This window comes from Agelaius phoeniceus, chromosome 1 (assembly GCF_051311805.1).
Source record: "Agelaius phoeniceus isolate bAgePho1 chromosome 1, bAgePho1.hap1, whole genome shotgun sequence".
Taxonomy (NCBI): Eukaryota; Metazoa; Chordata; class Aves; order Passeriformes; family Icteridae; genus Agelaius; species Agelaius phoeniceus.
In genome coordinates, this window is record NC_135265.1 from 92,569,231 (window position 1) to 93,044,743 (window position 475,513).

Here is a 475,513-nt window from a genome sequence, read left to right on the forward strand (position 1 = left end):
ACACACTGTCACAAGCACAGGGAAGTAATAGTCCCTTTCTATATGACTTCAGTGGGCTGACAAACTGTATGCTGCATAGACTTGTGTGCTTCTGCAGCAAAAATTAAAACAAAATAAAACTGACATTACAGAAGCCCTTGACAAAAATGTTTGAGAATATTTTACCATATAATGTACTACTAAAACCAGTCATTGGGGACAATTAAACACAGCATAAAACATGTCATTCTTTAATCTGCTTTTGCATTTTGATTAAGAATTGCAGATAACAATGTGAAGGGTATTCTCAAAGCAAGGGGTATAATTGACAAGAGCCCTAGCACTCATTAACTGGAGATTAAATTTAAAGCAAACTGAATACCCATCTGATGCAGAATGCAGAGAGCTGTTGGGGCAATGGAGATCAAGTTCAATGAAATATTTTATATTTTTGCCTTTGAGGATGCAAAAAGCTAAAAGCAGGATTGAAAAATTGTCATGATTTTATGAACACAGTGTGGAAAATCTGCAGAACTGAGTCAGGCGTGACCTTCCTGGTACACCCAGGCACATAGAGGTTACTGTGCTGGGAATTAGCCCCCGTTTAAACACAATTCACTAACAAAGAACCAAAACAGCCTGATCAATAAGTGACAAAAGCATTTATCAGCATCTGGAAATCAGTTTTACTGATCAGCAGTTAGTCTGGAAACATTTGAAGAAGAGAGATGTCAACAGATCAGAAGAAACTGAGAAAAGGGTAACAAACTGATTAATGCACTAAAAAATTGATTCATTAGGAAAGATTAAAAGATGTAAAGGTGCTAAGTGACAGCTCATATTTTATTTATATAAACCAAACAAGAAGAAAAATTGTTTGGAATAGGTGATTGAGAGTAAGTGGTATGGGCAAATAAATTTGTGCCAGTCCTGAGAATGGTTTGAAGCTTCCCCTACTGTTCCTGCCACCACTCTGAATAGATGTCAACAGAAGGTGTTAGAGTTGGAAGGAAACAAAGTGTTCTGGAGAAGCATGTGTTTGAAACTGGGTTTTAAAAAGTAAGGATTTTGTTTTGCAATGGCCACAGAATCCTTTGTGTCCCATGGTTGGTGCTAGAAAAAGAAATCTCTCAGTGTCCTGGTTTTCCCAGCAGCAAAGTGGGCTCAGTAATATTTCTTGACTCATGGTGACATTGTGACAGGAAATTAAATGAGAAGAAATATATATTCAGCTGGGTTCTTAAAAATCATCTTATTGACCCAAATGGGCTTTTAGTCATGCCTTTTGACTGAATAAAGATATTCTGGGAAAGAAGAGGCAAAACAACTGCAAGAAGAGAAAAAGATGTGGCACCATGGTGAATGGAAAAGGGAAAAGCATAAAATCTAGGGAAACACCTGAAAAATTAAAGATTAAAATAAAAGAAGGGAAATAGAGAAGGACTATAGAAGTGGGGTAGAAAATGCAAAATAGAGTGGCATAGTACAAGGGAAAGAGTTCTCATCTTCCCAATAATAACCTGCCTGAGCACGTTGCTGCCTCAGAAATTGGTGAGATATTGAGGCAGCTTTATGCCCTGGAGAAGGACACAGCTGGACAGGGCAGCAGGGTGCTGGGGGGAGGGTGTAAAATGGCCACTGCACCACGGCCTGTGTGCTTGCCCCAGAGCCTTGATGGAGTTACATGGGCAGGGAAAGGGCACAAGCAGTAATCAGCCTTCTCTCTCCCAGCTCTTGGAAGCAGCAGCATCAAGCCCAGCTTTACTGAGTTCTTGCCCTCCCCTCACTCTGTCCTCATTACTGTGACAGCAAATTCAGTTTGGCCTAAACTGGCTTTTTTTTCTCCCTAGCCTTGAGTGGGGTTAGATACTTGAATCACTTGATCAAGCTCCTGGACCAAAATCTAGATGTGAAACTTTGACAGAGGGCGAGTATTGATCGAGACTGGTGCCACATATTTATTCCTGGATGGAAAGGAGCAAGAGAGTAGTATGCTAAGCACTCCTTCTGTTCAGCTGAGAGCCTTCCAGACAAGAAAACCTCTCCACAGTTATGTTTGCATGGAAAGTGTGGCAAGAACCACCTGTGCAGGGTCTGCTGGATAGACTCCCAAATCTGACATCATTGTAAATCCTGGGCCATGCTGAAGACCTCAGGAGTAACACAGAAGAAATTCTGTGGTGCTGAAAAGAAAACCTAATTAAATACAAAGTTTAATAGATAATAAGCAATGTATGAACCTAAATTACATAGCCAGTGCCACCTGGTTCTTTCCTGGTTTTGCACTAATTTTATTTTATCAGAATAGAGTGGGACTATATACTGAAGATAATTATTTGTATTATGCAACTTGCAAATACTGAAGATAGCAGATTTAGGTAGGTGTCATTTGATATTTTGAGCACAAAGCCCCTGATAGAGACAGATAAATAAATTTAACTATTGGATAAACTGAGTACCTTTGATCAAGTAACAAAATTGAAATACTTTGTATGAGAGAACTCCTGAGTTTTTTTTTTTTTGAGGCTGATTCTAGATTTCATTAGACAACATATTTGATTTAAAACCAGAGGCAACGGGCACAAAGTGAAACACAGGAGGTTTTCTCTGAACATCAGGAAACACATTTTCACTGTGAGGGTGACCCAGCACTGGTGTAGGTTACCTAGGGAGATTTTGGAGTGCCCATCCTTGGAAACATTAAAAATCCATTTGGACACAGCTCTGAGCAATTGGCTCAGGATGGCCCTGCTTGAACATGGTGAGTTGGATAAGATGACCTTTGGAAGTCACTTCCAGCCTCAACATTTTTGTGTTTCTTTGATTCTGTGAACACTGTTCCAGTTTACACTCTTAATATTTTTGATGTTTTCTTTACCAATACAGGAGTTGGGAAGGGCTTTTTTGGGGGATAAGAAGGAAAGCTGCGACTAATAAGTACAGTTCTCTCTCAAAATACCTGGCAAGAGCAGGATTCTTGTGTCTGATGCACAAGGCCGCAGGAGGCTCCAAACAACGCTTTGATGGTTTCACTAAATTATAGATCTCTGCTCTCCAAGACAAAATAAAACAGTGCCTTCACAATTAAGTGTATCTGTATTGTATCCAGATCTCTGGCAAATGAAATCACTCTCGCTGCTCTGGCAGCTTCTCTCTGTTCCTTCATATTCCCTGTTTCCCTTTGGTTGTACATCTTCATTTCTACAACTACTGGAGAAAAATCAGGGGGTAGGAGGGCAGAAATTGTGTGTGCATCAGCAGGGGACTTAAAAACTGCTGGTGGTATTCAAGAGTTCACCAAAGATGACAATTTTCAACAATCTGTATAGCTTCCTACTTTCACAGAAGAGAAGTTGGAGGTGAGCAAAAGTGAAGTTGATGGATAATTGCAATAAAGTTACACTTACTTGCCAAAGATGGAAGTTACCAAATGTGGCAGAATTTATTGTGATCCCAAAGACACACAAGATCTGTCATTTTGTTGGTGTGGCTTTCCCTCTGTCTGCAACAATTTGCATCCCAGAAGCAGCTTGCTCAAATTCTTTCTGAATTCTTTTGCTTTTAAAGCTGGCAGTAAAGTGTTTAGGTTTTTTTTTTTTTTTTTTTTTAAAGACATATATCAGAGAACAGAGTAGAAATGAAGACCCAGCTGGCATAGTGTGAATTTGCCAATCAAGCATGACTGTATCACTCACTTTAAACTAGCTAGAGATGCTTCCAGACAGACAGAACTGCTCAGATGTGGCTTTCTAGATAAAAAATGGCATGTCATTTATCCCAGGAGTCAAAAAATAACAACAACAACAAAAAGCCAAAACCAAACCCCATAAGGTTTACTAACAATCTATCTGGACTTGTTAAAAGATTTCACACTAAGGGCAAATCATGCCTGACAAATTTGGTGTCCTTCCACAATGGAGTTACAGCATTGGTGGATAAGGGAATAGCAACTGACACAGTCCATCAGGACTTGTGCAAAGCATTTGACACTGTCCTGCACACCATCCTTGTCAGTACATTGGAGAGACATATTTTGATGGATGGACCACTCAGTGGATAAGAATTTGGCTGGGTTGTCTCATTCAAAGGGTTGCAGACAATGGCTCAGTGTCCAATTGGAGTCCAGTGATGAGTGATGCTTTCAGGGGTTGGTATTGGGACTAGTGCTGTTTAATGTCTTTGTTGGTGACAAGGACAGAGGGATTGAGGGCACCCTCAGCAAGTCTGCCAATGTCAGCAAGACTGGGGGCAAGGGATGCCATCCAGAGGAACCTGGACAGGCCTGAGAGGTGGACCTGTGTGAACCTCATGAAGCTCAATGAGGAAAAGCACCTGGATCGGGGCAATCCCAGCACAAATTCAGGGAGAGAATGGATTGAGAACAGCCCTGGGGAGAAGGACTTGGGGGTGTTGGTTGATGAGAAGCTCAACCTGAGCCAGCAATGTGCACATGCAGTCCAGAAAGCCAAACATGTTCTGTGCTGCATCAAAATCAGCACGGCCAGCAGATCAAGGGAGGTGATGCTCCCTTTCTACTCCATTACTGTGAGAACCCACCTGGAATACTATGGCCAGCTCTGGGCCTCCAAGATAAGAAGGACATGAACTTGTTGGAGCGAGTACAGAAAAGAGACACAGAGATGATCAGAGGGTTGCAGCACCTCTTCTATGATGACAGCCTGAGAGAGTCAGAATAGTTCAGCCTGAGGAAGAGAAGGCTCCAGGAAGACCTTACAGCAGCATTCCAGCATCTGAAGGGGGCCTACAAGAAAGCTGGAGGGGGTCTTGTTACAAGGGTTTGTATGGATAGGACAAGGGGCAGCAACTTTAAACTGCAAGATGACATGTGGATGTCCCATCCCTGGAAGTGTTCAAGGCCAAGCTGGATGGGGCTTTGAGCCATCAGGTGTAGTGGAAGGTGTCCCTGCCCATGGCAGGAGGGTTGGAACTAGATGATAGTTAAGGTCCCTTCCATCCCAAACCATGCTAGAGCCCAGCATATAGTTTGCCTGTCTAAGCTAAAAGACATGGGGAACTGAAACAAAGTTATACATTCAGCTGGGAACTCCCTACAGCAGAGTACCCACTGCCTTGGAAGAGGGACGTTTGACCTGGGAGAAGTACTGTTACTGGTAACATTTGTTCTGAGACCTATAGTTTGTAATTGTGTATTTTTTCATTGTTGTAGATGTGGAAGTGGACACAAAAAACTGTGCAAGACTGTTAATAGAAAGGAGGTTTAGAATATACTGAAAAGATGACTGCATAATCTTGAGGACTGGAATAAAAGAAATGGGATGAGATGCAACAATGGAAAATATATGATCATGCACTTAGACATTTATAAAAAGCATTATTATTATTATTATTATTATTATTATTATTATTATTATTATGGACTGTAAATGACAAGTACAAGGAGTAGCCTGTATTTGTCACTCACAGCATGACCTGAAACATCAGTGAGATTTGGTCATATAAAAAGCAGATTGGCTGTATTAGGAAAGACAATTTTGGAAGAAATCAGGAGAGATTACCTCTATGGCAGAGACTGGCAATTGTTTGTGAAAAGCTGTTACAAACTGCAGCTATGCTGAAGAAACTGAATCCAAACTTATCTAGTGCAGTAAAATCTGAGCTACAGAGGCTCTGTCTTACAGGAGGAGAGCAGTAAAATGTACTGATAGGTTAGACCTGCAAACAGTGGCTGTAACTACTGCCTATAAATGTATTACAGATTTAAATTCAAGGGAAAGAGAAATGACTAACTGGAGCACTGGATGTCACAACAACAAATGGGTATGAACTGGTCTTGAATGTGTTTGAGATGAGAGCTGTCCTGGCCCAGCCCTTCAGCAAGAGGCACAGTAAAAAAGCATATTTAGTGTATGATGGATTTAGATGTGTTTCAGGGAAGAAGGTATACAGAGCATTTGCTCCTACAGCAGCAAAATGCTACCTTCAAAACATCTCTGCCAGTCCCAAGACCCAAAGATCCCAAAGGATCATCTGCTTAGATAGCAGCATGCAGACCTAGAGAGCTTTGAACATCCTGGCCCGTGTACCTCAGCAGCCCAGTTTCGTCAGCACCAGTTCCATTTGAGTTAATGCACCCCACCTTACTGAGGAGCAGAGCTCTTCTCACATCTAGCATCACCAAGTAATTACAGAAGGACATTTTCTTGGCAGAGGCAGCCAGTGCTGAACCCCCTCTGCCAAAAGGAAATTGCTCTCTTAGTAATACAGGACTTAGTCTTCAATGCTGTATTTAAATAGACAACAATCTGACTTTATATGTCTGACTTTATATGTGCCTCCCAAAGCTTACTCCTGGATTTATGGCCTTGCTCTTGACTGCTCTGGTTAACAAACTGTTCAAAAGTCTCCTCAAACAAGAGCTATACCTTAGTGCAAGCCAGATCTCCTCACACAAGCTCTACACTTTACAGCCTGTCAGTGGTGTGTAGAAACAGAGAGATGAAGGAAAAAGGCAGGTTTTATTCCTGAAAAACAAATGGTTTGCACAGTGGATTAAAAAAAACTCACATGAAACGTGCCAACTGAGACAGGAAAAAAATCTCGTTGAATGTAAAGCATTGTCTTGTGTTTTCACTATGCGAAAACAGTCACTGTGCTGTCAATTTACACAAAGCTTTCAGCCACACAGATACATGCTGAGCATCTGTACTCAAGATATGTGCCTGATACCTTCTACCTGTGCAGTGCTTCTGACCTCTGAAGTGTCTCCATGTAAGGGACTGGAAAACCCGTAGATAGGAAAAGCACTCTGTTAAAAACTCACTGCCTTCACCGCAAATATATTAATTGACTTGGACTGGTGCAAACGCTCTCGCTATACATGCTGGGCTTCCATTCAGCAAAAATTAAACACAACCCTTACAATTAATAGAAGAGACGGTCTCTTTGCTTTCTTTCCCAACCCCACTCACGCCGGCTTATTAGTGAATAACAAAAAATCACCCGGAGAGTGACAAGGGCTGTGCCAGCGGTCCTCCTTCCTCGACGCCCCTGGGGACCCTCTCTGCCCCGCTCACCCACCGGTGCTGTCCCCGCACGCCTGTCGCCTGTGCCCGCTCCCAGCCCGGCCCGCCCGGGACCCGCACCGCTCCCTCGGGGGCGGCCCCGCCGTGAGGGCGGGCGCTGCCGCCGCCGCTCGCCCTGCCCGCCGAGCGAGGAGAAGCCCCTCACCTCCCCTCCGGTCCCGGGGGAGGGGGCTGCTATCACGTGTGCTTCCTCCCCCATCTCTCGCTCTCTCTCTCCCTCCTCCTCCTCCCCCTCCGCGGCGGCGGCGGCGGCGGCAGCAGCCTCTCGGCTCCGCTCCCTTTGTTGCAGGCGGAGCGGCGGCGCTGCCGGGCGCCGCGCACAAAGGAGCGCGGCCGGGGCGAGGCGGCTCCGCTGGGCGGACGGGCGCGGACGGAGCGCGGCCGCGGCGGGGACAGCCCTGCCCGCGCCCCGGCGGCGGCGGCGGCGGCGGCGGCGGCAGCAGCGGGTCCGTGCGGCCGCTGCGGCGGGGATGCTGAAGGTGCGCTCCGGCGCGGCGGAGAAAGGAGGGTCCCGCCCGGGCGGCGCCGCGGGCTCCGGTTGATGCTGCGGGCCTGCCGCCGCCATCCCGCTGCTCCTCGGCCGCCCCTCGCCATGCTGGGAGAGAGCCCGGCCGCCGCCCGGCCGCTGCTGCGGGCGGGACCCCCGCTGGCGCTCTGCTACACCTCGGCCCTCCTGGTGCTCGCCCTCTCCGCGCTGCCCGCCGGCCGCGCCTCTCATCCCTTGCCCGGCTCCGAGTGCCAGGGCGGCGGCAAGGGGAAAGGCATCAACTGCTCAGGTAATGCCCCGCCGGCTCCCGCCCCGCGCCCACCCCTGCGGGCAGCCCACGCGTGCACGTGGAGGGAGGGCTGAGCGCGGCCCCCTGCTCCGCCCGGCCCGGCCCGGCCCGGCCCGGCCCGGCCCGCCGTGCCGCTGCGGGCGGCGGAAAACAAAGGAGCGGCGCCCGCCCCGGCCCCGGGTGCGGCGAGCCGGTTCCCCGGCCGGCCGGGAGATGCCCCTCTGCGGGGCGCGGGGTGCCCCCGCTCCGAGCTCTCCCCGCCGAAGGGAAGGGCTTTGCCGCCGCCTCTCGGCTTTTGTTGCTCCCCGCTGCTGCCCCCGCCGCGGTGCCGGCAGGTGCGCGCCGGCCGCCCCGGGGCTGCCCGCATCCCGCCCCCTCCTCCGCCGCCCTGCCCTGCCGCTGCCCCGGGCCCGTCCTGCCGCTAGCAGGGGGTGCGAGCCGGGTGGCAGCCGGGAGAGCAGCCCTGATGGCTCACACGGGCTGTTTCTTGGGTCTCACTCTTGCTGTGAGCAGCCCAGCCACGGGGTAGCCTCTCCGCCCGTCCGTCTGCCGGCTGTCGTAGAGATTCAGTCATGATGAGGTGTAGGCAGCAAAATACCCCGCGATGTGCTCAGAATAAGCTTTCTTGGGTTTTTTCCTGCTTTGGTTGCATGGCATACATAATATACATAATTATGTGCTGGTATTGTAAGGTTGCAATGTGGTTTGTCATGACAGCAGCAGTTTTCTTAGATCTTGAGGGATATGATGGTTTTGAAGTAGAACAAAGTACATACATACAATATAAAGTTTACAGGTTTTAAGAAAGATTTGTTTGTCTTCTAAACTACTATTTAGAGAAGGGAATTTATTTTTTTTTTCTCTGAAAAATGGCTGTGGATGCCTCCTCCTGCCTTTTAAAATGATAGGTTTATTGCACTGCGCGAATCGCCAGCGAGAGCTGTACAAAGTGCCTTCTCCAAGGTGATGAAGGTTTCTCGCCCTGTGCGCGGAGCCCCCCGCTCCCATTGTCTTCAGCGGGATCGGAAGGCAATTTACACGTTGGAAGGAACTCTCGGTGCCTTCCAGGGTAAGGTCCCCAAACTGTACCAGAGATTTCAAGAAATGAGTGAACGGAAGAGTGATCTGCCTGCCAATTACATTTTACAATACGGATAATGCTGCTAAAGCAGGCTATCAAATTCGCAGACCAGCAAACTGTGGCAAAATGGTCTTGCAATACAATAAATCTGCTACACATTCTTGAAATGCTCCTCTTCATTTTACCCAGATTAGATATACACTGTGTTACTGTGTGACAGTACCACAATGCTACTGTTTTGCTGCTGCTGCCTGACTTTTCATTCTGTTTGTAGGAATATGATGGTTATTTTTAAAGAGAGGTTAATAGGTTAATGTGTCACTGGCGTTAGCGGCTTACCCATCAGAGACATATGGGTCATTAGACCATGGCATGAGCATAAATCAGTGAGATTAAATATGGAAGGCTGCTGAAATGTATGAGGAAGTTTCTAAGATGATGTGGAGCACAGGGATATCATTATTTAGAAACAGCCACAGAAAGAGGGCTTTCCAGCCTGGAATTAGAAAACCGTGTGCTATATTGAAGGCATTCAGCATGGTTCTACTAAAAATAGGCACAAGCAAATGTATGTGCTATATACATACTTGTGGCAGGCACTCTTTTCAGGGTAACTCCAAAAATATGGAAGGAAAATTTTGTTTTAAATTCAGTAGTCAGATTCTGCTGTGTGTTAACCGTTTCATGGAAAATGGCAGGGTTTCAGTACTCAATTTTATTTTGAAAGAACTAACATCAACACACCATATCTGGGTCAGATTTTCCCCTCACTTACCTTTGCACAGCTTCATTAACTTTTACTGAAGGAGCTACTCCCTGAAAAAGATGAGTTTCCTGTATTTACACGTGGGACCAGATGTTGGCATTAGCACCCTTCTCAGTGGACTGCTACGATGTACATTGCTGTTTATACTGAAAGTTCAACTTGAGAACACTACTACTACTTCTCCAAATGACTGGACTCTCTAAATTGCTTTCCATATTCAAAGAAGCAAAATGCTTCTCCTTTCTTCTGCTGTTTTGCAAGTTTAATATGTGCATCAGTTTGACCTGCTGCCCTAACAGGTTTTTTGCACTTCTTGAGATGGTTCCTGGGCTGGTAATATTTTATCATTGTTAGATTATATATCTACCTTTATTTATTTGTTATTTCTTTTCAGAAATGCTGAAGCCCTCTCCTTTATTGCTACAGAATATGCTGCTTAAGAAAGAGTTTGCTGTAAGAAAAGAACATTACAAGGTGGAGGACACAGGCAGACAACATGAACATTAAGATGGCTTTTTCAGCCTTGATTCTGCTCCTTTGGCACATGTATTGCAGCTTGGCCTTTTGTTAAATTATGATATAATTGCATCATCCCTGGCCAAAGGAAGAACATTTGATAAAATGATTAGAGCAGGAAACAGAGAATTAAGATGTATCTGGAGTTAATTGACAATGCGGACTTGTGTGTGTTTGCTCATCTGTCAATCCATACTTTGCTAAGCTACTGAAATAAAATAACCCAGTTTTACCCAGAATGGGGTAAAACCAAAATAGGTATTTCTTGCTGGAGAAGACAGTCCTAGGCTGGTGTTTGGAGATGTTACATTATTCCCAGTGCTACCTGTAGTCTTCTTCCCTAACATTCCCAATACTCCCTGACTGTCCAAGTGCTGGTGGTGTGATGCTGGGCTTGGACTTTGGGGTAGCTGTGTCCTTAGTGAGGGGGCTGTGAACTACAGAGGGTTATTGGGCATCCTGAGTGTGAAGGTAAGCACAAGGTGTAGTTCCTTCCTGAGCTCCTAATGCCATGGTGCTCTCTGGAGACACAAACTATGCATGGGCATTGCCAGTTTTAGTGTTGAATCTCTGGTGTGAGATGTGCTCCGGTCACCTGTGGAGCCACAGGGGTTGTAGCTGGATCATAGCTGACCAAACGCTGCAGATGTGGGTGGAAGGTACACAAACTCAATGAGAGACACTGCTCAGTGCACTGGTATGTGTGTCTGCACCTGGGATTTTAATTAACAGGGATATGCTTGTGTTGTGAGCCTTTCAGTGTGCTGCTCCCTCGTGTAATAAAATAGACTTGCTAGGGATGATTCCATGCACCACCTATGAGTCTCATAGACTGTGTGCTGCCCCTGTAAGATCTCTCTGAGTGAAATGAGTAAAAATAAAGTTGTTTCAAGACAGCTTATTGAGGATTGAATGAGCAAGATGAGATCCTGTTTAAATGTGAATACGGTGCATTTGTTTCCATTACTTTCTTGGATGCCTTCATGTCTGTCCTCCAGATCCTGTAGCAGGAATCCCCCAGGCTTACTATTGATGGACACCTATTATGGTGCTGTTGTAGCTGTTTTTCTTATGAGAAGATGAGATCTAAATCTACTCCTATCTGGTATGTGTACACTTGAGGTGAAGCCTCAAGATAATTAGTGAGTTGGCCAAAATGAGTTTTGTGTGCACTATTTCTCGCTCTAAACTATTGTGTTGTCTGAAGCTTGGATCCAGGCTGTCCCTGCTGTAAGAAGGGAGAGTGAACACAAGCATGGAGCTCCCTTGGCCCAGTCCACGTGGCAGATGTGACCGTGGATTTTGGAGGATATAAACCTCAGGCACTGCTGGTCTCTGGAGCTCAGCCGTGGTTTCTGCCTGGGCTCAGTGGGGACTCTGTGAACCAGAATGACATGTGGCCTCAAGACTGGCTTTCATCTGTGCTTATCAGCTAGAACAGACATATCCTTTGTGCTTTTTGCTCAAATTAAGTGGATGAGGGGTTTTTTTTGCTATATCATTCTAAGTTACACAGAGCAAAACCAATTTGTGCTAAAGATATGCAGCCATGTTGGTGAGAACATTTAAGAGCAAGGGATGTAAGAGAGATACAGGTTCAGGTAAATTATAGTATTTTAAGAATTACATGTTGTTTTGTGTTTGCATAATTCCACTTGATCTGAAATGGTAGATGAGAATAATTGGTTATTTTATCTAAGATACTGTGAGCTATGTTCCTGTAAATGAATTATAACAGTCAAGCCAAATAAAATGTGATATGTGTTTGTGCCAATTGAACTTCTGAAGTAAATGATCTAAACTCAGTCAGGTTACATGTCACTTTGAGAAACTATCATAAGGCATGAATATAAATCAACTACATGCAAAAAGTAAAAGCAATTATTAAAAAGAGAGATTAAAACTCGGACAGTAGCATGCATATATTTGTTTCCCTTTAGTGTAATTGCCTGGACATGAAATGTCCTTGCAATACAGATTCTTATGCTGATTAAAGAGCCAAAAGGTAATTAAAGTAGAATTGAAAGTGTCAGAATAGCAGAAAATCATCTTGTAACAGGTGTCACTCCATCATTGTCACTAGTGGGAACTGGTAGTGTGATGGAGCAATTGAGGCTTGACTGAGGGGATTGGATTGAATCCAATTTCTTTATTGGTTTTTTGAAAAGAGGAAAAAAGAAGCTGTGTTTGTTGTGGAAAATACTGCTAAGGAAGCATTCTTCCTGTACCAAGATCTCTCAGATAATTCCTATTAAGGGGAAAACAAGAAGTCTGGTCCTTTTCTTCCTGTTGATGTAGGGATAAATATTTTATACTTATATCTTGTCAGTTTTCTTCTGGAGTTGACAGTAGACTGGATAAAGGGGAGAGTTGATACTTGGACTAGAAAAAAAAAAGAAGCTATGGCCAAGAACTTTGGATAGAGAGATACAAATGCAGAGAATCCAACTGATATTGACAGGAGTCTGTACCCTCTTCCTGGAAAGAGATCATTCCATTCCACCATTGATCCATCAGCTGAAAGCACTTGTGCCTTCTCCAGCCTGTGGTCAGACTCTGGGGAGTGTCCCCAAAGCAGACAGTGGCAATAGTTCCCAGGGTAACAGTAGCTGTAGCAATTGTGGAAGGAAGAATATTGAGCATCAGGAATGTGGAAAAAGGATCTATTCTTCTAACTTGAGACTCCTGCATATTCCCCCTCCCTGGGGGCTCACAGGTGCTGTGGAACAAGAGTGGAGATAGGGGACATGTTGGTATTGTGAGGTGGAAGCTTGTCTTTTTCTAAACTGACTGTAGTGCTCAGCAGAGCCGAAGACCAAGTAGAAGTACTCTTTGAGAAATTGTTCTATCCCAAAAATAGCTTTCCATAAGAAAATGATAATTAAATACTGTGCTGGAAACGAAATAGTCCCCTCTAATTGCTGTAGTTTATTCCTAGATCATCTTGAAATTCTAATAATTTAGAAATATAGAGAAATAGAGGAAGAAAAAGAGAGAGTGTGGGGAGTGGAGGAGTGGAGCTGTATTTTGTGGAACTCCTAAGTGTGTAAGGAAGAGCTTTTTTCACTAAATCGGTTGATAATAAATTTTATGAAACCATTTCTTGGTCTTCTTTGTATGATATTTTTCTCTTACAAAAGGAGAAGTAGTTACAGAAAAAATCTGATTAGGAGTAAGCTCAGCAGTCAAAACTGTGATCTGATGATATTAAAGTTTCCTGGAGAACCTGAAATCTGTTTATTTGTCTTGATGAACAGCTACAATGTATCTTTGGTTCTAATTTAGTTCACAGATGGCTTCAGGGGGATGTGAAAGCAGAATTATTTAATCTTGTGTTATTAGGACAGTATCTAGTGGTGCCATTAGTTGCCATTAGGTATCTAGGATTTATGGATCATATGTTTTACTGTTTGTTTGTTTATTTTAAAGGAGAAAAAATTCCAGGTCTTTTTTTCTCTTCAAGACTCTTTCCAGGGAACTTCTGTGTTCTGTGGAGCAAGATGCCAGTGAAAGCCTTTGCTACAAGAGTACCTGAAAGACTTCAGTTCTCACTGACCTGGTTACATCCCCAGACCTGGCTGGCTGGGAGCTGGTAGACAGATCGGGCTCTGCATGCATTTGCATATCCATTGATGTGAATTTCTCCATTTAAGAGAGCAATTTAATGTTACACTGATATCAGTGTTCAATTTCTTTTAAGTTGCTCTAAAACTGGTCATAGTGTGGTTTATGAGGAGGCAGTGTTTGACTAGCAAATCAGGATTTATTTTAGGATAATTTAAATTCTCATTACAGTAGACAATTTGTAAGGACTGAAAAGGCAGGACTTTTCTGATAAAAGATTATGTGTTACAGAAACAGCGTTTAAAGGATCTGGTTTGGAATAAAATTAAACCCCTGTAATACCTCTCTTTTGATTTCGTATTATAAAAATAAATTTAGTTGCAGTTACAGTCTTGAAACACCCACATTATATAACTGTGTTCAAGCTGGCAGGATCCTCATGCATGGTTCAAAAAGAGTGTTAATTAGGACCAGCAGGAAAACATGTAAAAATTAAAGGGAAGAAAATCTTGAACAAGACAAAACTGTCAGTAATTTTTCTGAAGTCATCTAACTTGTCTTGGTGGGTGCTGGGTTTTCTCCACCTTTTCCCATCAGGCTGAGACCTCAGTGTGCTCCTATGTCTCTTAAAGAGGAGCAAAACTCTCTGTACTTTTGTAAGATGCATTGACAGGGAGAGCAGCCAAGGAAGAGAACAGGTACAATGTCCACAAACAGACAAAAGGGTGTTCAGGACACGAAATGGTTCTTCTCAGGTCTTGTCTGGAGGCCAAAACCTCCTGAAATCTGGCTCTGCCTGGCTGCAAAGCTGTAGGCAGCCTCATTCCAGTTGCCTGGCTTGCTGGCAGGCAACAGCCGTGTTCCTGTAGGAAAGGCCCTGGGGCATCTCCTGTGCCTACCATGAATCTCATGGGATCCATGTGGAAGCAGATGGGGTGAATGGGGGCACTCAGGCAAGCCAGAGAGTTGGAACTGTGCAAACTCTGGTCAATCTGGCCCTGATCACCACAGTGTGTTCCAGGGAACACAAAATGCACGCCTTTAGGGGCTCCAACTGCTTTATCCCAGATTCACCCCTCACTGTTCCTACCCAGCTTCAGGAGTCTGACACGTGCCAGGGTTCACCTGACCAAAAAATGCTGCTTTAGGAAGTGTTTTAAGCAGTCTCAGCTATTAACCAGTGAGAGCCCTGCAGGTGGTGAGGGAAGAAGGGAGAGCACAGCCCCCATGAAAACGTATTGTCACATCTGTGGCTCTGTGGCTATAGAAAACCTCCTGTAAACACACATATTTCAGCAGTGGGTGACAAAGTGTCCTGTTGCTTAAGCCTGAAGTGTATGGAGGAGTTTGTTGTATCTCACAAGAGATTTACTTGCTTTCTTTCCTATTCACAGACACTTCACATGTGACTACAAAGAATGAGTGTTTGGATAAACATCATTTGCAGAAGTGGCTCTGTTCTCTCTGAAATTTTGAACTGAACAAGATTCTTAGCCAGAGCAGCACAAAAGCTTGAGAGACAGGATAGTTAAAGGTGTTCGTGCATGTGCCAAAAGTGTTCAGAATAGTCTAGGCATTCAAAATGAATGAGTGCTTTTGAAAATTCAAGTTTTAATCCTTAAGGATGTCCATAAAACACAAGAACAAGTTATAAAATCTTTAGCTGGTTGGTATAGACAGCTAAAACAGAGCTTTAACAGGTATTTCCATCAAAAATTTGATAAAAAATTGTGGTTGGATAGCATTATGTTGCTTTAAAAATTCAGGGAAGCATTGATCTAATGAAATGTTTACATTTTGCTAATTAGTATTGACTCTGATTGTGTGCTGCCTCTGCCTGATCCCTCTGGGAGAGACAGAGGTCAGTGTGTTGTGCCAAATGGGTTCTCCTGAGCAGCAAAGAGCAGCAAAAGATCCTGAGATGAAAGAAAGGGGTGCCCTGTCCCCTCCCCGAGCGACATTGCCACGTGCAGTGGGCAGATGAATGGTTCTTTTCCTGAAGCACTACCTCTCTCTCACAGAGCTTTTTCTTCATCCTTCACCTCTCCCAGGATTTTGCAGAGACAATTCTGTGAGGCAGAATTCTTTCTTGCTGTCTCGATTGGAAGTATAATTTTATGGAAGTATCATTTCAAGGTTATAAAAGTGAAAATAAAACAGGCAGGCTCCTGTTGAGGTTATAGAATTGTTTTCTCATATAAAACATGGGGTTGGGAAGGCAATTTATTTCATTGTATTTCTACTCTGTTTTAACTGCAAAGGATGTCCTTTTCTTCACTTGTGCAGGTGTTTACACCTACAAAGGATGTCTTTGTGAAAACAGTTAAATGTGTTTGTAATGTGCAAAACTGGTTCTGTGCTGTAAGAAAGACTCTTTTTCACGTGAGAAGCAAGTGGCTATGGTAGGGATGAAACAAAAATTTTGGCTAAAAACCACAAAGAACAGATACTTTTTTTTTTTCCTGCTCTTTGTTAAAACCTATGTCTGCAATATGGAACAGTTATCCAGGTGAGAGAACACAATCTCCACATTTGCAAGTGATATTCATGCTTCTGACTGAACAAACAAAGAGAATCACTGGAACCAAGCTCGAATTCGAGTGTTTTGGGTGATTTATCTACCAGATGGTAAATGCAGTCCAATGTAAAAAATTAGTCTGGGAGCAGGGAATCAATCATTCAGCACACTGATCAGCAAAGGGATTTGGGTGTTATAGCAGAAAAATTAATGAGCTGGCAATCCACTGCAGAGCAGCATTAAAACAAAAGATACTACACTATAATAAAAGAGTCTTCATCCAGAAGACAAAGAGATGAACATCCTGCTTTGTTAGACACTTGATAAACGTAATCTAAAGTGGTGTATTATATACCAGGCCCCTTATATTAGTCAAACATAATGACTCAAAAATTCAGTATCAAAATCTGGAGATCAGAGTTAATTTGGGAAAGTGAAGCTTTTCACTGCTTTCACAGTTCTTTCCCAAATACATAGGTTTTTCTGACACAGAAGTTACTTACTAGTTTTCTGTATTATGGTAATGGATATTTCTGTTCTATTTAAAGTCACCCTACTATGCATTCAGAATTACTTAATGAAAGATTATAAGATACCAATACTAGCTTTATGACATAATTACATCTTTCTTTAAAAGTCCTGAAAATGTGTCCCTAGCCTCTTTCAGTTACTCAGGCTACAAGAAATCAGAATAGTTTTACCACCAAAAGCTCTTCATGACTTTTCTCTGATTTTCCTTGTGAAGCATTGAGTCTCTATCTAGAAAATACTAAGAAAAGGTGGCTTCTGTGCTCATTTTCCACTTTTAAGATATTTCTTTTGGGTTTTGATTTTTTTTTTTTTTTAACTGTAAGGATTAGGTGCAGGATAGGCTGTTTGGGGAATGCCGTGAGGTACAGGATGCTTCTGTAGGGACGAAGGGCAGCAGCAAGGTCTGGCTGTGCTGGTATGGGGCCACTTGACATGGAAAATCCGTCTTTTGCTCCCCTCTCCACCCTAAGGGATCAATGCATTTCTGTGACTGCAGGTAACTGAAAGAAATAGGTTTGTAACCTGTCTCTTTTCTACTGTGGAAAGCAACCAGAATCTGCTGTTATGTGTCCTCTGTGAGTAAATGCTTTTATTTCTGAAAAGAGTCAATGAGATCAGAGACCTTTGTGCCATGTTGTCCTCCAATTTTGGTCTTTTCTTATTTGGTTTGGTTTTTTTTTCCTTGGGGGTGAGGATTGGTAGGTTGATAAAGAGCTAACAAAGCACATAACAAAAATCTCATGTTGATCATGCAAATCTAATATCCAAATTGTCTTTCATTTTCTTACTATTTCTTAGTATTTCTCCATGAATAACTTATTTAAAAAGATTTCTACAAACAGGGGAAGGGAGCTGATGGTCTGACTTCCTAAGCAGTAGAGCAAAGCCCGCTACCTAAGGATTTTTTCCAGAATTGCTAACCACTGATTAAAATCAACGGGAGCTCCCAGATCATGGTCTTTGTGAAAATCACATTTCCCTTTGTTGAGAGTAAGGAGTAAGAACCTGTAAATTTTAGTCTGATACAGCTGTACAGATTGGAGGTGTAGAAACAATGATATTCCATCGGCTTGCAGCCAGAGCTGTACCAAAGTCATGGGCTCAACTGCTTACATTTCTCCAAGCTACATGGACATGTTTGTATCCAGTTCAGTCTGGGTTTACTCATGAACTGTACCTCAGTCAGTGTTTGTGTACCCCAGGACTGAATTGTCCTTTTATTCCATTTTAGAGGTGTGGGTGTGAGACAAAAGGCAGAATTCAATCATGTGCATGTTTACCTGTAAGCTTGTTATGTTTTGTTGGTTTTTTTTCCTCCTGCTATATTTATATGAAGATTTGTGCTGGCTGAATTTTTTTTCCTGCCATTTTGGGTGTGCTGTTACAGACAGCTGACTGAGGCTGTGAAGTGAGTGTGGCTGTGGCCCTGCATTCAAAGAGAAAACGCAGATTAAATTCAGATTAGCAGCGACACAAGGTCTCCCAGTGCCCCAGCAGTGAGAGGGTGCAGAACAGGGATGATAACGCGTCTGGTGCCCCTCTGCAGCCCATCCCCCTGGCCTGACTGGCCGTGCCTGGGGGCAGGACAAGGTTCTGCTCCTTGCTCACTTGGCCAGCTGTCCGAACACCTGGCAAAGTCGAGATGTCCTTTTGCAGCACCTGGGCGAGGGCAGAATGACAGCAACAAGGCAAAGTTCCCTGGTTCTCTGCTGCCCACTGGGTAGTGGCAGCTAATTTACAGCAATTAGGAGGTGTCCCTCAAGAGCTGTGAGCTGACCCTGGGAGTATTTTGGCAGGGCCTGCTAGCTGTGCTCCCTGGCCCCGGGAGGACAACCCATGAGCTCTCTAATCCAGCGTTACATTTGCCGAGGGAATCCCCAGCTGGCAGCCGTGAATAATTTCCACCTGCTTCGAACTCTGGAAGTGGCATGATGGGAACAGGGAGAGATGGATGAATATGCTGAAAAAAGAGGTGGCCTTCTGTCTGTCCCTTAGGAAAGGCTTGTTTCTGGCTCTGAAATGCTGAGTGTCACAGTTCCACTCAGGTCCAGTGGCTTTGTCCAGCCTGCTGCTGTGGTGGGCTGCAGAGATGCCATCAGCTCCCAGCAAGCTGGAGTTCCACCAGTTCTCCACAAACCCAGTGGCTCTTCCAGCCCTGTGCCAGCCATCATTGCCAGAGGTGATGAAACAGGACAGCATGTCCTATGTATGCCATGCTGTAGCCCAACTATAAACTCCCAGCCCCTGAAAATCCTTTCCAGGCTGGCAAAGGGGCTTAGCAGGAGCTCTGGGAATTGTGTTTCTCCTGGTGTTTCAATATGGATAAACGAGCGGGCAGAGAGGAATTATTAGCTATAGATTTATCTGACAAGAATGCATACAGGAGAAAAATGTTATTTCAGTAGGCTGAGCAGTGATTTGGGTTTTTTTGAAGTGTAATAGAGTTGTTAAAGTTTGAAAGGAAGGGAGCTGGCTGCTCAGGTTCTTCCTGGCTTCTGTAACTTATTGGAATTACCAGAACTCATTAAGAAATCTAAATGATCAACCAGGGGCTTGTTTGTTTGTTTTCTCCCTGTGACTTTTATGTGGCTGGTTATTTTGTTTCTTTTCCAGTGGTTTTCTGACTGTTTAATTACAGTTTTCAAAACTGTACCTAAATAGCATAGTGTATGGGTGTTCAGAGGAGAGAGTTTCTGCAAACCTAATTATGCTCCAGCACCATTCATGCTGCTAATGTTTCAGGGATGTTACCCAGGAGTTAATTTATTTCCTTTTTCTGTATACAAAATAGGAATCTAATATTATTTTACAAAAGCTTGTGTATTGTAAGAATGCACCACAATGATTTTTTAGTTTATAGATCTGCTAAAGGATTTTTAATGAGAGTGAAGTGCAAGAGGAAACTGAGGTTTTCATATTAATTTGGAAACTATGAGATCTAACTGTTACATTTTAATCTCTTACATGGAGAGTACCCTCTTGTTGGAATTAACTTCTGTTTAGTATTCTAAAAGTGAAAAGGTACTTAGTTCTTTGAAATCAGTAACCACTTAAGATGTTATTATAAATTATTAATTTTGATATGGACTGGCAGGATCTGTGGTACCTTTCCCTCTAAGTAAGTTTTGAAGTGTATTCTTGTTATTTTTTTTAATGTCTGTAGTTTTAGAACATGCAGTGTCGGCACTAAATTCTTTCAGATCACAAATAACTGCAACAGCCTTTAATTTTTTTTTTTTTTTTTTTTTTTTTTTTTTGTTGGATAACTCATGTTTAGGCAAGCCAGTGTTTCATTTCCTACATGTAGTAAAGTTCTGCAACTTGCAGATAGCTATTTCTTCCTGTTCCTGTAAATAGAGCATTCCCACAAAAGAGCTGCCATCTATGCTGACTGTCATGCTGACAGTGTGTCATCCCCATGGCTGGGGGAGATCTGCCATGGCCTCCTGGGTCACTGTTTCTGCACCCCGGCCTATGTCCCGTTTCTTTTTGATTAATCTCACCATACACTATTTTCTTAACTCTGTTTTACCAATGGAATTAAAAACCTGGTTTAGAAATGTATTAAAGAGTGGATATTGTAAACATTCTTACAATAATTTTGCTCTTGAAATTTCTGTATTTAGAAATTTCCCACCTCAGCAACATAATCAGTAACTTTTTTGTATATGTTTTAAAACATTTTTAAAACTTACACATGGGCCAGATTAATCTGAAAACTGCTGTACCCTTTTTTTTTTTTTTTGCTGTTAGTTAGACTTTAAGTCTGGGTGAAAACTTGGATTTTTGAGAAATAGTGGATATGGATACTTGGATATTTTAAATAGAACTTGATATATTCAATGAACAGCTTCCACTGCTGTGAATTATTGCATCCCTGCTTGAATTGCTTTGAAGGAAAAAAAAAGCATCCAGACGATGAGAAATGCCCAATTAGTGAACATGTCTGGAAAATCTGATTTCAGAAACTTGTCTAGCATTGCACAAGAACATAAAAATTACATTTGCTCAAATAACATTAATTCAGGAATCTTGTTTCTGAGCACTTGATTTGCGCTTTTAATATGGCTTTGCTTAACACAAGTTTCTTCAGGGAAAAAAAAAAGAAAAGAGAACAAACCTCCCCACTAACAACTAAGGAAAATACAGACATTTTTAAGGATGGACTGATTTTTAAGTGGCTGTGAAAAAAGCTAAGACCATTATATCCTGGCAGAGACCTCTCACTTGAATTAATGGCATAATGGGTACCACTGGAAGTAGTTCTCTATCAGCCAGCCACCTGAAAAACAAACATGGAATTTTTCCACATATTTATCAGAAAGAAGACACCTAGCAACCCTGGGCTGTCTCTTCAGGCCTGGGATCCCATGTTTTCCAGTGGCTGTCTTTTATCCATCCTTGCCTCTTCCACTCTGTGATCCCTCTCTTCTGGCATTCCTGTGGTCTTTTTTCCACAATGCTGTTCCTGCCAGGTCTCTTTCCTTCCCAACCCATGCTCAGCTTTGTACTTGGACTGTTTTGTGCTCTTGGGCAAGGGGACCACTGAGACCATATGAATGTGGCAAGTAGGACAGACATACAGGTTTGCCAGCACTGATTTTGAAAATGCTGGAACCAGAGCTCACCTGGGACATCATTAAAAAAGAGTGCATGAAAGGTGGAGCCTGTGACTAGTTTTGCTGGTGGCACATAACAGATAAACCTCTTACAGCAGCTTAACACTTCAGGTGGATTGGATGTATTTTCACATAGCAGAATAAAATGATCTGAGCCTGGCAACTCATACCTCCTTCACTGCACCTCATATCTCAGCTCCTGAATGCAAACCTCCTCAAACACAATTATACAATAGCTACAATTTAGTCACTTAAAGAAAACCCAAACAACTGAACAAAACACTCTGAGTGCCCCAGCTTCATTCTTAAAAACTACACAGCTGGAAATTTTCTATGAAAACAATGAGCCTGCACACCATGAGCAACTTAAAACTTGATCTTATGATGGAAAATGTTATACACCATTAACTAAAAATACAGTTCCCAGCCCTGTGTATTATTGCAGCTTTAGCGTTAGAAAGTTGCGTTAAAATCAAAGAACTCCACTGTTCAGAAGTTAGAAAATGCCAACATTTTGAAGTGTCAAACTCATTTTCTCCAGTAAGTCAAATATCCTTGTTTTCATGGGTATGTTTCTGAGATTCTTTTACAACTTATCCTACAGAAGCTCTGTACAGCCTTTTTTTCTCAGGGTCAGTAAGACTGTCTTATTTCTTGGTATGAAAGGGAAAATAATAGAAGTGAAACAACTATTTATTCTATGTATCTTAGCAGCATCAACTGAATAATATCATTTGATGACACTGGAAAAACTTTGCAGAGCAGGAAGGGAAAATTGTTAATTTAGTTTTGGGGCGCAGGTTCATCTTGATTTTTGAATGTGACAGAAATCCCCCTTCAAAGAATGCTTTTATGAGAGAGGGTATTGGAAATTGACCTTGCCAAGGGTTTCACCTCCTTCAGCCTTCAATGCACCCTGCTCTCAACTGGCTTTTTAGCACCAGCTAAAAAGCAGAGAACGCTAGTGCAGTAAATAGTGGATATTTTTTGAATTAGTGTTATTTCTTGGTTCTTAGTGTCACCATCCAAGGAGCTGTTCAAGAAATAACTGGACATGGCACCAAGCTCTAGGTGACAAGCTGGAGATTGGACAAAGACTGGACTTGATGACCTTGGAGGCCTTTTCCAACCCAAATGATTCTGTGATTTTGTGATTCTGTGATTTTATGATTCTGTGACAAGTACCAGATGTGACAAGACCATGAAGTGGAGAGCAGGAAGGGATTGCATGGAGATAGGAGTCCTTGTCCCTGTTGGTACCAGCAAGCTGCCTGCAAACTGTACCTTTGCTCCACCTGGAGAAGGTCCTGGAGCAGGAATTCCAGCACTTCACTGCCCAGCTGGTGGGGTAGTGTGAACTCCAGAGGTCAACCAAATAGGGGGATAAAACCTCTAGGAGAAAGTTTTTACCTCTGCTTGACTAGAGGTGCATACATGCATTTTACATATGGATTAACTTTTGAGTGGGCTCTTGGTATTTCCCCATGAACTTATACCCCTTAGTGAAATTTGAATGTCTCCCTAGCTTGGACAGACCTCATTACAGACATAAATATGCCTTATGCCACAGATTTTCATTGCTACTTTGAAATAATGAATTTCAGTATTTATCTTTCTGCAAAATGGGCAGAAATCTTGTGGAATAAAGAAGTCTGTCAGAAAGGAAGAGTTTGTTTGCTTTTTTGGAGCCTTGCATAGCCAGCATAGAAGCGCTGCTTATGATTCATTTTCTTGTTTAATTTGCCTTGTTCTTCATGTTACACTTCACTAAATATATTTACTTTTATTCCTGCCATTACACATGACAGAATCTATCTGTACAAAAGGAATTTTAACTGCAAGAAAGGTTTTATAGACACAGAGTGAAACAGCAAAAGATGAGGTAGGAATCTAATGCAAGATGTTAAGCGCTGTAGTTCCCAAAATTGAGGAGCAATTAAACTTTTTATTCCACTAAAAAATGTGAAATCTGTAAAGTAATATGGCAGCATAATGGGAAGCATCTCTTAATGGGCTTGTGCAGTTATTGCAAGTTAAAAGCAGTTGCATGTTCAGCTAACAAAATATGGGGAATGCATTTTCATTAAATGTCAGTGATAATGCAGTCACAAGAACAAGAGTACACATAAGCCTCACAGAGCTATTAAATTTCTTGTATTTTCTAGGAGGAGCAAGAAAACAAGACACTGCTATAGGGAAAAAAAAAAACCCACAGGATTAATCCAAGAAAGCATGGCAGCTAAAAAAGAAGAGCAACCCAGTTCACCTTTGAATCGCAAAAACAAAACAACCCCAAATAAACCAAAACATAAACCTTTTATCTCAGAGGAATCCCCTTTTTCCGAGTTCACATCTCTGGAAACACACTTGGTGGTAAATTTTAATCATCTAATCAAACAAGTAATAGAAACATTAATGATTTTTAACCTGCTGAAACTCATTGTCTCTTGGGGTCTGCTTCATCACCTGATCTTACAAGCTCTGCATCTGCCAGCTTGGCTTATGAGCACAAATCTCAAGTTAAAAAAGAGCTGTGTTTCTAAAAGAGCTGTGTGAACCCTCTCCATTTTAGCAAGACAGTCGATTCAAAACACTGCAAAAAATATACGGGTTTTTTGTTTTTCCCCTTTGTGTTTATGGAAGCAGCCATTCCAGGCACTGGAGAATAGGGAAGCTGAGGACACAGTGGCTGTTCCATCCATCTACTCCTGCCCTTCCTTGCAATCTGATGTGTCCTGTGTGTTTGCCCGTGGTAACCTCTGTCTCAGCACGGGCTGTGGATGAAGGTATCCAAGGGCACGTGTCCCTGCTGTTCCTGGCCACCTATGGCATGTCAAGCCATGGAGCCTGGCAGTCCAGTCAGTTTGCAGCCAAGGGGTCCATCCCATCTGGATTTCCTTGGCTTAAAAGGGGAGATAGCATCACAAGTCTAATTACTAATTTGTTTCCCTTTTGACTCTTCATGGAAGAGAGTGAGGAAGTCAAGCACGATTTTGCCTTGAAAAATCCATGCTGGCTGTTCTTGCTAGTCATCCTCTCCTGTGTTCAGTGATGGATTAGAAGAGGATGTTCACTTGGGGCTGAAGTGATGCTGACCCACTAATTATTCCCTGGATGCCCTTCATTGCATTGCTTGCCCTTCCATAAAGATGGGAATAATGTTAGCTTTTTCCTTGTCATCAAGGAGCTTGCCCTCTGACCTTCATTTCTCACAGCTGATTGACAACAGCTTCATGGTCACATCAGTCAGCTCTGCCAGATCCTTGGTGAAACCTGGCCTGGTGGATCTGAACATACCTGGTTTCCTCTGAGTAGTCTCTAACTTGTTGCTGCTTTGCTGTTGTCTGGCCCTGTGTGTTCTGGATGGGGTTGATATTTGTTGGGACTCGGGAGCAGGCTTTGTCTATGAAGATTTGTAAGAAAGGACATGGAGTGGTTCAGCCTCTTCTTTGATGCCTGTTACTTGTCTCTTCCCCATTCATCAGCAGACTCACATCTCTCCTGACCTTCCTCTTGCAAATAGCATTCTGGTAGAATAGTTTCTTTTTAACCTTAATGTCCCTCGCTAGCTCCAGCTGGGCTTTTGCCTTCCTGTTTTTGTGCCAGAGTGCCCAGGCAATGCTTTTGTTCTCCTCCTGTCTTGCCTATCTTTATTTACACTTGTGTGCTCCCTTTTTGTATTTTCAATTCATTAAGGCTCTTTTCAGCCAAGCAGGCACACTGCCAAAAAGGTGAAGTCAAGACAGGGAACAGTCAGAGCCACATAAAGGTGCACTTGTGAGAAATGCAGCGGGTGAACAACTTCTCTAAAGGCAATAGATTTAGGCTGACGGGGGCAAGGACTTTAAAATAAGACATAGTTTTGTCTGTCTTTGTCCAAGAAGAGGACATTGATTGAAAGGAGATGGGGCTGGGTGAAATGTCAGACTGTTTGTCCTGCTTTTCAGTAAATTTTTCATTTCACGCTAAAGTTCATATTACTGCAGCCACATTGCTGCCAAGCCAGCTGTGCACAATTCACTGTGTGGAGTCAAAAGTGGACAGGGCAGCAGGAGAGTAATGAAAGCAGAGAGCTTTCCTAGGAAATGGAATAGCTCTGTGTGTCAGTGTAGGAAGAGTCTGCTGAAGGTCAGTGTGTAAGGTGAGGTGGAGAGGACAATTGGCTGGGTATCAGAAAAGCTGTGGCAGAATGGCAGGTGAGAAAAGCTGCTCCTCAGAGAAAAGGGATTTGAAAATTAAAATATCAGAAGGAAGAGTTCATTATTAAGTCTGAATCAAGGGACTGAGACAGGATAAAACAAGTGAAAAAGGAGTGGTCTTCAGTCAGAAGTGAGCAAAGACTAAAATTGCTTGTTCAAGGTAAATGCTGAAGAAAGAGGAAGAAGCAAATGTAAGGACAGGATGAGTAGGAATAACAGAACTTGGAGACATCAGCCTGGAAAGAGTGTAAAAACCTTGCTGGCCTCAAAGAAGAAAACATGGGGTGAAAACAGGAACTCTTCCTGGCCATTAGGGAGCAGAACTGGATCCTTGGCAAGAGGCAGGGGGTGGCTGTGAGGAAGGAGGCAATGAGGAGGGGACAGCCCTGGGACCTGGGCAGGGAGGTCATGGGCAGCACCCAGGGTGTTGGACAAGAAACTGGAGTGTTATGACAGGAAGAACGGGGTGGATGGAAGAGAGGAAGAAGGCATTGCATCTAGCTGAGGAGTTGGCTAAGTGAGAGGATTAGGGAAGAGAAACATATTGAAGGTTCCTGAGGAAAAGCATCCTACATCAGGAAGCAGGAGAGGAGAAGTCAGTTCATCAAAAATATAATTTCTTTCTTCTTTTTTTCTTCCTTAAAAACCCAGAGAACCAAATATTCTCCCTGCTAGTGGATATTTACCCAAATTCTTTTATCAGTTATTGTGGTTTCCCCTTAGAAATACATTTTTTTTTCTGTTTAACAGACCATGAGCCAAAATGACAGATTAAGCCTCTAATACTGAAAATATGCACGTGCTTAATTCTACAGTTATATACTTATGTTCTTAACTGTTTTGTTAGATCAGAGCTGAAGCTCAACTGCTTTAAATATTGAAAATGAAGATGCTTTCAAAAGGATTTAGTACTGTTTCAGACTTAACAGATATGGATATTAGATCAAGAATACTTAAAAAACTCACCCTGAAAGACTCACATAATTTTTAATTTGCTGTGATATCTTAATTCCATATATTTATCATTAATGAGATTTTTCAAAGCTGAAAGTACTTATCTAATGGTTATTGGTACCTTTAAAAATCTCCTAATTAATTTCAGAAAAATTAAATTAAATCACACATGGTGCTGGACTTAACATACAGTGACTGGATCAAGTCTTTAATTTTAAACTGGCCAGGTATTTTTCCAGTTTGGAATCAGAGATATGCAACATGTACAAACTGGGGTTTTTTTTGTCTTTATCATTCATATCAAGTTCATTCAAATAATTTAATTAATGATTTTTGATTAAGATTTTTCATTGGAACATTTAGTTATGCTTTCTAGTTAAAAAGAAATTATATTGTCAGGATTTTCTGAGCATAGTCTTATACCTAGAATACCATATTAAAATGACTGAGATTGATATGACAGAAGTTTCTAAACTCATTTGGAGGCCATTCTATTTCAAAAAATACAATTAATTTTTGGCATTATTTTCTTAGGTATTGCAAACTTTTGATGAAGAAAGACTGGTGATGATGAAACTGTGCCCTTTTATCCTTGGATACATGTGGTTTATAAATCTGGAATCACCCAATGTTTTGGTTTTTGTCCCCTAGTCTCTGTGGAGAAATGATGGCATGATTTTATAACTGTGATTTAGAAAAGTAAGTCTTATTCCTCCTTTCTTTTAGTTAGTTATTTCCAACATAAGTGTTATGTTCTTACACTGTCAGAGCTTAACGTAGACATGCTGAACCTCATTGCCTTTTATCTTGGCAACAGCAAGATGTTTTGTGATGAAATTTAGTATCCTGATTTGAGATTCTCAAATCATTATATTTACCTATATGTGGACTATTTTAATATTGAAATTATATGCTAAAGTTTAAATGACATGTTGTTTTTTAAGCAACTCAGAAATGACTATATTATTTTATATGTTACAATATTTTTCAGAAAATTGATGTTGCTTACTGTCCAGGTCTTAAAAAGTAATGGACTCATAATTGGATGCCCTTGCTGTCATTCTGTGTTTTGATTTGATCACTTTGTGGAAGCAAGACACCTTATTGCATAGTAGAAGTGTAAGAGAATGTATGTTTTGGAGAAAAAAATGGTAGGGTAAAAAATTATTTAAAAAATGTTTCTATTGTTACCAAGGCCCTTTTGTGAAAGCTAATTTTTACAGCTGTATTTGAAAAACATGCATTAAATACAGGAGGCACATTTATGAGTTTTTCAGCTCCCGGTGAAACACAGCATCCTGGTGTGCTGTCCCAAAAGCAATGCAGGCCAGTGACAGATTAATCAGAAAATCTTCTAGCTGAATATTTCTCCCTTGAATGCCTCTGCCAGACTGAAAAAGGATCTCCTAGTTCTGGAGAAATTTTGCTGACCCATCCTGGAAGCAGAGAGGAAGACGACGTTTGAATGAGTGTCTGTTTTCCTTTCCATTGCACAAGGCCATCTGGGTCTGACTCTGCTCCACACTCTGAGGGAGACAAAGCAAATGCTTTGTTGGTGTACTTATAGCACACCATAAGTACACCAACATGTATATACAGGGGTTTTTATTTTAAGGTTGTCCCTGGGACAACCTAATTTAAGTTGTCTGCCATTGGGGCAGTGTTTGGGTTTGACTGAGCTGTCTGACAGATGAATAACATAGTGGATTAGTGCTGGACAGAGGGCATGTGCATTGTGTTGCATGTAATTTTTGTAGGGTTGCCTGAAACACGTGGCCTTGTACTCATTAAGGCACGTTCTCCATGTAAGGTGCTCCAGTAGCAATATACTAGAGTAGCAGCAGTTCTACTGGTGTACTTCTGTGCCAGAAGTTAGCAGAATTGTGGTAGAAACAGGATACATCCTTGAGCAAGAGTATTTCTGGCAATATCTCTCTTTGTGAGAAAAGGTCTTGCAGTCCTTGGGTCTCAGCTCCTTGCTGACTTCAGCCACTGTCCCATCCTCTGGCAACAGCCCTGTGTGTAAGAGAGGCCAGCTTCTCCAGCTTTTCACACTGCACACAAGAGTTCAGAAACTTCCTCTGCAGCCCATTGCTTACTTGATCTTTCCAGATCTTGTAGTTCTTTGTGGGTTTTTTTTTTAAGTCTGTCTTGCCATCTGTTTTTGCCATGCTTTTCCTCTCTGAAGAAAGCCTTCTCCTTGTCTTTTCCTCCTTAGGTTTGTGATATTTCAGGCTTATGGACAGAGAAGATAAAGGCAGCCCTTTCTCTTCATTTTGTTCTGCTAATGTGTTGCTGTGACAAGCCCACAGACATGGTATTTGGGTACCTGCCTGATGTACATTAAATGAAATGATAGCATTTGCCATTTAGTATCCTTCCTTTTTCTCTCTCCATCCCCTGGGGAAAATAGGATGCTGATTATATTGCTGTACTTAATGAGCTTATCAGTGAAGCAAAAGTTGAGGAGTAGAAAAACACAAAGAGAGAAAAAATTGGAGGACCAGATATGTCAAGACAGTAAAACTGTGTGAGGGGGAGTGTGAATCCTGTCAGCAGGAGATGCAGCACCTTGGCAGGAGCTGGAGTGTGCTGCCCCTGGGTCTAAGGGCTGTCACAAGCACCATCATTGGATATGCAAGGAACAATGTACTTCCTAGCAATTGAGTGTTCAGACATGCTCTGTGGTTGGCCATCATCTTCCTTCACCAAAACTCACTTCCAAGATCTTCTTGTGTTTTATAATCACTCCTGTTATTCTACTTTTTTTTTTTTTTTTTGCCTTTCTGATCCTGCATAGAAATTGACTTTCTTGTGACGGGGCAAAGAACTTTTCCTGTTTGTGAATTAGATCAGAAACATATTTTCCTCTCTGTTTAATTGAAAGTGATCCAGCAATCAGGGGACCATGAGAATTTCAAGCAAGATTTTATTTCCCAGTGCTAGGAACAAGGGGAAGGCACAGCCATTGTGTCCTTGTCCAAAAAGTGTGTTTAGTCCAGAATGAGTGAAAAAATAGAACTATGATTTCATTCATTACTTGCACCCAGTGTTCCCTTCAGCTGATCTGGATGCCCCTTTTGGTCCTACTGCTAAAGCTGCAGTGTAAAGTTACTTGAGTCATTTTCACTGACATGCCCTTATCCCCTCTCTGAAGTGTGTGAAGTGCATGCAGGTGCTTCCAGCAGTCAGCAGATACTCATTGTGCCTGTATGGGGGAGGTATTTGGGCAGATTTTTTGTCCAGCTGGTCCATACCCAGCCTCCTTGGGCAGGTGTGATGTGTGAACAAATAAACATTACACCTCTCCCTCTTTTTGCTCCAGACTTTGCTCAGAGAGCTCCTGACAAATTTGTCCTACTGTTTGGATCTGCTCTGGAGAACATCATTAGAGCAGCCACATCCTGGAGACAGAGACTCCTAATTATGGAGGTGGTGTGGTTCCTGCCTGCTCTGCACTGTTACAAGTGTCAGCAGCAGCTCTGTCTCTGTGCAACAGGAGGACAGAAAATTCCTCAGCATCTTAGGACCAGTTTCAATAATGATTTTAAACAATGAGTTTGGCAGGTTTTCCTACTATTTCTAACAAAAGCTAAGGGAGTGCCTGTTCCTACACTTTAATTTAATCCCTACATTTTAGTGTTTCATGTTTATCATGGGAGATTTAGATGGTATTGTCTACATTTTTTACAGAGTACTAAACTTGCTCTCCTCCCTCATACATATTTTGATAGAATGGAGGGAAAAAAAAGACACTGCAATCTGTGAATTTAATTGCTTTATAATCACTTCTGTTATTCTACATTTGCCTTTCTCATCTTACACAGAAGTTGTCTTTCTTGTGCCAGGGCAAAGACCTTTTGCTGTTTGTGAATTACATCAGAAACACGTTTTCCATTTTGTCAAATATCCACAGAGGACTTGTGTAAAAATGTTATTTGCTTAGCAAGAAATGCAAATACTTGATTTAGAAAAAAAAAGATAATTAAAAAACAGACAAACATTAGATCAAAATACTTACCAGATCAATTTACTAATGTGTAATAAAGCACACCTTTTTTCCCCTAACTCTTCCTTGTAATGTTTCTGTTCTTTCATAAGGTAATAGATGGCCAGTCTACTAACTATTTTTTGGGAAAATATATTTTTACAGAATTTACATGGCACAGCAGTTCTGTGAACTTATATTTATTGAAGAATTAACATATAGTTGCAGTTGATATAAATAATTGTGCCTCATATATAAGTCAATTCATTCAGTTGTCAACAGAATATATGGAAGGATACTCAATGAATGATACACTGCAGGTTGTGTTCAATGTGTGATTACACCAATTTTTGCATTACAAAAAGCACACACAGCATTTTTATAGGGCATTTGGATTGCAAATGACTTCATAAAATTATTTGTGGAAAAAGAGTGTTTTTCTGTCTCTGAAGGTCTGTTTAATATTATTTTGTTATTTTATCTCTTTAAAGACAAATTCAATGGGAATTTGAAAGATTTTGTGTATTTCTTCCACCTTAGTCTCTCACTGAGGATAATATTTTAAAGCTGGATTTTTGCAGGTAGTCTTTTGAACACAGTCAGTGAAAAATATTAAATATTCAGAGAAATGGAAACAGCATTATTGCAGAGTAGCAAAATTCTCCTGCAAATAATAGCATTTGAATATTTGAATATTGAACAACTTTAATGTAATGTAATTCAGATTATGGCTGGTTTACAAACATAAGCCTTAGTTAAACTCCTTCAAAGCACGTGGGTGTGTGTGTATTACCTTTTTTAAGCCAGGAAAAATTACAATTTTAAATAGTCACAAAACATAAAATGGGAGGGAAAGCAACCTGAAATATAATTTTAAAGCCAGAAGATACTGCTATGGGCATGTGGCCTGACCTCTGCATGTGCATGGTCTAGACTTCCATCCAGTAATTCCCATATAAAAGTCCATAATTTCTGTCTGAGCTAAGATGTGGCTTTTTGGAAGACATTCCAAACTTCATTTTTAAAGACTTGAATAGGCCAGTCTGCCAGTCCCCAGGTACATTGTCTCAGTGTTTATTCCTCCACAGCGTGAAATCCACTCCACATTGTGACTTTGAGTTCATTTGAGCTTCTGCTCCCAGCAGCCAAACCTTGTTGTTCTTTTGTTTCCTAAATTAAAGTGCTCTCTACTGTCAGGAGCCATCTTTCTGCTGAGGCATTTGTGTACAGCATCATCAGCTCCTGAGCTTCAAGCTGAGACAGAGGTCGCTGGAGCTGGATGCCAGAAATGGCACAGCCTATTTCCAGCCCACTGACAGCTGACGTGTAAGCTGTGCTCCAATGTGTAAGCTGTGCTTGAAGGTGTAAGCCATGCAACAAGGTGTAAGCTGTGCTCCCAGGTGTAAGCTGTGCTCCAAGGTGTAAGCTGTGCTCCAAGGTGTAAGCCATGCAACAAGGTGTAAGCTGTGCTCCCAGGTGTAAGCTGTGCTCTTAGGCGTAAGCTGTGCTCCAAGGTGTAAGCTGTGCTCCGTGTCTGTGGATGTGCTGGAGGTGCTGTCCCAGGCCCCACTTCCATGGGCCACCACAGGGCTCTGGGGGTGCCCATGATGGCACACCTGACTCAGCATGCTCAGATAAATGAGCACAGATTTTTAAAGCTTTGTTTTAACACAAGCAGCCAAGGTTCAAGGGCTTTGTCCCTGAAATTTCTGAATATTACAGAGCAAAGTTCCTCCTCTACTAGTCCTAGATGGGTGGGGGACTGGAGAGCATTTAACTGCCTGTGTAAGGAAAGCCTCTGCAAATCTCCAAGTCTGCTTTGTTGCTCAGGTTTTGGGGCCCCAGCAGCACACGCTGGGGAGCAGAGCCAGGGCAGGTGGGCAGGCTGAGGAGGCAGGGTGGGTGCCAGGGGCTGGGCTGAAGCTGCCAGAGAGGCAGCACAGCATGACCAGAGCAGTGGGGAGAGGCTGGAAGCAGGGTGCTGCTGGTCTTTGCTTCGGCAAATCCCGACAATGATGGAAAGAAGATGCTCGTGATTCAGGGAAGTGATTCAGCAGCCATGCATGTGCTTGGAAAATGTCATTGACATGGCCGAAGGGTCCATGTTAAGGACTGCTTTGATGTCTCTTCTCTTAGAAAACCAGGGGCAGTTTTCCTGCCTAGAGGTGCCCTGCACAGAAAAGAAGGGAACTCGACACAAAAGGAGTTGTTGGTGAGGTATGAATAGTAATTTTTGTTTGTACATGACTGATATGACAAAAGCATAAACCTCAGACAAGTACATTTTAGGATAGTGTATATGTATATACTTGGGCTTTTAATAGTGCCAGTTTCACAAAGCTGGTAATACTAATTAAGCTCTGAGGAAAAGCTATTTTCATTGAGCGTGCATATTCTTTTTAAGATGAAATGCCAAGTATGCTTTACCAAATATAATAAAATGCTTGAATAATATCCTTGAATATAATTATCCATCCACAGTCTGATCCAGAGGGGAGGGAAGTGAAGAGGTAAATTAAAGTTTCCACGTGCACGTCAACAGGTCCATTTGTACCATTTAGTTTAATTGTATGCATGTGTGTACAATCATAGAATCACAGAATATTTATGTTGCAAACTGCCTCCAGAGGTTGTCTAGTCCATTGGAGTATGTGTCTATACTTGTGTATATATCTGTGTATTTACACACATATGTGTTTATGAAATGAAGAATGAGGATGTTGATACAAGCTCATGTTAGGAAGAGTTGTGGTTTGAAAAAAGGAAGCAAGAAGACACAAATGAGAAGAAATCAATGCCCAGCAGAGGTAAGAACACTGCAGAATGTTTTCAAGACACAAGAAGATAAAAGAACCCCAAAGATATTTTATCATTGCTGTGTGGACAGAGCAGAAAATCGCCAATGGTCGTACAGAAGAGTGTTCAGCTTAGGGAAACATTCAATAAACAGTTTCTTTTGAAGTAAAAAAAAAAAAAAAGCCAAATGATACATGTGTATCAAGAAACAGCGAGAAGGAGAAGAATCATCCTTTTCAATAGTAACTAGGGATAATTTTAAACAGTACCTGATAATAATTTTCAGGCTATTTCTAAGAGTACGGCTGGAAATGGGGATGTTTCCAGGATTCTTTCACCAGTATTTCAAAATGTCAAAGGGGAGCCTCCTCTGGGAAATGCCTGTTATCCACGGAGGGACAGTTTTCCAAGAATGAGGAGGCTGGGGTGGTGGCTGACTGGGGAAATGTCATTCCAGTGTAGCCCAGAGGGCAGCCCAACAGGCCACATGTCTCGAAGATCTTCATGTCTTTTGATCTAGGAGACAATGAATAAGCTAAACAACTCAACAATCATTTAAACAGGGTTTTTGCTTTGGAGATTCTGGTTTTTTTCACTCATCCCCAATCTCTTAGTAGACTTCTATCAAGGTTTCCCTTTTGAGAGTGGAAGTGGGAGCAGGAGTGTCAGTTCTTGTTAGCTACAGGTTTCAAACTCATTTTTGTGACCTCTAAATCCTCTTCTGAGACGTTTTTACCATGACAAAACTCCTTTTTCTATGGACATGAACAACATAATTTCTTTCTTTTTCCTACCATTGCCCATACTTGGTATTGTGGTGTTAAAAGCCCTTTGGGAATTCAAGGAAACTTAAGCTACCAGGCAGCACAGATCACTCTGCAGTTAAACCTCTCTCTGTCATCATTCACCCTTTCATCTGTTGTATGACCTGTGAACTTTATTTGGGTGAAGACTATATTTTCTCTATTTTGTCTCAGACCATTGATAGAAGGGTAAATGGTGTCAGGCTGAGAATTGGTATCTGAGCATCTCATTGAAAATGCCCCCCAGAAATCACAATCCCTGATTTACAATAATTGCTGAAATAAATATAAGACAGTGTCACAGATATCTGTGTATGATTTTTTAAAAGTAGTTCTAAATGAAGTGCTTTGCAAAAGTCTATTTGCCAACAGAGTTGTCCTTCACAAAGGAGAAGTAATCTCACCAGAGACAGTATCATGTTTGCTGTCAGTCATAAAACTGTCAATTCACAATAATAAAAATAAATTAGGAAATTAAGATCTCAACATACAAATTTCATCGCCCATTTGCTGTTTTGTGATGTTACCCAGGACAGCATCAGACTAACATGAATTGTTTGGAGTGTATGAAGCAGTACTATTTGTATAAGGAGCTGCATCTATTACATAATCTCTCCTGATTAACTTGTCCTGTCCTCTATTTTCATTCTGCCAGAGAGAAACAATTCCCCTCTGGAGCTCTCTTGTCTTTAGCAAACTGAGCTAATTCCCCATGCCAAGGGAGGACCTGATCCGAGGCTGACGTGAATTTTCCCAGAATTAGAATAGATTTTGTGAAACCACAGCAAAACTTGCTCAACTGGCTGGAAAGTAAATGTGTCCAGCTTTGCATGTCACTCACATGCCAGTCAACATCTCAGCTGAAGGAAGGGGCACATGATGGACAATACTCAGAAAGGGGGAACCAAAGCCTGACCATCAAGCTTGGTTCCAGCAGACAAAAATCAGTATTTCCTGCAGAATTCCTCTAGCATGACCATGAAAGTGACAATGCAGATATTGTCACTTTAAATAAGAAGAAAGGGATGATAGCAGACTGTTAAAGAGACAGCATGACATAAGAATTGGATAGATCTAGAAAATATGGTGCTTCATGAATGCCTCTCCAGGCAGCAAGGAAAGTCAGAAAAACCATCCAGCCTTTTCCTGCAACTGAAGTGAGCAAATCTCCCAGCAATCTAATTTATGGCCTAAATTTTATGAGGAATTGGTTTCAGCTACTTCCAACAAACTTCAACAACCTATCTGAATTTCTTCATGACCTGGAGACTTTGTTTAGACCTCACACCTTAATTTCCACAGCTGTGTGTGAGCAAGCTTGCTAGTCAGCTGCCAGCACTGTGTCAAGATTTCCAAATACCAGCCCTCAGCAAAGGCTGGAAAATGAAATACATGATCCCTACAAACCAGACCAAACCAGACAGGGACAGTCTCACCAAGTCCCTTTGCTATAAGCACAACACAGGCATTTTCTCCTTGGACATTAGGCCTTCCTCAGTTGCTTCTTCTGTTGCTTAAAGAGGAAACTAAGCTGTAGTTTAATACATAGTCCATAATGCTGACATAGCTTGCAATAATGAGAGCTGGAAAGTCTCAAGTCTTAGAAGTAAGTGAACAGACAAGATGATCTGTAATGGCCAAGAGAAATGTTGGGAACAGACAAATCCAAAATGAATGCTGGGCATTTTAATTTATAGCTCCAAACAGCATTTCAGTAATTTTGCAGTAGTATGGAAAGGTTTTATAAGCTTAAGACTGGATTTATAAGAGATCTTGCTGCTATTTTTCTTTGCCATCATCCTTCTTGATGAAACCTACTTTCCTCATTGTTTTATAGCAGCAGAAAACATGTACTTCTATTTTCAGAAATTGGAGCATGTTGGAATTTGGGTATTGGGTAAATGGATTTCCCAATCAGCTTCTGTCCTGGTAGAGTTGAGCCTGAGTCTGATGAGGGGTCTTGTGCTCCTGCCTTGAAAATCTGAAGAATGAGCATGTTGCATTTTTAAGCAGAGGCTGGCTTCTGCAACTTTCTTCCTTCAGATTTGAAGGTGAAGAAATTAATTCCTTGAGGTCTTTTTAGAACATTCTGAGACTTTTGATGCTGGAGAGAGCCTGAAAAGAATATGGCTGTGGAATGAGTGTTCCGAGTTACACGACTGTCTTCCTCTAAGTAGCAATTATGATTCTTTTACAATACAAAAGGCAGCTGAAATGATGTACCAGATCTGCTTTTTTCTCTTGTTCACATAACAAAAATGTGTCTGTTAGCCTTGTCCAAGTCCAACCTTCCTCAGCCTCCCATACCAATTTATTTTAAGATACCATACAGCAGAGAACTTATCCTTAAGTGAATATTTAGATACTATACAAGAATAAACCTGTCAGAAAAATGAGTTAATTATAAATGCCTCCCCTGTAAACCAGTTATAATTTAGGGAGTTTGTGTATAAATGGAATAAGTATAGGAAGGCACCGTGCTCAAATTAGCATTTTAATTTTTACTTTAAAAATTGAACACTGTTGTTCCAAAGGCTTTTTTTCTCACCTTCATGGTAACCATTCATGCTGGCTTTTAAAAAGAGTTTAGTCATGTGAGACACAAAGTTCTTTTCCTTAAAGCTAACAGCTACTTTTAGGGAACTGCTCATAAAGACTTTTAAAGCTATCTGTTCAATAAGAAGACTATCCTGGTGAATTATTGTGACAGGAAAAACTATGTGAGGGCTGCCCAGGCACCTGGGAAGATGAGAAGAGCCATCAGTGAATCAGTGGAGGGGAGAACCTGCCAGAATCGGTTCGGTTCCCAGCAGCGCTGCTCCCTTGCGGTGTGCCTCCCTCTGTCTTGATCAAACCCAGAATAATCCATCACGATTCCTGATCAATACTTCTTAGCCAGGGCTGCTGCTGCATTTGCTAATGGAGCAAATTCAGAGAGGAGCACTCCAGGTTGCAGATGGCTGTTTCTGGTCGACGTTAGCTGCGTCAAAGACAAGACATTATGGGTTGCAGCGGGCCTCAAAATCCTAATCTGCCCAGGCCATCTGCTATTCATTTTACTTATCTATAAATAGGCTTAATAAAGCAGCTGACATCTTGAGAGGGAAACGTGTACTTTTAAGGAACGAGGTTTTTGAGTAGGAGGCGCAGCTCTCTCTGTGTGGGGGTTTGATAAGGAATGGTGAATGCCTGCAGTGGTGGCTATCTGTAGATACCCACCATTCCCTCAGCACAGGCAAGCCAATGGCCACAGTGTTGGGGAATGTTAATTCAGCTTGTGGAAATGTATGAGAGGGCAAAATACAGCCATGAAGTCTCTAATCCACATCTTCTGTTTTGTTCAGAGCAGGGTGCATCAGGGAGGCTCAGGGTGCTAATGTGGCATTTTATTCTCACTTAGTCATTATTTGCAGAATTGAGTGTCTGCATGCTGGTTCTTGAGAAGCGATGGCTGGAGCTCCAAAAATAAGGAACTCTGAGAGAAAGGCCACAGAGGATTGCCAGAGAAATTTGGTATTCAGTTAAGCACGAACTTTCACTAAACAAGAAAATAAAATGTATAAAACCATGCTGTGAATTTTGTAATCTAAGGTTATTGATTTTTACCAGCTGGTATTTAAAGACAAAGCTTTGAAGGTTAAACTTCAACCTCAAAACATCGCTAAAACTCAAAAACTCTGTGAAGAAAAAGGCAGACTTTAAAGTGTTTTCCTTAATTTCCTGAAGCTTCTAACAGGTTTCTTGCTATCCCCAGAGCTAGTTTGACCACAGCTTAACCAATTTACAAGTGTTTGTAAGCTCTCCTATGTGCCGGCTGAGCTTCATAGTGTCCTTCTGATCACTGCTGTGCATTCCATCTACACTGACCCTCAGCCAGAGAAACCACCTCACATCCATGTCATCTACTCTCTTCATAATTAAAGTAAGTAGGAGGCTGTGTGCAGAATACATATCTTGCCATTATAGTGGGAAGTTTTATCAATCCAGCTCCTTTGTAGGAAAAAGGTGCTAGGTGTGTTGGTGCTAAATTTCCACCAAAAGTGATGTGTTTTTTATTGAATACAATAGAAATGCAGTAAAACAAGAAAGGACTACAATAAATGCTGAAAGTAATGGTAGTTTAAAATCAAGTTACTCTTGTTCATGCCAACACTTAAGGCATGAACAAGAGTAACAAAGGTATTTGAAGTGCTGTGATGTTTTTATCTATCAAGGGGAGCTGTTATCTATTTACGTAGTTGTAAACTTTCTTAAATGTTTGGTGGGTTTTTTGTTAAAGCAGCTTTGTACTAAATCATGGAAGAAAAATAAGGATGCAAAGTGTAGGCATTTATTTTGCCCTGTGAGAGTAAAAACATCCCAAAAAACCTCCTCCAACCTGCCATGCTTTTTAATGCTTGTGCTATTAAGGATCCTGCCCTTTGACACAGAGGCATGAAATACTGAGCAAATGACACATTTATACCCACCCTTTCCACCTCAGGGAGGGGGAGCCAGTCACTCTCTGACCTCCCACTAACCCAGTTCCTTCATCTGACCACCACCACCGCCACTTTTCTTTCAAAACCCCCTATCCCCATCCCACCTGCCCATCCTCACCTGTCCTTTCTGTGACCTTCCATCTGTAAAAATCCCTGACATCTAATTCCCAATCCATCCTTCCCCTCACTGCTCTCGTTGATTTGCTTCTCCTCTCATTTCTGCCCAGTTTATCTTTAACCCTTGGCTACCATTTTCCTCTCTCAGCACTGTGTGTTAAAGCACCCAGCTCTGCCCTGTTCCTGGCATATATGTCAGCCATGTGCCTCCACAGAAGAAATCTCAGGACCACCCAGGAACCCGTTGCTGGAAATATTTTCTTGTTTTTCCTGCCTTCCTCTGCCACAGTTTGTCACCTGCACACTTGGTCATATGCCTGCATGCCTTTCTTTAGAGCAGGCACCATCAATTCGTTCTGTCCTCAAAACACCCTTTCCCCTCACCACAAATAGTCATGTTCTGAACCCTTAAGGCTGCCTGACCTTTCCCCTCTTACTTTGTTCAAACACATAACATTCCTGAATTCTTGTCTGTGAATTTCTCTCACTGAGGTTTCTAATGATCTGGACCAATAACCTGAACTGAGCTTTGTACTTGCCATCAGTCACTTCACTGTGGTAGGTTAGAGTAATTGTAACACTTACTTTAGCTTAAAAAAATATATTTCCAGCATATGGCCTTGTTTTTTTTTGTTTTTGTTTTTGTTTTTGTTTTTGTTTTTGTTTTTGTTTTTGTTTTTGTGGGTTTTTTTTTCTTTTTCTTTTTTTTTAATTTTCCTCATGCCCTTCAGTAATTTCCTCTTCTGCCGGTTGTCTTGATGCAATATCTTCATGCATATATTTTGGTCAATGGTCCATCCATACCCCAGCCTGTAACCAGCTTATTGTAAGCATTACATTTTTGTGGACTCTCAGTTGCACAGCATGCTTCCTTTCCTCTTGATTCGCTTTCTTTTTCACCAGAGATCCTTCCTCCTACCTGAGTTTTATTTCTCATAGGGTTTCTCTCCTCTGCTATTCTCCATCTCTTTCTGCTGATGCTGTTTCCTGAAATAACAGTAGCAGACAACAGGTGTGTATGGGGAGCAATAAAGGATTGTAGCATTCCCTGGCAACCTTTGTGGGAAGCTTGTCACAACCAGATATCAAGGTGCATTCAGGCTTGGAGTGGGCTTCTCTTTATTACTATCTCTTAAGCACAGCCCCCTCCCCAAACCTAATCCCAGGAAGCACAGTGAAGCTCCCTTTCTCTCCTCTCTTGGTGTCACATCTGCAGCTCAGCACCATTGCCACCACCTCTGTGACCTGCACGTTTAAGATCTGTTTAAATCCTGATAATTACTCCCAAAAAACATTTACCCTGGCTGGCCTTTTGTCCCTATTCCTACAGAAAAACCAAGATCTATGTGTTGCCTTCCTTCACTTATTGTTATCTCTGCTGACACCTCCACCTCCTAATTCAAAGCTCCGTGAAAGGCAGACGTCAATATCCCCTTTCTTGCCTGTCATGGTGACCTTATTACCTCCCTCTCTGAATCCTTCTGCTGACACCGTTGACTGTCTCTACCTTAAATTTCTTGCTCCTTTGTCTTCAGGCCTCCCATAACTCTTTCCCTAGCCAAGCAGATTCCTGTTCTTTTTATCCGACTCCCATCTCTTTCTGCTCAGACGCTTCTGCCCTTCTCACTCTCCTTTCTCCTTCTCACCCAGCCCTCTCCCCTTGACCTGGGCTGCAAGGGCCTCCATGGTGTTGTTGAATACATCCATTCATAAGATGCCTCAGTGCTTTTTTTCCTCTGACAAAGGAAGAAAGACTTGGTGTTTTTCTGCACTTCCTCCCGTGCCCTTACTAGAGGGACCTCATGGCTTTGCTCTGGTCACCTTGCCCATCACTCATGTGCCCCTGCTTGGCTCCAACTCCTGGCCAAGGTACACGGGCAGCCTTTGGGAGGGGATTCCCCTCCTCTGCTCTCTGAGGTCTCTAAGAAGCACTCAGGCCATGTCAAAGGAATTTTGGTAATTAATCATGACATTTCAGGCATGCAGATGCCAAGGGTGATTTTGACTTTGGAGTATTTGGTTGTCCCTAAGGCAAAGCTGATTTCCTCACTGTCTGCACTGAGTTCTGGCTCAGGACACCACTGCCAAATGTGAGTGGTGTTTCCTGAGTTGGAGCCTTTTGTCTCAGTGATGAATGGCTTCCCACAGCTTTGAAGTATGCTAATCGTGTTGTATATTTTATAGTTTGCTCAATTTGCATTTACAAATCAGGGTTCTGTTATGGATGCTCATTCCATTGAGCTAAAATAAATTAATGTCTTTGTAGTCTTCTATTTTATTCTGTCCTTTGGTCACATTTTGTTTCCTCTTGTACAGAATTGAGTGCCTTAAAACTTTCAAGTAATTTCTAATATATTTGGTCTCCTTTTTTTTTTTGTATGAATGCAAGAAAACTAGAGAGAAAGGTTCTAACTTTTCTGAAGCTTCCTTTTCATTCCTCTTCTGCAATAAGGTCTGCTACTTTTGCATTGAGAATTACACAGGAATAGGTGGGAGGCAGTATTGTAGAAAGAGCAAAAGAAGGCTTTATTTAAAAGAATTATGTGGTTTTTATGGAGTGATATGATAGATTCTATTTGATTGATTAACTAATAAAAACATTTTCCTCATACATCATCTTTGAGAAGAATAGAAAGACGAAGTAGAAAAACACTACTTGCAGATTGTTTATACTTAACAAGTTATCGCATCCTTACAACTTTTTAAAATTCTTACAAGCTGCTGTGAGAAACACTTGCTGTTTCTCTCTCTCTGTCTCATGGCATCCACAAAGGCCTGCAAAAGTCACCTGCAATTTTAATATTTTGCTGGTAACTACTCATATCCTTTTGCTACCTGAGAGATGTCATGTAAGGATATATTGAGCTGCATTTTCTGCCTTGTACCTGCGGGTCCCCCAGAGTGTGACTTGCAGAGGAGAGGGCTTGGCAGAGTTGCTGCAAGGTGAGCAGTGAGTGCCTGGGCACAGCCGGGAAGTTGGCTGCAGCCCTGCACCAGCAGCATGGGCAGCATGGCTGTCCACTGGCTGGAGAAATCACCTGCGTGTTTTAGTCTGCCATGAGGTCTGACTACCCAGTGCCAGACACAAAACCTGAGCAAATACCTGCTTTCAGAAGTGGCATCGTGCTTGCAGTCCCCACACGTTGTCTGTGTTCCCCAGGGCAGCGGGATCTTTGAGTCTGACAAAGTTTTAAATTTCTAATATTACATTATGATGGCCATGCTTTATCAAATTCAAATTTACTAATTTGCTTTAGGTTTTGTCTGTCTTGAAAAATGTAATTTAAAGGGCTTCAGTGATAGGTTCCGCAGGACTATGTTGAAAATTGATTGTATTTTACAGTGATAATAAGGCTTGTCTGAGACAAAATGGCATTCAGTAGTACCTACTGACAAGCTACTGTTTCTCTTTATATATATATATATATATATATATATATATATATAATATTGGTAGTTTTATGCTTTGCTAAATGGCTTAAACAAAACCAGTATTATCCCTTCATGGATGCTGTCCAGTTTTGTAGAGCTAAAAACCTCCACTAATTTAAAAAGAGTTCCTTGATGAAATTAAGTCTCTGGAATAAGTGATTTATGTTTTCCAGGCATTTTTTTTTTTATGCATTGAAAATGATGTTTACAAGAAACTACTAATTTCCTAATTACCTGCACTTCTTTGAAAAATGTTCTTCTATCAAAGACTCAGGATTTTTAAGATATCAGTCATGTGCTCAGCCACTTTACGGTACTATTTTGTATTGTTTCCCTCCTTATTTATTAACAGTCATAATTTCTCACTTGTATTTCTTCTCCCTTCACAGCCACAGTGAATTTATAAGAGCCCTTTTGTTCTCTGTAATCACTTTAGCTAGCATTAAATCATTCTTCCTTTCTGCTGCCCTTATCTTTTCTCTGCAAGGCTTAACCGATTGTAGCTTTCTTTCATTTTTCCCTCTTTCTCTGCCTCCTTTTCCACTTTCATCTGTCAGCAGCTCCTATGGAAACAGTTACCTTCCATCCTGCTGTTTGGAAACTGCTGTTTTCTGCTCCTCAGATAGGTTTGTGTGCAGAATTTTTGAGGTTTCTTCCGTGCTCCTGTGTTTGAGTGCTCCTCACCTCATAGTGACTTACAATAACACTCATTCAAGGACTGATTTTCATCTGCAAAGTCCTTTGTAAGAATTAATTGATGAATAGTAAAACATTCTCTGACTGTGTTCTCTTATCAAATTCTGAGCACTCTGTAGATCTGCTCCATGCACTGAAGAGGTGAAGTAACTCATGAATATTACCCTCAGTTCTTCCTTTTATCAGGCAGGTGTGTCCTTAATCCTCAGGGAAGAGCTCAGTCTGACCCAAGTTCAGGGTGAACAGTTGAACAAAAATTTAAGAGAAACTCAATTCCTTTCAGGAACGGGTGTCCTTTAAAAGCTCAGTTTCAAAGTTGTTTCTGGAGGCAGAAATAAGTGCAAACAAAATAAGATAGAGAGAAATGTTCAAATAATTTACCTGCTTCTGTAGTCTTTGATTTAGTTTTGAAGTGAGCATTGATTATTTGCTTTTTAATGATCTTATCAAGAATGGCTTTTGGAGATAAATGCTTTTGAATGAGGATCTGGATGGGCACAGATGATCCTCTCCAGTATGAATACCTGCCATTCAGGCAGGATGAATCACTTTTCAGAATTGTGAGGTTTCTCTGATCCATTGCTACAGTCAGGAGCAGCCAAGAATACCAATAAAAAGACAGAATTTCTGAGAGCATGTCAGAGATACTCTGCCTGTGGTTAACTTCCCAGTTAACCTCCTAACCCTCAGAGGCCAGGAGTCTTCTCCTGTACTTCCTTCTGTACTGGTTTTATTTTGGACATTCTGAAGAAAAAGTCTTAAAATACAGCAAAAATTGCCAACAGCTTTGGAGAAGCAAAGGTAATATCACTTGTTCTTGGCAGAGCCTGCAGAGATTTGGGTTTTTTCTTTTTCTTCCACACCGTAGATTTGGTATTTCTCAACAGCAGATGTTTTGGCCAGAGAATTGTTAACTGAATTAAAAACTTCCCACCAAGAGGCCACCATTCTAAAGGAAGCTTCCTGAGCTAAGACAAACAGCTGATGCAGCCCTCTGAAGGCAGAGAGATTTCACTGAACCCTTGGAGAGGGAGAGAGAGGCTGTCAGCCAAGGATATCTCTGAAAGTTGGCATCTGAGCTCAGAAAGGGGCTCCTGGCCCAAAACAAATCCTGGAGTTGTCCCCACTTGCTGTGCTTTGATTTACATCATGGTGTGGTTGTGCTGAACATGCACTGGGTTCATTTCAGATGAAACTGAACTGAAATGCATTTAAGGATTGCCCCAACAATGCTCCAGGTGCTTATGGTCATTCTTTACCTGGGGCCATCCCTGAGCTCATCTGAAATGTCAACTCCAGGGAACACATGGCATCGACTTCTGAAGACCAAACAAGTTTTTTTTTGCAGATCCTTCTGTTCCTTCCACTCTGGAAGACTGAAATTTAGGGCAGTCTATCTAATAAAAATGAACTGGCTTCTAGCCATAGTTTCTAGGGTTCTGAACTTGTAGAAGTATTTTGCTTCCAGTGTGCTTTGTGTTTTTCAAACAGCAGGTGTAATATGAGGGGAGTTGGAGAAAGGTTCAACAACCCAGAAACAGTGCTATATATAGGTAAGACCATGTCAGTGGTGTTAGGCCAGTCTCTAGGTTCCAGGTTTGTGATATTGTCACACTTTTGTTGAGGGCAGCAGGTAGTTTCTCTGCGATTTCTGGCCTGAAATGGATGGTTGGGCCTCAGTCAGGAGAGACCAGACATTTTGTGTAACAAGTGTACTTTGAGACACAGGATGACTATCACATCTTCTGGGTGAGATGATAACAGCTTCATTTTTCAGCATGAAGTATTTCCACTGTTACTGGGACCAATTGTTTTTCACTGCCTCTCTCTGTCAGTGAGTCTTTCACTGGCTCTAACATATTTCAGGATCTCATGAGTGGTTTTTCCATCACTGAAGATGTCTGCCTACTGTTAGATACTGAAAATTGTGACAAGTACCTCGCACACAGGGTGCCAGTTTTGGTACCAGTTGTAACAACACTCCTGCTTGCTACTTAGCAGTGAATTTAGGCATCTTAGTATTATACTGCATGTCTGCTATTTTGACAACTGTGCTGCCATCTCAGGAGGCCTACCTGCATTTAAAGTACTGCATCCTTTGGTACTCCTGGGAATCCCATGCCTTGTCTTTCAGCCTCATGCAGACCCCTCAGATACCTTACAACACCTATAAGCCGGTGGCTAGGTAGCTAAAATTCTACTCCAGCATGCTGTGATAGGAGCTGGTTATGAAAAACCTGTCCAGAATCTCTCAGACCTGCTGGGGAAAAGAGGGTTTTGCAGGGTAACACATGGATTCAAGAGATGAGCATGAGTGTGACTCTATTACAGGGGGAATTGAGTGATTTTTTTCCTCCTAAGATTCTGCTCCATATTAGATGAAACTTTTGGCAAAAAGTATTGCATGAATCCCCAGAGATAATATTTATCCCTGAATTACCCAGACATTATCCATTTGGTGTCTCTCTGGCTCTGCCCATTCATTGCCAGTAGTTCATGCACAGCTTGGTAGCAGCATGGAATCCCCTGTTTGTAGTGTTGGTCTGTACAGCATATCGAGACTTTAGGGGAAATTAAGTTTATGGCATCCTAATAAGCTACAGTGCTTCTTTACTAAAAGAGCAGATGGTGCTTTCTGGAAGGAAGGAGAGCAGTGACTTTACCTGCTAGTGGAAGCTTTGCTGCCTTTGCCTCTCGGTCTTGGGGCTCTGTTCAGATTAACAGAGGTCAGAGCTTAGGCTGGGAGTTAAAGTTTTCTCAGTGGGGCTGTGGGAGAGGGAAGCAATGTTCAGGACAGCAGATGGAGTATGCTTGTGAGCAAGCTCTTGGCACACCCACTTTAGCTATTTCACATCAGCATCCTATGCTCTGAGGGGGTCATAGGTAGGAAGTGTGCTGGTGACTGTGGAATACACCTGTGCCAAAGTACCTCAGCATGACTCCACTGGTTCAAGCAGGTGTAGTGAACATTTTAGAATCGTGTGCTTTCCTGTAGGTGTGAACCAAAATCCTTTTGTTTCGATCACAATGGACATTTTGAAAAAGAGCATTGTTCAGAAACTGCTCATTTTTATTACCTCTGTCACTTTGTGTGTCTTTTACAGTTTGACTTTGAAAGAAAACTAGCTTGGTTTTAGTGGAATATCACTGGGGCTTGATTATGTTTGCTAGAAATGAGGTGGGCATCAAGATGTGCACTGGAAAGTTTCATAGGTTTTGTTTGCAATTAAATGCACAAAAAAACTCATTGAAATATTTTCAAAGCAGGTGCCCAGACACCCTCTAAAGAGAGAGAGAGAGAAAGAGAGAGAGAAAATAAAGACTTCTCTAATAAAGGCTTTTCTATGTCTCTTATTTTGATGGTGTTTTCTCAAATTTATCTATTTCTCAGACCACAAGATTACATTATTAAGATTCATGTGTTTCTCCACAGCCAAAAAATTAGTCATATTTCAGGGAACAGAATTTCTTAATATATGGAATTCACATTCAGCACCAACGGTAGGAACAGCAGCCTACTGCCTCAGGGCTCTTTCTTTTTCATTTGCTTTCTTGCTTTCTCTCTTGCTTTCTCCCTCTTTCTCTCTCACCAACTTTCTCTCTTTTATTTCTTTTTTTTTTCCTTTCCTTTCTGCACTTCTTAGGTCCATGTGTACCTATGAAAGCCAGCTCTGCCCTTTACAAAGCCATTTTATTGTGGCTTAGCTGTTCTTCATCTACTGGGAATATGCAGGCTAGCTAATATTCCTTTCCTTTTATGAGTGGGAGACAGAACATACCAACTCATATGGGCACAGTATCAGAGAACAAGAAGACAAATGAAAAAGTAATAAAAGATATTTCTGGCCCTCAAAGAAAAAGCTCATGCAAATATTATAGAGAAAGAAAGAAAGAGGAAATAAACCAAAATGTACCTTTAAAGAAAGGAATTGTGCAGATACATATTTTGATTTTCAGAAGTGTTATTAATTTTTTAATTAAATTGGATCTTTTAAAATGTGCAAGATTAACAGTTCTCTCACAAACAGCACAATCAAATTATGACAATTGTTTCCCCACTTTATACTCTCAATAGAGCTCAGTAATAACATATTTTCTCAATTTAACAGGTTTCTTATTCTTATCTTAAAGATCAACTATGGTCAGCTTGAAAAAATGTCAAAGTTTAAAATAAGGATGAAGTGGCATGAATTTACTGAAATTTTCTTGAAAGTGCTCCCGGTAAATTCTATTTCTCATGGTAATGATAATATATTCCTGAAGGAAAACATTTTACTGCTACAGTGATATTAGTAATATCATCTGACATCTTATCAAGATAATTAGTAATTTCACCAGAAGTATAAAATATGCTGTTGTACTGTGAAAAGGAAGATAAATCCAAATCAATTGAGATACCTTGATGTTAAAAGCAACTTCTCACAAAGTTGTTTCAATAGAAAGGAAGGAAAATTGTATATATAATATAAATGCATATTTACATCATTATGTGTACCCTTACTGACATAAAGGGTGAAGACTTATTTCTGACATTATTTCAACAGCCTAACTCCAGTTCAGAAAATCACCACAGATGGAGTTTAACTTTTAAACACATCAGTATTTTGCACTAGTGCACATAAACTCATTTATCTGTATGTGCTGAGCTTAGAAGAGCCTGAGGACGGAATCTTAAATTTTGGTAGTGAGTGATGGAATTCCTGAGTTACCAGAAGCAAAAACTGCCCTTAATCCAGACAAAGAAATTTGAAAAAAATACTAAAAAAAAGAGAAAAGAGGAAAAAAAGAATTGTTCATGTCTCCCAGAAATGTAATTCTATGACTTCTACTGTTATTCCCAGCTTTAGTAGGTTTCTTTTAAAGTGACCCAAGCAGAGTGCAACTTGTGAACAGCTGTTCCCAGCTTTGACCAGCAGCTGAACCAGACCTTAACATCTCAGGTTTGGGGTCTTTCACTGCTTGTCATCTGTGTGGTTCATCTGAGCTGCTGAGGATGTGGTGCAGGATGAGGGAGAGCCGTGTAGCAGCTCCCACCGCAGGGGCCCAGGGCCCTTGCTCATGGCAGCCAGGCAGGGAGGGCACTTGCTCTCTTTCCCACCACCTGTGGCTGGGCTGGGACTACACAATCTTCCCAACCACAGTGGCTCTGACCATGCTGGGAAGAGCAGGGAGACCAGAGCAGGTCTTGGACATGTTGTTGGCCAAAATCACAAGGGCACCCAGTGCAGCAAAATCAGGGAAGTGCTTTGGCCAGCATTACGATGACCACCAAATATGATTGTTTGCTGATTATTTTGGTTTTTGGGTATGAATTGGCCTAAGTAGTTCCAAATGCATCACAAAATACGAAAGCATTGGCACTGCACTGTTCCCTTTATTTGATACCATAAAGCATTGTCTGTGGTTTGATTCCCTCCTCCTACTGCATCCTACAGGAGGCTGTAGCCCCCTGGATCCATCGTAGCATAGTGGTTTGGGAGGCTCCCTTTCAGCATCTGATGCATGGCCACAATGCAAATGTGCACTGCTGACAGAAATGGCCAGCTGGCAGAGTGTGTCTGTGCCTCTGATAGTTTGAATTTAGGATGTCTGCTACTCTGTCCTTATTCATGGACATGATGGTGAGTTTTTCACAGCTCCTGATTGTTTAATTTAACATGTTTACTGCGAAACATCTGATGGCTATTATAGAAAATGTCAGATAATTTATTTTCCTTTTTTCCATCAAAAAAAAAAACCAAAGCTAAAACCAAAAAAGGCCAACAAAAAAAACCTCCAAAAAACAACAACAAAAAAAAAAACAACCAAACCACAAAACAAACAAAACAAAAAAACCCAAAAAACGAAAAAAAAAGCATTTTATATCAAGAAACATTTCAATAGCTTATAGATAAATGGACAAAATGCACGAATGTCAGATGCACAGCCCTGGGCAGTGGGGACATGAGCTGAATAAAACTCTGGTTGCATTTACCAATGTCAGATAATTGACATGATAATAGAAGATTACAGATCTGGGTATTGTTTGTATTCTAACCCTATTTTCTGTGATTTTCACACTGCAAAGACTATTTCAAAAATTATATCCTTTTGGTACTGAGGTTAGTTTTACAAAAAAATTGAGATTTGGGAATGACAATTCAAATTAGCACTAAGGTAATGTTCTGAGGGAGGTTGATAAAGCAGATACTGGAAAACCTATTGCAGTTGCAATATGATTATAGTAATTTAACCAAGATAACACAGAAGCATCTCTTTCACTTTTCTGTAATTATTGTAGGGTAAATTTTGTATTGTAAAATACAAAGATTTGGTTTCCAGTCTTATGATTATGGCAAAAATGCTTACATGCTTTTAAAATAAAATAGTAAGCTCTAAGAATGCTTTTCTAATTAAGAGACACACTATAAAATGATATAATACTTGAATGATGGGAGTTTATACAAAAAGACTTTGCTTTCCATGAGTCTTTTTATTTACAGGTAAGCATGAGCATTCCTGATGAATTTCACTGACATTTTGTAGACAATTGTTTCAATTTAATAATTCCATTTTTATTTTCAGAGAAACAGAATGCTAAAATAAGCCAAAATAATAGTGATTGTATATATGTGAAAGAAAAGAAATTGTTATTAGAAGATATTTCTTTTGGATGAGTCAGTTAAATGTGAATGGAAATGAAAATCTACAATTCAAAAGCATTTTGTGAATTACATTTTCTTGAAAAAGGAAGCCTCTGCCTTTGACAAGACAATTTGTAGGAGACAGATTTTTCATGGCTTCTGTTATTGTACTCTAGGAGCAATAAAGAGGCAGCTGGTGTCCTCTCTGTCAGTTCAGGGGCTTCCACTCTCTGTGTGTGGCAAAACACTATCAGCAGCACTCACAAGAACTCCATAAGCTAAGAAAGATCAGCTGAGGTTCAAGTGAAAGGAATTTCTTTTCAAAACCATTGACATTGTGCACAATCCATGTAGGTACAAGAGTGATTTATTATTGGCAAAACCAATGCTATTTCAAACTTCTTTATTTGGGAGTCTGACTGCTTTACCCAGACCTGTATGTTTCTGAGAAAATGTTAAAATTACTATAAGCTTCTTACTTTATAAACAATGAGTATTCTGCCCTCTTTCCACCATCCATCTTTGTCTTGAAGTCAAGAGAAGAGGGAATTTCCCCTTAGTCTGGATTCCCTTTGATGTTTCTGGAACCTTACAGGTTGCCCCAGTCTTGTTCTACTGTTGCCACTGAAATACTATGCTTAGAAAACTGATTTATTTTTTAATGGTAAACACAAGCAATCCCTTATTTTCTCTCTTCCCACACCCAACCCAACATATTTTGCATAATTAAGCAAAGGAACAATGCTGGTTTAAAAGATTCTTGATATCACAGTTGCAATGAAAGCAGCTTAAGACTTGTCCTTCAAGTGGTGGGATTTTTGTCTTCCTTTGTATTTTATTTATGGTGTTTTGGCTGGCCTACTTCTACTCCCATTGGAAATTCCCCAGAACATGCTTTATAAGATGATGCTGATGGAAGAACTGGCAAGCTCTCTCTCCATTAAATGTTGCCAACAGTATCTTCTCAATCAGAATTTAAGTTTCTTTTGTAGCAAGCAACTGGAAGAACATTTTGAAAAAGTTTTGGTCAAAGTTTTGCTGAAGTGATTGACCATTTTAGCCAAATACATCTGATTAGGACTCAATCAAGGCAGGCATCATAGGTCGTACTGATGCTGCCTGTACTCTCTTGTGTAATTTTAGTGGAAGCAGGACAGTGGACTGAGGCATCAACTTGTTCAATCCTCATTAATTTTCTGCACTGCAATTTCCTTCATGCAGATGGGAATTCATGCCTTTTTCCTGGCTTTCACATTTCAACCCAGTACCACCATCTCACCATCAGCACTTTCTTCAGTGGCTCCTCTTCAGTTCCTCTCTGTTTCCATGCTCTGATAAAACCCAGGTCTCCTTGCCCTCCTTCCTTCATGGGAAACACTGGGTACCTTCATCACCACAATTTCTTTCTCTTACCCTCCTAAGACCTTTGTTTTTCAGCCTGTACCTTGTATTTGGGTTTGAAAAGTGTTTACTGCATGCCTTAGGGTGGAGCATTCTGTGATTTTCACACTGCAAAGACTATTTCAAAAATTATATCCTTTTGGTACTGAGGTTAGTTTTACAAAATATTGAGATTTGGGAATGACAATTCAAATTAGGTAATGTGTGTCTGGTAACTGAGTGTCCTGCAGTTCTGTGCACACCTATGAACTGCAGAGCTGAATGATTGTTGTGGATGATGGTGACAGCAATGCCTGTCTTCTTGTGTCTGTGCCTGGGGTCTAGGAATGGCTGGTGGTTCCTTATCTTTAAAGCTGGAAGAGAACTGAATTCATTCAAGAGAGCCAGGGTGTCTCATGGCTTTATTCCGGTTGATTGTGGTCAAGCAAAGCTAAATAGATAATGCTACAGTAATTTACAGTTATCTAAAATAACTTTGGTTTGCTGAGATTGAACAATAATTAAGCATAATAGTTAGAATCTAATTCTTTGGAAAAAGGTGTGGATATTGTAAAACCCATTTTTAACATCTGGACACCTCCAAGTTAGCCAGAAGCTATCTTATTTGAACATCTACTTGGCAATTACTCTGACAAAGCACTCTATTAGCACAGGGGCTGTGTCCAAGACTAGTGTTGGGTTCCAATTCTGATCCAGGAACTTTTGAGGAGCATCATCTTTTCCTCTGAAGAATATCATCATTTCCTTTTAAATCCTTAGGGCTTTAGAGAAGCATCTCATTCTTCAGCTACACATCTCTGTTATTACTAGTCCTGAGCAAAGGCTGACATTTACACTGAGTTGCATGCTAGCTTTCCAATCCCAGGAGAATCCATTGCAGATACAACACTGTGTAACACAGCACAAGAATTCACTGGAAGACTGTAACTGTCTATAACCAGAATATAACCATATATTCAGGGGGAAGAAACTATTAAATGACATTGTATTATTTTACTCGAGAACAGGTTTCAGCATTAATTAATTTGGATTTAATACATTTATAATGGAAGTCTGCTTTATATCAGACACAATGAATATTGAATTATTTAGAGGGGTCAAATTATAAAGCATTGTGATCATTTGCAGTTCTTAGTTGTAAATGAGAAGACTTCTTAAGCTTTTCAAGCAGTGTGCAATCCACTTCATCCTTCTAATAATGATGACCTGTGCTGCTTTACACTCCTGGGCTTTCGAAAAGGACATAGTTATTCCCCCACCCTTGAATGCTACCTCTGCTGTATGAGATTTCAAATGAAATATGTTCTTTTTCTGTTTCCTATTTTCCATAGTCCCTGCCTCACTGCCTTTTCTCAGCTGTACTCTGGCAGGCATGGAAATGAGTGCTTCCTCAGAGGTGGGATACTGGTTTTTCTGCTTCAGAGAATGAAGTGGAGGGAAGGAAAGACATGCATTGTTTTCACTTCTGCCTGTGAAGGCTTGCTTTTGTTTCCACACTTGGCCAGGTGAGAGGAAAAAAACAGAGTTCAAGGCAAAACATCTTAGAGCTTTTAAAATGATGCTATTGATTTGTACTTTAGTTGAGTCACATTTAATAGTATATGCAGAGCAGACAGTGCACATTCTGCCTGGAACTTACCAGAGCACTTTCAGGCTGTTTTTCTCAGACTTGAGATTTCAAGATACTCTTGGTGGTATCCAGACATATATTTTCATAAAGAAAATTCAGTTGAGGTCCCATCCTAAACTGTTGAATATGGAAATAATTGCTACCAGGATGTCAATTGTATTCCTAATGTAACTGGATGCAGCTTTCAAATTTGGCTCAAGAACTTCCCTTTTTAGTCAAGTTTACCTCTAGTATAGATTATTCAAATATGCTCATTATCCTGTTTTATTTGAAGTCCATGGGACTAAATTGGCCAAGGAGAGCTCACAAAGTCCCACTGGAACCCAAAGAAGTATTAATATTGAAGTTCTGCCCCAACAGGAAAAATGAAAACAAAGGAATATATTGGTGGACACTTAAAATGTTCCCCAGCACTTTCTAAAAGAAACTGTGAGAAATTATATACTGTTCAAGGGATGTGAGTATCTACAAAAGGATTTTTTAACATCAGGGATACAGAACACTGTTAGACATGCAACTTGGAACATTGCCATTCAGGAGGGCAACGTGTTGGTTTGTTTTCATTTTTTTCACTTGTGTCTCCTATCTTGGAAATTCCTAACAACACAGGACAGTTACTTCTCAAGAAATCTGATAAATATAAAGAAAGCAAGAAAAAATCTTCAATAAAAAAAAAAAGAAGAAGCAAAGGAAGCAATCTTAAGGATGAAAGGAAACCCTAAGAAAGCAGTACAAGAAGTTATGCCTAATGGAGCATATCTCAAGTTTACTCAGTCAAAAGGACATTATGTATTTCAGTGCTTTTCTTTGAAACTCATTTTTTCCACGTTGACTTTACAGCACAGATCCCATAGTCTTTTGTTCTGCAGTGCTCTGGATATCCAGGCCGTGTCTCTGGGGGAGCCCACTCTTTGAGGAAGGATTCTGCCCCTGAGCAGGGTGGCTGGGGGCACTCTGGGGCCCAGGGCTGCTGAACAGTGGTGAGCTGTGCCCCATTCACTGCAGGCTGTCTGTAGTGAAGTCTGAAGTAGGGACATCTTCCTCCTCTGTAAGAATCTTTGCCTTAACTAACTAGGTAATCATGTTCCAGGCTTTCCTGGAAATCCCTTTTGGTTTTCCTGACCTGGTCCCTTCTGCTTCAGCTTTAATGAGTTGTGCTTCCTTTCTCACTCCCCAGCATCCCAGGTTGCCTTTAAAAGGCCTAAATATTTGTGTCTGTGGGGCCAGTGAATTACCAACCTGTTGTTCTCTTTGCTTTCTCTGCGTGCCATGGCATAGGGTGCTCAGTTAGTAGCAGCACATCTTCTAGCACATCAAAAAAAGTTAATCACTGCCACTCTCACAGATGGAACACCCGGATTGAAAAGGAAGGTGAAAACATAAAGGTTGCAATTTTGTTCACCTGATAAACTGTCATGGCATTTTATTTTAATATCTCTCCCAGCATTCAACAGTTATGGTTGAGGAGACATTATTTATTTTACTCCCTTTGTCTTCAAGTGCTTATGACTCTTCAGAGGTTTCACCCATGGACTAAAATGTGTTTATAGCAAGGCTCTCAAGTAGCTTCACTTAGGGTACCTCTTTATACCGTGAAAATCTCATTGAACTACCTGCCCTACTGCATAATATGCTTTGACCCTAACATTTAAAGTCATGCTGTAGTTGCATTTAGTAACTTAAACTGAGAAATGGTGCTGGGAAAATATCTTCATTGCTTATGAGAAGTGGTTTAGTTTCAATCATTTGTAACATAATACCAATGACATATTTGATGGATCTTCATATATGAAAGCCTTTCTGTGTGGTGCCTCAAATACTGAAATTCAATACAAGCATTTGTAGTCCTAAGGACTCTAAACTTCAGACCTCTTTTCTGAACCTCAGGAAAACATGGTCTCATATTTGCCACTAAATTACCTTTCAGTCTTATGGGTAATAGCTACCTGCTTCTCCTTCAGTCCTTGCCACCAGTTTTATTCCATATGAAATCCCTAGGTTGTGTATTTGGCTCAGGATGTGTCACAGGTGGCACTCAGATATGTCTGTGACACTGCAGGTAATGAATGCTGAGTGAACTCAGTAAGCTGGAGAAAAGAGCAACTGAATTCCATCTTCCCTACATTGGAAGAAGGGACTACCCTTTTCTATTATTGCCTGAATCATTATGATGCTGGAAGAATACTTTAAACATACTGTGTTTATCTGTGGGTAAAGGGAAGGCTTCAGCTTATCTTTCTTGCCCTTTGGACTCAGTTTTAGAGACGTGGAAATACAGAGGAACCTTGCATATATAAATGCACAGATGTTTCCTCAAGTACACCATCATCTGCTTATAAAAAGTGCCCCATAAATAAAACTTAAAAATAATATTCTAAAACCTATTCTGATACATGCATCATAAGACTGGGTATTTTATTTTTCCATGTAGAGTTCCACACTTAGAACTAGGAGCAGCATGTCTCAGTTTACTTGTGATGTACACCAACAGAGCATGAGAAAAGCTGTCGTGTGCTCAGGGCACCTGCAGGCCTGACTCAGGTAAGCTGTGAAGCACGAGAATCCATGGCTGCGGCTTCATCTGTCTGAGAATTCTTCTCTCTCCCTCTTCCCTTTTGAGTCCTTCTCAGGTTTTTGTTGCCTCCCTAGAGAAGAAGCATGGTGGCTGCTCTGGGCCAGCTTCAGGAGGTGGTGCTGACATCACAGCATAGCAAGGAAAGATTTGTGTCTGCTTTTTGTAGTGTCCTGCCAGTGTAAGGCAGCGTATGAGAAAACTGAGCCTGTCTGCCCTGTTGCTATAGCACGTAGTGAGGATCTCAGCCTGAGCTGGGGAAGCCAGAGGAGGTGGAAAACCAGGGAGAGTTGTGTCAATGCTCCTAGTGAGGAAGGTAGAGGGAGATGGGGGAGTATGATGCCTGCCTAGATTGGGTCCTAATCAGTTGTATTTGGCCAGAATGGTCAATCACTTCAGCAAAACACTGGTAGATCCAGGCTGATGGACTGGAGATTGGCGCAGTAAAAGAAGCAGTGTGGTGCTGGATTGAATGTTGTGCTCCTACAGCAGCAAATTAACTACCCAAGTGCCTCTTGGGAGGCAGCCAAAACACTGCCAAAATTATGCCAGATGGAGACCACAGAGCAGCACAGATTATATCCCTAGAAATTTTTTCTTTTCCTCTCTAACATCCATGCTGAGAAAATGCTGTTCTCTGAGTTGCACTGAGAGGTGCGAGTGGGAATGGACCTGGCTAGGAGTGCACATAGTAAAAAAGAATAAAAATAGCAGTTTGGGGTTTTTTCTTTATCTCAGGAGGAATCTAAACAGCCTTTTTAGAGACTGTGAGACTCTTAGTGAAAAGAAGCACAAAATTGTGTAGGATAATTTAGAAGATTGTGCCTTAAATTTAGTTTGTGACATACCAGTAAGACTTCATAGCAGTTACCAAAAAGTTTTTCCTCTTACTCTTTTACGGACACTGGATAATAATGTTATTATCTACATGGTAATTTTCAGCCAAATGTTTCTAATTGCTTTACAGCTGTAAACATCAGGAGTGTCATTGTACAGCAGCTGCAGAAAAACATGCTGAGTTCTGGTACATATTTAGGATTATCTTTGAAGAGGAAAACAACTGTGTTTGGATTCCATTTTTGCTACAGAAGAGCTAGGTTTGATGTTTTTCATCTTCTTTTGTTGTCTCTGAACTTTTTTTTCCATTCTATGTTCTTTTTGCAATAATGGACCAGACTGCACACATTATTAAAAAGGCACTCTAGATTATATAGTGGCATAATAATGTACTCTGGTTTATGTTTTGTTCTCTTTCTAAAAATTCATAACATTCAGTCTAGGGGATTTTACCACTATTAAGTACAGACTTGACATTTTTGTAAAACTGTCTATTATAACACCAGAATTTTGTTCTTAAATGGTAATAACAGTCTCAGGATGTATCTCTAATATGTATGTGTGAAGAAAGTTGGATTTTTCTCCATATGGTTTCTTTTTCATTTATCTGCATTGAATTACATCAGGCATTTTATAACCTAGTCATTCAATCTTGTAAGATTTCTTCAACTTTTCCATTAGCCATCTGTTTTAGCACCCTGACACAACCAGAAAGTCTTTTCACCTTGCTCTTCATACCCTTTCCAATCTTTCAGGAACAGATTGAAAACCAAGGCTGAACACAGACCTCTCTTGATCTCCACTGGGTACATCCTGCTGATCTGGAAGTGACTGTCCATGGCCTGATGTTTTTGGGGAGTTAGCCAACCCTTTCTCCATGTGACCAGCACTTTAATGCATTAGCTTATTTAAAGTTTTTGATGAAGGCTTTTATCAACTGCACATTTAGGCATCTGGGGATCTCCCTGGTCCACCTTCCTTTGCTCTTTCAGAGGAGTCCAGCAGTTTTCTCTGGTACAGATCTCTTTTGCAGTCATGATGGCTCTTCCATATTTGTTTTGTGATTTTTTTTCTGCTATAGTTTTGCTCTTCTGACTTCTTTTCTGCTAATTTCCCTGGGAACACTCTACAGGAACCCTACACAAATTGGGAAACTGTAAGTTTACCAGTCATCTGGTGCCAAGCTTTTTGTGTATAAGGAAGGAACTGTCCCCAGAGTTCACAGTAAACACTCAGGCAAATAAGCTGTTTAGTTTTTGTGGCATTCTTGTCTTTTCTGAAGGCTATTTCTTGCTCTTTGGCCGTGGACTATCAGCCATTGTATTTGTGGGCAGTGCCTTCCACATGGCTGACTGTGGTCCTGTGTATTAAATAATGATAAAAAAATCTTAATTCTGTAGTTTGTGTTTTCCCCTTTGCTTCTGTCATAATCTTCTCTGTTCCCAGTCATGTGGAACCTACAGGAGGGATCCTTGCCCAAAGGATTTTGGATCTAAAATAATCTGAACTATAGCCACCAGGTATAAAACCAGTGTGCATTTCCATTTTCTCTTTCCATGACTTGTTGAACTCCTTGGGAATTTTTGGAGGGTTAAATCATCTAAATTTTCACTAGGGTGACAGGGCAGAAGCACTCCATGACAGCAGCTGCAGCCATGGACCCCTGGTTATCTACACTGGGCAGGTGGTTGCAAAGTGCTGGGAGATTCTTTTGTCCCCTGTGTTCACATTTCCTTCTTAGGCAGCTGAGACATGTCTAAGGCATGTCTCAGCTGCTCAGATACAGAAGGTGAGAGAGTTTATATTAGGTGTAAATCCCACTCACATAAAAATGGAATTGATAATTTTTATCATAGAAAGTATGTAGTAGAAAGCTATTGCAAAAAGATGTTAAAAATATATTAATAATGTAGTAAAAATATAAATAATAAAATTAAAAAGTTGTAATACTGAGTGAGCATCATTCAAAGAATCCTCTTCAAACACCATTTCAAAAAGCTAGGGCCCAAGATCCTTAAGATTCTTTAAGACATATTTGAAATGTCAGACACAGGAAACATAAATGCCATAATGGTGAGGAAAGGCTGCAAGAAGTACAGCATTCAGGTACTCTGAAAGAGAAAAAATTCTCCAATGTTGAGTGCAGCAGTATTTTTATATCTGTAGTTTGTAATATATTCTGCAGTTCTTTGCCTTCAGACATTGCTGAAGAGTTAGATCTCAAATGAAGATACTGGGAAGAGGAAGGGAAATATTACATTTATTTTTAATAACCTATCTAAAGAATTGTTTGAACCATATATAATAGGTTAGAAAAAGAGCTCAAGAGACAGATTCAGAGAATGTCACCATCTTGTTACTCAGATAAAGTAATTTGTGCTCGACTCGGGCAAGAGAAGTTTTTTCAGTTCTATAAGAAATAAAATACAAGCATAAATTTTACCCATGCATGTAGAAAATATGATTTATTTGCAGTCAGTGTTTGCAAAGACAGATCTACTGACCCATCACTGCCTATAAGTTTAAGGATATATGAAGTAGACTCTTGTTGCATAATTGTATTTTTGTATAATTTCTTTCTTGTTTCAGGTTTGCTACTGTCTTTATTGTCTACATTTTTTTATGGGAATTGGTCCCTTAGTTGGGTTAAAACTGTAAGGTAGTTACAATAGTATAGCCTAAAACCACCCATAATCCATTTTTATAGTATTTCTTACTTATTTTCTTTAAAATTGTTATAATTACTTTTTACACACTCTAAATTGCTTTTTGCAATACCTACCCCAGTCTAGTTTTTCTCCAAAGTATTGGCTGCCAATGTGTTCCAACCTAAGTTCCAAGACAGAAGCTGATCCTAAGTTACTGCAAAAATTAGGATGAGGTGAAAAATCTAAGAAAAGAAAGATAAGAGGTGGACAAAGGAAGAATGATGTTGGGATCATTCACAGATAAAATAGAATAAAATTTCCCTACCCACCATAGTAGGTTTTAGATAGCTGATGGTTTCTACATGATGCTTCTCAAAGATGAAATTTTCAGCCCATTTTGTTTTTATCTCTTATTTTAATACTAGCATTGAATTATGAATCCTTTCAACCATCTTAATTATGCTAGTTCATGGTTATCAGTGAAAATGGGACTTTGTCAAAGGTGGGTTTTTATTTGTGTCCAAAAATAGGGAAGATGTACAGAACTTTACAATAGGGCTGGAAACAGAGAGAATGAGTGAACTCAACTGATCACTAAGTCTTACAGTCTTGCCTAATTTTAAAGGTCCTTTCCATTTGCTGAAGGATGCTGAAGGATGCTGAAGGATGGCCAGCTGAACAGTACCAGATGACTGATTAATATAAGAAGAAATTAATAAGGATAAGGAGAAGAAGCACATTTCTTTGCATGCCTCAGAGGTTTCATGGTTCCTGAGCTATTTGGAATTGGAAGAGCTCAATCCCATGTTCCCTGTGCCCTGTGTACTGAAGGAGTGATCCCAGGGCAGCTTTGGTCCATGTGCTCAGCACTGGAGCCCCTCATTGTTCTCCCTACCAAGCCGTGGCTCAGGCATCTACAGCACAACGGCCTGGGAAAGCAGCAGAGGGGTTTGCATAAATGTATCAATAATTGTGGCATTCCACACAGAGTGTTTGGTTTTCTTCCTAATGTGTTGGATAATGGCTCTTTCCAAAAGCTGCATGAGCTGTGAGGAAATGCACAGAAAAGTGTAAAATTGCGTGGCACCAGCAAAAAAACTCATAAAAGACTCATGCTGTTCTGAACAGCGAGTGCTTCTAGCCCACTCTTTCCCCCCAAACCTTCCAGAAATACCCAGCTGTGAGAGCTTTTAATGAGAGTCTAAAGCTTAAATTTAGAATAAAGACATTAAATTTATGATTTGGAATCAGTTTTAAAAAGATAACATGGCCAGTAAACAATGCTGAAAACTCTTACTATGAGGGGGAGTTAAGAGGAGCTACTGAACCTCTCCTAACAGTTTTTCTTCTTGTTTATTGTCAATGCCTGGCATCCTTTATCTGACTCTTGGCACTGCTCTTCATTATCTATTCTTTCTGTATTTTGATCTAACTGAATTAATATTTACCTTGCCTTTGAAATTTGTGTTCATCTGTTTTAAAGTCCTGTGGACATCTTAGATGTTACAGAATACATATTAATAATATTTTTGAAGTCCTGCAGTGGCACAATAGCAGATTTATGTGTTTGATGTCTTAATGTTTCAGACAGCCTCATGTAGACAGAATGTTTTTCCACAGCCACCCAATCATCAAGAGATTAGCCCCAAACCAGTTTTTGTGGGAAACCTGCCCAGTGTGATATAAATATAACAGTAATATAAAGTTGATTAAGAGACTGCATAATTACCCATCAGTGTCCTGTATGATCTCTTTATAAAAGCTACTAAAATGTACTTGGGAAGTACTAAAAATTGGCTAAATTTCCATGGCACTTCTCTGTAGTAATCCTAAAAGGGTATGGAAATGTGACTTCTCTTATAATATTTTTTGTGATTTTTTTAGTATTCTAAAGGTACATCAGCTTTGTCTTCAGATTTCAAAGAGCATTCTGGAAAAAAACCACTGTTCTGCACAGTGGGTATTACTAATGTCTGTGTTGTGTGCACAAGGGCTGAGCTCAGGTGCAGACATGGTGTTTGGGATTTAAATACTTTCAGAGTGTCTCTGGTGCCATTTCACATTGGAGAAGGGAGCTCTTTCAGCCTAATCATGGAGCCCTTTGAGCCAGGCTGCTTTAAAGATGTGCATTTAATAGACCCAGAGGCCCCAAGCATATTTCATAGAGCATTGTGCAGAATGAAGAAGAGGAAAGAAAGAGGTGGCCCATGGGCTGTGAAAATATCCCCTAGAAAGTCTGAGTCTTTTATCTGTCAGGAGAAAGTGAATTAAAATTATTTTTTTTAAAGTTTAATATTGATAAGTGTAACTGGCCTTTGAAGTAGCTATTGAGTCAATACATGGCTCTAGAAACAATTCAGGGGCTCTGCTCTTCTCCCCACTTTGTACAGCAATAATAGGAACAGGAGTGATCATTTGAATAATGCATGGGGGATTATAATGATATATACAATTAGAATTCAGCATTAGAATATACACTTAGACAGAATCCTTCTTTTAGTGTTTATCTTCACTATTGATTAAACAAGCTACTGCCATGCACATTTTATTGTCAGGACCTGCCATACTCATCTCAAATCCAATGCATTGTGTGTTTTCCCATCCATGAATGTACAGTGTGATACCTCAGGTCCATTTTTATACTTTTCTGCCATTCTTTTTGGCTGTGATTTAGAATTATATAAAAGCATTACAGTCAATGTTCATATAAGCATCAATAAAATGTTCTGCATTTATTTAGAATTTCATAACATTTTCCTATGAAGGTCAGACCCCAAAAACATGATTTCCTATCTGAAGACACTCCCATTTTCTTTATGCATTTCAAAGAAGCTGTTAAACAGTTTACCATAATATTTAAAGGTACACCAGCTCTAACTATTGATTGAAGAGCTAGTTAGGATGCAGGTGGTAAAAAACATTGTGTTCTTCTTGTAAAAAACATTGTGTTCTTCTTGTTGATCCTGTTTCAAGTAGCAAGTAAGTAAACCTCAGCAGATTTTATTATTGGGGTATCCCAAAGTAACTGGAAGTTTTTGAAAAGTAGTACCCTGCTTTGTCACAGACTGAGTAATAGCAGGACATAATGCCATTTAAGAAGTAATTCCTGATTCTCTTCAATATTTAAGACATTCCAGTGCTTATTAGCTGCAAATAAGAAGTCATTGGAAAAGCATATGGCATCTGTTGCACACCAGACCGTGCATTTCAGTACCGGGAAAATTACAAAACTAAAGGAGGAGCCTGGACATCAAAGCCCCTTTTTCCCACCTATAGCAGATGGTCAGATTTCTAATTTAAAATTTTGTTGGAGTTTTGGCACACTGCCATCTGACTCCACAGCTGCAACAGTGCAATAACTCTGTCACCTCTCTTAGAAAATGTTTCTTGAGAGTAAATTTAATGCCTAGCGAAGTGTTGAATTTACAGCTGCTGGGAGCAGAATATAATATATAAGAGATGGCCATGAGGCCCTGCTGATTTCCCTCACCTGGTTACAAGTAAGGTTGTGTTTATATGAAACTGTTGTGAACAGCATTAGGGAATTGGAGGGAAGATGTTTCCAGTTATTTGTTTTCACAGGCCTTTCAGTAATCCTGTGTACGAAGAATTGATCAGCAGTGTCGGAGGAGGTCTTGCCCAAAGATCTTGGCTGAGATTATGGAAAACATTCATAATCATTATCATTGCAAGAAGACTGTTTTCTGAAAGTTTTCCTTTTGTCTCAGCTCTATCAGTCTCTGTTAACATTGAAAATGCTGGTGCAGATGAGCAGTGATAATGCTGAATTGCTCCCCAAGTGTTCAGCCCACCCATCCCCTTATCTACTCAGCTGGAGATGGTGGCCCACCCCTGCAGAGCTGCCAGAAGAGTGTCTGGAGTAGCACTGAATGGGTATTTGTGACAGGGGAAATGCTGTACTGTACCAGGGAAGGCAAGGCAGACTCGGACAGAAAATGGGTGTCAGGCACCACTACCTTGAATTAAATTTGAAATTAAGTTCTGGAATTAAGATCTTCCTATCCTGTGACCACAACCTGTCAGGTTTGATCTGTAGTCTCTCTAGTGTGAAGGTTATGCAGACATGAAATTTACTTTGCTCTTCATAAGTTTGTGTATAAGTTTGGCACACTCTTCCACTTTTGCATAGTTAGAAATAAGATTTATGACAGGTTTACAGTTTTCAGATCTTGCTAGAAGTTGAAAACCTGTGCAGCCACCATCACCTTCTGATGACAGGTGATGTGCTGACATTTTTGGAAAATGTCAGTTGGATATTCTAGATGCAGCAGGTTTCTCGCCATGCTCAATCAGCCTTGAGCTACACTCATAGTTGAGCCTTGCAGGAGTGGTTTCTCTTACAATTTATGCAAGGAATGGATCAGCTCCTGAAAATCTCAGTTGACTGGAAAGAGAGAGCATGGAAGACGAGGTGTTTCCAGTAGAAAACTGGTCCTGAGTGCACAGGGACACCAACTGCCCTGGCAGAGGGGACCACGTAGGGTGGAGCTGTGAGCATAGGTCCTTTTCCTCATACCCTTGCCAAGACAGTGTCTTTTCTAAAAAATAGTATCTGTATTTGATTTAAGCCAAATTTACCCTCTTCTTTGCCCCCCTGTCCCACCTTCCCTTGGACAAAGCACATCCTAAAAGCTTATTCAGGTTCCTCCATATTTCCATGTGTTGCTGCACAAGAGCCAACCCCCTACAGTGTTGTGTTCCTGAACAAACAAGTCTTTCCCAGTGGGACTATGAGACACATTTCTGGGTTTGCATGGCACTGTCTGCATTAGGCTCTATCACAGCAGCACAGTTTGAATTCTGAGCAGTGATTATCAGCCATTTGAATACAGCAAATGAGTCCTGCAAGCTGCATTTAATACATCAACACAACTCTTTAGTTAGCATTAGTAGCCTTAGCGTGTTAGCATTCATTTCTTCCTCTCATTTTTTAAAATTAATCAACATGTACTCCCTAAATCTTTTTGTGTCTGCTCCATTTTTGGTGATCACAATGATTTTCTAGCTGTGGTGTTGAAAATATTTCTATTAAAGGGAAGGTGATGAGAGTGAGAAAAGATGACCTTGTAGCAAAACAATTGGGCAGGGACAAGCTCTATTGTGGCATCCTGCCTTGGCCTTGTGTTGCTGCCTTGAATTAATCCTTTCCCCTATATACACTTTTCTTCCTTATTCTCATCCACTGAAAGGGAAGTGATATTATCTAATTTTTATCACAATTTGTATGGTTTCTGTGCTTATGCTGTAAGTAATGGGCTGCTTCTCACCCATGCCTTTCAGAAGGGAGCTCTGATCTTCACTGGAGCCTCTAGGTATTTCACATAGCTGCTAATGATAGTAACTGGGAGCAATGAGTAATATCTAAAATTTAAGCTATTTGAAGTCACATTATAGATTTCCACTATCAAATGGTCTTGCAGACAGCAGCATTTTCCCTGTAGAGAGTGAATAATTAAGATTAATACACTATCTGACAACTTTTTGTCAGATATTTTCTGCTGCTTTTAAGGGAAAGTTTCAAACCTGGGAAATACACAGTGCTTTAAAAAATTCTCCACTCTGTAACTCTACTTCTATTTGTAACCAATAGACAGAATCCTAAGTTAATTGCCTTCTGCATAAAAAGCAGATCCTCAAAAAATTGCTTGTGTCCTTGATCCTACAAGCACTTAAGGACATTCTTTGTCTTGCACGTAATCAGTTCCATTCAGCTTATTTAGATATCACAAATGCTCAGGGTTAAGGCTCTGTGCAGGCATTTATAGGACTGGAGCCTCAAATTATATGTATGCCAAATGTCAAAACACCTTTTCAAATAGACTTTTTCCCCATAAACACCATTTTGTAGTAAATAGTGTTTTTCTAGAAAATTCACCAAAAGACACCTGTTTTTCTGGGGTTTGTAGCTGAGAAATGCAAGGAATTTCCATTCCAGAGAGTTTTCTTCTTCTGTTTTTTTTATCTCTAAAGGCAAAATATTGTGATAAATGGAAAACTAGAAGGGAATGAGTAGTAGCACTGGAGCCAAAAGTGAACACTGAAAATATATTTTACTGAAAATATGGCATTTGAATGCGTGTATATATATTTATTTCTCATTTTAAAAATATTTCTCTTTTTTTTTTCCCCAAGAAACATACAATTTTTGGCAATCATGCATAATGTATTTAATATGCAGAGCATGTGTAATAACCTGAGTTGTGCAGTATTATCTATGTCAGCACTATGTTGGTTCATCCATGAAAAGCCAGCAATTCCCTCTAAGTGCTTTCCATTCTACTTGGGAGAGATTTTATTTTTAAAAATCATTATTGAATTTATTTTAGTTTTTGAAATAATGGCTCCCAGAAGGTCAACTCATCCCTACATGACAGCCTGGGAGGCTGTTCCACAGCTGTGAATACAGTTTCTGTGGAGCTTTCAAGGACCAAGACTTAGCTGCTTTTTAAATATCTCTCTGACACTGAAACCACAAGAAGAATAAAGGAAAGAAAAAGTAGGGAAGTTATTGAGGAATTACAGTTGGCTTTGATTTCCCCCCAAACGTCTTTAAAATGAAGTAAAACAAACAAGAAGCCAAGTCACTTCCATAGCTGTGCTTAGAGGAAAGTGTCAACCCACACACAGAGCTCAGTTCTTTTTGTGCTAGGACTTGAAGACAAACACAGATTGACATAACCTTGAGAGTGAAGAAAATATGTGGGCTTTGTGGCAAATGGACATACTTCTGATGTGATCAGGTTTCTGCTGACTTCAGCCCTTGTTCCAACAATGACAAGAAGCCTTGTGATCAGGCCCTTTAAATGCTTCCCTTACTCTTGCTCACCGGGACGAAGGCTCCTTTCTCTGCCTGCATCCCAGAGCTCTGTAGGCAATGATCAGATGATGGACACGGTTATAGAAAGGCTGCATCTTCTTGGCTGCTCACACTAGGGCTTGTTTCTCTTCTGCTGTAGAAGAAAATGAAAGTGAGGAGCAGAAAACAGAAGGAGCTCAGGAATTAGCACCAGGGAGAGGTAGAGTCATCAGCCATCCATCCGCTCTACCTGTATGCAAATATTGCAATTCTGGAGACCTGCTAGAACATGACACCTCTCTTCTGGCTCTTAATCTGGCTAGCTGGTCCCTGCACTCTATGCCTTTGAGTTTTGTGCAAGGAATGGGATCAGAATTTGACCGATATCATTTTCCAATTTAGAAATCAACTTGAGTTACATATGTCACCTACACATCGAAGAAGAAATTCCCTGCAGTGTTTATGGAAGATTATTAATTGATTTACTGTTCATTTTTACTACTATTTTACTTGGATTCAGGTTCTTTGGGAGTCTAAATGAGGGCTCTATTGCTTCAGTGTCTGAACAGCTTCCCACTCCTCTACAGGCGTAGGGAAGTAAAAGTCAGATTTACTTCATGAACAGGACTGAAGATTTCACCTTGGTTTGTAATAGGTATAGAAAGATTTCTTCAGGACAAGGACTCATTAGCCAAAGCTATAGCTTCCATGGGAGCACTGTACTTGCTGGATGTGTTCCTATATGGGCAATGATGCTGGAAAGCCTGAGAAGCTCCCCAGCTTGGGGGCAGGGGAGAGGAGAGACAGAAGACCCTTACTAAACTGCTTGCAAATGTTTTGGGTATTTGACCATCGACTCTGCAAACTGAAAGACAGAGCAAGAAAGCAAGGGAACATTAAGGGAGCAAGGACAAATAACATTTTCCCACTGACTGTAATTGCACATGCTGCACAACTGTCAAGGCTTAACAGTATCATTTACCCAAATGAAAAATTTCCTAGGAGTCCCATTAGTTGTCGAAGGCTGGTGAAGTGTAAGAGCACTATTTTTAAAGTTAACCTACCAGAATAAATCCATTTGTATATGCATTAGCATTCAGCAGCACAAGTTTGCCAGTATCCTGAAAGTCCATGTGTTTACAAGATCCAAGTCTAAATTTCTGAGTCTCAGTATGGCAAAGACCATGACCATGCCGTGAGCGGAAAAGAGTCAATAAGAGCCACTTATTTGCATGTGTTTGTGAAAAGAAACACATCACATGTGTTTGTGTCCTGGTTGCATGAGCCCTGTCCCAATGTCATGGCTTTAATCACAGCTGGAGATTAAGCACCATGCAGCCACTCCTTAACCCCCTCTCAATTTTCTCCCAAGCCCCAGTGGAATGTGGAGGAAAATGAAAGTAAAACTTGTATGTTGAGATAAGAACAGTTTAATAATTGAAGTTAAAGTAACTTACAGTAATAATAGTAAATAATAATGACAATAGAAAGGGAAAAAAACAAGTGATGCACAATGCAATTGTTCACCACCCACTGACTGATGCCAGACCTTCCTTCCTGAACCCAGATCAGCTGCCCTTCCAGGTAACTCCCCCCATGTTAGGTACTGGTATGATGTTCTATGGTGTGGAATATCCCTTTGGTCAGTCTGGGTCCCCTGTCCCAGCAGTGCTCTCTCACAGTTTTTGTTCACTAGCAGGGCATGAGACAAGGAAAAAAATGTCCTTGAATTGGGATAAACATGACAAAACCCCAAAACATCAGTGCATTATCAACCAATTCTCATTCTGAATCCAAAACAGCTACTGAAAAGAAGCTGACTCTACCCTGGCTGAAACCAGGACATGCCCTGAATTCCTCCAACTGGCATTGGAGACATTAGACATCCTTTCTCCAAGCAGCCACTGATTTTCCATTAGTTTGTAGGAAGATCAGTGTCCCAGGCCTCTCCTGCTGTCAGATTTGGCTGAAATTCCCCAGTGAGTGCAGAAGTTATAGGAACAACCCAACCTGTCTGGAAAGTTGCAGCTCCTGCACAGCCTTGGTTTCCTTAGAGATTTAAGATTGATAATATATGTTTTAATCAATCTTGCTGTAAATATGCTGTATGAGCAGGTTCCTTTTCTAATACTTTAATTTTATGTAAAAATATGCAATGACATGCTTACTTTTTATAATGGCTTTGCATAATCATAGTCAATAATTTTTTGTAGTAAGATATATTCTGCTTGGCAAGCAAGTTTTTTTGAAGTCAGTGTCCTGGATAGCTGCTGACAGAGAAGCATACCAGACCCAGGTCCTGAAGGCCAGATTGCTGTACTGCCTGACCTTGATACAAAAGTGCTCATGAGAGAGAAAATAATTCCAGGTACCCACCATGTCTATCCCTGTCTCCAACCAACTGCACAGCTTGTTGATTTGTACCATTTGGTTACATATTCACCTACAGATTATATAGGATTTCTGAAATACTGCCAAAGCTTTTAATATAAGGAAGAAGTTAACTTTCTCTGCAAGTATTTTTTTCCCTTCATGGAAACAGAAATGTACCACCGGCTGCACCCAATATTTTGATGGAGCTGTCATACAAACACTCATCGCTATGGCACTTTTCCTTGTTTTTTCACACTGAATAGAGTTAATCTCAGGCACACCAGCAATGTGAATATTGCAGTGTGGGAGACTCTCAGGTTCAAAGCCTGCCTTGTTACCTTGCTGTGTGAGTGCTAGTTGTTAAAAATTGCTGTGGTTTCCTATTGTGTACAAGAATACTAATTGCTTCAGCAGCATGTATGCATTCAGTTTTCCTCTGCTCAAAAAGGAAACTATGGTGATTTGAAATGTAAAAGTATAATCATCCTAGATAAATTGGACAGCACTTAAGCAATCAAAAGCTAATGCAGTCTTGTAAAAGTAGTTTTAGGGAAATATTTCAAGCTTTATTCACTCAGATAGCATTTTCAAGAGCCAAAGCACAGCTTTATTTTTTCTTTCTGCACAATTGAGCATTAAATATTACACTGAGACAGAGCAAAACAGGTTTTGCTATCCTCTAATACTGCCTAAGATTGTTTTCAAAACAGCAGACTTGCCATCAGACACACAAGGCATTCATCAATTGGCCAATTAAAAGAAAACGTGGGAGTATTTGCATACTGTTAGATTACAGTTGTCTATTTTTTTTAGAGTAAATTAATTTTAATAATTTTGTTTGTTTTTAATTTTTTTTTCATAAAACCTCTTGGCTGTCCCAGTGAATTGTTTTCTTTTAATTCAAGTCTGAAAGAAAATTATACCATATCACATCAGGAAAAGGACACTTAAATGACTTTTAACTGGTTTAATTATTCAAAGCTTAAATTTGTTTTAGATTTTCTTGTGTTACATTTTCATTTTTCTCTTTTTCTTCTCTGTTTGCCTTTATTTAAAAATTCTTTTTGTTGTTCTCTTTCCACTCTCCACATTCTTAATTTCTTATAATTTTTTGCTAAACTGTCACCTCAAATCAGTGGCAACAGCCATCTTCAAAGGGGATATGCAGTGTCCTTCTTCTCTCTAAATTATTTCCCAGTAATTTGTCTTATTGTCTGTTTTCTTTTCTGAAAAACATAATTTTTCATTTGAACAAGATAGTATGACCTGTTCTGTCTTGTTTTGCCTTGTTTGACACAAGCAAGTATTATTTATTTGGACAAGTAATTGCTAATTTTGTCTGAGGGGCTTGTCTGCTCTCTTTTTCTTCACCCATAACCTATGACAATTTCTGAGAAGAAAGTCAGCAAACATAAACTCTACAATGCAAATTATTGTGATTTACATAATCCACAACTGCTGAAACATGAGGATTATAAAATGTTGTGAAAACATAATACAGAGGTTGCTTATTAATTCCCAAATAAAAGGTAATCTCAGGTTTTATCACCGATGCACACTTACTTGGGAAGCTCGTGGTTCCAGCGTTTTAGTAATATTTTGTTCTCTAACTGATGAAGCAAGAAAAGCCACTTTGTCCTTTGGCTGCAGTGCTAAAGCCAGCAATGCCCCAAGGAGGGCAACAAGGATGGGGAAGGGTCAAGGTCTGGATGGGAAGCACACCAGGAGTGGCTGGGGTCACTTGGTCTGTTCAGCCTGGGGAAGAGGAGGCTGAGGGGAGAGCTCCTCATGGGCTGCAGCTTCCTCACAAGGGGAAGCAGAGGGGCAGGCACTGATCTCTTCTCTCTGGTGAACAGTGACAGACCCTCATGGAAGGCATGAAGCTGTGTCAGGGCAGGATTAGGTATTTTTAAGGTATTTTTCCTAATATATACCTTTCCTAGATATTAGGAAGTTCCCACAATTACAGTTTCTGTTCAGAGCCTGGGTGAAACAGCTCTGGAAGCATTTGCATGACTTCCTACAGGAATGGCTGTTCTGGATGTACCTCAAAAAACTGTGGGATGGAGCTGAGCTTGTAGATTAAGGCATCAAAATGTAAATGTTTATGTATAGACGTGTGCATGTGAGCTAAGTGTCTGAACCAATGTCAGAGTCACTGTGGGTGATGGAAATCTGAAGTGACTGAAGCCACTACCAGATGGGATGCTCGTATGTCTGCAAGCCATGGGTAGGATTTACAGGAGAATTGTGCAGTTTTGTTCTGAACTGGCAGCAGGAGGTGAGCAGAGGTATTCCAGGGACACCCAAAATACTTCCCTGGATAGTTTTTTTTTTTGCAGTGCCATTCAAACTCACCTAGTTGAAGTGGGCAGGCTGTTCTTGGGAAGCATGGGATCAGAGGCCTGGCTCTGAGTATCATCTTTGTTGTGTGGCAAAGGTTGTGACTGGCAGGTAAAGGTTTATTCAAGAGCTCAATTTAAGACACAGGTTATTACTGTACTTGTTGTGTGAGCATCTCAGCTTTATAATTCCCTTTATAAGGGGAAGGTTTTGTTGGGTGTTTTTTTTTCCCCATTAAATTCTCCATTCCTTTACAAATAATTTGGCAAAACAAACAAAATAAAAGCCAGTGATTTGCCCAAGCCAATCTAGAGTCATAAGATTGACTCCCAAAACTGAGCAGGTCATAGGTTTTCTGTTCATCAGATTTTGCCTTCTTTGGCTCTGTTTTGTGGTCCTAAGAGCTCCAGCCAAAAAATCCCTATCTCCCGTAGACTTTGTGTGCTCTAACATATCCTTACACAACATAATTTCTCCTGAGCCCCTTTTCCAAGCCTATGTTGACTCAACTCAAGTTCTTACAACTTTGGGGGTTCTATTAAGCTGTAGAGTTACAGACTTTTTGTGAACTCTCCCAGGTCTGTCCGTGTGTATGTGTCTATATATGACCTCCATCAGAGGTCGTACATCCTAATTTAAAGCTTTGCTTCACAAAGAACAAACTGTTTGGAGGACAAAAAATCCTTGCCTTTTCCCTCTAGTGCAAATTTCTTTACCCTTTTACCCCTTTTTTTACCAAACCCATAGGTCAAGAGCAAAAGGCAGCAAGGCATCCCGACACCTACTGTTTGGAAACTTACCCATAGAAAGAGAAAACAGATAGACAGGCAGGCAGAGTGAGTTTTTTCTGAGGCACAGCTGGAATAGTCACAGGCTCACTTTCATGTTGGAAAGGTATTTTTTGTGTTCCTTATATCCATTCATCATTACTATGTACTATTGGCAACCCCAGGAGAAACATGAGTTATGAAAAAGCAAAGCAAACAGATTTGTCCATCTTAGATTTTACTTTATTCTTGAGATATCCAGATGGAAACAAGATGTTTGATGTACTTAAAGCTACAAATTTGATTTCATCTTCAGGTTCAGTATTTTGACACATGTAATTTACCTTATAACAAGAGCCTCAGAGCAATGCATTTTGAGGTCACAGGCAAAAAGCCAATCTGCAGCTACTTGTATCGAGCTGTACTTCACATTCTCTGAAAGGACTCAAAATGGAGAAGGCTTTCCTCATTTTTACTGATCTAACAAATTTTCACAACGTGGATTCTTTTCAACAGAGAAAAAAAAGACAAACCCAGAAGACCTTGCTGTAGGTCTTTGCAAGCTGCTCTGTGCCAGTCAGGCCTCACACAACCAGGAAGTGTATTGGCTGAACAAATACTAAGAAATCATTTTTAATGCCTCATTTCAGGTCTTTGGAGATTAATTTTATCATAAATTTTGAAGCCTGATTTAATTGCGCTAATTATATTTTCTCTTGGGAATTGATGGATTACTACCTAGCATATTCTCACTGTGCCTAATGAATCACACTGAGGCTTTCTCTTATTTATACCTGCTGGAAGTCAAGGAAACGAGTTACAATAGGCAGTAAAGAAACATGCAAGAAACGACCCTAAACCATTTGCTACATGTCCTTGCTCTTCTCGTGGAGCTGCCCTTACAGTGATGATTCCACTCTGCTGGAAATAATTGCAGAGAATCCATTTTAATTCTGTGTCTGTGGGGAATTCGCTGGGAAGAGGTCACATTTCAGACATGCAAGACATCTACAGTTCCTCCTCACATCACTCTATTAGCATCCATCCACCTATCCACATGTACTCCTTTTTGAATGGAGTGCTGTGGGTGCAGAAGTAATTACAGCCACCACACTTCCCAGTACTTGTGATTCCATCAGATGTAATCATACACACATTGGAGGCCTGATTTCACTGCTGCTGGAATTTGCCACTGAATGGAATAAGGGATTAGGTGACATCCTGTCATAGAATAAAGTTCATCTGTCATGTTCAAGTGCCAATCACCAGGATATCTTGTTTTTGTACAACTTTGAAAAATCATGTTGTCTCCTGGTCTCTGCATAACCTTTCCTGCTGTGTTCATTTAATGCCATAAAGCTTATAATCAGTATTTATCATTTATATGGAAAGAAAAACAGAAAAACAGCCATGCCTAAAATGAAGCAACCATTAAAAGCACAGCGTCCTTTCTCTCCTCTTAATTCCTCCAGTGGGATCAAAAGCAACGCCAAATATCTTTTTTCCTTGGTTTACAAGGGCTAATTCTGCACCCCCATCTTCATATCCTTTCTTACAGTTATGTTCTGAAATCTTTCCCTTTCTCTCTGGCTTTTGCAGGCAGAGCAATAGCTAAGCTACAAGCAAGTACATCTCGAGCTCAGCTTTGATGCTGAGCTGCTATCTGACCTCTCTTTCTGAGGCCACCCCACCCTTCTCCTCTGCAAAAAAGTGAGGTCCCTTGCCCACCACTGTGGTGAAGGGGCTCCTTTCTGCATGTTTGTGTGCCCTCTGCACACTGGGGGAACCCCAGCTTTGAGGAAAAGTCTGCACTACACTGCTTAGGCAGTTGGACATTGTGTAGACTCACAGAAATTCAAGCTGGAGTTGCAGCTGCCCAGGAGTTTCTTCTGCCGGTTGGGAGCATGGTGTAGGATGTTGCAAAGCACTGAGTCCAGCATGCTCAGCTGAGAGTTGAGCAGGGGGCACCAACATCTCATTTTTTTCCTGACCTGATGCACGGTCTTTTGAAAACAGTGCATGCTCTAATTTGCCTGTACGGTTATTCCTTTTTTAAAATTTCATTTTCTCAAATGTCGTATCACCTAAAGGTGGACCCTTCTTTCAGATATGACAATCATTTCCCCTTAATTAATTTTGATAGTTTGTTCATCTTCGTGGAACAGACCTTCATGAAGAGAAAGAAAGGCACATTTCCTTCAGGAGCGAGTTATGAGCACATTAAATTGAAAAGCTGAGATGTTCTGTCACATTAGCTTGGTCCCTACAACGCAGCAGTCACGCTTGATAAACGGCGACATTAAGAATAACATTAGAGAACACAGGCACGGGGTTGTGATGGCAACCAGGATACCTATCTGCCCATTGTTACACACATTGCCCTCCTCATCTGTGCTTTTGGGAGCCATGGACATAAGGAGGGAAAAGAATCAATATGTTTCTCAATTTTTTCTCATGGCTGACAAAAAAATATGTGGATTGTAACTGGACTTTTCATTGAACTGTAATCCTGTAACTTCAGTGCCATAAAATATACATAAAAATACATGCTCTGTTAAATATAGAAGCATGTGGCAAAAGTGTTAAAATTTATTACGTTAATGATTGTTTATTTATTTGTTTATATAAACTATATGTTTATATAAACTATGTGGGTGTATAATGTTACATAAACACATAGGAGCAGTTTTCCAGGGTGTCTATCACTGTCATACCAAAGTGCTGATACTGCTGTGAGGAGGAGGCTGATTGCCTATTTAAGACTCTAAGTGGCAGCAAGGATTATTTTCTGCTTTTGACCTACCTTTCCCTATTTCTGAATGGCTGGTGTTCAGTTCTTTCTTTAAGCCAGTTTTCTGCATAGGGCTTGCTTATTAAAAGTCACAGACATTATTTTAAATCACACCGCTGTCAGTGAACCTCTTTAGTGCATCATACTTGCTATGGAGTCATGAAGGTTTCTGGCTTGAACCATAGCACAGACACCTTTGAATCATATCCTCTGATTTCACTGCACATTTAACAGTGTCAGGGGATTTTTCCGGAGCCCTTGGTGTTATTTTGCCCTTTTCATTGGAATCAATAGTACCAGCACTGTTCCCACACAGCCTGATGAGGTCACATTTAGGCAGACACTGACCACTTCCATTATCCCACTTGTGCTTTCTTTTGCTCTCTTTCCTATATATAATTCAAATCAAATACTTATTTCAAAAGAATATATTTATTCTCTTTTAAAACTAGCCTTGGATTGTGATGTCCAAAATAAGCTTGCAGCTAGTTAGGAGACCCTTGTGCTGGAGTTCCTATGCAGTTGATGTGTAAAGCCCCTTGGTTTCCCTCTTGCCAACTGTGCTGCAAGCTTATGGTGACTGAGCTGCCACTAGTTTTATGCAGGAACTAAGACACAAATCTCTGGTTCATTACTCTGGCTCCTACAGTGCAAGCAAATTATAATAGTTTAAACACAGTTGGGGTTTATTTTTAGTCTGAAGGATAACAGTAGGGCCAGGGCAGAGACTGAAAAACCAGGCAGAGAAATTCTGATGGTTTACCTTTTCTACTTCCTCAGAAACTTTGTGGAGAGTAAAGCAAAAAGAGGTAGCAGGTGAGAAACATAGGCTATGACCTGTATAAAGCTCCTGACTCTGACTAGAAGCAACTTCTGTGGAGAAGGGTTTTACACTGTGGCATCCCCGTCAGGGGAAACATGGAAGAGAATTTGGGTAGCATAAATACATGCTTTCTCTGTATCTGTTTATGTGCTGAATCAGCATTTAGCCACAACCAGGCAATGCTGCCTCTGGGGAGCAGGACCTGCCCCTGGAGAGGAGCCCAGGGACAGGGCTCAGCCCATGAAAGGCAGCCTGGAGCAACAGCTCTGGCATTTTTCCTTTAATTTCTATATGGGATTAAGGCAGCAGGGGTGCTCTGAGTGTTTAAGGACAAGGCAATCCTCAAAGTAACTCGTCTTAAAATTTCTTTTTTGTCTTCTTTTTCTGTTTTTCTGCAGAGTTAAATGTAAGGGAATCTGACGTAAGAGTGTGTGATGAGTCGTCATGTAAATATGGAGGAGTGTGCAAGGAAGAGGGAGATGGCTTGAAATGTGCGTGTCAGTTCCAGGTAAGGGCTGCTCACCTTTTTGTTTGCCATTTCTAACTAATCCTTCAGGTGTATTGAAGTATTTTTAGAGTCTCTGCTTCAAAAATTCCACTCAGCAACAGTGGAATTTTCAGCCTTTTTCAGTGGCACTGATTGGATCAGATAATAGCAGGGTCACCAGTGATCATAAAAGTTTTCAATTAGAACAATGAATTAGTCCTGCTCAGAAAAAAAAATATTAGAATGTCTTCTGAAGTTTTAAAAAGAAGTAAATAGCAGGTTCAATTTTTTGTCTTTTTTTGAGCCTTTCATTTACAATTTTTATAACTATCATGGCAATTCTTCTCCCCTCCTGCCACCAACTTTTTTAGAGAAAAATACCACAGTTCTTTCTTTTCACACTTTATAGCCAGGACAAATGTATCAAATATTATGTACATGACTCATGGTAAAACTGGAAGAGCTGGCAGTGTTATCAGCAAACCCTGGAGTGGCCTGTCTTTCAGTGTTTTAAAAATAATTTTGTGTTCTGTTTCCAATAAATAATAAATCAAGGGGAACCAGAATAGCAATGGTGTGTATATGATCTTACACTGGTTTTGGATTCCAGTGTTTCAGAGCTGGCTTTTGATAGTGTGCTGTTCACCTGTGCTGGGGGCATTGTTCTAGCTGCCTTTTAAAGGGTGAAAAAATTCTTATGAGACAAGGCTTTTTTCATCTGTCTCAGTCTTTCTGTAACATTTATTTATGCAAAATAGTAAAATCAAAGCTCAGTAATGATTTAAAAAAAAAGGAAAATAAATACAACCCTAGGATAAACAAACATTTCCTTTATTTTTTGTAGGTGGTAAATTTTGTGACTTCCTAATAACCAGGTCTTTAAGACATATAAAAAAAACTAGTCCATGTGCTAAACTATTAATTTGTTTTGAAGAGTGCAATTTTTTTTAAAGCATTGTTTTTAAACTACTTGCATGTTTACTTGTACTTGTTGAATAATTTATTCTGTACTCTTAGGAAATAAGTCTATGGGTGAGAAGATACTGTGTTTTTCAGACATAGTAGGCTGAAAATCTTCCTGTAACTCTCAAATTTAATTGAGCTTACTTGACTTGCTGCAACTAGCAACACCAAAATTTCCAGGCAACAAACACCCAGCCCAAACTGTTAGGTCCTTCACATGCAAGACTATCTGAGGGCTAGCTTTTTTTTTTTTCTGATATGTCAAGGTTTTGAAAGGAAAGTAGACACATTTGTGTATTTTCACATTCAGCTGAAGAGGCACTGAAAGGAAGATGTGGGAATATCAGCCTGTTTTTCCAGAAGTGTGTTTCCTATTCATCACAGAGCTGGATAACTGTGCCTCTACATTGTTTTCCTAAGATTATTTTGCAACCCCTGCTTGTAGTGCAAAGGTCTAAGTGTCTTTGCATAACATATATATTATGTATGTCAAAAGCTTTAGCCAGGAAAATACTTGCTGAATTAATACAGCAAGGCATTTTTTATGCTGTTAAAACTGCAATTTTTAGAAAAATGTACCCTAACAAAAGAGTTGCAAAATTAAATTGATCTGGGATCCAGGTTGTGGTCAGGTAAGATGTTCCTGCTAGTGAGGAAATCACAGAATCCATGAATGTGCTGAGTTGAAAGGGGCCCACAAGGGTCATTGAGTCCCGTTCCTGATCCGGCACAGGACATGCCAGGAGTCACACCACGTGCCCATGAGCATTGTCCAAACACTTGTACTCTGTCAGGCTGGTGCTGTGATCACTGCCCTGGGGATCCTGTCCCAGTGCCCAAGCACACTCTGGATGAGGAACCTTTTCCTGATATCCAACCTAAACCTCCCCTGACACAACTTCAGGCCATTCCCTTGGGTCCTGTCAGTGGTGACCACAGAGAAGAGATCAGTGCCTGCCCCTCCTCTTCCCCTCCTGAGGAAGTTGTAAGTAGTGAGGTCTGCATGACAGAGAGGTGTTTTGGGAATCAGAGTGACACAACTAATCAGAGCCACTCCTGAACTAAGGCCAAGACTGGGACAAACTTTCTTCAGATTAGGGAAAATGGATGACATATTTCAGTGTTATTTGAAACACTTATAATGTCATGGCAGTAAGAGCTCTGCAGGCTAAAAGGTCTTTTGCTGCATTTTGGATGAGTTTTACAAAACCTGAATGAAAAACAGATCACTGCCTAGTATGTGTTGTTATGAACCAGTGTGGGAGGTAAGATGGGGTGAGGTGGGATGAGGAGGGAGAGAGACATCATGGGGCTCTTTTCCAATTTCAATAAGAAAGGCTCGACAGCCATCAGTTTAATAAGATAACTGCTTTAATAGGAGAGAGTAGGGAAAGGAGCTAAGTGACAGTGAGCAAATCTTACAAGCCATTCAGATGTTGGAATCTCTGAAATTACACAGCACTGGATGGACCTTGGATGGATTTTCCCATGGCACACTGTGCTGAGCAGATCCTGTACACGAAGAGATGCTCTCTCTTTTGGCCATTTGAGGTATTAGAGGACTTCCCCACAAGACAACAATTTCACTTCTGAAGGATGCTTGCAGGAGGACTTTGGGCTATAGTGTAACAAATCACTAAAGGCTTACAAAACTGTAAAAAAGGAATCCCTTTACTTTTCATTTTATATCCTCAGAACGTGCAAATTTAAAACATCACACAGAGACTTAAGGAGGGTTGAGATTTATCTATTGAACAGATAATCATCTATTGGAAAGTATTGTCCCCCTTGGGATGTGCCTGTTAATTACTCTCTAGAAATGACTGCTCTGTATGGCATGTGGCAGGACTAAGGTTGAGTGTCTGAGAGTGCTCACTATGGGGAAGTATTACAAAACTGTTAGAATTAATTTTCAGAGCTGGCAGAATTTTTGTCCATACCTGCTTAGTTCATTCTCAGTTGGTCATCTATGGCAGGATGAAAAAGGACTGGAGAGTAATACTCTTCAAAATTATGTTTTAACATTTCAGTATTTTGACCTTTATGTATGTCAAAGCACAAAGAAACTGTTGTGGGAGAGACTCTCATTTGGAATTTGGAGAAGAAACTCTTATTTTTAAGTCATTTGAGTTTAACTAATGTTGTTATTTCTGCATGTACTCTCACAGGTCGAACTATACCAGTATAATCATAAACTTTGCATGGTTAAGATCTTTGGCAACTACTCTGTATTTCATCATTGCTTGGCTTTTGTTTTTGGTTGGGTTCTTTTTACATCAGGGTGTTGAATATGCAAAAGGTGTCTGACATTACAGTTACCACCACACCCCCAAACAGGGCAATACCTCCTTTTTCATGTTGTGAAGCAGGGTTTGGACCTCCAGGTCAGCAGGAAGTCATGCAGCACTCTCAGATGTTAGGCAGATTGCTGGTCACATTATGTGTACAAGGGGTTTATAATCCATTTCTGTTAGAGTATAAGAAAACAGCAAAATGCAGGTAGCTTCTGCAAAAGCTATTCTGAATGATGTTTTCCTTTCTCCCTTTCTTTCTTTTTATTTGTATAAAATTCTACCAAATTTAAGATTTAATTTTTTCAATGTAATAATAGAAAAGCATTATTATAGTTGTTGACCAAGTAAAAGACTCATGATGCTCTTGAGTTTAATGAGAGTGGCTATTGTTTTCCACCTCCTTTGTAAGACTGTTCTGACCAAAAAGGTCAGCAAATCTCCCCTTAAGCACTGTTCTCCTTAAATTCTCCTTTGCTCAGTTTTGGCCCCCTGTGCCTAGTCATACTTTCTTGTATTATCTTGAAGAAGTTTTCTCCTGCCTCAGTGTTTATCCTTCAAATACTTCTAGATGCCTGACATATTCCCTCTAGCCAGTACAAAGTCCCATCATAGTTATTTTGTGCTTTTAATCTTTCCTACTAAATTCTTATATTCAGTCCATGTGGAGTTAGACTATTATTTCAGTGATCCAAGAGGAATACATATAGTGATACTGAAAAGCTAATATATTTCGAGTAGTTCTTTAGCAAAAAGGGTTATAAGATGCTGTTAATAACACAACTACTTTCCTGTATATTAATATGCAGTTCAGATTAATCACTTGATTTCTGTATGACTGGGTTATTTTATAATTTCTTTTCCAGTGTCACACGAACTATATTCCAGTTTGTGGATCAAATGGAGACACTTACCAAAATGAATGCTTCCTCAGGAGAGCAGCTTGCAAGCACCAGAAAGAGATAACAGTGGTATCAAGAGGACCTTGTTATTCTGGTATGTAAAACATCACTTTGTGTCACTAATGAATGATGTTTTATGGTTAGCTCTTTAGTTTTGCCCTTAATTCTAGCAATTAAAATTTTTGTGCTTTTCATAGGATGAAATAATGTGGAAAGCCCAAGTCCTCTTTAGGAATGGAACCTTTTGCTAGACAAGAAATCTGATATATCTTCTGATATGCTAACAGATTAATAAATAATAAACACTACAAGCTGAAATACTTTATCTGAGAACATAGATTATTAATGCTTCTGTAGTGCTTATAGAGGAGCCTTGATATCCATCAAAAGGCTTTTAGCAAATTTGGAGCAGATTCTAAATTAGCCATTTCTTTAGGACTTTTATTTTTAGGATATATAGAATTAGTGTAGCATCCAACAAGTGATACTGGTCATCCTGACTGCTGCTCTACCTATATCCAAGGCATCATCTTTGACTTCAGGTCATTACATTGAAGATATGCATAACTTACAAAATCATTCTACCTCACATTTCTAATGAACTTGCCTTCTTTGTCTTTCCACACACTTAAGCATAGATATTTCCACGTTTCAAATACATGGAACAGGTTTTCCCTCTCTTGAATATTACAGCATACTCTTGGACACAGAAACTTTAACCACCAGTGGTGTTCTGAACCTCTGGGTAGATTCAAAGCTGGTGAGACCAGACACATGGCTGGCTTTCTTAGAATGAAATTAAATGGCTCAGTAGTGTCAACGACTGCAATCTTTGGGACATAAATAATACACACAAAATATTAAGTTGTGGGACATCCCCCATTTTTGGAGACAGAATGGTTGCTTGGATTAATCTAAACAAGGTTATGTCCATATGGCGGCCAAAAGCGTGACCGTGGGTCAGATGCACAATCCTTACTAACTTTATGTTGATTACTTGCAATGACAATTTAGAGTTATCAGGCCTGGAGCTCACTGGTAGCTGCAGAATCTTATCTGGAAATTGGGGTAAATGCACATGCAGGGTACCTAGTCCAAGTCCTCACGCTGCCAGTCCTAGTTACCTCATTTAAATGCAGCATGTTTCACACCAGCTGCTCTAAGGCCTTTGACTGCAGCTCAGACCTGTCCTGAGGTCTGGCTCATGTTTGCTAAGGTCCAAAACAATCTGTGTTTTTGGTCTGAAGGAAGCCCACGTGTTGTGCCCAGCTCAGAAGCGTAATTCCAGCATCCCTCAGGCTGATGACTGAATCTACTTGTCTTTCCCAATCTCCCACCTGTAAATTATCTCCAGATGCTGCACAAATAGGAAAAAAATGCAATCCAGTTTGGAGGACTCACATATTACTATAACAACACCCAAGAAATATGAAAGTTTGCACTGAGGATGTATAATTAAATTATATATTTTTAATTTCATGCCCAAGTTATTTTAAGCAATGGACACACAGCATGAAAATTTATTTCTATCACTAAAACAAAATTCTCGGATAATGTTTTAGGAACAACAAGGAGTGTTTGCATATATATGCATTCTACTCTACTAAGAAAAAGAAATTTTGAAATGAAAAATCGATTCTTCTCAGCCTCAGGTTGCTGGCAGCTAATTACTACATTATACAGCTAGTAGGGGATTTTTTTTTTCAACCTTCCTCTCCTTTTCTTTAAGTCCTACATAAAACCCAGAAAACGCAGCATAATTTTTAGCACTTAGTGTAACAGATCAGGAAATGTGCTGAAACACAATGCTCCAGAAAGTACTGAAAAGAGGTTTGTGAAGCAGAGGCTCTGATTCAGGCTGAGTACTGCACTTACACTGTCACAATTTTAGGTGCCTCAGCAGAGCTCCACTAGAATGGCACCTGCTGCTCCCTGAGTGCCTGGTGTGCTTCGGGTGATGTGAAAATATCAGATGATAAAAGTCAGCTCCCAGGACCTCTCCATGCCCTACCAGGATGGTCACATGTTTGTGCTCTTGATCTGTTACACCTATAATGGAGACTCAGATATCAAATTAAAAGATATTTGGTAGACCCCCATTAATTTTCACTGGTTGCCTTTGAATTTGCTATTAAAATGCTTTATTCTAGGGCATCATTGGGAGACAAGTACAGACTCACTGGTTTCCCATCAGAGCTGGGATGCACCCAAGACAATAAGATGAAATTCCTCCTTAGTATTGGAACAACTGTTTAGTATTTAAAGTATATCAGAATTCTGAATCTCATACAAGAATAAAATACTTCCCATTTGTTAGGGATTGATACTTTCTGTAGCTACAGCACTGGAACAGGCTACACTGAGTGATTTAGTCACTAAATCATTATTCTGTTTCTTGGCAGGTAATATTTTGATTAAAATTTTACAGACATAAGTGATTTGCAATGTATTTTCTTATTTCCTTTGCCGGAAGGCTGTCAGAGTTTCAGGATTCTAAGATAAGCAATGTTTAAAAAAGAAGCAATTATAGATCCTTTAGAAATAAACAAAATGCAAGTTTTGACATTAAAAATGGTTGTATAGAGAAATAAAAGAGAATGTATGGATGAAATTTTGGGTCTGCATACACAGATTTTAATATTGATTTTTGACTGCTGCCAGATTTATATTGTATGCACATGAAAATGTAACCACACAATGATGTAGTACTTGATTATACTTGCAGTTTCTCAGTGTACTGTATACATTTGGAAGACACAGTTCATTGCTTTCTGTTGGCATTTCTGAGTCAAAAAAAAAAAAAAAGAAAAAAGGGGAGTAAAGCTACTTGCAGAACTAGAAACAAGCACAGGATTTATTCTCTTAGGAGTGGCTTATGGAAGGGTCCGCTTGCTTAAAATTTGTCAGTGGACTGTTTGCCCTCCTGTTTGTACTTAGCAGTTTGGAGCTGTTGCCCTAAATGAGCAAGAGATGGGTTCTGTTTTTATGCTACTTTGAGTTAAAAGCCATCTCTCCTGAATGAGAGAGGCTGCAAGCATTTTTGGTTTTGGGGAGTTTCTTCTGCCTCTGCACCAAAGCAGCCCCACAGTACAGAAATGGCTCCTGTTCAGAAAGAACAAAAAAGGAGATTCTGACTGTAGCTGAGTGCTTACAGCATTCAGATGCTGTGTCTCATCCAAGTCCTTCTTTGTGTATTTTATCCAGAAACTCTTTATGGATTAAAAGCAGCTCACAGCAGAAGCTTGTATATTTGTGTATTAGCATATTTTTCATAGAACCATGGAATGGTTTTGTTTGGAAAGGACTTTGGAAGGGACTTTAAAGATAATCCAGCTCCCACCTCACAGCCCTGGGTAAAGATATCTTCCGCTAGACCAGGTTGCTCCATCCAGCCTGGCCTTGAAGGCCTTGAAGGAAAAGCCACCTATTTGAAAAAGGGTGGCTTAAGTAAAGATAGAGATCAATCACTCCTCCTCTAATTACTGACCAATGGCTGGGGGAATGCTGTTTGTGTCCAGCATCTTCACTTCTTTGAACATCTTTCTTGACTGATCTTGGTGCATGAAGACAACTTTTGAAAACCCTGAATTCATTAAAGGCCTGAAAAGAGCAGGGCTCCTTGTCCAAGTAAGCTGGAAAAAAATGCTACTCTTTTAACCAGCAGCTGCCTGGGAAAATCTAGCCAAGGCTCAAGAAAAGAAAAAAAAAAGCAGGAACAGCAGCTTAGTTTAGCATGGTTACCCTGGAGACAAGAGTCCTAGCATAGCTCCCAGGGAAAAGTTGAAAATGATACAGTGTTATAGAGGATGACACTTGTTTGGTGTTTTTTTTTAATCCTTTTTGAGAACTGAAAATCCAGAGAAGTAGAAATGAATCTATCCTGCTGCTGTGATGTCCTGCCAGGTGGACTTCATATATATCAAGCCAATTATCTATAGAGATGGGTGGTCTGAGCCTCAGCTCCATGATTTACAGGTGCTTTCCATGTGTGGTACCTGCCCTGCCCCATGCACACTGGATTTAGCCAGAGCCCCTCACACCAGCATTTCTCGCCTCAGGGGAAAGCAGAGAGTGAGAGCTGGAAGTAAAAACATGGAAAAAGTCAAGATTCTCTGAGACATTTTGGCCTTTGTCTTTCATATGCATCACATATGATGAACTTGCTCATATTTGTATGTCAGCTTCCTCTCCCCCAAAACTGCTTATGACACAATTTCACCACCACAAATAATCCTATATATTAATTCATATAAGTAAATTATGGTCCTTCAGATTTCTTAATGAGGCAATACTGCATCATAAGGCATATTTCTCAGTGACTCAACAGGGACATTTTATATGGGATTGCCTGCTTTGTCAGTAAAGTGGGTCACTGTCAATGGAGAACAGACCCTTCTGGTTTTTGTGTTAATTTCTGTAAGGTTATAAGCTCAGTCTGTTAGACGCCAAATAGTGGTATAGGAGGAAAGAAAGGAAAATTGAGGCAAAGGAAAAACAAATCTCTATTCCTGATACTCCATGTGATAGGAAATCATTTTTAATGTGTGAAGTGGCCCAGTAACGTGGAATTTCACACTTTCATCCACGCACTAGAGGGAATTATTCTTAGAAATACAGCTCCTTAAAGAAAAGCAGGGGAGGGAACTGAGCAAACAGAGAGTTTGGTTTTTTCTCTGATGTGAACAACGACCTCATGTGTGGAAGCAAAATTCCCACTCCTCTTTCTGTCTGGCCCTCTTCTCAGTTTTTAGCAGATAAATTCAGCTGCCTTCTCCATCACCAAAGCAGGCAGGAAAGGAGAGGTGTGGGATGAGCAGAATGTGTGCTCTGCTCCTCTCCTCTCAGCTTTCAGAGCAGCTAATCTAATGGGAATGGGAAACAATCCACTGACAGTAGCTGCCATTCCATTCTCTCCTCTCCTCCTCCTTTGAGCTGGAAAGGCAGGAGGTTTTGTGACTCAGTTCATGTCTTTGAGGGCTCGCCTTTACTGCTGTGCTAGCTGAAGCCTGTGCGGAGCGCTGCCCAGCGGGATGCACATGCAAAATCCCTAAACGGATCCATACTGCTCTGAGGTAGAATCAGTTGGCTGGGGGTGGTGAAGAAGCTCAAGTCCTGCTGACACTTGAACTGCTAATGCAAATGGGATCCAGTTGAAAGCTGTCACTCACCAGATGCTAATCCAGTCAGTCAAATGTCAATGAAATAACAATGCCATTAGAGCATCTTTTTACCAAGTGATTGACTCAACTGACAGAAGCAATTTTGTCATTAGATGACTTAAATCAACCTTACTTGGATGGCTAGTTGTCTTCTGGAGTTACTTCTGCGGTCAGATGAATTATGTGTTGAAGTTTTCCTTGAAGTACCACTCCCAGGGCCAGAGGGTAAGGAAAAATAAACGTTCAAAAAATCGGAATTTGTACTCTTAATCTCTTTTGGGTTTAACAAATTTTAATGTCTAACAGTTGAAAAGAGGCTAAGAAAGATATTTGTTTTCAGTACCAAATAATGCTGTTTCTTGAGTAACATCTTGACAGGGAAGAGAGAGACTAGGGCACAGTGAGTGTGGACAAACAGTGTTAAAGGATGCCAGACCTTATGTGGGATATTTGTTTTTACAGCTGGCTCGTGAAATGTAACATCTGTGTAATGTTTTACAGTGGCAAGTTCCTGAACAAACAGCTGCTCCTGGAGCAATATTTTCATTTGCTTTCTTCTTTTTTCTCCCCCCTGGTTTCTTTTTCAGATAACGGCTCTGGGTCAGGAGAAGGAGGTGAGTACCAAACTCCACTTATCTTTGGTTTTGGTCTTTCTTTTAACAAATGTGTGCCAGTTTTATACACATATATACACATAGCTACTGTATAGCACATGAACTGAGGGAAAATTATGGCACTTAAAATAAGCTTTAAGGTTGCAGTGATATTGAACTATCTCAGAACAGTAGTGGTAGAGGAATAGGTTGTAGTGTGCATTTCACCAATATTGTTCTCTCAGATTTGACCTATATAATTTTTCATTTGTTACCAGCAATGCAGTGCAATATTTAAATCCCTATTTCACCTGTATTTCTCTCCAGAAAATGACCATTCACAATAAATTTCTTACCATTTTCCCCTTGCATTTATTTCCTTAGTGTCTAAAACATCTAGGTTGTTATCTTATGCTTGGTTGAGCTTGTTGCCTAAAATATAAAACAATTGCATTATAATATCTATTTATAGAAAGTATTTTACTAAAATATTTTTTGTTCAAAAAATATATTCAAATATTCAAATATATATATATATATATATATATATATATATATATATATATATTGCTGTATATTCCAAGAGGGGATGTAGTACAGCTGGTGGTAGTAGAAGTGTTCCCATCTTTCAACACATCCTAATCTTCTTTCAAGGATTAAAAGAAAATTATCTTAATTCTATCTTTGATACTACTTACAAGAATACATATAGAATGAAAAATATGAGACACAGATATATACAAACACAGAAAAACTGTTTTGCGTTTAGGCTTTGGTAGTATTAAGAAGGTGTTGCATTTCATGGTGATGGGACTGAGTTTTGAAGTACTGCAAATCTTGTCTAGCTACATAAGAATGTGTTTTTGTGGAAAACCATCTATGGCATCACCGTGTAGCTGAATGTAACAGTTAACTTTTCAAAACCCAGGAGCTAGCTCACTCTTTTTTTCCTGTATGGCAGTGAAGGGGGACATTTCCCTCCCCCTAAACAAGCTGCCATCAGTAAATTCCTGTGCTGCTGCTAGCTGCTGCTAGGGCCATTCTCACCTTTGTTTCCTTTGGGGCAGTGTCTGAAGGAACAATTTTCTGCCCAAACACTTCCTCTTCTTACCTCCACAGGTGACTTTTCTGATGCTTCACACTCTTTCCCCAGCTCTGTTTGCTTCTCCTTCCCCCTTTGTTAGCCAGCCTGTTATTCCACTAGGACTGCTCTCTGCAAGCCAAGCTTTCTGGCCTTGGTACTGCTATGCAGTTCTTGGAGGAGACAGATGACAGTAATTTAGTCCATGTTTCACTTTTTTTTTTTTTTAGAACAGTTTTGGAAAAGTTTGAATGTCATTGAGATTAGTTGGGTTTGGATTTTTTTTTTTCTAAGTGCATACAAAAATCCTGGTTAAAGTCCCTTGTAAATGTTACTGTGTTGGTCTGGAAGAGATTGGCAGCCAGCAGATAGATGTAGGATTCTTTGGGTAGCTTCAAGAGCAGTTTGGAAAAATGTAGGCCAGAACATGGTATGTTTTGTTGGCTGCACACTGAAGAGGTGAAAGGTCCATGTTCAAATCTACTCGTCCTTCATTTGGGGCAGGAGGCTGAGCCCAAATCCACCTGTCAGGGCAAGAGAGAGGGCCCCTGTCATGGGCTTCCCTTTGTCATTGCTTTTCTTTTTGTTCTCACTTGAAACGTTCATTGAGCCTGAGACAAAGAGCTGGGGAGGAAGGATTCGTGCTGTGGAAAGGCTTTGTTAGCTGGGGCTCAGCATGCCAGTGCATTTGAATTATTTATGCAAAATAGAATGCCATCGGCTGAGGAGGTTTGGTGGTCCCTGGATACCTTGCAGAAGTAGTTGGTGCATTGTCTTGGGAGGTGGAATATGTAGATTCAGTTCACTTCAGGCAGAAAGAATTGAATCTGGTTCCCTTGGCCCCAGGTGAGTTTCTGCAGTGCCTGGGTATTGAATTAAGGAGCAATGTACCCACTCTGTCCTCCAGCAGTTTTGTGACATTAGGCCTTCATTTATTGGGGTTTCTTCTGAGTGCCTTTGGGCCAACTGAAATGTTCCTTCCTCTGTTTGGTATGAAAACAGTTGGGTTTAGTTTTTAATTTTAGGTAAAGGAAAAGGAAATTTAAACGACGAGACATTGAAAATCCTGCTTGGCTTTTCTTCCCTTTTTTAATACATCTTAACTATTTATGATACATTGAATTATTCCTGTCCTTGTGCACCTTCCTCACTAAACTGAGTGTTGGGTGATACTTCTGTGGGACAGTTGGTTAGTCTCCCACCTATTGTGTCATTTTCTGTGTCTGAAAGCAATCCTTCAAAGAATGGAAACCATTGCTGCTTTGGTTCCTGAACTCTGCCCTGGCTGAAAATCCAAGGATATTTTTGTAACTGGAATTTTGGTTTTTTTCATAATTCAGGTAGCCGTAAAAGTGTTACATGAAAACATTAAAACCTGTAAAGTCTTACTACAAGTTAAGGGAATTCAGAAGGAAAACTAGACTTCTGGAAGACTGTTGGAGGATGGAGATGCATTGATGGAATCCAAACAAGAAGAAAGGAGAGGAGCCCAGGCAGAGGGTGACCTGCAGGGTAGAGGTGCTCCATGGTGCCCTCCACACTTCTGCCTCTCTGGTTATTTCAGCTATGGGACTGTCTGCTGCAGAGCTGCATCCTGGCCCAAACTTCCTCATTTTCTCAATGAAGGAATGTTTAATCTCACACTCTTGGATAAGGGTGCTCAGATGGGAACCTAATTCCCTGGGGAGCCTCTGTGCCCTAGGGGTTGGGTACAGCTGCTGCTTGGAAGCACAAGGAAGCTTCAGTGGAAGTGGAAAAATGCAAGGATGAGTGAGAGAGAACCAGCAAGCGAGCAGACATACCAGCTTAGAGACTTGGGTTTTCTTCCTAGGATCTGTGATTCCAGATGTTAATCAGAGAATCAGTGTTTGCTGTGTTTCTCAAACATGCAATTAGTGTGATTGTGTATGCACCAGTGATGCTTGCACACACGGAATGGGTGAGCACAGGTGCTTGTGTGCATTCAGGAGGCATTGCAAGTGCTCTGCAGATGCACTGCTTGCTGGTGGATTTTTAACTTTGAAAGAAAGTAATGGGAAAGCATCTGAGTTGTGCTCTTCAGATGCTATAGCTCTGCCTGAGACAGTCACCACTGCTGAAATTAGCTGTTGGCCTCATGTTCAGCTAAGATTTGTGCTACCGATTCACACTGTTCTTTCTCGTTTTCTGCATTTCATTGCAGAGCAAAATCATTGATGATTCTGAAACTTGACTTCATGCATACTCTCCCTCCTACTCCCAAATTATGATGTTAATGCATTCATTTCTACATTAAAAAAAGAAAACAAAAAGAAAAGTAGATTTAGAAACAAGAGAAAAATCCACAAAAGATTTTTTTTCCTCAAAGATTGCTTCAGACAATATCTTGCCTTAGTAGTTATCATGTGCTACAAGAAAAAACACCTAAAGACCATGGAACTGCTGGTTGATGTTCTGCACAAATCATCTTTACTGTTACAAAAATACTAGATTTTAGGAAAAAAATTAAGAGTGAGAGAATTTTTTCCATATGCCTGAATGAGATGAAGTAATATAATTTTTAAGGATGACACAATTGTCTAGTTGCCCTCTGACATTCTGAATGAGCTATTTCTATTTTCTATGCTCTGTTAGCATTGGGATGTTATGAAAGGACCCATTTTTCTAACTTCAGAAGTCTGAAACTTCATTAGCGTAATAAAAATTGTAGTTATGAAACCAAGCAGTTGGTCACCTGTGGCAATGGGTATCCTGAGCCACTTCTAAGAAGAGTATATGATTGTCAATTCAGAAATGAGAGAAATTCAAAAATCTCAACACTCTACCATTATGTTTCACCCCTACAGAAGGCAATGTCAGAGAGCCTTTAAAGAGTTTTACTCAGACTTTAAAGACTTTCCTGGCTGGGGGTCATGGCTGAAGATGGTGGGATCCTTTAAATTTTCACCTAAAATGTGGGCTTCTCTCTGTATTCTCATATGAATCATTCTGCAATATCCCTGTTCTGAAGAATACAGTCATAAAATTAGGCCCTTTGTTTCATCAATATTTTGTTAGACTTTGAGGCAGAACTGGAGAAGGACAAGGTATAGGCTCAGATTTGTGTTCATCTCTGCCAGTTGTGAATTGCAGCAATATTTGAACTGCTGGATGTATTTCCAGAACATGTAGATTGGGGCATGAAAATTATTCTGAGGCCATCACATGCACATAAAAAAGTAGATTGCCAGCTCGCAGCTGTGATGTTGACTTTGTGATATAGTAAGGCCTTTGCAAGAATATGTTGAAAACCATCAGCATTTGTAACAAACTCTATGAAAGAGCTAAAAAATGGTAAAGGCTCAGAAACAAATCACTGTCCTAGAAGAATCATGTTCCCTGCTCTAGTAATCAACCAACAAGGGTGAGATTTCTAAGTGCCCTACTATGCCCATAATATTAATTTTTAATTCATTTTGTTCAGTGTTTGTGTACCTGAGCAAAATGCCCTTTGGATATTAAAAAAGTTGTAATGGTAGTTAGACAGATGGCACCCAATCATTTCAGGCTTTTAAGCTAAGGAAATAACATGCTTGCAATACATATAGCTAAGTTAATTATTATTAAAATAATTTGTTTTGAATTTCTAATCCCTCTGAAATTTAATAGCTGAAGTAGCTTGTGATGAACGTCTAGCAGATTGCATTTAGTAATTAATAAATTGATATACAGTATGTGCTTTTTAGCAGGCTGCCATCTGTTCCTTCCCCTCACTGGGGACAACACTTATCCAGTAATTGTCACACAGTCAGGGTGGAATAAACACACACAATTTAGAGCCTCGAATATTTTCTATTTTAATTTGTAATACTGCTGCTGATTCGTTTTAATGTATTTTAATACGACTTGCAGAAACTTGGTGGTGATTAGCACCCTGGACTGGAGGTAGCATCAGGTCTTTTAGCTATTCCTACAATGGTGTGTGACTTAGGAAGATTTAAGATGCAGATTCCATCACCTAGCTTGTCACTGAATACCACTTCAGCTTCAAATAGCCTTATTTATTGTTGTCAAGATCACATTCTATGTAGGTAAAATTAGCACTGAAATAAAACAAGCAAGAATTGCTGTTTTTACAGCAAAGGTTCATAAAGGCAGAGACAAAGACCCTAAATGTTCAGGCACTCTGTTTGTGGAGACTTATTCTAAGCAGGTTTTTCAGGGATGCTGGAGCATGCTTGGAAGGATGCTGGAGCCAGAGGCACATAAAGACAGACTCCTTTTCCTTCTTGCACTGGATATGTAATAAATGAGGACAGATTCCTCTTATATACCCTGCACTGGACATCCAGTGTGTTCATGGAATTGTGGGACACCTCCCTTGGCATCTGGTGACTTTCTTGTCCTTTGTTTTCTGCCATCATCTAACCATGCTTCTTTTCCCTGGTGCTTACTCTGAAGCTGTTGTGTCTTCCTTTGGAGAAAAAGGAGTTACCTGCATTTGAATTAGGGCGCTGGAGTGAGTGGGTTCTCTAACTGGAGGTTTCTGCAGTGTGAAAGCTGATCCAGTCTTGCAATATGCCAGCTTTTCCCACCATTATCCACCTTGTCACATGCACAGAAGCAAAGCAGAAGTTCCATTTCTCAGGTCTGTGAAATCCCTACCACCCCACGAGGGTAGCGGTGGTAGAGAGTCCTACAGTGCTCATCCTGATGTCCTTTGCTTATTAAGTGACAGATTGTCATTGCCACAAGCACTGGGCAAGCCAATCACCTTGGCTGGGTTGTGATTAGGGGAGCAATCTTCAAACTCCCCTCCTCCAGGCACCTAAGTAGACCCAGCATCCTCCTGCTAAGCCTGTAATGCCTGCTCTTGCAAAATCCACTTCCAAAGGAAGTGCCTTTTACTGAAGAGTGCTTGAAACAGCAATGTGTGGTCCACACTGCACATGGAAAGGATCTTTCAGCTCCATATAGATCTCTGCTGGACCAAGCCAGGCTTTGCTTCTAAGTGGTTGGATAAGAGAGCAGGACCCTCCACGCTGACAAATACTGCTTTTGCATACGATCCAGCAGAGTGGTCAAGAGAATTCAAGACATCACTTGCCAAAACTTTGGGAGAGCTCAGGGTAGTGTTGCACTTGCTTTAAATATATACTTACAGACAAAAAGAGCAGGTTTGCAGCTTTGTTTCAAATTATGGGAACAATCTCCTTTTTAACTAAGTGCGTCATTAAAGTTGCCCTAAAAGTTAATGGAATGTAGGATAAGTCACTAAGCTCTGGATTGAATTGCAGTCCTTAGTGTGCAGTTCTGTGGACTGTGGTATTTTGAGAGGAATTTCCAGTGCTAGCCATACTGAGGGACTCACAGTCAGAAATCTTTTTGAGATTAGTTGATCCCATAAGATTCAGTAAAAATCATTATGATCTCAAACCAGTTAGGAATTGATTTTCAGAGGGGCTTTCCTGGGCATTCTATCAAGGAATTCTATCTATACACAGCTACTGAGGAGTTCCAGCTCCCCCCTCTTCACTGGGAACAGTGATAAATACAAATATACAGCATAGTTCCCTTTCCAAGCTATGCCTTAGGGCAGACAAAACTTCACCTTGACACAGATGGATGCTCTTGCTTTAAGCCTGATTGAAAGCCCTCAGCAGAAACCCAACCACATTACCATTGTAGGAACACACAAATGAGTTGCTGAGGGAAGCAATTTACTGCTGCCCAATTCCTCTAGAGCTGCTCTCCATTGGCAGGCTCCTGCCCTGCAGCTCCTAAGATATAGCTGGCCATCTTCTGCACAGGAATAATGACTCGAGGAGAAGTGTAGGGAGCACAGCTCAGAGAGACAACTGGGAGCCACTGATCCTGTCTTTGTGCCTTGTTTCTTTTGAAGGACAGAGCATTAATGAGGTGCTGCCCTGAAATATGTAAGGAAGCTGAAAAGAGAGGGAAAATGAGCTTTCACTCAACATCAAATTAATATGTCAAGAACATAATTAATCAAGATACCCACAAAACCAAGAAGAAGAAATTCTCTAGTCATCTATACATCAATATTAGAAGCTTGCATAATAAACAAGAGGAGACTGAATTGCTCATTTGGGAGCATATTTTGACCTAATTGTTATTACTGAAACCTGCTGGGAAGATCCAATTGATTGGAATATTAAAATTAATGCCTACAACCTATGTAGGAACAATCAAATGTGGGGAAGAAAGGAGAAGGGAGAGGTAACATGTCAAGGGATATGTTGCCATTTGAAGATGTTTGCACCAGAGAAACATGCTCTCAAATATTAATGGGTTAACATATTTTAACAGGATACAGGTGTACAGGTCTGCTACCAATTTGGGTTGAAAAACAATATTCATCCACTCTGTGTTGGTGGGAAATTGCATTGTGTTTTCTTGAAGGACTTGTCTTGGTTCCAGGCAGGGCAAGGTTCATTTTTGCAGTAGCCAGGAGGTGGCATGGCCAGGACCCAGAAGTTATTCTACACCACCTCATATATTGCTGGGAGCAGGGGAAGGGAGTTTTTTTCCAGAAGGAATGGTAGGGGCGTTTTTGGTAGGGGCAGCATGGCTGCAGTCAATTTGGGTGCTGCAGTGAACATTATAGTATGTGAGTCACTCTCTCTTCTGTGCACTTTTGTTATTGTTGCTGTTACTGTTTGTTTTCTTATCTCATTGCTGTCTCCAGTAAATTGTTCTTGCCTTGACCAGTGAGTTTTAGTTTTTGTGCCTCCAGTTTACCACACCATCCCACCACAGGGGCAAGGGGGAGGGGAGAGCAGAGCCAGAGAGCAGCCCATGATTTGGAGATTCTTGCTGGGGACACTGAATGGGGAGTACCAGTCCTAAACCACAACAGGACATCAGTCTATATTATATGCAGTGTCTAATACTGTTACTGCTAAAACATAATGCAGCTAGTAGTGAAAGATGCTTCTGAATATTGTAGGTGACTGATATACATGAGGTCCAGCAATCTAATCTAATCAAGAAAAAACTATAGTCACAATTTTTTAAAAGCAAATGCAATTTTAAAAGGTAGAGAAAGCAATTTTAGAAAGGGGGGTGTCAGGGAGAAAAGGAGAGAGACAGAATTTTACATCAAATAATAAATAGAAACAATGAAAAGTAGTTGTGGGCTATGATTCTGAAAATAAAAAGGTGCTGGGACATTCACAGGGAGCATAACTTGAGCTGAAGAGGAAGGGTGTATATGCTGCATGTGCTTGGTGTGTGTGTTACTTCTTTTGCTCCATTGCAAAATTGAAATAGTGCAGTAAAAGTGCTCAGTAAAGCACTCTGGTTGCATTTGTAGTCAAGTCAGATAGTATAAATGGGGTATGATGAAATATTTTCCATGCTAGTGGTACCATAGAAGGATATTAAGTATGTTGAAGTATTTTGTAACCAGCAGGTTTGCCAGGTTTGCACCTGAAAGCTTTAAAATGGGGGGTAAAGAATTCTCTAGGCTGTTGATGATGTTTTTGTCTCTTTTTCTTCAGTAGAATAATGATAAATAATATAGAAATATTTTCAGAAAAGATAAATGTGATGGCTGGGGGGCAACAGCCTCTCATTCTGGCACCTATGAGAAGGACAGCAGTGAAATAGAAGGTGGAAAAATCAACTGAGTACAAAATTAAGGGATGGAAAAAGTACTAATGCCAGTCACTATGAGTTCATGGAAAACCTTTATTATGAAAATTACAATTTTTTAAACTGATTTTTTCCAAGAAAGGCATTTGTACAACAGAACATTTTATTTAAGAGTATCGTCACAGAGCCATAACCTTTCTCAGTCAAATGCAATCTGTAATCTCACACAAGTCCAAGTAACTAGAGAGCACAGCAACCACACAGTGCACATCTAATGTGAAAAAATACTGCCAATCAATAGATCATTAAATGTTAAGGAATTGGTTGAAAATGAGTGTGTTTCTAGAGACTGTTCTTGGCCTTGTGACCCCTTCCACTGGTGACCTGGGAGCAAATCAGTCAGCACTGATTTGGTGTGGATGACAGAGAACAGGTCACTGAGCTAACAGGATGCATAAGCAGGCAGGATTTTAATGTCTGAGGACAGTTATCTGTAGCGAGTGCAGGACCTAGGTAATTTTTCCTTGATGTCAGGAAAACATCTCTACTACAGACTGTTGACCCTGGAAAGTATTCATTGGGGAATAAAGTGGATAATAAAGTAAATATGTTTGTCAGTGCAGAAAAATGGTCAAAAAGCAATATGATTGTTGGATGTTTAAAGTGAAGAATGTCACGAATGGTATTTGGCTTTGGTGACAACTTTTCTGGAACAATATGTCCAGCTCTTGTACCTGTACCTCCAGAAGATGTCAACTTGCTGACAAAGGGCATCAAGGGTCATAAGAACAGAAAAAGAAATGGAAATACCATGAATGAAAGCTGTGTCATTTGTTTAACTTATTCAAACCGTAGGGGATCATTTATTAGCATGGAAAAGTGAAATCTGACACTAAAGGACACTTTAAAATGCCAAATGTAGGCATAGGAATGTGGCACCTGGAAAGAAGGAGAAATCAAATAAGATGTGCATTTGTAAAGATAAAAGCAATATGACCTCTACTGCAACTTGATAAGAGTGGTGATAGAATTTCTACAGCAGGAAATTTGTTTGATAGGTATTAATCTCTGGAAAATGCACAGCATGCTTTAGACAGAAGGCAGTTAGCTTGCAGGTCTCACCTGCACTATTCTTCATGGAAACACAGTCCCACAGGTCAGAGGCTGTGATTCCCTGCAGCCAAGATCCAGGGAAATTAGGAAGAGCTGTTGTGGATTTCTTTTTCCTGTTTGTATTTAAAGAATGTAAATTCAGCTGTTGCATTGGTGGAGTTTGATTTACTGTTGCCACAGCACATAAAGCTGCTAAGAGGAAAGGAAAGGAATCACTTTGATCTCTGTCCATCTGGCAGCCTGGTGCAGTCAGCTGTGCACCACCACCATACTGTGATCCACTTTAAGTGGATCTTGACTCCCTCTGCAGATTTCTGTGGTTCTTTTCCTTCTTTTCAAATACCTAGCTCTCCTTCATCACTTTGTTAAAAATCAAAAATAGGAGTGGCTAATGGTAGTGAAACAGTAAGAGTATAATTTATTCATCTTTTACGTCATGAAGTAAATTTTCTCTTACTTGGCGAAGACTTTTGATGTCAACAGTAAAATTATTGTGGATGTTTTTAGGATCAGAATATTTGAGAAATTGATTTTACTTTTTAGGATACATAGCATTTCTACCAGATTCTTTTTAGGACAACCTTTTTCTTTTATTTCTGTGGAACTAAACAAAGTAGTCTGGAAAATACACCACAGCATATGTGACATATGAGCACAGTGTAATCTCATAGGCAGGAATCAAAAAGAGGGAAAAATGCAAGCAGTAACCTTGCATAAGGATATCTGTAATTAAAGACTGTCACAGAAAATAGCATTTAAATCCCCAGTACCAAATATTCAAGGACATCTAAAGGGACAGGGTTTATACATTATCAGTGGCAATTAAGAGTAAATGTGACTGGGATACATGTCAATGCCAGTTATGTGCCTGGTGAAGCAGGAATAAATAAAAATGACTGAAATAAGAATAAAGGAAGAGCCAATCAATGAAGCATTAGTGTTTTCAGGGATGCTTTTCTATCACTGGTACAGTTCTACCAACCTCCAATTGACTGACTTTCAAAAAGGGAGCACTATTAAGGTTAATAGCTTCAGTATATGACAGCTTTATGTTGACAGTATTCCTGAAAGCAAATGGATTTAGGTAAGCAAAAACAGAGCTTAATTTAAAAGTCATCCTTTCTGTTATTGTTTTTTTTTTCAGAATATGAAGGATCTGGGACAGAAGTTCAGAGAAAACACTCAAAATGTGGAGTTTGCAAATACAGGGCTGAGTGTGATGAAGATGCAGAGAATGTCGGGTATGTAATGTTTTCCCTAACAATATCACTGAACAAAAGGAAAAAAAATGTTAAAGGTACATGATTATCTGCTTGACTATGTTTGCTCTTACTAACTGAAGCTTTAGTGCCATCCTATAATAATGTGTTTGATATGTGTCTGTAAAAGAACAAACCATCTGCAGTTGCAAAGTAGTGGGAGAAAACAACAGGGAGTTGTACTGGAAAACCTTTGGCTAATATTTTTCAAAAAAAAAGCCTTGATTTGTTTTATCCTGCCAACAAAACAAGTCAAAAACCAAACAGGAATGCAAAATAAATACTGATTATTCAACCCTGAGATTTTTTCTCTATGTTCTCCTTGTTAATAAAGTATAACATGCAGTTATACTTTATGAATCAATGCTAACCTTGGACCTAAAGGTGAAGTTGAACTGGAGACTTGAGCCAGTCAGATCTTCCAAACTCTCTGTGGCATTTGATCTCCTAGATGCACACAGGGGGAAATTAGTGAAAAATATTAATTATTGTCAATTAAATTTCAAAACAAATTATCAGGAAACAAGAAGCTTTTAAAGACAATTCATAGTGCAGGCGCAGATGCACCACATTTCCCTGCTCAAGGTACTTGGTTGTATTACACCCCAGCTGTCCAGGCTCTGTGGGGCTCTCAGGAGGGGCAGAGATATCATGAAGGAAAGGGCTTCTTCAGACAGCCCCACGAGGCTTTAGGGGGTTTTTAAAAGGTGTCCTGTCTGTTGATGGGGCTTTGTTTTCCAACAGCCTTTGTCCTGTATGGAATAAGGTTTACTGGGATATGGGCTGGTGGCAGGTACTGGGCTTGTGGCTGCAGACACAGAGCATGAAGGTGTTTGAGACTTGCAAATGGTAGATTTTTGTATCCACAGAGGGAGCAGCATCTCAGAATAACGGTGCCTGAACATCACGAATTGCAGAAAACATCACTCTCCCTTTTCTTGTCTTCCAGCTGGAATCCATTTAATGTTGAAATATGTCTTAATTGCACAAGGTTTTATTACAGGATACCAGCATGAAGACATCTCAGACAGTAAAGCAGCTTAGCACTAACATTCAAGATGTACGTTCAAGATTAAATTGTAGAATACAAGGGAAAGCAAAATGGTAATAGTGCTCATGAATACTAGCATGATACTTCACAAAGTATCATTCATAAAATGCCCTAGTACTGAAGCCAGCTTGCTCTTTCCAGGAGAGAGACAAATGAACTAGAGCTGTTTTTTGTAATACTAATAATCTTTTGGAATATTGCCTTGGTCTGCTTCATTTATGACTGGAAAGATGGTATAGATTATATATATATATATACACACACATACATATATATATATATATTTGCTTTATGCACTAAGATGTGCTTTTGGCTTTGGAAAATAAATCCTGAAGCATTCAACTTCAGTAAAAGCTTGCCTAGTCTTTCTGCACTTGTAGAGCTGGAATTCCTGAAGCTATGTAGTATCTATAAGAAAATTAGGATAAAGCTGAGGGGAGAAGAAGGTTTATTATCTACATCCTACTCATATAAAATGAAACCAGTTCCTGCTTCTTGACAACAGGCAAAGAGTGCTATTTTGCCTCTAAGATTTTTTTAATTAGTCCTCATTAAAAAAATAAGTGGAAACAAGACCGTTTATGTAGAAAATGCACACAAGTTAGAAAATATTCCCATGTAGGTTATTTGCAATTTATTGGATAATATTTTTAAATTCTATACAGGAATTTAATATAATTTAATATTTTTCCCCAGTGCCTTTAACCATTAAAACAGGCTTCAGTGATATTCACTGTTTAGCCATAGATAAATCAGGGTCTGTTAACACAGATTGCCTTCACAAGGTTGGTTTTGACAAGTCACACAGCAAGTCACAGACTTGCTAAAGTAGAATATAGGAATTGGCATAATTTTTCATAAAATCAAAACAGTTATTTACTTGGCAGAACCAAGATGGGATTGAAATCTTCTATTGGGAAACTTTAATAGAGCACCCCTTATAACTGCTTTTAATATGTAATTTTTATTCTCTTTGCTGCTGTGTTTCAATGTGGGTTTTGACATCATAAAATTATATCATGACATACAAAGTTACTTGCAAGACAAATATCTTTCATTATGTATAAACACTGCTAGTCAGAATTATCATTTCATTCAAATTTGTGCTAGATTACAAACACTATCAGCCCTAAGTCTAGCAAATCACAAAACTCTCTAATTTCATAAAAATATTTTGGATTGATTTTCCTTTTTAAGACATAAGAATGTCCCCTGGAACTTTTTTGAATAGAGTGGTAATGTCTACTGAATCACAAAGAAAAGGTATAATTAGTTCCATTCATGTAGGTTTATTAGGCCTGGACAGCCCTTGCTTGCATCCTGTGATGTTAAGACACTTAATAGAGTGATCCAGGTGATAACAGAAGGCATTTAAAGCAAATTTTGCTCCATTATAGTAACTGTATGAGTTAGCTGAGCTGTCCCCTAATGTTAAGTCGATCATCTCAAGACATATTTATGATACAAACAGTAAATGCACAATTATGAATTTTTCAGTCTCTTTTCCAAGCTGTGCAATCTGAGACTTTACAAACACCAGCTCCTTCTGCTCTGACTGCTCTTGAGAAGCAAAATAGTATCTCTACTCCTCATTTATCAATAAGGAAATTAATTTATGGGTAAAATGTTTAGTGAATTGGTGGGAAAGGTGCCACACATGCCACAGCATGTTGAGGTAAATGAGCTGGAATTAATGAGGAATCTCAGGACCTGCCAAGAGGCCACCCTCAGTAGCCTAGGGAGCAGAATAGGCAAATTTTCTACCAATAATGGAAAAATTGTGCTAAAGACAATTTTATTCCCTGCAGAATGTGGTTTGTCTTTTGGGTATGGAAAGCTGTGGCATCCTATGCAAAAATGGTGACATCCTATGTTGGCACCTGATGCTTTCAGTGAAAACTGCAGGGGGATCCTTAAAATAGAGAAGCAGAAGCAAGACCCTTTGTCATGTCCTGATTTTTAAAGTTGAACTTGCAGGTCCTTAGAGTTATCTAAGCAGGTCCTTTCTTCTCAGAGATGCACAGTGATGTCCTGAGGGGCAATAGACACAGATCAAAGCATGTTAAATTTTGTGTTGTCATAATGGAAAATGTTTCTACCACGAGGGTGATTGGACTCTCCAACACCTTGTCTGGCATTTCCATCCATGGAGATGGTCTGAACTTGATCAGACACAGCCTTGGGACCAGCTTCGAGCAGGGGCTGGGACTACATGATCTCTGCACATCTCTTAAGCCTAAATTAATCAGTGAGTCTGTGTAATTACCAAATCTTGGTGCATTTTCATAACAAATTTAAAGATCGGTTGTACAGATCTGCGATTTGTGCCATATTACAAATTAGTGATGCTAATTTTTTTTGCTCTTAAATTTTATTTTCCTCTTTGAAAAAGTTACAGATTCTTAGTTTTCATGTTTGGTGTTAAAGCATTATGGCTATCTCTAAATCAAAAATGATACATATGCTATTATTGCACTGGATCACACATAGTTTGAAGAAATCAGGCTTTGCACAGGGTTTTAGATTTGTATCTTCATTTTTTTTGACTTCACAGAAACACTATCTGTCTAAACCAAAAGTGTTAACAATGCACAGTAAACTGAATGCAAAAGTATAAACAACTTTATAATTTCCACTGCTTCTATGAAAAATCTCAATGTTGATTCTAGGTCAAGTGGTCGAGACACAGAAATACAGTCTGAGGAGAGGGTTGTCATAAGCAACACACTTGGAAAATTTGTATTCAGCTATATGTAAATCAATACATTATTTCTTTATCTAAACACTGAAAGTAATCAGGTTGAGGAAGCATCACAAAAATATATTTCTCCATATTTTTCTTCTTTTTTCTTACAACTTGTAAGTATTTTAAAGAGTTGCTAGTTTGTGGTCAATCTTTTCAAGGGCATAGACAGTCACCTGTGGATACATTAGTCTGAAATTGCATAAACATATAACAAGTCATTTGCCTGAACAGTGATTTTCTGTAGATCTGAGGTAACAGGATGGGATGGGTGGAACTTCCTTCTTATTGAGTGCCAAAACTGAAACAGGTTGTGTATATCATGGGAAAAACTGCTGCACCATTCTGTCAGTGTCTGCCTTTCTCCTCTGACCATCAAATATCTCTCTGGCCAAAAGCTTCCTCCTCTTTGTTGAACAGACAACATATAGTTGTGCAAAATGTGTGCTCAAGAGGTTGGTAGACTTATACTCTTGTCTGAGAAAGTGGCAAGAAGCCCACAAACATAGGTGGTATGAATGTGGCTGGGTGTTTTCTGTTGGAATTCTGAATTGGAAATGTGGTTGTGTTGAGAGGTGGACACGGAGGTGGCAGCACAAAGCTTGGGGCCATCTAGAGCTGGTGGGGTAAATTTTGTAGATCAGGTCACAAACATACAAGGTTTGCTCCTGACTTTTTCTTAGCACACACAGGGCTTTTCAGTTCTACTGACTGTTCATGAGATAAACAGATCATCCTATCAGTACACAATCAAAAGGTAGGATCTTTAGAGGGTCTGTGCTCTTGCCCTGCGCTGCAACCAGGGATAATTCATCCATGTAAGATCAAGGACTTCTCCAGGAGAGCTCTGACCATCTCCACAAAGAAAGATTTCACAGCTGGGCATATCTGTTCAAGGGCTGGACTTCTCTCACTTTGAAATAATTTTTTCATATTCAATCACCATTTCTTTCCTTGTGACTTGCAATTGTTGTCTTTCACTCCTCTTTGTGTACCTCTGAAAAGAGCCTCACTCTCCTCAATAACCCCTCTGGGGTTGTTGGTGACAGCAGTTACTCCTTAGCCTTCTCCTCTCCAGGCTGAAGAGGGGCAGTGCCCCCAGCCACTCCTCACACAGCCCACACTCCATCCCTCTGCCCATCACAGCCTCTCACCACTGCAGCCTCTCCAGTTCCTCAGAGTATTTGCTGTTACTGGGGGCTCTCAAAGCAGGACAGAGTGTTTCACATGAGACCTCATGAGTGCTGAATGCAGGACCAGAGTCCCTTCCCTTGCTCTGCTGGTGACCCTCCTGTGATGCAGCCCCCCAGCCTGCTGCTCCACTGGACCCTCAGGTCCTTTTCTGCAGAGCTGCTTCCCTGCCGGTCGTCCACCTGCAACCTGTCCTGCAGCAGTGTGACAGATGTCCTGTCGTCTTCAGACCTCTGGAGGTTCCTCCATCTTGTCAAGGCCCCACTTGAGTTGTTATCTTTTCTCTTTTTTTGGTCTTTGATAAGGAAATCACTAACTTAAAAGTAGCCTGACTATAAAAATTCAAATTTATCATGTTCTCAGTTTTACATATTTTTTTTTAACAGAAGAAATATGGAAATGGGATTCTGAGCACATTCAGTCTTTTTTTTTTTTAATAAGTGTACTCTGCTGTCAAAGATATGTTTTGACTTATAATGTAGATTTTCAAGAAAGATTGACAGCTGATCCCCAAGTAGACCTTTTGAGATTAACATTTTATGAGATTTACTTTGGAAAGTAAAGGTACCTCAGCAATATATAAATTCAACTGGCCTATAATTTACATAGTGTCTGTTTTCACAAAGGCCAAACCAGAATTTCAGAAGTATTAGCATTAGCAGTTAGAAATGCCAATGTGGATATTTCAAAGTCCTAGTCTCTGCCTTGTCTATATAAATTGTCCTCTAGGGAAAGATTTGGCCTGTTTGAAATCTGGCATGCAAGTTTATACTTACCTCTTTTGACCACATTTTCACTCATTTACCAACTTCTTTTTAAATTAACTTTTTAGGGTATGATATTGTTTATTCATAAGGAAGGGTATCTAAATCCTGTGTAAATGCAACTCACAGCTTTCTGATCCAACCGAAGAAAAAAAAACCTAAGTATTTGTGTGCAAAACAAACCATCCAGACAATAGACAAAATCAGCCTAAACAAGGGATTTAAGACTGTGTTGTGGGATTCTGAATTATGAAAATCTGGGTGGAGGATATTCTGATATCATAGGAATAGCATAATGGTCTTTTCACTATACTGGCTATTAAGAAATTGAATAGACCCTAGATGGGAAATAATTCATGTCTGGTTTTAATGTATATTTTTAGTGATCTTTGCAGCAGTGTGTGCCAAGCTTTGAAGGTTCCTATTATTTGGGGGTGGAGGGAGGGTTAGGCTGCTTTTGAGAGAGCAAACATCAGTTCACCATGTATGCTGTGAGAAGCTCACTGCAGTAAAGACTAAATTTCTTCAGTGGTCAGAGAGAGCCGTGCCATGATAAAGGGGAATGTAGGAAAAGGGATGTCTGGAAAATAGCTGAAGCTCATGGTATTCAAAGGGTGTTCTGGATTGCTGGGCAGAAGTAAAGACAGAGTGCTAAAGCGAGGCGCAAAGAAGCTTTGTAGAATTGAATTCTACTTCTCTTGTGCTATAAAGGGATTTTTAAAAACATACCACAAACCTGATGAAGATTCAAGTCTAGTCAAATAGGTAGAAAAATCACTTTGAAATCCAGATTTTCTTAGTTCAGGTTTCATCAGGGAAGAACTGCACACAAGGGAAGCAGCATCAAATGAAAGCAAATCCTTCATTTGCCATGGTTATATTCTTAACTGCAATTGCAACACCCCTGCTATTTCAATTCACCTAAATTTATTCCATCAAGCATACCCTTATCCATCTGTGTGCATTTCACACACTTTGTTTTACTCTAGTGTTTCCATTTTACATTTGTAAGCAGATGTGCCAAAGAATTGGTGAGTACCTGAGAGTGCTCACTGTTGTCAGTTCCTGGGAAGGGATAGCAAGCAGCGCTCCCTGAGAGGCCAGGCCAGAAAAAAACATTTGTGAGCAAGACCCAGGTGGGCAGAAATGCAGCAGCCTGAACTGTTGGTTGGAAATGCCAGTCTCTCCAAGCAGCCAAGCCCGCTCCACAAGTCAATCATGCTTTTCCCTTCCTTTCTTTTCCCTCTCTTTTCTTTGAACCTACCAGGGTTTTTAAGCACACAGAACTTCCAACAGACCACGTACACCTTGAAGCCTGAAAACAAAAGGCAGCCTTGAAATGTGTTCTGATCTCTGGGGATCTAATTAATTTGCTAATAGCAGCAAGTGCTCTTACAGCCTGAGCTTGTCACTTCATTTTACTAAGCACGTTTACTTTGTTACACCTAGTAGCCCCTAAAAAATGAGGTGTACATCCTCATTTCTTCCTTATTAAAACCAGCCAAAAAATCTGCTTGGTTTAATTATATCACTTTGTACTTTCTTGAAATTCAAATGCTTTTCTGTTTAACTAATGGTGTTAATGAATGATAATGCATCAGCTCTCTGATGACAGGTGACAAAATTCAGGCACTTTTTCTGTGTACCCTAGTACATCAGAAAAACATCTGAATATATCCTGTTGACTTCCCTGGGTTAAGTGAGAGAAATGATCTGTTGAGGACCTTAAGCAGGAACCTCCTCCAGCAAGACATCAATTTGGAGCATTAACTGTTTAAATCCTTTTAGTTAAAACCAGTAGGAAGGCTATAGGGAAGAAAATGTTTGTAGGGCTCTCGCTCCTTTTACTCCAGTGTCTCTTTTACAACAAGCTTTTCCAGCAAAAAATTTGAAGCACTCATCCACTTCTTTCTTGTATGAAGCACGAAGCACATTCAAGATGTCCTTAATACACAATTCTGCTAAGTGACTTTACCTTAAGTGACTAACTCTTTTCTTCTGAATTTTACATATAAGGTTCACTCTCTTCCTGGGTGAAGCCCCTCTTGTGCTTCTCCCACGTGTCCCTGCTCCCCCTTCATGATCTCAAGCTTTTCCTGCCCTGCCTTTGTGAGCAGCTCTCTGCATTGTCCTTATGCTCTCTCTGTGCTCTGTCCCCAGCTGGAGAGAGACTTCAGGGAACAGATTGCAATGTGGGGCTGCAATTTCATGTTCATTTTCAGTCTTAGCTGTGAAGGAAAACAGTCCTTGGTGCCTCTTACAGGTTCTCCTGCTTGCAAAGGCCTCTGATAAGACTTTTGCCCTTTAAGATACCACTTTTAGCTCATTCTCACTGTCTGCTGTGTCTTCTTGCATATTTTGTGTGCTTCTTGTGTGGTCTGTGATATGGTTCAGACCCGTGGGCTCTGTTTGGTAGCCTTGAGCTTTGACTTCTTGGCTTTGGCTCCCAGACTGGCTGGTGGGGGGGGAAGCTGGCTTCCACCAAGCAGTTGGATTTCCTGTCATCTCATTACCAAGCTATTATCTGCCCTCTGTAGCCCTCTGACATCAGGATATAACATATTTTCAGTATTTCATAGTGGGTTTGTTGGCAGGTCTTCCAATACTTTCCTGAGTTGCTCATCTGTTTCAGTCTGTGGTGGTCCCATCCCCTCACCCGGACTCAGGCTCCAGTTTCAAAGTGTTTGATGTGAAACATCAGAGCAGCAACTTGCTCTCCCATGGTTTTACCTTCCTTCACAAACACCAAGCAGTTAAAAACAACATTCTTTTCATGTTTTCTGTCAAGAGCAGCACTCCCCATATGTCACTGCTCTCATCTCACGATTTGGCACTTCCTGCAGTCCTGTCTGTATTTTTTGGACTAGTGGAAACTGTCTATGAGCAAGGACAAACTCACTGCACCCTATGCAGACTCTCTGATGAGTCCAGGTTTCTAATACGTGCTCCTGGCTCCTTCTCTGCCGCCCTATTGCATCTGTGGAAGCCCTTTTCCCTTCAGACCATTGCATTCAAGCCATGTCCTCTCCTTAACTCGTTCTCTTTCAGCCCTCTTACAGGCTTTAGAGGTTTATGTTGGAATAAGAGTTTTAATTTTTTGTAAGGTGCATCAGTCCCATTTAACTGTTCATTATGCCACAGTTGAAGGCCATGTGACAGCTCTGCCAAGTAATCAGTGACCAAGTGGCCAGGGGAAGGCTGGAAGTACCCCTTGGCATCATGGCTGTGGGCAAAGAAGTAGCTAATGGCAGCAGGCAGATAATCAGATACATGTGAAGGGGCTCAACATGTGAAATTCCTGTACATTGATGAGATGGTTGGAGATAAGACTGAGACTGTTGATCAGAATACCAGGGTCAGGAATTCATAAGCACCCCTAAAGCAAGCATCTGGCAGTTCTGAGAAAGTAAGCATTTAAGAGATGTTAAACCTAAACACAGAAAAGCATGGAAACTTAAGCAGTTTCCAAGCGGTTTCAACTCTAGTCTGTAATGTCACCATGAAGAAAAAAAAGATATTTTCAAAACTCACCTTATTTGTCACCAGGAATGACAAAACCCAGCCATAATCATGATGCTACAGACATCAGATGGTGGCTACAGGCAGATTTAAGGGAGAGCAAAGGTATTTGTCTGCACACAGCCAGTGTCATACAAATGAGGACCATCTCTCTGCTAGTTTGTGTCAATAAATATGCATGGCTGCTGAGCCATGAGCCTTTTATTTCTGTGTAGTAAACCCTAATAAACCCCTGATTAGTCTTTACATCATGTGGGAGTAGGTAAACAAAATAGTATTTCCATCCTGGTTCTGAGGTTTACAACCATTACCATTTCCAGTAAGAAAGATTATCATATGCTCATCATATTGATATTTAGAGGCTTCATTAGTACTTGGAAGTAGGTCCCTAAGATGTGTAGAGACTCATTACTGGGGCAGTTTTTCACTGTCAGTAGGTGCACTTAAAACCCTGCTTGCACTAGAGATGTTCTGTCTAGCTACAATCTGAAGTTCACAGGCATGGAAAATTACCTGCAAAATTAGAATATTTAAATTAAGGAAGAAAAGGTTCTCATGGAAGAAGAGGAAGAGAGAAAAGTATGCTGGCCACCTTCAGTATTTCTGCAGCACGGAATTTGGTTCTGCTGCAGATTTATTACCAGCTTGAGGCAAATATTTGTCTGTTTAATAGTTTAATTTTATCTGCAATAGTGGGAAAGAACATAAAAGCCTGGTAAGTTGGTTGCTTGGACGTTTTCCCCCCTCCTGTGACTTACAAGAGTAAGCTAATCAAGATCAAGCTAATAGTTACTCCTGGCAGTCAGACCATGCACCCACTGCAGAGCTTCCTGCCAAAGAGAGGGTTTTGTGCCCACTGCCACCTTCTCAGAAGGTGCAGAGTGGCTTTCTCATCTCATGACATCAGGAAGAGCTTGGCTGAGAGCTGGACATGGTGCCCACCTTGTCCTCCCCCTTTTTCTGCAACCACACTCCTTATTTTCCCCATCCCAAAGGTGGAGATGAACTTGCAGAGCAATGTGGAACACGCACAGAAACTTTATTCAAAAATAGAAGTTTAGTTAGAAAGCAGAATATTGATTAAAATAATCAGGGGGTGTAAGGCATGGAAAGTTGCAAAGTTTTCCTGTGCCATTCACATATGTACAATTTCTGGACTTCTTGCTGGGGCTACAGAAGTATCTAAACATGAACAGGTCATAGTCCTGTCCGAGCCTTTGGCTGTCCTACCTCTGTGTGGTTAGGAACTGGCTATGTGCTAGGTCTTCATCTTTCCTGCTTTCATTTTACAATCCCTAGTTGCAAATTGCGTGGAAAATCATTCATCCTAAACAACCAAAATGTTAATGGGATGCAGTATGAAATAATTCAGATTGCATAATCCTGTTTTAAATGCAACATAATAGACCTATTGTTAACTTTCAAAGGTATGAATGAAAGTCTTTCTGAAATGACACAGCAAGATATTAACCAATATTAACCAAGCACATTGAGTCTATACAGTCTTTGAAATAAAACTCTTTCTACTGCCTAACAGAAAAGGGAGTCCTTTTTGTTTTCCCTCTCAAGGATTCTGATGCTGAAAAAGTGACAATATTCTTCTGATTTTCTTCACACTAGAGAATAAACACTACAAACTGGTATATTAATGTAATAAATCTTCCTACTAGTGTGTTATCACTTTTCAGGTGTATTCTATGAAGTTGATACCAGAGTAAAACTACAAGAAACATTAATACATTATTGAAAAGCACACTGAAGCATGTATTCACAATTTTGTACATTCTTCTTGGAAACCGAGACGCCAATGACTTCTTCAGCATCCTCAAGCAGCACGCTCTCCCCTCCTGGCATTGGTGCCCAAGCTAGTGTTTACTTAGGACTTAACATGACTTAATTTTTGTTTGCTGGATGTCAATTTTGTTTTGCCGTATGCTTCAATTAACAGATGTGTATGTAACATAGACTGCAGTGGATACAGTTTTAATCCTGTATGTGCTTCTGATGGAAGTTCCTATAACAATCCGTGCTTTGTCAGAGAGGCATCATGTCTGAGGCAAGAGCAGATTGACATCAGGCACCTTGGCCACTGCTCAGGTAGGATTAATTTTGGCTTTTTGGAAAAGTTAAGTTCTGACATAACTTGGCTTGGTAGACTTTCCCTTTTGTAATTTTGGTCAGAAGTCACTGATGCAGTTATCAATGAACTCATCACCTGTAATTTTGAGTTCCCCACACTACACACATAGTGCTGTGTTTACATTGCCTTTCTTTGGGTGCTGTTACCTGCAAAGACTGGAAAAGCTGGGGGTGGTAAGAGAACAGAAGGAATATGGGTGTGTGGGAAATCTTCCCTCTTGTTGCTGTGCGCTGTAAAATGTGCTTCCAGTGTGAGACAGGTTGGGCCCTGATTGCACAGACATTGATCCTTTATTCTTAAGGGGTTTTTCCCTTATTTGCATTTCAAATGCTTATTTGGAAATAAGCATCTGAAATATGCTTATTTCCAACCAAAGTGATTCTATAATTTCCTTTTCCAGTCTTGGAATGGTCCACTGAAACCCTCTGCCTACTGTCTTGTAGCTAATCCTGCCCATCATCCTTTGGTTTTGGGGTCTTGCATTTAGGACTTTCTCATGGGAATAACAGATTTCTACCAACTTTTTACCAGTTACATCTAGATCTGTAACTTGGGCAGTTCCCACACCAAAACAGACTGTCACCAAAATAACCTAGGTCCATACTGCAGAAAAGTTTTTAGTTCAAAACCTAAAGCTTGAGGTGTGCCATGTTGGTCTGGACACTGGGGCTACCAACTAGGTGTGATACCAGCCTGGTTGTGTGGGAGGAACAACGTGGGAGTGTGTCCAGGTTTACTGCAATTTAAAATAGTTCTTTGAATATTATTCTGGCTTATCAGTGATGCACACGTAGTGGTCTGGAGAATATCCTTTCCTAATGAGTAACCATGCATGTTTTTATCACCTAGAAACAGATGACACAAATGCAGTTGGAAAGAAAGATGATGGCATGCAGTATCGGCCAGAAGTGAAAGGTATGATGCAGACTTTGTGCTTCTTGGTTATGGCTTCACAAGATGACAAAACAGAGCATGCAAGGCTCTTCCAGTCTGCCTCACAGCTCTGATTCCTGTAACTGAGACAGGCCTGTGAGCAGTTTCTCTCTTGCAGCATGTTGCAAGGCTAGCAGGAAGAGGTGCATGATTTGTAAGTTTTGCCTGCTGTATCCCTCTAAGATGCCCAGCTGAGCATGTGGCCACAGGATTGGACTCCCTCCAAGTGCTGGGAAAATGATTTTACTAGAAGATGACAAGCTGTGACATTCCTGATGAAATAACATAGCACAAGCTTCCCTGCCATGATTCCATCTTTTCTGTTAACTTCTGGGAAAAATGGACGATTCTGTATTTGTTAGGTTGTTTTAAAATATTTTCAGTGAACTAATATCCTGAATCACATTGGTTGAAAATGTTTCACCTACATGAACTCTACCTTACCTTTTAATGACCTTTAATGCCTCAACTTTTTCTTCATCCCTGCTAGTCAGATGATCATACACATCAAGGATCACTCCAATGCTTTCTTTAGGCCTCCTGTTGCTGGTAACACACTTGAAAAAGCTGTTCTTGTTATCTTACACAACACTGGCCAGATTCAGTTCAAAATGAGCTTTGGCCTTTTCTGTCTACAAACCACAGCTCTGTACTCTTCCTGTGAAGCCTGATCTCACTTCCAATGGCCATACAAATTATCTTTCCTCTTGAGCTCCACAAAGAGTTCCCTGTTCAGTCAAGCTGGTCTTCTACCCCACTTGCTTGACTTACAATGCAGCAGAATTTTCTGCTCCTGTGCTTCTAAAGGCACTTCTAAAACCTTGACAAGTACTCATGGACCCCTCCAAAGCAGATTGCCAGGATACTCTGCTAAAGAGCTCCATTAATAGCTTAAAGGTTTTTTCTGCTGAAATCAAGGGTAGCAATGCTGGTGTCCTTTATTCTCTTTGCACTGAGAGCTCAACCATTAAACTCAACCATTTCATGGTCACTATGGCCAAGACAGACACCTAAAATTACACCCTCCATGAGCCCTCTATTCACAAATAGCAAGCCTAGGAAGGCTTGGCTCACTGAGTACCACTGACAAGAAGTTATTGTCTCCTGAAAATGTCAAGAAAGTCCTGCTCATCACAGCAATATTATATACTCCCAGGTGATGTGTGGGAAGTTAAAAATCTCCCATAAGGACAAGGGCTAGCAATCCAGAGATTTCTCATAATTGCTTATAGAATAAGTCATCAGTGCTCACATCCTGGCTGGGCACTCAGTAGTAGACATCTACTACCACATTTCCTTGTTTTCCATCCCTGTGGCCTTCAGCCAGAGGCTCCCAACCACATCAGCACTAACTCTGAGTGCTGTACAATCACCTCTCCCTTACATACAACATGATACCTCCAACTTGTCTCCCTGCCTGTCACTCCTGAACAGCCTGGAGCCCTCCGTCTCAACACCCCACTTGTGGGACTCATTTTACCAATTCATGCAAATAGCAGTGATATTGTAGCTCTGGGAGCTGACTAGTGCTTCTAGTTCATCCTGTTTGTTTCTCACACTGCGTGTGTTGGTGTTCAAGCATTTCAAATGTGTTCCTGAGCTCTCCATGCTCTCAGGAGCAGTGGAAGTGTTCCCACTAGCCCTTGCTACCCTCAGGTGATGCCATGTGACTTACCTACTATAATGATGTTGGAATCCCCTTCCCCCATCAATGCTAGTTTAAACCCCTCTTGGTCCTCCCAGCTTACACCCAAAAAGTCATTTTACCCCTCAGGACAGGTTGGTTCCATCAGACCCCAGCATACCTTGTCTCTTCCATCATTTAAAACCCCAAAGTTTTGGTGGAAACACCAGTCCCAGAGCAAGGTATTGGCATCCTGGGCTCACCTGTTTGTTTCAAGTTTCCCCTCATTATTGGGAGGATTGAAGGGAAACACTATCTGTTCCAAAATTTTTTTATCATTGTTCCCAGGGCTTCTGAAATCTCATTTGATTGAACTCAGGCTTTTTGTGGCTACATCATCATTAGTAGCCACATGAAAGAGCAGGAGTGAGTAGTAGTCTGAAGGTTGCAATAACCTCTTCAGTCTTGTGGTGGCATCTCTAATTCAGGTCCCAGGGAGGAAGAGAATTTCCCTGAAAAGAGAATCCAGTCTGAAAATGGGTGCTTTTATTTTGCACAGGAAGGAATCACAAATGAACATAACTCACTGTTCTTTCTCCTCAGTTCTGGTCTTAATGCAGGTTTTGCTCCAAGGGGTTGCTGCCTTCTCTGTTAGCTCTGGTGTTCAGTTTTTTCTGTCATTATACTTGTTTTGCACTCCCATGGCTTCCCTGAGTAATGCCATCCCAATATGGCTTTCCACATTCCTTGTGTTCTTCTTGAAAAGTCATTCAGTGCCAAAAAGCTTCATACGTTTTTCTCTTTTCACAAATTCTCTTATTTTCACTGCATATGATGTACCAGTTGGAGTGATTTAATGTCAATTTTCACTTACATTATGAAGGTATAAAAGGCAACAAATGCAATATACATCTTATTATGTTATGTAATGAAACACCACTTTCAGTTCCTATTCCAAAGAGGTAACAGCCTTTTATTCATTGCATGTAAATTGCCCTTGAAATCTAGTTAGTGGAAAAACCATTGTATATAATTATTATTATTAATGTGTATGGCTTGTGCAGTCTCGCATTCAGCAAATGATGTGGATGGAGAGAGTATGCTTCATGAGAAAAAGGTTGCTTTGAAATTTTTTAATACAGTGCTCAGGTCTCTTTAGATAGTGAGAGCCTGAATTCAACTTCTTTGAATTGATTTTTTTTCATCCAGGATAAGAGAACAGTCCACACTCCTACCTGTTTGCTTTTGCTTTCAGTTCCTGTGAGTTAATCTTGTTAAACCCTGTTCTCTGGATGGATAATATCTTTTAGCCTCTAGAACTGTGACAGTCTCCTCCTGCAGTGCAAGTGGCTACCTAAAGTTCCATCAGAAAGGTCTGTCTTCCCAGATTCAGCTGGCTTGGTGGTTTTGTTGTACCAAGATGAGCATCAGGGTTTCAGTTTTTATGCATGACTCTTCCTTCTGGTGAGGTTTTTGAACGCCTATATCCAGTCATTCTTTCAAGGCTCCTGCACCAGTTACATCTTTCACTTTGAAGCTCTGAAGCAGTCTAGCAGGTGTCTCTCATTAAAAATGAATTCCTGTCAAAAGGGAGGTAAATGTCTATTTTACACTAGGAATCACCTCCTGCATTTAACACCCTCTTGCTTAATGTAAGTTTTGCCTCTGACCCGTGTGTGGCTGTCTGGCCTCTTTTCAGGGGATGCAGCTTTCAGTTTTCCCCCAGGTCGCACATTGTGTATCACTACATGTATTAAAACCAGATGGGTGCAGCTCTCTGAACATACTAATATGTCTGTAGTCTGTAGCTCCTTACAAGGGTTGATTTGGACCAGATATGACAGTAATAAAATTCTTGGAAAAGGAGGGAGATTATAGTTTTGGGATGAGACATCCCCACTTTTCTCCTCTTAGACATGTCACCACACAGTCTATTCCACCAGTGCAGTGGTAGACACACTGTCAGTATTAGTCAACATTCTTCCCTTGTGTCAAGTTGTCTGTATCTTCACAACACCCTGAATTAACATGCTTCCTTAGATCTAAAATCTCTAATACAGGGTTGGGGCTTTTTCTCCAGAACCAAAATAAAATACATTCCTGACATTTCAGAAAAAACCTAAAAGAGCAGCATATCTCTCTTTTGTCTTGTAAAACTATATTCTCTTTCTTGCTGGTTTAATTTCAAATATCTGCAATTGTATAAGAGATTTCTTCTTCACACTCCCTTTTGCTTAGTAGTCTTTTATTTGTGAAGCTATTGTCTATTGCCATGGAAATGAACACAATTCTATAATTATGCTCACATCTTAAGATCCCTCTTCATTATGAAATATCAGCTTCTTTAGCTAAGCTTCTTATATCAGCTTGAATATCAGCTTCTTATAGAAGTGTTTAGGACTTCTTTACCAAAATTTTTGGGGGGGAAATGGTAGAAAATGAGCACAGCTTTGGGTAGTTTTGGTAACATGACAGAAGCATGAAAGATGTTGGGGCAGAAGGGATTGCCTTCCTGTGCTGGGCTGAGCTGGACAGCAACTAGGTGCCCACCAGCTGCTTGCTCTATCCCAGCCTCCCTCAGGATGATGGAAGAATCAGGAAAGCACACATGAGAAAAACTCAATTGGTGAAGCTAAAGGCAGTTTTAGAAGCAAAGGTGTGAAGAAAAAGAGGAAAAATAAACAAGAGATGCAAAAGCTGCCACTCACAATATCCCATCAGCAGACTGATAGCCAGCCAACCTCTGAGCAACTGCCACCTTGGAAATACCAAAACTATTGTTTTTATTGCTGAGCATGACATCATGTGGTGTGGGACATTCCTCTGGCCAGTTTGGGTCAGCTGTCCTGGCTGTGTCCCCTCCCAGGCTTGCCCACTCCCAGTCTTCTTGCTGAGGGGAGAAGCAGAGTGAGAAGCAGAGGAAGTCTTGATGCTGTGTGAGCTCCATTCAGCAACAGCCAAAACAGTGTTGTGTTACCACTATTATTTCAGCCAGAAATCTAAGCCACAGCACTCCATCAGCTGCTGTGAAGGAGGTTAACTCCATCTCAGCCAAAACCAGCACAGCTCCCAAAGGAATGGGTGTTCTAAACACATTTCAATATTTTTAAGTTCTCTCTCCATAAAAATGTTTCTCTGAGGAAGACTGCTATTGAAGTGTGTTTGATTTCAACTTTAACCACCAGTGGTACCAATCAGATTTGGGCTGTATCAAGTGGTTTTCTACCCAGTAATCATAAAATGTGGTTCAACATCTTTCTAATCCTTTTTAGAGGGTTCTTTTTCATCTGTTTGCACATGGGAGACAGCTCTCTGTATCTATGTATTAGCACTTTGCCCCAGTGCCACTGACAAAGCTTCTGCTGATCTTCCTACTTTGGTTTGTTTCTGTCACAAACACTTTTCTCCTTTTTGAGAAACATGATCTAAAAAGCATGTTTAGAGGTGTCTGAGGATCATTTTCCAGTGCAGTACCTTCTAGCAAATCTCTGTAGGTGCCTCTGAAACTTCCCTCTTAAGCCTCTGCTTTATTATTCTCTATTCCTTTATTCACTGCAAGTTTTTAAGGATATGCTATTCCTGGTTGAGAGTTTTAAATTAACATCATAGACCCATGTATAATTCTTTATGTATATTTCTTTTCAAGATGCCAGTGATCAAAGAGAAGACATTTACATTGGAAACCACATACCTTGTTCAGAAAGCTTCAATGGTTACTGTATACATGGAAAATGTGAGTTCATTTATTCCACTCAGAAGGCTTCCTGCCGGTAAGTCCTTCATGTCTCCAAAATCTGATTGAAATCACTGTAAAGCTTAATCAAAATGCTCTCTAGGCATAATGACAGCATGTGTCACTTTGTGATATCTAAGCAGTGGCACAGGAGGAGCATCCCTGTGCTGTTGGGCAGCACCAGCTGCTCCCATCAGGAGGGAGATAGTGCTCAGAGGAGAGGCTCGGTCACTCAGGTACATCAGAACCTGAATCCCTCTGAGGAGTGTAGCCTCCGTGTTGGCTTCTTATTTTCAGCTGCTAAATCACATCCAGAGCTAAAAAAAACAAGAAAAACAGAAACATATTAAAAAGCAATGCCTTTGCCTTGCATGGCTTCTCTCTGTGACTGTTCTTTCCCCACTGACCCCTCAGCCTGTTCTTATGCTATTTAACAGCACATTTTACTGTTCCTGTCATAAACTCCCTCTAGAGAATCAATACTTTATTTTTAACATTTATTTCCCTTTTTCACAATAATAGGCTTATCTAGAGAATAAAAAATTGCAAAATATTCTTTAGCCCACAACTTTTGTCTGCAGTGTAAACTAGCAACTCAGAACACTCAGTACTAACCCCTTCAGTATTTTCCAGAGTATATGAATATTCCTTAGCTCCCAGATAATTTTTTCCTTTACATTTCACCAATGGAATTGCGTATCTTTGTTTTCCTCCAAAATTGTATTATTGTTGTTGTTGCTGTTATTATTATTTTTTTTAAAAAGTTGTTTATAGCAAAAGGCCACTTTGCAATAAGGTGCAGTGCCCTACTTATTAGGAGGTTTCACTCCTGAGCTTTTATCTTGCAAGCTTGTACTTTCAGATTAGTGTGGCTGAAACTGCCATAACTCTTTGCTTTCCTTTGCTTTTGAAACTTCAGCTGTAAATCCATTGGATGCTTTCATGTTTTCTCCCTTGATCCTTATTGACTGATGATATTTAGGTGTTTTTTGCACTGCCAAGATTTAAGGGTTTCCAGACAGATCAGAGAGCAGGAAGCCCCAAAATGGCAGAGCCGGCATTGTTGTCAACTTGAGCACTTGAAAATTTCTATTATTTCTTTTACCATACAAGACCTTTTCTTGTTTATTTTCTGCTTTCCAATAGCACTAATTTGGTTTTCTTTTGGTCTGAAACCAAGAGAACTCAACATGGCTTTGCTTCTTTTGGGAAACTGGGTGCACCCCCACCATCATCTTGCTGGGCATTAGGCAACAGTATCTGATTACGGTATTCTTTTGATCTAGAACTGTATTTAACACAATTCATAATGTATTTGTCCTTAAAATGTTTAAAGTAGCAGTATTTCAAGGAAAACATTCCTGTCTGAATTAACTAATTTTTATTTTCTCAGAATTTTTGTTGGAATGTGCTAATCTTATAGTAATCTATCAATTTATGATTCAGTGTAAATTCTATCTTTTAAATATTTATTATTACTCTAGTAAGTATTGATAGGCAATGTTTTGATGGATCTAATTAATTTACCAATTAATTTACCTTTTAAATTCTATTTTATAGTTACATTTACTGTTACTAGCTTCAGCTATGTATTTAAATATTCTGGATAATATCTCAGTGCTGAGCCTAGCACAACAAACCTCACGTGGTTCCAGCCCAGAATTTGTGACTATCAGTTCTTGACCCTGACTATCAGACCTCCTTTGGATTTTTCTTGGCTATTGAAGTACTGATGGTCTCATGCTTTATGCATGTTTCTTACTGCAGCAAGTTATTAAGGAACAAATAGTTTATAACAGACATCAATCCGCCGTAGTAATCATGTACCTCTATCAGAGAAAAAAATTCTCTCTTTCTCCAGCAAGGAAAATATAATGATGATTGCTAAGGGCAAATTGTTATTTTCAAATGCTTTCAGTTCTCATAGGCATCTAGCATTTACATTGTTTAATTTGGTCCTCATTTCCTAGCAGCAATGTATGTGAGGTATCGGATGACCTATAAAACTGCAGAAAATATTTGTGCAGAGCAAATTCTGAGTTCTACTTTCACTGAGGGCAATGAATCTCCTTGCTTATTGTACAGCAGTCCTCCAGGACTGCCAGCAGGCAGGTGGGAGGAAGGTTTTGTAGCAGTCAGTAGCACAGTATTGAGTTTAGCAGCCTTTGCACAGATGGGATCAGGTCTGTCTCCTGCTGCCCCCCTTGTGCAGTGCAGTTCTGCCCTGTCCTTATGGCAGGCTGTGTCAAGGACACACAGTCCAGCCCTTTAAAAAGAAATCTTAACTTTATGCTAAATCAATTAATTGACTAATCAGCTTATTTTGATAAATCCTTGCTGGCCTCTATTGATGTTACTATTATACTAATGCTATATTATCTTGTTATACATTTATGCAGCAGAATGTTTTAAAACCTATTCTACTAGTTTAAGGTGGAAAACTAGTGACTAGTACTTCATCCTGCCATTATGTAATCCTTAATGCAAGCACTTTTCCTCCTGAATCTGCATTCAGTATTTCTCAGAAATAATTTCCTGTCATTTTGGTGTTTCTGAGAAAACATCTTTGAATTCCTTGTGCCTCCTCTCTCTTGTTTTGTCTCCTCTGCATTAAAGCAGCTCTCACACTGATAATACTTCATCTGCTACTTTCTTTATTAAAAACACAAGCAAAGTAACAATAAGATTTAAGTCCTCTTGACTAACAAGGAGATATCTCCCTTTCTGTGTTTTCTTGCATGATTACCAGTGTGTTCATTATCCTCCTTCTTCTCTTACGCTTATACAGAGTTCTTTTTATTCCCTTCCTGCCTACCACTGGGCACACTTCTACCACATGGAGGGTTTTCTTTAACAAGTCTTTCTGGAATTTGGTTCATGCCTGAACCAAAACTCCTTACAGCAGCTCATGGCTGGAGAAAGTAGAGTCACAAGATTATGAACATGTAAACCCCAACTATTATCCCTGCATGCTGAGGGGGATTAGGAGTTGCATTAGCATTTGTAAAAAGGTCTTTGGTGTAATTATTTTGTTGCTCCAAACAGAATTAATTCCTACCCTAGCACAAAGCTTTAGAATGGATGAGTCTGATTTTGTGTTGCATTCAGGCTTGTCAGATCCAGTTTACAAAATGATTGTTGCTCTGCCTGCATGCGAGTATTTCTTCTGCAGCTGCAGAGCTGGAGGCCAATTGTATGATTCAGTTGACCACAGTGATGCATTCATGTCAGTCAGTTCTAAAGGACAGCTGTACTAGGAACTTGCCCAGGGTTCTAAGTAGTGGCCTTTGACTCTGCAGAGTGTTCATCTCAGTGTTTTGGGTGGCTCTTGCCTTTTCTTGTGCCTGAGCCTCTTTTGCCTTGAGACATGGATTGTTTCAGAGTGTGTTTGCACTGGCGCATCTTGCATTGCCGGAACACGTCACTGCTCAGGAACAGCCTCTGTTGAGCTTCTCATTGAGCTAACTGCTGCTTTGCTCAGGCAAGTTAACACTTAAAGAGCTGATTCTCTTCTGCTTCCAGCTATTTCTTCCCCACCTCATGCAAATTACTTTGGATTCTTCCTTGAACTCTCACTGGAACAGTTGTGAGCCATTGAGTTTTCTAAGCTGACCTCCATCAAATTCTGGCTCAGCCACAAGGCAGGAGGGGGTTTGGTGCTGGTCTTGTCCAGTAGATTTTGCAAGATTCCACTTCTCTAGGTCACAGCTTGAAAAGGGATCTTCTTTTTTCTTCTTTTTTCAAGATTCCACTTCTCTAGGTTGCAGCTTGAAAAGGGGTCTTTTTTCAAGGTGGATTTTCAATCCATATTTCAAGGTTCCCCTTCCTCTTTGTCACTTCTGTCCCATATTGACAATGGAGCTGAATGAGCTGTGCTCTCGCTGTGTTTCGTGAGCATGATTCTTGCATTTAATTTAGCTTGTCTACTTGTCTTTCAAGTGTCTACTTGTTCCACCCAGTTGCTACACTCTTCCTAAATATTGTACCAATATAATAATGACCCACATATTTCTTTGACAAATCAGGATCTTCCCCATGCTGGTGTGTTTTCAAAAAGGGCTACTAGTAACCTTATCCAGAAAAAGCAGATCATATCTACTTGCTCTGTCTCTTCTCTTGCCACACAGATCCAAACCATTCCTTTACCCAAGCATTGCCACACATGCACCTCTCATCAGCTCTTTCTCAGCTGGAGTCACCTTGGATTTCTCATTTCATCTGCAAATCACTGGGGTGCTGTCAAATTACAGATTCCATGAAATATTCCTTTTCTTTTTCAGGTGTGAATCAGGATATACTGGACAGCACTGTGAAAAGACAGACTTTAGTATTCTTTATGTTGTCCCAAGTAGACAAAAGCTTACGCATGTCCTTATTGCAGCAATAATTGGAGCTGTACAGATTGCCATTATAGTTGCAATTGTCATGTGCATAACCAGGTAGGTAAAGACAAAACCAGTGAAAAATGACACATTGTATGGATATACTTTTTCTGTATTTAATTATATGATGTCCAACATTTTATTTGCTTAATACGTGCTTAAAAACTACCTGATGACTGAAGCAGGATGATTATGTAACATCCTATCTGCCCCTTTGTTTCTTTGGTCACTAAAGACAAATTTGTTTGAATTCAGAAACCACCAGTAACCACTCTGAATCTCCAGACCAAACACACAGCAGAACAGTTCAGCCTTAAAATGAATCCAAGAGTTAAGCTACTTTGTTAGGTCTTCACTGGCCTAATTGCTGAAATTTTGTGGAACCTATGATCCCCAGCTGCCACCCAGTGAAACAGAGAGGCTGACAAGGTGCTGTTCCCTGTGGTACCACTCTAAATGGTGTTACACAGAGAAAGAAGTACCCCTTACACCATATACACTTTCTGAAAATTAGTGTGCAACTTAGTCCCATTATTAGACAGTCACAGTGAGAACCTGTTTTGTGAAACTTAAAGACACACAAGCACATTTTGAGACATCTAGAAGTTGTCTCAAATTCTCACACTGTGTAAAAGCTCAAATGGGAGCCATGGGTTCTTTTAGATGACAAGGCATTCAGGTCTAGGACTTGAACCAAACAAACACTGAGGTCTCTGAGATAGATAAAGGATGACTTTTTTACCTTATAGGTGCATGAAGTACCTAAGTCTTACACTTGGGCATCCGTGCCACAGTTTGACTTTTCCTCCTCAAGTTCTCCTTCGCTTTTTCAGCTCCACTTACATTGGGCTATAAAACTTTCTGCTACTGCATTAGTTTAAGGCTTCCAAAACTCAGTGATATAGAGAGACACAGTGAATTAACAATACAGGCCTTTTTCCCTGTATCCCTTGTAAAGTTCAACATAACAGACATTAGCACATGTGTAAAACACCACCTGCACATCTAAAAGAATTACTTGGTTCATGTAATTGATGTCATTCCTTTTTTCACTGAACAGCCTGCTGGCCAAAGCAGTGGTGTGGAAGGCTATGGGTCAGCTCCTCTTTCAGCCTCTGTATGACCATTGCCCAGCTCTCAGTCTCTCACATCTCGCTGCATCCCAACAGGAGTGCTCCATTGTTCATTGCCTTGGCTAATTGCCATTCCATGCAGGATTGCTGGCTTTTGTGAATCCTTTTAGTTCTGTGTCTGGCCCCAAGAAAGGGACTGCCAGAGTCACACCACTGAGAGACCTGGGTGGGCTCTGTCTCAGGGGCTGCAGCGAGCAGCGAGGCACCTGGAGGTCCAGCACTTCAAAAGGCTGATTGATCCAGTCTCACCATCCACTGGGTTTTAAATATGAAATATGTATCAAGTAAAGCTAATGCAATCATTCCCTGTGGAACGTGTTTGCTGGATCAAGGCTGAAGGATGCAGGACCTTGCTGCTTTCAGTCTCAAGGTCAAGCAGGGCTCCCTTCTGCATGATCTCAGACATTCCCAGGTCAGAGTCCAGTACCTAAGAGCAGGAGTGCCTCACTTGTCAGCACAGATCATAGACTCCTTGCTATTGTTCAGTACAAAAAAATTGAGTCAATGCATGATTGTTAGGCATAATTATAGGTGGCGTATATAAAATCAGCCCTCCTTTCCTATTTGTCTCTTCTTTTTTTTTAACAGAAAATGCCCCAAAAATAATAGAGGACGTCGGCAGAAGCAAAACCTAGGCCATTTTACTTCAGATACATCATCCAGAATGGTTTAACTTAGTGCTTTTTATACTTACATTGACCATGTGATGTACATTTTTATTATATCTTTTTTTAAAGAATGGAAATATTTATTTCAGAGGCCTTATTTTTGAACATTTTTAGTGTCACAATGTTGGTCTGTATTCTGAAAGCATCAGCTCTAACAGCTATGGACTGCTTTAGTATCTTTACTTTTATGTTTTTGAATACAGTAGTTCATTTTCTGTATCTGTATCACATGGTTATATAATAGACTTGTGCTTTATCCATGGAATGTAATATTTTTGGGAACACAGATTTATTCCAACAATGGTTGTAGACTTAAAAAAAACCCCAACAAACCAACAAAATAAGACCACATTACCTAAAAAACAAGGCATGAACTAAAGGTAAAAATGTTTACAGCTTACTTTTCTTATGAGGAACTAGAAAACACTGTGTTTAAATACCGTAGATATTTAAATGTTTTTGGAAGTTAGTAACTGATTTTTTAGACACTGCCTATCGCATGAACTGTGAAGCTGTGTGCTGTGTGTAGTTGTAACATATTTATAAAATGTGTGGGCTGGGTCTAAGCACTGCCATCTTCAGAAATAATTCCAACAATTTATTTTTAAAGACGAAAATTATAAATTTCATAATTTGGGAAGTTACCTGGTAGAACTGATGGCACAGGTCCAAAAGAAGTAGGTCTTAGTAGATTTAGGTATTCTAAAAATTGGTGTTGAATAATTGAACACAAATAATTGGAATAAAGCCTACTTTATCACTGTTAAAACTGTTTTAATACTTCTTAAACTTTTCTAAAGAAAATACATGTTTTAACACCTACAATACAGATTGTATAGTGTTTGTGATCAAAATAAAAAAAAAATAAAAGTGAATGAATTACTAGTGCTCTTGTATAGAGTATTTTCAAGAGCTAAAGAAGTCCATCCAAATTAGTCTGCTGGTCATAGTTATATTAATAGACTGTTAGTTGTCGTTTGAAAGATCCCAAGATAAAGTGTGAATAGGATGTGTTCAGCTGTTTTAACATGTAGTGTAGGCTTTCAGAATTTTGCATGTAGGATTTAATAATTTGTTCAATAAAAAAAAAAAATGCTTTCAACATTTTGAACTGGAAAAGCATGTCACAATACAACGTTTTCACTATATTGCCTCTGGTTTAGTGTGTTTATTTGCTACCCCATGGGGTAATTGCAGCAAGCTGAAGACCTGAAGTTGTTTTGCTGGAAAAGAAACAGCCGTGCGAATTTTCCTGACCGCTTTTTGAATTCCCTCAGAGGAAAGCACTCCAGTAACATGAAAACAAAAGTAGATCTTTAAAAATATGCAAGTTTGCTTTCCTGCTTAATTAGCAAGTTACTTAACTTTCCTGGATTAACACTAATAACTTCATCAGTACAGAAGCGTGACCCTTTAAACGTATGTTCCTTTCCAGATATTGCTTCCTAATTTTAGGGGTTTCATGTTGCTGAAAGTATCTGAGCAATCATGTGTGGATATTTTGTAGTCAGAAGTATTTGACCAAGCTCCAGGAGCGGCGTTTCACGCCCTACTTTGAGCATCGCCGGAGCCAGCTGTCGCCCTGGCTCCCTGCAACAGCGCCAGAATCGTTCTGGCAGGATCGCCGAAACTTCGCCTCCCTCCAACCTGGCTGAAGGCAGGCGGAATGGATCGCCGCGAAATCCCCTCGGAGGCTGACAAAACGCACCAAAATCGTCTCTCCAGTGTCATCGAGGAGGAGGAAGAGCAAGATGCGGCTTACACGATTGTGACAGTCCTGGACAAAGTGGCCAACATTGTTGACAGCGTGCAAGCGAGCCAGAAGAGGATAGAGGAGAAGCACAGGGAGATGGAAAATGCCATCAAGACCATCCAGATCGACATGTTAAAGCTTGCCCAGGCTCATGGCAATACAGGCTTCACGGTGAACAAGTTACTGCAGAAAACCCGCAAAGTCAGCTCCACCATGAAGGAGGTGCGGGCGCGCGTGGAGAGGCAGAGCACCAGCGTGCGGAAGGTGGCAGCAAAACAGGAGGAGATGCTGAGAAAAAACAAATTCCGGGTCGTGATCTATCAGGTAACCATGAACTTCATTTCTTGTGGTACTGTGTCTTTCCCACCTCCTCTTTGGTGCTTCTGGGAGGTGCTGGTTAATGAAGCAAAAGGTGCGGTCTGTCCAACATAGGAGTTATTTTATGCTTTCTTTAACACTGATCTGTGCTCCCCAATGCCTTTCAGCATGAACCTACTGGCAGCAGCACACAGGGTCTATTATTAGTGTGGGTAGGTTTCTGAGCCAGTCGTGAAAGATTAACTGCAGATCAGCAAGGACTATTTGCTGCCTCTCCAAAGGGTAATATGAGGCAGGCCCTGTAAATCTTGTCATACAAACCATGCCTGACATTCATCTCTGTTATTTTTTTCACCGTATTAGGTAGAAGTGCGAATAGCAAAAGTGTTTTCAGGCTCCCTGAAATGCAGATTTTCTTCTAACACTAATTTCAAAACATGGCTTGTTTAACTTGCAGCATTGCCCAGGCCTTCATACTGCTGACAAATTGGGACTTTTCTCATTGTCTCAGTCTATAGCAGTATATGTACAAACTAAGGCTCAGATCCACAAACCCTTCATGACAACAAATACACCCTTGCATAGTCTACATTGGAAATAGTTTAACATAGCACTGTTCTTTCAATCACAGGGCAAGGAAAACATATAGTTTCTTTCACTGACCTTATTCTAGGATGTTCATTGTACATTAAAATAATTGTATTTGAAGAGAACTTTCATGAAACAGCATGGTCTCACTTGCATCTGTACAAACAGTGCAGACAGTTCTGGGGTCTTGTCAATGAGTGCTGTGAAACACATTTGGTCTGATCCTGTCTTTGCTGGAACCTCCCAGCTTCTCAGGTCAGTAGAAAGTAGGAGTGTTTGATATTTTGCCAGAAGCATAGCTGCTCCTTTTTTACCAGCAAGTCGCTAAAGCGACTTTCAAATGAGTTGTATTCCTCATTTGGCATTCTTGAAAATACCACCCCTCATGAGTAATACAATGCACCCCCATCACTCAGTTTTACACTCTGATCTTGCATCTGTTTGTACATAAATGACATCATTTGCAATGAATGGAGCCATGTGTTTCACTGAGTTTATTCACCACGGTGAACAGCTGACAAATTCTTCATAACCTAGCTTTCTTAAAATAGTTCATTTTCCACTACTGGGAAAAAATAGCTGAAAAAATAGAAAAGGCTGAAGGTAGGGAATATTACCTCTTTAATGTTTTGTTAGTACCATATACCGCCAAATTGTGCCTCCCAGATTTTCTGACTGAATGACTAACTATGGTTGTTCAGGAGAAAGTACAGGCCAAATCTGTCCTATTATTACCATTTTTGCAAGCTGCATCATCATCGTGGAATAGAAAACAGTCACTTTCACATTTTGCTTGCAAATAATTTCCTAGCTAAAGGTGATAAATCTCTGTGACTCCCCTGGTTAATGACATAATGCCATTTCATTGATGGGCCTTTACTTTAATGACTGCAGCAGAATCAATGCTTTGAAAATATTTTTTATTAAAACAGTATTCATTACATGATGTAAATTCTTCTGCTAGCAAGGCAAGAGCTGTTGTTTATTTAAAAATATAGTAAAATTTGGTCAAAATGGATTTACACAGAGGTGTAAAGAACAGCTGTTGGTATTTTCAGATATTTCATTCAAAAGGTGTCTCTCCCAGTGTCTACTTTCCCTAAGAATCACCTTCAGTAGGAGTTTATGGTCTTTCCGCAGGTTTTGCTGGACAAGAATGACCTGTACCCTGTTCTGTACGTTTAATCCTTAGGTGGTACTTTTCAGGAAGGGAAACAGCATTTTTTCCTGTCTTTCTGGTTTCCTCTTCCTAGAGTGGTTTAGTACTGTCAATGAGAATATGAGCGACTCTCTCCTTAACTTCCATCCCTTTTGTAAGGTAGATTGAAGAGCCTTTTCCCACTTTCATGGAGGAGAGGCAGATATGTGGATCCCTCTAGGATCTGCCATTTAACACTTTTCTGGAGAGGGATAACTGCACCACTGCCCAAAACCTGGAACAGTCTAGGTAGGCAAGAGTGCACTGTGCCTTCAAGGCACAGGTACACTAACAAAGGTCTCTTTCAGACAGGTGCAGTGATTTTCACGCTGCTGATTTGCACCAGGGCAGGCACACTGCTGCAGGGCCAAGACCTGAATGACTGGAGCTTGGCTAGGATAAGTGGGAGTCTGCTAATAGCTCCAGAACCAGTGTGCTCCCTGTCCTATACGTTACCAATGGCTGTAACCAAGTTGTTTACTCTGGGCCTGTGACTGACACCTCTTCTGCAGAGAGGTGGTTTTTTTTCTGATGAACTATTTGGAACATTGTGATGGGGCCAATGACCCGTGTGTTGCTGGCATGGAATCTTTACACAGGTGAGCACATGTGGGTTTTAGTTTTAACTTTTGCCAGGACATCAGCGTATGAGGAAAAAGGAGACACCAATTAAATGCTAAAGATTTCCTTTCAAGTGGGTAGCTTTGATCTTATCATTGATGGAGGGAGTAGGCAGGTTGAAAAGGATCATTGGCTGAAGGAGATTGCCCCAAGAGATCTCAGCAATGATGAAAGGAGTTGGCGATATCCTCACGTTAAAAAAAGACAAAGTGATCATCCTTGAGCAGAACGATTAGGGAATTGAGAGCATTCATTTTTAGAAGGCCATGTGGTTGAGGAAAAGATTTGGTAGCAGGCAGCTCTCCTTCCTAGGCTGACTGCATGATTAAAAATGCCAGGTTACTTCAGACTTTCTAGTGAAGTCTTTGACCCTGGAGTGCTATGTGCCCTGAGACTATAGTGGGGAATAAAAAGGATGTTGTAGGTTGTAGAGGTCACTGCTCATTTCTGTTCAAGTTAGTCTGAATAACCAGCTGTAAGAGCTATCATTTCTCTGAAGTCAAAGAGCATTTAACAGTTTAAATCATTCTGACTAAATTATTCAGAAATTAAAGGGGATTTTTTTTTTTTTACCCTGAATGAACTTGTTTCATTTGCTTTTCTGCATGTCCTGCAAGTCCCTATTTAAATGGAACTATACAGGCACCAGAAAATCCATGTTACTGTTACTGGGCTTTCTGTCTGTTATTACTTCACATAAGCACCATAAATGAGTACCTGCTTCCTATGAAGGGACACATGCATTTGTTTTACTCACTGCTGTCTGACATTTAAAATTAGTGGAGGTGTCATAAACCAAGATTATGGCTTGACTGACCTACACAGTAGGGTCACAGCTGATTTGTTTGCCCTGTGGTTGCTCCACTGCACACACTGGGAGAAGTTCACAGAAGCAGTCTTGTGTATGCCTCTAATACTATGCATAAATAATAAATAAGTTAAAATGTATGTGTTGTGTCTTGCCCACTGACATTCTGTGGCTATAATGACTAGGACAGTAAGAATGGTGAGATCAAGATGGGGATAATCATCTGGAAACCTGAGGTGGAAGCACCTTCATCTGAAGTGGCAGTAGAAATCAGGGTGTCAGGAGTTCAGGAGATTGCCATTAATTTGGTACCATTTGGGCATAAGAGGGGCAGTCTCAAAAATGGCCCTGCAGAACAAAATCCTTAGTAGAATGGAGTTAAATCGCTCACCCAGAGCAGACTGTGCTAGGTGGCTCATATTTGATCATTTTTCTGTTTTGCAGAAACATAGGAGGTCTTATCCTTTCTCATATTTATGTACCTGGTATCTTACCTCATACCTTACCTAGATAATCTGGAAAAAACAACAGGTGGCAGTGCACTGTGTTGAAATGTGAAGTGAAGCTTGCAATGGGTTTCTGAAGGTGTGTTTCTGTTAACTGTGCAATATCTTCCTTGAAAATCTTGATACAGAAAAGGTGTGACACTAAAAAAATGTGTTGAAAATTAGAAGCTCTCATTCCATAGAAAGAAATATAGACAAGAAACTAAATTACTTTTACAGCTGGAAAAATGTTAATTTTAGTGTACATGGTGCTAATTCCTGTACTTTTAGTTCTGATCTGAAAGCATAAATAGATGTCTTCAATCCTGAAGACAACAGGGTCTATACAAAACTGCCCTCTAGAACTCATGGGAAGACAGGAAACCCAAATTGTTATTAAAGTTCAGCCTGAAAACTTAATGGGGAAAAAAATAGTGTGAATTGACTGACTACCTCTGACAGCAGAACACTGGCCTCAGCAGCCCAGCGACACAGGGCCTTTGTTGGAGTCTTGTGGCAGAAACCTTATAAATATTTTTACAGCTGGGATAGGTAATTGCCTTTGCTGAGAAAACAGAGAAGAAAATAAACCCAATTATTGTGCCAGAGAGTGTCATGAGAGCCCTTTGTTTGCATTGTTGAGCCCAGTGCTCCAGTTCAAAGTGCAGGGCTGGCCCCGTGCTGTGCAGCAGCCACCAATGGAGAAGCTATCAACCAGCTAAAGAAAAACTGTGTTTCTAGTGACATGTTTTCAGGCAATGAGGAGAAAGAAAAAGTTTTAAAAAACATTAAAAAAACAGATGTTGGGCTGCTTCTGTGTTCCTAAAATGAAACGGTTTGCATATTTCACAGGACTTTGTCCATACAAGCTGGACTCAACACCTTGGATCTGGTGCCCCCAGAGCTGTTCCTTGGGTTGATCCTCACAAGGGGACAGGCTGTCCTCTTTGCAGAGCTGCCACTGATTTTTCTCCACCTATTGGCACTGAGTGGTGGAAACAGCTGATCTTGGTTTACACTTGCACTGGGTGCAGCTGTTCAGGGCTTCCCTTGGGGCTGAGAACCCCCTTCCCTTGGGGCTGCCCTGCAAGTCAGCAGAGGAGTGCAGTTACAACATGAGCCTCCTGTGTCGTGTCTCTTCTCCCTGGAGGCTGCTCAGAATTGTCACCAGGAGCTGTGGCTGGCTGCTGTGGGCACATGTGTATCTGAGAATGGAATCATAGAATCACTTAGGTTGGAAAATTCCTCTTGAGATCATCAAATCCAGCTGTTCAGCAACACCCTTCATTCCTGAGGCACAGATTTGGGAATGGACTTGACTGGGGACATGCAGCTGGGATTCATAGTCTCAACACTACTGAAGATAACCAACCTTGTAATTAGCCCCTTAGTACAGGAAAAAAGTTGATCAAAACAGCACAGGAACGGAGATGAGGCATATGTGAAGTCACAGACAGGAAGTTTAGGATCTGGGACAGGACTCATGTTGCCAGGCATTAATTTGACATCAGTAACACAGGTGTTTGTACATTTGGCCCGTATGTTCCTTTTCAAGTAAGTGAAGTGTGAGGAACCTGATTCTCCCAAACTGTTGTAGACATTTACTTCTGGATCCAGTTCCTACTTTATAAGTATCTGCTCTCCCCATATAGTTAAAATGTTATCCAGAAATGAGTTAATATGGAGTTCTCACTTGTACTTGAGAACTCTTCCGTGGTCTAGCTGACTTGTAGGAGCAGTCACCATGTGATGAATGAATGAATCAAGACATTACCAAATATTTTTTTTCTGTCCCATCACACCTTGTGGTGCTTTTTGCCCTTCACTTGCAAGGGGCTTCCAGAAAACTTGGAAATTAGGAATTTCACCAGTTTGATTGCAAGCCTGCAAACTGACCTGCAGAGCTATTCCCTGGTCTAGTTCCATAAAGCAATAGCAGAGCAGAGAAAGTATGAAGCTTTTGTTTTCCCCTGAAGCTGCAGCCGTCCTTTTTGTGCAGCATGTGGTAGCCTGGAGCCAAGGGCTTCTCCACTGATGTGGTGTAACTGGGAACTGGTTGCTCATTGACTGCTGCAAACCACAGACAGTGATAATGGGAAAATGAGATGAGTTCCTTTGTAGTCATTGTATGCTGGTGGTTGAATTAATGAATTTCTGTCAGAATTTAAATAAAAGGGATGTGTATTAGGCTTCACAAAAGAGAAATGAGGGGAGTTGACTGTTCCAGACTGGTTTTCCATTTGTAAAAATAATTCTAAATGCAGCAACAGCACTTAGCCATAAAGTCTTATATGCTGAAGTGTTTACATGATAAAATTTCTTAGGTGGCCTTTTAAAATAATCCTGTTTGTCTCTCATCTGAGCAGTTTTCTGGCCTGCTGTCAGAGATTCTGAAATGAAATATTTGCAGAAGAAACGAGGGGATCACTTGAGATTTATAAAGCTTCGCTCTTAACTGTTAGAATATGAGTAAAAGTACTGAATGATTTGTAATTGGTTATTCATCAGTAGTTTCATGTTGATTTAGAGCGCAATTTCAAGGAGGTGTTTTAATGATTTACCTTGGCTACCAGTCTGAAAAACAAATCATTCATCCAACATGCAAATTTCTAAGATTTGTTTAACACCTTGTGGCAGTGCAGTTTCCTGCCCATAAGCTGCCCATCATTTGCATCACCAGTTGTCACAGACACAGCAGCAGTGCCAGAGCAGGCTCTGGGTTCCCTTTGACCATTTTGCTGCTTCGTGCTCTGCTTCAGAATTGTCAGGTGATCACCAGTCAGTCCCATCTGTGCTTGTGTTAATCATCACCTGCACTCTCCGTGTCATACACCCCAAGGCTAAAAGATCATTTGCTATGACCTTTTCCCTGGGCAACACAATGACTCCAAGTCATGGAGTTTCATCAGTCTCTCCTCCCTACTTATTCTGTGAGCAGTTTCTTTAAGACCATTTTGAGTCTTGATTTTATATATACAATACATAATTAAATATATATACATAGATGTTATTTTAGATATATAAAAATGAATTATTTATTTAGTCTGATTTTCTGAGGTTTTTTATTTTAAAAAGCTTTTTTCTGCTAAAGTGTTGATTGATATTAGGTAATAGTTGAGAGCTGATAACTGTTGCCTTTATTAAAGCTGTTTAGAGTTACATTTTCAAGATATTTAGAAAGTGAACACAAAACCAGTTTATAGCATTTCTTGCAAATATTTACGTGCAATACAGTGCATTACCTTTTTTCCTCTCTGCCAATTTTGGAAGCCCAGTCTGGGTATTGAAATACAAAGCTTTGAATGCATATACAAAAAACCACAAAAGGACAAGGGATGTAAAGCTCTTGAATTGGCTACATTCATTAAAATGCCCTCATATTCCATTATTGTTTTCTTTTCAAATGACATAAAATTATTACTGAAATTATGATTTTTAATGTTCATGTACTTAAGAAAAGCCTAAGCATTGTTTTACAGTGACATTATGTCGCTGCTTTGCTTAGCAAATCAAGTGAACTCTAAATGAAAAACACACATATTCTTAAGGAAAATAAAAGTACTACTGCTATTAATTATTGATCCCATCTGTGCTCCCAAGGAGTGGAAATTTAGCTAGTAAGTTTGTGAGGGAATCTTTTCAACAACCCTTTTTTTCTTTCCCCAGCCTGGCAGTCCTTGCTGAAGGCATGACATTCTTCCAGCAGCCCCCTTTGGCTCCCTAGGGCAGCCGTAAGTGAAGGCTGCTTCTAGAGCCAACCCAATCTTTGCCAGGACACCACGGCTGCAAAATACCTGAGACATTGCTAAACAATTTGCTCTGCCATTTGCCCCTTTCTCTTCCCAGAGGAGAGGAGAGCCTGACTGTGCAGCCAGGGTTATCAAGCAGGCACATTCTGAAACAGCCTCTTCCCCTGCGTGCTTCAATTATCTGAGCATTGCCACCTTGAGAGTCTCATAGGGTTGATTAGAGGCATTGCCACATGTAAGGTTATTTACCATAAAAACCTATGAGGGTTTTAAGGTTTCAGCACGGTGGAAAAGTCAGCACGTTTCCCTTTGCATGGTTGAGGAGCAGGTGCATTAGCCCTCCCTCATAAGTGCTTTACTATAGCCTATGGGAAAAAATGCTACTGCTTTGATGCCTTCCTTGTGGTTAGAATATGCCTGCAGTGCCTGCAAAATGGTCACTGTTCCCCCCCATGGGTGCTGAGCAGCCAGAATTTTGGCAGCTAATGGAAAGTTTGAAGAGCAAAAGGAGGGTTGGAAAGACACAGGCTATGTCCCCTTGAAAATTTTCTAATTGTGAATGAAACTGAAGTGAGAGCAGGGGGTGAAAATGCCAGTGATGGAGTCTGACTTTGTTTCAATGCCGTGCTGGCCTTCTTCATCAAAGCTGAGGGTTACTTATATGTTTACTTTGTATTCAGCCTGGCCCTTAAGAACTCAAAATTCTTTGGCTAGGCATATTTGAGAGGTTAAATACTAAAAAAAATTGGAAAAATCAAACTTCAGGTTTAAGATGCTTTCTTAGCAAACTTGCCATGCTAGGGGCTTCACCAGCCACTCCTGAATTGTGCAGTTGTTCCGTTATGGTGTTATACCTCTAAGTTTTGTCTGTTAAAGTTTTCCTTAAGCAGTGGATCTAAATACCCTGCACCTACAATGCAAAGGTCTCCAGGATTTTCCCTTACCATTCAATCAATGCTTTCAGTCCCTTCTTTGCTACCACAAAACCTTAAGTCTTTCTCATTTCAGGCTTCATGTCCTTGCAGACACAAACATTTCTCCAAAACATTTCCAGTTTCAACACACCATCTAATCTGACTCGTTTGTCCCCTCCCTCCTCCTACACCCATTCATGACACACAACCCCTCTTCTCAGCCCCCTTGTCCCCTGACAATGTTCAGCTCTACAAGCAAGGTACCTGAGCCATGGCATGCTTGCTCAGAACAGATGTCAGCTTGGGAGGGACAGACAGAATGACTCAAAACACAGCCAGCTTCACAGAAGAGCACTTATTTCTTTGTGTCAGGACCCAGCTCCATTCTCAAATTGGTGGAAAATGCCTGAATGTTTCTGTGTTAGTGGAGGGGCCATGTAAGGGTGAGAAGGTGGGAAATGCATTGTATGAGCATGTGTGTTACACTTGTACAAATCAAAGACAACTTTCAAATCAAACACTTTCATGACAGATTTACCAACTTTTTTCTTGGAAGAGAAGGAAAAAATATTGTTTGAAAGGTCTAAGTCTGTTTCCTGTGTGTTGAGTGGTGGATAACTTTTCAGCAGATTATGTCCAATGAGCAATTATGGCAAACAACCACACAAGGACCAGTGTGAGCACCCTCTGCAGGTGCTCCTTCTGTGAGGATGATGAAAGGGAAAGGGAAAGCTCAGCTTTCAAAGATTTGTTTTCTGATTCTGGCCTGTGCATGTCTTAGTGGTTTTCAGTAGACGAGGCAAGCGGAGTACATGTCCTATGTGTTAATCTATGGACAGCCCCTATGACTTCATGCCTGTTTCCTCAAGGAATCATGTTAAAAAAAAAAAAAATTGACTGCTTGGTATAATATTTTACTGTGAAATAATCTCCTGTCCTCATTTTAGACCCTCCCTTACCTCCCATGAGTGGTGGTGGTGGGTATAAGTTCTTCCTAGCAAAATGGTTAAGCAGATTTTTAACACAAAGCTTGAAAGCAGCAGCATCAATGGTTCAACTCCCCTCTCCCTCCCCAAAGTTTGGACTGCCCAGTCCTGCTATTCCCAGTCCCATTTGCTTTATAGACAAGGAGAAAGCTCACCCAATTTAGGACTTTGTTCTGTGCTGCCGAAATCAGTAGGTGTTTGGTCTTTTGGTTTTAGTGAGCTTTTAAAGGAGCTGGTAGCTATATGCTTTGACTCTGTCTGTTTCCCACTTGGTACTAAAGCTTCTTGTTCCTGCCTTAGGAAGGATGAGCTTCTCTCTTCTCTCTGCTCCATGGATATCTAGTGATAAGAAGAAATGAGTTAGGAGCAGGAGAGAGAGAAATGAAGCAGATGAAAAAGCTCACCTACTGAGCCTAAATCACTGAATTTTTATCTGAAACCTTCCTAACATGCTAGACAGGCTCACTAATACTTTCCACTTCGGTAACATCCAGAAATCTTGAGAGGAGATAGAAACTCACACTAATCTTTTGCCTTGCTACATTTGATTCTGTAAGATGTGTGCAGAGACCAAGGAAAAGAAGAAAATGAAAGATTTGCCAAAGTTCATGCTGAGACTCTGTAGGAGAATGAAAACGTTTCTCAGGATCTGCATGCAGCTCTAGTTTCTGTGTCTCATCTACAAGATCTTCATCTCACATGTTCTTGTTCATAACTTTCAATTCTAACATAAGTAGGAAAGATAAAGTGCTCTCTTCTGTAGCTAACAGACTAAAAGTAAACACAATAAAAATCTAGCAATTGACAAAAAGTACAGACAAATTATTCTTTCAAAGGAAGACAAATATTGCAGAGAAAATAGTGTCTCTGCCATCCCTCTTTTTAAAAAGTAATCTTCATATGAAAGGCATATTCCTCTCCCCATATTGTATTCATCTCTGTATGTACTGAAATTTCAGAATATTCATTCTGGAAGTAGTTTTGTTACCATTTCAGCTGAAGGACTGGGGTATAATTTAAAAACATTTTAAGGAATTACTATCCAGCTGTGTTTTTAGTTCATTTTCAGGAAAAAAGAGATTATGTTTATGTGTATAAGTCTTTATATAATTAATGTTAATTTGCACGTTAATGAAGATTATTAGGAAAGCATTGTAGTTTTGTTCCTGCTGATTTTGACAGATGAGTTGAACAACATTCTGCTGTAATCAATGTAACATAATTTGGCCCTATTTTTTCTAAGCATTAACAACTATTTTAGTAGAGGGTTTTTATTGAAGCCAAGGCATGATGAGAGGCTCTTAAGTGGGCTTTCTCTGTCAAATAGCTCAATGTATGTTATTTTATGTAAAATAACATGACTCACTACTAATGAGTCACTGTGAAAAATGACAGACATCTTTTTGGCCGGAAAGAAGTTCACAGCAAAATATTCAGTTAGCCTTACTTGCTATTCATGGGTTCACAGCTTCAATATCTCTCCTATTGTCTACATTAGGATGGTAATACTAAGGGTAGAGTCCTGATGCTGCCATGCCCCAGAAATCAGCTGAAGTGTTTAGTACTAATGGGAAACAGCTTAGACAAGTGTCACACAGCTGTTGTGCATACAGCTGTTTGCACCCCAAGGGGCTGCTCCTCCTGGGAGAAGAGCACAGGCACGTGCATGTAAAAAGCTGGTAGGGAAGAAGGGGGTGGCATTGTCTATCTCAGACCCCTCCTACAAGTTACAGTTTTTCTGCTCTGCATGCACTGCACTTCTAGATAGAACTCACTGACACTGAGCCACAAATTTGTACTTTTCATGCAGACCAGGGAAACAGCTTTCTTAGGAGATTCTCCCTGTTCATATAAATCCTTCATTACCATAAACTTTTTTACCTTTTTTTTTTCTCTCTCAGATATGCTTAATTACTAGCTCATTCTTGGTAAATTTTTTGTTTACTGTGGGCAGTTTTGGAAGTTTTCCATGTTTTTGAGCTTTGAGCCTCTAGCAATTTTTCTTTGGAGAGGCTGCATGAATTCCTAGGGCTAAGATATCTAGGATAGTCACCATTTCCAAGCATGCTGCTGATACACATTAGATGTGTCATAAAATATATAATTCTGATTCTGCATGCTCAAACAGGCCACCAAATTCACTACAGGTGACAGGTGCTTGCTCAGGAATATCATGTATTTCCAGATGGAACAAATCATGTTCACCTCAGTGATGGTGCAGGTGCTGAATGAATTGTGTGTTACTGGGTTTACCAAATAACATCTCCCTGCTTTACTGATTTGTCCCCTTGTGCAGCCAGCCCATGTAAGTTAATATGTTGGGGTTCATTCCCTTCTGGGCAGCAACGGCAGTGTTTGCTAAGTTCCAAACAGTCAAAAAGTGCACAATTGTCTTGGTAAGAGTAATAGACTGAAGCTACTTGTCTCGTTGAGATATTTGCTTGGATAGTGTACAGCTGACACAATTCCAAGAGCCTTTTTTGTCTACAGTGTCTGCTTTTATTGGTGAGGAATAATGGATCTAGGTCCGATCCAAAGCAGCAGATAAGCGCAAAAAAACCAAAAGACCTAGACAAGTTTGGTCTGAAAACCATTAGAGGCCAGGACTCATAGGACCATTGCATTAATTAATTTCAGGTAGAACCCCAGTGAAAAGAAATCTTTAATCAGGCCTATAATATCTTTAGAGAACTTGGCACAGATTTCTGTTGCCATTTGTGTTCTGCATAGATTGGGTATGATGGTACAAGCCTGCCTTACTTTGTTACAGTATTATATTTCAGTTAGTACTAATTAACTGCAAGCCAACCAAAAAAAAAAAAAACCTTGAACCACCATCTTTTTGAAACACACGTGCTGGAAAATGACTCTCTGCTTTAATTCACAGGAGGAAACTGAGTGTCCTTCATCTCTCTCTGTTATCAAAGAGATGACAGCAGGTGAAACTATAGAGGATGATTTCTTCCCCCCTGATGATCTGTCTTCTGATGAAGAATATTATATCGAAGAAAGCAAAGCAACCAAGTTCAAGAAATCAGGCATGAGGCGCATTGATGACATCAAAAAGGCATTTTCAAGGGAAAATATCCAAAAGACAAGGCAAAATTTTGGCAAGAAGGTAAACAGGCTTCAAACTAGGATAGTAACCCCTGAGAGGAGAGAGAGGATCAGGCAGTCAGGAGAGAGACTGAGACAATCTGGGATAAGGATCAAGAAAACCATTTCACAGGCTGCTCCAACGAAGGAGACATTCAAGATCCATAAAAAAAGTAAAGAGCGAACAGGAGCCGAAGGTCAGGAGGGGATCCAGGAAGCCAGTGTACACATCGCCTCTGAGCTCCCAGCAGCAGAGCCCTTCACTGAAGAAATCTCTTACACAGAAGTGATCACTAAGGTAAAGAAAGACAAGAATAGTGCAACAAAAGGTGCTTCCCAGTCAACTGGAATAGAGGTGACTATCCCAGAAGTTGTCCTTAAGCAGGAAAGAAAAGAAGGAGGAGGAGGAGGTGATGATGACGTCCCTTTGCTAGACTTAAAGCAATCAGTATAAGGAGTCAATGAGCACACACCCCATACTGTCCTCACTGAGCAAGAGAGAACACAGTATGTACTTCACTCAGCTTTAGAAAAATGTGTGAATTTGTGTTATATCACAAACCCGTGTTGGTGTTGTTCTGCCATCCACATAGATGTCTGTAGTGTTGTCTTCCTGACAAAAGTCAAGCCATGCAAACTGAATGACGGGGCTCCCCCTCTGTCTTGGCGTGTGCCGATAGCCATCGTTAGCCCCAGTGGAACTCACAGTGTCAAAGGGAGATGGGAATCTGCTGCATTTCCAAGACTGATTTAGCAGTCACTTTACAGCCTACTCACTCTCATCGTTTCATGTACAACAGTATAAATTTATTTCCATTACGTTATACCAACTCATCTAATCAGAAAACAATAACAAAGCTATTACTTCATCTTAGCAAGAGGAAGAACGATGGAAAATGTCATTTAGCTGTACAAATATTATCACTTAAGGACCCTCACAGAAAAAGCAGGAAGAGCAAATTCCTGCTTTACCCATGGCATGAAAAAATAAGGCAGGAATTATAGGGTTTTGAGTAAATTGTGTTTGTCTTAGTAGAAAACAGAAACTCCTGAAATGACTACAGGTTATTTCCAGACTTCTGGAATAGGAAGGTTCATTGTAAGTAAGCAATGTGTTTTGTGCATTTATGAAGTAAGAATAAAAAAGAAGGCACATTAAATATGGAATAGCAGAAGGAAAAAGGAAGGAGGTATCATATTCATGTTTTAGAAAGAGGAGATTGTGAGAAAGGCAATTATATGAAGCAGTAAAAGTGGAATAAGATGAATGTGTAGGTTCTGGATAAATTGAGAGAAAAATTAGAATATTATAACTACAGTTTCCTTGAGATTTTTTTAGAAAATTATTCTTTACAGACGATTATAGGTTTTATGAATATAACTGACCAGACAAGGGAATTGTTTTGTTTTCCACTCTCTGTGTTTTTTCTGAGCTTCACTGCAATTAAAATCTACTCTACAAAGTCACAGATGTACAGGGCCAATCCATAACCCAATTCTTTTTTTCCTATCATCCTCATTATTGACCAGTCACAGCCTCAGGGATTATGAGACAGACACCCTTTGGACTATGGAATGCTGTTTATTTGCAACTCTCGGGAGCCAGTGCCCTGACATCAGATATGTTTGTAAACATGACTGCTACAGTGACATGGGTGCAGGACTGTATTGCTCTCTTCATTCTTAAATGGAGTTGCCTTCAAAGCACTTATCTAAAGCAATGTTAGTCATTACTATCTGTGTGAAACTTGTACAATATTGCCAAAAGCTGTATGATTGTATTTAATATCTCGGGTTCATTTTAACAGAAGAGCATAACTTGGTTATCTATATACATTGTTTGAAGACTTGCAGCTAATTGTTACTCTATCAAATATAATTAGTTTGATTTCAAGTATTCTGCCTGCCAGTTCTTTCATTTAGATTGGTGTACATCCCACTTGAAGTGAAACAGCTTTAGCAATAGTAAGTAGGGAACACTGGTTGGGGAAGGTCAATGTTTTACTGTATCAGTGACATTTCAAATCAAATTAATGTTGTCAGATTGGGAGCAGCAACTCCACTGAGTGGAAGGGCAGGATAGAGCAAGAGAAGGAGAGAGGGAAAGGAACACATTTCTGTCAATAGTAAATTGTTCATCTTCACTCTACTGAAAAGGAAAGAGCATTTGCTTGTAGGATATACTGAATGTTTTGTTTGGGGTTCTTTACTAGTGATAAGAAGCCTTTTTGGAGCAAAGTCACTTTATGTTCGTCAGTTCTGTATAAAATTCTAGCTATCTTCAGTGAAATACTGTATGATTTTTCTGGTTCTCCAGTCATATGGTCTGCATTCTGTTCTGCAAGATTTGACATTTTTCTAAACTGATAAACAGGGTTTAGTTATTGAAATGAAAATTTTGATGTTCAAATAAGCTATTTCTTTGCATTTTTATACAGCAGAACACTATGTGATGGAACATCATTGCCTATAGATTTTCTTCATATAGCAATTAATTTTCTCATTTTGCTTGACAAAGAAAAGAAGTGATGCAGTTTCCATGGAGCATATCATGTAGCACCAGATATAATGTCTATCAAATATTTATTTTTTAATGTTTACTTTTAGCTTCAATTGGTCAGAGCATGATTTGTTTCATAGCAAGTAGTGAGTTCTTCAGTTGTGCAAAGTATTTCAATGCACATTTTTTATTTTAAATTACTATCACTGTTACTGACCTGACTTTTACACGTACCAAGAGATCAAAGTTAAATTACTCCATATCCCCTCATAAAGGTAGAGGAGGGGAAAAGCACTATGGTTTGCAACCTCAGTTTCTGTGGAACAGCACAGACCTTTGCTGCTTGAAGTCTCCCCCATCTTTTTCATAATTTCCAAGATCAATGATCATGAAGCCAAATCCTTCAGCCTTCTCAGAAAAAAAATTCTCAATGAAATTGGTTGATGTACAGCTGCACTGCAGGGAGGTCTGGTGTATTTTTTTGGAACAGTTGGTTTCACTTGAAACGATAATCTTGCCGGCACTGTTGCTCCTAGCTAAATGGAAAAAAGGGACCCTGTCCCTGTCTGCTCTGTCTTCCAAGAAGAAAGCTGGCACTCTGTAATTCGTTGTGGGTGTGAGTGTGAATATCAGACTTCCTCATGGAATAAACCTCACAGTTGCTAACTGCAGAGTAAAACTGGCTATGCAAAGGGATGAACTACTTTCTTGGACACTTTCTATACAAAAATTAAAAGTGTTTACAAGGAGAAAAAAAATATTAACAAAGTCCTGACTGCAAGTCCTTCTTTCATAACATTCAACAACAGCTTCTTTTGCTTTGAATTTGTGCTAGTGAAAGAAGCCAAACACATTTTCTGCCAATAGCCATCTGTCTATTAAAAGAAGCATCAACCATCCTATAGTTACAGGGTAGACAGCAGTCGAGGTTAACACTAAAGTACTTCAACCATTCCAGGTGAAGTATGGACTGTGTGTCATCTTCTTTTCTTAAACTAAACTGATGCAAAATACAGAACAAAAAGGAGTTAAGAGATTTGAGTTTGCAGGATTCAGGCACTAATGCAAACAGAATGAGTACTAATAGAGCAAAAATGGTGTTCAGATGTGTTTACTCTGTGCAAACTTTAAAACCTTTCTTCCTGCTAATAATGGGGGGTGTGCACACCTTCCTTACAAGTGGATATAGGTGTAGAAATTAGTTAATAGGTGCAAAAGGTCCTTGTGCAAAGATAAACACTTCTGTTACTATGATTGCATTAAAAAGTGACTGTTCAAGCAAATGGTTGCAGCCATTAGTAAAACCACCCAGCAAGTTTAGAAATGCAAAATCAAAGGAGCTGTATATTGAAATACATGCAGATAAACATAAAACTTTACCATGCATTTAATTATCTTGTCATTACAGCTTTAATAATGCTATGGATGATGAGATTTTAACTACAAAGTTGAATTTAAAATAATTATATTATATTATGAAAAATTATTGTATTAAAAAGAAAGATAACATCTACAAAAGAACCACCATAAGATGTCAGAGCAGTTGTCACTATCATAAGCACTTTTTAATGCAGTGCTTCCATCATGAGCAAGTTAGTTGATTATATACTCACTTGCTTTATAAGAGTTGCCAAATTTACACCTGCAGCTGTTTTCCCTCTGATATTCCCAGGGTAAATAAATGTAGTATTTTTGCTGTGAACAGAGTAATTTATGTGCAACTAACATAATCTCTATGTATCACCTGCCAATTCCCACCCCACTGTGAGAAGGCAGCGACCACTTTGACAATAACAATGCAACACTGGCTGCAGCTTCATCCTACTTGATGGCTCTTTCTTCCATAGCTGTCCGTCCTTACTTCGAACTGCAGAGCAGTGCAACACCCCTCAAAGTCCAGTGATCAGGATTCTGCACTGTTCTCAGAGACAAAGAGAAGATGTAGGTCAGGTCTGTTCTCCGAGGCTTTCTGTAGACAGGGCAGCAGTACACATTTCCGTGTTGCCTCCTCGCGTCGCTCGGTGCTGTTGTGCTCACTGCATACACGTGGACCACGGGAAGGCTGGTGAACAGCACCTGAGAAGGTTAAAAGATACCCAGGGCTCAGCAGTACAGAAGCAGGACAGAGTGTGTGAATTCTTAACACTAGAACTAGATTCAGTGATGGCCTTCAGCAAAAGCAACTCAGCAGAGGTACAGGTGAGAGTACACTCACTACTACACTCACTACTAAGTCCTACACTCACTACTACGTTGACACTAACTTTAGGCCCATGGCAGCTCAGGGACAACAGCCATCCGGAAGCCTGTTGGAAGGAAAGGAGAGCAGAAAAGTAGAAACATGGAAACCTCCATGCTCTGGAAGTAGATGGAAAAATGTCAGGGTGGTTCTAGGAGGGACAGCAACCATTGCCTTTTCCCCCTTCCTTTGCTCCTTTCACTGGTGCTTCCCATTTTTTCCCCACCTCCTTTTTCCTGAATGTCAGGACTAGAGCTACAAAAACCAAGCTGCAAACCTCTATACTGCTGACAGTGGAGCTTCTAACATCCAAGGTGCTTCTTGGGTGTTTATCCAAACTAGATCACCTCAGGTCTTCCACCAAGATAAAGTATTCATTGTCGGGGGATAAAACAGACCCAGATCCAAGAGCAACATGGAACTCTGCTGAACACTCCAGAGCACTTGAGTAAACTCCATGTTTGAAGGGGTCTTTTGACAAACCAGGCAACAGAAGTTACAGCTGGCAAGGTTTGGTTTGGAAAATTTTCTCTCAGTCAGACACAAAAATGTTTTACCTATGGACAGGAATTACCTCAATTCCAGTTCCAGGACAGTTAGCACTGGCCTGGAAAAAGTGTGCCACTGCAAACAATGACAACTTTCCCTGGACCGTGACTACAGTACCTAATCATTACTCCATAGCCAGATTTTAAATCTGCTTAGTCACATCAGTAAAATGTAACTCAATGCATGGATAACTGAGCATAAGCCCAGAACAAATACTCTGTCTCATATTAAAACACAAACACTGGGGATTTCTAGTCAACCAGACAATGACCTCCATATCAAACCTAGCCCAGGGCTTTGGAAGCTTTGATAAGGTCCCCCTTGGTCAGTCAAAAAAGACTGGCTATGGGGTACATTATTTTATTCAAACATAACTGTGCTGCTGGGGCCCCTGAAGCCAAGAAGCCCAGCGTCTGGTCTGCTGTAGTGCTTTGCATCCTAAATTCATTTTCTGACAGAAGTCTTTTTGTTCACTTCTGGCAGGTAAAGAGTCTGTCCTCTTTCCAGCACCACTAGTGTTGGTTACCCTCTTAAAACCTGTTCTGAAACCACTGCTGCAGGCACGAGCATTCTTCCTGGTTTTCCCAGAGCAAATGCAATATGCCCCAGCCTGCTACACTGACTCAATCCTCACCTTTGGTGCTGACTCGATCAGCTTGCTGTTCCTGCGGTCCCAGCCGGCCCCTTCGAGGAACAGGCCGTGTATGTAAACACCACCAATGTCAGCAGGAGGAGGCCCAACAACATCTTCTTTCATCATCTTGGTCACTTCACTGCATAAAACAACATTGTCCAGCTCCCACCCTTTGGCTAAATTCATGCGAGTTGTCTCTTGCCTCATGGCTGTTAGGAATCCCTAAGGAGACACACAGGAATATGGCAGAGAGGATTTTTTTTAAAGCCTTGAATTTAAACCATTTACAACTTTTTTTTTTCCTATGTAAGTGACACCAGCTATATTAAAGCTCATCCCACAGAATTTCATGTGCATATAAACTAAATTTGGTAGTGTAAATCCAGTACCATGCATCCATACATGATTGGTGTGCACATGTTGGTGCTAAGCAGCCCCCAAGTTGGCTTACTCAATACATCAGAAGTGTCTGTATAATTCACCTCTCATGCCTTTTTTTACAACCAACCAGATTGAGAGATGTATATAATGTGATTATATACCAGATCAATGTGTTTTGAGAGATTCCAAACACAGGTGATTTCTAATTTCTCTAACACTGGCTATATTATTCATCTTTTCTTATACTAAACGTTGTAAGAAATGCTTTTCAGTCAACAAATAAGCCCTTACAGAACACAAAGGAAGTACCAGCTGGAATCATGCCATTAAATACTGAAATGTCTCCGACACTTTGCTCAGTGAAGTCTTTATATACTACAATAACATAGTATTTTAGACAACATCAAGATAAAGCCAGAGCACTCCAGCAGCACAGAATAAAACTAACTCTCTGTTCTAGAGAGCTACAATCTCATGACATTGGTATAAGCTATCAAAAGACAAGCCAGGCTGAATATGCTTTTTAGCTTCCCTGATACAGCTGTCCATGGGAAAGCACAGTTCAGTACATGGGAAGTGCCTTAGTCCTTAGAGATGGGAGGGCAGACTCCTTTGCTGTTCCAGTGGTCATGCTGTAGATGTGGTAACCCATTTGTGTCGTGAGGAGGTGAACAAATAAAACGCAAAATTGAATATGCAAGACCAATGAAAAGGACACCTAGGAAATAGGAAATTTCTTGACATATTTCAGAACAGGGAACTAAAGCATCTGGAGACAGAGACGGGGGGATAGAGAGCCACATGACGAACACACAAAGGTGGGAATCGGTGAGCCAACAGCACAGCAAGGAAGAAATCAGGATGGGAAGGAGGGAATTGAATGAGGGAATTGAAAGAGTTTTTTTCTTCAATATTCACAGAACGGGATGCTCTGTTGAGCTAACCATTAGGGCCAAATGAATAGAAAGAAGTCAGATGTGGGAAAATCAGCAAATTGTCTACTGAATGCAGGGGCCAGTCTCTGGCTGATAGGACTGGAGTGCTCCAAGCACTTGGTCGCCATGCAATGCCCTTCAAGTTATGAGAATGCAATACCCTTCAAGTTATGAGACCATGAGATGACTTTCAGGAACCCAGATGTTTCTGTTAACTCACACTGGTTGCTCCTCATTAATATAATACCAGAGACCCCAGGACAAGTGTTTCAAAGAGTCTTTGTGATAGCACAGATAATGGTAATTGCATTCAAAGTGGTTGAGAACTCCAGTGTATTGCTGAGGGAGACAGGATTAAAGGCCAAGTTCTTCTATCAGAAATGCCATTACATGAAAGCAGAATCATTGCAGTAATTTGTGGAATTTTAATTTGTAGAAACATGCCAGAACCAATAGTTTAAAATACATTAAGTGTTCACTGCTGTAAGGCCCCAGAGGGCTACTGGATCCCAGATAAACTGAAATATTAAAGAAAGAAGAGCCTGAAGAGGACAGAGCCATGACTGTATTAAGGGAATCAGTTCAAAGGCACCATGGAAACACTGGAACAAAAGTAAGCTCCAAGCTGTGAGTTGTCTTCAGGGATAAGGTTTAGATAGCAGATTATTCCTAGAGATTGCAGGACCTATACACTTTCTGCAATGGGACTTTTCATGCTTATCTGCTCATTTGAATGAATCCGAGACAGCATTTGAAGACTGCAGCTGTGAGCTGGAGGCCCAGCTGAGTGTTCCAGAGTGGGTGAATGACACAACAAAGAGCAAGACAGAATCAAGTGGCTTGAGGTGCCACTGTACAGCTGAGGCTCTGGTTCATCCCAAAATCCTCCGTCAGGGACATAATGCACCAGTTACCATGACATTTGTTTCAGTTTCTGGTAATCCTTTCTTTTTTTGTTTTGTTTTGGTTGGTTGGTTAGGTTTTTGGTATTTTTCTTGTATATGTGTGTTTGCCTTTTCCTCAATTTCTCCCTGTCCAGCTCACTGAAGCCTGCTAAAGCTTTGCCCCTTTGCCTTTTAACAACTCATGTGAACTGACTCTGAACCTTCTAGTGAGGGAAAGCAGACACACATGGAAGCTATGACAAATAACCATGAAAATCAGTTAAGTCTATTGCTCTCAGAATCATATTCTCTCCTTTACCTTACTTTGGAGGTTCCTTGTTTGTCACTTTGCAAATATAGAGCAGATTTGCTAGAACTAGCAGGTTTGCTAGAATTAAGCGGACACTGAGGAATGGAGGCATTCTGCTTCATATTCTGGTTAGTATTCACATTACTTTGGCATCTAAGGGTCACAGAAGTAGGTTGAGGTGTCATTATGCTGAGTACTACACAACCAGAAAGACAGCTTTGCCTCACAGTGCTTAAAATCTATATATAGGACAAGTGACAGGAACTGGATACGGAGATGCAAACAAGGAAACAATAAAACAGTGTCAGCCACTAAGTGGAAATTGGGAGGTAGAAATGAGAAACACCTAATGTCAAGTTTTTGATGAAAAAAAAATCCAGTAACCTCAGATTAACTTCCAGGAGGGAAGAAAATTCATGGCATTTCTTGCATTTTTCACCCCAGTTATCTTGGCCCAGTGCAGACACACATGGGGCATCAGGTTTCTTTTGCATAGAAGTCTGAGCCAGCCCTCATTTATATCACTAAAAATAAAGATTAACTTCTGTGAAATTACTGAATTTATCCTAGTGTATAAACAGTCTAAGAGAAGGCAGAGTCTGGTCCTATATTATTTTTTATTGCCAGAATGCCTTGTTTTCCCAGTGCTATAAATCTATTTTATTGCCTTGCGTTATCCATGGCATTTATCCATTGACTGTGAAGCTAACAGTGAGATACATGCAAGTAGGAAAATGACTTAGGAGCTGCATTTCATCTCACAAATGAAAGAATTTTTCTGACAACTTCTCAGGTATTACAAACAAGCCATTAGAACCGCAGCACTAATACCTCACACCTCAGCTCGTTTGAGAAGACAAAAATCAATTTTCTGAACCTGTGAAATACTGATTTTAAACAGTAGTATGGCTATTAACAAAATAATAGTAATTAAATAGAAAATTAGTCTTTGCTCAAGTGAATTGCTTTTTTAGAATGAGCCACTCCCACAGCCTAGGTTACAGAAAATGGTGACTACAATAACCATCTGATTCTTAAGCTTGTGATTGTCAGCACAAATAAATTTTTTAATCTCTGCACACAATGTATTTAGGGACTTTAGGAACTAGGGGTTATGAAGTGTGTAATTTTTGTATTTCTAGAGGCTTTCTCATTTACTATGGTCTATTAAATCACAATTTGTTTGGGGACATTTTACACTGATTATTTGGCAGCTCTTTTCAGAAATTCAGCTATTTTGATCCAAAAAAATGTAGGCTGCCAAATTTGAGCTGGCAAAATTTCAGAACTGATACAACCCCCGAGCACAAAAAAGCCAGCTGAAATGTCCAGTACAAAATTTCTATCAGCTTTTGCTCATCTGTAGTGCAAAAGCAAACACCAACAAAGCCAAAAGGCTGTTAGGGTTGCATCCAGCCTGACCATTGCAAAAGTTACTTAGAAGTGTTTTAGATTGCTGCTATCAGTGTGTCGTTAGCAAACCAAGTGTGGAAGCACAATCATTTTATTAGAACTCCTACTCCTCTCCCTGCTACTCAAGAACTCTTTGCTCAGGGGTTCTGTGAGCCCCCTTCCATGCTATAAAGTTGTACCAGCAGACAGCTGACACACATCCAGGTTAGATGATAGATGGATATTTCCCAGCAGTAGTCCTAGAGAATATTTGCCACTGTTGTTTTCTCTATTCTAGGCAGATGTTTAAGCTAGCTTTTGCATTGCTAACAAGTACTGAGATTAAAATAGATCTTTAAAATAGCTCTTTCCTAAGGCTTCATAGAAACCTGTTGGCTGGATACTCTCACAATGACTCATTACCACAACTCACACTTCCCACAAACATCTGTGAATCATAAAAAGCTTTAATGAATGTGGATAGCTCTGCAAAGAAACTACACATCATCTAGGTATGTATACTTTACTTCTTTTAACTCTCCTCTCAGCTGTTCCCTTTTTGTGTTTCATTTCATGCCAGGTTTTTATTTTAGATGGTGCAGATGAGAGGCTGTATTTTTTATATGTCTCTGCAGACCCTGTCTGGCACAATTCTGGGGTGGTATGAATAACAAACCTTCCGTTTCAAGGAACTGATTTGCAAGGATTGAGAACCAAGTCCAAATCTCTTCTTCCTATGTCAAAGTTCTGGAACTTATCTTGTGTTGTACTCAGAGGGATCTTCATGCAATAAATAAAAACAGATTACTATAGTAGAGAAGAGGTAAAAAAATGAAGATTAAGTTGAAATGTGAAAGCGTGTACTTACCCAGTTTCCTCACAATAATTAAACAGCCAAAAGATGTATTTCATTATTTCAGGAGCATTATTTTGTTCTAGAAAAGATTTCCTCAGTAGATACCAAAGATGTTTTATTCTATATTTATGTTAAAAAATCAATATAGATTATACTTCGCATAGTCAATATTAAGTCAACTTGAAGTTCTCTGGTCTAATTCAGCTGTTATTCAGAAGTTAGGAAGGTCAACGTGGCAATCTTACCTGTGGATTAAAGAATCCTGTCATCCAGAACTGGTTTGGACGGCCATCCTGCAGCCAGCTGCTGAACTGCTGGTTTCGCTCAAGAAGCTCAGTAAACCAAAATCCTAAAGTACTTGACTCCCAGGAAATCCTAAACCACAGTTTTGGAATTCTAGCGTCATAAATATTATCTAAAGCATCTTGCAATTCTTCTGACATAATTATGGTTCCTGGAAGATAAGTAAAATGTTCAGAATGAACTTTCCCCTAGCTTGCAAAGGCAATTAAAACTTCCAAATGACATTCAAAGTCTAATAAACCCTCTTTTGTTGTGCCTTAATTGCACACCTGTAGCGCTGCAGTCTTATCAGTTTGCAGTTAATTTGTTCAAAATTATAAGACTTGATTCAAAGCTGAAGGCGATAAGATAAATGATATTTCTTCTGTTGTTTTGATCAGAAACAAAGATATGTTTCTTAAACAACTTCTTCTCCCTCATACACATTATTTGTATTCATTATATTCACAGTGTGTCTGGAATGTGATTAATCATTGAAAACTGTTTTATAAATTTTAATGGATCCTACATGCATGATCAATGATAGAGATACACTGTGTAACTCATCTATATCCTAAGCATGTACTGGCTGTGATTATATTCATGAAATTCACTATTACTAATGATAACTTTGTACATTTCCATTATCAAGATTCTCAATGGGAAAGCAGGAGCTAGAATAAAGCTAAAGGCAGGATTTTTTTTTTTTTTTGGCAATGCGTACTCATGTAGTCCATGCATAGTGCTGTTCTCTCCACTAAAATGTTGGCATTTACTAAGACAGCGATTTTTCAGTGACACTCACCCTTCCATGTGCTAGCAGTTCCTACACCTTGTGTACTCTCAATAGAGATCTGAAACAGAGCCATGCCTCAGGATGACTTCTCTGTTCCAGAAACTGGTTCTGTTATTCTCTTACAGAAACTGGTCTGGTACCCCAACTTTGATTAAATATTCATATAAAACCAAAGTTCAGTGCATCATCATCATAATCACAGCTGCTGTAATTCCCACAGGGACAACATGAGATACCAAACACAATGAAGTAGCTTCCATAACAGAACATGTAAAGGAAAGGGAAGTGGCCTGGGTGACTGCAAAGAAAAACTATGCAATGGTCCATGCAAACATACCCATAAGGAAATGTGGCTGTAAAAAGAAAGCATTTCAAATCCCTTCTTCCACTAAGGTTGAAGGGCTTCAGTTGAGGGGAAGGAAAAGAGCATCCAGAAACCAAACACCAGCCTAATTTTGAAGAATACAGCACTACAACCTAAACAGTCCTTACTGTAGCATGTGCAAATTTAGTGCATTCTACAACATATAAATGGCAAATATGCCTCGATTTCTTCTAGCAGATAATGAGTGATCTGTTTTCATTTATATGCACCTCTTTTTGGTGCAACAAATTATTTGAGAAAGCCATTAACTTTTACCAAACTGTAAATATTAAAAAAATAGCACCTATCCTGCATTCTCTGCAACCGCTTTGTAATCAGAATCACACTCTGGGGTAGCTAAGAGATTTTTATAACATAAATAATAAGCCTTCTCTTTGGTTATTAAGCTTCTCTAATATATAACCAACATTCTAAGAGAACCAACATTTAAGAAATAAGCCACTCCATGTCCTCTCCACTTTGCTTAGAAAAGCATAGTATTACACCATACACTTTATTCACCTTTTAGAGATAGAAAAAGTGGGGGGAAAAGTCTTGCAGTGCATGTTGGTTTCAACTTCAGAGCAACTGTACTGAGAGCACAAAACAAGTGAGGAGCATCCTGGTTTAGCCCTGGGGATCACTACCATTGAACTGAGAAAGGAAGAACTCTTTCATCTCTGGTTATTCCTTGTTTTCAGGCTGATACATTCAACTTTCTCCTTTCTTTCTCAATTCTTCTGGGCAGGCTGGAGCTTTTTAAATACGAAGATACAACCAGTCTCTGCCCTGAAGCATTGTGAAATCCCTTGGGAAGTCTGCCTGCTATGACTCAGAGCAGCTGTTGAGAATGTAAGCCAGAGTGTTCTTGAGGATGAGGTATGTTCACAGCTCAGGCCGTGCCCGTATCTCTGCATAAATATTCCTAGTGAGTGGGTGTCATCTCTGGCAGTAGGCATCCAGTGCTTGAATTTCAGCACTAAATGGCATCTGTGGGTGTTGGGATGCATTCCTGCAGCCAAAATAGTCTGATAAAAATAAAAAAAATAACAAAATAAAATAATTGTCAGAAATAAAATCAGTACCATAGGAGAAAAATCATGCCATCTTTCTGGACAAAAGTGATAAAGGTGTTTGAAAAACTATCTTTGATAAATTGAATGAATAGTACAATGTCATAGGCTTCTCATATTTAACTTCTGAGAACTCCAGAGCCCTGTACTAGGGCTCATAGACTGAATGTCCTATGAACTTAACATGACAGGCTCGAATGTTCTATGAATCAGACATGCCAACTGTTTATAACTTGGTTATTTTGGGGGTTACCCCATGGTATTCCCTTTCTTGAATGGAATAAAGGCCATCCAAAAATTACTGATGAAGGGTCAGGTCAGTTAAAGAAAAGAAGGCATTTCCATACTTTAAAAATAATGTCTGCTATAACCATACGGTTTGCATAGTATTCATAGTTTGGAAATTAGGATTCCCCTTTTTGATTTCCCTACATTTATACCATCTCCCTTCTACACCACATCTAAGTCTGTCCTCTTGCTGAGTGGTGAATAACCCAAATAAAACTTCTCAGTTCTGAGGATAACTAGTTTTTATTGATGGTTAAAGTAAATAATCTGGTTTTTTTAAGTGATCTGGTTTTAAGGTGATTCATTCAATAGATATAATGCTTTGAATAGGCTACATGAGGAGCCTGTATTATTTCTTGGAGTTGACCCTTTTCACGTTCATACCTCCCACAAATTGAATCTGAAAACTGTGAAATTTGTAAAATTTGGATCTGTTTTAAATTTCACATTTATGAAAGTGTCTATCTTGTCTAGGAAACTTGTATAGCTCATTTAAATGAGTAGCTAAAGTTAGGAACAAAGGGAGGATCTTAAATTCCAGCATGAACCAAAAAAAGCCTTGGTCCACTGACTGATTCTCTTCCCACAGGCACAGATGTAAATCAAATATAACAAAAATAATCATGTAGGATATAAATGAAATGAGAAAAAGCTACTTTCTCCATCAAGTACAATTTGCCAATAGCTGATATCATTATAATAAAATTGGAGACTAGCCCTGGAGGACAATACTTGCTAGACACTGCATCTGTAAAGCTAGCCTGAAGAGTACATGGAGAAAAAAGCTCAGTGAAAGCATCAATCCATTATTGACTGCCCCAGTTTCCAGCCCCAGAAGCTGACCTTTTCAGCCTTTAATCCCACTCAAGTTTACCTCCCAAACAACTGTTTTGCTCTTGAGGCAGTCACACCTTGCCTCCACCACCAAGCTCCAATTCCCTCTTCTTTGCTGAACATGTCAAAAAGAAAATACCAACTTGTCCATAACTTCCTAAGTTTTCCTCTCTTTCTGCCTTATGGCAACAGCTAACACTTGCCTGTGTTTTCTCCAAAGCTTTTTAATTTTTCCACCCAAAGGCACAAGGTATAAAAGAGAATGTATATTTTCCTATACCTAAAACTATTTTTTTTACAAAATTTAGTATGGTTCTGCTAGCTCTGTGACCACCACTGCTGTGCTGATAGAAGTCAACTTCTTTGCTTTGGGCAGTTCTTTGGGTATTTTCCTCTTTCTTCACTTTCCGTTCTTATTCACTTAAGCATTTGGAGGTAATTCCCAGGAAGTTCTCAGAAGCTCATTAAACTCCTGTTAACTGTTTTAATCCTAGGCCCCTCAAAAGTTTGTCACTTTCTTTTGCTCCAACTCTAGAACGGGAAAGGTAAAACAGGCAGACAAGACCTGCAATGCACAACACTCTCTCCATGTTTTATTTGTAGGCTGGTACTCTCTCCAGCAGCATCTAACCTTTGCCCCTGTTCTGTTTTCTCTTTAAAGTTTAAAGCAGTAATTTGAAGATGAAAATCCACACACACCTCTACAAAAAAAGTAATACAAATCACTACCCTGAGCTAGAGCAATACAACAGGCAGAAAAACTCTGTTCTGCACTTTGTCCTTAATGTGCAGTGTGTGTTTCCAAACAGTTGTCCTGGCCAGCATCATGGCAAGCATATGTAAGACCTATTAAGAAGTTCAGAAATGATGTGCCACACTGTGAAAGACAACAGGAGGCATTCTGGCATTCTTATCAGGATGAGAATTAAAGAATGGATGAGAGCTGCTGAGCCAAGAGTAACTACACCACAAGACATACTAGACTCATCCCCTTCATTCCTCAAATGATTGTTACATTCCATTAATATCTTTACTGAGTGCTCTTAATTATTTTCAAACAAAATCCTCATCCAAAAGTGATGAATCCCTACAAACCTCACACACACACACACACACACACACACACACACACAACTAAAACTGTGTTAGTGTTAGCAGTCTTATACCATTACAAGTCAAAATAGAACTTAGCCAGACATGGGGAATGAGTCCATACTTCTTCCTTTCATGGGAAATTCCCTTTCCTGTGCACTCTGGCAAGATTAGTTTCCTGAGCTTCACTTTTTCACTATGTAGGTTAAAATAAATTACCAGCTACCTCTTTTGACTCTTTTAGACTTCATTTATATCCCTGTTATAAGGTGCTACATACGATGAACAGAAATTCCTTTCGGCATCATGATACAAATGGTACTTTCAACTTCATGGTGTTCTGAGTTGGAAAATAGTAATTGTGAAAACCCAGGGCACCAGGAATATTTCTCTGTCTGCTCTGGGGTGCCCTGATCCCCAGGGGAGCACTGACTTTGACCCTCATACATAGAGAAAGTTTCCTAGACTTCAGGATTGACTAGAATCCACAAAAGTGTGACATGGATTATAGAGAGTAGTGTAGGTGTATCACTTGGTGAGAAATTTAGGTTTTGGGATTTTTAGTATGTTGTGGATGGAAGCAAGATGGAGGGAACAGGGTGTTGTCCTGGGTTTCTTCATGCTTCTTCTTCCTTCTTCTTCATGGGTGTTGGGTGGCATTTTGTAATTGGGCAGAAAAGTCTGCATTGCGGGCTCCTCGGGATCAGTTATGGGGTTAAAAGGGAAAATAATCTAGGTATAATAATCTTAATAATCTTAATAATCTTAATCTTAAAAAAATAATCTTAAAAGACCTTGTAACAAAAGTTTGTTAGCCATTTTGTGCCTTCTAATGAAAGGCTGCAGAACTCATGGTTGTGAGACTGTTTCACTCATCAGAAATAATAAACACTTGAGTCCAAATATGAACTACTGTCTCAAGTGCCTTCAATCCAGACCCAGAGAAACTGATAAGTAGTGAATCTTTATCATGGGCTTCACTCATGAGCTTGTGTAGATGACCTAAAAATCCTACATAACTCCTATAACACGTGTAGAACTACATTGCCATAGAACTGCTGTATTTTCAGGAAACATGTTATGAGGAAAGGACTTCTCTCTCCTAACTCTGTAAATACTGTACAAATAGCAGTGGGAGTTCTGTGATCATGGGGCACATACATGACATGAAAAGATAAAAAAATCCAGAGTTTCTCTGATGTTCTTCACTTGTTCATGAAGTGGGCAATTTAGGCCCACAATTCCCAAGGATTAGTTTGAAAACACAAAGCTGTAAGTACCAGAAACCAGAACCAAGTGGATACAGTTTTATGACCAAAGTAGAACCCAGATATAAGTAATGAGTTAAGCATTTTTTTGTCTCACAAGAAGCCCTTAAACACGGTAACTGGATTAAAAAGAATAAGGATTAAAATCAAACTAAAAGCTGTGCATATTTCCATTGCCAAGGATTCAATATCCACTTTCAGTGCTACTACAAGTATGCTCCACTTCATTCATGGAAAACACTCCCACAGAATCTCTCTTCTCACTTTCTTCACCAAGAGAAGACATCAAAATGCTTACCACTCTTATTCAGTGCATGGAGAAATAAAGACAGCCCCACAAAATCTCACAGACAGGCCACATTCAGACAAACTCAAACAAACTCTAAAAGGCAAGGAATAACTGGATGTGTCATTAGATTTTATTGCATTTAGAGACAGCGTCTGCACTTTACCGTAAAGAGGATACTCAAAGTATCCTCTTTACAGCAAAGAGTGGGGGATTAGTATTCTGTGCCAGAAGCTTCTACACTGCCAGAGGCAGGAGGTAAGACAGGAACTCTACAGCTTGGATACTGCCCTACAAAGAATTGTCATCTTCTGACAGGAGCTCAAGATCTGCTGCTCATAACCCATTAAGATGTGGCATTTTTGGTGCAAACCCCATGTCTTCTCCTTGTCTCTGAAAAGATTTCTCTGTTTGGAACATGGCTTCTATTTAGGGCACTCAAAAGGACAACCATCACTGCTGTGTTCTGATTTATGGTGAAGCTCTGTATTATGCCAACTGTGAAATAAACTCTGGGCAATCAATAAGTAATTAAAGCAGAAGTAATGGTTGGGACATAAGTGAGAGTACAAAGTGCAGCTACAATCTAATTACTACAATTTGATCCAGAAAAAGTGTCCCTCTGGGCAGCAAAGTTTATTGGTGGAGAAGCAAGCTTCTGGGGCATATTTGCCAACAAACATGTTGGACACATGCTGAGCATCCTCACCCCTCCCAAAAGCTGAACTGCTTACTCTGCCCTCTGGACAGAAGGACAAAACTGTGTCTGCAAATTCCTTCTTAATCCCTCATGTTCAGCTGCACGTGGGCTCTCCCTGAGGAGGGCTTTACATTACCTCAAATTACCTCAAAAGCCCCTGAGGAGGGCTTTACATTACCTTGGTGAGCAACATCAAAATAACAAGGTCCATCCATTCACATCCAAACTGCAGAATCAGACATTCAGACTTCCTTTCACAACCTAAAGACACACTATATTCTTAGACACGAAATTTATTTGAAATTTTAGGTCTGCTTAAAGTGGGTGCTGGGCTTTAACAGGTTCGTGAAGCCAGAGCCAGATACATGAGCAGGGCAGATGTCAAAAATTACATGACCTGTTGGAGCAGGCACATCAGTTTACCTCATTGTAAAGAAAATGAAGCACCTCAGATGACCTGACATTGCAGTTGACTAGTTTTGGGAGAGAATCTAGTATGAGACAGTTTGGGGTTTTCCCTTTTGCTGAGATAGAATGCCTAAATGTTCTTTCCACCCCCTAATTAACAGTCTACCACATGCACTTGATATAGCATGAACATGCCAGAAGCCATTCATTGTTATTGTTAACTATACATCCAATTTTGTTTTCAGAGCAATTTTTCACTATATTTAACTTGCCTGTCTGTAAGAAATTATGTTTTAGAGAATTGCATGAAAGTTACAGCATTAACTTGATTAAACATCTGGCAGAGGACTGCGCCCACTGTGGAACTGAATGTGAAGTGCAAATAAATTATGTTACTCATGCAGCCTCTGCAGAATATTATACATATTGAGAATTTAAATATATCTGTCACAATCAAGGAAAGACTAACACTTTCTTAGATGGAAAACATTCCTTTTATATACTTGAAAAGGGACTCTATTCACATATAAAAGGGAACTTTCAGCTCAGAAAGAGAGGACAATTGTTTCTTCCAGCCTGATCTTTACGTATGTTATTACAGGATATGAAAGATTATTAGCCTTGGGCACATCTTTCCTAGATTCAGATTAGAGGCATGAGGTTTCTGAAGCATGTCTTGTTGTCTTAGTGTATCATACAAATGATAGAGAAAAAGAAATACTTTCTGATCCTTATGTAATAAAAATACAAATTAAAAAATAATGCCCCTTCATGAAAGACATTGTCAGAACACCACTAAGACAGATTACAGTAATGCCATCAGCTGTGTCAGAAGGGACTAATTCTGAGGCATTCTGACCTCCTCCCTGTGAGGACAGTTTGCTCTGTCAGATAATTTCTGTGTCTCTGCTAGAGAACAGCAGACTTGGGTGAGAGCTTTACCAGTGGAATCTACCCATTCCTGCTCCATTTTGATTTCTTAATTCAAAAAGTTTGGCTGAGCAACAGTACACTTTCCTTCCTGGGTTTTTCAACTCTTGCAAAAGAGGAAGCAAAATAGGAAGTGAAAACAAAAAGCAGATGGCAACATCATTATCCCTTCTTTTTCCTCACTCTTTTTCTGATCAAATTTTCCATCTGCTTCTAGTTGCCTCTACTCTTGGGGTTTTTTAACTTCATTCACCATTGCTCACTTTCAGCCAAATACTCCTGTCTCTGGGAGATACAGAGTGCTGTTTCCTGCCTCCTGTGAAGCCTAAATGAAGAACTGTCTCTCTCTCTCTTTTGATTGACACTGCCACTCACTTCAGCTTCCATTTAGAGACATGCCATTTGGTATAGCCAGTTTCACAAATGTGTCAAATTTCACCTTAAATTAGAGTCTTTTTCACCTTGCCTCCTGAGTTCCCTGTCTCTCAATTACTTAGCAGCAACCCTTCTACCTTGTTCTATATCATTATGTCTCAGCTTAATTTCTTAAATAACTCTGGTATACATGGCGCATGGACTTTTTCATGCAATTCCTCTGAGCTCTGTAGGATCCTAGAGAGAATCACAGAAGTGAAGTAGTAGCTAAGGGACATGAACTGCAATACTGGAGAAGATGAGTGCAGAATAAATTTACGTGGAGTGTCCTTAGAGATGCAATCAGGAGATTTTAAGGGCTAGAATTAGTGGTCATATGATAAAGACAGAGAAAAAGAGAAAAACAGTGTGAGGGAAGGAACAAAAGAGAAAGGAAGGAAACAAGAAGAAATATTTATTTAGTTATATGGTATAAGCAACTGCTAGCAATAAATATTGCACCTTAATTACAATGTTTGATATCGTAGCTTACCATCAATAGCCAATTTGAGATCAGTCAGTGTAGTTCGAACTCTGGATATAACAAGTTGCATCCGGTCAATTTCTTGACGGAGAAATATGTTTATGGGCTGAAAAGCTCCCATCTTTTGAAGCTGTGCTTTCACCTAAAAAAAGAATAGTGCAATGATTATAAAATCTAATCTCCTGTTTGCCATGCAATAATTTTTGAAAGCAAAAACATTTTCAGAAAATAAACATTTTAGTAACAGATGGCCATTCAAGTCCTGTGCCAACTGTAAGATTTAGCACACTGTGACTCATTAGCTTACCAGAACGAGCTCCTCCATCATTCTAAGAAGGTAAAGTTCCCTCTCTTTGAAGGGACACAGCAGTTCCTTCTGTCCTTGTTAGGCTGCAGGGTCTTAGATCTTAAAATAAAAAACCCCACATGCTACACAAAAGCACTGTTTGATGGTAACTTCTTTCTATTTCCAAATTGTGCTGGGTGAACTTTATCACCTTTTCTTGCTCTGCTGAGCTGAAATAATGCAGCAAATGGAGCTCCACTTAACAAGAACAATGATATGTAAAAGCTGCTACTTTCAGTAGCATGTGACTTGCTCATAAGACAAGATGCTCATGGATACATTACTAGAGAGGCAAGACTGCCAGAAATAATACAGATGCCACAGAAATCTGTTACACCATTATGTGCACCATTTTGCAAGTAGAAGCCTTTGGCCTTTTTAGTTTTCAAGGGTAACAGTTTCTCTCAAATTCAATATTTTCAAAAGGGAATCAGTTGCCTGTGTTGGTTAAGGACATGTCATAATGACAATAGCAACAGCATTCCCTGTCTCACTTTTGCATATGATGTGTATGGAATGTGCTTCAGACATACACTGCATGTTCCATGTATATCAAAGTTCACTGTGTACTACAGTGCATGAGAGAGGGTTTAATGGCACCTGCAAAATCATGGTGCTTATAGCCCACCCAGTACCAGAATTCCTGATTTTTCAGACTTTCGACATTTGTTCCCCTCTTTTAGAAAGTGGAAAGTGCCAATGGCTCATGTATCCCAATATATACATTATTATGTATACTATACATTTTAAACAAATAATAAACATTACTAAAGATTTAATTATTACAATGAATAGCAAATTTCTGCAAGATTAATATCATATAGCAGATGAGTAGTTATAATCACTAGTATAAATATGCAAATGCTTTGGCAATTTCCAAATCTTAAATTTCAACTCCAAGCCTAGTAAAATACTCTTTCTCAACTTTTTATGCTATTCTCCTTGGGAGACAGCTATCAGCAAGGTTATACATCATATTTTAATCACAAGGACCCATGGGTTTGTCAGACAGAATGTCCAAGAAATAGGTGCCAGCCAATTATGCTAATGCTTTGCAGTGTGACAGTACATTTTACAGACTGAGTTAATGCGTCCTGCCTGTGAAAGAGAAAAAAATACTTAAACCAGCTACCATAGGCTAGAGCTGAGGAATAAATTTTTTGGATAATCCACACAATGAAGTATTCTGATTATTTCATACAAAATCCAGGGAAAACTTCTGCTTTCTGAAAAATTCACAAGAATTGGTAATTCTTCTTCTTGAAAAAAAGTAAAAACGTTTGATTTATTTTTTTCAGAATACTTAGAAGTCTAGTGCATGCCACTAATAAGAAAGGAATTATGCAGAATATAGTCTATGCATTTTATCCTTTATATAAGAAACACTTCTTATTTCTAGTCTACAAAGGATGTGTTCCTTTTGAGGATCATTTAGAGGAAGAATTCTCCCATTTGAGGAAAAATTGTATGGAAGATGTTATTAAAGGGGTTATTTTCCAAAATATTAATATTTATGACTCTACAAAGAGGACATGAAATAAAGATTCTAAAATATTACAGTGCTGATAATTTTACAATTTAACTAGTGAATTCTCAGAACTAACACAATCTTCTGGTTTACTTTCATGTACCTACAAAATACCTATAATGTTTTGAATAATGGAGGCAACCAATAAAGCAGAAATTTGCTAATCCAACTTAAATACGCTCAGAACACTCAGTCTGGAGCACCAAGCACAACCAGATTTCAAAACTGAAAAAAAAAATTCCATACTTCTTACTTTATTGTATACAAATCAATCCTGATCTATGGTGAGATTTACTTTTTACTCTCACTTTATGGTGAGAGCATAACACAGTGCATTTCTTGGAAATCTTGCTGCTAAGATTCATTTAAAATACAAGCACTGAAGTATGATTAACTAGTTTTGTATTAGAATTCTTCTTATCAAGCAATCAGATGATTTACATCCAGGGCTGTATTTATTATGACATAAAAATATGGATACCGACTCTCAGAAAAAAACCTTCAAAAGATTAAACTCATTAACCAAAATAGCTTTTCTGAGATTAATATACTAATTCCATAAATCCCACTTAGAACATCCCCTTTTCATTATGCAAACAGCTATCATCCAACATAAAACAATGTGATTTAAGAAAGGAGCTACTAAAATCATAATCTTAATAGCTGTGTCTATATGATTTTGCAATGCATATCTCTACATCTCTACTGTGTCAGATTCCTTTATGCATATTTCTTAGCTGTCCTTAGGTCACCAGTTTGTCAGCACATACTTTATAGGACTATCAGTAGAAAAGTAGTTGCTGAACTCATGCCATGATCATTGATCAAGTTGCTGTAGTAGCGACTGCCTATGGTTTTCAGTAAATGCTATTTTTTAAAATCAGACTTAGTTACTTGCTACATTCTTTGTCAGCAGAAAGGGGAAGTCCATCACTCTGTAGATGGATAAGGCAAAGCTCTTTTCAAGGAATGTCAAGGACCCCTTCCTTGCTGCACATAAGGAAGCAGACAGCAAAATACATAGAAAATAGAAGGAGCTCTAGAGATAGATGATCACCATATCTGATAGTGTTGATAAGTACACACATTACAGAATCATTTATGTCAGTGTTTCAGTTCAGACCCTGAATTAATTTTTTTTTATTTTATTTTTGGGGGGGTTTTTTTGGTAGCAAAACCCCTGCACTGAAAACTAGATTCCAGGCACACAAAGGTCTTAGCTTCAAATTAAGCTAACCCAAAAAGTCTGCTTCAGGGACTCTAAGGTACTTCAATTACTAATGGGTTCAGCCTACAGGCCCAGACTAGAGCTAGACCAAGGCAAATTCTCCAGCAAAACATCTAATGAAGGCCTGGGGTTCTCAGACAAATTCCTATTTCCATGCAGTGCTTGCTAATGTAGCCATAGCCTTAGAGGAATTACAGTTAATCAATACTACAAATAATATTTAAGGAAAAAAACTGCTACTACTTGCTATTCCCTAGAATGCTGTTTTTCAAGATGCAGGGATCATTTTCATTGTAAACATCTCTGTGTGACAGGCTGACATTTATTCTTGCACCTGTCTTCACTCACATGGCTGACTGGACCTAATCATTTTACCACTAATCTCTCTGTAACCTGCAAGGTGAGACCCAGAAGCAAAAAAGGTTCATAAAAGCAGAATTCTTAGAGAAAAATGAGGACAGTTTCAGGTCAGGAGGAAGGTTTATTTTGCTTTTCCACCACCTGTGTCAACCACAGCCTGAGAAAGCATGCAAAGGTGACTCGTTTTGTTTCTACTCTTTTGGGTAAGTTACTTGACGGGTGAGAAGCATTACAAGAACACAACAACAATAGAAATAGCAGATATCATGGGGTAAAATGGTTCCCCTGTTTTGGAACTTGTTGAGACTGAAGTCATTGCTGAAAGCTAATAATTGAGAAATGAAGTCTGAAATTTCCCTGGATTCACAATGTATCAAGAGAAAATACAATCCGGAGCTCTGAATGTCAGCAAATAATTGTTTTTGGTACCATCTGTCCCTAACCCAGTCTGCTGGGGTTGTAGCTCTGTGCAAATTCACTCCACATTTTCTAAAGGGAGCCACAAGAACTGATCAAAGGTAGCAAAGGCACCTGCCACTTCCCCTGAAGAGAATTTGCTTTTAATTACCTTCATTGTTTCAAAAAAATTTTGCTCCTTTTCTTCACTGATAGTATCTTTGTACTTAGGTTTTCAAAGACTAACTAACACATCATGGCATTACTGGAGTATAATATTATTCTAAAAGCAAACCCAAGCTCCACTACTAGGTCTAATGAATGCTTCTCTTTCTACTGATCCTTTCCAATAAGGAAAATGCATATAAACTCTTTTTCTAGACACACTCCCTCAGTCTTTTCAATTTGGGATATTTGTTATATTTGTTTCAGATTTATTAAACTGATTAGTATGTAACAATGTTCTGAATGACCAAATGTTGACTTAAATTGACAAATAACAGAACCTATCTCATTTCCCATTTTTTTTCTCAGACATTGCAAGAAGTAATTACATAATCCATTTCACTCCTTTTGCTTGCAAACATAATTTCACTTGCCATTTTGTAGCTTCTACCAAACTGTTGCTTCTTTCCTCAGAGAATACCTAAACTCTCCCTTCTTTTCTACTCTGATTAATGAAATTCTTTGTTATATGTTAGTAAGCATGATATAATTTTTCTTTTTTGTATTATAGTCATTTGGGTTTGGGGCTTTTTTATGTAAACTTGCATTTAAAAATTTAGCTTTCTTTACAGCTCACTCCTGCCATATCCATGCTTTCTTAAAGATTCCAGAATAATTGAGTGACAGTTCAAATGAGAAACACATTTGATACAGATTTTTTTGCTTATTGTGTAGACGTGACCACACTTCTGCCACACAAGCAACACATAAGATGTGGAACTGGGCACTAAAGGCAGAAAAGGGAAAATCCCTTACAAGGAAAGAATTTAGAAAGACCAAATCAAGTTCTAAGATGTAGAGAATGAGACAAGTTCTAAAATGTAGAGGAAGAGACAAAGGGTAAATTCACTAAGCAGACTGAAGAAAGAAATATTGAAAAATCAGGGTCCAGAAGAAACAATGCCAAATCTCATAAAACTACAGAATTAAAATCTGTATATGCTCTAGTGCAGCTGAGACAGCCAAGGAGCTATACAGAGGAATACATTATTAGCAATGAAAAACTCTTGGAAAATGAACAGAGAATATTCTCTAGTTCAGAACAAATGAATGACTACCATGCTACAGAAACTAAGCATAATTTCTGAATATTTCTGTGGAAAAGTACTGTGCCGTCCATCAGTAGTGCAGACTGAAAAAAAGGCACATAAAGAGAGAGGTATGATTAATCAAAGTGAAGTGTAATTCACAGATGAAGATGCTTAGAAAACTAGAGCTTTAGAAAACTAGATATCCCCAGAAAGAGGTGGTATCTACACTTACTGAACTCAGAATGTATCTACAAGAAATACAGAAGAAAAAAGTAGACCCAACAACACATCCTCTGTACAAGCTCAAATCTCCTTGGTTGAATCACCACAGGACAGCTATGAAGCAAATTAAAGCAAAATAAGTTTCCTTTGAAGCTCATAGAAGATGTAAGAGAAACAGTACTGAAACAAAGAAATGTTAATTCTGAGCATCATTGCAATGATGACTGCTTATTAGAAAATAAAACCCCTCATGTATGATTGGCAGATCATGAGAAAAGTGAAAGAGCAGAGTAAACAACTGGTAGTGATTTTTTTTTAAATACAGACACATGAAACAGTATGTATTATATACAAATACAAATACCGCAGTAAAATAGAGACAGACAAGTCAAGAGTGAAGGATGGAATGTCTGAAATAACCCTTTCAGACCCTCTGCCCTTAACTACAGTCCCTGGCTCCAAAACTGGTGGTCTCCAAAGCTAAGATTTGATGAACTGACTTAAAAGGGGAGGCATCCCCTACATGTGGTTTGTGTGCATAACCTCAGGGAATAAACCAAGAAGGAAAGAAAGTCAATGAGCCTAAGATTAAACAGAAGAAATGCCAAAGTGAAATTTAGATTAAACAACTGTGTGTGCATTTTACATGACTGAAAGGTATTGCACAAATTTCCCAGAGGTAAAACCTGAGGTTAAGACTACCCTCTGGTTACAATGTAAAGTGCAGTAAGTACTATTGATGTTTTCTAAGCATTACAAATTCTTCAGGAGGAAAAAAGTCATCAGCTTAACAAGGGAATGAAGAAATAGTCCTTTGGAGGATTTAGCAAGTATATTGTAAAAACTTAGCTCAATACCCATATTACAAATATGGCAAAAGCATACATGGTATCCAGGCATTCAGTATTTTACTGCTACTGTAAATTGAAAAAAAAAAAAATGAAGGAGATGAATGAAACTAGAAGAATTTAGTTCCATAAAAAAGCTTTACTCTGATTGGAAAGATAAGGGAAGAGGACTGAGAATAATTTAAGGTGTAAATGATAGTTGTAGATCCAACATGAAAATTATTAAATTTATTAATATATGAATTATTATTACATTTACTAGATTTAATTTTATTTTCTATTTCTAATATTTATTCATCATTAAATAATAATACAAAAACTAGAAAATTGACTCCATTCTTAATCAAATTCTACAAAAAATTATTTATAGACTTTCATTAGGACAAACAATAAGAAGTGACAAAAAGGAGAGATGCAAACAGGAATGGATGGAAAAGAACAATTTGGAGGTAGATGGTAGGAAATGTCACCAAAAAATGTTGCAGACTGTAAGTAGCTTGACAACAGGGGAATGACAAGAGAAGTTCCAAGTTGAATTATGACAGTACAAAAGTGGCTATTTATACAAGACATATTCAGTCTGAGATTAATAGTAGAAGGGAAGACAGGAAATACTGCTGGGTCCCCAGGCTATTATTTGTTACTTAGGTGGACATTCTAAGTTGGCCAGAGAAGAAAATTAAGCACACATAGCATGTTGTAATTCCTACTGAGCATTTTACCAGCTTGAACTACAAGCAGGGCAAAAAAAGGCACCATTAAGGCAAAACACAATTGTAAAGAATAAAATCAGGGAAGTGAGGGGTTTTTAACATTTACTGTTCATGAAACACTTGAACAGTGTTTCATGAACAGTAAATGTTAAAAACCCCTCATTTCCCTCACAGACAGTAGAACCTACTTATAAACTGATGCAAGAGTCTCTATGCTGGATGTTTCCATTTAATGGGGCTGTTAATTAAAAATGCACGAAAAGATTGACAAAGATACCTCTTATGGCTCAGACCCAAAAAAATCTGGAGCATGAAAAGGTCAGTGATAAAATTCACTCTTCATCATGGGGGTGTCATAATGGGAGTAGGTAAATTTAAATTTAAATTTAAATTTAAATTTAATGCTGTAACCACTACAGGATCACCAGACCCTCAGATAGAGTCATCAGGCTATTTCTGTAAGCTACTAAGGAAAGCAAGAACTTTCTGATGCCTTGAATGGGTCTTCTGAGTTAAGGTGACTAAGTGGACTGTGGCATTTGAAATATATCTTTCTGATGTAGGAATATGTTAGATAATAAAGCAAAACAGACTTATAAACCCCTATGCATCATTTTAAGATCTTTTTAAAATACATGCCAGATAAATTTAAGAAGCACAATAGAACTTCTAAAACACAAATGTATATACATGCATACATATAAAACATGTGTTCTACGAAGTAGCACATACCTCATGAGGTTTATAATCTGGAGGTAACTTCTCCAGCATCTCATCAGCAAGCCGCTGCACCACTGCTTCCCGGGTTTCTCCCCCTCTAGTACTGCTGTCTTTGGGCTGGATGCTTACTATGGTACTGAATGTCTCGTTGGCCAGGTTGGTCTGGTAAGTTATATCTGCATTAGGGTGAAGTCCAAACACCTTAAAGTAAAAGGTATAAAAATTGGGGGGAAAAAAGAATGCATGAAAATGGATAAAAAAGGAAGAAAATTCTCAGCTCCATAAAACAATAAATGTGAACAGGCCAGTGGAAGTTCTTCCATTTAAATGGCAAAGGAACAAACCCAAATTGCACTAAAACATTAACACAGGCTGCATATGCAATAGTGTTTTCATTCATATCAGTGGAGGGTTTTTCAACTGATCTCGTTATCTCCACATGGATCATGCTGTGGAATGGTGTCAAGGGGGTGAGAACAGATCCCTTTCCTTTGGTTCAGTGTTGGAAATGTCATATGTGGACACTGACCCCTCAGCATTAGTTCTTTATCTCTATGGGTCTATTGCTGTTGTACCAGCTCAAGTAGATGCCCCTAATTATCTGACCAGTCAACATTTCTAACATGTTTTGTTTTACTCAGACTCTTGGGTTTATAAGGCATGTGGCTTGGTAAATAAAATAATGACCATATCTGAAGTACCCAAAGATAGTGATACATTTAGGATATTTTATGGTTTAGCTGTTTTTGGTAAGGAGCTTCCCCCTCCTTACTTCTTCTCCTGAAATTGAATTATTTATTTAAGATACAGCTAGCACAGAATTACTGAAAAGCTGCCCTTTGTCTGAATGATAATAGCTTTTTCAGAAACTTCTACTAAAATATCAGTAAGTCTATAATTGTCAGATTGACAATTGCAACCCTTCTCCAGGAGGAATTGTATGTACTGTGACTTATTTCACCAGCCTCAGTTAATTATACATATTACATATCTCTTACAAACTTTGAACCACTGATCCTTTAATAAGGAAGGCTTGCCCTCAAACTGAGCACAAAAGCCAAGCAATCTTCTGTTTCTCATTTTTCACATTTTTTCACATATACAGTTTTCATATTTTACATTACAATAAGTATATTGCAAGAAGGCACTTCTAGAAACCAGTATTTACATACTGTGAAGAGAGAATTAAAAGGGCCATTTAATATTGTTATACTTGTAAATCTAGAAATTCAGAGATGAGGGATATAAGTAGCTGTACCATTGCCAAAGCTAGCAAAGCAGCACTGATCTACACCACTTGGGAATCTTATGCTTATAACAGCACAAAGTACAGACCTAATACCACATTTGACTGAGGGTGTGACTATAGCAGCGTGCAGGTAGATTCCAGATAGGATTTAATGTTTTGCAAATAGTGGTTTACTCAAACTCAATGTTTAGAGCTGTAAAAGGCAAAAATACCAATGCACTTTATTACACTCATATTTTATGTGGAAGGAAATACACATTTGAAGATATATTCTTTTCTGCTTTTGCTCTTGCACAGTGAGGGCTTATTTGTTTGGGTTTTCTCTAGCAGATTTTGTGGCAATATTACAGCCCAAGTTAGCACCATGAAGAATATTTGCTATATCTGTGAATGGAGCCCTAGTCCAAGGGCTAACTTAAACATTGGAGCAATATTAACAAAGACAGGGAGACATGGGAGACAGCTCTGGTCCTACAGTTTCATGCAAGTGATGTATGAAGAGGGAAGAAGAAAGAAACCAGCAGGTGGACCAGTTTTCTGAATGTCCTTTATCAAGGACCCAAATCTCTTGTTCTTTTTGATCCAAAATCTCTGGGAATGTTGTTTAAAAACAGAATGTTGGATTCTGTCTTTCAGGGTTTTCCAGCCTTATGAATCCTCAAAACCAATTGTTAAAGCTCTACACTCCTCTGAAACCACTCCTCTATCATCCTCTCATCAGCTGTACAGAGGAGAGAAGTCACAACAAAAAGTCCATGGTCTGAGATAAGAACAGGGAGAGATCAATCTCCAGTTATCATCACGGGCAAAACAGACTTGACTTGGGGAAATTAACTGAATTTATACCAATCAAATCGGAGTAGGATCATGAGAAATAAAACCAAATCATAAAAACACCTTCCCTCCACCTGTCCCTTCTTCCCAGACTTAACTTCATTCCCAAATTCTCTACTTCCTCCCACTGGAGCACAGGGAGACAAGGAACAGGGAATGGGATTTGTGGTCAGCTCGCCACACACTGCCTCCAACTCCTTCCTCCTTAGGAGCAGGACGCCTCCCACTCTACCCCTGTTCCAGCATAAGAGTCCTCTACAAACTGATCCATTGGGCTGCTCCACTGAGCTGCTCCAGTGTGGGTCCCTTCCACAGGGTGCACAGCTCCAGGGGTAGACTGCTTCAGCATGGGCATCTGTGGGGTCATAACCTTGGCCAAAATATCTGCTCCATCATGGACTCCTCTCCCCATGGAGCCACAGATCTTGTTCCAGCATGGACTTCCCACAGGGTCACTGCCTCATTCAGACATCCACCTGCTCCAGTGTGGGGTCCTCCATGGGCTGCAGGAGAATCTCTGCTCCAGCACCTGGAGCACCTCCTGTCCCTCCTTCTTCACAGGTTTTGGAGGCTGCAGAGTTTTTCCTCTCACGTATTCTCACTCCTCTCTCTGACTGAAGGTTCTCATGCAGCTTTTTATCCTTCCTAAACACGTTATCCCAGCAGTGGGTCTGTCTTGGAGCTGTCTGACACTGGCCCTGTCACACATGCGGGAAGTTTCTGCCAGCTTCTCCTTATCCCTCTGCTACTGAAACCTTTCCATCCTAACCCAATACACTGAGTTCAATTGCCCTTCTCAGAAGAGGATGTTCATTCCACTCAGAGGATGAAATTTCATCAAAGGAGCAAGAACACTCCAAGCAGGCCAATTCAGTCTTTCTTAACTAAAAATAGAAAAGGAATGAATCAAGGAAACACTGTTTGGACTAGCACAGTATCTTTTGTGAAACGAAGAAGATTGGGAGATTAAAAGGTTAAAGGTTTTCATGAGCAATTTTGACAGATTTTAGAATGACAGAAGAAAGTCACAGCTTTCTTCCTAACGAGTGAAAATGTGAAGAACAAAAAGATGTTTGCATTCCTGGACTTGCTTCTATTTACATAAAAGCCAAAGGTAAAATTCCCCTGCGTCAAACCATACATACAGATTTTTCACAGGCATCAAAACACTTTAAAAATACATTGCAGCCTTGTGAGATAGGTTCCCAAGTGTTTAAAAGACCAGATCTATGAAAGCAGAACCTGAAATCTGATAGAGCCAAGGTTCGTACACTGATAGGAACCACTTCATGAGCTGGGCTCAAATGGATCCCAGTGATGAATTATCATGTCTGCATTTACTCTCACCTGGAAAAGGTACATCATTGCTGGCACAAATACCTTTGCATTCTGGTCTCACTATCTTCAGAGATTCAGAACTTTCCAAGCTTACTTTATGACCTTGGAAACTTCTCACCCTCTCAGCCAGAACATTATCAGTAAGTGAAAACCAGTTTTTTCTGTTCCACTCAGTCTATTTAATTTTAATGGAACTTATTTCCAATGGCATTTATCAACTTAATAGAAATGAGACAGAAATCCAGACCATTCACCTCTGTTTCAATTTTCCAGAGCATTCTCTTCTGTTTCAGTTTTAACTAACTTCAGCATGTGTGCCTGTACTGGAGGGAGCAGAAAGTCATCATCCTTCAGTTCCTGTGACCACTGTGACATTCACACATTGGGTCGTGTAAAAGTGCTTACAACCAGGAGCTACCCTGGACCCTACCCCACCAATTCATGGCAACATCCATATCTTTTTACTGTCAAAATGGAATAAACTCCCAATTATAACTTTCAAATGAGACCATGGGCTTTTTTACTTGTATTATTTCTCAGATTGCATGACTGCTCAATCCCATACAGAATTGTGAAACCACAAAATAGTTTGGTTTGGAAGGGACCTCTGAGGGTCATCTAATCCAAATCCTCTGCTCAAGCAGGAGCAAATAGAGCAGGCTGTCTGGGTCAGCGTCCAGTTGGGATTTCAATGTCTACAAAGACAAGACTGCACAATATCTCTGGAAAAACTCTCCCAGTGTTTGACCACCTCCACTTAAAAAATAGTTCTCTTGTTCTCAGATGGAATTCCTGTTGTTTAATTTATGTCCATTGCCTCTTTTCCTTTCATTATACATTATCAAAAAGGCTCCAGCTCCATCTTTACAGCATTCCAACAGGGTTTTATACACATTGATACTTGAACCTTGCTGTATCAACCTTCCAGAAGATAATTAGGGTTGCTAAAAGTCCTCCATAAGGACCAGGGCCTGTGAATATGAGACTTTTTCCAGCTGTTTGAAGAAGGCCTCACCTACCTCTTCCTGGTCAGCAGATCTACACTGAATATTCACTATAATAGTCTGCCTGCTAATCTTTACCTATGCATACTGAATTCTGGAAAAAAAACCCACCTCATTAAGCTATTAATCTCACAAAAACTCCCTTTAATATATTAAAATATTTTACCTCTGGTGTATCAGTCACTGGCAACTGCTCTATGTACTGGAGATAGTCTTCCACTCTATTCCCTTTTGGAATAACGTAGCCTTTGTAGAAACAAAATTTTTCACTGAACATGTGCTCTCCAAACCAGACTCTTGCATATGTGTTCAGCAGGGCCTTGTCAAGGTCATCAGTCACACGGCCACCATACTGCACTTCTCCAAGCATGTAGCGGACACAGCTCCAGTTCACTCCCTGTCTGATGCCCACATCATTCAAGTGGTTCTGAAGGAACTGCACACTGGCTGAGAAGTCTGACTGATTAAATTCGTAAGGAATATTCCAGCCCAACGGGCCAAACTTCCTTCTTTCCTGTAGAATGGTTAGAATTAAAGGTAAAACACTGATTGATGTTAATTGTGAAGAAAGCATAAGTGCAGAAGAATACATGAAATATGTTAAGAATGCAGTAGTCCAGCTGGAACTCTATTTCACCAACTTTAAAAAAATACATTTAAAACTTGATTGATTATCTAGTAGCTAAATTTTGTACAAACAAATAAGAGGAATATTAATATTCTCACAAAGAAAAAAAATCCTCTTTTTAAAGTATTTTTTAAATCTCTGAGTCTGGAACCATAGCTTTTGAAATTCAAAAATTAAGCTACTGTTTGAGGCAATGGTGTTCAAAATCATCAGTCATAATCATTGTGTGGGTTCTTCCTATGGATTAGATATATTCCTATCACTTATATTCTTATCCCTGTTGTGTCTGCATGGTGCAGATGCAAGTAGGAAAAACTACTTCTTAGTCAATCATCTGCAGACTCAGCTGGCAGTATGTAGGTGTAAGGGTAATATCTGGTAATTGCAATTTTTTTTTAACATAGGCTTCCACTGGACCACAATGTATCAGTGCATGGATGCCACAGAGCTAAATTAGCCAGGCTCCAAATATAAACTGAGAGCACTGCAAAATCTATTCATAGGATGATGAAAAGTTGTGGTTAATCCATAAAGCACTTTCTTTAATGGAAGTCCTGAAAGTCAAGACCCAAAATCTACTTTCATTTCCTCCTACAGGTTTCAGAGCAGAAAGGATTTATATTCACCCTCTTACACCTTCTCACTGTGAATTCAGCATTTTGATACTATGGTTTTCCAAACTATAAATTGTAAATTTCTTTAATATGCTTTTATGAGCTAAAATATTAGTAAAAGTCCAGTTAGTTGAAAGACAGATCACACAGTCATTGACCAGGACTTTAATAGAAGAGTACTCTAATTGATCATTGCTTGATTGTCCCTTTTTTCCTTTCAAATATCATCCCTGTTGGAGATAAAGGACCAACATGAGCAAAATTATAAGTTTTAACACAGCTGCAGTAATAGAGATATGTTGTTCTCTTTCTTATTTTGTGTTAATTTGACAACATGGGACATCCCTTTAAAAATGTTTCTCATTTAATAACAAGGTTCATTAATAAATGAAACATGGCTTTATGACAGAAGAGAAGAAATATATTTTTAAACCTGAACAGTTGTATGAAGAAATGCTACAGCATATAGTAATGGTTTCCACTGTGGCATTTTGCTCGCTCCCAGCAGATCCTGAGTAACAGCTGAGTATGTTCGTTTTAAGCCAGCTTTCACACCTAGAAGGTAAGTATAAAATGTAATACATTTGCAAAAAAAAAAAAAGTATGGAATCCATAAGTCCAACCTGTTAAGCATAATTCTCTATTCCAATTTGCAGTATCATCTCACTTATACCTTCAAATAATGCCTTAGAATGAATTATCTGTTCAGCTGGCCATAGCAGGCAAACTTCAATATTTTGTTTTAGGTAGGTAACACAAAAAATTGATTTCAACAGTCCAGAAGGATTTAAGATTACATAATCATATTCTAAATGATCCCATAAACAACTGAAATAGAAACATAATTATTTAGCAACTATATGGCAATAGAAAAGACATCTAACATCATATGAAATATAGCACTGAGTATCCAAGAGTTTGTTCTGCTATTTACTTATAATAAGAGATTTTAGTTTTATTTAAGATAATTTTATTTAGATTTGATTCCTAGAAAAATCTCAAAATTCTGTATGCAGGTTGTTCAACTGGCCTACAGGCACCAAGGTGACGAGGAGAACCTAAATTCATAGTGCAAATATTAATACTTGGGGAGGTTTGTTTGAGCACTGACATTTCACATCCCAGAAACAGCTTTAGGCAGTTGATACTGATACAGTCTCAGCTGCCATGGAACACAGAAGCTTGACTGCTCCCAGATGTTTTCAGGCAGTGCTACTCAAGCATCTTTTGCCTTGGGCATGCAACCCAAGCATGAGTTACTGACATCAGGTCCCTCTTATGATACTTTCCACGTAATCAGCTTCACACAAGTCTAGAAGGGCAGATTTTAAGTGCAGGGAAAAGATGGTCAAAGCCATCTTACTTCATATGACATAATAAAAGTACTTTTGCTTTTGTTCATACTTCACAAAAAATCCTGCAAATCAATATTCAAACAAATAGCTTTTCAAAATATCGAATGGGTATCATAACAGGGTTCCAAAATAAAACAGAAGTGTTTTATTTTATTGTGCTACCAATGTGACTGGACAGTCGTGAGAAACTAAAACTCTCTATATTTCATCCTGACTAAAATTTTTACACTGGGCTTTTTTCAGCTGCTAAATGTAAGTTGCATATTTGCTATAACTTGACTTCTCAAATAGCCTCTTGGAGCTATAGGTTGTTACCATTAGAATGATTACGAGGGGGCCACTGTGCAATAAAAGGATGCTGACCTCTGAATTAAAAAGGGGGAGAGGAGAAGAGGAAGAAGTAAGAAATTTTTATCAACAGACTGACTATCTGCTCTTGAGATGGAGTATAAATGCTGAAACAGGATATGTTTCACAACATCAAACATTCTGTTATGTTTTACTAATGTTCAAAGGAAGCTAAGTACTGAAATAAGAGGTTTAAATGTCTGAAGCTTTAAATAGGACCTTGGATAAAAATTCTTAGCTCCTACTGACATCATCAACTGAAACCACTGGCAACATACATATATATATAAAGAAAGGGCATATTTATTTATTTGTAGGCATTAATAAGATACTCCTCCTCTCCTCAAGGTTTAAAAATCATCCTGGCCTCTCCTCACATAGCATATTCTCCAATTTCTTCAGCATCTTTGTGGGTTCTCACTGGATTCATTCCATCCATGTCTTTATTACACCCCTATTAATACAGAAACATGAGTCCAAACTGCCAAGCAAGATGCAGATCTCACATTGTGCTGCTGCATATGGACTACTTAGGTGAGGAAAGCTGGGGGCTTAGAGGCTCAGAAAGCATGAGATGAACATCTGAATATGAGGAAATATCCTGGAAGTGGGGAAAGATTCTGGGTGTAAGGAGGTGCATGGAGGCCCAGCAGACAAGGGGATGCCCAGGAGCATACGTCAGTGATGTCCGAGACTGGCAGCTTCAAGTAGCTGCACACTGAAACCAACATTACTTTCTGCCCAACCTTCCTGGACCAGCAGCAATCTCTCCCATGGGAAGGGAAGTCATTCCTACCTTGAGGAGGTTCATTGGTAAATTTTATAGAGGACTGTAAAAGATTAATAGGAAACTCTGGGTGAGCCTCTGTAGTGATCCACGTTCTGAAATCTTCATTTACAGACTCTTTTGTTGTGATGGTGTCCATTAATTCATTAAGAAATTCCAAGCCAAGGTGGCAGTTCTGTAGGAGGAGCCATCCTCCATCTTGCATGCACTGATTTAACAGGTGCCTTGCATGGACTTCCTGGCCCTGACCCATTGAAATGGCACGACATGGAATGTTCTAAAGGTAAAAAAGAAAGTTTATTTTATATGTAGCTCCTTAGAATTATACATGTGATGTATTCCTTCTGTAGATCCATGTGTAGTGACATTCTGTCACAAAGAAAGCCATTAATATCAATGCAGACTGATTATATTAAAACAAAGTAAATAAAACAAAACCCTTCAAGTTCCTCTTATCTTCCACCTGTTAGAAGAAAACTACACCCACTGGAAATCATATTTTTTTGCTGGTCTAACAATATCTATGGGATAAGACACCTGAAACATTTTTTCAGCTTTTTCACCAATTTTTCAAATAAAGCAAGAGATAAATACAGCCTGACCATTCTTTTCCCTATAATGTACTATTAGGGCTTCAGATAATAATTAACACATAGTGTAAACCCAACAATTATGATGACTTTTTATTGCCTGAACATATTTCATTCAAAAGAGAGCTGTTGATGAAGCAGGTAGGACAGGAAAGATTGGTTCACATTAAAGCATCACTCAGGAAACATCCTGTATTGTTAAATGGCAGCTGTGGATTGCCATTGCCAACTGATTCAGAGGATTCCAGTTTGGTGATCTGCTAGCTTGAGCAGATCTAGAGCAGATCTAGATTCAGAAAAGAGAAAACTTATAAATGCAAATATAAATTTCTGGAATTTTATGACATCTTCTCCAGAGGCCATGGGAGAGTAAAGGCAGTTGTTCAGAAAACCAGAAGAGGATAAAGGCTCTCACAAAGGGATCTGAAAAAGATAAGGCTGAGATCAGGACCACACAAGTCTGTCAGTAACATGCAGGCAGATCCTCTCTTGCTTTTTGTTCTTGCTGCTCTTGTTCTTTTTAAGTCTGGCTCAGGTTTGCTGCCTGACCCCTGCCAGGGAAAACCAGAACTATCAAGCCCATTTAAACATATTATTCTGCATACATGTTGAGGGCAAAAGAATTGACGAAGAGACTTTGTTTCATGGAGAGTTTCACATTCAAGACCTACAGCTGAGTATCTCATGCAGTGAGCAATGAGCCACATTATCAATCTGGGCCTATCTTCAGCTGTCTGAGAGCTACAAAGGTTAGTCTTGACCTGTACAGCCATCAGACTCTCTTACAGTGAAACAAAAAGGAAGGAAGACATCCACTCCTAAGCAGCGTGGAGGAGGCTGCCCTCCTTTTTCAGGAGAAGAAAGTTAAGCATATGGACACAAACTGTGCTGGGCCATTTGGCCTCAGGGTCAGAGAAGGGGCCCTGACCTGATTTTACAGAACAGTGTAAATACAGGTGCTGTATATTATCCCCCATACCCTGGCAAGATTTAAGGACACAAGAATGCCAAAGATAAGAAAGCAGTTAAATCCCACTCTCAGGTCAGTGAAACCTAAAACTGTAGCTAAAAGAAGCAAAGCAGAACAGGCTGTGAAGCTGGCTATGTGCCAGAGAACCAAAAAAACTTCAGCTTTTCTAAGATGCATCAGAGTACAGCTAGCACTCCTGTAAGTCAAACACTATGACTATCCCTGCATAAGAGTGCATAAATATTCAGCAGATACATTATTCCCTAACAAAGCATCTACTTATAATTTGCTCTTCTCAGCAATGTTGCCTCTGAAATGTACAATCATTAAAGGTCATAGAAACATCAAGACAAGGAGAAAAATATTTTTCACTATGAATTGTCCTCATTTTACTCCTTCTGAAAGAACTCTATCAAATGTCTGCATACAGAATGTTACTTTCAATAGTGAGTCATATCAGCATATCCATCTCATCTTCATGTATCACTATCCAGATGAAAACGCTGGCATTTTAGTCACTACAGTGGCCCTGACAGCTCTGTTGAATGTTCTGTGCATCATACCCTAAAAGAAGAAATGATGTCTACAATTAAAAAAAAAAAAAATTGATTTTAATGAAGTCAAAGTGCTGGCATAAGAAACTTCATTTCAATCCTGAAAGTTAAATTTTCACACCATCTTAAAGTGAAAGTAAAGGGGGCATAAATGCAACTAATTTTAAGATAGAGCTTGTTTGGTTTATAAACAAGATTACATAGCTCAGTAACCACAGATACTGTTCTAATTTCTCAGGGAGAGGGCCACCTTAACAGCAAAATTTTAGAGTGAAAAATAAATTCTGGACACAAATTTGAACATTAACAATAGCAGATAGCTGATTTATACTGTTAATATCATACTTAGAGACACCATTAGCACTGGTGCTAATCCATTTTAAGGCTACAAATCATGACTGTAAAAGAGAAATCATTGAAAAAAGCAGCCCAAGTTTTTTATCATTAAGAAGAAAAAAAACCCAGCACCACCACCTCCCCCCTTCAAGATCAGGTCCTCGGTAAAATTAACCTATATTAAAGATTTAATCTGGAATAAAAGCAGAGAAATCCCAAAGAAAGAAAGGAACTAAGTACAATTTGTTGACATACTAGCAAAATAAACACAAAGCTCTCTTGAAAATGATTCTGAAAATTAAATTATTTCTAGATAAATTTTTTAAAAGCTCAAGAATTGCTGAAATGCTCCTCAAGTTCCACATTGTTATACACATTTTTATTTTTTAAAAATCTGTGTTTGCATTTTGTTTTGTGACATTAGGATGGCTTTTGTAAACTTGAAAAGTTCCTATATGCTGTGTGTTTAGGTCTTTACCTTCAAGAGGTTGGCAAAGAACCTTACAGTTAAACAGTGTGGTTGACTTTACATTTACAGGTAACACTAGAGCTGAACTTCACGTTGTGACAGCCCAGCTGATGTTGCCTTGTTCATAAACCATGTGTGAATAAACAAGGCAACCCCTTCAGCTCTTTCACAACCTCACTTTCTATTTATTCCATACACATTTCCTGGAAGCATGAAAACATATTAAGACCGCAATATCCTCTTGGTCTGAAAGCAGACAAGGATCAAATTAATGACTTCAGATTTAAGATTCCTAAATTTAAACATTAAGTGAGAGTTAGGTCATAATTTAAGCCATTTTAACACAGACAGACAAATAAGGGTCCTGATTTTCAAATGGAATGAGCATCTCCACTTTCTAATTAATAAGCTGAAGAGATTTGTGGGTCCTCCTACTTTTGCATGTCTTACTCAGTGTATTCTAAAATCCTGCACCATTAAATGAAGATGCATTCTAATAAGGAGGAAAATTTATGGAGATCTAAAGTAAATAACTTCTTGGGAAAATTTTATATGCTGCTACATTGTGAACCATAAAACAGAGCACAGAGTGACTTAAAGTGATGCTGTTCTGTAGGAAATGTTGAATGTCTCCATCAAGTGCACAGATTGAATGCTAGGGTGTTAAAATTAATTCCTCTTGTCACCATAATTATGATTTTTTTTCTGTATCTTCTTGTAATCATCATTACTGTCAGCTCCTACAGTGGATGTAACACAATTTAAACCACAAATGTTGCTTTGTTCTCATAGCTTAGTACATTTCATAAGTAGTGGGTTATCATAATCTGCTGGATAAAGACAGGGATCTCATTGGAATCAAACAACTGCAAAAAGCAGGACTGCAGCATTTTCATTTCCTAGTAAATGCATTTTGGCTACTGGTCAAAAATTAACTTCCAGAGAACACTAGCATGAATATAAATATCACTATCCAAACATCTTTAAAATGTGGAAATGCCACTTCTAGTGCAAAGAAGAGTTAAAAATGTCTTTATCAGCTCTAGTAAATTCAGTTTAGGAGGATACCTTTGATTTTGCAAGACGTTCTATATTTTCAGTGGGGTCAGACCCCACTGACAAAAGGCATGTCAAAGGTGTTCGACAGCCACTTTCTCTCCACATTTCTTCCATCTCAAGAATAAATCCTTCTGCATATTTCTCTCCAAGAGATTCTGCAATGTAGTGCCGAGCCTGGGAAAAAAGTTACCAGAAAAATATATCTATCTTTACCTTTTTAAGTTTAGCATTAATTAGTGACATGGAATTTACCAACATCTATACTGGAAGCAATGACTGTCTGAACTTTAATTTCTCAACTTTAGCCCACAGGAGGCAACCACTGAAATTCTCAGATAGCAAACTTCAAACACAGAAGAGAAAGAATTCTGCTCACGCAACAGCCATCCTGTGAACACTTTTGCTAGAAAATGCTAAATGGGTTTTTTTAAAGAACTGGAGAAAAAAATCCATGCAGAATAGATCCAGTGTCAGCTCTGAGGACACCCCAGATATTGCCCCTAAATTACTGCCAGTTAAAATTTGGTGGATAGTAAAATAAAAGAGTTCCTCTATACCAGTTCCATTTTTAGTTCCTCTAAGTATGTATTGTTGACACTGTCTCTACAGCAAAGTGGATTAGACAGATCTTTCATCTGACCCAGTTACAATCTCCCACATATTTATTGGAACTTCAAACAAATTCTCCTGTCCAGTGGTTATCCAGTTCAAGTCTCTTAGGCTGAATATCTATTTCTACAAAACATAAACTTAGCTCAGACATGATCCTTAAAGGTCAAACCTTCTTTATACCTCTATTTTTTTTCTTTTCATAGACATTTTCTAAAAGAACTTCTAAAGCTACCTTAGTGCATGAAATTCTTTTTGACTGAAGTGATTTCCTAGCTTTGTATTGACTCTCACAGATTCTGAGGCATGTATGATGAAGAGAAGCACTGAGGAACAAGGTGGACTGAGAAAGATGTCAATTGCAGAAAAAGAAACCCTCAATCACCCACTATTGAGTGTAAATTTTGTCCCAGACAGATAAAATTTCTAATACTTGGGAAAACACAGTAGGGAAAGAAGAGGTTAAAAATAGAGATCCCCTCTCTCCTCAAAAATTAAAATTGCAACCTCTTGTTGCAATCATTGTTCAGAGACATTCTTTTACAGAGATGTTTGTGCAAGACAATAAAAAATTAGTTAAATTAGATAAATTAGTTGATAGATAATTGTTGATAGATAATAAGTTGATAAATAAGCAGTAGCAGCTTTATTATTTTGCTCTGTTTAAATTATGGCAGTTGGAGCTCCCATACGTCTCTCCTGCTTACTGAGTGAAGAACAGAAAACAAAAAAGAGTGGAGGAGCCTTGTTGAAAAGAGGTCCATGGAAATATGGTGTCCCCTAAATACAACACAGATGCTATCACAGCATGTAACATGTAAAGTTGATATAGGCAGGAAAGAAAAACTATGACTTTCCAGTACAGAAAGAAGAAAAAAAAACAGTGGAAAGAGGGTACTCATAGACTCATACATCTCTTTTACACCTACATAGAGAAGAAAAATCAAAATATCACAGACTGTGGAGAAACTGCTAGTTTACTGCAGTTTCTTTTATGACATTTGCCACAAAGCAGCCTTAATTATTACTTCCTCAGTAGAGAGGGTAGGTAAACAGTTCATCTGCTGTTTTAGTGCACCTGCCATAAAAGTGAATTGCTCTTTTTCCACCACTTCTGTGAAAATGAACGGGGAGGTATCTTTTGATTCACCAGAGGAATGCAACTTCTTTACAGGTTGCATGACTTGACTGTGAAAGCACTACACCAAAGCAATGGTATTCTTGCATCTCCAACACAATTTGTTTCATGTTCTGCTTCCTAGTTCATTGCAATTAAATAAATTAGTGTTTTTACACATACTTTTTAATGAGCATTCCAATATCTGATTTTTCAAAATAGCTCACTCAAAATAGCAAGAAATATTATGGTAACAAGAAATTCAGAGAACATAAGTTTGGGACTAGCAGTTCTTCAGGAGATGTCACATGGCATAACCATTGTACAAAAATGTATCTTACTTGGGCAACGGTGTGGTCGGGGCACCAGCTACGAACAAGGAGCAGTTTATGGAATTGATCCAGTAAGCTGTCATAACCATCAGGAATAACAGATTTTTCAGGAGCTTCTTCATCAAACCAGGCTTTCCAAGACTTCTCATTCTTAACAATTTGCACCAGAAGTTGATTGAAAGGGTACAAGCTAGATAACTGCACAAGATTGAGCCATGTTGTGTCAAGGATCCACTTTTTTGGTTTTGGTTCCACAGAATTCATATCCAAGCTGGCACCTCCTGCAAAGTGAAAAGTATTACAGAGGAAAACAAACATTGTTAAACAGAAAAATGACAAGTAATAAAAAGTACTGGTTTTATATAATTCAGGGAGTAACATTTTATGCAAACCAGGATATGGAGATGTGACATTTGCATGGAGGAAACACTTAACAAAGACCTAATTGGAAAGTGGTCTCAGTTCCTCCCAAAGCTGATATCCCACTAATTTGTGTGCTGCTTCTACTCTATCTGTAGAGCTGGAATGAAATGAGACCACCTAAAAGGATACTCAAGCCTGGTTCTTCAGAGCAGACGTATAATTGTTAGTGCAGCCTCCTTTCATCTGTGCTAAAGAATAAGAAAGCACATGGTGCATTCATTTCCAGGGCTGCAACGTCAACAGCCTCTTAGCTCAACCAGCACTCAGCCTCATGCCCATTTGCACACCCAGCACAGCTGAGCCACAGCTGAGCAGTCACTCAGTGTTTGCCAAACAAACTGAGTTATTTGGATGCCAAGCACCTGACTGTACTTGTCTTTGTACCAGATTGTGTTTATCTTATCTTGGGGACCTCAGTGAGGTCAACCCCCATCAGATTTTATAAACCTTACTCAAATTTTTCTTTGTCATTGTGTCTGAGTAGTGACATACAATGGTGGCATACTGCAATGCAATATAAAATTGTTTTACAACACAGAACAGGCTTTTTTTCTGCTGATACTTAAGCCTGGTACAGCATTCACATGCCTGCTCATAAGCCATCAAGAGAGCTTTTGCTGAGTGTCTACAATCTCACAGACACAGATATGTGGCAACTTGAAAAAGAGGCAGACAATAGAGGCTAGAAGTTTTCTAACAAATAATGGACTTATTTTTTCCCATTTTTCAATGTATAACAGTTAACATAATCCTCATCTAAGCATTATTTTGATAACAAATAATCAATATTGCTCTTGTTTTGGAAAATTTGTCCTTTAATTCCTTCTTGGACTGTATATGCTTTCATTCACAAGTTAAAAACAAGTAGATCCACAGGATATAACACATTTTTAGTGCAAGCACTGCAAAATCTGAATTTGGCAATACACAGACACATGTAAACAGGAACATTTTTAGAGAAATTACCTTTGATCAGTGTTTCAAACTCAGTGTGTGAAATTTTCTTGGCCTGCAAGTCAATCTTCAGTGCCAGAAGCAATGTGAACAGGAACCTGTGATTTTCATACAGCCCTCGAACTGTGTACTTGAAGACTTCATAGGTGAGATGCTCGATTATATAAACCACCCTTTTTGCTGGAATTTGAGATTTCCGAGATCTTTCCACTGATAGGTCAAAAATGCCAAGGAACTGCCTTAAAGATGTTTGGTACATGACATTAACCAAGCTCATTTCCACAATTAGGAAATAAAGGATGCTACCACGACCTGCCACAGGCCGATACTCTTCACGTGCAGTATTGATTTTCACCTCTGTCTCCATTGCTGTGTTTAATTTTTCACTGACCTTAAAATTAATGGAAAAGATCATGAAGATTAAGTTGTATTACTTGTGATTTATGCTACATAAGCAAAAAGCAAAGGTCTTGATTAAGACCACAGTAATATTTTTAGTTGAGCTTTGCTTCCCTCTGCCAGTGTTTCAACACAGAATTGTATCTTCATGTGTTCCAACTCCTGTCAAATGGGAACTGATTCAAACTTACACCTAAAAAATAGGCCTGGAATATGAACAATATCCAGGGAGCAGTTTAATTTTGCAACTTTTTATGAATAAAAAATTAGTGTTTCTACTATTTACTTAAGAAGTCAGATGTTATATAGTGGCTCTGAATGGAAAAAAATAAAACAGAAATGAAAAAATATACATACATCTTTATATATACTATCTTTAAATTACAATTACAAAATGTATCTGCAGTGAATTCAAAATTCACCTCTTCTGCTGTTGATTTAGTGATCCTTAAGACTTCTATCAGAGACTCATCTTCAACCAAAGATCCTTCTGTACTGGTTAGACGGCAGAGCAAATTATCTTCAAGCTCCTGCATTTTCCTCTTGTTGGATGTCACTTGTTCCATCAATTTGATTCTTTCTGCTTCCAGTTCCTGTATTCAAGAAGTTTGCCATAGAATATTTAATGTCAATTAAAATTACTTATAAAGACACAGAAAATGTGATTTCCTGCATGTCAGAGTGCGGACTTTGTTGTCTTTTCCATAAAATACTGAAATATTACAAAATATTTCTGTACTAAAATAATTTATATGCATGCTGAATATATACAGTAAAGTAATTTATATGTATCCTGTATGCATTTGATTAATGAAGCATAAATGCTGGAGAGTGAAAACACACCTGAATTACCAGGAAAATCTTCCTCATAGTATGGCACACAAACCACTAAAGATAGTTTCCAATGGCAAGAGATAAAAGCCACATTACATTGAGTACTTAAAATTAAATCAGATAAAGGCCTGAAAGATGCTTTGTATGGCTGGATTTTACATTGTGAGCAAAATTGACTGGATGACCTTTTCCATTTCTAATTTCTAGCATTCTGTGACTTTGAAAGATACAATCCTCTACTGCTTATAAAACAGGAATGTTACAATTATTATCTATGTCATATGGATTTTTTTGCCCTTTCTACAAGAGAGACAGTGACAAGGGAAAAAAGGCAAACAAGTCAACACAACGCCATGTGAAATGAGGCATCTATACAGCACAGTCTGCACAGCTCAGGGATACTTTTGCTGGCTGTCTTTATTTAATCAATCCAGTCAACCTTCCTATAAGAGAAGGATTGTTAATAATCTTCTATCTACACCTATGGCTTCAGTTTATTTTCATTTTTGTCAACATGTCAAGGTAGAGAAAAAGGAGATGCACAGAGTTATACAGTATAGGAGAGGTTCTTCTGTATTTCAAAGAAGTGACAAATTTCTTTATTTTTACAAACTCCTCACTTGGAAACCTGTTTGAAATATGTTCTAGGGCTACTCTATGGAAACTACAAGTGACTGCATGCCAAAAGAGGGGAATGGCTTAAGTATCAGTAATTCAGCTTTCTACATTTACTCCTCTTTCTATACCATTAATGTAAAAAATATTAGAATTACACAAAAGGAATACTTCCAAAAAACACTCAAAAATACATTTAACTACATGCTGAAATTCCACATAAGGATGTGCTTTGTTTAAGATCAGACACTTTACCCATATTATTTATAAGTCTGTAAAATGTATCTTTCAGAAAATTATCAGCAAATATACCACGTACAAGTTTTTGTTTGCAAGAGAACTTCACAACCATACTTGTAACATAAATAATAGTTGTTCTGGACACAAATAATGGCAGCAACTCCATTATCAAAGTACAAAAATATGCTGATTTTTTTCCTATATTTACAGGATCAACCTATAAAGCTGAGAAGGATAAACACTTCTTTGATCATATTTCATTGATCACTGGAGCAATCTTTAAAAATGTCTTGGTTCCTTTAATCTCTTACTTTAGCTCAGTGATCATAAAGTTGTCTCTTTGTAATAGAAAACCTGTTCTTCAGAAGCTCTGTTCATGTTGTGTCTTTTCTTTGAACTAATTTTTTCATAATCCCATTGGCTCTGACTATCTACACCACAACATTCACCTCTTACTGAGACAGAAGAGACAACAACCATGATGTCTTCATATCTGCCAGAAGTTTAATATTTGTTGATCAGCTGCAACCATGTCCCTGTGCAGCAAGTAGTGCCAATATTAAGCAGGTTCCCTTGCAACTCTCTTCAGCTGATGTACAGCACTGGAGGAATATTTTTCAGCGACTCTCTCTTTGACCCAGTGCAGTCTAGGTGTTGATACATATACTAAATATGAATTCTCTTAACTGTTCTGTCCAAGCAAAAAAATAACACGGAGTAAGGGTATCTTGTGGGAAGAGGATTTTTATATGTAGGTCATGAGAAACCTATTTCACTTCTTTTCCTTCTATCTTGATTTAGACCTCTCTCGCCCTTCAGAGGTTAGTCAGGATACTCCCATTCACTCCTGCTGATGCTGTTTGATTTTGCTTACAGAAACCTACACCTACTGGAGTAAAGATTAAAAGTTCTGCATCTAAAGCATTTGTCTCACCCACTTTTTCTCCAGTACCTCCTGTTACAGTCTTTCTGTTTTCCATGGAAGAATTCACAGGAAGTTTGTGCATTACAATGACTTTCCAGCCCCTGTTTGTGACTTCCAGACTGAAGGAAGGGCACCTTAATTCCAGTCCTGACTTCAGTGAAGGCTCACTTTGAGCAAAGTGGAAGGGTGTTGGCTGGAGAAAATGACGGCACCACTAGAGAATGCTGGTTAGAACATGCTTTGGGGAAGTCAAAGGAAGAATTAATTCCTTTAGGTAGGCAGCTCCTCAAACATTAGCAAGCCTACCTGAGCTACTTACTGAAAGCAGCAACTCTGCTAATGCAAACCTCAATTTTTTTATCTCACCTAAGAGAGGATTTTCTTCCTTATATTAACTTCCACATAATCAATGCAAATTTTAGTAAGAATAGAGTCAAGTCAGTGTTCAGGGCTCCTTAAGAATCTTTTATCTCCTTGCACACTAGAGCCTGGCTGGCAAAAGTAGTTCAAGTTCATAAGCATTTTTTCATGTAATTCAAATTAAGTTTAAAAAGGAATTTAGAAATACAAGAGATTTCTGACTGAACAAGAAGCCCTTTCCATATATGAAGGAATAAAGTTGTTTTATGTATGTCATGTGCATGCCAGTGATGTATTTTTAATGAATAATTTTCTTTCTTCTCTTTCCAAGGCCAGATCTTAAAATAAATGTTTAGGTTCCCCTGTTCAATTAAAAAACAGCTCCATATTGCATTTCAGTGAATACACAACCTTTAAACTTTCATTCACATTTTTGTTCTTCCATTTGATTTCAACCAAGCCACTGAATATGTATGCTCTCCTGGTGCAGACACTGAACAAGCCTTCCTTCTATTCAAATACTGCAAGACTCAATACCTGCTTTTCTGTGAGGATGACACGGCCAAGGAGTTGATCTTCCAGCCCTTTCATGGTGACAGTAAAGTCAATCACAGTTGTTCTTGCACTAATTTCTGGAGTATAAACAGGATTAGCCACCTTTGTTGTCATATAGAGAGTAAACCCCTTTGTCAGATCTACCTCCTTGTCACCTACTTTCACCTGAAAATAAAAAGCATTTCTCAATTTTTGAAAGCTGAATTCAGAAAAACTGTTATCTGCTGAAAAAAATCTATGAACTCTTTTTTTTATGTTTTCATTTACATTTTTTAAACTTTCTGATTAAGGGTAAAAAAGCCCCTCAAACAACCCCATGAGTTCACTACTCATTTTCTAACTGTTTTAAAGGTACAAATCATGTCAGTGTTCAGACTACCTTATACCCAGCATCTGTCCTGTTGGGTTTTAATTTCATGTCTACAATTCATCTTACTTTGTGTGCTGAACCAAATTTTATGAAATTTTTTTCCAAGATGTTATCTAGGGCAGGATCAAGTTCCTCTCCAATGTCTTCAATTAACAGAGGTCGGCCAAGGGACAAGCAGTCTTCTATGTGACTTCTGAAGAACTTGTGGTTCATAGCTGTAACCTAGGAAGATTGAGTCACAACACATCATGCATTAGAAAGCACACAGAAAACAGCATAAAATCTATTGAAGCTTTAAAAAATTGTACTCATCCTGGGATATATATGCAAATGGCTACATTTTAGGGACCAAAACTTGCCTCTGCTGACATGAATGGGAGTTTTGCTTTAAATTTAGGAGCATAGGAGATCACATTTCTTTATTGTCACTTATTTACTTTTTTATCTGCATATCCATCTAATCATTGTAATATCTCCTAAATATAAATAGATTTATGCTTAGAACACGCATATGAAGTAGGGAAATGTTTATGGAGTTCAGAAAGGGAGCCAGTGTCATATAGGAGGCCTGACCTGACATCAGATGTTCAGTTTCCAATTCAGTTCCACCAGTCTTAAAATTGCTAGAAGTCACACAGACGCCTTTTCATTTAACCAAATTTAATATGTTTAACTTAATTCTTTAAAGTGATAATTGAATAACCTTTCCAGGCATCTTTTAAGTCATGGTTTTCGGGTGGTTTTTTTACCAGGAAAAAAAATTAGGATAGACATGTTTTTAAAATAAATCCTTGTCTTGCAGGCAAAGCTCTTTGGAAAAGGTATAATTAAAATATCCAGAGGCACAATACACAGAATTAAACCAGTATATTATTTAAAAATTAATACTCTGTTACACCACTCTGCACTTTTTGTTTGTTATCATGCAGATGTATGTGTATCCACCAAAACGGCATGTTCCCTACATTTTTATTACAAATTCAGCTGAGACATAAAGCCAGTGTCTGGGTGACCAACAGCATAACACTAACAAGACCATGGAAAATTACAATATCCCAGATGTAAGTCATAATTTAAACACTTGTGTATTTAGAATCTTGACAGAACTCCATTCCCCCTGGACTTGCTGGGGCGAACTCAGATTCAGAGCAGGAGATACAAGTCTCCAGGAAGATGGAGAATGAGATACAACTTTTTACTTCCCTCTTTGTTTCTCTTTCACTACAGCAAACAATTAAAATATTCATCATAAAAATAGATATGCCATAACATATCAGTGCAAGCTATTTTGCCCTGTTATTGATACCCTGATATAGGGTACAGGTTCTGTGTCAGTCTTGTTTTAGTTTCTGCATAGCTGTACACCAATAAACATCAGATTTAAATTACACATGGCCAAAGCATGATGACACAAATGACCCATACATTTTAAAGAATTGCAGATTAACTATTTACCTGAAGTCCATTATTATTTTCCTTATTTTTGATCCAGATCTTTCCTTGACCTTGTGGATCAATCAGCAACGGATATCTAGATGCTTTTGTGACAATAATGCCATTTTGAATTGAAAGGTCATCATTTGGAAGACCCTGGAGGTTCCATTCACCCACTGTAGCATTGTCAACAAGCATACTGGTAAGGTTCAAGTTCTAATGGAAAATATGCAATTACAAAATCAGTACCAGTAGAAAACATGCAAATACAAAATTAGTGCCAGTTAGAGGAGCTATACTAAAACATCTGTTGGATGGTTTTCTTCTTATTCTGATCAGAATGCATGATAGAGTGTATTTGATAGCTATTGCTTACTGTTTATTTTCTTTAAAGTTCAGTGGCTCAATCACTGCAGTTGAGCAGTAATGAAAGTGAATTCTGTTGAGCCTTTGATGTCCATCAGAGACTGTCAGAAAAACTCTGAAGCCAGCTCAATATCTAATAACAAACTGATTTTTTGCCATTTTTAATAGCAAACATTTTCCCTGCGAGTTCAAGTGGAATTGTCATCTTGCTCACAACACCTTCCACCTGCTGGAAAGTGCCTTCCAGGTACAGGATAGCTGTGGAGACTAAGAGAAGAATGTGGAGATGTGCTATGGATCAGTAACCATGAACTATCATGAAAGATTATTGCTGCTAAGCTAAAACCCTTAACAGTTCGCATATTCTCCTTAAGTCTGATTTGCACTTGTCAACTAACTTGCTTTATTTTATTCACTCTGAAAAGTGACTGGCCTCTCAAAAATGCATATGTGAAGAAAAAAGAGCTGAAAATAGCAAACCAAACTCTCCAATTTAGAAAAGCACCTTAGTAAGGATTGAGAATTTTAAAAATAATAAAATTGAAGGTATTTTTTAATTTGCTCCTTACATTTTTCATTCAACAATTCCTACTTGTAGGCTTTATCTAAAGAGATGTTTAAAATAAAGACATGAAAGAAGGAAAGTAAAAGCCTTTAAGTCTTGTGAAAATCACATAATTCAGCATCTGAAGCCTAAAGCAAAACTTCAAATACTGTGAGAGTTGTGATACGATCATGAGACCTAATGATAACAGTGTTTGCAAGATGCCAAAGCTTTTTTACTGGTTTGATTTTTTTTTACTTCTAAAATTATTGAAGACTCACGATGAAGCAACACAAACCATCCTCAGAAGACAGAGAAATTTTAGGAATCTAGTTTCCATTCATGCAAAGGACAGAAAATCATGTAATAGGCAATTTTTTCAGCAATTGGAACCTAAAACCATATTTAGCTCCTTAAGCAGATGAGTAGGATCTAAACAGCTTTGAACTTTTTCTTACCTACAGCAAGAAGTATCAGTCACCCTGCAACTCTGAAACTCAGCTAATTTAAGTGCCTAACTAAACAGATAAGTGGCTAATTTTAAACAGATCTTTGTAAATTGTTATGCCTAAATGACTCATACGCCCACGGTCAGTTAGTCTGTGACAAAGTAAGGCAGATGTCAAGCCTTGTGCTTGAACTGCAAATCTGCTTTCTTTCCTGCAGTGTGAAGTATCAAGAAAGGCCCATATGCTGCCTTTTGTGAGTACTTAATTCCCAGGGAAAAATCAAAACTCTCTTCAATACACAATGATGGAAATCATAATTCTGTCTTTAATGGGAACTCTAAACAGAATGGTAAATACATTTTGAAACTCATTAACTATGGAATCCATCTAACTGAGACATATTGGTGGAGGGAAGGGGGGAGCAACATAGAAACCATAAGAAAGTATTCCTCAAATTTTCAAGGATGCAACCAAATAGTAATGTGCTCAGAGTACCCTCATGAAAGCAGAATTTTAGTCCTTTATGTATTGCTTTCTAAGGACATTATATATCCAGTTTCTTATCCTTAAATGGTGAGAATCTTGCCAGATACTCCCCAAAGTAAGTAGCTTTTAAGAACATTTTATATACTGAACTTGGGAAAGAGCCTCCCTGGGTTGAGTGTATGTAGGATAACTCCCATGCCACACTGATTAAGAATCTTGCCTGAAACTGCACTGCTCCTGGTACTTTATTAATAAATCCATCTTGGCCTTACATATTTTTTATCATCAGCAGCTTTCAGAGAGCTTTACTGGATGGGTCAGAGTCATTCATCTTTTAAGTCACAGCATAAATTGGGCTGGATTGCAAGTTTCCTTCTCTCAAGTCAAGGTTAATCAGCATTACAAGAATTATGCCAACCTAACATTAAAAATAATAAAAAAGATATTCAAAAGTAACTTCTATGAAGTGAACAAACCCCTTATGGAAAAGAGGTGTCCTTAATAGAGGCTTTAAGTGCTAAATCCCAAAAACACTGAAAAGAAGATGCAGATCTGCCTTTAGCTGTTTCACAATGATACAGATGTACCAGGTTGCTCAGTAGCTCACAGCATTTTTCAGCAGCAACGGCTTTGTCAAAATCTTTGACAGCTGAGAATAGGAAATGTTTGAGCTTAATGCCTCAGCTCCTGTGCTGAGAGGAAGACTGAGTCCCTGAATTATTTCTCCAGCCTTAAATGCTGAAGAAAATGTACACAGGTACTCACAAAACCAAATGGAAGACAACATAGATTACTCAGAAAGACAGCTTTGATTACTATGGCCTAAATTCTGCCTTCAGTATGAATATGTCTTCCAGGTACAAGGAAGATTATTAGACAGACATCCTAAAAGTCATGGAATAGAAGCCAGCCTGCTGCTGGCCAGCAAACCTCTGCACCGGAACATCTGCCAGGTCTGGCACTCCTGAGGCAGGTAATGGTAAAAGCAAAGGACAAGATTCATTCATGCAAGGTATCCTGCCCTGTCTCAGTCTCAGCATGCAGGTTGCTCACCTTAATAAAGGTAGAATATGAAGTGTCAGAAAACAGAAACTGAATATGGGACTACAGCTCCAACTGCATTTTAGGCCACCTCTGCCCGCACAGACACAGGCCAGGGAAGGAGATACTGCAATGTCAGCCTCACTGGAACAGCCTCACTGGTGACAAAGGTGCATGGATTTAAAAGCTAACACTGGAGCAAGCCCTGAAAAATGCTTTCTACAGGACACTTCAAATTAAACAAAATAAAATGTTTTGGGTATACAGCAGAAGGCATGACAGGAGGGTATAAACTGATAATACACGGAAGTGCAAAGGTGATGTCTCCTCTTATGAAAAGGTAAGTGTATTCTAAGCTGACAAATTTTACTTTGTTTCCTGTATTATGCTATTTCTCCCAGGGCAACTGATCTCAGACTGCATTTCTCTCTCAGATTTGCCAGAGCAGTGTCCTACATACCAATTGTGAAATGCCTGACAGTGTAAAGAGGAATTTAAAACATATTGGTTTAGAAGCTCAGCTGTCAACTGTTCAGATTTTTTATTTATTAAAAATTTGATTGAATGTGACAGCCTGTATATAATCTTCCAATTATGTACTTTTCTGGAATGAAGTGTTCTGCATATAATTTCTCAGCAAGGCAAAGAATAAGGTCAGAACAAAACATGAACACTTACTTTACTGTATGGAATCTTGTTATTGTCCATCTCTTTCTTCCACAATTGGAGTAGCAAATTCCTGTACTCCTGATTGAAAGGTCCAGAATAAGAGAGAAATCCAGTGGCCAGAAGAACATTCCCCACCAAATTAATAATTTGATTCTGAAAGTTTTTGCTGCTTGCTGTCCAACGAAGCTGTATGGAAAATAAAGAAGTTAGTTTGAGCAGACACACAACTAACACAAACATCTAACTTAAAAACTAATCTCTTTCTGTTACATAATTTTTCTTCAAAATAGGAGTATTTTTTGCTTTAAATCATTCTTTTCAGAAGTAGAAGTTTGCTTGGAAGTGATGGCAAACCACCTGACCAAGTGGAGAAAAAGCATCTTTGCAAACAAGCTGGTCAAACTGGTAAGAAGAGCTTTAAAGGAGGAATGAAGTGTCAGGCAGAGGAGGACCAAGAGTCATGTGAGGAAGTGGAGGACGGGGCTGGCAAACAAAATGTGTGGGGTGAGATAAACTGTAGGGACCTTGTAATCAACAACACAGGGCCAATGGAGGACCATCCTGAGGATACCCACAAAAGCAAAGAAGTGTTCACCAGACAGAATGGTGGGGACAGCTTTCATACTGCTTATAGAACATTAATTATCACAGCTGGGCACCCCTCTGAAGTGTTTCTACATGAATGTGCACAGCATGGAGAACAAAAGAGGACTCTCCACGTGGTTGCAGCATCATGATATGATGGGGGTCATGGGAACATGATGGAAAGAGATCCACAACTGGAGAGCTGCATCACCTGTCTATGGGTTTGTTAGGAAGGACAGGTTGGGAAGGTGAGAAGAGGGGTTTTCTTTCAGGTGAGAGGGCAGTGGAATGCATGTGTTCAGCATGGGAGAATCGAGGATGGACAATATGCCAGTTGGGAGCTTATGGGTTAGCATCAGAGGGAAAATCAGCATGGGAGATGTGTATGTCTGTCACAGACAATGTGATTAACAAGAAGTAGATGAGGGGAAGAAACCTTGCATCCACAGGCCTTGGTCTACATGGGGAACTTCAACAACCCAATATCTGAAGGGACAACACAGAAAGACACAAGCAATCTTTGAGGTTTTAAGGAAGGCATTGATAAAAGTTCTCAACACAGTCAAGTGAGGATTTAATGAGGGAAAGGCAGTTTGCTTAACCTCAGACTTGCAGATAAAGAACTGATCAGGAATCTAAAATTTGGGGGCAGCCTTGGCTGAGATGATTTAGACTTGAGTTTAGAGTGCAGGGGGGATTTTTATACATGTACTTATGTGCACAAACACATGATGGCAAGGTGTAAAGGGGAAAATGCTAGACTCTTTTCATTAGTACTTTGTGAAATTACAAGGGGCAATGAACACAAATTGGAATATAAGATATTTAAATTCAACGCACAAAAAATCCCTTTATTTCAGTGAGAGTGGTCAAAAACAAATAGGTTGCAAAGGGAAGTGGTGGAATCCTGGAAGATATTCAAAACCCAACCAAAAAATGCCCTGAGCCTTGAGTAGGGGAGAAGGAGGGATGTGTGTTTTGTGTTAGATGGTCTCCAGAGGTCCTTTCCTATCTCAATTATTCCGTGATTCTGCAATTTTATAAGTATTATTTTTAATGTGTTAAAAAATTAAAAGTAAGTAACTCATATTTTGCTTATTAATTTCTTTCCAGATTTCTGTTCCTTACAGTCACTCTGCATCCAATCTTGGTCAGGACCTACATGTTTCAAGTTTAAAAAACATACATTTAACCCAGTGTCAGTTTTTCCTAATCCTCCAAGTGCATAGAGAGTCTTTAATTTTTTTCTTGTCTGAATTTTCAAAAGTAGAGTGGAATAACAGCTCTTACAAGACCTCATAGCACAAAGCTTCATAAAACCCACAATAAGGCACTATAATTTCCTATTTTTGCCTTACTCTAAAATTTAGAAATTCACAGAAAAAATATGACAAAGCATCTAAGATTTTTAACTGATGTAATTTGAAGGGCAGCAATGCAAAAAATATGCTGAGGTGCTGGCCTCACAGGACACAATGGCTGAAGTCAGAACTCTCATCAATTTTGACTTTGTGTGAAATCAATGAAGGAATTAACAAAGCAAATAAGAAGAGGGGGGAAAAGAGTATCCTGCTTCCTCTGAAAACCTTCAGGCTGAAGCCAGAAAGATCTGCATAGGAAAGGTAAATTTCAAGCTCAGTGCAGAGGATAGCAATTAGCCCATAATTCTGTAAAAGGCTCCAGTAGAAACCTAAGCTTCAATTATAATTCAGGAAATTAGTCAAGCTTCAAATTTGTATTCTTGTATACTTGGTGAGAAAAAGAGAGTAATCCTTCTTATAAATATTTTAGGGCAATTATTTAGGTTAAGCCCAATTCTTCTTCTTAAAAAAGCTAAAAGGAATTTGGCTCCTTGGCTTTAAATCTGAACTTTATCCTCATATGAATCATTTGTTATAACATAAATCTTCATGCAGAAGACTTAACACAAGAAATTGCTTTACTTTTTTAGGTACATTAGCGTCAAGGAAAACAAGCATACATATAACTAAAAAAAGTGTCATGTGATATCAAGAAGTCACCACGCCTTGAGTTTGCTGAGCACTGCTATGATCATTATGGAGCATTCTCAAACTGCACACCTCCTTTGTGCTGGAAACATGCACATGTGTGCTGATACCTTTTCTCCCCCTAGTCCTTCAATCAGAGCTGAGGCATTGTTCATCTTCCTTCTGCATGCCTCAGCATCATCGAGCAAGGCCTGCTTCTCTTTCACAGCAGCGTCATACATGGCTTGTACTTCATCCAGCTCGGCTTGCTTCTCGTCCAGCTGATTTTGTGCACTATTCAGCTCCATTTGGGCAGCTGCAAGTCTTCCTTCCTGCAAAGCTAAATTTGCCTACAGATATTTAAAAGTAAAGAGTAGTTAATACCTATTCTTTTGGCAGAAGCAAATGACATTCATTTAATGGCACATACTGTACTGTGTTGGGTACTTTGAAAAACAATATATGTTCTAAGATGACAGAAGTTTTTTTTCTTTTTACTTCTGGATCAGAAGCATAGCACTATAGTTATTCAAGGCAATCCTAAGATATTTTAATAATATTTTCAGAATGGTCTATTAATCATACAATGACCAATGTTTTCAAATCACAATACACTTGAAATAGCTGTATACTAGACATATGAGGCAACATATACAATGGGTTCCCTTATATACATGCCTCCTATAATATATTCTCAGTGCAAAAGAAATTTAATACTGTCTTCATTAATTATAAAATAATAAAAGTGAGAACATACACTACTCTTCTGCTCTCTTTTTCCATCAATTACCTCTACAACAAAAATATAACAAATGTATTTTTTGCTTCTCTGGAAAGTAAAACTCTAGAGACTTTTTTCACTTTTCTCTATTAATTTGCATGATGACTTACCAGTCATTTAAATGTGGCCTCTTAACTTTTATATCCCTAACAGGGTTGAAAAAATATTCTGTGAATTCAGAAAGTATTTCCATACACATTTGCAAAGGATTAGAGCCTGAAAAATTTCTTATGAAATTCACACTTACAGATAAAGGTTGCTTTCATTTACTCTGAATATTTAAAAAAGCTTGTTTAAATATCATGTATCTTATTTCTGGTTTTTTTCTTTTATAAGAGTTATGAAGATGGAAAGCAAGAATCTGTAAACCCTATTTTATTATGAATATGAAATTTGATACTTGCATTACATGACACCAGAAAAGTAGCAGTAGAAGTCATCTCTCTTAAGGGATAACTCCTAATCAACAGCATAACCATGGGATGGGGTGTGGTCTATCTCAAAAGAGTGGTTTGTGAGCAGGGAGTTAGAGAAGCATATCTGTACTAATCAATGAAGTAGGTTACCAATAGCTGTGTACATGTATGTTGCACACAAGTGTATTGGACACAGGTACATCACATGTATCTCTGCCCATCTATATTAGCAATCTAGGTGTATGCAGACAGTATATGCTAGAGAATAGCGCTGTCACTAAAATTTCATCTACTGCAGCCACCCGCTATGTTGACAGATCCCAGAGATAAAAACATATTTTGGAATCCAGAGGAACCAGTAAAATGGCTGCTCATAAAATTTCTATCATGCAAGAGTGCCAAAATATTTTTACCTCACTGTTTATCAAAAAACACATTAAAGAACATTGCCTAGAAATAAGCACTGCGCAATCAGTGAGTCTTGATTAAACCCAGATAAGCAGATTTCAGATCAACTGCTGGTATATTTTAGTGAATCTTGGACCATTGGGCAAAGTTCCAATAGCAAAGGAGCTTTTAGGAGGTGACATGGTGTTACTGTCCCCCCTGCACCAGGGGAAAGGGTGAGGTAGAGAGAAAGAGAGTGCAGGACTCTGTCTGCATCTGAATAATAAAGGCCTGACAACTGGCTTAATAAGGCATCTGCCTATAAAAAGGTCATAAGAAGAAAACAAACAGTGAGTAAACTTTACATCCTCTCAAATGCTGGACACCCCACATTCATGCAGCACAAGAAAGCCAGGATAGTTTTGCCCATGGTATCCTGTGCAGAGCAGATCTTGTCCATGAAGAGAAAACTTTCTCTTTTGGCCATTCAAACTATTTTAAACTCCTCTTATTATTCTGTCTTACTAAAGCAGATGCCTCATTCAGCCATCTGTTATCAGGCCTTTCTTACTGAGATCCAAAAGGAGCCCTGCACCAGCCCTTCTACCTCTTCCCACCACCTTCCCTACTGCAGAGAATCCTTGTATCCTTAAATTCTCTGAGGGCTAAAAATGGGAGTTGAACAATATTATGACATATTGTTTCAGTCCCAGCTGACAAATACTGAGGTTACACAGGAAACAAGATCCTTGGAGGGCTGTGAATAACAGCCTTGGCAGAACAGCTGGAACAACAGAGAGCTTACACCTGGCTGTGTGGATTCATATAACACCCTGACATTTACCACAGCAGGATGTGAACCTCAATGGAAAAGGATGGGCATGTGAATTCCCAATACATATGAGCAATGATGCCTTGCAAATATGAAAAGCAGGCTCCTGTGCAGCAATAAACTAACTACCCAGAAAAGTGCAAAAGATGGATGAAACAAACTTCCCCATTCTTAAAAACTCTGAAAAGGCTATCGGCTTTGAAGATGTAGGGACAGCAAAAAAATATTCAGATGACTGCAAAAAAAGTATATTGTATTCTAACATGAAAAGAATCCCTAAACTTATTTACACAAGACTTTACAGATTTTCTGGAAGATGACCTATAATAAGAAACTATTTTACAGACAATTTAACCAGAGTTCTCAGCCACTTTCAGGGTAATCGTAACAAAGTATAAGAAATTATAATATTAGTTTGATTTATAGGCTACTTGATCATATGTGATGAACAATGGTTGGTTGCATGAGACTGACAGCTAACATATCAGGATGACCAGCTTATGTGATTCTCAAAGGCAGAAAGACTAATTGGTTCAGATGACCCTTTGGAATCATCACTATTTGCTTTCTCCCTGTTTGGTTTTTTTTCCCCCCAAACTCAAGTTTTCAAAATTTCATGGGTACAAACACAGCTTTTATATTGACATCAGTATCAGGTTGGCTGGAAGCCTCATGTATAGAGCTCTGCCATGAGAGCAGGAGGCAAATTCTGCTGCCAAAGAGAATCTTCTGCACAAGAAGACTATTACAGCTGCAATCAGCTCCATACAAACATTTCCATCCAGTATTAGGCAGGAAGGAAACATGTTTCCCAACCACTAAGAACTGCTGTAGCCTTTCTAATTTTAGTGGCATTGCCCTGTGAACAAGCTTCACACCCTTCATTTCATCCCTCTGCATCACGCAGCAGAGCAAGGATACACAATTTGTTCCAGCTGGATGCAGTGTGAAAGCCTGAATAAATGGATTTTTTTGCAGATGAATCATGAGGATTTAAGACAAGAGGTCCACACTCTGATCTGTGCTCCTGGAGAAGTGGTGCTACCCTGGAACATGCCTGGGCTCATGTGAGAACAGCAGGTTCAGCGTTTCCTTGCCTTTGGCATTGGGGAACCAGACAGACAATCCTCCCAGCACCTGCTCCAGCCAGTGCTGCTACTGCCCTCTGCATCTGCCTGCGTGGGGCAGGTACACACAGCACCTGTGCCAACAAGGGCCTCATCCCTATGAGTTTAGCAGCTGTTTCGCCTTCTTCCAAGCTGCCCTCAGAGAGGACTTCATAGCAGGTAGTGAGATGATCCTGCCCCTCTTAACGTTTTTGCATTCCACACAAAACCAGAGCAAATAAAGATAATTACAGTCACAGCTATGCTGTTAAATGAAACATGCCCAGGAACTTTCTCTGGCACTGAGGTTGACCAGCATGAAAAACCCACATTAAGCTCTCTCACCCTCTAAAACACTATGACTACATGTTGTCATCCTTGTGGGAATGGCTCTTGGACCAGGCTAGAACCTGAAAGGTGCCCAGAGACTACTGAAAAATGCTGTTTAGCAAAGACCAAATCACACTAGGGATCATTCTAAAAATTTACCAGTGTAAATGATCACTTTCCAATGCCTAGAAAAATTCTCTAATACTGTTTAATTTATTAGTATTGACATAGACACTAAGTTTCTTGCTCATCCATTGCAAACTCAGATTTGCAAAGTACCAAGTATATCTGACCCTGATCCAAGGAAGCAGTTCAATAAAAATGACTTCTCCAACAGAAAGAAGCCTCACTCCATTTAATGCTATTCCTGATATTGGATGGAATGCCCAGATCAACCCCAAATCACTCTGAAGAGCAACTGCTGTTCAATAAATTGAGGAAATGTTACTAGGAAAAAAAAAAAGCATCCAAAACTACAGACTTCTCTACAGGTAATGATGATTTGGAGCTTTCCTTGCACTTCTCTTGTAAAGGAATCTCATCTTTCAAAGTCCACTGTTTTTACAGTCCATTGAGCACTTACTGCTGCTGGACTAGGCCAGAAGGCTTCTTGGACTCTGTCACTCTGCTCCTGACCTTCTGGGGATGTGCTAAGTGCTCATCTTTGCCTTTTGCTTCAGTCCTGTTGTGGGCATATGGCATCTGACTGAACTCTTCATGGACATGCTGTCTCAAAACTACTCCTGTCCCAGATTACTGCAGATTTTTCCTATAGACACTTCATTGGTTTTGGGTCAACATTCTCAGAGACTCAGCATCATGATTCACTTGTACCCACCATTACTTAGGGAAAGATTGTAAAAAAGGCAAAGACATACACAAGTTTTGCAGACATTCCAAAAACAATGTTTTTACCTCAACAATACAAATTTTAAAAAATAGATATACACCTGCACATACATATGTGCACATGCAAACAAATCCAGGCAAGAGTGACATTAATAAAATCTTGGGCTCAATTTCTTTGCTATTAGTGACCATTCTTTGGGATTAAAATAACCTTTTAAAGGTACAGAAATCATATCTCTTATATGCTTTTCACTGTCTGTATTAGCTAGTGAAAGACTTTCCATATTTTCTGTTCGATTACACGTCCTGACCTCACTGTTTTGTTAGGTGACCTAATCCTTCCCTTCATCCCCCCCACCAAAGTATATTCTTTCCTTCTACAGTTATTGTGGGCCTTGGATTCAGACTTGCATGCTTGCTTTCCTGGCCAGTGGGCATCACCTTGTCAAGGACATGCTTATTTAAATGGACAACTATCAAATTTCAACACTCCTTGACTATTACCTCTTCTTCAGGTGCAAGATTTCCTTTCATTGCTTGCTGTGGTTTTTAGTTCAGCATGGAGACAAATGAAAGTAGAAAAGGAAATAAAGTCTCATATTTAAAACTGAGTTAGACAGGGAGAATCCTCAATATCAAACAGAATTTATAAACTGTAAACAGACTTCCCTTGATCACTATAACAGCCTAAGGAGAACTTAATTAAAGTCACTGCAGACATCCCTATGGGAAATTATACTCCTATACACATTATTTTAATTGGAGGCTAACAGTATCACAGCAAAAGTCAGGGCTTCTCCATTCTGCTCTTATGTTCTTCAAATAACTGATAAGGAGCAGATGGTGTTTCAAAATTCTCAGGTTAATTCAGCAGGCTGGTTTACTAGGTATCTGTCTGGGGAGGAACAGCTCATCCTCCTGCTGAAGGTTTACAGGAAAGTCCAACTAATGACCCTTGGGCTGCAGGTCACTGACCTAAAGAATGCCAGTATCCATTGCTAGGAATTAGGTAATTTTTGCACACTAAGTATATAAGTTATAAAATATAAGTTTTTGCACACTAAAATATATATCATATATCATATATCATATATCTATATATTTTTGTGCAGTAAATATAAGTTAATAATACATAATTTTTTGAACACTAAAATTTATATTTCTATTTATAAATAATTTTGCACACTAAACTATAAGCCACTCTTAATTAGTTATCACAGGTTGTCATAGTTAAGATAATTGAGGCAATGAGTCTCACTTAAGATGTAATTTAAAAATATATTGAATCTATTTTGCAGGTGTTGAAAGGGATTTATATCCTAAAACAGCAGTTAGGATAACGCAGCTTGATTAATTCATTCAGAAAACCTGCTTTTAGCACTGGATGGATTAGCCTCAGCTAGTACTTTATGCAGTTTAATTGTACATTTATTTTCAATTATTTTGTTAGCATCACTACACTGCTTCCTGCAATATCTCCTGCATACTTTACACCTTTGCTCCCTCCCTCCATCTGTCTTCAGTTTTTAAAATATTTTTGACTGTTGCTATACCTGACAATAGGCACCACTTTGCCAAGATATGTTTCATCTTTTATCAGCTACAGTGTGACAAGAATGAACACAAAGCTAAATTTATATGTAATCCTAAATCATATATATTCAAATAAAAACTACAAGAGCACGTTTTCAGCTTTCAGGATTGCATTTGCATATAAAGCCACTATTTCCCCAAGGTCTTGCTCCCTTTTATAGTTCCCAATAGTATCATTTCAAATTCTGTTTTCATTAGTGAACATCCCATTATTTGAAAAGGAAATAGTTAGATATATATCACAAAAATACAGCACTCTCGTGAGTTCCTTGAATAAAAAAGAATATGCTTTTAACATATTTGAATCAGATCTGTCTAGGTACACTAAAAGATTATGCTGAAAATTTTGACTGTACCATTGATACAGTGGCTTATTCAATAAGAAACAAAACACGAGTGCAGTGGAAGCATAACGGATTGGATGTATTTCTTCAGAAAAGAGCCATAAAACTCACTGCAGGAGCAATGACTATAAATCATTACATAAATATGCAAAGACCCTTATTTTCAATGTGCTCACAAATGGAACATTTCCAAGACAATAAAGCTATCTGTAGGAATTCATACAACAGTGGCTGATCCCTTTCTAGTTCAGTTCAATGTTTCAACAGAATTCTATACCTCACAACTACTTTATTACATATGTACACTTGCACGTAGCAGTTTGAAACTCCAAAATATTTTTAGAGAGATGAATTCTAGCTAAATTCCTTAAAGAATGTTTCTATGCCAAGAGTGATCTCTCCTCTCCTCTCCCAGATTCCGTCATGACCACAATGAGTGGGTTCCTTCCCTGGCCAGTAGGACTGAGGAGTTTTGTTGAAGCCATAGTGCCTGGCACCCACTCTGAGGGCAGAGAAGGTATCACTATCTCCCATGCACAGCTAGACAGGTTCTGTAAAGAACCAACTGAATGCTTACTGTGTTCACACAAGTTAAAGCTGTACCACGGGGTAGTTGAGTGTAAGGGGAAAAAGTTGCCAGGACATATTAAACCTCTGTGTGCTTGACTGAGCAAACGGGTGTGAAGAAACAAGAATCTCTTTTTTTAACCAAAATAACATGACATTGTTTTTCCACTTGACTATAGTAATCTCTCAAAAAAATAAAGTTATCAATATGAAATACCTTTAGAGGAAGAACTTCTTTATTAATACCATAGAAGTAAACCATTGCTTGTGTCCATGAGCAAAGACCTGCTACATTTCCACACACTTTTTTAGCAGTCTCAAGATTATAATCCTCCATATCCAAATAAGGCTCTAAAAGCTCCACAGTTTCTTCTGTAATTGAGTCCTAGTCAATGGAAAGGAAAAATTATTTTTTAAAATGGATTTTTGAAAAAGGTCTGCTTCACAGAAAAATTTTCTTTTTTAAAATCATGGGGTATCACTTCTTCCAGAATAAATCAACAAAGCAATGCTGCTGCCTTTCACTCTTATAAAGGACAGATTAGTAGTTTTTGTGTACCTGTGAAAATAACTCCTACTTCCATTGCAACAGATTGAATTGAGTTGGCATTTAATACCCCTATTTGACACATTTACAGATGTTCCTAGTGCTCGTAGCTCCATGACAACTTAAGCTGTTCCAAGTTATTGCTGCTACAACACTGCACTTTCTTCTCCTTCCCCCTCAGCCAGATGTCTTTGACCCATCTTTAATACCCTCATCAACACTCAGTGATCTGGTCTGGAAACTGTTATGACAGAAATATAAGTCAGAAAACTACTGATTAATTTTCTTCTAGCCTAGTTCCATAAACAATCTCACCATGGCATCAGACAGGCACTGGTGTGAACACAGCTAAAGGAACCAAACATGCGAGTTTCAGAAGGAAAAGGGTGAAACTGCAAGGCACTGTCTTCACTTCACTGAAGCTAACCCTTTTCTTTAACCATGAAAGAAATTTCTTTCAGCTGTTATTCTAATCCCAGGGTTTTTTTCCCCCTTTCACAATCTGCTGAGAATATGAAAAGCCAGATCTTTGATGGTGGTTAATCTATAATTATGTAAGTGTCAGAAGAAAATGGAATTCATCTCCTTGAGCAAGGTAGAAAGTAGAAGAGCTTATACATGCTAAAAATGACTGCTTAACAATAGACATGTTAAGAATCTTCCCTTTTTTTGGCAATGTATTAATGCCTTTCTTTTAATGCATCTAAAAATCATCCACCATTCATACTGTCAAGCAATTTACCCTTTTCTTGTTTTTCTGCACAGCAGAAAGGACTGCCTTGTATTTATCTGATCTTTAGCTACTCTAATAAAAAAGACATTCACTATATTACTCCCAAGATCAGCCACGGTGATGTTTTCACTGTGATTGTTTGCTGAAATGTAAAATAGTGGTGGACAAAAATTTTGACTTTTTTATTCTCCAACTCAAAATAATGAGCTAACAAGCTGGCAAAGGTGAAGCAAAGATCAATCAGCAGTGGCCTAAAATCTCTGCTCAAAAGCTTGGAAAATGTCATGCTTTTCCTTTTAAGTAATTAACTTTGAACTCAATGAACTTCCTCATCACTAATTGTTATTGCCTAAAAGATATTAGGAAAGAACAAAAACCTCACAAACAATTAAGCTGTGCGGTCTACTGAGACACAATGAGCTTTCTTGTCATATATACTCAAAATGAGAAATAGCATGTGAAGGACCTCATGAGGCATTGAAGTAGTCCAATATTCTACTCCATGTTCACCGGTATCACTTTCTGCAAGAGCTCAGTCCCACAGAAATTGTTCTGACTCCTCTGAGCTAAATGTGCTGCCAACTACCAGCAGGAATACATGCACTATTTATAAGTGCCAAAACTCTGGAAGTCTCATCAGACAGAAACTTGAGTAAGGAGGGCATAATTAGTCCTTGCTCTCTTAAAACTAATTTCCTCTTTCTGTTTAGTGGAGATAGCACTTGGAAAAGTGACCAGACTGACAGCCCCAGGAAAAAATTGTCTACAGAGGCAGTGCAAGTTTCCACAATATGGCTCTCTGGGAGAAATGGCTCCTGGGGATAGTGAGAAGGATCTTCACAACAAAAACACTTCAGCAGCTTAGAAAAGGCATCAGAAAAATGCACAGCTAACTAGATTTAAACATTATTGTACAAATGAAAGTATGTTCTTCAACATTACAGGAAAGTCAGATTTTGCTGAAATCTGCTCGGTCTCCTGGATTATAAAGTTGGGCTATGATTCTGCCATTTCATATTCCACCCTAGGTCTTTTTCTGGTCCAGCTACCTGTGACATCTTTCTTCTCTTCCCTATAGAGAATGTTCCCTTGTCTCACAGTTCAGTGAACCTTGCAAAAGTTTCTATTTCTATTTCCTGATAGAAATAAAAACCTGTTCACTTTTATTTTTCTTACAGTTGATAATAAGATTATTCTTAATTTCACTATTTTTCTTGTGAAAGAACCCCAAAAGTTCCCCAATCCTCTCATTACCTTTCCTGCTCATTTTTTTCTTATTTCCTGCTAGCTCCCTAGCAAATTGGAGACAGAATTGTCAAGTGCCTTACAGGCAAACAGGCCTGGTATCACTGGAGAAGGTGAGCCATTAAAAAGCCAAGAGTGGGCCCTTTTAAGGCAAATTCCTACTCAGAAGCAGGAACTGCCTGAATAAGATAACACTCAGCTTCTCAAGATTTGATCTAGTGCTTGGGATACTGCTGTCTGCTAGAAGCCACTGCATAGCCCAGGAGAAAAGTTACTGAGACAATGACCCATGAAAATGAAGAATAGTCACAAAGTATCTGCAGCTATAGATAGACAAAACTGTTTCAAACCTCCTTTGATGGTAGAAGACACTTTCATGCAAACTCTGAAGATGGTTATTGAAACAGTAGTGCCCCTATTAATTACTTGCCTTCTGAAAAGTAAGCAGCATGCTAAGAAATCCTGAATTATTCATTAGCTTCTGAGCCTCGGTCCATGATGGCTTCACACCTGGGTGTTCATGATCTAGTGTCACTGAGTCTATTTTTCTTTGGAATAAAAGCAGTACGCAGTCCATGATCTGCATGATCAGGTGAGGAGGTTTACCCAGTTTGCGAACAGTTGCAATGTCAGAAGGTTTTATTGTCTGAAAAGTTATAGAAGAAAATAGTCCATTTATCTAAGCAGTCACTCGATTGCAAAGAATGGTGTTCTTTTGGGAGGACTGTACAGGTATTGCAATTGCTGTAGTTTTGCAGGTCCCTCAGAAGCACTACTGCAAAAAGTCCTTAAAGGTAGTCCCACTCTATGACTGGTTTACTACAGTAGAGTACTGCCCATCTTACCTCTTCCCCTCTTCAGTTTTCAGGGCTTTTTCTACAAGGATTTACAGGTTAGTGCCATTCTTTCAATCCCCTATATCCTCTCAAGTTAGAAGCATAAGTCATATTATTGCACATAATAATTATGAACTACACGCATGCTCAGAATATATTTGCTTCTGACCTGCAGGGCTGCCTTGGCTTCTTCCAGTGCAGGTCTTGCAGCCTCAAGCTTCTCTTCTGCTGCTGCTTTATCAATGGCAATGTCATCCACAATAGCCTGAGCCTTGTCTTTCACTGTTTGCACCTGCATTTTAACTTTTTCTGCAGCGTGGGCTTTCATAGTTACTTCCAATAAAACTTCATCAGCTTTTTTTGAGGCTATAGCCAAATCTTTCTCCTTCATAACCAACTCTTTGGAGAGCTGATTTACAGAAACCTCAGCTTCCATCAGTTTTGCAAGACCTGTAGTGGACAAATTCCATTTTAGCAACAGGAAGACCTATGGAGAAAGTAACCTCAGTGAAGCAATGTGGATATTTAAAATAAATCACTCAGATTCATATTTAGGAACACCAGTGAGTAATTCCATTGATTGAACACCAAAATTCAGCAGGGGATTTTTTTTTTTTTTTAATGCGTAAAACCATTCAGAATCCATCACTTGATCACTTATTTATGTTCTTATACATGAGAAGGAGACTAAATATTAAACACATGCTCAAAAACATTAGCATGGAAACGACAGTCTTAAGAATTGTGTGTGAAATCTCTGAAATCCATGAGAACATGAAAAGTACTAGGCTGTACTCTGTACAAAACCAAGAGGAGGAATCTGGCAATGAAAGCAAAGACACAAGGAGAGTAGGCTGAGCTTCTAAATTCAACATTACATGAAGATCCAGATGAGATGGGGGTAAAAAAACCTAAAGATTCTCGAGCAATACAATGCTCCAATAATTTGAACAAATTATGAGAAAATCTCTCAAGTATAAGCATCCTTATATATAAATGCATGTCTCTAAATGTAAATGCATCATATATATCTTTCTAGCTCGAAAACCCCCACATTTGCTCTTCCAGACAGCCAGCCACCCTTTACCTTTGGACTTAGGTGTATATAGGGCAGGTCTGCAATTTAAGTTCACATTCACTTCCAAATAGCATTCAGTTTAGGAGACTCTTTAATTGTTTACCATGTATGACCATGTGCAGAGCAATGTTTTTAAAATTGTACCTTTGGCATATACCTGTTTCTTTAAAAAATTCTTCAGAGGGACTGAATATGAGCACTTAATTACCTTTTTTCAGATTTATTCATGGCATGCTTACATGTGAAAACTAGGATCTCATTAGTTCCTTGTCCTACATACACGTAAAAGCAGGAGTTTCAAATATTTTAACTGCTAACTAATACTATTTCCAAAACTCCTCTTTAATCTGCACATTCATAAAGTTCATGGAAACAAAACCTCTGCACATTTTGTAATCACACACAATACAGCTGAAAATATTTGAGTCTGCTTCCAAATTAATGCAAGCTCACAATCTAAATCCATGCTTTTACATCCTTTTATTCAGATTCTTCTCATCCTTTTAAAAACAATGAAAGAAACAGAAATCAAGAAGCTTTTACAGTACCTGTTCTCATGCGTTCAGACAAACTTCCAAGACTGGCAAACTTCTCTTGGTAAATAGTTTTGTAACCTCCAATGAAGGACAGGTAAGATTTTGGTGTGACAAAAGTCCGTCTCCTATATCGTTCAAAGTATTCAATGCATTTTTCAGCTACAATATCTTGAATTGTTCCCATGGTGTTAAAAACACTCTGTTTCACTTCATCTGTACACTCAATATGGTAAGAAGCTAGAAAATGCTGTGCAACTGCTATAAGAGCATCTTTTGGCCAGTGCTGGAACCAGTCTATGGTACAGCCTGAAATCAGACCTGGAAATTTGAGTGCATGAGTTCTGAATTTTTCCCCAACAGGAGAAAAACAAAGAACCACGTGCAGGTTATTCCGAACTCGAGCAAGAAAGTAATTATAAAGATTTTCACCAGTGGGACTAAGCCTTGGATACTCCTTCTTCATTGCTGGAATCAGGTCTTGTGTGATTTCACCTATTTCATCCCGTGCAAAAAGATTTGAGACTTCACCTGAAGCCAAAACATTGTTCATGTACTCAAGAAAAGATTCATCTCTGACTTCATTGTCCGTGAATATAAAGACAACACCCTTTCCTATTTGACCTGCAGTGCGGTACAACATTTTCAGATCATCCAAAAGGTTGTTGGTGGAATATGTTCTGGAATAAAAAAGGGTTAAGGAAAGAGAGAACAAGAATTAGAAACCACCTTAGGAGATATGTATCATTTGGATCAGCTTCCTTGAGGCAAGAAAAAAAAATCTGGATAAGAACTTAATACCATAGCTCCTGATAATATTTTTTTAGGTTTCTTTTTCATAAACATTTTCCCAAAGTGAATGATCAGTAATATAAATCATGTGAAATGAGGTGGAGCCAACAAAATAATGTCCTGGGGAAAAGTAAGGTGAGAGCAATACTATATCTAAGGCAATTTTGATGCTGTTTTGTATCCCCATGGTTTGCAGATGTAAATTCTTTATTAGAAATAGGTTAATACAGCTGGATTAAGTTGTCAAGTAGGTTCTGATAACTGTAACCATTAGGTAAATACAGCTGGATTATCTTCTGAAGATATTGAGAGCAGGTTTAAGGAAATCATTAAGAGACAAAAGAGAATGAAACTGAGGGGTTTATTGCATTATATGGTTTAACTAAAATCAAGCCCTAGAAATTATGTTTGAACATTATCACTTGGGCTGATCAGCTCTTCTGCAAATGGAGACCATGACTGGTTCTGTTGTTATGTGTCTTATAGCTGGTGCACACGGTAAGATTCAGATAAATCCACACAAATTCAACTACACATTTCAGATTGTGCAATATAAAATGACATAAAGTAATGTTAATAAAATGGCAGATTTTGTCCCAAGCCAACTAGAGCTGAAATTAGAAACTTCTTTTCTTTGTAACCAGTCTCTTATTTCCAAGAATCTCTTCAAAGTCATAAGTAATTTGTGCAATACACACATGACCCATTCTTCACATATTAAATATGCCACACAGGAAGTGTCCCAATTCTCTTTCAGCTCCATCTTATTTCTGCTCTATAAATACCCATAAAGCAAGCACTTCAGAGCTTGAAAAACTCTCCAGCTCTTCTGTTTGTATGTGTTGGCTACAGATATTATAGTGATTTGTGGTATTCTGATAGGAACATAAGAATTTCTCTACTGAGTCAGAATAGCAGTGTATCTGGTTTAATAATCTAACACCAGTTATGGGAAATGATACTTAGAGACAAAACATGACCCAGCATCCACTCTTCACTGCTAATTTCATTCTTCCTCCTTCCATATTCATTGCCATTATTAATATTTGTCTTATTGATCTTGGAAATCTAGGGATTCTGTTCTATCACTTTGAGTTTTTTGTTTTCCTCCTTGTTTTCGTTCTCAGTGTTCCATTCTTCTGCTTCTGGGACACAGGAAGAGATTGTGATATGTCTTTCTTTATCTTTCCTTTCATCAGAAGCCTCATAACATTATTCATAGACCTGATATGTCTCTCTAAAGAATACTTCTCAGCATTTTAAATAGTTTGCAAAGGAGAATACACTCTGCTGGTCTTTATTACTTAGCCCTGTAAACCCTATGTCAAAAGAGACAAAGAAGGAAGGCAGTAGTACTCCCTTTCACTTCAAATTTCTATAAATTAAAGAATTTCAGCACTACAAAATATTAAGTCATTAACAGAAATTGCCATAATGCAGTTTGTCTATATAAGACTGGAAATATCATTTAGAATGAGGGGTAAAATGTTTGAGAGTTTTGCATTTCTTTAAATTGATTGTGAAGAGTTCATTTCTATGGCAAATTAAGGAGCAAATGTCCATGCACACTGCATTGTGTTACCTTGTTAAAGTAATCTGAAAGCTCTCGTGTCCAGCAATGTATGCTGCTAGTCTGGTCAGACTCTGCTTTCCAGATCCACCCACACCCACCAACAATGCATTTCCTTGTGGAGTACGAATAATCCGTGATATTTTAATCAAATGGATGATTGCATCCTGTGTATTGAGAGAAAAGGGGATGAAGAGATGCAAAAATGATGCATTGTATAATCAACTAGAGGCATGTCACCAAGCAGCTGCTTCCCAACAGCTAGATGGCTTCTCTGGAGCCTAAGACTCAGTCCTGTACTCCTCAAAATCAACAGGAGATTTCCCCTGACTTCAGTGGGCAGCAGGGCTAGCCCAAGAGAAATGTCCTTGTATCAAGCTTTTAGGAAGCAATGTCATATGCAGTTTGTCATCAGCAGGGCTGAAGGCACGCCCCTTAGGGGACAGAAGGAAAAGCAGAAAGGACTCCTCCAGCCTTTTAGCTGACCTATTTACAAGCTCTCTAAATAGACTGACAAAAGCAAAATACAACTGCACTATAGGCATTTCTTATTCAATGCTGTAGTCATTCTATGAAACCACTCAAACTAAAGTTGAAGAAAGCATTGTGCATCAAGACCTTTGACAAGGAAGTGGAAAGCAAGATGACATACACAATGTGTATAAACAACCTAGTTGTTTTGAGCCATCTCCAAAATAATGTGATAGAAACTTAAAAGACCTATGTATCACTAAGTGCAAAAGACTAGGCACTTTCTGCATTAATACAATTACAAGCATTAATACCTTGAAAAATACTAAATCCATCTTTGATCCTCTGATAGTTTCATTGTACTGTTGCATGAACATCTGTAACCTTTCAGCCAAGTAATCCAAAGATGGGATAGGCTCATAAATTTTAGGAGCCTTCAACTCTGCAAGATCAGGCTCATCTACAGCAGTCTCCGGGACATCACGCAAGAAATCCACAAAGTATAATTCCGTGCATTTATCTCCAAACACATCTTGACCATGTTCCTCAGAAACAATCTACAACAATGCATTAAGGATTGCATTAGTAATGAAATAGGTCATTGGCCTCTTTTTGTGGCAAATACTAAAATACTATTTGCTTACCTTCCTCATCATATCTTCAAACCAGTCTTTATCACTTTGGCTGATGAACCTGTCTGCAATAACACGTCTGCACTCATGTTGGAATAAGGCTACCAAAACACCGATGCTCTGGCAGACATCAGAAGTAACTGTAAGTATTCCTTGCCAAATACGACTGAGGTCTCGTAAATTGAAGATGTAATGAAATTTAGCTGGAGTTGGTAACATCTACAAAATAATGTCATAAGCTATATTCAAATAACTGCTAAATGAAAATATTTTCTACTTATTATTAAGTGAAAGTGAATGTGGATATTTTCACAAACTTTGGTCTTGCATTAAAGCAGAAATACATGCTTGGCATTTAAGAGGCAACCGTAAAATGAAGAAACTACAGTAGCAACAACCATCTCTTTAATTTCACATAGATTTAATTTGAGTTTCTTTTAATGTTTTGAGTCCCAGAAACATTGGAAGGGTAGCCAATGATGGCACTGAAGATCACAGTAAAAATGTCAATTCTTCCAGATCATTTCTGCTATTCTCTTTTGTCCTTTCCAAGAGCATCTGAGGAAAAAGTTATGAGGGAAGGGAAGGGAAGGGAAGGGAAGGGAAGGGAAGGGAAGGGAAGGGAAGGGAAGGGAAGGGAAGGGAAGGGAAGGGAAGGGAATTTGAGAAAACAGTATTTGGGAAAACATTTACAAATTAGCAAAACCTTCATTTTCTCTAGGAAAGAAAGTTAATTAGCAGTAATAAGCACCAATTCCGCTATTTCTCTGTGTAAAGCAAGTGTAGGCCTACAGAGAGGTGTTTGTGAAATTCTGACCAACCTTTTCTGGACAGGAATTTAACAAATCCCTGTCTTTCCACCACTCTCTTCCACTTTTCTCAGAAGAAGAACAAATTTGACATACATTTCTATGCTGCAGTTTTGTTCTTTTTAAATTTTATTATATACCTAATATTTTTTGTCTCTCTCAAAGCAAAATTTGCCCAGAAATTGCAGTCAAATGTTTTTAACAGTCTGTTTGAAATGGAAAAAGTTAATATTTATAAATTACTAGATATCAAAGTTTTTTTCTAACTGATTCCCTCTCTGCCAAATTTGAATTCTTCCCTAACATTCAGATCTTCAAAGCTTCTCATAATCCCAATCAGCTTTACAGAAGATTCCTATCTAATTTTTAATTTCTGGTTCCTTGTGTTCTCAACATTTTCTCAGCTGGAAGATCTCTCAGTCTTCCTATCAGCTATGTCTACTATGTTATATGTATATAATGTGATGCTTATATCAGCTACAGAAGACACTGCATTAGGATTTTCATCGATAACTTGGTGCTCAGACCATCCAATTCAGAACAGAGGCATCAGCCAGCAGTTTCATCCACAGGTCACAGCTTCACAATATGAACTAAAAACACACACAACAGTACAAAAGGTACAGTACAAAAGATGTTTCAAGGCTTAATAGGTGTAATTTTACCTTTGCTTTTGTCATTTGCCAAACCTTTCGACTTGTAGATACTAATGCTGAAGCCAGTTTACATACTTCTGTGGGGAAATGTCGTTGTTCACAGAAATAGCCTTCAGCTATTGTTTGAAATATCTTATCAATAGAGGAAGTAGAAGGCAGTGTGCAGTTGAAGATGGTGAACTGGCGTTTCAGGCGCTGGGGGATGTCGTTCCGACCTCCTCCAGGGTGAATCATAGCAGCTACAAACTGGATGTCAACCACATTCGTGAATTCCCCTGGCTTCTCCAAATTGTAGAAACCTTTCTGCTCCATCAGCTGCCTTACAATCTCATTGGTGATCTAAATATAACCAGAAACAAAAAAAAAGGAATGGAGGAGTTAAGTGTTTCTACTTTATGAACATGCAATCTGGCAACCAAGCACTCAGATGCAGTGCATTGGCTGCATGTAAGCTTCATGTGCTGGGCAGTTGTGGGCATGAAGTCAGATATTCAACTGAATTTGGATAATTTCAATTTAAGAAAAGGCATCACTTTTAATTTTCAATCCAGACTATATCTCCAGATTGACACAGGTGCTTAGACAGTGACAAAGAACAGTTAATTTAGCACAATGTGAAGTCACATGTCCACTTGTACAGAGACACTGAGTATAGAGCTACACTGGAAGCAGGGCAATTGCTTTTTCTCAGCAGAATTTTTTTCTTTTTTTTAATTTAAGTCATATTTTCAGAGTATAGGTCTATAAGTATTCTTTCATCAATACCTCAAGACAGCTTGCTAGTCTTTAATGTCAACTGTGATCATTAAATTGTTTAGGTAGGATAGGATCTTATTATTGAGTCCAACCATTAAACTGGTACTGCCAAATCCACCACTAAGCCATGTCCCCAGGTGCCAATCTACACCTCTCCTAAATACCTCCAGGGATGGTGACTCTACCACTTCCCTGGGCAATCTGTTCCAGGGCTCAACAGCAATTTTGGTGAAGAATTTTTTCCCTAATATCCCATCTTAACCTCCCCTGGTACAACTTGAAGCCATTTCCCCTTGTCCTGCCAACACTGACCTCACTACAACTTCCTTTCAGGTAGTTGGAGAAAGCAATAAGATCTCCTCTGAGCTTTCTTTACTCAAGGCTCAACAACCCCAGTTTCTTCATAAGTCGTGTTCTTTAGACCCACCACCAGCTTAGATTTCACATAATAGTAACTACAATTTAAAGTCAAAAGCAGATCAAAGAAAAATCTCTGAGTGTTACTTGGATTTGCATGCTTCCTTTCCCAGACTGGTTCTCAGGACTGCACTTTGGAAATCCTACTAGCTTTGTATGCAACCAAAACAAAAGGGTTAAATACTACAGTGATTGCAAGTAGCTTCACATTGTCCTTAATCGTTTGGGACTGACATTAGTCATGTCAAAAACTGGCTTGGGGAAATTGGTTTTAGTAAACATATTTGTTCTAACCCATGTTATGATACCTTTTTTCTAACCTATCCCATTTTTTCAACCCACAGATCAGTATTCCCATCAGCAATAACGGTAATACCACCAACTCCCAAATGTTAATATTTACCTGATCACCCCATTCATTAATCAGAGGCATGTTGATGTCATCAATAAAGACAGTCATTTTCTTCCCTGCTGGAGGACCATGTGTAGCACCCATTCTTTTGCCTATGTAACTTTCTATGCTCCTTTGGAACATATGTGGCAGAGTTGCAGAGGAAAAGTTTAGGCATTTGGTCAAGTGAACATCAGGATCATACTTGCTTGTGTAATTCTGCAAGATAAATCACTTTTAAAAGCACATCAGTAACTTCAGGTGAACTAAGACAAAAGGAGACACAGATGCTCCAAAAAAATCAGCCCTCCAAAAATCTCAGTCCTGTTATTAACTTCAAAGTCTAGAAACACAGTTTATTTAAGATAAATACACCATCTGCAACTTGAAATTCAAACAAATTGTCAGTTAATGTTTTGCATAAAATTTTTAAGGATTAAAATTTATAAGCTCTTAATAGACTTCACTAAGTATTACAACAAGTAGATGTATGCCAGCTCAAGATGCAAATAAAGTTTGCACTAGCAATTGTCAGGGTTTTTCTAAATTTAAGATGTTAGTGATGATCCATTACAGCAGACTGCAACCAATAAGAGAAAAACCAAATCCATTTTCATGTGTAAACTACAAAACCAAAACTCTTAAAACAAAAGTAGTATAAAGGAATGGCAGTGTAAAATTAAACCCAGCTACATCACATTTACTGATAGTTATCTTCTCTTAATGAAGAAAGCAATCCTTGAATTTCATGAATATGTACAATTCCCACAGCTGCTGACGATGCCCCAAAACAACCAAGTTCCAGTTTTCATATTTAGTGAGGTTTTATAATAAAAATGTGTAACCCTAGAGTCACACCGAGGCATATATAAACATAGACAGAGAGAGAGAGTGAGAGTGACAGAGAGAGAAAGAGAGCATAGGAAATATTTTGCTCAGGAGAAGTCCTGCAGCTTACAAATAGCACTAAAAAGTCCATAATTTCCAACATAATTTCTTTTTAAAGATTTGATTCTTCTGCAATGATGATGAAGTTGAATATAATTTAAATTCTCATCTGTATAAGAGGGTTGACTAGAAATGTTCCCATTTTGGTACCTCAGCAAAATAAACCTATATCCTTGCTGATGAAATGCTCTAAGAACTCCAGTGAGACATACACTCTGTGTGACAACAGAAAGGAAGACACAGCTAGATGCTCTCAAAATATTTTGATGAATGTTGTTAATTTTGTTGATACAGTGATAGCAGTTTATCTGCTATCACTGTATCAACAAAAAAAAACTGGAGCAGGTTTGCTGGCAGGACCTGTGACACCATGAAGAACTCCATGGTGGAGCAGTTAATGAAGATCTGCAGCCCTGGTAAGAACTGTGTCCATGTAGGAGGAGGGAGCAACATAAGGAGAAAGGAGAGGCAGAGTGGAGCTGTTATGGACTGTCCACAGCCCCCATTTCTCATCCCCCTGCACTACTGGCCAGGGAGGAGGTAGAGGAGTTGGGGATGAAGGACTAAAGGTGAGCCTGAGAAGAAGAGAGAAGAGGGTATTTTCAGTATTTGTTTTTCACCACCCAATTCTGGTTTTAATTAGAAAAAAAATGTAAAAGTGTTCCCCAAGCCAAATGTTTTTCCCATGGCAGTAACTGTTGAGTTGAGGATCTCCCTGTATTTATGTTCAGCCTCGTGCTGTTGAGGAAGGGGAGGCAATCAGCAGCTGGGTAAGGGTCGTGCAGCTGGCCAAGGGTCTTGCAGCTGGCCAAGGCCAGCAAACTGCAACTATGAATTCTCAACTGTTCAAAAAATACATTTGTGTTTTATCATTATGACATTTCAGAATGTTTGCATGGTAACAGTAATATTGCACAGTACAGAAATGAGAACTATCTTTGAAAAAGAAGAGCGTATTGAATAGGATTCTTTTTGTCAGTTAAAATGTCAGAGAATTTTCAACTGTCCTTTACCAGTTTAATATTATGTTTTAAATTTTTTTTGCAATTCATGAATTAATAATACAGAGAATAGAGGTCTTAAATTAACATTCCATTTTAAGTTCTTTATTTTGATTCATACTGATGCTTTACTCAACACCAAAGATTATTCAGACTACTACCTGAAGTAGTTTATATTAAGACTCTTTTACTTTTTCATTCAATCAACTGTTTAAATCTGGATATATTCCACAAGGTGTAGTAAAACAAAATTCTACAGAAGATGAAAGCAGAAGGGGAACAGTTGTGAAGGCATTTAACACTCACTCCTAACCTTACATGAGATCAAATATCTGCTACTCTGCTCTATAGCATAGACTCAGCGTAAGCAACTCCCAAGAATCAGTTTCAATTATTTTTAGGGACAGGAATGGCAGCTGAAGGCTGGAGGTTGCCAGTATCTGGACAAAATCCAGGATGCAGAATATCAAGACCACCACCCAGACCCCGCCTCTTCACTCTGCTAAAATAGTTCTCAGCTGGTGCCAGGAGCAGAAGATGGCATTACACTGGCATGCCTGCTGGCATTGACAGCTATGCTGAAAAAATAGCATTAATGGCTGCTGGCACAGGTACAACTCTCTCTCTGTCAGGGCTCAGAGAGCACATGGCCAGGGCACAAAAAATGGCTCCAGATTTTAAGAAAGCCAAAGGTCAATTTAGGCTGGTGTTTTTCAGCTATTTTCCATTTCAAGAGCTCTGCAAATCCTCCAGTGGAAGTACAGCTGCCTGTATAACCAATTCAGCTGTCCCAACAGTAGAGCAGTTTTATTTAGCTACCTCTCACTGCTCAAAGAATCCACACATCCCCTGAAAAACACAGAAACCCTGCTGAAAAACACTGTGCTTCCATTTTTTTTAAATAAGGGATGCCAAGTTTGGTATGACATCTGGGTTTGTTCAGCCTTTTGATTATTGCTTTCTGTATTAAGTTATTAAATTTTTTGTGTCATATGATTAACCTGAACCATTTTATAGTACAGAAAGCATGTATTTGTTAATTAAATAGCAATCCTGTTATTTCCTTCTAGAGAAAGAATATGTCCTTTTCAGTGAAGAAATTGAGAGAGTAGATAACAGACAGTAAATTTACCCTCTGAAAACCATCCTTACTAAAGAAGGAAGTTCTTTTTCTCTCTTCTGTTTGGCTTTTGAAGAAAGGCTGTGCAACAAGGGTATACAAAAGATTGGTTCACACATGACACCACCGACAAAGCACAGGAAAATAAAAAAATCCTCCAAGAATCAACATTTTCTTAGTGAAACCTTCCATTAGACTACTCAAAAGAAAAGAAAGCATAGGAAAGAGGGTTTATCATCTGACCTTGTGGCCACATAGCAAAGTTTAAAAGAAACCTTTATACTAAAGTGTGGAGACTTTGGTTTTTTTGCCTGTAGTCCATGTGAGTGCTGGCAAAATGCCTCAGTAGGAATGCCAGTATGTACCCTGAAGACAAATCAAAGTATCCTTAACTTCAGCTTAACATTTGTGCCAATATCAACTATTGCAATGTTATTGTACTAATATATTACAAATGTTTTTCTGTTCCCCTTACCTTAATCATAACAGTTTTTGCTGTTCCTTGTTCCCCAATTAGCAAAACAGCTTTTCCTTGCCTCATGATAGTGTGCATTAGAAAGTCTGTTCGGACACTGTCTATGTTTGGAACTAGAATGGAAGTATATTCTGGCACTAAATCTTTAGGATAAATATATTCAGGGACCTGCATAAGAAAGACATGCAAAAAGTTTGAGAATTCCTACCTGCCCACACACTTTGCATCAGAACACAAAATCAAATGCACTTTATAAAATTTACATCAGCAAAACTTTTCTTCCTGAAAGCCAAGTATCCATTCGTAATCAATCAGTCTTGTCATGCTTTTCTAAAAGGGTATTAGACTAGCAGGATATTTTCATTTCTCCAGTGCCTGATAAAAGCTTTTCCTTGCTGGAATTTCATAAAGAGTAAGGTGATAGACAGTATACAGTTAAGATCATTTCTGTTTCACTTCCAAAGCTATTTCAAATGCATGTTTCTGTTCTTTGCTGAATATATTTATGGGGAAAAGATAAATATCAGTCAAAAAAAGAAGCTCCTGAGAATTTGGTAGGGTTAATCGTCCTAACCAAATTATGTAGGGTTGGAAATAAAATGTTTCTTACCAAATACATCTTGTGTACCCATTAAGAAAGCTTAACGTGTTGCAGCATACGAACCTTCTTTGACCAGTGCTCCCACTGTCCACAGGCATTGATAACAAATTCAAACATGGTTTCCTCTCCATTCACAGCTGGAAGCTCTTTCACTGCAGAGTGCTTCCGTAGGAACAGCTCCATTTTCAGCTTGTCATCTGGCTCCAGAAGGGCTCCAGCTGACCACATCACAGCGAAAACAAACAAGCGAGCAATATGCTCCTCACTGAGCTGCTTCTCGTCTCGGCCAGACAGCAAACCCTGCAAAGTGGATGCAATATAGTTTTAATGGACAGACCTGCTGTCCTCCTAGAGCAAATCACAGAATCAGAGAGAGAAAAACAGATGCCATATCTACCTGCAGGAGGTCAATAGCTTGCTTGATGTACATACATTCTAAAATCGACATTTTGGGTGTCACAGCAGAGAAAACAAAATCCATCACATCCTGGGAAGAAAAAAACATTATTTAAAGATTCTCTTTACTAGTTTCAATGGCATGATTTATTCTTAGATGAGATCAATTCTTTATTTTGAAATATATTCTAAACTTTATTTCCAAACAACAGCTTTCTCCATTTCTGGGCTTATAAATATTCAGACTTTGACCATGATTTTTTTCTAACAATAGCATATTAGAAAAATAACTTTGATGTACCAGAGTCAGCAGAGCTACTTGTATAAGCTCTACAGAGTAATTTCCTGAAGAGCAATTTGAAGAATGCTGTTCAGTTACTTCAGGGATCTGCCTGCCATTTGTGCTCTCCACTAGAGATTTTAATCTACCACTGATATTTTTGTAGTAGGAAGATAAAAGCACTGATGATACTTATATATATATAATGCACAAGCTTGCCACTATAAATTTCTATCTGTCTCATCTGTTCTGACTGCACCATACTGTACCAGTCCCTCTTGAAATCAATACTCTCGTTTTCCTGTAGAATCCTGGCAAGGTCCAAAAGGAATTTTTGAATTGATTTTAATGGAAGTTGGACTTTCCTCAGGTTTCTTCATAGTGTTGGCTACCATGTCTATTTTGCCAAGTGTTTTGCAACATCTTAAGCAAAGTTTCAAATTGATGTAAAGTAGTCTCTGAGATTTGCAGTGCAAAATTTTAAAATATCAATTTGCCATCCAATAGTATAGACTGATGTAAATCATAACCTACTTCCACCTTCATTCAACAATCTGTAATATAATACTCTCCCTGTGGTTCTATTTGCCCTCTTAATCTTTGGAAATCAACACCACCCACTCATTCTGGGAAGTGAAAGTATAACAGGGATACTATTGGAGATAGTAATTTTGGAGGAATTCCATTTATAGGTGTCATGTCCTGTCAGGGAGAAAGCCAAGACAAAGAAAACATTCAATTGCCCAAAGACATACACAATTTACTTAGACACTTTTTAAAAAATCACTGAGCTGTTTACCCACATGCTCACCAGCTTTGTTTCACTTCTCAGTTTAATTTTTGCCACTGAAGTTCTCCAAGTGCCCTATGCTGATATTTATTGTCACAGAGAATGAATCAATATTTTTTACCAATCCTCCTGAGTTCCATCCCACTGGAATAACAGGTAACACACACACCAACAATATATATAGTGATCAAAAACTCACTTAGGCACCTTAATCAGGAGTAGGGCTTATAGATAAGTGATCTAAGAAGACAACCTGAGTGTGGGCATACACAGAATTATGGAACAGGCGGTGTTCCAAGGAACCTTAGAGGTCATCTGCTTCCTTCTCCCCACTATGGGCAGGGATGTCACCCACTCTATCAGGTTGCTTCTTTTGTTATTTCTTGCTGACTAGCACAAGTGCCTCCACCTCTGTGTGCTGTCTTTTTGTGGCTTTCCCTCAAAAATGCCTGGCCCATCCCCAGTGGTACATGGGGTGCTCAGCTGAGTAACTGAGGGTGTTATGGGTGCCACAGGGGAGTGCCCACAAGCACTGTGGGAAATTCAAATCTAACACTTTTAGAATTTGGAGCTAAATCTCACTGAGATTCAGCTTCTTCATCTGTAAAATAGACCAGATGTCTCATAGGGCACTGTAAATTGTTTAATAATTGATTTGAAACACACAGAATAAAGATATTTCATGCGTCAAAGTATTCTGTACTATCAAGAGCCCAATTTTCACCAGAACTAGTTTTATGGTACTTATGATTCCAATGAGAATTCTGTAGTTTATGGAGGGTTTTTAAATGTCTTCTTTTTCTTTGAGTTTATGGGGGGAAAATCAGTTTGATATATGCTAGTATTTTATTACTACTACAATTTTTAAAACAATACATGGCTGAAAAACAGGATGCAGGATAACACAGAAATTTGCATTAATTGTCTGGACAGGGGGACTGGAAAAATAAGTTGGGTCATGACAAATACACATACAATTTAAGAACTTGGATTAGCAATTTGCTATCCCTTACAAGGAGGCTGAAAATGAAGTCAGATGCTAAATGTTCAGATGAAAGAATGATCCTTTTGCACAGAGTACAATCACTATGGAACTCACTGAACTACAGAACACTTCAGGACAGGAAGTTGGCAACATATTCAAAGGGTTTAGATAAGCAAAAGAACAACTCAGTAATAGAAAGTTATTAATACTTGTAATATTAATTTTAACATCAGCATTTCAATATTAAAGGTAAGAAAATCTTTGGACTATTTATTCGGCTCTATGCTCCAGGCACAGTAGCAGCCTTTACACAAATTGGATTAGTGTGAGATTTAATGTGGAAGAAGAAAATTAGTCACATCTGAAAATTAAGTTGCTACTACATTTTTTTTTCATTTAAACAATACCTGGACATGCTGAAACTTATGTTATTCACTTAACAACCATCACTGGTTTGAGTTTCACACTTTGCAGACAATCTCAATAACACCACTCGGGTAACTATTTTAATTATTTCAGTTCTTTGAAACTGTCTCAGATAATTATTTCCATCAGCTAAGCAATTCTGTTGCTTACAGGTAGCAGCAACATTCACAGACCAGGAATTAGCAGTGGGGATTCTAAATTTGAGAGACTTTTTTTAGGGATGAGAGTTTATTTGAAATTACTGCAAAGCAGGAAATGCTGCTAAGAAAGAATTGGGAAAGGTAGGGAGAAAGTCCAACCCCTCAATCACTGTTCTAAACAAAATCCTGTGGAAACAGAAAGCATTCTATCATCTTAAATTGAAATAAGGTTGGGTTTAGGGGTTTGGTTTTGGTTTTGGACGTTTTTCTTTTGTATTTTGATTTGTTGGGTTTTTTTAATGCATAAAAAATGATGACTTACAATGCCATTTATAATATACATTAAAAGAATAAATGCACTCTTTCCACTGATTCACAACTATTATTTTCTGCTCCTTCCTCCTCCATTACTGCTACCTGCTGCACCTTTATTGAAAATTACTTTATCCAACATGAAGACTTTCAGTGACAAATACTATTTTGATCGGCATAAATAACAAGAGTGTTCTGTAAGCAAATTGGAATTATTATAGCGTTTGTCTTACATCTATTTTACATCTATTTTAGTTGAGTTTAGATTAAATTCAGAAAGTCTCTATATGTCTGCTTAAGACTGAGTCTCCTTGGTTACTATATTTCCATTTATACTCTAATCTTCATGTTCTTTGAAAAATCAGATATTTGTAAGATGTTTATATCCATGTTTTCCTTAATACCACCATTAAATCCACCAAGGTCTATATCTGGGGTTTGACTACCACTGTTGATGAATCTTATTTCAAAAATTTTCTTTTTGAATTTTGATCCTTTTTTTTAATGTGGCAGAAAATAATAACTATAAAAAGAGCCATGTGAACACAAAAGTAGTTTTGCTCTCATCTGTAAAATCACTTTTATTGCCTCTATTATTTGAGAAGCAAAGACAGCACATTAAAAGTGAAAGAAAACTGCCAGCATGACAGCTTTCATTTACATTTTGATAGCTGTAAATGCAGCCTTCAGCACTGAACTAACTTCATATTTCACTGCATTTTCATTTCTTAATCTAATAAAATACATATTTTTCTGGACTTTATTGCTATCGCTTCAGGCTTGGGCATTTTAAGTGTTGTTGTTATGTTTTCAGAGCAAGTTGTAGCATAAAATATAAATAGAATTGTGGCAAAGAAGCAGTAAATTGACCCACATATACATTACTTTGGGAGCATATTTTAAAACTCATTATCAGAATTGTTTCTCTTGCTGCTGCAGTAAATACTATGTCATATCATTAAGTTTTGGAGGTAGAATAAAATGAATAGCTTGTTAAACATTAGTTTTAAAGTAAATGTGCATTGAAATGAAAAGTAGAATCTTAAAAGATATTTGTTAACATTCAGGGCATTCTAATATTATATCAATCATTGCTTTTACCATCATCTATAAAAAGCTTTCTGAAATGTCACTCAAAGTTCATTAAAACCTGCATTTTTAAAATGCAAGAGCAATGAAAAATATTACAGGAGAAACCCCTGTGAAATGCAACACCAATTACATGAGTAAACAGGCAGGAGCAAGCTGATGGAAAACCAATGTATGTTGGAAGTTGCATTTATTTTACAGATATTGAGGAAATCAGAAGATAACACTGAAAGGTTGCAAAGACATAACTATTTCTTTAAAAACATTCAAAAGCAAAATAAATATTTCAATATGATGGAAGTATACTACTGAGATTATGCTTTTATACCCACTATTGAGTGCAACCATCCAGAATATTGCTGGAACCTTTCTAATGATTCAGTAAGGTAAGACCAAACAGAGGGGGAAAAGCATTTAGGATTCTTTGACTAAATTGTGTTCAGTCTACTGATTGAACACAATTTAGTCCAAAAATGTATCAAAGTGATGCAGTTTCAAAAATTTCCATTGGAACAGAAACATGGAAAATAAAATAACAAGAGACAACTATAGTCAGACCTTCAGAATGATAGTCAGAGCTTCAGAGCACAGAACTATCCTGGATTAATTATAGAATGTCTTTTTAAAAATAATAATGGGTCAAATGCATTCCTGTTGCACCAGAGTGTAACAATTTCTTTCTAGCTCAATTTCTTTCTGAATTTACTTCTTTATATTTAAACAAAATAAGAACTTTACCCACTTCCTTTGTGCATCCTAACAATAATTAAAATTGCAGTATTAAAATTACAAGCAAAACAAGTATCTGTTTTACCAACAGGCAATATTAAAAAATCACAGGTTTAACAATTCATTGCCAACTCTTGTATGCAGAGAAAACAAAACATTCAGATTATTAATATGTTATAGCTTCAGTCATTTATTAATTATAGAGATAATTTTCTTTCTTTTTTTAACCCAGCATCTTTAGTTTATTACATAAAAAAGAAATCTAAATAACTCAAAGAGCACTTGGGAAGGAGCAATGCTTCATTAAAAAAAAGAATAAAAAATGCATTTTTTTTTTCTGAAGTATTTAATTAAGTACCTGAAATACAGCATTAAAGCAATTCCATAGGACATTGGAGTATGTGATTGGCAGTGTCTGCAGCCAAGCCCTTAAAATAGGCTTCCAGTCTAACACTGAAGAACTCATGAAGACCATCCCATTACGAGAAACTGTTGCAGGGGAAGCATTGTCAATGTTGTGAGGTTCAAAAATAATCTTGCAATTGGGGGACATCGGAATGCGGTCTCCATTGGCCAAAGTAAGGGTCTTATTATCATCCAGAACAGAGTTCAGATTTTCAATCCATATTGCATCAACAGGTCCATCCAAAACTATCCAGATATGCTCCCCCTTAAAAAAAAAGGAGAGACACACACATTCAACTCTACCTACCTTGACCAAAAATACACATTCATGTAATATCAGAAAATGTACTCTTAGACATAAATAATGTCATAATTTGGTGCTCAGAAAAAAAGCAACATAAAAATGCAATTTTTATAATTTGCATAGTGATTTTGATTCTTCTTTTGTTATCTTGTGTCACACTAAAAAAGATATTAACAAACAGCAACAAAAATTAATTTGTGCTGTACTGAGCAGGAAGTTGTATCTTTCTTCTACAAAAGTACATCAGCCAACTCAGCATCCATCAAGATGGATGAAAACATATCCCATTAAATGCAGCCATAGACACAGGCACAAAGTCAGTCCTTGTAGGATGTTACACAAGTATTTCATGTAAGGTGTCTGATTTGCCAAGCCAGAACTGGGTGGCTGTTCAGTAGATGTGAGTATAATTATGATTTCATGAAACATGATCTGCAGGTTTGATAAGAGAATTGGGAAATGCCTACATCAGTTTCTTACCAAAGCCTTACATTCTGATATAACTAGTGAAATAAAGTGGCAATGACTTGAAACCAGACAGGAGAAAAGACTTTTCTGCCCTCACGTCAAAACATGAACATACCTTGTTTTTGTGTTTGGACTGCTTACAGAAGGAAGCAAACCACTTAAAATCTTTTCTAAATTAATTCTGGAACCTGAAATGCTTGAGAAACCTAGTGCTATCTGGGATATGTATATAATTCTGACTCTTGTGCACATTGAGCTCATCAGACACAAAGCAAAATTAACACTGCATATTCCCGTTTCATTTTATAATGGAAGACCTTTCAGATAAATGACAGGTAATGACACCTTATGGAAACAGTATTAAATGTCTGTCATGCTACAGCATCCATTACCTTCTTTGCCTTTAAAGTTTTTCTCCATAATGTAGAGAAAATACCATCTGTCCAGTCATTTGTAGCAACATCAAGGGTACCGAACATCTGGGAAGCTGTGATTGCCTTTGGGTTCATTCTCATCTCTTTATGAGGAGCACCACAATCTGTCATTGCTTTCATCAAAATATGAATGCATTTTGTCTTTCCTGCACCAGTTGGACCTAGAGTCATCATACCTTAAAACAATATAAACATGGTTTAAAATGAAATGTCAGCGTGTCATGCTTCCATTTAATGGTTCATTGCATCAACGATCCTTGTTTTATTTTTATCAAAAGCCAATACAAAAGGATGTTTCTCACTCCACTTAATGTTCATTGAAACAGAATTTGAAACTATTATTTAAAGGCCTTTATAAATGTCTCTCTATTATGATAGGCAAGCCTATGTGGGTCTGCATCCTCCCTCAGGCAATTCTTTTCTTTTTTCTAATGGGATAACACAACTGCCTTTTGATGTTCTCATGCAATGACATTGACATGGATGGTGGCAAAAACTCCAGAAATTTCTAAATTTATTTGATGAGAATGAGTATCTTCAGTGATATACAAAATCAAGTGCATCTTTCAAGTGCAAAAGTATCAAAATAATGTACCTGTAGCCACCCATGCTGGCATTTAATAGATCTTTCTTTCATAAAACCTGTTAAGAGCAACCACACTTAGTTCATCAGTGTATACATGTTATCAAAGAAAAATAAATTGTGTCTTCAACAATAAATTGAGCCTACTGGTCTTTAGTTATGTTTTCATTCAATAGGCCCAGAATCTGTCCAAAATCAGATGGGACATTCAAATTGAGACTTCCAAAGTAATTTAAAGACTTAGATAACTCCTATTAGCCCTAAAGGCAACTGGATAATATATCCCTTAGTTGGTTTTGAAAACTTCTTCAACAAAAGTATGGAACAATCACAAACCCCAATAATAAAACTAATCCAGTGCCATGCAAATTGTGTGATGTTTTCTCTAAAACTAAAGGGTGCTGGATGTTCCCTGAAACAACCTGAGGACTCAGAAAATTACTACTCATGCCATATGTTACTTATGGGGAAATCTAATAGAAACTCTTCAATGTTAACCAAATGGCTTTTCTGCTGGTTTCAGTGATATTTCAACCAAAATTGTCATGCCAAACAGATTTCAATATCCATGCACTGGATCTGTGTATGTGTGTGTGTGTGTGTGTGTTTGTGTGTGTGTGCGTTTATAAAAGCACTTCACGTGCACATACAACCATATTTCTCCTCATTATTTTAAATTCCATGGTGACCCCTCCATGAATTCAAGTTAATCAGTAGGACAAGTGGAAGTCAGGTAAGCTTTTTCCTACATTGCAGTAACTTTTGTTATATAAAGTCAAAAAACTTTTGGCTTGAGCATTCAACTGTTTGGACAATTGGAGCTGCACGATCTGGGAATAGTAGGAATGTGTGGAGAGAAGAGGCATCTAAACAGAATGTCATGGTGGATCCTGAAGATTTTTGAGGAACTGAGGAGCTGTAGTGTCTCACAGATCAAACAGTTTCTTTTAAAAAGAGACAGATTTAATCATAACTAAAAACATTAAAAGTTCCATGGTTCCTATATAGAAATAGCTGTTGTGCAACACTGCATCCAGAAATCTGGATGTAAATTAGTAAGTCTGCACAGCACTAACCAATTCTTCGATCTAACCAATGATCTGAATTAAAAGTTTAGGGATCTGAATTAAAAGGCCTTAAGGACTCAGACTCTGGTATGTGAATAAGTATTTCCTTTCATTTATTTCATTAGTTTAATCTTTTATTATGACAAGAAAGGGAGAATAAGAAGGATGATATCTTTATAAATCTTTGCTGCTTTAGTTACATTTCCTTAATATTTTCCGTTTATTATACTAAAAAATCATTAGTTAAAGGTTAAGGGTATGGGGGATATTTTAAAGTAGGGGTATTCTTTTTTTCCACTGAGCTATGAATTGTAAACCTGGATTTACTACTGTCTATGATATCCTTCCTAGGACAGGATAAACTTTACTCAATGGCTTTTTCTGCACTGTAAAAATGTATTTTCATAGAATCAAAGAATGGTTGAAATTGGAAGGGACCTCTGGAGTCCACCTTGTCTAACTCCCCTGATCCTGCAGGAGGAAAGCTTCTTTCTCTTCAATATAAATTGCAAGAATCAATCACAAAGAAAGCACTTGAAATTATATCACATGCATGGTAGAATCTATCAAAATAAAGGTTGGAGAAATTATTTTTGGTAGTCTTCTCAACTTTATAATCTCACAGTAACATTAAACTCGCGCTTCATGACTGAACGCTGAATGGTTTTCAGAACACTGAATAAAATTGCTGTTTCTGGATTTGAATGAATATATTTTAACTTTCTCTACAGAAATTTCAATCACCAAAGGCCACACTCATACTTCCCATAAAAATGTAATATAACAAAGGATTGTACACCAAAAAAATGTCATAACAGCTTCCTAAGCAAAATACCCATATAGGCTTTAAAATTACATCTGTTAATTTTATTTTAACATTTTTCATTAAATTAATCTGCATTCAAGTGGCAGATAATATAATGTAGTCTCAAATACAATGCAGTCTCAAAACCTCATTTAGCATGCTAACCATGTCGGACTCGTTGAGTTTCGTACAGCTGAATAAGTTTAAGTATCCATGGTGGATGATTAATAAGCCCTGCCTCCTCTGTCTGTTTTTGGATGGCTGACTGTAGTTCAGGATACCCAGATTTATCCAGAGTAATTCCAGGGAATAGGTCATTAATGAGACTCATAAATAAAGGTTCATCTTCATCCACCTGTCAAGGACAAAGTAGGGGGAAACACATTATTTATTTATTGAAATTATTATTATAGTTGTAAAAAATCTTCAAGATAAGCTATTTAAAAGATGGCAGTGAAAATCTTACCTCTTCCAAAGCAAATATTATAATTATCCATCAGTTCTATAAAGGGAGTTTCATATAAGGAAATCACAAGTAGTAATTTCTAAATTAAATACTTTAGGGTGATAAAAATGTCAACAATTTAATACAGTTTTCTTCAATGTATACACAGACCTTTTTCTTCATTTGTTACATAAGTCAGCAAGATTTATTCCAATCATGTTTTGCCTTAGAATTTTTATGATTTTTTCCTTCTGTAAATCACTGAAGCGTTGCTATAGGTTTGAACGCATGTACCAACACGCTGAAGAGATTAACACCAGAAACACAATCATTGGTTCCATCACAAAAGTGGTTCCCAAGGTAAATATACAGAGTCTAGACATGCCATAACCTTTTAATTACAGCAATAAAAAGAAAGATGAATACTTTAAATAGTATTATTGAAAGATGTTACACTATACAAGTAGGTATTAGCTGCTTCCAGTTACCTCACTTAATGCAATTCTTATGATATTCTGAAAAGGCAACAGACTCCCAAGAAATGTATAAATTGATATTCTGGATTAAGAAAGATCTTTGGTGACATTATTAAGAGCTAATACAATGTATTCTTCCTTTCTCTCCTTAGGGTAAAAAGGATTAAAAACAAGAGGCAATTAGAGGACCAAGTAGATCCCCTAGGATCTCATGGTATTTCCAAAGATTTTTTCAGCTAAAGCTTATGATGTGTTTTCCTCTCTGTGAGACAAATTGCTCACGCAGCAACTGTATTCTGATTCTCAACTCACTTATAAATCATATTAAAAACTGCAAAATAATGTATCCAAATGGTGAAGAAAAATAGCTTTTCAAAGTGCATGATAAAGACCCTTAAAATGCAAACAAAATACACTATTGGGCAAAATCATCAGTGTTACAGTACCAGTTTGGAGAGGTTCATGTCCCGCAGAACTCTCATCACAACAGTTTTCTCTGGCTCTTGGGGATTAGATCTTTTCACTGCTCCAAGTGTTCTTAAAACAGACAGGATATTTCTAAGCCCAAAGTCATAGTGAACCTTGAAATAAAGCACAAACAAAATTGGAACTATAAAGATTAAATAGATCAAAACAAAAAACAAGAGAGGACTGAAAATTAAATTCGCTAAATAAATGAATGTTATGGAACTTCTCAATAATATTAAATTCATAGCTCTTCATCTTTTCCAATACACTTCCAGTTTTGTTGTTATCAAATACTGAAGATATTTTCTAGTGTGGTATGGCCATACCAGAAAGTATACTTTCTGGTGATACAGAGCTCACCCTTATTTCCCAGTCTTACAAATTGGAACAATATACTGTGTAAATCCCAGAATTTTCAGCAAGAACTAACTTATTGATTAGGTTTGCAGATGATACCAAACTGGTGAACTAGATCACAACTAGAGTTCAAAATTACCAAGTAAAGGCAAGTGCAAAATAGTAAAGATGGTAATAACCAATTGCACTAATAAAGAGTAACAACCCTTCTTCTTTGAGCTTAGAAATAAATCAGGTGCACAAAACTTTGCAGAAAAATATCTGACATTGGATTGATGTCACAAGCTCCCCAATGACTTATTTGCAATTTTAGTGGGCAATAAAAATACAAACGTCCTTTTTAGGACAATTGAAAATACATTTCCATTGTAGTTGACATTTCTATACTGTGACCAAAAGGTGGATTCCACATTTGGAGATGAACCCTACAGAAGAGAAATTTGAAAAGCGAAAAAACAAGTGATTCCTTGACTAGAAAACATATTGTTTCAGGAAAAAATATTAAAAAATCTACTGCAAAAGTAGGAAGAGTGAATATGTAGGATGAGTGATGGTAAAAGTCTTCAACACGCAAAAGATACCAGCAAAGAGGAAGACAGGAGGAATAGAAAGGAAAAGAAATAATTTGCTTAACTACAGCAAGGCGGATTCAAGTTAACTTTTAGAGAAAAATGTGACCATAACAAAAATGAAACTTTGGATCACGTTGGTTGCCTGGGAAACTGCAACCTATCCATTAATAGAAAATGTTAAGAATATTGACAAACATTATTAGCAAATTATTTAATTAATAATTATTTTTCCTCCAGAAAGGTAGATGGATGATTCATCAAGGCTCTACCCTGCCTCATTTTCTATTATTCAATCAGGTGCCAAGTTGTTACCAGTTGAAAAATTTAGGTATGAATATACAGCCACTCACTGCCAGGAAATCTTATTTGCAGATGGAAACATTAACACAAAAAGATTAACAACCTAGTGTGATATTGATGAACTCAGACATCACCTGACTTCATCATCATTTAATAAATGGCATGTCCTAGTGAAATTCCCAGAATCATGACAAGGACTGATATATCGCTTTTCCTCCATGCTAGATGACCATCATTGACAAACTGGAATTAGTTCAGCAAGTGATGACTATGTGAGAGGAAAGGAGGCAATGTCAAAATCTTCAACAGGGGAAATTGCAATGGTTTGCATAATAAAAAGATTCTTCACAATAAGAGTGGCCAAACATAAAAGGTACCCAGAAAGGCTAAATATCTCCATCCTTGAAGATATTCAAAACTCAAAAAGCGCCTTTGCAACCTGCTGTACTGTGCTAAGCAAGAAGCTGGACAAGGTGACCTCTAGAGGTCCCTTCCAACTTGCACAAGTCTGTGATTCTATAGAAGTGATGACTTCATTAAATTTGAAGAAATACTTTCATACCAATCAGAAAATTTAATATAAGCTTAAATTACTTTTAAAGACAGAATTCCTGGTGCATTCCAACTGACCTACATGATGGGTGGTTCAAAGTGACCATCCTTTATTTGCCTTAATCTGTTTTCTAGTTTTACAATTGCTTTGTTTTTCTGGGAATGGCACAGAAGAGCTAGGATTTATTGACAAATGTGGATTATGAGCTATTTCTTTGCTCCATCTTTTAACGGCAATCTTTAAAGACTGTGCCTGAGCAAAATGGACTGCAGTGGTATAGCTGATGCTCTTGAAAGAAAGTATTCAAAATATGAAATAAAAGTCTCATTATTCAAAGCAGAGTTTGCTCCATGTAGAAAAGAAAAAAAAAAAAACAAAAAGGGATATCAGTGGTTTGCTCCATATGAAAGCACCTTAAAGAGATGATTCTCAAAAAGGGATTTTCACCTCATTTGCTTTCAAGCTTTGTTAGGTTTTTCTTTTCAGTTTCTATTTTTCCCTAAGCTGTATGAGGAAGAACCTTTGTGGAAGGACGTTCTAGGGAAGAAGTCCTGTAACAAAGCCAAGTAATTCACCTTTAGAGCTCTGTCAGAATAACTCTTTCACAGGTTTGTGGATACCGTGGGCTTCCTACATTTGCTAAGGACAATTCTTTTACTTTACTGTTTATTGTTTTTCTTTACTGAAGGAGATGACAGTCAGTCAGGGTGCCTTTGGCTACTTGTGAGTCAGAGTTCCTCTTTCTACAAAGTCTGCATTTGTGTGTGTAAAATGTGTGGAGAACTTCACATGTTTCTTCCAGCACATTCCTTTAGATTTTTTGTGGGGTAGGTTCAGCTGGTGAATGCTTGTTTGCTTTATTTCCTTCTGTTGATATACTGCATTTGCTGAAAACAGGCAATGTTCTGCCATTTCCTATTGCATTCGTTCTTTATGTGACCCTGATCTTTCCAGTCAACCGCCTGGAAAAACCAGCATTACTTAACTTAAAATTTCAAATTTACCATTAAAAATTTGAATAAATAAGTTCCACTAGAAAAGAAAGATTACTCCAATTTATAGAGACACAGAATGGTTTGAGCTGGAAGTGACCCTAAAGATCATCTAGTTCCAACATCCCTGATATGGGCAGGGACACCGCCCATTAGACCAGGTTACTCAGAATCCCATCCAACTGGGCCTGGAAGACTTCCAGAGATGGGGAGTCCAGAAACTCTCCAAGCAACCCGTTCTAGTGTCTCACTACCCTTTACAGTCAAGAATTTCTTTCTAATGTCTAATTGAATATGCCTCTAGGAAAGACTGTCTGTACTTTGTAATTTTAGTTTTCTGACTACACAGAAGCAATTTATGTCCCACTGTACTCTTAGAAACATGTTCAGTTAATGAGACTCCCATATTTAATCTGATGAACTCATTAGATCTCTCTCTGTATAATCACATATTGCATTAGATGCATACCCCAACCTACAACAAACTTCACAAGAAACTTCAGCAAGTGTTTCAAATTATTTCATTGCTACTACAATAACAACATACGTTCAAGTGAGGAAGTGGTGGACCCAACTAAGAAGCAGAAGATCCAGGCTGTGGTGAACAAGAGAGATGTCAAGGATGGTGGAACAGTGTGGAAAGTGACCCCTCTCAAGTGCATGTGTACAGATAAGGACAGGTGAAGAGTACAGCGTTGTGGCAGAAGCTCTCACAGCAGAAGGAGGTGCTAATCTGAAGTGCCTGTTTGTCAAACAACATAACAACAAAATGGAAAAATTACAGCTCTGTGCGCAGGTACAGAGTTACAGTCAAACTAGGAAATGTGGGGACATAGGCACAATGGATGGATACAGGTACTTTAGGAAGGACAAGACAGGATGGAGAGATGGGAAATTGCCCTTAAAAGTGAAAGAGTGGGAACACTATCCCTTAGGATGGCTAATGAGCCAGTTGAGGGAAGTTGTGTTAGAATTAGAGGGCTCAACATTGTGGTAGATGTCTGCTGTAAACATCCTGATAAGGAAGAAGCTGATGAATCTTTCTTTCAACAACTGGAATTAGCCTCATCTTTGCAAACCCTGATCCTCACTGAGGGCTTGACACAGCCCAATATCTGCTGGAAGGGCAACACAGTGGGGCAGAGTAATTCCAAGAGATTTCAACATTGTCTCTGCTAACATCCTCACACACAAAATGGTGACTAGACAAGGTGGTCAGACATTTCAACAACTTGGCCAAAAAGGTTGTGCAGAGTTTATTTATCCTTGGAGATATTCAAAGCTCATCTAGACAAGGTGCTGAGCCACCTGCTCTAGCAAATCTCACTTTGAGAAGAGGTATAGCACCTGTTCACCTCTAGAAGTCCCAGAGAAAAAGATCCATTTTTCTCTGATTTTATGACTATATAGAATGTATTTAGACAAAAAACAGGACTGTCCAAAGGGCTGCTCAAGGCACAGGCAGGAGAAACTAGCATACTATCATGGGCTTGCAGAAAGCTGTGCTTCCTAGCTCATGCTACCGAGTATAGTGACCCGTGATATGATACAAGATATAAATGGAAGAAAGATCACTATAGTAGGCTTCTCTGATGGATACTGTAGAAACGTTAGGTGGTCCTGAAGAAATTATAAATATGCATGGAACACAACTCTCCACAGATATCATGGCTCACTTAGCAAGAACTATGGAATTTAAGTTATAAGAGAGATATAAGCATATGATGCAGACATAAAATTGTGATGTAGCTGAATATAAGGGCTGGGCCTATGTGCACACCCAGAGCACTTGGTCATTAATTTTCACAAATATCAAGGACCTGCCTTGCTAGCATCAGCATATATGAGGCAAAGGACTGATCTGAAACAAGGTGATTGAGCTACCTGCCTTCACAACAAAGCATTTGAATAACTGGCACAGGAGTTTTTCCAGTGGGAATCTCAGACAGTTTCACAGAGTCCTCCAGGTGGTTCCTATGATCCCTAGGCCAACTGATAAGGCTTACTTATATACTTCAGTATGTTGATTAACATGATAAATGGAGAATCTCCTTATCTCAGAGGTTCCAGAGGGCAATTTCTGCTGAAGAAATCACCAAACTGCACAAACTCTGCACTCTCTATGCAGATGCTGTAATGATTGTATATAAAATATTGTACACCCTTAAGATAGTTAAAATAAGTTTTGTACAGTTAGGGTTTTTTTGGGTGTGTGCATTAATTTTTAAGTACACTGTCCAAGGGTGAACCAGTTCCAGCATCTGTGACAACACAAAACAAGCAAAGCACTTTTGCAGAGGTAGAAGGTCAAATTTCTGATGCCTGCTTACACACCTTTTTCACATTGAAGGAAAGAATCATGTCCTGGACAAAAAATGACCACACAAACTGAGGCAATAGGAAAACTTAGTTTTACAAAGGCCAAGCACTAATAAATATGTGGTACAGAACTAAAATTATAGTAGTCTGATATAGTAGTATATTATAGTATAGTAGTATATAGAAGTACAGTATAGTCAATTAGAGGAGTTTCATCACTATACAACCAAAGCAGGCATTTGAGCCACAATTTATCTACTGTACATATGATTTCTCATTGAGACTCTCTAGCGGGCAGGGCATTCAAAAGCCAGCACAGGGCATTCAAAAGGAAAGAACCAAATTTGTTTCTACTTTTAAACACCCCATCCCAAATGGAACAGCAGTATTCTCTTTCTAGTAGCACTCAGAAAGACAGAGCCTTGTAGGTGCTCTGTAGTTATTTACAATTCTTACACTGTCTCTGAAATAGACCTGGCCTTTATAAGTGAAGACATTGAAAAATGTGCCTTCTGCAAGTTCAGCACAGCTATACACACCGTTCCTCATAACTTCTCCAGTAACTGCACTCTGTTTAAGAATCACAAATCAAACTTCCCATACTACTCAATTTACTGTGAAAAATAAAAACAACATTATCATTTCAGATACTGTTTCTGGAACCTGAAAATGAAAACTGTAAAAAATGTATAGGCCTATGATTGTAATAATAATTACATATTCTATGAAAGTATATTATCTCCATATCCTTCCAGTGACAGCTTACAGTTGAACAAATATTTACTTTACCTGTTTCGATAACTGCTCTTCACAGAGTTTGTAGAGTGTATAGAATTTTTGACTGAGGATTTGGTTGTCTCGGAAACCAGCACTTGCCAGCTTGACTCGCATAATAATGCTACGGTCAGGCACCATCATGGCAACCGTGCGAAACTGAATCTTCAGATTTTCGGGAAGTTCCTGACGTCCTGCATAGCCGGGGTTCTGAAAATGCAATTTATAAACCCAAACAATATATAATGATGGCAGGGTAGGAAGTTTCATCTTTCCTGTTAACCATTCAGAAAATGCAGGAGCACATGCAAGATTACGAAGGGAAACGTGAGCATGTTGCAATCACACATCAGTGCACAGTTGCCTCAATCCTGCATTTCATGAAGTATGGGGTATCACAGGTTATTTAGAGATGTCCGAGACCAAAAGATATAGACTGACAGTCACTTACAGATCTTGCTGCAGCTCTTTTAAATGGTTACTTTCTCAGAGTCTTGACAGTGTTCCAGTGTTGGAGGTTACTGTCCCCTGTGAGCATTCCCAGACCATTTCAGCACAAAGCCAGTCAAGCAGTGCAAGCCATTACTGAGTATAATTTAAACTAATGGATCTGACCTTTCTCTGAAGATGTCTAAGTCATTCATATGAGTACTGCACGGCTCAGTTGTGACAACTGTAGTCACTAGCCATGCAGTGATAACTTCCTTCATCTCTTTCAGCTCCTTCCAAACTGTCTTCCACCTGGCCTTTGCATGGCACTTATTTGCCCTCTTTTCCAAATTACAGTGATAACATTAACACTTTTTCAAAGGTAGAACCCCCTAAAATAAAGACAAAGGCTTCCATTTTGAGTGGGTATGTAGGTAGCTACGGAGGGAGAGATACAAAGATGATTTTAAGGTATTGTTCTACTTTCCTGCTGCTTTGCCTCCTACACTGCTAGAAGCAGTCCACAGGCACCAAAGATAAATCTTCAGGAGGCCAGTGAATCAGAGTGAGGATGGTTTCCCTCATGCTGTCTTCCAGGATTGAGGTCAAAAACTTATTCACAGGTGGTAAAATACTGACTAGACCAGCTACAGTAGTCCTTGAAGTGGTCAATTCTGTTTTATTTTGACAGACTTTGACTCAAAATAAGAGGGGTTAAGTTTAATTTCAATCTGTCAAATACTCAACTAAAAAAGTCCTTAAAATACATAGTTAATGACAAATGCATACCTCAAGTCCTAAGATCCAGTTAAAAATATCAACAAGAGAAAATTATATCATAATTATTTTACTAAATTATTGTTCAAGTTTCATTAACTATTTTCTAACAGACAGTCCCAATGTTTCAACAGGGAAATTTCAATAGGAATGGAACAAAAAAGATTTTTCACAATGATGCCATTTACATGTATTTACAGACATACCATAGTGAGAAATATACCAAATTCTCTGTCCATGTCAACAACATCACCATCAGTGAAAGTGAACTTAAGTTTCTTCTTTTTCTTACACTGAAGTACAATATATATCTGCTGAGCTGCCACTGATAAAACTGGGAGTTCAATGCGGTTAAATTCATCAAAGCAACCCCACGCACCCGACTGAGCTAAACCTGAGAAAAGCAGAAAAGCAAAAAGAGAAATATTCTCTTAAAATAGCAGATCAAACAAGAGTAATTTATATACAAAATAGAACATGTTCTATACAATTTAGTGTAATGTGAGAAGATCAGGGAACATGAACAAAAATAAAATGAGAAGTAAAAACTCAAAATAAGGGCTGTGCATTAAGGACACTCAGAAAAAGTATCACCCTTTGAAAGATACATAAACTTCTTTACAAAGAATCCTAGACTTCTACAGCAACCATTAGGCAGAAACTGTTAATTAATACTGTATATAGTACCATGTAGTAGCACAAATGTGCATATAGCATGGAAACTCATCTATGCAGGGGATGAAGTTGTCAAAGATGAGCTTGAGCAACACCCACCTAAATGAAAAGCACAAAACCAAATAGAGACCACTGCATTTCTGACAGAAGCATTGTAGCATTTTATAACAATTCATAGGTTAAAAATTACTGGAGATTAACATCTTACTGCTCAAGATAGAGGAAAGAATCTGATTTTACACTTAGAATTGTCACTTGGAACAGACCATGGTGTTCTGGACAGACAGCAGTACCCCACAAATATCATGAAATTAATGGCTTTTGGGAGATTCAAGTATTCCTTCTTCTCTATCATGCTAACAGGATTGAAATAGGAGAGTCTACAGTGGCAGCCTTCCAGAGCAGTAGAGGGAAAGCTACATAATCCCCTGCCCTTTCACACCCATTTCACAAGAGACAAAGGCTAGTAAGTCTATGCAGGAGCTTCATGGACGCTCCCTTCCCAAAGACCACCCCTCCCTTCCCAAAGACCACACTGGACTAGTATTTCCAATTGCCTGCACCCATCCCTAGAACTGTTCAGAAGTGGAGTTTAATTCACTCCCCTGAGTGGTGGAGCTCAGCTTTGCTTAGGCAGTTTGAAGGCAGTACTAAATGCAGAAATAGGGCACATGTCCAAGAAAAGGCATTTGTGTTTGCAATGTTGAATAACCATGCCCAGAGCTCCCCTGAATCCCCATACTTTATATGGCAATGCCTATAGCACCGGTAAAATATATCTATGGGTGTAATGTTGATTCCTTAAGAGCTTTAGATAGTTCAAGAGAAAGTATTCAAAAATCAATAACAATACTATGAAGACATATTCTTTTATTTTGTCTTGTTTTCTTTTGATTTTTTTCTTTCTCTTGCCTTTGCTCAGCCTGTTCTTCTCATAATATGCTACTTCCTGTCCCTCTACGTTTCCTTGTCTGATCTTCTCTTTCCCTTTAAGATGTTGCCCCAAGTGCCCTTAATGCCACTTTTATGTTTCTTTCCTGACATGCCTTTTTATGGTTTTTCATGTCCATTAACCAATTATTTTAATAATGTTGCATCAATTGGTCTTTTTTACCCATGCAATTTTGGAAGAAAAGAACTAGAGTTTAACCAGGTCAAAATCACTGGTGGTACAACCAAAATTGGCTTCTTAAGGCTTGATTCAGTCAGGGCAATACTGCAGATCCCCCATGAAAATTATCTCAATTCCATATGTAACCTTTCCCTAAACAGCGTCTAATTAATTTGTATGATATTATAAGGAAAAAAGATACTCCAAAGGAAAAGAATCTAAAGAGGATGAAAAGTTACATGGACTTAATTAAAAAAATTAAAAGCAAGTGGAATATTTATAATTACCACAATGCCATAATGATACAAAGATTGACGTAATTCCATAGAAAGTCACCAAATTTAAAATATTAAATACCCAATCCTACCAATCCTACTGTCTTTGTCATTTGAAAACAAATGAAGAACATTCCTTGACTTCATTGGTGTGGCACCAAGTCCTTTAACTGATGTTCCTCTCCTTTTGTGAGGAATATTTGGGGCCTGGATGCCCTCAACAGCCCTTCCTGAGGCTTCTATCCAGACTCTGTCTTCCAGTCCAAGAGTTCCATTGTAACTCAGGCAGGTCAGAACTGTACTGTGTACAGGGCTGTGCACAGTCCCATCTCCTCTTATCCTGAATTGCTGAATGAACTTCCCGGAGGAGCCCACAGCTCCACAGGGTTACCCCCAGTTCTGCCTCCTGCTGGTTCTGACTAAACTTCCCAGAGAAATCCTGAATCCAGCTGGTCATTTCACATTATCTGATGTCACTGGACTGCTGATGGGAACAAGCTGCCAACAGCCTGCCCTGCATAGGCACTGTGGGACTGTGCCCTGCTGAGTGAAGTCCCTGCCCCTGCCTCTGTGCTGATCACTCTGAGCTCCTGGTTCATCTGCCCTCATGGAGCTGCCCCATTCTTGCTGCTCCCTGATAAAAAACTTATTGCAGAGATTTTTCAAATTCATTTGTCCCCTTTTTTAACATGTGCTATATGACCCCTAGGATCCATCCTAAAAAGAAACTCAAAAAAATCGGTTTTTTCTGCTTTGTTTATTAAACATAAATATCTACTCTTTGGGGTGAACAAGGAAAATCTCTAAAGCTGGAGAGTTTTTAACTAAGAAACTTAGTTCTGTATAATATTGTCTCTTACGGTCTGTATCTTAAAGGTTTTTGAAAGTAATTTCTCTATAGAATAGTGAGGTTCAGTTCTGACCAAATAATTTTTTCTTCGGGAAAGGAAAAAAAATTCACTTGTTCTGTAATGCCACCTGCTGCATGGAGTTAGGAAGCCTCATTCTCAGACAAAACCAATATCCCACAGCTTTGAATAAACTCAGTTCTTGCAAAATTATTTCATTCTGTTGGTGTTGAAAAAGGAAAGAAAATACACATCTATGCTAAAAACACACACACAACCAAAGGCACAGCAAGCAAACTCTCAGCTGCAAAACAGCTCAGAGATAATGTAATTTTGTCATATTGTGAATTAAATTCTGTCCCCATGCTGAACATATGATGGTTATCAAATACAGAAATGGAGTAAAAGCAGAAAACAAATTACAGGACTAAAGAAAACAAATTAGGACTAAAGAGATCCTTAATTATATCTAAAAAAAAAAAAGGCAATGCCCCTGTGCCAATCAGTACAGACATCCTACAAACCTGGTACTCAAACAATGAAAGAATCTCACAGAATAGCTATTAGCCCCCAGACTATAAAATGCTTATCTGCAATGTAGAGCCATGTCTCCTTCCATGTATTTTTCCACATTTTTTCCCCAGATTTTACACAGGAGTAGAGCTATAGTGATATAATTCAATGGAAATATCACTGAAACAAAGCTCTATCTAGCCAAAGCACAACCCAGAAGCAGCAAACTAAAAAGTAATCATTGGTCCTAAAAGAATTTACAGAATGCCAGGCTTGTGTGTTCACCTTCTGAATTAAGATAGATATAAAATCTTACATTAAATATTGCATTAAATACCAAATCACAAAAAGTTACTTCAGGTAAGACTGGACTTGCTTGACTGTAACTATAGAAAAGAGAACCAAAGCAAACACAACTTTTATACCCATCCACAGGCAACCACAGACAAAAGGTTTTCTGAAGGGTATCCAGGAACAGGGATCAAGTATCCCTGGTTTGCTATTCATGGGCAATTTCAACACTGAATTTGATATATGGGAAAACTTGAAAATTCATCTTCCCACTTGCATCCCTGGTACTCTCTCAAGTTACCTCTGGTCCAGTTCAGGTGACAAGTTGTATCTGAATCTACATTATGGTTCAAATTTGAAAAACAAAACCATCAAAGATCAAAGTCTAGGCCTTGAACATATCAACTAGATCATCTGTCTATGAATTTCTTGAGCCACACAGAAAAACAAAGCAGATAGAAACAGGGAAACAGAAAGATCAAACCTCAGCTCTGACTCAACCAGAAGAGCTTCAAATCACAATTGTATAGTATACAATATATGCTATATTAGTTATCTTATCTTTTTCTATTTCTTTTTTCTAAACTTCTTGTCTTTACAGAAGTCTGGAAACATGCCTGCAGACAGGACACCACCGCCTCTCCATGCCTCTTTTCTCCTCACTGCTAAACCTGCTAATATCTGATGACTTGACACACAGCACCAGATAAAGTGAAAAGTTTGGGTGTGGAAACTCTGGTGAGGGAGCACCAAGCCTGTAACAGATGTGGAATTCTGAAAAATTTCCCATTGTGAGCACTGAAATATGTAATGTACTAATGAGAACTTTCTTATCAGTCTGCATGAAAGTGCTTCTACAGCTGAGAAGAACTATCCTTTTTTTCCATTGAAGACCTCATGTGCAGTAAAGAATCTTTATCTGAACTCACTTTGCCCTTTATATGAAATCAAAAAGAGCTCATTTCCTTCCCTAACTTCAGTATATCCACTCTTCAAGAAATTGCAGATATTTTAAAGACATAAAAAAGGTGATTGCAAGCCAGTCCCTTGCAAGTAGTGACACTAAGTCCAAAACAACTGACTTCAAATGCCCCTTCACAAATGAAAGCATCAATGACTTATGTAAGAGCAGAATCTTACTTTTACTGCCAGACACACAACAGCCATATGAATGCTGAAAAACCCACACTATTCAGGCTTTATTCAGCTGAATCTATTACCTAATTCTCAGGCAAATTCTCAGAGAAGCAAGCTATGACCCCACTTGCAAATTTACTGAAGTAAGCAGTCACAGGCATCATGGTTGCTTGAGCAGCAATTAGATGAGTTCTATAAATATTTTTTCCTAGCTCATATTGAACACCAGCATGCCATTAAATGAGGCAGCCAGAGAAGGACACATTACACAGTATGACTTTGCTTCTGAAGCATATGATGACAATACTACATGGAAAATGGTTATCTTATAGAAAAACAAGAGAAAAAGAAAACTGAGCCCTAAAACTCAACTTGTGCTTTTAGACATAGAAATTGTGTCCAGTTTTAATAAAAGAAAGCAACGACAAGCTGCAATGGTCACTACTGCCTCAATCTGAAATGGGAAAGGATAAGTTACCAAAGTGCTCAGGATAAGAAGACAGAAAAAAGCAAGGATACAAAACTAGGTGTCTGAACTGACACAAGTCACAAACAGTTTAATACAAAGAAGTGAAATCACCATGGAGCCAGGAAAAGAGGCACTTACATAAAGAGATACAAATATTCTCACAAAAGGAGCAGAGCAGAAGACAACAGTTTGGTGACATCAAAGACGAACCCACTGCAAGCAGGAACAAAGGCTCACATCTCCCTTACAGACTGATGATTGCAGGTATAGCAGAAACCCAGCAGATGACTGTGCTTGTCATTATGAGCATACTCAGATATACCAAGCCTCTTCTGTCTAATAACAATGAGCAAAATAAACAACACTAAAGGTCTGCACACATGATAAGAGATGTGCAAGAAAAGCTTGGCCCAAATCTGTGGGGTTACAAGAGGTGCTTTGAGAAACTTGTGACCTTAACTGAAGGTATTCACATGCATAGATGGTTCAGTTTCTAGCTCAGAAATGTTCCTCTGCTTAAAAAATCATGGCCAGCTTCACTGGCTTCTTAATTGAAATGAAATATTATCCCCAGATCATATTTTAGCCTTCACGAGGTAACACAACAGTGAAAATTTTGTTTATGATGCCTTGTGTTATAGTTAAAAACCCACCACTCACAGAAAATGGTGGTGGTCTGTGGTCTGTCAGTCCATATATAAATGCAGCTATATACAATAAAATAGACCATTATGAAAGAATTTGGAATCACGGATCACTGTTTGCAAAACTAAATTCAAAATTTTGCTAATCATGAAGAGTTATCAGAGTTTGACCATGGTGTCATTTTCCTGGCTTCAAAAGAGTCCTGTAGTTAAATAAGACACTGCGACACTTTGCATATTTCCCTGCCTTGCAAAACATCCTTGAGCTTCACATTTGATTGTCTTGTTTGACACAAAAATAGCAAATAATAAATACAAATCCTCTCCACTGGAAGGGGTAGGATAGAGGCATTAAAAAACACTCAAACAATAGAAAGGATTAAAAGGAAAAAAGAAAACATCGATGGGAAACATCATTGAAGAACATTCAAACAAAAAAGTACTGGAAAACATGCGGGAAGAAAGAAAGGAAAAATCAAATAAAATCAAATATCAGGTAAAGTTGATGAGTGCCTGGGAATAAGAGGAAACAGAGGTGAAAAATGCTCTCCAAATCATTGCCAACTCACTACACTGAAGGGGCAAAAACTTACAACTCTAAAAAGAATAAATAAAAGGTATTTTCTTACCTTTATAGATACGACCAAGTCCTCTGTAGTCCATTTGGTCTGAACAATTGAAAACCACAACATACTTTCCCAGGCATTTGCCCATGTCTTTAGTTGTCTCTGTTTTCCCTGTCCCAGCAGGTCCTGCTGGTGCACCACCCATACTCATGCCCAGGGCCTGTGCCAGAGTGATGTAACACCTAAAGACAGAACAAAGAGATCTGTGAATCTTTTCCTACCATTAATTACTTGAAATCCATCCATGCAACCACAACAGATGGATTATCCAGAGCTGGGGAAGGGGGCAGAAATGTATTTCCATGTGGTGAGTCCTCAGTCACCCCCTTGCACACTGTGAAGCTGAGTTACCAGACCAGTTTAGCTCTACCTGAAGAAAAGCACTCATCCAGCACAGCCATGACTGCAACAGCCCAGGAAATTCACAGGCCAATTCTAAATGCTGAATACCAAAATCCTGTAGTATTGTGATTTTCTCAGACTATCATACACCCTTTCTCCATTACAGCCTCATTCTGCAGCACCCAGAATGTCTGTCTTTTCCCCTCCCTCCATGTTCCCAGAGTACTCATGATGGGCTCTCTGATCTGGCAGCAGGGAGGCACAGAGGCCGGAAGCACCTCCTGCTCTTGACATTTCCATAGGAGCATGCCAAACCACAGCATTGCTGCCAGTCATGTGAAGCCTTTGAGTTCCAGGAGGGCAATGGATGAGAGCAAAGATTGCAATGAGCAATGGAGAAAGAGGAGGAATCTATGAGTCCTATGACCATCTTCTTCTTCAGCCTCCATCCTGGGTTGAGATCCTCAAGTTTAAGTCTCAGCCTTCTCAGATGGTGTGGAGGTTACTGAAGGGTGTAAGGAAACATGTTGTTCTAACCTCCAATGTTCCAAAATCACAGCAAACACATTTCAGCACTGTGAAACTCAATAGTTTTATGATATATGTGGGGAGATAAAATGGACATTGGAAAAAATCCCAAATGATAGCACCTAGTATGACTTAGGAAACCACAGAATAATCATTCTAATACAATAGCAGTAAGAATGCTTTTTCACCTTATTGCTCAGTGACCAGTTAAGAGGCCACCATTTAACACATAAAAAATACCACTCCTAACAATTCTGCTTCTGAAAACGAGGACAAGCTGAATACATAGCACAAGTTCTATGCAGACCTTTCACTTCATTTTTGGTGTATGCCATGACATGGACTGGGTCTGATATGATGTGTAGGAGCATTCAGTTTTAGTGCCATCATCTTAATGCAACGTACCACCAGCTGTGTCTGTATTTATCACATGCTTAGGGAATCTCTCTGAACATGAAATCATTAGCCAAACAGGACTTGACTCCAAGCTGATTAATGGAACAAAGACACCATTACCTGAAAATTTTCAGGAGATCAGACAATTCCATGCAGCAGTATTATAAATATTAAAATGGAAAATCCCACAAGGGGAATAAAATCTGTTGTTGTGCAACATTGCTTAGGCACATACATTTCCCATGCTAACATTAGGAAACATCTCTGCTTCAAATATCCTTTTAACATGTGACAGTGGGTAGCCTCCAATCCCTGCAGCTTTGTTTGGCTCTTCCAGGTTTGTCCAAAGAGAGACATGTCTGCTCTTTCTGTTGTTGTTATTAATATTACAGTTTAAACTCATTTAAAAGGCTTGTTTTATTCAATCACGTCATCTTGTGCTAATTTTCAATCTTGTGTGACACAGCACCTTGTATAATCGTAATATATCCTATGTCTAGTTCCAGTCCAGCTCCTGGCTCTGCACAGGACAAACCCAAAAACCACAGCACGTGCCTGAAAGCTTGGTCCAAGCACTTTTAAACTCTGGCAGGCTTGGTGCCAAAACCACTTCCCTGGCTGCATTTTAATTCAGTGAACAAATTTTGAATGACAACATTTTATTGATGCTGGCTCTCCTGGTGGGTAAAAATATTTTCAGTGCGTTAGTGCTGCCATAGCCACTAATCAACTGCATATGTACTGCTGCAAACAGACTTCTATCTAACACAGGAACAGTAGGGTGCATAACATAGAATTTGGGAGATGTGTGTTACTTATTAGAAGCCAGGTATCTACATGCAGAGGTTTGGCTCTCTTAAATAGCTCACAGGGAATAATTTTTCTTCAGAAATAGGCAAAAAATCTGAGTTTTCATTAATAAATAAAATCTAGTAGCACAAAGAATGCAAAGACAATTCCAACATTAACTCAAGATGGGGCTTTGAGCAAACTGGTCTAGTGGAAAATGTCCCAGTCCAAGGCAAGGGGGCTGGAACTAGATGATCTTTAAAGCCCCTTCCAATCCAAACCATTCGATAATTCTATAAATGACTGAATAGGCAAAATATTTTGACTTCGACATTTGTATCCACATATAAAAGAACAAGCTCTGGCATAGCAAATACATCTGCCTCTTGCCTAGCTGAAGCACCAATCAAGGACTATAGGAAAATAGGCATTTAATGAAGTTTATACTCTGCTGTATAACTAACACTCCAGCAATAAAAACTACTCCTTGTGATTGCCCTCAGAGTTTTCTGTATTTGTATTCCTGCAAGTCTCCATAGGCTTTGCTTAAAACCATACTGGAAGTAGCTATGCGATGCTCTGTCCTGAGTTACTGCTTTTTCCTACAGGTTGACTTCAAATTAATCACTTGCTGTAATTCCAAATTCTCATGCAACTACTTGCTTGTTGAAAGCAGCAATGTATTGGTATTTAGACTGACTTTGTTTTGGCTAGTGACATGTATGGTGTTCGGGCATGTTTATCTTGAGAACAAGTAAATTTTTTAATGCCCATCACAGCTCATGTAGCTCAAACAAACACTCAAATTCAACCTCTTTTCAATAGCTGAATATATAAGCACTGGCCTCTGCTGTTCACCAGCGATATTGCAGCATTGTAGAGCAACCTAAGTAATTCTGACTCATTAAAAGAACTAAGTCAAAGGAAGTATTAATAAATCTTAGCTCCAATACTACGCATTTCATTCCTTTTACAAATACCTGTCAGTTAAGGGAGTTATAACAAGCCTGTCTGTACAGCCTAAGTATTCATTGCAGTAGGTGAACTCTACATCAGTGATTTTGATAATGCATTTATCCAAGTCTTCAAGATAATAAAATCGAGACTGTTTTTGCCATTCAAAATCAGATGGAGATTTAATGTTCATACGGACCTATTATGGAAAAGAAAAATCATTAATACAGAAATGAATCAGTAACAAATTAAACTTAAATTCCATACAGAAAAAAAAAAGTCTACTTAATATAAATTCATGTCCTTGAAGAATGAGCATAGAATCTGTCAGGAGTCAAGACATCCGGAATTATCTTTTCAAACCTGTCTATGACATGCTCTGAACCTTCTGTCAACTTTGATTTTCCTCTGATTTGGGCACAGAGATTATGAATTGCGTCTTACAGAGATATTGAAAAACAGTCATGGAAAACATAAAAAATGAACAATACTGGCTGTCCTGCATGGTAACTACATCATTACTCACAGAAATACTAAATTGTGAACAGTATTTGAATATGTTGTATAGACGACTGAGTGCTTGTATATTCGGGTTGTATTTTCATTATGAACTTGATATACACATATTTAGATTTGTAGTAATTAACAGATTCATTATTATCGACAGTAGATCTCAAAACCACTGGCCTCTTACAGAAAATGTTGCCCTGGTTATTGGCCTTGCAAACACAGTGTAAGGTGAAGTGGAGGTTCTGGAATCTCAGCCACTTCCCTTTCCTTTATCTCAATCACTAAAGGATGTGTTTAGCAGAGAATAGAATAGAATGTTTTAAGAGAGAAGGCTATCATTACATATACCATTTAAAAACCCTTTCCCCAGTTGTGGACTTTTTCCTGACTTTTTATTTCGTATACAGGACCTACAAATTTAAACAATTTTCCATAATTTTATTATAATATGACATTAAATTAATTAGGCAAATAATTATGAAGATAAATTTAAAATTATAAGCAGAGGATAAAACACCATGCTTATCTTAGAAGCCAGTAGTTTTCTTTCTAGATTTCAGTACTTTTCTTTAATGTTTTCTATTTTCTTTACACATGCACTTAATTTTTATCTTCCTAACATATATGCATAAATTAAGCAATCAGTATTGAATTATTGGCCTTTGCATCATTCAAGTCCTTTGGAAGTCATTTTACTTCCATTTTTATAATTATGCTTTCATTATTCAACATACTCCTCTAAAGGAAACCTGATGCAACTCAATTATCAAAAAACCTAAAATACCTGTTATATCTATTGTTGCTATTCTCTTCAAATATATGAAGCCTCTCTGCTTTTACCTTTGAATAACCATTACCTTACATCAACACATAGGCTGGATCAGAAATCACAAGATTGACAGGAATACTAAAGGGAGGGTTTTTACATTTACATTTCAATCAAATAATGAATTAAATGTTCAAATTGAGAGGATCATTTAATTTAAGAAGTCAAACTCTTTTGCTCACGGTGAATTTGTGCATGATGAGTATGAACAAGCATTTAAAAACCTGAAATCTAAACCTATGAACACACCTATATAAAAATTCACCCTTCTCACTGCATCACATCTATATTAAATCAAACTAAATCTGATATGCTCTATCACAGCAGTAATGTCAGAGCTACTCAAAGAGAATAGATTCTAAGATTTGCTTATAATTTTTTATATATGCAAGACCTTCCATATAGGAAATCCCTTGATGGTTTTCCAAAACTTACCAAATCATCAAAGATATCCTTCTGGTGCACATGAATGGTGATTAACGTTTCATATTTTGTCCGCTCCATTCTTGTCAGATTGTGTGTTGCCATGTCAATCAAATCATTTAAAAGTTCCAAGAACTTCTGATTTGTTGTGTGCATTACCTTTTCCACAAGCAAGAATGATCAAATTAATACAAACACAATTTGTTCTTCCAATATTTAGAATTTTAATGTTTTTTAAAATTTAAAAATAGCCAGGGTTATAATGTCCATATTCTGCTTTGTATTTATTAGGCTTGGAATCCTAAATTTGGATTTGGAGGCTGCCTTCCATTTATGCAATCTTACCCAACAGAGTACAATAAGATTATGTCTTGGTGAACAGGTCACACTGTAAGATTTTATTCCAAGACTCTTGCTTCTTTTACTATACATTACATTTTCAGCTGACTGCATCCCTGCATATACTCAAAACCATCAATCAATGATTTTGGGTAGTGTATATCAGCTCAAGCTTTAGGGGGAAGAGGAACCTGAAGATCTGTCACATCCTTTAACCAGAGGAAGGGGGAAGCATACTGTAATTTTAGATGCTGACACTAAAATAATAATTTAATTTGTAGTACCAGATCTGTTACAAAATTCCACAAATACTGACTATACAATGCTGACTTATAGCATTGTATGACTAAATAGCATCTGCCTCTGCCAGTGATGTACACAACAGAAAGCACTGAGATTTAAGAAAGAGCAGCTCATTTATACCCCATTCCAAACGTGTGACAGAACAATCACACCAGCTTTCTGTAAATACGTGCAGAGCTGAAAACTCACCCAGTTTGCTGAGAAAAATTTGATAAAAACACAATTAAAACCAACAGAGAATTAAATAACCTCCCCAGCCCCCAAAAAACACATGCAGTTCAGCCCAAAAACCCACAAAATTTGTTTTCTTGTTAATGCAAAAGAACATTTATACCTAGTTATTCTACAAACAAGAGTGGACTAAAATCAGGTTTATGGTCTTTTAAAACTTTGAACAATGCAGAAAATGTAGCAGTACATGGTTTTCTCCATAGTCTATGCCCTTACTTTCATGCAGTATCAAAGTACAGCATGGAATTTGCCCTGCATTTACTTTTATGGTAGGATGATGTTACTCATTCTTTGTTCATTCTCACTGAGTATTCCTGATTAATGGTGGTTTGCAACCCTTTGGCTCACACCCCCTCCTTGTTCTTTCATAGATTCATTGTTAAGAATGACACCTTGGTTTTTAACAGCATCTTATCCATGTATTTAAGATTAAACCAACACCTCCTGAAACAGATTCTATTCTTCCCCTTCCCTAAATAAAAGAGCTTATCAACTGAAGGATGTAATACATTTGGATACAGTAGACCAATGTCCACAAAGCACAGTTACTTCCCCAAAGTTCAGGAGCTCTTATTTCTTTCCAAATTTGATTTTGTGAAAGTAGCATGATAAAATTCCCTGTTTTCCCAAACTAAGAAACTGTCTCTTCCTAAGATGCTTGCCCTAACAAAACAACAGAGAAAATCACGAGATTAGGAACAATTCTAAAGCACAAGCTGGGGGGATAATGAGGAGGTGTGACTCCTTAAGACATTTTTTATTATTCTGTTTTCCTGATACTTTATTTGTTATTCTGGGTAATTAACTAGTATTTTCTGCTTTTTCCTACATGTTACTTTTAAATTTTCACAATATGTACTGTTACAAACAATGCTTTTAATAAATCCCCAAAGACTCATTAAATACTACCTTTTTGTCTGTTTTGGTACTGTTCAGTGCCTTCTCTGCATCTCTGGTCCAGATAATTTGAATTCCCAGAAGCCCTATTTGTGCAGGAAACATTGCCTGAAAGTCATACATCTTAAATTCTGAATCGTTAATGGCCATTGACGCCTGTCTAATGATGGTGTGGATTGTTTTCCTAATCCCATTCAGCAGCTGACCTAACCAGAATTCCACATTGCCCTGAAATAAACAAGAAAGTACTTTCAGAGAATTATTTTATGAATAATTCACAAGAAGCAAGAGCTGTTATGTGACTTTTTTCCCAGTCCTTCGTACTCCCATTTCCATATTTGTTATTCTCTAATCTTTAAAAGATTCCTTTCCTCTTTCTGCTCCACTGCCCTTCTAGAGATATGTGATAGATTTGGCACTTCACAGCAGCACTGCTGAGAAAACAGGTAAAGCAATCGTTACAAACTGACACAAATGTTCTGTCCCTGCTACTCTTTGCTCTTGCTGTTCACATTGGGAGGTTTTCATTCAGCTAGTAAAATAATAACAAGATGCAATACCGTTGGCCTCTAAAACATAAATCTATTTTAAATCAAGTCATGAAAAACTGTAATATATACTTTCATTACCTGAGCTAAAACTGGTTCAATAATATTGACCTGTTCTCCTTCTTGAGATTCAAACAATAAAATCTGGTCGTAGTTTTTTTCATTAAATCCCACTCGGTTAACATTGTCAAACAAACTTAACAAATGTGCCTGCAATAGAATCCGAAAAAAAGCCTCCATAAAGTGATCTCATATAGCATTCTTACTTTGTCTTTAAATGCTGTATTACAATACTGTGTAAATCTTTCCATTAGTGAAAGAAATTCTCTCAAATAAAAAACAAAATCTGCCACGGTCTTCACTTAGTGATCTCGACCGTAAGAACACTCTTGCTTTACTATTTGTACCTGAATAGTGTGGGAATCAGATGCTTGACCAAGGATTTCCAGAAGAGCAGGGTCAGATACAAAAAAAAATCTTGGAAATATTAATCGCTTTTTTTCCAAATAGCCAGTCAGTGATTTCTGACAGATTTCCAACTGTTCCAGCAAATGTGGTAGCAGCTGTGCCAAAGTCTCATCTCCAACACAGCACTGCACAATGTTTGATGTTTCATGGGCTCTCTGCATAATTCTCTGCCACGATTTATCAATGTTCTGAAATCTTCTGGCTTCCTGAAGTACATGATACATGCATTAGCTTTTCCTCATGTTTGCCATATTCTAAAAATTAAGTAATTCTATCAGACAGGGTAACAGTTTAATACCTCCCTTGCTGTTAAAGTCTTCTTTGGAGGACTTATGTATGAATATTAGTAGTCATGCTTATTATTGACCAGAGATCAAATTGCAAGAGAAATAGTACAATAGGAATAGCTCTGGAAATATCTTACTTCATGTTGGGCACCAAAATTTTCTACATAAAAGGACTCCAACACACATGAGAAAGCTCAAAAAGCAGCTTTCTCAGAAATTATAGTCTTCCTAACAGCAATATGCAATGTCATGTAAGCTGCTAGTAGCAACACTTGATGAACAAAACCAGTATACACAGTCTGAAGCTGCCCCCCACTTGTACATTACAAGTGTAGGTGAAGACAAATTCTCAAAGCTGAAAAATAAATATTTTTATACACTGGCTATATTAACATTAAAAATTCTTTCTTCACCTACAACAAATGAAATGTTAATGGAATCATAAATTATCTAAGAGCTAGAAGAGATCTCAAAAGAAGATCCAAAGGAATTTGTCTGATATGAGGCAGGATCATACCCAAAATATCTCTCTGTCTTGTGTTTAGTGATGCTCAATGGAGATTTAGAAGCCTCTCGAGGCAATTTTTGATACTGGTGACTGTCTTCTAATATCTAAACTAAATCAGATACTGAAAACAAGACATGTTTTTCCTTCCTGTTGAGAAGAGCCCTTATATTTTAAAAAACTTATCACTTTTGCACTTCAGTTTTTCCTTTTCTTGAAGTCAAATAAGTCTAGTTTGTTGAATCTTTTCTTGTTCCTCATCCTTCCTTCATAGTTCCTCATTCTTGCACCCTCTTCTATGCTCTCTCAAATTTGTCAGTGTGTTTCTTTCACCAAAACCAGATACAATATTTTAGTTATTGGTTATTGATGTTTATGCATTCTACCCTTCTTCATTTTGCACACCAGCAAGCTAAAATACCTTTTTTGGTAATACTATCAGAGACAATGGCAAAAACCTATCTAAATATATGGCAACTACTGTTTTTCCTCTATCCACAAAGCTCTTTGCCCACCCTAAAAATAAATTAGATTTTTTTTCAATGTGTTTTGCTCCTAACAAATTCACATTGACTGAACATTATTCATCTTCTTGCTAATTTCCAGATGCTAACAGTTACTTGTTGCAGTATTCATTACTGCAGAAATTGCAATTAAAACCACTCCTCATTACTCTTCCACCAAGCTGTTCCTTTTCCTCCTTCATCAAAGACAATCACTACATTTGTTTTTTTCCAGAATATTGGTTCATGTATCTATCATCCTTGGAAGAAGTAGCTTTAGTACCATTTGTTCATCTGCACAAGCTGCTTATTGATTCTCTGATAAGCCCTAACAACATAAATATATCTCATGAACAACAACAAAAAAATTGTAGTTTAAGTAACAATTGAGAAAGCTTTATTTAGCTTGCAAAATTAATCTTAATTTGTGATATTGTAAGCTTTAATTATAAAATATGTATCCTGAAATAAATTCACATCTAATAATTTCCCAATAATGATGACTTTGTTTAGTTACACTGTTTGATCCAGTAAGACTGAACTGTGGTCTGTTAGTACTGTATGAAAACTCCTCATTAGGAGACACAACAAAAAGGATTATTTTTTTCTGCTACTTCTCTCCTGTTCAGATCATTCCTTAGCTCTTGTGCAGCTGCTACCTTGGAAGGTCATCACTGCCTTTTGAAGAGGTTGCAATGGTTCACACAGATTAGCACATGCACAGCTCCCAGGCCTGGCAGCATCTCTCTGTGGGACTTCATTAAACTGAGTCCTAGCAAGTACAGAATTGAAATGCAAAATCTGTCATTCTATTACAGATTATAGCCTATAAACATGTGCACAGAGGAAGAAAGGGATATTTGTACATATGGCAAAAGCAATAAATCAGTTTCGTGCCATTAAGTAGTTCTGAGCCCTGTACTAATTCACTAATATTGCACACTGACAGGAACATTTAAACTTGAATTACAAACAATTGTGTTCCTTTAGGTTTCACCAAGTTCTAAGCAATTTAACCAGACAGATCCTAGTTTGGCAAAGCTTCTCCTGAACTGCTCATGCACAGCCCACAAATCTTATGTGAGTTGGCACTGGCAAATAAACTCTGTGATGTGGCTTATCTCCTGGTATAACATATTACTATCATACATCAATATACCTGAGGTAGCTGTTTTGCAATGTCTCCACCAACAAACACAGCTTCAAGGTAAATCCAGAGGTTCTGTACAGTAATCCAGTTTTCAATTATCTCTGCAGTGTTGGTCAGCTTCTGAACCCATTGTTGTATAGTGGACTTAAATGGGGCATTATACCTGCATGAACATGAGTTAAAGGGAAGAAGAAGCTAAGATGGTAATTGTTCAGCTTGGGGGTGGATTAGATTTATACAATATGTATATTTATTAAGTTTTGTACCTGTTGCTCATCAGTGACCCCAGCATCATGAGGCTATCTTCCATCAAAGCTATTTTCTCTGATATATCTGATCCTTTCAGAAGAAGTTCTCCTCGAGCTTTGAATTGACCAAAACTGAAAGTATGAGTACTCCAGTCACTGATGATGTGATTCAATTTTGCTTCAATATCCTTTTCTTTGACAGCACTGATGCAGATATCCTGTGTAAAATTAAAATAGTAATTTACATTCATCTAAGGCTATTATAAAGCACACTTATAAAGACTATTAAAATGTATTGGTTTGATCCAGATCTCAGTGTAAGTTCAGGCTAATGAAAATATACATTTAAACACCTTGAAGTTATTATATTTCAAACAAGATTATATTCTAGTACTACTTGTAACAGGTACATTAAATGGGCTATACTGCATCTTCACTACTGCTAGCATCTTACACACACAAAATTCACTGAGTCATTGAATCTGCAGGAAGATTTTTTTCTCTCTGTATGTATTAATATTTGAAATCAAATAAACTGACAGAAGAGTTTAAAGATAATAAATACTGCCAATCAAAACCAATAAATATTCCGAGAACAGAGTGTAGACTGACAATGTGCCTGTCTGCTGCTTCTTGAAGGCAGTGAGAACAAGACTGTCATAAAGCTGGTTATTGCATCAGAGAGAAAGAGAAAAGGATCAAACACTCAGACTGGATCCCAAAATTCTATTGCAGGTTTAAAGTGTTTCCTGAAGTGTAAGGTGGAACTCCGAACCTTCCATAAGGCTAAAATTCTTGTCCAGGAATTGGGTACAGCGGAGGTTTGATTTCATGGTTTTGCCCTAAAAATGCTCATGTGTGGACAAGACTAAAGAGGTCACTACTCTGGAAATAATACAGATTTAGCTCTTGGGGTTTTACTTCTTTAGTTTTAGCTGTGATTTGTTCTTGTAAAAGCTAACAAGCATGAAGCTAAGGCACTTGCTAGACAACTTCTGTCCCCAAAACAGAGGAGACAATGGCTTTGCAGCTTGTGCACATTCCATATGCCTTCTCATCTATCTGTACTCTTGTGAAGGGTCACTTTTGAAATACAAAACAACTTCATTCTTTTTTAACCCCATATCCTCCTCTTCTACTGTGTTCCAAGTATTTTTAGCACTTAACAGGATCAGTCTTACATCAACTATTTTTCCTCTCTGGTTAGACATTTAAAGGGAAGAAAAAAAAATATAAGTAGGCAGACCCTAAATCAGAAGCATGACAGAATCACACTACTTTTAAAACAACAGAAGTCCTCTTATGGAAGGATTAGTGTAATACCATCTACATATTTAAATCTTCACCAGAATAAGAGGGAAATAAACTAAACTAACTATCAGTGCCAACACCAACTACCAAACTCCACTTTTTCAAAGGAATTCTTCAACTAAACCTATTTTTTTAATGTTACAAAGCTGACTAGAAACAGGATTTCAAAAGCACCAGATCACAAGTTAATAATTACAAAAAAAACCCACAACCAAACAAAACAAAACAGAAAAGTACATATACCTCAATATCTTCTTTATGTTTTAATAAAGGGGCATCCATTACATTTTTTAAAGTGAAATTTTCAGAGTCAACATCAAAGTGATGCCCAGTTACTTGTGCCATTTTTTCCCAGTGTCTTGACAACATTGCCTAGAAAAGTCCATAGGGATGAGATTTTTAAAAATTGTATTAATTTTAGGTCTAGAATGATCATGTTTTGCACTGCATCTGTTAAACAAATAGGAGAGTCTTGACTTCCATTCCACTGGAAGCATTAGTAGTTATTCTAATCACATTACAAAGTCTTTTGGTTTATTTTTCTATAACTAAGCCTAACTAGATTTTTTGCTATAAATACAGCTGCTTTTATCTACAAAAAAGAATTATGGAAAGCATCTTGTAGTCATATAACATGTCCTTCAGTAGAGCTTCTCAAGTGACTCTTATCTCCAAATTATTATGCTGAACATACTTTGTTTTTCATCATTTCAAGCAAAGGACAGCTCTCAGTGAAGTCATCAATTTTTTTTTTTAGGTCTTGAAAAGCTTGCCACTCCTTCAGTGCTTTCGGTAACTTTCGGATCCTTTAAAAAGCACAAAAAGAAAGAAGAAATATTTTATTCTTAATAATCACCATCCACCACTAAATAGTACGATATATTGCAATTTTTCAATGAGTTGACCAGTAGACTGCAAATAAAAAATCCAGCTGCAAGTTGGTAATATTATATATAGTTGGTCATTTGTGACTGCAGGCATGAAACACTGCTAAAAGACAGCACAAATTACACTGGAATGGTTAGGTTTCTATTTCAGTTTGAATTAAAGGAAGTTAATTTCATGTGCAAACCCATACCTGAAATTAAGTTCCTGCAGTGTCATTGTTTTAGTAAAATTTGAAAATGCACCTCATCTTGTAAAGAGATAAAATGATTAAACAACATATATTTTCCCAGTAAAATAAAGTACATCCTAAACTAAAACTATTCTGCTTGCAAAGAGGAAAAAACTTCTGTTTCAATCAAACAACTCTTAATTCATATCTCGTTTGTATGAAAGATACTCAAAGCAAAAATTTCCTTTATGCAAATTTAAAATGAAGAACCTCTTGTACTGTGAATAGTCACAGCTCCTCTCCCTTCTAAACCAGAATTACCAATTTTCATCTGCCAAAGCTCTGGACCAAAGACTGACAGCAGTTCTCTTACAGCTCAGTTCCAGAAGCTAAAAGCTGCATAAAACCTCCCCATAATGACAAATTCCTTCAAAAAAGTTCTCCATTTTTCACAGCTCAGAATCAGACAGATCTGTCACACAATGCTGGAATATGTGCAAATTCTTCACTGCTTGCTGGTGAGAGGCAGATGAACAAATTCATCCTGTCATGGCACTACAATAACTGCTATAGTCTTTCATCTTGAATCTAACAGTAGATAGCATTAAATATGCTGGAGAAAAGCATTGCAGAATGGAAAATTTATACTCTGCCTTGCATCAAGAAGGCTTTAAGGTGCAGTTCCTGGCTACTTCTGTCCTGAGGCATAGCAAGTAACATCTAATAAACTTCTCTAGGGATGGCTATTGGAAATGGGATCTCTCAGCTTGGTAATAAAAATGGCAATCTTTTAAAAAATTCAAATAACTTTTTCCTTTCTCTTAGTCTCAACAATGTCTTCTGAAAGCAAATTTCGTGAGCTGCACATTATGTTAAAAAACTACTCCATTGATCAGGTTTACATTTCTGTCCTAAATTTACTGGACATTCTCTATACACTGTATCACAGTAAAATATAAAGGGAAACTTCTCTCCAAGTGTTATTATAAACTTCTATAATGCTCTCCAAATATTTCTTCTTATTATTTCTTTCTAATAGATTTATTTTTGCCTACAGGGTTTTTTTGTGCTTTTATTTTCATGATTATAAGTTGTCTATTATATTAGGATTTTTAAAAGGTAGCAGAACAAAATTACATTAAATAACTATGCATATCTTTACAATTAATCTAAAGCAGTAATTACACTTCCAGCATTTCTGCTTCTTTCTTAACACAGCATATCACCTTATGTTATGTTATCACTGTTATGTTCCTGTATGTTGTTTCAATTTCTCTGCCTTTAAAGAGAATAGCTTTATGCAATAATGTTAGCAAACTGCCAAAAGAAGGATAGTACTGGGTTGGACTTGTATTACAAAAAAAGCATTTATTGCCTATTGGTTGTCACAGTGCTCCAAATATAGCTCAACACTTCAGAGGAAAAACAAAAATGTCACACATGAAGTTCAAAGAGAAACACATAAATGAAAACTTTTGCTGTGCAATGGCTTCCTTCAGGGTTCTGGAGAAAGAAGCATGAAAAGTCCTACAGACCATAAAATTTAATCAACTGCAGAAAAAACTATGATGCAGATTCCAGAATTCTACTGAAATGAGATGAAGACTTACATTGTCCAAATGCAGTTATGTTTCACATACATTCATTTTTACTATTCTTATTTTTTAAAAGAGGGGTTTTTTTTCAAATTAATGACTAAAAGACAGCTCAGTCAGTTTTTTGTGGAAAACATTATTGCTTCAAACTTCATAAATAAGCCCTCAGAATTTAGTGTGGCTATTTACCCTTCTTGAAATAACAATTACAATTTCGCCAAAGTGCAGAAGTAAACAATAGGTTCAAAATTCCATGTAATATCACGGACTAAGAATTAATTAGCTGTAAACAAAATCACTGAGAAGGTACCGTATAAAATCAGCTTTGAAAGTTATTTATACTTAAAACCACCTTGACACAGGTTTGTGCACCTTGTTTATTGCATAAGCTACAGCCTACACGTCAGTACACCCCAACAAGGCTCAGGTGACTCACAAACCAGCTGCATATTGCACCACAGCGCAGCTGTGCCCAACACTGAGCACGAGATGGACCAACGCTCTTCAGCCTCTCAGAGAAATTTTCACAAGCTGATTAAAAAGCAGAGCTAGAAACACAAATTGCATGTACTTCAACCAAAAACCAACTTACTTGCTTTGAAAATCCAGGAACTCACTGTTAAGTTTTTCAATATTTAAATCATTCCAAAGCATTTCATTGTATCTGTCAATACTGGAAGTAACTGTATCATAAAGACTGTAAAGTTTCTGAAGCAAGGTAAGTTCACGTTTAATTCTGTGGAGTTCAGGATACTCTGTTTCAAATTTTAAAATTGGAAATTCATGCATGTTAATTAGGTGTTCATGTCAAATGTATTAATGAACATAAGAATCAATGCATTTCTAGTAATGTTATTTAATAAATGAATGAAATCAGACTTGCAGTTTTCTAGATAGTGTCTAGGAAGACAAACGTTTCCACTTATATTATGATTACAACAGATTTTGATGCACAGTAATTGTTTAGATAGCTGATTTTTTTAATCAATATTCTTCTGTAGCAGTAATCTCATAATTGAGGGAAACAATGTTGAAAAGTAGATGAAATGTCAATGAAATACAATATAATTTTAGCAAGAACCTAAATGTCCCCTATGTCAATTTACACTAATTACTTAAGAGGCAGAGTTTGGGGACGATGGGTGTGCTTTCAAATGAAATATATAGAATATAATAGACAATAAAAGTATTTAAAATGGGCTTCCTTAACATAAATGTTTTAGTTACTTTCTCTCATATCTTTTGGAATTCCTAGCAAAATATATTTGGATTACTGCATATGTTCTCAGACAAGAAAGTATACTCAATTTAGTATGCACAAATTAAAGTGCTTATCATACATTCTGCTGTAGTTCACACCACAATCTTCCAAAGGAATTGTATCTGACTAGGAGGCATAAGGACATTACAGAGCAGTTGCATAGCCCAAGGGAATTCATTATGCAACTGGAGCAGGGACAATTTGAGTACTTTGGCAACATGTTTCCTAAATTTGTACAGGGCAGAATACTGGCAGGAGATGTGCTTAGCTCTGAACAGAAAAAGCAAGAGAGCTAAGCATCTGTACCCTGAGACACACAGAGCAGTGCAGTATTTTTCCACCTGATGTTTATGTAGGTGCACACCGAGAGCCAGTTTCACCCAGCTGCTTTTCATAGGAAAGACTATAATAATTTACTACAAAGAGATTTGTCTGCAAGGAATTTTTCTGCAATTTTTCTAAATCTCCATGCATTTAGTAGCAATCATGAGAAAAATTTAATAGCCTAGAAACAGGTACCCTTATCCCCTGAGAAACTACCTGAGATGGGAAGACCAAATAATTCTTCCCCATTAGAAAGAGAGAGATACTTCCTCCACAGTTCATCAAATTTAGCTTGAAAGATCTGTAATCTGTCACTTGCTTCATGGGGAGGAATATTGTCCTCACTGGGACTCCTGTAAAAACCAAAAAAATTCAGTGAATTTGCCAATCATACAGGTTTCACAAAGAAGTACAACAGAACCCAAACCATACTTACTGAACATAATGTAATATTTTTTAACATTTTTTCTGTAAATTCTCACAAGACACTAAAAGAAAAAATGCAGCACTGATTCAGTGTACGAAGATTACATATTCAGTAGTCCCTGAAAGAAAGCCCAATTTCTTTTCCAATAAAAAAATTCATCTGTGTTACCATACATCTTACAAACAGCTAAAGATCTGCAAATATTTTATCTTTGTTATTTCCTGTTTCTGCTGTAAAACAAATTTTAATAATTATTTTCGTTTCTATTTTAAAAGGGGGAAGATAGCAGATACATAAATCAGGAGTGAAAACTGTGTAGTTGGCACAAGAACCATAATTAAATAGTCATAAAAATATCAGAAAAAATACCATTTTGCCTAATGAGCACATTTCAGCCATAGGACTGTGTTTCCTGCAGTCCCAGTTCTGCAATTCCCAGTTCTCACACTTGGGACCACTTCTTGGCCATATCATAATATTTTGGGATGAGAATTCTGTCATCCTCTGTTGTGCCATGGTTATTTCTAGAAAGAAATTCAGGCAGATGGGCAGAAGGCAGAGCAGGCTGGCTGCTTGGCAAGGGAAATGGGACCAGGAGATGAAAGCAGAAACACAGTCAGCAAAAGCAGCCAAGGCATGATCCCACAGAACCTGAGCAGGGAAAGCAGGGCCCTCAAGGTGGTAATCAGGCTCCAGTGATAGTCCAGGTCTTTAGCCGAGTCCACAATAATTACACAGGACCAAGGTCAAGCAGGGAAGGTGAGTCAGTAAAGCAGGGTCCAGGGCAGGTCTAGGGAAGGTAACCAGTATGAGACATGGTCCAGTGGGAACCAGCCTGCTCTGAGGTCACCAAAGGAGAAGGGAAGCCCTCAAAGGTCAGGTATTGTCCTAGAGCCATAATGGGTCAAGGCAAATCCTGTCTCTCTTTCTTTGCTGCTGTAGGAGCATCCAACGAACCACAATTTACACCTTCAAAAGTGATAAAGTAAGTTTAAAAGTAAGGCTGAGCAAGACAGTGAATTTAGAAATATCGAGAACTGGTATCTCCAGTCACATCCAAGACGCTGTTTTAATACTTATTGTTAAATATCCCCCAAAGAGCTTTATTAAGACCCCAAAAAAACCATTACATTTTAATCTGGATTGAATGTGGTTTTTTTCCCCCCACAATCCATTAGGCCTTATGGACTATCACTGACTCCAGCACTGAAATTACAGGAACGAATCTTTCACAGTTACACTGTCAAAGATGCCCACCTTATATAATTCTGAAATCAGGCCTTTCTTCAGGTGTAATATATACAGTGATGCTGTGCTGTGTTTATTTTCTGAAGCCCTTTAGATGCACTATTTTCAAACAATCACTAATGAAGCATAATTGTATCACAATACAGGTCACCTACTTTTCATCATATTCTTTATAAAATCCTGCAGTGCCAATTTGGAATTTCTGAACATCTCTCAGTAAATCTCTTTTCATGACTGGCTGTACTTTCAGCAGCAAGTCCTCAACCTGTTGTGCCTATATATGCAGACAAAGAGAAAAAAACAGGCACAAAAGAATGAATGTGGGAAATCAGAAAATTAATTAGGTAAATAGGTTTATTCTATCATTTCAATATTAAGAGGGCTGATAATAATGATTTGAGAAATAACATAACTATAATACCTGTGTGTTTAGGTTCTTCCAGGCATAGGCCAATCCATCACCTCTTTCTGTATTTTCATCTTGAAAGAGCAGATTGTATTTATGAAGCACAGAATAAGATTCTTCTATGTGTCCAACAGTCATGTCAATTTTAATCTCATTCTCTCGGATCTCCCTCAGTGCTTCCATTGCTTCCCGTACATCATCAAGGTCCTGGATAGGTCTGCTTAACCTCTTGCTAACATTTTCAATGAATGAATAAATTTCACCCACGTCCATAGCGGACTTTTTATTTAAAGCTAATCCAAATGTTCTTTGTCCTGAGCGGCATTCCTGAATTAAAGCTATTTTCAATGACTCCGTTGCAACTTCCACTGATTGCAGTGCACAATGATTGGGCAGTTCTCTGATTTGCATCTCTAATTGCTAAGAAAAATACAAGTGTTCAGCATTTAATTTCACTGAAATTTATCTGAACAGTTCATTTTTATTAAAGATAAAATACTTACAGAAAAGTATCTGATTTGAGATTGGAATTCAGCCATCGTTGGTTTAGTATCTATAAATTCCTTCACTTTTTCTTCTGGATCCTACTTAAAAGAAGTTTATTTTAATGAATATTTAGCATTGGTATTATAATAACCTACACAGCACCCAGCTGCCTGATGTATTGTACAAACACAAAATGTTCCCTCCCTAAAAGGAATTGAGATATAAGCATTAATTAGTATAAGCACAAATTATTTTACTTGAACTGCCTTTCCTGACTCTTATTTTTTGCACAATAGTCTTTAAAGAACTTGAAATCTGTAACTCAGAAACTGACACAGGTCACGATATCCCTCATCCATCCAAATATTACTACAGGATTTACAATGTAGGTGCTAAAATTTTGTGGGAACTATTTCCTTCCTAGTCTTCCTTCTGTCTGTAACCCCATTAAAGCAGTTCACATCTTCTAACAAGTACTTAAATGGGAGGAATTGCACTCATTTATCTTCACTCTTCCTGAAACAGCATCATTAAACTGCAGTTTCTAGGTGCAGATGGCCTCCTGGCCATTTGAAGAAAACAGTTTGGCAGGGAAGGTTGGATCTAAAGGGAGAGACGGCATTTAGCTTCTTGAAGATTGTTTATAGGCAATAGAGCATTGAGCATCCTTCCTTTTCACAAGATAGACCAGTCTCTGCAGAGGTGAGAAATCAGTGTCACCAGCTCAACAAATGTGCAAGATTCTCAGTTCAATTACAAACAGATGATCTTCACCCCCCCAAGTGATATTCCCCTGCAGTCTGCACTGTGAGATCCCTGAGAATCTGTTTGCACCTCTAGGACCAACAGAGATTGTAAAGGTGGGGGGAACAGTGACAACTCCTGAGGAATTTGAAGTTAAAGAACAAGGTTAATTAATTATTTTAGAAGGTTTTAGTAAAAAAGAAACATCATTCTTCTGCATCACCCAATCTGATTGTGTCTGTCTGGGTGAAATTACATGCCACCAACATGTAGTTAGCTCAAAGCAAACAGAGCTTTAAGCTTTGGAACTTCAGAAGCCACAAAAAGGTGAAAATGCCCTCTCTCAGACAGAAGATTCAGCTGTGAGAATGAGGTAACTTAAGGGTTTATTTAGGAAGGAGAAGTTAAAAATAGTGAGCAAAGATACGATTACTCCTGTTTTGATTGCTTGTTTCTTGGCTTTCCTAAAGTACCTCAGGTGAGACCAGTAGTTATCCATTCACAGAGCTGAATTTCACTAGTCAGAATGTTTTATTTCATGATGAATCTCTTGACAAAATACTCCACAGAGCTTTACCATTTATCTGACTGGACCCACTTCCTAATGAAGATAACTCCATCAGCCCAGATTCACTTCAGCTTTTGAACTTTCATTGCTGAAAGATTTCCTAGATAGAGGTTATCTTTTTGCACGCGCGCGCGCGTGTGTGTGAAGAAATAGAAAAATATTGTTCAGCAGTGATTGCTTGAGAAGAACTACTCAGTTTAATATTCAGGAATAGCTTTTGTAGTCTCCAATTTCTAAGAGATTCTGCTTAACTATTGTTTTTCATAACACCTGCAGACAAGATGCTGTGAGAAAGATGGATAAATATATGAAAACATAAGCTTGCTCCAAAATTCCTTCATTTACTTCTGTTTTCTTTCTTAGATGCTTTAATTGGTAAAGATTTGCAACTTCTGGTCAACACAAGACCAGACAGGAATTATGGATGTATGGATTCTACCATGAAACCAATGCTTCCTACTGAGCACAGACTCCTTAGGCAACCAACAACCTTCTTTTTTTAAAAGTATTTAGATTTTACAACACAGCAACATATTATATTGAGCTTGTAGTTAACCTTGTTCCAGATGTCCAAAAATTCAGAAAAGGTCTTCAGAAGAACCAGTGCTTCAGTTTTAAGAGCCAAAATAATTGTATTTAGTTGGATCACCACTTTGTTTACATCCTTATGTTCGATGATCTGCTTGTCTAAAGGTTTCAGTGCCAACACACTGGTGAGTTTGCTCTCATCACCTGACTCTAAAGCAACAGCTTGTTCAACCTGGTATAAATTAAACAAGAAAAAAAAAATGTCCACTAGTTTGCTTGGCATTTCATTTTTTATTTTTAAATTACAGAATATGCAATGAGGCTAAGATAGTAAGTACTTCTAAGAACAGACAGAAAGTGCAGAGAAACATCCTCAGGGAGACTCCCTGTTCACAGCTTGGATTTTTACAGAGCTATAGTTCTAGTGTTAAAGCTGATTTTATAAAAAAATTTCATGCAGAGTTCTGTATTAATCATTTCTGAATTACATCAGTCAAATATGCACCATATACAAGTACAATTGTGCTGTTTTCTCCTCCTACACATCTGCTAAAGTCTTTCTACCTTCTTTAGTGTAGAATTACAATCTATGCCCATTCTTGGCCATAGAAAGTCCTGGAGGCAGTAGAGAGTTGGATGCTTGGAAATAAGCTAACATTCTGCTAAACAGAACAGAGTTCAGTCAACTCTCTCCTAGTTCTTCTTTTTTTTTTTAATCTTAATTATTATTTATTTGCAGGACTTGAATGTGAGTTTTTTCACTGAAATGAGCTGATCTGCTTTTCATGTCATATCAACAAAAGAAAATATTTTTACAAAGACACTTTTCAGCACAGATCTTTATACATCTATATTTTGTTTTCAGGTGAGACAATTAAGCCCACATGATTACCAGTACTGTGCATTCTTGTCCTTCAACAAATTTCAGTTACTATCTAAACCTCAGACCTTCCCAAGGTTTTAGTACTAATTTTGATGCCAGTTAAAATATTTGTACTGTATTAACTGTAGTATTATAGGTGTCATATGAAGGCTTGCAGTTTAACTTTAGAGGTTTCACCTGGGAAGATTGATAATAATTTATATTCAGCTGGTAGAACTCACACATAATGTTTGTTCTACACTATCATCATTATATTTGAACAGTCTATTTAAAAGATTTTTTTTAAAGCAACTTTTGATTTTAATATTAGAAACTACCAAACATAAGATTTATGAACTATTACTCCTATGTTTTATTAATTGGCATAGAAATTAAAAACTAGGCTTTCACTTAACAGTAAGATCCACCAGGTAACAAGTCAAAGTATGGGTACAGAATATAATCTTAAGAAATGCTAAGCAAAATACTAAATTTTTTAAATAATCAAAGTAAAATACTCACCTGCTGCTGTTGATGTTGTAAGTAAGCAAATTTCCACAGGGGAATATCTTTGGCTACTGATAGAATGATATTTACTGCTTTGTTTACGGCACTCTGAAAAAATGAAACATTCATCTTGAGCTCACAGAGATATTATGTGGGTGGGGGATGATCATCCCAACAATACCAAGGCTGAAAAATTGTACCTCTGTCTTTAAAGGAAATGCTCTAAGAAGCATGACATAGGATCACCCAAAATCACATTTTGTAAGGGGAAAGAGTACTCCATAAAGTTTTATTACAGTCCTTCCAAGTTTATGTGGTTTTCAAGCAAAAGAGACCTTTATGAACAGTAATCATGAATCACTGGGGATTATAATATAGTTCAAGTACTATTTCCCTTTAAACCGCTTATAAACATTGTTATGTGTTATTAATAATGGTTTTCATGTTCACACCAGAATGCTTGAATACATTTGTCTGAATTTGTGATGGTATAGTCTATAATCTATACAGGCAGCTACAGAAATTATCAGATGACTTCCTCTATGTATGGTATTTTAAAATCACACTTTGTGGCCTTATTTCTTACTGACAACACCATTAAGGCTGCACATGAAACTTGAGAAATAACTCAGCTACTGATCTTGACAGTCACTATGTTAAATAAAAAGTCCAGAAATCAACACCATAAACAACTAATACTCTGAATAATTTCAGACATCATAGGATATTGCAAATATGTGTAAAAATTTTGCTAAACTAGTATAAGTTTAAAAGAGTGTTTAAATTTTTTCAGTTTAGGGATTTAGGCTGGTAATATTTTTCTTTACATTTCACTACTGCTGAATTTATGAATGATACTTTAAACTGACTTTAAATTCTGAAAGAGTTAAAAGAGACTAGAAAGTCAGGCTGTACTGATGGCATTCATTTTTACTTTTTCACTCATTTTGAAATGTTTGCCTCTAAGTAGAGGTTTGTGAATTACTCAGTTACTGAGTTTTGATAGAAACAGTTCCTTTTAATAGCCTGTATAACAAACCTGATCCGTGCTTCCATGCCCTTAGTACCCACTGTCATCATGAACTCAAGTGGCTTTTTACCTTTCCTTCTCCTTCCTTTTAGTTCTTATACCTGCACATATAAACCTGCACTCTTAAAACTTGCACATAATGCTTTAAAACAATGCATTTATAAATGTTTTATTGTAGATGACTGAGAGGTCAAATTATTTTATTACCTGAATATCTTCAAGACTTGGTCTCAAGACAATATTTGGAATAGCCAGTTGAATTTCAGTTCTGAACAAAGGAACCCTGTGTGCCTCTACAAACTTCATTGTCTGATACCTGGAGTCAATAACATGCAGTCGATGTCTTAAGGACTCCAAAGAAATCTTCATGCCTAAATAAATGTAATATTTAAGTGAGAAATTGTTTTTACCATAATAAGCTTGGGGCTAAAAAAATCTTAAAGTTTTATTTAAAAAATTAAACATATCTGAAAAAAACAGACTCACATCTGATCAAAGAGTCAGTATTCTTCTGACAAAGCTGTCCCATCAGGTTATAGTAGCTACAGGACAAGCATTCTTGGCAGCGTGTTTTCTGTTTCATGTCAAAATGTGTACAGGCAAAGGAATCCTGAACAGTGAAAGGGAAATTTTTGGGTAAATAATCAAATTATTCAGCATATAAATGAAATATCAAATATCTGACTAGGCTTTTTTTTTTTTTTTACATTGTAGAGGTCTTACCTCCGGAGTTCTTCCAGCATCTGCTTTTAGACTGTGCTTAAGAATATCTATAAGTTCATACACAGAGCATTCCACTTGTTGGCTCTGCCTACAAAAAGAACCTTAAAGTCACCCATAGGGAATCAAACATAAGGAATACCCTTTGTTATTTCCCAGGCACACACCCCTTGTCCCACTGCACTTGTGTGCAGGGAAATGCCCTTTGTTCCTATTTGTTCCTATTCATTGGGCATGTAGAGATTTTAAAACTTGCTGACTAAAATCAAACCCATTTGTCAGATCCTATTATATCTGATTCAACTGGACTTCATAATAATTTTTTTTAAATTGTTTTTTTCCAACTATAGCTAATAAATCAGGTTTATCATGATGAGGCAGTAAGATAAGCTGTGAAATCAGAATGATTAAAATAAAAACAAAAGAAGTATTAAGAAACAAGCAATTAACATGTGGATGAGATTTCAAGTCTTATCCATTTTAATTTTTCTTGCTACTTATTAGAATGCTATAAGAAAAAATGTAAGAAAGGCTAAATAAATGCTAAATGCCAATACTACGCTATTTTACAACTGCTGCGCTCAAGATACTTAGAAGTTTCTCCCCTGCATCCTAAGACTATCACTTTTCCCTAGACTAGTACTCTGTTACAATAACGTTTTAAAAGTAAAACTCTATGCATACAAAAGTAGTAAGTAAATAAACCCTCCCAAAAATGGCTTTCAAGCCTGTGCAATTAAGAAACCTACTGAGACAGTTTGGGAGCAGTACAGGCAGCAAGCTTTTCTATCTGTTCCAAGAAAGAAGTCACATCTATTGGTTCATCTTCTGGCAAAACTATCAGAGCAGTGTTTGACATGTCCTTCAGAATTCTTTCAATTCTGCATTCCAGGGTATCGGACGCTGCTTTGACTACACAGTCCAACTCCCTCAGGGTACTGTAAACATTCTGAATAACTGAACAAGGATAAAAAAATGAAAACAAATCGATGCAAAACACAGATCTCCTAAGGCTCATCTCCCCTTCCTCCCATCCACTCCTGCCTCCCCCCAGGCTTTACAATGAAATGAGGATTTAATGGCAATGAAATATGAAATGAAGGCCTGAAACATGATGGACTTGCTGTATTTATTAATCTTTATATCCAGCCATCTCATAAGAAACAGACCAATATTCTTCAAAATATCTCTTCTTTTTGGTAATAACATTGTAATGAAAAGGATCAACAAAACAGAACAGAAAACATAAAGGATGCCAGTGCCCAAAAATTATTTTAGTTCTCCCACATACATGCATAGCAAAGTACTGTACTTCACCATTGCAATTAACTTATAAATTAAATGACTAAAATTCCCCCAGCCAAGACTTGTTAAACCATTAGATTTCTTCTTTCATATGTATGACCTAATTTACTTTGGAAACAGACAAACTTATTGCTTTAACAAATGTGTTTATTAAACTAAAGATAAAATTAAGTGCTTCTGCTGTTTCTGAATAGACTGAAAAAATTCTTCCCTTCATACTTCCATTGCAAAATAGAAAGAAATACAGTACCTTATGTCCTTTGTCACTATTATTACCATAAAATTTTATATATATAAATATATATATGGAAACTTCTACTATATGTAGAAAGAAATCACTGCAAAATCTAAGGCACAGAAGTTTGACAGGGCTGTCCAAGTGTTGATGTTTTAAGTGGGAAATGTCATTTCTTGCTACTAGGAAGTTAATGATGAAACTTGACTTTTTATTGTCTAAAACAGAAAAGCAGTCCAACAAATTCCCTAGATTTTTTTTTATATATAAATTCAGTAGCCCTAAATCTATTTTTCTATGATGTCTCCTGAGTTTTAGTCTAGAAGGCAACTACGGACTTCTATTTTTCTATATGGAGTTCTCTTAAATGGAAAAAAGACACATAAGACATTAGGCTTGAGTTCAGCACACTTCTGGCAGGTAAGAGCTATGTTGTGTATACCAAACCAGGGGCTAATTTTTAGGTCTCCAACACACATTTTGGGCGTGTCAGACATTGCCCATTTTCAAAAAGACACAGTGCATACACTCAAGAAAAGAATTCCCTTCTAGGTGTAACTGCATTTCAGCTGCAGCAGCAGGAAACAGCCCAGATTAAAACAGCCCTGTATTACATCTAAATTGTTCAACAGGGACAGTTTCCACCAGAACCAATGGTGATACAAAGAACCATTACAACCTGAATTATACCTATTCAAATACTTAATGCAGTGCAGAGAGTACCTAAATGAATAAATAAATAAATAAATACTATTGTAAAGACTTTCCTTATCACGTGATACTAAAAAATGCAAAACATTAAACACAAAAATTCATTTTAGAGCTAGAAAACAAATATAAAAAAACTCTTGCCATTTGGTTCTTGTGCTCTGGTCAGGCAAAGGCCAAATAAAGCTGAAAGGTGACCAGCCCTGCCTTAAGCATTGGTCAGAGCCCTGTGCACCAGTGCCACATGGCAGAATCATAAATAAACAGCTGCACAAACCTGTGCCACATTGCATTTTCAGATTTAGACTGTACCTGCTCCTGTTTATATTGCTGCTTTTCCTTTTGAAGAAGGGAAAGCCTAACATCAGTCAACCTCAACTGAAAAGCTAATTTACAAGCATGAGTTACTGTTTTCTCATGAAACTGCAACATGAAAGTCCTGGTGATGGTTTATATATGCCCATTTCAATGACATTTTACAACAGTTAATCAATTTTATGCTGTATTTGATAGGGTTAAGGTTGTTTGTCTTACTGGTTGTGTGGAAAATCTCAATGCCTAATAAATGTTTTCTTGGAAAAAAAACAGTATTTAGGCAGAAATCTCCAACCTTGACTTCAGACATGCCACTTTTAGGATGTTCAGCATAAATTCTGAAGAGGTTTTTTATACAAAAGATATTATTAAAATACCCATATCCATTATCTTGTCTCACATTCTTGCAGCAGTTGAGCTAATATTATCCACCTAAAGTGAAAAGATCAGTCCACAAACACATTTTTCACAGAGAAGCAAAAATAAATGCAGACACCTCACAGTGTGAATGGCTCACCACTTCTCCAATTACCTACATTTATTGATGTTCAAAGAAGTCCAGGACAGCTGCATCAGGCCTGGGGTAAGGGCATCCTCAATTTTTCCTATCCATGGCTTCATCAGTGGTTTCAGCATGACAGGGATCCTATTCAGGTGTTCCTTGTAACTGATCAACAGGTTCTGGAGTCTGAAAGACATGATCATGCTCCCAATGTGCTTAATTCAGATATTTGAAATACACAGAATTTTGGACACATTTTCTGTTAATAAGATTTGCAAGTTCTGATCCCATCTTAAAAATAGAACCCTTCCCAACTCTTCCTAACTCTAACCAGGCCACTTTGTCCTTACCAACATCAAAACCAGACTGAAAAAATAAGTACCTCCAGCAAAGTGACTGTGATCAACTGACAGAATTTTTCTCCCAAGAAAAATTATTTACAATTTAAAAAAAAATAGAAACAGAAAATTGAAAACATGGCTTTTTTTGTTTCCATCTTTCCACCTCACAAGATATGGCAAGAAATTACATTGCTTATAAGAAAATCTTCATACAAACCACTTAGAATCCCAGATCCCAAAGAAAAAGAGTCCAAATTCTGAAGCAAGGCTTACCAATACAGTTCCATGAAAATGGAGCTACACAAAGAAACTGCATAAACAAGAATTAGATGCAAACATTATTCAAAGGTCAGATACATAATGGGTTCCTTACAAGAACTGCTGCAAACACAGAAATAGCTGTGTTTTGGACCAGATTAAAATCATGATTTTAGACATCGTTGTTACAAACCATATACTGAGATAACACATTCACATTATACCCAGAACAGGTTTTTTAATGTTGTTAGTCAAAAATCTACACCTCTAAATATTTCTTCTTTGCTTGGGTAGTCCATATGAAAGTTTTTTAGAGTAGAAAATAAGTTTGGCTTTCTTTTTTTAATGCAAATATTTCCTGTACTTTTTTTCCTGTTGGATGGCAAAATTTGGGGCTGCTGCTTTTTGGAGATCTGTAGCATGCAGAGTTTGTCTTGCACATTAAAATTTTATGGTTAGTTGTCTTTAAACACTCCACAGAAAATCAATGAAAAATAATGCATTGTAAGACTGAAAATTTCAACAACAGAAAAAGAGAGGAAGGGTTGAAGTATTTATGAAACTCTTTAAATTTCATCCCTTTTTGTCCAATTCTAATTAAGAAATGAAGAACAGTCCTCACAAAACATTGCTTTTTTAAGACTGAACATCCCTGTATAGAGAGTTCTAGAATTAACAACTGGCATCCCTGTGAATGAAAGAACTTTTGCAGCAGAGATTTGGACTGTTACAAGAAACAGAAAGAAATTATTTTAAATCAACAAAAGTGAATTTAGATGTCCAACATGAGAGACAAAGTTATAATTTAGGCAACATACTCCCTTTTCAAATGTTTGGTTTGTGCAGTAATCAAGTGGTTAATTCCAGCTTATTTTTCAAACAGGAAAAAGAAAAACTTCTGATGCTAAGTGTAATATTTTGGAGTGTAATTGCTATATTAGAGTGCACAGATGCACTCTAACAATAATAATAGCAGTACCTAGGAGCTCTACTTAGAGACCAGCTGTTGAAGTAACAAAACAAAAACATGTAGGCATTTCCAAGTAATGAGATATGTCTCTAAATAGGAACAACTGCATGTTAATATGGAAATACAGGGGAAAGCAATTAAAATTCAATTAAACTCCATCAAAGATAAAAATTAAAATAAATCAAAAGTAATATATGCAACAGATTCAAAAGTAGGGATTTCCATTTGCAGATGAGAAACAAAAAGTTTCCAAAAAGTGCTCACTCACTCCCTTTGATGTCTTTTAATCTGTTCTTCATCTGCACACAAGCCAAGGACAACATCTGGAACTTCAAAATGCATTCTTCTCAGGTATTTTGTCTCATAAAGTACTTCCAGGACCATGGGGTCTAAGTTTACAAATAACTCCTTCATGTAGCAGTGAAAAAAAGAAATAGAAAATGAGACACTAGTTTGGTACTTACATGTAGTGTGATGTAACTGGATCACACAAAGACATGTAAATGACTGGAGAGGATTTTTAAAATATTTATCTCTTCTTCAGCCTCCTCTAGAAACATACGAGTTTCCCAAAGTATTAATCAATCAATATCTTACACTGATTTCAATTTCTTGTGACTCTTTCACTGTGCCCTAATCTCTTGGCTCCCAGGAGTTCCCAAGTTTAATTCTAGTTCTGCAGCTACATTCTCTGGAAATTAATTTGCCTTTTCATCTCAGTTTCTCCATCAGTAACTGAGGAGAAATATTGTGAAGGTTAATCGCTACACTTTTGAGGGCACTAAAGTTGCTTTTAAGATGTTTTTAAGATGCTGCATAAATTTGAAAGCTGTGTTCTAGTTGTCCATTATGGAATCATTAGTACAAAAAATGTCACATTTCAACCATAATTTCTCTGCACTACAGCAGGAAAAAAATCTATGAAGTAAGAATGGTAAAATTTTCTGCCTCAGCAATAAATTTTGAAAGCAAATTAATGAATTACTGCAATATATTCAACACAGTGATATTGATCACTGCAAAAAAGACTACGACCCAACACAAAATTCCTTCCTTGACTAAGATTTTAGTTAACATAGAAAATGACCAAGGAAACAGTAGCTAAAGTAGATTAGTCAGTAGTAGATATGTATTTGCTGAGTACTGCCCCTTTTATACTCCAAATAAGACAGAAGCCTTATGAAGAAGAAACATTATGAGACGAATCATAAATATACACAAAAAGGAAAAAATATTTCAACACAAGTAGCTCATTTTTTAGCCCTATTTGGGTTAAGGTTACTTCAATGCTTTCTTGTCTATCCATGATATGATTAAGTAGCACATGTAATACTAAATCATATAACAGCAATACAAAGAATAGATCATATTTACCTTGGTTTCTGGGTGCCTGACAAGTAAGGAAGCACACAGAGCATTCCTAGCCTGGTCAGCAAACCTGCACCAGGCCCTATGATAAATAATCTCAAATTCCAAAAGAACTGCAGCCATTTTATTGTAGTTCTTGATAACTTTTTTCATTTCCGTTGTCTGCAATTTAGAGGGAGGAAAAAAAGAAAAAGCATCACTCAAACAATTCAATGAGTCTAACGCAGTAGAAAGGCCCTCCATGAGGCTTTTCCTCTCCTCCACAGGAAAACAAAAGAAATAGAAATCTCTAAATTATGCTGTTTTAGAGACAAGACACAGAAACATAGCAATATATTTAGGAATTCAATTATTATGTAGTATGCAAGTGCTCTAAGCAACATAACTATTTTCCTAATTTTTCGTCCCAAATTTGTTCACAGAACAAAGTCTATATTGTGACATATACAAGGCACTAATGGCCAACTGAGAAAAGTATACAAATGGTTCCACTCTTGGATGAGCTTGGATACAAGCTGCTAAAATAGTGAGTGTAGAAGTATGTAAGTAAATTGTCTTTCTTATAATAACATCCTTGAAAGATTAGGATAAATCCTCCTCTGCTAATATCCAACCTTCAAAAGTGTGGTTTTCTTTTTAAGGAACATCATTGGATGGTCAATTTTTCTGAATAATTGCTGGGCCCACATAATCTTCCCTGTTACCTAAAACACAGAAGATATGAGGTTAGATTTTCATTAACTTGAAATACTCAAGAAATAAAGTAATTTTTTTTTCTCTTTAACTTCATTCTTACTGGTGGTATATTACGTGGTATAGGTGGATTTTCCTTTTCATTCTGATAGAGTTTTTGAATAAACTCTAAATCTTGGCTGTACTGTTGAAGAACAATGGTATATTTCTCATTTAGATCAATATTATTTTCTCCTATTATTTCAAGCTTCATCAGAAATCCCAGCATCTGTTCAGTCTAAAAAGGAAGATGGAGCATTTGCTTCAGAAGACAACAGTTCACAAAGTCATTGTCCATAAAGTATTTTATTAATTTAGAATATGCTATGTAAATTTGTAAGTTGTTTTCTAAGAAATACAGAAAAATCCATCCAGACAAGTTTGTGAATTTTACTTCCATATTTTGTCCCACACAGGATATACTTACCACTGTATAAACCAATAAACTGTTATCACTACCGTTTGGGGTTTTTCTGACTCTCAAATCCTCCCCCCTTTTTTTTCAGCAAACATTTCTGGTAGAACACCTACACCTTTACTCACACTTCATTAACATCTCATATATCATCATTGAGATATGAGCCATTGAACAATACTGATATTAAGGAAACAGATGGCAGATATTATTTCATTATTCATGCCAGTGAAACAGGAATAACTTAGAAATGCAACAGGAAACACCAGGATGAAGAAAGAAAACCAACTTCAAAATATGGGGCTATAAAATTCCTATATAAATGGAAACGTGGAACATACACTTGGCACCAAGAATGAACATTCCTTTACAGCACTTCTGTAAGCAACTTCTAGAACATTTGTAATAGGTTTGATGTCCTCCAACATCACCTCAGGCAGCCACCAGCACAGTACAGAACACTGACAGTAAAGAAGGAGTTCAGTAGGAGCTATGGGTACTCGGCCCTTCCAAGCACCAGAAGCAGGGGTTTGCATTTGGTACCTTACTTACAGTTAAGGTGCTCTTAAACCAGGAATCCACAAATTCCTGTATAGATTCATACAATGCTGCAATTTGGTTCTTAAATTCAAGGTAATCTTTTTCAAACTAGAATAAAAGCAAAGAAAAAAATTATCTATAATTCTGCTTTCATTTTATAAAAAAAAATCCTTTCTGTGAAGCTTTTCAGGAATCTGTTTTATCTACCCAGTGTGTGGGTTCAGCACTGCATTAAAAAGAACATGAACAACACCAGCAGCAAAGGCATTTACACTCCAAGCAAAGCAAACAAAACATAAGCAGTGCTAGGTTAAATAATTAAAGCTTCATCTTCATGAGCACAAAGGAGCACAGAGGAACACAGACAGGCCAAGGAAAACTCCTAAGTTCATCAGAGAGAGCAAAGCACACTCACCAGCTACTTGCAGCCCTGTCACAGGAGAGTGCTCAGCTCACTGTCCAGGTATGAAACCCACTGAAGGCGAGCAAACTGGCAGGATCTCTAGAGCACCTTGCAGACTAATGGAGGTTTTTACCAAACTTGGCAGCTCCTACAAGTAATTTGGGCATTTATCTGCAACAATTTTTTCTTAAGAGTCCAAAATACTGAAGGTCTAACAAAAAGAGTTCAATGCAAACTTCTCCCAAAGAGAGAACTGCACAAGCTTGGGAAGACAGTAGATAATAGATATTGCTCCAAACATTTAGGTGTAAAGAAGCCATGACATTTTTTAACCCCTCCAAATTCCAGTGAACAGCACATTCCCTCTTTCAGAAAGGAGCCACACAGGAAGTATTAGAGAAACACATAGCAAGTATTAGAGAATGACAAGCCATCAAAATCAGAAGAAAGCCAAAAGCACTCTCAAGGTTAATGTTTAAAGGGAACTTAATGACAGTGGCAAGCTTTAGTTCAGGAAGGCAGGAGAGTAAGTAAACACTTCTAGAACTTCTACTGTGAGGCTGCTAACTCTGCAAAACAAGCAGGCTATAGCTCAATAAAAGCAGCTCATTTTCCAGCATGTCTAGGATTAAAACATGGAACTGGAGCATTTGAAAAGCCAGTTTAGTTTTTATCATTCTGTGTGGCACTGGGAGTGATATCATTCCCTTCTCCCTCTAAAATGCACAATTATGTGCCCATACTAACTTTGCTATAACACTGCCATTACTATTATTTTTCATAATACTGAGTAGCATTTATAATTAGACAAACTGTATTTGGTGTGTTAATATACCTAAATTAGTTCTCACTCTGCAGTCCAAAATATATGCATCTCAAAACAATCAGGCTTAGGAAAATTAGTTTGTGGAATTATGTATCACACAAAACCTAGTTTATAAAAAGTTAACAAAAGCATTTGAAGTAAAAAACAAATTTGCCCTAACACTTTCAAATTGCATTAAAAGATATGAGAGTATTTGTATTATTGTTACTGCAAAATAATATATGCATTTTTATAATATTCAGTATTCTTAGCATAACTCCAGTGAAAAGCACAGAATTAACAGAGTGATTGTCACACTGAATGTAAGTACCTCTTTTTTCCTATGGTCCAGAACATCATACTGTTTGGATTTTGTATTTGTAGCAATGCTCTGGTATTGAGCAGTGATCTTGTCAATGCCTTCTATTTTTATATGCTGGAGCTCTAAAAGGCTTTCCATAGTACTGCTCATATCTGAAATCTTCTCCAAACGTTTACAGAAGGTCTCAAATTTTCCAAATATGTAGTTTTCGCTAACAATAAAAAAGAGGGATTTCTATGAAAATCTCTTTGCAACAGATTTTTATTTAACCCACATATATTCTACCAGAGCTGCTATCAAATTAAATATATACCCAAAAAAAAAAAAAATCATACTGCAATGATTACATATCAACAAAACAATTTTAAACTCACCTATATAAACCAAAAAATTGCTTAATCCTTACATGACAATTAAAAGCCTTTACCACATTTCACAGGAGTAAGTCTTTCAAATAAGATGTTTGTAGGAGAAGAAAACGTGAATGTACAATACCAAGAAATGCCCCATTATTTAAGTGTCAATACAGGTAAAACACTCTTGGCATAGTGAGAGAGAACCCAGCTCAAAGCTGACTGAATTCCCTGAGAATGTTTTCACTTATATTCATTATTCAAATTTTTTAGTATTTCATACCATGCATATACATTTGTACTCAGTTAACAAATGCCTAAATTCCCCTGAAGTCCTATTGGACATGTGCTGAATCAACAACTGACTGGCAAAAACCTGGTTTATTCCTGAATAAAAATTAAAAACTCACTCTGCAAAGTAATCTTCTGATTATAGAAAGTACTTAATTTTAATTGAATATTTAGCTTTTCTTTTAGCCAGCAGATATAAAAACATCTCATTTATAAATTGTACTCATCAATATGATTCAATATTGGAGTGAATTATTTACCTGATATCAAACTGTCTGTCACTTGGATTTTCCTTTAGCTCGTCCCTAATTTTCTGAAAGGATGCTTGATACTTTTCTTTGAGGAAAATGCATTGTTGTATCCTCTTTAGCAATTCTTGCCTGAGGAAGAAAACACAGAAGACAGAGAATCATCCTAAGGTCTTCAAGAGTAGAAATAAAAATAAAATATTTTAGTCAAATGCGCAACTTAAGAAAGTTTTTTTGCAAAATAAGAACACAAAATTATACACTACATGAAAAACACTCATATGATGGGTTTGAGTCAAAAGGTTTTGACTTGAACCTGTTATCTATATTAGATATTTTTTATTTTTATCTTGGGTTTTGCTGTCATCAAGCCAAGACTTGCATGGCATAGTCCACAAAGGATGTATACCCAGTTAATGCTGGCTACCAAATGCTTGCAGTTTGCAAATTCCTCATCTTGTGCAGTTGCACACACCTCATCTGAATATTGCTCATTTGTTTTCCTTTGTTTGTTTCTTTGGGTTTTTTCTAAGTAGACAAGACTGGAGAAGTATTTTTCCACACTAAAATAAGGATAAGGAGAGTCTTGTTTCTTTAAAAAGGTACAACAGGAAGAGCTTAGTTCCTAAGGGCACAGATAGTTACATCTCACACACAATTGTTCATTAACCCTGAGGTGCCACATGAGATACGCAGATGAGGCATGGAAACCAGCCATAAGGCATTCGCCCAGAGCTGTTCCTCCACTTTGGCTTTGTCTTTCATCTTCCAAAAGATTACTGGGGATTTAAATTATAGTCAAATTTATAGGCTGAAACCATTAACTGGGACAAACTTTTGCAGGGATAGCAGATTAAATGAATTAGAAAAATGTCTCTAAAATAAATTCAGCTATAATAAACAAAAAAAAAGTATTCTACTTTTACTTACATTAATTCTTTAGAATAAACATAACCAGTACTTAATTGACTACAGGTAATTTCTGAAAAATTCCCTTTATCTTCACTAAAATACACGAGGAATCAAAATTGCTAGATTTACTTTTATGTCTCCTAGCCTGTTACCCCAGTGTCACTTTGACTTGGCTGGAATTTAAGCAGAGACATCCTGACTATCTGCTTTGATGAAGCTTGATGAACCTTTTCCTTTTCATGTCAATATCCTTAATGTTACTCCAGTTAGACTATTCCAAAAGACTATTCCAATTATCAATTTCCTAGTTGACAAATTCAGATGTCATGTTCATCTTAACTCCTCTTGGTGGTTTCCCTCTCCCTTTTTTGCATGAAAATAATTGATCTGTTTTTACAGTATGTGTTCTTCCTATGTTACCTGCACTTGTCATCCTTCAGCTACATTTGTTCTGCCAGTGACATCAGCATTCACCACCCAATGAATAAGTTTCATACAAACACCTCTGGGCTTTCATTTATGCTGAGTGTAGCACTTGGACAAGTAGCTGTAGAGCAGCTAACTCATCCCTTCCCTGAAATGTCCCACAATACAACTGAGTTGTGATTTTGGTCCTGCTACATATTGTTCCCTTCCTCAAACTGAATTTCATGTCCAGTAACAGCAAAATATAAATCCTGGATGGAACTTTGCCAGTCTGTCCTTGGAGCTTTTTTATGAAGTATTTCAGCTCCCAGTTCCAATTTCTTAAGTGTGTTTTGGACTAAAAAATCCATGTGGGCAATATATCGAGTGTTGCATATTCGCATGTATTGCAGTTTCCAAGAACAGGCATTTTCAAAACACATTGTATATTAGTTTTTGCAGAGTATTTAATTCTACACAGAATTAGTAGTTGCCAGCTTAAAATTAACATAGGAATCGGTGACTAGTAGGAGGACAAAGGGCTACTTAAATTTACCCATTAATAATCTTGATGATTAATCTGTAATTTTACTTCTAATGTCAACAACAGAAAATGAAATTATTAAAATTTTATCACCTATCCAGGTCCCAGATTTTTGAAACCCCTTCACATAGATAGGTCTTGCATGTGTTAATCATTTGATTGGTGATTTTAAGAAACAGGGATGTCATGTTCTCTGACGTGTTGTAGTACGGCGATGTACAGTAGATCATAAAGACAACGTTCATTAAACTGGGAATGTGCTCCATCACTGTTACCTATAACAGCAAAAAAATGGGAAAGACAGAAATCAGAAAGAAATCAGACAGAAAGACAGTTTCCTGAAATTTCACACAATGACAGCTCTGGGGATATGTTTATCAGCGGACAAACATCTTTTAGTGGTTTTGCCATTACAAAATAGACCATCCAATTCACTATCACCCCTTGACCTGGTCAAAAAGCATGGAAAAAAGAGCAATGAATACGTGAATAGGCCTTTTACAGATTGGAATTTTCCACAGGAAAACCAGAGGCCCTACTCTGCTTGGCCATAGCCTCCAGTATAAGAAGGTGCTGTAATCTGCCTTGCAAAGGAATATACTACCTGAGGAAAAGAGGCCATTCACTGCTGGAAAAGAGCTGGATTTCTGTAGGAAGGACAACAAGAAAGTTGGCCTTTGCTCATTTTCTCTAGATTTGTACAGAAGGGAAATCCAGAAGGGGGAGGCAAAGCAAAAACAAGCTCACTTTCACTGGACACTGAACTATAGAGTTTTCTATCCCATAGAAATATTTCAGAGAAATGCATGCAAGCCAGATACACTGAGAACCCAGAACAAGAGACTGGTCTAGAAAAGAATTTTAAAAGTATGGTAAAGGCATCTAAAAGTCAAATCCAATATGGCAGAACAGTGAATATTTACAGAAGAAATGCAGTGTAAAATACCAGAATGGATTCAAAAGAGATCAAGCTTTGAAAATATTATTTAGAAAAATTGTTACCAGTTGGATTATGTGTAAATGTTCTGAACTATGCAAGCTTAGACATTTTTATCTGGTGTCTGTATCATATTCTCACTTTAAAAAATGAACTCTGAGACTCATATGGTTATGAAAATAAATTTTATTGACAGTGCAACCTACAAGAGAAAGAGTTTTAACCTGTAAAATAAGTGGAAGCTAACCACTTATTTCAGTTCAATTGAACTGAATTTCAGTTCAACCCAAGAATTAAGATCATTTTATGACTTTTGCAATAAAACAATCACAAGTAATTCCTAACTAAAGCATGCAGACAGAAGAGCTGCCATATGTGAGACCCCAGCTCACAAAGGCAATTCAGCTCATTACTGGGTTAAGAAAAACACAATCTGATGCTTAGTTTTTTCATATCCTTCAATTATCTTCCGGAATGATAACTCCTTAAAAAAAAGGCACTATTATTATTATCTGGTTAACCTAAAATCAGTAGGCTCAATTAACTAATGCCAAAGGAGGTAACCTGTCCACTAATAATTTAGAGTTAAATATTAAAAGGAAAAATAGCTTTTTTACAGCAACAAAAGCCCGTTCCTTTCTTTTTTGAATTTCACATTAAGTGCCTTTACAGTACTTACAGGTGAAGCATGGGCAAGTGGACCAAAAAATTTATCCAACGTATATAAATATCTCACATTGTCCTTAGCTTCATTGGCAGCAATTGTTATACTACGATCCTGAACAGATGATAAAAAAAAGAAGGGAATAGAATTATTACTGTGAAAATTTTCTGAACAGGTTCTTTCTCTTTTACAGCACACAAGGCTATGATTAAATCTTGCAAACACTTTCCCACAGAAGTGCTTTCAAATGTGCTATTTATTTTTCACAGGAGAAATAACTGCTTCTACATGCAAAAATTGGTAAGACCTTCCAAGGTCAGCAACATTTTGGATGTGGTTTACAGGAAGTCCTTACTTAGACCTCCAAAGCTTTTTCCTCCTCATGGATCCAACTTAGATTATAGAAAGGTTTCTGCACAGGAACCATTTTACAGAACTCAGACAAGATCCCTGAAATGTGACCAGGGTGCTTCCCAACGTTGTTTAATAAATATTTGTGAGAGACAATGAGTTCACAACTAACGCCTGTATATCCTTATGTTCATGTCAGGTGAAACTATTCACTATTTAGAGGGCTAGTTCATAGGAAGAAAGAAATGCAGTTCATCATCCTTGGCTTGTTCTGGTTCTGTACAAACACTTTTTTTTATCCAAATTCCATTTATCGTAAAAGTCTGCAAATATGGTAATCACAAAATCAAAAATTTTTCCTGGTCTATTCTTAAAACAGTAGAATACTTTCTTAAGCAATAGAACTACATTCTGGGGGTGGGGGTGGGTGGGGGTCACATTGACTGTATATGATCTACAGCTTATTTTCTGGCTTGCCCACAATTGTGCCTGATGAGTTTACATTACAGGTATCCACTTATATGAAGCAGCAGTTGTGCCACTAGAAGTCTGCTCTCAACAATTCTAAAAGCATCGTGAAGGGCTTTTAGACTTCCACAGTTGGCCTGCATAGGGTTCAGCTTGTCAGAGACAGAAAATATTGTACTGCTTTACTTTCGCACAACCTTTCCACTCATAATGTTAATAAAAGCAACATTATAAAAGCACTGACTTCTTTTCAAGTTACCTATTTAATTTCAGGATCATTGATGCTATATGTTCCAACAAATGGATAATAAATCACAGTGTAAAACCAGCATAAACACTGAAAGTTATTTTTATTTTTAGTATTGTGTTCAGTTCTCTATATATCACAAATACAGTGTTGTAATAATTTAAAATTCTAATTAGAAAGTAGTAATTACCAGTTCCTTCCACTGTTGTAATGTCTTTGATCTTGCTGCCTGAAGAATACTTATAATTTTCTTTACTCTTGAACTCTTGATCTCATCTAAAAGGCTTTGAAGAAAGATACATACTTAATACTCTCTCTCTGGAATAAAAGTTTACACTTATTTTTAAAAAATCCTCTTTTTTAAGACTCTGTGAGAAATAATGCAGGAATTTCACCTGTTAAATGATGACATTCTTGACTTCCAGTGTTCCAGCTCTGCAGATGGACCAACATCATCAGCTTCTCTTCTAATTTGTTTACTCTCCACTAAAACTTGTTGAATCTGTTTGGTCCAAATCGCAACCACTTCTTCAAGTTTCTCAGTGACCTCTCTGTTACTGCCTTCAAAACCATAGAATTGGACAGTTTTATAAGCACCAAACAAAAAAATACAGAAATTTAAACTCCAGAAGCTAAGTGTTCTTGCCAAACATAATCTGAGACTATATAAACTCTGTATCTTTGAATCACTGACCAGCAGGAAAATATTAAGACTGTAACAGGGTGCACACAGATAACACTTGTGTCTCCCTACCCTGTTACTGTTGCATATCCTTTACAATGGAAACTGTTAGAAATACAGTGAGTCCATAAGAAATGGTAGAAAGCTATTTTTGAAAGAGACATAACTACTCTTTTCCTTACAAAACCATATATGTAAATAAGTGGGTTTTTTTCATAAATACAGGTGGTTTTATTCACAGAGTCAGACAACATTGGATAGGATTTTCCCAGTATCAAAGATACTGGGAAAATAGTACACACACTAGTTTATGGATTTACTCAGCAACTCCTTGGCTAGTAGTTAAACATAAACATAAACATATTCCCAGAGCTGTCATTGTCTTAAATTTCAGGAAACTCTGTCTTTCTGTCTGATTTCTTTCTGATTTCTGTCTTTCCCATTTTTTTTGGCTAGTAACCTAGGAAGGATTCAGACAACTGCTTGCATGATATATCAAGCAACTACCTAATTCTTTAAGATCTATGAACTAAATTATGAGCAAATGATTGATGGTCTTATAATTAAACAATCACAAACCTGGCAAGAGTAAGAAAAATGTAAACAGCTCAGGGAAAATTAATTAATTCTTCAAAGTAAATTTTTACTTATAACATTTATTTTATAAACAGCATCATTTTGTTTGCTTTGATGTTGGAATTACTCACCTGCAGTTATATAGTCAGAGGGGTTCTGTAAGTTTCTGACATAAACATCAATATCCACTTTGGTGAGCTGAATTTTATCTTCTATATTCTGTCTAGATGATGACAAAGTACCCACGAATTTATCCACTGCATAGAGAAACTCTTGTATCTGGCTGTTCTTCAAGCCTTCTTTCACAGCTCCCCAATTCTGATTATTTTGATTTATGCAAAAACCAAAAAAGTGAGGGTCATGCTTCCTTTTTTTTTTTACCACAAAAGGTATTTTTCATTAGAAAACTATTTCTTATTCATGGCAGTATATAAAGATTTATCAACATGACCTTTAAAATATACTCATCAATACTTTAAAGCATGCATTGATTTAATTACTTGGTGAGACAAGAAGAGACAGACAAGCAAGAGGCTCTAAGAAATAAAAGTCTCTGACTTCACTCTGACTTGACTCTGAAGTCAGATGTCACTGATTTCACACTGGATTGTATTTTGTTTAGTTTTATTTTTCTCCTTCTGAACAGAGAAAACAGACTCTGAAGTCCCTTTCTGCTCCTGGGGAGAGAAAATGACAGTGTATGGTAGCAGCATACAACACCATCATTCTTAGCAGACAGTGAGCTTCTTTGTACTTGCCACCTCTGATCATGTGCTTCCAGAGGCACCTGAACAAACTGATGCTTTACAAGTGCCACAGAATGAGGACAACTCAAAGAAGCTGGATATTCTGAATATAACACTGTTCATGCTGTCTCCAAGAATAAAGTCATAGAGTGATCCCTTGTGCTGCCAGGACTTGACACTTCTTACAATCCAGGTTTAATCTAGTTTTCATAAAGTCATCATGGCTTTAACTTGCTATGGTTGCTATGTTATATTCTCCTTTGTCATAATAATTAAAACTGGCACTATTGCTGAAAATAAAGAGTAGCTACATGAATTTCAAACATTTGTATATGTACAAATTGCATTATCCTCATAAAAGCCTGTATTAGACTTTTATCTTCTTATATCCACTGTTCTAGGTCCAAGAGATGCACAAAAAGGATTGCAGCAGTGGCATGCCTTACTTGCATGTGCTCTTGAGAAAAAAAGACTGATTGTTTGATTACCTGCTGGGATTTCAGTGCCGGTATCATGATCTGGGACAAGAAGAATTCCAGGCCCTGAAGGATATTTCCATTAGTACAGTCAAACATGCCAAAATTCACCTCCTTTGGGAAGAAACAAAAATTAGCACAATGCATGTCGACTTCTGCAGCATTACACTATTTGAGTGAAATTTAGATACGTGGCAGACACATTCACAGTCCATAACTATGCAACATGAGTATCTCTGAAAGTCAGAAAAGGCTGTTACAGTACTTTTTTATACACAACACAGTACTTTTATGTGAGAGGCTGGAAAACCTTATGTTAGTTTCAAGACTTATCTCTTGAAAGTCTTTTAAAAGAGATAAGTTTTAAAAGTCTAAAAGACAGAGTTTAAGTGCAGCATTTCAATAATTAAGGCTCATTACTTAAAATCTTCCACTTTAGGTCCTTATTCCATATTGTCATTAAAATTTATATTTTAATGACTAATTAATAATGGTTTTTATCAATTAAAATCTTGGAGTTTAATAATACTGCAGTATTGCAGTATTATATATATATATCTCTAATGATTTATAAATGAGCTACTGCAGTAGCTCATTTATAAATCATTAGAATTTCACTTTATCACAAATGCTTACACTTATGAAAAAAAACTTCTGTTAATCATACAACTAGACATTTTCATGAAAGCATTCCCTATTTTTTCTGACTCCAGGTGCATGAATAAAGGTCTGAGAAAATATGAACATGTGAATACTGCATGAGTTTGCTCTGACCTGAGAGACATTTGATGCAGTTATAACTTCATCTGATGTTCTTAGGAAAAATGCACAAGTTCCTGTAAAGTCCTGAAAATAGGACCAAATGCATACAGTTAAAAAGAGTACAAGTATACAATGAAGTATTTTACTTAAAAATTTACCTACCGTAAAAATGTGCTGAAAAAAAAAACTGTAAAAAATCAATTACTAAAAGAGATAGTAAAATTGTTTGCAGGATATTTGAAAACCTGTCCTTCTTAAATCAAATACTGGTTTTTTCCCTGTCTGACACAAGAATGCCAAAAATGCCCTTTTGCACAGACTGGTTCAATGTTGTAACCTCTACTAAGAAAATGCAGTACAGGGAGAGCTTGTGAGCTAGGCTATTTCTTGTCATTGTACTTGAAAGATGCTTACTTTGTTTATTTATCCATTAAACCTAATAACAAACCTAATAAAAACTCAACTGCCACAAATTTGAAAATTCATTCTAGTTGGTCCAATTGGCAGAGGAATGAAACTCACTTTTCCCCTGAAAGCAAGAAAGAATTCTTCTGCTATGTCTTCTCTAGCATTACAATGTTAACATAAGCTCTTTGGGGCTGACAAGAAACAGCAACAATAGCAATAAAAATGAAAACCAAAGCATCACCAGGCCATATTCAAAGACCATTGTACATGAAGAGCCAATTTCCCCCAAAAGAGATGGAAAAAATCAAAATTAATCAAAAATCTTAATGGCGACTCTGAATATGCTGTTGACTAATGCTTAGATATTACAGGGAGGAGGTTATTACAAGAATTTGAATGGAAGAAAGGATTTATTAAAGGTATTTTTTGAGTAATGTGCAGCGTTATTATATGAAAGGGCATAGAAAACCACTGAAGAAATGCACTTTTAAACTAGAAATGTACAAGCTCTGAAAAACACTTAATATGCAGTCATAAAAAAATTGTTAGGATCTGCAATTTTTTAACAAGGATTTATTTGACCTGCTCCCCTCTCAGACAGTGAAATCACTACTTCTTTACTGATGAAGGCCAACCTCAGCTCAAGAAATGCTGGGAGACCCTGCTTTATAAGAACAGGGAGTAAGTACCTAAATATCTATCCAAGGGTTACAAAAAATTGTGTAACACTGCAGAACTGTTAAGCCTTTTCAATATTTTACTTTTAAAATGTCATCTAAAGATTTTTTTCAACCATACCTCTGTGGAACCCATGGTAATAAATAAATTCTTCTGAGGCAAGTTGTTTGTTGACCCATCTGGCCTCAATGATGCATTCGACTTTTGCTAGCAATTTAAATACAAATAGGAGGTTAATAAAGTAAAAGCTATATCATACAAATACTTCCTCCATTTGAATATGTGAATTATAACTAAGTCCATTTTGATTCACTTTGTAATTCCCAGATAGAAATCATGAGGTTTGCATTCTCTGGAGAATAAGCTTTGCCTGAATCTCAGTAAACAGTTTCACAGACCCATTATTTCAGGAAAACAATAACAACAAAAACAAGAAGGGGGGAAAGTCTCAGAAAATAAAACAAAATTAAATCTGAAGTGATTCCTACTGAAACTTCCTCTGTGAAAACACACCGAATGTCTCACAGAAACAATCATATGCTTGGTCTGCAAAGTCAAAATGTAAATGTCAATGGGACTCACAAGCAATGCCATCAGCTAGATCCTGTCAACAAAGAAATTTAGCTTTCTGCCCGTTTCTTTAACCAGACATCATAGAAAAACTTTCTCTCAGGGAAGCCTTGCTGCCACTGGTCCCTCTCCACTGACATGTATCTTCAACCTCTTCCCTTTGAAGCAACAATAAAGCCTAAACCTAATAAAGACCTGCTTCCCTCTAATTATGTGTCAGGTATTTTGGAAAATAATCTGTTGAAACTTGGAAGAATGTGACAGAAAAAAATGTGGGACAAGCTTGTAGGCATATTTATCTTTAAAGCTGAGGAGAGCCTTCTTTCTAAGAAGTCAAATGTTCAGCTCCTGCTAGACAGAACATGTGATGTGTGATATTACAGGGGTGGCTCCTCACTTCCACCCCAAATCAGCATCTGCTGACCCCTACACATGGTTTCAAGTGAACATCATGCATCTAAGATGGTGAAAAAGAGAGATGAAGAGATGAGAAGCAGCAAAGAAAGGATCTTTGATAAATCTTGGTAAGGACATGCCTACTAGTCAGGCCAATAGTCTGCCCTGCTCAGTATTTTGTTTCCAAGAACAACAGGGCACATCTAATACTGCCTTGAGTAAACTCCAATTCTCCAATGTGCTTGAAATCAAATTGTTGACAGAACAGTCAAATTAATGAGATCTCTTCAGTCATCAGAATGTGGTGGAAGATGCTAGAGATGGCATTTATACTTTCCATCAGAAACATTTTTATGCTATGCTGCTTCTGAAACAGAACTCTCACTTTTTTTTTTAATGGTTAAAAGGGTCAAAATAAAATAAAATTAAATGCAGCAATGAAACATTTCATTTAACCCAGGCCAGGCATTTATTCCTGATTTGTCAGTTAAGGAAAACAATGTCAAGATTTTTAGTTTCATCTTGATTTAAGCCAGAGAACAAGACATTCATCGCAGAAATGTTCATGCCTAGTCCCAGTGTAATGAAAAACTGATTAAACTGTTTTGACAGCACAGCTCATTCTGTGCTTTGCAAAGTCTCTAAGCAATTCCAGTTACACTTAAAAGTTTTTTTAATTTATCTAAGTTATAATGATTCTGTAATTCATTCTGCATTTAACTGAATTATCAGTTGAGGAGTTTTTCTCCTCAACGAGCCCAAAATACCAGTGCAGGGTGAATTAGCTCTCCCATGGCTCCTCACTGCACAATTTGAAAGGACTGATGAAGGACTTCTGCAGTTCTGGAAGCCCACAACAGTTGTGTTAGACAATGTCAAGGTCACTTGGCACCCTCTGATATCACACACTCAGTGGAAGCTGAACAAAATATTTCACTCTTTATGCAGAGGCTTCTCCTTCTCAAAATTTAAAGGGAGAAAAATACAATTTGGGGACCACAACCGTCTTATTTCTAGTCACAGTTTTCCAAGCTTATTTTCTGCAGAATGGGGCAGACCTGAACATGATGCCACCTTAATTTAGAAGGAAATTGAATCATTTTTCACCCTCTTGAATGAGTGCTTTGTCCGTAGTGGAGTTGGTGCAGTTCAAAAGAAAATAAACTGGTTCTTACACAGACAGCTCCCCCATTCCTATAATACTCATGCTAGCTAATCTAGTATTTTAAACTCTGAATACCATGAACACTTTGTCTCAATTATCTTTATCACTTTTGAAATCTGAATTTTTACTCTATTTGGCAATTTTAAAGTTTTCTTTTGTGAAAACAAGAACAGTGTCAAACTACACCCCAAGGCATCCTGCAATTTCTATGTAAGCCAAGATGGAAGTATTTTAACAGTGAGGTCCAAATTCTTTCCACACTGGCATAAATAGCAAAACAAAAGATCCATTAAGATTTTTTGAATTCTGCAAGTCATGTGATTTATTTTTTTTTAAATGCAAATTTGCTTTTGCAGAAGCAATAATGGAAACATACCTGCAGTACATCTTGGTAAAAGAAGAGCAACTTTTTAAGTCCACAAGGGGCAAAGAACTGTTCTATTAGTTGAAACTAAAAAAAAAAAAAAAAAAAAAAAAGGACAATTGTAGATAATTGTGAGAAAGCTTCAAATCACTGGAAATTTTGGAAATATTTCTTGTAATAACAATTTAATCAGTATTTACCTTGTTATCAGAAATAATAGTCTCCTCCACTTGCTGCTCACTTAAGTCTATCCCATCTGCTAATCTTGATATCAAATACCTGTGTCTTCCATCTATCTGAGCTCTTCTCTCCTCCTTGGTTTCTTTGGCTTGCTTGGCTAGTTCTTCTCTGCTTTCACTGGAAAGTACTTTACTTTTCTTAACAGTGGGCTACAAAATAGAAGTTTTGTTATAAAAATATTATTTTTCCTCACTTAAATATTGTATTTTATATTGTTGATCTTTAAGCTGGTTTCATAAACTACATATCTATCAGAAACATGAAAAAATTACATGTAAGGAATGTACAGGGAAAAGAACAGTAATAATTAATTTGCTAGGCCAGAATTATTTCTCCGTATAAAGCTGCTATGAAAACTACATATCTGAAACTCCAGGATCTCAGAACCAAATATGGTTCCATGCTAAGGTCACAATATAAATTTAGCACTATAACAGCTCTCATTCAAATCTCAGCTTTGTGAATCTAGGTTCCAAACTTCTATATGTCCATATTCCAGATTTGGAATCGATCTCTACACTGCCTGCATTTTAATGTATAGTATCAAGTTATTACCCTAAAGGAAATAAATAAACCAAATCACTCTAAAATCAGTTACTGCAGGAATAAATATACATTTGATGATTAATTTACAGATCATATAAAGGCAGCAGTGCAATTATAAAGAGGGAGATTTATGTAAAAAGAGTATTTTCAAAATCTTCCTATCAGTGTGAACAAGACTGAAAATAGGTATGGTGACTAACATTTTTAAGTCAACAGAAAATCCTCGGAAGATATATGGAAAACTGAAGATTTGGGTAAATAAGTAACCACACAAATCATTTCCCTCTACACACAGCTCCCACTGACATGAGTATCTGGAGTTTGGAAATGTCTGAAGTGTCTCTGTACCTTACAGTTTTTACTGGAGAGAAAAAAAAGATAAATTACATCACTTCCCAGTACTCTACACTAACTGGAATTGTAATTAATCAACCCTACTCTTGGATTAAAAAACAAGAAAGCTGGCCAACTTGCACCTTTGCTTCCTACCATTTGGTCTTACCACAGACTCTGAATGGATGTTTTTCACCTACTTTCTACCTGAACCTCTTAGACACCAGGAAACAGTGACAATATGTGAATACCTGAAGTTGTTGGTCAGTACCCTTTTGGTATCTTTAAAAGCTAATTGTGATTCACTATGTAGTTCCCAATTCAACTCTGTCACTCTTTTATCGTCTCTGGTTTCCATGTCAACAACTGGATCTCTTTCTTTGCATATGCCTTTCCTGATTAAGTATGACCTTATTCAAGTATTCTCAAACAACGCTCATTTTCATCACGGCAAAGGAAGGGTATTAACCAGTGGATGATAAAAAAAAATATGTCAAAGAACCCAAAATTTGAGCAATACACATTATGAGCACAGAAAGTCAGTGCCCTAACACTGTAGACACTTTTGAGTGGTTCACTGTTTATTTTTCGTTGCAATTAACAGAGACTGAAGGAACTCAGCATGCTTCAATATTAGACAAGCTTTTGTCAGTGAAGATTTAAAGAAAAATCTATATAGAAGAACATTTAGTGGACAAAAGGTAGTTGAGTCACCACCTGTTTTAGAACAAAAACACTTGCCGGAAGAACAGTAGTCAGAGATGATCCTGTGACAGCAGATCCTAGCTCGCTGCTCCTTGTCTTCAGGTTCCCTCCATGTCTATACTTGCTTTCTGTCTCTAGTTAAAAGAAATTATGCATTCTAATTATTCAAGTACAACAAATGCATTTACAATACCTGCAGTGTTGTGTCTTCATATTTGCTAGCTAACGTCTTCTCATACTGGGGAAAATGAGACCATTTTATTCCTCAAAAAATGATATTTACATCCCATCATTGGCAGCAAATAGGATCTCCAGTGGAGCATGCAGTAATGCTTATGAGCAGCTCACCAAACTTCCAAGACTTACTGTTTAATCTATTTTATATAAATAATAAGATTGTGGCTAAAACTGGAATTGTAATAGCACTGATTTCCATATAAATTTTCTATCAGATTGTATCTCTTTTCACCTGATTAATATGCACAGGATCTGGTTGACATAGAATGGTTGGGATTGGAAGGGATACTGCTTAAGCAGGGTTACTTAAAGCCAGTTGTCCAGGACAGTTTCCATATGTCTTTTGAGCATCTCCAAGGATGGAGACTCCATAACCTCCCTGGGCAATCTGCGCCAGTGCTCGGTCACCTTTACAGTGATTCCTGATGTTCAGAGAGGACCTCCTGTGTTTCAGTTTCCACCATTTATTGCCTCTAGTCCCATCACTGGACACAGTGGAGAAGAGCTTGACTCCCTCTTCTGTACACCTCATCTTTACATGGTCCCTTCAGGCATTTACATGCATAGGGAAGACCCCATTCAGATGCAGCTCCTACCCTTTCCTCACAGGACAGGTGCTCTGCTGGCTTCATCATTTTCATGGCCCTTCACTGGACTCTTTCCAGTACATCCATATCTCTCTTGTACTCCGAAGCCTAAAACTGGACACCCTACTCCAGGTGAGGCCTCACCAGTATTGAATGGAGAGGATGGATCATCCCCCTTAACCTGCTGGCAATACTCCTTATCCACTCCATGGTATCATCAGCCTCCTTTGCCACAAGAGCCATTCTTGGCTCATGTTCAACTTGCTGTCCACCGGGAAATTCAGGTTCTTTCCTGCCAATCTGTTTTCCAGCTGTTCAGCCCTCAGCTCGTATTGTTGCATGGACTTGTTCATCCCCAGGTGCAGGAATTTTCTCCAGCTTCTCTAGGCTCCTCTGGATGGCAGCACAACCCTCTAATTCTTTGGCCAAGCCTCCCTTTTATGTGTTATCAGCAGCCTTGCTGTGGGTACCCTCTGCCCCATCCTCCAGATCGTTAATGAAGATGTTGAACAGGACTGGACCCCCAGAGTACACTGCTACCTTCTGGGCTCCAGCCAGACTTCGTGCTGCTGATCACCACCCTCTGAGCTTGTCTGTTCAATGTTTTCAATCCACATCACCTTCTGCTCAGACAGCCCACACTTCCACAGCTTCTCTCTGAGGATCTTACAGGAGCAAAGGGGAAATTTAAATTGTAACTGCTCAGTTACAATGGTACAATCAGTGGTACTTAGTAACCCAGGAACAATCCAGCATAGAGAGCAAGAAGGCCCAGCTGCAGAAGGGGTTAAGCTGGCTGGAAGCAGGAAGGAATACCAGAGGCAGAACAATCCCTTGTAAGGGAGTATAGTTTCCTTTGGTGATAAGGAACAGCCACAGCTTTTTCTTGTAGCCATCCTGGAACGCCTGGCTCAGAATAAATCTTTAGGCAGCAGAACTGGTGCTGGGGTGCTCCATGCTGATGCTTACAGGACTGGTGCTGGTGCAAGTGTATATAAGGAACTGGCTCAAGAAACATCTTTTCAGACTTCCTGTAGAATCAGTTATGGTTTAAAGACTGTCCAAAGCATTGTTTATTTTTTTTTCTATATTTCAGCACAAATGTGTGTCTAACTCACCTCAAGGGGAACAATAAAAAATTCTCAGCAGGAGAATGTCAAAAGCCTTACAGAAGAAAAGGCAGACCATAGTCACTGCACTCCCCTCACCTACCAAACCACATATTTCATTTCAAAAGGAAATTGGGTTGTTCACACTTCTTCCCTCGCTAAAGCCATGCTGATTACTCCCAGTCATCTTCTTGTGCTTCATGTGCCTGGAAACAGTATCCAGGATTAGCTGCTCCACCACCTTCCCAGGGACTGAGGTGAGGCCAACTAGCCTTTAGTTCTCCTTTTTGCCCTTCTAGCTTTCCTCCAGGCCTCACACTCCTCTCCCAGTTGAATTATTTATTCAGTACTATCTAACATGATCCTCTTCCACAAGGTCAGTGCATACATAAGCAAAGTGGACATAGGTAAGGGATGCACCCACAGGCACAGAGGTAGATGGCTATGTTCAATAACCTTTGAACTAACTAATTTAATCTATTCTCGCTGTTAAAGTATTCCAGAAAAGAAATACCGTATTATCTGTCATATTGTAAAGTACACTATATTATGGACTACTACTCATTTTAATTTTTAAAAAAATGTTTGAATCATGTTACTATGATTCAGCACTAGGAAATCTGCTATAGTATCAGAGTTGCACTGTGGATGACCCTGTAGATGCATACATACATACATACATACATATATATATATATAAAGATATATGCATTTGTTTATTTATACATATATATTTATTTATAAAGCTGAAAACTGCACATTCAGCACACACAGTCCCTACACTGGCAGATTCAGAACAGCACACCCAGTATAAATAAACTTAAACACTCTACTTAATTATTGGTTTCTCATTCTCTTCCTGGATGTTTTTTCCCCATACAAAGCTGATATTAAGTACTTATTATTTTTCCCTTACCTTTTTTTATAGCAATGAGAGGTGGACAGAGATCAATATGAGGTTTAGAAGAAAGTTGTGTTGCTCTCAGTTGCTCTGATTCCTGCTGTGCAGAGTGACCATGAGAGGAACTGGGCTCATCTCGTCCCCCCAACTCGGTTCCACCTCCCACAGTCTCCTCCATCTGCACCACTCCAGAAAAATCAACCTAAATCAACAATACAGAAAATAACTACACACTGTAACACTGTAATTAAGACACCTTCAGTATTTCTATCCCTGTTACAGCAACAATATGATAGACTATCAAGGAAAGGGGAAAAAATATCTCTACTTTCAGTCGGTGATTTAAAAAGAGAATGTCTAAGCAGTTTTCGAAATGATAAAATCTTCTTTAAGGGTGCCTGTTACCAAAACTTTATTTCTAATTGCATAACTATTCTTTCTGTCCAGTCGTACTGCCGCAGGTGGGAACTCACGCACTGGGGACAGGTTAAGCTCCTTGGGAAGCTCCTTGGGAAGCTCCGGGCACCGAGCGCCGGCGGCCGCTTCTGCTGAATCCCAGGCAGGTTTTCTCGCCTGCCGTCTCTCCTGGGCTCTTGGAGCCGCTGGCAGCTGCTATGGCAACCCCTACACAAACCCAGCGGGCAGCCCAACCTCCACCAGGCACCTCGCCCGTCCCCATTTCCCACTGGATTCGGCAAGCCGGTGCTCATTTCTTAACTACCTGTCTTTTAAAAAGCGAAAAAGTAGTTTTCTCTCACGTATAAATTAAACCCTAAGCACGCAGCTTCCCTGAGCCTCAGCGATTGTGAGGTGCCAAGCCAGGGGAGGCCCTGGTGAGAGCTGCATCCCGGCGGCCACAGCACGCTCCCGACACATCCCTTGGCGGCACGGCAGCGCCCTGGGGTCTGGGCAAGGCCGTGGTGAGAGCTGCATCCCGCGGCCACAGCTCCCGGCACATCCCTGGCTGGCACGGCAGCGCCCTGGGATCTGGGCAAGGCGTGAGGAGACAGCCTCATCGCGAGCCGAGTGAGGAGCTCCCCTTCTCCTCCGCCGGGATAGGCAGCTTCCACACGGATCTGAAGGCACCGCGTGAAGCGCAGCTTATCCATTTTCATTACAGAATCTGTTAGGTTGGAAAAGACCTCTGAGGTCATGGAGTCCACGCCAGGCTGACCCAACACCGCCGTGTCAAGCAGACCATTGGCACGGAGCCACATCCAGTCATGTCCTGAACACCTCCAGGGACGGTGACTCCATCACCTCCCTTTGGCAGCCCATTCCAACACTTAACAACTCATCCCGTGAAGAAATCACTCCGTGTGCTTCCTTTTTTTTCCCAGACGACACTCACTGCAGTAGGCGGCCCCTCCAACCCAAAGCTTTAACACCTCACAGGAGTCGTGAATTTTTTTTTTATTGGCTTTTTTATTTGTTTGTTTTTTCCAAAACGATTTCGGCGACTTTGAACCAGGCCCCAGCAGCATACACTCTGTCCCTCAACAGAAATACTGTTTAAAAACTGTTAAAAAAAAAAAAAAAGTAAAGAAAAGGAAGGGGAGGGTGAGGAGGCGGGGCCAACGGCAGCGCGGTGCGCATGCGCGGCCGGGCGTGCGCCGGCGCACCGGGGGCTGTCAGCGCCTTCCCGAGCAGGGGCGGCCGCGGCCCCGGTGAGTGCCGGCCGCGCGTCCCGCCCTGCCCGCCCGGTCCCCGCCGCTGCCGGCCGGTGAGCGCCGCCGCGCCGGCCCTTGCCGGGCTGTCGCGGGTTGTAGGGACCCCGGTCTCGCAGTGGGAAGCCGAGGCGGGGGGGGCGGGCTGGGCCGGGGCGATCCGGGGAGCCCCTCGGGGTGGCGAGGCCGAAGGGGGTGCTGAGGCTTCGTCCTGTCCCGGGGCCGCGGCGGAGGGCGAAGGAGCTGGGCGTGCCCGCGGGCAGGTCTCCGGCCTTTGCCCGGCACGGACGGGCACCTGCGTCGGTGCGAATGATTCGAGCTGAGCCACTGCTGCCAGGGAGGAGCCGGGCGGGTCCGGGGCTGCCGCTGCTGCTTCCCCCAGCTCTGTTCGGAGGGCTCGCTGCTTTCCTCTGCAGGAGAAGGGGCCTCCTCTGCAGGGGCACAGCGGCCTCCCCCTGAGAGCCTGCCGCCCCCGCTGGCTCGCCTCTGCAGCGTGAGTCCCCAGGATGAGGGTGCGATTGCAGCTGGAGCCTTCCTGAGTCGTTTCGGGACGTAGTTTTGTTCACTTCTGCCTCTGTTTTGCGCTGAAGATGTATGTAGTTTTGATTCACATCTTCTGTATGAAATTGACGTGGCGTCCTAAAGTTTGCTGTTCCTTTTGGGTGGTTCTACAAGAGGCTGTCTGCCTGGACGTGTTAGTTACAGTGTGCTGGCTTCTGATTCTGCTGACGAGGTCTCCTTGATGTGCCTGGGTAGTGGCAGTGTGAGTTAAAGATGTTGTAACTCTGCGGGATGTATTCAGAGTTTTTAATAAGGGCAGTAATTCAGGATAAATCTCTCTGCTGCGTAGAGATTCTGTAGTAAATTCATATTTTAAAGTATCATTTCTTTTAATTTTAGGTATAGCCCTTATAGCTTGGGGGTGGATTGAGCCAAGTGAAACTGGATTATTCATTCCAAAGCACAAGTGATGGAAATAGATCTTGCATGTTTAGATGAAGAGTAAGAAATCAAACATGGTTTGAGTTAACCAGGCCAGTGGTAAAGGAGGACAGGAGTTTACACTGTAGACATAACTCTGGAATAAGTTCATAATTATGCATGTAATTCTTGAAGGTACGAGAGATACAGAACTTGAGACATAGACTTAGCTCTTACAGAGCTCACAGGCAAACCTTGAGTGTTCTTTAGCCATGATAAGCTATAAAATTAGGAATTCTGCTAATGCTTTACAGAGTCTGGCTGGGAGTAAACTTTCTTTATAATAGTCTGTGTTTTGGGTTTGTGGCAAAAAGAGTGCTGCTCACACCCCAGTGTTTGGCTATGGCTGAAGGGGGCTTGTACAGTGTGAAAGCTTTCTCTTTTGCCTAATCTGCCCTCCACTCCCCTCAAGCAGGCTGGGGGTGGGCAGAGATTGAGAGGGCACAGTGGGGACATCTGACCCAAACTGGCCAAAGGGAAATTCCCTAGTGTATATCATACTTAGCAATAAAATATGGGGGTTTTGTTTCCAGAGTAGTGATTATTCAGAGACTGGCTGGAGCGTTAGTTTGCCTGTGAGGAGTAGTGAGCAATTTGCTTTGCTTTGGTTGTTGTTTCTTAGGGTTTTTTGGTGCCCCCACCCAATGTTTCCTTAATTTATCAATTTCACTTGTCTCATAAGTTTTCTTGCTTTTGCTCTTTCAGCAAAAAGAAAGAGCACTTTCTTTTTGCAGTGCACTCTGCACAGTTCTTTAGATCACTGTTCTGCTGAGATTAAGTGATGTGCTGGATTTATGATTGCAGAGTGCTCTGAAAATAGATACCTAATTTCAATATACGAGCGAGTATAAGCTCTAGCTGTGGCAGCAGAACCTGAAATGTTCTGTTTGGTTGCAAGGCTAAAGACATAAAATGTTGGAAATAATTTGGAAGCAACGAGGAGCTCCAGATAGATTCCTCAGAGGTCTGTGGCCACCATGATATTGCATCTTCGGTGATGGGATCCTCCCTATTTTCTGTCAGTAGCTAACGAAGTTTGAGAGAACAGGTCTGCCTTGATGGACAGCAGATGTTGCCTCTTCCCCATACTGGTTTGCCTGCATGTCTTGGCTTCACTAGAAGTTCTGCTGGAGACGGAGGTGAAATACTTGAATAATTTTTCCCTCTACCCCTGATGGACTGGACTGATACCGTGAGAAGAACTGAAAACAAGAGTAGGAAATCAAAAAATTATCCATCAGAAGCCTAAATGGAGGTGTTCTATAGTTAAGTTTCTGTGTTTGGAGCTTCCACTGCCTATGTTTCCCCTCAGTTTTGGTAGCAGAATTGACCTATTGCTGCAGGAGGCCTGTGGTTCTCAAGTCCACCCAATTGTAGTTCAGAATGAGTTAAGACTTTTGCTTGAACTTTCTACAAGATTCCATTATGCTTGTCTTAGTACCCTTTGAATAGGCCAACCTACCCTTGGATTAAATAGAATTTCTTCTTTTAATGAAGAATTAGTTGTCTTGTGGCGGTGGGCTTTTTTGGAAGTATTTTGTTTTGGTTTTTTTAAAATTCAAACTTAGACCAAGGTAAATGCAAAAATAGCAACGAGAAACATTTCAGGGGAACTAATGAGACTGAGTTAAGTGCCTTTAAATGCAGTTCTTGTAGAATTCCAGTTGCTTCTCTTTAGAATGTGGTTTAATGATGCTTCTGTCAAGTTTCCTTGCTTTTATTGCTGAAGTTAATTCTCCAGTTGTTAGCTTTGAAATGTCACATAGCCATCGAATGAAAAAAGGTGGGCTTTTAAAAAGTGTTTTATTTCTTTTCAGTCCTGTTAAGTAATGAAGGCATTCTGAGGTCCTCATCAACCATGGAGGAAACGGATAGGGAAGCAGTTGCAACAGCTGTTCAGAGAGTTGCAGGAATGCTCCAGCGTCCTGATCAGCTGGATAAAGTGGAACAGTATCGCAGAAGAGAAGCTCGTAAGAAGGCTTCAGTAGAAGCTCGACTCAAGGTACAAAGTTGGATAAACTTGAGTGTCTGTGGTGTATCATGAGTGTATTTTCTTTCCTTTTTTTTTCTTCTGGTTTTTTTTTGGGGTTTTTTTTAATCTACATTTCAGCCAGATGGATAGTTTTAAGCCAGGGACTTCAGTTTTTACTTGTGTCCAAATCAGAAAATCTGTGTTGTGAAAGTAATGCAGACTAACATTATACATCTTACTAATATTTTATTCAAGCATTTCAAGTATTCTTAGGTCCTGTACCTTCTGCAGTTTATTCATGGACAGCTACCCTGCTGTGTAGTCTGTCAGGCAATAAACCTTTATCTTAGTGACTGAATTCTGAACTTGTAACAAAAAATTGATGATTGCATCTGAAAAAGGATCAGTCAGTTACCCCTCTGACTTTTACATGGGTTTAGGGAAGTTAGATAAAATACATCACATTTTTGTCTCTTGTGGAAGTGACCCCATGATTTTGCTCCTCCTTTGCATGTGTACATGTGAGTGGTTGCACATTTGCACACATGGACTTAGCTTGAAATAGGAGTATGGTCATGCTGCGTTTCTTGTCTATATCTTGCTGAGTTTTGTGTTTTCTTCCTTCACTGGTATTTGCCAATAGTCATTTCAGACCACTGTATTAAGCAGGTGGAGTTGAGTCTTAGAAAAGTGTTTTGGGAAACATTTTCTCAGGTCAAAGTGGCTGGTGTACACTGTATCTAACCTTATATTCCACTTAGTTTATCTTATAGGTATTTAATGGCTCTTCCTTTGTGGAGTCTGGATGAAGCAGAAGAAAACCAGTTTTCTTGCACAGTGAAAAAAAATTGATATTTATATGTAATGTGCTATTTATATATAGCCAATTACGTGTTGATTTTTGTAGCACAGAAACAGAAATTCTGGTGACTTGGACTGGGCTTTTCAGATTTAAGTCATATACAGTCTATTAATAATAGATCAGCTGTTTAGTTACTGTGATCTATTTATAATATATGAGCACAGTCATTTGCCTGGCTGCGTCCATGGACAGTCGTGACTAAACTTTGTAAGTCCTGTAAATGCCTAAATCCACTTTATAGCTATTTTTCCTATTTTTTGCCTTAAGTTAGTTCAATCATCCATAGGTGGTTGGAAATACCTGTTCCAAAAAGAAGTTCAATACCCCTTAATCCTCTCAGGATGCATTCCTGACAAAGGTGCTGGTTAGTGATGCAATGGACAGCAGTGCTGATTTTCCCATGAGAATTACTCTAATGGTTGGGAGCACAGAGAGGATGTAGGAAATACTCTTGCTGTGGATTTAAACTGTATCTATGTGTGGTGTGGAAGATGGGGAGACAGACATTGGGATTATCAGAGGAGTTGCTGACTTCTCAGACTGAATTGATTACTGCTTCATCTGAGTGAATCAATACATGGGAAATCTTTCAGCGTGAACATGTTAGGTGCTTCTTCCTTCCTGCTGCCATCTTTGTCATCATTTTCTTCAGGTGAATCTAAACATCCTCTCCAAATCCTCTCCCATATATTTAATTATGTCCCATTTCTTATATCCCTCACTGCATTTCTTCCCATGTAGCATAAATTCTTAGAGGAAAATCTTCTTTAAAACATATCAAACTCATCAGTTTTGTGTATGAGACTGATGGCACTCAGTGAAGCAGTGTTTTTGGGGTTTGGTAGCAGAACTCTGAAAGAATACATGGAAGAGCACCAGGTAGCATTGTAGACTGGTGCTTTTGGGTTCTGTAATCCAGAAGGTAGAGGAGCTGATTGAAATCTCTTTCAGAGCCTGTAAAATTTATAATTGTTGGCAGCCATTTTTGTTTGTGCTCTTACTCAATCTGTGGAAGAACTTCTCTGTGAAGAAACTCTGTATAAATACACATATCCTAGGGAAGTTTCTAGGTTGTGGATGTTCCAGAATATAAACATGCATGAGTCCTCTCCCTTTTGATTCTTAGCTGCTGTGTAATTGTGGATTTGAGCCATAGGGAGACCAGGAAGCCAGGATTCATGTTGAAAGCTGTCAGTTGAAAAAGCATGAAAAAAGAAGTTTTGACCCCTTTTCCCAGGATGGCTTAGTTTTGGTTTTGTTTCTTTAATACAGTGATGATCAGTCCAATTGAAGATGAATATGCACTCTAGAAAGCAAAGTCTAGGCTGGGACATGCTTTGTTCCCTGCCCCATCACCCCATCCCCTGGCCCCAGCTTTGTTTTTGAAGACAAACTGAGCATGGATGGATGGATATCTGTTTTTAGAGTTTTCGATGTCTGTTTATGTCAGACTGTGATCCCTGACTGTTTCAGTTCAACCTTATCAAGTTTCTGCAAAGGATAAATAGGCAAAAATTTGAATATATAATACTTAGAAGATCTGCCTCAGAAAAAATTATCAAAGCAGAAGTACTGAACATTTAATGATCATGTGATTTTAAAATACTTTATGGTCAGCTGCAGAAGGTTGTGTTTGAGTATCCCAATTATCTCAGTTCCTGTAGAGGAAAAATGTGTTAATGCAGCAGTTCTATAGATAGAAACAGTATAAAAATGCCTTACTACTGCTTAATTGTGCTGAGTCTGCCAGGGAAATACATTTTTATCAATAAAATCAGCATGTCATAATTTGAAAGTGCATAAATAATCTTAGTTTAAAAACCACTACATTTTTCTGGCACTTTCTCAGTACATTTAAAACACAGTAAATGTTGTTTGCAGTTACCAGGATTTCCTCTTTGGCTTCTAGTGTCTGACAACAAGTTCCAAAACTATCCAAGCTTTTGGGCCTTAAAAGTCTGGCAAAAAATGTGTTTTGAGCTTAGGAAGACAATTAATGCCTCATTTTCTTTACTGATTGCCTCAAGTTCCCGAGTTATGCAGCTGAGTTTTCACTGATAGCTTGCTTGTCTTTTGAAGCCTGTTATTTCTAGTTGCATTTTCCACTCCTCCGATTTCACCTTCATCACATCTTTTTAAAACTATGTATCTAAAAAATGTGCCGTGGATGTGATCTGATTTCTTTTACTCAGATATGTGCTATAATGCATTTTCTGTAAAGTGTCTGGACACCTGAATGATATTCAGGCCTGACAGCCTCTTTGAAGAGTCATTATTTCAAGTGTCACTTGTCACAAGACATCCATATCAATAACCTGCCTTTATGCCAGAATAATCTAGTAGTTAAATTGTTGGTCTGGTCATTGATGTTTCACAGCATGAAAATTATATTCAGTTTGGGGTTTTGTTGTTTGTTTTGACTGAATTGCTTTAGGGGTTTCTTTTGCCTCCAGGAGCTTTTGGAGTTTTTTTAAGAACATTTCAGAATTAAATTTGGGCTTTTTTAGAACATTTTTTGTTGTGAGTAAGAATTTGTAATTGCATTAGTAAAATGCTTTTGAGAATCCGTACATACCAAACATTCTGATGAAACATCAACTTTCTTTGATATCCCCCTTTGAAATTAATTTATGAAGGAAATGCAGAGAGGTCTCATTCCTTTGATCCTGGTTTAATATAGAGTACAAGGTTTACAATCCATCTCCCTAAACTCCTATGTTAGTTTGTGGGTGGACTAATTGAATCTAGGTCCTTCAAAACTGCATACAGCTTCAGAACTTCAAAAAAATGGTATGTGGGCACACACAATGTTGTGCACACACAAGCTTGCACACTTCTAGTCAGTTATGATATTTGCTTTTCCTTTTTTTCTGCTGAAAATGTTAGATACTGAAATGAAAATTAAATCTTGAGAAATGTTGAAAATATGAAACTCATGAAGAATAATATGGGCTCTTTCTTTGTCTTTTTATATTTAAGGCAGCAATACAGTCACAGTTAGATGGAGTACGAACAGGTTTAAGCCAACTGCACAATGCACTGAATGATGTGAAGGACATTCAGCAGTCTTTGATAGATGTCAATAAGGACTGGAGACAGAGCATCAACACTATAGAAAACCTCAAGGATGTTAAGGATGCTGTAGTGCAACACAGCCAACTGGCAGCTGCTGTAGAAAATCTCAAGAATATATTTTCAGGTAATCTACTTTTCTTTATATAATCCATCACATACTGGAAACATTTCAATATGGTGCTAACAGCTTTAAGGTTGTCAAGTAATGTTGAGAGCTTTAAATTTCACTGGAAATGAAGAGTTAAGGAAGAATGACCTACACATCACATAGAGGGAAGTAGCTGGTAAACATTTAATATAGATGAAGACTAAGTTGTGCTGTAGGAACTTCTAGTCTGGCCATCACACACAACTCACAAAGAAATTTCTTGCAAGCAGTCAGTAGCTGGGATAGCATGTTTGGTATAAAAGACTGAAATATGGAAGGAATAAATACAGAAAGAATATTTGTAAAGTTCTGGTATATTGCTACCTGAGCTGGACACCTACAGTGAGCCTGTTGGGTACAAATAGTATGAAATTATTTTAGGAGGCAAAACCATTTTGTACCATTGTACATTTGTGAGGGTTTGAAAAATGAAATAAGATTAATGTAATAAAATGGATACTGTAAAGATAAAGAAAATGTGATTACCTGTTGTGTCACTTTGTGTAGCTGTGATGGAATGCACATTGAGTCATGGTGAATTCCTTGCCACAACTTCTCTACTTCTAAATAATTTTAAGTATCATACCCCTGTAAGAGGGACTAAACCTATCAGACTAATTTGATTTTATTTAAACAGAATTTTCTCTCCTTATATCTTCTGATACTAATACACAAAGTGTACCTATAAAACAAAATTGCTTCCCAGCCATACCAGGTTGATTAATTTACTGTCTGTGTGTACCTAACATCTACAGTATCAGATACAGTGTGCAACTTAAAGAGAAGTGTTTACATGCAATGTCCAGCAATTAAAAACAAGGAACAGCAGAATTATGCATGTTCCAATGTGGAGCTGTTTTGGGGGTGTTGTTTTGTTTTACACAGATGAACGCAACTGAGACAATAAACCTTTTGAGGCTTTCTGAGAGGTTTTTAGTATGAAGCATCTCCCCCTGGAGCTGTTAAACAGTATAGTTGTTTTGCTCAGAGATGATCAAATGTTTTATAAACAAAGTGGTTTTTATCATGATTGAAAAGACATTTACACACAATCATTAGAAGTTTTTGTGAGCTGCCAGTTTTATCACTAGCTGCCTTCTTTGCAGAAGACAAAATTTTCTGATGAGATTTTTCAGTTCTTCCCCCACAGGATCCTAATCTTATGTAGGATTCCTCAAATACTGAAAAATAATAAGGGCAAAAGATCTTCTAAATATTTTAGCAGCATAGGTAATTATCCCTAGCCTTCATTTGTGCCTTAAGCAGGCAAAAACTGTTCAAGAAGGAGGTAAAACTTGGCATTTGTTGGGTTTATGCAGCCTCAGGTTCAATGAAGTGAGTGACTTTTAGTCAGGCAAGTTAAAAGTCTTTTATGTAATGCATAAGAAGGCCAGCACTGCAGTTTGTTACATAGACTTTCCAGGATTCATTTATTTATTTTTTGGCATCAAGAGAGAAAGAGAAAATTGTGTTGGCACTGTGATCTTTGTTTAGACACTGATCAAAAATGGATACGTAACATTTACTAACAATTTTTGAATATTTCAAAATTATTTCCTTCAAAATATCTGATAATAATCTCTACAGCCATTCTCCAGCTTTTTTCCTAGTACTTTTCTTGTCTTGTATTAATTGTTTGTATTTTGATAGCAGTGTTGTACTGTATATGATTTTTCTTTGTCTTTGCCTGCCTTTCAGTTCCAGAGATAGTCAGGGAGACCCACGACCTGATTGAGCGAGGGGAACTTCTGCAGGCTCACCGGAAACTGATGGATTTGGAGTGTTCTCGTGATGACCTGATGTATGAGCAGTACCGCATGGACAGCAAAAACACACATGACATGAACCTCATCCACACATACTTTGGGGATATGCAGAAACTGTCTGAGGAATTGGCAAAGCAGCTTTGGATGGTGGTTCAAAGATCTCTTGTTACAGTGCGTCGAGATCCAACCTTGCTTGTCTCTGTGGTGAGGATAATTGAGAGGGAGGAGAAAATTGACAGGCGCATGTTAGACAGGAAAAAACAGACTGGATTCATACCTCCCGGCAGACCAAAGAAGTGGAAAGAAAAGATGTTCAATATTTTGGAAAGAACTGTGAGCACACGGATTGAAGGCACTCAGGCAGACACCAGAGAATCCGACAAAATGTGGCTTGTGCGGCATCTCGAAATCATCCGTAAATACGTCCTTGATGACCTGCTCGTGGCCAAGACCCTGCTGGATCAATGCTTTCCTCCACATTATGACATTTTCAACAGGTTGCTAAACATGTACCATCAAGCTTTGGCCACCCGAATGCAAGAACTTGCTACAGAGGATCTGGAAGCAAATGAGATCGTTAGCCTTCTAAGCTGGGTTTTGAATACATACACTAGGTAAGGCCCCCTTATCTTTTCTGTTAGCATTAGGAAGGGGAATGCAAAGAGGAGACATGCAAAACACAGTTTGTGCCAGTATTTGCATGTCTATTAACATACAATAAGATAAAACAGAAAAAGGATAATATCAAACTATCAAGTTCTTTACTATTCATTACACATTTTACTTCTTGGAAATTGCTCCTTAAAACTAGTTTGTGGTTTATAGTTTTGAGTTGCTTAAAATTTTAATGCAGTTAAAGACCTGCAGGAAGCTACGGTCGCCTCGCATTTGTGTACCAGTTTGGTGAAATATTGGTAGGAACAGGAGACTGAGAGCTCGTGTATGGAACAAAATGTTTGTTGTGGCCACAGCCCCGGAAGATCTGTATGATTATTAACTTTCTATTGTTCTGTTCTACAGGGGGTGGGACTGCTTCAGTTGCCTCATTACTGTTAAATGGAAAGAATGTGGTAACTTCCTTTAGGTTTTCTCTCAAAACTGTGTGATGATTTGTTTATTTTGAAGAATTTCTGCTTACAAGTTGTTTTCTATTATAATCTTATGCTTATTTTATTTAACTTGTGTAGGGTTTGTTGCTTTTCTTTTTCATTTTCCAGGTAGAAACAGCTCAAATGGTAACTCTTTCGTTTTTGCTGGCATGTAGTTACTAGAGCAACTGATTTGTTTGGGAAAAAGTGCTGCTAGCCTTTCTGTGGCTCATGACTGTAATCCTGTTCTGAATAGCTGGCACTGACCCAGGCTCTGTGCTGTGTGTATTTTTGATGTCTTCAATTGTTCAGTATCAATAATGCAACAAATTTAAACACTTGGTGGGTTTAGAGCATAGTGCCATAAAGCACATAGGCAGGAGACAATACTGTTCTGGGGAATTCTCATAACCAGCTTTCAGGTTTGTGTTCAGTACTCTGTGCTTTACTCTCTACACTACAAAGTCCTCCTACAAAGGTTTTTCTTCCCTGCAAGGAAGAATCAGGAGCACCCACTTGTGCATACTTAGATACCCATGCAGGGTATGAGAGAGATGCAGCCACTAATAAGCAGCTGAGTTAATTGGCCTTTTCTTCTTTTGAAGACCAGAGGAATAACTCTACATTAATGAAAATCAGAGATGCGAGTCCTTCTCATGCAGAGCCTTGGCAGAAATCCTGCTCTCAGGCTCTTTATTTGTGTCCTGGGGCTTATGTGCCAGTAAGGCAATTCTTGGTCTTAAAACTGCCCTTCTACCTTTCCCCAGAAATCAGAGTAGATTGTTATTGAGATAGACAATTCAGAACTAAAGCTCCAAATCTGTGTGTTCCAGCATTGGAAGGGCAAAGGGAGGGAGCAAAGCCAGTGTTACTTCTATTTACAAAGCAAACAAATCTTGCTAAAGCCAGTCATGTGGCTCATAGCACCTGGTGGCTGAGTCTTGTGAAGAAAGGGAAATGGTGAGAGGAGTAGACACACTACAGGATATCTGAGAATGCTCTTCTCCCTGCATATCTACATAACAAGTGGGATGGAAATTAGAGGAAGTACTTTGAAGGAAAAAATTAAGGCTTTGACTTTCTCTCTTCTCTAAAAAAAAAAAGCCCAAGAGGGCAGTACAGGAATTATATTCCTGCATGTTACAATAAAAGGTTATAAATAGGATGATAATTACTGCAAAAGTAATTTCCCAGTGAAGTTGTGGATGCCCCATCCTGGAAGTCTTAAGGCCATCTGGTCTAGGGGTGGCATGCCTGCTCATGGCAGGCAGGTTGGAACTAGATGGTCTTTAAGGTCCAACCCAAACCATTTTCTATGATTGTATGAGAATTAGCCATTGTGTATTGGGAGTGCACAGTGGGAGAAGAAATCAGCTCAGGTTTCTGAGCTGAGTGGGAAAATTAGGTTCTCAACAGGGATATTTTCAGAGCTTATCAAATCACAGTTCCTGGACATCTTTTAACAATACAATAAACAATTCTCCATAGGGGTGTGTTTATAATAAACTGGGAAGGAGAATGGTATAATGAGAACTCTGAATAATAGAGGAAAAATACAAATTTGTATTGTATTTGCATATTGAAGCTGCAGTCAAAACCAAATGAGAGAGTACTGACTGAAAAGAAGCATTGAGGGTTTTTTTTCCATATGATGAATTCATGCATGAAATTTTTTTCAGCATTTGCAACATAGGAGTTACAAAAGAATCATGGAGGTTTCTTTATCAGAGCATGTCTGCATGGAAGCTGTTTTTAGAAGTATATTCAACTTACAGCTCAGAAATAAAGTAATGCTACACATGGAATAATAGCCTTTAATACTTGAGGGGGAGTTTTTTGTGCTAGATGGGTTTCTCTTCCACGTTTAAGCCAATAAGAGTTTTGGAAACACTCTTATTATTAAATCTATGCTGTCTTGGGACCAGGACTCCAGTCTGTGTTTGAGGAAATTATAAGTCTTGTAAGATGCTGATGTTCATATTCATAGCATCATTTTATGAGATACAGATCAAGTGTTAACAAAACTGCTGTGAGATCACCAGGATTGCTACAGACAGTGTCAGCAATGTTCTCTTTAAGGAACAGAAGGAATGCTACTATACAAATAGCTGGATGCTGTCTCTGGAGCCAGTATCTCTTTTCACCAAATAGAGCAGGATTGGTGGCAGAATAGAAGCTTTCTAAAATGCTACTTTCCAAGTTACAATCAAGTTGAAATTTCAAATGTAATTGTATTAACTTCTTGTTGAAGGTAAATAACTTCCCAACTTAGAAGTCTTGTGCCACTTGGAAGAGGGTTGTCTGTCACTTCTTTTCCCCTGGGCACTTGGTTGTGACAAACAGGAAAGTGAAATTGTGTATAGGAAGAATCTTTATGTTGTGGGCTAAAGCTTGTAGAAGCTTCTGGTCGTTGTTTTGGGGTTTCAGGTGATGTGCTTTGAGGAAAGGTTTATGTCTCTGTGGCCTTGTGAACAGGGATAATGATGTATAATGAGGCTAGCAGTATTTTCTAAAATGGCACAGTGCCATAAACAGCTTCTCACGTTTCCTCTGAATCAACCTAGAGCAGGTCCTGCTATTATGTGTGTTCTTTCTGTAAACTACAACAGAATGGAATTCAGTTTTCTGAATAGATTGAGCCACTTAAAATAATTTCAAGCTCTTTTCTTACCCGCCAAGAAGATGCTGTTAGTGTAGGATGTTCAGTCACAGTAGCTTTTATGGTTTCAAATACAAGAATTTTGGTATTTTAAGTTGGTAGCTGTAGTGGTTTTTTGCAGTGCTTTGGGATTTATTTTTTCCAGGAAATGGAAGCAACACTGTGCTGACTCCCTGCATGTACCCAGAGAACAACTTCAATTTGCAGAACTATACAAACTGGACACTTGCTTTGGAATTTAAGTTGCCATTTGTTTTTATAGCAGCCTCTGCAAATACAGAATTTGTGGTTTGCTTCTGAAAAGCACATTATAAATGGAATGTGAAACAATTTATGTTATTATGATTGAATATATTTCCATCAGCTGTTAATAAAGCACTCTCTGAAGAGTGTGGGTTTGACTTATTGATTTGTTTGAGCATGAAATATTAAGAGTTCTTGCTATGCTGTGCTTTGGCATAGCTTTGGGGATTTTTTGATTACACAAGCCAGTCATTTTATGATCTTATATAGATGCAAAATATCACTGTAAAGTATTAATTTTGTATAATCCTTGTCAAAATATTTTGCTTTAGTTTCTTTTAAATCCTCTAAAATCAAGAACTTTTCTTTGCAAGCAGCTGTTCTTATACACTACCCATGAAGTGCACCTTTGATTTGTCTTGAAAGATGCTTCTTCCTCTTAGATTAGCTATATTCTTTACCAAGACAGGAAGCATAGGTAGCTTTTCTTTTAATATATTTTAATTTTTACATGGATGTGATACAAGTACCAAAACAGAAGCTCTTTTGAGAATCTGAAGTCAGTAAGTCATACTTGTCACTGATCTTTACTGTTCTAAAATTCAAAATGTATAAATTGTCTGTCATCACCTCTGAAATTTAAAAGATACATAAAAGTGTCCCCTACAAAGAGTCCACAGGCTGAAGCAGTTGGCTTTTATTTCCTTTCAAGTAATCATTACTTCTTGTACATTAAAGTAAGGAATGCCTGGAAAAGTTGTATATTTACATGTCTGTAATACTTTTTATTATATCCTGGGCTGTAGCTTTTACAGTCTATTCTTTCATTCATATAATTTTATTTACATTTCTTGTAAATGCACTGATTGTTGCATTTGCTATTAGAAACTTTTTGAAATGTGTAGGTATTGGAAAATTGCCCTTTACAGTTAACATGGAGAAGAAGTTGCATAGTTTTTTAGTTTTTAACTTTTAATCTAATTTTTCTTTATTAATCTGGGTTTTTTTGTTTGTTTGTTTGTTTTTCTTTTTTCATTCAGTGCAGAGATGATGGGAAATTCGGAACTGTCTCCTGAAGTGGATGTAAATTCTCTAGATGCTCTGATTTCACAAAATGTGGTAGACCAGCTTCTCAGCAAGTATATGTCAACACTCACTGTGAGTAATAACAGTGCAAAGGCACATTTAGATGAGTTTATATCTTCATTAGTACCTCAGTGCTGCTCCTCCATCAGAGAAAACTGTGACAAATGTGAATCTAACACTATCACTTTTATGAAAATGCTCATATCCTATGTGTAAGTTTTTTATAAAGCCATAATCAGATGCTTTTATATATGTAAATCATAACATTTCAATGAGTAGTTATGCTTTACAGACTATTAATAATAATTTATTAGAAAGGAAGGAATTCCAGTCTTCATATGCCTAAATCCATAGCACTTAAAAAGACACTGTAGGCTGTTTGGTCTCTGTGGTAGCTACATCAACATTTGATATAGATGTGATCTTTCAAGGTAATCAGGATGTTCATGTTTGCCAGTTTGATTCTTTTAACAGCCTTTTTCCTTTCATGCCTGTTAACAGCATGAACATAATTTCCTTTTGTGGATGGCATTTCAAGTGTATCTTAAATATAAAGGTACTGCTTCTTTGTTATCCTAAGAGTCACTAGAAACTGGTGAATTTCATGGCAAAGCAGGCATTATGTGATTGTCAGATCCACTAATTGCCTCCAAGAGTGGCTGTTTGGGTAGTTGGAACTTTGGACTTGCTATTCTTAAATTATCCAGTGAATTCCTACTTCTCCTAAGTTTAGGAGCTCTGCCAAGCAGAGGAGGGAAATTTTTGTGCTTCTTTGGATGTGTCAGCTACTAAAACATGTCCAGCAACAGCAACTACTTGGACTTTATACTCTTCACAATAATATGAACCAACCTTGTAATGATTCAAGGAGGTTGTCAGTAGAGGCTCTGCTTCCCATTAACTTTATTAGGACTTTTATGCAAGTTTATTTTTCTGCACTTACCTTTGGGACAAAAAGCCCATTGGTTTGTTTTCTCAAGCTACTTTTGCCTTGACTCAAAAAATGCCTTTGAATTAATTTTGTCCTCACTGAGCATGAAAAAATACACCTCTATTGTTTTTTTTGAATTGTTTTTCCTTACCTACTGAAAAATATTATGTATAGAATGTTGTTTTATTTTATTTATAGAATGTAAATAAAACCAAGTTTCCACTCTGTTAAGCAGAGTGGCTTTCTTTTTGCTGGTTTTGATTTTTGGCTGTATCTTTCTTTTAAGGCGGAAAATACTGAAGGTGCCTATTTGTTTCACTTCTACCTTATTTCTTTTGATGTTGTTTAAAAGTGGTTTTAAACAAAATGTAACTAGTTCCAAAAAATGTAACTAGTTAATGAAAAATAAAATGCTAATAGATTTTAACAGATTTCCAGCATATTATTTTTCCAATCACCCTAGCTTGAAAAAAGGTCCTTGTAAATGCTGATCTTAAGGTGAAAAAAGTTCCCTGGACTGCTGGCTTAAAAGATTGTCATGCAAGTCGTATTTCATTAGAGCAATTCCATGCTTATGAGGAAGAAAGGTAGTGCATTGTTTCACACAATTGAAGAGGGTACTATGTGGACTCTTATGACCTTTCTGTTTGTGCCTACTGGTAATGTGTAATTTTGCATGGTAGGGCACAGTACTATACCTGTAACATGTTGGAAAGAGGTATGAACATTTATATTACTACAGGGTTCAAGCAAATGTGAACAAAGCAGAAAAGAGGCAGAAATCATCAACAAGTAAAACAGAATTCAAAGAATCCAATTATATATTTAGCAAACATGCTGGTCTTTACTGTTGTGAATAGGTCTGTGATATGTGTTGTGCAGAAAACTGGCTTAGTCTCCTCCTAAACCCAGTTGTCCTTAATGTCTGTGTGCTGTACAATGTGCTGGGCAGATGGGAGGAGAGCCAGCCATTGTATCCGTCACTGTGTTCTGCAGCACTCGTGTTCCAAGAAACACAACCCATTTAATCTAATCCTGGGGTTTTGTACCCAGCAGTAATGAGCACCAGTTTCCTAAAACCTGGATGTAAAAGGAAGTACAGGCAGATGTGTGCAATTTTTCCTACATTAAGTATTACTCTTATTTTTTCAGCTGGGGAAAAATTCAGTTTGAAACCTAAAGACTGAGCCTTAATAAATTCTTCCAAAATTAGAAAATATGTTGATTCTGACAAATTGACCTACCCTTTGTGTTAGGAGCACTCCCCTTCCAAAATGTGCTGAAGCTTCAAACGCTGCTTGTGTTCCAGTAGTAACCTTTGTCTTTGTCAATGCAAATTTTAATTTGTTACCTGTATCCTGTAGGAATGGCAAGAGTGGTCAGCATTATCTGTTACTATGCCACTCTTCATTATGGAAATTACTGCTATTCTAGATATTGTAGCAGAGGGTTTTGTTGTGTTAAATTAAATATTTTCTTTCCCTTGTTTGCTTTATTAAATGAAGTCTAACATCATTGGCTGGCTGCGAAAAGCACTGGAGACAGATAAAAAAGACTGGATAAAAGAAACTGAACCAGAAGCAGATCAAGATGGATACTATCAGACTACACTCCCAGCTATTGTTTTTCAGGTATAAGACAACTTGTTTATTCTAGAAAATCTACAGAAGCAGTACATGTATTTGGAGGAATGGAGGGGAAGCCAAACTTTCTAGAATACTATTGTTTCTGTGTATTTTGAAGTATAGTGGGGTTTTTTCCTCCTGTAGAGCTTTTCATTGAAGGGGTTGTTTGTTTCTTTGAAGGTTTTTATTTACCTTTTTTACTTCAATGCTTAAAGACATAGTTCTTTTTTATGTGTAGATTAGAAACATATTTTTAGTTGATATTTGTATTTAGTGAGCTGTTTTTACTTAGGTCTCTTGATGTGAAGCTGTAGTATAAGCCCACCAGATGACATGTAACTTATTAGGACGGTTTTTGTTAATACACTGCTGAGTTAGGCTTTTTGTTTACATGGTGCTGAGGTAGTTAGGCATATATTTGTTACTATAAATTATTCATTATATACAAGCGCCTTAATAATAGAAGAAAAAGTTCCACTGAAGGTTGAAACTGTTGCTGTTTTAAACACTACTTTGGTTAACATGAGTGCCTGTCCAAATTAAAACCAGAAAAGATAAGGTGGTTTCTAAAATCCTTTAAAAAAAAAAAAGCCATAAAAGTACCCAAACCTGCACCACCCTGTTCCCGGTAGTGGAAAGATTTGAAAGTGATCTTTATCAACCAGTAAAATGTCAGCTTATTATGCTCACTTTCTAATTTTTCTTTATAAATATTGTGTTAGGTACTTTCAATGAAAGCTAGATTATCTCTTCTTCCTGCATTTATTTTCTGCTGTATTTTTCTCCCACCTTATGCCAGGATTTTTGCTACATTCTTTCAATTTGTATTAGTGCCAAGGTTTACTTCATCTAATGGTTTTCAGAAAATGTGTGATGTCAAAGAACTGGTGGCTGATTATTGGCTCTTGTGTCGTGCTGAGAAGGACTGCAGTGCTTAGATGCATGTAGCAGTGAAATTTTCGAAATCTTCTTAGCATAGAAACAGCTCATGTTTCCTCTTGGCTTTGTGTCCTTCCTTTCTAACCTCTCAAACATAGTTGCCAGTAAGTCACCTAGATCTTGTACCTGCTTGTGTTTCTAAAGTTTAGAGGCTCCTTTACTTCACTGTTGTGAGCTCACTGCTTTCACATATGGGAGAAACAAAGGAATTTGAGTTGTACTGTTATTCACTACTAACTGCAGGAGCTGAGCCTAGAACTTTGATACACTGTCAAGCCAAAGCACCAGTGAAATAAAGAGATTAAGTACGGTTTTGCGAATTAGAAATGCAGCTGTTTTCAGTATCAGGAGAACACTGCAGCATGCATTAATAGTTGCCAGTAATACATTAATTACACTTGTGAAAATAGTGGCTTTTGGTTTGGTCAGTGGGCTTATCTGGGGAAAAAAAACAACAGAAAGCATCTCTAGAGCTGGTGCTAGTGAGAGTCTTCAAGACTCCAAGATAGGAGTTCTGTCTTTGTTTTACCACTGATAAACGCTTCTCTTTATAATTAAACTATTTTTGTCTTAGATGTTTGAGCAGAATCTTCAGGTGGCTGCTCAGATAAATGAAGATTTGAAAACAAAGGTACTCATTCTATGTCTTCAGCAAATGAATTCATTTCTAACCAGGTAACATAATGTTTAAAATACAAATGCTTTATCCTACCTCAGTCTCTCTTTGTTCCTACAGTTCCAATACTTGTTTTTTGTCTGGATGTTTCTTTATTGCTTTGTCTTTCTCCTATCGCATTCATGCCAACCAGGCTTTTCTTCTCTTTCCTTTCCTTCCTTTCTTCCCTTCCCCAGAAGGGAGGGAATTTCACTGCAGAAGTTCTTCTGTGCTGGTGAGTGGCACTTTCAGTTCCTGTCTGCAAATGGCTCTTAGTTTTTTGAGTCAGTTCTGCTTTGTTATATATCTCAAATTTATACCTCTTTCTCTAAAGGAAGAGAGAAAACACCTCCTTGGCTGGATTCTGCCCAGAACAGAAGGACTAAACATCACACGAGCAAGACACTCTTTATAAAATACTTCTAAATACCTGCAGACCCTTATGAAGCATTTGGTCCTATGAGTGTATTTGAGTTCTTACAGATTTGTGTCTGTTTAATGCCATTCCTTGTATGTGTTACAGGTACAAAGATGAAGCACAATTGTATAAAGAAGATCATCTTAAAAATCGTCAGTATCCTCAGTGCTATGTTCAGTACATGATTGCAGTCATCAACAACTGTCAAACCTTCAAGTAAGTCTGCATGTTCTTGCAGTACTGTGAGAAGAACAGCTATTGATATTTCAGTTGTAATGCTACCTCTTCCCAGAACCTTCTCTTCTGTATGCAAAGCGAGTTCAGTTAACCAGTAGTTAACTGAATAAACTTAATAGTAAACTAATCAGTAGTTTAGCTGACTGAACAACAAGTTTAAAGGTAGTGGCAACAAGTTTAAAGGTAGTGCTGTTTTGAGAGGCAGATATTGTGATTGCTTTTGCCTTTGGCAAGCCAAGCCATTACCTCTCACCAGTGAAAAACCACGTGTTATCCCAAGAATTTTGTTGCCACAGAAACATTTATCTTCAGCTTTCAGATTTTTAAAAGGTAATTTCAGTTAGTTTGTCTGGGTCCTGTCATCTTTTCTCACCTTCAATGCCACCTGTGATCAAGGTGGACTGAACTGGAGAAAAGTAAAGGCAGACCTTCTGTGAAGAGTATCAGAAGGTGGCTCATGTTTCAGTGATGAGCAATCCAACTTCCTGTTCATCTGTATCTGCTGCCACTTGCAGGTCTACTCAGCAATTTGCTACCAACACACATGTAGTCTACACTGACCACTCCAAAATCATGCTGGAGAATAAATAAAGGCTTCCAAAGCAAGTAGCAGGCATTGTTTCCCCTTGCAAAAATAACTGTCCTGTGTCTTCTTCCATGTATGTACTCCAAAAATTTAATATTAGTGTGATTGTGCATCAGTGGGTTAAGAAAACCCTTTTTTTTCCCATCACAGAGAATCTATCATCAGTCTGAAAAGAAAATACTTGAAAAGTGACATGGAAGACCCCTTGTCAATCAGTCATGCAAACATGGATGCAACTTTAGACATCATTGCTAAAGAAGGCTGCTCTAGCCTGCTAGATGAAGTCTTCATGGATTTGGAGGTTAGAACTTGTCTCCTCAAAAACCCAGAAGTATTTTTTATAAAGGAAAAAATAATTCAAAATGAAGTAGTTATGGAGCCTTTTGATTGCTAAAGATATAAAATATGTGGTTTTTATAGATGGGCTAGCAAAGGGTCAGTAAACATTAGTATTGTTCTTCACTGGTATAGTTTGCATGTAGGAGACTGGAAGGTTGCTTAATTAGGTTTCATGGGATGACTGAAGTCAGGTGCTTTGTATGTAATTAATATTTTCTAGCAGATGTACTTATTCCTATGTTGTTGAGTTGTAAGAATTATTTAGGGAACTGCTGCTGATATTAAGTTGTCATTGCAGGTACAGTTCACCTGTAATTAATATATTTAATTGATTCTAACCATAAGCCCTTTCTGTCTGATAGATTTCCATGTTTAGGAATTCTAGCTTTTTCTGTATAGAATCCCTCAGGGAAAAAATTACTACTTTCAAGAAATTGGGAGTATGGGGAGGGAAACAGGGTAATTAGAGAAACAGCAGGAAATGGTGAAGAGAGATGCTCTGGGACTTGATAGACTTGTAATAAAATTTTGAACTAATATAAATACCTTGAGTGGCTCACATGAGGAAGGAATTGGCAGAAGCATAGTTTAGAAATTGACAACACTTAAAATTGTCCCCCATTTTTTAGTAACTGCACTGATCTGATGAAACTGTCAAAAACCTGATCTGATCTCTTCTTTGTCACCTTCTCAGCCCCATCTGAATGAGCTGATGACGAAGAAGTGGCTGATGGGGTCTAATGCAGTGGGGACTATCTGTGTTACTGTAGAGGATTATTTCAATGACTTTGCAAGAATTAAAAAGCCTTACAAAAAGGTAGGTGCAAAATACTCAGTGATACTTTGCTAATGTACTCTGAGCATCATGTTGATTTGGAATTTCTGAACACCACATGGAATTCAGAACTGAAATGCAGAAATTGGAATTGATTCATTACTGGAAAGGAAAAAATGTTCGTCGTCATACTACAGAAGTCTGAATCTACTTTGTTTTTTTGTTCACAGGCATATAACACTGTCAAAGACAGATCTAAGTTGTATTATTTAGTTCAGGAAACTTCTTAGCATCTTACTAGGTATTTTTACCAGTTTGTACTTTTCTACCTCTCCTCAGAAGTTCGTACTCAGATAAAATTCGCTCTTCTGAAACTAGTTTTCCTGGTCTGAAATTATTTTTTTTTATAAATGCACATCAAATAATTCCTAGTTTTAATATATACAATGAAGCATAGTGAATTCGGTGCCATAAGGGTTTACAAATGCACAGTTCATGTTTAAAGTGCTCTTACAACAGTAAATGTGCTAGGTTAGGATTTTTTTCCCCCTCTCATCTGTCAAAGGATATCTGAATTTCTCTATCGATGGAAACAAGTACAATAATGTGGAAGATTAAAGACAGGCTCATGTAATAAGACAGTGTTAAATGATTGTCTAACACTTAGGAACCCAGCAGAAGCTAGCAAGATCAGTATTTAGGTGAGGTCTTTGAAGCTCTTAGAAGGGCTTAAAAGATAGTCTCCAAATCATACACTTATTCTTTCTTACCTTAATTCTCAAAGTAATAATTTAACTGCTCAGAGTTTCTCTGATGACCTTTTAACCTTCAGTATTTGTAGATCCTAGAGGCCTTATTATGTAAGTATATGTATTTCCAGTCCAGAAAAAGTGCACAAAACTATTTAGGTCAGTCTCAGAATTAGTCTATATCTATGGAACAGCTTTCTTTTCCAGATTTAGTTTGTTACTGTGAGGTACAAGTGCTTGGCATGAGTTTTGAGGTGTTAATACCAATCTCTGCAATCACATATGTTTCATCATGTAGCATTTATTGCCACCTTGTGGGGAAGAAGGTTACAAGCAGATTCTTTGGCATTCAACATACCTATTTTTCCACTGTCTCCCAGCAGAAAAAAAAATCTCCCATAAAAGATGCCATATGTTCTAGCACAGGCTGGACCACACTTTTGTTTCCCTGATTTGTCATGGGATTTTTTCAGGTTTTAAAATATTCTCGAATAACCCTGTTTTGAAAGTACACTTTTTAAAAGCCACATGAACAGAGCACCACAAAGAAGACTGTAGCCCAATGGGAAAAAGGGAAGGACACAGTTCTGTAACAGAGGAAATCTGGATCTAAGGCATTCTGCTTTGCTGTTTTCCTTGTGTGTAACTTAAATGCTCTACCATACCACTGTTGGCTCTTGTGGAGTGTTCTCAGTTGTAGTGGAGCTGTTCCTCAGTTCCTCTCCAGCAGGATGGGCCATACATTTCAGCCCCCCCACAGTCTGTTCTGTGAAGTTCATTTTCCTTTGTGTAACTGGCATCAATTCAGCAATGCAAGAGAAGCCATCCCTGAGCAACCACCTAACTCTGGTATTTCTGCAGACGCTTGAGAGCAGAACTTGAAATTGCATTTTCTGCGTTCTGGATGAGGGTTGTGACTTCCAGTACTTTGCAATCTGTTGTTTTCTCTCTTTTTTCTTTTTCCTTCCTTTTTCTCTCTTTTCTGAAACCTTTTATTCAAATTTTGACTGAAGAACGTTTCAATAACAACTTGAAACTAAAGTTTGATCGTACTACTAATAAAACATGATTAAAAGTTTGTGACTACCTGTTATGCCAGCTTTTTCTTAATCATAAGTAACTTTGCCACCAGGCTTAAGGGGAAGAAAAAACACCTGAGGACTCATGGGATTTAAGGACTCTGCTTACATTCCTGTTGAAAAATAAGCATGTGAAGGTTTTGGGGTTTTAGTTTTGTTCTTTATTTCCAGACCTCAGCATTACTCTTGCACCAATACCAAATGCTTCATCCAGGTACCAGTAAATATTCCCCATAAAAAGACAAGTGCAGAACCGCAAATCAGTTAAGGAAGATCTGCGAACATGATTGTTCTTTGGTGCTTCTCAAAAAACTCAGATATATTATCAAAGTTATCTTGGGTTTGTTAGTCCTTGGCTCATCATTAGGGAAGGAGAGATTTTCATTTCTGTTAGCACTGTGAGAATCTAAAACCACTCAATCTATATTAGCAAAAAATTTATACTGGCGTTTAAGTGCAAATGCACAGTTCAAAGCCTAAAAATAATGGCTACATCTGCAGGTATCACTGGCATAACCCACCACCTTTTCCATTTCTTTCAGACAATGACTCTGGAGGCCCATCGGCGAGTGGTTGTGGAATACATCAGAGCCATCATGCTGAAACGTATATCTTTCAAGAATGCAGAAGAGAGAAAAGAGGGTGCAGAAAGAATGATCAAAGAAGCAGAACAGTTCAGATTTTTGTTTAAGAAGCTTGCAGCTGTAAGTATTTGCTTTGGGTAGTGCTGTTAACCTGGTAATTTACAATAACCACACTTATTTATTGTTTGGGGGAAATGGCTAGAGTTAAATCTCCATCTCTCCAAAATGTTGAGTTACTTGGGAATATCAAAGATACCAGCTGAGGGCACAGATGGAGATTCTGAACACACAGACCAGCTGCTAAAATTCCTGAGCACCAGTTTCTACTGCTTTGTGTTTATACAGCTCTCTGCAGCTGAATATTTGAATGGCCTCTGAGAGATAGGTACCCTGAATTCACAGTAGTAAGTCAAAGAAAAAAGCAGTTTTAAAAAAAAATAAAAATCTGTCTTTGCTTTTTCCTGGCCAGAAGAAGGGCTGATCTGGCATCAAACAGAAGCCATTACTTATTACCTAAGGAGCATGCAGTGTGTTCATTTGGATCAATAAGATGAGTATGTTGACCCCATTTAAAGTCCAGTAGAAATAGAAAAGATGGGCTAAAAAAGGTATTTGAAAATCAATGTACAAGACAGGCCTAAAAGTTTTAACTGCATAAGGAACAGGGATCTTAGAAAGCTCCTAGGGCCAACAGATGACAAAATGCAAAAAGAATGCACAGAAGGATAAAGCCTGAAAAACTGGAGTAGTTGATGGAAGAGGTTGTGGAATAAAGGAAATAAACCACACCTGATTGGCAAAACGAGATGACCTTGAATTAAGAATACTAAAATAGTCCAGAGTTTAAATAGATACAGTTCAATCAATCAATTCCTGAAAGCTGCTTTGGTGGCCAGATGACTCGAAGGAATCCAACAGAGGGCCAGTTTTGAAGAAATGTTTCAGAAGAGGTCTGGCTTTCATGTCAGTTATTCCTAATGTTTATGCTCATAATTACCCAAAGTTGAAGACTAGAATGTATCACCATGTGGATAAATACAACCAATTGTTTGTAAGACACTACTTTTTTCACTGACATTCTCAGAGTAGGTCTCTGAATGAAGAACAGAGAGAGAAAAGGATTATGGTGACAATTCAGAAATGTTTGGGTTTTTTAATGCCTGAAAATTCAGCTTTTGGGGAGATTCAAGGGCACTGTCAGACAAAATATTAATTAAAGGATTATTTGTAGATTTGAAGAGTATTGCTATTGTTTTGGGACATTTTTAATAGTTTTTGTTTACTTTTGCAGGGCTCTGGAGAGGACACTGAAGGACTCTGTGACATCATTGAAGCCATTGCAGAGGTTATCAAGCTGACTGATCCTTCACTGCTCTATCTGGAAGTTTCAACTTTAGTCAGTAAATACCCAGATATCAGGTAATTTTCTTTGCCCTCAGATTTGATATATAGATAGATAACAACATAATTTCCTTGGGGTTTGGGCAAATTTTGAAATTTAAAACAGTGTGTAAATGTGTTCATATTTTCCATATTTTAGACTGTAACCACTTTCTTGTGGAAAGTAATGTTCACGTACAATGTATGTGAGCTGGACTAGAAGTTACACTACTTAAGTAGTGCAGAGGGATACTAAAAATACTTCACCTCTGTGTACTGGGAGGATGAAATAGGTTTTAGATTCCTAAAAGCAGCCAAATGGTGCTTTATATTGAGCAGAAAAAACCATTTCTGAGTGAGTGGAGATCTGATTAAGAATAAAAAAGTACCTGAAACTGAGTGAAAGGATTGCCAATTAAGTGCTGGTTTTGACAAAATCTTTCTTGTGCAAAGCCTCCTAATGCCAGTTTTACCCTTTTCCTTTGGCAGGGATGACCACATTGCAGCTTTGCTGACAGTGAGAGGCGATGCCAGCAGAGATATGAAGCAGACTATAATTGAAACTTTGGATCAAGGTCCAAGCCAACCCAATCCAAACTATGTGCCAATTTTTAAAGAAATTACAGTTCCTACTCTCACTGTGCCAAAACTTCTGAAGTAATTGACAACTCTGTGTTTGTGTGTCATTACTGCTCTGGGATCAACGGGTTTGAAATATTTGTGGGCAAATTTGGCAACGCTATTTTGAGTGAAGTTCAATATACATTGATACTTGCTAGGCATATTTCTTTCTGAAGACTTGGACATGAGGAAATGCAAGATACCTGAAAGAAGGATTAAAGGTCATGTTTGAAGAACAAAGCTTTTAATGGCATGGTTTGTTTTTTTTTTTACTGACCTGTTTGTCACAGCTGGTTTTGCTGTCAGCAAACACATTTTCCTTGTGGAACATGTTTGCACAGTGCACTGCAATGCTATATAAAGATGTTTATACCAAAACTTGCAGAGCTGTATTAGTGCTGGATATACTAACATACATCACTTACAATGCCTAAGCAGACTCCTTTAGAACTGTATTTGTATGGCACTGCATTCAGTGTTAATGTCAATCCACTTTCACATTATATTTTGTGTATGTACTTACTTTGGTGTAAAATAGTTTATTGCAGAAAACTTAATTATGAAATCAGTTTCCTGACTTAAAGGACTGATTGAAATTGCTACAGTGCAATTTGATTATAGGTTGAATAAATAAATAAATAAAGACATAAGGTACAATTTTTTTTCACTGATTCACTAAAAACAGCACATAAAGCACACCAGTTCAATAAAATGTTAAACCATTCCTATGTTCAGCTATGATTCTTTGCATCCTTGTAGATTTACAGAGCATGTAAATCTCTTTTGTTGTTTTAAGTGTGAATAAAAATTGGATTTAATAGTTTTCTGGAAACACAAGCTACTGGGTTTTATTTCCACAGTATTTTCAAATTAATCTAATTATAAAATAGTACCAGGCAATTGTGGATTCAAAATTCCTTGATGAAGGACACATTTAAGGCATTATCTTAGTAATAAAGATCTGTCAGAGGTAAGCACAGGGAAAACACGTACCAGAGCTGTCAGAGGTAAGCACAGGGAAAACACGTACCTACATTGTTTTAATTCAGCATTCGGGAGTTTGTCTACTTAACACCTTTGGCCACGCAGGCCTTGTGCCATTCCAGCCCTGTCCCCAGCTCCTCTGTACCCCAGAAGAGCTATGCCCAGGTCAGCAGTTTGGATATAGGATAGATCTGAGACTGTGACTTTCTGCAGTGACAGGGACAGTGTCCCCAGAGATGGTTCACTAGAGCATCATCTTGGTATCGCTGTGCTCGAGGGATTTCAGTGCAGGAGCTCATTGGGTCCCATGGAGTCTAGAATTGCCTAGAAATTGTAGGTACAGGGAGGGGAATTTGACTGTTTCTCAGAGGGTTGTGTTCAGCCCTCAGTAAAGAATTCAGTTAGTGAGGTGATGCTAATTTGGCTTGTACTCTAATTCCGTCCTCTCCCTGAAATTCTTTCCCTGTGTGCTTTAATCCTCATTTTGTGTAAGGGAATCTGTTCAGCGGGCTTTTGTTTCCCTCTGTATCCCTTCTTCCTCTCAGCGATGGTGCAGAGGCACCTCTTGGATGTCAAACTTACGCTCCTTCCCCTCCAGGACACGCCAACTTCCCTCCGTGGGGAGCGATCGCTCACAGTGACGGCTCCTGCCCTTGCCGGAACCTTCGTGAGGGAGGGCGGCGGCTCGTGGCGGGGTGGGTCCGCCACTCCCAGGGCGCGGATCCCCGCGCGCCGCGCTAAGGTCGTGCCGCAGCCCCGCCTCGATGCCTCCCTCTCCCGGCGCCTCCTTCTCCCGGTGCCTCCCGGCGGGAGGGGCCAGAGTCCCCGCCCCGCGCCGCAGGATCCGGCTCCGCTTGGGATTCCCCTCCGCGCGGCGGGGCAGGGCGGGCCGTGACGTCACGGGCGCGTTGCGTCAGGGGCGGCCGGTGTCGGCGGCGCGCGGGGCGGGCGCGCGCGGGGCTATGGCGGCGGGGTACCAACAGCGGCCCAACGGCAGCGGCGGCGTCCCCGGCGCCCTGCCCGACCCCTCCTTCCTGTGGAGCGTCTTCCAGAGGTGAGCCCCGCCGCCACCGCCCGCCCGGCGGGCAGCGGGCCCGGCGGGCAACGGGCAGAGGGAGGTGCCGGAAGCGGGTCGGGTGTGCGGGAGTCCGGGCACCGGCCCGGCGCGTCCAGCGCGGGGTTTGGCTGCCGGGACAGCGCTGTGGACATCGCGGTGGATTCCCCGTGGGAGGATCTGTAGGAAAGGGCTGGGGAGGAGTAAATGTGGCTGTGTTTTATAACGAGGGTAAAGGGGATCGGTGGGACGGTAACCTTGAAAGCGCTGAAGTAATTTTTAACCTGAGGTTGCAGGAAGGATAGTTAGGTGTGGAGGATCAGCGTAGCAGCATAGGGAAGGCTTGTAAAAAGGAATCGGATAAATGGTAATGGGAGACTTTAAAGCTACCAATGACAAGACGTAGCTGCACCAGGGGACGTTTAGGTTGGATATCGGGAAGAATTTCTTCTCAGCAAGGGTGGTTGGACATTGGAACGGGCTGCTCAGGGAGGTGGTGGACTCACCGTCCCTGCAGGTGTTTGAGGAAAGGCAGGACGTGGCACTCAGTGCCATGGGCTAGCTGACACGGTGGTGTTGGGTCATAGGTTGGACTCGATGATCTCAGAGGTCTTTTCCAAGCTAAAGGATTCTGTGAAGTGTTCTCTTGAATTCTCCTGGGACAGAGGGACCTGCAAGGGAGTTAGCAAGCTTGTGCTAAACAAACACACTGGCAAGATCCTATCAGTAAGGAAGCCAAAGGAGATTTCCCAACTATGTCTTGTTGAGGAAACTCGGGAGGTGCTGACATTGGATCCATTTTTATGAGAGATGAGTCAAGACAGATCTTCTGACACAAGCAGCAGCAAGAAGAGGTTAAGCAGTAGACAAAGAGTACTAAGTTTCTAAAACTGGCTGATATTTACAGAGTGACTCAGGAATGCAGCAGCTTACCTACCCAGCCTGCTGTAAAACAGCTTCCTCTGAGGACTCGGCAGAGGCATGCAAGAAGCTGTTTCTCTTTTTAAAGGGTCCAGAAACAGATCAGCAATCTGGCTTCTGCACCAGGAAAATCAGTAAAAATATTTTAAATAATGTAGTTAGTCGGGAGAGTTGCATGGCTTTTGTTGAAAATATTTCTTCTGGCAGACTGCTGTATAAATCCTGGACTGTGTTTGGTAAGGATTGGATAGGGATATGATGGCTGGAATTGGAGCAATTCATATAATCTGTATGCTTTCCAAAAATACTCCCAACACTATCAAAAGGCCCTTGAAGAAATTCAGTAAAGGTGGAATGAATGGAAGCATTCTTTAGTGGATGGAAAACTGACTGAAGGGTGTGTGTGTGGTCATGCACCACACGGACAGATGGAGCTCTCCTGGGATCTTTGTGTAATCTGTTCAGGAGCAGCTGGGAAAAAGAGAGTAGGTTTAGATTGGATGGTGGGAAGAGGTTTTACACTGTGGGTGTGGTGAAGCACTGGAACTGGTTGCCCAGAGAAGCTGTGGCTGCCCCATTCCCTGGAAGTGTTTAAGGCCAGGCTGGATGGAGCTCTGAGCCATCTGGTGTAACTGAAGGCATCCCTGCCCACAGCAGGGGATTGGAGCTTGGTGATCTTTTAGGTGCCTTTCAACCCAAACCATTCTGTGGTTCTCTGATTCTGTGAGAAGAGGGTGAGTGGTCAGGTGATGTTTACTGATTCCTGCAGTAACTGAGGCCTGTGAATGTTTGCAGGAGCACCTTACAGTCCTGAATGACAGGGCTGTATCAGCCTGTCATGGCCAGATCATGATCCCTGTGTGACAGGTGATCCCCATATGTCAGGTGGAATCAGAGTAGAATCCTGATGTCCATGAGGAAAACCCATTCTAATTTTGCATAATTTTATTTATAAAATGAATGTGCTGACTGATGATGCTCAGGAACAAGACAAGTAGGTCATAATGCATTTTCATGAAAATATCAGCTTAGGACTTGGTAACTGCTCATTAAAAGGTGAAAAATGTTCGCAATACTAAGAAGAGAAATAGAAATTATAAAGGGGAATATCTATTTGTAATTGAAATCTTTGCAATTTATGCTTGCAATTTTAGTGTTGCATGCAGGTTACATAATTCTTGGAGATGGGGAAGGAAGCAATAGAATGAACTGAAAGTGTTTAGAAAAAGACAGCAAGAGCTAAAGGAAAAGAAAATCAGGTTCTGTGAACAGGGATCAGCTAAGTGGGACTCTGGTTGGGGTAGTAAATGAGGGGAAATGAAACTGTCATTCCAAGGGGAACATCCTTGTATGAAATGGAGGGAAGTCCCCACCACTTTCAGATACCCTTCTAAAGAAGTCATGATCATTCTTTATTTGGGCAGAAATTACTTGATTCATTAATTTTAGCATAAACTTGAATCATTAAGACAATGGACTGTGAAGGCTCAGTGGAAGCTGGAACCTGCCTGTGCTTTTGCCTCTTTGAACCCCTTTGCAGGGGTTTGAGTCTTTCAGTGCTTTGGTCACATTAGTGACTTACTCTCCACTGCCAGCGTGTGAGAGAGGCTGGGTGACAAACCTGTTGCTCCAGTTTGTGAAACAGATAGCTCACTACTGTGGCATTAGGCATTTTGTGGATTTAACCAGCATGTGTGCTCTGCAGTTCTCTTAAACAGAAATAAATAAAAATACTGCCTTGTGGAGAGCATGCCCAAACCGTTTCATTGTCAGTGTTTCTGTGTGTCTCTTCACTCATAAATCTTGCAGTTTTCTTTGGAGCTTTTATCATGTTCCAGAGACTTTTCAGGAAAATAATAATCTCATGTGTTGAGTAAGAAGCAGAATGTCAAAGTCTTCAGTAAATGGAACCTGTTAATTTCAGCCATTTAAAGCTTACTACCTGCTTTGGTTTTGTTTTGTTTTTCTTTTCCCAGAGTTGATAAAGACAGGAGTGGAATAATATGTGATAATGAACTTCAGCAGGCATTATCCAATGGTAAGTCTGTCAATGAGCCGTGAGGTAGTTCACTGATAAATTTATTGTGAGAGTGGTTACTTGATGCTGTGATTCTTTGTATGGAACGGGGTGGGAAGTGTTCCTACCACTCACTAATTACTATTTAATCTACAGCAAAAGGCTGGAAAGGGAAAAATGAACAATCCTTGTGAGTTTTTTGTTTGTTTGTTCTAAACTGAGTATCTATTGTAACCATTACTGGTCTGTATTCTGAGGAATGAGGGTGTGCACATCCCTTTTTTCCCAGCTCTACTTCCTAGAAATCATAACCAGTGATTCATAGATTCTTTGCTCATTACTACTGAACCTTTGTTTTTTTAACCAGAACCAGTGTATAACCTGGGCAAAGCTGTTTACAACCAGCCTTTTCATTGCACATAATTCATTTTTCATACAGTATGGTGCAGGAAATAAAGTATGTTTAGGGTTTTTCCTAACAGAGTAGAAAGATGCACTCTAGCATTAAAACTTCCTAGTCATCATTTCCTTATTGTAATACTCAAAGAAACTAGGGTATTGTCAAATAACTCATGGAAATAAAAAATGAAACATTTTTCCAGTAGCCTATTTTTACTTTCCTCCCATGACTCAGGGTGAGTAGGGTTGTACTCTGTGGGTTTTTTTCTGTTTGGAAATCTGAAAAAAGGGCATATTCAGGCTGTTTGTCCACCTTTGAGTTCATACCAAGTTCCCCTTCTCCCACAGTTTATTCCTTTATCCCTCCTGTGCTTTGTGACTGAGAAGGGCTTAAACTGATGTTGTGAGCTGCAGCACATACTGGCTCTGGCTGAAGGGCCCATTTTTGTCAGTGATTGCCTGACTTGAATAAATTTAATAAATTAATTATTAATTTATAAGGTCCTATTCAGTAAAACTGCAGTCTTGTAACTGAACTGGATATACTAGAATATCTGTTTAATGATGTATCTGATAAATTAAAAGCAATGTGTTGTGGCTGCCAGAACTGATCCTAATTAAAATTTTGAATAAAATCTTTAGCAAAAACTAAGTTAAATTAAGTCACCATTTTAATTTAGATTACAATGCTGTTTAGAGCTGTGAGAAACTGTCATTTCAAATTTTACCTGCTGATTTAAATTTTTTATATGTTAAATATTTTCTCATATGAACCTGCCACTTTTAATTTTATGTATTTTAAATATCTCCTCATATGATTGAATTTAAGGGTAATAGGCAGTGATGAATATCTGAGTTCTTTTCTTTCCTTATTTACAGTGTAGATTAGAAGTTTCAGTGCTTTGCGGTTATGAAGAATGCCTACCAAGTGTTAGACAAAATATTTACAGAACTGTAAGCTTCCTGCATTCCAAGAGATTCTAGATCTTGTACACCAAAGTCACTAACAATTCACTATATTATTTTCAAAATATATCCTCTAGTGGTTGTTTGTGCATGGCTGGCTGTCCTGTAATTTAACATGGCCTAAAATAATGTTATGTGTTTATTTCTAAAACATTAAAAAATTCTGCATTGTGCTCATTTACATTTGAAGTTCAGTGTGGTTTTGACAATTTGACATTTTCATCTGCATAAAGTTTATGCAGATAACAGTGTGCTTATGTGGGAGGGGCTGATCATCATTTTGTCTAACTGTTTGCACCGTAAAATCCTTTGCTTCCTTCTTGTTTTCTTCTGTGCTGCTGTGGGAAGTGAACACTAGAGTCAGGAGAGGAGAGAGGGACAGTCTTCACTGTTTATTGGAATAGTATGAAATCAGTACAGTTCTTCACCTCTGGAGTTGCTCAGATTTCATTCTGTGGTGGCTCTATGAATCATTTGAATGTTTCAAGATGAAATAAGTTAACTTTCAGACTGTATTTTCACTTTTTCCTCTTATTCTGTTCAGTGTTAAATCCTGGCAACTTATTAATTCCATTATTTCTTATTTTTTTTGCGGAGACACACAGCTCTAAGGTACTGATACTCTCTGTCTAAAATACTGCTTCAACATTTTCAGAGCCATTTTTCCTTTTCTCTTTATGTGCAAAGAGTCTCAGGGCCTGCCTACAGTGCAGGGCTCTCCCTGTGAGTTACATCACTGCCGTGACCCAGCAAAGCCAAGTGCCGGATGCCAGGGATCCCAGCCCAGCCCTTCTGCCGGGATTTGCGGTCACCTGACACAGCCCTGGGAGCGCCTCTGCTCTGCCCTCGGCTCACCGACTCCTTTGTGGGCTCCTGCAGGCAGCCACAGTTCATTGTGTGCTGCTTCGTGCTCCTGGTTCCTTCACAGGCTCTGGAGAATCCATGGTGACATTCTAGATGAGGCACGGGGTTCCTTTGTTTAAAGCGTAATGCTTCCTAGCGCTTGGGAATGCTCTCCACCAAGTGAAAACAGTTTCATAATGACAAGCCTCTAAATACTCAGAGAAGTACAGAGCTCCTCTCCAGATAATTACTGCTCAGGCCCTTTCAAGCAGCAACATTTCTTGGTCTAAAAATACTAATTCAAACTAACACTTAATTGTTTTAGCAGTGGATGAGGTGGGATTTGTACTGAACTACTCTAAGCTGCAATGTATGGTTATGCCATGTTGAGAACTCTTTCTGTCAGAAATGAAATGCCCTGGAGTAGTCCTGTAGAAAGGAAATGAGCAGATGGGTTTTTACTGAGGAACAGATATGAGGCCTTGATTGAGCTACATTTAGAACACTTCTGCTCCTGTCATAGAAAAGAGGTACTTCAGATCTTGATTTTTATCCAATACTTCCTGACAGCCTGGGATGAAAAAGTCCTTAGATCTTCCAAGGTTTGTTCGATTTTTTTTGTTACAGCCTTAAAATGCTGGTTCCTGTGTGGTGTTTGGGAAGCACTGGTCTGAAGTCATCTCTGAATGGTGAAACTTTCTTATTTCCAAGCAGCCTTATTTTTTTATTATGCCAGCTCCATGTCACATAGCTCTGAATTCACTGTTCTTAACGGATTTGTTTGGTTGGTTTTTGCATTTTTTTAAACATTGAGGAATTCTTAATTTTTAACTAAGTAATTCTTTCTCTTTCAGGCACGTGGACTCCATTTAATCCAGCAACAGTCAGGTCAATTCTTGGTGAGTGTAGTTGTGTGATGTGACATAGTCCTAAGATAATGTTTTGTGATCTGTTCAGCTGGTTGATTGAGAATGCTCTCAATTGCTACACTGTTTTTTTTCCCCTCAGAGGGCCCAGCAATAGTAAGTTAAATTATTTTCCCTTTTGATTAATAGAGAATGCCCTTTGCATACACACGTGTGCACTTGTTAAAGTAGCCTGAGAAAATGTTACTGCATAATTGATTAGATAATAAATGTAATTTATGCATGAGGAGATTGTTATCTTAAATTTTCTAAAAAGACATTATGTAAGTTGTCTTGGGAAGTAGTTTTTCCTGTCTTGAATTTAAGCCTATGTTTTACTGCAAAAATACCAAACAGAAGCTTTACAAAGTTTGAATTCTGTTAGTGTCTAAACTAATTGCCAATAATGTGGAAGGTGATGGTGGTAGAACAGAATGATGAAGATTCAAGCACAATAAATCAAATCTTTTCTATCACACAGTTCATAAATCCAAGGACTACATTTTTTGCTTTGTTCTCAATAAGTGTTCAGCAGCAGTCTGAGTTCCATTGCTGGGTGACATGTAAAGATAACAGTATGAGTAAATCAAATGCAGATGAATATCCCAGCACTCTTGGAAATTATGTAAGACTTTTTAATGTGTCCTTAGAAAAGAACAGTCCACCCCTCTGCCCATTTTGATTTATTACTGGATGATCAGTCAAGCCCTCAGTATTTTTGAACTGAAAACGAAACCCTAGGAAAAATAAATATTCTGTGATTTATTCTGGTATTTTTTTTTCTCACTTTATTGTTTTTTCCTTCAGTGGGTGACTGCTTGTTTTTTCTTGGCAGGACTTTCCAAATTACCACTCGCATTTTAGCAGTTTCTTTTCTCTCTTCAGTACCTTCCACAGAGCATTCTTGATATCTACACTCTTGATACCTACTCAGATCTTGCTGAGGAGTTGTATGACTAAGGTTTTATATGTGTTTCTTACTTTTTATTTCAGGCATGTTTGACAGAGAAAACAAAGGGGGTGTGAACTTCAATGAATTCACAGGAGTCTGGAAATACATCACAGACTGGCAGAATGTCTTTCGAACGTATGACAGAGACAATTCTGGAATGATTGACAAAAATGAACTAAAGCAAGCACTAACAGGTTTTGGTAATTCATTAGTGATTACAGTTTTTATGACTGGGTTATGTCATAGAATGAGCTGCTTACTGGTGCTGTTACAGAGCTTTACTGCTCTGACAAACGTGACTAAAAATGAGGCAGGTGAAGGCAGCTTTCCTTTTAGGTACAAGGTCCCTTTTAACGATGTCCATGCCAGAGGCACATGATTTTAAAGATCTTTTCTTAAATAGAGAAAAAGGAATACATATCCTGATACATCCAGTCTCCTCTGTGACAAGCTCTGAGAGGGTTACCAGTGTATCAGGCTAAGTCTGAACTAACAGGGTACTTGATAGAACTTGCCACGTTTTAAAACAAGGCCAGCTGTCCGTGCTGTGAGAGCATTCTGATGGCTAAGGAACTTGCATTCCAGTCACTTCATCTGTAAAGACTTGAACTGCAGCCCTAAACCATTCCCTCAATCAAACAGTCACCTTAATCTGTAATTATAGTTACTGTGACTCTGTATATAATTATTATTGAGCATGGGTTTTATTGGATGCATCTTAGTTTACAGAGATATTTACCAAAAAATAGTCATTGTAACTCCTTACTGTTTTCTGGTTTTGTTACACATGCCTGCTAAACAACCTTGTTCTTTTTATAGAAGGACTGCAGTAATTGAAACCTTCTAAAGTATTTCTCTTTTTCCAAGGTTACCGACTGTCTGATCAGTTCTATGATATCCTTATTCGGAAATTTGACAGACAAGGAAAAGGACAAGTTGCTTTTGATGATTTTATTCAGTGCTGTGTTGTTCTACAGGTAAGAAAGGAGATGTACTTTGATGTCAATTAAAAAAAAATTACCTTTTCTTAAGCTTTTCTGGTTCTCACTTTAACAGTGGATCAGAACTTGCTATTTTATTTATAGTAAGCCATTTGAACTAAGTATATGCTAAGTGCTAGAAACATCTTTGTGTATTGGTCTTCTTTAGTAATTCCTTTGTGTCTCAAGTAAATTTGATACAATATGTGAGGTACAAAAAAGTGTAAAATAGTATCAATGTTTGACACTGTCTGTTAGTTTAATACAGACTTCAGAGCTGGTCTTGCAAGGGTAATGGTAAAAATGCACAAAAACCCTTCCAATCTTTCAGTGACACAGAGAGTGAGAGAAAGAGAAAGAACATGGAAGGAAAGCAGTTCCCTGTAAAAGTCGCATCTCTGTTACTTAGACACATCAGTCACCTTTGCATTCATTTGCAATACAAGGCAATTATGGTTAGTTGTAGACTTGAACTCTGCTAAAAAGGGCTTTAAATGGATTAATCACTCAGCTGTTGTTAATGAAACCATGCTGGCAGTTGTTCTGGTCCTTTTCTGTACTGCCTGGTATCTCTGGGGCTACACAGAGACACCTCAGATGGCAATGGCACATGAAGCATATTTGCCTAGAAGGCGAGATATGTACAGGGTATGCATTGGATTCTGTTTCCAGATGACTCAAACATTGCATTGTTTTCCCCCCTGCTTTAAAGTCAGTTATAAAAAGCTGTCTGGTCTATATAGGAGGTAGCCTTAGGTATTGCAATATTATTGCAGTGAGCTGTCTTTATATGTAAGACTGTAAAATGGCTACAGGGGGGATGAACAGAAAGGGTTCATAAAGCCCAGGTGGCAAGGGGAGTATGTAGCAGTCTGAAGCTTCCCCTAGAACAAAAATGTCTATTATTTTTTCTCTCCTCCTCAGAGGCTGACTGATGTGTTTCGCCGATACGACACTGACCAGGATGGCTGGATTCAGGTGTCCTATGAGCAGTACCTTTCCATGGTCTTCAGCATCGTATGACATGGATAACCAGGAATTGCACACTGGCATTACATAGACTGGAGTTGCCAAATCATCCTCTACTGAATAAGATTATTTATGTATTATAATGGATGTAACATCACATTCTTAAATTTTGTATGTTGGTAATCATCGTCAGAATCTGTACTTAAGTTGGTTTTATTTTGTATTATTGTATGATATGACCATCTCTGCTTACTGTAGTACAGAAAGCACAGAATCTAGATTTAACCAGTACAATGTTGAGCTCTTACACATATCCTTACCTCTTACACATATCCTGCATGGGAAAAATGACTCTTTAGAAATGCCAAATTAAAATCATGCTTGTTAGTTTATATCAGTTGAAAGCCAGAAGTTGCACAACATGTTTTGCATGTGCCTTACTTTTATAAGAGTTTAATGTATTAATTTTTAAATACAGAATTTAAAATTAAGTAAAAATACCAGGTCAACTTTTAGTCTGTTTCACTTTTGTACAGCTTTAAGGGGATGGTGATTTTATTTCTTTATTCTCATTTTCTATGATTGAGGGATCTCTCCACTTGGATGGCCTTTTTTATTTTATTTTCTAGCTGCCTCCTTCTTTCAGGGTATCCTTGGGATGGCTTCAAATACAACTTCTTCTCACCTGTGAAAAAGGTCACACTGCATCTCCCTTGAGAAGTTCCCCACAAAAATGAACTGTGACTCTGAATATGCTCCTTTTGCTTAGTTGTTCCATTTGACAGCAGAAGTCTTCCTTTTTGTGCTGAAGCACTTATTTGAAGTGGCTTTGAATTGACAGTCAGATATTCTTGTAACTTTACCCTACATCTCACCATTTACATCTAATGAGAGAGAGTGGAAAAACTCAAGCAAGACGAGCAAGACAAGTAATGACTGTCACACACCATCTCTTACAGTAACTCTTGGGGGAAACAAAGACAACGAGAGTTACAGTGTTACTTCCAGGTGACCCTGAGATTGGCTCAGATGGTCACAGAATGGTACAAATAACACCAAGGTCACATGTTCAGTCTCTGTATGGTCCATTCACTGAACAGCTGGACTTAGTGATCCTTGTGGACTCTTTCCAACTCAGATGATTCTGAGTCTGTGTCTCAGCCAGACTAGTGTCTGATGTCAGGGTGAAGGCAGCAAAGTGGCCACTGTGCAACTGTTACAAAACATTTGTCATGTAAAGAAGCTGCTACTATTTGTCAAGTGACACGCAGAGCCTTAGTGACAGCTCAGACTGAACACTCTTCTGGTATGTGGGGGAAAACCCATGGCCCCCTGAGCATCAGCACACTGAAACAAGGAGATCCCCCAAAGCACTCTGGGTGTCCTCACCCAAAAGGTAAGGAATTGGTTTTGGGTGAGGGGGGAGATCAGGAGCAACAACCAGTGTCAGAAACCACCTCATCCACCAGCTGTGAAAGTTACTTATGTTGAAGAAAACCAGGGAAAAAGACTTCCACCAGTTACTCTTTGAACCTTCCCTCCCTGGAATGCTGAGATAATAACTATATATGCTCTCTCCAGAAACAAAACAGAAGAGAATTCTTTTGAGAATTTCTGGGCTCAAAAGAGCTCCCCTGTTTCTTTCCACTAAGGAAGCTGCCCCTCTGGATCATACATCCACATAAAATCCAGTAATTCTGGGAAGTGTTTTGAGGAGTAAGTCCATGGTACAAACTAAAAAACTGCAATCTGAGAAACTTCCCAAGTTGTCTGCCCTGAAAGGTGTCTCCATGTCCAGCTGGCCTTGTTGTATTTCACTGCCCTTGGTGCAGAACAGCTGACTCCAGCACTTCCTAAAGGAGCATCACTGATGCAGAGAATCATCAAGGTGGCTCTGGATGGGAACAACTCTTGTCCTACTGGGAAACACACTTCTAAAGGTATCAAAGCAGGTACACCACAGACCAAGAAAGTGACTAAAAGTAGACCATTTATCCCCAGTCCAAGACATGTTCTAGTCTGGGCTTTTGTCACTGGCATTTTAAGGAAACTGGAAATTTGCTCCAAGGGCTCAGGTGCATTCTGAGAACGACTGCCTCCATGCCAAGGCCTGTGATATAGCTGCGGTGGTGCTGATGGGTGCCAGGCTTCTGGTGCTGCTCTGCAGGCTGGCAGGAGCTACATTGTGAGGTGGTTTCTTGAAGGAGGACTGGAGTCTAGACAGAGTTCTGCTCCCATTCTATACTACATAGTAGCAAGATATGGTAATGGGTTTTCTTGGAAGTAAGAAGGACTCAGCACTCTACAGTTCAGGAAAGCTTCAGTAAATCAATGCTGTCTTACTGCTCCAACTCCATTTCCAAGTGCAAGAACTGTTTCCCCAATGCAGGACTCTGCACAACAACAAAGGAAGGACAATAACTGTTGCCCAGAAGGAAAAACTACAGAACCTGTAGGTGGAAAGAGCATCTAATTTGGGTGGAGTTCATCAAGCCACTGGGATGAGCCACTGGGATATACAGTGATGGCAGTAAAATCCAAAAGGGAGTGAGAAACGGGGAAAAGAGTTCTCTGCAACAACCTCAAATGAAAAGGTCACAACTTGAATTGACAGAGTTGCAGCAGTAATATTTCCTAGCAACATTTTTTTCTACAGTTTTAGAATTTTAGTTGCACTACACCTTCTGTGAGGAAAAAAACTATGCTAGTAACATCTGTGTAAATAACTTCTGGTAATTTTTAAATGTAGATATAATAACTAATCAATCCTATAGACTTGTAAACCAAAACTCTGGCAGACATCTGTGGTAGAAAAAACAATTTTCCCTTTTAAGCAAGAAGGTTGAGTATGTAATTCAGTGCATGGAAGTGTATGGCACAACTATGAGGTGTGTGATGTTATAAACCACTCCAACACTTCAGTAAGTATGAGCAGTGAACAGGAAAACCACTCCAACACTTCAGTAAGTATGAGCAGTGAACAGGAATGAAACACAGTGAACAGGAAGAAAAAGGAAAGTGGATCTCTTCAGATGCAGAAACGAAGTAATGACAGAAGGAAAACTTTAGAGAATTGAGTTTACATGCTCAATAATAAATTATTTGGAGTTGAGTTTTTATTAAAATTTACATAACAAGATCCAAAATGTTTTATGACAGCTCATGAAGACTAAGTAACCCTGCTTCAGCACAAGTATTTAATGCACAGAGACACAGTTCCAGCACGAGTGAGAAGAAAAATGATAGTCCACAATGCAGCAGTGAAAAGGAAAACAGACACTCAGGAGTAAACTGTCTCACTTTACTTCTTTTCTTCAGCTCCATGTAAGCTGGTTTTAATTACATAGAGCAGATATCTAAAGCCAGGCATTCATGAGCATGTGGCTCTGATACACCTCATGAACTGGTAAGTACTACTCAGTTAGTACCACAGTTTGTTTATTTTTTCATGTTATTTTATCTGATTGGCTTTTGGGTTCTACTATTTCTTAATATGCTTTTGCCAGTAGAAAGAATCAAGAATTTTTATTTTAGCATGGGTCTATCCACCAAATGAGTTTTTAGGATAATTTATAATTATTTCATTTTGAACAACACGATTTAAAAATTTGCATATATTTCACACCATTTCTTAGTCTGCAAACTGTTACATACCAGTCCTCTAGTAGAGGTTACATTTTCCTCATATAGCATCACATTAACATAGAGAGAATACCTATGTTGTGACATTCTCCTTTCTTTGTCTAAACAGAAATGTAGTGTATCATTTTCTAAAAATATGCTAATTATAAAGCCTCAAATTAATGGAAATGGCCTTACATTTGTGTGAAGAAAAGTAAACCTGGATTTTCAATTAATATTCTTCCTAAGTAGGTAGCATAAAACCTTTCTTTCTCTTGTGAATTGAGAAGGGTATTAAAAGGATTATTAGCTTTTTGCTGACAGAGTAATTTTAACATATTTTCAAAAAATAACAAAAGATCTTTCTTTTCTGAAATATACTAAGATATAACAAATACATTACAAAAAGCCTGAACAAAATAGTATGTTCACCCATTATGTGCAAGTTCATGTTCCAGCTATATTTCACATGTTAAAAACTTAAACCCTACCTCCCTTAACCTCTCCCAAGCCAGTCAAACACAGTTAAATGTAGTCTCTTTCCTGAAAGCCAAGTGATGGAGATTCTCAAGTCTCTTCATCTGTTTCCAGTTCAGCTGTTGCTCCTTAATCTTTCTCTCTAGCTTCTATTAGCACATTGACGAATGTCTGAATATTTACTTCTGGAAAAGGGCAATAAAGACATTTAGAGTTACTTTTATCTCATAATATTTCCATAATACAGCATAGAAATGTGAATATGAAAGTTTTACCATTAAGTAGCTACCTAGTTAATTAACTAATTCTAGTACCAGAAGCATAGTTTGCATTTGTCCAAACTCATGCCCAATGACAGCTATGCAGTAGCATATGCCCACTTCTCTTTAAGTCCCTCTCATAATCTATTTCCAAAGGAGAAACTCTCATTTGGAATAGTAGATCACTATTCTCAACATTAATGACTATTTCTACAGTAACTGGAAGAAAGAAATTGACACTTAATGAACCAGCTCTTTGATAACATTTCTCTTGTTATCCAGTGGGTTTTGACTCATTTGGATTATCTGTTATAATGCCATCCAGGCTTGGTTCTGCATGCATTCCAGTATTTTTTTCTTTATGCCAATACAGTCCCCTCCCATCATTGCAAATCTACCAGTACAACTCACAATACAAACTGCTAGTTAGAAAGATGACCTAGGACAAACCTTTCAATTCAGGAAATTTTTGCACTATCAAAACCTCCTCCCACTCATTGCTCCATCTAGTTGCCAAGAGGCACAGTGCCCTCAGAGAAGCAACAATGCCTTTCTTCAGCTGATACAGATGTGAGCAAAATGAGCTCAACTCCCCTGAACAGCTCACCCTATCTCTGCAACCTGCAATCTCCTGCTTATGTTACAGTAACTCATTTCACATGATGGAAACTAATCACCATCTTACTTTGAAGCGCTGGGTGATATGGAGCCAACTGTTTGAGCATCCTGGTCATTGTAGGTACATCCTTCCCTAGGAGTTTGTTCACAGTGCTGGGAGCAAGACCAACATCAGCTCCATCAAACATCTCTTCTGAGCTTCTGAACTGCTGGTGATCTTGGTACAAACCACTGCCAGAAAATAAGTCCTGATGTGAACTCCAGTCTCTCTGGTAGCCTGATTTCTGATACCTGAATTCTTGACACCTAGATTCCTGCTTCCAGCTAGAATCCTTGTTCCACCTATAGTCCTCATTCCACTCATTCCACCTAGTGTCCTGATGCCACCTGGATCCACCTCTTCCTGAAACAGTAGAAATTGCAGATGTACAAGTATTCACAGACTCATAGTTCTTGTAAGAGGAATAGTTTTGTGAAGCATAATTTGTAAAGTATCTTCCAGATGAAGGATATGAGGCAGAATAATTGGGATAGGATAATTCTTGGTCACTTATATGCCTTGCTTTGGTACACACTTGTTGATTGCTCCATTTTGTATTTTCCCTGCCAAATGAGAGTCTGTTATCACAGAGCTCATTTCCTTGCACATCACTGGATATGTATTCTGCTGAGTACTCCTTCACTGGGCTGCTCTGGTATGAAGAGGCCCCAGGCACCAAATTCATGGAGGGCGCGGAGTTTCTGAGCTGTCTCAGCCATTGGCTGACACCACTGGCAGGAATATCAGGCTCAACAGCAGGAGAGTCCCCGAGCAGAGACACACTTGCAAAGTTGTCAGGTGTCAGATGACAGGAGGATGATCCATCATCTGCTTGGTAACTGTTGGGGTGAGCAGGAGCAAAAGAAGCATCTTCAGAACACTCTTCATACTGAGACAAAAAACCTTGATTCCAGTCAGAACTTCCTGAATAAATAAAGGGTACTTGAAGTTAGCAAAATATTAAAATACCAGCTGCAAACACAACTACTTTGAGATTTTATGATGTGTACTTCTGTTCTTCTCCCATTTCCTGCCTTTATGTCTTAACTGAATTTTGCATTTTTTTACCCAAAAATTCTAATAGTAAATAGATCAGGAAGGGTTACTGCTTGAATTTCCATAACCTTAACTGCAATAACACTGTTCAGTGAGACAGGGATGTTTTCAGACAGTTAAGTCATTAAAGCTCCAGAAAATTATATCCTGAACTGACTCAGAGGGCACAGACACACAGTACACCAGCTAAGAAGTACACTGGCTGGCCATAAAAGTAAATTTTCACAATTTGTGCAGGCTCCAGAGTAAACAAACTAGTAGAAAAAAAAATTACCTTTGTATTCTACATCTGGCCCATAGTGTTCTGGGATGCTTTGGCTTTCTGGAAATTCATCTTGAGGTACTGGCACCAGTGGGCCTAAACTGTTGGTGTAATTATCCTAGGTAAAGCAAAAGGTCAAAACATCTGTTTGCAAATACAAGAATTTAAGAACTTTACAAATTCTAAAATGCAACAAATTCCCCATAGAAAGTTAGCAAAGAACAATTTTAAGTGATAGCAAAGTCCATGTGAGGGGTGTGTTGTTACCACATTGCACCACTATTTTCCAGTGTTATTTGAAGAGATACTTTCCTGGAGAACAAAAGGAGGTCTCTGGTGAAGACAATGTCTCTTGTTTCAAATTTATTGCCTCATCTCTCTTATCATCACCTGGCTAAAATATAAAACTGCTGCATATGCAAATCCTGCCTCCATCTGGGGAATGCAGAATGGAAGGCCCAGCTGAGAGATTAAGCAACAGAAACAACATTTAACTGGTGCTGGTGGCAGCATTTGCACAGAGATAGTTACTGCAGCTCACCTGACATGGAATATACAATTGAGAAAACAGTCTGAAACAGCTTTCAGAAAAAAATAAATCCTGAATTTTGTGAACCAGTAGCTGCCAGAGTGATTAATCATTTCTTCATAGATTCTGGTCCTTCTTCAGATTCCTTTTTCCATGGGTAGTTAACCTCTTTGCAAAGAAGCTATGGAGGCTTGTAAGGACCAACAGATAGTCAAGAACATCTTGCGCCTTCCTTAATCTTAACAGATTACAACTCCCAACTGAGAGCAAAGCTACAAGTTATGAGAAAGACAGGCCTACCCACAGGACCACAAAAGAAAAAAGTGGCACATGTGGGTGGCACTTAAAGCCTCAATGATCTTAGAACAAAAGCTAACAAGCAAGGGACCACCACAAAAAGGATGACAACCTGTCATTGAGAAACAAAATGGTGCCCAGAATAGAACACACACACAAAAAAAGCTAAAACAGATACATGATGATGGAATACTAAGAGAAATGTGCTATGTAATTAATATCTTTGTTACTTAGAAATTGTAAAAGAGGAAAATTGAAGTACATTTAACTGGAGGTTTTGATCATGGAGGGTGTTAATACAGTGAGTTTAACCACTCCTTTCCTCCCAATAGTAAAAGAATTCTGGACAAGATTAAGTTACTTACTGCTGCTTTCTTTTCACAAAAGGCCTTCAAAGCCTCCATGAGTTCCTGTGTAATGCGAACAACAAGTGTTGCTTCTGAGTCTGAGGTGATGTGAAAAGTCTCCTGTCAAAAAACATGGTTAGAATTGGTCATTAGGATGCCAAAGGGTCAAATACACAAACAGATCAAAGTTATACTTTGATTTTTGTATAACCAAATTTATACTATTGGTTAACATATGGCATATGTGATAAATGTATACAAAAATAAAATCGGGAGCATAATTATGGCCTGATAAAAGGTAAAACATAAACTTGGATTTCTGTGCCATTCCTGTACTGTCAAGTCCATAAAAAATTTGTTGTAGACAGAGAATGGCACAAGTCCTAAATTTATATTATCTGTGTAGAAAATTGAATAAAAAATAAGCTTCAGGCTGATTACTAAGTAAATTAATTTATAAGTGATTACAGTAAGTTAAAAGAATATAGGCAGTCTTTTGTAAGGAATAACTGTGATTCCTGTACATAAAAGTCAATTAACTACCAAGTTTTTTTTGTAGCTTTCTGATTATCCCTTAAGACTTGCTTTTTCTCTCTCTTTCTGAAGTCACAAGTAACCACAGTGTGGAAGACATGAAGCACTCATTTCAAAACATTCTACTTCTGATCTTGGTAAAACACAATTCGAACTCAAATGAAACCTTCCAATTGCCTTAGGCACAGAACATTACTTTCCCAGAGTAAAAGTAAGATATTTTCATAAACCCAAAAGACAAAATGAGGCTTACTATGTCACTGTCAACAGCAACAGAACTGATAAAACTTCCCAAATCACTCCAAGACCAGCAGCTGTGCTCTCTCTGACAGCCAGACCAGACTGGCTCCTCTTGCTCAGCATTATCAACAATCCCATTAGATCTGGCCAGCCAGCAGCACCTGAGCACCATCAGTGCTGCTAATTAACACTGCTTGTCAGGGTGGCTCCTCAGCAAAGGGGAGAGTCATCCACAGAATAGGCTGAGAGCTCACATTTAATCCAGCCAATTGCTCTGAGCTAAGCTACAGCTGCACTAACTTTTGAGGGCAGAGTCCACTAAAACAGAAATTAATGTTGCAGTCAAGTGAGTTTGATCAGTAATCAGAGGCCCCTTCAAACAATAATCACTGCATGATACTGGTGAAACATCCCAAGGCTCATCACAATTATTTTACATACATACCAAGAACTCCAGAGCTTTCTGTTTCCGAACAGGATCATTCTGTAGGATTGAAAAATAGGGGGGAAAAAATTTAGAAGACTGAATTTTACAGCAGTTGTTACATCATTTTGTACAGAACAAGATATTTTAATCTTTTATCCAACAACAAAAGTCAACACAAAGAAAAGATAATTTTAGGTCAGAGCCATAAACATGTAACCTTAGATCTTCAGTATCAGTTTGGTAGCAGCTACACAAACACAACTGCTTTCCTTCCAATACCAGGAAGAACACATTTCACATCTAAGCCACACACCTACAGGAGCTATCTTTCCCAGCCTTTCCTCACTCAGGAGCAAAATCATGTTAAAAAAGTCAAGTGCTCACTGCATTTAGCATAGTATCTGACCAGCCTGAGGCCCACACAACCAACTCTGCCACTAAGATAAAAACAAGGCACTTCTCAGTGTTTGTCTCCAGAGCTAATCAGGACAGACACGTCAGTGATCATTTTGAATTTCACCTTTGAGTTAGAAAAAGGGATTGTAAATCTTTAGATATATCTTAAGATTTAAACCAAACTTTCAGTATAGAATAGTCTTGATCTGAAGAGGGACAAAACAGGGAAGGGGAGATTGCAGCACAGGCTGGGAGACCTGGCCTGGAGACACTGGCTCTGAGACTCTCAGTGGCTCTGGACAGGACTTATGAGAGCCAAGGTGAATGTACTGTATTCTCTTCCCCTCTGCTGTGATGAACACAAAACTCTGACTTATTAGGTCAATGGTTCTGCAAGAATATTAACAAAATACAAAATGAAGCCAAATAATAAGCATTTTCCAGAAAAAAAAAATAAAAACAAGCATAAAGAAACTGCTACAAAATGAGAACTTGTGGGTATGTGAACCCCTGTGTGGAGTTACTGCCTCTACATACCTCTTGCTTATAATCATCTTCCCACCTTAAAAGAAAAAAAATTACAGTATTAAGATGCATTCTAAAAATTACTAAAACACTAAGTTTACTCAAAATATTTCAGTTTCCAAATTTTTATCACTTAGCAATACTGGATATCTTTCTCTAAGAAATAACAGTGTTTTATATATGCTGTAAAGGTCCTTATTCTGACTGATTCTCAAAGAGACCAGTAGTGCAGATGAACTTCTTCACAAATCAGCTAAAGGACATGACTAAAATAATGGTGAGTTGGGCTTTTTCTTCCTATATAAACAGCTGTTTATAAAACTTACTCAGCCAATGATATCCCACATAGAATGGAAGCAGCTTGAAATTTTAATTGCAATTACTTTTTGAGTGCAGTATTTCAAAAGCCATAGCTGCTATTTCCTCACTGACAAAAAGGAACAATTTACAGAAGAGGAGTAAGTACAGTGGAAAGACAATATAAAATATTTTCCCATATGTCATGATGTTTGCTACAGAAAAACAGATTAAAAAATTCTGTTTTGATTCTCCTGTGCAGGTAGTACTCTCACCTTGATTTCTTCTTCAATGGGGCTAGAAAATAAAAAAGAATTATTAACAACATCACAAGGCTTGCACTGTATTTCTGCAACAGAAGCATTACACAAACAGAACAGTTACTGGCTGTGAAGTGGCTGTGGTTTCTGTAAAGGGCAGGATTCAGCAGCAAATGGCACACACACTCATCTTAGAAACCAGCAGGCATCCTTGCTGAAAACTCTGTGGGAGACCTGTGCCCTAAAGGCTCTGCAGGGTACCCTACAGCACCTGTGCTCAGGCAGCTGAACCCCACACAAGAAGGCTGTATGGAATAAACTGAGGTGGACCTGTCTCCTCCATGAAAAAACTTACAAGGTCTGCATGTGGGTTTTTTCCAAGTAAATACCAGTGAACCTAAAAGCTGTACATACAATAGCTAAGTTTCTAACAAGAAGTTATAGGGGTTGGAATGTGGGATCATCTAATCTCTATCAGTGTATAAGCACGAGGAGGGAGGGAGGGAAAGCTCAGCAAAACAAGGCAGTCTAAAACAGTAAATATGCTTCAGAGAACCACCTACTGCAGGGTACATAACTTCTCACTTCTTAAGCATTGTGTTCCAGGATAAGCAACAGGACATGTAATAATTCTCTGCACAAGTGACACCTTTGGCCCTACAAGACAAGGCCAAAAGCCTTGTGTTGCCATGCTAACCAGTTCCCATTAACACAGTTAACACATGCTGATGGAGCTGTTAATGTCCATTTCATCACTCATACCAGTGTACTAGCAGCCTTTCTTAATTATATGCCCAAAGTCATCCTTACTGTCAGAAAAGAGTTTTGACATTTGCCAACATGATCTAGTCCAAAGTTACTTACTGCTGCTAGCCCAGTAACCACGATTTCCTTCTAAAGAACCAGAGGGTTTTTTTTTTTGGACTTCACTTGATATTGACCTTATCACCTGACCAGAACAAACCTTTATATTGAAAGGCACAATGCTTTTACAGGTAACTTCCCTCTTGTTCATTTTTTCAGAGTTTCATATCCTGTTGGGCAGGGTATGATCTGTGTGCAATCACTCTTTTTGATGTTCCAGATTGATATTTGACCATGTCTTCCACTTCTACAGAAGTCTGCTGACTTGACTGATGTCAGTTGACTCTGAACTGAGAATTACTCAGCTAATTACTGGCTGACATTCTTCTTTGCAAGAGACACAGAAATCGAAAATATTTCTGCCACCTTGTTTTGCAGACCAACATTCAAAAGTACAAGCCACAGAAGCCACCAATGACCAATAAAAAGAAGAAAAAAAAAAAAAAATACTGCTGTGGTAGGCTCCTACAGCGGGACTCACGCTGACCAATTCTGTAGATCCTTGAAACCTTCACCCACTTCAATCAAACCCACCTTTCTTCTGATACTAACACTAGGGTCAAAAGGTAGCAAGGAGGTATTCCTCCAGACTGGCATCATTAAGGATCTATAGCACACCTACAGTAACAAAAGATGAAACTCAGCCATACTGTATGAGGGAAGATGCTGGGTTTATGTTTGTGGGTTTGGTTTCCATCACTTGTTCCAATGGAATTGCTAAAGGATGGTAATTTCCACTTTCACCAGTGATTTAGCATAAGTCTTCTGATGATGTAAATGAGGTGGAGGAGACTTTAGCAGCTTATTCAGAGAAAGCCATCAAGTACCACTTTTCCATACTTTTTTACTTTCCTTGATGAGCAAATTACTGCAGTTATCATAAATACTTCCGGAACCAAGAAGTTAAAAAAATCTAAGGAAGACTGGAAGTCTGGCAATTTCCTTCTTTCATCACTTCAAAATCACAAAAACCAGAAAAATCTCTGAAAACATTTTGTGGTGTTACAAGTTGAATGTTATACATCAGTCAAACCCTTTGAGTTCAACTAGTAAGTCAAATTAGGCCAAATATCAATTACATCAAATCTACTATATTCAAGAAATTCACACACTTACATGAGGTAGCTGGTCTTGTGTAACCTTCCGTCTAAAAATATAAAAAGGTTCATATTAGACTTTCTGACTAAAATTTCATAACAACAGTATCTACTGCAACTGCCTTTAGGAAAGGAACAAGTACTTTTATTTATGCCAACATAATTAAATTGAATTAAATTCCTCACACACAGATATAGACTTCTGTAAATATAAATGAAATTTGAGAAAAAAATTGCTTACATTTGAAAAAATTTAAGTTGCAAAATTAAAAAAAAAGTTAAAAATTATTGAAGTTAAAGTAATAAAATTTCTGAATCACTGAATTCAGACTGAACAATTTTCAACTTAAAACATCTAAAACCTTAAAAAAATAAAGCTTTGGCTTTTTTCAGATTAATTTCAATACTACTGTTCTTTTCCCTGGATCTTTCAGGGCAACCTAAAGGTAAGCCTTAGTTCAACTCACTATTACACTTCCTAGAAACACACAGAAAATTTAAGAGGCTTTGCCTGCAGTACTTTTAAAATTTACTCTATTAAACATAAATGCACTGATAAAAGACACATGAAGAGAAATTTTACATTTACTTCCAATTACCTTATACATTTTTAATCCTTCGCTCTTCTCCAGCTCTCCTGCTATTCGCCTGAAAAACGAGACTTTGCATTCTTTTGTATCTTTTGGTTTTTTCCTTATTTTATCTGGAAATTCTTTAGACTGTAAACAAAACCAGCTTGAAAAGGTTAATATCAAAATATATCACAGTATAAAAAACTTTACACATTTCACCTTCTGGACAGCCATCGAAAAGACTGGTAAACATTGATTTGAATATTATGAACTAATATCTTCTCTGCAACATATCTACTCAAATTTTAAAGTTACTAAAGTAGTATTCAAAACAAAAAATGGATACCATGTAAAGCTTGCTACCAGAAGGAAACACCCTCTGTACCAAATCCAGCAATGCTATGGACATGCTGGGGAATAAAAAAGAATCCCATTGTTTTTGGAACCTGATCCTGGAAACAATCTTAGGAACAGACTTTGGAGCTGAAACAGACAGGCAGCCCTGGACTGCACTGCCTCAACAGCCCATATCATCAGAGCTCTTCATGTTGGCCTGACCCAGAGAGAGTCAACTATACTGGCAATTTATTACATGGGGGTTTAAACTTCAAATGATCTAATTATTTAGAAAAAAAAATAAGGGGAGTATCATAAAGAAATTTTGATCAAAATGCATCAAAATTACTCACAATGTATTCTCTTCTGTGTTTATACCCACTAAGATGTTCTATCATAGGTGCCACCTCTGAATTACACCCACACAGCCTGCACTCGTAACGTGGCTCTCTTCTTCCTTCAAATCTGACTTCAACCACATGTTCTAAACCTGTAAAAACAAGAGTTACAAATATTTCTATTTTACTACAGACTACTGAAACAAATGTATTCTTTACAATGCTGCTCATCAAATTCAAAATTAGTATGTGAAATTATTCCATTTTCAGAATTTGACACTCCTTCAGGATCACTTCAACACTTCTATGGACTTATTACCCAATCACCTAAATTTATCTCTTTCCAATATCTTATCCTGAAAGGAAATACACCATCTATGGCAGATTTCAAAGCCCACCAAAAATATTTAATGCATCTTTACTCCTGTCTGGGATAGTTTTTCAAGAAACTAAGAAAGAGAATGAGAATAGGAAATGCCCTACAAATGTCTAGATTTAAAAACTGCATTTAAAATACTTAGTCAAAGATAATTTGGACAGTATCTGAGTAAAAGCAGATGTAGGAAAGACATTAATCACTTCACAAAATTGAATCTTTCACAATCTGAAAATGTTCCATAAACTTTTAAGGATCACAAGAATGAAAATGGGAATATTCTTCATTTTTCCTAGAAATTACTGAGACAATTCCTTTAAAGTATTCAGAAACCTTCAAGTTTGAGGCTTCTTACCTAGCATGAAAAGTTTTATTCTGAAAAGCTTGAACATAATAAATTTAAAAGCAGTTTAAAACAAATAGGAAAATCCTGCAGCTGTTCCCTTATGTCATAATTTCCAGTACTCTGTATTTTGATGGGTTGATCCCAGCCAGCAGCCAAGAACCACATAGCCACTTGCTCACTCACATCCACACCCCTCAGCAGGGTGGGGAGGACACGGGAAGAACAAAAGCAACAAAACTCATGGACTTAAAGACAGTTTAATAAGTTAAGGAAAGAGGCGTAAAAAAACCCGAAAACCAACTAACATGCAAAAACCCATCGCTCACTGCCCCACAGGCAGACCAATACCCACCCACAGCCTCTGAACAGCCACCCTGGAAGTTAAACCCTGCTTCCCCCCTTTCTTCTTTCTTTACCTCAACTGTGATTACTGAGCATAACATTTCATGGTACAGAATATCCTTTGTGCCAGTTTGGGTCAACTGCCCTGGATGTGCCACCTCCCAGTCTCTTGCCCACCCCAACCTTATTCAAGGGTGAGAGCCCAGAATAACAAAACAGTCTTGATGCAGGGGCACTGCTCAGCAACAGGAAAAACCACTGGGGTGTCATCAAAACTGCTTCAGGCACAAATCCAAAACATACAGGCTGCTATGAAGAAATTCAACTCCATCTCAAACCTGCTATATTATCATACTGCTAAATCTTAACTCTGAAAATAAATTATCACCAAATGAACTGAAACTGTTCTTGCAACCGAAGTGTTTTCTATTATGAATGCTTATAGTAAAGTATTAATGTTAAAAAGCCTAGTAATTTATTAGGTGGAGACAATGCACTAAACAGAGAAATTTTCTGCTAATACTAGGAAATTTGCTACTTAGGCCTTCATCAGAGAACCTATTTCTCTAGGCCACCATGACACACTTGGAACACTAAGGCCACTGACAGTCAGCCTTGCTACTCTCCTAAGGGTTTCTAACTTAGCAGTTAGAAAGAAAGCATTAAAATTAATCTCACTACTTCCAGTACAGCCACGGACAGTGAGGAAAAATACCTCACAAAGTAGAAATATCTGTATATCCCACCAAATGGAAAGCCACAAAAGAACCATGACTGATGACAGGTCACCAGCAGCATGAAGTCCAGTTGGAGGCCAGAAGGTAGCAGTGCACCCCAGGGGTCAGTACTGGGTCCAGTCCTGCTCAAAACCTTCATTAATGATCTGGATAACGATGCAGAGCACAACCTCAGCAAGGCTGATGATGACACATAACTGGGAGGGATGCAGATACACCAGAGGGTTGTGCTGCCATCCAGAGGGACCCTGAGTGGCTGGAGCTGGGCTGACAGGAAGCTCAGGCAGATCAACAAGGGCAAGTGCCAAGTCCTGCATCCAGAGAAGAACAAGCACCAGGGCATGCTGGGGGCTGGCTAGCCAGGAAGAACACTGGCAGGAAAGGGCCTAGTGGACAGCAAGCTGAAGATGAGCCAGCAAAGGCTGACAGTATCCTGGGCTGCACAAGGAGGAATGCTCACAGCAGGCTCCTCTCAGCACCAGTAGAGCCATTCCTGGAATGCTGTGTCAAGTTCTGGACTGCACAGTACATGAGACATGGGCATATGAAGGGCCATGAAAATTACAATGGTACTAGAGCATCTCTCCTATGAGAAAAGACTGGGAAAGCTGGAACTGTTCAGCCTCAAGAGGAAATCTCATCACTGTGTATAAATACTTGAGATGAAGGTGCAAAGAGGGAGCTGTTTTCAGTGGTGCCCAGTGCCAGGACAACAGGCAACAGCACAACTGAAGCAGGAGATACTGTCTGAAGATCAGGAAACACACTCTGACTGTGTGGGTGACTGAGCACTGGAACAGATTTCCCTGAGAGATTGTAGTTTTTCACCCAGGAGATTTTCAAAAGCCATTTGACATGGTCCCAGACAACCTCCTCTGGGACTTGAGCAGGAGTTAAGATCAGCATAGGCCCCTCCCCATCTCAACCATTCTGTGATCTGGAAAAAGCCTCTTTACTTAAATGGCTCCTTCAGGAGCAAGTTAACAGTTAAGGAGGCCTTTATAATACCCAGTGCATTAAACTAAATTTAAAATGGTATGAGATAGGTAAGTTATTAAATACATTTACAGAAAATGAAACAGTAACTAAAATCCCACCTTTTATTTCAAAAGAAAGCCATTTGGTAACAAATTCAAAGGCATACAATTTATAGAACAAAAAACCATACCAATTAGAGGCTCTTCTCTTCTGGGATCATTCATAAAATCCTTCAGACAGGTTATGTACCCTGTGAATGATCTCTTCACTGAAGTAAAAAATACACATAAAGAGACATTACACATTATGTAGTTTACACATAATGTCTATGATATTAAAGGAGTTTCTAATGGGAGATTAATGGTGACAAAATTCATTTGCACTCTGAAATGCATAAGGAAAACAGGCAAGACCTCAGTCCCCCACAGAAAAAGTCCAACACTTTCTCTTCCATAACAATTTTATACACAAGGATTTAATGTCTCTAAGAAAAGAAGCAAATAAGCAAAACAAGATTTCTAACACAATTCGGTTTACTGAGGAAAGGCATGAAGTTCACATGCATAGCATGTCCCAGACTGTGTCAGTTCTCATGAAAAAAAGAAAAGCCATCAACCTCCTCCTCCCATCAAAAGCCTAACACTCATAAAGTGCTCTGGGACTGCTTGTTTGGAGTCTGAAGTTCAAGAGTTATACTGCCTTAAGGCTAACAAAACCCACAATTTTCACTAATACATCAAATACCTTTTGAGCTCTGGGCAGCCCAAAGGCTGCACAGACACACTCAGTGTATTCCTGAGGCTGAACTAGCAGCGTTTCAATCAGGGCTCTATCTTGCTCCTCATGGAGTTTTAATAGCCTGCTTTTTGCTCTGCCTAAAACACTTCTAAAGCATTCCTGCTCAGCTTAGAACACCAGCAGAGTTCAGCTAAAACAACCTGCAAAACAATCTCAAGGAGACATTAAGTTATTCAAATGTTGGGCATTATAAAAGACCATGATGAAGTGTTAAAAAACATATTTTTAATCTGCAAAAAAAAAGTGCAGAGCTAGAATTCATCTACCTAATTACATATAACTGACCAATGAATCATGTAAGAGTAATTAACACTGCTAGTTTCTTCAAATCAGAGCAAACAAGTAGAAATATCACAAGCATGGAACTGTTACTGTATTCTTTCCCACCAGGATGTCAGGTTATGGCTAAAAAAAAACCCAAAAAACTTCACAAGAAGAGGTAATTTCATATTCATCCTTAAATATTCATGTCATTAGAAATAAGCCTGTGCTACTATCAAGTCAAACTCCAGAATTGAACACAAAGAAAAACTTCACTAAGTTGCACCATTTAGATGCAAAACCTCTTGCAATATAAGAGTGCTACAAAATACCTAGTGGGACACCTCCTGCCAGAGCACCAATATGGCCCACTTTCACCAAAAGTTCAGAGTCTTCTTAAAATCTATGTTTTGTGGGGTTTTTTTTCACCTGAGGTGACATGCAGCAGTAGCATATGACAGAGTCAACATGTAACAAGCTGGTGCCCAGTAATTCATCTCCACAGACAGACTTTCATCAACACTTAAATGCATGAATTTGTGTGCCTGTGCAGCAGCTCAGTGTGAGCTGGTTATTCCCAAGCTGACAGAGAACGGCACGTGATCTTTTGGACTTAATATGGAAAGATGCATGCAGAAAAAAATTACAGGTCTGGTCAAGGTAACAGCCATTTTCTTCTTGTTTCCTAACACACAACTAAATACCTTTGTCTTAGTATCACCTTAATAGCAAGCAACCCATGCTGTTCTTAGTTTATATGCTTTTGGTTTGTCATATTTTCACTGTACTCTGAGCATGCTGCAAATTTTTTTATTGAAAACTTCACCAACTAAAAAAATACTAGCTAGATTCATTACGATATTGTCAGGTAATCATGAAGACAGAAACTATGTCTCAAGTTTGAAAGTTTTTCCATAAAAATACTTGTAACTTCTTATTCTCCTAAGATCTTTTTTTTACATAAATTAACCAGTGCACAGAAGAAAAGCAATGGTCCCAATGTCTGGCAGCTTACATTGCTTCTTCCCAGACCATAATCAGAACACCTGCTTTAGTCACCACTGAAATAAAACCACTGATTTCAAAGCTGCATGAGGAAAAGGCATCATTTATATTCAGGTACCTCGTCTGAGCACTCGGTACTTCATCGGAACTTGGATTAGAGCTGAAGAACCTAGGATAAGAGTTTGACAGTCAGATTACCTCTACTCATTTGCTTTTATTAAGTACTTAGTAGATCATTGACAAATATTACAGAATTGAACAATTATCCTTATTTTGCAGTTTAATATAGGCTCAGTATTCCATCTTGATAGCTTTCTTTTTTAACTTCATTGCTCTAAGTCTCCCATTCCACTCCCCTTCTCCAACAGCACAAAATACCAAATACACAAATGTCACAGAAACCAGAATATTCAACGCTTATTTGATTTTTAAGTGCTTTTCATATTGGATGCTTAGTTTAATTATTTTAACTATTCAGTATCATGCTCAACAATCAATCTATGTTCCAGATATCCAACAAAAGCTTCTGGTCTAAACATTCAGAGCCTAAACACAGTCCCAGACACAATTAATATAGTCATTAAACTACATCTTCTTTTACACAGGGGTCTGTATCTATTCCTAACCACTCAGGGCTTCAAAGTGAATGTTAAGGTGTGCACTTACGCTCCTGTTGGAATTTCTCCCTTGCCCTTCTCTCCCTCAAATCCACAGACACACACAAACCACAGTGCTTTAATGACATTGTCAATGTTTTGTAAGTCACAACAATCAAGATTAAAGCAAGGTGATACATTAATACTCATTTGATGGAAAAAATGAAAGTTAAATCATTAATTATTTGCACACATAATTCCTAATTTTGAAGTAATAAACTTTTCTACAATCATGGCAAACACAACATGTTGCATACATATTTTTTTTTCCTCTTTCTGCATAAGACAGGGAATTAAGAGAGAGGTATCAAAGCTGCAAATCAAATAAAATCAAGGTTACAAACATTTTGCAAACAACTCTCCAATATCAACATAATGGAAGGGGTATGGGAAAGCATATCTCCCTTGATTCCTTAAAATAAATTATGCCTATTTTTCAGTTAAAAGCTTTAAAGTATCTGGTAGCAAGAAGATCCCCAGGCATTTTCCAATTAGAACAATTACTTAATGTCAGAATTGTTCAATTAGTCTGAAGCTAAAGTTAAGATTCCAGGTCCAGTATGTGCAGACATGGCCAAATGTTATATGATATAAATAGGCTTATGTGAAAAAGTGCTTTATTTAGTTTACTTCTAGGAACAAAGTGAATTTACAGAGAATTGCACCAGAAGCAGTTCTCAGCACATTCTGCCTAAACGTGCTTAGAGTTTACAAATATGGTCAAGCTAAAAATCAAGTTGTGATAGCTGCTGCTATCACCAAAGGTAGCAGATTGGGGGATTGAATTTTTTAATTACAAAAAAGAAAAAGCATTAAGTAAAGATCATTGCTGCCCACAAATGTTTAACAAAGCAGTTTTGATCTTGAAGACTCTCCCATTCAGCAGCAGCATGTTTCCAGGCTAACATTTAATTCACACTTACTAGCCACGTGGCTTTGTAATGCTATCAATAATATATTTCTTAAGCATCTCAAAACCAAACCAAAACAGTATGTTCTCTAAAGCATACCAGACTGATCAATGAGCTGAAAATCAGCTGCTTTGCCAGGCTCAAAGGGAAACAAACAACAAAGCAGCCTCCTGGTGTCCACTAGGCAGCAGAATCTCCCAAAGAGCAAATTCTAGGGCCCACAATGCCCAGGGATGCATCTCCAGCCAGGTTACAGATGTTGACATTCATAAAACACGCTCAGAAAATTCATAGGCAACAGTAATTTAGGGAATACAACTGATGCAACAACTTCAGCTGAGTGGGACCTTGGGAACATTGAAATACTGCACAGGCAGTCACTGCAGAATATCTTATCCCCCATTATCTGGGACCTGTAAGGATGACTACTATCACTCCTCCTCAGTTCAAGGGGGATGTAGAGGGGGGCCCAGCAAAATGGCAAATAATTTATGAGAACAGGCTTGGGAGCTGGACTTGTTTAGACTGGTGGAGATGAAAAGGAGTCATAATAGCATGGATACCTGAACAGCAGCTACAAAATGTCCAGCCCTGTGGGAACCTGACAGAAGCATTAAAAAGTAGCAGCCAGGAATAGTTGCTTCAGGTGCAAAGATTAGATATTAGGATAAAATTCTTCTTTGAACAGAGGAGCAACTGCAGACTGATATTAAACACAGGTAGAAGACTCTCTGCCTGTTAACATGTTCAAGGATTCAGCAATAAAGTGATGATCCAGCACTGGTTGTAGTCTTCCTTCAATCAGGAAGTTAGGAAATCACCTAATCAGTCTCAGGAAATCTCTTCCACCTGATTATTTTATTTACTAAGAACCAAATACTAGCTATGCACATTAATAAACAAAAAAACCCAACAAAAGCAACTCCCCAAAAATCCCTTTCCTTTCAAGATTCAATTACAGAGCGCTGAACATATAAAAGGTGGAGAACGAAGAAACATCTGTTTATGTCTTTGTAATGCACACACATTCCTAATGACTGCCAGAAATGTAACAGCCATGTTTCAAAACAAAAGGGCAGTTTCAGACACTGTCAATTCAGCTACTCAGCAGCAACAAGGATGTCCCAAGCTCAGCACCAGATTCCCTTTTGAGTATAAAGGGGAAGTGAAGGGGAAACGAAGACGCCAGATTCCACCATGTCAAGGAACTCCCCAAGACAGAAGTAGTAAGGGTGTTGAAATAGTGTTCCACCTTATACTTTTATTGTTATGGCTTCTGAAACATTTTCTCTTCTAGTCTGTAAGTCAGAATAGAACTTCCAGGCTTTTCCTTTGAAGACTCAGCAGTAGATATACACGCAAAAAACACATCCTTATCCATGTTTAACAGACACTGAGCATGAAGGGACATGTTAAAACATATCAATTTCTTAACACATTAAGCTGAAATGCTGATCAGGATACTGCTAAGTTTATCATTGGTGAACACAATGCAGAATCCACCACATCTGTGCCTTCACTGGAGGAAGAACTTGTCTTCAGTCCTGTTTAGCAACTGCAGCTTATCTTCAGACTGGAATCCACTCCTCGACTCCATGTTTTACAGAACAACCATAATGAAGCTTTCTTTACTCATGGTAGAATTCACAGGTTTTAAGTTGAAAGGTATAGATACAAATTAGTAGATCCAGCAGCTAAAACATACAATATCCCTTATTACACTTTCCATTTTTATTGCTATGAAGAACAGGACAAGCTACCTCTGCATCATACTGTAATGCAAGAAAAACTCTACAGGCTGTACAAATAAATTCATTAATCCACTCCTCTGTGCCATATTCATTTCACCATTAAGCCCCTTCTCCATAAAGGGCTTCAACAGGGCTCATACTCTCTGTATTATGCCTCTTGCCTGAGCTAATAGTAGTAAACCACTGCATTTTGCTACTGCCCAGTAAATGTTTGCCTATGTGTACATCGGCATTGCCCCATCATTTAGTGCCTCTTGCTCAAAGCAAAAAGCTTTCGAAACTCTTCTATTTTGGCCAATAGACCTCAAGGGAAAAAAAAAAAAAAAGGCAATGTTCATTCCCCTCCACTCCTTATCCCTGAACACATGGGCAACTGCCTTAAAAAAGGGCTGAAAGAAGTATTCCATCTGTCCAATTACATAACTGTACAAAGGAATCACATGACTGAAATTCATGTACTCAGCTGTGCTTTGACTTAACACTCTTAGTAAAGTCTTAGAACTTCAGCATCTTCTATTTCCACATCTTCCATTATGTTGCTTTCCTCTGAACTGCTGAAGGGAAAAAAAAAAAGCCCAAGCCAAACCAACCCAATATATCCCATTTTGTCATTACCACAAAAATAGCTTGTGGATAGTTTTGCCATATGGAAACTCACACAGTAATGTGATGAAGAAAGTCGCCTTTCTTACAGGAAGTGGAACTCCTCCAAAAACAAACACCTGGAATCAGATGCATTTCCTCACTTAATTGACTTTGAAAGTCAACATGGTTGTCCAGTCACACAGGTTACATACACTCACCACTTCTGGATTATCAAGTAACTTTTGGTGGGTTCAAAAAGGATACATGGCATATCCCATTTGGAAATACTCAGAATCCAAATACCTTGTCATTTTAAATTTTGGTTTACAAATGGCAGGTGATTGTTTTACAAGGGAGGTGTTCTCCCTACTGACAAAAGAACTTTTTTTAATTCTGCAGCAAGGAAGAAAATGCAGATATTGGTGTAAAACATTCTAAATATGTCAAGCCTCATCCTCTGAAGTACCTTTTCCTTTTTAGACAGTGTACATTTCAGATACTTGTCAGGTATCATCGTGAATTATTTCCAAGAAAACTCATCCTTCCCTTTCACATCATTTTTTCCTGGCTCTTTGAACATGCTGTCACATTTCAATCTCAGTGGAATATCTGATAGCATCAACATTAGAACAAGATTGCAGATCCAGCAACAATAACAAAAGCATCTCAATAATTTATATACTGAAATTAAATTAAGATTCAAATTTTAAATAGTGCACCTAATTTTAAAAAAATCCATACTTTCCATGCACATTCACAAAACTTTACTACTAAATTTAATAATTTTTGATCATGCTTACCTCAGATCTATAAACAGTTTAAAAAAACCCCAGCTATTTACAATAAAAAATAAAGGCTAGATAAATTCATCATTATACTTTTGTATCACTGACAGAGTACAATGAATTTACTGGATCTGCTGGACTTTGAAGGAGAATTATTTATATAATTGGTAATATGTCCATGGGAGAGTTCTACACACATATTGACTACATAATTCAGCATTGTAGTTCCCAACACCTCTGAAAAGTTACTTAAGAAAAAAGTACTTTTCTACTTGCAAAAAAACCTAAAGCAGCACAACTGAAATATACAAATAAATTTCATCAGACCAAATTTCAGCCTCTTTGGACAAATAAACCCTACCAGTGGCTTGCAAACTGACCTTCCACATCTTTCTCTTCAGTGAAGCAGAATGCAATAGACAGTAGAATAAAGGAGACATCAATAGTATTAATAATAGTTTTTTATTAGAAGTAAGTTTCTGATTGCTTAAAAATTATTCCTGAGGCAGAGAACTTTCTGGATAAAAACATATCTTGCAATGCTTCTGACATGTGGTACCCTGTGAAGTTGAGACTCCTCCAGAGGTCACAGCTAACTTGCTTACCAAAGCTTCTAAATTCTTCACTTCATTAATTAGATATTTTGACTTCCTGTTCTGCAGGACACATCCCAGTTGAAAGATTCCAAGTCATGACATTTCCAAAGATATAGTACTTGTAGCATGCACATACTCTTAACCTATGGATTAATTCTTCTTAATTCTCCATGGAACACAGAGACTGTAGTACATACAGCACTGTTTTCTAAAGCCATAGGTGTTTGCAACAGGTTCCTGCACTGCACCACTCTTTTCACAGCCCTGCTGCCACAACTTCTGTCCTCTTATTTAAGTCACTTTCTGCCAAATGCATCCCATACATTATTCCTCCAAAACCAGATTTTATGATCGTGAAGAAAGAACCTCTTCACTTAATGAGTATTACTTTTAATGATCATTTCTGACACAAAATTCAAAGAAATCTGTAGAAAGTGTCTTCCACTAAAAGCCCCTGACTAGAGCCACACAGATCTGTTCTTGTTGCTGAGGTGTAAATACAATTTTGTAGCACTTGAATCCACTGGACTTTGAGAAGACTTGAAAGTTTCCACAACTCCTCAAATTCTGTCAGAGAGCTCCGTTACCATACAGCAGTCACAGGTGACTGAGGCAAAATCTCATGACTGTTCTCACACTTGAATTACATGTCTTGCACTAATTCCCTCACCAACACAAAACCATGAGAGCAGCTAATGAAACTCAGTCTCTTAGGAAAGGGCTCTGACCAGCATTTTCCCAGATGTTTCTTGTGTGTTGATTCTTCAGGGTGCAGCAAGTGGTGAGCTCAGCCTGCAGCACGTCCCTCAGTACAGGACTGACACTGTCACTCTTCCCTGTGCAGATGTGTGTCTTCAGGCACCTCTGATCACCTTGGTTCAAAAAGGCTGAGAGGTTCAAAAGACACTGGGGAACAGACGATAAAGGTGGAATGTAAGCCTTGTTTCTTCGGAGAACAGGCTAAGAAGATAAAGTAGAAGTGAAACGCTTGTTTCTTGTGTGACTGACTATAACCATTTGGTTTTTAATAATCTCATTGATTTTTATCAGTATTCCCACATCTGCTTATACCTCTGCTTCCTGTATGTCATCGTAAGTAGCTTTACAACAAGATTTTCATTTCCACTGTGAGCAAAGTATATACCACATTTCCAACCTTTCACCACAACTTCTAATTTTATTGACATATGACAGTCTGGATTCACATTCTCAGTTTCTGGGGAAAAGACACCCCAACAACTGAATTCACCTTGAATACATCTTTGCTCCTCAAAGTCCACTACAATAAAGAGAGGCAGAACATTCCTGTGATGCAGCCAAGCAGCTTCAGCACTGCTAGAGCTGCATCTGCAACAGTGCTGTGTCAGCCTGCTGATTTAGCTTCTCAGCATTCTACCTGAAACTCAGCAGTGAGTGCATCAAGCTGATAGACAAGTAGGAGACAGTTTAGCCTGAGAAGGTGAGAAACTAAAACACTGACTATACATCCCTCCACTAGACAGATACATAAATAATTGTATGTGAAAAGGCATAAGTAAGGTTTCATACTCTAAAACAATTCTTTGTCAGCAGTTCACTAGACAAATCTCAGAAGAATGTTCAGCATATAAAGAGAAACACAGTTAGAGACATGTAAATTGGCAAATGCAAATACCTGAACTATTAGAAAAGCAACAAAACAGTAAATGCCCAAGCAATATCTATCCTAGGAGGCTGGAAGAAAAAAGTATTATACTTACAATAGAGATTCCTGCGTCTCATGGCTTTCTCTTGCTTTAATTATGAAGATGCAAGTCATCCCAAAATAGAATAAGAAAAATAAATTAATGTGCTGCATCATTTGAAAGAAAAATCCAGCACTTCCAGAGAAGCCTTTGCAGACGAATTTCATTACAGGCCAAAATTTCCATTGTCAAACAGGAAAACTTAGAGCCTTTATGATTGTCTGCAAAAGCTGGAAGTACCAACAGAGTTGTACTTACACTTAACACAAGGTTACTTTCAAGAAAACCCTGTTATTTAGTGAAGTTTTAAGGGATGATTATGGCTTGAAACACATCTGAACAATGCCAGGAAAACCTAAAGTATGATTACAGCTCCTAAGTTTTCAGAAGGTGTAGTTCCAACAACAACAAAAAAAATCTTACGCCAAAAGGAAAAACTAACTGAAAGCAGCTCCCCCACCATTTTTTGAGTGGATTTGGTTAAACCTTAAGGCTAGCCAAATCTCAGGAAAGATCATTCATATCATGAAGAACAGGAAAAGTGTCTTTCACTGGCTGAATCCAGAACAGATGATTGCTTTTTGGCAGAATCTAAAGAAAAGAATTTAAATTTCCATTTAATAGCTAAAGCAATCCTGACTCATTTTGACAATTTTCTGGCAAGTAAACACAAACTTGTCATTTACAAGAATGAAACAATAGTGTGATCATTCTACCACTACAGCAGCTGTCTGTCCAGAGCAGTCCATGGAGTTAAGTGCTGCATTTTCAATATTCAGTGGCATGGAAGAGATGCTGGACACGGGTGTGGCAATTCAACAGGAAGCAAGACTGATAAAACAGTTAATTGTCTGAGAAGCCAAGTAGCTGTACTTTCGTGGCAGCTATAAAATAAGGAAGTTACCTAAGTCCTGGTATTGCTACAGGCAGTGGATGGTTTTGTATAAATTCAACAGGATTTCATAAGCTTAGTAATACAGACACAGTGTTCCTCACAGTTATGCTGTTCCAAGTGCTTTTGTTACTCATTCTCCAGTTTTACAACAAACAGCTGCTAATACCAAATTTTCAGACAAGCACAGAAAACATTAGCAACTGTAAGCTGCTGATTAAAGAGAATTTCCTCCTGACTATTTTCAGACAATCAACTTTGACTGCACCTGGTTTACTGTTTTTGTTAATATCAGAAATGCAGTTTTACAACTGAAGCTAAAGGGTCCATTTTATTTGTGATCCCTGCTACTAGATCAGGAATTAAGATTCTCACACATTAGGTGAGAAACTTATTCTCTCTTCTGGTTCAGGGATTGTAACAGCTGTTTTTGAGCTAAGACTGTGAAAAGTTAGAGTAACTTTTGGCAAAGTGTCTAACTTTGATAAGCCAAAACTCAAAAACTACTGGTTTTAAGGGTTGAAACCTTCTGGGCACATGGCAGTCTGTACGAGCTACTGCATAAAGTAGTTGCTTATACAATTCAAGTTCACAGGTTATTTAACAGAACAGTTTCAATTGCATAGTTAAGTATTATATGAACATAATTTAGTTTTTCTTAAACATATACCATCTTTAAATATATCAATTAGATATACAAGGATATGCATGGAAATTCTACTTATTTTAATTCTTCAAGCTCATAATAAGCAAATCAAGTTCTGGGGGTTTGTTTGTCTTCTGTTTGGTTTTTCCCCTCAAAAGAAATCTCCACAATTAAAGTTTCTCTGTGGAGAAACAGAACTAACAGAAGATATGCTGCAGAACACAATAGCATGCTTTCTGGGACCAAATATAAACAATCCATCAGCAAGGTAATTTTCCTGTAACTAGCTACATTAGCATTCCAAGTATCAACACAAATATGTACGACTGAAATGTTTAAACAGCAATGGTTGATTTTACTGCCACAAAAAGGACAGAAAAGTTGCCTGCACATCAGGTATTTCAACCACAGGTTCTGATGCGCAACAATCAGGGGTGAGAGACAGAAGAAATGAGAACACTGAAATGATGAAGACAAAGGCTAACAGCTCTCTTCACTAATTTGAACATTACTTGTTTCTGAAGAGCCTGTAGAGTCACGAATACAGATTTTTCTCTTTCTAGGACATGGCAGGCATTTCTACCTATCTAACTCCAGGCTTGAAGGGGGGCAAGGAAACTTGAATCTTTGATAGAACCAGAACAATCTTCATCTGTGTTCCAAACACAAAATAAGCAGTGCTCTTCTGCTGATGCCATACCTGCGAAGGGCTGATCAAAACACATGGAAAAAAGATGTTCCACTTTAGGATCTCCCTAGCAAACTGAGCTATAGAACTACAGCATACTTACAAAGTCAGAATAGATTATATCACATACCACCATATTCCAGGTATGTACACCGCAGGTGTATTTTATCTGGGGACTGTTGTCCCAAAAAAACCTAGATTTCTCCTCAGCTGTGGAAAAAAACCAAAAAGGCCAAACAAACCCATCTTTCATGCATGATATCCCCCACTGTTCTCCCAGGCTTAGCTAAATTAAAAGCATTAGTAAACTAATATAAATGTTGTTTCCAAAACATTTTACTATAATGGCTAAACCTAAATTGAACTTGTTTTTCAAAGAATCCAATACCAACCAACTCCAATTTTCAGAGCCACGAATTATACACACATCTATGAATATTTTGGCTAATGCACTTTCTACAACTTCCCATCCCATTAGTACCTGTTGTGCAATGAAGCCACAAGACCCCACCATTATGGTACTATGCAGAGGTCACACAGCACTCAATGCACAAGGTACACACAGCCTTGTACTGTGATCATCCCAGCCACACAGTCCTTGGGCCATCAGCACCCTTTTGACAAGGGTCTGGCCTTATGAACTAACAGCACTAGAAAAAATTGGAGATAAAAAAAAGGTAAGCAGAAACAACCTAAATATGCATCTTATGTACCTATTCAAAATCCAGATTAACCAGACTATCCAGGTGGGAAAAAAGAAAAAAAAAAAAAGAGATAAAATAGCCATGTACACTGAAGGTCAACTGAAGTATTCTCACAAATCTGTCAGACAGCCAAGCTTTACTACTGCAGCTATTCAAAATAACACATTTTACTCTGAACAGCTATAGGGAACGCATCTTGAAATTGATACAATTTAAATACGTATCACACATTTACATTTGTTTCTTAATGACTGTCCTTCCGCCAAAGGGCTTTTTCTTGCACTTTGGAACGCCTTCCAGCAGCAGACAAGCAGAGTATCTTTAACAATGCCATTTTAAAAGCAAATGGGAAACTGATATAAAAAAGGCAATCTGACTGAAATAATAAAAAGTGGCTAATGGATTGGTCAGGCTAGTACTGTGGTTTAGGAAAAGAACTACTACCTTCTTTTCATTTTGCTGTGTTGTCAGGACATCCTTTGCTATTATTTTGAACAGGAACTCCTCCAGCCAAAGAGCTATTCACTATCTACACCTACCCTGTATTCAGTGGAAACATAGGCTCAGGACTTTTATAGCTATTCCAAACCTAGTGGTACAAAACCCTGAAATCAACTTATGAGCTCTCATCTTTTTCCACCAAAGCACACAACAGATTTCATCATTTAAAGAAAGAAATTGGAGATAACTGAGAAGAATGATGATATGAGCTTGGAGAGTTACTCCTACAGCAATGCAGCTGTGTGACTGATCATAACTCCACACCCAATAAAAATCCAGTTTTCAACCTGTCCTACTCCTGTTTGCTCTCAGCTGAAAGACTTCACTGACACAAGAAACTGGGAGATTTAGCCCAGTATACATCCAAGTGTGAAACAGAAGGAAAACCATATGCAGATTTTCTAAGAAAATAAATGCTGGGTTTCCTACTTTTGAACAGAAAACCAGCAATAATTAGATTGCTAAGAGGGTTAGCTAAGGAAAAAAAAAAAGAAACAACCACAAAATCAAAGGAATTCTTTACATCAGCAGGAACATTTGGTAGGACATGCAAAATACAACTGTACACTTCTACTTGATAAACGAGGAACAAGAGGACTCAATCCTGTGGAGATAGAAAAGGGGTTGGAGAAAGTAGAGCCACTGATTCAAATAAGAATCAATGCTATTAAATTGATCAGCAAATAGGTAACAGAATACTATTAATCTGTCTCAATAGCAAAGAGATGGGGAGATGCCCTCATTCCCAAAAAATAAAAAAAAAAGAAAAGGGCACACCATCACTTGAGAAAGGCAGTTTTGCTGTTAGTCACTATTGCTCCAGGAAGAATAGTGTCATTACATTAACAAAACATCAGAGCAGGCTCTTCAGTGCCACAATAACACAATCTGATGGCAGCAAAGGAGTACAGACTACTGATTTATGTCTCACCTTTACAGACTGAGAACGTGGTGGAATTTTAAACAATCATCAGCCAATCAACAGCCAATGGTTCAGTCACTCAGCATTTGTAAAAGCCTCATCTCTAAACACACCCTTTCGGAACGGTGCCTAATTATTCAATGCCTTTGTCTGTTTTGTGCTTAAACCAGGGAGCTGCTATGATGATGCTTCAAAGCAACACAAGTGTCAGACTTGATAGTTAAGTCTAATGTAACTCCTTCAGGAAATCAGTGTTACCATCAAAGTAAAGAGGAAGCTCATTTTATTCAAAGTACAGGTGAGTTGTCTAGACTTGGAAGACAGAACAGTACTTTTACCAAGTGCATCCTAAAACACAAAGTTGAATTCTCTCACCACTTGCGGCTCTCGCGTCATTCAAATGTTAATTTCACAATTAGCACACATTTACCTTCAGGTACGGCTGATGTTTCAAGTTACATGCTGCACAAAGCAGAGTTGAGAGATTCCCACCTCATCTTTTTATTGGAATATTTCAAGCAAGTTACTGTTACAAATCTACCAATAAGTTAGATAAGCACTTGAAGCCGTGTGAAATCAAGTACTGAATTTACAGAATTCCCGATTTAAGATTAAATCTGCATATACATTAAAAATGGAAAAAGTTTACCCTCCTATGCTTCGCACCACGGTAGTGTGACTGAAGACTTATAGCGCACATACAGTAAATTTTACAAACCTGAAAGAGAAAAATTGAAAGCACATCGTCAGTTATGCTACGAATATTCTGCCGTTGATGAATTATAAATATGAAATACATCCGTTCCTACAGAGCAATCGTGTAATTCTCAAGGTCTTCTCTGGCTCAAACAGTTTGCTGACTTTTAGGAAAGCAGCTTAGCACTAAAACGTCCAGAAATAGTATGCAGACCTGTTCAAACAATACTTAAACAAGTGTTTAAATAAATTACTGGTGGTGAGAAGGCTTTACGAGCCCTTCTCTGCTACCAGCACTTTCTGAATTCTTAGTTTTCGAAAGTTCTCCAAGCTGGAAAGCCAGCAAAAAGGGATGGTCGTGCAGTGACTAGAAGGGAACAGAGGCAAAATTACGCCCTGGGATAACTGCAGCTCCGTTCATTGTTCATTCACAGCTACGTTAACGGGAGCAGAAAAACAATGGAGGAAGACACATGCCTTTCATTAAGATCCACAGACACGCATATAGCATTGCAATAATTAAGAGAAGACGATACAGATGTACAAATATATATTATTATCTTTAGCTTTTATGAAAGCAATGCATGCTAGTATTGTCTTTACGTACTGTCACAGAACTTGAACGAGCCAGAAACAACATCCAGCGCTACAAAAACACTGCAGGACTGACAAATTTAACGCGTTCTGAACCGGAGCTGCAGCTTTTAGAGATAAAGGAGCCTTTGCGGCCGCCCATCAGAGGCACCCAGCCGAGATTGGAAAGGCTGCAATTGAGAACCATTCACTGCACCCGTGACAGCTCAAGAACAGCCGGAATTCACCGAGCCCAGCTCTCCCAGGCACCGGCCCCGTTACCCCCCACGTTAGAGCCCCTCTCGCTGCCAGGCCTGGCTCCCCAGCTCCCGCACGGCTCCCAGAGCGTGCTCGGGCTGAAAACCCCCCAGAGACACCCACTCACATCGCAGTAAAAGAGTTTTTTCTCGGGCTCCGCTTTGCCATCTTCTGCCTTCACTTCCTCAGGCACGGCGCTCATCCTACGCGGCCGGGAAAAAAAAAATTAAAAAAAAAAATAAAACCAATTCTTGTTCACGCGGTGCTTTACAGCGACCAGGTGGGGACGAGGACCGCTCGTTCGGACGAGCTGGGTTATTATTTCCTATTTGAGCACTATTGTTTTATTCTGTGGGTCAGTGCACATCTCCCAGTGCCGGCGCTGCCCCACAGCATCCGGGAGCTCGCGCCCACCTCGCCCCCCACGGCGTTCGTCACTTCCGTCAGCGCCGCAGCCACGCCCCCAGGCCGGCGGCCATCGGCGGGCAGCCGCTCGCCTCGGCCAATGGGGAGCCGGCGTCGCGCCGTGGGATCAGGCCACGCCCCCCGTGCCTGGCCTGGCTCCCCCTGGCGTGAGGGAGGAGCCGGGAGCGGCCGGGCAGGGATGGGAGGGTGGGGGCGGGCCGGGATGGACAGTGGGCCGGGCCAGGCCAGAAGGAACCCCGGGAGCAGCTCCAGGAGACGATGCTGGGACCGGTTCAGGGGAATACTGGGCCCAACTGAGACCAAGAGAAGATATTGTAACCAGTTCAGACGGGGGTGGGTGCCTGGACTTGTTTAGGATGGATACTGGGACCACTTCAAGTTCGGGGTGCATACTGGGACCTATCCAGAGTGTGAAAAATGCGTATTTTATGATTGGCTTTTTGCAAGTATTAAAATGAATATTATATGTGTTATATTAGAAAGTTATGCTGTATTAATTTTCTTAAGTAGTGTGTTAGGTATAGTTTTAGGTTATAACAAAATGTTAGAATAGAAACTATGCTATGTAAGATACTTTTTTTAAAGGAAGGACTCGCAGTGAGATAGCAGCCACAGGACACCTAAATCTTTCAGAGAAGAAGAATTTATTGTGCTCTTATCAGAAGAAACGAACTTCTTCCTGCCTCGCTTAGCCATGAAGACGCCGTCAGGATTAAGATGAAGAAATTGACATTGACCAGACAGAGTCCTTTATTTGGATGGAATTTATGCATCATGTATGAGGTGTATGAATATGCAACAGGCTGTTGTTTCTAAGGGTTAATCCTCTGTAAAGTGTGTCCTTTTTTGGGCTTATGTTGTCCAGAAAAAGGTACCCAGACATCCATAACTCTTTGTTTCTGCTGTCTCATATTGTCCTAATCCAAATTGTCCAAATTATTATTACTCTAATTATATTGCTATTTTTATAAGCATTTCATTACTATTAAACTTAAAATTTTAAAAACCAGTGATTAGCATTTTTCACACAAACACTGGGAGGGGTGCACAGATGCTGGGACAAGTTCAGAGGGGGTGCTGGAAGGAGTTGAGGCCAGGGAGTGCTGGGGGTTACTGGGCCCAGTACAGGGAAGGGGCAAGAAACACACAGCAGCAGCAGCTTTAATTTAAATGCAAACATTTTATTTTAAAATGTCTCAGCTGTACACTTCTGCCTGGTAATAAATGTAAAATATAATTTAAGAAGTACGCTTAGAAGTTCCTCCTAAAAGCAGGCTGAGGAGACAGTACAAAACACAACAGAAAAGTGCACCGGGTTCAAACAACATGCCAGAAGGTCAAACCCACAGGTCACTGCCTGGTTTGGATCTGCCACAATGCCTTTTACACGTATATTAGCAATACACCATGCCACCTATGATACTCCTGTGGAAGGAGCAGCACAGCCAGTGGTGCTGCTTGGGTCACACATTACTGCAGGTGACCCCACAGAATTCCCTGGGTTGGCTTCCCCAGGGCTGCAGCTGTCTGCTGCTTCATCTCCCCAGATGGGCAGCGTTCCTGCCTCAGCCACATGCCCCAGTGCAGGCATTACCTGAATCATGTAGCACATTTTCAAATAGTGCTGGGGTGGTTGCAGTGTTCTCTCCAGAAATACACCCTCCCCAAAAAAGTCATGGAGTGCCAGATAGCCCAAAACTGTTCTTGGAACTCCATGCAACTGTTTGTTAATCATAGAACTGTAGAATGGTTTGGGTTGGAAGGGATCTTAAAGATTATCCAGTTCCAATCCCCCTGCCATGGGCAGGGACACCTTCCACTAGACCAGATTGCTAAGAGTTAGTCTTGTTCTCCACTGTGTTTCTTCAGGAGAAGCATGAATGGCACTTTTAATACTGGACTGTAAGTGGAGTGTAATGGCAGATTATACCCCTTTGGTGATGATGTTATTGGCACCAGACATTTCTCTTACAGTCTTTTACATGGAGTCACATTAAAATGCTTGATCATTATTTGTGGTTCTAATCTCAAAGTCTAAAATGGACTAATTGAAAACACCGCACTGTACATGTTATGTAATGCTTCCATACCCTTCTTAATTAAAAAAAAATTAAAATTGCAAATTAAAAGTGCAGTTGCACAGTGAAAGAATAAACCCATGTAGAAAAAAATGAAAGAAGCTAAAAAGGGGAAAATTAGTTCCTTGATTTTTTGAAAGAGAGACCATATCTAAAGAAAAAAGGATTTGGCATTACGTACATACTTTGCAGCACTAAACTGTTGGTGGTGGCTGGGGGTTGCTTGGCAGTACAGACTCCTCAAGAGAGGATGTTTCACCAGCAGAGTGACCTTTTTTCTGGTTTTGGGTATACAACTGTTATTAGTGAGTACCTCCATCTTATTAAAGAGGGATGAGAAATGAGGGTTTGCACTTCTGCCTAACACTGTTCTTTTGGCAAAAGTTTTGAAGTATGCCTAAAGTGGAAATAAAGCTACAGAAAACATAAAGGACGGAGACCAAAATGTACCATCCTATGCAATCAAAAAGGTGGAAAAGGTAGAGGAAGAAAAGGCAATTGCCTTTAAGGAAGAAAATGTTCTTTGGTTTTGTTAAGAAGGAATTCAGGGGGGAGAGGGTGTGAAGAAGAACCCTTTCAGAAGAGGGAAGTTTGTTGACCGCGCAGAGGAGGAATCTTCTTAGCTATAGTGAGAGTAGAAACAAAACTGAATACTGTCATTGAGAACTGAGATAACTTTCGCCTTTTTGAAGTTCTTTCAAGAAAGACAAAATTAAAAGAATTTGAAAAAACCTACAACAGTTTATGCTTGCCTCTCCTTATTTCACATTTTAAATCAACACAGGGAGGATACATATGGCGCAAAATCCTAAAAAAAAAAGGAAAGACAAAAAAGAGGTTCAGAAGGGAGAGCTCACACCCTCCTGTGGTGCAAAATGAGGAGCTCTAGACCAGAACTTCACCAGATTTTGTTTTTAATGCCTTTTAATTGCTGAAATACAATTAATAAGATTAGCCAAGCTGATGTTCTTTCTATTGCCTTCTACCACATCTTTGTTTACCATAATTCTATCAGTACAAATATGAACCTGGAGCTGTCCCTTGAGCTCTGTTGCATCAAGAAATCTTTAGAAACTTAGGACTGCATAGTAAGAGCATCAGCTGCACAATTACCAGCAGCAAGAGAGTTAATGCACACACTGAATTTGCCACAGCTTGGAAAACTAGCCCCAGGAAAGGAACAGGAGCACTTCATGCCTCCTAGAATGATGTTTTCAGCCTGGTTGAGAAATGCATCTTAGCATTGAAATTACTCAATCCTTGTTTTCCAAGAAATTATTTTTAGCCTACAAAGTTACAGAATCAGTTCTACGGAAGAAAAAAGAGGATGTGATGTCAGACCACAGAACTTTTGTGTGGGCAAAGAATTAATGCTGTAGTCACACAATAATTACACCTTGATGGCAATATATCTTTTCTCTTCCCAAAATTTGTCTTTTTTACTTTCCTTCCAGACTACCACTCAAAGAATATCTTTGCCTAAGCACAAGCAAGTGCTTGGAGCTCCAGACTTTTGGGTTGTTTTTTTTTTAAAGGACTTTGTGTGTTTAGAATATATTTCAGCCTGTCACTGATGACTTTGTTCAGAGGCATTTCTGATAGCACGATAGGGAAATGTAATGACAAGAACATGCCAGATGTCCCTGAAACATGACAAAGATCTGTTTGTCAGGGTGGTGGTGCCTATGAACATAAGCTACTGGGTGCAGCCCTCATGTATGAATCCCCTTAAGGTGGATAAAAGCCTTGTGACTACATCCTGAGCGTGGCCACCTGCACAATCTCTTGCTCTCTACATGTTACAGCACCTGTTTCAGTTGTGATGCACAATTTCTCATAGGGCTTGGCTGGATTTAAAAGAAGAAACTCCAAGGAAAGAAACTCCTGTTCTAGTGAGAAATTTCTACAGTCTAGTTTAGGTTTAGGATTTTTGTTTCAGTATGATAAGAAAAGTATTTCCATTTTGAATGCTTACACCCTAAGAGAGTAGAGAGAAAGAGAGAAAAAGAGCAGAGAAGATAAGAAAAAATAGAATCTGTCTACATCCCTTTCATTGTGAGGCTGGTTTTCTTGGTTAGGTGGCACTGAAATGAAAGAAAATAAGTATTTTAATTTTTTACCCCTACCTAAGGCAGGGGAAATGATGGCTTTCAACTATTTTAATTAAAACCTAACACCTTGTTATGACAAAATAATGGGTTTCCCGAAATGACTACAGTGGGTGAGGCTGTCCTATTTAAGTTCCAGAATGGCTTCAACAGAAAGAGTTAAGAAGAGCTTATAGGCAGCAGAAGCTGATCTTATTCCTCAGGCTTGTTGCCTCTTAAGTATTGTTAAGCCCTAGGGATTTCCAGAAGAATTGCACATGCCTATCTCAATATCATATCAAAGGATCAGCACCCAAAGTCTTACTGAACTGACTGATGCTCAAATGTCAGACTACCCTCTACCATCCAGAGCAGACTCAGATGTAAGAACTTTCAGAACACATGACTGCTCCAATAAAGGGTGGGAAAACCACAGACTTAAACTTTGCATTAATATGTTACAATCAAAGAGTAGGAAGTTAGTCTTTCCTATGGTGAATTTAGGTACAGTCCCTTAATCTTTCACTTCCCTTGTTAAATCTCCGAACCCAGGATAACTGAAGCAAGCTTACCACTCACACAGTGCTGCCCTCACTCAGAACTTTTGAAACTAAGCTTTACTTTGATTTTCAAAGACTTTAACATCAATGTAAATTATTTAGAGTGTTACCTTCAGTGGAGGTGTGCCCCAGTTTCAGTCACTATGGAAGTGCAGGAAAATCCACTCTTTTTGCTGTTCAAGCTTACCCCTAGCTCAAATCATGTTGTTTCTCAGTAGAAGTAGTAGTTTTCAATGGTGTTGGACTAGCATTTGTATGGTGCTCAACAGCTGTGCACTGGCAGCTGAAATCAGGTCACATTCTCAGTAAAGTCAAGACCTCAATCAGCAGCTTTAGCACTGATGATAGTCTCTGCTCTATGTGGACCAGGTAACATCCCAGGGGGAGACACCTTCTCACAGCTTTTAGAACTGCTCACCTTCCATACCAAAATATACCCTCCCCAAAGATCAGGGAATTCATGAATCCATTCTCTCTCAGCCTCTGGAGGGTTTATGGCTGAGGAAGTTTGAATGCTATTATCAGTCAGGCATTTGTTTCAGCCTGAATGCTCCAAGCTCCTATTAGGCAACCATTTGACTAGGCATTTCTTCTACAAGAATGATTTTTTATTGTTGCTACAATAAATGCATTGGAAGGCTCTTAAAATAGACTTTAGGGCTGTGCTGAAGGGATACAAATACCAGTTCATTAAGGCTAAAAGCTAAACACCAGTGACTGAAAAGATCTTAAACCCTCCTTTTCAGTGCTGTTTTTTAGAATAATACCAAAACAGCAACAACCACTAAGAAAATGTAACCATTTTAAAGAACTGCTCTGTCTTTCATCCTAATTACTGGTCAATGCCAGGGGGTCATTAATGTCTGCATACAAAAAAGGTTTATGAGATTAAATCAGTGGTAATTTAACAGGGTACAATGCAATGCCTGGTTTCAGTGCCGACTCAATCCGGGGCACATATCGTGGGGAGAGGTTGAAGGCAGATCTGTGCCTTAAACACAAATGGCAAGAGATTATTTTAAGCATTTATTTCCTCTGTTCTTTCCAAGTACTTAGAAGGAACTGGTCTTTCTTTACTACCATCAATGGTTAGCAATTGTCCAAAAAAGAGGATAAACTGCTGATCTCTTCATAAACCCAGCTCTGTAGATTGCTGTACTGCATGTGTGATAATTTAGACTAGAAGGAATTCTACTGATACCACATTTTTTCATGTGAGACCTGAAGTAAGAACTCAGCCACAAATTAAGTGGGCCAAAATCAAATGTGATGTGCAGGATAAGTTTGTTTTTCTTGTCTCTAGATTTTATGGAATAATAAGGAAACAAACTTTTGACTGCGTTTACATAGCAGGGAGTCAGAAGGTGACATCTCACTTTTGAGTCACACATTCATCCATCCACCTAGAAGCCCATTACATCTCATGTGTCAGTTTGCATTCCCTTACATGCAGAAGCTTCACCTACCTCTGTAATATTGGTCAAGATGTGTAAAATGTGTCTGGGTTTGTTGGAAACATGAGAAAAATAATTCTAACTGATATGTGCCAGGAAAGCCTGAGAACAAATAGAGTTATGTCAACAAAAAAAAGAATAAATTTTGTAACAGGGAAAACTTTAGGGAATTTCTGTTGTTCGTATAAATTACTTCTGCACTCAGAGACCTGGCTAGCACAGCTCTCCCACTGTAGTCATAGCAGGTAGTATTTCTAAGCACAGACAAGGCTTTTGGTCCTCTATAGAGCTGCACCTGGTGTAACCACTCCCATTGTGCAAAATGGGATCAGCATGTCCAGATGAAGATAATGGTTTTTAGAGTCACACTTCATCAATGCAAATGATGTGAGAAAGTGCAAGGCAGTCTGAAACTGAACCCAGGTACTCTCATTCAGAGGGGTGTGACAGTGATTCCAAGTGTGGAATTGAACAAGCAGCTTGTCAGAGGTCATGCAGGTGTGCCCTCCACCTGCCCCCAGCCATCGGTTCCCACACTACCCTGTCTCCCCATCACCTGGTTTCTGCCAGGCTGCTGCACAAGGAGCTGGACTGGAGAATATTGCAGGGATCATAGCACAACCCTACAGGCAGCTCTGAGGCACACAGTAGTCTCCAGTGCCACTGCTGCATGCCAAGCAAAGGACCATGACAGCAACTCAGTGAGACTCTAAAGAACTGCTGCTTGTAATCACGTAGATAGGGAATCAGTGAGGCAGAGGTTGTGCAGCAACACTGATTTATCTTCCTCTGCATGAAGAACAAGTTTGCTTGCCCACAAGTACTTTTGCAATTTGGCAAATTGAGTTTATGTGATGTGGACAGTGGTGTACTGGAGAGCAGTGTAAATCCCACCACTGTGATCTCACTTCAAAACGGGTCTGATATTGCATTGCAACCACTGGCAGGAGGATTAGAGCAAGGATATCAAGACTGTCTCAAACAATAGGCAGCACATGGCCAACAGGGAGCTGATGAACCTTGAACACAAAAAAGGAAACATTCTCATGGCTTGGATATGGTCAGCTGGACTATGACAGATTTAACCCAAGATACAGTAAGATGTTGTTGCCCCTCTTTACTGTCCAGTGTGAAGCATTTCATACCACAGTTCATAAGCACTAACATGCAGAGAATGAATATGTTTACACCTGCCAACTCTAATGTACAGGCAGTAAATTCTACGAGAAGAAATGGTCAATCTTCTTGGAGAAGAGCAGCCTCCCAGGTGCAGAACCGTTACACTACCTGAAAACTTCATTTATTCCACATATTTAAAGCATTTGGGAGAATTTTATGCCACTCATCTGGCATGTAAAGCCATGCCCTTTGTGACTGACAGATAAAGGAAGACATAATTGTTTATAACATTTTGAAAAAGAAGACATTCATTACAGGGCTTCTTTCAAAAAGCACATATACATACATCTAAGCTTTTTTTTTTAAATGATGTGGTTGTTATATAGGTGAAGTTGATATAAAGTTGAAATAGTGCAATTTTAAAACAAAAATTAGTGCAGGAGTCAAACTACAACAATAACAAAACCCAAAATATAACTTATTTTTGTTGTTGTGGAAATGCATTACTGTCTGGGTTCAAAGAAAAGTATACACTGTTTTCAAAAGCACTAAAGTGCACTGAAGTGCTTTTGAAAGGTATACATCTACCTCTCAGTGAGATTAAGGGTTTCTTTTTGGGATTGAAATTAGGATGTTTTTGAAAATAATCTTAGTATGGGATTTGGTTTTGATGTAGGGTGACGATATCTAACAAGCTGCTATTAGTCAAAAAAATACTATCAAGTAAAAAAGTGCATTTCCTTTGTTGATGTTACAAGTAACAGCAAGGAAAATAATCAGAGAAATACTTTGTTCTCACATATACTTAACAGCATTTTGTAACTCATACAAGTAGATTACATCCCATTGTTCAGTCTTTCAGCAGCAACATGAAAGGCTGATGGCAATGAAATGGAAAAATATGGAAAAATATGGATTCTAAAAGAATAATACTAGTCAAGAAATTTAGGAGTAACTTTAGTTTGAAGTAAAATAATTTCTAATTCACATATGCAAGTCATTATTTTTACTTACGTGGTCCTTTTAAATTAAGAAGTTGTGTTGGGAAGCCCTTTCCTATTGCCATTAATTTAATGCTGGGATGAAGGAATAGCTGATCCTTCTTATAAGAGTAGAAAAATAATTATAAACCAAAACCTCTTATGGTAGACTGACCACACTGAAAACCATAAATATTTTTGATTTGCACAGAGGCATCACATCAGCTTGAGAAAAACAAAGAGAACGAAGGAAACAGAAATTGCTAGACTTTGCTAATGCACTGTAGACAAGAGAGGAAAGGTGATAAGGAGAAATGATCAGGTATACCTGTGCAGCAAGTAACGATTATTTTTCTGTGCCTGAGGTTTTATCTTTCTTTCCTCTTTCCAAAGATCACTAAAAGAAGGGCAGTAGCAGGGGGTAGGCTGTGTGTACCTGTGTCTGTTTCTTTTCACACACAGGTGCACACACACACACGCTCTCAAAATCTTTCCACTGGCTTTTGATTTTAGTAAATCATTTAACTCAACTGGAAGAGAATCTACAACTTCTTGCTTTTAACATTATAAATATTTCAAATGTTATAAAATCTATTGCAAAAATGTACATTCAGTGGTTTTATGAGGCACAGGACCTGCTAATGTATTTTCAGGGAAGCTTGCGTGTACTCTGTTCTGTCCACTGCTGGACAACGGTGGAGAATCCAGGGGCTCACGCTTGATCGCTTGAACCAAGCAGGGGCTTTTAAATTCACATGGCATTTTGAACACCTCATTAATCTGCTCTTTCTCCTCCCCTGGGCTGGGGCTGTAGAAGTGGCCGTAGCAAGCTGTGTGTGGCAGGTCAGGCATGCTTTCCAAACACACGGAGGAGTTCTGAGGGCAAAAGGGGGGCACCTCCCTGTTCCGTGAGCCCTTGCCAGCTCTGTTGAAGTTCAGGTTGTTGGGATGATTTGCTACAATGCATTGCCAGTTATGGGGCGTGTAAAGGCAGTGCCTTGGCTTCTGGCAAGGCAAGGCTGGCTGGCAGAGGTCTGGCTCCGTTTTGAGGTGCACTCTGCTGGGATAGCCGGGCCCCTGCTTCCTCAGCGAGCCGCTCTCATCCAGCCATGCTCGGCTCTGCAGGTAGTTATCAGCAATGTTTTCAGAGTCAGAGTCGTATTCTGTTTTGATAGGCATCTCCAAGGGAGTGGCTGTGTCATAGAGAGACTCTGAGGATGTGAATGGTCTCTGCAGCTTCCCGTGGTCTGTGGCATAGTTCTCTGCACAGCGCTGTGGGAGCCCCGAGTAGGACTGGCCGTTTTCTGCGCTCCCCCAGTGGGAAGGACAAGTTGATGCCAAATTTAAGAAGTTTTGGTCTCTGTTATAGAATGATCCAGCTCTCCTGTTTGGACACGTGTTCATTCTCTGGCTCATAGAACAAGAACTGGAGTTTCTTAAAGTCCAGCTACTGTTTGTGGGGCAGTTGTTTTGAATGCCTGATGTGTTAGAGCTGAGAGGTTCCTCTTGCATAAAACACTCACCGTTAGTATGAGGCTCAAACTTCACTTTTACATTATCTTGTTCATTCTTCACTGCTGCCCAGTTAAGATGCTTCCACTGGCCCAGAGTTTCAATGGCACTGTTATAGGAAAGCCCCTCCAGGTTTCCTTTCAAACTGGCAAAACCACTTAGTATCTTCAGTTGTTCATCTTCTTCCCTTTCAATAACAGTAGAAAAAAAGAAGTCAGGTCAATCAGAGTTTTCTAAATGGTTGTTTTCTGGGATACAGAGTGGCTCAACATGCATTACAAGCCCTATATTGTCCTCAATACAGGACTCTCACACTCTTGTGCACATAATCTTTGCATTTGCTTAAGAGAACAAAAGAGTGTCCCTGCATCTGGGTGTCAATGTGTGTGCACAGCTAACTTTCTGAGGCATTGCTTCATTTGAATTCATGCATTGTTCTTCCATTTCAGGCACACAGTTCAATAAAGAACCTAAAAATTGTAGTACAATACAGTAATTTCCTTACACTTTTGTTCTTCCCTTAAAATATATCTAAATAATATTTTTGTGTAGAAAATTCTAGAGATAAAATACAAGTAGTATCTTAAATGAGATATCTTTTGTTAACAAAGAGTTATTTGGACACATAAGAGCTTTCTGATCAGAGTGATTTGAGGGACAACTCTGGGGGTCTTACAATTCGAGAACACAGCTGAGAGGAAATAAAATGCCCAAATTAAATAACCAAATAGTCACAGATGTTCATATTGGGTGTATGTTTGTTTTATATGTCTAACTTAATTTATGCTGCCTTTTGTTTTCTAAGATGGCCAGTGAATTAATTTTCCATGACCTCCAGCTGAAGTACTCAACTTCAGTTAAAAAAGAACACTGACAGAGAGTGTTGCCTGAGCATTTCCATGCCCAAAGCAGCTGTTTTCAGAACTGGGGTCCAAATCCTAAGATTTAGGTCTTGAATTCACTAATGTGCTGATTCCCAACTTTGTGGGATCAAGTGCCATGAAACCACCTCATGCATCTCCAAGCAAGAAGCAGATATCTCAGTAGGAAACTGCATATGAAAACCTGAAGAGCTGCTGAGGGGTTTGGAAGGCTTTTTCTTAGTTCACAATAGAACTTTTTCCTTGAGTGTTGAACTCAAGATTTCCTTGAGTTTCCTTGAATCAGTGTGCAAGAAAAGGATTTTCCAGTAGAGGGAGTCCGTGTTGTTACAAAGAGAGAACGTCCCACTGTAATGATGTACACCATGAAAGCAGAATATTTTGTCTCACTCTTTTTTTATTTTTTTGAGGCATTAAATATTTTCAGTCCTCTGCTAAATATTCTTATTTTTATTATTGACCATATTGAGATGCAAATGGTCTGACAAAAGTTTGCTGCAGATCATGATTCTCAGAAAATGGTCAGATTGGGAAGCAGAGGACTGAACAAAATGCAATAGTAAAAAAAAGTTAAACCCCAAAATTAATAAGTTTACAGTGAAATAGTATCCAGTGAAAATTCTCCAAGAGAATCTACGTTTCCTAGAAGACAGTATACATTTTAACAACAAAAAAAAAGTTGCAGCAAATACAAAGTCTATTGCAGACTAAGACAGAACTGAATATAATCATAAGGCCAACTCTTGTTATACTTCAGTCTGTGGGAACTATCAAGCATAAAGGAAGGATTTTAATCTCTCTGAAAGCAAAAATGTAACTAAATAAACATGCTTAATTACACAAAAACAAATTGGAAGCAGAGAAACTAATAAAAGAAACAGCCCCTTTTAATCTGCTTCTTAATAGGAGTTCATTCCCTGACACAGCAAGATGACGTTTGTGCCATTCCAGTAAAGGTAAAAAGTTCCAGGATCCTCAGGTGAGAGCTTCCCTGCTATTCATGTGGATCTTGGGAGATACACCCCCTGCAAGGAATATCTACTCTGGAAGTGCAAAGACTTTTTTCATTTCTTCCACCTGCAAGGCATTTTGAAGGAAAAAATCTGGGATAACAGCCACATTTTTAACACTGGGCCAGATGGTGGCTACATAAAACTCCTGGTGCCTGCTCTCTGAGTCCACTCTCTTATCTCTTCCCTCAGACCAGCTTGAAGAGATACTTCAACAAGGCCCACAGGAACTGGAACAGACAGTCCCATGGGGGAAGGATGCAAAGCCCACTTGAGAGGAAAGGGTAAAACTCATCCAAAAACTCCTCTCTCAATGCAAATCTGTGAGATTAGTTTACTGTGAGATTAGTTACTCTGTGACTGAGCTTACAGGCAACTAGATATATCTGTCTACAGGCATACAATGAACATGAGTACCCTTCTTTAGCTTATGTTGCACATACACAACTGAAAACATGAGCTCAACTGTCTTACATGAAGGGAAAAAAAAGCTTAACATAATCAAATGCTGATAAGCAGAAAAACTAGGACACTAGATTTTCAGCTGCAACATAAAACAAAACCAGAATACATTTTTTTTGTGCAAGAAAGACATATATTAATAATCAAGTGATTTCTTTCTGTGTTAATGTATATGTATACTCAACTTCAGAAGAAGAAAAGGCTGAAGACAGAAAATAAATATTGTTTAGGATTGTAGCTGCCATTTCATATGTTCCAAGACAGAAAGAGATTTCCATATCATAAGTAAACTAAATTCTTCTCATTCAGCTCTTCTCTTAGGTCACTACAGCCCTTTGAAAGATTTCATACAAAAAGAATGCATTCATTTTCCTATTTTTTTTTCTTTTTGGTACTGGAAAATATACTTACTTTAACATTTGCTGTTGGGCAAGGACATATTCTGAACAACCACTTCGATACAGAAGCTGAGTGTTAGCTTGAACCCAGACCCAGTGATCTTCATTTGTTTGTACTTTGACTAGAGAAATGCCATTTTCTCCATTATTCTTTGCTATATAATTTAAAAGAAAATAGATTTTAATACAAGCGGTATTGAATATTTTTTGTTAGCTAGACTTCAAACATTCAAAGATTTCTTTGTTGCCCTAGAAGCATCAGCATAGGAAAGTACAATCTAAAATGTCACAAAATGAAGCAAATTACATCTTAAAACTAAAATTTGAAAAGTCTAGTAAGGCACTCAAACTGTAACCAAGGATTTTACAGTAACAGTCATTCCTTCTAATATTTTCATGTCAGTAGTAGTAGTACCCACAAAAAATGTTAATGAAAAATGGAGCTATAGGAGAGAATAATTTTAAAGACATTAATGATCTCCAGCAGATATGACAGAAGGATGAGTATAAGTCTGCTCAAGAAGAAGTTGCCCAGTGGGGTAGACTTACCATCAAAACTTTATCCATTGTAAAATCTGTAATAGAGCCTAGACTCATAATTTTTCCACAGCCAAACATTGAAAAAGCATGAGTCAAAGCTGTGGGCACATCATGAGTTTTAAAGACAATGCATTCTAATTTTCCTCTGTCTTCTAATCTTTGGGGAAAACTAACATTTGTAACATATCTTCCAGTTTTCATCAAAGAGGAATAGATATTGTTATTAATTATCAGGATTTTCACATAAACTTATTAAATTCAGTGCTGCCACTTTTAGGTAAGCATACATTGAGTATTATTTTACTACTATTTATTTACTATTTACTCTTTACCATGATTGTTTATTTCTCTGTAAATTTTCTACCCCCTCTGAAACCACAGACTTACTCTGCATTATCTTTTGAGGTGGACAATTTTTTTGTATTTTTTTAAAGAAGAGGTTATTAGGGAGAAGAAGGAGAGCACTGGGACCAAAACCTGAAGAACTTCTCAGGAGAAAATAAAGGATGAGGTTCTTTTTCCATAAACTCTATATAATCTAGAAGTACTTAGCAGTACCTTTGATTTGGTTTTCAGCAATCTGCAATGCATTAGTGAAGGCAGCACCTTCATGGTGATTGTTTCTTCCATATAATTCTGTTGCTTCACAAAGTCCTGAACTACCTTTTGAACTGGAGCTGTAGAGGGGAGAAAATGTGGCAAATTCCTTGTCAGTGATTGAAAGCACAGACTCTAGAATCAGAGACTCCAAAAGATATGATTTTCAAGCTGGTGGCCGTTAGCAAAGGCGTTTGGTTTATATATATAGTAACTAGCACTAAATAATTATCTTTTTCCTGCATCATTTGGTTTCTGCAACTAGTGTGTGCATGGAGTTCTGTATTCAATTAAGAGGAATAGTTATGTTTAGGAATATTCTGTTCATGACTTACTATATGTGGAAAAATAAATTTCATCTGGAATCGAGACAAATGCTGTGTATATTTTGCTCTTCCTATTCAAGTTACGTTGGAGGTACGTACATCACAGAGACCAGCAATGCATTTAAGAGCTGGCATTACTTCAATTAGCAATAAGCACCATATGATTTGAATGTATTTCTTCCAATCTTTAGTTGAAAATGCTTCAATCGGGGCTTTAAAAGGGTGCACTGTCTGTAATCCAGAATTACAAATGCTTCCTTGCATTAAGACCCTTGAAAAAAACAAAACTGTGTAAATCTGCCCACCATCCTTGGCTACCATGCCTGAACCAAAGGAAACACTGAAGATAAATGGTTGCTTCATTCTTGTCAGATCCTTGGCCACTGTCCAGTCAGGTAGTAAAGCGCTTCTCTATTAAGAGCTCAATTTTGATCATCAGTTAATTTCTCCTGGGCCACTGGAAAAACTAGCAAGTAGAAATGACTTTCCAACTCAATTCCAAAAGCCTGCATAGGCCATTATATTAGACTTCCAGCAATTTAGTGAGAAGGATGTATGTACTAGAACCACATTATACATCTGGATACTGAATCCACACATACACAAGCATAATCTAATTAAAAGCCAAATTATGGTACTGTCAGTGATACTGATGAGCATTTTGCTTCACAGCAATAGAACTCATTACTGTAAGGTTATATTTAAGCAAAAAAGAGAAAATACAATCCTAGCCCCAAATGTCAACAAATTCTGCCATAGAAGAGTAACAAAAATAAGTGTTAGGAAGGAGATGAGTCTGAACACAATCTGTCCTGATCTTTTGTGATTGCTACCAAATGATCACCCCCGAGCCATTTAGTGCATTGTAAATTTACATGTTCATAAAACTTCTGTTGAAAGATAAATGCATACACCAAATACAACTCATTAGACTCTTTGTGAACACACCCCCCCCACACACACATTCAGCTTTCTGAAGTCTTCCTTTTCCTTTGTTTGTTACCAAAATGCCCAAGTCAAAATAATTGTGTTAGCAGAAGATACTGAAATTAGAAAGCTCGCAGTAAAAATATTTTTTCTTTTCACTTTTAGAGCTGGCTTACTGCGTTGGTAACTTTTGAAGGTTAGAAAGATATCCTAATGTTCCATTTATAATATAAAATTTTGTATATTGAAATAAATTACTTAACAGGTATTATAAATAAAGTACAATATATTGCATCATCTTGCATTCTATTATGCTCTATTATAGTAATTGCATTATATTTATTTTTTATTCAATAGTAAATCCAGATTAATTATTCACTTTTCTAAGAAAGAGTTTTAAAATGGAGAGATATTTAATATAATTTGTGGTTTTTACATGCTTAATAGCCCATAATCTTCACTAAATGCCAAAAGATTGATTTGTAAATACTTTGTGTTTGCTGCTGCTGCATCGTCAGCTTTGTGTTTTGCTCTCACAAGCAGGCTTTTCATCTTCATCTCTGTCACAGAAGGGAGCAGAAGTGGTACCACTATGCAGAATAAGGACAGCTGAGGTGGCAATACTGTTCCTGATGACGACTTCTTCCTTTGTCCAAAGAGGAACTTTAGTTTGCCTTGGAACTGCATTGTCTGGTATAAAAAATAAACCAAAAGAAAACAAAAAACCAAAAACAAAAACAAAAAAAAACACCAAAAAAAAAAAAAAAAAAACCCACAAAACAAAAATCCCCCATAAAAAAAAAAAAAACAAGAAAAAAAAGAAAAAACCCAACAACTTAAGCATTTAGTGTATAAACATTTAAAATACTAATACAACCTATAGACTGTGTCATTTAACCAAACCCAGTTTTGAATCAGCGATTCAAACTACGAATTTCATTTTCTTCATATAATTTAAACCATGCCATTTCAGAGACAGGGTGGGTGGAGGTACTATCAACAGTAAGATGAGACTTTTGAAGCTGGTTGAGAGTTTTTTCTCTCTTGTGTACTCAGCAGTAGAAGTTCTGTGTTACATTCTGTTTGCCAAAACGGGCCATGTACAGTGGTGCAAACACTGAGTTGTTTCCTCCGTACCCCACTGAAGCTGGAACCATTATTTTTCCATGCTCTGTTCTCTCCAGCAAGATTTCTTAGTTCTTTCCTCTTATTCTGCACTTTCTCTGGGAAGTATACAGACTGGCACAACCCAAGGGTGGTGCAGACATGTACCAAGGAAAAAAATAGGCTCAAGGTAGCCATGTAGAGAGTGCACAGTTTGGAAGGAACCGTCCATCCCTGCCTCAAATGTCTGTGTAGTCAGAAAGCAGGGTTCAAGTTAATAGCAAGCTGTTGCCTCTCAGTGAAAAAATTAACTACCAAAAAATGCCCAGTGAAAAACCAGCCCATTTGAGTTAGGCATTTTCCAGAGCTACGAGATTAAAGCGCGGATGCAGACATGATGGCTGCTGAGACCCACAGCCTCCCAGCAAGTGAGCATCTGAGACAGAACTTGCATTTCTCAGTCTCATGCTGGTAGTTTCATTTTCTTTGCACGTGCTGGAGTTTCCCCTAAGTAGAAACAGCATTGGTCTTTACTAAGGAAATGGAGAAGAAGTGATTCCTAGAAATGAACTGCTCCTAGTATGGAGCATGCGAGACACTTTCTAATTCTGGCTTTTATTACTAAAGGATTCTTTTCAAAAGGAAAAACCAGATCATTATTTTTCCTTCTCCTTAAAGCAAATACTTTGGGCTTAAATGTTAATTGTTCAAATTCAGACTTGCCACCCTTGGGCTATGCCCAGTACAAATTGAGGACAGATATTGTCAAAGAGAGCTTAAAACATAAACATTTTTTAAGTCTTTCAATTTCAAATATTACAATCTTCTTTTCTCCCATCATTCTTTACATATATTAATAATTATCCTAGGTGTTTCTTGTTAGTGCACAGCAAAAGAAAAGTGTATCCTGTCCATGGATTTCCACAATATTTATGTTGAAGAATTTTTCATATGAAGTAATTAAAGTCTATTATGTCATGCCTACAGTGATCTAAGTGAAGTTGTACTTACAAGGAATCCAGAAGTACTGTCCAACAAGCAGCGAACTCGACAGATGAAACAGCGAGTTAAAAAGGAAGAATAATCTGTTGTCATGCTGTCATTCTCTTGTGCTTTGAACAATTTACTGAGAATATATTCTTCCCCTAGGAACAACAGTGGAGGCAACATATATCAGATCACACTAAGAAATAATGAAAATGTTCTGTAGCCAATTGAGGAAGCTGTTACGGAAATTGCTAAAAATTGCTTTATGGATGGGCGAATATTCAATGGTGTCATGTATGGATACATCTGCACATGCTCTAACAAAAGAAAAATAAAAGCTCTGCAATGGGATTCGGGGGAGTATCTTCAGAAATTTGGACTTTATTTCCTGGGTTTTTGTGATTTTTAATGATGCAAAACAGGGTAACAGATGTTGCTGGTTTTGAGATCAGAGATCACAGAAAATGCATTAGACAGGAGAGCAAATTAAGGAAAAATTATAATCCTAGGAAAAAAACACAACAAAAAAATGGAGAGTAGATTTTTAGCTAATGTTCAGGTGTTGCACCTCCTTGATTTTTTTGTACAAGTGCAGTTTTTTGAAATATTTCCCAAAAGACACAAGTATTTATACAAAACTATGAACTTGAGACCTGAAATTCTCCACAATATACATTAGGATGAAAATTCCAAATATTTGTAAATTTTATACTTTGAAATAGCAGCGCATGTTGTTTTGCTTGTTTCCTGAGTACTTCCTACAAAATCTTGCAAAGCTCCTCAGATATTTATAAGACTCCTCTGTAAAACACAGAAACTGTTTTTCAGGAAATGCAAGAAATTCCACCAAAGTTACATGACTGTGTTCCTGAGGACTTCTTAGAGGTTGCTGAAGGATTTCTTGCAAGTTTCTCCCCACTCACCTGGTGACTATACTTCCCAATTTATTTCCTCAATTACTACCTCAACTTCTGGTGAAATGCATACATTTTGCTGGGATTGATATTTCTTTATAATGTTAACAATCTCAACCTGATTGTAAGTTCTGTAGTTGTGATTTCAGCTTAATATCTCATGTAGGAGAAACTTTGAGGGCAGGCATCCAATCCCCATCCTAGGGAAGTATAGCCTCAGAAGAAAAGGTGCATTGCTAAACCTATTTGTTCCTCAGAAGGCTCCTGTCTACATCATTTTGCATGGGAAAACAAATGGCAGAAAGTGATGCTTCCATGGTTATTCTGTACAGAAACCTTTTGCATCAATGAGAGGACTATTGATGCCCTGATCTGTTGCCAACAAAATTTTGGCAGTATGAAGAACTGATGCTGCTCATTCTGAGCATGTAAGAAAACGTGTAGGCACATAAGAGAAAAGCAAAGGAAACAACTTTGTAGCACCAGTGGCTTAAGCACTCTGCCTTATAAATGCCCAGGATCAGGAAGAAATGTAATCTCTGAGACAATAATGTAAATAGATGGCCACTGTGCATCTTTCCAGTGAAGAATCTGACTAGAGATGGTGCTGATACGAGCATAGGTGGAGTGCAATTCTCCCTCTGTACAGTGGTGCCTATGTTTCCAACCAACATGCACAATCCCACCTGTTTCTGACTGTAGTTGCTGTCCCGACAGCATCTGGGGAGGATTCATGGCCCAGTGCAGCTGTCTGCAGAAATCCTGGCGGTCATCCACATGGATGTAATCATATATGTTTTGGTGCATTACATCAGTCTGAAACAATTACAACAAGGAATGGTTAATTAGTAACTGTAGAGGGGCAGCCCCTTATCTTTAGATTGATAGTTTTCTTAAAATAATGGCAGGTGTAGGACACCTTCAGAGCAGCTTTAATGAGGAAAGTTGTTTCAAAGACCCCTCCTTCTCAACATCTGCTTTTTCCCTTCACATCCTAAGATGATTCTTTCTATTCTTAACTCTTTTGTACATATGCAAATGTGACTAATAAACATCCAACTGGCAAGTGATCACTAGTGGCATCCCCCAGGGATTTATGCTGGGACAAATCCTCTTTAATTTCTTTACTAAGGAATCATGGGATAGAATGCATGCTCAGGGGGTTTGCAGAGGGTACCTCCCTTAGCTGGGGAGGGCAAGGCAGCTCCTTGGTGGGCTGTAAAAAATAGGCTGAGAGGAACCTCAGGAAGTTCAGCAAAGGCAAATTTCTCTCTTAATTTTGGGTACCTCATGAAAAGAAAGAGATTAGAATGTCAAAATTAGCTCAGGAGAGTGCTACCAAGACACTTAAGAGAGCTGGAGCACATCCAGGAGAGATGAACAGGGTTTATTCAGCCTTCAGAAGGGAAAACCACAGAAAGAATGTACTGCTGTATACATCAACCAAATGAGCAGGGGAAGGGAAGACAAAGGCTGACTCTTCTCGGTAGTGAGAGGGCAAGAAGCAACAGACACAAGTGGCAACATAGGAAGCTGGGAATTAATAAGTGAAAAAAATTACAGTCTTGGTGGCTAAACACTGGAACACATCTTCCAGAGGGGTCACAGAAACTCAAAGCTTGATTAGTCCTGCATCAACCTGCTCTAGCTCGATGTGCTTTAGCAGGAGGTTGGACTAGATGACCTCCAGAGGTCCTTTACAACTGTGTGATTCTGTTATTCTGTGACTTTAGAATATACTTATTACACACAGCTAGCCAGCCTAGAAAAGCAGCATCTTATATTGAAATTGAAAAAAAACTTCTAGCTAAATCTTAGTTTTATAATGGATCATGTTTCTGCTAACGAAAGCTTTATAAAAGGAAATTGCAAGAAATAAATCTTCACCTGTCAGATTGACAAAAAAAAATTAGTCTGAGATGGTATAGTAAAATAACTTTATTTCAGTAAATGTATGTCTAATCAGCAGTCAAAGGTATGCAACATACAGTGCTGCATTTACAAATAATAGCAGAAGTTATAATATTGACAATATGTGTATTGACAAGAAAGTTAATACAATGTCAGTGACTGGGTATTCTAAGTAATTCTGAATACATTTACCTGATGAAACCCTAGATAGTCCACAATTGTCGATGATGCATAGAATATCATTCCATCTGCACTCACCACCAAGGCAAAACCATTCAGTGACTGAAAAAGGAAAATAAAATACATTGAAAGATAATCAGAAGATAAAGAATAAAAATAGTATCAATGTAATCAATTTAAGAATATCCTAGGAAAGAAAAAACTCATTCTGCAAAAACTTGGACACTAAATTCTTTCCTACCATGAAAAATGAGTAACAACCTGGAACATGCTTTCTTTCTTTTCTAAAAAAGTTAAAATATTTAATTACAGTATAATGACCATATTGCATTACTAGTTTATTGTCTGCTTAATGGTCTGCATAATTATATTTGCTCATTAATTCATAGAATTAAAAGTTTAATAGCAAGTGTCAACTACTTTGTTTTTCCTTTTAATTTAAAACTGCACATTCCATAATAATTGCTTTAAATATATATGCATTAATACATTTAATATAATAACATCCAAAGGGAAAATTAAATACATGTGCTGTTTTAACCATGGCTTTAAAACTGGATCTGTATGGTTTTTTTGTATGGCTTTTTTCTTAAGCTGCTATAAAAATACATACATAACATAATTGCACGAATGCAATGAATATAAAAAGTCAGTCCCCATGAATATAAAAAGTCAGTCCCCAGCTGCACAAGGACTGATCAATTCTGCCTCTCTTCCCTTGATAAAGGTTTGGTAACATATCTTTACTCCAGCAGGCTTGCACTCCAAGGCAGTCTAGATCCTTTAGTGTGGTGGTTTGGAGGTCTTTGAGATTACAGTTCAAATAGCTGTTGCTGAAATACTGCTATATTATTATTATCATCCTTGCTTCCCCTTACTCTCAATGTGCCTATTAATCCTGAGTTAATCCTGAAACACAGTGAGGACAGATTTTCAATTGCTCAGTAACCAGATACACTGACATATTCTTGTGAGCTTGGTTCTCTTTTTGGTTCCTAAATAAGGACCAGATTTCCAAGTCTGCTTGAAAGCTGTTCCCACTGTGACAATGGTGGGCAGAATTTCAAGAGTTCAGTGCACAATAGACTGACCTCCTCAGAAGGTTTGGCTCCCATCATAAATGTGGAGCACCTTTGGAAACGTGGCCCCATGGGACCACACTTGGCCAGAGGCTCTGTGCCTTAAAAACCTGTGAATCAATGACTTGAGAAGAGTAGTGGAGAGCCTTCAATGGCCATAGCAGCAAGTGATTCAATCAGGTCAATACTAGTCATAAGTCAATGCTAAGAACAGTCAATGGCAAATCTTGTTTTGCTCCAGGTCAGCTCCATAGGTGCAGATCCCTTGCAGAATAAGAGTGATCTCTGCCTAGTTGTGCTTGTGTTCAACACTAATTATCCTTGTCAACTCTTCAAGCACGAGGACTTGCTCAACTGGTGCTATTTCCTGCTCTAAATAATGCCCAAATTTGTCCCAGCACCCAACCAACAAGAAGATGGTGTGTCAAGATTTCTGCATCTTCACATCTGCACCTCTCACTGCACTGAGAGGAACCTCCGTGGATGGTATCTGTCATATACATTTCCAACATCAAACGGAGACAAGAAGGCATTTTTGGCATCTTGTCTCTTTGGACTTGTCTTCATAACAATGAAACCATCAGTGATGTGATGTTAGGAATTTTATTACGTTTTGAACATCTGGCAGGCCTTTTAATTTGGATAGACTAAAATTTTCCATAAAGATAACTGTGGGACACTTAAAGGAGCTCCCTTTTGTCTGTGCCCCTTACCAGGCATATTCTGAAAGACCTTGAGTCATGCCCATGAAACAGGACCAGGCAGAAGTTAAGAACATTTAAAAAATGAAAGAAATGTGCTTAATTAAATAAAAGTTCTTAAGCTATGCAAAATGACACACCAAGCCCTACCTCTATTGTTTAAGCTTCAAAGACCACAAGATCTGAATTTTATCAAAGAATCCTACATATTATCATGCTGAACATTTTAAAAATGTACCCTCCAATTGTCCTGCAGGCAAGCTGGAGTTTTTCAGCCCCTGGAGGCATATCTGCCTTTGTCAAGGATTGCTTGTATGAATCAAGAGATAAATTCATCTGTTCAAAAATTAGTCTTACACACTCTTTAGGCCTAGACACATATATAAGAGATCAGTCTCTACCCTTAAAATGTAAGACTTGATGCCCCACAGTGGAAAGCAGGAAGGTTTTTCTTTACACATCTTTTTTCCATAGAGCTAGAGTCAGGCTGGACTAGGTGCATGAGTTCCTAAAAATTGGAAAGGGAAATGGGACCATGTGTATTTCCAGGGATTCAGATTAATGTACTGGCAACTACATCTGTGAGGTTGGAGTAGGCATTAAGAGAGAGGTGGGAGGGAGGAAGAGGGAAGAAGAAGTGGAGGAAAAGTTCAAGGAGCCATGTGTTTAGCTTAAGCCAGAAACAAGTGTGGATTTGAAGCATGTATGTAAATGAAGAGTTTTCCAAACTTCCCCTGCTTTGTTTTTGGTTTGTTCTCAAAATGCTGGTGTCCTCTCCTGAGGTTATATCTCTTAAATAAGCACCCCCTGGTTTTCACCACCCCAACTGCAGACATCAGGTTCTTTGCCCTGCAAGCAGGGAAATCAAAATCCACTTTGGTGCAAAAACAACTTTTATGGAGCCACATGACTAAGTTGAGGATTAACACAAATTCCATGTCTCTAAATTAATTTTAGCTGGGAAACCTGCTGCTTCAGACACATTAAAAAAAGACAAGCTGCATATCAAGTAAAATTTTACACCAGTGAGTCTCATCCACGCCTGCAATACTGCTTCCTCAGTATTACCCTCAACTGTAGTTCAGTGGGAAAACAGACATCTGTAACACAGAAGACTCAATAGAGTCAGACATGGGCTGGGATTTATACTTTTCTTATCTACTTACCAGAGGTGGGGATAAGGAGGAGGGTGTTTGCCACCCGAGTGGGTAATGGTGATGGCAAATCAGTAGGGAAATACCTTTTCCAACCTCTAAGATACATCTCTCAGGTATCAAATACAACTCCATAGTGAAATCCTTTACAGTAACACTGCATAGAGGTTTTTCTATTTTTCTGGCTGGAAGCCTAGTGACTTGTTAGACTGAGTAGGAGAGACAGCTTCAGTCCACAAGAATGAGTGAAAACTATTCCCAGCATTTTTGTTCTAAGTTACCACATCTCACATTAAACATCACAGCAAAGTATATGGCTCCACTTATGATTTTTAAGCATTCTCCGTTATTGAAATAAAATTCTCAGCAATGGCTTTCTCTCATTCCCAGTGAAGAGGAGGTGTGCTGTGTCAGAACCACAGCAGCCATGTGCCTGGGAAATGGATAACCTGCAGAGATGAAACAGGAAAGAGGACGTGGGCCAGCCTGAACCTGTGCAGTTTGCACTCTTTAATGACAGCACACGTTTGCCCTGAACACTGAGGGGACAGCACGGAGAAGTAAAGACAGCTCTTCTCATTTCACTTTAATCCTCTCTGCAGAAATTATGGACAGCCTAAATGGAGCTCTGGTATTTAGAGGGGAAAATAACCAAACTCCATCGCTCAATGTTGGTGGTATTTGTTTTGTGTACAACAAGAGTGTTTCAATCAGTAGAGTCCACTTGCAAACTAAAACTTTTTTGCAATATTACATGTTCTTACACATGCACACACAGAAACAAACACGCAAAACTATTAGTATGGACCTTAAAACTTCTACAACAAAAAACAACTAACTTCAAATCTGCAAAAAATACATGGTTTTAAACTGCCATTTGGTAAACCATATGGATTCAATGACAGATGGAATTTCTAATCCAGGATAATAGCTGAAACATGTGAGACAGACTTAAGTACGTATTGTGAACATTTGTTTGTTTGTATTTGGCTTTTTAAAAACACTTACATGAGTTTTCTACATTGTACTTAAAAAATGAAATCATGTGGGACTTTTTTCCCAAATGAAAAAAAAAAAAAGAGAGCTTGGCACCAGATAGGGGCTTGTGTTCTTTTGAAAAAACATGTACATCCAATTATGTACTCACGAAAAGCTGCACCTGCTACTGAAACAAAAAAACAATTAATCTGTCAGTTCAAAGAAAGTATGATATTATTCTGGTGCCTGCAGTAGCTGTGAGATGAAAGTTATCAGTTCCTTCCATTAAGAAGTTTTTGAAACTTTATTAGTCAAGAGATTCTCTTTGGGAATGAAGGCAAATATTTTGAGGAAGATAGGACTTCCTTTGGCAAGCTCCTTTATATATCCTGATTTTTTTTTCCTGGTCTCGTAGCAGAAAATCAGCCAGAAAATACTTCAAAGATATTTTGGTCAAGGTCATGGCATAGTAAAAATAAGGAGGAGGAAAAAAAAAAAAAGAGAGAGAACGAGTTCCAATGCACATTTCTCTTATTACTCTTCCTTGAAATAAAGGAAAATTCACTAGCATTAGGTCTCCAGAGACCATGTTACTATGGCTACTAAAGTACAACAGTCAAGGCCTGCAGCCATGCCTTGCTTTGAACAGATTTTCGAGTCACGCAACTTGGGTACTAAATTTCCAGGGTCAGTTGGCTCACAGTTTATCTGGAACAGCTTCATTTAATAGTGGATCACTGGGTTTTTGCATCCTATGTGGGATGGGGCCATTTTCTGGTGATCTAAATAAGTAGCTATTTAAAAACTCTGGAAACTATATACTTGCTCATGTCTTATGAATATTAGGAGGAAATGCAGACAGTTAATTGTGTCTTCTGTCTTAAACTGCATTGTTTAGTGAATCAGTATTTCTTTCCGCTGGAGTTTTTAGGACTCATAGTTGCCCTTCTCAAAAATTCCTCTGAACCCTGAGGTTCCCTGGTTCTCTTTATATACAAAAAAAAAAAAAAAAAATTAATTCTTACAGAACCCTGAAGTAAAAAATAGCAAAATAGCATAAAAGACTATTCAGAAATACCATATCTGGTGACATCAGAATATGGCCTTTGCTCAACAAGTACAGTATCTCTTAGCCCTCTGGATTATCTATCTACAAAGCAACTTCAAAAGGAGTATTTCTGTGAGTAAGCACTATTTCGTGCAAAGGAGAGTGGCAGAATTGTTTTAGCATTCAGTTTTGATCAAGGGTTTGCATGTACAGATTAAATTTCAGGCAAAAGAAACAAAACAGAAGACAAATTTCCATCATTTGAGCCAGAGAAGGAAGCAGTAGCTGAAGTCTGCAGACATGGAGTTATATGGGAAGCCTTTCAGAGAGAAAGTGCTCAATCTGATACCCTGGTTTTTATAGACAGCAGAAATGTTTATTTTCAAATGCAAAGAAAGATGCATTTATTGACCATTATGCCCCTTTCATTCCTCCTGTCACCCCAAATAAAACAAAGTTCATGTTCCTGCCTGTGTCCTTGACCCTGGATATCACTTCAGGCTTCTTTCAGTATGGAAATTCAGCATCTAGTGCTGCACTACCAAGGTCAACATTTTCAACAATCATTCACAATGCCAGACAGATTTGAGCCCTGGCCCTCCCATTTACTGTCACAGGGAACAGCTGGGCCATCTGAAAGGCACAAATGATTGTGAATCATTCAGCTGGTGAAATTTCTCATTATTCCATTTTTCAATATCCCATCACTTCCACGAAGGAACTAGGGAAACCTTGGAGATGCTTGTTTATATACGTGTCCTCAGCCTAGCAAGGGAGCTGGAACGCTGGGGCTCGTCAGGAGGCAGCAGCTGAAAGCAGCCTCCTGGAAATCAGCTAGGAAAATGTAAGTCACTGGGCTCCGGTAATTGTGAGCTATAAACTTTCAAGAAAACATAGTAGTTCCCTGGAGGGTGAGATTGCAATGTGTGCACACATGTAAACACATTTTAAACCATGGTGATGTTTTTTTATATGCTTGATATGTAATAAGTATTGGACACAACCAAGAACAACTTTGCCTTTGAAGTTGTTTTGAATGCATGATGCAAAACTGTAAATGCAGTTTTTCTTCCATTATACATTCCTTCCAAACTAAGCTTTTGTAACAAAGCTTGCTTAGTCTGTGTTGAGTCCTTGGGATAGGGCCTCTCTTTGTTAACATATCCATGAATTTCTGGTCCCCAATGAACCTGGCGCCTCAAAACCAACTACTCTGCCCAAGATGGGGCTAGGAAACAAGGGCTGAAGCATCAGCTTACTTTGTTTGTGTAGAAAGTTGATGCAGTGCATATTAGAAAGAGATGCATCCCCATTAAATCTTGTTTTTTCCACAAGTACTAGGCACTGGAAAAGAGAATACAGACTGTACTTCCAGAGAGGAGCAGTACTAATGACTACTAGCTAAAAGACAGGGAAGGTTTTGTTGATGCAAAAGTGAATTCATGGGTGACACTGAGCACCTCAGTACAAATTTGGCATGCTTCACCATTTAGGATTTCATATGGGAAGCAAGAATAGGAATGCTACCTGAGGTTAATGGATGGTATACAAGTACTGAAGACTACTCAAAATAATATAAAGAAGAATATTTGAATTACTAATTCTAAAATTGTTGGGGCAAAGCACATTTTATTTATTAATACATAGCTAGAGGTATAATGTTTGCTAGCTAGTTAGTGAGTATGTGGATGAGTAACATGTCATTTACCTTAGCAATTACCATGAAAGAATACTAAATTACAACATAATCATTATATCTATTTCTTTAGTTTCCTCATTAATCATGATGTTGAATTTAAGATTGTGCTCTACAAGTAATGGAACCGTCCTGTCAATGCTCTTTCACAAATACTATGCCCCGGACTACACTTGGAAATAGAAACCATCTTTATATTGATTCATGCAGTTTCTCATTTCACTTCCTCAAAAGCAGATGTTGTATTCACAGATGGAAGCAAAGCTGGGGCAATATCATATCTTCAGTGCAAGTTCAGCTCTTCGTCCTTTCTGAATTCTGCAGCTGCTCTGAGCTTTTCAGTCTTCTCTTCAACAACTTCAATATAGAAAATGCAAGCCTGATTAATTCCATTTGAGAAGGCTCAAAATGAAGCATTAATTGCTCACTACTCTGCACTTGTAATAACAAACTTAGTTAGGTAGACTTTGAAATAACAAATGTAGTAAGATTAGGCATTATCTTTCACAGAAACAAGTTACTGAAAAGAGTCTCAAATAATATTTATCCAACATGTTGGACAATTAGACATATGTAAGTACCAAATGTCTGGATTTTTTTCAGTGTTATTTACATGTAAGTGCATCAAGTCCTGAATAGAGGAAGCCGTCATAATATTCCATCCACAGCTGACTTTTATTTGTACTTGCAAACTGTTAATGAGGATGAATGGCAGACATCTCTTTCTGTAAGGAATCAAAACCTAAAAGAAACAATGTTGCAGCCTATATACTGAAAACAGAATGTTATGTCCTAATTTCACAGCACTCTTTTCCTGTGTATTTAGCACTATATATCATATTTTCTAAAGTAAAACTATTTTGGGGGTGAGGAGAAGAGCAAAACAATCTGTATTTCACATTCTGTTTGATAATATATGCTAAAACAGCCTTTTAAAACATTATTTCAGGTCAGTAGAATTTTCAGGGAGAATGGCATCCCTGAAATTGACTCTGGGAACAGTTTTACTTTGCAGGTTATCATCTGATGCATGTTTTGTATGCTGTAAGTATCCTGTATCAAACACACCCTATCCCATTCTGACAGCAGGGATGAATCCTGCCACAAAGGCATTGTGCTGACCCAGAGAGGCAGGCAATACTTCCTCTAATTGAGATATTAAGCGGATGACAGTGGATCTTATGGAGGGAGATTAGGGTAGAAAGCTAGAGACAATTCCTCTAACCAGCAGGAATGACTGTAAATCTTAGGCTGCATTATAGACTAAATGAATCCTTCCCCAAGTCTCTTCTGCAAGCCCCTGCTTTGGTTTGAGCGTTTACGTTTTATTAACTAAGGCAGAAAAAAAAGTGAAAGCGGGATGTATTCAATATATCTAGTAAAATACATAGGGTTTTTTCCAAAACCTCCATGACAAAATCATTGCAAATTTGCAAAAGCTCTCAAGACTGGACACAGTCTAGCCTAGACCTGCTTTCTTGCTCATCACTTCATCTTATTGAGAAGATAGCAAGGCTGCAGCTCATGAGCTTTTCTGAATTGAGAATGAGGAATATACTGAAAGCAAGTGTCATCTGTGAATACAGTTTAGGCTGCTCATTTATAATTTCACTTCAACCAGTTGAAGACAAGTTAAACAATGCAGGATTGCAATTATTTAAAGTGTGTGTGTGTGTCTTCTGTGTCCTCTATGTTTTGGGGTTTTTTTTGCAATATATGACTATGCCATCTTCGAAAACGCTTCCTGAAAAGCAAATGGAGAAATTGGTATGAAATGAACAGTGTGTTATGAATGCCTTTGTTGCCTGAATGCAAGAAGTCAGTTCTAGTAGCAGATTAAGTCCTGGTGCATCTGTACGATGCAGGGCTCAGAGACAGATACCAAACCTATTGACTGGTGGAAATAGTTGTCAAGGACTGGCTCTGAAATCAGTGAGAGGAAAAAAAAATCTAAGAGAGCTGAAACGGGAGAATATGTTTTGTTGAGGAGGAAGTTATGTGGCCACTGGATTGTGTCCAAGAGGCACCGAAATAGCCTGAGCAGAAACAGAGGAAGCGGCTGTGAAAAGTGAGCTCGGGTGGAGTTGGCTGTGATGAACAGTCTGGAGACAGCAACAGCGGCCTCAGATTCAGAGCTGCATCTGTGCCCAGAGCTTATTGACTCTTCACCTTAATGCTATGGACGGACAGCTGCTCTGTTCTCTGGTACAGTCTCTCAGCCAGCCCTCCTCATATGACAGCAGCTTTGCCTGTCTCCTGACAAATGGAAGACACTTTTCCTGATGCCAGCACCAGCCAGAGGATGAGAACTGTCTCTCCTCACCACACACCTGTGCTGACTGCCCGCTCCTGCTCTGCCATACTGAACATAGGCTGCCTGTCCTGATTTTCCAACCCACTCCCAGCTTGCTCCCTCTCAATTGTAATCTGTAAATTTGTGTTGGAGAAGATAAATACTAACTCTCGTCAGCCCAACATGTCACGAAATCTGAAAAGAAGCACTTACTGGCATTTTCCCATTTGCAAAAAGGCTCCACAACAAGCCTCTACAGAAGTACCTATTTTTCCTGTTCAAATCCCTCCATAAATCTCTAGCAAAAGTCCTGGCAAAAGTTAAGCTTCTCAGACATTATGTGTGCTGGCAATTGTGGTTACCATTTTGTTCATTATTTCCACACAATTTTGCCCATCAAAATCCATCTTCTATCACTTTTCTCATAGTTAGGCTGAAAATGTGAAGGGAGGGGATAACACGATTTTGTTTTTCTCTGTCCCCCTGTCAAGTTGGATGGTGCCACCTCCTGTATTTCAGAAACCTCAGCACTGTGGCAGCATCATGATTGTTGCACTCATAACAGTAGCACTAAGGACTGGAGGAGGGAGCAAATGGAATTTAGCAGTCATAGCTTTTCTATCCAGATTTGTTAGAGAAGAAGAAAAAAAAAAAAGAAAGGAATAAGCGAGAACATTAGTTATTTGTCTAAAGGGCAAGAGAAAGGATGTTTTTTGCACAGAGCTGTTGCCATGCCAAATTTCAAGTCTGGATTTTAGAAATATGCCTATTTGAAAAGAAAGAAATAAAAGGGACCAGGGCCTCTGAAGTGTTCCTTTGTGTTTTGCCTACGCCTGGCAAGAAGAAAGTGAATGTACGCATGTGATAAAACGGCGCTCCTAACCCCATTTATGGTTTATTTTAATGGATAAATTCCCTGTAAGTCATCCCAAGTGACTAACGTCAGCTTAAATCATGTTGTCTAAATTACTGGGAGAAGGCTCATGTTTGAAAACAAAGGAAAGCAAAAGCGTTGTTTGGGTAACTTTAAAAAGTTGTATTAACTGGAAAAAAAATTCCTATTTTGATGGTCCAGTTTTAAACAACTTAGATTAAAAAAATGAAGCACTGTATCAACATCTATCAGGATTTAGTTTAGAAGGACTGTGCTAAGAGAGTGTCAGAGGGATTCCAGACCAGTTTTTGATTCCTGAAATTTGTGCCATGGTCATAGAACCATATAATCTCCATGCACTTTGTTGGACTTGCAATTTGCCTTTTCTAGTTAAAATTTAAAAATAACAGGAAGAGTAAAATTCTCTTGCTCTCAGACTGAAATTCAAACTGGAGTACCTTTTCAAGAGCACAGTTTTATCAAGAACTGATTACATAAATCAGTTTGGAAGGAGGAAGTGGAATTACACTAACAAGTTTAAAAAAATGACAGGAAACCAAGTGGGAAAAGGGTTTCCTATGTTATTTCCTTATGCAGAGTGAAGAACAGCACCAATAGGATGTTTTCTAATGTATCATTTTCCAACTCCCTCGGAATGAAACTTGAACTCTAGTTCAAGCTGTTAGTAGAGGCCACTGGGAGACGAGTTTCAGTGCCAAAATTTGCACATTCACCTCTCTGAAGTAACTCCCAGAAAGATCATTATTTGCATCCATTTCTAAGGTAGAAACATAATGTTAAATAATAAGCTTTCAACTTACATTGTGTCAAATCCTAATTCATTTGCTGGCATTAAAAGTTTGACTTTCATTGGTTTTGATTAAGAGGACCTGGGGTCTATTTGGTATTAAAGCTGGTGGGAGCTACCAAGTTAGAACCAGAATTTCCAAACCTGTGATATGGAATTAAGAAATAATCTATAAAAGAGTTGTCTGGGTGAAAAAGGGTCTGTTCTGTGTGCTACAGGATCTACACCTGATTGTGCTGTAGCTTTGCACCAGCAGCTAATACCAAGCACAAATGCTGCTGGTTCAGAAGCTAAATAACCTGAAGTGCCTCACTAGTTTTGCTACTTACAACTCAAATCAACAAAATTTGTCTGCATGCTTTGGTAGAACAAAACATGGAAGCTCAGGCTGAAAAACTCAACTTTATATGCTTAAGTAGCTAATGTAATGAAGCCATGAGTATTAAACTCAATGGAGAATTATAGTGGTTGCACCACCAAACCTAGCTTTCATGGTTTTGAAGGTGTTAGTAATTTATTTATTTTTTAAGTAAAGGATCATATGGTTGCGATTTTAAGATATGTAAGATGCCAGGCACCTCAAAGTCTCTGTCAAATAATTTAAATAAGTAGTAAGCTTCTCCAGATCCCTCTGCAGACCCTTCCTGCCCTCAAACAGGCCAACACTCCCATCAAACCTTATGTCTTGTAAGACTGACTAAGGGTGCCTTTGATCCCCTTATCCAGGTCCTTGATAAAAGTATTAAATGGAAGGTACAGTGTCACTGAATAAGAAGTATCAGGACAGTCTTATGAATGGCATCTTCAATGCAGCCATAAAGAAAAACATGAGACAAAACCACAGGAATGTGATTCTTATGCCCTGAAGCCTTAAGAGTAGAAGACTTGTGGAAATCTGACCCTGAACTGTACAAAAGTGTGACTTGGAGCATCCTGAAAAGCAGCATGGATGTTCTCTAAAAGTGTCTGAGCTGCCAGTGAGCATGGAAATGACAAAAAAAAAGCCATGTCTGGCCTTTATCAATATTCATCAGTGAGAAGGGAGCGTGATAGAACCAGGCAGCCTTACTCCACTAGCATCTGTTCAGAAGCTGCCTGCATTGTCCATATTTCTTTATATTTATTGTGACATTTTGGTTATGAAACACTATTTTCACACCTGAAAAGAGTTCTGTCCAATACATCTGGGAACAGAGATGCCATGAGCCCTATGCTTCAGCCTACAAGAGCATAATAGAAGACCAACAAACATAACCAAGAAGAGAAGAAAGTCCATGAAGGCACACCCTTAGCAGCAAGGGTTGAGACAGAAATTTGAACATCAATTATTTGTCCAGAAAAGCAGAAAAACTGCAGGAGCAGCTGTGAAGTGGTCAATAAAGCCCAAGTGACAATTTTAGCAGGGTGCTGCTTAGTGTACAAGTGCTGGTTATCCAAGGAGCAGTGTTGGAGGTGGTGATGGGTTGATGCCTGATTACAGGTCATTAAGAAAGCAAGTCCATATAGAGCCTCCCCCTTAACAGCAGGCATTTAATTCTTCCAGAGATCAGTGAATAGTGTAACACGTGACAGTTCCACAGCCATCTGGGATGGGCAATTACCTTCACCATAGTGCAGACTCTGAGTCTGGACTTAAGATTACGAGCACAGCATAGCTGGGGGGAAGAGCAGGAGGTGGCTAGCAGCCATGAGATGAATCCTGCAATCAAGGCTATTGCCTAGATACCCACCAGTGATTCATTATTTTTCCAAGTCACCATTTTATTGTGTTTCTCCACCCCATCACCCCATAAACTCTATCTGGATTTGTTGACTGCCAATACAACTTATTTTCCCCTTTGTCTGGTTATTGGTTTGGCCCAGTGTCCTTAAGTATTCACTAACAGGCTTCAGAAACTGAATGTGCCCCTTTTCTGCCAGAAGGCTTGGGGCACAGGGGTTGCAAAACCACCTGTCTTGGAAAATATTTTGAAAGTACAAAGTTAAAAATCATTACTGCAGTCAAAATGTTGGAATGTGAAAGCTCAAAGGACAGTAAAGATTGCAAGAATGGGACATATTAAAAAACCCCCTTAATAAAATTAGACTTTGGTTCTTAGAGACTTGTCTGTCTTCCCTTCAAAGTGAAACAAATGTGGCAAGCAAAGTCTCTAATCCAGAAGAAATTATCTTAAAGCACCAAAAGAAATTATTTGTTTAGATACCTGCTGTGCTCCACTAAAAAGTCTTTGATAAACTAGTATCATTGTTTATTCCATTATTGCTGATGAAAGCTATTTGATTATAGCTGTAAAAAATCTCCATAAAATCTTAAATAAAAAGCACATGTTGTGGCAGAAGCCTTTAGAAATAAAAAACATTTTAAACATATTTTGAAGACAGCAAAATTCCATTGTTTTCTTTCAAGCTGAAAGGGGAAATGCTGCATTGTTCCAAGACTCAAGAGTCCCAGATACACTGTTTACCAGCAATTAGGTTCTTGTTATCCCATATTTCTCTCCATACATAATGCAGGGTGACTACACCCACTAGGAAAAAAATAAAAGCAATTATTATTGATTTTCCATTAACATTGCACTCAGGAACAGCATTATTCACACATATTTTGGTGATTCCAATTATTCTGGTTTGTATTATATAAAGCAGAGGTTGCACAGTGCAAGGTGTTGTCATGACATGGAAAGTGGCTTTCAACAGCTGAAAAAGATCTTTTGAGAGCAAATAAACTGGTGAGATTCACAAGTCCATATACAAAGAACAGCAACCACGGTTTGCGTCTTCTTGGAAGGAATCAGAAATGTGATATTTAGTAAAAATCCCACAGTTCCTAATAACCAACATGGTGAATTTGGTTTAACAACATAAAACCCCACTTTTCTTCATGTGCCATAACCACTGAATGAGGATCCAAGCCAAACTCAGTCCTCAGAGAACATTCCCGACAAGCCCTAAGGAAAACTCACCCTCTTATTCTAGGTCAGACATGCCCATAAATGAAGCCTGGCAAGTACATTCAAATTAACATGCACTTAATCATCCAGTTAATGATCCACTTTAAGTAGGATCCAGGATAAAATATCTCCCCTGCATTCAGAGGCATTGTGACTCTGCATACCATAAATAAGCAGAGCATATTTAGCAATAGCAGTCTCTCGTAACCTGCCCCAAATTGTGTGCCAGTGTTCTCACCATGTACTCACAGCAGTCAGTCTACAGTTTGAGGATGCTCAGTGATTCTAACTCATGGGCATGTCATGTACACACAACAAAACATAGACTAAATATAAGAGACCCTCGTTAAAATTTATATACTCACCATATTTATCATTTATTGTACACCCCGTATTCTCTATTTATTGAGAATGGAAATGGCTGCAAAGTACCTGACAGCCAAACTTCTTGTTTTGGTAGTAGCAGTAACTAATCAGATGCCTCTGTGTTACTTGCTTTGAAATCTAAAATTAAAGTTTTCTGAAATACTTAGCAGAAGGAAAGCAGGGTGCCAGTTTCCATTCCATAGACTTGAGTAACTTATGGTATTGGATGTCATAGTAAAATGTGTTTTAATTTAATAGTATTCAGCAATTATTTGCTGGAGGCTACTATTTAATTTACATTTATATGCATCTCAAGGCTGTCACTAAAACACAGTTTTTATACCATGAATATTATCCTATCCAGAACAACTGTAATATTAATCACAACATATGTAATCTTAATCACATAGGAATTTCCAAGGACTTCAGTGTATAAAAGGCATTATTACATCATGTGTTTGAAATGCAGATGTATCTGGGATGGACTGCTGGGCTCTAGCTGGTTCAGTAGTTCACAGCAGCATTAATTCTTCCTTAAAATTAATGGATCCAATTCTCAGTAACAGCATGGCCCCTTTCTGCTGCTCTGCCAATATATAAAGTCAGCCTAAAGGGGATAAAAATACATAGAAGGGATAACTTTTGCTGACACGGTGTGTGTGCAGAACACAGAGCTGAGGAAGTAGGATAAACTAAAATATCCTAGAATATTCTCAGTTCAGATGAGAAACCAGGAAAGCTCATGTTGACATCCTCAAAATATGGGCCAAGTAAAATAAACCTAAAAGTGAAAAAGAACTGTGAACTGTCCTGCTGGGGTTCACTGGTAATTTCAAGGATGCAAGCAAGGGTGCAAGATGTAATTGCTGAAATGGACACTGACTGTGACTGTCACGACTGCCAGTCTTGCTTTTGCAAGAAATGTTCACGAGCGTGGCCCTTGAAAGATTCCCACCAAGACAAACTGTTTGTTCAAAGCTGCCACAAATCATCAGCCCAAATATATCATCAAACTGAATAAATTACACCCAGAAAAAAACCAGCATTTTTTCACTTACTTCTAGCAGAAGTCCACCTTCCTGTACAGCAGTCTTGTTAGATATATTGTCTTCTTTTATCGTTTGGCCAACTTGCTTCTTAAAGTGCTTTTCTTGAATGGCTGTTGGAAAGAGTTATCATCAATTTAGAAATCATAACGATTAGGGTCATGACTAAAATTATTGTTTAGGCATTTAACATGCATTGAATTTAATTGGTGGTTACTGTCTTTGTGGTCTGGATCTTGGTTACTGACAACTTTCTGTTCTTTTTTTTTTTCCCCTCCTTGTGCTGGAGATAGATATATATTTTGCAGTCCAGATGTTTTTTATATGAAATATCTATCACATTTTTTATTGAACATATTTTTTCCATTAGTCTACTCTACATAAAGCAACAACCAAAACCCACAGGAAAGAAACAAAAGAAAGTTAGCAAGTTGTTTTGTTTATAAAAATATGTATTATGACAATACAGAGAAATGTCTAGATAGCTCAGAAGAAAAGGGAGTTAATAAGTTTCTTATTTTCAGTGCTGATCTCCTTGACATCAGATTACTTTTGGTCTCACTTTACCCTGTTCATTTCTACAAGCTTCAACCTAACTGTACGATTCAAGGGAATGTTCTTAAACTGTTTCATTTTTACACAGAGTTTTAAAGTTTGTTTTTAGCATGTCCCGTACTCCATGAAATTAATGAATATTTCTCATAATAGATTAAAATTTCATATATTTTTCCTATTAATAGGGGAAAAAGCTTTTATCTGGTTACGCTTTCATGGGAAACTCAACTGGTGAGTGCTCTTCCTTCACATTGCTTGATCTCAAATATCATTGAATGCTCAAATTCTTCCTATCAATGTACCCTGCAGAAAAATCACTGAAATATGATCCCATTTCTGGGCATAATGAAAGAATTTCTGAGAAGGCTGGCATTACATGATTATTGGGCTTCAGCATCATCTAGGGAGTACAACTGGAACCTGTCTTTATCACTTGATCAGTAAAAATTAAGTCAGCTTCACTCGTACTTCCAGAGAAGGGTCATACAAAGATCCTGGTAGCAGACAGAGATACAGTTTTCTGGAGTTTCTCCTTTTCATGGAGAGAATGGGAGAGGAGAGCATCCCAGTGATATTATCTGGGATGTTTGAGACACATTTTCCCTTCCAGCCAAAGGGAAGTGGGAAGAGCCACAGTCAGAAATTATTAATAAACCAAAAAATGTCCCTCTGAAAAAAAAGCCAAACCCACACCAAAAAAAACTGAAAAACCCCAACAGCCACCCAACCAATCAAAAATAAAACCTCCCCACCAAAAGAGGAGTTAGATGGCAGGAATAATTTGTACCAAACCAGAATAAGGAGAGAAACAGCAAGCCTCTAAAGGTCCTGAGCCCATGCAAGAGTTCCTTATCAATTTAACAGCCTGGTAAGGGACTGCTGCAGGATATATCAGCATTTTACAATAAACAATGGAAACTCAGAATCACACCAACTAAATATTTGTGATGGTTTTTAGCTTACATTGTAAATATTTGCTGCAAGTGATAATGCCGGTTATTAGCCCAAAGCAATTATCTCAAATGTATAATTAGATGTAATAAATCCCTCCCCTGGGCATGGGAAAGAACATCAGGAAAATCCCAAGCTGCTCTAAACAGATCCTTACCCATATTTTCCAGCCAAAATAATTTTGGGAATTCAGACTTATAACTCAGGCTGCTGTGAGTAGAATATACAGATTCTTAAATCTGCATTTTCATTTTGGTGTGCCATTTAAGCTAATAGGAAATGGTTGCTTTTTCCCCCCCTGATCAGCTAGGCCTTCTGCTAGGCCTGTCTATAAGGACAGACTATAGTATCATAGGTTCATTTAGATTGAAAAAGTCCCTTAAGATCATCAGGTCCAACCACTACCCAAGCACTGCCAAGTCTGCCACTAAACTATGTCCCTAAGTGCCACATCCACACATCTTTTAAATACCTTGTCACAACAATTTTTAAAAGCCCAACCCCTATTCCAATGGCCTCTTCCAGAGTTTCCCTCCTCAGAAAAGATGTTTTTGTAATTACTGACATGGTGGTTTGCGGTCTTTGCTCAGGTTAAAGGACAGACAGGGAGGGGTGAGAGGAAACGAAGGTTTATTTCTTTGATGCGCTCTTTTGGTGTTGTGAAAATTCCATCCGTTCGAACTTCATCGTTAGTGGAAACTATTATTTTACCCAACTGAGCGGGCCAGAGCTCCCTGCCTGCTTGTTAGCCTTCAGGCTCATACAAACACAGCAGCAGAAGCACAAAAGATGTTTGTTCTGCAACTCGTCTGGCTACTATAAATTCCATCTCCAAATGGAAAGCATTTTAATGTTATTTTGCCAGTTAGAGTTACCCATATGTTGGGCCACACACATCCGTTTCATAGCCTGCCCTTCTCACTGGCCTGAGTGCAAGGAGACCCTCTGCACCATCAAAGAAAGACAAATAACACCATTGCTCCAAGAAGAGAATGCTCCTCAGAGATGGGAACGTTTGCTCCTTGCACCCGAGGCAGCAGAGCCATCACTCACTGCTCACTCTCCTTCTGCCTCCCCACGCTGGGAATACTTGATTAATCCACCCACGGCTGGGCTGATACTGCAGTGACACCTCAAAAGAGAGGTGCTGGTGATAGCCTGTCACCTGGAGAAAGCAGAGCAAGACAGCCAGAAAATCACACAGATCCTGAAAGAAATGAGGAGGAGGAGGAAATGCAAGACGTGACAGGCAGATGAGGGAAACTTGCAAGATGTTATCTGACTAGGCAGAAAAATAGGGAAAAGAAAACAGAAGAGTCTAACAATACCCCTGTCACCACCAAGAATCATGAGAGAGAACAGGACAGCAAGTTTTGGTTATGATGGGTGGCTTGATAGAAAAGACCCTGATGCCAAGACAGATGTGATCAAGCTTAGACATCTCATAAAATGGTGTCCCTCTGGAGCAACAGTGAAGCCTATGATGAAAACAAATGAGAGCTTGAAGAATGCAGGAGTACTGTCTCTGGTGGGCAGGGAGGAGCAAATTGTCTGAAAATAAAGCTGAAAAATAAAAACCAGCAAAGGATGACTCAGTGACCTGAGGGGTAAACGCGCTGCTGGAGCTCCCATGTATCAAGAGTGGAGCAAGAGCAAAGCTGATACTGCAGGCAGTCTAATGAATGCTGCTGACTGTAAAAAAGAAATAATAAATTGAGAGTTTTAGCTTTATGGAGCTTTAGACTTTCTATGGGAGAGGCAACCCTTTGGATGATCAGCACAGAGTTCTCATCTACCAGGTTCAAAACCAGCAAACTCAAGAGATGGGAAGCGGTAACACCCGAGACTGTTTTCTGAGCACAATGTATCGAGCCTGCACTTCCAGAACATGAAACAAAACAGAAGATGGAGCTGTTCTGCCAAAGAAGATGAATGAGCATATTGATACCATATAATGATAAACACCAGAGATACATGTACCAGGGCTGACAGTTTTGCAAGGTCATGCGATCTGGTGTGCATGGTGCAATCCCATGCAACATTAAATGCCAGCAAGTCTGGAAATGCTGGGTCCTACAAAGGACAACACTGTGGAAATATACAGGGCAAGGGGACTAGGAAGGAGCCTAGGAAGAAGAGGAGGGAGAAAAAAAAATGAAATAAAATGGCCTGTGCAATTTCCTGGAAGACAGGTCAAAGATTTGAAGATATTTTTCCAGTTTCTACTCTGAAAGCAGTGAAAGAAGTGGAAACCAAAAAAATAATGTAGAGTTAGAATTGACAGTAAATTATTGGAGAAAAAAAGCCCACAGAGGAGACTATAAGATTGCCTGAATGAGTATGGGATGGTCTCAGATAGTGCTGTTGAGCCTTTCACAGCTGCACTGTCTCTGCCCAGAACAATGTAAAAATCTGAGACCTCTTTCAAACCTCCAGTTCTGCTATGAGCATTTCTATCTGCATTTGCAAACACCTTGGCTTGAAAGCCAAATCTGGAATATTGTAAAGAAAAGCTGCCTAACACAGTCTATAGAAGCATTATGAAAACAGCTGTTCCCTTTGCCCCAGAAATAACAGAACATTTATTCATTGCAGGGTATTCTTTATTCAAAGGGATGGAGATTTCAGGAGCCTCACAAAACCATACTTTTTAAACCCATGGGATTACGTTCTCTGGAGTGTTTTGGTACCTCATCCTGCTTGAGCACAACCTTCATTCTTCAGAAAATAATTAGCAAAAATAGCTGCTAAGTTGGGCTGTGTAACAGACTAACATGGGGGCAAATTGTACCCCAGCTGCCCCAGGTGCCTACATCAAACAGCACAGGCAAGAAATGAGCAGTGAACACCCTGCCTGGGTTCATTTGGGGCGTAGGAAGGGAACCACACAGTCTTCCTCAGATTCAGGCTGATGAATCCATTTCAAGCCCTCCTGCAAAGGACTACCAGTTCTCTCCGATGATGCCCAGGGGATAAATTTTTTCTTAAAAGAGGTGGATGAAAATACCGGAATCCAGAGTGCAGGTTCCGAGACACTGCTTTGAGCATGCAAATCGCACGTTTGGTAGCTGTTACTCGAAAGGAAGTGAGGGCAGGGTCTCTCTTCCTGCATCTTCTGGCTGCAGGAAGAATCAGCTATGCGTGTTACTCTGAATACTAAGAAAACAAAACAAATTGACTCGGAAACACTCAGTATGAGCAATTCTGCTTAACAAACCTAAAGCCATGAACTGAAATGATCTGTTTCCTCTGGCCATGTTACAAAGAACACCAAGTGACAATTAGGATGGGGGTCATTAGATGAGCACTGAAATTAAAAAATGCACAGCATAAGGAACTGTTGTTAGATGATGGAAAGGATGTTTGCACAACACACAGGTAGTACAGATGCTTTGGGAAAGAAATCAGAAAACAGAATCAAAAGCTGAATAAAAGCTGTACGGTGCTTGGTCCTGTTGTGGAGGCTACCAGAACGCCAGATGAAATTACGCTAGCAGTAATGCAGAGTTTTTCTTCCCAACTTAGCGGTTTTCTCAGTCTGCTTCTTCTTAAGAGATGCTTTGAAATCTGACTTCCCTTTGAAGTTTCTCGAGTACAGCACGACATTTATTTAAGGTACAAACCGAACCCTTTTGCTTTCCAGATCCCATCCGCTCTTTCCTGCAGAACCACTCTACCCCTTTCCCAGCGAGCCTCATCCATTCTCCCCCGTGTGAGAGGGGCATCAAAGCGATGCCACCGCCGGGCTGCCCTCCTCTCCCCGGGGCTGGCGGGGCCAGCTCGCCCCCCTGAGCCCCCGGCCCGTGTCCCAGCGCGTCCGGAGAGCCCTTTTGAAGGCAGGCGAGGGGGAGGAGAAGTCCCCGCTGCGGAGGAGGCAGAGTGCTGAGTAACCCCGGCCCCGCTGTCACGCAAGGCTCGCCGCCTGTCAATCTCCCCGCGGCTCTGACAGGGCCCTGGCCGCCGTTCAAACCCTTGCGTGCGAGCAGACGAGCCGCATTACCCTATGAAGTATTTCATAATAACAACAGCTGTTAAATATTGATGACTCCTGGCAAGCGCTGAATGCTTTTCGAGAAGGTTAAGCCTTGGTGTAATGGAACCTAATTCCTCATTATATACTGTATCAGATATCTGGAAGTTGCCTAAAAAAAGCAAAGGAGCTTAGAGTAAAGGATCAGAAGAATAACTCTCGTGCAGTGGGGAGACGGGAGAGAGCCCGCTGTGCGAAGGGTGAGGAGTGTTTCCCTGGAGTCAAATCCCTTCACAAACAGTAAAATACTCTGCTGGAACGATCAGCAGTACGGTCCGTTTCACTGTATTCCACTGGAGGGTTTTGTGTTTTTAGAAATTATTGCAGAGCAGATAAGCTTTCTAAAACAGTGATCCAGCTGCCAGTGCTGTCTGCGTGTGTGTAAAAGTACACGTGGAAATTATTTCTACAGAAATGCAGAGAAAAGAGGGGGAAAGCTCACATTCCTATGGTTTTTCTACAAACATCATCTCTGAGAGATCTGGCTCATTAGAAAATTTACTGGTGATCTGACAATATATTAAGGATGAAATCTCAGACAGGATTTCCAGCAGGCAAGCAAGGGAGAAGGATGAGCCTCTCGCCCTGGGGGAAGTTCTGGTGTGCTCTCCTCCAATTCCCAGAAAAAATCCGCCATCTTCTTCACTCTGCCCTCTAAAACCCATCCGTTTTATCTTTTCCCTCTTGATCTAACTGAAGAGCAAGGTTGTGTCAGGAACAGAATCAGTTTGGGGTTGGAATTCATGATCAATGGAGTCCTTGGGATGGACCTGGTGCTACGCCAGGGCAGGCAGTACTGAGTAGTCCAGCAAAAAGACAGCATCAGAATCCAGGTGCAGGTGAAAGAAAAAACACAAACTGAGGACTTCTTACAGAGTCAGGGTATTTTTTTTCTTGCATGTGAAAAAGAGGTCTGTGTGCCTTTGGGAAATAGAGTTTACATGCAACAAGCTGAGAAGCTGAAAAGAATTGCCTGCAAATGTTCAGTTGTGCTGCAGTGCAAGGAGTTCCGTGAAGCTTTAGGAAAGTGGTTCACCTGTGGGGAACCCGGGTCTGTTAACTGAGTCAGGATAGGGGAATCACAAAAACTTAGGAAGTTGTAGGTTGGAAGGGACCTTTGAAGGTCATCTGGTCTAGCTCACCCTGATCAGAACAGAGCTAACTTCACCTAGGCAGGTTCCTCAGAGTTTTTGAGTACTCTCAATAATGGACATTTCTCATTCCCTCCAGGAAAACTTTCATTATTTAATTAAAAACAGGATTAATTGTGTAAGATAAGGAGTTCCTTAATGTTTTAGGTGAATGAACATTAGGGTAGATTGTGGATGGACACATCCTGTTCCCACAATTCTTCATTTACAAATGTGTAGAATAGTTTAAGAAATGCTGAGAATGGTAAAGTGGCTTTTATAAAAAGTGTATCTATATGGATGCACTTTATGGATCTTTTTAGGCAAAAGAATAAGTCATTAACCCTTCTTCTGTTTGTTGCTGGTTTATTCTACCTGTATCTCATAAGAAATCACATTTGTATGTCAAGTTTAAATGTAGCCTGGGACTATAACTTCTCCCCTATCCCATAATTTCTGAGGGATCATGGATCCAGAGAAAAGCTCCACATGAGACAAATTGTGTGCTAACTACACAAACAACAGACTCAAAAGAACTTGTCTAGAAAACACATTTCTTCTCTGTAGCTTACTGTTGCAACCTTTCTCTCTTCATATGACTCAACAGATGATCTCCCCAACAGACAGCCCCACATTGTGCCTTGGCAAAGGAGGTATTTTAGAGATCTGTTTGCATCACTGTGAGTAAATATTTGAGCTATCAGTTGGTCTGGTAGACTATATTGGCTACAAGACTGCTGAAGACATGCAGTCCTCTGAAATTATACCAGGATGTAAGACTTACTCCAAGTAACAGTCTTCCTGTTTGTCTTCACAATTTCATTTTACTTTCTACTACATTAAATATGATGATTTGATCACGGAAACTTATTGATTTATAGGTTCAGTCCTGGGGCCTTAATTTTATCTGTGTACTATTCCATTCTTTAATTAAGCTTTTATACGTTAGCTTGTCTGAATATTTGCTTGCACACCCTTCTGAATAAACACATAAAATATAAGTAAAAATGGGTTATTCTCTCAAACCACAAAATGGATTGCAAGCCTGATTTACCAACAACCTTGAGTAAGAGATCTGCAGACTATTTATTCTGGTTTCAAATCAATACCCACATCGACCACAAAAAATAGAGATGATTCCAACACTTCTTCCTTGCACCTTTAAGTTTATTAATTACATGTCCATTAATCAGAATCCTGATATCCAGCATAAGTTTAGAGTAGGAAAAAATTTCAGAGAACTATTCTGTATTTAGAAAGTCTGCTTAACATTGGTTAGTTCTGGAGTTAAGGACCTCAGAATGTACAATGAATGTAGTTTAATATTTTCATTCGTGACTTCACCAAACTGATCCACAATTAGCCTTAAGTGTATAGAAGTGTGTTCTGACCTGTTGCCTCCTGATTGCTTGAGTGGGATCTCAGCAAATCCCACTGATCATCATATTTATACATATTCAGAGGAACAGCACATCAGGACACATTGATTCTAGGATCTGTGGAGCATGTGACCTATCAAAATACTTGAAGAAGTTCCCCATTCTTCAAGATATCCTTCATAATGGTTTCTTGTCTGAATAGCTTTTCATATTTTCTCTTGTCCAGATATATTATAAAAAATGGGTTCTCTATATCCTCTAAATTCCTGGTGTTTTCTCTCTGTGCCCCAAGAATGTTGTCCTCGTTTGATATGGCTCAACTGTTTCATTGTCATTAGACCATTTTTTCAGGATTGATTCTCCCGATGAAAATAATACATCAGTGGACACAGCAGAGGCAGTTGCCCTTTGAGGAGAGGCTAAAATGGCTGTGACTTTTACTGAGAAGGACTAGGGGAGACACAACAGAATTTTACAAAATTATAAGGGCAGTGGATAAACTGAATGTGGAACTGCTGTTTGCCCCACCCCACAATATGAGGACTGTGAAATGCCCTGTAACACCAGCACAAGAATGCTTTAAAGTAGATAAAAGACAGCAATTTTGAGGATGAGAATACCAGACTAGATGGACCACTGGTGTGACACAGTAGTGCATCTCTTATGTTGTTTTATTCTCACTGCAATGCCATGGCCTTGTCCACAAAATTTGTTGCAGGCAGAAAATAAACAACAGATGCACAACAGCAGCATCTGTGACGTGAAACAAAGTATATCACAGAAGTGACAATAAGAAAAATCAGAACCTTATGAGAAAGCCTGTATGTAACTAAATTTAAGCATATGATGAAAGAGCAGCTTGTGACTAATTATTGCATCCAAAACCAACAGAAAACATTCTCTAGTGATAAACAGCCTATTGAAATAAACTTGAGTCTGAAATATTTTTCAGAAACATAAGTAATGAGACCAAAATCCATTTTTACTGAAAAGATAGCTAAGAGGGAAGTTATGTGTGTTCATAAGTAAGCAATTGAAGTCTACAGGAATCTTTCCCGCTTTTGGAAAGGTGATTGTAAGCATTGCATTTTACAGAAGAAATGCAATGAAGTCTTGATAACAGATTTACTTTGAGAATATCAGAAGATTTTTAGTCTCTATCAGGTACAGAAGATGTGCATCATTTTACCCCCTCCAATTTCAATCTGTAGTTTAGAACATTTAGTAATCAATCACTGAAGGACAAACTCAAAACAAAGATCAAGCATGAAAATAAATGCAACAAGGAAAATACATAAGAAAACATCTTTCCCCCTTCTTGATTAAAGCAACCTGACAATGACTAACTTATGTGAGATTTATATTATCTTTGCTAGCCTTTTTGGATTTGACAACCTCTTTCCAGGACTATGATTCAAACAGACTGTCTCTGATCTTCCACTCCTCAATTTCTAGTGCCTTTATAATTTTCGTTGCACCATTCTGCATGGAAAGACACAGACTAAATTCACACCTGCAGGTTCCAAGAGGAATTTAAATCAGTATCTCTTAGAAGAGAGTTGCAAGAGCATGTGTCAATAGATCAGTGTATCATCCAAGAGACTAAAAATAGCCAGTGCACACGATCTGGAGAGGATAAAGGAAACCTTTAAGACTAAATAAACACTGCATCTAAAATATTCACATTGAGACCTTAGTGCATGGGATGTGCATGTGTTACCCAGAAAACCAAATCTGGATCCAACAGTTTTAGAGTCAGGAATATCATAAGAACAATTCTTTACTATCTGATTTATACAGCAGCCTTGCTGTGTCCAATATTAAAGGCAAAGACACATTCACTTTCGAGTGTACTTTAAAGAAGCAAACATGCTTGACAGAGAAAATGTGGGAATCTCCACCTTTAAATCAGCTGGATATCACAGCTCAGTGCTGCACAATGACAGACAGACACACAGACCCCACAGAACACAGCGCTCTCTTTCTAAGGCAGAGCTGCTCTGCTCAGCCTCTTCTGCTGCCTGGGGAGGTTGCCATGATGACATGGACTGCATGAAGCCTGGAGAAGTTAAATGCACCCAATGTTCTGTCGGAAAAATATGGCTGAGAGGAGGTCCTTAAGCTTTGGATTTTCTAATTCAGGAAGTAAAAACACATGCTGAGACAAGATAAGGGCAAGCGAAACATCAGGGACATTATCTGAAAGTTTTTTTAAAAAATTATTTCAGAATCAATTTCCAGGGTAGTTTCAGAATATTCAGCTTCCAGAATATTCCAGAACCTTTTGGAATGATGAAGAAAACCAGTAGTATGACAATATTACCTAAAAGCTCAAAATTAAGAACTATCTGACAACAGAACTGCCAGAAGCCTAAACTCATAATGTACAACTCCTGGATCTCTTAAATGTGTTTTTATCCACCTTAATATTTTAATGTATGCATTCAAAAAACTAGTCCTGCTAGTTTTTGAATGCATACATTCAATGAAGCTACCCAAACAGATGGATGTTGTTCCCAACTGGAATCCCTCGTAAGACAGGGGTCCTGCAGAGAAGACACTATGGTTTGTCCAAAAATAAATTCCTTTGCAGAACAGGAATCTTCTGCAGAAGTATAAAATGCATGCACATGATGTATTCAACTACTACAATAACCTTTATTTTTCACTTCCTCACAAAGGTTTTGCTTTGCCTTTCCTGACAGCCATGTTCCATACTCAGGAAAAGATCCCAAGCAGATGCCAAAGACCCTAAACAGACCAGGAGTGGACTTGCATTTTCTCTCCCTTTCAGCACCAGAGAAACTAAGTTTCTTAAAAGTGCCATGGTCCCAGAATGGGACAGAATTAGAAACAGCCAGAATTAGGACCTTCAAATTTTCTGAGCATACTAAAAAATCTGTCTTTATAAAAGGCAGGAAAGGTGACATTTAAAGACTCTAAGATTGTAAATTTTCTCTCTGCTTTGATTTGCTTTTTAATTTTTAAAACCAGAGAATACTTTGATATAGTGATAAAATTACAAGGCGGGCACAGAGTTCTTATCAGACTTGTCCCATTCAAAGATAAGGAAAACCAATGTTCTGTATTTCAGAAACAAAGTCCTAGCTAATAAAATATAACCTTTTCTCCAGTTTCAACTCTTCTGTATGTGTCATTGACTTGAACAGGCAAGTCTGACTCCTACAAAGGTGCCTGCTGCCTTGACTCATAGCAAGCTACCAAAGAAATAACGAGTATTCCTTATGGGATAAGGACAGGAATCTTGTATCTCATTCATGAAACATATAGGATTATGCCTTCAACTTTCTAGGCAGTAATAGCCAATTGCAGCTTTCACTGAGTGATCAATGCCAGGTGAAAAGTGTGTATAAGGAGAACTATGATACATATATTACTTCTAGTGCTTCTTATTCTGTCTCAGGTCTCTGGATGAAAACCAACAATTTCTTACCTACTGATTCATCAGATCTGCTTTATACTCATCATGTGACATAAACATGCATTTCTATTGCATTTTCCCCAGTTACAGTATGATCTCCATTGGATATACAGTGTGGCTTACTGCCAGAGTCAGTCCAATAACCACTGAAACAAGACTTACTCGCTCTACACTAAGGAAAATAGGAATAGGTTTGAGGAAGAAAGCGAAAACTACAAATTGCAAAAAGCAAAGATGATCTTGCATGTTTTAAAAAAATGTGAAATTTAACTGGAGGCAGTGTATACTCTAGAGCACACTTTGTTTTAAGCCCAAGAATTTTTCAGAGGAATCATTACGCTGCATCCAAAAAAGGAATGCTTTTTCTCCTGCCGGGGCAGATTTGCAGGGAGGAGGCTCATTTTTGCATTGCTGGTCTGGCAGGCAGCAGAGCTCTATTCCTCTGATCAAGAGATCACTTTCATAACCACTTTTCTGAGGTCACAAATGAGTCTGCTGCAGTCACGCAACCCCTCGCCTACCAGAGCTTACTACAGTACAGGTTCACGGAAGCTCTTTAAAGAGGCAGCTCATCCTTTCAGCACTCACAGATACAAGGCACACGTGTGTTATCATATGGGATTCCCCCCAAATATGTTGTGGGACTGTTTTATTTCAGTTTGATCAGGGAAGAAACATATAGCTTCAACTTTTATCTGGATGGAATGTTGTTGCCTGAGTAGAATTAAAATAAAAATTTAAGCTAAATGGCTCTACAGTTTTTTTAAATGATACTGGCACCTTTTGCAAATATTTAGTTAGCCTCTTCCTTTCTATTCTGTTAAAGGTCCATTTTTGTCAAACAGGTGCTACTGAGAATTTTGCTAATTAAGATATCTAAAAGTCATGGTCAACAGTCAAACAAACATTAGATTCAATAAACAACAAATACGATTGCCCTGAATTAAACATTGCCCTGTGAGAAACACAATGATATGGAAATAGTAAACCAGGAAACAGGGTTATGAATTGACTCTGAAGGAATATGATGAAATTACAATAAATTTCAGTCAGAGCTTGTTCCTAGGTCAGAAAAGTCTACTTTATTTTAGCCAAGTATCCCACAAATTACCAATATAGTGATCTGTTGTATGGACATGCCTTGCAGGTGGTGGCTAGAATGACTTTGGGTAATAAGAGGCAGTGGGGAATTTAAAGAAAAAAGTTAAAAATATTTTTCCTCTTATGGTAAGTCAACTCTACCCAATGAATGGGGGGTTTGGCCTATTTTCACAAGCAGTTAACGCCATGAAAGCAACCGTTGTTGTTTCATCGTTAATTATTTGCACTAATTACCTGAAATAAAGTTTTCAAAAGCTTTTAAATTACTTTGAAGCCTACAATTAAAAAAAAATTATGGTGGCTATATTGCTCATTGATATTTTGTGAGGATTAGTGCACAGACACATTTCATTTAATAGCAGCACAAACAGGCTTGCCCTAACCAGTTTTATAATCCAGCTTAAATAAAGTAACAATAGGAATGAGGGCACAGCACTAAGCCTGTTGAGGACTCACAGTGTGGGATGCAGTTTGCACTGTCCTGCAAGTTCATTGCTATTATTAGGCACACTAAACAGGTGAAAACTTGTTGAGGTGTGCCCATACATGCTACAGACAGTTTCAGGAATTCTGGAGATGCAGCCACAGGCTAAGTACCCTTGGCTTCATCCAAAACAAGGGCATTTTATGCTTTAGGCTTGTATCTTCAAGCCTAAAGTGTAGGCTTGTGACGTGTATCTTCACCCAGCAGTGGGACAGTGTGGGATCTCAGCACATCGTTCCCGATGTCCAGAGATGCCAGGAGAACCCTTGGGGGTCTCGAAAACCCTGGAATGTTGCCAAGAGTGTTTGGTGGCTTGATTTTGATCCATCCACAGAAGTAACAAGAGTCTGAGGACAAGAGAATCACTTTAGAGTACAAGGTGTAAAAGGGACACATTTAGAGGGTGAGATATAGACTTTAAGGTTTTTGGTACAGGGGGGTTATGGAGACAAGATGGAGGGATCAGGGCGTGTCTTGTCCTTCTTCTTTCTTCTTCTTGTCTTCCATCTCCTGTGATGATGTTGGCACTTAGAGATTGGTTTATGGTGAAGGTGCACTTGCTAACATGGGCGAAAAGCATTGGGAAATAAAAGTAAATATTGTATACGTAGGTTTTAGTATAAAAAGACATGACCGCCCCGTGGGTGGTCAGAGAGTGCCTGTGACTGCTTGCAGATCAGACCTCTGTTGGGCAGACAGAAAAATTTTGTAGATAAGAAATAATAAACAACCTGAAGACCGAAAGCTGAAGAGTCCAGACTCGTCCTTTGCATCGCGTGCCACCCAAGAACCACCCTACCCGTGTCGGGGCAGAGACAGACAGCCGGACCCGACAGGACAGGCCCTCTCCCATCTGCATAGCAGTTTCTCATTGACAGAAATAATGTCCCAACCCAGCTTTGATATGAAATTAATGACACCCCAAAATTGGCCTTATCTCTGCTCCAGGTCTGGCCTGTATTTATGGAGTGGAATTAGGTAGGAAGCTGGACAGAGAATTGTGACTTTACTGCTGGTGGGCCTCACTGTCAGAGCCCAGTGCACTCACATCATAGAGGCAGGCTTAACCTCAGGTGCTGAGCATCACTGCAGCTTCTCAGCCCAGTCAAAATTTGGTGTAGGTGATGAGGCAGAGACACCAGCTTATAAAGGGAGGGGGTTGACAGCCTCTAGAGTGATCTCTAACAGTACCACTGCAGGCAAAGCTGCAGGCATTTTTGAAGATAAATCACACTTTCAAAGAGTTCTGAGACTTCTGAACATGTTACCTTTAGTCTTATGTTATTGATTTGTGCCCATTCATTTATCACTGCAACAACTTCCCATGGAAATGAAAAATATACAGGATCAACTCTTGCCTAAACAGACTTTTCCCTGCTTATGAACTTTCACTGAAGCACAAGAAGTTTATCTAGAAAAACAGCACTGGATACTAATGCAAGTATTTAATTAACATGGAAATTTTTCCTTTCTATCTATGGAAAGAGATACATGAGAATGCTGTTGAGCTGCCTTACCTATCCAAACAAATTACACTGTTCTGGAGACAGCTGGCAAAGAAATGCTTGCTAACTGCAGGAATGACTTGATGTATGGGCATTTGAGGGTAAACAGCTGCTAGAATACTGCTGCTCAGCTCTGTTCTGCATGCCAGTCTGGCCACAGAGCGGGTACCTAAAAAATCTTGCCCTTCTGAAAGTCCTTTTTATAACACCTATTATATAAAAGCAAAATATCTCTAATCTTTTTTCAAAAATATGACATCTCCTACTCAAAGACAATGTGGTCAATTGCTCCATTTTCTAAGGAGATGCAAGCAGGCAGCTAATGCATGTGTCTAAGTCCCACTGGATCTGCAATTCTAGAGGAAGAACTAGTCAGTAATTTAGTACAGTGAAATCAGGATAAACAATGACTTCTCATGTGCCAACTTCCAAATAATAACCACAAACTTTCCTCACTCCCTCCACAGCTCCTAATATCTTGCACCTGATAGTTGAACGATCTGTACATATAAGAGAACATGCATCGAGTAATTTGGATTAGCTGCAAATATGCCTATATGTTATTTTTTTAGTCCTTTTGTGGAGGACTTTATTTAATCTGAAAAATATCCAGAGAAATTTATCTTTGTTGAGGATTTTATTTAATCTGAAAATTATCCAGAGAAACGTAATAGAGTTCACTGATACCTCAACTAATAATCCAAAATCAAACCATTTCAGATTAGTGTACCATAAATCATTTTCAATTAATAAATTGACTTTAAATAGCTACTAAGAGGTATTCTTTCATTAGAAATAGGTTTAAGTACTGTGACAAATTGCAGTTATTAGACTCAAACCTAAGGCTTCCTGAGTAACTTGGTTATAAAAATTACAGCAAGCTTACTCACAAAATTACTTCTACCCTCACCATCCTCCTTTCTGCCCCAACATACTGTACATACTTGAAAATGGCCAGATTTTTCTGGAAGAATAGGAAAAGAGTGTTTTGCTACTGCAATGTAAATTAAGGTCTAGCCTGGTCAGAACCACTGAAGGATGCCTGGAAATATGCTTGTACTAGGCAGCAAGGAGAAGGACAGCAAATCGTGCAGCTGTAGAAATTAGTTTAAAACCAATTGTTTAGTGGTTTAGTCACTAGCTGTGGCTGAGCCTTGCACATGTGGTGGTTCATACAGCCTGTCCCAGCACAGCATGGCCCTTGCCTGGTGTGGAGAATGAGGGAAGGAGCTGGAGTACCTAATGATTGCGCTCCAGCCACGGCAACAGAGCTGGGAGTTGATGGAGTCAAGGCAGGATGGGGCAGGCTGGGAACGGGGCAGCTGGAACATTCTTCTGCCTGCTGCATTTTCCATTGGCCAGATGTTCCCCAGTTGACAAGAGCTGCGAGAGGCTGCATGCGCCACTCCCGGAGGGTGTTCTGACCCCTGGGAAGCACTAAAGAGGCCCAGGCCTGCCCAGCATTGAGGAGGCACAAAGGTATTTCAGAGCTCTGATCCTCTCTTCTCCCACTCGGTCCCAGTGCCAAGTTCAGCTGCGGCGCAGGAGCTCAGCTGTGGCGCAAGATTCATTTTGTGCATTAACCCGATGAGCTACGGTACCATCTGAGGCCAACATGCAGCTAATTGCTATGAGAACTAAACTTTGAATTTCCTGACCTATTCAAAGTTTGAATTTCCCATTCACTCCACGCTCCTGTACTAACAGATGGTATACAGGGTGTAGCTCCAAAACTTCCTGCATCAGAGCATATGCAAAGACAACAAGAGGAGATGAATTGCACACCCCTGGAAACCTGCCCTTTATTTGCAGAATGGTGAAATTATAAATAAGCCAATTGACGTGCCCAAGCAGCCCCCATCTTCCATGCAGAGAGTGCTGGCTGAAACTCTTCCGCCCAAGCTATCCTTGCCATGTGGAGCTGGAAAAGCACTGGTTACAGGAGCTGACTCATCAGCTGACTAGCCCACAACCTCAGCCACAAAGGACCAAAAATGCTGGTGGTGGCATGAAGCGTGTGGGTGGGAGCAAGGAATAAGCAATCATCTGGCAGCCTAATGCAGAAGGGAGGGTTGACAACAAGCCATTATTTATTCCCCCCTCCTGCCCTAAGGCTCATCCCTCTGCTTCAGTGATTCTCATCATCTTGACGCTGTGGTAGGGCTCTTTGTAGGGGAGGGAATGAAAGGTACATCCCCTCCCTGTGGCCCATGCAATGAAAGCATCAGCAAGCTATCTGAGCTCACCACACCCAGATCTCTTAGGGCAAAAGGCCCTCATGGAGGAGAATGGAAAAGAGGTTTGCCTGGTCCTGCTTTCACCCAATAGGAGACTAGAACAATGTCTTGTTGCAAAAAAAAAGGACATCATTGCTTTCCCACCCAAGCCAGTTACTGGAGAGGAGAGATCGAGATCCAGTTCTGAACCGGCAGACAGCAGATGTAACCAAATGTTTTTAGGAGCTGAGCAAGGAATACAGAAAAAAAGGGAAAATGGGAAAAGACAAGGGGGAAAAACCTATATGGAGAAAACAAGAAAATCTACAGAAGAGGAAGATGCAAAAGAGAAAATTTTACAAAGAAGTTGGGGGGATTATCACTAAAAAGGTTGCTAGAGAAAAAGAGGTGGAAGGGAAGTCACCAAGTTAAACAGCAAAAATAAAAAGAAAAAAGAAAATTGGCAGATTTAATTAAAACTTAACATGAAAGTACACTGATAAAGTCCCCCAAATTGTTCATATGTATCACATTATCTCCATATAAATCTAAGTTAACTTTTGAGTGTTTATTCCCTCCAGCAGCCTTCACCACTGCTAATCTGGCTGTAATATGGTCAGTTGGTCCCCAATTTAACTAGCGGAAAACATTCTCCAGCCAAATTATTGGTGTGGTGATGGTGTGACTTCCCACCTCCCAGGCTTTAACCTTTTCAATGGTATTTTTGTTATGACTCTGAAAAATACATTTAACTTCAGGCAATGTGTTTTTTAAACACTGGGGCAGATTTTGAAAGCCTGGCTTGTATTACTCCACTAATGCCAAGGTTAAGCAAAACATAATAAGGAATTAAGGACATGACCAGTTGTCTTTATGTTTCCTCCCCAACCAAACTTGTTGTTTTCTGAGAAGAGGCTTTTTACCCAAATTTTGCCTACAGTAGGTCTTTCCTGGCAAATTGCCTCAGTGGAAAGGAGATTAAGTTTCTCAATGTCCTCTTTTCTTGGAAACTTTCTGTTACATTTCCCAGTCTCCAATATAGGCAGCTCAGGGCACAGGAATCTACAGCTTCAAAGTCTTCCCCAACATGTTTTTCACATGCTGTTGTATTGGCACTTGGCAAGCGTGATGAAGAGTCACAACACTGTAGTTTGCAGCTTTTCTCTGGCTGGAAAAACTGCACTAGTTGAACATAATCTTCAGAGAGTCAGAAGACAGAATATCTGCTGAGGTACGGTATCTAAAGTAAGCAAGCTCACCCCTGTGTGGAGATTGTGACTTGACTTGACTAGATAAATACAAGATAAATAAATTCCTCTTTTCCAAATGACCTCTTGGAACTTGGTGTCCCTGCACTAAGTGTTGCTGCAAGGGGCACATCTCCTGTCTAGAAACTGAACTCTTCTCCCGGCTCATGCTTACAGGGGTGACAATCTTAGCCACCCTACTGGTTTTAAAGACACTATCAGCTGCTACCATGATACTTTTAAGGTATGATGGCAAAGTAACCTTCAAACTGACATTGTCTCTGCTTTCCTAACCATAAGTTGGCAGCAACAAATGTAGGGTGCATCACTGTCCTGAAATGATATGGCACTAACTTACTGCCAGACTTATTAAAAATTTCTAAAGTGCTTGCTAGCATCAATAAAAATGAAGAATGTATGTTGCAATGTGCAATATCTTCAGACTCTCTGACGTGTTACTGAGTATGTTTGGCTCAGAAGAAAGAGCTCTTCCCTTAGAGGGGACGTACATTAAACTCTACATTGCTAGGGTTTAATACAGTTCTGGTGGTCCTGAAGAAGTGCTGAAAACAATCAAAACCTCTATAACCCATTGTAATTTGAGAACATTCTGCACCTGGCATGACTGCACCTCTAAAAATTATTCATTTCAAACATTGCTAATTTCCTCTTGCAAATATTACTTGCTGTGAGATGTACAGCCTTTTCCTGTATGCCACAGTGTAGATGCAGTGTAGAAAAAGCATGGAAGGAAGAAATACAATTTCATTTTTCTCCATATACTGTTATGGTCCTTATAATAACATATTAGAATATTCTCCACATAAATCCTTACATTCACCAGCTCAAGATACATTATTTAGGGTGAATTATTTATCCTCTCAAGAAATGCTTTCATAAAGTATTATTTATTGTGCCATTTTCCCATGCAAGGTTTGTAGGGGTCGTTTGATGGCACAACACTGGTTAAATAAATTATTTGGAACAAAATATAGAGGGCTTGTGACAGGTTTTCACTGGCACTGATATCAACATAATACCAACATACAGAAGATAGCATTTTCTGCACAGATATTGAAATAGTCAGGGGAATAGATAAGACTACTATAAGGTGACATGTTTTGCCTGTATACAATTAGTAAAGTGGTTATGAAGTTGTCAATGGACCAGAAAAAAACCCAAAACCTTAAAATGTGTTGTGTTTTGATTTAGATCTGATCTTTGCTTGTTTTCAGTCCTCTTAACTTCTTTCAGCTGTTTCCAATATGTAAATGGCCAATTTAAATTGCAGGTTCAGAGTAAATGGGAATAGTGGACATTTTCTTATTATAACAAATATTTACTTCCTATGTACCTTCAACTTCATATATTCCAAGCAGATATAAAGAGGAAATGCATTGAGGGGATTTCAAGAGACTTTTAGGGGCATGGTAAGTTCATAAGATACATACTTTGGCAAGACTGTTGTATAGCATCACACTTTCAAAAAAGTAATGATGAGCTTCTTTAAAAGAAGTTCTAAAGTCTGCTTGTAACTTCTCTTACTGAGCATCTAAGTTTGCTGATATGCATTCTGCTTCTTCTCAATGTCAAGATTTTAGAAAATTTGTCAGTTATATTATCTACAGTATTGCACCAAAAAGTGTAATGAAATTAAAACTGGACTTTTAAAGGGAAATCTGCTGTGCCTCACCTAAAAAAACTTGCATTTTATTTTTTGGTGGGGAACTGTCAGAGCACTGACTAATATGTTACAGTTGCATTAGATAGAGAAGAGAAGCATCTGTCACATGGGATTTTCTATGTAATGAAATAAAAAAGACACTAAACCAAACACAATTAAATTAAGACAAGTCCTTCAGAGTGATCCATTGAGCCAAACTGTAGGACTATCACATAGCCAAGTGAGGCAGGCTTTGCAGTAACCAGCCCCCTACTCATATTTTATATGGCTCAGGGGGGACCTTATCTCTCTAGAACCACCTGAAAGGAGAGTGTAGCCAGGTGTGGGTCAGCCTCTCCTCACAGGCAATCAGCAACACAATGAGAGGACAGTCTTAAGCTGCACTTAGGGAGGTTCAGGTTGGACATTAGGAAGAACTTCTTCACTAAAGGATCGTTAAGTATTGGAATGGGCTGCCCAGGGAGGTGGTGGAGTCACAGCCCCTGGAGGTGTTCAAGAAAAGACTGGATGTGACACTTAGTGCCATGGTCTAGTTGACAAGGTGGTCATCAGTCAAAGGCTGGCCCTGATTATAATAAAGCCTCAATCTTGGCCTTACTATCGAGCGATGCAAGGATGGTCCGGGAGCCCAGTCCCTCTGGGAGACAGAGTGCCCGAATGCCCAGTTAGCTCGTGGCCATCGCCGCGGGCTACCCTTTAGCAAGCTTGGTGATTGTCAGCTCTTTTGTGATTATCAGCTCTCTTAGCATCTCAGCTCTTTGCTTGCTTGCTAGGGTGCCCTTGTCTGAGGCTGAAGCAGATGCGAGAGAGGAGAAGGAGAAGTTCTGGGGGTTCCACAGTGATGGTTTATTGGGGAGACTGTGAAGGGTCCAGCGACAGCTCTTCTTTTGTTGAATGGGCTAAACCTGCCCCTTTTTATAGGGTATAGGGGGATCCAAACTTGTCCAATAGTAAGGGTTAGCGAGAATGGCCTATGAGGTTACAAAGATAAGGCTAAGGGGCGGGGGGTCAGAGACAGGAGCTTATTTTGCTGTCTCACCATGACTCAGCAGTTCCTACTGTTAAGTCTCACTCCTCCATGGAGCTTTCCCAAGTTCTATGGAGTCTGCTACACCTGATGACCTTGGAGGTGTTTTCCAAACTAAATGATTCTGTGATTTTGTGATCCTCATTGTATCAGAGTTCTCTGCAGAGCTTTACTATGTGCTGTAGCCCTAAAGTCAGCATTAGGAAAGTGAGAAGGGAAGCGAGGAGGACAATCTCCCACACTATTCACTAGCTGAAAACTATTTGTCTTCTTTGTCTTCAAAGTCCTATGCAATTACAATATGCCAAACTAAATTCCTTGTTCTGTTGGATAAGAGGTATTGTCTTTCCTTTATAACATATCTGTGTTTAAAATGAGAAACAAAATAGATCATTTTCTTGACAGTAAAGATACACGCTTCCTCTCAGAGATGGTAATCACTCATGAAGCTGAGAACAAGTGTAAACCAAGCCAAAGTTCATGCCTGAGGGAATGCTTTCCTTCCCATCCATTGCATAAGTGATAAGGACAAAACTATTGCTAGTGTCTTCTACAATCACTGAAATTGCTAGCAAGTTCTGAAGTCAAATGCCATTTTTCTTGTGATGAAAACCAGTCTTGTTTCCATATCCAAGGAAAACATGGGTTACAGTGGAACTAAACTCCAAGTTTTTCCTCAGTCTCCAAGCAAGATCTAAACAGAATTTAACTCAAGAGAATTAGATCAATGAAATCCATTACTTGTAGCTCAGGATAATGGAATTTGAGCCATGCAGGGCTGTGAGAGTACTTCAACAGCTGGTACCAGGCTGGGCCAAGAAGGGCCTTAGCTGCAGAGCAGGGATTAAGCAAGCACAGCGCACAAGCAAGATGAACATCACTGAATGCAAAATACAGTGCGTATATCAGTCTCCTGGATTAGATGTACCCAGATTTTTCCTTGCCACTTGTATTTAAGACATTTATTTACACATCCTTGCCACATTCATTTACATCTATGCAATATGAGATGCATAGTGTGAGTTAAGCAAATGCACTGAGCATAAAAGCCTACCAAATCAAAATGGTTAAAAATGACTGAGCAAGTTGGAGAAAGGTGAAGACCCACACTCAATGGCTCACAGTATTTTGGGGACTTCCCCTAGCACTGGAGCAATGTAGAAGCTGTGGTTTGTGGGAACACCTATAAAATCAGGCATCATGTATGTGGCTGACCATGTGTCTGCTTCTGAGTGTACTTCTATTGCTGGTAGAAACAGTGGAACTCTCCCAGAGCCAAATGCCCTCGGGAGAAATCTAACAAAGATTCCCCTCATGTCACTTGTCATTTCCAGCTCCCTGTTTTTTCTAATCAGTCTTGATAATAGCAAGAGAAACATTGAAGCCTACAGGGATGTTCATTTGGATGGCATCCAGCAGTAGAGAAGTTATAGGAGATACAGATCCAGAATTACAAGAGCAAATTCTGCAAGAAGAATCCTAATGATGATGTATTTCCCAAGGACAGCATAAAATCCGTGTAGTCCTGCCTTTCTTGTGCAGGTGACTAAATCAGTCTAACAGCTCTGAGTTTGTAATAGCTCTGGTAACATAAACAACCCACAGCACATGACACAAGCACCAAGAAGCACCAGAAAATATCTGAAACTTATTTATAACTGAAACTAAGATCCTGCATTTGCCACTACACAAAAACATAAGTATTGAATTTAGAGCCAGTCTCAGAACATGACACTGAACGTAGTGTTGCACAGATGGATTCCCTTGATCTTCAAAGGTTATGGGAATTCAAGCAATTTAAATTTGTCTTGTTCTTCCTGAAAATGGGTTCATTCTGAAGTAAATCCTGCTTGTAAATCAACACTCATCCTACAAAACCCGTCTTGTTTGTAGGAAACTAAAGAGAAATCTAGCCAGGAGAAGGAGGTACACCCTCTTACAACAGGACAGTAGGAGCAGACACAGTTCTCCTCCAAGAGTCAGCAAAGGCCTTCCAAGGACAGAAAGATCTCCAGGTTATGCAAGAGGACCTGTAGTACAAAACAGCCTCAGTTATTTGTCACGTGGAATGAGTGATGTTCCCAGAAAACAAAGGGAAGAGAAAATATTGACCCATTAGTATAAGCAATGTGTCCCAATAAAAGGTCTCCCTGGCAATTAAATATATTAAAAAATCTAGTCAAAATAATGTTTGGAAATTGGTAATGTGAAGGAGATTCAATTTGCAGTGGCTTCTCTAGAAAGAAATCCTCCCAGATCTCAGGGATGGATGAATGCAGCTATCCTGCCTAAAGTCTTGGCACTTCTACTAAAATGTCACTGATGTAGTATTTTAGCACTTGATTAGACAATGATTTGCAGATAGTAGGTCTTCCTTCAATGATTTACTAATATACCACTTATGCAGAAGAACAGTTTTCTCAGTTTTTCCAGTTGCTGTATTGCTAAAAAGATGGTAAAATTAGAGAGCAGTAGAGAGTGGAAAATATTTCTTTCATGAACATTTTTGGCCAAAACACTCCAAATATTGGTACAATTTGAATATGGCAGTTCAACACAGCCACAGGAATAACCTTACCTGTTACACACTCTGACAATGAATGTTTCTTTTCAGTACAAGCCATTGAATATTCTGTCCTAAGAAACCTAAACTACCCAAATGCTTACAATCTAATTAAGCTACAACCATGGAGTACAGAAATATATATGCTAGAGACATTTTTTATGTGTTAAAAAAAAAATCATTCAGACATTCCGTTTAAGAGGACAGGACTGGGAATGTTCTAACTCAGTAGAAAATGTCTTTAAAAACCAAACTTCTAATTGTTAAAAAACTAAGATATATTGGGGAGTTCTTGACTCAAGGTATAAGCTTCAACCCTAGCTAATCAGAGGAACACAAATTGAATCCTTGATTTGTGTCTCAAAGTACAGGTTTCATTTTAAAAAAAAGAAGTTTGAGGAAATTGCGAAAGCCTCTAATTATTTACATAATGGAAATCAATATATGTGTCATACCAAGAAAAGATAGGTGGAAATGAAGAGTTGGAATAATGAGGCATCATTTCCTCCTTCTTGTTGTTGTTGTTGGTTTAGGCATCTTATCCTGTTCTTATGAATCTTTCTTATAATATTTATTGCTATTTCAGATTTTTTATTATTTTATTTTTCCTATATCTGTTCTAAATATATCCATCATGAAGGACCTGGAGAGAGTCTAGTGAAAGGACACAAAAATGATGGAGACTAGAGCACTTCTCCTATGAGGAAAGGCTGAGAGAGTGAGAGAGCTGGAACTTTTCAGCCTGGAGAAGGGAAAGCTCAGGGTGGATCTCATCAGAGTGTATAAATACCTAAAGGAAGGGTGGAAAAAACAGCAAGGTTCTTTTCAGAAGTGTTCAGTGACAGGATCAGACTAAACGAGTACAAAGTCAAGCACAGGAGGTTCTCTTTGAACATCAGGAAACACATCTTCACTGTCAGGGTGACCAAGCATTGGCTGAGGTTGCCCAAGGACACTGTGGACTCTCCATGCTTGAAGATATTCAAAAGCCATCTGGACATGGTCCTGGGAAACTGGTTCTCAGAGACCTTGCTTGAGCAGGGGGCTTGGATCAAGTGATCTCCAGAGGTTCCTTGCATCTTCAACCCATCTGTGAATCTGTGATTCACTAAGACTATGATTTTAAATTTAAGGGAAAGCTTCAGGCTACTGAAACTGGCTTACAAATGAAAGATTAATTTTTCCCATGGAAATGGTTCCAATATAGGCCGTAACTGTAATAGTAAGCTCAGCCATATGAACTTAGTTTAAGGATCAGTTGAATCTTCTTGTGGAAAAATTTGCCATGCTTATGTAAAGTAAAATCTAAAAAACATATTTATACCAAAGAAGCAAAATTTGTCATTCCAGGAAAAAAAAATTATTGAGAGTTTGAAAAGAAAACTCTGGGAAAACAGAATTGTTAGGAAGAGATGGTGGGGTAGAAAGAGATGCCTGAGAACCACAGTACATGCACTGTAGAGGAACCTTGGAACCTCAGACCAGGAGCTTTGGTTCGGGTAAGCAGCACTCCAAAAGCACTGCTGAGGAGCATTACATTGCAGATTATGCACTAAAAGCAAGATCACTCCATGCTTCTTTACCCATCTCAGGTTTTAAAACCTTAAATTTCTGAGTCGCTGAAGTGTCATGCATGTCACACCAGAAACAAGTCCGCAGTGGGGGCTGCAGCACTAAATATTTAAATATTACAATAAATAATAGCCTAAAGGGTCTAAGGAATGAACCTGAGCAATCTCAGTCACAGTAATATGCTTCTGACCTAGGAGAGTAACAGCCATGGACAGTGTAGGAGAAGAACAAAGCTGGAACACACTGCAAGTAATTGGGGATACTGAAAATCAGGCCAGCTGGGAGGAATCCTTTGCTGTTTTCTTCTTAAAAGGGATAAATTCAATTTCCATTAAAGATAAATTTTGATGGGAACTGGATCACACCAAACACACAGACGAGTAAAAGGAAATGACCCACTAACATAAATGCTAAATCAGAAGAAAGACAGAAACCACACAGTCAGCGTGTGCTACTCTGTCAGAAAAGGGGAAAAAATAAAAGACCAAAAAAAAAATCTGTATATATATGTATATGTGTATATATATATATATATATATATATGTGTGTGTGTGTGTGTGTGTGTGTGTGTGTGTGTGTGTGTGCGTGTCTCTGTGTGTATGTGTGTGTGTGTGTGTGTATATATGTCTATACAAGGTTTAATTGAAGGGGAAAAATGGGTTAGAAGGAGATGCAGCAGCTTGGTGAAAGTGACTGGGAAATACTGGAATTAGTGGTTCTTGTAGCAGCAGCAGCAATCCAAGCCACAGCATTGGAAGACAGAAGACCGACAGGAAGGAGACTTCAGTACACCTGGGGCACATATCTAAGGGCACCTATCTAAGGGAAACAGAAACTGGATGTTTCCTCAGCAAATCAATATATAGGACATAAGTGTAAACTGCATCAGTAGCAGTGAAGAATGGGAAAGGTAAGAAAAGACGACCTGAACAAAATCCTGAGTTCTTCAGTGACTGGAAGCTCACAGAAAATCTCTTTTGAAAATGAATAAGATAGAGGACAAATGTATAAGAAGGGAAAGAGTAAGGCCAATGTATAGTATCAGATGTAGCAAGGAAGGGAAGGTTATAAAAATCTTGCTGGAAGACCTTTAACCATACAGGTTGGGAAAATAGATTTCTGCTACTCAGCAGAAGGGGAGCTACAGACAGTGAAAGCAAAAAATTCAGTGTTTATTGACTCTTTTTGCTTCCATCTGCTAGGATCACCTTCTTGGCTGTAAAAGCTGAGGTGCCACGAGAAATGGAAACAATATTTTTTTCTACAGAAGGGGGGCTTAAACTGAAGCAGGAGACTTCCAGTTTGGATTTTAGGGATTGCAAAGGAAGGTATTAAATCAGCCATGTTGCAGATTTGCAAAAATATTAGACAATGACCCTCAGGTTAAGGCATAGCTTATTCTTTACTCAGGTTCACTACAGGCTGGTTTCTTAAAATTTTTAATTCTGCATGGAAACAGATGAACACCAAACACATAGACTAAGATTTGTAGACAAATTTCTCAAACTCTGCTGTAATTCAGCTTACAATCCATATATAACTGTAGTCTAAGGCAGGTCAAACAACATGTCTCCATGCTTGACTGTCACTAATTTTGCAAAGATCTAGATTGCAATTTAAATATGAAACTTACAGAAACTTTAACGATATTTATTCATAGAGTTCATCTGTGACTCTCTACAGTCCATATTTAGTCATCCATAAATCGATCCGATTTTTAGCTTTCAAAATCAAATGAAGTCTGGAAGTAAATAAATACAGAGAAGGCACTGAAGTCTGTAATAAACACAGAGATTCAAAATAATACAGGAGGGAGATTATTGTCAGGAAAGCACTGCTTTTCTGCTTGCATGCATGTCTCTGTTTTTGAGTATGTATATGTGTGTATGCAAAAAATGTCCAGATGGGCAAAATAACAAGCTATTGAATTAAATTATGCTTTATATAAATTATGTAGTAAAGGATTTGAAATTAAAATGTTCATCCATATTGAGGTCTCTACATTTCCCATCTAAGACTATACTCAACATTATCTATCATTTATCAAAAATGCTTATGGCTAAAAGGTCTAACATTACTGAATGAGATGTAGAGGGAAAAGTTTGAGTAGAATTTGAGTATTGATACAAGGTTAGTTACACTAAGAAGTGAAAGATGAGGAACGATATAGCCCTAGTTGTAACCGTGTTGGTGTAAATTGTCATAGCTGGTTTCATTACAAGGACTGGGAAACATAAATTATCTCTCTCTCAGAAAGGACCTGAGCTGTTAAAAGGACAAGGGACTATTCTTCTGACATGTATTTACTAAATCATTACCTGTACTGGAAGGGAACAAGTTAAACAACCAACAAAATGGGGCTGGTTTGGAAGTGGAGCAAGACCACCATTTCCCCACCAGTGGAAAAACTGAGAAATGAGAAGTACTAAAGGATGTGTTGTCAAGAGTGGTAAAGGAAGGCAGACTACAATTAACCGAGATGGAACACATCCAAGACAGAGGCCCAGCAAACTCAAGTGGTCACAGACACTGAGTGCTGCTCCATGCTCACAGGAGCCCCACCCAAAGCAAGTCTTTGTCAGGGCCAAGTGACAGTCACAGTTTCCTGCAGCAGTTGATGTCTCTCAGTCATCAGCTAACCCTGGTTCAGACCCAGCTGCCTCATACACGAGATCCGGTGAGGTTGGAAGGTTCTTGCTGCAGGCCGTTTTGAAGAGCTTATCAGGAAAATGCAAAATGACTGAATGCCTGTACCTTGGGGGGAGCAGGGCTATTAATAGAGCCTCTGCCAACTGATAACAGAGATATGGAGAATCTTAAATAAGTAGACAGCAAAAAGAAAACATTTCTAAGAATGAGATAGGGAATTCACCACAATGACTTACACTAAATCCTAGGAATATCTGTCTCAACAACCAAGTCTAAATTTTTTAAATGAACCGGGCCTTTGCTTAAATCAGTCAAGCAAGATGAACTGGTCATATGCTTCAAGGTGCTAACCTCTAATGGTCACTAAAATGGGAATAAATGACTGATGGACGTTCTCCATGCACTAATACCCAATTCTCTGCACAACCATTTTCACACTTGAGGTCCATATGGTGAGGTTACTCCCTCCAGTTGGCTCTTGATCTTCATAACCCCGTTTGTGCTGTGCACTGACTATGGCAGAGTAGCTACTAAAAGGACACCTAGTGGTAAGGAAATGAGTGTGTCCAGGAACCTCTGGCATTGCTGAAGGTGTGCCACTGCAATTGGCATGGGAATTGCTGACCTGTTATGGGTTGAATACACAATGTCACATTTGAACTTAATGTGTCGAGTAGCACTACTCATTTATTTTTTTAAATGGCAAGCAATATTCTTAAAAGCATGTTTTAAAAACCTGAAATTTAAGCTGAACTTCCTCAAAACTCAGAGAATAGTTTTTTTAAACAAATGATGCATAGTACTGTCTGTTGCAGACTACAAAATTGAATGTACTGAATCTCCACTGCATCCACTTTAGGAATATTGGATAGGAACAGAACTCATCACAGATATGTTTTGCTTGATATTCAAGTCAGATTTCATCTTGGACATCATCATTCCTTGGTTCCTCCACTGTGCCACTCTACAATATCCTGAGTAATTCCTTCCCTTCTTGTCTTTTCCTTAGCTGTTTCCTCTATGAAAAGAAACAGCTGGAGAATATAAATTGAGCTAACTTTAGTTTTTTGAGGGTTATTTGTTTGTTGATTTTTTTTTTTTTTGCCCATGCAACTTTATAGTCACTTCTTGCCTGTGTTTATTCCAAACCCTTTAATATGTACTAATGCCCTTGTGACCAGGAGATGCCCACAACAGAAAGCTCTGTTCCAGATGGAGTCATGCTGGTCTCATGCAGAGAGGGATTATAACTTTCCTGTGTAGTGACATGCTGCCTCTGGGCAAACAGACCAAAATCCACACTTAGCTTTCTTGTTTATGTCAGCATACCGTATTACAGGCATGGAACAACTTGTTGACCACGGTCCCTCTTTGGTTATTGTTTTTATGTTGTCTGTTGCAGGTTTGTCTTTTCCATTGAACATCAGTTTCTTTGGATTAATTTTCCCTGAGTGAATTAGTACAGATTTACTAAGGCATTTTTCCAGATACGTTTTTTTATCCAATTTTCTAACATCTCTGTATGCCACTGGTCTGTTCTCTGTCCGCAGAATGTTTATAAGCTCCCAGTTTAGTGTCATCCTTTGATTTAAAAAGCCACAAACAATCCATTTGTGCTCTTCTGTCCTCTTTCATCACAACAAAAATTGAAACACTGGGATGAATACGAATACGCTTGTTTGCTCTTTTAGGTGACTTGCTCCTAAAATTTTTGCTTAAAATAAAAAAGTCAAACAAACAGATTCTGCCTTTTTTGCCCTTTTTTGTCCAGAATTACAAGTAAGTAGATTGTGATGTTCATGAGGGATGCAGCAGATTCTATCCTCACCCAAACATTTGCAACCATTCCTCACTCAGCTCAGTTTCCACAGCTCACCTTTCTTCCACTCCACCCTTCTGAAGTTCTAGCCTGCTCTCTTGTCTTAAAATGGCACGTAGCTTCCTTCCTTTACTATAAACAATGCTTTCTGTAACCTTAATTTTGTGATGTAAACATTTAAAAATAAGAATGAAGGGAACACAAACTATGTGTTCAATTAGGTAATTTGAGGATTAAATTAAATGAAATCTCTCAAAACATGGAACAGGGAACATTTCAGCATAATGCAGCCTGGCTTGACTTGTTTTCCTTTTATCTCATCCCTTTAAGAAAAGGAGACAATGGATCTTAGAAACTGGCAGAAGAGTAGCAAAGACAGCTGAAGAGATATTATTGCTTGTGAATTCAAGAGAAATGAAAGTCAGACTTAGAAGTAGTTTCCATAGCACTCAGGTATGTGTTTAAAGAGTAAGAGAGGCACTCTGTCGACTGCAGGATGCTGGAGGCTGGGCAACACCTGCCACAGCTGACATGGGAGGCTCCTGCTATCAGTGATATCACCCTTTGTAATCTCATGTCAGCCTCATAAAATGCCCTGCAGCCTGGCAAAGTCTCTTCAAGCTAGCATTTCTTTTATACTAAAATGCATTATAAAAGCAAGAGGGCAACCAACAGATATTATTCTTTGATTAAATCCAAAAAAAATATATATATATAAAAGCTCATCATAAGGAGTAGAAATAATAAAGAGTAATAAAGGAAAAATAACATCCATAAAAATACTTCTGTTTGTCTCTGCAGTCCACCTATAAGTTTTAGTCAACTATTCTCCTTCATACATGGGTTTTTTTTCCTTTTTTTTGACAACAACTCTAGAGAGGATTTCCATTATTAAATCACTTGGATTTTGCTCTTGTGAACTCCTCAGCAACAGAAGAAACTCAAAATATCTTCAAATTTGGAAGAATTCTTTTTATGCACATCTCAAAACGCACATTTGGCTTTTCTTTTGTGGTATGCCAGACAACTGTACAAATAAGTGAAGTGTAGCCTAGTACAGCTTTATTAAGCACTTTAAACTCTGAATCTCTCTTGTCCTGAAAGACAGTGACCATTTTGGCTTTTCAAGTGAACCCATTTCCTCCTGGCATACAGCAAACATAGGTAATACAGCAGTTGCTTCACTTTCACATCGTACTTAAACAGGAGTTTTGAACTTTCATAATAACAGCACCAAATAGAGAATTCAAACTGTAACAGGTATTACATTTGCCCCAAACTTCTTTCCCAGTTTAGTGATTTTCCAGTTGTGTTTTCCCATTTTCATCATCCTGCTGATGAAAGATGGGCATTATTCCACTATTTGGTGAAAAACACACAAACTACATAAGAGGAAATGAATGAAATTTCCAATGCAACATCCCATGCACAAAATAAGTTCAATAATACATTTTTCCCCCTTGTTGTATCAATACAATATAATTTGTTACTTTTATTCAGGATCAGTACCAAGCAGCAATAAATCAGAGGGATACTTTTAACGGGATGCTGAGATCTAGGGAAACCTACCTTGAAAGAAACTTTTGACTCGGAGATAGCTGACGCTGAGGCGCAGGACAGAAAGTTTGTCCAGCTTCGATACGATGTCAGGGGGAAAAGGAAGGAGGCTGGCCAGGTGGTCCAGCTCTGCATTCAGACGGTCTCTGTGTCTCTTCGAAGGATTTGATTTTTCATTCCCAACTGCAGGCCTTCTGTGGTGGAGAACACATTTTCAATTACCTGTTTTACTTCCAGAGGCTGAGATGCTCAATGCAATTAATTGATAACGTCAATACTTTGCTTAGTTTCTATGAAAATCTTTAAAGTGTCTGTCCTCTGACAAAAAGAGATTTACCATTCTGCATCTGCCATGGTACAAAGACACAGGCTTTGTCTTCTCTTTTTGTATCAGGCAAAAAGTGAAGAACTGTATCTTTTACTCAGGACCTCTCACCTTAGGGAAATGGGTACTATGTTCATGTTCTAGTCAATACCAGGAAAAACAATTTCTTGTCTTTGTTGTACAAATGAAGGGCAGAACAGCAGGGGAAAATTACTGTGACTAATGCATGAACCCATTCAATACCCACTGTATTCATTCAAAGCATCTTAGTTCCCTCCATTTAATGACTCAAAGTTAACCTGTGTGTCAGGAGATCATTTAAAAAAGAGTCTGTCTTTAGACATGAGTAAAAAGTATGGAAGGCAAAGTGAAGAGAGATTCTTTCCTCAAGCTCAAAACTCCTGTACGTTCTTTTACCTTCCTTCCTATATCAGTAATAACAAAGATAAGAATTTGGTTTCTTGAGAAGATTGATATTCCTCACAAAACATAGAGATGAAAGTTACTCGGCTTTCTAGGCCAAGCAAGCCCATCCCCATTTTCTGTTCCCCTTATGCAATGGACAGTCCTAGAGAACCTAGAATAGCTGTTGTGGAAATTCGTTATGATGATATACGTCACTAGTGAAGAACCTCAATTTAGGAATGTCCACTGATATTCCCAGAGAAGGTGTAAGATATTCTTAAGAGGGAGTAAAGGAAAAAGCTGGTGCTTTTGCACACGAAATGGGGACCTTATTTCCAGGATGACAGTGGGGGGTGCTCAGTGCTGAAGCACAGACTTGTCCATTAAGCAAGAAGACCTGAGTGGGAGGCTGAGAAGGTTGTTCCTTTCAGTAGCCAGCTATTGCTGGACCCAGCAGTAGTCAGGAGCATTATCCAGGCATGAGCTATGAGACACTGGAGCCATAAACTACATGGATACTCAAGAATGGCAAGTAAGAAGCCTATAGATAGTTGTGCTAGCAGTTTCTGCTTTCACCTCACTGGATCCAAGGATCATAATCTTAAGTAGCTAGCTGACATTGGACAATGAGAGTAAAAATGAATTATTTGTCACACTTTACTACTGCATTTTCATGCTACACACATTTACCGCATTTTTCAATCATAAGGTGGTTAAGGTGTTACATTTCATCAGTATTAATTTGTCATTGCAGTTGTAATTCTAAAATAATTGTGCTTAGGAATTAACAAAAAACAAGATCCATTTTTTGAAGAGCAGTTTCGTACTTGTGACTGCTGCTAACTGAAAATCTCTTAAAACAAATCAGATCTGAAAAATTCATTGCTACTTTTGAGAACCTCACTTCAAGAGAACAGCATCAGTGGACAGAATGGGCAGAAAAAAACTGAGTTAGAAATAATAATATTTTTTTAAATTTCACTGAAAATACATAATTTCTGCTATTTGGTTCAAAATTGCCAATACTTATATATTGGTTCTTCAATAAAACAACAAGTTGCTTCCAAACACATGGAGAAGATTTTGCTGATTGGGATAAATGAACTACTTTCCTAAATAAGGGAGAGGAAATATGAGAACAAATAGTGCAATCAACAAAGAAGGAATAGTGTTTCTTACTTTTTCTGAGTTAAATTTTTTTTGCAGTAAACCTTGAGACTCAGCCATCCTATGACACCAAAAGGATGTCTGATTTATGGAGGGCAGTAATTTTGTGGGAACATAGCCTACAGCTGAGCAGAAGCTAAAGAACATAAGCTTTGCTAATCGGTCTTTACATCTGACAAACCAGCTGAAGCAAGGAAGCAATGTAGGACAGAAGAAATTAATTCCAATAAGGAAAATTAAGTTGATGAGTTCAAGAGGTAAAAATTGCCAAGAGTAAAATGAAATAGAAATAGAAGTTGTTCAAGCCTATTTACCACATAAAATAGTGACTGCTCTATGCCAGAGAAGAACGGTTTGAAGCAATTAGGTGGTCTGGCTTTGTACTGAGCGCAAGGAGGAGTTTTCAGAAGATGGTAGGGAATGGTGTAAAAAGATTACGGGAGAAAGTTCAGGACAGAGTCTTCCTGAAAACTCAAGGAAATGATTCAGTAAGAGAGTGAATCCAAACAAACAGGAGTTGGATGTAAATGGTAGTAAGGTGCCAAGTGGATGTGATTTTAAACAATGTGAGTTTCATGGAAAGGCTCAGTTAGCTAGCCATAAACAGAAAGGCACAGGCAGGGAAAATGAAAATTGAGGCAAATGAAAATTCTAGCCCTTATTTTGAGCTGAAAGGAGATGGTGCTTGTTACACTCTGGATTGTCAAACTGTAAACAGAGACATAGGAGACACTTGATGATCCCCCATTTACTCTGCTTTCCATACAACACTGCTGTGGTAAAGGAGAACATGTAATTCAAGGAATATATCTGGCTTTTCTTTCTTCACTTTGTTGAACTGCCCAGTAGTAACAAGCACTTGTACCTGTGCAGCTGGTGGGGAGAACATTCTGTGTTCCAGTGGTACACAAGGCGTTGAGCCATTTGGCGTTAGTGATTCAGTGTGCCCATGACACACAGACCGCCGCTAGTGTAAACCAGTTTGGTGAGCTGGCCAAGGAATTTCCTGCAACTACAGCTCTGTCTGCTGTTCCCTACCCTCTGCAGAGCCCTACCCTGTTAATGAAAACTTTGCCCTGAATAGGTTTTATAAGTATGCTGCAGTGTTAAACCAGCAGAAGGCCTGAGCTGAGAAAGGTCTAATAATTTACCGTGACAGCAAGCTTTCAGGAAGAAGGAGAAGGGAAGAGAGACCATGAGATGTGACAGATAGGCTGAGAACAAAGTGACAACAGAGGATTATCATGAGTGTACTGACCAGCACCCTCAGTCACTGAGCTGTGCTTGGACATTGTATTGGAATTTTGGCAGAGCTGAGCTCCAGGGGCAGCCATGTGTGTGGATGTTCACCATCTCCTATGGACCAAAAGGACACAATGAGAGAAAGCTGCTTGAAGAAAAGGCAGCCCTTTGCCACTTTCTATGTCTCTTCCACATCTTGACAGCAAGGAAAGGTGAAAGCAGAACTAATGGTCAAGAAGACATAAGAAGACCGGCAGAGCAGATGAGAGGTGGGATAGCGTGGTACCAAGTAAGAGGAAGGGCTATGCCACAAAGGGCCTTAAAATTAGAACTAGGAAGCAGGAGAGAGCTGCACCTCCCAAGGTCTCTGTTTACCCTGGCACTGGCACAGTTCTGTCTGAAGTGGTCATTCTGGAACAGTTATAGATACACTCAGAGCTAGGACAGGTATAGTTCCCTTTAAAGTGCTGTAAAACATTACAAGAAATGTTTTGTAGAGGGAGAGGGTTTTACAAGATGCCAGGGTTTCAGATGAAGTAGTGGCTGAAGTTCTCAAATGGTAACTGTCCTGAAGCATTGCCTTAGCACTTTTAAGTATTAATTTCAGCACAGTGATTTTAGCTTGAGGTTAAAGACAAGATCTCTTTAATTTCCAGATGCTTGAATTACCAGTAAAATGTTAGATTTCCACAGGAAATAAACACTTGGTAGAAAATGTTTCCTTTAGTCAAAATGCCGGCTGCCTGGCTAAAAAGCATATCTGATGGAAAATTTTCAATCTGTCTGAGCTCCAGGTGCTTGACCTGTGTCCATAAACACCAGAATTCTTTAATCTAGAAAACATTTAATGGGACTTGCTTGGAAGTTTTGGAGAACAAAAGGAAAATAGCTACATTTTTTAAATTTTTTTGCATGTATAAAAGGAGAACCTGAACCTTATATGTTATCTGAAGAGTGGCAACCTAATGAAGTTGCTAGTTCTGTGTAGAAAGCAAGACTGAAACATATTAGCTCCTCCCAGTAAAATTTTCCACATATTCTTCCCCAGTCTTGTGGGTCTCTGTAGTCTCCCATGGAGCTTTTTTATACATTTTCATCACTGTTCTGTAAAACCACCTCAGAATAAAATTCCTGTGCCTGAAAAACATTCGTGAACATAATGAACAATATCATTCTGGGATATCCTGGATTAAAAGCCAGCTGCAGGATCACCACCTGGTTGATAGCCTGACCATGAAAAGATTATGTAGAGTCAGAGAGTTAGTTTCTTGGGATGCACTGAGTATGGGGAGATATAAATGTTCCAGTTGTTCTGCAGAGGAGAAAGCTGCACCCCTGTCCTTTAAATCCTGATCTTCAAAAGCACAAATCCATGAATCCCTATTGGAATCCAAGTATCCTGCTCACACTGAGGCACCTGAGCTCACTTATCTTTTTGTTAAAAAAAGGTACATTCTAGAGACTATTTGCATTAAAAAGAGAGGACTGGCCAAAGAACACCCATCAACTTTACTTTCTATGAAAGATCAGGTTTTATAGCTGAGCAAATACTCCTCCCAGAACAGGTGCCAGTATCTACCTTGATTCATTGGCAGAATGGTAGGGGGGAAAGTACAACAAAGCTGTGGAGGAGAAAGAGCTGTGCTGTCAAACAAGAGAAAAAAGCTGTAACAAAGATTGTACAACATGGATTAAAATAATGGTTAAATATGCTGCTTAATAGGCTTTGTCTACCCTTCTAAATTCAAGATAAACTATTCAAGGCAGCATGACAGCAATCTCGGAGTCCTGAAATGTCAGTAAGACCAGCAGGAGTGAAAGACACAGACTAGAAAAGGAGCTCTGTCAGCCAGTTGGTCTGGGGCATTCAGAACCTCTTTAGAGGAAAGTCCCTGAGTGAGGGAATAAGCACAGGAAAGGCTTACCAGAGACCAAGCCCACAAACAGATAAGGTTTGAGGAAGAGACCAGTGTTGCTAGGAACTGAGAAATCATCCTCGGCAAGTGGTAAGTAACTAACCACAAAAAATGGACTGCTGTCTCCAGTGTGGGACTTCAGTATTCTAACAATCCCAACAGTTCCCCTTGTTTTAACCCATGTTTCTTAATCAAATTTTTCACATCCTGGCTTGAAAAGTTTAGGCTCAGGTACCTGCACTGCAACATCATAGAAAAGCTATTTTCAAGGCACTATTACCTGCAATGGTTCCCAAGATGAAAACTTGGTTGTCTAAAGTAAGTGAGAATTTTCTTCTGAGAGTATTAAAGCCAGAACTTCCAAAAAGGCTGATGAGGTCATTTCCGTGATTTGTTAGCAGGTAGTTTTCTTAGCCATTCATTTATCTAGAAGTCATCTTTGAGAGGAGTTCTAAATAGCATGTAAACTTCAAACATAAGCTTAATGTTTCTCAAAGCAGCTGCAAGTCTCCTTCCTTCTTCACAAAAGTAATGATCCATAAACAGTTCTGCATAGAGGTAATTTAATGTACTGGAAATGTTCCGTCCCTCTTGCAATTGTTTTAAAATCAAATATCCACATCCATACTGAAACAGCAGTGCAGATATCTTACACACATTTTGAATTCAACACTCAGGATTTTTGCAGGAAGAATAATTTACTTATGCCATTATCTTTGTCTATTGAAATGTGATACATTTTAAACTAAAAGAAACAATTTTTTAAGTGGGAACAAGTGGTTCATGAGCAAATACTGCCCAAAATCCAAACAATATCAACAGATGTCATTAAAACATTCAGAGAAACTCCCCTTTGACTTTAGACCAATATGTACAATTTTAAGCCAAGTGGGTTATTTTTAGAAGTTCTGAACAACTGAAAATAGGGAAATCTATTTTAGTTACCTTCTCATCCTTAAATTGTGTGTGAAGGCCACCAGTGCCAGTTCATCATTTTAACACAGTAAAAATGTATGTTTCATAATCATATAATCAAGTGTAACACAGAAAATATGGGATGATTACATTAAAAAGCTTTATTTCATAGATTGGCTTATGGCATCTGGAACTCATTTACATTTGAGTGATAGCAACCTCTTTTTCCCCCCTTCCCTTTCAAGCATCTTGTAGTAACAAATTTCCATTGCATTTCTTCTTCTCCTGCTTTGCCTTTACACATACAATTCCTCTCTCCCATTTTTCTCCTAATGAAAGTGATCCCATAGTAAATAGAAGTCTGAAAATTATGTGTTCGATATGCAAAAAGTGACTCACCAGTCTGCTCTTTCAGTTGGCTGAACTGACCCACTTTCCCGGCTCGCTCGTGTTGGACTTAGCAATGCCCCAAGCAAGGCTAAGCCCAGGAAAGGGGAAGGGGGGAGTGCAGTGCGAGTGCTCTCGTTCCACTCAGCGCATGGCTTCCCAAAAAGCTCCTTGGACAGGAGGCAGGGAGCACAGAATCACCAAGGTGGCAGCCACCCCTCCAAGCTGACATTTAGTCCACTGGTGTGTTCTGCCGACAAAAGGGCACTGTCCCTCTCCACTCTCCATGGCAGCACCGTGGTGCCAACCACAACCACCAGTGGCCTCCTCCTGGGATACCTAGTGCTGGTAAGGATGGTTTGAGCCAGGCTTGGCATCCTTTCTGGAGACATCTAACCCATGAAGAGCCAGCCTCCCAGCCAAGGGTTTCTCATTGCAGAGAATATTAGGTCTCTCCTGTGTCAGTGGACCATAGGAGGAAAGGAACCCTTCTTCTACCTCATTTCTAGCCCCTACATTTGGAGGGAGATGACTCCTGATGAATATGATACTTAACTGTTTTTGAATGGGTTTCCTCCTTTTCCTCCCAGCGTACAGGCATTCCCCCGGAGGAATCATGGCTTGGACACTGAAAAACAAAAGGAATAGGTTTCTCAGTTTGGAGGTTTCTGTGTTTCAGACTGCTCTACAAAATGACAGCACTGGGAAAGTTCCACCGAGGAAAATGTTCGTTCCTTGAGTGTGACATTCAGCAACACTAAAAAGCATGGTGGCATTAGTGAAGATAGAAGCTTACAGCTTATTCAATTTCCTACCCTAATATTATTAGAATATTGATGTTTATGTTCAATTTTCATTTTTTCCAATTAAGTATACTATGCATGATATAAAATGGTTATAAAATACATCCTGTTTACTGGATATCCAGATTTTTTTCCCTTCCCGGCTCATTTCTAAATTCAGCTAAACAAATAAGAATGAATAATACCACCCGTCATCTGCAGGGAGGATTTCACAGCTTTTAAAATACACAGGAATATTATCTCCATTACTGACATTGTGACTAGTAGGTTGCAATTATTCAAATCAGCATTTCTCCAGATCCTCACATCCTCATTTTTAAAGGCTGGAAATATAGCTGTCGGCAGCTCAAGATGTGACACACAGTTTTGTGGTTAGCACTGGGACCCAGTGTAGTGCTGACTGAGGTGACAATTTTCACACAAAACTTGGTCTTATTGATTTATTTGAGTATGTTAGCCCTAGAGACATTGCAGGGTGGGAAAAAGTCTTTGCATTCAGTCTGTTTAAATCTTTTGGAGATTAGCTGAATATCAAAGTCTCTTGATTTTCTGTCTGAAAGAATATTTTAGTCATGCTGAGTGCTGTTCAACAGTGGGTGCATGCTGCCAGAGAGGTTAGTGTATCTCAAGAGAAATTGCTGTTTTGTGTAAGATACAAAATTAAACGGAACTTCTATGTCACTGAATCAAATCCCATGCTGATGAACATGTGTGTCATGTAAAGCAAACCATAAAATTGCTGAGCTTAATTACAAAAATCTTTAGAATTGCTTTCTTTTTCATGGAAAGACAGCTTTCTGATAACTAGAAACCTTTTGCCTTCCAGCTTAAATTTGTTCATGGTCATTTTGTTCTTCATGCCCATTTGTTCTTCTGCCAACATTGTCTTTTAGTTTAAATAGCTCTTCCTCCTCCATTGTGTTTACTCATTGGCATATTTTTAAATATCAGTCATATCTTCAGTCAGCCTTCATTTTTCTATTCTGGGACAACGCAAACTCTTTTATTTCCCTCTCATGTTACAAACTGGTTTTTTCTTCCTATCATTTTAGGAGAACAGAATTGAGCCCAGCTTATTAAGCAAAATCTAAAATGTATTTCATACATGCAAGCACAGCATCTTTTGCTAACTTGAGGTTCTTTAGGTCTACTGTGTTTCCCTCATCTGGAAAATCAGTTATTGTGTCAATATACAGCTAGCAGGTTACTTTGTCAAAATTATTTAAATCTATGTTCCCCTTTTACTCCAACTAACTACAGCTGTTATTTGTTCTTTCCTTCTGAGATTTCTAAAATTATGCATAATATATAGATCAGACTAATTGCCTTCTCTTAAATGCAGGTTATGGTGGAAACACTAGTCATTCTCCATTTGGAGATTGGTGCATTGTCAGGAATTAGGTTCTTCCAGAAACAGGGCCATATTTTCCACTATTACTGGAATAATTTCCTGTGACATCAGATGGGCGAACTGCCTGTCCAAAGTTGATGAGGGATATGATACTGTGCAATAAATACTGCTGCAGGTTAAGATTATGCACAGCCTTTGCTTAGATTAAGCCTTCTTGCCACCTTTGAAGACTTGTTAAATAGGTTTAATCTGCAAGTTCTTTCTTTTAACAGTGTGCCAGTCTTTAAGATTACATCTACCTAACAGGTTTCCTCCTTCAGCTGGAAGCTAAAATGGTGTGGACATGCCAAAAGAACTGCGGTTTCTTTTGAAACTTTACATTAAAATGTATTTTTTTTTTGTATTTGTGGTGGATTGACACTGTCTGGATACAAGGTACCCACCAAACTCACTCTACCTCTCCTCAGCAGGACAAGGCAGAGAAAATACAACAAAAGGCTCATGGGTTGAGATAAGGAAAGGGAGAGATCACTCATCACTTACTCTCACGGACAAAACAGACTCAACTCAGGGAAATTAGTTTTATTTATTACCAATCAAATAAGAACAGGGTAATGAGAAATAAGTCCAAATCTCAAAATTATCTTCCCCCCAACCCTTCCTTTCTTCCAAGGCTCAACTTCCCTGCGTTTTCTCTACCTCCTCCCCGTGCAGCAACACAAGGGGATGGGGAATGGAGGCTGTGGTCAGTTCATCACACTCTGTCTCTGCCACTCCTTCCCCCTCAGGGCGAGGGCTCCCCGCACTCTCCCACGAACTTCTCCAACATGAGTCCTTCCCACGGGCTGCAGTTCTTCACAAACTGCCCCAACTGTCCCAGTCCTTCAGGAACAGGCTGCCCGAGCATGGGTTCTCCTTGGGTTCACAAGTCCTGCCAGCAATCCTGCTCCAGTGTGAGCTCCTCTCTCCATGGGTCCACAAGTCCTGCCAGGACCCTGCACCAGCACAGGCTTCCCATGGGGTCACAGCCTCCTTCAGGCATCCCCCTGTTCTGGAGTGGGGTCCTCCACGGGCTGCAGGGACACAGCTGCCTCACCATGGGATGCACTGTGGACTGCAGGGGAGTCTGCTCTGGTGCCTGGAGCACCTCTTCCCACCACTCCTCCTTCACTGCCCCTGATGTCTGCAAGGCTGCTGCTCTCACATACTCTCACTCCTCTCTCAGACTGCAGTTGCAGTTGTGCAGGCTCTTTTCCCCCTTCGTAAACACCTTATCCCAAAATGCTGCCATCATTACTGATGGGCTCAGCCCCGGCCAGCAGCAAGTCTGTCCTGGACCTGCTTCAGGGGGAGCTTCCAGAAGTTTCTCACAGAAGCCACTCCTGTAGACCCCCACTACCAAATCCTTGCCATGCAAACCTAATACAATATTGTAATACTTTTGTGTTCTGAATACTTCCTGTCCATAATGTGAATCTATGACTCATAGTTCATGTTTCAAAACAGTGTCACATGCTAGACTTCCCTTCTCTTGCCTTCATGAGCAAAGTTAGAAGGAGGAGAAAGGCTTGAACAGCATAATTCAACTGAAAACTGAAAGCTAAGAGTTCATTCAATTTCCCAAAAGGGTGACTTTGTTTTAAAACCCATTCTAGATCAGTTGATTAATATGTGACAGCAAATAAAAATAACTAAAAAGACCTCAGTATTCAAACTGAAAACCAGGAAATAAATAGCAAACAATATGAGCTAGAATTTATAGAGTGCAAAATGCTAGTTAGGAAAGATAAAGGCCCAAAGGAAAATTCACAAATTGCAGTGCTAAAGACAAAAGATAGTGTGCCATTTACAAGAGTATTATGAAGAAAATAATTCTAAAAAGTGTATGTGGTTCTAATTAGATGGAGATACCTTTATGTTAGAACTGCATAAAAGGTAAGACTGCTCAACAGTTTTATTTTCTGAGAAGAAGGAGACTTGTGCAGTCCCATCAAACAAGAATTAGCCATGCACTCTTCAGTCTTTCTACAAGAACTTTCTACAGAATTAGAACAAAGGGTTACCACAGCAACGCGGTATGAAGCACTGCCCCAGCAACTGAGCACCAATGTCCTAGATAGACACAAAAACAAGAGGTGCTTCTGCCACTACCACTAATGCCAGTAGTGGCATGTGGTTAAAATGAGTCTGAGAATGCATGGGGAGAGGAATAAAGACAGAGTCAGAAGGTTCATGGTCCTAAAAATATGTCTGAAAACAGCGCTTGAATTTGTTGAGTTGCAAAGATCCATAAACCTTGAAAACATCTGTTTTAAAAGCTGGAGAAGAGCATGTATTCACAGTTCTACCTGGACTGTGTTTTCTTCTGGTCACCTGTGAGCTCTTCTCTCCACCTCTAGGACAGAGCAGCCTATCACCACCACTGAAGGAGGCTGGGGGCTCCTTCCCCTGCTAGCCCACCAATCTCATGTGGATGAAAAACAGGAAGAACTTGGGTGGACAGCACTCAGCTGCTCAGAACAGTTGTGCTCTTTGCTTTCTCCCTATAATTCTTGAGAGCCCTCACATTGTCTCTACGTGCTTGAGGTAGGAAGAAAATGGACCCAAAGAAGCAATCTTCAACCACCACTCCAGCAGAAGGAAAGGAGGCTTATAAGCTTGAGGAGCTTCAGGAGGAGGAGAGCTGGGACTGAAAGGATCAGAATTGCTAGAAAAGGGTAGATGTGGACCATAATAATTTGTTTCTCTTAGATGCTTGTAATCACTATAGACATAAAGTCACAATGAATCTCTGGGGAGCACTGAAGGAATGAAAGACAGCTGCTATATGATAATATTCAGAGAAGGGAAACATAATGATCCAGCTATCCACTGGATGGCAAGACTGACATCCATCCCAAGCAAAATACCAGAAAAGTTGATAAGAAAGATGAATTACATCACTTAGCAGAATTCTATGGAATATCATGCTCTTTGGAGTGAAACTAACTCACTGAGAAGTTTTCACCTCTAGCTGACAGAGGAGTTCACTTGTATTAGTAACTTAAGTTAGCAGCACAACATTCTGCTTTTAAAAAGCCCCAACGAAGCATTACAGTGCACAGTTTCCACACATAAATAATCTGCCAAGTGACGGAATAAAAAGAAAAGTAGTCACAGAGAAATCACGACTAAATAGAAGAAGTTTTGCAAAGATCTTACAGACATTGAGGTTCAATACAAACTCATTGGCAATAATATTTACAAAGTTTAAAAAATTTAGAAGTTTGATAAATAATGCTGAAGACACAGTGAAACAGCAACCTGGAGTGTCCAGTAGGCTGTTTTTCTCTATTCACAATGTATTTTAATACAGTCAAATGCAAACACTTGCATCTCAGAATAGGGAATGCACGTCATTGATACTGAATAGGGACTGCATCCTGAAATGTGAGTGATTCTTAAAGGAATTAGGGATCAAAGGGAAAAATGAATACAATCCATAGTTTGAGCTGCCAGGGAGGAGCTGCTACAAAGGGAGCTGATGCAGATGCTAACCTAAGTGAAGTGGGTTTACATCTGCTTAAAGGTATGTTAAGGCTGATGCTGGAACAGTGTGTACAGTTTGCATGTAAGTGTTTTTCAAGTAATGTTAGAAACTGGTAAGAGTGAGGAAAGAAGCTAAAATAAATACTTGCAGGCTGAAGAAATTTATTTGCATAGAAAAATTATTTAAGTGATTTGAGCAAAGTGAAGTACTTCCAGGGGAAGATAGGAGTACTGAATTATTTTAATCTGAAACACAGCAAGTACTTAGAAAGTGAAGCTGAAGCCAGATACATCCAAATAAGAAATAAAACATTAATCTGTAACATCATGAGCATTTAAACACTGGAACAAGGTACAAAGAATTTAATGGATCCTGTTGTCTTGAAACCAGTGTTAGATGCCTTTTTTGTAATATGCACTTTATCCTAAGAGAAGCTATACTTAAATTAAATAGAAACAGTTGAGTTGAACGCAGGCATACTCAGAAAAAAAATAAAAATCTTTGGTAGCTATAGGAGGTCAGATTACATTATCCAATGATCTCTCCTTTCACTAAATTTTATGAATCATTTCCTGCCCAAATGTAATCACATACCATGCATTCAATGCCTGAACTACAAGAAAGGGCTGTGCAGACCACAGCTTCAAAGAGGCACGGCCATAGAAGAGGCAGCCTGCTAGTGGGAAGGTTGTGTGCGTGCTTATCCCTGCCATGCCACGGCACCGTGCTGCAGTTCCACCAGCAAAGCAAGAAGGAGATGGGGCTGGAGAGTGGCTTGGCTTTTCTCAGGATTATGTGTTTCCACCTTGGCAGGGTCAGCTCTGGAAAAAGGCTTCCAGTCACGATGGCTCATCAACAGGACAGAAATCTACCCGCCTGCTCTCACTAAATTAATTGTGATTAGCACATTTGTGCCAATTTTTCTGTTTCTATGGGTGGCCATGTCTTAGGAGAAAGTATGGTAACAGTTTTGGATATATCCTTGTATTTACAAGCACATTTCTAGCTGAAGTTGCCCCATTTGAAAAATAACTGGAGCAAAGAATGAATAAGGGTTGTGAAACTGAGCCCCACAGTCAGAGTGCAGGAGCGCAAACTGTTTGGGTTATCATGAAGAACAGCAACAGAGAACTTCCGTACAATGAGTAACTACATTACGTAGGAAACAAACATTTCGTGACAAGAAACAAACATTTCTAGCAAGATTCAATTTACTCAACTTGAGGCTAATTAAATCCAAATAACAGTTAAATGACTATCAAAATAATTTACTAAAGCCTGTAGAGGATTCTCCAACACTGAGCATTTTTTCAGCAAAATCTTTTTTCTTAACAAAACTAATGGACCTGTGTGGTAAGAATTTGTTGAAGGATGTCCGATGGTCCAGTTTTACATGAGATTAAAGCAAGATCACAGTGGCTCTTTCTGGCCCTAAAATTTCCTTTTCTACCTCAATTATTTCCCTAGAGAAAGCAGTGGGTTAAATCTCAAACATGAGGAGTTTTCAGAAGATCTAAAAATGATAAGATCTAAAAATGAGAAGATCTAATTTAATGCTTGATTTAGAGAGAGTGTTCTACCAGTATCAAGGATCATATGTTGTCTGACAAACACACATAAAATCTCTCTTTAATTTCCTTTGAAGAAAATGTGTACAGATTTGGCGACGTTTGGAGCTTCTAGGAAAAAATCCAGCTTGCGTGTGCTTGGGAGACTTGTTGTAGTCTGACAGTTATCTAGAGCTTCTGCCTGAGCTGAGCACACGTCATCCCCTCCATTCCTCCCACAGGCATCTGCACTGTGCACATGCATCCCTGTGTGCTTCACAGGGCTCCCCTCCAAGCAGCAAAGGCAGCACCACACCTTCCCTCTTGCTGTCCCTCCCCATCCTGGTGCCACAAAGGACTCCAAACATAAGGCACGGGAACAAGGAGTCAGCCATGGGAAGGACTGAAGCAGACTGGGACAAGGCAGGGAGGAGTAGCAGAAGGCTTGTAGTCCTGACTCTCAGCACCCCTAAGACCTGCAGAGAGATGCTGAGCTCCAAAACACTCTGGAAAAGGACCATTAAGGAGTACTGCTTTTGTATTATCATTAGGAATTCAAAGTAATCATTGAAAATTTGGGGGGTTTACCAGAAATAAGGTGGCCAGCACCTCCCTACTGCAGTCTCCCTTCCAGGTCTCTTGTGGGCTCCTTTGCCTTCACTGCCTGCCTTAGGGGAAGCAGTCTGAGCACCAGGAGCTAGACTCCTGCCCCCCTTGGAGAGCTGAGGGTGGGAATCAGGGAATCAGGGCTCTGCAGGGGCTGTAGGAATGAGGGCTGCAGGATGCAAGGCACACAGCTATAGCCTGGGACATCAGAGGGACCAGCCCTCACTTTCTGGGAGCTTTGGTCTGTTCTAAAAGCGTTGAGCACTTGGTAGTGCAGCTGGAGGCAGCCAGCACTGAGCTCTGAGTGAGCGCGAACCAAAGGCTGCATCTCATGGAAAATCAACTCCTGAGTGCCTGGCATCGAGCAAATGAGAAAAAGTGTTTCAGGTTTATCACTTCTAAAGAGTCCAGATGCCTCAGCAGTATAATAAAGATTAACTCAGTGGTGGATTTGATGTACTTAAATACTAAATTAACAATTACCACTGAAGAGTCTGTAACAAAATCAATAGCACTTTTTTTGCACAGGATTTGAACAGTGCACAGTACAGAGCTGGGACTGTGAGGTGAATGAGGATAATAGAAACAAAATACACAACTTCTGCTTTAGCATGAGATTAAGTTTAGCTCCTGTCCACACAAGTGAGGAATTTAACAGCTGAACTTGATGCTCTTAGACATATTTTCCAATCTAAGTGTTTTATGAATTTATGTTTACTCCAAGGTTTCCTAATTTGCAAGTGCTTGACTTTAAAACAGAGCAGCCCTTTACTACGGGATGGATATATAGCTACACTCTTCTTCTTTAGCATAACAATCATTTCAATCATTATTCTTCCATCACAAACAAGTTCATCAGAGGACCGAATTGTCTCATCAGCCTTTCTTTCTTTTTATGTTTATATAAGAAAGCCTGAAATTAAGTTCAAGGACGCTTCTTTTGAGCTTTGAGGATGTAAATAAATAACTTCTTAAAAAAGCTTAGATGCAGTTTTGATTGGTTTTTTAAAGTGATGTTTGAAAAATACAGCTGTTTTTAGAACTTCTAACATGCACTCTGTCACTTGGGGAAGGATACACATGGTAGCACATATAAGAATACACCAAAAAATTTAATATTGGAAATATGTCTGGTACAATACTTTGTAGTTAGTAGAGTGGTATCCCTTTCTATGAGGCTTGACTTTGGTCCACCATTGTCTATATCACAGACCTTCTGAAGAAAATCTAAGGTTGCCACAGCAGCTGGACTTTTCATAGGAAGGCATGAGCAGCAATGAAAAGTTTTTCTACAGCTGGGGCATTTAGGATATTGTCTGAACCATATGGATTATTTGATGCCTAACAAGACAGTCAATCTTGAATTGCAATCTTTCCCTCAGTAGGGATATTAGTGTAGCATGTTTCACTTTTAAACTCTCAGGAACACAATATCTTTGAGATCTCTGTCCCTCTGTTCTGTTTGCTGGAACCTGACTAACAGGTCAGGTTCCAGCAAACTAACTAGAAAAGCAGACGTCGTGAAAGCGTGAGCATCATTTCCATAGCAAATCTGACTAAAACCAGTAAGATAGGTCAATGAAATATTTCTATCATGAATGGTAGCAAGGCCTCAGCTCAGCTGTCTTCCACCTATAGCTAGCTTCAGGTTTTGGGAGCAGCTTTATGCTGGCAACACAGAGCTCAGTACAAAGAGCAACTCAAGAATGTTTGTTAACTGTATATGTAATTTCTCAGACAGATTCTGCCCAGATTTAGCTCTGTGCTGTCATGATAAGGCTTCTAGAGCTAATTAGTTATTCAAGTTTATGCAGTTCATTAGCTTGTCTTCAATTTTAAGCAAAGGATTAATATCTTTAGATAAAAGAGGATAACAATATCCTTTTGAATTACTTGTGTCACATTTTTTCACAAGACACATGTGGCTGTGCACTGACTGCCTATTGGATTGTTTTATCCTCAAGCCTCTCTCTCTGTTCCTCCATAAGGTGGTATATGCTCCAGAACCCACACACAGCTGCGATGGGGTAAATTAGACATGTTACTTGGAGTTACAGAACTAGCCACAGATTGCAAATGTAATTAAGGACTGGTCCTGCAAACCCTCTTGTAAGTTCACTGGCATTCCTGGTGTTGTTCTCCCAACCACCTCTGTTTTAATACACTGCTTGTCATTTCATCACACTTCAACTGTCTGAGCTTTCGGTTCTTTTTGAAGTACTAGAACAAGGATCTTTGATAAGACTACTTATCATCCTGCATCCATCCACAAGGCTAGACTAGAAGTGTGGTTGTATTGAGTTTGTGTGGCCAGGTTTTGGTAGCAGAGGGGCTACAGGAGTGGCTCCCATGAGAGGATGCTGGAAGCTTCCCCCAGGTCCAACAGAGCCAATGCCAGGCTGCTCCAAGGTGGACCCAGCACAGGCCAAGGCAAAGCCAATCAGAAATGGCAATAGTGTCTCCGTGATAACAAATTTAAGAAGGGAAAAAAAGGTATTGTGCAGAATAAATTGTGCTCAGAGAAAAGGGGAGTAAGAGTATGCAAGAGGAGCAAGTCTGCAGATACCAAAGTTAGTGAAGAAGGGGAAGGAGGTGTTCCAGGGGCCAGAGCTGAGATTCTCCTGTAGCCTGTGGTACAGCCCCTGTACCAGGCAGTTGTGCTCATGGAGATCCACAGGGATGCAGAGATCCACCTGCAGCCCATGGAGAAGACACACACCGGAGCAAGTGGATGCCTGACAGGAGGCTGTGACCCTGTGTTGGGGCTGGATCTGCCAACCCATGGAGAGAGTGTGTCCAGTGAGTGTCCCCCATGGTTTGTGGGGGATCCGTGATGGAACAACCTGTCCCTGAATAACTGCACTCTGTGGGAAGAGACCCACACTGGAGCAGTTTGTGAAGAACTGTAGCCTGTGGGAAAGATTCAGGCTGGAGAAGTTCATTAAGAACTGTCTCCTGTGGGAAGAACCCCACCTTGGAGCAAAGGAAGATTTCTCTCTCTCAGCAGCAGAGAAACATGTGGTGAACTGACCATAACCCCACTCCCTGTCTCCCTGCACCACTGGGAGGCAGGAGGTACAGCTGGAAAGAAGGGAGGGGTGAGAGGAAGGTATTTTTAAGATTTGTTTTACTTCTCAATAGCCTGGTCGGATTTTGATTTGTAAAAACTTAAATTAATTTCCCCAAGCTGAGTCTGTTTTGCCCATGATGATAATCAATGAGTGATCTCTTGCTGCCCTTATCTCAGCTCACGAGCCTTTGTTATGCTTTCTCTCCCCTGGCCAGTTGACGAAGGGAGTGATAGAGTGGTTTTGGTGAGCCTGGCATCCACCAGGGTCAACCCACCACAGTGGTGCAATTTTTGAGTAAATGCAAACAGCGTGATGGGAAACCCTGAGTTACACAAACGGAGGCTATGGATAGGTTAGAGGATTGAACAGATGAGATTGGCCAGAATCACCAGCAACCATTTCCAAGAGTTTCTGCTGTAAAGCCAAAATGGAACTTAAATGGGAGTTTCATCAGGAAAGAATTGCTTATCAAATTCAGGAAGAGTCTCCACAGTAGCCAGTAAGATGGTGATGCTCTTCTGCGAGTGGGCCAAGATCCAGTTCCAAGTCTTTAGAAAACGTCTATCTTACACAATAACTGTACTCTCATTGTCCTGATTTCTCTATTTTTTCCACAAAGGCTTCTTAAAAGATTTTAGTTGCATTCCAATGCAGTATAGGAGTAAAATATGTGGCAGCTCATCTATTTTGAATATCTATTTTTCCATATATATATATATATATATATATATATATCATATATAATTCATTGGTATCATATATTTGCACTTTTTCTGCATCACTAGAGACAATGTGGAAAGAGACAAAAGTGGCCGCCCTTGGGTCAGAGAAACAGCCTGTCCTCAGAGGAGCCTGTGTGACACCAGGATAACACAGCATAGCATTCTTCCAAAGAAAAGAAGCAAAAGAGACCTGGATCTAAGGCCAACAAAATGGAAACTGCTCTAAAAGTTATGATATGTATGTAAGACTAGGAAAGCAGGCAGGAAAACCAGTAATATACCTAGATGTAAAATCAGCTTTTTGGGGAGGTGCATTCCTATTCTTCTCCAGGCTTTGGTCTTCTGTGTTGTTCCTACTCAGTTATTCAGTGGAAGAAAAAGAGTAACTGAGGATGAACTTACAAGAGCCCCACAACAGAGGTTCAGCAGAGCTTGGATATCTGAAGATCCAGAAGTAAAACAAAACAAAACATCAACAACAACAACAACAAAAAAAACCCCAACCTTTCAGGGAAGGAAAAAAGGTGTTTTTCTCAAAGCTTGAGATGGAAAATGGGAATGCAGAGAAAAATTACAACTAAACGTGAAGTATTGTCTCCTGGAACTCTGAAAGTTATGTTAACTTGATAATTAAATTGGCATTGTTATTATTATTACTGTTGCAGTTCAGTGTTTTAAAATGCTTGTGCCACCATTGTAAAAACCACTTAGTTTGGAAGAAGCAGGTCACAGATTGGAAAAACACACCAAGAGCCAGGCTGCCGTGTGAGTGGTCAAGCTTTTGCTCAAGTCTTGCAAGTCTTCCGTTTAATGAAGTACATGAAAATCAGAATGAAAACTCAAAAGTTCCTGTTTTTTTCAAATACTGAATCTGAAAACAAAAGTAAAAATAAAAGCTGATGTAGCTAATATTTTTAATGTAAATACAGCTGAACAAGTAATACTGGTTGAAAGGCTGTCTAATTCTGTCTGCTGTGCTGACAAGGCACTACTCCATCACCTTGCTTTGGACAAGTACTAAAATACAGTGCAGGTCCTTAATTACCAATGTATAAGGCCCATGCAAACATCACAAAGCCCAACAAGGCCAAGTGCAAGGTCCTGCACACAGGTGAGGCAGCCCCAGGCACAGGCTGGGTAGAGAATGGATTGAGGGCAGCCCTGGAGAGAAACACTTGGCTCCAGGGAGACCTTACAAAAGCTTTCCAGTACCTAAAGAGGGCCTGCAAGAAACCTGGAGAAGGAATTTTCACAAGGGCATGCAGTGATAGGACAAGAGTCAATGACTTCAAAGTGAAGGCAAATTTAGATGAATTGTTAAGGATAAATTCTTTACAGTGAGGGTGCTGAGACACTGGCACAGGTTGCCTGGAGAAGTTGCAGGTGCCTCATTCCTGGAAGTGTTCAGGTTCAGGTTAAATGGGGCCCTGAGCAACTAGCTGAAGGTGTCCCTGCCTATGGCAGTGGGGTAAGAATTAGAATCTTTAAGGTTCTAATTCTTCCAACCCAAACCACTCTGTGATTTATGATTCTGTGTTTTCCTCTTCAGAAACACAAATTTCTCCTTTGTAAGCTAAATATTCCCATTATGGTTTTGAGATCTGCGGATATACCTACCTTTTTCATTTGTTATTTGACAACTTCTGGAATTTTTTATTGTAAATACTTCTACTGTTTTAGAGACATGTGTCCAGAGACAAAAATATGTTTAAATACACTTTCAAGTTACCTACAGTACTACTTTCTTCTAATACTACTTATATCTGTTACTGCCCTAAAGTAGCCAATATATAAAAATTAATTCTCATTAATAATCCTAGCAGTGTTATTTTCTATACGCTCATTTAAATTTTGATCATGCATTTTTATATTTTAAAACATTAATTTTCATAAACAGATCATGACTGCAAGTATTTCACTTTATATTTTTAGGGCAATAGATGGGGGGAAATTTGACCTCTTGCCTTCAAAACTCCCAGAATTTTATTTGTCTCTAAGATAAAAAAGCAAACATTTTATTACATCACATCCTATCACAATATCACCTGTTGTAAAGCATTTGTTACTATCCAAAACCACCTGACACTTATAGAGAAGTTAGTATAAGATTTACTGATTCACATCCACTCCTGAAAAGTAATAAACAGGCATTTTTCATGGAGTGAAAATCGCAGGGAATCTCCCCAATTACAGGGTAGGAGAGAGCTCTTTCATCTGCTTTTATAGCCTGCCTTCCCTCCCCAGCCCCTTACCACCCATCTACCCCAAGACAGAAAGATTTTGTTAATCATTGCAAATGGGACTGAAAAGACCCTCAAGAGACTGTACAGAACATCATTCCCTGCTTCATACAGAAGCAGCTGTACCAAAACCATTCAGAGGTTGCATATCTGAGAAATGGCTTGTGAGCATGAAAGACTTGTCTGTTTTTTCTAGCTAAATCAATTGATTTAATAAAAAAGTGCCACATCTTTCTAGTCTTTTACAGGCTTAGGCCATCATAGCTGTAACAACACAGCTGTTAAACCACTCCCCAGCGATGCTTATACTGAAGAAGTACAGTTTCTATGAGTACCCCAGAGATTTTATTCTAGCACTTAACTACCACAATTTTTTTTCCTAAGCATCTTAAACTAAATTTTCCTTACAACACAACATAAATTAAGATTCTATCATAATTTCCTGCCCTAATTGACACGAACCTAAATTACAGTTTAAATTCAACTAAGTTCACAGCTAATACTACATTTCTGATGATTTTTTACTTCTTTCCCTTTGCTTTTCTTGTCTCTAGACTAAACAATTATTCTAATCTTTTTTTGTAAGCGATGTTTTTACACATCTGATAATCCCTTTTGCTCTCCTCTGGACTCTTAATTCTATCTGCAATTTTTTTCTCGAGAACCCTGTTCCCAAATGAGTACAATACTCCAGCTGAGGACCCACCTGAGCTGAGCCAGACAAAAAGATTCATTTACCTCAGAGAAAACATTTCTATCATTACATACCATTTTTTAAAAAGTGCAATGCTACTGACTCAACTTTAGTTTGTGAACCACATTTCCACATCCTTTTCTCCTTAACCATTCCCCATGTTATATTTGAGTGCATGATTTATTACTGACTAAAGATAAAACCTTTGCACTAAACCTTATAGACTCATATCCTGGTTGGTTTTCTGGAGGTTGTGACTGTCAAAAATCACTCTAAACTTAACTTTTATCTTCCAGAGTGCCTGAAACCTGTTTGGTGACCTCTGCAGGCTGAATGCCCACATGCTCTGGCCCCTCATTTGAGACATTCATGAAATAGGGAACAGTCTGACAGATCCTGTGGGGTACCAACCTGAATGGTAGTCCTTTCAGTATACCCCTCCAAAATCTCTAATGCCTACACTCCTTGCCCACAGAGCAACATCATCAAATTTTTCTTCTCTATAAATGGCCTGAAACAAGAAGAAAGCACAATGTTTGCAGAATGATTCCTCATTTTAGGACAAGGAGAGGGAGACTCAGTCTGACAAGTGCACAAGGAGTTCTCAGATATCAGAAAAACACATTTTGGAGAAGCAAATCCCTGTGAGAGACAATGAGGCCAAGAAGAGCTGCTTTCCTGACAATGCTGCCCTGAGCGTAAGGTGAGAACATATTATTTGAAGTTTCAGTGAAGAAAAAAGTTCAAGAGATTACTTAGCATCATGACTCCCAGGGATCTGTACCCTACCAAATGTAGCAAAGAGCAGAGAGAAAAGAGAGACAATGACCCCAAAACTGCCACACCTTCAACTTCACTCTGTTTCAGCTGAAATGTTACAAAAGACAGAGGAACCCTCTTAATGGTGGTTTTCTGCGGTCCTAACAACAAAACTTGATTTTATGTGAGCATATGTTTTCAGCAAGGTAAACATACTGAAATGACTGCCATTGTGCATCAATACTACTGCAGTTAAAGAGTAAGGAATAAATATCTAGCATACTAGTGAATGCACAGATATTGCTGCTGAGTACAGAGCAATAGCTCTGGTGCACCAGGCAGCCCTGCAGTCACAGAACAAACACGGTTGCAAACACTATGTTTTGCAGCCCTACCTTCATATGGATCACATCATGCAAATTATTTGTGTTTCCTGCAGATGCAGCCTTAATTCAAAAGCATGGACAGTATGGTCCAGCCCTCATGCCACAAGTACTTGGGTACAGACTAAATTCTTTGTTCACAAATGCTCATACTGAAGACCTTCCACTGACATAGACAGCTAAGCACTGCCACCTTGCACAATTTTGCATAGCCATCCTGCACTTGTCCTGTCTCTGCACACCAGATAGAACCTCTCAGAGGGAAAGGATAGGATTCAGAATAAGGTTTCAAGGTAAAAGAGATATACAGGGTCCCTTGTGATTGTAGCTGCACACCTGTGAACCTGGGGGTTGCACTTGAGTGAACAGCTTCTACCTGGCCTGTGCTGAAATGGTTGTATCACACACTGGCACAGGGAACCCTGGGGATTCCTAACTATTTGGGGTGTATTTAGTTGGCATCATGCTGGCATAATTTTTTCCACGCCACCTGTGCAACCCTGTAAATCCATCAATTTGAGTTTTGTAGCTACCTATGACATATTTGATATGTTGACAGCAGTACCACACAGACAGGACTTGCTACGGAAATCTCAAAGTTCAAGACTCAGAAGGTAAGTTGAATTAAATCCAGCATGACTGTGAACAGCTCTGTGGGAGCTCTGGACAGACAGAGACATACTCCTAAAGCAGTTCTGGCTCAAGATGTTCATCTGGTTCCTGACTCTCAGTCAAATACTTTGCAAATCATCTTGAAATTTTCATTCTTCACGCAGACCCAGAAGAGTCACCTTCCTCTTGAAAAAAAAAAAAAAAGGCCAAATTGGTACACAATAGGCTGCATATTTGCCATTGTGTCCACCTTCTTTGCTTTGACCTCAAAATGTTGGTAGAAACTGTGATCTGCAGTTTCCTAGTGGCAATTTGCATACAGGGCCAACAATGAAACTGTTTCTCTCAAAAGCAGGAGCAGCTCCCACTTCTGCTAGCCAAGTATGGCTGAATTTATTTTTATATATATGTATATATATTAGCATGTACCTCTGACGTATAAATCACCTTTTGCACCAGCTGGTAACTGACAGGAAATTAATTTCTGGGACAAAGACATCAGTTGCCAGTTGCCATAGTTTATTTGAGGTGTTGGGGCATAGGTTGGACTCGATGATCTTTAAGGTCTCTTCCAACCTAGTAATTCTGTGAATTCTGTGGATTCTGTGTTTGCTTCTCACGCCTTATTGCAGCAATTCCCTGTTCCAGAAAGTGCTGGACTGCTGCAGAGTCCTCCTGTCCCGCTTTGCCATGGCCGTGTGGTGACAGTGTCCACCACCAGTGACCTGTCACAAACATGTCACTTAGGCAGTAATTGTGTGGGATACTGGCAAATATCCCTTTGCCTACCTCACAGCCAAACCATGCTCTGCTCTGCATGCACCAGGGAAGCAGGCTGGAGCTTCCTGCTCTCCAGGTAACCCCCTTCAAGAGGGGGCAGGAAGGGTTAAGCAGAATCCCACTTGTGCCACTCAGGCAGACTGGGTTAGCAGCTGATGAGTTGTGGTTATCTGAGCTATAGCTTAGTCCTCATGGGTAAGCCAACTCAAATTGAAAACATCAACACTCTTCAGCAACGAGCTTGTGTGTGTGGACATGACTCAAATTAGAAGCAATGTCTGAGTTAGGACTAAAGTTATTCCATAGTGAAGACAAGTGTTATCCAACATCCCCTTCCTGGGCTTCGAATTTATTGGTTATTCCAACATTACTGTAAAAAAAAGCCCTGGCTGACACTTCCTACCCAAACTTGGCAATTCCTTGAATTTTCCTCCAAAATCTGCTTTGTCCTAGCTGTCTCTGGGCACAAAGAGACACTCCCACATCCTTTACATTCCAGTTGGGGCTAATTGAACTCACATGTCAGCATGAGTCAGCAGTAATTACCAAGAATATTAAGGAAAGATTTGGCACCGGACTTTGATAATTCAATAGCAGAGCCCCCATGTTCAGCGGGGTCTGAGATTGGATCAAACCCCTTAAACACACGACAGCAAAAGCTGTATTGAGTTCTCTAGTCTCGTTTAACTACACGCAGGCAGTTCCTGATACGCAAAGCATCTTTACTATATTTTTTTAATATACCTACAGAAAGGAAAATCTAACGGAAAAAAACATTTCTGAGTAATAAATCCTCCTTGCTGGAATTTGAATCTGTTTATATGCTGAAACTGATGAATCGATATTAGACTGGCTGGCTGGTTTTTGTAAGCGCTCGCATTGCAAGCAGGGCCTAGAAATGCATTTCCTCCTTACAATTCCTGAGCAGAAATCTGAATCAATGGGAGGCTGAGGTAATAATATACCTCCCCCCTCCCACGGCTCACTTGAAATTAAAATCCTGAAACCACAACAACCTGGCTTTTCCACATACGAGTGTTCGTTCCCCACCACTCTTCCTGAAACAGTCCCCCTCCGTACACCTTCACCCTGCAGACTGTGTAGCCTTGTGCTTCCAGACCTGGGGGCTGGAGGTGTTTACACACTAGCCCAACACAACCCCTAAAATCTTAATCTTCTCCTCAACACTGAAGAACACCCGAACACAATTTTATGGTCAACTATGGCAAAAAAAATTAGTTTGTCACAGATATATACGGACACAGAGACGCAGCAGATGTGGCAGTGAAAAGTGAGGACTGTCTCAGCCTGTGCTCTGGCAGGGGATGCAGGAGCAACAGTGTTAAAGTCACCATCAAAACCTTAACTGGAAACTCTTTCTGGATCTTAATATCTACAGTATGAGGTACTTTGTTTTTCACGGAAATAAATTCTTGCTCTTGGTTGCAAATTAACCGAGTGTCTTGCCAGTGAATTTGATCTTGTCAGTCATTAAGTCTCTCACTTAAATGAAATTTCTTAGTCTTAGCCCTGAATCATAACACTCTCTACGTATTCATAAAAGAGAGCTGTTTTATTTTACCTAGTACACAAACATGTATGTGCATCAACATTCTTCTCAACAGACTACTGCTGAACACAACCAGATAATTCGGTTTTATTTAAATTAAGTCCTTGTTGTCTTTTTAAAATCTCCAGCTACCAAACATCAAGCGTATTCTAGGATTTTTCTGGAAGAATTTTTTTCCCTTTTTCTTTTCCTGGTTAAATAGTCCATCTCCTAGAAACTCACTAAATGACGCACAAACATTGTTCCTGTCTGTCTTCAGGAAAAAAAGGTTTTTGAATGATATAACTTGGTTTTATGCTATTTAAATTATTCTTTAAAAAAGACGAAAAACTACAGCTTCACCCAAAGACGTACAAAATTCTTGTTTGCTAAACAAAGTAACACGAAGTCAGAAAAAGCACCAGAGCCTTCCCCCCACTGCTTTTTCGCCCTTTGGTATGTCAAACTGAAACACAACAAGAACCCGTAGCGCAGAAGTTATAAAACGCTCAAAATTATTTCCAAGTCAAGTACTGGCTGACCCTAAGGCAAACCCACCCTGTCCACTTCCAAGCGAGTGCACCTGGGGCTCGGAAGAGGCAATGCGAAACTTTAGTTCACTTGTTTTCCCCTCGAAAGGTCTCTCGAAGCGACAGTGCAAAGGATGTGGCCAAGGTGTCGCGGCGGGCACCGCCGCCGTCCCGGTTTCAGCCCTGGGGACAGAGAAGCGCCGCTTGGGCATCCCCCATCCGAGCGTCGGCCGGCACCGGCACCCCCGGGGCTCTCGCCTGGGAGCCTCGGACCGTCACGGGCGCCCGGCTGGGAAAAGCGCGGCGCGTCCTGCGGGGCTGCGGTCCCAGCGCCGCCGACACGGGCGGAGGGACCGCCGGCACCGCGGGGACAGCGAGGGGCGAGGCGGCCGGAGCCGACAGTCCCCGGTTCCCCCTCACAGCCCAGGCTGAAGCCTGTCCTGCCCGCCGCGAGCTCTCGGGATGCAGCCACTTACCCCACGGTCCCCGCCACGACCCGGGGGTGCAAAGTTTTTCCGGGCGAGCAGCAGCCCCCGGCCGCGGCGCGGGGCGGAGGTGCGGGAGCGAGCGGCGGGAGCGGGCCGGAGGGCGCCGGGGGTGGGGAGGATGCTCGGGCGCCGCGTCCCTCGTGATCCAGGTGGCGGGCGGGCGGCCGAGGGACGGGGCGAGCCGGCGCTGCCCGCTCGCACGCGATCCGCGCCCGCCGCGCCCGCCGCCGACAGAGGGCGCTGCTGCGGCGGCGGCTCCGCGGCCCGGGGAGCGGGAGCGGGGCCGGGATCCGCCGGGATCCGCCGGGAGGGACCGCCGCGTTCGGCGCCGTCCCCGCCGCCGCTGCCGCCGCTCGGCCGCGGGATCCGCAGGGGAGCCCGGAGGAGCCGGACCCGGCTGCCCGCGGGGCGGTGCACCTGCCCGCGCCGCCCGCAGCCCGGCTGTCCCGGAAAGTTTAAAGGGAAAAGCGCCGTGCGGGTCGTTCCCCGCTTCGAGGATGTCTGGAACAGCCTCAATGTCCCCTGCAGCGGTGTCTCTGCCCCCCGGCTGCCGCTCCGCCCGGCCCCGGGGTCGCTGCGCTTGTCGTGCTCCACGGCTCCCGCAGCATCAGCACGGCTCCCTCGGCATCACCGGTGCCTTCAGTGCAGCACCGCATTTACCGGCTTCTCCTGGAAGCCGAGTAGCAGCTGGGATCATTTCTTTAACTAGCAGTGTTTGTTTTATTTCCCCAGAACGTTTTGCCGACGGATTTCTGGTTTGTACTGGAAGAGGCAAGGGATCCCAGTCAAGCGGCCAGGCCTTCTGAAAGTGGTGCTAGATGCTGGAGTTCAGTAAGTACCTAAAGTGGCACTTGTATGGGAGGCTTAAGGAGAGGACAGACGAAATCAGAGCAGGCTGATGCAGAAAATTCAAGGTAAAAAAGTGAAAACCAGTCCTCTCCTTGGTAGGTGCCAGTCTTTAGCGAGGAGATAGATCCAAACTTTGAAGCCACAGCAGACTTCTGAAACTGGTTGCTGTGGGGACAAACTGCCTGCTGCTCCTCAGACCTGGACTGCCGCGGTGTCCCCTCAAATGAGGATGCAGTGGCAGGTACCAGCCATCAGACAGCAGTGCCCTGCACCCACTGTCCTCACCCCAGATACAGTGCCTCAGCTGTCACCTATATCCACAGGCTGTCCCCTAGGAAAGGTCAATTATCAAGGTATAGGTGGCAGCAATATGGCGGGGGGGGGGGGGGGGAGGAGGAATTCTTTCCTATATATGTAATACAGGAAAGCAAAGAATTCTGCTTTTGCTAAACATAGAATACTTTAGGCTGGAAAAGGTCTTTAAAGATCATCTGGTCCAATACCCCTGCAAGCTTCTTCAGCTGGATCAGGTTGCTCATCCAAACAGACCTTGAACATATCCATGGATGGGGCATCTACCACCTCTCTGGATGACATGAGGGTTTCACAACCCTCACTGTAAAACACTCTCTTTCATCCAGTCTGAATGACCTAATAGATGTTTCATCCATATGAAGCTCTACTTTCAGGTTGCTTGTGATACAGACTGAATAAAAATGCAATGCCTGAGCGCTCATTTACTGGGGAAGAAGAGGAGAGGAGCAGGAGCACCAGAGAGTGCTTGAGCCTTCTCCTCTCTCACCCTGGACAGTGGGTGAGGAGCATGGCCCCAGCTCAATGGTTGGTCTCCGTGGTTGAACTCTTATGGCTTCTCAGCTTTCCCAGCTCTTCAGAGCTGTTTCTCTGGAGTGCCCTACCACCTGACCTCATAACCACTATCAAGTCTTTGGCTTGACTGCTCATGTCTTGGTTTTAGCAGGGAAAGTGCATTTTGACAAATGGACTCACATAATAAACTTCTATTTCTCTGTTGCCCATGTTGTTCAAGATGAGGGGAAGCCCAGACCCCAGCCCTCCTGTCCTGTGCATAAAGATGGAAGAGCCCAGCTCACAGGAACACTATTGTTCCAGCAAAATAGAACCAGTCAGTGCTGTTGATTGCTCTGTTACATCTTCCCAGACAGAGCCTTGGCTATAAAAATAGATGCAATAATCCACATGGACAGTTGCAATTGTAAATGGCATTCAGAAAGCAAAAATGGAATTCATAGTTTGACACAGACATATCCCCAATCCATCAGGATGTGACACACTGGCAGCATGTCTGTGCCAAACTATGAATGTCGTTATTTACTTTTCCTCCGAATGCAATTTACAATTGCAACCTTCACTGTAAATTAGTGTATATATTTTATATCAGACTTTTCTGAGTGGCTTTGGTATTTTCTGCACTTATTATTTTCACAGGATTGAATGCAAGTTAGTCTACTCGGGCCACAATAAATCTTCGGGGACTGCAGACTGTGCTTATGTTAGGAGGATTTGCCAGCATAACCATACCAGCAAAATCCTATCTGGCAGAGTCAAGGCCTATGTTTGGAAAGAGAAATCAAAGGCCATCAACACTGAATAGCTCTCCACTAGATGGAACAATGGTGCTTCTGCTGCCAGGCCATTGACAGGGAGTGATTTACCCAGAAGACAATTGGGAGGGTGGGGGGATGGAACCCAGAAAGTGCTGGATAAGGGTGAGACAGTCATGGGATTGCTATTGTTCATTGCTCCTCCTGGTGAATTCAGTGCCACAGAGGAGAGCTGGGGAGCTGGGAGGTGTCTTGATGTGTGAAGACACATCAGAGATCATTGACCAGACATGAACCAGCTCTGAATTAGAAATGGCGTCACCACATGGTATTCAGGTCACCCTAACAAATCTCTTCCTGAGCTTGTTTGACTGAGACTGGGGGCCCAAGCTAGCATATGTCCAGCTTGGAATTTGGGCTCTTTTGCACCTGTCTGCATTGATATGTCCAAAAACGATGGTTCAGATGCTTTATGGGAGCTTATCCCACGTACAGCTGAATGACCAAGCCTACAGAGAGAATATTTGTGCTGTGTTCTCTTCACTCCCTGGATTTTACATTTTGTTAAAAGTAATTACACTTGCCAGGCAAGAATTGTTTTTCATAATCTCATGCTGCTGACTGTTTATACTTACACCAGCTATGTGCAGATCATTTTTATACAAGTTAGGCTTACTGAACAACCGCCAGATACTTCTGTTTTCCTTCTTGAATTTTAATTGCTTACTTGCCCAGCATCTATTTTTAAAATGGAACAGTAAATGGAACAGTAAGTTCCATCACTTACTATAGATGCAGCAGGTCAGTTCTCTCCTTACTCCTCCTTTGCTCCTTCCTGCAGGGAATGTGGAAGAGTTATTAAGGAAACTCCCCAGTCTGATCATTCATGAGACTCACTGGTAGTCTATAACACCAGAGACTTTAGCTGCTTCACCCACTCACTAAAATTTTCCTGAATGCGGTTTCAAAGCAGGCGTCTTTGAAACATCAGTCTTCTTTCTGCCAAACTCCTGCTTGAAAATGCGTATTCATCCAAAAGGCTGATTTGAACACTGAACTTAAACTCATCCACACCTTCATTTTTAAGACCACCTGCCATCAATTTCTAACATCATCCCATTTCATCTCTGGAAAATAATTATTGACTTCAGTCTTCATCTGTCTTCTTATGGTCAGCATTATTTCAAGCACCTACATACTCAGAACATCCATTTCATCTCTAGTGTGACAGCTTTTTGACTCTAGCTAGTTTCTCATCTGTATTCTTTTTCTTATTTTTATTTTTTCATATTCCCCATTATTTTTAGACTATTGGGAAGGAAGGTGATAGTATACAGGAAACTAGCAGAGAGCTGGAAGCCAAGGTAATTTTCTTTTTGATCCTTTAACTAACACACATATTTAAAAAAAGAGACAGACATTCTTAAATTCTCATAAACACAAGCATTTCCTCATGAAGCAGTACTGGTTGCTTCTTGTGCCTTCCATACTGCTTTTATAAACTCTGAAAGTACAAAGTGATTGAACTACACTCACTCTCCAGATTGCCAGAGCTAGCAATTTCAAACAATTTAAAATTAACTTATTTTCTTTGAATAGTGTTTCAGAATGATGTTATTTCAAGGGGAGGAAAAAGGCATATGAGATGTTTGGATAACATTCTTGTTAAACTGCAAGCTGTCCTCACTCTGGATTTAACTCCCAATTTAATCAACTGATCCTAATAAATGCAGGAGAAGTGAAATCACAACTAAAAAAGCCTCCTCATGACCAGATATTTTGTTTAGGTTTTGTTTGGCTTTTTTTTTTTTTGCTCTTTTTTTTTTCTTTTTTTTTTTAAATTTTCCATGTTGTGCTTAGCTGGTATAGCTCTTTAAACTTACATACTTCTGAGGATTGTCTTTATTAACCTCAGCTGAGTGTGTTACATAGCAACAAAAATTTCATTGTCCGAGCTGCTTTTGCTTGTATTTCCTACTCCTTAGAAGGCTGCAGGTTGGTAAGGCTGGTGTTTCCTTGGAGGCTTCTGAATGGTGCAGAGAGAAAAAGAGAACTTTGTTTGCTGTGCAGCTGCTGCCTTAATGCAGGGACCACTCCTTGCTTGTTTGCTAGGTGAGAAGCCTGTCTGGGAGCCTTAGGGGGAAAAAGGCTGGAACTGCTGCTCTCTGCTACCTGGAGCAGCAGTAGAGCTGAGGTCTCAGATAGCATCACTCTGGAAGTGGCGGTGACCTTGGAATTAAAACTTTTGTTTTCACTTCTCCACCAAGGGGAAAGTTGACTTTAGTGGGGATAAGACCTGGTGTCTAGCACAGAAAGCGTAATGGGTGCCTGGAGCATAAAAGCACCTTTACAAGTCACCACAAAAAAGGAGATGAAAAAGAAAAACAAAGTGTCTTAAATGCAGAGAGCTCAAAAGATGAATGCGTGCTTATAACAAGATACCTCTTGCATCCTTCTCTGGCTTTTGTCTGCTCCAGTTCTGTTTCCACCAATTCCCCTGACCTATCTTACATAGGAGTCCGTATGAAGCTGTGAATTGCAGTAAAATGCAAGGAGAAACATTTAATTTAGTCGTGTAGAGACTGGAGAAAAAGAAAAAAAAGTTTAGAAATCTAAAGTCTATTTTCCTAATGGAAATAAGCAGAAAGGAAATTTTAAGAAAATATTTATAACAACAAAATATGAGATACCAAGTATGCTTTGTCATATTATTCATTTATTGTAAAAAATTACACAGTCAGCTAAACAAACTTGATTTCCCTAATTATTAAAAGAGGGTGATAAACCAACAGGCAGAGCAGAGCCCTTAGAAGTCATTATTGCTTATAAAAAAATCAATAAATGACTGCATTGTGTCAGTGTATTTTTAAGTCAGTTCATTCCACGTGGTCCATCTTCCCTTAGACGAGTCAATTGCTAAACACAAGCAATAAGTCATCCCCGTTCTTTTATTTTAATATTGTAAAAAGTATTTGTTTTTATAACCAAATTGATTTAAGACTCAGCCTGGCCACAAAACATTCTAAACAGATGTGTAACTTAAAAGACACTAATATGCTTTCTTTCCACACTGTTACAGAAATTTGGGGTGCATGCAATCTGAAACCTAGACTTTAAAGCTCAAAGGAAAACACATTTAGAAAATATATCTATTATTATAAATAAGTATTTGTAATAATGTATTCCAGTGAATAGAAAACATGCTTGCTACACAGCTCTGCAACTGAATTAGAAGTCATGCTGTCATAAAAGTTGTTATGAAACTTTGGATTTAGATACAGAGGAAGTATCACTGTATTAGTACAGTGGATTTTGTTTATAGCTATAGAGGGCTCAGAGTTGAGAACATTTTTATTGACACATATATGAAGAATATGATGTGTTGCACAGCCCATGAGCTTTCATGACTGTGTGTAGCACTTCCTCTGGTAAGCATCCAAAATGTTTCATCCTGAGAGATGCAATAACAGAGGAGCACCAAATGCTTCTTCCTTTGACCTTGGGCTCTGAGTTATGACAGTATGGTAACCATATTCTCTTCAGAAAATTGCCTGCTGCCTTCCTCTGTCTGGTGCATTGACTGATAAAGTGGGAATTGCACATTCATCAGACTCTTCTGGAGCTTTTCCAGTAGAGGATTAGGACTGCTAAAGAGGCTAAGCTCAAATCAAAGAGGACAAAACCAACCGCATTGAAGGGGGGAATCATCCTGATCTTTTTCTGAGTCCTGAATAAGATACAGGGTATTTCTTCTATGTGGTAAAAGCTCATGGATCTGATATGAAGCTACACCAGTGCACCTCATCCCTGCACACAGCTCACTTGGACAGTGCAGGCACAAGGAGGAGATGTGGCTGGCAAGAACAGATCCCACAGGGCTCCACTACTGATTCTCTGTGTCTCCTAGCCTGCTCCCTCTCTAGAGCCCTCAACAAGAGACTACCTGAGAAGGGCAAATGAAGCTGTTTCCTAAAGGAGACTCTGTCATATGAAGCAGAGTTATATGGGAACAAGCGCCAGGCTGTGATGAGGATGAGCAAAAAAGTGATGCTGGTCAGGGATGTCCTTAGCTCAGTTCTCAGTTCTTCTGTGGAGAGCTTCCTGAGATACTTGGAGCAGCCTTAAACTGCCCCCTCCCAAAGGGCAGCAGCCCAGAAACCGAGGATATGCTGACTTATGCTGAGGAAGACAGAGATGTAGAGCAATTGTTTGCTCATGCTCTGGATGTCCTTATGAATTTCAAACTGTCAGAGCAGCACTTACAAATTGTGTGTGCTTGTGTATATGCATAGAGTGACGAAGGGGAAGGTAGATGTGGGGATCTTTTTGTATTTTCATTGAATTTGAAATGTTGACTACTGTAAACTGTCATTAGATGCCCAGTTTGAGCACCTGTACCAGGTTCCTCATGGAGGATTTCAAGAAACAGAGGGATTATACAACTGAATGAGAGCTCTGCATAAGCAACAGCTTCTTGCCTATCCTACCATAAAGCATAAATCTTGGTGGGGAGTACCATACAGTCTCATTTTCCCCCAGATGATAGTTTGGTTTAGGTATTATTGGGCACGATTTTTTCCTAAAATATAAGTGTTACCAAAAGTGCAGATATTATGCACTCTGCTAACACTAAAAGTTCAAATTAGAGAAAAGGGAGAAGTGGAGATAATATTGCATACAAAATGAAATAACTGGAGTAGACTGCATTCCTCAGGGTTATTGTAAGAGGACAGCAACCCAATTTTTAGATCTAAAAGCACTTTGCTCCCTCAGGAAGGGGAGAATTGAAACAGGTGCTTGTCAATTCTTGTAATTCATGTCTTTCTTGTTTTTCTTTTTTTTTCACTCTCTCTCTCACTATTTATATTATTACTATAATCATCAACAGTATTATTATTTTTTCTGGTTTTTTGTTTTCATTATCAAACTATTCTTTACTCAAAAGTTTAATGCTTTTTTCTCATTCGCTTCTCCATCCTTCTGGGGACAGAGAATGAGTGAGAAGCTGTGTGGGACTCAGCTGCCAACTGGGGTTAAACCACAACAACCTGGTAGTGGTTTAAGCACATATGCTGACAGAAATTGGGTTTGGAAATACTGTAGCTTGGAAGATAGGAAGCAAATAGGAACGCCTATGGGTATTTATGGCTGAACATGAGGTAATCAGATGCCTTGACCCTACTTCTTCTTGGAATTTCTATCTGAACACTGCTGGAATCCAGGAGCTGGTAGCTGTATGTGTGCTTTTCTGTACCTTTTTTGTCTTTCTTTCTCTTTCTTACTCTTCTAATTCCCTCTTCTTGGAACTTTTGAGTAACTTAAAATTGAATGGGCTCAGAATTCTTAAATTTGCATGAACCAAGTTAACTCTTCGAGAGGTGTTGTATGTTAATTGAATGTTGCACTAAACCTTTTGCCAAAGTTTCTTGATTTTCTAAATTTGCCAGTAAAGTCTTTTAGGTTGCTTTGATCTCTGGAGGATATCTTGTCAGTATTTCTCCCGTGTGTCTAACTCAGAGTATGTGAACAACCGTGAGCCCTGTCAAGGACCTCACCAAGTGAGTTGTTGGGGCCTTACACCAGTTCTCATTGGATTTGGCTGTTCAGCTTTGCTATGTGCCATGTTACCTCTGTATCAAGTGACATTTTTAACAGCCATATACCATTCAACCATCTCCAGTCCCTCCTCTGCCAGGTCATCTGGCAAGTTTTATACTTTCACCCTCCTCTGCTGTCATCCTTGGCCTTTCATTCTCAATCTCCTCCTTTACCTTTTCCTTACTTCAGAGACACCTTTGAAAATCATACATGTTGTCCCAAAGGCCTGCCTTTTCTCATTCAAACCAGAAGTTTGGTCTTTCTTTATCTCAGCAGGCCATACATTCCAGGTGAAAAGCTTGTGTTTGGCAGTACAAGCCTCCATGGAAAAATACAACCAAAGTGCTGTTTCTGTGTTCCTTTGCCATCTTCTTCACTAATGTATAGGAGACTTGAGACAGCGATAAATAACTGTACTATCAAAAAATGTTCTGAAATTATATATACTGACAACTCAGAAACTTTTTGTGAGGTCCATGATGCCTTTGTGATTCAAAAGGTATTTGGTAGAAAACAAATCCTTACCCTGTGCAGTGCTCTGGTCTTGAGAGTTTCTGTGATGGGGCTCGTGGTCTGTTGGGATGGCCCATGAAAGCCAGGTATGTAGCCCTGCAGGAGAAGCAATGGCTAGGTTAGAAAGCTAATGCAGGGGAGATGCAGGGACTGATTTGATTGATTCCAGGGAATGAAGGGGGAATAAGGTAGGTTTTCCCTTTAGATATTAAACACTTCTAGATTTTATGGTTAATTATAAAACACACTTAATACAATTAATTATGGAATTGCCTTAACTCCTTGGTGGACACTTTAGATATTTGGGACAAATTTTGACATCATTTGTCAAATGCATAGTACTAGCAGGTCTTCTCATGTTGTGTGGCCTGAAATTATCTCAAAGGCAACGAAATGTTAGAGTTTTGGTGTGGCAGGTCAGCTGAACTGGATGGCACTAGACCTTTACACTTATTTCTCCAGCTCTGGCCATTTTGGCTTTGTCCCTTGCTTTCCCGGATTCTCACCACTAGAGCTGGGGGCAGGGGATTGCTGTCTTTTCTCTAAGATTGCAAGAGGCAGACTTTTACTCTCCAGAAATAAAAGAGACAAACCACAATAAAACCAGACTGAAATGGCACACATAGAAGAATGTGCAAGTATTCACATTCAGTCATTTTCACTAGGGTGCTAATTCTGATATTCTAGTAATAAACAGAATGAAATAAGGAACATATAGTCTTTTCCTTAGGGAATCCTAAGGAAAGCCTTCTGGCTCATTTGGGTTTTGAAATCAGCATACCAACCCCAGGCAGAGAGCAGTTTTTACTATCTTCCTGAAATGTTGCCGACAGGACAAGTGTTCTCAGGGGAAGGAAGCTGGCTGATGTTGGAGCAGGAGGATAGTGTGCCATCTCCCATTTCTGCAAAGTCTTGTCAGGCGTCAGCTATCTGGTGCACTCTTTCAGGAGAAATCGTCAATCTTGTTTCTTGGCACTTGCTGTCTGTCATCAACATCTCCTCTGCTGGCCAGGCCCAAAAGTGTGGATCTGAATGTGTGTACCCCGCCAACAATCCTGTCCAATTTCAGAGCTGGGAGACATGACAGGAGTCTTGCCAAGAGTGCTGTTTGCCTCAAGTGGTGTTGTTGGCCACTTTCAAATCCTTGATCATCATTTTATGCTGTAACATCATATCTACAGCCTTAAATAAGCATTATGGTGTCAGTACCACCAAGGGTGCCAGTTTATCTGTCCATACAGGATTGTCTACATCATCACTTTATCACAGGGGCAGGCATCTGTTGTGTGGGATGACCAGGACCAGCTGATAAACTCCAGAAGGATTTGCCAGTGTGTCTGCCTGTTGACTCCTAGATTGTGCAGCTTGGCCACACCACAACTTTACAGTGGAACCATAACACTGAGTGGTAACATGCTTCACATCTCTCCCTCCACCCCTCTCATTCTTCCCGTGAAGCAGCAGGTGCTGCCATGCCTTGAAGCAAGAGGCAGCTGCAGAACAGCAAGCCTTTACAAATGGCTAGCCAGTCCTTGACTACACTCCTGTGATTGCCCCTGTGGATGGAGCAGGTTTGCATATCCCTCTGAGACAAGAGATCACCTTGGGCAGCAATGGGATCTAGTGTTGGACTCTTAGACAGGGGCATAATGGGACAAGAGGTTGTATCTGGCTCCCTGTGTCTTTCATAGGACTTGGACTACAGTCCTGCATCAGGACTATTGCCAGAGTCACTGTGGTGTGGGAAGCTCATCTACCATTCACCAGGATTCTGATAGCTTTCTTGCACTGTCTTTCCTCAAGAACTCTCTTTAAATCTCCTCTACATGCCACTTTTTTTCCAAATGGAAAGCCTTTGCTTGCTTTTGAGTGTCCAGATGTGCAGATTAGTTTTCCTGGTTTGGGAGTAAGAGGTTCAAGACATCTTAAGCATTTTGGTATGTATGTCTGGAAATTGAATCCACTTCCTTTTACAGTTAACTATTGCTTGGCAAAAAGGCATATATATATAAGTTTGTTTGGTGAAGCAGAACATAATACTATGGTCACAGATTTATACTGGTGGTGAGAAACACATAATAATGCTCTTTTTGCAAACTTGTTGACAGTTTTGAACTTTCAGAACTTTTGCTTATGCTATTCTTCACCTCTGCCCTTGAGGAGCTCATCCTGTATATTTAAGGACAGAAAGTCACATACAAACACTGGTTTTGTTTTATGTTCTTAGTGAAAGAAGCTAATACTAGGAAAAAATCGTGGTGAGTAGTTATAGTATTGTCACAGCAACTTGTGCTTTTCTAGTGTTCTAAGAATTTGAACTAAGAGAAACCAATAGGTAAAATGACAGGGTGCATCCCATTTCCCTCTTCCTCTCCTGCTTCAACAGGATCTACTAATGTTATTCACATTCTTGTAACTTTTAAGGACAGAGATAGTTAGTGAGGGACAGTGAAAAATGTTGGCTTAAATCTTTGTTCTAGTTGTAATGCTATTCTGTGGAACCTTTGGTGGAAATACACTCCTAGAAATTTCAGTACAGTAATTTGAGCAATTCTGTTTGAGATTTCTATTTTTTAACTGATAATTATTTATAATTAATTTACGTTGTGTCGTGTCACCAGTTATTTGAACAGGAAATATGCCATCTGATGGTTTATTGTGATTCCCAGATATGGCTGAATAAAGTAGAATACTACATATGCTGTTGTGTCTGAATTGCACTTTGTTGCTTTCTTTCCTGCTTTCATTTGATCAGTGGAATCTGGGAGTGCTTAAACCTTTTTCTGCCTGGCATTTTACAAAAAAGGGTGTTGTGATACAAGCAAGTTAACTTAAAAGCCAGGAGGTTTCAGAAGGAATAATGCTCCTCAAGTGTGCATTTCTTAATCCTACCTTTGTTCTTATGCACAGTATGTACAGTATGGATTTCATAACTTACCTTGAAAGTTTTACATTTTGAATGTAGCTCTTGAGAGAAAGGTGGTAGAAAATCAGTGGTTTTCCCCCTCCCCCCCCCCCCCCCACATTTGAGAGTACTACTTCCCTTCATATTCATGGAAATAATTTCAGGTAGGAATTTATCTAATAGTTGGGTTTGTTCAGTCATTAGATGATTGAAGTTTTCAACTGAATGTAATTAAAGCACAAAGTTTCTATATGGTCAAGTGCAGCTCTTTATGCTCTGCCAGAGCTTCAGTTGTGATGCCTGCTGTGGAGCATATGTCTACTTGTGGTGCTAATTCAAGTGACCAGAAATGTACATTAAAATGGGGTGTTCTGTGAAATGCAGTTGCAGCTGTAGCCTTGTAACCAGCTGGTGTCTACAAACAAGGTCCAACCGGAGCTTTTAGTGTGCTGTGCTCAATAGAAATGCTTTAGTATTCTTGAAAAGAACTGAAATGAAATCTAGCAGGATATTTGTAGGACTTAGATTTGTATTCCAGTCTTGAAGGTGGTATCACATAGGATGCTGGTGAGAAACCTGTCTCTCCTCAAATGTGATAAAATGCTAAGCATGGTTTAAAATTATAATCTCCCTTTTAGCTTGCTTTGATTTGTGGCAGAAGACCCCAAATAGATGTTGAATACTTCTAAGTTTGGCTAAGAAAAACAGAGAAGGCACAAGTGGTTTAGGTTAGTAGTTTAGGCAAGTCTCCCTCTTGAGGTTGTACTGCAGGCAAATTTCTGGTTCCATGGGTGGCAGTGCTGTACAGCATGGTACTTGATGTCAAATGTGTTCAAGAGACTAAGTTAGGCATGCTAAAATGTCTCCTATTCCCAGAGTATATGCCCTATTTTGAGATGAGCAGCTACTGGTGAATATGAAGAAGGAAAAACAGTCAGTTATGTTAGCTTTTGTGATTTTTTTTGTTTTGTTTTGGGGTTGAGGTTTTTTTGTTTGTTTTTTGTTTGTTTTGGGGGTTTTTGGGTTTTTTAGGTTTCTGCAATCCTGTGAAAAAAGGATGAGAGGAAAAATTTTGAATTTTTTATTGAGTTTGCTGCAAGTGACATGAGGTGTTTTGCCTTTTTTTTTCCACACTTGTTTTTAAAGCTTTCCTTTGAAAAACAGGACACACAGATTTTGCAAGATAAACGGGATATACTGTGTGACCTCACTGGTGACAGAGTAGAGGGGAGAAATTGAAGATCTTTCTGGACGAAAAAATACAGGTATGTCTTTTATGGAGTAACTCCAGCTTTTGTTATCTAGAGTTAGTCTGAATTGTCAGGTAGTGGCTTCTGAACACTGAGTACTGTAAAGGGGAGGAAGGTTGGAGCTGTCTGTGTGATGGGGTAGCAGATGGCTTAGCAGGAACAGGAAGCTCACGCCTTTGGCCAAAGTTATTGGGCTGGCTCTTGCCTGCAGGCAACTAACTGACTGGGAAGTTCTTGGAAACAGGAACACTACATTTCTTGAGGAAAACATTCTTGCATGGCTTGAGGGGTTATAGAGATGCCATAAGCGTAATTGTGGATCCTGTTTGCTTCCTGATGCTGTTTTTCAAAAGGTTGGTTTCCTCTTTCTCCTCCTTGGCGGGTGTTTCATAAGTGAATCTCCCTGTTCATCATGATGTTGTCCAGACTAGCATACAAAATGAAACTCAGTAAACTTCAGCTTAGTTTACCTGGCCTACTGCAAATGTCCTATTTGATGTGGACTTAACTTGAATGGGAGGAAAAGGTAGGTGTTGGTTACAGTTGTTGAAGTTACCTTTTTTTAGAGAAATATCATGTTATGTTCCGTTAAGAAGAGTCATCATGGTGACCAAAGTTCCATGGGCATCATGTAGAGTCAGAAGGGGAAAATGAGTAGAGAAGAAGGTAAGGAGGCCTCTATTCAGCACAGACAACCAGTCTGAGTCATTTAAAATTGATTGGATGACAAGGTGGTTATGCTGTGTTACTAAACTTTCATTTTTTTATTTGGGGAAATAATTTCAGGTAGGAGCTTATCTAATAGTTGGGTTTGTAATGGAAAGTAATAGAACTCCATTGGAGGGAACTCCAGTCTCCTAAGCAGCATTTTACCTGCTATTGAAAGTAGAATCTGGTCCACCTTCTACACATCTACCAATTGTTCCTCTACAGGTACTCCAACTAGGAAAATGAGGTACTCCTTGTCTCCTTTTCTTCCAATATTAAGGGACCATGGACAGGAAACTAGCCGTGTCCTCTTTCCTGTGCATTCCTTTTGCTAGGAAATCATAATCTGTGGTGGGGAGACAGATGCAGTTGGCACATAACTACCAAAGCCTCAAACACAGAAGTAGGAGTACTCTACAGATCTGAAAAGAGCAATCCATGATTGTGTTGTTTCATGTGTCGTGCTTGTTTTGCTCAGCTGTGAACGTCGGCGAGGAGACGGCTTCATTTCACTCAAACCTCCTCTGCTGCAGATGGAAGTGTGCAGCCACCCCCTAAAGTCCTGCTCCTTAGCATGCATTACTTCTGCCTGCAGGGAGTACCTGCTGCTCTTACAATTCATCATCCATCTTCTTCTCTGGGTGGGCAGGGAAGAGAAGGATTAAAGCAGTGGAAGCGTGGGGAAGAGCAAAGGAGAATGGTTTGGGAAGAAAGTAATCAAAGCTGTTTAGGGGACAAGTGAGTAGAGCTATTTCCTGTAAGGCCATCCTCAACCACTACCTCTGCTGTGGGAGGGCCCATCCCCTGGATACAGGTGAGGTGCATGGTTTAAATGAGGTTATCCTCCCTAGGGCAAACCCCTGCACCGAGACACTGCCAGTTGTATGACAGACTGACTGTGAGGTTTCAGAAATTCCTTTTTCATCCTGTTTAAGTGCTTCAATAACCTATTAAAGGCTTTCCCATTATTGTTTTCTGCAAACCAAGTTCTTTTATTCTGGTCCTTTTCTCAGTAAAGACAAGTGAACACCATTCCATTCTAAGTCCTAATGTAGAACTTAAGTTTCTTCTAGAAAAGAGGGAAAAAAACCCAGTCTCCTGTCTTTTTCCAGATATCATTATTTCTACAGTTCTCATCATTCTTTCTGTCCTACTTGGCTTCACTTTTGGGGGGTCTTGTATTTAAAACTAGGCATTGCTTCAGTTCACCAGTAGCCTCTTACCTGAAACCAGCACTCCCACATGGCTGGACCAAGATAGGTTGATGCTTGTCCAGCATGGCTCATTTTTTCAGTGGAAAGGTAGGTAAGGTGTGAGCAACAAAGCAGTTCTATTTTCCTGGAAAATGTGTGGGCTGGGGAACACAAAGATTCCTAAAAAACCTAATCAATACAGAAATGAAGTGCTTCTATTTGTCTTTAATAAAACCTTATAAAGTTACCCAGTGGATACTTTTCAGACTTCCAAAAAGTCTTTTTTGCTACATTCAAATATTTGGAGAGAAGGCAAAGTACATGTTTATCCCAAAACAGAACTCAACTCTGTATGTCATTTCTCTTTCTTCAAAGGTTATAGACAGCTTTTCAAAATAACCTATGTTTTTTTTTTTTTTCATAGAAAGGCTCTTCAAGGTAAGATACAACAACTTAGAATTAGACAGCCCCAAGCTGCTCATTGCTTTGTCTTAATTCTTGTTTATTCCTTGTATGAGGGGCTAATACAGCAGTGACAAGATTAATTAGAACAGCCTGGCAAAGCTGTTTAGGGTAGGGGACCTGCACTGGAACCATATTTGAATGAAGAGCTTTGCAGATTGTGTCACTGGTGGCAGTCATGGTCAGGACATTTTCTAGCCTTAGTAGTGCCAGCCTTGTGCAATAGTATTCCCCACAGATTTAAGGATGACAAGTCTCCGCAGGAGGAAAAAATTAAGCAATGGTGATTTCTGGTGGTGTTCTGCAGTAATTTGGAAGCTTTCCACCTTCAAGGCTTCATTTCCCAGTATGGAAAAAGACTGTGTCTGGAACTGGTACTTCTCAGTGCTACCGCTGGTAGTCTTACCTTCACTAATGATGTTGGGAGGGGGAAGCAGAAGTGGGAGATATTCACTCTGCATGGCAGAAGGCAGACCTGTAAGACTTCTAATACATTCTTATTGCCTGTTTTCAAAATGTAGCTACAGCATGAGATCTGTCCCTGAGCAGATTGCAGAGACACATGTTCAAACCAGCATCTCAATCTGTGTCTTGCTCCTCAACTAAACTCTGTGTTCAGGTATTTTTCTCTGTGACATGTGCCATCTTTCCTAAACTCTTCACAAAAGCCTGTGCCATGTAGAAACTTATAGAAATTGATAGAAAAGAGCTCTTTTCCCTTCCAGGAGCTGACTTGCTTCTTGTGATCATCTGTGGAAGAAGGACAGATAGCTCAGATCTTTGCATAGGAAAAGGAGTGGACTGTTCCTCTGCCAGTCCCAAGAAGGTCCCCTCCCACTGCAGTGAGACAAAGAAAAGAGGAAGCATCCCCAGCAGTCCCTCTTGCATGCCAACTGGAACGCTGTCCTTTCTGAGTCACCCACTGCTAAGGCTTTGAGTGCTCTCTTCACATCCCTCTTATCTTCTAGTCCAGCCCTAACCGACAGTGCGGAAAGAATGTAAGTGGTGTCATTCCAGAAGTCATCCCCCACTGTCCTCATAGCCAGCAGAGAGGGTTTGAGGCACGGACTGTGCTGCTTTTCATCTCTACTGGGCCTCCTTCTTCCCTGGCTTCAGGCTTGTCCCACGGGGAGCAGAGCATTCCTGCTATGCACGAAGAACAAGGCAATTGCTACAAGCCACTTGCCAACAGAACTTCCATGCACTGAAGATTCATCTTCTGAATCTGTTCTTTACTCTCTTCCAGTCTACCATTTGGGTTAGAATCAAGTCTTTTAAAAGCACAAATGGGTCATCATCACACCATTTTGATCATAGCTAATGACCATTCATGCATGCTCTGTGGACTTAGTGCTGAAGTTAGCTTTGCCAGCTTTTCAATTTGGTTTGTTTGGTTATATTTAGATAATAAAGAGTATACTACAGAGCAAACAAATGAAGATATGTGTGGAAAAGGGAGAATCTTATCAATATACATAATTTCCTAAAGAGGGGCTGCAAAGAATAACCAGGCTCTCTTCATTGGTATCCAGTGCTAGAACCAGAGGCAATGGGCACCATCTGAAACACAAAAGGCTCCCTCTAAACATCAAGAAACACTTTTTAACAGTAAAGGTGACTGAGCACTGTCACAGGTGGCTCAAAGAAGCTGTAGCATGTACCTCCTTAGAGATATTCAGGAGGCATCTGAAAATAGTCCTAGGTAAGAGTGTCGGGGTGACCCTGGCTGAGCAGGGGGCTTGGCTTGGACAACCTCCAGAGGCCATTTTCTCTCCTCAGCCTCTCTGTGATCTGCTGTGATTTACAATTCTGTGAAAAAGACACAATAAAACTTGTTTAAAATTTACAATACTGACTCAAAGTCAATTTTTTTCTGTCACTACAATAAATTATTGGCAGAATAATAGTTTAAAAGTGTCTTTTTACTTCAGTTAATTATAACTTGTATATTCTCTAAGGAATATTTGGCTAAGGAGGAATTAGATAGTAATCATGTCAGAATGCAGAATTTCTACCTATTTTCTACCCATTTTGTCTGGATCTCCTTTGGTCACACAGAACTCTACTACAAGAAAGGACAAACCAATCCTTTAATGAGTCACACTGCTTATTTTTCTGTCCAAGTTCAAAGTCAATGAATCCTGGCTTTCTTACTACTCAGAAGGAATGGAAATTCAGAGACAGAGATATGTGGGGTATTTCTGTGACAAGTGCGTCAGTCTTTCCCTTAGTACATTTCTCCTGTGGTTTTTGTGGTATCCAATATGATACACACCATTCTCACTTTTGAGTGCATTCAGTTCATCTGGTGCCTGATCTCTGTCTCCTGTTTATTAGTAGCACTGTTGACACACTCTGTAAACCTAAAGGCAAGGAATTTATCATGAAAACATAGGTATTATCAACAGCACAACAGTAATTCTGTGTACAGCGGTCAAAGAGTCAGATAGCCTTGGTTTGCAATAGCTTTGCTGATGTGTCAGTGTAGAAAAGAGGATGAAGCTTGGTGCTATTCTGGACATGAGTCCTTCAAAATCCTTCCCCCAGGAATCATCCCAAGTCCCCAGGACAGGGAAGGAACCCTTTAACTGTGTCTGTAGTTTTGACACCTCTGTGCATCTGACAGATCTCTCAGGTGCAGAAATTGCTATCAGGCTTGCAGGACAGATAAAAATGGTGTCTGAAAAGAAAGTGTGGAGTCAATAATTTGAGAACCATACATTGGAGATGCCAACAGAGCAGTGAAGCTACATTGATATCTGGTGGAAAGGGAGAGAACTGGGACAATCCTGTGAGGAATATAGTTCATGCAGGTTTTGAAAATCCTGACCCCAGTTTTTTTGGCAACATGGGAAGTGTCCTCATGCTTCCTGCTTAGACACGTGGTGCAATCTTTGGATAGGGCTACTGATACATGCCAAGAGAAGGAAAGAAGAGCAGAGCTGGTTTGGACCTTCTGCTAGTGGTCATGGCTGTAACACTTTTAGGAAAGAGCTCATCTATTATTAGCATTAGCACTTTAATAAAGCACAGAGCTCAGACTCACAGATCCTGCAGGATCTGACTGTTTGCATTGACTGTGTTTCCAACAGCCATGGGTCTGAGGAAGCCTCATCAGCTTGGGCATGATGTCAGAACCAAAACACCTCTGAGGACTTATGTCCTCAGGACAATGCCTGCACATTGACAAGTGAGCTTCCTGGACAGTGAGGGACCTAAGAGCAGGAGGGAGAACCTAAGGAGTTCTCCTTGTGTCAGCATGGGTCTGGTGGACTGGCACAGACCCAGAGCTAATGGGCCCCTGCTGAAGTGACCCAGCTCTACCACTGGGCATCTGCATCCCATATACTCACCACTGAGGAATGTCCCAGTGCTAGAACACTTTCTGAAGCTACTAAATATGGTGACACAAAAGCTGACACAGGTCCTCTCCCCGTGTCTTACCTTCCTTGCCTCCTCTACTGATCACTGTGTTGCCCATAATTCCTTTATCCTGCCATGACACCAACCCCGAAGGTTCACATCCAGGAGATGCTGCATGCTGCTACCTGGTTGAGCAGTGAGCTAATAAGCCTTCCTGGATTTAGATAAGCACTAGGTAGTGACATAAGATGCTCAGGAAATATTGGGATTTTTGCCAAAGATAACGAGCCCAATGGACTCAAGCTAATAGATGCTCATCTGACAATGTAGCCCAGAAACAGCTTGACTATTCTGCTGACAAGGATAGTATAAATTTGTGGACAGCAGTAAACTGACTAGCAGGAGCACTCCAGACTTACCCAGACAGACAGTGGTCTTTAGTTACTTGTTTACATTCTCTTTCTTCAGTAATACAATAAATATCAAGTTTCCACTCTTCTGGAACTTGAGATAGAGATCTGTCACATTTTTCAGTCTTGGCACAAATACTCTTTATTAAAAACAAAAATTGGGGGAGGAGGGGGAGTTGAAACCAGAAAACTTGTCATAAATAGTTCTTCTGCTGAAAAGAAGGAACCGATAATATCTGTAGATTTGACTTCACATAGTTTGTGTAAGTGCCTGGACAGCAGAAGTCCACAGGTTCATCTTTACCACCCATTGCAGTCTTCCTTTTTTTCCCTGAAGTGACTGGAAGCAGAGAACATTTTGTTATTCGTTCCGTTTACTCTGCTTACATAGCTTACTATTTACTCCTTGAAGTCTCACTCATTTATAGAAAACTCCTTGATATTTTTGCATATTATAAATATATTGCAACACAAAAAATAATTCTGTGTTAATGAGCTCTGCAGGTTTGACTGTGCCATTTCCAAAGAGATCCCAGTGGCCAGAGACCACAGAAAGGGTTCAGTCATGAGGTGTACAAGCATCTCTCAGGCTTCTTCCCTTCAGCAGAAAAGCTGTGCCAGCTGCTGACTAGAGTGGAGTGTATCTGAGTTGATGCCTCTTAGTAGCTTTTGGATTACAGCTATCCCATCAAAATAAAGGTCTGTGGGACTAAATTTATATTCAGTGATAGAGGGCCAAGAGAAGAGTGAGAAGAAGCTTATGAGGCTTTGATGCTTGAGATAAAGGAGCCCTGGGCAACCAAGATGGGAGACAGAGTGGAGATAAAATAAAATAAAATAAAATAAAATAAAATAAAATAAAATAAAATAAAATAAAATATAATTAAAAAAAATAAAATAGTATGTCTTTCTTTTGCTTATAGGCATCAGATGTGGATCCTGTTTGCCATTAATTTACCTCCTAAGAAAATAAACTTGTGGCACCATCGGGTCTGTAATGTCCCCAGACAGCTGAAGAGACTGGAGAGGCAGAAAGGACAGTGGGCTGCTGCACTGATTTAGCATGGACTGGTTTTTGGTAGCAGATGAGGGCTGCAGAAGTAGCTTCTGTGAGAAGCTGCTAGAAGCTTCCACCATGTCCGACAGAGCCAACCTCTGATGGCTCTGAAGATGGACATGCTGCTGGCCCAATTAGAGAGGTTGGTAACACCTCTGTAATGACATATTCAAGAAGAAAATCAAAACAGGGCATGTGTAGTTTTTTCTCCAGGAGTGGTGACCTGCCACTGCCAGGGCCATCCCAGCACAGCCCACAGCACTGTCCCTCTGTGGCCACTGCCATCTCCGTGTGGCCCACAGCAGCCACTGCCATCTCCGTGCGGCCCACAGTGAGCCTTGCCTGCCTGGCCACCCTCAGACAGCCCCACCATGGGCAGAAGGGCAGAGGTGGCAGCAGCAGCAGTGGCTTCTCCTTCCCAGCACCCCACATGAGGAGAGGCCTTAAACAGCACCAGCACCCTGATGGCCACCACTGCCCACACGGTGGTGGCGGGGCGGCCTGGCTGCCAGCAGAAGCATGAGGAGAGATTCCCCAATGTGGAACCTAGACAAGATCCACTTCTTGGTGCAGGAGGATCCTGCAGGAACCTTTGAATTAGTGGAGCTCATTCACAATGGTACCTATGAGCAGCAGTTTTTCTTCTAGTCAGAGAAGAGGAGGAAGCGAGAACATGTGAGGGACAGCAACATGGCGGCACCAAGGTCAGTGGGAAAAAAGAGGGAGAGGAGGTGCTCCGAGTGTTGGAGCCAAGATTCCTCTGCAAGCCATGGTGAGGACTATGGTACAACAAACTGTCCCCTTGTAATGCATGAAATCCATGGGGGATGCAGAGATCCACTCACAGCCCATGGGAAAAGTGCTCACACTGGAGCAGGTGGATGCCAGAGAAAGCTGTGATCCAGTGGCAGACCTGAATCAAGAGAGAGGGCCCCTGCTTCCAGAGATAGAGGCTCTTTCTGGAGGCCCTTTCTTCCAAACTAGAGCAGCCTATCCTAAGAGGACTGCATCCTGCAGACGAGTGACCCACGCCACAGCAATTTTGGGAAGACTCTTTGCCCATGCAAGGGACCCCACGGCATAGCAGAGAGAAGACTCCTCTTCCTGAGTGAACAGAGGAAGATCTCCAGTGACAAACCGACCAAAACCCACAGGCCCTGTCTCCCTGCGCTGTTGGTGGGAAGGAGGGAGGAGCTGGGGGGAAAAAGCTGTTTCGAAGGCTTATTTTACTTATCATCATCTCATTATTACTTCTCTGACTCTGTTGATAATAAGTTTACTTTATTTGTGTAAATTTGAACCTGTTTTGCCCTCAGAGTGTTTTCTCCCAGTCCTCAACTCACAAGACCTTCATTAATTTTTTGTTCTCTCCTCTGCCCAGCTGAGAGGAAGAGGGGTGAGGAAATGACTTTCATGGGTGACAGGCATTAGGCCAGTGTCAAACCATGACAGCTGCCAGGACTTCAGTGGCTGGTATGGGCAGTAGAGCCATGACTTGCAGGCAGCAGTGGCTCTGGTGGGCAGTGCTGAGGCTGCTGTCTGGAGAAGGAACACTGCTGGTGCCGGAATACTAACCCCCAGCTCACCACCTCACATCCAGGACAAAATGATAAGCTGGGAGCAGGGTGCAGCTACAAGGTGGGACAGCTGCTAGTGGCTGTCTTACCAACCATGCAGTGCTGAAAGTTAGATTGGGTCAGGATGACTGTCGGGATGTCTTTTTTTCCTATTAGTCAAGCAGGTTTTCCAAGTTTATATGTTGTTGCAGTTTTTATTTTTCCGGGGCCTCTTTCCTTGGGTCAAAAAATGTGTAGTCTAGAGCTCTTTTGTTTAGCTCTCAGCTTGAGAATGGGAAAAAGTTACTCATGGCTGAGCTCTCTGCATATAATTTAATTTCCTGGGTCTATGAACAGAGATTGAAACTGGTTCTATTTAGGACATTTGTAGCAAGAGCACCTAGGAATTGAGTTGGCAGGTACAGGTATGCTTTCTTTGAAAACCCAACCCAAATAGGATGCTACCAAGAACTGGAGACTTTGGTAATTTTGTGTGTACTTTAGTGTTATCTGTGCTGATCAGCCTCCTCAGTATTTGGTTGTCTTTGTTTTCATTTTCACATGAACACAATGATGGTGCTTTTAAACTGAGGTATTTCAGGCACAGTCTTACGCAATTTGCTCTTATACAGCTGAGACATGGGAGCCTATCTGTCTATGACAAGGATTAGTTTATTGCTTATTTAAAAGAGATCTTGAAAACTTGTTTATAACTGTTTACATACAATTTTTTCAACAATTCGGATTGCCTAAGGCTACGGCATGTTCCCTATGCTTATGTGCAGTGTGTAACCCCCATGTGGCCTCAGGCAAATGGAGTGGTTAAAAGATTTATGCACTATGTGGATAAACAAAATCTGGGAGAATTTCCCTGAGGCTTTGCCTGGATTGGCAAAATGGTGTGATTTTAAAACATGATAGCTAGTACCTGGTATTTCTCATATATGCTGGCCTGATGAGGAAAAACCTATATGAAAGAACCAGAGTTTTTTAATAAATGCTACTTTGGCATAGCAGATGCTCACAGCTTGCCCTGTTTTATAGGACAGCAGCTACCATCACTGAAATAAAACCGTTTTTCTTAAAGCAGCCGTAACCTGGTGCAAAACAGATACTTTGAAGACTTTCAAGAATTTCCCTGACCAGGCCATGCAAAGAACAAACCAGACTGATGGAAAATTAGGGAATTTCTCTTTCTGAGTAGGAAGCAAAGAGTAGGCTGCCAAAATCTCCTGCGGGTTAGGATCCTGGCCTGACCCTTGTGGAGGATTTCCTGGAGCCCAGTATCAATGGGAACAATTCCACAGGCTGAAAAATTGGAGGATTTCACCTGCAATGTGTTTCTCTTGTTCTGGTTTTGTGTTAAACCCACAAAAAGCCTAGAATTTAGTGGAGTGGAAGTAGCCAAAGGATGTGGAAAGCCTTGCTTGCTCTTAGTTTGCAAGCAAAGTTCAGCAGGCTATTTATAGGCAGCGTGCAATACTGATTTCTCTAGGGAAGTGATTGATCTTTCCTCAGTGTAAACCAGTCCCTCACTGCCTTAGCCCGAAACGAAATAGAGATGCTGCCTTGGTTTCCAACACAGTGGAGGAAATAAATTTTAAACCAGCCCAGTCGTGGCAGCGGCACCGCCGACCCTTGCACAGCATCCTTGGAGCGCCTCAGCGGGGACAGCCTGGTGTGTGCCGGGGGATCCCCAGTCCCGGCGGCGCCCCTGGAGCCACTCGCAGGGAGCAGCTTTCCCGCTCGGGGCTCGCAGGCGTCCCGGGAGAGCGGCGGTCCGGGAACGCTGCTGCTCCTCGGGGAGGAGCCGCTTTCCCGCAGGGAGCTCCCGCGGCCCCGGCCCGCGGCTGCCGCCCGCTGGAGGGAGCGGGCAGGGCCGGGGGACCGGGCTCTGCACGGCCCCGGGCCTCTGGCGTTTCTTCTTCGGCCACCCGCTGCCTCTGGATGGAGTTACCACATCCCCTGGAAAGGCACCTGATCTCAGCGGGACGGCATCGGGACGAGGAGCAGCCCCAGGTACCTGCGAGGTGGGTTGGCTGCCCATCACTTCTCACTCTCAGGATTACTCTGCTAGAGCCCCTCCTTTTTTCCCCCCCTGATTAAAAAGCCGTTCAGCGATCTTTTTATTCCTGAGGGGATTTATTAAGCATTCAGCTCATACTAGTTCACCAAATTCCAATTTATAACCCCAAACGACGTCTCCCATTAGGATGCCTGTTTTAAAACACCCTCTCTCACCCATGGCTTTGAGAGCTCCCATCAGCACCCTCACCTGTTCTGTTTCAACATCGGTGTGAAATGTAGGTGTGAGGTCCAACAATATTTTGTTGTTGCACTCCCCAGGGCTATGTGGGAAGGCGGCACTTCCATGTCTTACCACCATCCAGCCCTTATGTCTCCTTTTAATCCTTTGTGCTGGTGCAAGCCCTCAGGAGCCCCTGTTAGATGCCTGCCCCGGTGATCCAGAAACACTACTGACACTGAGTGTAGGCTTTTCTTTGTGGCCTCTGCATGCCAGTTCCAAATCCAGAGTTTTGTCTTTGCTTTGAGATGCCCTTGTAAACCAGCCCATCTCACAGAACAAGCCAGGCTGTATCACGAGTATGCCCTGCCCTGTCACCTCTCTCTTGGTAATGTTGGTGCCAGCTGTAAATGACAATGATGATTTGCACATTTCCTTCAATATTATTCCTGCTACTAATGTTTGTGGAACAGCTCTAGAGAAATCTTTGATCAAGAACTGCTTTTCAAGTGTTTTTATGCCTATCAGCTAAGTAGATTAAATGCCATTTAATATGGACTGTTTCTTTTCCATAAGTCATGCTAGACTGAAGCAAGGAGTTTATCAATACTCATGTGATTTTTATCAATGCCGTTACCTTTTTTAAATAATAATTCTGACTTTGCCTAAGAACAAAACCAGATTTATTTGATAAGGTTGTGGGGTTTTTTTCTGTAGAAAAGACACTAATTACACACCGCTTTCCTTCATGACCCTTTTCTCAACTAGCAGCCACCAATGGGCCTCAAGGTTTCAGAATTTTCCCAGTCTTCCAAGGTGAGTATCAGTTGAGCACTAATGGTCAGCCATTATTCCTTGGACTTTTGGTACAAGTGTTCTGCACATTTTAATGAAAAAACACCAACCATCCAAATTTGGTCTTTCCCTCTAGAAGAAATCCAGTGTTCTCTTTTTGTAGAAAGGACTATGGGATTCTCAGCCATCCTCATATGACAAGTAGGCCAGCACTCATAAAACAGTATCTCACTGCTTTCTAAATGCATAAGGTACTAATACTTTTAATATTTTCCTTTTTTGTATCAATAGCAATTTACCACTGGAATATACTAATAGGAACATATAGTTTAAAATTTTAAGTGGTTTTGTTCTCTGTCTTGTATACCTTAGAAACTCTTCTTGTATTTAGGTCTGCTTGTCAAGACTTCTTTTCCTACTATTTACTACTGATGAACCTCATTGGCTTCTTGTCTATATTTATTACTGTCAATTTCCATTTCCTTCTGTTTGATAAACAGTGCTCTTTGCCAACAAGTTCATTTATTTCCACTTTGAAGTGAACTCTGCTTGTGTTGTTTTCTTCAGTTTGTCACCAAGAGGATGAACTGTGAAACCTCCCAACCCAGCTGGTTTAAAAATTAAAGGGGTTTGGTGGCAGTGTGGTAGTGAGTCATGTCAGGGAACCAGCCAGGTTTATAACCATTTGTCATATGAGGTCCTTCAGTTCATGGTTTTACCTTTGTCATGGAACACTCAAATTATCTGGAAAAAAAAAATCCTGATTATGGCCTACTGTGCTGAATCTTGTAGATTTGATTATAAGGAAAAACTGTTGAGTTTGATGGTTTCACCAGCCACAAACCTTCTTGCTTCTGTTCAGGAATCCAAAGTGGTAAGATAAAGGTTGTAGACAGAAACTTTCAAATCTGTCTTTTGCTGTTCTGTGGTCACATTCTGGAAATCTTCAGTAAAATGAAATGATTTGAGGAGAACTCTGCTGACCAAAAGCAATCATCTAGCATGAAGGTTTTTTTAACTCAGTGGAACTATTCCTTCTCTTACTGAAAATGAGTTAGCAAAGAAGAGTTGGAAAAGAAAAACTGCAAACAGTTTTAAGTGAAGAGTGTCTGCTTGAAAACTATCAAAGTGAAGTTCTGTCCTTACTTCTCTAGGTAATTATTCTACTTCTTTCATATCTCATGAAAATATTTGTGGTCTTCTGATCAAATGCGCTGGAAGAGAATTGCTGTTCTTTTTCTGTATCAATTAAAAACCAATCTTGTGTTGCTGTAAGATAAAAGGACTAAATGAGCTATTAATATTATTAGCCCTTATCTGATTTGAACCACATTTAAGATCTATGAGTTCCTAATTCAGGGTTATATATGGAGAGAGAGGGCAGCAAGCTAAATTGGCAGCATTTGGCTTTAGAGCTGATCATGAAAGGTATTTCTTAACCCTGCTTATATTTGGAACACATTGTTATTTATAGTTTACACAGGTTCAGAAATATCTTCCACAGATTTCTAAAAGAAAAATCCAGTGAAGATCATTATATACAAAGATTTCAGTAAGGTCTCACAGACACTGCCTCATGGAGCAGTGCATGCTGTGAAATATTGTACACTCACATTTATTTTAACTATATACAGGGCAGATGCTACAAACCTCTTTTGTAGGTAGGACACTGGATTAGATGGAGCTGTGGCCTAACCCAGAACAGCTTTTGCATGGTCTTATGTACATGAATCCAGGTCTCCCTACAGCTGCATCCCAGTTCATCTGAGATGGATGCTGAAATACTCACTATCAGGTTCCACATGTGGCATAGGCAAGACACCATTGGAAAACTGCCCATGCCAGCGTGGCTTTCAGCATGTATTGCCTGTGCAGGAAACCTAGAGAAGCAGGGAGAAAGGTCAGATTATCCTTATCCACTTGCTACTCTCATTCTCTTCTCCTTTCTTCTAAGCACTTGTGGGTTTTCAAACCCCACTGTTCATCTTGCTGCTCATGGGTGGCACAGATTTTGGCTTTCTTGGATGTGTCACAGCATGGTTTAGTTTCCTGGATTTCTACATAGTCTTTGAACTGAGATTATGAAGGTACTCTTAGTAGGAACCAATTCTTTTTATTGCCCAGCTGTGCCTGACACAGGCTGTCCAGAAGCAAACTGCTGCTGCTTAACTCGAATTCAAACCTGGTCTGCCAATAGGTCTACAGAGAACATTTGAGAGGAACCTATGACTGTATCAGCACTTAATCAAACCAAATATAAAGTTCTGTGGTGAATATGTACAACAGGCCTCACAAGCAGCACTTTCTCCCACAAAATCTGGCAGTGCAACTAAGAAAGTTGCTCTGTTCCATGCTGTTGAGTGGAGTTTAGTTTAAGAGACAGAAATAGCACAGTTGTGTGTAAATTAAATGACATTATTTGAAAACAACTCTGAAAGAATGGAGACTAAAAATCTCATCTAATTAATGTGTAACAATAGATGATGATTTATTGACTCCTCTGTGAATATACAGTTTCTATTGGCAATATTTAGATATGTTTTCTCAGAAATTCATAATTATTTATGTTTAGTAATTTATTATTAAACATTTTACAAGAAACAAGGCACTAAAATGTACAGTTAGTCATCCTTATTACATATGCTGGGAGTGTCAAACATACAGTACATTCCCCTGGCTAAAACAATTATTAAATTTCTTCCCCCAGTGGTACTTCTTGTTGAAGCCATGAGAATATACATATTTTAGGGTCCTACTTTTTCTCCTTTTACTCACTGTTTCTGTAGGAAAATCAAAGAATTTGCTATGAATATTAGCTGCACGATAAAGATAATGAAAACTACATTCATCACATTTCTAAGGACTCAGACATACTATGAGATCCTTACAGATTCAAACTATAATATGGGTATTTTTTATTAATAAAAAACCGAACAGCCGTACAAAAAATTTTGTTTAAAGGTGCAATTCCAGAAGCTACTTCCATGCAGTCCAGAACCAGCTCTGCTGGTGTCTGAGGCACTAAAATACTAAAACAACACTTTACAACAGGTGAGATGACTGGGCTGACACCATGCTAGGAAAATCAGATCAACCTAGTGGCTACCACTTGGCTAAAAAAGGAGATCTTAATAGCGTATAGTTTTTAGCACAATTTAAAAAGCAAACCCCAGAAAAAACTGTTGCTACTAAAAGGCAAAGCCCACAAGAGATACTATCTAATACTCCATTAAAATACTTAGTATCAGAAGGAGCGATACATGTTCAAGTATCTTATGACAAACAGGCCAGTACTTAAATGCTCATTCTGTTTAAGGTGCTTGCTGACCATAAGCACAAACATGACAAAATGTAATTTTACATATTGTTAAAATACAACAAAATCTAATGTCACATACAACATCATGTAAAGAAACAGTGGTTTCCTAATTATTTGACCACTTATACAAGAACACAATGAGGAGTGCCTAGATTCAGGTTTCCCCTTGAGATTCTCAAGCTCCAGTGATGGCAATATTTTAGAGATCCAATTTTTAATGCCTCTGCATTTGGACTGCAGTGATCCTGAGCCTCCTAAACACACATGGAAAGATAACCACTTTCAGAGGTTTTCAGAGGATCCTTGCAGTCTCCTTAATCAAACAAATTCAGGTGCAAATTCAGCACTGGTGGAATAATATGCAAAACAGGGGAAGATTCTGCTGGATAAGAAAAAGTGATGGTGGAGAAATAACCACAAGGCACAACCTCAAATAAAACCTTCAGCCACTGCCAAATTCAAGTGAAAGTTTCTTTTTCACCTTGGAGAGATAAAACTTCTCAAAATATGGCCATGTCTTGGTTTGGAAAGACAGGTGTCTGCTAAGGAAAGCAGGACCCTCCCCTGAAATGGAAAATGTAAACCCCCTCCCTCTGAATTGCTATAAATTTTAAATTAAGGGGCTCTCAGGCAAAAAATATGGGAGCAGGAAACAACAGTTCTTTACTAGGGAAGAAAATGAAAAAAGATAAAATAAACAGTGCAGTGAACTAAACAACACTGACAGAGTCAGAACAGAACCTGACACCCTGTGGGTCAGGGTGCTGGTAGCAGTCCAATTGGAATTGTAGCTGCAGTCCTCCTGGAGTGGCAGGTGTGGCTCTGTTGGAGCAGGGACCCTGTAGAAAGGTGTAGTCTTCCTCTGAAGATCCAGTGGAAGAGGCAGCTGTTCCTCTGGGAAATCCAGTGAAGAAAGCTGTGCTGGGTTCAAGAATCTCCAGATTATATCTGGGTAAA

At 39.2% G+C, this 475,513-nt stretch overlaps 7 protein-coding genes and 1 long non-coding RNA gene across 14 annotated transcripts; 5 read left to right on the forward strand and 3 right to left on the reverse strand.

Moving 5' to 3' along the window:
- Window positions 1-7,154: 7,154 nt before the first annotated feature.
- Window positions 7,155-120,957, forward strand: TMEFF1 (transmembrane protein with EGF like and two follistatin like domains 1). The gene is made up of 10 exons (XM_054637405.2): window positions 7,155-7,819; window positions 74,904-75,013; window positions 79,113-79,242; window positions 84,895-84,921; window positions 95,814-95,910; window positions 107,145-107,293; window positions 108,186-108,251; window positions 113,540-113,663; window positions 117,907-118,065; window positions 119,730-120,957. Exons 1-10 carry the CDS (start codon window positions 7,585-7,587, stop codon window positions 119,812-119,814), a joined length of 1,182 nt encoding a protein of 393 aa, XP_054493380.1. The 5' UTR covers window positions 7,155-7,584; the 3' UTR covers window positions 119,815-120,957.
- Window positions 120,958-121,112: 155 nt separating this feature from the next.
- CAVIN4 (caveolae associated protein 4) lies at window positions 121,113-136,219 on the forward strand. Its single transcript, XM_054637394.2, has 2 exons — window positions 121,113-121,886; window positions 134,117-136,219. The coding sequence occupies exons 1-2, from the start codon at window positions 121,476-121,478 to the stop codon at window positions 134,777-134,779; spliced, it is 1,074 nt and encodes a 357-aa protein (XP_054493369.1). The 5' UTR covers window positions 121,113-121,475; the 3' UTR covers window positions 134,780-136,219.
- Window positions 136,220-138,188: 1,969 nt separating this feature from the next.
- Window positions 138,189-286,376, reverse strand: LOC129118032 (dynein axonemal heavy chain 5-like). Its single transcript, XM_054629186.2, has 77 exons — window positions 286,266-286,376; window positions 285,808-285,994; window positions 282,995-283,092; window positions 281,335-281,523; window positions 281,147-281,221; window positions 278,760-278,846; window positions 277,566-277,637; window positions 276,804-276,905; window positions 275,701-275,887; window positions 274,707-274,872; window positions 274,502-274,595; window positions 273,261-273,359; window positions 271,738-271,919; window positions 269,796-269,915; window positions 268,901-269,102; window positions 267,374-267,469; window positions 266,471-266,644; window positions 266,289-266,378; window positions 265,681-265,836; window positions 264,575-264,714; window positions 262,772-262,923; window positions 260,422-260,629; window positions 259,676-259,763; window positions 259,439-259,562; window positions 259,160-259,323; window positions 257,938-258,030; window positions 256,582-256,785; window positions 254,731-254,811; window positions 254,243-254,647; window positions 253,977-254,095; window positions 252,363-252,499; window positions 251,154-251,316; window positions 248,604-248,715; window positions 248,153-248,281; window positions 246,617-246,816; window positions 246,360-246,513; window positions 243,845-244,111; window positions 243,519-243,647; window positions 242,902-243,117; window positions 241,132-241,278; window positions 239,387-239,559; window positions 236,355-236,533; window positions 229,969-230,156; window positions 228,572-228,766; window positions 222,668-222,802; window positions 221,466-221,655; window positions 218,804-219,021; window positions 217,593-217,904; window positions 212,485-212,574; window positions 212,151-212,387; window positions 211,487-211,654; window positions 207,955-208,161; window positions 206,388-206,717; window positions 204,926-205,132; window positions 204,596-204,838; window positions 203,823-203,977; window positions 201,464-202,128; window positions 200,007-200,287; window positions 199,432-199,647; window positions 196,694-196,861; window positions 189,403-189,621; window positions 186,708-186,884; window positions 183,165-183,359; window positions 181,776-181,931; window positions 181,322-181,504; window positions 178,233-178,403; window positions 177,424-177,802; window positions 176,044-176,315; window positions 173,986-174,150; window positions 170,008-170,275; window positions 167,942-168,063; window positions 166,433-166,780; window positions 161,854-162,042; window positions 154,234-154,366; window positions 145,251-145,459; window positions 140,248-140,469; window positions 138,189-138,901 (listed from the first exon to the last, which is right to left on the reverse strand). Exons 2-77 carry the CDS (start codon window positions 285,968-285,970, stop codon window positions 138,683-138,685), a joined length of 13,968 nt encoding a protein of 4,655 aa, XP_054485161.2. The 5' UTR covers window positions 285,971-285,994; window positions 286,266-286,376; the 3' UTR covers window positions 138,189-138,682.
- A 989-nt stretch (window positions 286,377-287,365) lies between these two features.
- On the forward strand, window positions 287,366-313,080 carry EXOC3 (exocyst complex component 3). 3 transcript variants are annotated; one of them, XM_077183267.1, is made up of 14 exons: window positions 287,389-287,515; window positions 287,876-288,051; window positions 290,258-290,442; window positions 294,254-294,473; window positions 296,196-296,877; window positions 301,294-301,411; window positions 303,776-303,901; window positions 305,409-305,509; window positions 306,013-306,123; window positions 306,881-307,031; window positions 307,764-307,886; window positions 310,215-310,376; window positions 311,548-311,675; window positions 312,126-313,080. In XM_077183267.1, the coding sequence occupies exons 3-14, from the start codon at window positions 290,299-290,301 to the stop codon at window positions 312,295-312,297; spliced, it is 2,238 nt and encodes a 745-aa protein (XP_077039382.1). In that variant the 5' UTR covers window positions 287,389-287,515; window positions 287,876-288,051; window positions 290,258-290,298; the 3' UTR covers window positions 312,298-313,080. The 3 variants fall into 3 exon arrangements, with proteins under 3 accessions (XP_054485925.2, XP_054485961.2, XP_077039382.1); XM_054629950.2 differs by lacking the exon at window positions 287,876-288,051 and having other exon boundaries at window positions 287,366-287,515; XM_054629986.2 differs by lacking the exon at window positions 287,876-288,051 and having other exon boundaries at window positions 287,366-287,459.
- A 910-nt stretch (window positions 313,081-313,990) lies between these two features.
- PDCD6 (programmed cell death 6) lies at window positions 313,991-323,762 on the forward strand. Of its 2 annotated transcripts, none has more exons than XM_054641635.2 (6): window positions 313,991-314,295; window positions 317,193-317,254; window positions 320,296-320,340; window positions 321,340-321,498; window positions 322,166-322,275; window positions 323,203-323,762. In XM_054641635.2, the coding sequence occupies exons 1-6, from the start codon at window positions 314,006-314,008 to the stop codon at window positions 323,299-323,301; spliced, it is 765 nt and encodes a 254-aa protein (XP_054497610.2). In that variant the 5' UTR covers window positions 313,991-314,005; the 3' UTR covers window positions 323,302-323,762. The 2 variants fall into 2 exon arrangements, with proteins under 2 accessions (XP_054497610.2, XP_054497618.1); XM_054641643.2 differs by having other exon boundaries at window positions 314,119-314,295; window positions 321,340-321,492.
- Window positions 323,763-326,345: 2,583 nt separating this feature from the next.
- Window positions 326,346-354,808, reverse strand: LOC129120269 (uncharacterized). Of its 4 annotated transcripts, none has more exons than XM_077183276.1 (15): window positions 354,499-354,808; window positions 353,494-353,562; window positions 348,507-348,540; window positions 341,602-341,652; window positions 339,610-339,687; window positions 336,656-336,792; window positions 335,994-336,113; window positions 335,414-335,444; window positions 333,449-333,470; window positions 332,889-332,913; window positions 331,974-332,012; window positions 330,773-330,874; window positions 329,594-329,699; window positions 328,291-329,187; window positions 326,346-327,530 (listed from the first exon to the last, which is right to left on the reverse strand). In XM_077183276.1, exons 1-15 carry the CDS (start codon window positions 354,571-354,573, stop codon window positions 327,475-327,477), a joined length of 1,842 nt encoding a protein of 613 aa, XP_077039391.1. In that variant the 5' UTR covers window positions 354,574-354,808; the 3' UTR covers window positions 326,346-327,474. The 4 variants fall into 4 exon arrangements, with proteins under 4 accessions (XP_077039391.1, XP_077039397.1, XP_077039400.1 ...); XM_077183282.1 differs by lacking the exon at window positions 354,499-354,808 and adding an exon at window positions 346,552-347,673; XM_077183285.1 differs by lacking the exon at window positions 354,499-354,808 and adding an exon at window positions 346,552-347,727.
- A 51-nt stretch (window positions 354,809-354,859) lies between these two features.
- LOC143695910 (uncharacterized) lies at window positions 354,860-355,803 on the forward strand. The gene is made up of 2 exons (XR_013185360.1): window positions 354,860-355,130; window positions 355,383-355,803. It is a non-coding gene; the product is annotated as an uncharacterized LOC143695910 (long non-coding RNA).
- Window positions 355,804-363,666: 7,863 nt separating this feature from the next.
- On the reverse strand, window positions 363,667-446,966 carry AHRR (aryl hydrocarbon receptor repressor). The gene is made up of 11 exons (XM_054645865.2): window positions 446,739-446,966; window positions 427,643-427,714; window positions 420,742-420,923; window positions 389,831-389,931; window positions 374,837-374,926; window positions 373,420-373,549; window positions 371,844-371,977; window positions 370,219-370,418; window positions 368,437-368,555; window positions 367,352-367,493; window positions 363,667-364,774 (listed from the first exon to the last, which is right to left on the reverse strand). The coding sequence occupies exons 2-11, from the start codon at window positions 427,702-427,704 to the stop codon at window positions 363,667-363,669; spliced, it is 2,268 nt and encodes a 755-aa protein (XP_054501840.1). The 5' UTR covers window positions 427,705-427,714; window positions 446,739-446,966.
- Between the last annotated feature and the right edge of the window lie 28,547 nt (window positions 446,967-475,513).

Coding starts and splice junctions, on each gene's coding strand:
- AHRR (XM_054645865.2), bottom strand. CDS start 427,704: ATGATTCCTCCGGGGGAATGCCTGTACGCTGGGAGGAAAAGGAGGAAA. Junction 420,924..427,642: donor AGGAAACCCATTCAAAAACA/GTTAAGTATCAT, acceptor TCTCCACCACAG/AAGGCCTGCAGTTGGGAATG. Junction 367,494..368,436: donor TGCTGAAAACCAAATCAAAG/GTACTGCTAAGT, acceptor TAAATTATATAG/CAAAGAATAATGGAGAAAAT.
- TMEFF1 (XM_054637405.2), top strand. CDS start 7,585: ATGCTGCGGGCCTGCCGCCGCCATCCCGCTGCTCCTCGGCCGCCCCTC. Junction 113,664..117,906: donor ACTCAGAAGGCTTCCTGCCG/GTAAGTCCTTCA, acceptor TTTCTTTTTCAG/GTGTGAATCAGGATATACTG. Junction 118,066..119,729: donor ATTGTCATGTGCATAACCAG/GTAGGTAAAGAC, acceptor TTTTTTTAACAG/AAAATGCCCCAAAAATAATA.
- PDCD6 (XM_054641635.2), top strand. CDS start 314,006: ATGCCTCCCTCTCCCGGCGCCTCCTTCTCCCGGTGCCTCCCGGCGGGA. Junction 314,296..317,192: donor CTGTGGAGCGTCTTCCAGAG/GTGAGCCCCGCC, acceptor TTCTTTTCCCAG/AGTTGATAAAGACAGGAGTG. Junction 320,341..321,339: donor AACAGTCAGGTCAATTCTTG/GTGAGTGTAGTT, acceptor TTTTTATTTCAG/GCATGTTTGACAGAGAAAAC.
- CAVIN4 (XM_054637394.2), top strand. CDS start 121,476: ATGGATCGCCGCGAAATCCCCTCGGAGGCTGACAAAACGCACCAAAAT. Junction 121,887..134,116: donor TCCGGGTCGTGATCTATCAG/GTAACCATGAAC, acceptor TTTAATTCACAG/GAGGAAACTGAGTGTCCTTC.
- EXOC3 (XM_054629986.2), top strand. CDS start 287,387: ATGCGCGGCCGGGCGTGCGCCGGCGCACCGGGGGCTGTCAGCGCCTTC. Junction 301,412..303,775: donor AGTATATGTCAACACTCACT/GTGAGTAATAAC, acceptor TATTAAATGAAG/TCTAACATCATTGGCTGGCT. Junction 307,032..307,763: donor AAGTCTTCATGGATTTGGAG/GTTAGAACTTGT, acceptor TCACCTTCTCAG/CCCCATCTGAATGAGCTGAT.
- LOC129120269 (XM_077183276.1), bottom strand. CDS start 354,573: ATGAGCGCCGTGCCTGAGGAAGTGAAGGCAGAAGATGGCAAAGCGGAG. Junction 336,114..336,655: donor AACACAGAAGAGAATACATT/GTGAGTAATTTT, acceptor TTTTGTTTACAG/TCTAAAGAATTTCCAGATAA. Junction 332,914..333,448: donor CCATTGAAGAAGAAATCAAG/GTGAGAGTACTA, acceptor TTTTCTTTTAAG/GTGGGAAGATGATTATAAGC.
- LOC129118032 (XM_054629186.2), bottom strand. CDS start 285,970: ATGGAGGAGACTGTGGGAGGTGGAACCGAGTTGGGGGGACGAGATGAG. Junction 283,093..285,807: donor TCTCATTGCTATAAAAAAAG/GTAAGGGAAAAA, acceptor TCTTTTAACTAG/AGACAGAAAGCAAGTATAGA. Junction 248,282..248,603: donor TTGAAATGATGAAAAACAAA/GTATGTTCAGCA, acceptor GGACTTTTCTAG/GCAATGTTGTCAAGACACTG.